General features: G+C 42.8%; 3 protein-coding genes, 1 non-coding gene and 1 pseudogene across 8 annotated transcripts; 3 read left to right on the top strand and 2 right to left on the bottom strand.

Annotated features, from left to right (window-relative positions):
* Positions 1-13,472: 13,472 nt before the first annotated feature.
* Positions 13,473-299,348, top strand: JARID2 (jumonji and AT-rich interaction domain containing 2). Of its 4 annotated transcripts, XM_074398471.1 has the most exons (18): positions 13,473-13,901; positions 144,043-144,178; positions 181,104-181,245; positions 222,301-222,470; positions 239,705-239,881; positions 262,163-262,398; positions 271,003-272,023; positions 275,492-275,994; positions 279,898-279,990; positions 282,555-282,673; positions 282,765-282,835; positions 283,989-284,103; positions 286,897-287,002; positions 287,799-287,981; positions 288,495-288,625; positions 289,627-289,810; positions 294,423-294,530; positions 297,338-299,348. In XM_074398471.1, exons 1-18 carry the CDS (start codon positions 13,473-13,475, stop codon positions 297,518-297,520), a joined length of 4,107 nt encoding a protein of 1,368 aa, XP_074254572.1. In that variant the 3' UTR covers positions 297,521-299,348. The 4 variants fall into 4 exon arrangements, with proteins under 4 accessions (XP_074254572.1, XP_074254574.1, XP_010336329.2 ...); XM_010338027.3 differs by lacking the exons at positions 13,473-13,901; positions 144,043-144,178 and adding an exon at positions 170,838-171,355; XM_074398472.1 differs by lacking the exons at positions 13,473-13,901; positions 144,043-144,178 and adding an exon at positions 175,425-175,557.
* Positions 83,075-83,177, top strand: LOC120361178 (U6 spliceosomal RNA). The gene has a single exon (XR_005577527.1). It is a non-coding gene; the product is annotated as a U6 spliceosomal RNA (small nuclear RNA).
* On the bottom strand, positions 93,318-93,418 carry LOC120361184 (U6 spliceosomal RNA; annotated as a pseudogene).
* A 651-nt stretch (positions 299,349-299,999) lies between the features above and the next one.
* On the bottom strand, positions 300,000-448,449 carry DTNBP1 (dystrobrevin binding protein 1). Of its 2 annotated transcripts, none has more exons than XM_074398474.1 (10): positions 448,219-448,449; positions 436,894-436,947; positions 436,140-436,190; positions 419,107-419,167; positions 404,581-404,713; positions 391,704-391,836; positions 367,095-367,117; positions 310,926-311,081; positions 301,540-301,683; positions 300,000-300,397 (listed from the first exon to the last, which is right to left on the bottom strand). In XM_074398474.1, the coding sequence occupies exons 1-10, from the start codon at positions 448,272-448,274 to the stop codon at positions 300,153-300,155; spliced, it is 1,056 nt and encodes a 351-aa protein (XP_074254575.1). In that variant the 5' UTR covers positions 448,275-448,449; the 3' UTR covers positions 300,000-300,152. The 2 variants fall into 2 exon arrangements, with proteins under 2 accessions (XP_074254575.1, XP_039318543.2); XM_039462609.2 differs by having other exon boundaries at positions 301,567-301,683; positions 448,219-448,448.
* On the top strand, positions 395,102-395,435 carry LOC120361118 (NADH dehydrogenase [ubiquinone] iron-sulfur protein 5-like). The gene has a single exon (XM_039462580.2). The coding sequence runs from the start codon at positions 395,102-395,104 to the stop codon at positions 395,420-395,422; it is 321 nt and encodes a 106-aa protein (XP_039318514.1). The 3' UTR covers positions 395,423-395,435.
* Positions 448,450-575,280: the final 126,831 nt, after the last annotated feature.

The raw sequence follows: 575,280 nt of genomic DNA on the forward strand, positions 1-575,280 counted from the left end.
CCATGTTGACCAGGATGGTCTCGATCTCTCGACCTCGTGATCCACCTGCCTCGGCCTCCCAAAGTGCTGGGATTACAGGCTTGAGCCACCGCGCCCGGCCTATTTATTTATTTTTTGAGACGGAGTTTCACTCTTGTTACCCAGGCTGGAGTGCAATGGCGCGATCTCGGCTCACCGCAACCGCCGCCTCCTGGGTTCAGGCAATTCTCCTGCCTCAGCCTCCTGAGTAGCTGGGATTACAGGCACATGCCACCATGCCCAGCTAACTTTTGTATTTTTAGTAGAGACAGGGTTTCACCATGTTGACCAGGATGGTCTCGATCTCTTGACCTCGTGATCCACCCGCCGTGGCCTCCCAAAGTGCTGGGATTACAGGCTTGAGCCACAGCGCCTGGCGATTTTTTATTTTTTTAAAAAAGAGTGGGTCTTGCTCTGTTGTCTAGGCTACCTTCAAACTCCTGGCTTCAAGTGATCCTCCCGCCTCGGCCTGCCGGGGTGTTGTGATTATAGGTGTAAACCATTTTGCCAGGCCCGCTTGGATTTTTATGGAAGCTTCATGAAGCCAGCATTCCTTTCCCCAGGATGTGTGGTGGACCCTTTAAGACCCACAATCAGAAAGATGAGGGGTTGGGAAAGCCCTGGCGAGGTGGCTCACACCAGTCATCCTAGCATTTTGGGAGGCCAAGGTGAGAGGATTGTTTGAGCCCAGGACTTAGAGGTTGCAGGGAGCTATGATTGCATGACTGTGTTCCAGCCTGGGCAACACAGTGAGACCCTGTTTCAAAACAAAAAAATATATTTAAAAAAGCAGGAGATTAGTGTCTTGCCTTGGGGCAAGGGAAAAGAGGGCAGGAGAAGGTCAGAAAGATACTGTTTCCTGCGGCCTGTCCCTGAGGCCTAGCTAGCCCAACATTATAACAAGAGATGATAGCTAAGGCTATGGGAATAGGCCTGGCGAGGGGGCTCACACCTGTAATCCTAGCACTTTAGGACGCCTTGGCAGGTGGATCCCGTGAGCTCAATTTCAGGAGTTCAAGACCAGCTGGCCAACATGGAGAAACCCCATCTTTACTAAAAATGCAAAAATTAGCTGGGTGTGATGGTGCACACCTCTAGTCCCAGCTACTTGGGGGCTGAGGTGAGAGGATCGCTTGAGCCTGGGAGGTGGAGACTAATACACACACACACACACACACACACACACACACACACACACACACAGTTACTCACCTAAAATAATATCACAGTCATAATCTATTAGACTTGGAAGAGTGTTAGGGTCTATCTAGGTCAATCCCCTTTTTTCACAAATGAAGAAAATGAGGCTTAGTGACGTCGCAAAAAGCTGAGATAAAAATCTCGAGTCTAGATTTCCAGTATAATCTTCCCAGTAAGCCACACTGTATTAAATAACCACACTGATTTTATAGCTTTCTCTTTGTATTTGTCTAGAATCATAAATGCCGAAGTTGGCTGGGTGTAGCAGCTCAAGCCTGTAATCCAAGCACTTTGGAGGCCAAGGCGGGCAGATCACCTGAGGTCAGGAGTTCAAGACCAGCCTGACCAACATGCAGAAACCCCGTTTTTATTGGGGAAAAAAAAAAAAAGAATAAATGCCAAAGTTTTCTAGGCTCCACACACTGTTTGAGAACCCTCAGCTTTCAGCTGGGCACGGTGGCTCAAGCCTGTAATCCCAGCACTTTGGGAGGCCAAGGCGTGTGGATCACAAGGTCAAGAGATTGAGACCATCCTGGTCAACATGGTGAAACCCTGTCTCTATTACAAATACAAAACATTAGCTGGGCATGGTGGCGCGTGCCTGTAATCCCAGCTACTCAGGAGGCTGAGGCAGGAGAATTGCCTGAACCCAGGAGGCGGAGGTTGAGGTGAGCCTAGATCGTGCCATTGCACTCCAGCCTGGGTAACAAGAGCGAAACTCCGTCTCAAAAAAAAAAAAAAAAAAAAAAAAAAAAGAACCCTCAGCTTTCTAACAGTGTACACATGGACACATACAGATACTGTTATTTTTTAATAATAAAGGCCAGAGCCTGACAACCTGGGTTTTCTTTCTTTGTCCTGGGTTCCCTGGACTTGGCTTAGATTCAGTCCCTCTTTCCCTCCTCCCAGCTAAGTTGCTTCTGTATCTGAGGACTTCTGGGCTTAAGGCAGTAACAGTTCTGCATTGCTCACTGGTGGGTTGCGAGCGCAGCGGAAAAAAAAAAAAAGTCTTATTGCCCCTCTCTTGGGTGAAAAGAGAATGACTCACATCAGGCGTCCCCAAACTATGGCCCACATGCCGAGGCCATTTATCCGGCCCCCCGCCGCACTTCAGGAAGGGGCACCTCTTTCACTGGTGGTCAGTGAGAGGAGCACAGTATGTGGCGGCCCTCCAACGGTCTGAGGGACAGTGAATTGGCCCCCTGTGTAAAAAGTCTGGGGACGCCTGACCTAGATCCTTTGCATCTGTAAGTCTCGGAACTTAGGGAAGGATAGACAGGGGTTGAAGTTATAAGAAAGAGGCCCTCTAAGGTAACTTGTGAGACTCAAAGACAGCAGCTCCTGGCCAACCTTCAGTTTAGTGGAGCCTGCAGATTCCCTTGTTCTCTCAGTAGTTTCTGCCCTACTCTTCCCTTCTTCTTCTTTCTTCTTTTTTTGATATAGTCTTGCTCTGTTGTCCAGGCTGGAGTGTAATGGCACGGACTCGGCTCACGACAACCTCTGCCTGCTAGCTTCAAGCGATTCTCCTGCTTCAGCCTCCCGAGTAGCTGGACTTACAGGTACGTGCCACCATGCCCAGCTAATTTTTGTATTTTTAGTAGAGACGGGTTTCACCATGTTGGTCAGGCTGGTCTCGAACTCCTGACCTGGTGATCCACCCACCTTCGCCTCCCAAAGTGCTGGCATTACCCGGCCAAATGTTTTTTTTAATGAATTTTTCATAAGTGAGAGAAAGACCAAAAGCAGGAAATTAATAATCTGCTAAGTTTCAGTCACAATGTAACTGCCCAGGCTTGAATCTTTTCTGTTTCCCTCTCTCTGTGTGTCTGTGTGTAGGAGCAGAAAGGGAGATGGTACTGGGTTTCTGTAAAGGTGTAGGTGAATCTTGGGTTTTGGAAACCTTGAGATTTGAGAAAACAGAATATAAATTGCAGATGTCCCAATTTGGGAGAAGATAAGCTCTGTTTTTTGTTTTGCAAATTCTATAGATTCATACATAGAAACTATGGACAAAAGTGTTTATATAGAAACCAGTATTTTGGCAGGCATCAGGTCTGTGAAAACCTCCAAGTGCAAGTTGGGGTAAATGAGAGTAGCCCTGAGGCGGAATGGCCTATAATCCAGTGAGTCTCTAGGATTCCGATGGTGAAAGGTTCTTTTCTTCTTTCCTGCTCACTTCTGTGGCCCTGACAGAGGGAAGGACTAGTAACTTCTGTGGTAGATTGTACCTTTTTTTTTTCTTTTTGCTCTCTGGAGTGTTTGTGTCCCTCTCCTTTGGATAACAAAATCTGCTCCACCCTCCATGTCAGTGGGTGGGAAAGGAGTTTTCCTTTTTTTTTTTTTTTTTTTTTTTAAAGAGATGGGGTTTCACCACCTTGGGCAGGTTGATCTTGAACTCCTGACCTTGTGATCCACTTCCCTTGGCCTCCCAAAGTGCTGGAATTACAGGTGTGAGCCACCGCGCCTGGCCTCTTTTTTTTGTTTTTGAGACAGTCTCGCTCTGTTGCCTATGCTGGAGTGCAACCTCTGTCTCTGGGCTCGAGCGATCCTCCCACCTCAGCCTCCTCAGTAAACTGAGATTACAGATGGACACCACCATGCCTGGGTAATTTTTGTATTTTTAGTAGAGAGGGGTTTTGCCCCGTTGTCCAGGCTGGTCTCACACTCCTGGGCTTGAGTGATCCACCTGCCTCCCAAAGTGTTGGGATTACAGGCGTGATCCACTGTGCCTGGCCAAAAAGGAGTTTTCTTTGGAGCTCTCATCTCTGGAAGAAAGGAAATGCTGAGATGAATGGAGAGAGAAAGAGAAGGAAGGAATGAAGGAAGGACCATGACATCCTTCGTAGCCCTGACACTCGGACTCTGGGTTTCCAGTTAGGTGAGCCAAGCCCCTCCTCCTTTTTTTCCATAAGCCATTTTCATTTGGTCTCCATTCACTTGCAACTGAAGGCATCCTGATTCATACGGCACCTCCCCCTCTTTCCCTGCCTACTCACAGGAGCCCTATAATCCCTATGCCTCAGTTTCCTCATAATGATACCTTGTGGATTAGTTGATCACTGATAAGTTGATTCTGCCCCCCACAACCACCAAACACAGAGTACAGTATTATTATAAACAGTAGCTTCTATTCTTAGGAACTGCAGGTTTCCCGTCTTGGCTGCCTTACCAGTTTCTGAAACAGGGCCAGCTCTCTTTCAATAACACAAGACACAATCTAAGCAGAATAGTAATGATAGTACAAAATTTTTACACAATCCAAAGTACCAGTGACTTTCAGTAACTTGTATAAACGAGGTCCACAGATAACCAGTAGGGTTGAAAGCATCATTTTATTGTATTTGGTTTATGCTGTGGCATTTTATTGAGGCTTGACAAATAAGACTGTAATTCAGGGACAGGAAGCACTGAATAACAAAAAGAACTAATGTCTCCTTGACATCACTCACTCTGAAGAGGGCTGTTTACATCTGAGTTTACCTCCTAGTGTGTTTTAAAATACTCTTGCAAATCTCAGTTGGCTCGAAATAGATGTTTCACGTTCTTTCAATGGAAGCCCCCACCCTCTGAGTACACTGGTTCATAGTTATTTATAAATCTGATGTCACTCAAATATTATTTTTACACACATCTCCTTACTCCCTCACATATGAAGATAGACCTATGTAAAATTAGAAGTATAAATTCATCATATTGGGTGAAGCATGTCTCTAAGACTGTTCTGGGGTAACCAGCTCTTTCTTTTATTTTTTCTTGGTGTTCTGAGGCAATTTAGGAAAAGCAATGGGGCCTGGTGACTGGACTTAAAAGGTCTGTTTTTGTTTTTGTTTTTGAGACAGAGTCTTGCTCTCGCCCAGGCTTAAGTACGGGGCGAGATCTCAGCTCACTGCAACCTCCACCTTCCAGGTATAAGCAATTCTCCTGTCTCAGCCTCCTGGGTAGCTGGGATTACAGGTGTGCAGCACTACTCTTAGCTAATTTTTTTTGTATTTTAGTAGAGATGGGGCTTCACCATGTTGGCCAGGCTGGTCTCAAACTCCTGACCTCATGATCCACCCACCTCAGCCTCCCCAAAGTACTGGGATTACAGGCATGAGCCATTGCGCCTAGCCCAGCTCTTTCTTAAAAAAAGATTCCTGTGATCAAAATAATTTGTAAAGTTATATGCCTCTTTGGGGATTTCTAGAAACACTACAGCAAAGTAACCGGGTTATCTTTTTTATAAGGTAGTAGTCTCCAAAATTAGTTCTCCAAGGAATTGCTTTCTTTTCAGCCCCCACCTAATAACATTTCATGGAATCATGTGTCTTGCCAGTTTTTTTTTTTTTTAAGACAGGGTTTAACCATGTTGGTCAGGCTGGTCTTGAACTCCCGACCTCAGGTGATCCACCTGCCTCGGCCTCCAAAGTGCTGGGATTACAGGCATGAGCCACCACGCCTGGCCCTGGAATCATGTGTCTTGAATCCCATTTTGGAAAACCAGGGAGATGGTCTGCATGGGATATGTGGAGCCAGGAATCCTGAGTTTGACCCCTGGCTCGTCCACCCAACTAGTTGTATGATTTTGAGCAAATCACAACCTCTTAATATTTTATTTTCACATTGGAAGAGTGAGGACAGTAATACCTGTCTTGATCTAAGTTGTTTTATGGTTTAAATGAAATTATTATGATAGTGTGCTTTAAATACTATTGAAGTTATACAAATGAAAGCTATCATTAGGTAGCACAGATAAATATAAGGTCTTTTTGGAAATTAATAACACACAAGTGGAAAGAATCTTAACCTAGTAACTGTCACTGAATGATTGTGGATTTGAGTTTACTTAGGGGCCAGCACTGAGGGATACAAGTAGCAGAGTACAAAAGTCAAGGCAGCACTAGAGAATGTTGGGTCGTAGAAATGTCTTTGGGTATAATTGAATTTAACCCTCTAATTTTTTATTTGGTGTTTGTAGAGAAGGGGTCATGCTATGTTACCCAGGCCGGTCTTGAGCTCCTGGGCTCAAGCAATCCTTCTGCTTTGGCTTCCCAAAGTGCTAGGATTAGAGGTGTGAGCCACCACCCACACCCAGCCTAACCTAATCCTTTTATACATGGTGGACCCGAGGCCCATATGATGCAAATGAATGGCATAAGGTCTCTCAGAGAGTTAACATTAGAAACATCTGATTCCCTCATTGCCAATGGCTGCCTCAATATGAGACAAATCATGGCCCTATCACATTTCGATTTAATTAAGAGATACAAGATATGCACATGACATGATCAGAAAACAGTACAACAGAGAGCACTTTTTTTTTTTCAGGATCTCTCTGTCACCCAGGTTGGAGTGCAGTAGTGCAATGTCCACACACTGCAACCTCAGCCTCAGGCCATCCTCCCACCTGAGCCTCCCAAGTAACTGGAACTAGAGGCACTACCATGCCTGGACCACCATGTCCAGCTAATTTGTGTGTGTGTGTGTGTGTGTGTGTGTGTGTATATATATATATATATATATATATTTTTTTTTTTTTTTTTTTTTTTTTTTTTTTTTTTTTTGGTAGAGACAGGGTTTCACCATGTTACCCAGGCTGGTTTCAAACTCCAGAGTTCAGGCTATCCTTCTGCCTCGGCCTCCCAAAGTGCTGGGATTACAGATATGAGTCACCACACTCAGCCTCAGGACAAAATTTTAAAGCTCAAAAAAGTGGCCGAAATGACAAGGGCAATGAAAATCCAGGAATGAGCAGGCCAAGCAGCCAGGCTGAATTGGAAATAGGCCTGAAGTTGGAGTCTTGAAGAATGTATACTACTACACTGGAGTTAGATAATGCAAGAGGAAAACTAGCAAAGTTCCAGAATGGAATGAGAGATGATGGTGGGAGGCTGAAGGTCAGGCAATAGTCTAAACAGTTGGGCATTATAGTTTTGGTGAAATATTCACCAGTAAGCATTTACTGGACATCTTTCAAATGTTATGAAGGTTTTGGAGCTTTGGAGGGGTGTGAGAAGTAAACATCATCTCTGACTTTAGGGAGTTTCGTTTTTATTCAGAGAGAACTGGAATTGTTAAAAGTGGAGAATGTAAGCAAACAAGATGCAACGCAAAGGGGTGAAATATGCACTTTCCTTAAGTATGTACGTGAACCCCTCCACATACTTCAAAACTCCTTCATACCTAGTCATCTCAGCCATGTGTTCTTTTTACCTTCTTATCTACATTGCTGATATAGTACTTTTTGGAGGTATCACAATCCATTGTAAACTCTGCCTTCTTTTTTTTTTTTTCCTGAGACGGAGTTTCGCTCTTGTTACCCAGGCTGGAGTGCAATGGCGCGATCTTGGCTCACCGCAACCTCCGCCTCCTGGGTTCAAGCAATTCTCCTGCCTCAGCCTCCCAAGTAGCTGGGACTACAGGCTGTGCCACCATGCCCGGCTACTTTTTGTATTTTTAGTAGAGACGGGGTTTCACCATGTTGACCAGGATGGTCTCGATCTATTGACCTCGTGATCCACCCGCCTCGGCCTCCCAAAGTGCTGGGATTACAGGCCGGAGCTACCGCGCCCGGCCAACTCTGCCTCTTTTTTGAGATGGAGTCTTGCTTTTTTTGCCAGCTAGAGTGCAGTGGCACGGTATCTCGGCTGCCTCTGACTCCTGAGTTCAAGCAATTCTCCTGCCTCCCCAGTAGCTGGGACTACAGGCAGGCACCACCATGCCCAGCTAATTTTTGTATTTTTAGTAGAGACGGGGTTTTACTATGTTGGCCAGGATGGTCTCGATCTATTGACCTTGTGACCCGCCTGCCTCGGCCTCCCAAAGTGCTGGGATTACAGGGGTGAGCCACCGCACCTGGCGAATTTTGCCTTTACTGAGCTGTGTGCTTCTTTACAAAGGACTTTTGAGCTTCTTGTGTCCTTAGGAATGAGAACAGTGCTGGCATAGAGTCTAATGGAATCAACATACCTAGACATGTTCTCACCCCTGCCCCTCCAATTGAAGAGGTCAAGGCTTTGAGATGTGAAAATCATCAGAAGAGTGCATTTGACTTGCAGAAAATGAAAAAGAGGAGAAAAAAGCAAGGAAAGGCTTTCCTTGGATGGCCTTGCCAAGATGGTAGGGGGCAGAAGTTCATTAGGAGTAGTCTATTTCCACAACAGGAAAAACTTTCAACCGCTAAGAAGGCCAATCTTTTTCCCTTTCAGGGAAAACAACATTAATATTATTCAAATCTTTTGGAAATGAGCAAATTCCTTCCTTTCCCCTGCCCTGAGGCCTCAACTTCACACAATGGTTTCTCACACCAGGTGACCCAGAGCTGGTAGTCTGGAAGGGGAGTTTGCCGGCCCAGGACTGCAAAGTCCAGTCTCCAGGGCTAGTTAGGGGAACCAAAAAGAAACCCACCTTTGTTCATTAATATTTGCCCAGGGAATGAGAGATCTGCGTTAAACTTACAGAAAGCTGTTTAAAATCTTAACAACGTGGAGATGTGGAGATTCCCAGTAAGCCAGTCCTAATGATCAGAAAGTGTTTTGAAAACACCTTGGGTGGCCCTACTGGAGTCTGCCCCATTGGATCCTTCCCAGGAAATGGCACCAGCGAACAAGTTTTGCAGTATTCAGGGCACAAAAGGTCATTTATTTTTCCGATTGTGAAGTGAACATGAGACAAAATTATTTCATTTCACATTTTTTGATAAGGTAAAATAACTAAAAACCATTTCCGAAAGGCGTTTTATTTCGGTTACCGAAAGCTTCCAGTAACGTGCCTAGCTTGAAGCTAGGTTAGTTATTTATCATATAATCCTCCCCACAGGTTTGATCACCACTAATTTGCAGATGAGGAAACTGACAAGCTCCGAGAGGCTCTCGGTTGCCATGTGAATCCAGGTCTGGTCTCTCACCTCCCGTTTCTGAGACCTTTCTAGACCCCATGGTTATCTCTTCAAACGGTGCTGCAAGTAAACAGCTGTGTGACCCGAGTACATAGACTTTTGAAGTCTAGGGAATGGGTAGAATGAAATATACGGGTGTGCGTTCGTGGGAGCGCCTCTGCCACGTTTGATTCCAAGGCTAGCCTGAGAATGGAAAACGCTGCTCCTCTAAAACCGCAGCGTAAAACAAGGAAATTAACAAGGCAGAATGGCGATGCGAGACTTGACAAAGTTGTTAATAAGGCGAAGGCCCAAAGCGGCGCGCCAGGGCCTGCTACTTCATTTATTTCAGCGATTAAACGAGCACGACAGGGGGCTGGCTGGAGGCAGGTAAAAAGCAGGCTCTCGCGTGGCCCGGGCACTTGATATTCCTGGCACTCGGTGTTCGAGATGCTTCCTTACGGTCGTGTGTCTGTGCGGCTCGGTCTCCATATTCCACTCATTCTTACCTCAACATTTTGCGGTATTTTATCACAGAATCCGCCTGGCAAAGCAAGGATCCCGCCCAGTTTCTTTAAACACAGCTCTTTTCTCGGGAGGCAGCAGCCGGGGCTTCACTCCCGGGCCACCAGGGACGTCCTCCTCGCGGGTCGGGCGGAGGCACTTTCGCGACCGCGGGGCCACGTGGCGAGCCCGGGCGTGGGGGGGCGTGGCCCTTCCACGAGGCGACCCCGGCCGCCGCCCACCCTGCGTGTGCGGGCGTGCACTGCTGCGGGGCGCGGAAAGGGGTGACCCGGGACTACCCCAGGCGCCCGCAGCACGCTCTGTACACAGACGCGAGGCGCTGTCCTGAGGTGACACCGGCTGCACTGCACAAGCAGCAGGCGCCGCCGATCAACTAGTTCGCACCGAGGATTCCTCTTGGTGCGTGGCCCAGTTTTCCTTAGGACCGGCTCCAACCCCTCCCTGACACCGCCCCCCTCGCCGCCACGCTCCGAGGCCTTCCCCGGGGAAGCCTCGCGTCCCTCCCCCGCGGCGCCGGGCGGCGCGCGCGCGATTCCTTGATTCCACAGGCTGTTAGCGCCGCGGGTGGGGGCAGGGCGCGCGGGGAGGGGGCCGGCAGGGGAGAGGGGCCGGGGCCCGGGGGGCGGAGGGGGGCCGGCGTGGGGAGTTCCTCGCTCGCGGACCACACGCTCCGCGGGCCAATCCCGAGCCAGCCTCTAGCAGTGTCGCACGCGGGACACGTCCAAGCGTTTGTTGGCACGGCCGGTGAGGGGGAGGGGGCCGAGGAGGAGGGAGGGGAGTTGAGTGACAGACTTTGCGGGGCAGGCTGGGAATTGTAGTTCCCAGCTTCCGTGGCCATAGCCATTTTGTAGTCGGGGGACTACAACTTCCAGAAGATCAAGGGGACCATTCTAGGGTGCCCCGGGAATAGGCGGCTCTCCCCGGGGCCGGGCGTCTTGGGGCATTCGTACCCAGCAGCCCGGCTGCAGGTAGACGCAAGGGCAGTGGCGAGTGCTGGCGCGGGGCGGCCGTGGGGTGAGCGGCAGGCAGGGGAAAGGGGGTGAGGTGGAGCGACGGAGCGTGCCATGCATTGAGCTAGGGAGCCTCTCTCAATTCCACGCCTGGGCTCGGCGTGGGAGCGACGCCCAGGGCTTGCCTGGGAGGGCTTCGTCGAGGCCGCTCGGGTGTCTGGTTGGCCAGGCTGCGGGGGTGCCCTGACCTGGGCCAGGGGCGGTCGGCACCGGGCTAAGCGGGCGCCTGGTGACCGAGCGGTGGGAGTTTTCGGCTGGCGCCTGGCGGGGAATTATCCGAGGAGCCCTAACTTGTATAAAAGCAGAGTCCATTTAAAGTTGGGCTGGATAGCCTCTCTCTCATTGGTTAGGGGGCTTGGAAAAAAGAGACTCGGCGAGCCCTCGCTGTGGTGCTGCCGCCGCCGCCGCCGCCGCCGCTGGAGTTGACTCTTCTGCTCGCACTGCTGCTGCAGCACAAACGTGACTTCCAACATTTTTTATTTATCTTTCCCTTTTCTTTTCCAAGATGTAACTACGGATCAGACACTAAGGACCTTCACGTTTCGCTGATGTAGTTTTTGGAGGAAAAAGGGGGGGGAGTGAAGGGCGTCGGTTTTTTTTTTGTGTGTGTGTGTGTGTATGTGTTTCGGGGGAAATTTTCCATTATGAGTGTTTTACTAAAGTGAATTTTTTTTTGTTTGCTTCGTTCGTCTTTGGCTCTTTTTTTTTTTTCCTTCCCAATTTCGGATTTATTTCAAGGCGAATCTGGCTTTGGGGGAAGAGGAAGAAAAGTCGGATTACAAGATCAACCACCACCACCAACAATAAAAACCACCAGGATATTTTTTTGCAAATTTCTGACGGCTTTAAATTCATGAAGCAATTGTCCCCTTTTGCAATCAGCATTTGGATCTCAGAATGAGCAAGGAAAGACCCAAGAGGAATATCATTCAGAAGAAATATGTAAGTGCTCCTAACAACACATCCTTTGACTTGCAGTTTTAAGCAATGGCTGTGAATGTCAAGTTTATAGATAATTCTGCAGCTGAAGGGTTTTAAACACAGCGTCCGATAAGGCTGTTTCTTTCTTTTCTGAAAGAGGGCTTTTCAAGCAAAGTGGTGTCTGCCTCGTTTGGCTGAAAAAACAGATTGGTGTAGAGATACCTCAAGTAAATAAATTGACCTCGAATGACACAACCATAATCTAGTTTTAGATGAAAGGCAAGGGATTTTGGTGGAGCTTGAGGTGGCGGGGGCTGCGGTAATGTAACTAAACTGCATTCTCAAGCGGATTTGGCCCCGTATTGCACTTTGCATGCAAATGAGCCTGTGTTATTATTATTAATGTTATTTGGAAAAATCGTGTAACGCATGTGTGTTGGAAGCCCTTTAAGTTGGAATCGAGGGTCCGATTATGGCGATCTTCTCTTTGCACTGGCACATTAAATTTAATGTCTGTGGTCATTTTGGCTTATCTGGTTTGCAACATAAACCAGTTGGGAATCATGTTACAGCGAATGCATTTGTTGGGTTTGACTTTAATTTAATAATGAGGCTGGTTTTGTTTAAAAAATTCATGATTTCCAGTTCTAGGGGAAAAGGACACACTATGGCTAATGTTTTCAAGTGTGTATGTGAATACATATGTAAGTAACTACAAGTCATTTCTCCTTGTTAACTGGGCTTCTGAAATTCGGTGATTATACAGAGATTTAAATGGTTTGGAATAGTTAAATTTGTGCATAGTACAGCTACGTTTTGATTGGCATGGGGAGTGTTTTTGTTTTGTGTGTGGTGCCTTTTTTTTTTTAAGTTTGAGGGGAGGGAGGAAAGAGGGGGACCGAGGGATTAACTAAATATGCACTCCAGTGATCTGTGATTAGCTGCATGCTTTAAAGAACTCATTTTTTCAAAAAAGGCCAAATGAACATACCTTAGCGTAAGAGGAAAGTTTTATTTAAGTTGAGTAGACAGATTGGTGTTAATATTTTCCCTTTTTGATCATTGTGGTGTGTGTAATGAGAGATGACCTTCGGGGCACTGGTTTTGTAAAAAATATATTTAATGGAAAAGCTGAATGCTCCTTCAAGAGAGCTGATTCTTATCTAGACACGTCAACTTCAACTCTGAAAGAAATGCAAGGTTAGATAATCAAGTCCAACTTAGAAAGCTGTTCATAAAGAATTTAAGAATTAAAATACATCCGCATTGCAGAGGGCTGGGTAGAATGCAAAGGACTAGTTTAAACTCCGGCTGTAGAAACTGCACGGAGGCAACCTTGCCTCGGAGCGTGGACGTCTTCCCGGGGCACGTCCGTTTCGGATGCAGCCACAAAGCAAATGGGGTAGAACTTGGACGAGAACCCCACCCCGCTTCCCATTCCGGACCTTCTTGAGGTGGACAGCAGCGTTGGGTGGGTTTTTAAAATTGCGGGCGGTCAGCGGATCGTGTCGAGTCTGGGCGTCCGGCTGTAAGACCGTGGCTGGCGGCGGCCGCGGGAGGCACGGCACGAGTTAATGCTCCGGGAACAGAGGTGTTAGCGACGTGCTCGGTCTGGCTGCGGAGGGGACGGCGCGCCGGGGTCGCGGCCGGCTGTGCCGGGGCTGGGCCGGCGGGCGCGCGCGCGGCCTGTAGGGGGCAGACTCCGGGCGGGCGCGCGAGGCGGGCACCGGGCTACCGTCCCCAGGCCGGCTCGCAGGCAGGCGGGCACCGGGCTACCCGGGCCGGCTCGTAGGCAGGCTGGCGGGTGGGTGGGGCGCGGGGGCGGTGCGGCCTGCGGGGCGCGGGGAGGGGAGAGCGCGGGGGGCGGAGGCGTGGGCGTGCCGGGGAGGGGGCGCGCGGCGCACAGCTGCAGCCGGCGCCCCCGACCGTGCGCACGGCCGAGCATGGCGGCGGCCGGGCCGGCTTCCCGCGGCCCTGCCGGCGGGCTCCGACGCGCTCTCAAGAGCAACAGGTTAAGCCGCCGAGACGTCAGCGCACCCCCTCCCCGCCCCCGGGTTCTTCCCCCGCCGCTCGCTGGCGCCCCAGCCCTCCTTCCCTCCCTCCGCCCCCCGCGGCGCTCGGTTCCCGGACGCTCCCGGCCGCGCTCTGTTGTCATTGTGACGTCACAAAGGGACGGGCCCGGGTGGAACCTTCCCCTCCTCCTCCGTGACGTCAAAAGTCGGGCGGGAGGTTCCAGGCGCGGCGGGGCTGCCGGGGGAGGACGGTGCGGGGCGGGGGCTGCCGCGGAGCCGGGCTGCGGCGTGGGAGGAGGAAGAGGAGGAAGATACCTTCGGCCTCTGCCTTCCCCTCCGGAGCGTCGCGCTTCCTACCAGGTGAGCGCTGGGGAGCCGTTGGTCCCCAAAGGAGTGTCACTGGACCCTGTTGTGATGCCAGTTGGGAAGTGGGGAGCAGGGAGGAGGCGCCTCCTTTCTGCAGGAATGTTTTCCTCTGTTCCAGGTCTCCTGATGGTGTTGCATTGCTAGCGTGGTACATGTGCCCCACCTCCGCCGCTTATGGAAAGAAATGAAAGTATTCAGGGAAAGCTCTGCTTTGTTGGAGGGACCGCATTGTGGATTTGACCACTTTGTCACTTGAAGTGTTGGGGATGCTTCGGCAGGATGTGGCCGGATGCCCTTCATGGTGATGCTGCACAGCAGCGTCTGTTGCTCTTTCTGGAAGCTTTGCGGTACCATGGTGGGGGGCTCTCTTTTGCTGTGCCGGCTCTGTGCCTGCTGAGTGTAATTTTGGGGGACTGGACCGAGGTGTACTGAGGAGAGCGCAGGACTCCTTTAAGTCTCAAGGTGGTCTGGGCTTAGTTCTTCTGAGCAAGGTAACCAGAGGCTGGCATTCTGTTTTCTCTTTTATAAAGTGGAAAAATACCTGCCATTGCCACTTAACAAAGTCACTGAAAAGATCATGTGCACGGAAGATGTAAAGCACTATGCCTCTTTATATGTAAGATGGCATTATTACTTGAGCTGGTTGTAGGCAGCACGTTTCCCATAATTGGTCTCAAAAGCCAGAGATGCCTGCTGAGTTGCCATTTAGTTTATTACCTTAGCAAAGCAGAGTTGGGGGTGTGATTGTCGATGGTAGGCTTTGGGAGAAATGATTGTTATATTTCATAATAAATGATGTCCTTGAGAAAGTCATAAATTGCAATGTAATCCTGTCTTAATTGTGCTGGGCACGACTCCCACTGCAATACCTTAAATAACTGAAAACATTTGCCTTTGAAAGCCCCAATCCACTTCGACAATAAAAACAGTTCCATGTTTTGCTCTATGGGTATTTTCTGCCATTTCCATCATTCCACTGCTTGGTTATTCCTAGGGAGAACAGCAGATACGATATTAGGGCTTCATTACTATTTGATCTTTGCTTTCTAGCAGATATCAGTTTGAAATAGAAAATCTCTGCCATCTGAAGATAATAATTCATGTAATTAGCATGAAAACAAATTGCCAGTTTGATTTTCTAGGACAGCTCAAGCCGAATTTGTACCATTAGGCCGTCAGTTTTAAGTATCTTAATTTTATAATTTGAAAGTATGTGATTTAAAAATTGGAAGAAGTTTTGGCTATAGGGTTCAACAGTAGGATTTATTATAATTACAGCTACATAAAATTGTAAAGAAAGTAAGAAGAACACACAAATATAGTGGTTGATTTATGAAGTTTTTTTGCTTTAAATCTTGTCATTTTAGACAAATCGTTCAGGCTATTTCACAGTTGGTGGAGTGGTGGGGAAATTTGCACGTTATTTTATTGCTGTAGTTTTTCTTTCCTGGGATCTTTACGTGGCTTTCTTGCTACTTGTTTCTAGTGTGTAAAATCTTGCTCTGTGTTAAGTGGAGGGCAGTGGCATTTGATCTCCTGTTACTGTTTAGGGACAACACGGAAGGAAGATACAATCAAGTTCAAAGTGTCACTAAAAAAATTTGAAAGAAGGCCGGGCGCTGTGGCTCAAGCCTGTAATCCCAGCACTTTGGGAGGCTGAGGCGGGTGGATCACGAGGTCAAGAGATCGAGACCATCCTGGTCAACATGGTGAAACCCCGTCTCTACTAAAAATACTAAAAAAATGAGCTGGGCATGGTGGCGTGTGCCTGTAATCCCAGCTACTCAGGAGGCTGAGGCAGGAGAATTGCCTGAACCCAGGAGGCGGAGGTTGCGGTGAGCCGAGATCGCGCCATTGCACTCCAGCCTGGGCAACAAGAGCGAAACTCCGTCTCAAAAAAAAAAATTTGAAAGAAAAAAATTATGTCAGGCCGGGCGCGGTGGCTCAAGCCTATAATCCCAGCACTTTGGGAGGCCGAGGCGGGTGGATCACGAGGTCGAGAGATCGAGACCATCCTGGTCAACATGGTGAAACCCCGTCTCTACTAAAAATACAAAAAATTAGCTGGGCATGGCGGCACGTGCCTGTAATCCCAGCTACTCAGGAGGCTGAGGCAGGAGAATTGCCTGAACCCAGGAGGCGGAGGTTGCGGTGAGCCGAGATCGCGCCATTGCACTCCAGCCTGGGCAACAAGAGCGAAACTCCGTCTCAAAAAAAAAAAAAAAAAATTATGTCGAAAAGTAATCCAACTTGGTTTATTATTCAGGTAATTATTTTACTGTAGGAGGCTAATATTTAACTCGTGTGTCCCTGTAGCCACTGGCCCAAATAGGAAATAGAAGTATTTGGTACTTGGCATATATGGTGGCTGTTTCCTCATAGTGGGTTAAACCAGTGCCTGTTGCTGGGCTGAAGGCTATTGACGCATTTCCAAGTGCCAATAATCCCAGTGTTTATATATATATATCTCCTGCTCCGAAGGTTATTTTAACTTCCCTCCTTCAGAACAAGAAGATCTTTTGAAATATATAATTGGTGTCAATTACATTCAAAATGGAACTGTTGGTTTTTTTTGTTTTCATTTCAGAGAAGACATGGGAATGTCATACTAAGCATAGTCCTTTAAGACATTTGGTGAAGGCTAAACTGGAGAGCCTTTTTAAGCTAGTGCCTTTGCTCTTTATGGTGTGAGGACTCACATTCCTGACCTTTAAATTCTGGCTGCATTGCTCTGATCATCCTGTTGTTACTGGTCCACTTCCCCTCCACCCTGCTCCCATTACTGTAGTAGCAGCTCTCCTAACCACCTTTTTTTCCCTTTTTTTTTTTTTTTTTTTTTTTTTTTTTTTTTTTAAGAGACCGGGTCTCGCTATGTTGCCCAGGCTGGTTCACTTCTCCTAAGGCAATCTGGTGGTCCCCTACTCCCGGGAGGTCACCATATTGATGCTGAACTTAGTGCAGACACCTGATTGGTATAGCGCACTACAGTCAAGAACTCCTGGGTTTAAGCGATCCTCGCACCTCAGCCTCCTAGTAGCTGGAACTGCAGGCACAAACACTGTGCTGAGCTCCTAATCACCGTTTACTTACCTAACCTACTTGCCCTGTTCGCTCCAGAATGTTCTGGCTGATACTGTAGGACAAAACTGGGCAGCTCTGGGATATGCCTCTGTCCCCCTTGGCTTTCACCCAGAAGTCTTGCTAAGTTAAGTGTCAGTTGTTTGTTCCCAAATCTGGTTATTCCAGTTGGGTTGTTTATTGTAATTACAGTTAAATATTACGTCAACCTTCAAACGAGTGAAAAAGAGTTTCAGTGAAAACTTTTATTTTGAATGTTTTGAAGAAGACTTGATAAAGTCAATTACTAAGAAAAACAAGTGTTAAAGTAGATGTGGGCCAGACGTTTATAATATTTTGGGAAAATCTGTGAGGACTGTCCACATACATTGCTTTGCAAGTGATTCCCTTTTAAGAACCAAACTTCAGTTATGCCCAGACTTTCCCAACAAACAAAACAGTATAATGTGGAATACTAGGAGAAGTAAGACTCATGGTCTGGTGTCAGAAAAACCTGGTGTTAAAAGTATATTTGTCTTTGTCTGTTAAATGTTAAGGAATATCCTTTTTTTAAAAAAATTTTTTTTTCTTGTCTAACAAAAACTTGTTTCCATTAACTAACCTATTTCTGGTTCTTGTCATCCCTCATAAGAGTGCTTCAAACTGTGTTTAGCCTTAATCCCCGAATGCTAAACGGGACTCCCTGTCTGTTTCATGCCATGTAGCTTAGGTAAAGTGTGGATCAGTGTAGAGTAGTCCTACTGAGGTGATTGTGTTACTTTTGGAGTTAGAATAATTGTGCCATTCACTGCATGGCAGGGAGCAGAAAGATTAGTGATGCTGTACCTAATTCATGGAGTTCAGAAGCTTGTATTTTGTGATCTGGCAACTTTAATTATATATTGTTTTATTTAGGAGATATTGTGGAAGGTCTGTTCCATTTCAAATTCTTAAGCCTTACCTGTTAATAAAAATAAGACCAGGGGCCAGGCACGGTGGCTCATGCCTGTAATCTTAGCACTTTGGGAGGCCAAGGTGGGCGGATCACCTGAGGTTAGGAGTTTGAGATCAGCCTGACCAACATGGGGAAACCTCGTTTCTACTAAAAATACAAAATTAGCCATGTGTGGTGGTGTATGCCTTCATTCCAGCTACTCGGGAGGCTGAGGCAGGAGAATCGCTTGAACCTGGGAGGTGGAAGTTGTGGTGAGCTGTGAGTGCCATTGCACTCCAGCCTGGGCAAAAAGAATAAAACTCTGTCTCATAAAAATAAAAATTAAAAAATTGGAAATAACCTTAAAAAATGAGACCAATTGAATACGTTTTTTCATGTATTCAATTATCTTTTGTTTCTTTCTGTCTTCCAGATAACTGTACTCTTTATTTCTGTGACTTCCTAAAACAAGCCTCAATTGCTTTTCCAGGCCCCAGTGTTTGTTTTTCTAATTTCTTTTTTTTTTTTTTTTTTTTCTGAGACGGAGTTTCGCTCTTGTTACCCAGGCTGGAGTGCAATGGCGCGATCTCGGCTCACCACAACCTCCGCCTCCTGGGCTCAGGCAATTCTCCTGCCTCAGCCTCCTGAGTAGCTGGGATTACAGGCATGTGCCACCATGCCCAGCTAATTTTTATTTTTAGTAGAGACGGGGTTTCACCATGTTGACCAGGATGGTCTCGATCTCTCGACCTCGTGATCCACCCGCCTCGGCCTCCCAAAGTGCTGGGATTACAGGCTTGAGCCACCGCGCCCGGCCTGTTTTTCTAATTTCTTTTGTCCATAAACCTTTTCCATACTTGCCTCATGCTTAGAGGCATCTTTTATTCCAGGAGGTGGGAACTCCATGATGTCTGTCTACATTTTCGTAGAAAATTAGAGTGAGCAAGATTTTATTTTCATTATCCTTCTAGGTTTTAAGCTTTCTTGACTTCAGACAATCTTGTACCCTTCTGGAAGTATCAGGGTTTTTAAATTTAATTTAATTTAATTTTATTATTATTTTTTTTTCAGACGGAGTTTCGCTCCTGTTACCCAGGCTGGAGTGCAATGGCGTGATCTCGGCTCACCGCAACCTCCGCCTCCTGGGTTCAGGCAATTCTCCTGCCTCAGCCTCCTGAGTAGCTGGGATTACAGGCACGCGCCACCATGCCCAGCTAATTTTTTGTATTTTTAGTAGAGACGGGGTTTCACCATGTTGACCAGGATGGTCTTGATCTCTCGACCTCGTATCCACCCGCCTCGGCCTCCCAAAGTGCTGGGATTACAGGCTTGAGCCACCGCGCCCAGCCTGTATCAGGGTTTTTAAATAAGGATTCTGAAAATTCAATTCTGATTCAGAATAAAAGTATTATTATTATTTTTAAAGATGGGATTTCACCATGTTGGTCAGGCTGGTCTTCAACTCCCGACCTCAGGTGATCCGCTCGCCTTGGCCTTCAGAGTGCTTGGATTATAGGCGTGAGCCACTGCGCCTGGCCAAGAATAAAATTATTAAAAGTGGAGCTGACCTGTCATTTTGTTCTTGGTGGAAGAATCCTGTTTCCAGGACTTCTTGTTCCTGTCACTTCATTCCCCTCCAACCCCCCCAAGACAGAGTCTGTCGCTCAGGCTCGAGTACAGTGATATGATCTCAGCAACCTCTGGCTCCTGGGTTCAAGTGATTCTTCTGCCTCAGCCTCCCAAGTAGCTGAGATTACAGGCACCTGTCACCACACCCAGCTAATTTTCGTATAGAGATAGGGTTTTACCATGTTGGCTGGGCTGGTCTTGAAGTCTTAACCTCGTGATCTCCCTGCCTTGGCCTCCTAAAGTGCGGGATTACAGGCGTGAGCCACTGCACCTGGTCCCCTGTCAACTCTTGCAGGTGGCTTTTGTCTTTCTAGCCCTCTTAGGCTGTAGGAAAGAGCCCATGTACATTGTCTCAGAGGGCAAGGTCTAGGTAGTTCCTGTGTGAGCAGCCACAGCTCCACGACCACTCTGGGTCTCTGTTTTTTCCACTTTTACCACAGATTTCGCTATTGTTGTAAGGGTGCTGCCCACCTGTCCTGGGTCTCTTTTATCCATTTGAAGAAATGTTCCAGAAAACATGGATTGTAGAAAACACCTCCAGATGGCCATATAACACCCACTTCTCTTTTTTTTTTTTTGAGACGGAGTTTCGCTCTTGTTACCCAGGCTGGAGTGCAATGGCGCGATCTTGGCTCACCACAACCTCCACCTTCTGGGTTCAAGCAACTCTCCTGCCTCAGCCTCCTGAGTAGCTGGGATTACAGGCATGTGCCACCATGCCCAGCTAATTTTTTGTATTTTTAGTAGAGACGGGGTTTCACCATGTTGACCAGGATGGTCTCGATCTCTTGACCTCGTGATCCACCTGCCTCGGTCTCCCAAAGTGCTGGGATTACAGGCTTGAGCCACCGCGCCCACCCTAACACCCACTTCTCTTAATGGTATTGTGAAAAGAGGACTCAGTCAATTCTGAAATAACCACCCACATTGTGAGTTTGCCCAAGAAAAGGTGTTTTTGAGTCCATTTTACAGATGAGAAAAGCAAGGTGAAAAACTAGCCAGATGGTTAGTTTTCTGTATTCCCTCCCCACTTTTGAGTTCAGAGGAAATAGAAGTAAAATGAATGATCAGTGGAGCCCCAAAAAGGGGAGATGAAAAGGTCATAAAAGGGGCTCTTGACAGCCTTTGGAGAGGCTTTTCACCTGAGAAAGTTGGGGAAACGAGAGCAGTTTCGTCAGGAGTGTCAGTCAGTCTCACATGCGTGTTTGTGTGTGTTGTTTCTTGAAGCACCAGTTGGTGGAGCTACCCCCTTATCCCCAGCTGGCTGTCTCCTTGAGTCATCCCTGGAAGAAGAGCTGAGATCCCGTGTCCCTTGGGACTGGATGGTTTATGCTCTTTAGTCTTACGGGTGCCCCCACCACATTCTTGGGTGTATCAACCCAGCGTGGGTTGCCGTTGTCCAGACTTCCAGGAACCGGTTTGATTTCCCAGGGCTGTTGACTTTTTCTTGTACTTGTGTCTTTGCCCCTGACTTTGAGGCCTAGGGGACCATGGAGCACTGGGAAAATCATTTGCCCTGAGTCCTTACCAGGGGCTGGGCCATCCATTAAACAAAGGCTGTCCAGATGTGTTAATGAGGCATTGTACATAATTACTTACATAATCATAGGACAGATGCGGGTGTTAGAGAAAGAGGAACCCTACTGCTAGAAGTTGTTGAGAGCTATTCTTGAGAGCTGGTGCTGCCTAAAAGGTCTCAATTGGATTTTAAGTTCTAATTTTATAAGTCTGTCAAGCTCCATCACCCATGAAGAGGAAGGCCAGTGAGCACTGAAGTATTATCAACAGCAATGTTTATGTACTGGGGTCCTAGAAGGTTAACAAAATACATAGCCACAGGGCTGGGCGCCGTGGCTCATGCTTGTAATCCCAGCACTTTGGGAGGCAGACGCTGGCGGATCACTTGAGGTCAGGAGACCAGGAGACCAGAGTGGTGAAACTCCTCTCTACTAAAAATACAAAAAATCCAGGCATGGTGGTAGGCACCTGTAATCTCAGCTACTCCGGAGGGTGAGACAGGAGAATCTCTTGAACTGGGGTGGCAGAGGTTGCAGTGAGTTGAGATTGTACTACTGCCCTCCAGCTTGGGTAACAGAGCAAGACTCTGTCTCAAAAAAAGAAAAAAAAAAAACACATAGGCACAGTTTTGCCCCTCCATACTCCCAGTATGGGTCATCCTTCATGCACAATGGTCAACTAGGAATTCTTTCTTCTTTTTTTGAGACGAAGTCTCTCAGCCTCCCAGGTAGCTGGGATTATAGGCACCCACCACCACACCCAGCTAATTTTTGTATTTTTAGTAGAGATGGGGTTTCACCAAGTTGGCCAGACTGGTCTCGAACTCCTGACCTCAGGTGATCCACCTGCCTTGGCCTCCCAAAGTGCTGGGATTACACGTGTGAGCCACTGTGCCTGGCAGGAATTATTAATAGTAACTTTTTTTTTGAGCGGGGAGTAGGGAAGGAGTGAAAAGGATGCGTTGTGTGACTCTTCTCTACCTGGAGACCTGATTTACCTGGACAGCAGCCCAGGTATCTTTTTTTATTTTTTATTGTTTTATACAGAGTCTTGCTCTGTCTCCCAGGCTGGAGTGCAGTGGCTCGGTCTCAGCTCAATGCAACCTCTGCCTCCTGAGTTCAAGTGATTCTCCTGCCTCAGTCTCCTGAGTAGCTGGGATTACAGGCACGTGCCACCATGCCCAGCTAATTTTTGTATTTTTAGTAGAGACGGGGTTTTACCGTGTTGGTCAGGCTGCTCTCAACTCTGACCTCGTGAACCGCTCGCGTCAGCCTCCGAAACTGCTGAGATTACAGGCTTGAGCCACCGTGCCCGGCCCAGCCTAGGTATCTTAAGTGACTGAATCTATCATGAGAATGTGGGACATCTTTTGGCGCCGATTTTATTGATCTCTTAAAATCTGGGTGTTTCTGTTTCCATTATTTCCTAACCACCATTTTGGTGAGAGCTTGGTCTGCAGTAGTAGTGTATTATCTCTTGGTTCTCATTTCTGCCAGCTGTTAGAGTGTTTGGTGCCTGTCGGGGCAGAAACAGGTGCCAGGAGGAAATGAGAAGGGATTAGGCGTGAGCATGTGTTTCTTGCATTTAGTCTTTCTATAGGTTTGCAGAAGGGGGCTGAATGAATACTTATTCTGTTCAGCAGCAGACTTGTGTGCTTTGTGTGTGGGCCTTATTACTTCTACTAAATGGACCTCAGTAACGAAAGCCTCAGATTTGGACAGGATTGTGACTATATGGAGTACCTCTGTGGTAATGGGCAAGGTTGGGCATGTGAGTCTAGTTCAAGTCTGGCCCTGTGTTAAACTGGCTGTGTAACATCAGGCAAGCTATACAACCTCGCTGAGCTATTTCCTCATCTGGACAACTTGTTTCATGCACTTCACAGGCTTGTTGCTGGGAGAAGCAGGGGAATTTTTGATGTGAAAGCACTTTGTAAACTGCATACTGCTGCACAAATGCTCAAGGTATTATTACACAGTTGGAAATCACCAACTTGGAGACATCAGTCCTGCCGGCGGCCTTCCTAGCTGACTCAGATATAAATGAATCAAATGAATTCTGCACTTTGATTCTTAATAAAGCAAGTGGATAGCAAATAACAGATGCACTTTGGGATACTGAACAAGGCTTTATGGATTAGAAGGTGATGTGATCACCTTCCACCCCGTCCTGTATCAGCCAACACTTGACTCCCAAGTACACCTGGGTGGTGAAATGGAAAGAGGGATAGATTGAGAATTAAGATTGGAGTTCACTGAATCTGTGCACAAAGATGTTTAACTAAAGAAGACATAGTCCTTGAATTTGCAAATCTGATCATGATCTTATCACAGTCCTTCAGTGGCTGTCTCAGGATTGAGTCTAAACCAAGTTTGTCCTCAGCATGGCATAAAAAGCCCTTGCTCTACTCTGGGCTTATCCTGCCACCGATACAGTTCACACATCTTGGGCTTCAGCTGAGCCCAGCGTCTCACTCCTCCACTTGCTTGGTGAATGGATTACCTGAGGAGCTCACGGTGTCTGTCTGAAGCCTGCCACCCTGTTGAGTCAGTCTGGCAGAGCCAGCTATTTCTCCCTGTTGGCTGGTCTCACACTTGATGTTTAGGTGCTGGAGTTACTTGCTTACATATCTCTCACCCTGTTAACCCCACAAGAGTAGGGGCTGAATTTATGTCCGTGTAGGTCAGTGTTAATGTCTAATACATAGTATACATTTGAGGAATATTTGAGTTCAAACTTGTGGTGGAGTATTTCAAGTGTTACTTAGTAGTGGGAGGGAATTGGTTTGGATCTAGTGGGAAAAGATAGACTTAACTGATCACAATGTTGGATACTATAATTTTACAGTTGAGAATTCCTCAGGTTTCTAGTATTGTTGTTAAGTGACCTGCTTGTGGTTGCACATTTTATCAGAGACAGCTGGGGCATGAAATCTGGGGCCCGATACAGTAGAAGGCCCTGTCTGTTACTGCCTTTGGAAATACTTCTTTCTTTCAGGGGGATTCTTAGTTATCCATGGTAACTACAGTAATTCATTCATTTTCATGGAAAAATAAAATCCACATGTAATCCCCATACCTAATTAAGCCAATGGCATTTTACTATTGTGCAGATGGCCTTTTTTGGTTAAGAGGTGATTCAAATCAGACAAGTACTCAAAAGATAGAAATCATTGAAATCTCATACCGGGCATTCCTCCACTTGTAGATTCGGTTTTATATATGTGGGCTCATACTCTTTTTAAGTGCTGTATTTTTAATACCTGCTGTTTGCATTTATAACTTGTCATGGTAATCAAAGACAGTGATTTTTAATGGCCTCAAGGCAGTTGATTGATAGATACCACCATTTTTTTTTTTTTTTTTTTTTTGAGACGGAGTTTCGCTCTTGTTACCCAGGCTGGAGTGCAATGGCACGATCTCGGCTCACCGCAACCTCCGCCTCCTGGGTTCAGGCAGTTCTCCTGCCTCAGCCTCCTGAGTAGCTGGGATTACAGGCACACGCCACCATGCCCAGCTAATTTTTAGTATTAACCACCATTTTCTTGACTCATCTCTTTGGGATGGTTTTTTACAGGTTTGGGGCTCTTGTACAAAATGATGCCTGCAGCCTGCTCTGCATGTATCTATTTTCACTTGACTCTAAATTCTTCACTGAAATTACTGACTCAGAAGTGCCTGTGTTTTGATCGTTGCTAGCTCCTTACTTTCTTGGAGAGAGGCTATACTAATTTACGGTCCCACAGGTAGTTCGTGTTAGGCCAGTGGGTTGGTTGGTTTGTTGGCTTTTAAAAACCAATACAGGCATTTGTAACGAGTAGTAAAGATGTCAGTGGAGTTTTATTTAAGTTTCTATTTTCTTCGTGTCCTCTCTCAGGACATTTAGAACTAAATGAGATAAGATATGTGAAAGCACTTTGTAAAACAAAATTGCTCCAGGAACACAACGTATTATTAGCCAGAACAGCTCTGGTAGGGAAGGGAAAGGGAGAGACTTGGGTAATTGTACAGTGGTATTCTTTGTATGTATGAAATGCTTTTTGTTGTGAGGACATAGAGATACTTAAGTAATAAAGATGACCCATAATCACAATGTTCCCATATGTGATCTTAGCCTTGTTTGTGAGGTGGGCTTTATATGTTTGCAAAGACCCCTTTGGGCTGTGGCTTGGAAGACTGTTCAGTTAAATACAGCTGGCATATTTTGGTTTCTTACCATGTTCTGGCCCTGTGTTGGGAGTTTGAAAATACAACATTGCCGGGCGCGGTGGCTCAAGCCTGTAATCCCAGCACTTTGGGAGGCCGAGGTGGGTGGATCACGAGGTCAAGAGATCGAGACCATCCTGGTCAACATGGTGAAACCCCGTCTCTACTAAAAATACAAAAAATTAGCTGGGCATGGTGGCGCGTGCCTGTAATCCCAGCTACTCAGGAGGCTGAGGCAGGAGAATTGCCTGAACCCAGGAGGCGGAGGTGGCGGTGAACCGAGATCGCGCCATTGCACTCCAGCCTGGGTAACAAGAGCGAAACTCCGTCTCAAAAAAAAAAAACAAAACAAAACAAAAAAAAAATGAAAATACAACATTGCCCTTGTCTGAGGCACATTTACAGTTTAGTTCGCAGCCGGGATGCAAAAAGCTGGGAGGAGAGCTGTGGCTTTGAAGGCAGACTGAAGGTGAGGATCTCTGCTCTGTCATCTTGGGTAAACCACCTCCCCAGGTCTCAGTTTCATCTTTGAAATGGGGATAATTGTGCCTTCATTATTGGCCTCTCAAGGTCATTTTGTGGGAGGCCGAATCAAATGTTAAGTGTGAAGTGCTTTATACACTGTGACTATTTAGACCGTGTTATTTTAAGTTCTGCAGGTCATTGTGGCTGTAATTCTCCAAGTGCAAGATTGAAGAGGAAACTGTGTTTCTGGGTCATCTATTCTGATTATAGTATATCCCAGTTGTTCGAGGAAGAGGATGGAAGTAATAACGGTGCTTAGCACTTTTCCTTCTAACCAAGGCTTGGTTTCCTAACTTAGGGAAAAATGCAGTGCAAGTCTCTTTACACCCAGACAAACTTTTGGATCGATGGGATTTTTATCTTCCTTCTGCCTTCCCTGGTTTGTGAGGATGAGGGTAGCATTCACAGGGTGACTAAGAAGAAGCATTACTTTTTTGCATACTTTTGAATGAACTACTTTGCCTGCCTTTTATTTTCCAGGCAAGATGTATGCACCCTGAGAGATGAGGTGGAACCCAACACTTGGTTTTTACCTAAATTGCCTCCTTTTCCATTCTTACGCTGCCCAGAGCACTAAAGCTCTGTGCGTTCTATTTTCAGCTTGTAATACTGTCTTGATGTTGGAGGATGAAAGGGCTGATGTGAATGGAAGGCATTTAATAAGGAGTCATGGTCTGGAGCCCCAGTCAAATTGGTAGCACATGGTTTTCATCTGCCTTTGAAAGGCTTGGTTGCGTGGTCTTGCCTTGCCAGCGCTGTGACACCACCAGGCTGGGCCTATACACAATGCCACGTCTCCTTCTGAAACTGCTGATTTGGAGTGGCAAATCCTCTGGCTTTGAGAAATGCCAAAGGAATGGTAGACTTGGCTCCTTATTCTTTTGAAGATCACAAACTGTTTGCTAGGGCTTGTTCCTCTGCACTTAGGACAAGTTAGATGGGTGCGTTGTGGGGATGAGGTTATATTTATTTATTTATTTATTTTTTGAGACGGAGTTTTGCTCTTGTTGCCCAGGCTGGAGTGCAGTGGCGCGATCTCGGCTTACCGCAACCTCCACCTCCTGGGTTCAGGCAATTCTCCTGTCTCAGCCTCCTGAGTAGCTGGGATTACAGGCACACGCCACCATGCCCAGCTAATTTTTAGTATTTTTAGTAGAGACGGGGTTTCACCATGTTGACCAGGATGGTCTTGATCTCTTGACCTCGTGATCCACCCACCTCGGCCTCCCAAAGTGCTGGGATTACAGGTTTGAGCCACCGCACCCGGCCGGGGATGAGGTTATATTAGTGGGATTCTGTTTAACATTCGGTTTTTTTTTTTTTTTTTTTTTTTTGAGACGGAGTTTCGCTCTTGTTGCCCAGGCTGGAGTGCAATGGCGCGATCTCGGCTCACCGCAACCTCCGCCTCCTGGGTTCAGGCAATTCTCCTGCCTCAGCCTCCTGAGTAGCTGGGACTACAGGCACGCGCCACCATGCCCAGCTATTTTTTTTGTATTTTTAGTAGAGACGGGGTTTCACCATGTTGACCAAGATGGTCTCGATCTCTTGACCTTGTGATCCACCCGCCTCGGCCTCCCAAAGTGCTGGGATTACAGGCTTGAGCCACCGCGCCCGGCCTTAACATTCGGTTTTAATCACTGTTCAGCCTCCTCACGAGGCCTCCTAGCTGGTTACATTTTTTTGAAGGGGGTTAATTTTACGTATTTATTCACGTATGTTGTCCCACATTCTCTCTCTCTCTCTCTCTCTCTTTTTTTTTATTTTACAATACTGCTACAGAAGCCCCTCATTCTCAAAAAGGAGTTAAAGCCTCGGTGAACTGTCATTCCAGGAGCAAATAATTTTTACTTAGATCTGACTCAAGCTCGCTTTCCAAATAACAAAAAAGGGACAATCAGATTAAAATATGTGGACAGCAGAGAGTTGTTCATTCACCTCAGAGCAGCAGTGTTTGCGCCGGGCAGTATTTTTTTGCTTTTGGTTTGAAGTCTTGACCTAAAACTTTAACTTAGTTAAAGGCAACTTTTGCTAAATAGTATTGGTATTGACACTCCGACAGAACTTTTAATCTGAAAGAATTTTAAAGATGCGTGAAAGTAATCGCCAGTGATGATTACATCTTCTAGTGTCAGAGATCAGATTTCTATTTAAATACCAATGCAGTTTATCACTTTTTTTCCACAGTGCAGGGGGCCAGGGAGGGTCTGGATTTAATAGTGAACTTCTGAACTTGAGTACTTTGACGGGAGCAATTGGAGGGTGTTACTGCATGATTCAGTGTTCTGTGTCTTTAAAAGTGTTTTCAAATATTCATTCTGTATCGTAATCCTCAAAACTACTGTTAGAATTCCAAACCATTGTGGTTTAAACTTAGCTGGAATCTAAAAGGTAGCTGACAGAGTAAAAGGAAACCTTTAAATAAAGAACATAATTTGACTTGCCTCATTGTCCCAGAGTCTGGGCTCTGGGCATAACTAAGCCATGGGCCAAGTCTCATAGTTGAAGAGGTCGGGAAATACTTGTTTCAATATAAACACCAGCTCAATATAAACACCATCAATTAGTTCTGCAGAAACTCCTGGTACAAATAAGAACTTGCAAAGCTTCATGTTCTACGGAGTTCTTGTCTGGATGAGATAAGGAGTGCAGTACTGCTCACTCTTCTGTACTTGTGATAAATCAAAACTCTAATGATGCTATTAAAATGGGTTTTCTTTTGGCCCTGGTAAGCTGGAAAGCATTGGAAGGTAGGGAGGATAGATTTCACTTGGAAATAGCTGAAGCTAAAAAGCTGTGGCGTTTTTTTCTTTCTTCTAACTGTACTCCTTGCTCTAATTAAGCAATGTGATCGCTATCCCAACACTGACACATACCCCAGAATGAAACACATTTTCTACTCAAGTAGCCTTTTTCCCTCCTTGCCTTCTTCTATGAGACTTGCTGAAGTTGTCATGTTATTTCTTTCCAGAATTTATTGGAGCATTAGGCAAAAGCCTCTTGGGAGTATAAATAATGATGATTATAAAGAATAGTCAGTTTACCAAGGAAGGCCATTATCTTTGACTTGCAAAGCTTTTATCGCCAGACATTGTTTGCTTACAGTTGTTTAATACAAACGAAGACGTTAATGGTAAGAAGAGTCCTATTACTACTTCCTTTGTACGTGGAGGTCATCCCAATAAAGAAAGGATGATGTCCGCCGGGCACGGTGGCTCAAGCCTGTAATGCCAGCACTTTGGGAGGCTGAGGCGGGTGGATCACGAGGTCAAGAGATCGAGACCATCTTGGTCAACATGGTGAAATGCCGTCTCTACTAAAAATACAAAAAATTAGCTGGGCGTGGTGGCACGTGCCTGTAATCCCAGCTACTCAGGAGGCTGAGGCAGAAGAATCGCCTGAACCCAGGAGGCGGAGGTTGCGGTGAGCCGAGATCACGCCATTGCACTCCAGCCTGGGTAACAAGAGCGAAACTCCGTCTAAAAAAAAAAAAAAAGAAAGGATGATGTCACCTTGTGCAGGCATTAACAGCTTGCTTTTCGGGACAGGCATTATATACAGTCCATGAAGGCCTTGGATGGTGTTTTCTCCTCTAAGGAATGTGGTTCCTGGTTGCTTTCTTTTCTGCCGTCAACAGCAAATAATCCTCCTTGCTGAATGTTGTAAGATTTCTTTTTTTTTTTTTTTTTTTGAGACGGAGTTTCGCTCTTGTTACCCAGGCTGGAGTGCAATGGCACGATCTCGGCTCACTGCAACCTCCGCCTCCTGGTCTCAGGCAATTCTCCTGCCTCAGCCTCCTGAGTAGCTGGGATTACAGGCATGTGCCACCATGCCCAGCTAGTTTTAATGTATTTTTAGTAGAGACGGGGTTTCACCATGTTGACCAGGATGGTCTCGATCTTTCGACCTCGTGATCCACCCGCCTCGGCCTCCCAAAGTGCTGGGATTACAGGCTTGAGCCACCGCGCCCAGCATGTTGTAAGATTTCTAAAGTTGATAAGGAATACTGTTTTTGTTTCTATTTTTGTTTTGGGACATTGCTCTGTTCTCCAGGCAATGGTGTGATCTCAGCTCACTGCAACCTCCACTTCACTTCCCCAGTTCTAGCGGTTCTCCTGCCTCAGCCTCCTGAGTAGCTGGGGTTACAGATGGCCTGCCAACATGTCCTATTAATTTTTGTAATTTTAGTAGAGACAGGGTTTCACCATGTTTTTAAGGCTGGTCTTCATAAGGTGATCCACCTGCCTCAGCCTCCCGGAAGTGTTGGGATTACAGGCATGAACCACCACACCTGGCTGATATGAATACTGAATTTACTTTTGGACTCCCTTCCTACTACTTCCTACGCTATATTGTATACCTTACTTACAAATTCAGGGAGTGTATACCTTATATATAAGTTCAGGGATGGTTTTAAAACTAAGGAACTTTCTCAGTAGGCAGTAACATGGAAAGGGTATGTATAAATGAAGAATCTCAGCCTTTTTTTTTTTTTTTGAGACGGAGTTTCACTCTTGTTACCCAGGCTGGAGTGCAATGGCGCGATCTCGGCTCACCGCAACCTCCGCCTCCTGGGTTCAGGCAATTCTCCTGCCTCAGCCTCCTGAGTAGCTGGGATTACAGGCAGGCGCCACTATGCCCAGCTAATTTTTTGTATTTTTAGTAGAGACGGGGTTTCACCATGTTGACCAGGATGGTCTCGATCTCTCGACCTCGTGATCCACCCGCCTCAGCCTCCCAAAGTGCTGGGATTACAGGCTTGAGCCACCGCGCCCGGCTTTTTTTTTGCCTATATCATTGCTGGGGGAAAATTTTTTAATTTTAAATTTTTGTAGAGGTGGAGTCTCACTGTGTTTCTCAGTTGGTCTTAAAACTCCTCACTTCTGGTTTGAGAAAAGCCTGAGCAACATGGTGAAACACTGTCTCTACTTAAAAAAAAAAGAAATTAGCTGGGCATGATGATGCGTGACTTTAATCCCAGCTACTCAGGAGGCTGAGGCAGGAGAAATGCTTGAAGTTGGGAGGTGGAGGTTGCATGAGCCAAGATTACACCACTGTACTTGGCCTTAAGTGATCTTCATTCCCATTCTTTCAGCCTCTGACACCCACGAATCATTTTCTGTCTTTGTGGATTTGCTTATTCTGGATATTTCTTTTTCTTTTTCTTTTCTTTTCTTTTTTTTTTTTTTTTGAGACGGAGTTTCGCTGTTGTTACCCAGGCTGGAGTGCAATGGCGCGATCTCGGCTCACCGCAACCTCCACCTCCTGGGTTCAGGCAGTTCTCCTGCCTCAGCTTCCTGAGTAGCTGGAATTACAGGCACGCACCACCATGCCCAGCTAATGTTTTGTATTTTTAGTAGAGATGGGGTTTCACCATGTTGACCAGGATGGTCTTGATTTCTTGACCTCGTGATCCACCCGCCTCAGCCTCCCAAAGTGCTGGGATTACAGGTGTGAGCCACCGCGCCCAGCCCTATTCTCAATATTTCATATGAATGAAGTAATATGTGGACTTTTGTGACTTGTGTCTTTTAAAATTACGTTTCTCTCTTTTTTTTTTCTTTGAGATGGAATTTTGCTCATGTTGCCCAGGCTAGAGCACAGTGGTGTGATCTCGGCTCACTGCAGCCTCCGCCTCCTCGGTTCAAGCGATTCTCTTGCCTTAGCCTCTGTGGTAGCTGGGATTACAGGCATGTACCACAATGCCCAGCTAATTTTTTGTGCTTTTAGTAGAGATGGGGTTTCACTATGTTGGCCAGGCTGGTCTCAAACTCTTGACCTTTGGTGACCCACTGGCCTCAGCCTCCCAAAGTGCTGGGATTACAGGCGTGAGCCACCACACCCAGCTTAAAACTGTGTTTCTAGAATTCATGCTGAAGTGTCTATCCGTACTTAATTCCTTTTTGTGGCAGAGTAACATTCCATTGTGTGGATTTACCATTCTTTGTGTATCCAGTCATCAGCTGATGAGCACTGGAGTGGTTTCTGCTGTTTGGCTATTGTGAATAATTCTGCCATGAACATTTGTGTGCAGGTTTTTGTGTGGATTTGTTTGTATTTCTCGTGGAATAACTTGTTAGAAAAACATGCATATACACATTACTAATAAATTTATTTTTATTTTTATTTATTTATTTTTTTTGAGACGGAGTTTCGCTCTTGTTACCCAGGCTGGAGTGCAATGGCGCGATCTCGGCTCACCGCAACCTCCGCCTCCTGGGTTCAGGCAATTCTCCTGCCTCAGCCTCCTGAGTAGCTGGGATTACAGGCACACGCCACCATGCCCAGCTCATTTTTTTATATTTTTAGTAGAGACGGGGTTTCACCATGTTGACCAGGATGGTCTCGATCTTTTGACCTCGTGATCCACCCGCCTCAGCCTCCCAAAGTGCTGGGATTACAGGCGTGAGCCACCGCGTCCGGCCAATAAATTTATTTTCTGTCAGTAAGCTGTGTTTCTGTTTATGCCTGTGAACCTGATGTGCTCTGTTCAGCAGAGTCCTATGCTGTGCCCTCTCCTTCTGGGGCTATAGCTTTCCCTTTGGGGTGTGTGTGTGTGTGTGTGTGTGTGTGTAGTGGGGGTCCCCATCTTCCTTACTGCCTGCCACTCTCCATGTCACTGTGGGTGGCCAAGAGTGGTCTCATTTCCTCTACCCCTTTGCAAACTGAAAACGTTGTTCACATGTATGCTTGTGCTAGCATCATCAGCTCCAGTGGCTTGGTGGTGGGACTTCAAATTTCCTGCCTTAACCTTTGGTTTTGACTTTCTTGTGGTTACCTCTGTCAGCATTCTTTGGCAGAGGACTATGGGGAGTAGAATGACCTAGAAATTCTCCCTGATTTTCTTGCTCCTTCCAAGTCTGCTGAACCAAAAATGGTTTTAAGTTTTCTTTGAAAAACTACCCTTCATCATGAACTCCATTTAGAACTGGGAGTTCTTTTAAGGAGGAGGGATGTTGCTGTATTCTTTAGATTTCTCTGAATTTACTAGATTTATTTTCTTCAAGTTGGTGTGAAATAGTCGAGATTGGTCCTTACTAGACTCAGGCAATTTCTGTTTTTTAGATACAGGGTCTTGTCTGACACCCAGACTGGAGTGCAGTGATGTGAACACAGCTCAATACAGCCTCAGCCTCCCTGGGCTCAAGTGATTCTCCCACCTCAGCCTCCCGAGTAGCTGGGATTACAGGTGCGCTTTACCATGCCCACCTCATTTAAGGCAATTTTTAATTGTTAGAAAAAGTGTAAGGCAATAGAAGAGAAGTGGATAGTGGGGGTTGCAAATGTCGTGTGGCCTAGTGATGTTGGGAAGCATTTTGTGAAGCGGAGAGTGCATGTTCCGATCCTCTAGGATCACATGTCTTGGTGTGGCTGTCTTTGCCTTCCTAGAACTTCCTGGTGATAAGAAGCCTGTAAACATCAGCGTGTCCGTTGATATTTGGAATCTTGTTTATTACATGGTGCTCAGGTTCATTGTCAAAATTCTTTATTAATGGTATTAATCGGTATTTGGAATCTTATTTACTTCATAGTAGCTCAAGGTCATTGTCAAAAAATTCTTAACTCGTGGTATTAATCATGCTTCTCACACTCCAGTTTTTCTTGTATGGTTTTCTGTTCCAAACTGACTCCTGTGTTCCCGTCATTAGTTCGGCTTACAAACAGGAGCCCTGACAGCTATATTCAATATTTTTCTCTGCAGTGGCCAAGTAGCCAAGAATTTACTAGGTTAGACACCCACCTCAGTTTAGAAGGGAGGGGTGTGTGTGTGTGTGAGAAAAAGAAGGAGTTAATATTTTAAACTTTGCATTGTTTAACTGGAAATCTGTGTTCTGCCAGGCTGCTTTTGTGTGGTGTGTACCTATAACCTATACACATACTTGTGCCTTTCAAAAGCTAACGCCACATCCCTCCTACTAAAATTGCTTATTAGAGCTAATTTTAAGAATTGAGTTAGAACTGCCCTATAATGTAATGCAGAATATTTCCCAATAATGCCTAGGTTAACAATGATAGTCTTGCTGTATTGTGCAAAAAAGGCTTCTGTTCAGACCCAGCTGGGTTTCAGGCTTAATTCATTGCTCTATGGTGGGATCACCACAGCTGCTGTGGGGCCTTTACAAATGCAAAAAAGCTGTCAGTGTTTGTTTCATCAGCTGCATAAGTGATGAGGCCAAGTTGAGGAATCCATTCCAGTGCGCAGTGTGCAGGCTGTGGCCATTATTGTTTACAGAATTAGTGTGTTGGAGCTTTAAAATAGTTGGCACATCGTCTCCCCTTTAAAAGCAAAAGACTAAGGAATGGGACCAGTTGGTTGTCCTTGTAATGTTGGCCGGATCCAGCCCAGCCCTTGTCTTTTAGGGCTGTGCTGTGGGACTTGACCACTCTTCGGAGGAAATGGGGGTGCTTGCTGGATGTTTGTCTCTGTTGTTCTGTATCCCACACTTAGGTTTGCATTAAGAAAACCCCGAAGACACCCAGTCATTTGGAGTTCCCGTAAGTGTAATTGAGATTTAAAGCCTTAATCATCTTCCCAGCCCCAAATAGGTATAGGGGCTGCCAGTTACCTGTGTAGTAGCATTCCAGATTTGTCTCTGTGAGATTTATTTTGTGAAGTGATTGCTTTGGGACTTGCCCTCATCTCTTTCCATGGGTACAGAAGTTAAGGCTACTTCTTGGCTGAAAGCCAAGAAGCTAGGAAAGCCCCCTTAGATAGGTCACTTTCCAGGCAATTAAGGAGTATTCTGCAGGGGGCCCTGTGAATGCTGTCTTAACAGTGTAAGGTGACTCTTCCCCAGGAATCTGATGAGCCTGGGCAGGCTGTTCACTTGCTTTTGGACTGGGACCAATTAATGTGTTGTTTCCACAAATCTGGGACCAGCATCATGGTCATTCACAGGATAGTGTGGGATTGCCCCAGTCTCTCCTTCATTTTAACCTCATTTACTTCCAGACCCTTCTTTGCTCAGGGGTCTCTGCTTCCTGGAAGCTGGAGGGCCTGGGTGGTGGCCGGTCTGTTTTGCTTTTAAACGTGGAGCTCGTCAGGTCTCCTAGCCAACGGGGATGAATAATTGTGCTTCCTTCCTCTCAGTTGGAAAAGGTCCCAGAGTGCTCTCTCATATTCATAAAAGAGATGGCACGAGGCTTAGGGTCTCCGAATTAAAGGTTAATACTGATCAGCTTTCTCTCAACTGTCATATATGCTCTCCTGGATTCATTTATGTCTTTCCATTTTACCTTAGGAAGCCACTGGAGCCCAGGAGGACAAGTGTGTCCGATGAATCTCCTGTGGTGTTGGTACTGATTAAGCAGAGTTTGGGGATCCTTGTATGGCCCCTCTTTTAAAGAGCTTTTTAGTACAGTCTCTGCCAAGTATATTTTAACTCTTAGTTACAATGATCTTCCAACAGAGAGCAAACATAAATCATAGTTTAGATTTTTACTTCTTAACATCTTCCCAAATTCCTTCTCTTTCTGTTACTCGTAGCCTGGAATGGTAGTAATGAAAGGGAAAATAGCAAACCCGAGAGCTGCACATCCTCTCCCCCTGGGGGAAGGACTGATTTGCTAGGCCTCATAAGGAAACAGCAGCTTCAAGGTCATTGTTCTCGGCCTAGCAGCGCTTGGTTGCACTTCCATTGCTCAACCTGTTTCTCCTGGCTTGGCTGTTTGTAGTATATTTTGGGTTTTTGGAGTCTTTCGTCAAAAGTTTCTTCTGCTTTTCTGAGTCATTTAAGGCAAAACATTTTCTTTTGGTACCTTGAAAGTTATACACGCTGAATGTTTAAACATTTTTGGGGGGCAGGATGAGAAACAGCTTTGTGGACCCATATCTGATTGTGTGTGTTTGTTATTTCATGTCAGAGTCATTTCATGACCCCAGGAGACCTCTGTAGTGGCCTGCCTCCTAGAAAATGCACCGTTGTAATAACAATCAGGACGCCAGCTTGTCCCTCAGCCACTTAACTGGCTGCGTGTCCAAGGGGATCACCAGGCCATGATTTAAATTCTCAGTGTTCTCCACGGTAACTTGGGATACGCATGCCTCCCTGAGTGGCAGTTAGGTGTTCTGATAGGCACAACTGTGCCCCCTTCATTGTAGGCATTCTGTTCCACCTGCATATTAGTATTGCTTCCTTCTAGCTGCTGTGACCCAGGCTTTGGATTAATACTGACGTATTGCAACTTACTGGATGGCAAACTATTAAGTTGTCCTCTTTGGCTGTGGGGAGAGATGGTGAATTCAACACTCTGAAACTGAACACAGTGTCCAAAGAGACCCTGGGCTTCCTGGAATATGGTTCTCTTATTCTCCTAACCTGTTCTCCCACTCCCATGAAAAAGAAAATCTTAAGGCAGCTTATCAGTATCTGACATAAGACAGAGCGAGGCCTTTCCTTTAATCTACATAGAGATAGCTCCAAAATCTGCATGAGGGGCAGAAAAGGCATGCCAGCAACCACCAGGAAAGGATCCTGAATCCTCACCAGCTGGTTATAAACAGCAGTAGGTACCCAGGAGGGAAACGATATTCTATGCAAGGGTGTCAGTTGTGAAACGGCCCAGGTACAAAGATGTTCTTAGAATCAGGTTTCAAATTCTAGTAACATGGCTGGGCGCAGTGGCTCACCCCTGTACCAATCCCAGTACTTTGGGAGGCTGAGGCGGATGGATTATCTGAGGTCGGGAGTTCGAGACCAGCCTGACCAACGTGGAGAAACCCCATCTCTTCTAAAAATACAAAATTAGCTGGGTGTGGTGGCACACGCCTGTAATCCCAGCTACTGGGAAGGCTGAGGCAGGAGGCAGAGGCTGTGATGAGCTGAGAACGTGCCGCTGCGCTCCAGCCTGGAAAACAAGAGCTAAACTCCATCTCAAAAAAAAAATATTACAGTAACATGTAGACAGACTCTGAATACTGTGGGAATGGAGTAAGCTGGTTCTGGCAAATTTTCTGGTTGATGGTTTCAAGCCAGTTTTCAAGGTGTTAACTAACTCCTTATGAGGGACATTCTTTGGCTATCCTGTCTTCAGAAGTCTGGTGTGATGCCCAAGCTCAGTGGACCTTATGGAGTGCTTCCTGGCATGTGTCTGCCGCGCTTTGTTACTGTGCACTGCTGTAGATGTGCAGTAGGAGGTTTTTTGGGTGGTGTGCATACTGATCCCCACAGGGTTTGTATTTTACCTGAATTCCTGAGGTTGTGGTGGTGTTGCTTGGGGCCCTGAGAAAAAACTACATTCGGTGGAGGGTCTAGAAAGAAGAAAGTTGGTTCCATGAAATGTACATCAGCAGCCCCAGAGGATGCTGTGGGCTTAATCAACCGTAGAGGGGATCTGTTAATAGTATGGTCACCTCCCCACCCCAGCACGGACAGATGATGGACGACAGTGGGACTCCGTACCTAATGTGCATGCCTGCTTCCTAGAAATAGTGATAAAGTGTGGTGACTCTCTCCTTCTCTGAAAAGACCAAACCCCATCACTTAATATGGAAATTTAAAACCAAACCTCCAAACCCCTCTAACAGCATTTTTGACCAAATTGGCTTTTTGTAAGCATAAAGGTGGATTTTTGCCAAGAGCTTTAAAAACGGCATAAAAGCTCATCTTTGTGAACTTTTGCTGTTATCAACAGTGGATATCTTGCTCTTGCTAATAGAAAATAAAAAAGTTCATTTTGCCAAAATGCTTGTCATTTCCATTGAGGAGCGCAGCTTAATGCCAGGACTTCATTTAGTCGGAGGGAAAGTTGCCACCTCCCTGTTAAGCTTCTTTCCATTATCCAGTTGTGGCAGAATGAGTGTTGGGGCGGCCTGGGGAGATGGGGTAAAATAAAGGAACAGCTAAGAAGTGGTTCTGCAGAATGTGTACTTATATCCGAAAGCCTGCATGGAAAGGACGGTGGCTTTAGAAAGGGTGTAGAATGGGAGGGGTGGCAATCGCTGAAGCATGGCAAGCCTCGGAAGGCCCCTGGGACTTGAACACAAAAAGGGGAGCTTTTTGCAGCTCTTTCACATGCGCACGTCTCCCTCTGCTCCATCCATCCTCCCCTGCTGTTTTGTAAATCTCCCAGTTGGAAATTTTTAACATGGGAGAGCTTCTTCCTGTGCTTCAGTTGGCAGAATGCTCACACGCAGCTGCAAAGAATTTGCTTTTCCTTTTCACAGCATCTCTCATTTAAAAGCATTAGTGAGACTACAGAACAAAATAAAAACTTGAGGATTTTTCAGAAGTGGAAGCCAAGTTTAATTAAAGTCAAGGAAGTTGGGGGCTAAAACTCTTTTGTTAAACCTCTTAAAGTCAGGCGTGTGCGTGTGCCCATGGCAGGCAAGGTAGGAAATGCCAGCGCCTGCTTCTCGTTAGGCAGTTTAAAGGCCTGCTTGTCTGGGGTGTGCTTGAGGAATGTTCTAGAATTTATAAAAGACATGCTGAACCATCATGTCTTTGGTGGCCTCCAAATGCTTGCCAGTTGTGAGGTGGTTGCCCCTTTCTCGAGGGAGGAGGAAAACCATTAAATAGCTTTCTGCCTCCTCCCAGCCCTGTGTAAAACCTCCTAATCTGAATGCTCCATTCTCCATGTGCTATCCTTAGTCCATAGACCAGGCCACTGTGCTGTGAGCGTTCTTGTAAAGAAAAAAGAAAAACTGACTTGATAACTGCCTCCTAACTTAGGACTTTGAATCTTTCAGTAGTATTTTTTTTTTTTTTTTTTTTTTTTTTTTGAGACAGAGTTTCGCCCTTGTTACCCAGGCTGGAGTGCAATGGCGCGATCTCGGCTCACCGCAACCTCCGCCTCCTGGGCTCAGGCAATTCTCTTGCCTCAGCCTCCTGAGTAGCTGGGATTACAGGCACGTGCCACCATGCCCAGCTAATTTTTTGCACTTTTAGTAGAGACGGGGTTTCACCATGTTGACCAGGATGGTCTCGATCTCTCGACCTCGTGATCCACCCGCCTCGGCCTCCCAAAGTGCTGGGATTACAGGCTTGAGCCACCGCGCCCGGCCCTTTCAGTAGTATTTGAAGGCACCCTCCAGCACTTTTTTTTTAGAGACGGGGCCTGTTGCCGAGGCTGGAGTGCAGTGGTGTGAACCTCCTGCCTTCCCTGCCCCACCCTGCAGTAGATGGGACCACAGGTGCATGACACCACACTTGGCTAATTTTTAATTTTTTTTTTTTTTTTTTTTAAAGATGGGGTTTCACCATGATGGCTAGACTGGTCTTGAACTCCAGACCTCAGGTGATCCACCCACCTTGACCTCCCAAAGTGCTAGGATTACAGGCGTGAGGCACCACACCCCGCCAATTAAAAAATTTTTTTTGGTAGACATTGCTAATTAAAAAAAAAAACTTTTTCTGTAGAGTTGGGATCTGGCATTGTTGCCTCGGCTGGGTTTGGACTCCTAGCCTCAATCATCCCACCTCAGCTTCGCAAAGTTCTGGGATTACAGGTGTGATCCAACTAGCCTGGCCCAGTTGCTTGGTCTAGGAGCCTTTACAAATGTTCACAAAGAATATCCAGGCAGTGTTTATGTATGTCTGCAGTGTTTTTACTGGCTGTATAGACCACAGTGTCCAGAAGTGACGTGGATGGGATCCCCAGGGAAGATACTTAGAATTTACTTGACAGACTGAAGATTGGTAAATTTAACATGGCCTCAAGTTGAGTTTTGTGGGGAAATTGGTTAACTTCGCCGCAACCTTTTTTCATAAGTAATTATATGCAGACATTGGTGGAGGATTTTTGTTTTTTTTTTTTTTTTTTTTTTTTTTGAGACGGAGTTTTGCTCTTGTTACCCAGGCGGGAGTGCAGTGGCGCGATCTCGGCTCACCGCAACCTCCACCTCCTGGGCTCAGGCAATTCTCCTGTTTCAGCCTCCTAAGTAGCTGGGATTACAGGCACGCGCCACCATGCCCAGCTAGTTTTTTGTATTTTTATTAGAGACGGGGTTTCACCACGTTGACCAGGATGGTCTCGATCTCTCGACCTCGTGATCCACCCGCCTCGGCCTCCCAAACTGCTGGGATTACAGGCTTGAGCCACCGCGCCCGGCCTTGTTTTTGTTTTTTTTGAGAGAGAATCTTGCTCTGTCACCCAGGCTGGAGTGCAGTGGCTCGATCTCAGCTCACTGCAACCTCCATCTCCTGGGTTCCAGTGATTCTCCTGCCTCAGCCTCCCATGCCTGGCACATTTTGTATTTTTAGTAGAGACGGGGTTTCTCCGTGTTGGTCAAGCTGGTTTTGAAGTCCGCCTGCCTCGGCCTCCCAAAGTGCTGGGATTACAGGTGTGAGCCACCAGCCAGGCCTGCTCAGGGTTTTTCGTGGTCTTCATGTATTTGATCCTGCTGGTTAGGTTGCTGCAATCCCTTGCTCTCATTTTGTAGGTATAGAATGGGTACTTTATTTAGGAAGGGTTGTGACTGTGAGTCATGCCAGGTTACCAGAACTCGAAACTTTACCTTTGGACTTTGCAGTGACCATTTATTGAGGTGTTGCCATTTCTTTTAGGTTTTTGCTCTGCCTCAAAAGCTGGCCAGAGGCCATGCGTGGCGACTTATGCCTGTAATCCCAGCACTTTGGGAAGCCAGGGTGGGCAGATCAGGTAAGCCCAGGAGTTTGAAACTAGCCTGGGCCACATGGTGAAACCCTGTCTCTACTAAAAATAGAAAAAATTAGCCAGGTGTGGTGCCACACACCTGTAATCCCAGGTACTTGGGAGGCCGAGGCAGGAGGATCGCTTGAACCTGAGAGGCAGAGGTTGCAGTGAGCTGAAATTGCACCACTGCACTCCAATCTGGGTGACAGAGCAAGGCTCTGTCTCAAAAACAAAAGCAAGCAAACAAACAAAAAACAACACACACACGCACAACACAGTCAGGGATGTGGCTCATGCCTGTAATCCCAGCAGTTTGGGAGGCCAAGGTGGGTAGATTACCTGAGGCCAGGAGTTCAAAACCAGCCTGATGAACATGGAGAAACCCCATCTATACTAAAAATGCAAAAAGTAGCCGAGCGTGGCAGTGTGCCTGTAATCCCAGCTACTCGAGGGGGTGAGGCAGGAGAATCACTCGAAACTAGGAGGCAGAGGTTGCACTGAGCTGAGATCATGCCACTGCACTCCAGCGTAGGTGACAGAGTGAAACTGCCACCTGTAGTCCCAACTACTCAGGGGAGGTTGAGGCATGAGAATCCTGGTTTGAACCCAGGAGGGGGAGATTGCAGCGAGCCAAGATTGTGCCTTTGCACTCCAGCCTGGGCAATAGAGTTAGACTCTGTCTCAAAAACAAAAGCAAACAGTGATGCAATTGTTAAGCTTGAGCATTGCTTGAAAAAGCCTCTTTCGGCCCAGTGGCCCTCTGTGCTGTCCTTTTTGAAGGCCATTCTTCAGTTTTCATTCTGGAAGGAAGACATCTAGCTATAATGCATTGCCTGCATAGTGTTACCGCACATTTCACAAAGTTTTAGTAGACACAGAGCAATGTCAGGAATTTGTGCATACAGCTCTTACTGTTCTCCTGTTTTCTATCCAGAACTCACCTTGAAGCTTATTAGTCTTTTTTTTTTTTTTTTTTCGAGACGGAGTTTCACTCTTGTTACCCAGGCTGGAGTGCAATGGCGCGATCTTGGCTCACCGCAACCTCCGCCTCCTGGGTTCAGGCAATTTTCCTGCCTCAGTCTCCTGAGTAGCTGGGATTACAGGCACGCGCCACCATGCCCAGCTGATTTTTTTTTTTTTTTTTTTTTGAGACGGAGTTTCGCTCTTGTTACCCAGGCTGGAGTGCAATGGCGCGATCTCGGCTCACCACAACCTCCGCCTCCTGGGTTCAGGCAATTCTCCTGCCTCAGCCTCCTGAGTAGCTGGGATTACAGGCACGCACCACCATGCCCAGCTAATTTTTTTGTATTTTTAGTAGAGACGGGGTTTCACCATGTTGACCAGGATGGTCTCGATCTCTTGACCTCGTGATCCACCCGCCTCGGCCTCCCAAAGTGCTGGGATTACAGGCTTGAGCCACCGCGCCCGGCCTAGGACTTTATTTTTTACCTGCTAAGTTTCCTCATGTGGGTGGGGAGGATTCCTTATGCCTGAAAACATCACAGCTGCATGTCCTGGCCTCCCCCACCCTTATGTTAAAATACTTGAGTTTTATTTGTGAGCTATTGAATACACTTAGTGGGGCTCTCTGTAAACAAACACTGAATTTAATAGCCAAATGATGTGTAAATGGGACGTGCACTTATAATCTCTTTTCCAGTTGTCCCCACTATATCTTCTTCCTTGACAAACTGTTTACCAAAGCAAGGGGGTGATTTTCAACTAATGATTGTGTTCTTTAAAAAACTTTTTCACAGGGTTTGGTGGCTCACACCTGAATCCCAGCACTTTGGGAGGCTGAGGCAGGTGGATCACGAGGTCAAGAGATTGAGACCATTTGGCCAACAAAGCAAAAGCTGAGGCGGGCGGATCACCTGAGTTTGGGAGTTTGAGAGCAGCCTGACCAACGTGGAGAAACACTGTCTCTACTAAAAATATAAAATTAGCTGGGCATGGTGGCACATGCCTGTAATCCCAGCTACTCCAGCGTAGGCAGCAACAACAACGGCAACAAAACTCTGTTTTTCAGGGTAGTTTTCTTGAAGCACGGTTTTTAGAAATGTTGTAAATTAGTCGGACCCTGGCTTTGACTCAGAGTTCTAGATGGTTGAAATAACATCTAAAGATTGGTACCGGCCGGGCGCGGTGGCTCAAGCCTGTAATCCCAGCACTTTGGGAGGCCGAGGCGGGTGGATCACGAGGTCGAGAGATCGAGACCATCTTGGTCAACATGGTGAAACCCCGTCTCTACTAAAAATACAAAAAATTAGCTGGGCATGGTGGCACGTGCCTGTAATCCCAGCTACTCAGGAGGCTGAGGCAAGAGAATTGCCTGAACCCAGGAGGCGGAGGTTGCGGTGAGCCGAGATCGCGCCATTGCACTCCAGCCTGGGTAACAAGAGTGAAACTCCGTCTCAAAAAAAAAAAAGATTGGTACCGTTCTTGAGGATACTCAGTGAAGAACATACTGCTTCATTTTCTTTCCCCTTCTGCATTTCTCTGAAAATTTTTCTGTCTCTTTTTTTTTTGTTTGTTTTGAGATTGGGTCGCGCCCTGTTACCCAGGCTGGAGTGCAGTGGCGAGATCTTGCCTTACTGCAGCCTCTGTCTCCTGGGCTCAAGCGATTCTCCTGCTTCCGTCTCCTGAGTAGATGGGACTACAGGCACCCTCCACCATGCTCGGCTAATTTTCTGCAATTTTGTGTTCTTTGAAAAGCTTTTTTGCCGGGTTTGGTGGCTCACACCTGAATCCCAGCACTTTGGAAGGAGTTTTGTCGTGTTGGCCATTCTGGTCTTGATCTCCTCACCTCAGGTAAGCTTCCTGCCTCAGCCTCCAAAATTCTGGGATTACAGGCGTGAGCCACCGTGCCTGGCCTGTGTTCCTATCTTTTTAAAAGGGTTTTTTTTTGCTGGTGGGGAGATGGAGGTGGAGGGGCATTAAGGAAATTTGTCCCTTTTTGTTTTATGAGAGTTTGGGAGATGTCTTAATTTTTTTGTGTGTGTGTGGTCCTTCATAGGTATGTATATGAAGACATTGGTGCATTTTTATCTGCTAGAGAAATGGGATTCTTTTTAGTTTTTTTTTTTTCCTTGCAGGATCTTTTTAGTTTTTACAGAGAAAAACTAAACATTTGGATGAATTATTTAGTATTTTGTTCTGAAGAAATGTGCTCTACAGGAAATCTTCGGGAAAAGGGCAATTTGGCATATTGCTGCATTTGCAGATCCAAATTTATTTTCCTTCATTCAGATAATTTAACACAGGCAAATAACTGATGTTTCCAGAGTGGCTTCTGTAGCAGCTAAGGAGGTGAGCGTGAGATTTCAGAGCTCGGGTTTGTATGTGTGAAGGGTGGCTTAGCCAGGGCAGGCTATTGTTTTGGCCTGTTTTTGATTCTGGGTTTTTCTGGTGGTGACTCTGGTCACTGTTTAGTCTTTGGTTTCAGTCTGGGAAGGAGACTTTAGAGGTTTCTACTCCCTCTTTTCCAGCTTTTTCCTGATTCTTCCTTCTAGTCCCTGTGCATATCAGTGGGATCTTTAAAAAGCCACTGACAATCCGACGGTCTAAAGCTCCACCTGCAGTTAGAAAGAAGCTGATCAGCCTTCTGGAATGTTCTTTCTCCACTGGAGGCTGGTGAGCACCTCCTAACTAAAGGAGGTTTTGGTTGGGCTTTTAGCTTTGGAGAGGTCACTGAACTTCAAGAGCCCTTCTGGTTTCCCATTTTGTGTGATAGTATTAAAAACCTCTGTGTTAATGGGTTACCTCTGTCTCTGTGACTTGGGGTGACAACCTCAGGTCAGCGGAGAAGGCGTGTGGGCAGCAGGAATAGTTGTTTGATCTCTCCTTACATACCATCTCTGGGCTCATGTTCAAGAGCGGAGAACCCCAGAGCATGGAGCAGCTGGTCTTGGGGTCAGTGGCAAAGACAGGAGCAAGCTGGAGAACTTTGTCCTGAGCTAGAAGGAGGTCTCATAGACAGGCTTTTGGACCTTTGGTGTTTCCTTTTTCAAAAAGGCCGCGTGCGCAGCTGTATGTTCAGAATTGGAAAATTTCCTACGTACACAGCTTCTTCATTAGATACTGATACCGGTTAATTCAAAATCAGCTGTAATTGAAAGCAGCTGCTGTTTCCCAGCTGACTAGGTGTTGAAGTCAGGTGCTTTGAATTAGCTGGACTTGGATTATTCATATTTTAATTAAAGTCCATTTTATTTCCCCCCAACCCCCCAGTCTTTTGGCTCTCCAGTGACCCGGTTTTTACAGTAATACATTTGAAATTACATGAGCATCCCAGTAGAAAGGCATAATGTAAGTTCAAGGACTTGCAGTTGATTATAGTGTTGTATTATTAAATAGTGAATTTAACTGCATTGCAATTCCCTTTTCTCACCCTCTGAACCTTGCCGCTGTAGTGGGGGAAAATTTCATTCCATTTAGGAAAGTTGAGACTTTTGTCCCCTCTCCTTCTCTTGGGACAGAGTTGTATTAGCCTAATTGCTTGTGTCACCGCTACAGGGAAGGTACTGCGGGAAGTGGGACAAGCAATTTTCTGGTGCTTTTCTTCTAATGGGGTTTGCAAATTAAGCCATGACTAGTGGGGCTTTGGGGCAGTGGGGATATTTTCTCAGAAGGGAAGAAAAAAGTTAACAATTGCTGTGGTGTGGCTGTTGTCCAGTGCTTCTGTACTAATGCAAAATGTTCACCAAGCAGCTTGCAGGAGAAAAAGACTGCCTTAATTTTTGGGAAAAAAGTTAGAGGGGAAATGGCTTTGCATTTTTCTCCCCATAATGTTAATGAGGAAAAGAGGCAATGCTGAAGGAAAGGAGATAAATGGATGTTTCCTCCCTTCCTATTTAAGCTGCCTAAGTTGACTAAAGTCCAACTTGATAAATGTCCTAGTTAATTTAATTTTGTGTTAGTGCCTCTCCTCCCCTCAAGTGTCCAGTCCAGTTTCAGCTGACTTGCAGAAAAACCAGGTTAATGCAAATCCATCAGATTCTGCATGCCTGTTAAAATGCTTAAGCATCTTGCGTGGTGCAGGAGACATGATCTTTGCCTAAAAGGGTCCCTGGAGAGATAAAGTATATTCCTGCCAGTGCATTTAGGGATTTATACATATATAACTGTCTCATATGATTTGGTATTGTCACATACTGAACACTGGGAGAGCCAGAGGAGTTCTAAGCTTGGTAGGCTTTTGGAGGCTAAAGTTTTCTACTGGAATAGTCCTTCCAGCTCAGCTGCTTCCATTTCAACATTTCTCCAGAAGTTGCCTAAAGGGTGTGCATTTTGTTGGCAGCCCCATGACTTGGAGAAGCCCTGTTGCATGTTTAGTGTTTTCTACATTAGGTTGGAGATCTGACTTCATTAGGTCAGAGATTCTGGACCCCTTTTTGTTATGGAAATAACTCAATCTTTTGGGGTTCTCTGGAATAAACCAGGGGTTCTTGTTGGCCTGGTCCTTGGAGAAGACCACCTAGAATTCCAGTGACTATTGAGTATAATAACATTGCTCTGGTAGATTCTTTTCTTTTCTTTCTTTTTTTTTTGATACAGAATCTCATTCTGTCACCCAGGCTGGAGTGCAATGGCGTGATCGCAGCTCACTGCAGCCTCCACCCCCTGGGTTCAAGCGATTTCTCCTGCCTTAGACTCCCTAGTAGCTGGGATTACAGGCGCCTGCCACTGTGCCCTGCTAATTTTTGTGTTTTTAGTAGAGATGGGATTTCGGCATCTTTGCCAGACTGGTTTTGAACTTCTGACCTCATGATCCAACCACCTTGGCCTCTCAAAGTGTTGGGATTACAGGCGGTGGGCCACTGCGCCCAGCCTGCTATGGTAGTTTCTTAGAAATAGGCCTGGTATGATTTGATTGTGTTTTTGTACCTTCTCCCAAGTTACAAGGCCACCAGCACTCAGACTCTGGATATACCTTATGGATGAGGGAACACATTGGACAAAACAAAAGCTCATTACCACAAATTTCATTAGAAGGTGATACCCCCCTTCACATTTTCAGGTCTTCATGAATGAGTTCTTAGTAAAAAAAAAGTGATTGGTTGTCTTTTTTTCCCACGGTAGTAACTACCCTGTTTTGAGTGCCTTGTTAAGTAACAGAATTACATGCTCTTCTCACACACTTTTGCAAAGCAGAATCGATTATATTATTTTTGCTCACGAACAGATTGGGCCTTGGAGAGAGAAGTAGCCTGAAGTAGCATGCAGTGTGGGCAGCTGGAATATGTAGGTGCAGGAGCTGGAGTTAAAGCCCAGTTTTTTTAATTGCTCTGATTTTATTGATTTTTTTTTTTTTTTTTCAATAGAAACAGGGTCTTGCTGTGCTGCCCAGGCTGGTTTTGAACTCCTGGGCCCTAGCAATCCTTTTGCCTCAACCTCCCAAAGTGCTGGGATTACGGGCTTGAGCTACCGTGCTCAGTCTTAATTGTTCTGATTTTAATAATGGGGTGATACCTCTGTACCACAGGGTGTACGGATTAGAGATTTTGGCTCTGCTATCTCTATCCTAGGTAAGATTTCTTTGCTATCTCTATTCTGGGTAAGGCCAGTCTCCTTGTCAGGGAACAAGAAAACTAGTAGTTAAACTGGAACAAAGGTGTAATAGTCTTCATTTTGCATCTTAAGGTACCTGTTGAAAACAGTGACTTAACGTAAAATGTGACTTTTGTTAATTCAGTAGCTGTCACTGAAGCATGAGATTGATTATACCTGTTTAAAAGTATTTATGAAAGACAACAACGGCTGGGCGCGGTAACGCAAGCCTGTAATCCCAGCACTTTGGGAGGCCGAGGTGGGTGGATCACAAGGTAGAGAGATTGAGACCATCCTGGTCAACATGGTGAAACCCCGTCTCTACTAAAAATACAAAAAATTAGCTGGGCATAGTGGCTCGTGCCTGTAATCCCAGCTACTCAGGAGGCTGAGGCAGGAGAATTGCCTGAACCCAGGAGGCAGACGTTGCGGTGAGCCGAGATCGTGCCATTGCACTCCAGCCTGGGTAACAAGAGCGAAACGCCGTCTCAAAAAAACAAAGAAAGACAACAGAGAACATGTCTTTCTTCATAAGGTATTAATAGATAGCTGAGTCTGCAGAAAAACTCAGTCAAGGATTCCATGTAGTTACAAATGGCAAGTTAAATGGAAAGTTGGCAAAGAAAGATGGATAGAGAGACAGCAAAAAAAAAAAAATCCTTTTTTAACAGAATGCACTGTTGGAGCATGTTATAAACAGTGTAAGGGAAACACCTAATAAGAAAGGTGAACTCACGCCAGGCGCGGTGGCTCACGCCTGTAATCCCAGCACTTTGGGAGGCCGAGGCGGGTGGATCACGAGGTCAAGAGATCGAGACCATCCTGGTCACCATGGTGAAACCCCGTCTCTACTAAAAGTACAAAAAGCTAGCTGGGCATGGTGGTTCGTGCCTGTAATCCCAGCTACTCAGGAGGCTGAGGCAGGAGAATTGCCTGAACCCAGGAGGCAGAGGTTGCGGTGAGCCAAGATCGCGCCATTGCACTCCAGCCTGGGTAACAAGAGTGAAACTCCATCTCAAAAAAAAAAAAAAAAGAGGGCCAGGCGCGGTGGCTCAAGCCTGTAATCCCAGCACTTTGGGAGGCTGAGGCGGGTGGATCACGAGGTCAAGAGATCGAGACCATCCTGGTCAACATGGTGAAACCCTGTCTCTACTAAAAATACAAAAAATTAGCTGGGCATGGTGGCGCGTGCCTGTAATCCCAGCTACTCAGGAGGCTGAGGCAGGAGAATTGCTTGAACCCAGGAGGTGGAGGTTGCGGTGAGCCGAGATCGTGCCATTACACTCCAGCCTGGGTAACAAGTGGGAAACTCCGTCTCAAAAAAAAAAAAAAAAAAAAAAAAGGTGAACTCTGGCGCCGGGTACAGTGGCTCATACCTGTAATCCCAGCAGTTTGGGAGGCCATGGTGGTGGATCATTTCAGGTCAGAAGTTTGAGACCAGCCTGGCCAACATGAGGAAACCCCATTTCTACTAAAAATACAAAAATTAGCCAGGTGGTAGTGGTACATGCCTGTAATCCCAACTACTCTGGAGGCTGAGGGAGGAGAATCGCTTGAACCCAGGAGGTGGAGGTTGTAGTGAGCTGAGATGAGGCTGCTGCACTCCAGTCTGGGTGAAAGAGTGAGACCTTATCTCGAAAGAAAAAAAAAGGTGAACTTTGTAACAACAGTGAAGCTGGCTGGTGAAAATTTTAGTACAGCTCAGTGGAGGAAGGGTCTGAGGGGACATGCTCTCTGACCCTGCCAGTCTCATATCTGCCATACCTGCTGCTAGAGGAATTGATTGGAGGAGTGGATTTGGTAGAAATTGTCCAGCCAAGCTGGGCGTGGTGGTTCACGCCTGTAATCCCAGCACTTTGGGAGGTAGAGGCTGGCAGATTATTTGAGATAAGGAGTTCAAGACCAGCCTGGCCAACATGGTGAAACCCTATCTCTGCTAAAAATTAGCCAGTGTGGTGGCGGGTGCCTGTAATCCTAGCTACTCTGGAGGCTGAGGCAGGAGAATCACTTGAACACAGGAAGTCGAGGTTGCAGTGAGCAGAGATCACGCCACTGCACTCCAGCCTGGGAGGCAGAGTGAAACTGTGTGTCACAAAGAAGACAAGAAAAATTGTCCAGCTGTTATATAAACCCACTCTGCCGAGCTCTAGCCTGGGGTTGCTTGTGGCCTTTGAGGGGACTTCACCACCACCCCAGGTTTATCTTAGCCCTGGCTGCTGAATGCTCCATTTTGTCTGGGATTTTTATATGGGACTGAATTTGCTGGGGGTGGTGAAGGAAGGAGTATGGGACTTGAAGAGGAACTGGGAAGGCAGAGAACCTGAGTGTAAGAAAGCTGGATCTTTATTGAATATAAAGAAGCAATTCTAATATAAAATAATTCAAGAATGAAGAAAAAAAGTTTTGGTCTCAACTTGAGGGTGGTCAGAATTACTTGGGACCCACCTTACTGAAGCTGGTCCCATCCCAACCCTGAGAGAAGGACATCATTGGCATTTAGACAACCCTGTGGAGTGGTTTCGTTAATTGACTTCCTTTCTTTTCCCTTTTGCCGCCTTCAGCAAGCCTGTAGAAGGCCACAGGAGGATGTGGACAGTAGACATTATCACAAAATTGGAAGGTGGTGTAGGTGTCCAGGTAGACGGAAGAGAAGCTGGAGGGCTGGAAGGCTGTCTACCTTAGGAGAGAAAAAACAGGCTACACGTGAAATGTAATTGAGGGAGAAAACAATTTGAGATTGAATTTTTCTTTTCCTGGGGAAACCTATGTAATTCATATAACACAGTTCATATATACCTATTTGTTATGGACAATAAGTCGTTTTTTGTTTTGTTTTTACCACTAAATACAGTGTGGTTGTCACCCTTAGTTTTGTGTCTTCTGACACACACAGCTAGGATTTAAATTGCCTGGTCAAAGGGTATGTGTATTTTCAACATTAATGAAATACTTCAATGTCTTCTGAAATGGTTGGAGCACTTAACACCTCTCTGCAGTCTTTGTGTCCCAGATGATCTATATCCCCACTAGTTTGATTTTGTCAGATTATCTGTTGGGAGTGAGTTACGTTTTGTGAGCCTGACTTTTCATATGTGTGTAGACATACAGGTTCAGCTCTGTGGCACAGCTTACTTCCCATTTCCAGTAATGCCCTGGCCTCTGGGGTCATGGAAGAAGTGTGCCCAGGTGTACTACTCTTTTATGTTCCCTCTTGCTAATTTTTTTTTTTTCTTTTTTTTTTTTTTTTTTTGATACGGAGTTTTTGCTCTTGTTACCCAGGCTGGAGTGCAATGGCGCGATCTCGGCTCACCGCAACCTCCGCCTCCTGGGTTCAGGCAATTCTCCTGCCTCAGCCTCCTGAGTAGCTGGGATTACAGGCAGGCGCCACCAGGCCCAGCTGATTTTTTGTATTTTTAGTAGAGACGGGGTTTCACCATGTTGACCAGGCTGGTCTCGATCTCTTGACCTCGTGATCCACCCGCCTCGGCCTCCCAAAGTGCTGGGATTACAGGCTTGAGCCACCGCGCCCGGCCCCTCTTGCTAATTTTTAAAGCCTTTACTTCCATAAGTACTTTCCGAATTAACACCACTTGCATTAAAATCCTTCTGTCTCTTCCCTTAGCTTTCTCAGCACAACTTGCTTGTACCTCATTCATGTTCACCATTATTAATTTGCACTTGTGTTGATCTGTCAGAGTTGATAAGGCACTACCATCCAATCTCTCTACTGTTGTCATAGTTTTCTTTCTTTGAAAAACAGTTTCCTGCTCAGGTTCTCCTTAGCCCCTATCGTTTATGGGATAAAATCTAAACCAGGCGTCCCCAAACTTTTTACACAGGGGGCCATTTCACTGTCCCTCAGACAGTTGGAGGGCCGCCACATACTGTGCTCCTCTCACTGACCACCAATGAAAGAGGTGCCCCTTCCTGAAGTGCGGCGGGGGGCCAGATAAATGGCCTCAGGGGGTCGCATGCGGCCCGCGGGCCGGGCCGTAGTTTGGGGACGCCTGTTGTAGAGGAAGCATACGGACCGCCCCGGAGTTTGGGGATGCCTGATCTAAACCCTTAAGCATTACCTACGACCCTTCATTAAATCAATCTACTGGCACTTAGGAGACAGTTTGAGTGTTGGTTGTTATCCTAATTTTGCATTCCATATTACCCTGCAGATCATCTGAATGAATTTGATTAAATCTGCTTCCCTAACTGACTTTGTATTTTGGGAAACTTCATGCCTAGAGAAGCTGAAGGACTAGTATGAGCATCTGGGCACTTACCCCCTGAACTGAATAAGTTAACACGGGGTCGTTTGTATGTATATTACCCATTGTCTACTTTTCTTCTGTCAAATCTGTGACTCTGGAAACTTTGAAATAGTGCTCTTGGTTATCCATTAAAAAGGGATAAAATAAACATGCTGCTGCTCCTGCTGTAGCACTTCAGTAGTAATAAAAAAATAACTTCAGTGACTTGGTTTTTTTTCTGCCAAAGTAAATGTTGGCTCTCTTTCAGATGTAGTAATGTTGCTTCTCTAAATTTGTTCGAGTTAAACTAAAGCAGGGCCAAGTTGAGAAATTAGTTTCTCGGTTTTTTCCCTTCCAATTTAGAAAAAAAATAAGTTTTGGATACTCTTGTTCCTATAATTTTCTTCCTTGTTTCTTACTCTTCCTGCATTAAAAAAGATCATAAAGAATAAGCTAAGAATGTCAGTGAAAGGAACAAAGATCCAGCCTTTTTGCATTCTTTATGTGGAGTTATTGTTGGTAGTAATCTTAAAATAGGGTGTTTGAATCCCTGTTGAGGCAGTTAATTCAGTAGCACAGTTGCTTGGAAACCACAGAATGCTAAGTAAAGGTAGAGTCCTAACCTCCCCACTCCTGCTTTTTTTCCCCCTTGGGCAACGCGCCCTCTGTTTCCCAGGCTGGAGTGCAGTGAGTGGTATGATCTTGGCTCACTGAAACCTCTGCCTCCCAGGTTCAAGCAGTTCTCCTGCCTCAGTTCCCGAGTAGCTGGGATTACAAAAATGTGCCACCATGCCTGGTTAATTTTTGTATTTTCAATAGTGATGGCGTTTCACCATGTTGGCCAGGCTGGTTTTGAGTTCCTGACCTCAGGTTATCCCCCTGCCTTGACCTCCCAAAATGCCGGCAGTACAGGCATGACCCACCTCACCTGGCCAACCGTGACTGTTAACATGTGATTTTTGCCTTTTTGTGATTTTTAGCTTATGCTTGCGAAATACACTTGAGTATTAGTAGCTAGGAGATCCAAGCAGGTATCACATCATGCTGCCATGTGGGTGATAACTGAGAGTTATCATGCATTAGCTGGTATTGGACAGATTTGCAGGTACGTTAGAAAGTTTCAATGTGTCAGTGTTTGTTGTGTATAAACATGTGAGGTTGCGATATGCATGTGAGTTGCAGCTTCCAGTCCGTTTGCACATACTACTTGAAGGACACGCTGGTTGCAACCCTGCTACTGTAATAAGGAACTGGCTTGGTTAGGTGACCTACGAAGTCATTTTGGATTTGACCCAGACTGGCTGTGCCTCGCTCTTTACTGCAGTTTAAATCATGTGATGCTATTAAGATAATAACTTTGTCCAAGAGCAAAAGAATGTGAATACATTGTGGTCTGTGTGAATTCAGAAACAGCATTCAAGATCAGATTCAGAAAGGTTCAGAGCAGTCTCTTCCTCAAAAGTATTGTTAAGAACAAATAACTCGAGTAAGCTGTCTGAGTGGTTTGCACGTCCTTCTAGTCTTTCTGTGTAGTTACCTGCGTACTTGCATGTTTATGTAAACATACAGATGGGTTCCCCAAGGGGGTTCCTACACTTCGGGCCTCTTTATGTAAATGGAATGTCATGTCGTGGTCTATGATTTAGCTTTTTCTTTTTTCTCTTTTTGAGACAAAGTCTTGCTCTATCCTCCAGGCTGGAGTGCAGTGGCACAATCTTGGCTGGAACTGTCCCACTGTTGTCGGGAGGAGTCTTACCCTGGCCTCAGCTTCAGTATCGTTTCTTCGAGGAGACATTTCTAGATTAGGAGCCCATGTCAAACATGCCCATAACTGCACCCTCTGCTCAGTTCAGCACTTTGAATCATGGACATTTATGAAATGCATTGCATAATACCTACTTTCCCATATGTGAGCTTTGAGGTTTTGGGGTTCAGTAACTGTTTCTGCCCCATTTACTGCCGATCCCCCAGTACTTAGCACAGTGTCACAGGCAGCTCTTAAATACTTGTATCTTGGATGATGTAAATTGCAGTTGAGGCAGATGGAACAAATCTTGTGAGAAAAGCTCAGGAGGTGTGACAGTCCCAAGGAATGGCCACCAGGGCCCAAGGGGAAGGCATATTGGTGGTATGATGGTATATTAGGCTGTTCTTGCATTGCTCTAAGGAGTACTTGAGATGGGGTAATTTATAAGGAAAAGAGGTTTAATTGGCTCTTGGTTTGCAGGCTGGACACAAAGCATGGCTGCTTGGCTTCCGGGGAGGCCTCAGGGAGCTTTTAGTGAACGCAGAAGGTGGGAGGGCTGTGAGCAGCCACCTCACACGGTCCAGAGGTAGGGCTTGGGGGAGAGAAAGGCAAGATGCCACACACTTTTTAAACACCCAGATCTTACGAGAACTCTCATTCACTATTGCTAGAACAGCACCAAGCTGTAAGGGATCCACCCCCATGACCCAGGCACTTCCTACCAGGGCCTACCACCAACACTGGTCATTACATTTCAACAGGAAATTTGAGTGGGGACAAATTTGGGTGGGGAACTATATCTAGTGCATCCATGTGAAGTGGAACAGTAGCCAAGGGAGAATATCCAACGTTGTGACTTGTTTGTCTGAATCTTTGCAGTGGAATAAAAGATCCACAAGGGTGTGACTTTTTTGTTTTTATTATTATTATTTTTTTGAGACAGAGTCTTGCTCTGTCGCACAGGCTGGAGTGCAGTGGCATGATCTCAGCTTATTGCAACTTCCGCCTCCCAGGTTTAAGTGATTCTCCTGCCTTAGCTTCCCCAGTACCTGAGATTACAGGTGTGTGTGCTACCATGCCCAGCTAATTTTTGTGTTTTTAGTAGAGACAGGGTTTCATTATGTTTGCCAGGCTGGTCTCAAACTCCTGATCTTATGATCCGCCCACCTCAGCCTCCCAAAGGGCTGGGATTACAGGCATGAGCCACTGTGCCTGGCTAGGGTGGGATTTTATACGAACATAGTCTGACTGCTTTGCAGTGGCTCACACATAGTAAGTGCCCAGTGTCCTTCACATGTATTACATCAATATGTACTTTACTGAGGCCTCAGCTTGATCCTTTGCAAAAATGAGGGAACTCCCTTCTTAAGACCCCATTTAAGCTTCTACTGAAGTCTTTTTCTTATATAGTCAAAGGAGATCTTACGGTAGGGTATGAGTAGGCCCTGTGGGATTATAAAGGTAAATCTTATTTGGATTTTGCCTTCTGGCACGGTGAAGAAGGTAAGGGTCCACCCTTAAAGCAGCTAGTGAGCCCTGGGACCCAAGGGAGAGATAAGCTAGCTTTCCTTGTTAGGGAACAGTTGACAGTGGGGCTCAGACTGTGGGACTCGGGGCACGGAGCAGGGGTGGTTTACCAAGCCACGGAGGGAGAAGTGTCACGCTGGGGACAGTAGAGACGAATGATCCCGACGGCAGTTGGTGAAACACAGTTAACAGTTAATTCGGTGAGGTGGTACTTGAGCTGGGCCTTGAATATGATTTCCTCCAGCAGAAGGGTAAGTCCAAGGGAAGCATTGACGCAAAAAAAAAAAAAAGGAAAAAAGGAAAAAAGGAGGAGTCAACACCAGGGCGAGAACAAAATAAATGCTAAATAAATAAAAAGTAGAAACAAAAAGTAGTTAAGAATGGTATATGCAGAATGCTGTTTTGTAACAGTCTAAAAAGAAAATCTGTTATTTATTTTGTTTTATTATTATTTTTTTTTGAGACGGAGTTTCACTCTTGTTACCCAGGCTGGAGTACAATGGCGCGATCTCGGCTCACCGCAACCTCCGCCTCCTGGGTTCAGGCAATTCTCCTGCCTCCGCCTCCTGAGTAGCTGGGATTACAGGCACGCACCACCATGCCCAGCTAATTTTTTGTATTTTTAGTAGAGACGGGGTTTCACCATGTTGACCAGGATGGTCTCGATCTCTTGACCTCGTGATCCACCCGCCTCGGCCTCCCAAAGTGCTGGGATTACAGGCTTGAGCCACCGCGCCCGGCCTGAAAATCTGTTATTTTTTTACATAAAATGAATTATACTACTTTTTATTTTTTTAATCATTTGTTAATACTATATTAAAATACAGACAGGATCTTGCTATGTTGCCCAGGCTGGTCTCAAACTGCTGGACTCAAGCAGTCCTCCTGCTTGGGCCTCCCAAAGTGCTGGGATTACAGGCATGAGCCACTTTGCCTGGCCCCTACTTACTCTTTAAATTGTTAAAAGCACAAAACAAAAGAAAACAAAAACATGCTTTAAGGCCAGACCTAGTGGCTCATATCTGAATCCCAGTACTTTGAGAGGCTGAGGCAGGTGAATTACTTGAGGTTAGGAGTTAAAGACCAGCTTGGCTAACATGGTGAAACCCTGGCTCTACTAAAAATACAAACGTTAGCCTGGCCTGGTGGTGCATGCCTGTAATTCAGCTGTTCAGGAGGCTGAGGCTGGAGAATCACTTGAACCCAGGAGGCGGAGGTTGCAGTGGGCTGAGATGGCACCCCTGTGCTTGAGCCTGGGTAACAGAGTGCGACACTGTCTCAAAAAAGCAAAAGTGAAAAACATGATATAATTTGGACAAGAAGCTGTATATTGCACTTGGGGGCAAATTGTGGAATGTGCAAGTCGCCAAAACTACCTTTCTTCATGGAAAGAAGGAGGGAGAAGATTTTAAATTTTTTTTTTTTTTTGAGACAGGGTTTCGCTCATTACCCTGGCTGGAGTGCAATGGCGCGATCTCGGCTCACCGCAACCTCCGCCTCCTGGGTTCAGGCAATTCTCCTGCCTCAGCCTCCTGAGTAGCTGGGATTACAGGCACGCGCCACCATGCCCAGCGAATTTTTTGTGTTTTTAGTAGAGACGGGGTTTCACCATGTTGACCAGGATGGTCTCGATCTCTTGACCTCATGATCCACCCGCCTCGGCCTCCCAAAGTGCTGGGATTATAGGCGTGAGCCACGGCGCCCGGCCCTTAAATTTTTCTTAAAGACAAATCAGCGAACTTCTATTGCTGGATAATTGACAGTCAAATGCACCCATTTCAAACATACAGTTTTGTTAATCATACAAACCCATGAAACTACCACCTGATTGAAATAGAGAATATTTTCATTACTCTAAACATGTTCCCTCATCCAGCCACTGTTTTGATATCTGTCACTATAGATCAGGCGTCTCCAAAGTTTTTGCACAGGGGGCCAGTTTACTGTCCCTCAGATCGTTGGAGGGCCGCCACACACTGTGCTCCTCTCACTGACCACCAATGAAAGAGGTGCCCCTTCCTGAAGTGCGGCGGGGGCCGGATAAATGGCCTCAGGGGGCCGCATGCGGGCCGTAGTTTGGGGATGCCTGCTATAGATTGTCCATTCTTTTCAGCATAATGGTCTCAGATTCATTCACGTTGTTGTGTTTATTAGTTCATTTTGTTTCACTGCTGAATAACACTTCATTGTATGGATGTACCAAGTTTATTGATGTGCTGGCTGATGGACTTTAGCTGGGTTCCAGTTCTTGGTTGTTAGTTCCTGTGAGCATTAGTGTTAAACGCTATTTGTAGTCATAGGTTTTCCTTTCTTGTGGGTCAATATTTAGGTGGGTGATTGTGGGCCATAAAGTAGTCTGTGTTGAGAAACTGCCACACTTCTCTGTTGTCATTGTACCATTTTGCACGCATCCTTGACAGCTTCTTATTGTCAGTCTGACTGCTTTCTGTACGCGGTTTGTAGGGTTAATATTTGGCCAGAATCAAGCTCATGTGATGAAGAGGTGGTGAATGGTTTTTGGATGTTTAAAAATATTTTGAAAATTCGTATGAGGTCAGGTGCTGTTTGTAAGCTCAGCTCTTTGGGAGGCTGAGGCATTGTGAGATCACTTGAGCCCAGGAGTTTGAGACCAGCGTGGGCCACATAGCAAGACTATCTCCTCAAAAAATTAAAAAAAAAAAAAAATCAGTCAGCCATGGCAGCGCACACTTGTAGTCCCAGTTACTCAGGAGGCTGAGGTGAGAGGATTGCTTGAGCCCAAGAGCTCGAGGCTATTGTGAGCCATGATTGCACCATTTCACTTCTGCCTGGGTAATAGAGCGAGACCCTGTCTCAAAAAGTAAAAGTAAAAAGTCACATGAGATGAAGTGTGTAGTTACTGAAAACCATCTTGGTGAATGAGTTTGTCATCTCTTAGGTTAAAAATGCTCCATTACTTATCTTCCTGAAGTTACGATTCTACTAACAAAAAAAATACCTCATATTCCTCACATGGTATAGCTCGCTAGTACAGTGAAGTGAAATTGTTAGAGGCACAATCTGTTTTCCTCTCCTGTTCTCAGTGACCTAACTGATCTGTTTTCTCAGCCTGTATCAGGCTTGAAGGAGTGCTTAAATGAAGAAGGGGAGTTTCTTGGATGAGAGGAGGAAGGAGCCTTGGGCCTGCAGTAAAGGGATGCTGCAGAGAGCCTGCTAGGCCAGACTTGCTGTGATCAGGAGCAGGAGTGCATGGAATGGCAGACAGATCTTCCACCTCAGTAGTGGTGGGACACCGTCTCCTGCACAGTGCCTACTTGCAAATTCTAAAATGTTATTTTCTCTTGATTTAGCTTTTTTCTTTTCTTTTTTCGTGTTTTTTTTTTTTTTTTTTTTTTTAATAAAGACAGGGTTTCATTATGTTGGTCAGGCTGGTCTTAAACTCCTGACCTCAGATGATCCACCCGCCTTGGCCTCCAGAGTGCTTGGATTACAGGCGTGAGCCACCATGCTCGGCCTTAAAATGTTACTTTCTCTAGTAGTAACAGAAACCACAAAGATGCAGAAAAGACGTTAATCCCTTGTTCCACTGTACCACATAAATGTGCTAAACATTTGCTGTAATTTTTTTTTTTTTCCTGAGACAGAGTTTCGCTCTTGTTACCCAGGCTGGAGTGCAATGGCGCGATCTCGGCTCACCGCAACCTCCGCCTCCTGAATTCAGGCAATTCTCCTGCCTCAGCCTCCTGAGTAGCTGGGATTACAGGCACGCGCCACCATGCCCAGCTATTTTTTTTGTATTTTTAGTAGAGACAGGGTTTCACCGTGTTGACCAGGATGGTCTCGATCTCTTGACCTCGTGATCCACCAGCCTCGGCCTCCCAAAGTGCTGGGATTACAGGCTTGAGCCACTGTGCCCGGCCCTGTAATTTTTTTTTTTTAGACGGAGTTTCCCTCTTGTTGCCCAGGCTGGAGTGCAATGGTGCGATCTTGGCTCACCAAAACCTCCGCCTCCCAGGTTCGAGTGATTCTCCTGCCTCAGCCTCCGGAGTAGCTGGGATTACAGGCATGTACCACCATGCCTGGCTAATTGTGTATTTTTAGTAGAGATGGGGTTTCACCATGTTGGTCAGGCTGATCTTGAACTCCTGACCTCAGGTGAGCTGTCGGACTCGGCTGTCTGAAGTACTGATATTACAGGTGTCAGCCACTGCACCTGGCCTGTAATTTTTTTTATAGCGGTTATTTCCTTCCATTCAAATATTTTTGTAATCCTACTGTATATACAATTTTTGTTTTTCCATTTTTTTTTTTTTTTAACTGGACATTGTTATAGCATTTTCTTATGTTGTTACATATGTTCCACAATAACAATTTTTTTGGAACTTCTCTCATTGCCATCTTTTCTGAAACAAACTGCCTTCAATTTAGGCTTCATCATGGATGTTGTAGTTCTGTGTGATGAGGCTTTTTGATTTCTGTGTCCTTTTTTCCATAATAGCAGTTTTTTTTTGTTTTTGTTTTTGTTTTTTTTTTTTTGAGACGGAGTTTTCGCCCTTGTTACCCAGGCTGGAGTGCAATGGCGCGATCTCGGCTCACCACAACCTCCGTCTCCCGGGCTCAGGCAATTCTCCTGCCTCAGCCTCCTGAGTAGCTGGGATTACAGGCACGCGCCACCACGCCCAGCTAGTTTTTTGTATTTTTAGTAGAGATGGGGTTTCAGCATGTTGACCAGGATGGTCTCGATCTCTTGACCTCGTGATCCACCCGCCTCGGCCTCCCAAAGTGCTGGGATTACAGGCTTGAGCCACCGCGCCCGGCCATAATAGCAGTTTTAACAGGCATGTAGTTGTCTGTATAGTGAATGTACAACTGCAGTTTTCTTTATTGCACAGCATTTAAAGATTTGTGTTTTCTTAGGATGGATTATCAAATATGGAAACTCTGGGTTAATGGAAATAGACATCTTAAAGTCTTCTGTTGTATTTTGCCAAATGATTTGCCAGAAATGTAACACTCCTGAGTCCCAGGGAGGCTCAGAGAGCACCCCAGGGGTCCACTGTGACATTTAAATATTAAAATTGAAACCAGAGCCAATTTTAGTTTAAGGAAGTTTAAGTTGTAATATTATTTATTTGTTTATGTTTTGAGACAGAGTCTTACTCTGTATCCCAGCCCTGGAGTACAGTAGCACAATCTTGGCTCACTGCAACCTTTGCCTCCCAGGTTTAAGTGATCCTTTCACCTCAGTGTCCTGAGTGGCTGGAACCATTGTTGTGCACCACTATGCCCAGCTAATTTTATTTTATTTTTTGTAGACACAAGGTCTTTCAATGTTGCCCAATCTGGTCTTGAACTTCTGGCGTCAGGTGATCCTCCTGCCTCCACCTTCAAAATTGCTGAGATTACAGGAGGCACAAGCCGTCATGCCTAGCCCAAGCTGTAATTTTTTTTTCTTTTTGAGACAGAGTTTCGCTCTTGTTACCCAGGCTGGAGTGGAATGGCGCGATCTCGGCTCACCGTAACCTCCGCCTCCTGAGTTCAGGCAATTCTCCTGCCTCAGCCTTCTGAGTAGCTGGGATTACAGGCACGTGCCACCATGCCCAGCTAATGTTTTGTATTTTTAGTAGAGATGGGGTTTCACCGTGTTGACCAGGATGGTCTCGATCTCTTGACCTCGTGATCCACCCGCCTCGGCCTCCCAAAGTGCTGGGATTACAGGCGTGAGCCCCCACGCCCGGCCCAAGTTGTAATATTTTAAGTATTTTTTTTAGTTCAAGGCAGGAAATTTTGAAAGACTTTTTATGTGTAATGGCAAGTGTAAGTAAAAAGTCTTAATGGGGAGTCCACATAGGAATGCCATGCACCATTTTATAATGGTTTTTTTTTTTTTTTTTAAAGATCGAGTCTCGCTCTGTTGCCCAGGCTGGAGTACAGTGGTGCAATCTTGGCTCACTGCAACCTCTGCCGCCTGGATTCAACCAGTTTTCCTGCCTCAGTCTCCCTAGTTGCTGGGATTGCAGGTATGCACCACCACGCCCGGCTAAATTTTGTATTTTTTAGTAGAGACAGGGTTTCACCATGTTGGCCATGCTGGTCTTGAACTCCTGATCTGATGATCCACATGCCTTGGCGTCCCACAGTGCTGGGATATCAGATGTGAGCCACTGCGTGTGGCTGGAATTATGATTTCTATAGATACCTGCATATGTCTTCTTTCTTGGTTCAGCCACAGCAGATTCAGTGAGAGCTGCAACTCCCAGGGTTACAAAAAATGCTCAAACAAATATTAAACAATTTGAAATTGCAGACACCTGGCCAGAAGGCCACACATCTGAGGTTTCAGCAGAGCAGTGGAAGCCGTGTTAGTCATTGTACATGATAGGTATATCAGCCTCAGTACCAACATCCTTCCTGGCTGATGGCCCCATTTGCCATTTTTAAGCTTTAAACAACTTTGCTTTTTGGAAGCGGTTTATCCTTAAAATAATCAAAGGAACTGGTTAAAAGAAAGTTAACCAGTTAGCTGTAGATTTATTAATTCCTTATTTATACCCTCAAATGCATGGGATTTTGAAATACATTAAGGCCCTTACAGAAAGGAGATGCCTTTCCCTTCCAGGCCCTGATGGATGCTTTGATGCCTTTGAACCTAAGCCTTGTTAGTTCACCAGGAGGGTCCCTGGATTGGAGTGTGCAGGGGTGTCATTAACCTTTGCGATTGGTGATCTGTGGTTGAATTTAGGTCCACTTGCAGTCCATCGCACCCTGCACAGAAGCTAGAGCTTATTACTCATTATGAACTCAAGGTTTTTGGGCCATCTTTCGAAGCCTTGTTCCTTTTCCTTACATAAATTGTCATGCCTGTTGATGCTCTTAAACTTTCCACTTAAAAATTATTTTACATCAACAGTGCCAAGATAAAAAAAGAAATAAAAAATTAAAAAAGAAAATTATTTAAAAATTCCTTTTTAAAGAATGCTCGCTCTTTGAAGGAACAGATGCTTGTAAATGGAAGAATTCGAGGGCAGGATTTTTGAACGGATGTTGTAAATGTTTGTGATAAGGCCTTGTTAAATACATTTCTATTTATTTAGTAAACATTGAGTTCTTAGAATTTCTGGGAAGGTTGTTCCTAGTCAGGGAGACAGGTATACACACCGATCATTGGTATTAGGCAGTCTTGACCTCCTAATCCTTCTCAGGAGTTGAAGAGTCCTCACAGCGTGTGTACTGGACTTCACGTTGTGTGGGAATCTCTCTCCCTGTTTCAGAATCCATTTGTGCTGTTTTGTTGTTCTGCTTAAGTAGGTATGTCATGGCATCTGGCCAACTCCTCTGCTGTATTTGTCCCCTCAACACAAAAGGGTGCGTGCAGGCCAATGGCCTGGGATTGGCTGCCAAGAGGGAACTGCTGGTCACAGGGCACCAAGGCCTACTCCAGAAGTTGATGTTTCTCTATCTCTGTGTGAGCAAAGCATTGTTTGGTCCAGTGCTTGACTTTGCCATTTTCTTTTGTGAGTCTTACTTCAAGCTGCAGTCATCAGGACTTTTACTTTCCAGAATCGGCAACAGCTGCCACAGCACATACAGTATGGCCAGTGAAGTGAGGCACTTAGACAGGCCATTATTCATGAAAGCTTCCAGGAAAAGCATGACCAACCACTTTAGGTCAGGTGCACCCTGGGGGGAAGGCAGTGGCTTTTAAAGGATGAGAAGAAGTTAGGTGTAACAGGTCACAAGGTTAGAGAAGCAGAATGAAAACCTGCTCGCCCTGGCAGGTGAGGAGGAGTAAAGTGCAGGGCCCAGAGCCGCCTGTTGTGTGTGGCTGTGCATGTGCATCAAATTCACAGTTGCTGGAGTGCGGAGGATGATGCAGGGCATGGGAGGGAGTTGAGGGTGGAGAGGTGGAAGTTGTTCTGTGGGGAGTCAAAAACCAGTGAATTATAGAACCAAACAATTGTACACTTAAAGCTGGGGTGGTGCATATCCCTGATGGCTTGTGGCTTCAATATGATGACCTCAACCCAACTTTTGCATATAGTGAGTGATATAAGGGGAGGACACTGTCTCCTGGAAGACATCTGGGAACTTGGGACAGAGCAAGAATCCTGGAGCAGAAGTTGTTTAAGGAAGAGAGTGCAATGAATAGAGATAAGTTGTTTTTTTTTGGTGGATTAAAAATTTTTCTTGAAAGAGGAAACCTGTAAATCCAAATTCAAGAATTTAGATAACTTGAGAGTGATTAGAAACTGCCTAGCAAGGTCTTTTGTAAACCTTGTCTGGTGTAGAATCATCTTGTTACTTTATGCCGACCATTGGTGGGACCAGATGTGTCATTTCTAATAGTAATGGAGTTGATTCATGCAGGTAATAAGATTTGTAGGGTAAAGGATTTGAGGGCTGTTTCAGCGGAAAACACTTGTTCAGCACTGGCGTAGGTGCTCTGTGATGTAATGAAAATAATACTCCATTTATTGTTGGAAGTCTTGATTGGAAGGAGATTTCCGTATGATGAAGATAAGTTTCAGAAATATGTTTCATTACTGAAGAGCTCCTTTGCCCCTTAGGGTTTTATATTTAAAAGCCATTTTAGGCCGGGCGCGGTAACGCAAGCCTGTAATCCCAGCACTTTGGGAGGCCGAGGCGGGTGGATCACGAGATCGAGAGATCGAGACCATCCTGGTCAACATGGTGAAACCCCGTCTCTACTAAAAATACAGAAAATTAGCCGGGCATGGTGGCACGTGCCTGTAATCCCAGCTACTCAGGAGGCTGAGGCAGGAGAATTGCCTGAACCCAGGAGGCGGAGGTTGCGGTGAGCCGAGATCGCGCCATTGCACTCCAGCCTGGGTAACAAGAGCGAAACTCTGTCTCAAAAAAAAAAAAAAAAAAAAGGCCATTTTATATCTCACACGTGTAAAAGAAGAACCAAGGACCACATCTGTTTTGTAAGGCTATATAGACTCTCATGCTCAAAAGTATTTTTGGTAGTTTTTTTCAGCCTCCTTCATTTTCTGATCTTGCTTCTTCTTAACCCAAAAGAGATATTTTCCTTTAAATTTTAAATAGTCAAAAAATCAAACACCAATGCCTTGATCAGTAACATTTTTTACTTCTTTGAACAATGCCTTTTTTTTTTTTTTGTTCTTGGCATAATTCCTAGCCTAAGTTGCTGCAGTTGGGCATCTGTAGTGTGCATTCCAATAGAATCATTTTGGGAGTATTTTAAGGTTTCGTTAGAGAAGACAGCAGCAGCAATTCATATAACGAGATTTTCTGCATCTGTCAGATCTCCTGATGGCGTTTGTCTTCCTTCATACTTTTTTTTTTTTTTTTAAGACAGGGTTTCACCATGTTGGTCAGGCTGGTCTTAAACTCCTGACCTCAGGTGGTCCACCCGCCTTGGCCTCCAAAGTGCTTGGATTACAGGCTTGAACCACCATGCCTGGCCTTCCTTCATAACTTTTTTATTTGTTCTTAGTTATGTTTTACGGTTTATTTATTTATTTATTTTTTTAGAGACAGGGTTTCACCATGTTGGCCAGGCTGGTCTCTAACTCCTGACTTCAAGCAATCCACCTGCCTTGGCCTCCTAAGGTGCTGAGATTACAGATGTGAGCCACTGTGCCTGGCTGAGGTTTTTTTTTTCTTTTTTCTTTTTTTTGGTAGAGTCTCACTCTATTGCCCAGGCTGGAGTGTAGTGGCATGATCTTGGCTCACTGCAACCTCCGCCCTCTGGGTTCAAGCAATTCTCCTGCCTCAGCCTTCTGAGTAGGTGGGATTAGAGGTGCCTTCCACCATGCCCAGCTAATTTTTTGTATTTTTAGTAGAGATGGAGTTTCAACATGTTAGCCAGGCTGGTCTTGAACTCCTGCTGACCTTGGGATCCACCCACCTCAGCCTCCCAAAGTGCAGGGATTACAGGCGTGAGATACCATGCCCGGCCTATGAGTGGTTTTTTAATGAAAAGTTGTAAAACTTAGTACAAAGAATTTCCTAAATGTTTACCATAACATATTTGTGTGTCAGTATTCCCTCTCCCCATTCATCCTCATCATCCTTCCCATAACACATAGTTCTTATAATTCTGAACCATTTCAGAATAAGTTGCAAATCTCCCTTTATCACCAAATATTTCCTAAAATTAAGGCTATTTCTTTTCCAAACCATAGTACGGTTATCAGTGAGGTCACTAATGTCGGGAGGTCTTAAAGCTGCTACCTGTGTCCCTGTAACATGTCCCTATTGTCCTCTGAGCTCTTAGTTTCTGACAGACACATTAAGGTGTTCTAGACTCATCTTACGTATTCCCAGCCCCTTGTCTGTCTTGACTGTTTTTACGGTTTTTGATGCTGTTGTAAAGGTTTTGTTTCTCAAATTTCATTTTCTGTTTTGGTTTCCACCCAAGTATTCATAGAATGCCAGGGCTGACTCTGTGGCCTTATCTTGGCTTCCTGCTTACATCCTGTGACCATCTCCGTCCTCAGAGTGTCCACTCCTACTTTGAGCAACTGCAGTGAATCTCAGAAGTCCTCCGTCTTTCTAGCCACGAAAAGCATCTCCATAGGTGTCGTGACAACCAGATGTTTGTAGGTATTTCTTTGTAGTTGTCATTCATCGACTAGTTATCTGGTCATATTTCTGTAAGTCAGGGTCATTTCCCAGGCTCCCCTTCCACATAGAGCACTCTCTTTTTTTTTTTTTTTAACAACTCAAAAAAGTGTTTTTCTGTATGAATGAGATCTTGCTGTGTTACCCAGGCTAGTCTTGAACTCCTGGCTTCAAGCAACCCTCCTGCCTCAGCCTCCCAAAGCACTGGGATTTACAGGCATGAGCTACCGTGCTTGGCCAGGAACTAGTGGTGTTAAGAATGTTTGGCCTCTACTGAACAGAATTGGTAAGCTCACCTTATCCTTTCCTTTCTTTCTAGCATCTGTCGCAAATCCTAGCCCTGTTTGAATCCTTTTCAAACTTCATTTCACACAACACTCCTGTCAGAGTTAGCAGGAAAGTGGGAACAAGCAAGTACTAGATTATTTAGTAGACCTTAGATTTTCTCTACAAATGTAAAATGTTATTTTTATTGTTGAAAATCAGCATATATATAGTACAGAAAATTCAGGAAGTAGAAAAAAAAAAAAGACTGGGAAAATACAGTGTTCTTGATGCCCTCTTATATTTATTCATCTGAATCTGCACAAATAGATCTAAGACAGGCGAATCAGATTTAAGTTGTAATAGGTTTTTCTTTCCTCCTCTTAGGAGCTCTTTAGCAGAAATGTAACAGTCAAGACATTTTAGAAAGCTTACCCAACTTTTTCTTGATATATTGCAATAGAAAATAGTATAATCAGAATGCAGTCAGAATTACATTTACATTGTGGTTCAAGTCATCTCTCTCTTTTTTTTTTCCATCTTAGAACAATCCATAATATGAAGAAGTCATCTCTTTTGCATTTGATTTCTTTGCTTTATTAAGTGTCTTCTCCGGATTCCCCTCTCCTATGCTTGCAAAATAGTAAAAGAGAACAAAGATAGTAAAAAGAGAACAAAATATTTTTGTAAGAAATGACTTCTAGTTTTCGTTAGGCAGTTCATAGTGCAATCATAGTTCTGATAAATTTCCTAAGAGCACTTGTTACTACAGTGGGAACTCAGAATTTCGTGAGTTTCTCGTTGTGCTCAGTGGCTCACACCTGTAATCCGAGCACTTTGGGAGGCTCAGGCAGGCGGATCATCAGAGGTCAGGAGACCAGACTGACCAACATGGTGAAATCCTGTCATTACTAAAAACACAAAAATTAGCTGGGCGTGGTGGTGCACACCTGTAGTCTCAGCTGCTTGGCAGGCTGAGGCAGGAGAATTGCTTGAACCTGGGAGGCAGAGGTTGCAGCCAGCCGAGATTGCTGCCACTGCATTCTAGCCTCCTGACGGAACGAGACTCTTAAAAAAAAATTTGTTTTCCTTGAGTTTCTTATGTTTTGTTAATTTTCTGTTATTTGTAGAGCTGAAACCTCAGAAGATTAGGATAATTGCCTTTTCCATTTTCCCTGAGCTGTTGTATTTTTACCCTCCATACTTAGTATAGTTTACATTTTTAAAAGTGAACATTTATACATGTATTACTTATAAAAACACTCCCTCCTCTTAGTAAAGACCTGTATCAATCCACTAGCAAAATAGAACAAGAGAAGTTAGTGCTGTGTATCCTTCAGTGTGTTCTGAGAATCATTTTATTTTGGGGAGAGGGTAGAGCGTAGGATGCTTTGGTGGTGAAATGGTTTTGGGTACTTGGACTCTAAGGGGATTGTGGTGTACACAAACACTCCTGAAGGAAAGAAACCTGTCTATACCCGAGATTTCTCAACCTTCATTGACCAGTGAGCCTTAATTTCGAATATTACCCCGTGGAGACAGGGTTCTCTGGAAACTCCTTTGAGAAAGACCAAAGTCGTGTACAGATTGGCTGTGAGTTGTGTCGCTGCTGCCGACACCTAATTTGTAAGGGCGAGGGCATCAGTAGGGTATCTTGTAATCTTCATCAGGCTCTCAAATTTTAGGTGTCTGTGCAGCAGTGGTGTGGTTGGTACAGGAAGGGATGATGCTGATTGCTGGGTAGGATCATGAGTTAAGGTCTTGCATACTGAGGTGGTGGGGCAGTGATAGAGGGAACCAGAACATTTGTGGAGTTCCAGCTTTTCATTGTGGACTCCTGTGCTTTGTGTCAGAAATGGGTGCCATCCCTTTTTTCTCTTTGAAGGAATTTTTTTTTTTTTTTGAGACGGAGTTTCGCTCGTTACCCAGGCTGGAGTGCAATGGCGCGATCTCGGCTCACCGCAACCTCCGCCTCCTGGGTTCAGGCAATTCTCCTGCCTCAGCCTCCTGAGTAGCTGGGATTACAGGCACGCGCCACCATGCCCAGCTAATTTCTTGTATTTTTAGTAGAGACGGGGTTTCACCATGTTGACCAGGACGGTCTCGATCTCTTGACCTCGTGATCTGCCCGCCTCGGCCTCCCAAAGTGCTGGGATTACAGGCTTGAGCCACTGCGCCCGGCCCTGAAGGAATTTAAAGTTTGGAGAAGGTAGACTTGGATTTGGAACCTAGGTTGGCCTGCGTTGAGAACTGCTGGTTTCTTCCTCAATTAGGCCAGTTAGAGGGAAATAAGAAGACTGCCAAAACTCATGGCTTGTGACTCAGTTCCCTTTCTCCAGCCACTGCACCAGAGTTTGGCCGCCACACAGATGGCTCTCTGTTGCAGTTAGAGCAGTCCTCATTTGGCCGGAAGCTAGTCAGGCAGCCTCTGTTTCCTCACCTCAGCAGGGTGGGCTTGGGTGTGGGTGACAGAGATAAGATATTTAGCAGTGAGTCATTTTTTTCTCGTAGTTTGACCTGGTTCCCTTGAGGATGATTGCTTCGTCATCCCTTCTCGTACTTCACCCACTGCCCCTTAGGAAAATGGGCTTCCTGTCTGGCCAGTGTTGGTGTCTCAGGCCCTGTAGATGTGGGATTCTGCATATCTGTTGAACTGCCCGCTTTCTCCCAACCTCCGAAAGGTTATGATGTCTCCATTCTTCTGAGTGGCCAACGTGGAATGCCATGTATGCTCAAAATGTGATTTCTAATTGGTCCACTATTTGTAAGAAGAAACCTCTGATTTCAGGGTGTGCTTCTTTATCCTACATTTGGGTTTGGGATGGTGTGGAACTGTTAGTAATGTGCAAGCTGAAATCTGTAGGAAAAGTTTTCCGCAGTAAAGGTTGAATGGGTGTTGTGTCCTGTTTTTAATTCTTTGACTACAGGACCTTTTCTCTCGTAAGCACTTAAAAACCTCTAAGGCTAATAAGCCTGATCTGATACGTATTTTTTTTTTTTTTGAGACAGAGTTTCATTCTTGTTACCCAGTCTGGAGTGCAATGGCGCGATCTCGGCTCACCGCAACCTCCGCCTCCTGGGTTCAGGCAATTCTCCTGCCTCAGCCTCCTGAGTAGCTGGGATTACAGGCACGTGCCACCATGCCCAGCTAATTTTTTGTATTTTTAGTAGAGATGGGGTTTCACCATGTTGACCAGAATGGTCTCCATCTGTTGACCAGGATGGTCTCGATCTCTTGACCTCGTGATCCACCCGCCTCGGCCTCCCTAAGTGCTGGGATTACAGGCTTGAGCCACCGTGCCCGGCCTGATATGTATTTTAAGGAAAGATATATAATAATACATGTGTAAAATTTCTCCATCTTAAAAATGTGCTGTGGCCAAGGAAGGAAGGGGAGAAAGGCCTGGGAGTAAGGGGGATCGTTTCCCTGTCATTGCGTAAGTGACATTTAAGCTGCATTCCATGTAAGCTTTGGTCTTGGAAACCTTCCCCTCCCATTTCCAGCGTCCTGAGATATGTGCTTGTTCTGAGCTCATTCAGAGTAATAAACTGTACCCGTAATTCATGAACTTGCAAGGCTTTCTTTAACTGCTTGCAGCCAGCAGACTAATGACAGCATTTAAAATTAGATTGCTCATTTTGGAGCCTATCTGTTTCAGGTTATGAATGAAATTTATGAGCCAATTACTGGATAGTAGAGCCCGTTTGCAAAGACCCAGTGTCCTCATGTTACCGTGTGTATGTGTGTTGGGTGGCGGGGAGGGTGGAGAAAGGGAACAAGCAGTCCCCCTTTTATCTATGATTTTAGAGGTGTTATAGGATCCAGTAACCATGAGGACTCTGGTGTTGCGCAGAAGTTGAATTCTTAATTGGAAAGCTTAGGTCTGGGTCAGAAAGATGACAGGAAGAAAAAGGTTAGGGCTACCCGCACTCTTGAGTGACTGTTGGTAGCCAGTAAGCAAATGACATGGGGGTAAGAAGGTTCTGGATATAAAAGAACTAGATAAGATTGCACATGTAGTCTCTCTAAAAACCAGATAGTCAAAGGCGAATGTTTTAAGCAGTGTGTAAGTAACTGGGTTTTCAGTAACTACTTCAGAAATGACTACGATTACTCAAATCCTAGGTCTTTAAAAATTCCAAAGAAACAGCAGGGGCCACATAAAGAGGAAAAGCTGCAAAATGATAGGGTGGGATCTGAGTTAGCAGATGGGAATTTGAGCTTGTTTTAGTTTTAGTTTTAGTTTTTGTTTTTGTTTTTTGAATATGGGTGTGTTGCCAGGCTGGAGTGCAGTGGCAGGATCTCTGCTCCTGCAACCCCCGCCTCCCAGGTTTAAGTGATACTCCTGCTTCAGCCTCCTCAGTAGCTGGAACTACAGGCACATGCCACCATGCCGAGCTAATTTTTGTATTTTTAGTAGAGATGGTATTTCACTGTATTGGTCAGGATGGTCTCGATCTCTTGACCTCCTGATCCACCCACCTTGGCCTCCCAAAGTGCTGGGATTACAGGTGTGAGCCACTGTGCCTGGCCTTGGGCTCTTTTTCACTATGAAGTTTTTTTCATTTTTCACAGAGTGGTGAAAGTATTAGCAGAACATTAATGCATTTAGAAGTGACACCATATTAATCATGCGCTTTTCTCTTTGTGTCATGAGTTCTATATATTTTGGTTTGAAATCAGTCATCAGTGTGATTTTTAGAGATTTACTACATCTTATTCATACGTTTATTTTTTTTCTAGCCTTCTTGCCCAGGTTTCAACTGAATGACTGGAAGTGCTGTTTATTTATTGCCTATGGAGGTTAACTTAAAATAATGGATGACTGCAGTCCATTTTCTACTATGCGAGTATCAGTTGAAATGAGTATTGTTGACCAAATTTTATTTTCTCTTGTGGAGTTAACTCAATAGTCTAGAAGTCCTTAAAAGTGGTTTTTGTGGGATAAGTCTCTTCTTTTTCCCGTAGTGATTTGGGAAAGATTTAAAGACTGAATGAAAAACAAGTCTTGTATTGAAAATATACACGACTGTTTTTTTCATTGTATTGAAAAACAATGAAAACAATAGTCTTGTATATTTGAAACATAAGAAAAATTATGTGGATAATCAAACATTAAATTCAAATCAGGGAGTGGGGCTGCTCTCTTTGTTGTGTTGGTAAACATATTTTATTATTAGCTTGAGAAGGAAATGCCTGGTGTAGTGACTAAGACTGTAATAAGGAAAGAGAACTACTTACTGTTCTGGAGCAGTGAAAGTTTTTGTTAATACAGATGATCAATGTTTGTGAATTGTACATTGGTATGTGTTTTTGGTCATTGGTAGCTTAGAGAAAAGTATATGTCTGAAGAGAAGGAATAGTTTACAGCTCTTTGGACATTTGGACATAGGAGAGCAAGGTGATACCTTTTCATCTTACTGAGTGATGATTCATGATCTCAATTCTTTATTTTACAGTTATTTTACCATTATTACCAATATGTTACTTTAAGTGTAAGGCAGAGAAAACTTTCCATTGCTGACTCAGTAGTTAAAAGCCTAATGGTGTAAGTCCTGTTTTTGCCTTGATAATCAGAAAGATTTATTCCTATGCTTTATAATGATTGTGGTCACTGTACTTAATTTCTTTACTTTCTTTTCTATGATTCCATAGTTTGCTATATTTGTTAATTTCTGTGGTGACCCAGTTTTAGTTAAGGGAGAATTTCTTTCTAAAACAGGGCTGTCCATTGCCTGTGGTGGCCAATCTTAAGGCAAAGAGTAACATTTAAACTCATTTTGTATCTGTTTATTGTGATCACAGGCTATTTGGTGCTTATCACTATTATTATTTTTTGAGATGGAATCTTGCCTCGTTGCCCAGGCTGGACTGCAGCGGCGCTTTCCTGGCTCACTGCAACCTCCGCCTCCCGTGTTGAAGTGATTCTCCTGACTCAGCCTCCCGAGTAGCTGGGATTACAGGTGCCCGCCACCATGCGCAGCTCATTTTTTATTTTTTAGTGGAGACGGGGTTTCATTATGTTGGTCAGGCTGGTCTTGAACTCGTGACCTCAAGTGATCCATGCTCCATGGCCTCCCAAAATGCTGGGCTTACAGGTGTGAACCACCATGTCCAGCCCAGTTCGTTGTTTTTCAAAATGAGCAATGGTTAGGAATTTAAACGACAAAGGATTTTGAGTAAATTTGAAGTTATGGTAGGAATTATAATCCTAATTCATAATTTATAAAGGTAGCCTCCAGAATTTTAGTTCTTATTGTGACAAACTGGTAGCAACGGGTTCCTTTTCCTCCACTTGCTCTCTTTTGGAATGTGTGAAGATCCTATAGGCAGCACACCTCAAACTTGAAAATTCATGTGGATCACCTGGGGATCTTGTTGAAATGTTGCCCATTCTGGGGTTCATTCTGTTTGAGGCAGAGCCTGAGGGTCTGTGTTTCAAATTAGCTCCCAAGTATGTTGATGCTTTGCCTTGAGTAGCAAGGCTGTGGGCAGGAATCCTGCATGGGCAGTGTGGCTGGCCAGAGGCTCATTGCCTCACATGCAAGGCCACTTAATTCCTGGCCCTTCCTCTTTGGGGATGCTTTTTAAGCCTTAGGACTTGATTCTTTAAAGTCCAGCATTTTTGTTTGTAGGTTTTCTGTACATTTATTGGAAGGACTATTTAATATGCTTGTCCCCTCTTTGCCTGGCCAAATAATACCCAATGTGAGAAGGTTTGCTTCTCCTTTGTTATTATTTAAACAGTGTGATGAAAACAATTTGGGAATGCTTGGAATGCTGACCTCAACTCAACATTTTGCTTCCAAGAAAAAAACCCAAACTCAGTCACCATTAGAGGAGAACTAGAATAGAAGTTTTCAACAATTGGGCAATGGTATTTCAGCTGCAGAGGTTATGGTTTGTATTACTAGTGTTAGGTGCCTTCTGTTTAGTTCACCTGGGCGAATCCTGGCTGCGAGTTTAATAATAGGTAATCTTGAAACCAGCATTAAAACCAGGACATAATTTAGTGATTGAGAACACTGGGTTGAGATCTCAACAACAGTGGTAATTTGTTTAAAGGCCAGATGAGGTGGCTCACACCTGTAATCCCAGCACTTTGGGAGGCCAAGGTGGGCGGATCATGAGGTCAGGAGATCAAGAACATCTAGCTAACACGGTGAAACCCTGTCTCTACTAAAAATACAAAAAATTAGCTGGGCATGGAGGCCAAGGTGGGCTGACCACTTGAAGTCAGGAGTTCGAGACCTTGAGTTCAGGAGTTCATAAAACCCTGTCTCTACTAAAAATATTCATGCCTGTAATCCCAGCTGTTCTGGAGGCTGAGTGAGGATCCTAGATCCTAGATCGCGCCACTGCACTCCAGCCTGGGCGACAGAATGAGACTCCATCTCAAAAAAGCAAGTTTTTTGAAGCTGTGTGATTCTAGGCATGTTGCTTATCTTCTCTGGGCCTCCATTTCTTCAGCTGAGAGATAATCACAATCTTAGCCCTGATCTGAGTTGCTGTGAGAATTAAAGGAGGTAATAAATATCAGGTGCTGTAAATAGTCCTAGAGTCAGTGCAGGTGGTAGTAGCCACTCCCCCAATAGCCAGCCTTAATAACCAGCTGAGGGCTCGGGGCTCAGGAGCGTGGAGATGAGCTGCCCATCTCGGCGCACATCCTCAGTTGTCCCGGCCTCCTTTTTTGCTCCTTTTCTCCCTGCTGGAGCTGGTGGTAGAGAATGGACATGATTTGCCGATCGCCCCGCGGTAACATGGGGTAGGTAAACCTGCACTTTTGGTAAAATCTGCAGATGTGAGAATTTATTCATCTTTTTTTTTTTTTTGAAATGGACTTTCCGCTCTTGTTACCCAGGCTGGAGTGCAGTGGCGTGATCTTGGCTCACCGCAACTTCCGCCTCCCGGGTTCAAGCAATTCTCCTGCTTCAGCCTCCTCAGTAGTTGGGACTACGGGCATGCGCCACCATGCCCAGCTAATTTTCTTTGTATTTTTAGTAGACACAGGGTTTCACCATGTTGACCAGGATGGTCACGATCTCTTGACCTCGTGATCCACCCACCTCGGCCTCCCAAAGTGCTGGGAGCATAGGCGTGAGCCACCGCATCTGGCTATTCATTTTTTTTTTTTTTTTTTTAAAAAAGAGGACTCTAAACCCAGACGATTCTTAGCCTCTAGGCCCCCTCTCCCAGTTCGTCCGAGTTGCAGACACCAGATAGCTGATGGTTACAGCCCTTCTTTGAAGCAGCCAGTCTTCAGAAAGCCCTTCACAGACTCCCATATCTAAATGAGTGATGCTTTACTTTTGACCTTTGTAGCGTGGCCTTTCCCCCTCTAACCCTTTAATCATCGTTTTACAAAAATCAATCAACAAATATTTATTGAACGTTTCCTTGTAGGCTTTCAAATCCACCCGTAGACTGTTATGTGACTCTTTAGGATTTCTGCCTGCATCCAGAGAGAATGCAGTAGCTCTGGCTGGTTTATTTAGTATCTGCTTTCTTAGATTATGAACATTTTCTGGTGTTCCTCAGAGTCCATGTTTGTGTCCAGTGCTGGCAGGGGCACGATCAGGTTGCAAGGTTGTGGGGGTGTATCTTGTCTGCTTGGTGTGGTGCAGGGCGGGGCGGAGCAGCTGTTCCCAGCATGTGTTTCGGCCTTTATAGGCCCTTTCCTTTCCGCTGACTGCTTTTTACAACCAGTTGTGATGGAACATTCAAAACCTGTTTTGGGGTCACCACGACCAAGTTTCCTCTTCTGTCGGATTGGCAGGGGTGGGGGGAGGTGGGGGGGTGCCCACTGGGAGCCAGCACAAGTCTGGGTTTTTTTTTTTGGTTGGACAGGGTTTCTGGCCTGCGGTTTCCTGCTGGTAAATGAGCCTGGGCTTGAGGAAGTTGTCAAAGGCCTTCCATCGTTTGAATGTTGCCCGTATAGCTAGTATTGTTGAAGAAAATGTGAAGAAGGATCTTAAGAAATGCCCACTGAAGGTTGATATTGGCTGGTCATCCTGCAGGCTCTCCCTCCTTTATGTAACGCAATGCAGGATTTCTTACTCAGAGAGCAGCTCTTCGTGGGCTTCCCCCCGGGGGAAGCGGTACAGGGAGGGTGCTGGCACTGGCTAATTTTGTCACTTCTCTTTGGAGAGAGGAAAGACCTCCTGAGCAGCTGAATGCCTTTGGTTGTTGATTTTCATTTTTCACCACGCTAAATTTCATTCTCTAAATTTCATTCTTCCTCCTCCTCCTCCGCTTTTCCTACAACATAGCTCCGCTCAGAGTTAAAATTGGTTTCATTCTTTGGTGCTATGTTTCCCTCGTCTCCTTTGCGTTTGTGGATGAGTTTAGGTTCAAGCTAGAATGTGGTTCTGACCTGTGAGTGAGGCACCTCCTTTCCCCCTAGCCACAGCCTCGTCATTGGTTACTTGGCAGAAGCAGACCCCGTTGTTGTAAATGGAGTTCAAAGGTCCTTCAGAGTTCTGGGCCTTGATCTTTTTTTTCCCCCCGCTTTTCCTGGTGTCTTTGGAGCACTCCTCCAATTTCTAATTGTTAACATTCTGTGTGTGAGAGAGATATTATATATTAACTGTTTAAAGTCCTGTGAATTTCTTGGACAGTGTATTATAAATTTACAAGGGAGTTCACTATCTCTTTAGGGTATTTGTGTTATATGCATTATCTTATACCTTAATATATTCTGAACTTTGTACAGAAAGAATTTTCTACTGTTCATCTGTGGTTTTGGTTACAGTTTTCAAAATGCAAAGATGAATTCCGGTTCCATTTCTGGAGGCCCACTTATGGGAGCAAGTCTTTATAAATGTCAGAGTTTTAGAAGCTCTACCAGCAATTCTGGAGGCATACAGTTTTTCTGGGTTTCTGTTAGCAAGTAACTTCAACCTTTTGTACTTTGAGATCACGATTGGCAGATGCCCTAAGTCACAGTTAGGTTGTTACATTTGAGGGCGACAGTCTCCTTTGGTGTCCAGTTCATCATCCCCAGCAGTAGAAACAACAAAAACTCAAGAATTCCTTCCCCTTAGCAGCGAGCCAGCCAGCCTCTTTTCTAATTAACAACATAGCCATATTTCATTTATTTAGGCTATTTATTTAGTCCGCATTCTGGGGAAAGGGGAAAAATGCCCTTGTCTTTAAACTTATTTTCAGGTACTTAAAAAACTTCTTAAACTTTTGTTTTCACAAACTAAACACTCCCATTTAACCAGCACCTAGATGGGAACCTCATCAGCCCCTCCCTAGAAACAGTCTTCAACACCATGACTGAGTGATTTTTTTGAACCTTTAAACAGATGTAGGAAGACTTTTCACAAGAGGGGGGAACAGTGTGCAAGGAACCTAGGAATAAAAACACAAGGGGCAAGTAGAGTGGAAAAAAATGGAAGGTTGGGGAAATGGGCAGCCTATATATTTTTTTTCCTGACCATACCCATGTACTTTAAGTGTGTGTGTGTGTGTGTGTATGTGTGTACACGTACATACATACATGCATATACACACTTACTTTAAAAGTTTAGGCCGGGTGCGGTGGCTCACGCCTGTCATCTCAGCACTTTAGGAGGCCAAGGCAGGTGAATTACCAGGTCAGGAGTTCGAGATCAGCCTGGCCAACATAGTGAAACCCCATCTCTACTAACCATACAAAAAAAAAAATTAGCCAGGGGTGCTGGCGGGCACCTGTAGTCCCAGCTACTCCGGAGGCCAAGGCAGGAGAATCGCCTGAACCCAGGAGGCAGAGGTTGCAGTGAGCCGAGATCACACCACTGCACTCCAGTCTGGGCAACAGAATGAGACTCTGGTCTTGGTTTTTGTTTTTAGTACACTGCAATTAATGTTCATGTTCAAACTTGAAAATTCCTTGGACCTTTGGTTTCAGGAAAGCATTGTGATTCTTCTCCCCCAGCAGAAAATGTGATTTACCTGTCTCATTTTTGGTATTTTTCTTTTATCATGATGTTCGTCTATCAAAAACTTTGTAGTATGTGGGGAGAAATGTTGTATATTTCTGTGTTTCAGCTACTAGGTTCTCCCTTTAATTATGTGATTAATTTCAGATTTATTACTAGGAGCTCATGAGAAATATGTTCATTGCCTGCATTTCTTAGGACAGCAGAGAATGGTTTCACCTAATTTGCAGAGTTCATTATCATGCATAATTAATCGGGCTCAAAAAATTCAGACTCCCAGCCAGTGTAGCTTAAAACTTAACAATTTTCTCAGGATCCAGCCAGGTGTCACCTAAAACAAGTGCTTGATAAGCTGTAGACCCTGGCATGGTTTTGTCCTGCTCAAAACTTTTGAATTTCCATTCTAATCTTGATGTACAGAATGCAGGGAATACCCCCACCCCTTCCTAATTTCCGTTAGCAGATTATGGTCTCCTTCCTTAATCCTTTACCTCTTTTCTCTTTAATTATGCTAGTGAATTTTGTTTTATTCCTTTGTGCTGGGTTGGAAACCCAAGTGCCATTTTAAATATTTCTATAATGGAGTGCATTCTAGGTTTTACACTGCAGGTTTATAAATGAACTTTTAGAAGGTGGGCTATTTGAAAGTGATTCTCAAGCGGAAATGGAAGCTAGTGAGGCCAGATTCAAAGGCTGTCTGGACCTGGAGCCTCAACACCAAGAACTTGATGTTGGTGCTGTTTGTCTTTTCCCTAAACTCAGCCGCTCTAAAGATAATGGATTTTCACAGAAGCCTAAATGTAATGCTTTCTTCATTCCCTTACTTCCCTTTACAGTCTTTAAGTGTCTTTTAGAAACATACTCCATTTGCATATAAACGTTGATAGAAATCCAGAAAGAGAGAGTCCTGTTTTCTCCCCTGTGGTTACATAGTGACAGTTGATCTACCAAATACCTTCCTTCCTTAAAAACAATGAGATTAGATAATTACAGCAAATGTGGTCATTAGCCTCATCTGCTCTTATTATCTTACTATGTATTTGTTACTGTGAAAGCCAGAAGCTCTGAGGATAAGCCCGACTCTTCATATTTTAAAAAGACAGGAATTGTCTGCAGTAAAAACATGTTACTTACCATGGTCACTGATGGAATCCACAATTTGATCCACCATGACTTTTGCTTATTGGTGAAATTGGTTTTCTAAAATTTGGTGAACAGTAAATGGTCTGTGTGCTTGGATAGTACTTAGGCTAATACAGGAAAGTTTAATCGTGGCTTTTCTCCAGTTGAATTTGAAAGCGTGCAGTGGGGAAGTCCCCTGCAGGGTGGAAATAGTAGTAGTTGAACATGAGTGACCTTTTTGGTTGACTGACTGCCCTTCCTGTGAAGCCTCCCCAATATCTTTACCCTGTCAGGATTACTTCCTGCCTCATCCTGTAAGTAGCTGCAAGATTGATGTTGGATATCTCTTTGGGAAAATTCCATTCTCTTGAATTTAACTAACAGAATACCTCTTTCCATTTCTTTCAGTGTGTTCCAGTTTTGACCTCAGAGGGAACTAAGCAGTATCTCTCACCCCACAGACTCATTGTTCATCTTCTCTGGGCTTAACAATCCTGTGTTCCCTCAGTCATTTCTTTTAGGAAGCTTTCAGGTGCCTCATTATTCTATAGTATCTTTAAAAACTGACATCCCATGTTTTAAGCATCTGGTATGCAGTATAAGTAGTGTGATACTTTGCATCCGTTTCACTCAGCCACCCTGCTTTTAGGAAGTTGGCCACAAGGATGTATAATAAGTATTTTACTGTGTATCCCAGTGAAAAATTGAAACCAGTGGGGGATTGGTTAAATTATGCAACATCTGTTCTGTGCAGTCATTAAAATGATATGGTAGCAAGAATGTTGACTGACAAAGTAGTAAGTTAAAAAAGCAAGTGAGAAAACAGTATGTACAGTTTAATTTTTTTGTTTAATCTTGGTAAATTTTGTAAATATATGTACACATGTAATCTATAAAGCATATATAAATATATACACGTGTGTGTATGTATGTATGTATGCTTTGACAAATGAATTGGTGTAGGCACAGGTCGGAGGGTCAACTAATCTACACTGAGGGATGAAAGCAGACTTGAAGGACAGTGATTAGGCAGGTGCAGATGAGACTGGTGAGGAGTGTGTTCCACAGTGAAAGTGGAAGGCCCAGAGATGAGAAGTGGCATGAAAGAGGGATGGATGCTCAGGAAATAAGGCTTATCAATATTTTCTCCAGGAAATGTGTATTACTCTGTAATAAACAAACAAAAAAGGTACCTAGAAAGCCTCCTTTTCTGAAGAAGAAAGTCGGGGACCCAGCGGGAAAAGAGAATGTTCTGTTGGTTTAAGGCTGTGGATTTTGGACTCTTAATGAGATTAAAGCCAGGGAGGCTTTCCCAGGTTGGCTGGATGGGCTGGGGCTGAGTGTCTCTGGTGAAGCAGATGAATTCCAGATAGGTAATTTAATTTTCAGAGGTGCTGCACAAATGCCTTTGCCTCCTGCTACTTGTTAGAGCAAAACAAGCATGTGATTTATGTAAAAATACATGAATATTAGTTTTTATCAAAACCCTGCAGAAGAAATGGTATAAAAAATGATGCTTCCTGCATAGCCTCTTTGTGGAATAAAATTAAGAAAATCAGTTTTTTTTTTTTTTTTTTTTTTTTTTGAGACGGAGTTTCGCTCTTGTTACCCAGGCTGGAGTGCAATGGTGTGATCTCGGCTCACCACAACCTCCGCCTCCTGGGTTCAGGCAATTCTCCTGCCTCAGCCTCCTGAGTAGCTGGGATTACAGGCATGCGCCACCATGCCTAGCTATTTTTTTTGTATTTTTAATAGAGAACGGGGTTTCACCATGTTGACCAGGATGGTCTCGATCTCTTGACCTCGTGATCCACCTGCCTCAGCCTCCCAAAGTGCTGGGATTACAGGCTTGAGCCACCGCGCCCGGCCTGAAAATCAGTATTTACAAATCACTAGTCACAGTGAACCTGGCCTGTTGAACCTACCCTTTGTAGATAGTATTAATAGATCACCCTCTCCCACATTACTCCAACCAAAACAGAAAGGATGATTTACATAGGAAAATGCCAGCTGAATTAAACAAGGATGGCCCTGGACTCTGCTTCAGGGATGCTTAAGATGGCACAAGCTGGGCTATGAATGCCTTGGCCTCCTCCCTTCTCCTCTGTTTCTGGGCTGTGTTCCCCTCTGCATTTCTTGCTGGATAGTTCTGGAGGGAAGGGAATGCCCTCTCCTACATAAGCTTCTGCAGGTGCAGAGATGGAATGGGCCTAAGTGTTCTGAGATCTTCCGGGAGATGGGATTTCAGTTTGCAGAGTACCCATCCCCCTTGGCTGTGTGGTGGCCCAATTCTGGAAGTTGAGATTTAGACCAAGATTATTGTCTTAAAATCTTGGATATGACTCCTGCCAGGATGACTTGTAAATAATTTTGTGCCAGAAACTGAGCTGACTTTGGTTGTGGGCTGCAGGCTGATTCCAACTCTGGGAATTCGTTCTAATTTTCTGTGCCCTGTTCATACTGAGTTGTCTTCTCACGGCTGCCTGCCCAGCCCCTTTGTGGGAATGGGAACACTCATGGAGTGAGTATGAGGATTTCACATCCTTTGGGATGTGGGTATGTTAGTTCCAAGGCTAACATGCACATTTTCAGTGACACAGTTGCTGTAATAGTTCTGTAATAAGCTGTTGGTCTCAGAGACCCTTCTGCATGGCGTATCAATGGGGCTTGTGGCCGTAGGAGCTGGAATTTTAGAGGATTCTTATTATCCTCGCTCCTAATCCAATAACTCCCTGGCAGAGCCCATCACACCAGCCTCACGTCTCCTTGTCCCAGTCCTGAGTGCGGCGAGCCTCTCTGGTACACTTACATGTTAGAAAAAGTCTGAAGTCTTGTGAGCAAACCTTTTCTTCCCCTTAGGTGAATATTAGATCTGCTGTCCTGCACTACACAAAAGCAGTTCCTTAACACAAGCCACAGATGGCACTCCGATTCGGCTTGCAAAAAAGGTGACTTCTGGGTTATTTTTCTTTCATATTTTTCTTAAAATTTTATTTTCCTCTTAATACTCTAAGCCCTGAAAGGGAGTTTGTATTGTAAGATAGTTTTTAATAAGTCACTTTTAACCACATGAAACTTGGGGAAAATTTCCACATTTGGACCAGGTCCCTGGATTGTATTGCCAGAGGTGTGGCTTTTGGCATTAACTTTTATTTAGTTTGGATAGCTATTTTCCGGAGAAATCAGTTTAACCTATCAACTTTTCAGAGCTCATTCTACATACGCACCCCTACTGTTCTGGATTAAAAAACCCCCAAAACATTTCTACCTCAGTTTGGATATTTAAAAAAACCAATCTTATTGAAGTAAAATTTACGCATGCAACCATTTCAGGTGTATGCTGTGATAACTTAGGATAACTGCACACACCTGGGTATTACCATCACATCAAGCTGTGCACCTCCTGTTACCTGAGAAAACTCCCTTGTGCTCCTGCCCAGAGCCCCCATGACAACACCGGCCTGCTTTCTCGCACTGAAGATCAGCATTTCCTGTTGTAGGTGCCATATAGATGGAAACACTTCTGTATCTACATCCCTTTGCTTTGGTTTGCGATTCATCCAGGCTGTGTGTATCGTTTGTTCCTTCTTGCTGTGGTTCAGTAGTCTCTTTTCTGTCTTTCCGTGCTCTTCTTGTGACTTGCTCGTTGTCTGTTTCTCCTTTTCTTCCCTGTAAGGCTGGCCTGGTCTTTCTGTTATTCCCTGTTTTTTTTTTTTTCTCTCAAGTGGGCATTAAAACTACCTTCTCTTTTACACACACTGAAATAACCTAGTAACTGAGAGATGATCCGGCCAGATTCTGCCCTTACCGTTACCCCTCACCACCGCGTTGGAGGACAAAACAAGCAAACATATTGATAGACCCAAGCCTTGTTGTTCAGACAGAATGCCGGTGTTCTCCGTTCAGCATCTTAACCATAAACCAAGCTGCAGCCTCCAGTTTCAGAATAGTGCCTTCTATAAAGTCTATGGAGTTTTCGGTTTATGTTGCTCATTTTTAAACAATCTTCTTAGGAAAGAATTCAATGCTGTTAATGGATTGCCGCAGGAGCCCTTTTGTACATTGCAGAGTTAAGCAGTGGCACTTCTCTGCTTCCTGATCTCCTTTTGATGGTTAGGAAGAATATGCTGACTTAGAATAGCAAGGAGCTGTGGTACCACATGGAAATAGGAAAATCTCGAATACTTTCCAGCAGTCAGTTGTCATGGATGAGAAAGTCCCATTCTGTTTGCTGTGTGTGCCTGAGTGTGTACACTGTAATATCTCGTTTTTAGATGTATGAAGAAGGAGAGACATGGTCTTGCATTTGTGCATCTTCAGTGATGACTTCCCATTTATTGGTGAAGGGTGCCAGCTTTTCTGGGAAGTCTGCTGCCAACACTGAGTTGAGCCAGGATTGCTGTGTTCACCTCTAAGCAGGCAGGGTGTTGGTGCCACAGCAGCATGCTGTCCTTGTGAGCACTGTGGAATTTGCAGCATGCTGTACAGACTCACAAATGGTGTATTTTTCTTGTGGCATTAGTTTTTTGACTTGCAAATCTGGAAAAGAACAGGAAGTCTTGGTGGAAACACTCTGGCTGATGTTACAGAAACTTGTGGACCTAACTGCATGTTAACAACCAATTATTATAAAATGAGTTTCTTCTCACTTGGGGAGATTTTTTTCCCCATCTTAAATACGTTTTTCACCTGAACCTCTTGTCCTAGTGGCGGGGGTCCCTGCTCTGGGCCTAGGAGAGTAGACGTTGGTAATTATCTTTGGCCTGTCTCTCCCCAAATATCCTCTGCTGGCCCATGCTGCCTAGAAACCATCATGGAGATGCTGCTTTTTTTTTCTCTCTTTATTTGGGGAGAAAACACTACCTCTGGACTCAAGGCCCAAGTGTCCTGAGGTGAGTCCTTCTAATTCTGGGTTGCCATGAATTGAGTGCTGCTGTTCATAGATAAGGTCAAGGGATGGCCTTAAGGTGTTCAGGTAGTGATTGGAAGAGGCTGTTTTCAAATTAGTCTTGATCCACTCTGCAGGTTGCTATGGCTCCCTACATGGCTCACCTTTCCCCCATTCCTGTGCTCTCCTGCTCTGATTTCTATCAGTAACATTTGCCACTAATTCAAATACCTTATATGTTTACATGGTTTTGGTTTTCTCTGCTAGAATATAAAGTAATAATTAAAAAAACGGAAGAACCAAAATCTTTTTGTTCTTGAGGTGAATCTTCTGGCTCATAAATTTCCCTCAAGCACCTGGAACAGTGCCCGGCATGTGGTACTTAATAAGTACTTGTTGAAAGAATGAATAATAAGTAAATAACATTTGAAATTGCTGTCATTCAAATTGTGACTTGTGGTGGCTTTGTTTTAATAAATGACATTGAGAGCTACTTATAAATCATACATTAGACATAGTTCAATCACAGTTTGGTGCTTGTGTCTAGAAGGAGACAGAACCCTGGAGTTGAAGTTGAGGCCTCTTGAGTGAGAGGAGAGAGGAAGCTTGGATTGGGACAGTATCACAGACAACCCCTGGTACATAGATGCCAGAGGTAGACGCTATAGGTTGGGGAAGATTTCGGGACTATAATGAATGGGCAGTAATAATCAGTGAATTATTATAAATTGCCTTCATTACTCTCCGTTTCCTGACTGCTTGGTTTAAACCAAAAAATATGCACATACTTAGCCTGGTGTGTTTGGTCGGGCTTGCCACTATAGAAAAGCCTTTTAGAGGAAACAGAAGAGTGATCCTTTCAGCAGCATATGTGTTTACATTGGAACAATGCAGAGAAGATTAGCATGGCTGTATGCAAGGATGACATGGAAATTTGTGAAGTGTTGCATATTTTTATTTATTGGAAAATCAGGTTTGGATTATGCAATTTGAAGGAATATAGCATCTTCAGCAATAAGTTTTGAGTTAGATTTTGCCTTAGAAATATTTTTTACATAATACCTATATTAATTAAAAAAAGGAAATAGAAGAGCAGTGTTTGTCTAAAAATTGAATTGATTTTGCCAGAAAGAAGAGTTTAGATGTGTTTTTATTGTACACAACTTCCGTCAGATGCCAGGTGGTAGACAGTCTGCAGGGCTAGGGATGATGAGAGAGAGGGTGAGAGCTGTGTCCCTTTAGAATGCTGTTTGAAGCCATTTTTATAGCAAGGTTGATGCCCACCTGTGCCACCTGGTTTTCCAAGATTGTAGGAATGATTATGTGACCTGTTTCCTTGTCTTGGAGAGCTCTAGACTCTATCATGTAGCTTTGATCTTTAATGTGGGAATCATAGGGCAGTTAGTAAACCATAGGGTCAGGTGTGTATTCTGCTATTTTAACTCAGAAAGGAGTAGTCAGGTATCTAGAGTGTGACCTTAATAATTGAGTTTGGAGATGGTCAAATAAGTGAAGTATCTTTAGCTGCTTCAGGTCACTTTTAGGCTGCAAATCTCCAGAAATTGTGGTTGTCCTGAATTACTGAAATAAGTAAGTGTTGTTTCGCCCAATTCTGTCTTACATTTTTTCAATTCGAGAGTTTAGTTAAAATTGTTAGTCGAACTGGGAAAGTGCATTAATGAAGGAAGCAAATCCTGGAGTGTGTGCTACCTGGGCCCAGTGTGCAGTCCACACATTTAGTGCGGTCATTACTGACTTCAGAAATAAGTTTCCTAGGGCTTCTAAGTTTATGAAAGAAGTAAGTGATGACTGCAGAATTATTTCTGTCTTCGGATTGATTCCCCAGCAACTGAGGGTGTATACTGGGACCAGGATTAGAACACAGTTTACATGGGTCCTGCTTCCTGTTTCATCCCACAAATGTTATCTTAAGTATTTTCTCAACTAATATGGAAAGTACCACTGAAGTGGGACTTGTATACAGTTTTGATTCTAATAAGGGGTCTGCTTGCTCGAGAACATATGTCAAATACAGATTCTATGCTTTTTTTTTTTTTTTTTTTTTTTTTGAGATGGAGTCTCAGTCTGTTTCTCAGGCTCCAGTGTAGTGGCATGATCTCAGCTCACTGCAACCTCCGCCTCCCGGGTTCAAGCGATTCTCCATCCTCAGCCTCCAGAACAGCTGGGATTACAGGCTTGCATATTTTTAGTAGAGACGGGGTTTTATGAACTCCTGAACTCAAGGTCTCGAACCCCTGACCTTAAGTGGTCTGCCCACCTTGGCCTCCCAAAGTGCTGGGATTATAGGTGTGAGCCATCACGCTGGGCCAGATCCTGTGTGTCTATCTCAGATTCATTTGCTACCCTGAAGAGGATGCTAGTTAGGAGTGTTTCATAATGAAGGTTATGATTTTAATCATTGTGAGATTTGTTGCTGAGGACAGTAGTCCTTATGCTAGAAGTGAAGACATTTTGCCAATAATAGTGGCAGTCTTTTCCATAAACTGGGGAGCTACATTTATGCCCCCTTTTCAAGTGATATGAAATGACAGAAATACCAGGTATTTTAGTGTTTATTGTGGATGTAAGCCAGTTGGGTTGGGAGCAGGGTGGAGAGAAACTCAGGAGTGAGCTATTTATCTGTCTAGTTAACTTTTGGAATGTCACCATTCTCTTTAAGGAGCCTGTCAGTTATTGTGTCTCTGTCTCTGTCTCTGTCTCTCTCTCTCTCCCCCCCCCCCCCCCCCCCGTGTGTGTATGTGTGTGTGTGTGTGTGTGTGTGTTGTTTCTTTTTTTGGGGGGTGGGTAGGGATTCTCGGCTCTGTCACCGATCTTGGCTCACTGCCATCTCTGCCTCCCAGGTTCAAGTGATTGTCCTGCCTCTGCCTCCCGGGTTGCTGGGATTATAGTTGCTCACCACCAGGCCCAGCTAATGTTTTATTTTTAGTAGAGATATGGTTTAACCATGTTGACAAGGCTGGTCTTGAACCCTTGAACTCAAATGATCCTTTTGTCTCGGCCTCACAAAGTGCTGGGATTACAGATGTCAGCCACTGCACCTGGCCCACAGCTATTGTTTTTAACAGAGCTCTGAAAGCAGAATGAATTCGTTAAGAGGATGGCTACCCAGACACACTGGGTTTGAATCTCAGCTCTTTGTGGAAGACCTTGTGCAAGTCATTTAGCAAGGCTGTGCCTCAAGTTACTTGTGTAAAATGGGGATAATAGTACTTTTGTTATAGAGTTGCTCTTGGGTTTCAGTGAGTATGTTTGATTCTCTTGTAGACAGTTGTGAGTATTATGGGTTGTGTTTTGTGTGTTTCTTGTCCTATCATTTATAATTAGAAATGGTACTTTGTTGCATGTACTTAATTTGATTTTTATCAATTTAGCAATAGAATTTTTTCTTCAGAAATAATTTCTTCCTGTCCTTCTGTGAAATCCCCTTGAGAAAAAGGGGTAAGAACCAGCTTTGAGGACCAGTTGAAAACTAATCGATCTGAAACCTAACAGATACTGTCAACATGTCAGTTTTTTCCATTTTGCAGGAAAATGCAGGTCTCATTTAGGATAATAGTTTGATTTCCCAAGATGGATATGGTTTTGAGTAACTGAGAGTCGTTTAAAAGTGATGCATAGATTTGCAGGTAGAAATACCCTTTTGTTTGAAATCTGGGGTATTCAGTAAACATTGTGGTGAGAGTAATTTCCCTCAAAACTCCCTAGGAAATTTTTACCTTTGACTTCAGTAAACGTGGAGTTTAGCCTCTTGAAGTTAAAGGGAGGTTGAACCTGAGTGCTTACCATGTAACTGATGGGTCCATAATCTACCGCCAGAAGGTGCCCTCCGTGTCTTGGAGATGCTGGTTCTGAAATGAGCCTTCTTGGGGTTTAGTTGGAGTTTCTCTTGCTGAGAATTTCGAATCTCAGAAAATACCATGGCTGCCTTTGTTTTTGTTTTAGCCGCACACCCTTCATCTTCAGGGTGGATCCACCCTTGGGTGGTGCTGCACGCAGCTGGACTATGGAGAGCCGATTGAGGGCTGAGTTGGGAGACGCTGATCCCTTCAGGGTTTGTTTCTTTAACAGCAGACCTGCTCCCACAAAACTGGTGTATTTAGGCCTCCTGTCTTCTGTGGTGCTTGTTGCTGGCCAGCAGTGCCTGCAAGTTCCAGCAGATGAGGTAAGGACAGACAGGGAGGTAGGTTAGTCTGTTTGCTCTGGCACTGGGGTTCACTGAAGTTGCTGGATTTGAGTTTGTTCCAGATTAGTGAATATGTCAGCTGTGAGAATAAGAATGATTAAACAAATAGGACTTCTGCCTTTGTATTTAAACTTCAAAGGGAAAGCTGAACTCCAAGGCCCAGCTGGAGGACACGTGGATCCAGCCAGCATATTACATGTAGGCGATTGGAGAAGAACAGGGAGACAGCAGGGGAGGTGCAGGGGGATGAGGCACATAGCTGTCTACATCAAACAGGCAGGACTTTGTTTTCGGGCACCTGGAATGCTCTCCATGTCCAGCAAGAACTTCCAGGTTTTGTTGTTTTGCTTTGGTGAAGGTGGTTGCTGCCACCTGGAGCAAAGCTGCCTTTGTAGCCCACAGCTGTACCGGTTCTGGTAGTGAGCAGGCTGGGAACCACACGCTCTTGTTCTGACATTCGCTGGAGGCACCCCCCCTCCTTTTTCCTTGCAAGGCATCTCAGAGGATTGTCATTTGAGGTATGCCGGATTCACCGGTGTGACTGTGTCAGGACTGGCTTGTCTCATTAAAAAACATTTTTTGGATCAGAAACAATGAGGGGTGGGAAAGGCAACAAAAGCCTCTCGAGATTCCTGGATTGCTCAGGATGTTATAAACAGTAAGTGCCTCTTTTGATCTTGGAGGGTGGTGTGGGGTAGGCGAGAAAGGGGGTGGTGGTTATTGGGAAGAGGGCTGGAGCCAGACAACCGTAATGGCTTGTCCAAAGGCTGCTGTGAATCCCAGTGGCAAAGAGCTCTGGACGTCCCGCTAATTTGGGTTTTCTTTACTGTGGCTGGCTTTATTAAAAGGGCATAAGGAAGCAGCTTAGACTTTAGTCCAATAAGTTTTCTAGAGTAACAGATGAAAAATAAAATTTGGCCCTTTGTAGTTACAGAGAAAGTAAGTAGGATGGCTAGCTTTTATGGCTTATTTGCTTTCTTGCGGGAGACAGGATGCTGTCTGTCTGTCTCTCATATGTATATTTCATGCTTGGAATGCTGTAAATTATCAAAGATTCATTAGACAAGCACAGATGTTTCATTCTGTGTTGAAACATGGCACGGTTTGAAGTTGGTGGACCAATGAGAAGCTACGCTGCCTTGAACAATAATTTTAAAAGGATGGCTTTGACAGTCAGTGTATCTTTTGTTAACTTTTTCTTCACTGTGGTTCTCCAGTGGCCATTTTGTATCTGAGTGATGTGGAATGGAATTTCTGTGTTTCTTCTTGTGTTTTTTGTTAGTTTTTGTTTTTTATTTGGGGAGGGTCGGGGGACAGTCTCCCTCAAGCCAGTTGCCCATGCTGGAGTGCAGTGGCGTGATCTCAGCTCAGGACAACCCCTGCCTCCTGTGTTCAAGTGATTCTTAGGCCTCAGTCTCCTGAGTAGCTGGGACCACAAGTGTATACCACTGTGCCTTGCCAGATTTTGTGTGTGTGTGTGTGTGTGTGTGTGTGTGTGTGTGTGTATGTTTATGTGTTTTAGTAGAGATGGGGTTTTACCATGTTGGCCAGGTTGGTCTTGAACTCCTGGCTTCAAGTTAATCCACCTGCTTTGGCCTCCGAAAGTGCTTGGATTACAGGCGTCAGCCACTGCATGCGGTATGTCCCTTGTTTCTGGAACAAAATTAGGAAATGAGATCTGTGCTTGAGGGAGAAGCAGGAAAAGTGTAACCTGAGGGTGGCCCTTTGAGTTTATATGATGAAAAACTACCTAATCAACGGTTGCAGATTATGTAAATAAAAAAATAGTGGTGGGTACTTGTTAAATTATGCAAATTTGATGCAGTCCTCAAGGCTTCTTGCTTCACTGCATCATTTAGCTTTTGATTTCAGACAAGTTCAGCCCCTCGACTCTTTCCTTATTTGTACTGGAGCCAAGCACTGAGATATTTCATTCATACCCTTATTAGGGAGTGTATATGTGTAAATACAAGTAATTTTAAGTAGACAAGGTTATATTAGAAGAGCCTGGTTACTTTCAGCTTGTTGATTTCTTCTATTGTTTTACTAGTATGTTTCAGATATTTAGCATGTGAGCTGAATAGCTTCTGATCTCTGCAAATCGGTATCCAACAAAAGCTGACTAGAAAGGACTGGGGTTATCATGGAAGCTTGTGAAGAGAATGGGAAATATGTTACTGTGTTAATGTCCTCTGTAATTCCAGTGACTTAAGCATTCAGTTAAGACACAGGTAAGGTGTTGGTTATAAGCCAGTAATTCAAGTTAGATTAACTCTGTTTCTTTTCCATCATAACCAGTTGAAAGGAGGAAGAGTTTAAATTTAATTAGGTAGTTCATAGAATGTAAGTGTGAGAATAGATATATGTATTTAAGAAATTCAGTGATTGTACTTCACACAAATTAGAGTGGATTGGTAGCTTTGGGGGACTCTGTCATATAAGTGGGTTGAAGTAGAAGGTGAAATGATGACTGTTCATTATCAAAAGCGTACATAAATTTGATTTGTAGGTTATTTTGAAACCTAATATACTTCAAATTCACCTGGTATTCATTAAAATTACAAAGAAGATGAACCTGTATAGCTAATGACACAAATGTTTTCTTCTTATCTAATCAGGAATCCTTCTTTAGAAGGCTAGATTAGATGTTACTCAGGAAGGATAATATAAGAAATAATTACTATATTTCATTTGTGGAGTTAACCATATGGTCTCTAATTTACATATGTTGCATATGAAAATAAAACCAATAAAGAGCAATAGCCACGTCCATGCAAGAATATGATGTGTTCGTGTTCCCTCCCTCTTCCTCCCTGTATCCCTCCCTCTCCCTCCATCCCTGCCTCCCACCCCCTTGTGTGTGTGTGTGTGTGTGTGTGTGTGTGTGTGTGAGAGAGAGAGAGAGAGAGAGAGAAACTTGCGTATGAAATATGACCTGCAGTTTGTAGTAGTTTTGGAATTGGTGCATTTATTCATCTTTTGGGAGTTCTATAAAACGGTAGAATTCTAATTTAGGGAGGAGGCAGTGTATCATATTTTATTATTACAAGTAGTATTTTGCAGTAGTTAATATGTTGTGAGCTGATTGAAAATGCCAGGAACTTAAAAGAATTTTAGGAAGAAAATAACTAGATCTGTGCAAGAATTCAACCAGTCCGATTACTCAGAGTTATCAATTATAAAACACCTGGCCTGCGCCAATTTATGATAAATATTAAGTTTTAATATCAGTGTAATCATATACCTTGTGGGGATAAAAAGGATGTCATTTTTTACACCATGAAAGTAATCATGGAGTTACTAATTGTTTGTGAATAGTCTACCATGTAACTAAGGCTAACTGAACTAATGAACTAACATTAGTGTTTTGGAATATTAATTATAGTACATATTTCGTGAATGGGAACCTGCGATTCACATTATGTTTGACCAAGATTTTTTTTTTTTTTTGAGACGGAGTTTTGCTCTTGTTACCCAGGCTGGAGTGCAATGGCGCGATCTCGGCTCACCGCAACCTCCGCCTCCTGGGTTCAGGCAATTCTCCTGCCTCAGCCTCCTGAGTAGCTGGGATTACAGGCACGCGCCACCATGCCCAGCTAATTTTTTGTATTTTTAGTAGAGACGGGGTTTCACCATGTTGACCAGGATGGTCTCAATCTCTGGACCTCGTGATCCACCCGCCTCGGCCTCCCAAAGTGCTGGGATTACAGGCTTGAGCCACCGCGCCCGGAGAGATTTTTTTTGAGGCAGTTTTGCTCTGTCGCCAGGTGCCAGGCTGGAGTGCAGTGGTGTGATCTTGGCATACTACAACCTCCGCCTCCCAGGTTAAAGCAATTCTCCTGCCTCAGCCGCCCACGTAGCTGAGACTACAGGCATGCAACACACGGCACAGCTAATTTTTGTATTTTTTAGTAGATGGGGTTTCACCATGTTGGCCAGGATGGTCTTGATCTCTTGACCTCATGATCCACCTGCCTCAGCCTCCCAAAGTGCTGGGATTACAGGCGTGAGCCACTGTGCCAGTCCTGACTGGGAAATATTTAACAGGTTTGTAAACCTTTTCGATTGGGCCTTGAAACATGGTTGGTGGCTTTTTATTACTTCTGCTCTGTTTCTTAAATGTGGGTGGCAGTGAAATCAAGTCCTCTATTCGGAACCAAAGACTGTGACTGTCAGGGGTTCATCTGTTTCATCATTTGTCATTAGAAAACATGATTTCCGTCGGCTTCTTCTCATTTTTACAAACCAGTCTCACTTGAGTCTTCTTTGGGTCAGTGGCTAAGTAAGTTAACAACAATTAGAACAGAAATGCTTTCTTTGAAGATATGAGGCTTGAATAATAGGGTATGAGTTAGAATAGCAATCTAATTTTATAATTGGAAGAGTTCTTGAAGTGTTAGATTTAGTGTCTAGTGGTTGATGGGAGAATGGGAAATCTGCATAGCTCCTGTTTGGTAGAATGAAAAATACATACATGTAATTTCAAATACCCAAAAAGGCATGTAGAATCATAGGATGATTTGTTGGAACTTAGTTTTCAAGGTGCAGTAAGAAGAGTGAGGGGAAGGTGCATAGGCTTCTGTGCTTCTGATTATGTGGCCTGGTTAGAGGGCGCTCACCAGGTGTGGTGGTACACTCCTGTAGTCCTAGCTATGGAAGCCATATTCACTGTTCATCACTCTCTAGACCGATTACTGATTTGCAAGTGCCTGTGAAATGTTTTGTCACCCAGTGTGTTTTGGCTGTGTTCAGGAAGCACTGGATACACTGGCTAGGTATGTGCTTAACATTTCCCCCTGATTTCTTTTCTTCAAAGTGGGACATACTAGTAGTATCTACCTACCCTGCAAGGATTTCAGGTTTAATGACACGAGATATGCTTAGAATAGTACCTGGCATATTTCAGGGATTTGTCTGAACCCAAATACTTGGGCCATATTTTTAGCCAGGGGTCAGGGAGTATCTGTACGAAGCCACTGGCTCACCCAGACCTTCTCTCTTTAAGTCATTTAGCCAGACAGCAAATTCAGGAGCCAACGGCTCATTTTGGGGGTGATGTTTTGTATGAAAAGTTGGTAAACCCTCAGGATAGCAGTAGGGGAGATTTCAGGATGGAGAAGAGAGGGGATAATTGATTTCCTAAACTACTTCCAAATTATGTCTTCAAACAAAACTTTCCCCCTGAATTCCAAATTACAGAATATTAGGCATAACCATAATATAAACATAGCTGCATACTCTTAAACCAGAGAGAAAAATTCTAAGCTGTTCTGAATTATCTGGTTCATTTGAGATTGGACTGTATGCAATTTGGTCGTAGCAGCAGGCTCATTCTAGTAAATGCTAAGGTAGCAAACAGCAGGACTGTAGGTTACTTTTCCCTACAACATTCTAGTTGGAGGTTTCCTGACACGTTCATTCTGGCTGTTTTTCTTTTCCACTCTGTGGTAAGGAACCTCTTAGATCTGTGTGGGTGGTGGGCTTTATGCCTGCCAGGCAGGCAAGGACATCCTGGTTTCCCAAATGCACTTCTGCCTTGCCTTCTGTATCCATGAAGCATATCTGAACTGTGTAGGATTAGCTACGTCTTGTTCTTTCCTTTTCTTTCTTACAATCACAGGAACGAACGTGTGTGTGTGTCTCTCTCTCACTCTGGCCAGCCTGGGGTGTGTGTGTGTCTGTCTCACCCTAGCCAGCCTCTTTGTGTGTGTGTGTGTGTGTGTGTGTGTGTGTGTGTGTGTGTCTCACCCTAGATAGCCTGTGTGTGTCTCAGTCTCACTCTAGCCAGCCTGTGTGTGTGTGTGTGTGTGTGTGTGTGTGTGTGTGTCTCTCTCTCTCTCTCTCTCTCTCTCACACACCCTGGCCAGCCTGGGGTGTGTGTGTGTGTGTGTGTGTCTCTGTCTCACCCTAGCCAGCCTCGTGTGTGTGTGTGTCAGTGTCAGTGTCAGTCTTACCCTAGCCAGCCTGCGTGTGTGTGTGTGTGTGTGTGTGTGTGTCTCAGTCTCACTCTAGCCAGCCTGTGTGCGTGTGTGTGTCTCAGTCTCACTTTAGCCAGCGCGCGCGTGTGTGTTTGTGTTTCAGTCTCGCCCTAGCCCCTCCTCGGGGGTGGGCACGTGTGTGTGTGTGTGTGTGTGTGTGTGTGTGTGTGTGTGTGTGTTTGTGTGTGTGTCTTACCCTAGGTGGCTTGGGTGTGCTGCAGCACTGGGAAATCCTGCCCGCTTGGCCTACCATTTTCATAGATAAGTGGGCGGCTGCTTACTGATGCAGCAGTAAAACCAAGGGAGAGCTTCCATTCAAATATCTTGGTCTTGGCTCTTTGGTGCTTTTCCCTTGACAGCACGCTTCTCATCTTTTGTCTTGAACTTGAGTGCTGTGAGACCACTGCACTGATGTCCTTTGACTTCACATCTTCAAATTCAGTCACATACTGAGGTCCTAGGGGTTAGGCCTTAAGACTTTTTAGGGGACACAAGGCAGCCGATATTTCTTAATACTGTCTTTGAAAGAAAATTTCTTTTTGGGGGTGTGGTGGCTCATGCTCATTAATCCCAGCACTTTGGGAAGCCCAGGTGGGCAGATTACAACATGGTGAAACTTCATCTCTCTTAAAAATACAAAAATTAGCCAGGTATGGTGCTGTGTCCCTGTAATTGCAGCTACCCTGGAGGCTGAGGCATGAGCCCAGGAGGTGGAAGATGGACTGAGCTGAGATCGTGCCACTGTGTTCCAGCATGGGCGATAGAGCAAAAAAATAAGAAAATAAGATTCTTTTAATATCATTCATCCTTTTTGTGTTCTAGGAAATCTTCGTATAACCCAAGATTGGAAGGATTATCTCTTATATTTCCTCTTGGAGTTATATATATATATTTCACATTTTGCTTGTGAACACTTAAAAAAGAAAAGCTTCACGATTTTGCATCTTTATACAGAGGCCATGCTGTCTTCTCTGTAACATTCCAATTTTAATATATGAGCTGCCAAAGTGAGCACTATGACCATTTTTTTTTTTTTTTTTTTTAAAGGACAGTCTCTGCCCAGGCTGGAGGCTCACTGCAATCTCCACCTTCACCTTCTGAATTCAAGCGATTCTCCAGTCTCGATTTCCCAAGTAGCTGGCACTGCAGGCATGCACCGTCATGCCTGGCTAACTCTTGCATTTTTTGTAGTTTTGCCGTGTTTTCTAAGTGGGTTGTGAACTCCTGAGTTCAACTGTGATCCTTCTGATTGGCCTCCTACAGTGTTGGGATTGCTGGTGTGAGCCACTGCTCCCACCAACCACTTTTTGAGTTAATATTTGTTTGGAGCAAAGTATGGGACAGAGGTGGTTTTTTTTTATTAAAAAAAAAAAAAAAAAGGCTGTTGTTGTTTTATACTCGAAGGGCAATCCATGCCCTTTGACAAAGAATTTTCATAGCCCACAAAGGAATAACGTAGTAAGTTATACTCAAGCCTGTCTAATCCCTGCTAGAGATACGTTTTTAGTTTTTCTATGTATTCATGTGTGTGTGTAATTTCATTTTTTTCTTTAATGAGGGGCATACCACAATTTCAAAACTTGATTTTTTTCAACTTTTCAGTCACCAGGCTCGCCACCTTTACTTCCTCTTGAAACATGGTTTTTCTATTTTCTTCATAAAGACTTTTATAATCTATACCTTGTACCTGAGGGGATTGTGTTTTTGTTAATTTTGACTTACTTGCAATAAGAAATTTTGAATTGAGACCTAGTATTTGTGTGTGCCTGTCTGTGCGCACACGCTCACGTGAAGCAATTTCAGCTTTGTCATGGTTTCTGTGTTATACTGTAATCTGTCCTTCTTTCTTCCCCGCTGTTTAATGTAAAAGAAAGATGCTTGTCAAGAGACCCAGCATATTGATATACTCTTAGGGATCAGCAGTTGAGAAAACCGTACATCTTGAACTTTCACAGCTTGTCCTCAATTTAGCTGTGTGAATGTCTAAGGGTGCTTTGACCAGTTGACACTACCCAGAGACCCTTCTTGATGGTGTGCTTTGCAGGAGGGTGTTCAAGGGTGACATGATGTTCTTTTTGTCAACTTGGGACTTGCGTTTTCCCTCAGAATAAAGAGGACCATCAAATTCTTGCTCACTCAAGGAAATTCTCGTTTACCCTCATAGACGTTGCTCTATCATAGCAGTTCTCAGACTGTCATCTAGGGATCCCTAGATCATAGTCCCTTTCTGGGGACTAGGATGAAAAGTAGTATCCTGGTAATACCAAGACACCATTTTCTTCATTTTCTCCCTAATGTGCAGTGGGGCTTTCCAGATGCTACATGATGTGTGATGTTACGTCAGACTGAATTCAGTTATGAGAAGTCTGTTGACTCCTGTTAAACCAGATGTAAAAGACATTGGCAGAAGTGGAAAGCAGTGCCTCTTTTCTCATTTTTTTTTTTTCAATTTGTAAAACACAGTTTTCATAAAAATTCCCTTCATGTTCACATGTAATGATTGAATAATTTTTTAAGTGAATGAATATAAAATTGTTTTAATTTCTCGTATGGTGAGTATCACTGTGCATGTAAAACTCAGGTAAATAGCTTTTTTGAGTCCTGAAAATACGCAGTACACTTCTGTGCACCCTGTCCTAATTGCATAAGTATCAACTCATGGTGAATTTTGTTTCATTTACACCTTAACTTTAAGTGAAGGAAATCCTCAAACATTTTTTCGTGTCGGGGGAGGGGGGAGACAGGGTGGAGTTCAGTGGTGTCATCATAACTCACTATGACCTCAAACTCCTGGGCTCATGCAATCCTCTCGCCTCAGCCTTCCCACTAGCGAGGATCGCTTGTGTGCACCATCGTGCCCAGCTAATTTTTATTTTTTATTTTATTTTATTTTTTTGAGACGGAGTTTTGCTCTTGTTACCCAGGCTGGAGTGCAATGGCGCGATCTCGGCTCACCACAACCTCCGCCTCCTGGGTTCAAGCAATTCTCCTGCCTCAGCCTCCTGAGTAGCTGGGATTACAGGCAAGCGCCACCATGCCCAGCTAATTTTTTGTATTTTTAGTAGAGACGGGTTTTCACCATGTTGACCGGGATAGTCTCGATCTCTCGACCTCGTGATCCACCCGCCTCAGCCTCCCAAAGTGCTGGGATTACAGGCTTGAGCCACCGTGCCCGGCCCTAATTTTTATTTTTTATAGATGGGGTCTCGCTATGCTTATGCTGGCCTTGAAGTCCTGGCCCTATGCCTCAGCCTCCCAAGTAGCTGGGGCTACAGCTAAGTGTCACTGTACCCTGCTAATTGTTGTATTTTTAGTAGAGACGTGGTTTCACTATATTGGCCTGACTGGTCTCGAACTCCTGGCCCAAAGTGATCTACTTGCCTTGGCCTCCCAAAGTGCTGGGATTACAGGAGTGAGTCACCACACCTGGTCCAGTATTTATTTTTAAAAGCCATGTATTCTCTTTAGAGAAAACATACCCATGATACTGATAACATAATGAGTCAGTTGTTCAGGTTTCTGCTACTGACAGTCTCTTCTTTTTTTAATTTTTTTCCTTTTTGTGACAGAGTCTGGCTCTGTTGCCAGGCTGGAGTGCAGTGGCACGATCTTGGCTCATTGCAACCTCCGCCTCCGGGATTCAAGCAGTTCTGCCTCAGCTTCCCGAGTAGCTGGGACTACAGGTGTCCACCACCACACACAACTAATTTTTATATTTTTAGTAGAGATGGAGTTTTACTCTGTTGGCCAGGATGGTCTCGGATCTCTTGACCTCGTGATCTCCCCTGCCTTGGCCTCCCAAAGTGCTGGGATTACAGGCATGAGCCACTGCCCCTGGCCCAGTGTGATGTTTTAAAATAAGGTCTGTACATTGATACTGGTTGGGTTGATAAAACATGTTTGTTTTTAATCTCTCTCTCCTTTTAATTTGTTGTTCTTGAGGAAATGAGGTCACTTGTCTCAAGGGCCATAGCTTTTGAGAGTGGAGGTGGGTTATTTAATCTGGCAGCAATATTTGGGTCTCACTTGAAACACAGCTGATGGGGTTTTGCTTTGGAATTTTTTTCTCACCTTTTCTCTTACTCTGTGAGGCTCCTTCCTCCTGTATTTTTTGGGGTTGGTGCTGTTTCTTTTTAAACAACTTATTTTTTAAATAGACAAATCAAAATAGTAACTTCTAGGTTCCTTATTTGTTTTCTTTTTTAAGAGACAGGGGCGGCCGGGCGCGGTGGCTCAAGCCTGTAATCCCAGCACTTTGGGAGGCCGAGGCAGGTGGATCACAAGGTCAAGAGATCGAGACCATCCTGGTCAACATGGTGAAACCCCGTCTCTACTAAAAATACAAAAAAATTAGCTGGGCATGGTGGCGTGTGCCTGTAATCCCAGCTACTCAGGAGGCTGAGGCAGGAGAATTGCCTGAACCCAGGAGGCGGAGGTTGCGGTGAGCCGAGATGGTGCCATTGCACTCCAGCCTGGGTAACAAGAGTGAAACTCCGTCTCAAAAAAAAAAAAAAAAAAAAAAAGAGAGACAGGGGCTTGCTCTGTCATCCAAGTTGGAGTGCAGTGGCGCGATCATATCTCGCTGCATGCTGTCTTCTGACTAGCCCCCACCTCACCCCTGCACATTTTCATAGTCCCTTATCAGTCTCAGGGCATAACTCTGCAATATGTGTAATGCTCAACTTATTTGGTGAGGCCACGAGGGGGAGATCTGATGATGGGATCTCAAGCAGGTGTAAATGTGAGCATTGCTGCATTCAGCTGCCATCTCTTCCATTCTGGAAGAGAGGGAGAGAGAGCACACCTGCATACTGCCAGTGGGTGGCTGGGAGGAGTAGAGAGAACTAGGAATGAGGAGGGAGGTCATAAAGGACACAGGAAGCCAGCCTTGGAAAGAAGAGTGCATCGCAATCTCTGGGGTAAAATGACAGAGATATAGAAATTTGGTTCTAGGACAGTCTTTGTAAAAAGCACTAATTTAAGAAGCAGATGAATGGGCTTGGTTGAGAACTGGACTGAAACGCAGTTTCCGCCCTCTTTACTTTCACGTTCTCGTCCTTCAAGACTCACTGTTACTGTGAAGCATTTTTCATCCCCTACTTAGATGCATTTTCCTCGTTGCAGTAGCTCTGGCATGCACCTCGTTTGTATTTGTCCCCACATATAACTTGCAGTATCTTGTTCTCAGAGACCCCTACCATCCCCAGCCTAGCCACCTTTGACTCATCATCTTAGTGAATTGCCAGTGAGTATTTATTATAGGCCCAGCTTATGGAGCTGTTCAATAAATGTTGGTGCAGTGGAAGACTCTCCCTTGAGTGAATGGTATGAAGGGAACCAGGAGGTGAATTTTAAAGGTCAGCGGCTTTTGCAACACTCCTGAAACTGTCTAGCCTTACCACTCCTGAATACCCTTATCTTACAGTGTTCTGAGGTCCAGAGAAGCAAAGAGCACCCCGACAAAGTCAGCTGTATGGAATTCAGGTGGCAATAGAACTTGTGAACAGGATCTCCAAATTCTCCAGAACATAGTAAAGCCAGTATTTACTGAGCACCCGCTGTGTACCAGGCACTGGGCACGATGATAAGCTTTTATATGTGTTATTTCCAATTCCTGTAACACCGGTGCCTGCAGGTGGTTGTCACAGGTTGTGAATTACTGTGCTGCCTTACACTTGGAGTTACTTGAAATGCTGACGATAGCAGGTAGTAGCAAAACTTATTATCATGCAGTGTCGTTGGGACGGCTAAGTGATGAGATGTATGGGCTTGGAACATTGCTAAATTTTATTGACTGCTAACTCCTGTTTCAAAAGTGGAATTTGAAGTATATAATTGTTTATCTAGGTTTCCCAATGTAATATAGCAAGTGTTACAGTGTTAAAGCCAGAAAATCTCATTTACTTGACTTCAGAACGCCCTTACAGTCAAAGTAAGAGATTCAGATGGTCAAGAAACACCTTCCCCTGGTTAAAATTCACAATGACTTCCTTACAACCAGTGCAGCACATGTTAATATGGTATGGGCTGTTGTCGCTGCAACAAGGTGACATGTCAAGTGTGTGGAGTGCAGAGGGCCTTTCATTAGACGTCCAGCTGCTGAGGCCCCACCTGTGTGGGGATGGGCATTGAGGAATACCCCCTGTTCAAGAAGCCTATGAAAAGTGACCAGCAATAAAATCCAGAGATTATGTGTTATCCTAATAATGGTCTTTTTTCTTGGTTCTTCTTTTTCGCTTGGGGCCACATGAGCGACTCTGCACTTATTGTGAATACATTGTCTCAAGGAAGCAAAGTAGGTCAGAAACAGGATTTTGGAAACCAAAGAAACAATCTGTGTTGCTTAAATTGAATGAGGCAGAAACATGTTGTTGTTGTTGTTGTTGAATTATTTTGGTATCACTCCAGGCCTGCAATTCCTTCCCTAGTCATCATCTTACTATCCCCTTGGGGACTCTGGCCTGGGATGATTCTGCTTTGTGGTTGTGATTAATCCTGCAATGGTTTGGGGAGGGATGGGCCTGGGGAAGTCAGCTGCCACCAGCGGCAAGCAAGGCTAGGGTTTATAGGAAGAGTTGACACCCTGTTGGGATCTAACAGAGAAGTTTGACAATCATTGAGCTGAAATAAACTAGCTCACAATTTTGCTGTTTGACTCAGGGCAAGCTCACCGTAAGTCTTGAGTACTGGACGGCACGATGGTCTCTTATGCTGTCCTTATCCCCATTGGAGGGTGCACAGATTAGTTAATGTCTCCCTTTCATGAATGAGAGCTTTCATCTTTAATAAGTGGGTTAAACCGCCTGCACTGTCTAGCCTGTGAAGGTCAGGCAGCCATTTGGATTTTATCTTCCCATTTCTAGACTGCTGACAGAGTTCTTGTGCAAAGTTGGGAATCTTCAGGTTTTAACATGTTTTCTTCCTTTGCCTGTCCATGAAATGCCCTTATTCTTGAGGAGACGAAAAAGAAGGCACAAATCTGTTAGTTTGCAAATCTTGTCTATTTTTTGGGAAAGATCTTTGTAGAATCTGAGTGGAAGTTCATGTTGTTTTGCAGTCCCAATGATTTTAAAAAACATACCTCGTATATTTCTTTACATACAGCTCAGAGCTCAACGTTGAAATTTATGTTCAGCAGATTCTTGCCCTCACTTAATTTTCACTGGGTTTCTGGGTTTTTACTGTGATTAAACTTGACATTCATTTAAGGAATGAGTTGTGATGTTCTCTGGTCATGACCAAGGGAAAAGGATATATATGTACTCTAGGAGTGAAGTCTGGTGAGAAGTTTGTATTCTTTCCTTTCTTCTTTGATTTCACAAGTCAGGCTGTAACTTTAAAAGAAACTATAGGGGCTGTTCCCCAGGTTATTCACAAAATGAGTCTTTGTCTGCTTTTTCATTCACCATCTGGTTACAAAGCTAAATTGGAATCGTGCTTGTTTTAATTATTTTCTACTTGTGTGGCCAGGAGGTTATTTGGTCTGGTGAGGTTACATTATAAGCCTGCACACTCATTAATACCACCGAGTCCACATCCTGCGCCAGCACTGGAATGGTTAAGTTGATCCACTTGTGTGGCCAGAGTTTGATACAACACAGTGGTCAGGACCACATTACCGGAGGAAGTATGGTGTGTGAGTTTTACCCTCTTCTTTTTTTAAATTTTTTTCTTCCGATAAATAAGTAGCTTAGGTTGGCAATCTTAGATTAGGGCCTGGTGTTTATTAAAGGGACAATATATTTCAAAAATTCGTAGTTCTAATATTTTAAAAGCATAGAATATAAATTAGGAAAATAGTCAAAACATTTAACGTTTTGAACACTTCACAGAAATAGTAATGGACATAGTGTAGCTGGAAACTTTTCTGTGCAGTCATTATTTTTGGTGAATCAGCCAAAAGATGCAATCATTGCTAAGATAGGTATTGTTTAATCCTGGGAAAGTGACATCAAAAGCTTTCTCAAAATATGTATATTTTAAAAATCCTCCTGTCTTTCTTCACTTTCCTGCCTTGGGGAGACTGAATACTTCAAAGTAGTCAGTGTTTGTAAAAGGTGACCTTTTTTGGGTTTGTAAAAGGTGACTCTTTCTGGAAAAAGAGTATTAGGTGCTGTAATTAAGTAATTGTTTCCTAAGATAGTCCTTAAGTACAAGGAAGACTTCATTGTCTTGTGAAATGAGCAGTAGTTCAGGAACCTAACTACTTATTTATAAATAAATGAAGCAAAAAGGCTGGGTGTGATCTGTCACATGTGTAATCCTAGTACTTGACATTCATTTAAGGAATGAGTTGTGATGAAATAAGCAAAAAGGCTGGGTGTGATAGCTCACATCTGTAATCCTAGTGCTTGTGGAGGCTGAGGCAGTTGGATCACTTGAGCTCAGGAGACTAGCCTGGGCGGTATGGCAAAACCCTGCATCTACAAAAACATACAAAAATTATCCAGGTATGGTAGTGCACACCTCTTACTTCAGCCACTTGGGTGTCTGAGGTAGGTGGATTGCTTGAGCCCAGGAGGTTAAGGCTGCAGTGAGCCATGATTGCACCACTGCACTCCAGCCTGGGTGGCAGAGTGAGATCCTGTCTCTAAATAAATAAATAAACAAAAACATAAAAAAAATAATAAAGCAAAAGAAACCTGTAGGCCAGGAGTGGGGAAGGAAAACAGAAGGAGTGCCCCCAGAAGCACAATACTGGAAACTGTCTTTTTAGCAACACTTTAAGAAATACCCCAGACAGAATGGGGGATCCATGTGTTAAGCATTTGTCAAAACCTGTAGAATATACAACACAGAGAGCAGGTGAATCTTTTTTTTTTTAGGCAGAGTTTTGCTCTTGTTACCCAGGCTGGAGTGCAATGGCACGACCTCTGCCTCCTGGGTAACAAGAGCCTGCCTCAGCCTCCTGCGTAGCTGGGACTACAGGCATGCGCCACCATGCCCAGCTAATTTTTTGTATTTTTAGTAGAGACGGGGTTTCACCATGTTGACCAGGATGGTCTCGATCTCTTGACCTCGTGATTCACCTGACTTGGCCTCCAAAAGTGCTGGGATTACAGGCGTGAGCCACCGCCCCCAGCAGCAGGTGAATCTTAAGGTAAGCTGTGACTTCAATTGATAGTACGGTAGGACACCCTTTTCTGCAGTTTCACTTTTCATGGTGTCTTAGAATCAACAGGTGTCTGAAAATAGGAAATGGAAACTTCTAATTCATAAGTTAAAAAATAAATCCTAGACTTAATGTCTTTACTCGTGGACTGTATTGTCCTGTTTGATATTTGGGAGCACACGTTCAGGGAGTCCATTAGAACTGCACGCTTTGTGCAGGAACTGAGGTCCTTGGAAAGGCTGCTTTTAGTAGCCATGGTGTCAAGCTCAAAACCAGTTGCTCTTTGCCGTATGTCAGAGTGAGGAAGCATGGGCGGGAGGATTGGAATGTGGTAGGAAAAAATGCCGACAAAGAATGAGAATTTTATGCAGAAACAACTATTGATAATATGTTAATATTCACAGGGCATGTCAAATGGTTATGTGAAGAAAAATAAAAGCCACCTACCTCAGGAATTTAATTTTTAGATATGTCTGAATATTAACTGGAGCTCAAATGTGCCACACAATACTTAGTAATGAATTAGAAATATATCATGTAGTAGTGCTAACATCCAGGACTTCCAATGTTAACACCAAATCTTAATTTTCATTTCATTAACCTGGCAAGTATTTGAAAGTAGCATTGTATCAAAACAGTTTTATTATGTGGAAGGAGCAATATTTAATAGCTGTGTTCCAAATTACTCCTAACTTCCCTATACTTCTGAAGGCATATTTATTACAGTGACAAAAGCCTGTACAGCAGCCCCAGGAGAAGAGACCACAGTGTTTAGAAAAAGAAATTGACTTGCAGCTGTGGTGGGTGCTGCGTATGTAAGTACAGCTGTCCCCCTTGAGCTCCTGCCAGTCTGATAGGCCTTCTGAGTTGTCACAAGCCTTGAACAGTTCACTTGTCTAGATCCTGCAGAGCTGGAAAGGGAGGAATTTTTTGCGTGTGGGTTTGTCTTGAGAAATAATCCAAAATAGTTTTCAATACACACAATCCTTGTCTACTTGTTTCTTACGGTTCTTCCCCTATTCTTCTGTTACTTTAAAAACAATAACATCTTCACAGAAATACAATCCTCACAGCATAAAATTTACCTTTTTAAAGGATATACAGCGTGGTGCTTCTTTGGAATATTAGGCACACCATGACAACTATGTAATTGTAGACTGTTTTCATCAATCCAAAAGGAAATCTTGTACTGATTAGCAGTTATTTCTTCCCAGGCCTCGGCAACCGCTAATGTCCTTTGTGTCTCTGGATATTCCTATTTTGGACATTGCATATAAATGGGATCATACGTTATGTGGCCAAATGTGTATGGCGTCTTTCACTTGGCGTCATGTTTCTCCATGTTGTTCCTGTGAATCGGTACTTCGTTTCTAATCTCCTCCTTCCGTATTTTAAATGGTGGTTAAATACCCATAACACCAAATTTACCATTTTAACCATTTTTGTGTGTACAATTCAGTGGCATTGACAACATTTGCAGTGTTGTACAGACATCGCCACTATCCATTTCCAGAATGTATTATGTATTCCTTATTCCTTATTGTTGCTGAAAGACAATATATTGTACGAACACTCTGCATCTTATTTAGCCATCAGATATTCTAGCTAGTGAGTGCCAGACTGGTTCAAGAATATATAGGTTAAAGAATATCATTATGCATGATCACAAATGAAATTCAAAGTTGGTGCCATAACATATGAATGACCAGGGAGTCTTGGGGCCAGGGAAGCTTAACACTGAGGTGGTAATCATTTGAGAGGAGCCAGCTATCAAGATCTTCTGGAGAAGAGAGGGGTGCTCCCCCAACCCTTAGTCTGGTTTGGATGAACACACAAAATACATTTCGTGGGCAGACTTTTAAAACATGACATCTTAGGGTGTGGAAGTCCATAACCCCAAAGGAGGGCTTGCTCAGTACATGCAGAGGTGTTCCCAGAGCATGTATAAGTCTGTGTGGATGTGCAAACAGGAATTGATCTGACAGCGTGAAGACACGGCAGCCTTCTCTAATTAAAGCCTCTTGATGACATTAAACTGTGTTGCTTAATTACAATAAATCATACATTAACAGATCATGTCTCTGAAGAGGCATTGTTAGTGTGCTGCATAATGGAATAAAATTTGACCTTGTAATCACAGGGGTTTCTATGGAGCAGTGGCTTAAGTCACCAACAGGAACATGAGCCCTATAGTTACTTTGGCAGAAGTCATTTCTTAGAATGCTTCCTGATCATTCCCTTTCAATAAAGGTTTTTTTTTTTTTTTCTATATCAACATGTATTTTGATATGAGGAGTCTTTACATACCTTGAAGGGAATAAGGTTTTCCATTCATTCCCTGCCACTGCTTTTCTGATCACCCCCTCTTCGTTTCAAGCTAGTCTGGGCTTGGCCTAATTTTCACTACAGTTTTTGCATACTCGTTTTATCATGTGCTTGCTCCTTGTGCTGTTTTCCATTTTGCTTTGGGGTACCAGCTTCTGACTGAAAGATAGGTTAAGTCAGGTACAGGCTGTTGTTACCGAAGGGCATCTTCCATCATGTTCTGTTGGTCTCTTCAATACTGTGATATTTGAGAGACTCTGCAACTGTAGATACTGAAGGTCTTTTGAAATTCTACACAAATTAACAGTAAAGCATGGGATCTGTGGGCCTGGGGAGATTCTAGTTCCTGTTCAAAACTGCCTACTACTGCCATTTAAAGAACTGGAATGTAACTGCATATCACACCACCTAGGCTCATGAATATTGCTATTAATTTTCATTGGTTTAATATTAAAAAAATTAGTATTAAAACCAGTGGGGTACATTTAATTTCTTCATGATGCAGATTATGAAACACTCATCAGCCTTTTTTTCTCATGATTTTATGAATAGTAATTGAAAGTCTGTAGATCTTAGCTCTGTGGAACTGGAATGGGCCCCCACGTGATAATCTCTGCACACCCCTCCTTTTTACTTATTTTTTTGGGGAGACAGTGTCTCCTTTGCCCAGGCTGAAGTGCAGTGGCTTGATTTTAGATCACTGCAACCTCTGCCTTGTGGGTTCAAGCAATTTTCCTGCCTCAGCCTCCAGATAGCTGGGATTATAGGCGTGTGCCACTATGCTTGGCTAATTTTTGCATTTTTAGTGGAGACAGGGTTTAACCATGTTGGCCAGGCTGGTCTCAAACTCCCTGCCTCAGGTGATCCACCTGCCTTTGCCTCCCAGAGTGCTGGAATTACAGGTGTGAGCCACTGCACATGGCTCACGTCCCTCATTTTTAACTTGACCATGTTAGGTATGTCAGGGTCACCTGGCTCCTGGCAGGTCATGCTGTATAGTGCTGTTTAGAATCTCGCCTTTGACAGGTTTGACTGTTGTAGAAGTTCTGTCTTCGTCCTGGGCATCTGGGATGCCGTCATTCATTCTTTTTCCTTCTATTCTTTGTGCACATTCTCTTGTTACAGTTCCTCTTTCTCTGCTTGCCTGTCCCTGGGCGTCTTTCCTCCTAGTGCCCATTGTCCACACTGCAGGAGTGTGCTGGAGACTCCCAGATTCTCTGCCTGTGCCCTTGAAGCCTTAATCATTCTTATGTGTTGCTCAGAGCTTCTGTGGACCAGCAGCTGGAGCAGGCTCCTCCAGAGCACGGCCCCCAGCACTTTGAGAGCCTAAGGCGGGGAGGATTGCTTGGTCTCAGGAGTTCGAGACCAACCTGGGCAACATAGCAAAACCCCATCTCTATATAAAAGACACATACAAACATAGCTAGAGGTGTTGGTGTGCAGCTGTGGTCCCAGCTTCTCAAGAGGCTAAGCTGGAAGGATTGCTTGAGCTGCGGATTGGAGTTTACAGTGACCTGAGATTGCCCCACTGCACTGCAGCCTGGGTGACAGAGCGACACCATGTCTTCAAACAAAAGAAGAAAAAAGGAAAAGGAATGGCCCCTTTATCTTCCTGGAAGAGAGATGATTCCGGTGAGTGCCATGGAGATCAGTGGCTGTCTTTTCCTAAAACTGAAAAACAGGTGGGGAGGCCGAGGCAGGGAAGGAAAAGTATATCAAGGCTAACTAATTTACTCGTGTGTTTTATGACACTGGTGGTTGAGTAATAATTAGCTATTGCGGAGATTTCTGCACATTGTTGTTAAAAATAGGAACCTAAGATTAAATGTTTGTGGCTTTTCAAGTTTTGGAATGAACTACTTTGGTGAAGCTCAAACAGCAGTGCTTGCTACCTTATAGTTAGAGCTGGAGTATACCTTTTATATTCGACATTTAAAGCATTATACATGCCTATGTACAATGACAAATAATAAGGCTCTTGTAGGGGAAACCATTTTGCCTGAGGAAAGAATGTTCCCCAGTGTTGAACACTACTATCTGGAGCTTGTTAAAAACATACGTTCCCCTTCAGTGTTCTAATTTAGCATTGATTTACTTGTAAAATTCAGGTTTCTTTTTTTTTTTTTTTTTTTTTTAAGATTTTGGAGTATACAGTTCTGTGTGTTTCATGTTATTTTTATATTTATTTTTAAAAATGAAAGGATACATGAAGTCTCACCATGTTGTTGAGGCTGGGCTCCCAACTCCTGGGCTCAAGTGATCCTCTCACCTTGGCCTCCCAAAGATCTGGGACTACCTTCATGAGCCACTGCGCCCGCCCATGTTCTAAGCATTGTAACGTATCACCAGGAATATGTGGTTTTTACCTCCTCTTAGCGTGATTCTGTTGTGCTGTCAGGGTTGGAGTCTATCGCTGATCTGATTAGCAAGTTCTCTCGCCAGAAAAGGGTAACTTATTTTTAGTATTCAGAGTGTGGTTCCATAAGTCATACGTAACAATTTCTGTCTTTTGTAATCTCCCCGCTTATGTGAAATGGAAAAGATTCCCTTGCGAGGAAGCAGGGTGAGTGTAAGCACGAAACTGTCAGACCTACCTCTCTTCTAAAACCCAGCCATCTCTCTCTTTCCTGCGAGTAAGAGGCCCTGCTTCCCTCCATGGAGTATTAAGTTGCCCTAACCGCTGATCAAAACCCCCAGACTTTGTCTCTCTTCTTTCTCTCACATCATTTCAATGGCTGAGTTTTCCTACAGGCAATGGCAGTATTTACTAAGTAAAATGAGCATTAGGTTCAGACGCCAAAGATGCATGTCAGACCAGTTATTTCTAGAGGAGCCACATATGTGTCCACAGCTCGACAGCCGCAGGCACACATGGCTTAGGGCACCTCCTGTTATCTTTTCCTCTCCCTGCTTGGGTGCCTAGGCATGCCTGCATGCAGCCCACATGGTCTGAAACAAATAGCCACGATGCGGGAGGCGGCTAGTAGAAAGCGGTGGGGGTAACGAGACCCCACAGGGCCAATGGATGGGCGCTTGTCACCCGCCCTGCCAATGAAACCTTTTCTCTGTCTCAAAAAAAAAAAAAAAAAAAAAAAGCAGGGGGTCAGGAAGAGAGTGAAGGACGACTCTTTGAGTTTGAGAATGGGCAACCAGTTCTCTTTACCACCCCCCAGCTTATACTCCTCTGGTGTGTATCTTAAACAATTGGGACTGCTTTGATTCTCATAATCTGGAGGATAGCTTCTTTATAGCCCTCTGCACAAAGGTTTGACCACGTTATGATTTACAGGAAGGATTGGCTTGGCCTCAGGAAGGAACCATTTATTTTGATACCACTTGGAACTTTTCTGTTGCTGTGGGGAGAGATGGTTTGAGGCCCCTATGTGCAGGCTTTCTATACCTTGCAATGCAATCCAGACCTTTGCTGACACTGTAAGATGGATCCAGCCCAATCTTTGCTGTCTCAAGGAAGGCTGCAAGGGGCAAGCCCAGGAAAGTAACGAGGCAATACCAGCAGAGGAGCCAGCTCTCCAGCCCTATCCATCGGGGCCCACCCCAACCTCGCTATCCAGCTTTAGCCTCTCACTTGCCCCCTCCTAAAAATTCTCATTCTAAACAAGCCCCAGCCTCACTTTTACCTCTCCGGTAGATGCCCAGTGGATTTGGACCCAGTAAGGTCCAGGTCCCCTTCTCCCTACAGGACTTGAAGCAAATGAAGGGAGATCTTGGCAAGTTTTCAGATGACCCTGATAGAGGCTTTCCAGAATTTAACTCAAGTATTTGAACTCTCCTGGAGAGACATTATACTTACTTTTGAATCAAGACCCTGATGGACACTAAGAAGCAGGCTGTTCTGAAAGTAGCAGAGAGGTTTGGGGATGAGCTTTGGATCACATACAGCGTCAGGGTAGGGGGTAAACATTACCCCACCACAAGAGTAGTACCAGTGGGTGACCCTAAATGGGATCCCAGTGACGAGGTGGAAGACTGGAAGAGGAGACACTTGCAGGTGTGCGTAATGTAAGGCTTACCTGGAACTAGGACCCAGCGTCTTGGTTATACTACATTGTCTGTGATTGATTGGGGATTTGATGAAAATTCCACCACCTTCCTGGAAAGGCTAAGATAGGCCTTGGTAAAGCATACCTCTCTATCTCCTGATTCAGTCAAGGAACAACTAATCCTAAAGGATGAATGTGTTACTCAGGCAGCCCCTGATAACAGTAGGAAGTTGCAAAAATTGGCCCCGGGACCAGAAAGTACATTAGAGGACTTCCCAAAAGTGACTACCTCAGTCTCTTGTAATAGAGACAGCAAGGCCCGCAAGAGAGAGGAGATACATTTATTCCCAGGGCGCACCTGTGAAAACTGCTAAAGATATGGCAAGAACAGTTACCCCTCTCTCAATCTCTCTCTCTCTCTCTTTTTTTTTTTTTTTTTTGAAATGGAGTTTTGCTGCTGTTGCTCAGGCTGGGGTGCCGTGGCAGGATCTCAGCTCATCGCAACCTCTGCTTTCCGTGTGGTTTTTCTGCCTCAGCCTCCTGAGTAGGTGGGATTACAGACACACACTATGACGCCTGACTAATTTTGTTATTTTTAGTAGAGACAGGGTTTCACCATGTTGGCCAGGCTGGTCTCAATCTCCTGACCTCAAGTGATCCACGTGCTTCAGCCTCCAAAAATGCTGGGATTACAGGTGTGAGTGACCACGCCCGGCCTCAGATGCCATGTTCTAATGGGCTGTGTCTATAAAGTTATTGAACACGGGACAAGTTATTTAGGGTGCCTGTGAAGTGCTGGGCATGGCCTTTCCAATTGTGTACACCTTTTTTAGTTCTTACTAAAATGAAGGAAGCTGTTGTCCAGTGAGGTCACAGCAGGTACAATTGTGGACTGGTTTCTGAGCCTAATTCTGAATCTGACTTGTGCAACGTCATTGTACTTTACTTTGTCATGAGTCTGGTGATTACTTACCTATTACCTGAGAGTAGTTATGAACAACCAATCAGGTGGTAATGAGGAAAAGTTAGTTATGATTCCTTGACTAGATATGGCAGCCTCCAAGTTTATAAGGTCTACTCGCATCTTGTTTAGTGGATGAATATTGGAGAAACTAGTGAGGTGATACATGCGAAATGATTGATTTATTTGGGGCAGACTTCTGTTTCTAGAACTTGGGAGCCCTGCTGGTGTTCTGTACTTGTGCCCTATATAGCCGTGATGGTAGAGTTAGATTTATGAAGTTGATTCAGAAATGGGAATAACGTGATTGTGAATGTAAGACAGTTTTAGATAACAGTCAGATGGCCTTATGACCTATCTGAAGTCCTGAAGTCAGCTATGGGATTACACTGTTTGTCTCTAAGCCGTCTCTTGGGAAGGGATGCGTCTTTCTCTGAATAATAATTTCAACCTGGTCAAAGTCCTGACCATCTTGAAGCAGGAGGAAGTACTAATACGCTTCATATATCCAAGGGCAGTTATCTCTTTTAAAAAAAGTGCGACAAAAGACTGTTTTCAAAAGGAAGTGTTCTCTTTTATACCCACGCTCTCCTTCCTGTCCATGTGATGTTAGAAAAAGTGTTATTTTCACTGTTACATAAAAGTTTTTGATGGTTTCTTCTGTGCAATTTTGAGATGTTTCCTAGTTGTTGGAAAAGTAGAAAAAATTTATGTAGAAATAGTGCCCACTGCCCAGCCCATTTCTTCTTGCTTTATATACCTACTGTTAACATACTTTTCCCTCCCAGATGTTCCTTTTCCTTCTTCCACATTTCAGTGGAAAATATTTAAAGTTTTCTTGTATACATTTATGATTTTACATGGAAACAGCAAGTGTAAGATCTCTAAGCAGAGGGGTTTTCACTTTCTCTGCAGCACACGGGGAAGTGGACACAGTGTCTAGGGCAGGCCCCAGACTCCACGGTGTGCCGGAAACCTTGCCTACCTCCCGTGACCCTGCCATGTGTCAGGTGCTGAGTCAAGTTTCACCAAGGCTTCCCACACTTTCTTGACTAGACCTTCTGTTTTATCATAAGAATAGTTTGGATTTCTATATCATTTCTTTTGGGGGGTAATACTGTACTCTAGCAATGGCTGAAGAGGTGCCAAGTAAGTTTGCCACCTAGTAAGTTTGCCAAGTCTTTATTGTTTCTTAAATAGCAAGGAGAAATCAGATTGATAAACAGCAGAGTTTAGAGTAGTGCCCTCTTATGGGCAGGATCACATAGTATCTGCATTGATAGAACCTCAAATGTTTAAACAAATGAAATGGTGTAGTTTGATATTATGGGAGGGTGTGCAGTACTGATCGTGACTCGAACTGTAGAAAGAAGAGTGAGTATTCTTTCATTATTTCAATGCTATTTCAGTCCGGTTGAGTACAGTGTGATGCCCTATTTTGTATTGTATTTATAAGAGTGACATTTTTATCTTAGAACATTTGGGCTTTCTGCTAAAAAAAAAAAAAAAAGACTGGGGACAGCATTTATACCACTCAGTGATAATTATTAACATTTTGGGGTATCCATTTTTTTTTTTTTTAATCAAGCTGGGTAAAGCATCAAGAAATAAAACAATCCGTGGAGCAGCATTGCACATGCTCCGTCTCTAAGTCTGGCTTTTAAATAATTTCTGCATTTTTCTTGGTAATTGAGTGGAGAGTGTTCCACTGGGTAGCTGAGTTGAATCACCACAAACCCTCCAATGTATTGAATAGCTCTTGTGTCCCAGACAGTATGCAGTGTGAATTTTTTTTTTTTCAAATCCCTGCATTTTGCCCCTTTAGCTGCTGGGACTACCCCCATGAGGGTGGAAACCTCGGGCAGAGCAGACATTCACGTAGGGTGGTTGGACACTCCAGGTTTGTCATTTAGCCCAGTCAGTGAGCTGCATTGCCTGCTAGAATTTAGTAGCACCTGGCCTTGGGGTATCTTAAAGTTTGATTTAATTCCGTGCTGTTGAAAGTAACAAAGTAGTGGCCAGGCACGGTGGCTTACGCCTGTAGTCAAAGTACTTTTGTAATATTGGGGTTCAGGGTGCCCTCAACTCCCCTGAGAGGATGTTCCTCCAGGTTCTTGGTCTTCTGCCCTCTCAAGAATGAGAGAGGGGACCACGGCGCAGTGTACAGTAAATGCTGGACTCAAAAGTGTTTGTAGAAAGTGATTTATTTAGTGAGAGAAACAGAAGGACAGAGAAACAGCTAACTCTCACACTGAGTGAGAGAATCCAGAAAGATGGAATCCAGGAGAGGAAAGCAGCTTCCACACTAAGTGGAAGGGAATAGAGAGAGGGAGTTTAGAAGGGGAAGACAGGCTTCCATGAGAGTGTGGAAGGGTACTCCAGGGGGAAAATCCAGGATAGAGAAAAACAGCTTCCACAAAGGGAGTGTTCGGGGAAGGGGATCCAAACATAGAGTCCAAAGGGGTGTGGAAGAAGGGGACTTTTAACCTGGAAGGAACCCCCACCGTCTCTAAGACCCTGGGCCAATGAAAGGAGTTCCTTAAAACTTCCGCTGGAGTGTTGAGTCTTAGTTTCTTCCTGTGCCTGTGAAATTCAAACATAAGTCTCCCGGATGGAGAGAGATGGGAGTGGTACATGGTGCTGGGAATTTCTTGGCCTAAAATCATGCTCTCCTTGTGGACCTGGAAAGAGAACACCTTCCCTAACTTTGGGATGCCAAGGCGGGCGGGTCATGAGGTTAGGAGTTCGAGATCAGCCTGGCTAACATAGTGAAACTCTGTCTTTACCTAAAATACAAAAATTTAGCTGGCCATGTTAGTTAATTTTTGGTAGTAATCCCAGCTAGTTGGGAGGCTGAGGCAGGAGAATTGCTTGAACCCAGGAGGTGGAAGTTGGAGTGAGCCGAGATCGCACCATTGCAGTCCAGCCTGGGTGACAGAGCAAGACTCCACCTGGGGATGGGGAGGTGGGGAGTAACAAAATAGTGAGCTTAGTCCTTATCATTATATCCTTATGATACAAAGGAGTGAATTGCTTAGTCTTAATATATACATTTTTAATGGAGGTTTTTTGTTAAGCTTTCTTGTTTGTTAAATTTAGAGAAAAAAATACGGTTTATACTGGCAGTTTTCCATAAAATCATTCAAATAGCTGCTTCTTCAAAGTGAACATTATTATGTGGCTTGACCTCTTCTCACCTCATTATTTTGCATCCTTACTTACCCGTAATTGAGGCATTTAGTATTAGTACTTAGATAGTTATTACTGAGATGCTTTGATTGAAGATGCCTTTACTGAGTCCTAGGGAAGTAAAATAGTGAGGATTAGGCCGAGTGAGGTGGCTCACACCTATAATCCCAGCACTTTGGGAGGCTAAGGCAGGTGGATCACCTGAGGGTTAGGAGTTTGAGACCAGCCTGACAAAGGTGATGAAACCCCGTCTCTTCTAAAAATAAAAAAATTAGCTGGGCATGGTGGAGCACACCTGTAATCCCAGCTACTTGGGAGGCTGAGGCAGGAGAATTGCTGAAACTCCAGAGGTGGAGGTTGCATTCAGCCGAGATTGCACCATTGCACCGCAGCCTGGACGATGCGCAAAACTCCATCTCAGAAAAATAAAAAAAAAAAAGGTGGGTGTTGCTGTGGTGAGTGGCTGCTTTATTTTACAGTCCTAGTTCAGGATTTAAAAAAAAAAAATGCTTTTGCGTGTGCTTTTCAAATTTTGGTTTTCTGATGTCTGCGGTTTTCCTATTTAATTCTACATGGAAGGGTGTCATTAAGTTCTCTTCAAATGTAGCCTAATCAGTTCTACAAATTTAGTGTGCACTATTATTGCTGGTGGAATTTAATTGGTGAATATCCCATTAAAGTCTCTTCGTTAGCGCCTAACCACATTGAAGAGTTGGACCTGTATGATAATCTCTTGCTATAAAATTAGGCTATTGTACAAGCAAAGAGGCCTCTGCTAAGTGTGGTTCCATTTTGCTGTCTTTGGAAGGGTAGGAAGGGCAGCTCGATATCCTGTCAGTGTGTCCCCCAACATTGAGCAGATGTTCTCTGAGTTAATGTTGCTCTTCAGTTATCTTTGACAGAAGCAGGGTCTGGTTAAGATCAGATTGTTTAGACTAATGTACATTGATCTTGGCATAATCACAAGAGTATAAGCCAGCTAGACGAGCAAGTGCCAGTGGTGAGTTGTGAGATTGAAAAAACAAAGCAATTGTTTTGAGAGTGGCTTTGGTACCTTGGACTTACATTATAAGACATTGATTCGGATGTATGCTACTTTTAGATTTACCTGGGAGGACCTTTTACTTAAAAAGTAACTGCTGACTATTAAGCTCCATGCTACTGATCCTGCTGAGAGGGCCTGGACCTGAGAGGTTGTGGGAGGATCCTTTCAGATAGCCAGGGTGTGGAATGCCAAGTTTTCTTGCGTTTTAAGGAAGTATGTGATAATCTGTTTTACTTGGGAGTAAGTGGTGATTTTTTTTTTTTTTTCTTTTTTTAATTTCTGAGGGTGATTGTGAAACTTATTTTCATGGTAGTGGCGGACCCTTGAAGCAATTTTGGAAAATAAATGAAAGAGAGAGATGTTTACTAATCTGTTACTTTTATTCAGTGGGTGGTGCCTGTGTGGTATAATTTCCTTTCTAACATTCTGTCATGTTTCATGTAACTTAAATAAAGCACACTCTGGCATATAGGAATTTCCCTACTTACTTACATTGGGGTGTGGAGTGTGTGTGGCTTTGTCAGACTCAGCTGGTGTAATGAAAAACAGAAATACAAAATGTGAATGAGAGTCCTACTAAAGTCTGAGCTCTCTGGTTTTAAAAACCAACCCAGCTATATTGCAATGTCGCACTTACCGTACAGTTCACCCATTTAAAGTGTACAATTCATTTTTTTAAAACTGTAAGGTTGTGCATGCATCACCACAATTTAATTGTAGAACATTCCCAATCCTCAATCTGATTTTAAAAACAAATTATCTATGACTATTTCTTAACATGAACATGTAGATTATTTGATGCATAGCTTTTTTGTTAACCTTCTTTATACATTTCCCCCCAAATATTTTAATCCCACGTTTTCTCTTACTTGTCTGATGTTTTCAGTAATAATAGTTTTAACTCTTGGCTATTGTAACTCTATAAACATCAACTGAAGTATAATTTTATTAATAGCTTATTCTGTAAAAATGCTATTAATCATGTCAGAAATATCAAAACTTTGAAGACGTTGCATTATCTGCTATTTTCGATTATGGTCATTCTTTTGTGTGGATAGTTGGAGGTAGATTTTAATATTTTGCCAAGCATAATTTAGGGAAGTAAGTTTGCTGCAAAACCATATAATGCATATTAAATATGAGTTATCTGTGGAATTTGTTAAAAATGAAGCGGCTGGTTTCTAGGCTTAGGAATGGTAGTTGGTAAGTTTTCCTGCTGCTTTCCTGTTGTGCTTGTGAGCAGCTTCTAGGATAGTTTCTTCATTTCTAAGCTTTTGAGACTGATTGTGTGCTGCTTATCTGTAAATGTAGATAAGTTTCTTGTCTTTCAGGGTCTTTTCTGGAAGTGCTGGAGCAGATTTAGAAATGAAGCATAGTCTAATGTTGTTAAGGAGGGATGTGTACCTGAATCTCTTGGTGGAAGTATGGAAATTTACCAAGTTGGTACCTCTGGCTACCCAACTCTGATTTGGAGTAACTGGGGTGAACCGCTATCGCTTACAAGCGGCACCCAAGCTAGTACTGTTGTTAATGTTATTTGTCCTCTAATTGAAAATCTGGATATCAAGCTTACTTACTGTTCTTGGTCTAATCAATGTATTCCTGTCTTTTTCCTGTATGATTGAGAAAGCGCTTTTGATAAGAAGTAGTATATGAAAAAGCCATTCAACCTCTTGAATTTTCAACCAAAATTAAGTTTATAATTAAATATATTAATAGTGCATTGTTGGGAATGAAATAAGACCATAGTGCATTTTATAAATTTTCTAGCTTTTGCAAGTTTGCTCTCCTTTAAACACAGATTTTGACATTATTCCTCTTAGATGGAAATTTTCTGAGAAGAATTCCATTTTCTTATGTTTTCTTAGAGTTACAAGGGCAAGGTTGTAATTCAGCACAGCCCTTGGGTTGCTAGGAGTCTGTTACTGGGTCATTGAGCCTTGAGTGGATCAAAAGGCTCACATTGATGAATGCCTTTGGAAGGGAACTCCCTGGGATTGAATCTCTGCTCTGCAGCTTATCCAGGTTTGCAACTTGGGGTCAGTTAGCCTTTCTTTCGTAGAGTGGTGGTGTATGTATGAAACATACATTCCATAAGTGTTCATTGTTTTGTTGTCATTCAGCTATGTGTATTAGAAATAATGAATTACTATTCAGTGATTTTCCTGTCTGATAACAGTCTGTTGCTTTGTTGTCAGATATAGATTGGAAGCCATGAGGTTTAGAGTCTTTCATCCAGTTGAATATGCACTAAAGCATCTATTTGGTGAACGTTACTTTGGTGGCATAAAATAGTTTAAATGTGCTTCCCAAAGAACCTGGCTTCCATTAATGTATTCATTTATTCAGTAGGAGAGTAATTCATTTTTTATTACACAGTAGCTTATAGCAGGTGTTAGAAACTCCTGTTAACACTAATGGCAATCAACATTTAACTTTTTTTCCTTATTGTCTGCTGTTTTGTGGTTTTCCACCATTTATTCGTAATTGTCATGTATACTGGAAGTAATTAAATCCATGAGTCGCCTCCTCTTGTTATAAATATTTGCACCCCTTTTAAGTTTGCTTGGTTTTCTCAGATCCTGGTTTCAATTAACATGCTTATGCTTTTCTGGTTTGCAGGGCAGATTAGTAGGCTTTGGTATGGCTTTTTTCCTTCTTCCTTCCTGCTTTTATGCATTTGGTTGATGCACCTGTGCACCTAAACCCTTTGTCCATTGTTTTGAGCAACCGTTTTGTTGGCTTGATCTCTAGGAGCCTTGCTTGATTCCGTTTCTTTTGCTCCAACAATATCTGGATGCTTGTAGTTACAAATAGATACTGGTCAAATTTATTCCTATTGAAATAGTTGTAATGTTTTATGTCACGAGAAAAGATAGGTAGACTCTTCCTATTTATTTTTAGACAGAGTCTTGTTCTGTTGCCAGGCTGGAGGGCAGTAGTGCAGTCTCGGATCACTGCAGCCTCCGCCTCCTGGGTTCAAACAGATCTTGTGCTTCAGCCTAACGAGTAGGTGGGACTACAGGTTCATGCCACCACACGCAGCTAATTTTTGTATTTTTAGTAAAGACAGGGTTTCACCATGTTGGCCAGGATGGTCTTGATCTCTTGATCTTGTTATCCAGGTGCCTGGGATTACAGGCGTGAGCCACTGTGCCTGGCCCTGTTTTCTTAAAGCAGTATTTGAGTGTCATCCCTCAGAAATTTCATGGTTAAGAACACAAGAACACATATTAAGTAGGTATTCAGCAGCTACTATATGTGTAAGTATTTGGGTTGAGAATTTAGCTATAATTTATGGGCAGAATGAGGATGTGGGGAAAAGAATGACCCAGGTAGGTGTTGAAATGCTATGCTAATCCTTTGGAAAGTGTTTCGAAAGGAAGTATATTGATGAAACGCAGGACTTAATGAGAATGTGTGTGGGGAGGTGGTGGGAAGTCTGGGAGAAGCATACATGCTTGATGATGAGAGAAGTGATTATTTTGTGTCATGCAAACAAGGATTCTTTTCAATATTTTAACGTTTTAAATGATCAGAATTCATTTTGCCTTCTGCCTTCCCTGGTTACTCACATGGCTGGTGAGCATTTCAGAAAAATATTTCATTTTCCAAGATATGTGTTTAGATTCCTGAGTATACCCTCTAATGTTTTATTGTTGAGCTTGTGAAAGAAGACAAAGAGTGAGATATTTTTCACCAATTACACCAATGACTTTTAAAACATAGAATTCTGGTGGGGTTTAAACATTTCTACTTAGTGTATGTTGGTGGTGTTGGATCAAAAATCCCTTTTACTGGACAAGAAAGTGTGTTCATTTATTATTGAGACAGGGTCTCATTCTGTCTTCCAAGCAGGAGTACCGTGGCACTATCACAGCTCACAAAAACCTCGACCTCCAGGCCCCAAGAGCTTCTCCCACTTCATACCTGGGATCACAGGCGTGTGCCACTGTGCCCAGCTAATTTAAAAAATGTTTCTGTATTGATTCTGTCTCCCTACTTTGCCCAGGCTGGTCTTGAACTCCTGGGCTCAAGAGATCTTTCGCCTTGGCATCTCAACGTGCTGGGATTAGGTGTGAGCACCCAAGCTGTAAGGAAGTTAAAATTTTTAAAATAATATTTTTTCTTCCCCCCCACCCCAAGATAGTCTTGCTCTGTCACCCAAACTAGAGTGCAGCGGTGCAATCTTGGCTCGCTGCAACCTCTGCCTCCTGGGTTCAAGCAATTCTCCTGCCTCAGCCTCCCAGTTAGCTGAGATTACAGGCATCTGTCCCTATGCCTGGCCAGTTTTTGTCTTTTTACTGGAGGCGGGGTTTAACCGTGTTGGAGAGGCTGGTCTCCTGACCACAAATGATCTGCGTGCCTTGGCCTCCCAAAGTGCTGGGATTACAGGTGTGAACCACCGTGCCTGGCCAATTATTACTTTATTTCTAATTTTTTTCCTACAGATTTTCATTGGAGTAGATAATGTTTGTGGGGAGGGGTTCTCAGTATTTTCTAAACTGTATTTTAGAAACTTCTATGGACTGGAAGTGGTTCATAAGCTCATAGAAATGTTTTAAAGTTTGAACTTGATTTAATATTTTTTTCTAGAAGTTAACTTGTGGGTTTTCTTTTCCTCTTCAATTACACTTGAAAGGGCAGAAAGAATTGCTCTTGCTTGCTTCTCAAGTTTAAAAATGTCAAACATTGTTCTTTATTCTTCACTGAAATCATTACAGATAAAAAGCCCACAATCAAGCTTTTTGCAGACCCAGCTCCCAGCTAGATGAGAAGCAGCTGCAACAGGAAAACTAGTGTGGGGAGCTCTAACCAGAGCAGAGGCTTTGCTGCTTAGGGTTAGGGCTTACTATTTTCTACTTCTTTGTGGATGGAAAAGTAGAGGGGGATGAATTAAGCCAGTTAATTGGCAAAAAAATATATTTTTTTTTCAGCAGCATACCGTCTGAAGCAAGTAGGGTGGAAGTTTAGGAGTTGTTAATTAAGACCATTGAAAGGAACTCCATGGACAATGTTGAAAAGGGTTTTCATGTTAATTGTGTATTAGGAATGGAAAAAGGTTTTCATTGAGATTCCTTAAACCATATTGTAACATTAGTTCCCCTCTTGACCGTGCAACTTATGTTGGCCTCCTTTTCAATATTCAAAGAAAAATGTGGATCCCATCTATAAAGTCATAGCTCATCTAGGGGTGATGTGGTAGATAGGTTCTGGTTAGTTTTGAAGGACTTAATTGCTATTTTAGTTTTTTTTTTCTTTTTTGAGACGGAGTCTTCCTCTGTTGCCCAGGCTGGTGTGCAGTGGCGTATTCTCTGCTTACTGCAACCTCTGCCTCCCAGGTTCAAGCGATTCCTCTGCCTCAGCCTTCTGAGTACCTGGGACTACAGGCTCATGCCACCACACCCGGCTAATTTTTTCTATTTTAGTAGAGACGGGGTTTCACCTTGTTGGCCAGGATGGTCCCGATCTCCTGACCTTGTTATCCACCCACTTTGGCCTCCTAAAGTGCTGGGATTACAGACATGAGCCACCACCCCCAGCCCTTAGCTTTTATTTTTTAATCCAAGTTGGTGACTTTTTATTTATTTATTTATTTATTTAGAGACAGAGTTTCGCTCTTGTTACCCAGGCTGGAGTGCAATGGCGCAATCTCGGCTCACCACAACCTCCGCCTCCTGGGTTCAGGCAATTCTCCTGCCTCAGCCTCCTGAGTAGCTGGGACTACAGGCACATGCCACCATGCCCAGCTAATTTTTAGTATTTTAGTAGAGACGGGGTTTCACCATGTTGACCAGGATGGTCTCGATCTCTCAACCTCGTGATCCACCCGCCTCGGCCTCCCAAAGTGCTGGGATTACAGGCTTGAGCCACTGCGCCCGGCTGATTTTTTATTGTTGATGGGAGGTACTAAACAAAAATGTTCTCGATGGAGTTTTGTAGGCAAGTAAATTTTTAGTGTCTGTGTCTCCATTCACTACCACAACAACGTTATGTGCCCTGATGAGCTCTATGTATGAACTGGGCCTAACTGGGGGAGTCAGCGAGAATGACTTGAGTGTTTTTTAGGAAGAACTATTTGCAGGTTGGAAAATTCTCACTTCTGTTTCCAGGATTGTTCAGTCTGGAGGAATAGTACAAATTAAAGTGTACTATTTTAGAAGTGGGACTGGGTTTTGGCATTGGCAGCTCCATAATTACAGTTTTGGCCAAAGATCACTGGTGGCTTTTGGCTCGCCACGCATGAGGAGCTCCTGCGGGAACACAGGAGAAAAGGAAGGGATTCCATGAAGGGAATTATAATCTAGAGGAGAAACACTGAACTTCCCAGTCCCTCTCCCCCAACCCACCGTACCTTAGGCTAGTGCTGCATTCTATCAGAAGACAGAAGGAAAGATGAAGGTGGAGGATGCTGCCTCTTTCCTGCAAGTAATGTCTTGTTCTGGCCTTCAGCTTTACACATCATCTCTTCTAGCTAGAATCCGTGCAGGTACTGTGTTTTGGAGATAAGACAGACACCATTTAAGTGTATATACAAGGAGAGAGTTTATTCTCAGGCTGTGATTCCGCATTTTTTTGCCAAGGATGTCAAATCTGGATATTCTTGGTTCTTGTGGCCATGTATCATCCGTCAGATGGGGAAAAGTGCACAGAGATTGGTTCAGTGTAAGTAGCTTAGCCTACCGTGTCCTGGGTCTTAATGTTGGGTATGTCTGTTGGATTTTTGCTGAACTCTGGAAACCTAGCATTTGGGGCCACAGCCCCACCCATCAAGCTTGTGGGTGTGACCTGTATACATCAGTCAGAGAATCATGTTCAGTAAGGTTGAAGGGACTGGAAAACCAGTACGCTGTTATTTTTGTATATATTGACCAAGTACCTGAAATGAAGGAAAAGGCTGTGTTTTGCAGGATTTCTGATGAAGGCAAGCCTGGCCTGGCTCACTCAGTTTCTCTCTGTCTTGATCTGAAGGTGTTGCTCAAAATGTGTATCTAATCGAGTATCCACCTTCATTAGTAACACCGCGATTCTATACTAGTGGGAAGAACTTTGGTTCTGACCAGTGGTGATTATAAATTATCATACTTCATTGATTCCAAGATGTACTTGGTTTTTCACATTCTAAAATGAGAAACAATCCAATTGCATCAGCCACATTGTTTTCATAGCCTGAGTATGAGTGAATTTGGTTCAGGGTTGTTCATAATCTCATCACTTCCTCATAGACATACTTGGGACTTCACTTAATGCATTTAAACAAGATTCACATGGATTTCATTTCAATGTCGAATAATGTTTTAAAGTATGTCATAAAGGCATAGAAACTGAGTGGCAGCAGGCTGTACATTTGATATTAGTGGTACTAGATATTTGTTGTGAGAAGAATGACCAAAATCTTACATTTGATTACAAAGCAACTACTAAATATTTTTGGCAGCCTTAAAAGAAGGTCCTCAAATAAAGTTATGTTAGGTCGTGCAGGATTGCTGGCTTATTCCAGCTTAGCTGGAGGCAGGAGAAACTGCCACATCCTTGTACTGAAAGATTTTAAATAAAAAGCGAGTATCTTGGATTAAGGGTTTGTGTCCTACTGATTAGTAGTCGTGTTTTCAGTTTGAGTGGTGTGTAATAAAATGGTGAACTTCGTATTTGAAGATGCCTGTGTGGTTAAGGAAGAGGATGTTGCTGAAGATGTACTGTGCTCATTAGGTACGAGGAAAATAGAGGTCACTCTAGGGATCCTACACATTAATAGTTGCGCCATGCATTTGCACAGAATCTCCATACCAACAGTAATTAATGCTCTAGTAGGGTCTGGTGAAAACTTCTCTGGGGTAAAGAGATGCTGAAAAGTGCATGTGAGTGACTTAGGAGAAAAGCTGGGAGAAGTTGAATCAACCCATTGTTTTTGTTCCCACCAATAGCTACCAGGTGGGGATTACTGGAATAAATAATCAAACTGGAAACCGACCCTCTAGCCAGGGCACTCATGGAAGGACATGGAGCAGGAGGCCTGGGTCCCATCCCTGCCCTGCTCCAGAGGGGGTTCAAAGGAGCAGGTCTTTCTGGGTCTCAATTTCCTCATGTAAAATGGAGGGGTGGCATATGTCAGTGTTGGTGCATGTGTCACATCTGTTGCTAGGAGTAGGTGCATTATATGACAAGGCTGCTGGCCCACAGCTGTTTTCTGGGAGCCAATCCTGTTCACCACTTGATTTAATTTGACTTTCTTGGGGAAGTGACCAATGTATGGATTCAACTGGGAAGTTATCCTGGTCTCCTGACAGTTGCTGTGTGGTCCAGAGAGGCACACACTTTTGTGCAGTCTTATAAATGGGACATTTTGGCATCTGTAGCTGCTTCCATTGGCAGGGGAGCGATGGCCTGAGTCACTCTCCCTCTTGCTTCTTCCAAGTGCTCTCCACTCCTCGCTTCCCTCTGCTGATGACATACTAGGAGATTCTCTCTTCAACTAGTGTTGACTTGGCTAGAAAGATGGTATGACGGAATGTTGCCTATCGTATATATCCTTTTTAAAAAGGATACTCACTGTGCCAAATCTGAGGCCATGGGGTATTTAAAAGACATCTTGATTTTTTTCATTCCTTTTTTCCCCCCCCCAGGAATAATTTCCTTTTTTCTCTGATACAGCAGAGGAACACAGCTAGCTCTTCATTCTTCCCTGTTCCCCTCCTGAAATCCTGTTAATTTCTTGAACCCAAATTAAATTATTGACATGTTATTTATTACAACAAAATATTAAAGGCTGCTTAAATCTAAGCCATTACGCTTAGCTGAGGTTCCTGAAAGACTATTTTTTCCCCAGCTCAGATGTTGATTCCTAAGTAAAAAGTCCCCAGAGGCCCACATGACCACATGATCCAGAAATGGGAACTGTGAAGGGAAGGCTCCCAGCATGGCCTGGGAAGTCTTAAGTCAGGGATACAAATGAAACTCTGCATCCTGGGGTTCCCTTGCAGATCCTTTTCCTGTGCTGCAGTGCTTTCCGCCTTGCCTCTCCCTTAACCTCCTGTAAACATGAGGTTTACATGAGTGTCTAGTAAGTAGTTCACTTGGCCGTCTTGTAGGGAGCAGGCAGTGATGGTGTGCTTCCAGCTGGCAGAACAGTTCAAAAGCAAGGTGCAGCCTCTGCTTTTCCCCCTAAGACGTGACCATAAGTCGGATTTCACAGTAAATACTAAATGTGTATAGTGGAATAAGTTTTGTAAATACACAGAGCACAGCACCATTTATTACAGCTGCAAAATGCAACTTTATTGAGATATCAGTGCCTTTTTCCCTCTTATTGTTGAACAGTATTCTATTGTATGGATATGGCCCGTTTTATGCATTCGTCAATTGATGGACACTTGGCTGGGTGGTTTCCATGTTTTTGTCATGATGAATAATGGTGCTGTGAACATTTGTGAGCAAGTTTTGGTGTGGACTGGTTTTCACTTTTGGGTGTATGCCAGGGAATTGAATTTCTGGGTCACATGGTAACTGTTTAACCTCTTGAGTAATAGCCAGAGTATGTTTTCAGATCCACTGTATTTTACACTCCCACTACTGTTTGAGGTTCCAGTTTCTCTACTTTCTTTTCAATACCTATTATTGCCGGTCTTTTAAGATAATAGTTATCATAGTGGGTGTGAAGTGGTGTCTCATTGCTGTTTTGATTTGTATTTACCTACTAATGATGCTGAACATATTTTCATGTGTTTATTCACTTATATACGTTACAGTAGAAATCTGGAGCTTAATTCATATTGTACCTATTCTGAGAAAGCTTTGATCCATTCATATCTTATTTAAATTTGTACTTAAATGGTGGGTTTGAAAAGAGCAGTTTGGAGACTCTCTATTTAGGAAAACATAAATATCATCCAGGAAGGTCTCTTTCTGAACAACAACAACAACAACAAAAAGTGTTCCTAAATCTAATGCTGGTTGATAGTGGCAAGTTTACAGTGTTCTTGTAATCAGCTGCAGGCTCAAAAGTTAGGAACCTATCCGATTAGAATGATCATATTACTGATTAGAATTCCATGTTTCTCTTTATTGAGAAGTCAGAACAATTGTAATCCCCTTCAACCAATTCTTTACTCCTACCCCTTCAGGATTTCAATGAGAAAAAAAAAAAAAAAATCAAACCACTCAATTACTTTTCTGTTTCTAGGGAAACATAACAGATGGTAGTTTTGCATCAGCTGGAGCCACCAATTGTTGACCCACTCAGGTGTTTATATTTCATTAGTAGGAAATTCAAGGAACTGATTTCTTTTTTTTTGAGGCAGTGCCTCACTCTTTTGCCCACTCTGGGGTGCAATAATGTGATCTTGGCTAACTGCAACCTATGCCTTCTGGGTTCAAGCAATTCTCCTACCTCAACCTCTTGAGTAGCTGGGATTACAGGCACCTGCCACTGTGCCCGGCTAGTTTTTGCAGTAATCTCGGCTCACGACAATCTCTGCCTCCTGGGTTCAGTAATTCTCCTGCCTCAGCCTGTCTGGAGTAGCTGGGACTTTAGGTGTGGGCCACTATGCACATCTAATTTTTTTGTATTTTTAGTAGAGATTGGGTTTCACCATGTTGGCCAGGATGGTCTCCATCTCCTGACCTTGTGATCACCTGCCTCGGCCTCCCAAAGTGCTAGGATTACAGGTGCGAGCCACTCTTCCCAGTCGGCATACGGTTTAAGACAATATTCCCGTCTGTGCCAGCACATCACACTATAGACTTTTCAGAGTGCACCATAAGGTGAATTTCAGTGGGAGCAAGTTCTGTCTTTTCACAGGTGAAGATACTAACACTGTGCTCTTACTCACATGTGAACAATAGTAGCACGTAGTTCCTTGGAGGCTGAGTAGGGGCCCTCAGATACATCTAAATAGAATGTATTTGGCAGATGGGATTGATCAAGGCTCTTCAGATGAGAAGAGTATCCAGGTGAGCCCATGTAATCCTAAGGGTCCTTATAAAACAGAGGTAGGTGGATCACCATCAGAGCAAAAAAATGAGATGAGAAAGCAGTACTGAAGGTGGGAGTGATCAGTTTGCAGGTGGATAAAGGGGCCACAAGCCAAGGCGTATTAGCAGCCAATAGAAGCCAAAAAGGGCATGGAATTGGAGTCTCTCAGTGCTTCCAGAAAAATCCAGCTTTGCCAACACCAGCACAGAAAACTCATTTTGGACTTGCCACTTCCAGAACTGTAGGAGAATTTGTGTTTTCAGACACAAGTGTGGTAATTTGTTAACAGCAGCAACAGGAAATTAGTACATACTTTAATGCTTCCTTCGTTTTTTATTAACACAGGGGTTAGACATTTGATGTTACTGCTTCAACAAGTAATGCTGAGTGTCAGGCATGTTTCAAAAAACCTGTGTATTATACACATGGCAGGCACTCAAGCACAGATAAGGAAATGAGCATGTACCTGTATCCCCCAGCATCACAGAGCCAGTAAGCAGTGAGCTGGGATTTGAACCCAGACCACCTGAGTCCAAAAGTAAATATATCGAATGCTACTTAGATGGGTTTGGAATTTCACAAGTGGTGAAATTCAGCCGGTAATTTAGTTAGGAAACTGTAGACTACATACCCGTACAAGTAAGAATTGGGTGGTTGATAAATGCTGTAAAGAAGGTTAAGGGAGTTACTTAGGTTTGGGTATAGACTGGTCAGAGAAGGCATTGAGAAGTTAGTACTTGAGAACTGAATATTGTGTAAGAGAAGAGCCGGGAAGATGAATTTCAGGTGGGGAACCAGCACAAAAATATTGCTTAGGCTATGGATTAGTATGATAGAATTCAATAAAGAAATATTGAAAATCTGGAATGTTCGTCCAGATCATTATATGAACCTTCCCTCCCATTGTGTGGATTTGGTCCCTGACTGGTTGTCATGCAAAGGGTGGGACGGGAGCAAACCTCACACATCCCTATCCTGCCCTTGGTGTGTGGAAAGCTTATAGGTCTCAAAAGTAGTTAGTATAAGTTACAAAGGAATTGTCTGTCTCTACTTTGTATCGATTAGCTACTTTTTAATTTAAGTGAGAAATACTTTATTGGAAATTGTTAATGAACTTGGTAACACCAAAAAAAAATCCAAGCTAATGTTTTGGATCACTAAAGCTGCAATATTAATGATACACTTTATATGCAGAAAGGGTAAAACTTTTACTCAAAAGTGATTTTTTTTTGCACATTGTTAGGTGATTTTATGTGTAATGTTAATACATTGTAGAACTTTCATATGGGAATAAAGTACTAATAATTTTATTCACACACAGTATCTCATAGTTTTAAGTAACGTTTGATTTGAGGTTAGCTGATTTATTTTTGTTTACATAAAATCACTTAATAAGTTTTTTTTTTGTTTTTTTTTTTTGAGGCGGAGTTTCACTCTTGTTACCCAGGCTGGAGTGCAATGGCGCGATCTCGGCTCACCACAACCTCCGCCTCCTGGGTTCAGGCAATTCTCCTGCCTCAGCCTCCTGAGTAACTGGGATTACAGGCACGTGCCACCATGCCCAGCTAATTTTTTGTATTTTTAGTAGAGACAGGGTTTCACCATGTTGACCAGGATGGTCTTGATCTCTCAACCTCGTGATCCACCCGCCTCGACCTCCCAAAGTGCTGGGATTACAGGCTTGAGCCACCGCGCCCGGCCAATATTTACTGTTTTTACCATTGTAAAGTGTGTACTTTATAGACTTTTAGCACTTAGTGCATTTCTTTGTCTTTTTTTTTTTTTTTTGAGGGGGGGCGGGGGAGGGGGCGACAGTGTCTCACTTTGTTATCCAGGCTGAAGTGCAGTGGTATGATCCTGGCTTAGTGTAACCTCTGCCTCCTGGGTTCAAACAGTTTTCATGCCTCAGCTTCCAGAGGAGCTGTGATCACAGGTACAGGCCACCACGCCTGGCTAATTTCTGTGCTTTTACTAGAGATGAGGTTTTGCCATATTGGCCAGGCTGGTCTCGAACTCCTGACCTCATGTGATCTGCCCACTGTGGCCTCCTAGAGTGCTGGGATTACAGACGTGAGCCAATGTGCCCAGCCACTTAATACATTTCTGGAACTTTTTTGTCACTTTAAAAAAGAAACCCCATACCCATTAGCAGTTGTCCCGTGCCCCTCCTCTCCTACCAACTTCTGGCAACCAGCAATATACTTTGTCTTTGTGGGTTGCCCTATTCTGGAGACTTCATATCAATGGAATCTTGAAATATATGTGGCCTCTGTGCTTCCCTCTTTCCCTAGGTAGGTTTGCAAGGTTCATCCATGCTCCCCATGAAATCTTTTTTATGAGTGAATATCCTGTTGTAAGTATATACCACATTTTGTTCATTTTTCCATCGTTTGATGGACGGTTGGGTTGATGATATTTCTTGGCTACTATGAATAATGCTGCTGTGAATATTTGTGTTCACGTTGTACATGAGTGCCCAGGAGGAGAACTGAATAATACTGTGTTTCAGTTTTTGAGGAACCCACCCTTGGCCAAAGTAGCTTTCCCACCGTCGCTGTATGAGGTTTCCCGTTTCTTCATCTTCACCAACGTCTGCTGTTTTTCATTATAGTCATTCTAGTGGATTTGTCTTAAGTTCCCTTTTATGGAATCTTAACAAGTACGTATGTTTTAACTTCTTACTTGTCGTGTGGTATATTGTGTTTCTGTAAGGGAAAGCATATTTCCTTTTCAACAAACTCATGAGCTTGAAGTGGGAAGAAATAGGTATTTTAGTTTTATTCAGGTGCTTGTTTTCCTAATGTAAATACAGGAACAAAGTAAAGATAAGAGACCGAGTTGTTTTTATTATCTCATATTTGGGATTATTATTTACGTCAAAAACTTTGTTTTTGGGCCAGGAGAAGTGGCTCATGCCTGTAATCATAGCGCTTTGGGAAGCCAAGGCAGGTGGATCACCTGAGGTCAGGAGTTCCAGACCAGCCTGGCCAACGTGGTGAAACCCCATCCCTATTAAAAGTGCAACATTACCCGGGTGTCGTGGGGCGTGCCTGTAGTCTCAGCTACTCAGGAGGCTGAGGCAGGAGTGTTACTTGAACCAGGGGGTGGAGGTTATAATGAGCCCAGAGTGCGCTACTGCACTCCAGCCTGGGCAACAGATGGAGGCTTCATGTCACAAACAAAAAACCACTTCGTTAGTTTCACAGTTATTTGGCTATGTGTTCTAAGTACCTTTTGCTCAGTGAAGAATGAAAGATCATCTCTAGGGAAGGAAGTCTTACTGTGTTCCAAGACTAGGGGCTGCTGCAGCCAGACGTCCTTCATGGCCTCGCTGTCCATTTTATTCATTGAGTGTTTCAGGTAAAGTCTTCAGGAAGTTAGCTGAAGAAGTGCAACCATAAGCATACATCACATGAGATTTTGCAGTAATGAAGGTAACCATTTTTAGAACAGTGCAACTTCAGATCAAAATGCAGTACGGTTTAGACAGGGTTGGTTTCTGAGGCAAATGTGCAGACTTATTTTTATGATCTGAATTTACTCTTAGTCTTTAATCACAGGTTTATTATGGATATGATTTAAACATTCCATGTCAGCAAACATAAATTATAACTTGAAACTGATACTCAAAATGGGTCTAGTGTAGGTGATGGACAGCTATCTCACATGCTCATTTGAGAAGCATTTGGAGACAAGCTGTTTTTAAAGGGAAGATCTCTCTAAGCAAATGTCATATATTGATTTTTTTTTTTTTTTTCAGTTTCCACAAATTGAAAGACCCTTGGTTGAGGAATTCTGTATCCAATTTAGGGGAGATAATAATCCAGAAAAATAGGGAAATAAATCTTTTCTCAAATCTTAAAACTGTAGATTGTGAGAATCTAAAGAAACTTTTCTGTTCTCCTGCAAAAAAAGAGTTGTTAGTGGATGCTATGTTTGTCTTTTAGGAAGACGCTGGCATGCTATATCCTTCCAACAGCTCTCTGCAGACCTGCGGAGCCCCCTTCCTTTAAGCATTTTTGCAGTGTGTTTCTTTGTAATCACACCAAGAAGCAATTCTTCTCTCATCTGAGTGTACTGTTGGTCGTGTAATTTTGTTTATGATGTTTTTGTGCTGGTGGTTTTTCTTGTGCTCTGCGTTCTGACTCAGGAAGCCCACCTCCTTTTTCTATTTATGGTAATTACTAGAGAGCATTTTCTTTTGGCCTGTGGGGAGTGTTCGCTGTGTTTCTTTGTGTGTCTTGTATGTTAAAATTGGAACATGTTCTGTTTGATGTCTGGACTTCAGTGAGATGTTCTAAAAAGTTTGTCAAACCCCAACTAGCTCTAAAAAAATTTTGTTGGTGTACTGTAATCTGTTTACAATTTTTTATAAGCATTTATATCATCAGCCTTAATGTTAGTAGGAAGAGTAACTGTTCTCTTTGTATATTGACTTTAATTAGCAATTAGTTTCTGGTGATTAGATATATTGAATCAAAGATGGTCTGGTTTTTCCAGTCTCTCCTTTCTGCTATTATTAAATAAATAATCATAACACATTTCCTGATACTGGTACTAAGGCACTGTTTTTGAGTTGTTGGTGCATCAGGACTGAGTTACCTCTGAGTCAGAGATGCAGGGTTAATGAGATTTTCTTAACTGAGTTGGAACAACAGAAGCTTTGAGTGGATTGATAGCAGATTTATTCTGTTTCTTGGTGAATGAAAACTTGTGTTCACTGTAACCTCTTTGCTTTTCCTGAGGATAGCGAATTCTCATTTTCAGAGAATTACTATGAAGAAAAATGTGTATCATCAAGCCGTTCTGTGTGCTCTGTTTAAACAGTTAACTGGTTTCCTTAGTTACAAAGATTTCCCTTTCTTCTCTGTACAATTAGTTACTAAGCTTTTATCGTGTACCAGTCTTGATTTTAAGGAGATGTCAGAATATTGATGATTTTAGTGCCATGAAGCTGATTTGGGAGATGACAGGACTGAGTTCTAGAGCTGCCATTCTGAGTTGATGAAGATTTCAGGCACAGGTGGGAAATCATTAGGTGATTTCCAGGGTGGCCATGCTTGAAAACTAGTATTCTAGGAGAGTGCTCCCAGTGGATGCTGTTCAAGGTTGAACACAACCCACAAGCAATAGCGATAAGAAGACTTGTTAGAAATATAGCAATGTGTTTTTCCAGGAAATGAAGTGAAGAATGTTTTAGGGAGAATCTTCCTTGCTTCAGGAGCTCAAGGTTTATGGAAGAAGAAATTCAATCCGCAGTGTAGGTATAGCGGCAGGGTGTGACTTGCAGGTTGTAAAATAAAAACTTCTCTGATTGGGAGTGGTTTTCTCAGTTTCCCTACAAGTCATAGGATTTATGCCTTTGAATGTTGGATGTAGCACTGCTGCACACTTTAGGTCCCGACGGCTTTTCTGACTGTAGGTCCCGCTCCTGACTTGGCATCAGGTTGCTGTCCTGCATCCTTCCTGGGTTCATTGACGGGAGAAAGTTTGTTTCACTGCCACACTCATCTTTCTGATTTGTGGTTACCTGAAATCTGAAGAGTCTTGGTGTTGCACAGGGGAGTATCTCACGACCATATTTTTAGCTATCAGTGTGGGCAGGCCATACACCAGTGTCTCTTCACTCACTTGGCCTCTGCATTTTTCTTATTTGCGTTCAAAGCCTAAATAAAAAGAAGGCTATCTGTGGGTAGCGTTGGGGATTGTGTATTAGAGAGAGGTGGGTTGGGTTGATTATAGTCTCAGTTGCTAGTAGACTTTTCCCACCAGCACAGCAGTCAGCAGTAACGGATGCATGGATTCATTTATTTGCTTCCTTCATTCTCCTCCTTCCCCCTTCTCTGCTTGCTGTGTTGCCCAGGTTGGAGTGCCGTGGCGCGATTTCGGCTCACTGCAACCTCTGACTCCTGGGATCTGTAGGTGCCCACCACCATGCCTGGCAAACTTGTATTTTTAGTAGAGATGGTGTTTCACCATATTGGGTAAGGCTGGTTTTAAACTCCTGACCTCAGGTGATCCACCTGCCTCGACCTCCTAAAATGCTGGCATTACTGCTCCTGGCCGAGTGATGAATTTCTAAGTCCTCCCTTGTTAACATTAGCAAAACCTTGTCTCATGTTAGGGTTTATGATATCAAATATAGATTTTCAGAAAAGGGCTTTCTATCCTAGACTCCTTTATGTTAGTCATTCTTAATATTTTATTCATTTATATTTCATTTATCTATTTTATTTTGAAGCGACAGGGTCGCATTCAGTCACCTGAGTTGGAGTGCAGTGTCTCACTGTACTCAGAATGTTACAGCTCACTGTAACATCAGAACTCCTGTGGTCACGAAACCGTCTCATCTCAGCCTCTTGAGTAGCTTGTACTGCAGGAGTGCACCACCATGCCTAATTTTAAATTATTATCTAATTTTAAATTTTCATTGTTGCAGACATGAGGGTCTCTTCCTAGATCATCCAGTGTGGTCTTGGACTCATTGGCTCAAGGAATGCTCCTACCTTAGCCTCTCAGTGTATGAGAATTGCAGGCATGAGCCACTGCGCCCAACCTAGTCATCATTTTCCCAAAGGCTCTGAATACCTTGTTAGCTAAAAAATGGTACAGCAAGGTCAGCCAACCTCAACTTGGCTTCACTCCTGATTGTTACACTAATACGTAACATGTTTTGTTTTTTTTCGTCTTCAATAAATTAAGGCAACTACATTTAGATTCTGAGTTTCGATTAAAACCCCTGGATTATATTCATGTCTCTGCCCTGAACTTTGGTATTTTTTGATACTTGGCACATTGAAACATTCAGTGGAGGTGACTCCATTTGTCGAGATGAAACCTTGGGATGTGTTTAACTCCCCTTCTGTCGTCACAGTCTCTTGCACTACTGTGGTCCTCATCTCTTGTATAAGTAACTGCCTCAGCCTCCCTTGTTTTTCAGTATCACTGTCCCCCATGATTTACTGTCAACACTAAGGGTAAATCAGTCTCCCAGGCTGGAGTGCAGTGGTGCGATCTCAGCTCACTGCAACCTCCGCCTCCTGGGTTTAAGTGATTCTTCTGCCTTAGCATACTGAGTTGCTGGGACTACAGGCATGCACTAGCATGCCCCACTAATTTTTGTGTTTTTAGTGGAGATGGGGTTTCACCTTGGTGGTCAGGCTGTTATGGAACTCTTGATCTAAGGTGATCTTCACCGCCTCCCAAAGTGCTGGGATTACAGGCCTGATCCCCTGTGCCGGGCCTGAAAAAGGAATAGTTTAACTGGTAGAAAATTTTATCAGCTTAAATGTTATTGAGATCTTTTCTCAGGGTTACATAGAATCATGTATTCTTTGTAATACAGAATGAACAGCAAGCCTTACATCAGTAAGTGAAACAGACATAGCTGGTAAATTAAGACTGCTTGTTTATTTCTAGGTGCCAACACATTGGTATGAAAAAGAATTGAGGATGGACTTTCACCGTTCTTGAAAAATAATTGAATTGAGAATGGTCTTTTCTTCTCTCTTGAGAAAGGCTACTCTATTTACTGTTGAATTACTGTCGAAGTTATGATCAGTATGCAGTTAGTAAACACTGGCATTTGTTTGGGCATTGGGTCTAAAGATGAGAGCTTTCACCCCTAGGAAATGCTCATACCTTATCAGTTAGGGGCGTTGGTAACGGTGCAGAAATTAAAGCCTGTAAGGGAAGTTAGGCTGATTATAGGTCTTTATTGGCTCTGCAAGGAAATTTAGAGTTTTCCTGTATAGATTCTGGGGAGCCCTGGAAAGGCTTTAGTAGAGGAAGTGGTGATGTGGATGGAGTCATTGCAGCCTGGCTGTGTTTGTAGACAAAGAACGTGGGTTAGATGGTTGGAATTGGAATTTGTTGGTGGTAGAGACATTTTCAGAAATTTCTTCTCTTTGGAAGGAGATTAGATTTCTGTTTTAAATATGTATTCAAGGAATTGAGAGACAGACAGGATTACCTGGATTTCAAAAGTAAATGCCAACAATGAGAAAGAAGGTGCCAAGTCCAGTTTAGCTTTGTAGACTGCAGTAGCCAGGAGGGTGGTCAGGAGGGAGGACATTGTCAGGATGTTTTAGTAGTCATCGGTGTTTAGATTATGATTAGAGATAAGGGGAGGGCAGAAGAATCAAACATGTAGGTGATGGGGGCGATGAAACAGCAGAAAAGATATTTTAGTGCGGCAGGAAAACCAGCAGAGTCCAGTTGCCAATAAAAAGTTTGCATTAGATTTGGCAGTTACAGTGTTTTTCATGGCCGTGAGAACAGTTTTCCTGGAAGACTAAGATGAAAGTTGGATACACTGCTGCATGTCTGGTGTTCGAACACCAGCGCTTCTAATGCGTGATCCCTGACCAAGCAGCATTAGTGTTCTTAAGCCCTGTGGGTGTTTCTGATGTCTGCTCAAGTTTGCCACGATTGCCTTAATATTATTTTACACATGAGCCACTGTGAGAATCACAGAATTAGGGCTGGGTGTGGTGGCTCACGCCTGTAGTCTCAGCACTATGGGAGGCCTAGGTGGGTGCATCATGAGGTCAGGAGTTCAAGACCAGGCTGGCAAAGATGGTAAAACCCTGTTTCTACTAAAAATATAAAAATTAGCTGGGCATGGTGGTGAATGCCTGTAATCTCAGCTACTCGAGAGTCTGAGGCAGAGAATTGCTCGAACCCAGGAAGCAGAGGTTGCAGTGAGCTGAGATCTTGCTATTGTACTCCAGCCTGGGTGACACAGAGAGACTCTGTCTCAAAAAAAAAAAAAGAAAAATTCACAGAATTCTGGAATTGGAATCCAGGCTTCTTTGTACCTCTTAGTGACTGTTCTCTTTCTAAAACCTGCCACCTGTTTCCATGTGTTGAGTCTTGCAGTGGCTTTCAAACGCCTGCTATGTGCTGGACTCATTAAGATGAGTAAGACACAGACTAGGCAGGATGGTGATCTATACTGCTTCACACCTTTGAACATGAGTTTCAGAATTTAAAAATGTTTTTGTGATAATACTTTGTATGCTAGTTGTAAAATGTGGGGGAGAGAGTATGTACAGGAAATGTGTGTGGCCTGCTGCTTGCTGGACCACACATGGTATTAGTGGGAAATGCTGTTTGGAGGGAAAATGGGCATCAGAATGGTTTCTGGAGATCCATACCTGTAATGAAAGGGTGCCAACCAGCCCCTGAGTGGTTATTAATTCTTGGGAGGGCTGGAGGATACAGGAAGGATACAGGAGGATACAAGAAGGCATATCAGACAACTTCACCTGTTTCCGGGAAAAAATTAAGGTAATATGTCAATTTATGTTAAGTCCAAGGACAGAGGTTATTTGTAGACTTTCTGTTAGTGTGCAAATTTGCATAAGATAGACAAAAATAAGCTGGTGGTTTGCAACATGACCAGAGATAAGCAGTGTTGTGACAATATATGTACACTTCTGCTTATTTCCTAGCTGCGATTAGGGTGGGGTAGTCATTGTTGAACCTAATAAGCCAGCGCTTCAGTCAGGTATTGATTGAGCTCATAAAATGACCCAGCAGTGTCCTGGGGCCTGGTGGAAGCAGCAGTGGCACTGACTCCTAGCTATGACCCATAGGCCTAGAATTTTAACCAGCCTTGGCAGGAAGGGCCAACCATGAATCAAATCGAGCTGGTTTGGGCCACTCTGTTGGTACTTGGAGACTGGCAGGTGGAAAAGACTGGCTTTTGTCTGGCTTTAATCCTGGAGGCTTTACTTTGTAGTGGTTTCCTTAGAAAAGGATTTGGTGGCGGGCTGGGCGCGGTGGCTCAAGCCTGTAATCCCAGCACTTTGGGAGGCCGAGGCGGGTGGATCACGAGGTCGAGAGATCGAGACCATCCTGGTCAACATGGTGAAACCTCGTCTCTACTAAAAATACAAAAAATTAGCTGGGCATGGTGGCACATGCCTGTAATCCCAGCTACTCAGGAAGCTGAGGCAGGAGAATTGCTTGAACCCGGGAGGCGGAGGTTGCGGTGAGCCAAGATCGCACCATTGCACTCCAGCCTGGGTAACAAGAGCGAAACTCCGTCTCAAAAAAAAGAAAAGGATTTGGTGGCATAGGAAAGCAGTATGTCGTCAAGGCTTTGCGGACGGACCTTACTTTGTCTTCAGAATGTCATGTTTCCTGCAAAACCCAGAGGACAGGTGTAGCCGCAGGATTGGAACCACTTTCAACACTGAGTTGTGTGAGTGGATGTCTGCATTTAGAATAGTTCTTGCCTGCTTTAGACTCAAATTTTCTTGTAAAAGGTTTCTTATCTCCTACAGTTTTCTTGCAAAAGGAGTAACATACTAGGCACATATTTTGAAGACTCTCCGGGATGTAGTAAAATGCACTATCTCATAACACACAGTGCCAGTTGAAACCCTATCCGGTTTAAAGCAGGTATATACTCCGTCTGTGCTGTCCAAAAGAACTTCTTCTGATGACGGATACCTTGTGTAGCTGTGTTGTTCATTGACATGTAGGGGGATCGTGGCCACTGAATAACTGAGATGTGACCAGTATGACTCAAGGACGTCAATTTTAATTGAGTTAATTTTAAGTACCTATGTGTGTTTAGTGGCTGCTATATTAGATGATGCAGATTAGAATGTGGCATTTGGGGATGGCGGGTATTCTAATTAACAAAAAAGCATTAGTAAGTAAAAGATCCAAGTAGTAGAATTTCTTTGTAAATAAATAAACATAAATTCCCAAGGAAATTCTAATAACATAAATTCCCAAAGTGAAGTTGTATAGTTGCACACTGGCATTGTTGATATTGAAGTATTTTTTTTTTATTTGTTTTTTGAAGACAATGGCCAATAATTTATTGTAATTTGATTTCTACCCTGCCACCACTCCCTCCAACAAAGGTAAATTGACAGTCCATGTGTCTGTTAGATGCTGGGAGATAGTCCTGCTGCCGATTTTGGTGTCTTTTTGATGACGTTGAAAAAGCGAACTGTCATATCTAGCACTGCAGGAGGGTTTAATGCCGTGTTGCCTGCTTCTGGCTGCTCTGTTCCCTGACAGCACCCTTTAACCATGGATGTGCGGACGTCTTGCTGCCATGCTGCTGCCTTGGCGACAGCGGATGTCTGACATGCTCAGATGCAAAAGAGCTGACTTGGCAGCTGCCCAGCAGATTTTTATAAAGGCTCAGTTGGTGGCTGGAGATTCAGCCTGTCAGAGTTGTGTTATGCAATAAATCGTTTTCAGCAGAAGTTCTTAATCCAATTTCAGCTGTAGCTTTTTTTTTTTTTTTTTTTTAAATAGGCAGTAATCAAAGATAAGTACACATTATTTAATGAGAGTTTGGAAGAAGTAAAACTCTCCTTGCATAAGCATTTTCAGGCTGTTTACTTTAACCCGGGAAGCATGTCTGTGTGAAGAAATTTGCTGCTTGAAGTGCTTTTAATTTAAACCCTAGGCAGGGGGACATCATTCACAAGTTGATTAAATAAGTTTCTTCTCTTAGGATGTATCCTGGCACCTTATTTCCATTTGTGAATGTTAACCAGGTTTCACTTCATTTGAATATTGAGAGACTCCTTTTTTTTGGAATTAAAAAAATTAACTGGAAATTATTGGTACCACTGTTAAAAGGGAAGAAAAGGTTAATGGAGACGGAGTTGTACCTTTCTCATTTTCCTTCACTCCCCATCCCATTTTTGTTTATACTTCATCTGTGCCAAGAATCAACATTCCCTCCCAGTTTTTCATTTGATGGTTTCATGTTTCTCTCAAACCGTTGCTGGAACAGGTTGGCATATGAGTCAGCCACAAGTTGTTTCAAGTAGGGTTATTTAACAGCAGGTATATGAGAAGTACATTCTGAAAATAAAAGTCATTCGTGTACAGGATTCCAGTCATTTATCCCAGGGAGGAGGAAATAGCTATCAGTCCTTTCCTGGTCCATGAGCCTAGTCTTTTAGAATGTTTTTTTTTTTTTCATTTGCTGTTCAGCTCTATGCCGCTGTTATTCAGACCCACCATCCTTAATCCCATGATATGACATTGCACATTGGTCCTTTGGTCACTGAAGTCAGGAACAGCACTTCTTTTTCTTTTCAAAAGTAGCCACATCCCTCCACCTGTAGAGCTCTGCCAGTGTGACCAGGAATAGGTCACATGCAGGGAGTGGGGCTGGCAACTCATTCAGTTGCCTTGTGTAAGTATTTCTGTAAGTTTTAATAAAGAGGCTCTGTGTTCCAGGATCTTCCTACCTGTGACCCTGAGTGCTCCTTTCCTCGAATATCCCATGCCCCCCTCAATTCAAAGGCGATTTCTGCATTTCAGCGTTTTTTTAGTTATTCGAGGTTGTCAAGAACCTTTGATGTCCTGTGCCCCTCCCCCCGTGGAAGCAGGAAGGTTTTTTTTGCAGCACCTTCTGTAATTACCCCTAAGCCACCAACTTTTGCCTCTTTATCACTAGGTTGTTGCTTAAGACATTGGTGGAGCGTGGGATCTGAATTTCAAGTTTAAAACAGATGTGTGTCACACTTCCAATCCTGCTATGTCTGCGTTATATTTATTTGGTTTATAATTATTGTATTTGCTTTATTTCTGCTTGGTGAGATGGTTTAAAAAGAGGTCTTCGTGTCATTGTAAGCTTTCAGATAACCTGGAAACGGGCTTGGTAGAGTCAGTTGACTCATGACCCAGTTTCCACGAGTTTGTCTCCCTGTCAGTACTACCAGTACCCTTGATTTGGATGACAAATGACTTGACCACTCTACCTATGATGCATGAGTCTCTTTGGTAGTTTGCCTCCAAGTGATAGGCAATTACCTTTTATTTTTAAATAGATGCAGTTGTCAGAAAATTGTTTTTTTTTTTTTTTTTTTAAAGAAATTGATGTTTAATCGATCAGAAATGTGCCTTCCTTTAACTCAGGCGTCCCACGGGCCGCATGCGGCCCCCTGAGGCCATTCCCCCCCCCCCCCCCCCACACACACACACACACTTCAGGAAGGGGCACCTGTTTCATTGGTGGTCAGTGAGAGCAGCACAGTATGTGGCGGCCCTCCAATGGTCTGAGGGACAGTGAACTGGCCCCCTGTGTAAAAAGTTTAGGGACGCCTGATTTAACTCATGCCTTTTCATCCTTGTTTCCTTCTCCCAAATCAAGATGGCCTGAATTTGAAGCCATAATAAAAACCAAGGTATGAGCAAATTGCCTAACAATAGCTTGTCAATTTTGGCCAGTAAAATTCCTCCCCCTAATCCCACTGCTACTAATAGTATTTTTTTCATATATTGTTTACATTAAGCCTCTAAAAAACCAGTAATTTTAATTTTGCTTTTTTTTTTTGAGACAGTTTCAGTCTTGTTACCCAGGCTGGAGTGCAATGGCGCGATCTCGGCTCACCCCAACCTCCACCTCCTGGGTTCAGGCAATTCTGCCTCGGCCTCCTGAGTAGCTGGGATTACAGGCATGTGCCACCATGCCCAGCTAATTTTTTTGTATTTTTAGTGGAGACGGGGTTTCACCATGTTGACCAGGATGGTCTCGATCTCTTGACCTCGTGATCCACCCGTCTCGGCCTCCCAAAGTGCTGGGATTACAGGCTTGAGTTACCGCGCCCGACCTTAATTTTGATTTTACTTAGGAGTCAGTGTGAGTTACATATTTAACATTTCTGGTTACTAACACTCCTGAGTTTCGAAATGTTACTTCCTGATCTGGAATGGTTCATACCTTAGAATCTAAAGAGAGAAACGAGTGGTGTGGACCTTATACTAAGGAAAAGCTGAGCAGAAAGATGGTATTATTAAATGCAGGTGGGGTTGAGCACAATGCCTAGCAAACAGTGGGCCCCGGGAGAGGTTTGCTGTTAATAGGATCGTGATGAAGTTTTCAAGTCTTCCAGGTGACTCCAAGTCTCGTTCTCTGTGTAGCACCTGTTCTGTGAGCTTTGCTGACCTGGATGTCCCTATTTTCTTCCACTAATGTCCTCGAATCATCTTCAGAGATTTTGAGGGCCCATGTTACTATAGAGTTGGCTATCACTGGAGAAGAGCAGCCCGTAAAGGCTTTTATTTGGTGGGTGATCCAGCCAACCTTGACACAAATTGTAACAACTCTTGGTGTCATTCTATAATATACCAAAAGAATGTAATTTTTAAAAGTGTGGATCATATACCTTTTTGTCTTGTAGCAAACCAATTCTTTAACCTGGTCTGAATACAACTTGGTTATATTATGCACACGTAGCTTTCTGTCACTGGCCTGCACAAGTTTTTACTTTTGATATTTGTTGTTTTTTGTCTTTAAAATGAGTAGAGGAGAGCATCACAGGAAAATAACATTGTTATCACTGGGAGCTGTGATTCTGGTTGGATTGGGTTCTTCATTTGGTTCTTGTTTCACTGTGATGCCATACTTTTACTTCCTCCCTATCCCCCCAACAAAGAAACGGTCACCATGGAGGGTAGAGTTCACTGCAAGCTCATGAGAGCCTGCAGTGTAACGAGACAGTGCATGGAAAGAGAACTGATGTTCTTGTATGTGTTGGTTCTCTTCTGGAGGATTATGGAGGATTATTCACGTGTTCAACTCTATATTTAATTCTGATTGTTGGGTTTTAAAAAGAAGTCATCCCCAGTTGAGTAACCAAAAGAGGAGGGTTTGAGAGACCGTGTCACGTAAGGAATGATGAAAGGAACTAGCAGTACATAGCGCCATGTCCTTTTGTCTTCCCCTGTGCTCTTCGATCACTGAAGAGGAGTAAAAGATTTCTCAGGGTATATTTATAGACATGTGAATTCTGACAGTAATAGTGGCCACAGGAGATGGACGTTTGAAGCATTCATCTTGGGTGTTTCATCTTTTCTTTCTGATGGAATATAGGCACAAGGTGGGGTCCCAATGTGCAGAGCAGAGCTTCTGAAACTTGACCGTGTGTAGGAATCACCTGGCCATCCAGATAAAATGCAGATTCTGAGCGTCTAGATCTGGATGGGACCCAGGAGTCTGCATTTCTAACAGGATGCTGAGTGGTTAAAGTTCGGGTGGTATGTAGATCACCACTGGATTAACAAGGCTGTGGGAGCTTATGTTGAATCTCTTGCCTGGACCGTCAGTAGTGGAGAGTTGTTACGTGGTGCTGTCTGATGAAAGGCATGTGATGCTGTCATGTGCTTATTTTCTGGGAGCCAGTACTTTATGTGTCGATTATAGAACTCGGAATGAGGAGGTCATCCTGTATTCCTTTTTTTTTTTTTTTGAGACGGAGTTTCGCTCTTGTTACCCAGGCTGGAGTGCAATGGCGCGATCTCGGCTCACCGCAACCTCCGCCTCCTGGGCTCAGGCAATTCTCCTGCCTCAGCCTCCTAAGTAGCTGGGATTACAGGCATGCACCACCACGCCCAGCTAGTTTTTTGTATTTTTAGTAGAGACGGGGTTTCACCATGTTGACCAGGATGGTCTCGATCTTTCGACCTCGTGATCCACCCGCCTCGGCCTCCCAAAGTGCTGGGATTACAGGCTTGAGCCACCGCGCCCGGCCCCTGTACTCCTTTTTGCCTTAAAGTAGAATGGTTCACAGTCCAGGTTAGAGATTATACAAATCCCCATATCCTTGCACAACACCATGTTGTGGCCTACAGACCACCTGTACTATAACCACTTGGCATAGTCCTTTTTTACTAATTTTAGTAAAAAATGTTATGACATTGACAAGTTTGATTCCTGACCAATTGTTCTTTTTTATAAGGAATTCTCCAGTTATTTTCAAGTAAGTGGCAATAATCATTCAGTTTAAAAGGAGCCATCACTTTTCCTTTAAAGGCCTTATTCGTGTGTCTTCTGTATTAAGCTGGCCCTAAGCAGAGTGAATGGGGTGCTTGGTTTTGTGGGCCGTTCCAGAGCAGGCCAAGAGTTCTGTTTTTTGCGTTGTACCGTCAAACCCTGACTGATTCTACCTCTGGGGAGCCAAGGAGTCTGCAATGGTTTACAGTGGGCAAGTGGATGATTTGGATTTTCCGACAGTGAGGTGTAAATGGGATATCAGTTGACTTGAACATGTGATTGAGAATGAATTATTGGATATAGAGGGTGAGGGAAGAGCATCATGAGAGATTCCTGGGAAACAGAGAAAGAGCCTGAACAGATATCATAGGTGGGATAGGGGAAGAGTAGCTGGAATAATTGGTCAATATGTAGCCAAAGGGTGTGTGACAGAGTTGTTAGCTATGTAAGGCCATGTGGATGTCTAGACAGGCAGTTTTTCTTGCAGGGAACACCACATAGTGGCTGAGGAAGAGTGATGGCGCACTGTGAGGAAGGATGTCTCTAGCAGGACACCAGCCTCTGCTCAGACTCAGACGTGTGGCTGAGCCCTTTGGGATTATTCACTGTAGGGAGTATTTTATGAGGATAGCAGTGTGACTTCCGACCCTGGGTGTTGCCTGAGATTAGACACAGGCAGGGCCAGTTGGGGTAAATAAATGTCAGTGGGAGTAGTGAGACTGAGCTCCGTTGAGTTTCTAATTGATTCCAGAACTACTTATTCAGGTCTTACATATCAGGCATGTTTTAGGAGCTGGGATGCAGTGGTGAACAAGAGAAATGATTTCCTTGCCCCGTAGTTAAATGGCTAATTAAGATAGCTATTGAGAAAGAAAATTGAAAGGAAGCTCTGTATTTGGCATATGTATTTTGAGTTTGCTTGACCTCTGATGATAGAGTTCTATGTGGGCTGTTTTTTTTTAAAGCTTTCAGTACTGGTTGATCCTAGCAAATGACATGGCTAAGCAGAGTTTGCATTAAACTGGAAGGACATTCCTTCCGGCCCTCCTCTGCCCTGTCTTGGATAGGTTGAGTGCAGGCACACCTCTGCTGTCTGCATCTGGCATTCTCCTAGAGGAGTGTAAGGTTAGGATGATTCACCATGACTCTACAGTTGGGAAACGCACCTTAGTTGGGACTATTTGGAATTACTACCTGCTAGTAATAATTTTGCGAACAGCACGGAGTCAACTTGTCTACTACATTTGTGTCTTGCATCAGCATTAAGGAAGCAGGTGACAAGTCTCAACCAGCACTGTGGATGACAAAAGAACACTTGTGTGTTGTATGTTTTTAAGTTTGAATTTTAATGTCTAGCATTTGAAACCCCACAATCTTTGTCATGGATTTGCTTCTCCTTTATTTAAAGCACGTTATAGGTGTAATGAAGCTGCTTGTGTCAGTAACTGAACTTTAAATGCACTTCCTTTGCTGCAGTTTTCTCTTCACATGGTTTATGTTTTAATTAGACATTAGTTGTAGGGGGATGATTCTCTCAACTGGAGCCTGAAGTTGGGGTGAAGGCACCAGCTTGCTCAGGATGCGATAAATCGTGATGGAAGTTTTACATTCAGAGCTATTTTGGGGCCCTATAATTCATAAAACTGTGTACATGTAGGAAATAATAGTTGTGTCATTGTTTGTTGTGGAGAATTGAACAACGAGAATAGGAACCTGGTGGTGAATTCTGCCTGGCAGCCTTTGTGAATAGACGGAGGCTGCTGAAGAGGTAGATTTCAGGCTAATAAGCATTAACTCCTCCTGCGGTTAACACCATCATTCAGTTGCTGCTAATATATTAGGAGAGCTTTCTTGCAAACCCAAGGGAGTTGCTTGTAAAGATTAACTCAGCTATGTCATGCTTTTCATGTGTTGTGTCAAGTCAGCTGCGTTTTACTCAGGTTGGTTACTTGGGTTCCTCACATGGAGTCTGGTCAGAGTGCTGCATTTTTCCAGGTTTTAATCATTTGGTTGGGAAAGTCTCCAGTGACCTACACCCAGGAGCAGGTTAGAAATTGTGTTTCTCTTGTGAGGTTGAGGCAAGGTTTGCGGACTTCTCTTAGCCTTCATGTCTGAACCCTGACCCCTACCCCGGTCTTGGAATGTCTTGGTTGTCTCAGGAGAGGTGGGAGGAAGACAGGATGTACCTCCTCCTTCTAGAGGCACTGCCAAGCCATCAGAAATCTCAGCCTGGCCGGCCTCTGTGAATGAAGGATGTCAAGGAGAAAGGTGGAAATCCTAGCTTCCTTCCTCAGGCCTTTCTTCCCCTTGTTGTAGGAGATGGAGAATTACTCTCATTCGAGGAAATCCTTGAAGCTTAACAAAAGTGCAGCTTAAGTTATTTAGGGCTTAGAGTCTCTGTGGCTGGATTTCTAAAATGAAGTGTGTATGCAGGGTACAGGCATATAAGTGCTGGAGGAGATCTCAGATCATCTAGACTTCTCATTGAGTTCCCTGGAAGTTTTCCATGATCCTTCAGTGTTAGGGAGTGAAAATCTATTCTTTTGTATAAAGAAGTAGAACAGCACCAGACTGCCCATGAGATATTTGGCATTCTCTTTGAAAAAAGGGAACCCGAATATCCGAAATCGTGATCTTACCTGGGATATTAATGTTTTTCTTTTTTTCTTTCCTCTCTGTCTCTTTTTTAATTTTTATTTTTGACATGCAGTCTTGCTCTGTCACCAGGATGGAGTGCAGTGGTATGATCTCAGTCACTGCACCCTCTGCCTCCCGGGTTCAAGCAGTTCTCCTGCCTCAGCCTCCCAAGTACCTAGGACTAGAGGCTCGTGCCACCACACCCAGCAATTTTTTTTTTTTTTTTTTGGTATTTTTAGTGGAGATGGGGTTTCAACTTGTTGGCCAGGATGATCTTGATCTCTTGACCTTGTGATCTACCCACCTCTGCCTCCCAAAGTGCTGGGATTATAGGTGTGAGCCACCGTGCCCAGCCGTTTTTCTTATTCTTTTAGAGCCTAAAATATCTGTGCTCAAATGCTTACATTTCTAAAATGAATTATTATAAAATGTTTAAGTCTTTGAGGTAGGTGTGTGACTGTAAGTGCTTCTTAGATTAACAGACAGTGTGCGTATCGCTACAGAATTGAACCTCTGAATATCCTTAGCCATGTGAATCATCATCTAGTATTAAAAACTATAATGACTTAATCTGCTGGTTCTTTAAACAGGTATTTCTCCTCATTTACCTTGCTTTAGTTACTGGTGTCAACCACATCTGCCTTTCTGTCTCTTGCTCTGTCTCAAGTCTCTGTATAATTTTTTTCTCCCCTCTGTAGTGCTTTTGAAATTTGAATCTTCATGTCTTTATGATGAATTGCTGGAATAGTCTCTGGGGTGGCTGTTCAGTTTTGGTCGTCTCTGCATTCAATCTGGAGCAACAGACACAAGTTTACTACTTTTAAATGAGACCTTCAAGAACCATCATTAATGTGTACATTAAAAAAATTCATGCCAGTTGTATGCCACCAAGATCGCTTTGTCGTCTTCTGCAGTATTCTCTCCTTTATTTGTAATTCTTTTACTTAAGTGTCCAGTGCAGATCCAATTCCATGTCTTCTGACTGGACTGTAAATTCCTTGAAGGCACAGCACCTATATCTGCTGTATCCTTTCAACTCCCAAGGGGGACAGCAACATTTTTAAGAGTTTTGTATGTGTTTTTATTGCAGTGTACATTGTGGTATTGCTCACTTTTTAAAACTCTCCAGTAAAACGATTCATTTTCCTTCTGGTTATGGATATGACAACACCTTTTTCTGAAGTTTGTCAGGAATATAAAACTACTATTTAGTAATTGATGAAGGTATTTGGATTTGGGGTGTTTAAAGAAGTGAGCAAGTGTATTGCTTTTGTTTGTTTGTTTGTTTGTTTTTAAAAAAAGATGAGGTTTCTCCATCTTGGCCTGGCTAGTCTTGAACTTGTGACCTCTGGTGACCCACCCAACTCGGCCTCCCAGAGTGCTGGGATTACAGGTGTGAACCAATGCGCCTGGCCTGCTTTCATTCTTTTTAACAGCCTGTGGGTTCACTTGTTCGTGGTCTGTCCAGAAAGGCCATTGCCCCTTTACCTTATGGGTATAATTCTGACCTCCAAAACTGGGTCTTGGTCACACAGTACTTGTTTAGAAATTCCTCTAAAAGGTGGTTTATTTTGACTCTGTATATTGGCTTGCTTTCTATTCAGTAACTCCTCTCTTTTCTTATGTGTCTCCAGGATGACAGTGATGGGATTCCGTGGTCAGAAGAACGGGTGGTACGTAAAGTCCTTTATCTGTCTCTGAAGGAGTTCAAGAATGCCCAGAAGAGGCAGCATGGGGAAGGCATTGCTGGGAGCCTGAAAGCTGTGAATGGTGAGTTGACTCTCATTGGAATACCTTGTTGGAACGTACAATATCTCTGGGCATGACCTTGTTTCTGAATTGGATGTGTTCGGGCAGCTTGTGTGTCCAGGCACTTAAGGGCAGTCTGTAGGCTAGGTGAATTTGCACTCCAGACACCCTGTTGGGTTTGTAGGCTTATTTTTATGTTCTTTTATGTACTGCATTATATAGTGGACAAAATGCCTTAGTCTATTCCACAGGTCCTGTCTTGCTGGTTTTTGTATATGTATATGTCTTTCCACACAGGTACATGAGTAGAAGTCTGATGATCTTGCTGAAATGTGGAGTCTTTAGTTCTTGTCCCCGGGTTGTATAGGAAGTAGTGTAAATCTTTCTGTCTGCTGACTTCCCTGCTCTCTGGCCCAAAGCCTTCTCATCACTGCTTCCTTTCTTGTTGATCAGGCCCAGCAGTTTGCTGTAGTGGGGACAAGTATGCTGTGACTTAGAATTCCCATGCCTTCAGAAGTGTGCTGCTTCCTGGTTGGTTATCACTTGGCTCCTTGATGCCTGGAAAGAAGCTGGTTCCAATCTGAGTTTGTTCTCATGTCTGTTTTGAACACGGTTCTTACGGTACAGATGAAGTCATCTAACGAAAAGCATCTGAGGACAAACATCCTTGTGGTTTACTATTATATATCATGCGAATGCAGTGACATTCTATAATCTCTTTGTGCACTTATCGGGATTACAGTTAAAGTGAATGAATTGACCATGTTTTGGTTTATGCTTCCTTGGGGCAAGGAGATAAGAACTGGTTCTGTTTTTTGAGAGCTGTGGCTGTGGTCTTAGGAGGGTCAGTGTATATGGGGTATTGTCAGGGTGCAAAAGGAGAGGTTCACCATGGCTTCCAATTTGTTTTCCACCACCTCAGTTGTAAGGTGAGTTATCTGCTAGCCTCCTGTTGAAACTCGTGCTCACAGGCGGTACCTGTTGCTGCTTTGTTTTTATGGCGCCGTGGCAGAGTTTCCTGAGTCTCCTTCTGCTATTGCGTGACTCGAAACAAGAGCCTCTGTCCACCCTCCCGGATTTTCTTTCTTATGGGTGACTTGGCGTTGGAGGTCAACCATTAAGGCCATAGTGGCTCAGTCATGTGTGCGTTCCTCAACAAATCTCAGCCACCATGTATGAGAAAGGCCCAGCAGAAAACAAAATAAGTTCTGGAGTCTATTGGCATAGCATTCAATTTAGACCCTTATAGTTACTTTCTTATAAGGCAGTCTGCCTTTTTATGTGGGTCTCCAGCAGGTAGGGACCCTAGCCATTTGTTGCTTGATAATATAGTAAACTAAAAACCTTGTTTCAAGTTGGAGAACACTTGATGTGTTTATTGTCATTGATTCCCGTTGACCACAGCTTCTTGCTTAAATGTGGGGAATTGGGTATGAAGGAGAAGATCACTTAATCCCGGCGTTTAGAGTGGAGCAGTGGCTGCTCTGCTGTTGGATTGTGTGGTTTTGATGCTCAACGGTGCTGTTCAGGAGTGGTACGATGCCTTAGTGTTTCTTGGAATTGCCAACAGTGAAAACAAAAACACCCATCTTTTCTTAAGGGGGAAACACCAGCTTTTAGAACAAGAAGTTAGCCAGATGTCCTTGATTTAATCAAGGTGAAATTTGAGTGAACGAACAAAAGCTAACATTTGTGATTCCAGAAGCAACCAGTGCTGTTAGCCAGTTGGCCAAATGTAGGTGTAGCTTTGGCATAGTCAAGGGCTTGACGATACTGAGGAGAAAATCTAAGTTGGCAAAGATGCCCCCACTGGCATCATTGAAGGCTTTTTATTTATTCTGGCACCCCCTTCACAAGGGACGGTTAGTTTTTGTCATGCTAGTTTGCTTTTCATTCAGATAAAGACTTTAAGTCTTGAAAAAGAATACAGAGATATGGAGGCTTCTCTTTTGGTTGTGAAATTGCTGTGAATGTGCCTTTTTCTAGTTTGTGTTTTGTGGGTTTTTGTGAAGGCAGCAGTCCAAGGTTACTTTTTTTTAAATTCTGTATGTTGGATTTCTGTAGCAGTGTGAGTAAACATAACTTGAGTGTGCTTTAAGAATCATTATTTTCCTTGCTATGGTGGCTCATGCCTGTAATCCCAGCCCTTTGATAGGCCGAAGAGGGAGGATTGCTGGAGCCTGTGAGTTCAAGACCAGCCTGGGCAACAAAGTGAGACCCTGTCTTTAATAATAATAATAATAATAATAATAATAATAATAAATTAGCCAGGCATGGTGGCAGATGCCTCTAGTCCCAGCTACTCAAGAGGCTGAGGCAGGAGGATTACTTGACCTCCAGGGGAGGTCAAGGCTGCATTGAGCTGTGTTCATACCACTGTATTCCAGCTTGGGCAACAGAACAAGACTGTCTTTTAAACAATCATTATTTTGAAGGCAGCTACCATGTTAAAGTGTGCTTTCTTATTTTGGGGAGCTGCTGGAAAGAAGAAGAAACTAGAATTGGTATCATGGGAAGAGCTCCTCTTCTGTAGGTGTTTGGGAGTGTGATCCAGAGTAAGCTGAAACAGTAGGGAGAGACCAAGACTTTTGGACTGGTGAGGTTATGGGAGTAGGGGTAGTTCTAACTGCAGGCTGTGTTGTGCATATACATATGGACATGTGTGTGTGTCTTTGTATATATCTGTGTATGTATATGCATGCTCTTCTGTAAATCCCTTTATTTTGAATGGGTACTCCATAGTCGGCCGTCACTCATGTACTATCTCATCGAAACATTTAAATGTCAAATGAAACCAGAGGATAGGTTAGTGGGAGTGGAGGCAGGGTGTATTAGGTTTTTTTCATGCTGCTGATGAAGACATACTCAAGAATGGGAAGAAAAAAGTTTAATTGGACTTACAGTTCCACATGGCTTGGAAGTCCTCAGAATCATGGAGGGAGGTGAAAGGCACGCACTTCTTATCTGGCAACAGCAAGAGAAAATGAGAAAGAAGCAAAAGCGGAAACCCCCGATAAGCTCATCAGTTTTATTGAGACTTACTCACTATCAGAAGAATAGCACGGAAAAGACTGGCCCCATGATTCAATTACAACCATGTGGGAATTCTGGGAGATGTAATTCAAGTTGAGATTTAGGTGGGGACAGAGCCAAAGCATATAGCAGGAGATGATGGACTGTAATGCTTTTAAGTCATGCAAGTTTTGTGGTTTTCCCAATTTTTATTTTATTTTTTTGCTTAGTTTCCACCCTGTAAGAGCCCTTTTCAAATGTCAGTGTTTCCACTGGTTCATTTTTAATTGTCACAGAAATTTGTCTGGTGGTAAAGTTTTAGGATTGTCCAGTCCAGAGCTGTTGCTACGAGGTGGCATGTGATGCTGGTCAGGGCAGGGTGAGAACGGGTCCCTTCACCCCAGAGAGTGGTGGGTGGTGGTGGGACCTTCTGCATCTGTGTCCTCTTTCATGCTTTTGGGCTTGGGGACAGTGACATGCCTCCAAGAGTTCTAGCGCTGCCATCTATAAGGTGAAAGCCCTATGTGACTATGGGGCTTTTATGACTGTTAAGTGTGGTAGTGACTTTCGTAAGGTCACACAGGTATTGAATTCACAGTAGCAGAATTGGAATTGCCGCCTAAGTCCTGAAACTTTAAATCCAGTACTTTTTTTCAAGACGGAATGCATGAAAACGGCATTGGAGCTTTGCAACAGGAATACTGAAAAGAAAATGTTTTGTTTTGTTTTGTTTTTCCCATTTCCTGTTTTAAACAGCGCTGTTTCTGGATCTTTTATTATTGGAAAATAATACTGGATTATTGGAAGCTTTCATGTGAAAAATCATTTGTTTTCACTGTAATATTTAAAAATAGCAGAACGGATTTTACAGAATTTTTATCTAATTTGTAAATAAACTAGACGTGACTTCTAAATTATTGGCATGCTCGCGTAAGGAATAAGCTGCCCTTTGCCCTTCATTTTTGTGAAGGAGGTCGGATATCCAGTGCTTGGAAACAGTGAGTGAACATTGTACCTCGTAGCTGAGCAGGTGAGCTCAGCCGCCCTGGTGCTGCTGGTCTGTGATTCGTAGTAACCCGAGCAGACATAAGATAGTGGAGACAACTCGTTTGTCATGTCATAATATCCATGTTTGGTCTCAGTCTTGTTTTTGTATTTATGTAGTGACAAGGAATGAAATTTTTTTTGGCCCTACTGTTGGTAGGAAATAGGAATTTTGAACAGCCTCGTGAGTTGTCTGTGTAGCAACTGATGCCATCATTACAGCTTGTTGGTTATTGCTGGGCTTACATGTGACGTGGTAAGATTTGCTGATTGTGTGTCTACTTTCTGTTGTAGATAATGCCACTTTTCATGGATGTAATAAATTGACAAAAGCTTTAGAAAGGACTGGCAGAGGCTGAGACCTTGGCCCCTCTTCGAGGGCCCTTGGCCTGCTGGGGCTGAAATTAGGGACATTTAAATAATAGCATGCTACACAAATAGTGAGTACACATAATTACACAGTCAGGGAGGGGAGCTATTAGCTGTATTTGAATTTCATTTGCTTCCTATAAATGTCATCTCAGATCAAGTCCTTTGGCCAGCAAAACACTCTTGGCGAGATTTAAGGGACCCTGGATTGATTTTGTTAGACATACCCCAGGCAGTGGTTGTGATGGCCAGCCTACATTGAATTCTCATTATTTTCCAGTTATTGTCCTAGTACTTTAGCTGTTACTCATTTAGTATTCAGAACAAGCGATTTTATAGATGAGGAAACTATATACTAAGAGTGAATTAGCAGTTCGCCTAACCAACCATTAAGTGGAAGCACCAAGACATAAACGCAGGCTTTTTGTATCAGAGCTCCCGTGCTTTCTGGATTACAGCTCCCACGCTTTTAGCCACCACATAGATAAGGAGATGTTATTTTGGATCTTTTCATAAAGATAGCATTCCAAAAATAAGAATTTGTAGGAAGACTTGACATTTTTAAGTAGCTGTTGCTTTGGAAGGAGGGAAGTGGAATTTTTTATTGGGAACGAGAACTTTAGATGGGCATGGTAAGTATTTATTGAACATCCTTCTGGCCTTATGGGTTCTAATTGAATCGATAGATTGTATCAAAAAATGTAGACTTCGAATTGGTCATCCTCCTGTTTTCAGTGAGAGACACACAGATGCATCCATTAGTTTCCATTTCCTCACTGAGAGTGTTGTGTTTTTAATGCTGTTGCTCTGGCTGGCTGCCCTCTCGCTGGAGGGATGGTGCATGGACGTTCTGGCAACAGCTGCCAATTTGTAGCCAAGGACCAATATTGGAAGCGCAGATACAGGACATTCTGTAGCCAACCCCCCCACCCCCACCCAGTCCCCCTTCCCCTCTTCCCCCCTTCTAGAAACGTAATTTTGATCTCCTTTCAGAATCTTTCAGTTACTTCCAAAGATTCTTGATGTGCATGGATTGAAATGTGGGCCCAACTGTGATTTCATTGTTCATGAAATATATTCACACAAGTTCTGAAAACATATTTGTGAGTCAAAATAAAAAAGGTCACATGGTCTGATTTATGTAAATTTATTTAAGGGCTATATTTGAAATGAGCGTCTGGGGTATATAGCAACCTTCCATCTGTGAAGCGGAGGACACCTGTTCCTTCTGTTTTTGCTGGAGACTTTCAGGTCTGGCTGTTCTAGAGATGGTCCCTACTTTATCATTATCATCATCATCATTATTTTCGTCTGAAGAAAGTGGCTTAGGCTTCTGCTTTACTGAAGCGCTGATGTCTGCGCTAGTCCGCTTCTCTGTACGCTGCAGGGAGGCCAGCTGCAGTTGAGTTTTCTCTGACACTCCTGTGTCTTGGCCTCCAGACTTCTCTTTTCCTCGCCTGTGTCCCCTGATGTGATGACACACCGTGTGTGAAAGCAAGCAGGCTGAAATGAAGGGCTTAACAGTTGAAAACAACTTATGTTTTGTTAACTATGCAAGCGACATTTGTTGTGAAAAGTTGAGAAGGCTTGGGCTCTTTGTCTTTCAGCTGTTTTTTTTTTTGACTTAGTGATGTAGGTGGGGCATTTCTGTCAGTATTGGAGTTTCTGCTATGTGGGAGGCATTGTGGGTATAAAAACTGAGCTCGGGTTGCTTATTTTGGCCAAGTCCTAATACCTTATTTCATCTCTTCTAAGAGGTCATTGAGTGATGCACCATTATTTTATGTATCAGTAAGCAAGAACCAAACAATGCTTCCAATTATGAACGTGGGACATCTTAATTATGAGATGCATGTTTTAACATGGGAAAAGTAGGTACAACTTAACATCTGTGAAGCAGGATAAAATACTGTAGGATAAACACTTTAAAAACCAAACAGGTGTATGGGTCAGTGCAGGAGGCTAGCAGGGAGGCAGGTGATGCCAGAGGCCCAGTCCTAGGATACAGGAAAAGTTGCATTTCCATGAACCTTGCAAAGGGGCCTTGAAAGATGGGAGAGTTTTCTGAGCAAGAGCTTGGGGTGGCACGGTCAGCAAATATTTGACTGGATCTTTGGTGTCTGAATCTAGTGTGACAAATGGTTGCAATGGCCAGAGTTGGTGGCCAAGTCACTTGTATGGGTCTGGCACCAAAGGAGCGGTGTGCAATATTAAGGACTGCTAGAGCAGGAAGGGTCTTTTTAGAGGTATATAGGTCAAACTGATCATTTTACAGATGAGGAATTTTGAGCCTTGATGAGAAGCGTAACGGGAAGGCATGGATCATGCTGAAGCCCGATTGGAACCAGAAATCCAATTTAAGTGACAGCGAGGCGCCACGCTTCCTAGTAGGCATGGCTGCTCGCACGAATTTCCTGGGGCGTTAAGAATGGAGGTTCCTGAGGAGGTTAATGTGCTCCTCTTTCGGGTCACTTTGTGCTTGACACCCACTGCCCCTCTCCTCTCAGCCCACCTCCTTTTCAGCTCAGTGAGCTGCACACTCTGTTTCCCTGATGACATTATCATTTTCATCAAATCCTGGACTCCTTTAAGTAGGAGGGACGCGGCACTCAGGTAGTGTCACCTGGGAGTGGAGTAGGCTGTAGGGCGGAGGAGGTGGTGTGTGTGGGGAGACAGAGGGAGAGCGCCTGAGCTTGAGTTGGGCCTATTTGCTACAGCGTTTTCCTGCTTCTGTCAGTTCTTACAGAAGTTCAGCTTCAGAGAAGTGTGGAAGGCAAATGGATGGAAATTTCTTGTTTGTTTGTTTGTTTTTTTTTCTTTGAAACAGGGTCTTGCTATGTTGCCCAGGCTGACCTCAAATCCCTGGGCTTAAGCAATCTTCCCTTCTCACCTTCTGAGTTACTGGCACTACTGGCATGCATCATCATGCCCAGTTTGGGATTTGTTTGTTTGTTTGTTCTTTTTTAAAGCTGAAATTTCTTCTATAAGGGTCTCTCTAGTTTCTTTGTGGACAAAATTAATCGCCCCTCCCCCATGGTATCACACTGGAAATGATCCCTCCTTTCTTCATTATTTTTCCCTCTTCACTGGTTCATTTCCACCAGTGTAAACATGTTGTTAATTTTCCCATAATAAAGTAAAGCCTCCCTGGTTCTTGTATCTCCTGCCTGCTCTGTCCCTCTCTTAGTTTATGGGAGAATCCCCCCTAAAGAAAACGTCTAAAGGGTTTTTCTCCATGCCCTTCTATTTATATTCATATTAATATCCTCCAGCCTTTCTTTGCCATTCACCTTCGAACCCCTCACGTTGGGCCACTTACCAAGGTCAGTAGTGATTGCCTAAGCCACATTTCCTTTATTCTGGGCTGTAATTGCTCATTCAGCAGCATTTACCATGGTTGAACATCCCCTGAACACCAGCTGCCTGCTTGACTGCTGCATTTGATTTTTAAAATTATTGTATTTATTCATTCTTTTTGGAGATGGCGTTTCCCTCTTGTCGCCCAGGCTGGAGTGCAGCCGCACGATCCTGGCTCACTGCACCCTCCGCCTCCCAGGTTCAAGTGATTCTCCTGCATCAGCCTTCAGAGTAGCTGGGATTACAGGCATGTGCCACCACGCCTGGCTAACTGTGTATTTTTAGTAGAGACAAGGGTTCTCCATGTTGGTCAGGCTGGTCTGGAACTCCAAACCTCAGGTGATTCACCTCCTTGGGCCTCCCAAAGTGCTGGGATTACAAATATGAGCCACTGTACCCACCTATTTTTTTTTTTCTTTAATTTTTATTTTTAGAGATAGTCTCCTTCTGTGTCCCAGGCCTGAATGCACTGACTCGACCACAGCTCACTGCAGCCTCAGCTCTCAGGCTCATGTGTCCTTTTGCCTTATACCCCCGAGTATCTTACCACAGGTGGGTGCCACCACGCCCAGGTAATTGTTAAATTGTTTGGAGAGATGGCATCTCCCTGTGTTGCACAGGGTGATCTTGAACTCCTGGGGTTAGCTGATCCTCCCGAAGTCCTTTCAGGTGTCAGCCACTGTGCCTGGCCCACTGTGGTTTTTTGATAGGCCTCATGAACTTAAGATGTCCTGAAGCCAAGTATTTGCAAGATCTGTCAGCTGCTTCTGGCCCCCCTGCCCTTTCCCTTTTTCAGTAAGTGGCAGTTCCTTTTTACTAGTTGTGGTGGCCAAACCTTTGGAGTCATCTGTTACGCGTTTTTTCAGATTTTGCATTCAGCTTTAGCTAACGTATTTTATTTATTTAGAGACAGGGTCATGCTGTGTTCCCTAGGCTGGAGTGCAGTGGGGACAGTCACAGCTCACTGCAGGCGGGACCACCTGGGTTCAAGTGAGTCTTCCCCTTTAGCACCCCTCACCCATCTACCCGCACACACACATATGTAATCTGAGTTGTTGGGACTACAGGCATGTGCCATCATGTCCAGCAAATATTTTTGTATTTTTTAGTGGAAAGAGGAGTCTTGCTGTATTGCCCAGGCTGGTCTGGAATTACTGGGCTTAAGCAGTCCTCCTTCTTGCATTGGCCTCCCAAAGTATTAGAATTACAGGTGCAAGCCATTGCTCCAGTGCTTAGCTACCCTATTTGAAACTCACAGTCCTTTTCGATTCGCACCCCTGCTTCTGTTCCGCATAGTCATATTGTCTAGCTTGGGTTGTGTTGTAGCCCTGGGTGGTCTTTCAGCTTCTGCCTTTGTATTCCTCCAGGCAGCAGCCAGCACTAGCCTTTAAAAATGTAAATTCACACCTGTAATTCCAGTACTTTGGGAGGCAGAGGCGGGTGGATCACGAGGTTAAGGGATCCAGACCATCCTGGCCAACATGTGGTGAAACCCCATCTCTACTAAAAATACAAAAAAAAAAAAAAAAAAAAAAAAAAATTAACTGAGCATGGTGGTGCATGCCTGTAGTCCCAGCTACTTTGGAGGCTGAGGCAGGAGAATTGCCTGAAATCGGAAAATGGAAGTTGCAGTGAGCCAGGATTGCGCCACTGCACTCTAGCCTGGCGACAGAGCGAGACTCCGTCCAAAAAATGAAAAAGTGTAACTTAGTCTGTGTTGTCTTCTTTCTGATTTAGGTGTGTCTACCCATCCTCCTAATTTGAATGCTAAATATGTCAACTTGCTGGCCACTTGATTGCCTGCCCCGCCCCCATCACTCTCTTGTCATTCTCTGTCTCTCTCTCTGCCTCACCCACTCGTCTTCCTGCTACTTTAATTACACAAAGCGTACTCTGTTTAGCTCTCACTGATTCTTCTATTGAGAATTCTCTCCCTTCCAGCATCTGTGACTTGATCTCTCTGTACATTTCAGGTTCCCCTTCAAATGCCCCGTTACTCCGGAATGTTCCTTAAACATCCTAGTAAAAAGGGTACCTGCCTCTGTTACTCATTAGTGCTTATGAAGTCTGTTTGTCTGCACAGCATTTCTCACTGCCTGACACTGTGATAGTGGGAGGAAGTTTGTGTGTGTGTGTGTGTGTGTGTGTGTGTGTGTGTGTGTGTGTTTGTGTATGTTTTCCTGTCTAGCCACATTTGATTGTAAATTCTTTGAGAGGTAAATTTCATTTGTGTTGACTGCTGCTGTGTTCTGGTGCCTGGGATCTCCGAAGTCTGTGTTGTGTGAGTGAGCATGCTCAGCGGCTCACCTGCATGCCACCCGCGTCTCCCCTGCCCCCTCCCCAGCACTTCTTGTGGCCATGCTGTGGACATGCCTCTCTCTGTTGGGGGGATCGAGAGTCTGCCAACTGGGACTCCAGATTTTATTTCAGAAATGCTCACAGCCCCTGACACCCTAGGCCCCCAGATGTCTGCTCATCTTCTTTTCCCCATAGCCAGAGGGAATTTCTTGGAATTGGATCAGCCTTGTATCCTTGCTTTCTGAACCACACTCATTGCATCCCTGTTTTGGTACAAGGTATGTTGCTTGGTAGTTTAAGTTAAAATTGGGTTTTTAAGAAACAGTTTTGAAAAATGATTTCTTAATTCTCAGTTGATGGTTTTTGTACTTTTACTACTATGTTTTGGGTTATTTTAATGGGCCTCAGGTGTTATTCAGCTTGTACAAGGACACCTAGCAGAGAAGCTGTCAAATTGGCATTTGAACTCAGAACTTCTGACTCTAGATCTGTGTGTGTGTGTGTGTGTGTGTGTGTGTGTGTGTGTGTGTGTGTGTCTAAACTAAGGAAAAGCTGTGAAACCACATATCTCGAGTGTATGTTGTTTTGACAAGTATACACACCTGAGTGACACTCCAGGGTAGACAGAGTACCTTCCTATCACCCTGAAAAGGTTCCTCCTCCTTCCTTTTCCCTTTTGTACAGTTGACATGTTTTGTATTTAGAGACAGTCTTGCTCTGCTGCTCAAGCTGGAGCACCATGTAACCTCAAGATCCTGGCCTCAGTTGATCCTTCTTCCTGCTGGGTTTGCTGACGTGAGCCACTTTGCCTGGCTAGTTGACTTATTTAAATGTATGTGCTCGTTTGGAGTTTGTCAACACCACTGTCTCTATTTTTTTTTTTTTTGAGTCGGAGTTTCGCTCTTGTTACCCAGGCTGGAGTGCAATGGCGTGATCTCAGCTCACTGCAACCTCTGCCTCCTGAGTTTAGACAATTCTTCTGCCTCAGCCTCCCAAGCAGCTGGGACTACAGGCACGTGCCACCATGCCCAGCTAATTTTTTGTATTTTTTTTTAGTAGAGACGGGGTTTCACCATGTTGACCAGGAAGGTCTCGATCTCTTGACCTCATGATCCACCTGCCTCGGCCTCCCAAAGTGCTGGGATTACAGGCTTGAGCTACCACCCACTATCTCTATTTTTAAGAGCTGTTACGCTTATAGATGGATGTATGGTGTTTGCCCAGCATGTGCCAGATGTCTGAGAGTGTCTTTTGGGGGCTGAGAGTGCCTCAAGGCCGGAGGCCCATGTGTGTCCCCTTAGCAGCTCCAGAAGTGGCATATGTAGGCACAGTGTTTGAATAGGAACCCTGTGATTGGAAAGATGGTGACATTCTTAGAGTCAGACTCTCTCTTGAAGTGGCATCATGTGTTTGTTCTGAACTGTTGTGCACACCCGGAGCAGATGGCTTTGGATCAGGCTACGTTCTGATTCTATTCCATGTCACCTTTCGTGTGTAGCACAGTGGCCACCACTGTTGTTAACCTGTGAGTATTCAGAATACTCAGCCTGGCGTGTTAACATGAAAAGTTCTGGAACTAGGGTCCCAGACTTGGCTTTTCCCAGAGGCACTCTGCAGATATATCCGTAGGTCATGTCTTTTGCTAGTACGGTGTATTGAGTTAGACTGATTGCTGTGAGGAGCCCATGATCTCCTTGTTGCCCTTGAGGATGCTAAGACAACAGTGCCCATGGTTGAATAGGATTGCTCCTCATAGACCTTAGGGGTTAGAGCAGGTGTCCCCAAACTACAGCCCGCGGGCCGCATGCAGCCCCCTGAGGCCATTTATCCGGCCCCCCGCCATACTTCAGGAAGGGGCACCTCTTTCACTGGTGGTCAGTGAGAGGAGCACAGTATATGGCGGCCCTCCAGCGGTCTGAGGGACAGTGAACTGGCCCCCTGTGTAAAAAGTTTGGGGACGCCTGGGTTAGAGCCTCAAAGAAGACTTTGTGGGGAGCACATTACAGTCTCTGCAGGCCTTGGAGATGGTGACAGTTCTATTCCGTTCTAATTGTAGATGAAATTAACCTCCACGTTAATCTGTACCTTTTGTTGTTGTTGTTTTCTTCTTTTTTGTTTGTGTGATACTAGAACATTTTCCCGCTAAGTCAGGAAACCTGTAGAGCTATTTGACCTTTGAAAAGGTTGGATGGAGTGCCTGCTTTTTGAGTGGGGGTTGGCAGTTGTGGTGGCCCTGGAAGGATGATTCTGTCATCCTAGATTATTTGGGGAAGCATTGTGGGATTATTTGAGGACTTTTGAGGTTGAGAGAATCCTATTTGTTAAACAGTAATTCATCTTATCTGCCTATTGTGACTCCTAGCCATTTTTTGTTCTTTTCATGTAATAGAAAGGAAGGACCCTGCAGGGTCGTCAGATAGGGCCACCTGTAGCCAGAGGTGACTTGTTTGTGAATAGGATTTATTATTTAAAACATTCTTTCCTGTAAAGTGATACTGTCCCCTGCTAGAGAAAGACCTCATGTATTTCCAAAATATTCGAATTCTGTGATACATGTATTTAAGTAGCTTTGATTACTCTCAGATTTACTGTTATGGACTGTGCTTAGGTCCAATTTCCCTCAAATTTAGAGGGCCTTTTACTTAGCTTTTGGAAATAACCTGTTATTACTTGAGCCGCATTAAATATTTAGAGTCCTGTATGGTATATCTTTAAAGCTAGAAGAGTGATTACTAGATATGCTTTTGGGAAATTACCCTACAGTCTATAAATCCCTTAATTTACAATTTGATTTTTAAGCTCACCTGCTGCCAAATCTCATCTATCCTCCTAGCTTCCTCTGTAGGCTTTAATATGCTTCTGTAGAGTCCCAGATTTAGCTTCTTCATAATTTCTTTTCCAAGGATCATAAAAACAGTTCAAGTCTATTACTCAAGGAGATACAGGGATGAGAGAAACAGCACCTGTGGGGTTTTTTTTTTTTTGAGACGGAGTCTCGCTCCGATGCCCAGGCTGAAACTCAGTGGTGAGATTTAGGCCCGCTGCAACCTCCACCTCTCAAGGTCGAGCAGTTCTGCTGCCTCAGCCTCCAGGCACCCACTGCCACACCCGGCTACATGAGCTGTTTTTATAATCCTGAACCTGCCCATTGGGAGAGCATTTACCAGTGACATACCATCCTTGATTACAAACCGGCAAGGCCAAACCTGCACCCTGCCATTGACATCCAAGGAGCGCTGTCTCTTGTGTTTCAGGGTGACTCATGCCCCACATGCCTTGAGGCCCCCTGGCTTCTCTCCCTGCACTCTTCTCTGACCTGTTACTAGTGTTCCTGCATCATTTATGCGTTGGCTCTAATGGCTGGTTCAGCCGTTTCTGTCCACAGGTCATCTTGTGTAACCTGCCCTGCCCTTGTCATCTGGGTAATCCTTCACTGAGTCTATATTTCCTTTTTGCAGATAGGTGGGTGCCTGGCATGCTTGGTTCTGCCTGTCTTGGTGACGTGGAAGGCCGTATGCGCTGAGGCTCCCAGGCTAGCTCTGGCCGTTTCTGATGTGGTAATGTCCCTTTAGCTTTCCACAGCTCTCAAAGTTATGCTGCCTTCTGATGCATGAAGGCAATCCAAGGTCTCCATTTTGTAATCACTTATTTAACTGTTTTTTTAAGTATTAATTTATTTAACTGTTGCTATTTTTTCTGTTGCCCAGGATGCAGTGCAGACGCAATCTCAGCTCTCTGCTGCTTGCGTGCACCACCCCCCCCCCCCCAAAAGCAATCCTCCCACATCAGCCTCCTGGCACGTGTCACCAAGCCTGGCAGATTTTTAAATGTTTGGGTAGAGATGGGGGTCTCACTATAATGCCCAGGCTGGAACAATGTTCATTTTGATAGTCTCTTTCCATCCTGTGCAACTGGGGTTTTCATGAAAGGACCCATGCTTTTGAATGCATATTTAAAAAATAGCATCTTGCCTCCTTCTGAAGCAACCTTAGAAGAGCGAATCTTGAGTGGTCTGTTCCCTAGGGGCTCCCCCAGCAGTGTAGCCTCCGCAACGTGACTTTGTTCGTAGTGTCATTTCAAAGGGCCTTCCAGTTAGCTCAGTTGGAAAGTGTTAGAGTTTTAAAGGGTTAGCTGGAAGGCTCTCAGCTGGCACTTTCTGAATCCCTCTGAGGAAAATGTTGGCAAACTCTCGACTCTGCCTGAACTCTTTTTATAAATGGAAAAGCCAGGAGTTAGGAAACCATCATACAAAGTGAGGTCAAACCCTCTGCGGAAACATGTTATTATCCTAGCTAAGACGGTGGACAATTTTATGGTAATGTGATGGTATCAGCCCCCTCCCACCCTTTGATGTTTTGATGTTTCAGAGAGCCCTTCAGTTCATCTTCCTGCTACCAAAAATAGAAGTGTGTAGTGCAGCAATTTACAGTGTTTCTCTATTTTTAACTGGAGAGCTTGTTTTTTTTTTTTTTTTCCACGAGATGCGCATGGTTTTTAGTTTCCTCCTTTGACAATTTAAATGAAGAAGACGGAGTGTTTTTTTCAACAGGTGTCCCACCTTCTAAGGAAAGTGCACTTTTTTCACCCCCCACCTCCTGCCCTTCTCTGTTGTAGAGAACAAGGTTCTACAGTAAGGAGGAGGAGCTTGACATTGATTTACTCTCATGTTTCTTGCCATCTATCTGACTTGCATTTCAGTCTGATGAGAAACCCAGTGTGAATGCACCATGGAGCTCGAGAGGTTTCCATGCTCCTGAGTTTCCATGCTCCATGAGCCTATAGCCACTTCTGCCCAGTCCCCAGGGAAGTCTAGAGATGGAGAAGAACCCAACAGAGCATGCTGGTATGGGGTTCGTTCTTTAATTGTTCATCCCCACACACCTGCACTGCCACACACTCAGGTCCAGCCGGGATGTCCTTTCTAGCTCTGTCCACATTGTCAGCCAATGCTTGGTGCTTCTAGACTTCTGGGGTCTCCCTTTATGGAAGAATTCCAAGGGAATAGGTTAAGATTGCCATCAAGTGGCTGTTCTTGGTAGTGGATGTTGACATCCCCGCTGGCCGATTTCTTAGACCCTCTGTCTGTGCGAGGGATTGCCTGTCCTTTTGTGCTGTTAGGGAGTTGTTGACAGAACTCAGGACATCTCTATATTTTATAGCTTTGAAGAAGGCATCTCTGAGAATGCAAGCTGGGTCTTCTCATGTGTGCTGTGTAAAACTGAAGGCAGGCTGGGTTGTCCCTGGAATTGTGAATACAGACTGTCAGATTTCCTGGAAAATATGGCTGGGCATCCACCTTCCTGCCAACTTGGGGCCAGGAGGTCGCAGTCCTTTAGGTCTGCTAGTGGAAATTGTTGAAGGATCACACTGTCATCCCGGTAAGTGTAGTCCAGGGTTCAAAGAACCAACCAACCTGATACCACCATTCTGTTAGGTTTTTCTTTGTTGTTTTCCAGCTCAGAAAATGGGGCACTAGTTTTTTTTCTTCAGAGGTGGTATTCTTAGGATTAATGCAGTTGATATATTTTGAGTCCTTAGTGCCTGGAAGAATGTAAACATTTAAACGATGATCATTATTGTGGTTGTAGATACATGTAGCCCCGTGATGTCCTGTTTGTGCTATAGTTTGTCTTGAAGTAGGACACCTGAAGAATGATTTTCAGGTTGGTTTGCCCCCTTCCTAGGTTCTGAATGCCAGTGTCTTATAATTAGGCCTCACCTTAGGACTTAGGGAGCAGACTGCTGTGGCTCTGACAGATAGAAGGAAGAATTGCCTCTTCGGTTTTCACAGCAAGTCATCCTCAGTGGTGTTGGTAAAGCTGCCCTGTAGGTGTAGTAGATGTTAGTTTGGATAGGAGGGGTACCCCACCCCTATCAGGGCACAGAGTATTGGATTCTGAAGTCTCTCAGGAGCCTTAGCAAGAGTTTCTGGGCCGGCATGTGATACATGATCGAGGCTAGATCTGCGCAAGCTGGATCGGGGGGCGGGGATGCCTGCCACAGACAGAGGGGAGACAGTAACTATGGAATTGCATCTGATGGGGACAAACTCAAAGTTAGGGTCAACAAAAGAAAATTCTTAAGGCCAGTCTATTTTAGGCAGCTTTTTAGAAATGATAAAGGCTGTGTTATGCAACCAGTCACTTTGCAATCTGTCAAGTCATATTAAACCAGAATTCCTGGACTGTAGCCATCTCAAGCAATATTGAATGCATCAAAAATTTGATGTGTTGGAATGGGCATTGACACTGGATCGTAATTCTAGTGCTACCAGTAACTGGGTGGTTCTGAGCAAATCATGGCTTCCTCCTTAACGTAAAACAGAATGCCAGATCTCTCTGTCGTGTTTGGTTTTGTTTCAGTGGTGAGTGGCATTGGGGTGTTGAAGGCATGCTCCTGCTCCCCCACCTTGGTGGCTCTGTCAAGCTTTTGGGTCAGGGAAGCATTTGGATGCTTTTGCAGAATTTGAAGGGAAGTGAATGAGAAGTATTCTGGAAGTCATGAATGTGCCCTTTGAAGGCTACTGTCCCTCTCCTTTGGTGTGTGAAGGCACCAATAATACAGTGATCACAGAGTGGGGTAGGGGTCTGTGTGTGTGTGTGTGTGTGTGTGTGTGTGTGTGTGTGTGTTTGGAGGTGGCAAAATGTCAGTCCACCTCGGCCTAGGTTTTCGTGGCACTTTGTTCAGAGTATTAGTTGATGATTACTGTCAAGCTACATTAAGGTGGCCTAAAACCATTTCTTTATTTTTTTTCCTTTGAGACAGTCTTGTTCTGTCGCCAGGCTGGAGTGCAGTGGCAAAATCTCAGCTCACTGCAAACTCCACCTCCAAGGTTCAAATGAGTCTTGTCTCAGACTCCAAGTATCTGGGATACAGTCGCCCACCACCATGCCCAGATAATTTTTGTATTTTTCTTTTAGTAGAGATGAGGTTTCACCACGTAGGCCAGGATGATGTCTGTCTCTTGACGTCGTGATCCACCTGCCTCAGCCTCCCAAAGTGCTGAGATTACAGGCAGAGGCCACCGCACCCGGCCCCTAAAACCATTTCTAATAAAAATCACCCTTTGGGATATTTGTTTTATATGAAGTTTCCCCTATAGTTTTTAGTTTTCTGAATAAGCCTGTGGCTCTATAACACTACCAATCTCTATTTCCCCTTCTCCCCTACCCTACAAACTAGACTGATTGCCACCTGGATCCATCTGCTGTTAAATTTAAGGTGATTTGTCAGCCTGCTGCTGCATTTGTCCCCTGAAAAGGATTCACCTTCTGTCTGCCTTGCCCTGTTTATGGGGTATGGTGGTGCTAAGGGGGTTCTAAGCTTGTAACAGGGTGGCGGAGGGACGAGGGACTGCTGCAGACATGGCAACAGACATGTTGGTCAGCATGATCGGCACTGTAGGTCATTGCTGCCCCGTAGAACTTTGTGTGAAGTTGGAAGTGTTCTGTATCTGTGTTGTCCTATACAGTAGCCCCTAGCTGCCTGTGCTGCTTCAGCTTTTGGAGCTTGGCTGTTTTTTTGAGACAAGGTCTCGCTCTGTGTTGCCCAGGCTGGAGTACAGCGGTACCATCATCACTTATTGCAGCCTCCACCTCCCGGGTTCAAGCAATTCTCATGCCTCAGCCACCCCATTAGCAGAGATTACTGGGGCCCCCCACATTGACTGGCTCATTTTTGTATTTTTAGTAGAGACAGAGTTTCACCATCTTGGCCAAGCTGGTCTCAAACTCCTGGCCCACCTCGGCCTCCCAAGGTGCTGGGATTATAGGCATGAGCCACCATGCCCGGCTAAGAGACTGAATTTTGTATTTGATTTAATTTTAGTTGATGTACACGTGAAAAGCCATTTGTGGATAGAGGCTACCAAGTTACTGCAGCTACAGAAGCAGTATAAGCATGAAAAGGTAGAGAAATCCTTTCCTTGTATCCCTATGCTCTGTTTGTTTTTGCTTTTCGCCGGAAGTCTTTGTGGGTATTCTTTCAGTTATCCTCATGGTATATTATGTAGACAATTCTGATAAAGTTTAAAAAAATGATACTTTACTCAAATGCCTTTTAGTCAATGTTAGAATATGTTTGCCCCTGATATCCGTGAGAGTATCGTAAACTATAACCTTTGTCTTCCTTTGTCATTTACCTTCTCTAGGTTTTCCTTTTGCTCCATGTAAATTACGTTGGTAGGTCCATCTCATTTCCATCATTGAGTAATTCTCTTGTGATTGACTCTGCCTCTGTGCTGTTGACACAGCCAGTTTCCTTGTGATACTCTGAATTTTAAGATTTTTTTAAACCATATTACTAAAGAAAGCCGTTTGAATTGTGGAAAAATTCGAGATTTCAGAAAACTGTAAAGATTGCCACTAGAGAGAATACCATAAATGATGTTCCATATTTATCATTGCAGCACTTGGGTTATTTCTGGTCCTCTCTATGATGTATGAAGCTTTTAAGGAAAATGCCAAGAAGACTATACACGAAATTGTTAACAGTGATTATGGGTATATTGGGACTTGGATGATTTCACCGCGTAAATAAGGAGGATTCTTGGTAGTTTTGACATTTATTTAAATGTTTAGTAACAGAATGAGGTTATGTTAGCAGGATATAAAAGGTACATATTTTGAGAAAGACACAAAACTGTTTTAGTTACAGAAAAAAACAGCCTCCGAAAAAAACGGTAAAATTGAAATTAATAAAGGCCTAAACATCATGTCTAGATTTCTGCGTGTTAAATTGAGTGCTTATAAAATTATATTTTACCTGAAAATCTGACGATGAAGTCTTCTACTTCCCAGGAATTTCTCATTTCGATGAGTGAGTACTGAGATATCATAATTTATTGTAAATTATGAGTTATTTCTAGTATAAGAATTTCAAACAGAAAGAGACTAAGAGTTCTTTGACACATTCGCCTTTCCCAGAGAATGTTGAATGTTAGGTGCATTGTAGGTAGCATGGGGTTTCCTAGGTAAGAGCACCTCAGGCTTACGAAGCCCTGGCTTGTCTCTGAGACACAGCTAACTCTTTCAACAGCATAAATGCAGTGTGACATTGTGAGGGTTATTCAGATGAGCAAGGCCGATCTGGTGGCTCACACTCATACTTTGTGAGTCTGAGGTGCCTCGGGAGGATTGCTTGAGGCCAGGAGTTCAAGACCAGTCTTGGTAACATGGTGAAATACCCATCTCCATAAAAAATATAAAAAATTAGCAGGTTGTGGTGGCACACATCTGTAGTCCAGCTACTGGGGAGGCTGACGTGGGAGGATTGGTTGAATCGCAAGGGCGAGGCTATAGTCAACCTATATCATGCTACTGCACTGCAGCCTGGGCCACAGAGCGAGACCCTGTCTCAGAACGCAAGATGAGCAAGGCTAAATCTTTTTCTTGAAGGAACGTGACAGTTGGATAAATGTGACCTAGGTACCTTTTTAAATTATATTGGAATGGCATCTGTCAAGTGGAAAGAAGAAGCAGGAGCTCTCTAGGCAGAGGAGAGAATAGTCAGAAAAGGGAATAGCACATGCCAAGGCCTTGAAGCTCCAAAGGTCAAGAAATGAAGAGAATGTGTCAGCTGCCACACATGCAGGACCCAACCCATCCACCCCAGTGGCTTCATGCAGTAATTTAGAACCAGAGCATTGCTATTCACTCTACTGCATGGCCCAGGAAAACTGGTGTAGAATAATTTTTTTTTGGAAATGTATATAGGGATAATTTAAGCCAGTCCAAGAAGCTAAATTTTTTTTTTTTTTTTTTTAAGATGGAGTTTCGCTCTTGTTACCCAGGCTGGAGTGCAATGGCGTGATCTCGGCTCACCGCAACCTCCACCTCCTGGGTTCAGGCAATTCTCCTGCCTCAGCCTCCTGAGTAGCTGGGATTACAGGCACGCGCCACCATGCCCAGCTAATGTTTTGTATTTTTTTTTTTTTTTTTTTGAGACGGAGTTTCGCTCTTGTTACCCAGGCTGGAGTGCAATGGCGCAATCTCGGCTCACCGCAACCTCCGCCTCCTGGGTTCAGGCAATTCTCCTGCCTCAGCCTCCTGAGTAGCTGGGATTATAGGCACACGCCACCATGCCCAGCTAATTTTTTGTATTTTTAGTAGAGACGGGGTTTCACCATGTTGACCAGGTTGGTCTCGATCTCTCGACCTCGTGATCCACCCGCCTCGGCCTCCCAAAGTGCTGGGATTACAGGCTTGAGCCACCACGCCCGGCCTCGTATTTTTAGTAGAGACGGGGTTTCACCATGTTGACCAGGATGGTCTCGATCTCTTGACCTCGTGGTCCACCCGCCTCGGCCTCCCAAAGTGCTGGGATTACCGGCGTGAGCCACCGCGCCCAGCCGCTAAAAAATAATTTTAAAGGGCTATGTTGAAGTTTTTCTTCTGTCATTAGTTTGTTGTATTAACCAACAAACTATTAGAAGCAAATCATTGCTTCTGTCATTGGTTTCTTAGTATTAATTTCTAGAAATTAGTGAATTACGGAGTTGTTAGCCTTCATTTCTAAGTTGCTCCTTTGAAAGGTTTTATTAATCATCACGTTAACAACATATGAGACTCTTTTGTTGGAGTCAGAACTTTGAAAGTATCATTACTCACTCTTCAGTTTTGACCTATCAGCCTTTTGTTACACTGTTTTTTTTTTTTTTTTTTTTTTTTTTTAAAAGACAGAGTCTTACTCTGTTGCCAGGCTGGAGTGCAAGTGGCACGATCTCATCTCACTGCAACCTCTAACTCCCGGGTTCAATTCCAACTCCAGTTCCCCTGCTTCAGCCTCCTGAGTACCTAGGACCACAGATGCTCGCCACCACACCTGGCTAACTTTTTATGCTTTTAGTAGAGGCAGGGTTTCACCATGTTGTCCAAGATGGTCTCGATTTCCTGACTTAGTGATCACCCCACCTTGGCCTCCCTAAGTACTGGGATTACAAGCATGAGCCATCGCGTCTGGCCTCAGTGCTTTTAACATGCAGCTTTCCTTTCTTCAGTATTCCTAAGCAGGTAAAACAGCTTTTTTGAGATTCTGGTTCAATTTCACTTACATTAATTTTGAGTAATGTTTTCAAAATATTCTGAAAAACGTTGATCATCTTGTTTGACTTGGCATCCTTTCTGTGTTCACCTTAACTGGATTTCCTTCAAATATGTTAAATACCTATTTGTTTCTTTTTCTAATCAAAAAGGTAACAATACATGTTGAACCAAAATTTGAGTAATTTATTACCATAGAAGTTTATGCATGTATGTAGGTAGCCCTGTATGTTTACAATATAGCACAAACCCTTTTACTTGTGTATTTAATGCCCCCAACACCAGTGTTGTCCTGATTTCCATTTAACAGGTGAGGAAATGGAGGCAGAGAAGAAGTCTTAATGATTTTTCTTAAGATGACAGCTTGATGATGAGTGGATCTAGTCTGTGTGTGCTGTGTATGATCCACTAAGGTTTTTAGTGTAAGGTGTTTATTAAATAAGTCAGTATTTTTAATTTACAAAATTCATGTAGAGGCTGAGTACGGTGACTCACGCTTCCAATCTCAGCACTTTGGGAGGCTGAAGTGGGTGGATCAAGAGGTCAGGAGTTCAAGACCAGGCTGGCCAAGATGGTGAAACCCCATCTCTATCAAAAATACGAGAATTACTTGGGAGTGGTGATGGGCGCCTGTAATCCCAGCTACTTGGGAGGCTGATGCAGGAGAATTGTTTGAACCCAGTAGGCAGAGGTTGCAGTGAGCCCAGATCGCGCCACTGCACACCAGCCTGGGCAACAGAGCGAAACTCCACCTCAAAAAATAAAAAAATAAAAAATTCATGTTGAATACAGTAGTGCTCCCTTATCCATGGGTATTACATTTCAAGATGCTCAGTGGATGCCTGAAACTGTCGATATTACCAAGCTCTATATAGACTGTGTTTTTTTCCTATACCTACGTACTATACAGTGCAGATCATTCATGAACTGGGCGGGATAGCTCATGGTTTGATTATGCTACACAAAATGGTATGCAATTTAAAACTTATGAGTTGTTTATTTTTAGGATTTTTAAATTGAATATTCTCAGACCTTGGTTGGCCATGACTGACTGAAACCTTGGAAATCTAAACCTCAGAGAAAGAGGGTTAAAATGTTGTCTTTCTTGATAGCTTCTGAATTTCAACAATTATTTTAATTGTAGCATTAACAACACAGTTTCATGAGTTTTCATACCATCACCCACTCCGGATCACCCTTCTGTGTTCTTGTAATTATTGGTATTATTGTATAATTGTACGGTGTGGCCTGGTCGTCACGTTGTCTGTCAGGCATGTATTACACAGCTCAGCACCGTTGGTGCTTCAGGAATTACCAAGCCTTCTTAGAAAGTGTTCAGGCCAGACTCTGTGTGTACCTAATTCTGGTTGGTATAGTACCAGTGTATTAACTTTTATTTATATAAAATTCCAACAAGTAGTATTATTATATACCGCCGCTGCCATGGAGTGTACCCACTTTAATGATGTTTTTGAAAGTCAAATATTAGCACAGTAGATCACCCTTCTGCATTGACTTTTATCACAACCTACCTGATAATGGTCAGTTCTACATAATTTCATGCAAATAACACAAGTATCATTACAAATACATAGCTAATGCTGGGTGACCATTAAAATTCTAGATTATATAAAATTCTCTGGCTCCATAACCTTGTACTGTCTTCTGTCACATGTGGTAATCCATACCACCCTACCTCTCCTTTGTGATGAGTAGTTTTGGGGAAATTATTATTAATTGCATGGTAGCAAAATACCAAGGCACCATCTTGGGTATGCAGTCATTTGTACTGGCAGCAAGAAATTGAAATTGAAGAGCATTTGGAGGGAGATCATGTATTGATTATAAGGAGCCTCCTTGATATGCTATAGCTCCAAGCCTTACCTTTCCCAATGAGATTATTCCAGCTCTCAGTATAGGCCGATGTTCCTCATTGGTTGGTTACATGAATAAAACAAGGCCTTATGCACTTAAGGCAACCAACAGGTTTTTAAATTGACCAACGACGAGGCTGTATTTGATAGCCAAATTTGATGAAGATGTAGAAATGATTTACTTTCTCATTTTTACCCTAGATTGAGGTTTGCTTAAGTGATACATTTTTGAAATGCTAAGTGCATCTAGTGGGCTTCTTTGGATTGGCCTAAGTTAGTAGGAATCACTGGTTGTGGAGGTGGGTAGATTCTTTATTGTGGAGCCCTTAGAAGCAAAATACGTCCTTAGCTAGCCTCTGGTTGAGGTGATAATTAGGTGGATGGCAGCCGTGTACTTGGCGGGCTGCATAGAATTTCTGTGAATATGAGATCCCTTTGAAAATTCTGACTTCTTCCTGAATGAGAGTTCTAGTAGAGTTCCTTGTTCTCTCTGGTGGCATGTTAATAGAGGGCTTTAAACATTGTGAGATTACAGTGATAACATCACTGGTGCAAAATCAAAAGGTGACACCTGCTTGGGAAACTAATCTGCCATTCAACTTGTAAATGAACGTTTGCATATCCAAGGATTTCTACCAATTCCACTCCTAAATATCTTAAGAGAAACTCTAGTACATGATTTCCAGGAGACTCGCAGAGGAATCGCAACATGGTTCGTGATAGCAACAAACTAGAAGCACCTTAGTTGCCCTTGGACATGAGAATCACAGTGGAATATCCACCATTCATCGGTTGTTTAGTAGTATAAATACTCCATTGTATAATAATGAAAATGGATAGGCAAGAGATACAAGCAAGGTCATGGATGGATCTTAGTATGTTGATTTTAAGTTGGAAAAAACCCAAGTCCTATTGTAACCTGTGTCGTAAAGTTTATAATCTGATGCAGTGAAACGCAAATGCTATTTATATATGTTATGATGTAAAAAAGTTAGCACACAGGCAGTGCTTTAGGTTATGTTTCAGTAGTTGGGTTTGGCTGGGGGTTCACAGATACTCTTTATGTCATTAAAAATTGGACTGTTAGGCCGGGTGTGATTGGTCATACCTGTAATTCTAGCACTTTGGGAGGCTGAGGCAGGTGGATCACTTGAGGTCAGGAGTTCAAGACGAGCCTTGCCAACATGGGGAAACCCCGTTTCTATTAAAAGTTTTAAAAAAAAAAATTACCCGAGGATGGTGGCACACTCCTGTAATCCCAGCTGAGGCTGAGGCTGAGGCTGAGGCAGAGGCAGGAGAATCGCTTGGACCTGGGATGCGGGGGTTGCAGTGAGCCCAGGTTTCGCCATTGTACTCAGCCTTTGCGACAGAGTGAGACTCGGGGGTTGGGGAGGGGGAAGAAAAAGAAAAAAAGGACTGATTATTCAGAGGATTTAGGACTTGCTCTGATATTTCACCGTTGAAACTTAGATGGTGTTGATTTCATCATACTGATGAACATGGAAGAAAGAAAAAGTCTTTCCTGGTCTTTCTGCCCTCTCCTCTTTGTTGTATTTAAATACCGCAAGTTGTGTTGTTAGTCCTAAACTGAACCTGTTTCTTCGTGTTATTCTTGGTCTTCCAGAGGATGCTGTGAGTCTAATATGGTAGTTTGCATCTATCTTCTTTAGTTGAGGACCAACCTTTCATCTAAACAGTCTAAAATTTATGGATATTCACAACCGACAGTTTTGTGAAGTCTCCTTCCTGGCCCAACAGACAGAGGTCAGAGCGGAGTCACAGGACTGACTTGCATAACTGTATTTTATGGAATATATCCCGCATGATCAGGAAGTAATGGTAACAGTTAGGCTTTCCTTTTTTCTTAAAATTTAAATACCTGTTTCTCTTTAGTTGACTAGAAGATGTGCAAGCAGTCGAGAGAGGAAATGGGCAGATAGTGTTTATTACTGCTGATGCCTGCGGGCGTGTACTCTTCCGTGTTTGAGTGATGGAACTGGGGGTGTTTAGGAAAACCACTAATCATAATGATTCTGAAACTTCATTTCTGGCCAGCTGTGTATGTCTTGGGGTTTCTACTTGTCTCACTAACCTTTGCTGAGAATTAGCATACAGCAGAATATCTGCCTCATGGCCTCCTTTCCAGTTCTCTAATTGGGTGCTGTTCATGATTGAAGGAGCCAAAAGATAGGTCCCAATAGAAGGAAGAGGAAAAAAGCCAAATAGTCATCCCCTGAATGTCCTTTAATTGACTCTGTATGACTTATGCTGCAGCAGGGATGCATGCCAAACACTTGCTCACTGTTAACAGGAACACGAGGCACTGGAGAGCACCAAGTAGGGGTCTGCTCTGGAGGCTCACCCTCGGAACGACTGGAGAGCAACTCTTTTCCACCCTCTGTGTTCTCTAGGGAATTGTATATTGAGCTTAGCCCAGCGCTTGTTTCCCAGTGCCACGGGATTCTCAGATGGCCTCCTGTCTGCTGAGCCATAGGAGCTAGGACTGTGATCTTTGTTAAGAGCCAGACTTGTACAGCATCTATTTAGTGGGAGAATTGTAGTGTGGAACATCTGTGAGACACTATGTCTAATTCTGCTTTTAAAATGGTGGATACCAGCTAGACCCTATGGAATACCACCATCTACCTCCCTGGGGTGAGTGAGTGTGTGTGTGTGTGTGTGTGTGTGTGTGTGTGTTTATTTATGTTCACATTTTTTTTTTTTTAATGTAAAAAGTTCTGGCATGTACGTGAGCTTTAATGATTTAGGAAGCAAGAGTTGGCCATTGTGGAGAGAATTCCAAATTGGCCTTGAGTGGCTGATAGCCTGGGTGACTTCACTCCTGAGCAATGTTGACATCTACCTTCAGTGTCTTTGTGAGGTGTAAATAAGTTACTGTGTGTGAAGTGTTAGAATCCAGAAGGGCCTCATTAGATGGTTCAACAACTAGGAAACAACACACTGAAGGTATTAGTAAGGCATGTTTCCAGTTCTTTTGGATGCATCTGAGAAAAACGTTCAGTGCCGTGTGAGCTTGGCCATCATCTTCCTCCCCTTGGAAGGGCATGATGAGGAGCGTGGGGTAGTGTTGAGAGCATGTGTTATGGACATTATCATTGCCAGTTGAAGTTCAAAGGCTTCAAGAGAATTGACTTTAAAAATCAAAAAGCTATGACATATGAAAGGAGATGTGTACTCCAGTTGTCTGAGGCCAGGGAGCTGGCCAGCCCTCAGTTGGACTCCTGCCTTTTTCACCCCTCCCAGCAGCTGCCAGGCCACAGAGCTGGTTCTGTGAAAGATCCTTAAGAAACAATGAGATGAAACAGCTTCTCTTTGATTAGATTAGATCAATTTATGTGCCTTTAGGAGGGGCCTGTGCAGGGCAGGGGGAGGGGTGCCCCCGTGTTGGTGGGGGCAGTCGTGGCCCATGTGGTCACTTCGTAGGTAATGAGGCTCCGTGGAAGCTGGAATCCGAGGAAGGGGGAGGGCGGGCTGGAGGAGGAGCATGTGGAAAGAGATTTCTGCAGTCTGTCTGGAGAGCTGCCCAGGTTTCCCAGCCAAAAAAACAAATAAAAATAAATAAAAGGCAAGTGCTGAATGACACAGATTATGATATTAAAAAGGGATGCCATTGAAACTGCGCCTTGTAGTCCGCTGTCCTTGGGGGTGGGGTGTGCTTGGCAGTGGGGTGGGGGCATCTGACCGGCTGGGGACACAAAAGTGTGCACAATTAAACTATGAATGTCCCCCTCCCCCCATATGTCAGAAATTCTATACTTCGGATTTGTCTGCATTGCAGGTTGGGGAAATGGCTGGAAGAAAAGCTAGTGGCTCTTTTCCTTTCTCTCATTTTAATTTATCGGGGCGGGGGGAGCCAGCCGGAGACCCCTCCTCTTCGGTGTTCGATTCCCTCCCATGCACATAAATAACCTTCTCTCCTGGCTGCCTCCCCTCCCCCTCGGCCCCATTGCTGTTCTGGCTGTCCTATTGCCGCGCGGAATCTGCACTGCCGCTTGCTTATTACGTACAGGGGAGGATTGTTGACAAGTGCTCCGGAGCCTGCCTCACTGCGCTCTTCCTCCCTCCCTCCCTCTGTCCTCCTTCCTCTCTGTCTCTCTGCAATGATCCGGCTCTGAGGATGGCTGCTCCACGGGTCTGTCAGGTGCAGTTTTTGGTGGCTTATCTTGAGGAACCTGGGATAGAAGGTCTGTTCCTATAAATAAAAGAAAAACCAAATAGCTCTAGATTTGTTTCAGGCTGGTATGGCTTTTGTTGGAGAAACAGGCCTTTGTGGGTTTCCCTGCTGGGGTCCTGATTAAATCCATTGTGGATCGCAAGGTGCTATATATATATATATATATGAGAGACTATGTAAAAAGTGTTGCGATTTGCTTAATATTAATATTCTTTTACGTTTGATATCCTCCCTAGGGGCAATGGTGGCTCCTGCAAAGGCACTGTGGAAATTTACAAGAGAGAATTAATGTCGCTCTTAAAGCATTAAGCTCTGTTGACCATTTTGGCCAAATCTGCAGTTTCAATCAGGCTCGTAGGAATTTAGACATTTCTCTGGAGACTGAATGCCATCCAGCTATAGCTGTACCCTTTTATTTTATTACCAATTTATTTGATCATTTCCCAGCATTTAAGAATAAATGTTTGATTAAAGTTAATTAGTTCATCCTCACCCTAGCTCTGGTTTTCTTTATAAACAGCATGTTTGCTTTCATTTCCATGAATCCTTTCTTTTTCTACCTCCATCTTCTTTCCTTGAACGACGCAGGAAACTGAGGCATGCAAACAGATCCTGAGTCCTGAAGTGATTCTGGGTTGAGACCTAAAAGCTTTAAAAGTTGGAGTGCTCTTGAATCTTCCCCCGAATTTCATGCATTAATTCGTGTCTGTGGTACTGTCTGTAAACACATCTGGATTTGAGGAACCTTCAGTGTTTGGTGCCTCAAATCTTTGCAGATTCCATGGCCACATTCCTCTAGTGCTGCTTTCTGTACTGCTTCTATTCATTATATTTCACTAGTGGGAAGAAAGCTGCTCTGGGAGGCAGTAGGCCTTTCTGAATTTATTTGTTGTCAGCAGGTGATTTTTGTTTGTATTTTCCCTTTGAATGGACTGCTTAATCCTCTCTGAATATATCCATCTGAAAAGTGGGAGGGCCACTGATTTGTTGATGTGTGAGTGAGGTAATAAGGAAGCTGGGGAACCGGTGTCCCTCCCAGTCATGACACAAACAAAACCGAACTTTGAACTTTGAAGAGATTCTTGAATGAAGGCAGCTTAGAGAGGTTTCAGGGCAAAGGGTTTGGTTGGTTGTTTATCTGCAAATTAAGGTGTCAAGTCAAGACACAAAGTTTGTGGAGCTTTGCCCATGTATCATTGCAGATTAGTACACAAACCAGTAACTTGATGGTGCTTGTCGATTGAGTTAAAGCAGCAGCTTTGCCTGCCTTTGGAGGGCCTTGCTAGAATTGGATAGCTGGTTTCTTTTGGTATCTTATGTTTGTGGGGTAAATAAAGATGATAGGAAGCTTTAGAGACCTAAATACCTAAACACATTGTAATTACTTGAAGGTAGAAGAATATCATTAGCTGTTTGGGAAACTTGCTGTGTGCATGGACATGTACCTTGAGGAGTGCAAATTCTGTGAGATGAGAAATCAAATTTGGGCCTGTCAGTTTATCTGAACCCAAGGCTTTCAACATACTGGGCTCATTTATCGGTCTTAAAAGAATTCTCAAAAAAATGCCCTTGTGTTTATGTCTCCTTCCTGTGACCGAGTTCCCTTGCTCTGCAGTGATGCCATTGTTCTGCCGCTCATATACGTCAGTCTAAACCCACTGTTTCCTTGAGTCAGTTTTCTTCTGTAGGCAGCTTTTGACCTTGGTGGTGGTCCGTTCTGGGCCCCTCTGTGGCGTGGAATTCTTTTCATAAGCTGATAGAAGCTTGAGTTGCATATCCTAGGGGATTCCAGGGATTTATATTTTGGTGGGTATTTGTAACTAGGTTGTCTGGTGGGTGTGTGTTTGACTCGGTTGTCAGTGTAAATGAAAAGGGCGTTGAGATGGAGTGTGGACCCAGAAGAGTTAGGGTCTGGGATAGAGTAGTCATGGGATTGGGCGCAGAACTAGAACTTCTCACTGTAGAGCATCGTGGGTATTTAGAATCCAGTCATTATTATTAATTCAGGTAGTGTACTTCTTCTGATGCTTACGAAGGTTATATTAAGGATGAGGAAGCAGTGAACAGGGGAAGAGAGTAGGTAGGATGATCTCTTGCCCCAAAGAAGTAAAGGGAGTTGTGCCAGAATGAGCAGAATGTTGTGTTCACGGTGGTGATCATCTGGGTTTAAATAGCTTCTGGGCTGGTTGGGAAATCTTTCCTGAAGATTGTGGCTCTTTGTTTTTGTGAGAGGTTTTGTGTTGAATAAAGTTAAACTGTCAGCCTTATTGTCTATTTTTATTGATTTTTGTTGGAGCCTCTCAGTGAGCAGTGTTTTCTCTGCCCCTGGGGTTGTTGCTTAGGATGTGCTAAGGGGAATCTTTTGTCTTTTGGTGGTTCTTGCTCATTTAGGGTCTAGACAGCCAGAAGAGGGCCCATTCTAGTCCTAGCTGTGTGCTGCTTACCTCTTCCTCCGAGGAAATAGGAGGTGCCTGCTGGCCTTGTTCCTTTGTAGCCTGAAGCATTTATTGCCTTCTGGGGTCCAGGGTCCCATCTTCCTCAAAGGTAGTCATTTACTTGGTTCCAAAATAGGAAAAAAAAAAGGATAGTCAGAAATTTGTCTTATTTACCTAGTGGCCCAACCTTTCCATGTTAATAATGACTACTGTGTTAGGTCTTTATCTGATACTTTCTTAAAAAGTTATGCATGCAAAAGAGGTTTAGATTGTTGAAGGTGTGTTGTGGAGATGGATTCTGGTGGTGGCAAAGGAGCTCTTGGGAGATCGTTGATTTACAAATTAATACTTATATCTGTTTTCACAGGGGTTAAATTGAACAAAAATATGCCTCCCGTGTCCTCCTCTTCATCCTCCCCATCCCTGCCTCCAAATCTTGAAATTACTTTAAGGGGTGATGGAGGGGGTGTTTCTGGATTGTCTTTTCTTGACCGGAATGGGAAATCTCCATAGCTGACTTGAAAGTGGACAAAGGGGAGCCCTGGTCGGCTCAGGGGCTGGTATCATGAGGCAAAGGGATAATTATTTTCCATAAGATGAGGTATGAAACCACTTTCATTTGTGCCTCGTTGACCACAAACGTGCCACCGACATCCGGCCTCATGACCGGCATTTGTTCCTGGGCCTGCCAGTGTGTTGATCTCATGAGCATGTCGGTGGACAAGCCTGTGCTGAGCTCTGCAGACCCTGGGCCCTGCTCGTCCCTGTCCCTGGAGCTCTGTGCTTCATTGGAAGCTCCACATGCTGACCTGCATGTCTACAGTTGTTGGGCAAACTCCCATGTTCACACTGGCCATGCCAAGCAGGCCCAAAGCCAAATCTGCCCTGGCATCAGAATGCCTACCCTGCTTAAAAAGCAGACGGTCCATTTTTTTTTTTCCTCTTTGCAAAACCTGAGTGAACATAGGTTTTATTTTTCACTAACAGTGGCAGTAAACCATGCATTCTGATGACCTCAGAGAGAGCCCTACCTCAGCCATGGGGCTCCCTTTATAATTTTTCTATCAACTGCAGATACACACACACACACACACACACACACACACACACACACACGGAGAAATTGCTGCTGAAAATGAAGCTCTTTGGATGCTTGACTGTTTGATATGTAATGTGATAACCTTGTCTCAGTGACAGGGTGACAGACGGCGTTGGCTCTATAATACAGAATTACCTTTTGTGCATCTTTTCTACAACAAAGCCAAATACACTGACTCACCCCTAATATGCTAATGACTTTAGTGTGCTCCAGATGTTTTAGAAGCCCTGGAACGGCCTCAAAGCCCTCCTTGTTTTTCCTTTCCTTTTAACCCTTGTTTTGGCATTGCTTTTGTGTCATAGAGGTCTGGGCTTTTCCTGTGGTTTTTCTATTGTCGTGTATGTGTAGGTAATGAGAGACAACCCGTAAAACTTCTTTGTGTCTAACCCATCATAAAATGATACAGACTACATGCTCTAGTCCTGTTTTTTTTTTTTAAGATATTAGAAAAGAGCTGTCTTTTCTCTGTACATTTGTGTCCCGAAATCTGTTGTTCTCATCAGTTGCTTTCAAAGTTCCTTCAGCTAAAGGAATCTGTGGCCTAATTTGTATTTCAGTTTTCCCAACACCCTTCATATAAGGCAAAAGGGAGATGGCAGTGCACTAGTATCTCCAGTTTCCAAGAACAACAGGAATTCCTATTCCATTTTGCTGCTGCTGTTCCAGATTCAGAAATAAGTGAGTTTTGTTGTATTGTTTTATGTGGCCTTTTCATTTCTTGCTAATTTGGGAGATGGGGTGAAAAGCTCCCGAATGGCAGAGCTGCTGATGGCAGGGTTCTGTTATGTTCGATTTCTTTAGCCTTCTCAGCTGCACAAATGGACACTGCCTTGTGGCTAAACAGTCTTGGATCCCAGACGCGCACTTCTCCCATCAGCTGATGGTGACTAGCTGAGGTTGCAGGCACGGTAACCAAGCTGCTTTTGCTGCAGTGATTTAGAATTTTCAGCTCATATTTATGGCTTTTGTGAAAGACAATAGACATGGTTTAATTTAAGTTCAACCTACTGAATATTAATAGAGGAGAACAAATGCTAATGGAATAGACTGAATCTTTGGGCCATTCATTTAATTTCCTCTGTTTAACCTCCTCTCCCCAACAAAGGTTTGTGTTTGTTGGGGTGGGGGAGGGGTTTGGAAAAATAAAAACGGTTTGAGTGTGTGAAGGAGGGGATGCCATTTCATTATTTCTCGTTGACTAAAAATAATAATTTTAACAATTGATGGCAGGGCTTTGTTAGGGGAAAGAAAAGGCAGCACATTAGCTCGGCTAATGTTATAATAATGGCTCTCTTGCCCTGTGGCATCATGTTCAGTCTTGCTGACCTGGCCCTCCTGGATTGGGTAGGCTGCATGATTGGGCTTAAAACATTCAAAATGAAATGGGGTAGCCAGTACAGTGGAGATTGGCTGGGGGGTGTCAAAGGAAAAGCTCAGGTTTATTCAGTCATGTTGGCTGTCTGACTATAAATAAATGTAAATATTTTCTGAGCTGATATATACAGAATCGAAGTACTCAAATTGAACAAGTTGATCACGTGCAGAACAATGTCAGTTTTGCACCTTCATAAGGGCCAGTAAAAACTATGGTCCTGGCCGGGCGCGGCGGCTCACAACTAGAATCCCAACCCTTTGGGAGGCTGAGGTGGGTAGATCACGAGGTCAAGAGATTGAGAGCATCCTGGCCAACCTGGTGAAACTCCATCTCTACCAAAAATACAAAATTACCCAGGCATGGTGGCCAGGCACGGTGACTCATGACTGTAATTCCAGCACTTTGGGAGGTCGAGGCAAGTGCATCACCGGAGGTCAGGGGTTTGAGACCAGCCTTGCCAACGTGGTGAAACTCCAACTCTACTAAAAATACAGAAATTAGCCAGGCATGGTGGCCGGGCATGGTGGCTCATGACTGTAATCTCAGCACTTTGGGAGGCCAAGGCAAGTGGATCACCTGAGGTTAGGGGTTTGAGACCACTCTTTCGAACGTGGTAAAATTCCATCCCTACTAAAAACACGAAATTAGCCGGGCATGGTGGCACACACCTGTAGTCTCAGCTACTTGGGAGGGTGAGGCAGGAGAATCGCTTGAACCCAGGAGGCAGAGGTTGCAGTGAACCAAGGTCTCGCCACTGCACTCCAGCCTGGCGACAGAGTGAGACTGTCTCAAAAACAAAACCCTAAAACCTATGGTCCTTTAAGTTTTGTGTAACAGGCAGTTTCTTGTGTATGGGCACCATTTTATGAATCTGGAATGTGAACGTGATTCAGGACAACCTGTGTCCCCTCTAGTTCCGGTACTGATGGCAGTTCTCAGAATGGTGGAAAACTTGGAGTTCTCTGAAAATTGAGTTTGATGAGGGCCTGGAACAGTGGAGTCAGTACTTTTGATTTCTTTTTGCATAGTCATGCCTTATCTGAGTAGCCTTATCTGGTTTGATTTGCAGGGTGGGAGGATAGTTCCGGGGAACATACGTGTCTCTTTATGCTTACACTTATTAAGACATGCACATTTTTTTCAGCCTGTTACTTTTTTGAGCCTGTATTTATCATGTTAGCTGATTTTTGTAAGTTTGTGACAAATTTGGCAAGCAAGCATCTTTTTTCCCCACAAAATTACTGATAAAAGGTGCATGAGGCCATGTGTGGTTTTTCATGCCTGTAATTCCAGCACTTTGGGAGGCCCAGATGGGAGAGGATTGTTTGAACCCAGAAGTTTGAGACGAGCCTTGGCAACGTAACAGGACCCCATCTCTGAAACAAAGAAAAAGATTAGTGGGGTGTGCTGGTGCAAACTTACAGTCCAAGCAAGTTGGGAGGCTGACACTGGAGGACTCCTTGAGCCTCGGAGGCTGAGACTGTTGTGAGCATGTCACTGCACTCTAGCATGGGTGACAGAAGACCTTGTCTCAAAAAAAAAAAGTCCCCAGAGCAGCCAAAGTAGCACTATTGTCACCCGGGAATGTGTTAGAACCAGGGACACTTGGGGGGAGTTGATCTGCATGGATGCTCAAGTGTGAGAATCACCTCTCTTACAGTCACCCAGATTCTTTTTGTCAGGAGGACAGAAGCAAAGCTGTGATTCCAAAGCTTAACTTTCTTCCATTAGTCCACTGTGAAATCATTTGTTCAGTCATTCTTTCACACGTTCTCTTCTTTCTCATTCAGCTCATACTTCATCTGCTGTTACGTATCAAAGGGTAGAGGAGCCTTTCCCAGTCTTCTGAGCTGCTCGTAGTCCTTGCTGAGTTCCTTTTTGCTCCAAATGGGGCTCTTCCTCCTTGTCCTCTTCCTTCATCACTATTCCCTGTTTTTAGGCTTACTGCAAATCCCAATTTTCTTGTTCTTGTTTTGGTAATACAAGCTTGGCGGCTGGCTCCATTGATCGATTTACTATCCTCTTTTATTTTCTTCACATGCTACTGAGTGATACATATGTCTGTGTTTGTCTGTCTCTCTTAATTTCAGATTTTGATTAGCCTGTATCCCCATTGGCCAGGCATATGTATAGTATTTAAGTAAATGAATGGATAAGTTCAGAATTGATTCCTTTTTTGCCTTTCTTTTTTCTCTATTGTTATACCCACCTCACACTATTGAAAAAAGGAAACTTGAAAAAAGGCCAGGTGCAGTGACTCATGCCTGTAATCTCAGCACTTTGGGAAGCCAAGGTCAGTGGATCACTGGAGTCCAGGAGTTTGAGACCACCCTGGGCAACATGGCGATCAACCCCATTTTTACAAAAAATAAATGCTCAGCATGGTGGCATGTGTCTGTGGTGCCAGTCATGTGTCTGTGGTCCCAGTTATGTGTCTGTGGTCCTGGTCGAGGCAGGAGGATTTGTTGGGCCCAGGAGGTCAAGGCTACAGTACGCCGTGATCACGCCACTGCACTCCAGCCTAGGCAACAGAGTGAGACCCTCCTGTCTCAAAAGCAAGAAGCAAAATTAGAACTCAACAAAGATGATGTGTATTTACAATATGCATCCTCTTTTTACCTTTTAAATTTTACATCTGGTTCTTTAGCCAACGTTTTTATTTCAGGTTTTTATCCTTTTTCTGTGTGGTAATTTATCCATCTTCTCTTTCTGATAAGAAATATTAAGTTCCTTGGCCAACTCTAATCTGTATCCTAATTGGGTGGGGGAGGGGATCCCCCACTTCCCTAGTGACACTACTAATGTGCTCAAACTTCGTGCTGATCAGTAAATATATTATTTAAGCTACATATATTAATTTTAGCTTCTGCAGTCACACTCAAAAGGAGTAGGTGAAACTAATGTTAATATATTTGATTCAATAAATTCCAAAATATTTCCACAATTTATAACATTATCAATGACATATGACATTCTTAATTTAAATTACAATTAAGTATAATTAAAATTTATCTCCTTATCCTTAATAGTCCTATATCAGATGCTCAATAGCTGCATATGACTAGTGGCTTCTGTAATGGATAACATGGCTTCAGTCTCTGAAACACTGGCCATGCTTTTTTCCTTGAATTCTTAGATTTCCATACAGTTGTCTCCTTTTGGCCTCACAGTACAAACTCCCAGCATTTTTTTTGTTTTTGTTTTTATTTTGAGACAGAGTTGCACTCTTGTTGCCGAGGCTTGAGTGCAGCGGTGTGATCTCGGCTCACCGCAATCTCCGCCTCCCGAGTTCAAGTGATTCTCCTGCCTCAACCTCCTGAGTAGCTGGGATTACAGGCATGTGCCACCATACCCGGCTAATTTTGTATTTTAGTGGAGAAGTGGTTTCTCCATGTTGGTAGACTGGTCTCAAACGCCCAACCTCAGATGATCTGTCTGCCTCGGCCTCCCAAAGTGTAGGGATTACAGGCATGAGCCACTGCACCCGGCCTCTTTCGTTTTTTTTTTTTTTTTTTTTTTTTTTTTTTTTTTTTTTTAATATGTTTGTATTTCTATGTTTTAGTCACAACTCTTAAAGCCCCATTAGTCAAAGTGAATAACCATGTGTTTTACTTTCAACTTTGTTATCACTCATGCTCTGAAATGATGTAAAAATAGATAACTGGCGAAGTGCAAGCAGAAACAAGCCAGGACTCAGGGCTTTGTTGATGTATACTATGTTCATTCAGAGTGTTGAACTTTATTTTTTTAAACCAAAATACATGGAATACTGTATTCTACATAGTGTTTAATGCGTCTAACAGACGTCGCTTTTTGAGACGCTTCAATAATAAAGACCTAATACAGAGAAATGAAGTGTGCACAGAATTGGTGGAAGGACTAGAAGAGCAAAAATCAAGGGGGCGCTCTATCTTTAGCTTAAAGATCAAGCACCGTGGGACTGCAGATGCTGTGCTATCATTGCTGCTACTGCTCAGCTCTGGTTTCCTTTGAAGGTGGTGACTGGACAGTGGACGGGGGTCTAGTTTCTGTGAACACTTGTGTCAGTGGAAGCTTCTTGTTGGCAGAACCTACATTGATGTAAGGGATTCTCAGGCTTTTTTATTCAACCGTTTCTCTCTGGTGTGGCCTTATGGCCGGTTAAAATACTTCCGTATCAGTTAGCACACAGCTGCTTTTTAGAGCCCCCCTCCCCGGGCCCCATCTTCTTTCCACATTTTAGTTATTAAAAGCACATCCATGGGCACCAAGACTCTGTATATGATCTGCTGTCATAGAGAATCTTTATCCTTTGAGATAATCAAAGGCAAATCTGGTTACAATCTAATCTTATTGGTGGCTGTGAAGAAAAACAAGTGGAGTAGGATTTCTAGTTAATATCTAAGATGTGGCTACAAAGATAAGGATGCGTTTTCTTGTGTGGCAGGTAGTGGTTCCTCTAGGTAATTCCACAGAATTCTACAGTATCTGTAGAGTCAGTATTCAGCACTTCGAGTGACTAGTTAGATTTGATAATAATTAATACTCCTTTCTTCCTTTTCATCCTTGAGTGCCCCCAAAGATGTTGTATACTCTTTAAAACAAATCCTAAAGTATAACAATTCCACATTTCTGGTCGAATTTCTTACTGTTGAAATTGTTTCCCTCTTGGGCATTTCATTCTCTTGAAAGGTCTCAAATAGAGTGAGATTTTACTTTTTCCACCCATTCAAAAGGGATGTGTGCTTTTAACTTCTCTTCTCTCCACATTCTTGTCTGTCTTCATCAGCATTGTGTAGGGTTAACTGTGGTAAAGTGCTGCCTCCTGATGTGATATATTTAAGTGTTTGTCCCCTTTTCTCACCTGTAGGGCTCCTTGGTAATGACCAGTCTAAGGGATTAGGACCAGCATCAGAACAGTCAGAGAATGAGAAGGACGATGCATCCCAAGTGTCCTCCACTAGCAACGATGTTAGTTCTTCAGATTTTGAAGAAGGGCCGTCGAGGAAAAGGTTAGTACTCAAGGCTGAAAATATTGGTACCTTCAACCAGGGCCTGCAAACTCAGGTGCCAGTTTTCACCACATGATAACGTGAGCCCACTGACCCAATCCCTTCATTTTCATAGAGGAGCCAGAATTATGAGGTTTCATATCAAATGTCCTGCTTTCTAAGTATTGTCTAATAATTAAAAATGATAAAACAAAAAGTACTCTGGCCTGAACAACACATGTTCCTGCTGGCACAATTATCCAAGGAGCTGCCAGCTTGCAATGCCTGTCTTAACTGTTCATTTTAATCGATTCTCAGCAGCCGTCATCTTGAGGAATATGTATTAGGTGATGTTTTGCCACTTCTGAAGAGAGATCTTTCTATACATTTGAAGAATTAAATGTGGTGTTTCTGAGACATTTTTTTCCTTGTCAGGAAAGCTGAAATTACACTGCGTGTATTTTTAATCCCTTACTGTTTAACCGAGTTCCAAGTTAGTAGCTGTGGAGTTGGTGCTTAAAACTTAGAACAGCAGTTATTTTTATATGACTTTCCTAAATAAGCTTAAGATAGTGTGGTAAGGAAGTTGGCTATAGTAGTTTGATAAGAGTGTGGTTTCATGGTCAAACAGTGGCAGTGACATTTTATAATGATGATTTTACTTGGGTGTTGTTGAAACCCTTTGCCGGGTATCTGCCCTACTTCAACCTGATACGTTATTTTCCCTTTTCCCTTTTGGAATGTATATATCCCTTTGTTCTCTTAACTCCATGTTTACTTGGATGATTAGCTTCATGACTTTTTCTTAGAATCTGTTAGCTTCAGAGATTGAAGGAAAAGAAAAAAAGTCCCCCTTGTCTGCTTGTCTTTGTTTACTCATTCTGGAGAATTTACTTTTCAGAAACAATCTACATGTGTCTGTCTATAGAAGAACTGAGTAGGGTGAAAAATTAAGAGAAAAGGACAAGATTAGCCATGTGTAGATAGTTAAAATTCATAACTGTTTTCAGATCTGAAGTTTGAGATGCAGGGCCAAAAGTCTTTAGTTTCTCCGTTACGAGGTGTCCCCTTTTAGATACATTGAGTCTGTATTAATGGCTCTCATTTTCTCTTCATCCTCAGCACTTTCTTAGAAGATGTGATAAGATTGTTTATTATAGTTAGGAAACAGAAGTAAGATGGATCTGCTCATGCACTGGTTTTGCATGTCACTCCTTTATAACAGAGTGTCTTACTGATGAACCTATGATATCATAGATATTCTCTAACAAACATTCCCCCATTCCAGTTTAAAACATGAATTATCACAAGAGAATGATTTTAAGGATGTGTAAAAATTATGTCAGTCTAATATATTGGAATGAATGATACTATCACTGTCTCCACCATGGGCATCTGGCATGCATCTGGCATCAACTTTGATCTCCGTTTGGGTAGCATAATTATCCGAGTCTTGGGGACCCACTCCTTTAGCTATGTGGCTGGCCATCACCCGCACTTCTGGCTGAGAGCTGGGCAGCATCTGGATGCAGTGGTGAGTGTCCGTAGGCTTCATTCTTGAGGAGGAGGGCCCCTTTGTCCCTAACTGCTTGTGACTCTCTCAGAAGATAGTGCTGCTAGCTTTCTCTTGTATGGGACCACAGCGTCATGTGGCACCAGAGCACAAAGCAGTCATTTTACTGGAATTCTATAGGGCATTAGGCAGGAGAAACTCTTTTCATGAGGTGAAGTAAAACTTAGCCACTGGAAATGCTTTTTAATTGTTAATGTGTGACGTATCTTACCGAACTAAGGATTCATTGCAGCCTGCTAACTTGGTTTTGGTCTCACTCTACTGTTGAAAATCATCAAGATCTTGTATGGGTTAAGGTTTGATAGGTTTTGGTAGATTTGGCTACCCTTGATTATAGGAGGAAGATTTTGTAGCCTTCAAATATGTAGTGTCATTAGGGCATGCATTTCTTTTTTCGGGGGGTTAGGGTGACAGAGTCTCACTCTGTCACCCAGACTGGAATGCAATGATACTGTCTCTGCTCACTGCAACCTTCACCTCCTGGGTTCAAGCGATTCTCATGCCTCAGCCTTCTGAGTAGCTGGGATTATAGACGTGTGCCACCATACTTGGCTAATTTTTGTGTTTTTAGTTAGTAGAGACAGGGTTTTGCCATGTTGGCCAGGTTGGCCTTGAACTCCTGGCCTCAAGTGATTTTCCCTCTGGCCTCCCAAAGCGCTGGGATTATAGGCAGTAGCTACTGTGTCCAGCCAGGACGTGCATTTCTTGCAGCATTGCAAGGTATGTAGCAAGCATCAAATAAATAATAACTCAAAATTTAAGGCCTTAAAGAACTCTGTTGTTTCGATCCTTCCTTGGTATTTAGTGGTTTGGGAATGACCCCTGCCTCCTAAAGCAGAATAGATGACTTGGGACCGGAATTTCCAGAGCTTTGGGTAGTATACTGTCAAAACCATAATACATAACCTTTCTTCATTTCACCTATAGGGTGCCTTTTCTAATCGGGTGATGGAATGTGCTGACTCTGAAGATGAAAAGTTAAGCCTAAAGTATTTTAAAACAGCATTTAGTTATGGTTGATTTTTACTTATGAGTCTTAAATTTTCTAAACATTATACATGGGAAGAGCTTTTTTTTTGAGACGGAGTTTTGTTCTTGTTGCCCAGCCTGTAGTGCAATGGTGCTATCTTGGCTCACAGCAACCACTACCTCCCAGGCTCAAGCGATTCTCCTGCCTCATCCTCCCGAGTATCTGGGATTATAGGCATGTGCCACCATGCCCAGCTAATTTTGTGTTTTTAGTAGAGATGGTGTTTCTCCATGTTGGCCAGGCTGGTCTAGAACTCCCAACCTCAGGTGATCCGCCTGCCTCTGCCTCCCAAAGTGCTGGGATTAGAGGCGTGAGCCATCACACTCAGCTGGAAAGAGCTTTTAAGATTGACCCTTTGCATTCTCTTTTGGACTTTAGACTTTCTAGGAGAAAACACTGATTCCTAAAAATTTAGATTGTTGTAGTTTGTGTTGCTGTAACAAAATAACTGAGACTGAGTGACTTTAAAAATACAGAATTTTATTGGCTTATGTTTCTGGAGGCTTGGTATTCAAAGATTGAGGGGCTGGGTCTGGCGAGAGCCTTCTTGCTACTTTATAACTTGGCAAGAGAGCACAAGAAAGTGCTAAGTTTGATTTTTAATTCTATTTTTATGTTTTCAAATAGTTGGGGTCTGCCTCTGTTACCCAGGCTATAATGTAGTGATGTAATAATAACTTAAATAAATTTTCTAATGCGCGAACTGAAGGGATTCTGGTGCCTCAGACTCCTCAGTAGCTAGGACTATAGTTGCATGCCTCTACACCTGTCTAAGCTTGCATTCATAACAAACCCACTCCAGAGACAGCGACATTATTCCGTTCACCGGGGCAGATTGCTCATGATGAAATCGCTCCTTAAGATCTCACTTTCTCAGCACTGTAGATTTGGTGATTAGGTTTCCAGCACATGAATTTTGAGGGGGTCACATTCAAATCATACTCAGGGCTATAATTTATGTATGTGCTTTGGAAAGAGCATTTTCTCTTTATTTTTTAGAATGATATGAATTGCTAGCTAGCTATTCTTGTACATTTAGTTACTCCTGTACACGTCCTTTTTATGTGCATGAGTTTAGGTTCAGCAGCACAAAAATATATGCCTTTTGTCTATAGTAGAAGGATGGAGGAAGGGGAAGAGCGAGAGGAATTTTATGTACTTGGTTTTATTTTCCTTCTTACGGAAAATAAAAATCTGTGGTGAAGACTGATGGATGCCAGCCTCAGTTCCAGCCTCATCCAGTCGGCTTTCCAGCCTGCACATTGAATCAACTACATTTTTCTGACTATGCTTATAACATGTTTTTAATTTTTCAGTTAAAACATCCATGTGTTTACTCTGTTTTTTTTTCCTGCAGAACCCGCCCGCCCCCCAGTCAGATTTTGCTGTGTGTACTTACTACCTATGCCTTTACTTGACACTGGGGATCTTTTTAGTGATAGAAAGTAATGGGGTTCACAGCTCTTGAGAATTTTGGAGTTTTCTCAAGTTTCTGATTCTCTTCCTCAGAGTTTTTCTTTATAGAGGCAACTACAACAACAAAAACCCAAAACCAAAACTGGCATATTTTTACCTAGCCATTGAAAGGTCATCTGAGATTGCTCTTTGCAAAAGGAAAAGCCAGCCCCGCCTTCAGAATTGATCTGCTGTGTTGGTGGAAAGGGCAGCCCAAGAAAAGATGACCTGGGAGATTCTGTGCTGGTGGGACCCTGAAGACTGAGTCCTGTTTTTTGTTTTAGGTGTTGGTTTTCTTTTTCTTGTTGATCTTTGTTGTGGGTAAGGTTGTTTTCAAAAATGATATATTAACATAATTTATGATTTATATTGTTTAGAATGGAACCATTACAGAGAGTTTCATCCTTTATTCAGAGTGTTCTGAATGTGAAGGTGGCCCTGCCTATCTCCTTTCTCGTTTTGCCTGTGTGTTCCACTCAGTTCTTGTAAAACGTGTGTTTGCTCCGTCAGTCTCTCAGTAGCGGTAGAATCCAGAGTGGACGGAGTTTGGTCATTCAGGTGTGGACTCGTGGTCAGAAACTCTTTGGAAGAATGGTTATGGAGATGAGGATAATTTGTTTCATGAATGAAAAAGGAGATAATGTACAATTAACTTGGTGACAGTGTATTTTAGATGTAAGTAAATACAAGATCTGAAATACAAGATGATCCAAAAGAGGTCATCTGAGTTGGCCACTGAAATAGAGAGCAAGATTAACTGTTTATATTTTATCTGTGGGTCAGTGGAAGGAAGAAGGTAGAAAAATTTCAAGAGAACGGTAGCTCTGAAGCAGGTCTTAAGGAGACTGTGATGCAGCATAAAGAGAATAGGCTGTGCGGCTTCTCATTATGTCTTGAACATTTACTTGCTGCGTTATATAATACTACAGACATTGTGTAATACCTGTTGGGCAGGTTACATAATGTGTCTGGGCCTTAGTTCTTTCATCTGAAGGATATGAATCACAGTAGTAACTGCCTGATGGTGTTTCGTGACCTGATGAAATGAATTACTGAAGAGAATTTTGGTATATTGCCTCGGTGTGATGCCTTATGCCTATAACCCCAGCACTTTGGGAGCCTGAGGCTGGCGGTGGCTTGAGTTCAGGAATTGGAGAGACCAGCCTGGGCAACATGGTGAAACTCCATTTCTACTAAAAAAAATAAATAAATAAATAAATTAGCTGCCCCTGTTGGCACAAACCTGTACTCCTAGCTACAGGAGGCTGAGATGGGAGGACTGTTATGAGTCTGGGAGATTGATTGCAGTTAGCTGTGATTGTACCATTGCACTCCAGCCAAGGGGAAAAAGCCAGCCTCTGTCTCAATCATTGATTAAATCAGTCAATCAGGTATATAAACAGTACTGTGTTAGATATTAGTAGTCATTGACAGTGTATGTGACACATGAATTGCTACGTCTGAGTATGCACATCCTTTTAAGACTTTTCTGACACGTTTTAGAGGGTTTTTGATTTACACAAATGATGATTTATATCTTTCCTTGTCTGTCAGCCCTACTCCAGCCATCTGTAGGCGGATGTAAATGTATGGGTGCATCTCCCTCTTTTGAAGTTATTGAGTCACAGGAAGGACCCTGTGGTATGTGGTGTAAATTTCCTCCGCCGAACTTGGTGCGACTTGGTATTTGTTTGGATGAAGCAGGCAACAGTGGTGGGGTGAACAGATTCCGTTGTGGCTGTTCATACATTAGACACTGCTTCACCTTTCGGAAAGACCCTTAGTGTTTAGTGTTGAGATCCCTTGTGATTGAAAAAAAAAAAAAAATCTATATATATCCCCCCCCACCACCACACACACACACACACGCGCGCACACACACACACACGGAGTCTCGCTCTGTCACCCAGGCTGGAGTGCAGTTGTATGATCTTATCTCACTGCAACCTCCAGCTCCTGGTCAAGTGATTCTCCTGCCTCAGCCTCCTGAGTAGCTGGGACTAGAGGTGTGTGCCAGCACACCCTGCTCATTTTGGTATTTTAAGTAGAAACAGGGTTTTAACATGTTGACCAGAATGGTCTCTATCTCCTGACCTCGTGATCTGCCTGCCTTGGCCTCCCAGAGTGCTGGGATTACAGGCATGAGCCGCCGTGCCCAGCCAACTATATTCTTTTGAATAGTATATTGCTTTTTGTATTCTAACACACTTAAAAAAATAAAAAACAACAAAAAACTTTGGTTGGGCACTATAACTCACACCTGTAATCCCAGTACTTTGGAAGGCTGAGGCTTGTGGATCACCTGAGGTTGGGAGTTCAAGACCAGCTTAACTAACATGGAAAATATCATCTCCACTAAAGATACAAAATTAGCCAGGCATTTGGTGATGCATGCTTGTAATCCCAGCTACTTGGGAGGCTGATACAGGAGAATTGTTTGAAGTTGGTAGGCGGAGGTTGTGGTGAGCCAAGATTGCACCAATGCACTCCAGCCTGGGGAGCAAGAAGGAAACTTTGTCTCAAAAAAAAAAAAAAAAAAAAACACAAAACCCCAAAACTCTTCACAGTTTCTGTTGAACTCATGTATAGAAGTGCAGACTCTGCCTCTGCAGGGAGGCAACTTTTTTGTTAAACAAGGAGCTGCTATATTTTAGTTATGCTTTCGATTGTATAGGACTTACTGAGTACAGACATAATTTGTCCTATTAGATTGAATTTTGAATATAAAGATTTATTGGAAGTGTATGGATTTCATAACTCGGGTGTATTCTGAGATATGCCTCTGGATATGAATAATGTTGAAAGTCGTGAGATTTCTCTCAGGCTTTTAACAGGTATATTAGGTTCACAGCTACATTGTTTGCATTCCTGTCTTCTTTATTCTTTTTGTTCTGAGCTATTTTTTTGGTATAAAATACTTTTTGTTTGAAAGGAAGATAAACCCAAATATATATATGAGTCTTGCTTGAGAGCATGCATGAATTGGGGTTATTCAAAGTGAGCATCCTTAAGAATTAGAATTATATAAGTGACTAGTTTTTACTCATTTCTTTATCAAAAATAAATTAGTAGTATAATATACTGTTAAATGCATTCACTATTATTGGCAAAAATGAAAGCAAAAATAATCAACAAAAACTTTCATTTCTCATAATTATTATGGCTGAAATGTACTCTCTGCTACAGAAAAAGAAAATGAAGTAATAGATTATGCTGCTGCAATTTGGAACATAAAAATGTGGAAGTAAATAGAAAGTAAAAATGGATGAATCTAGCCTATCTGCTGTTTCAAGTTATCTATGCATTTGCCATTTTTGTTTTCCTTTCCTCCCTATACATCTAGATGTTTTTCTGTATCATTTTCATTTGCTTTTGCTTGAAGGATTTCTAACATTTCTAACTTAGGTCTGCTGTTGATCATTCAGCTTTTGTATGTCTAGGAAGATCTTATTTCACCCATGGTTAAAAAAAAAAAAAAAGCTTTTATGATCATTGTAGCATTACATGCAGTTATACAAAATATACCTGCATTTCTTAAAGATATTTTTGCTGGGTATAAAATTTTAAGCTAATGGTTGTTCACCATCAGTACTTCAGTGACACTGGTCCACTGTCCTGATGTGCGTTATTTCTGACAAGAATCCTGTTGTCATTTTCCTAGCTTTGTAGGAGGCATCATTTACTGCAGTTTTCATTTTAATTCCTTACTGGTGTTAAGCAGTTTGATATGATAATGCCTTGGCATAGTTTTTATTTCTAATGCTTGAGATTCATCAAGTGTATTAGGTTTGTAGGTTTCATTTATTGTGGAAAAATTGGAGCCATTAATATTTCAAATTATTTTCGTGTGTGTTCTCCTCCCCTTTGGGGGACTTCATTTGCACATATATTACTTTGAAGTTGTCCCATAGCTCATGTGTTTTCTTCCTTTTTTCCAGCCTTTCTTGGCTTGTATGTTGCATTTTAGATAGTTTACACCCTAAATCTGCTGGTAAGCCATTTTAGTGTATTTCAGACTTCGTTTTTACATTTTAGAAGTTATGGCTGGGTGTGGTAGCTCACGTCTGTAATTCCAGCATTTTGGGAGGCCAAGGTGGGCAGATCACAAGGTCAGGAGTTCAAGACCAGCCTGGCCCTTACGTTGAAACCCCATCTCTTCTAAAAATACAAAAATTAGCCTGGCCTGGTGGCAGGCGCCTATAATCCCGGCTACTTGGGAGGCTGAGGCAGGAGAATGGCTTGAACCCAGAGGTTCAGACCTCACTGAAGCAGAGGTTTCAGTTAGCCAAGATCGTGCTCCTGCACTCCAGCCTGGGTGACAGAGTGAGACTTCATCTCAAAGAGAAAAAAAACAATTTAGATTTTGTTTTTTTGTTAATCTTCAGTGTTCCTAATATGCTTATGCATTGCTGTTTCTTGAACATATGGAGTGAAGTTACAAGAGATATTTGAGTGTCTGTGCTATTTCTATGTTCTGTTATTTACAAAACAGTTTTGATTGATTAATCTTCCTCCTCATCGGTCGTATTTTCCTGCAGCTTTGCATGTCTGGTATCTTTTTATTAGTTGACAGACATTGTAAATATTTCTCTGTTTTGGGAAATGATTGTATTTTCCACATATTCTTCAGCCTTGTTCTGAGATCTAATTAAACTATGAAGGAACAGTTTGATCTGTTTGGATCTTGAGTTTAAGCTTTATTAGGTAGTGCAAAAGCAGTGTTTACTCGAAGGCAACATTTTCCCTACTACCCAGGCAGAAACCCTTAAGTATTTTACTTGATGTCCTAGGTATTACATTTACCCCGTAGACTAGTATGCATGGATGCTACTCCTGGTGCTTTTATAATTTGATTACTGCTCCCGCTAATTCTTTCTGGAAATACTTTCTCTTGGGTAGTTTCCTAACACAGATGTACTTGTTAGTACTCAGCCGGAGACAGGAGGAGCGATCTTGACAGTTCCAGAACTGTCTGAGTGGCTCTGGCCTCTGCTGTGTTGTACCTTACACATTCTATCACCTTGGCCTTCCCTTGTGTTTCTCAGCTCCAGCTCTGTCTGCCCTTTCCGTAACTGCTGCAGTTTGGACATTGTCTCAAGGCAGTGAGCTGGGATGATAATTTGTTTTCCATCTGTCGCAGATCACAGTATGCTGCTCTGTGGTGGCCATTGTTTTGTGTGGATTTTTAGTTCATTCAGGCAGGCGAGAGGTATAAATCCTGTCCCTGTAAATCCTGTCCAGCTTTGCTAAAAGCGGAAGTTCTTTCTTTTTTTTGAATGTTGGATGAGAGAGTGAGAGAGAGAAACATACCATGAGGAAATGGAACTAGCCATAGTCATAGCTTTATATTTAGTATTGTTAGTTATTAAAAAAGAAAAAGGTGAACAGCGCAAGTAAACCCTCACTCCAAGAAAAAAATTTCAGAATTAATAAACATAAGCATTCAAACTACAATAGAAATAGCAAACTTCATTCCATGATAAAGCCTGTGACTATTAAAAGTCCTTTGAAGCTATGGCATCTGTCTCTTCCATTAGGAAGAACTGACACTTAGCGTATATAACATTGTGCAAAAATTTTTTTACCTTAATTCTTTTGAAATACCTGTTTCGTTTTTTTTGAGACAGTTTCGCTCTTCTTACCCAGGCTAGAGTGCAATGGCACGATCTTGGCTCACCGCAACCTCCGTCTCCTGGGTTCAAGCAATTCTCTTGCCTCAGCCTCCCCAGTAGCTGGGACTACAGGCATTCACCACCATGCCCGGCTAATATTTTGTATTTTTAGTAGAGACGGGGTTTCACCATGTTGACCAGGATGGTCTTGATCTCTTGACCTCATGATCCACCCGCCTCGGCCTCCCAAAGTGCTGGGATTATAGGTGTGAGCCACTGCGCTCGTCTGAAATACCTGTTTTTAAGGTTTTACCATCTATACTTGGCAGCTCAGTTAACAGGATTTGAATCTTAAGATTTCATATCTGTGATGCCTGGACATTCCCAGTGTACTGTGTCACCTTCCATACGTTGTAGCAAATGTAGATCTGAATTTTCAGGTGTCTCGTCTGGATAGCAGTTGGCTTGGTGAGCTGCCCCAGGGCTGGGGGGTGCAGTTTGGGCTGGGGGCTGGCCTAGTCCACACCTGCACTGAGGGGGCACCTCTTGCTGTCATGTCTAGTGTTACTCTTCAGCTCACATCATGTAGTAAAGAATCGCTTTTCTGCCAACGGTTGTATTCTTTCTTTTTTGAAGTACATGAAATGCCTTTCTTCATTGTAAACCTAGCCATGGATAGAAAAGGAAAAAACTTTGTCTTGGGCAGAACCTATAGCTCCCAGAATCCTCTCTGAGGTCTTCCAGTGTTAGAGGTCTGCGTCTTTTTCTGTAAGTCACCAGAGAGAGGCTTGTCCAGGAATTAAGAGCCGGGAGAACCCAGGAGAGCTCACTGTTGTTTCAGGTAGCTGCTCCGTGTAGATCTGTGATTACTTGTTGATTTTAGTGGATTTTCTCTGTCCTGCTGCAGAGAACCTTTCTTTACTTTTCCTGCAGTCAGCGGAGTTAGTAGGTTTGGGGGTGGCTCACCTCACAGTACCTTTTTGCGGATATTCACCTTTCCCATGGTAATATTCCAAGTTTGGGAAGGGAGTTCGTATTTCACGCTCTGTACCTTCACCTTGATCTGAAGTCAGCCAGGTGAACCTGAGTTCCTGGATTTAGGTGTCTGAGGTTGGGTAACACAGAGCTAAGGAAGCATTTCTGAGTGTTCTGGCAGTTCTCCCTGGGATGTTCACTCATGCTCTGTTTCCTGGAGGCCGCACATGCTGCTCATCCACATTCATGGTCAGGTTCTTTCCCAGCAGCAAAAATCCCATGGTTCAGACCACATTTAACTCACAATTGCTCACCTCTCTACTTGGGTACCCAAGGCAGTGGTTGTGTCTCCCCACTGCTGCTTCCTGCTCATGAACTAGAGCCCTACCACAGGTGTTTGCAGCACAGATGAAGCTGGTGAAATAAACATGAAATCTGAGTGGTTTTGCGTGGGCTTCCCCTCTCCCCGTCCCTCTCTCGGCATTTTAATTGCTTGGCAGATTACTACTTGTATGACTCTGGGGATTATAAAACAGTCTTTTGTATTGCTCCAGTTCACAGGAAGCAGCTCCTTTTTTCTCATTAATGATGCCTCTTGTTGAGACCATCTTTTCTTCTCATGGGTTAGGCCTACTATGGATATGGCAGTTTATAGACCATGCATATGAACTAAGGATTCCAGGAAAGCTTTTTTTTTCAAGGCTCACAGGTGTGGTCCAGTTTTTTTTTTTTTTTTTTTTTAATTTAAAAATTTTGTTTTTTGAGACAGCGTCTGGCCCTGTAACCCAGGCTGGAGTGGTGTCGTATGATCTCAGCATACTGAAACCTCTGCCTCTGGGGCTCAAGTGATTCTCCTGTCACAGCCTCTTAGTAGTTGGGAATATAGATAGGCAGGTGCCAGCATGTCCAGCTAATTTTTTATATTTTTTCTAGAAATGGGGTTTTACCATGTTGCTCAGGCTGGTCTCAAACTCCTAGGTTCAAGTGATCTGCCCAGCTTGGCCTCCCACGTTGTTGGGCTTATAGGTGTCAGCCACCGTGCCTGGCCTGTGGCCAGTCATATGTCATTGGAAGGAAAGCTGAGTTCCAACTCGTTTTTTGGGGTTGGGGACAGGATGGTGGTTTTGGCTTTTGGGAAGAATTTTGCAACTAAGTTCAGAAAGATTAAAGTAGGTGGTAGAGTGCAACATCATAGAAGAAAGAGTTTGGACAGGGAATGTGGTTTGTTGGTGTAGCACTGTGGGGCACGTTGTTTCTGAGTCATGGGAGAAAGACAGGTTGATATGTTAAGTTCACCTTTATGGGTCAAATATAGGTAGATTTGTGTGGCTTAAGTGGCAGGATGGGACTGCAGCTTCCTTTTCAAATTGCTGCTAACTAGATGAGGATAATTAAGTCTTAGAGGTGCCTCTGTCTGCTTGACTTCACCCTGGGCTGAGCACATATGTTTGATCCTTCGTGTGGGCTATCTGTGTGCAGAATGCTGGAGAAGCTTGTCAATTCTAATCTCCACTCCTTGGGCCCGTGATAGGGAGAAGGTGCCGAACGTGTCTGTGACGACCTTTGTGTCCTGCTGTGCCTTCGCAGGTTCCCCATCTTTAGGTAGAGCTCCATTATTTGTTTTCCTGAGACACCTCTTCTCCTGGTGAGCCTGTTTGTTAACCCTGGTCTCTTTCCCTGGTGGTCAGGCTTCATCCCCTCCTTGGTTAGCGTTGATTGGCCAGGACTTCTTTTACCGCTTGGACAGCCGAGCCCACATTCCTAAACTCTTTCTGGGAGGCACACAGACATAGATAGACCTGTATTTATCCATCCCTGATTGAGACGGAGTATTGCTTTGTTGCCCACACTGGTCCCAAATTCCTGGCCTTAAGTGATCCTCCTGCCTCGATCTCCCAAATTTCTGGAATTACAGTCATGAGCCACTGTGCCTGGCCCTTGACTGTCTCTTGATCTTCAGGCCCTTCTTGGCTTATTTTAATTTGGAGTTGATTGACATGTAGGGGAGTTCCCTCAACGATCCTCCAAATATTGTGGCTTAATGTCAAATATGCTTTTCTAGCACAGTATTATAATTAACCGTTTGATTAGAAATCAGGGTTAAGAGAAAAATTTATGAATGTAGATTGATATAGACTGGACTTGAATCTGAAGTTCTACAGTGTCCCTCGGAGAGTCAATTATCTGTGGCTTTGTGGCTCAGAGTGGCTCTGTTGATGTTATTCACGGCAAATACTGACATAGCACTTTTGAAGTGCTGTCTACTTCCACTGTTCCACATTCCTTACATATGTTAGCCCATTTAATTCTCATAGCAAAACCATTAATATAGGGTATTTTATTATCACCCCCATCTTATAGATGAGAAAATTTTTAGAGAAACCTCTAAAACTGTGAGAAATAAATTTCTGTTTTTTTTTGTAATTTCAAGTATTCTGCAATAAAAGCCTCAAATGGACTAAGACACAGTGCAAAGAGTCCTGCAGAAGAAAGCTGCATGAAGTTTGTAGAACACAGGCAGAGTGACTAGGGAAATTTCTAGGGAAATTGCTACAGCTTCAACAGGGTCATGTGTGCACTTCATTTTTCCATCTCTGGGAGATGTAATACGAGCGAAAAAAGGAGGAGACCCTTTTAGTCTTGTGCTTTTCCAGGTAAGTCAGTCCTCTTTGACTTCTTAACGGCAGGATGTGAGCTGCCAGCTGTGGGTTTCTCAGCCAATCTAATGCCGAGAAACAGGCCTGTACCTGTTTCATTGAACCTGGTAGCTGGGTGTAGTGTAGTTATAGTAATAACATGATGAGCTTCTTGAGTGCTAGGCAGTTTGACATGAGAGGGGTGAGCAGCTGCCTGAGACCTGCCTCTCTGGAAGGGCCAGAGTTTGCAGTGTTGTGCGTCTTGATAATCCTTTGGTTGGGGCCAAGGTTTGACAAGTAAAGCATTCTTTGTGCTGCTGCTTCTGGAAGGTTTTGTGTGCTTCAGAGTATTCTCTTCACTGGTTGACACCACAAGATGGCCAAGAGAGAAGGCAGGATTAAATTACAAACTTTTCTTTCCCAAGATGGTGAGCTGGAGGCAACAATGGTTAGCTGATACTTGAAAGGACACACGTGGATGTGAGCAGGCTGTTCCTTGGACAACTTCAGCTAGGCAGACTGGAAATGACCAGCAACCTAAGTGGTTTTTAGAATAGAATGTAATAACCTATCTCCACGCTAGTAGGAGGTTTGTATGCTTAAGCATTGGCTCCCAGATCAGTCTAAGCCAAGATGTGCTCAGAGGCACTGAATTAGTATTTGTTGAATGGATGTGGATGGGCAGTGCGAGCTTCCTTCAGTTCTAGTAGGAGAAGTGCTCCAACACGGGTTCCTGTCTTCACCTTAGTCAATGAAAAACAAACCCTGATCTTGCTTGCTTGTTTTTTTTTTCAACCCCAAAAGAAGAGGTGACTTAAACATGATAGATTCTTGGATAATTACAAGGGAATCGGGAGTTTGTACCATTTGAAAGCCATCAGTGCCGTTTTATGGTTTTGATCGAAAGGCGTATTTACAGTATACATTTACATAGGTCCCATCATAGGGTGATTTTTATAGTCATCATGGGGTTTCCGTTTTGAAGTGTATGTGTTTGCTAAAGAACTAAGTGACCTGGGTAATTTGGGGTGCATCAGCACCTTGATATGTTTGGAGTAGTGTTTTGCAGGGATGTAAAGGAGGGATGTGTCTTTCCGGCAACCCTTTGTGTCCGTGTGCAATTTATTTTAAACCTTGCCGTTTATGTGCGTCTTCCTGGAACTGTACCTGGGCCTTCTTTCCTTAACAAGTCACGTTTCCTGCTAGACTTGGGAATGTCTCTAGAGAGGTCTTATTAGAGGCTCAGTTCTTCTGCATAAACCCGCACCACAGTCTATCCCAATGGAGTGATGGAAGGAATAGAAAACCCTGCATCCTATGCAGGTTTAGATGTTGGCAAACACTTGTGGGAGTCCATATTCACCCCCATCATCTGCCTAAGGCTCCTGGAAAACATACTAGTTGCTTCCACATTTATTTACTTTCTAGGAAAAAAAAAAAAGGCTGGAACTTCATTTGAGGCATTTTTATTACTGCAGTGGCCATTTCCTTTCTGTTAACCCGAGATCAGATTGCAGGGATATCACTTAACACCTCCCATGTAAACTATGGTCTGGCATGCATTGTGGTTGCCATGGAAACTGCTGGATGCAAGTTTCTTTCCTTCCTCCATCACAGCTCTGTTAGGCTTTTAAACACTAACATCTCTGTCCCATCCCTTTGCCCTTTTTGCCTTTTCACACCCCCAAGGACAAATCTAAATACCACCCTGATCTTTTTCAGCAGTTTCTGACCCTCCTGGAAAAATTTTTGTTAGTTCCTGAATCTTTCTTAGTGTGAATATGTTGACACTGGTGCCTGGCCTCTCACATGAAAGATGCTAGATGCTGGAATTGTGAGGGCTTGGAGTCACCTGGCTTGTGAAGGATAGCCATTAATGTCACCATAGTTTATATGTGAGTGCTTATCTGGGGTTGTTAGACATGCCTTTTGTTTTTAATACTTTTGCTCTTTGATGTTAGTACAATTGCGGGCAGTACGCAGTGCTTTGACTGAGATGGGAATTGAAGGTTTCTTCTTACTACTGTCACCTTACACTTCCTGTTCCCTCACTGCCTCCCTCCCATTTCATGGTAGGATGGGGTTTGGCTGGTGATGGAAGGCAGCAACCAAAGTGACTTGTTTCAGAAAAAAATTGGGTACATTTTTGCTTCTGGAAATTTTTTTTTTTTTTTTTTTTTTTTTTTTTTGAGGCGGAGTTTCGCTCTTGTTACCCAGGCTGGAGTGCAAATGGCGCGATCTCGGCTCACCGCAACCTCCGCCTCCTGGGTTCAGGCAATTCTCCTGTCTCAGCCTCCTGAGTAGCTGGGATTACAGGCACGCACCACCATGCCCAGCTAACTTTTTGTATTTTTAGTAGAGACGAGGTTTCACCTTGCTGACCAGGATGGTCTTGATCTCTTGACCTCGTGATCCACCCGCCTCGGCCTCCCAAAGTGCTGGGATTACAGGCTTGAGCCACCGCGCCCGGCCTGCTTCTGGAAATTTTAAAGAGGGGTTTGTATGGCAAGTGGGTGTTTTTTATACAATAAGGTAAATATCGTACAAGAATATTTTTTTCTCTAGGCTCAATGGGTTTAATTTGGAATGATAGAATATTCTATTGCCGGGCATGGTGGCTCACACCTGTAATCCTAGCACTTTGGGAGGCTGAGGGTGAAGGATCACCTGAGATCAAGAGTTCTAGACCAGCCTGGCCAACAAAGTGAAACCCTGTCTATACTAAAAAATATAAAAATTAGCTGGGCCTGGTGGCACGTACCTGTAATGCCAGCTACCTGGGAGGCTGAGGCAGGAGAAGAGTTGGAACCTGAGAGGTGGAGGCTGCACTGAGCAAGATCACGCCACCGTACTCCAGCTTGGGCAACAGACTGAGACTGTGTTTCATAAAGAAAAAAAGGAAAAAAAAAATCTTATAAAGAAATTCTAAGAGTAGCTAAAACAAGTGTTAGGAAAGGGAATCTTTTTCTTTATTTGAGGTAAACACGGTCTCAGTCTGTCTGTCACCCAGGCTGGAATGCAGTGGTGCCATCATAGGTCACTATAACCTTGGATTCCTGGGCTCAAGCAGTCCTCTCGCCGCAGCCTCCTGAATATCTGGGACCAGAAACTATGCCACCATGCTTTGCACATGGTTTTATTTTTTGTAGAGGTTGGGTCTCACTGTGTTGCCTGGACTGGTCATGAACTCCTGGTGGCCTCAGTTGATCCTTGCACTTCAGCCTTCCAAAGTGCTGGGATTTCAGGCGTGAGCCACTGCACCCAGAGGAAAAGGAAAACATTCTAAAGGGGTTGTTACATTTCAGAAGCAAATACTCCCATTCATAATTGTCCAGGTCTTTTATACAATATCATATTGGAAGGGGGTGTATACATGTGTGTATGTGTATGCGTGCGCTTGTGTGTGTGAAGTAAAACCCATGGTTTTGTTTTTTGAAGTGTTCGGTAAGAACTATGTAAACTTTTTTTCGGTAGTGACGCATACTGTTTTGTACCACCCTGAGAGAGAGAGAGAGAGAGAGAGAGAGAGAGAGAGAGAGAGAGAGAGAATGCACACACACGTTTCTACATTCTTTTTCCACTGGTTACAAGAACTCCACATCTGACCATAGGAGAGCCAAAATGTACCACGTAAATTTTAACGCCTGAGTACATCTGAGTAGTAATAAGGAAAGTGCGTTCTTCTAGGGTCACAGCAGACTTGTGAGTCCTCAAACATCATTATAATGTCACTGAATTGCTAGCAGCCCTCTCTGATTAGTCATGCAAGTGAAGGCAAAATACCATCTTCTTGCATGAAGACTCTCTTGTTGTTTCCTTGGTGGCAGCTGAAGGTCAACTCCAGCTTTCTGGACTCTTTAGCATATAAACATATTTAACTTCAGCAACTATGTCCATGATAATAAATAATGTCTTATAGTGGTAATGTTAAATATATCTGACGTTTTTCAAAGAGTTTGTGTTTTCCTTAGGCACATGACGTGGTTTTGTTAATTTGTCTTCCTGGAGTTTAGTTTTGAAGACAATTTCTGTGACGTGAAAATACCATATATGATGACTTTATAGAATGTCAATTATGTGCAGTTAACCATAATGTTAATTCATTTCATTTACAATATAAAAAGTCTGGAAAGAAGGAAAACATTTAAACAGAAAACAAGAACCATACTTGATACTGTGTTCTGCTGCCGCTGTTTATATGTGGTTGCCAGTTACATGTTGAAATCCATGAGGCCTTTGGAGATGTTGCTTCTCTTATATGAAGTACTGTTCTGTTGAGTATATAATACAGTATAATAGGCCAGGTGCTTTATTGAGTTAAGTAGATTGTTTTCTAACATGATTTAAAAAGTGCACTAAGCAAGCATTGGGCCGGAGTAGTGATCTGTCCGTCTGTGAACTGCTTACTGATAATCTGGTGGTAGTAAGATTGCTTTTGTGAGTGCCCACTTATCTGTGGGTTGTGGGACCTGCAGCACCTCCTTTCCAGTCCAAGCCCACTTAAGCTTCTGCTAACTCTTGGGGGAGTGAATGGTCGGTAGGGGCTGCTTTGAGTAACTATGCACATGATCCAGGCCGCTCTTGGGGTACTTGACTATTCTGTCAACTTGGAACTGTGTAGGATGGGATTCTAGCAGTTTCTAAATATATGTTGTTTGCAGAGCCCTTCTTTTTCTGGAGCATAGTTACAAATTTGTTCAGCCTGTTATGCAGCCCCCAAGAAATATGTTTGCATTCATTGTGACAGCCTGCAGACTACTGGTACCATACAGGGCTGGAATCTGCTTGTTGTTCCGGCAAATGGCATCGTGTGATGTGGACTGGCACTTGGCCTTTCTGGAGCTTGCACTTATACCCCTTTGTAGGGAGTGGAACTGCCTTTGCCATAATTTCTCTCCTGATGATCGTTTCTTAGGCCTCTTGCAATTCAGTCTAATTGAACTGTGCTGAGATAAGTAGAGCGCTTACAGATCATGTGAATGTGAGATCATCCCGTTCCCTAAATGAATCTATGGCTTAGATAGGACTGGGTGCTGTGAGTCTTCATGATTCATGTTTTGCAGTGATGTAGGAACCCAAATGCATGCTGATGTTTTCCATCAGCTGTAATGCATAAGTCTACTAAACAGTGTCCCGCTGATGCTTTGGGAATTGTTTGAAGGCCAAGGAGAGGAGGAGTGGCTCCTTCAGCTTTACCTTTCTGAAGGTCAAGAGGAATAAGACTGTCAAACTCCTTGATGACAGAGTGAAGGCCTGGTACCATCACCTCCACGACTTTAGTGTAAACAAGCCCTTTACATATTATTCACATTTCTTGGTTCAAGCCCTGGAAGACCAGGATATAATTTTAAATTGCAATTAGTTAATTGAAATTAAGTTTCAAAAGAAGGTGTTGAAGAGCATGAATATCTCCCTTTCAATGAAGCAGTATAAGCACTGTAAGAAATTTACAGATGTCAGTTTGGATAATGACCCCATAGATTTTTCCAGAAAGGTTCTGTCTCCAATGTAAGCCTTTGATCCAAGGACATTGAATCAGAGCTATGAAGCAGTCTGTTTTGCAGCCTCTGTGGAAATTCTCTTAAGCCAGGTCACTAAAGTATGCCACTGGAAAGGACTCTTGTCTCTTGTGAAATAAATCCAATCGGAAGCCTGTTCCCTGGAATGCCTGGTTAGGTACACTGGCTCACAGTGCTCAGCAGTGCTCCGGCATTTTTGCTAAGCCACTGGGACCCACAGTTCACCTGGTATCAACTAGTGTGTTAGCAGTAGAGGGTGTCCAGGTTCTTGGTGATTTGAACAAAGAATTGGATAAAATGCATACACAAAGCAATGCAGAAAGGGAAAGAACCACACATTTATTGAAACGAAAGTACACGCCATGTGTTGGCTATGGTGGCTCCCCTTGTAATCCCAGTACTTTGGGAGGCTGAGGTGGGCAGATCACTTGAGATCAGGAGTTCAAGACCAGCCTGGACAACATGGTGAAATGCCGTCTCTAAGAAAAACACAAAATTTAGCTAGGCATGGTGGTGCACGCCTTAATCTCAGCTGCTCTGTAGGCTGAGGCTGGGGAATCACTTGATCTTGGGAGGCAGGGGTACCACTGTACTCCAGCCGGGGCAGACTTGGGACTCCATCTTCCCCTGCACCCCCCCGCCCCCGCAAAAGAAAAAGCACACTATACTTAGTGGGAGTGGACTTGAGCAAGTGGCTCAGTGGTACTGGTGGCAGAATTTTCTGGGGTTCAGGCACCCTTTAGCGGTTTCTCATTGGTTACTGGGTAACCCATGTGAATAAAGAGCATGAAGTGAAGTTTGCTGCCATAGTTTCAGTGAAGTTACAAAGTTGTGTACTTGGGCTGGGAGGTTGGTGTCTTTCCATTTGGTTTAGTTCTAGGAAGTCCTTAGGTTCCCTCCCTCCAGCCCCCATTCTCCTGCTTCATTAGCACAGTTTTGGAATAAGTTAGATGTTTGCCTTATATTTAGGCTATTACAAACAACAAGGTGTCTGAGCCTGTTTCCTTGTCCAGTAAATGCAACCATTACACCTTACGTAGCATTGGCTCTAACCCCATAGTGCACCATCAGAATCAGTTGGAGGACTAGTTAAACACAGATCGGCTAGTTCCTGCCCTGAGAGTTTTTGATTCATTAAGTCTGAGGTGGGGCCTGAGAATTTGCATTTCTAATATACTCCCAAGTGATTCTCTTGTTGCTGGTGGGATAGTCACAGTGTTATAAGGACTGCTCCGAGGGTTAAATGCTATGTGATTTAAAGCACATACTATTACCCTTAAATAATAAGCACCCATTCTATATATGTAGTTGCTGGGTAAGTGAACAGTGATATGTCTGTGGTTAGGAATTTTTGGGACCAGGTAGTGCCTTTTCCTTATAGGGATTTTTTTCTTTGCGTGGCCCCAAATGTTTCCTTCCTCAGCTTGTTCATCTGTCTTGTGTAGTGAAAGAAAAGTAATAATGTCTTTCCTTCCCTTGTGGTTTATTTGAAATTATTTATAGTCTAGTTGTTGGCTGCATGCCTTCTCCCCAGCCTCCATCTCTCTCTCTCTCTCTCTCTCCTCTCTCCTCTCTCCTCTCTCCGTCTCCTCTCTTCTCTCTCCTCTGTCCTCTCGTGTGTGTGTGTGTGTGTGTGTGTGTGTGTGTGTGTGTGTGTGTAATTTCAGTTTAAACAGTCTAAGCTTAGGTGGCATGTGTCCTACCTAATGGCACGTCATCTAAGCGAAAGTCTTTTTCCTGATGTAAGCAACTTATCAGAGCAAACAATGTGATTTAATCTTGGATTTCTTTTGTATGGGGTTGTCATATGCCTGCTTTAATTTTATAAGAAGATTTCCAGCTTCTTGTGGGCTTTAATACATGGTACTTCCCTTGGCCAGGTCAATATACCCACTGCTGCCCACCCACATCAATTTCATCATACAGGACTGGGGATGTTTTTCCTTATACTTTTGGGGATATGGGGAGAAAATTTGAAAGTACTCTCTCGCAGCTAGTTGTTCTTTTGTCTTATAATTAGCATTCATTCATGACATTCTGCCTGACAGTCATGCAATATCCATCACATCCCTGTTTTCTGGATTCTTTTAGGCCATAAGAGTATTTTCCATAGCCCTCTCCAGGGTGTGTGTGTGTGTGTGTGTGTGTGTGTGAATGTATGTACGTGTGTCAGGTGTGGATAGGGCTGAGAATACTTATGTTTGTGCCAGTACACTTCTTTTCCCCTGGTTTCACATGTTTCAACTTGCACAAGACTTAATTTATACCCAGTGGGAGAATCTCGGTAAAATACATGTAACTCCATAAGTCTGTCTCCAGCCTTCACTATGTTTATAAGCTTTTTTTTTTTTTTTTTAAACAAAGAAAGTTTTGTTGTAGACCAGAGAATGAGAAATGACACTAAATAACACTATAGCTGTCCCTTGATGTACAGAATTCATGCTTCTGTGATGGACAATTCTATATACTGCTAAATCAGTGACTTACCTTTGAAAATGGAATTTTTTACATTTTTAGCCTGTAGAGTTGTTTAGGGTGGTGATACCTTTCAGAGAGTATTGCACAGTGATAGACAGCGATGTATCCAGTTCCCTAGAGGAGCCGATGGATAGAGAGATCTTCAGAAAATTCTTAGAAGGGCAAATAGGGTCAGTAGTCATCTTTGTTTATTTTAACGACTGTGTAGTGTAGAAGAGAATGCATTGGTTTTTCATTGTCATGACAGCAGAGGCTCTTAGCACCCCTGGCCAGAACAGAAAATGAACCCTTTCGTTTATCCAAGTGTGAGTCTCAGAATCGCACTATATGCATTCCGTGGAGTGCTAATTCAAGTATTGATACAGTATTACTGTGTCAATAAGAGTTAATAGTTGCCTAATCCTACTCTTGTCACTAAATACCCTTGAACTGCTGTTTCCTCATCTATCAGGAGGCGATGAGAAGATTTTCAGCTATAGAAAAGTGCTTCTCAGCTTTATCTATCTTGGGCCCTAACCCCTGCTGGAAGAGGACTTTGAAGTTTTGCAGTGTATGTAATTCGTGAAATTTTTACTTTCTACTTCATAAGTAGGTTTGCGTTTGCTTTAATAGAAAAAAAAAGGATTGTTACTGCCAAGTAAAAGACTTAATTCTGACTAGTTTTTGATTTCTAGATGTTCTGTTTGGTTCTTTTCAAATGTTAGGTTACATTCAAATGTTAGTTTCAATGTTTGTTCGGTGGTAGTTTCTGTGTTCACTTTCAGGTGTTAGTTTCCTGTTATGCAGATATTTTCAAACTTGGCTTTTATCTGCTTTAACATAGGCGAATGATTGAAATTACTGACATTTTTCCAGTTTGACATCTGCTGGGTTTTCCTCATGGTGCTTCATTTCCCTGAACGTGAAAAGTTACTTGGGGGGTGATTCTTTGAGGCCTGAGATGAATAAACTGTCCTTACAGAAGGTTCATGTTTGTTTTTGCTACCTACCTTAAGATGATCATCAGTCCAACATTATTTAAACGAAATTCAGGTCTTGAGAGGTGATTTTTGGATTCCAAATTGCCATGACAGCCCCTTAAGTTTTACAACTTGTCAGGAAAGAGATCCAGCCTGTCGGAATCGTAGCTTCACGTAAAAAAGTTGCCTCCTGTTAGAGCCGTATGTTAGGCGTCCCCGCAACTGCCAGTGCCAGGGAAATCAAGTTCAGGTTTGTCTGTGTCACAAGCACAAAAGTGGGGTCATTTCTCCACGGGTCGGTTTGGTTCTAGCTTTTACTCTTAGATTTTCTGTCAGTAATTTGTGTGTTTTGTTGATGCCTTTAATGACTTGCTTGAATATCTTGGCCTGTGGTATTCCTGGAAATGACTCATGATGCCATGCTTTGCTACATTTTATTTTTTAATTTTAAAGAAATACATTTTATTTATTTGAAGTCGAGCAGATTAACAATTTAAGCTGGTTGACACATTGGAGTTTCAGTGCCTTGAGGATGAAGAATTCAAAATTCATCCTCAAACCAATCCTAAAGAGCAAGCTAGTCTCAAAGCTAGCAGAAAACACAGAAAAGCTTTGCTGCTTTTTATGGCTTCTAGTGAAATCGGGAAGGATCCCTTGTTCCCCTCTCAGGGCTTGGGATGGGGGTGTGGCTCACTTCTTCAGCGCGCCTACGCTTTTATACCTCTAGGGGAGCATACAGAGGTGCAGGGTGTGGGGCTCCAACCCCATGGCAGTGTCTAGGGGTGGATTTACAGCTGAAGCCTCAGTGGGCATGTATTAAAGGGTGTTTTTTTTTTTTTTTAAACCACAGCAGTCACTTTATTCTTAAGTTGCACTTCACAAAACCACAAGGGAGAAGTCCTTGAGTGGGAGAGAGGGGTAGGGGGTTAGGGAGCAGGGGATGGCAAAGAGTAGGAAGAGCAAGACCCAGAAACTAAGCACTCCCACCCGCCCAAGTCTTGGGGACCAAGCAGAGACTATGCCTCAGGCCAGCCCAGCAGGGCTTTCTGCCTCCTGGCTGTACAGAGCTAGGCCAAAAGGCCTCAGGGGAAGGGCCATGGTCCTCCAGAGACTGCCTACGTTTGAGGGACAGCCCCAGGCCAATACTTTCTGTGCCCAAAGAAGGAAGTGGGCCTCCCCTCCCCTTCCCTCCCCCAGGCTGAAGAAGGCAGCCTGAAGCAGGGGTGAGGGCTCCCCATCCAGGGGTTTCAGGGAATCTTCCAGGCCTGGTTCTTTTCTTTCTTGGTGGAATTCTGCTGCTTCTGCCAGGCAGCCATGATCTCCTGAAGGGCGTCCATGACCTCGTCAGCCACGTGCACCCGCTGCCTCAGCTCCGGCCAGCTCACCTCCTCCTTTGCCGGCCTCAGCAGCTTTTAGTTTGCTGTTTATATGTGGCTTGTGTTAGCTCAGTTAGACCTCCTTCCTTATCACAAGGACAGAGGGATTTCTGTGACCCATGGTTCCTTGCCTTGGCGTAATTGGATCACACGTGGGCTTGGAGAATGAGTGCAAGGTTTTACTGAATAGAAGTAGCTCTCAGCAGACGAGGGGACCAGAAGGAAGATGGTTTTTTTCTGGAGGCGTGCTGGTCGCTGGCTTGCCGGCCTGCCAGTGCTCTTCTGTGGCCTTGCTCTCCACAGCCAGCCGCTTGCGTCCGTTTCCGCCGATGTGTTCCTCAGGACGTCCAGCTGCTTGTGTCTCTGCCTTGTTAAGGTCTCAGGTTTATTGTTTTGATTTTTGCTTTTTTGACACGGAGTCTCTCTCCCTGCTAGCCCTGCCGCCGGGGCTGGATTGCAATGGCATGATTTCGGCTCACTGCGATCTCTGCCTCCCAGGTTCAAGTGACTCTCCTGCCTCAGCCTGCTGAGTAGCCAGGATCACAGGCGTGCACCACCATGCCCAGCTAATTTTTTGTGTGTATATATTTGTTTTAGTAGAGAAGGATTTTCACCATGTTGGCCAGAATGGTCTTGATCTCCTGACCTTGTGACCAACTTGTCTCCCAAAGTGCTGGGATTACAGGTGTGAGCCACTGCACCTGGCTGGTTTTCAAAGGCCCAGGGGTAGGGGTGTGGCTGGGCAGGTTGATCTTGGAAAATAAAACGTTTGGGCAGGAAGGCACAAGTGCCTGTCCTCACCTAGGTCCCTGGGGGTAGAGCCCTAGTCAAGGGGCCACTCCCTTCATCTACTTAGCACTTCCTTTCCCCCTTCCCTGTCATTTAAAGGGACCGCACTCTTCCATGCTCAGCAGTCCTGTGCCGCTAGTTGCCTTCCACCCTCATTGAAAGGCCCAGTTTCAGAAGCGTGGGATTAGAAAAATCCTAGTGATCTCTGTTTCTAAGCTGCTGCGTCTAACGGTGTGGACCCCTGCTTGGTGGCTTTTCTTGGGAAATTTTTTTTCCATAATGATGTTTATATTCTGTCTTTTCCTATTCAGTTATAACGAGTTCAGTTTAGGGGAGAAGGAGATTCCAGTGGACTATACTTCCCTGAGGGAGCCTTTGAGTGCTCACCTGGTCTCATAGGTCTTGGACTTCTGGAGCTCTAAATGGGCCCCTCCCAGCATATCCAGTACTTTCTTAGAGCCTAATTGCAGGCCACCCTATCCCTTAGCTGTGTGCTTTTATGGTTTTATTGTTTAGTTTAACTGCAGTATAGATTCTCCCGGGAAGCCCATGGGTGCGAGGTTGTCTGTTCTTCCTGGAAAGGTCCTTTGTGGTGAATGATTGAGTTCCCAAGCCAATTTCTGTTCCAGAGGGAGGTTGTTAGAGGGGCTGGTTGGGAATGGCAGTCTCTACTGACCTCGTTGGGTAGTCTAGTTTATGTTGTCAGGCTGTGACTGGATTACGTCACACTTCATGAAACCTAAGCCTTCCCATTTAGACTTGAAAGGCAGAGCCTGTGACTGCTTCACTGCCCATTCTCTGAGATCTGTCCAACTCAACCATACCATGAACCCTTGGCCTCAGTTCCTCATTCACATGCACTGTCTCTTAACACCTACATTGTGAAAGTCCCGCCTTAGCCTAGTTAGTTACTGGGCTTGTCTGTCTGCAGTGGTAATTTGTGTAAGTCTCTACTTTTAAAGTTGTATAACATAAAAAAAAAAACTTTTTTTTTTTTTTTTTTTTTTTAAAGGACTTTTGCCAGGTGCGGTGGCTCACACTTTCAACGTCAGCACTTTGGGAGGTTGAGGCGAGCAGATCATCTGAGGTCAGGACTTCTAGACTAGCCTGGCCAACATGGTGAAAACCCACCTCTAGTAAAAATACAAAAAAAATTAACCAGGTGTGGTGGCGAGTACTCATTATCTAGCTACTTGAGGGTGAGGCAGGAGTATCGCTTGAAACCAGAAGGCGGAGGTTGCAGTGAGCAGAGATCACTTCACTGCACTCCTGTTTGGGCGAAAGAGCTAAACTCTGCCTCAAAAAGAAAAAAAAGGAGGGACTTTTATCTCTGCCCTGTTAAGTTCAGTTTTGGGGAGTCTGCTAATTAAATGGACAGAACACGGATTAGCAAAAGGAAAAGAAAGACAGATTTGAGTTAACAATGAAATGTGATTCTTAGGAGGTTAGAATGTACCATCCGAATGGGATGTGGAGGGGCAAAAGGCGATTCTGGGAGGACAAACGAATTCTTAGAAGAGGGCGGAGAAAGCCCACTTAGGAAGAACAAGTCAATTTTTGAAAAGATAAGTGGGCCTTTAGCAGAATAGACAGAAGATAGAATATTTTTGTGTCAGTGTCTGTTAGTTGCCCCCAGCAAGGGGATTTATGACGTTTGAGTTCTTTTGGGAGGCTCTGCTTTTAGCAGATAAAGAATTTAAGGAACTCAGATGCTGTTTAGCTCAAAATAATCTTTACGTCGGAATGGCTAATTCTGGACCCTTTTAAGACCAAACAGACTTGAGGAAGAAGCAGTGAAAATAGATTACTATTGTTTTTCAAACCTACAAGTTCCCCAGGGTGAATGTCTTGGGGCCTGTTCTTGCTATGAGGTTATTATAGCTGCTTTCTGACAGTATTTTGGACATGGATGGGGGATGGGGTGGGGAGGAAGCTTGAAGTGTCCAGCTGCATGTGTTCTCATTTACAAATTGCTGGAGCCGGGGCCTCAGCAACCCTTTCCAGTACTGATGTATAGCTGGGAGTGTGGAGTTTGGCAGTGAATTGACACGGTTAAAGATGGATGCCTCTTTGATCAAAGGGAGGCCATTATGGCATGTTTAGACTGGCGGAATTGGAGAGTTGCATTATAAAGAGAGGAGTTATGCCTCTCCCCCTCCCAGCGCCTGTCACCCACATCTTTATGAACATGATTCTGCATTTGCCCAGTTGGCTGGCATAAGCATTGTGCTGAAGCCAGCAGTGAGGGAGATGTACATACTTAGCTTTTCTCATCTGTGAATTGCGGAGTGGAGGAGCATGTAGTTCATTTCCATGATTCCTCAGCACATCCTTGTTTCTGACTAAGTTGGACCAAATGTGACGATTTTTCTTACAGTTCCAACTCCTTTGCTTTTGTGGTTCCTTCTTACAGCCCCCGCTTAGAAGATCCTTTAGACAAATGACCCTTTCTCTCTTGAGTGGTGGCTTGCCTTCCTGTGGTGGTGCAGTATAGCTTGAAATGAGCTAGGAATCGGGTTCCCTCCACAGTATGCTGCTTTCTGCTCCATTGAAATAGTTTATTCCGGTTTCGGGCAGTAGAACAGGGGAGAATGGAGCCATCAGAAAACCCAGGTACAGTGCCTCTCATTGGAAGCATCATCAACATGAATTAATGCAGGTGAGAGAGGACTCAGTGAAGCTAGGCTTGAGACTTTGGATGTTACTCCTTTAAAAAGTCTTTAGCTCAAAAATTCTATCAATGGCTGCCTTCGTTGTTGGAGGTTTAAGAATGTGTCGCATGGGTCTCTGTCTTCCTTCTCTACTTGCACCCTTGCTCCTGTGTTTTATTAGGATCTTGTAGAGTGTATTCTCTCCCATTTCTTTGACTTTATATTTTTGATCACCCTTCTGTCTGTTTTGTAATGAAGGTGATTTGCATCCAGAGAAAACAAGTGGATAGCGAGGCTTTATGAAGGACCTAGGATGGATCTGTGGCTGCAGCCTTCTTTTGGAGGGTTTAAGCCACTCTGAAGGAGGCTGACTTTGTGGCTTTATCAGTTCCTGTCTACAGACAAGGAAAATGGGCTTAAGCAGGAGGGATTAATGAAGGCCTTAATTGAACAGGAAGTCTTTGTCTTTCAGCCCTTTAGAGTTACACACAGCTTGGGTGTTTTTATCTCGAGTCCTGTTTAAGAGATTGGACTTCTTAGGATGTTTCTGGAAACTGAGTGGAAATCAGAAATTGTCATGGAGTTCAAACGCTAAAGAAGAGGGGTAACAAGCCAGCTTCATTGGATGAGGAGAGGGGCTTGTTTGGATTTCCTCATTCTTCCCAGTCTCACCCCAGGAGTTTTTACTACTGACTTGGCTCAAAGCCTTAAAAGCCCATAGACTACTTTTGTAATGTCACAGCAAATGCAAATATGTTGTCTCTGGAAAGGAACTATCACGCGGCACGTGTGTTATACCAGCAATGCTGTACCTGTAGCAGAGATTTGTTGGTTCAGTGTCCGAAACACAGATAACATACTTGACATGACGGCCCCTTGTGAGTCAGGAATGACTTTCCCTTCTTGGAAACATTTTGATGTGAGATCTACTTCAGAAGACATTCTTGTGCGAACCTTTGAGGGTTCGTTCAAGCCATACGCAATTAGATGGACATGTATGTACTGCAGATACTCAGTGTTCATCAGCTGTCCACTGCTGCTGTCTACCTATGTGACCTCTTTCAGTGTAGTGCACATTCATGACATCAGGTGGATTCACAGCTTGAAGCAGCGGACTGGCCCTTGGCAGGAGGCTGATGAAAACCTGGGAGGACTTTCATTTTGTACTGGGGTGAGGTGTCTGAGGTCATGGAATGGTTAAGATTGCAAACAAGGTAGAATATTGTGAGTTGGAAGGTTGGGGTGACCCCTTTGCGTCCTGCCTCCGAACCCTGCAGGTCCCTTGTTTTGGTTTGATTCAGTGATGTCATTTCTATTTTGTGGCCTTAAATATAGTACCATGTACAGTGTCGAATGTTGGGAAAAATTTAAGGCTGCTTAAGGGATATTCTGGGCATTGTTAGAAAGGAAGGTGATTCGCATGCCTTGCTCTTGTGCCCACTTTTCAATTCGCACAGTTTCTTTGGATTTTATTTAAATTTTTATTCCACTGATGTGTCTTCTAGACCTGTCACTTCAGGTACCAATGACACAGATGCTGAGATGCTGTGTCTGTAATAACCTGTAAACTGTGGATTGTAGGTGGGAGAATGTACCATTGCTTCAGCATCACAGAGCACAAACAGCCAGAAGGCCGAGGGGAATTTGTCTTATATTCATTAGCTATTAGCAGTTTTCTAAATTATTGTGTTTCTGTATCTGAAGCATTTTTTTTTTTTTTTTTTTTTTACAAATGTTTTGTGGGAGACAACGTGTCAATAATAGTGAATCCTTTTCTTACAGAGCTGACTTCACCCAGCATTTTGGTTGGTGATAGTTTAAGTAATGCCCCATACATTGAAAATCACAAATGATTACGGTCTTGGCAACTAAATAATTTGGGGCTTTTGTCAGAGCCTCAAGATGAATACTTTGAGGTAATTCTTGAGAGAAAGAAATATTAGAATCATGGCGCATTGCTTTACTTTTTTTTCTTTGCTTGGTGGTAATATAGCCCTTTTGGGTTCATATCAGAAAATGAGGGTTTTCTGATACTCACCAAAAAAGACCAAATGCTGTGTATCTTTAGGCTATTTATATGTATGTGTATATGTGTATATATATATATATATATATATATATATATATATATTTTGCGATCTGAGGAAGCTGGATTGTATATTTCTAGATGTTTTTCATACAAGCAAAGAAGTTTGGGGTGTGATGAGTTGGAGGGGTGAGATTATATTGGTAGTAGTGTTTACAGACCTACTTTCTATAAACAGGGGCTGGGTTCTTAGCTGGCACCATATTTTAGTGCAAGTCCTAAAAATTGGCTAATGCCACTGCTTGTCATAATTCAGCATACCTTTTTTTTTTCCCCCTCGGGGTGATCCTACAGCTGGAGTATAAAGACTCGATATTGCCATCTATTGGTGCCTCCTGGCTACTTCATGAGATTTGCGGTGGGTAGGGAAATTGCCTGGGATCCCTTTTCTATTTGTTCACCTTTAAATGAAGAAAATTTCTGTTAGGGAACTGAGTGTGTGAGAGGGAGGGCATGTAACATGCCAGGGCCCACTCCGGTCCTTCTGGGAGGTAGTGGTCACTCTGAGCGTCGCCTTTGTGCTTTGGTGTGTCGTGTCCAGAATGGACAGTTAGGATCCCACCTACCCCAAAACTCAGATTTCTAGTGGGACGTTTCTGCAGCTAACTTAGACACATTCTACTGAATTTTTATTTTTATTTGTTTATTTTGAGACAGAATTTTGTTCTTGTCACCCATCCTGGAGTGCAATGGCATGATCTCGGCTCACTGCAACCTCCACTTCCCGTGTTCGAGAGATTCTCCTGCCTCAGCCTCCTGAGCAGCTGGAATTACAGGCACCCACTACCACGCACAACTAATTTTTGTATTTTTGGTAGAGGTGGGGTGTCACCATGCTAGTCAACGCTGGTCTCCACTTCCTGACCTCAGGTGATCCACCACGTCTGGCCTGGATTTTTAGTTTTTAATGAGCTGTATAGCATTGTAGAATTCAATTTCTTCTAACATTTGTATTTCTTTCTGAAGAAAAGGAAGTAAAACAGGATTCTCGCCTCACAGGGTCATTCCCTTTCCTTTGCGTGGCAATTTGTAGTTGGGTGTTGAGTAATCTGAAATGGAGAGACAGCTACGGTTTTTGTTGAAATGATATCTAAAAAACTAAAATAGGGAATCCCAGTGAGAGATAGTAGAAAGGCAAGTTAACATTCTAACTGGCTCTTCTAGGCTTTTAAGACTGAATGTACTTTAGGTAATTAGTTCACACATTATAACGACAACAGCCTGTTAGAAATTACTTTGGCCAGATCCTGGCTAGATTCTTTGGCTACTTGCTCATATTACTCTTCTGACTCTTACTACCTTTATTTAGTCTCTTCTGCCTTAAGGTCTGCTTCTTGCTCAGGACTGTCCTGAGACCAGCAGTCTTTGTCCAGAAGAGTATTTGTGGCTCTTCCCTGGGAGCTCGGAGTTGTATACCTCGTAACAACAGGGTTAGGCCGCTCGGGAATGGTGGAGCAGACAGCCTGCCATAGGTGGTAAACTATAACTGCGTCATTTGTGACTGACAGAACAAAGGGCTTTGTTGCCACCTTAATTGTTGATTAATGATGATCCCTCTCAAATTTGACATGGTTGCTTTCTAGATCACAAAAGAACTCAGTGTCAGATGTTTCCTTGATCATGACAGTCATGATTTTCAGGCCGTCTTGGTTCCCTGACATTTGAAGATGCCGCTGAAGATTTCAGGAAACATAATTGAATACTTTTATTAATTGAATCAAAAGCTGTACTGCATATTACTCTTCATACTGTTTTTGCAGGATGTCAGCAGCTGCCTGAGATTTATGTGCACAAGACATGTTTTATTTGGGAAAAAGTTGTTCATAGCTTGTAGATATTTAGTATTATCATCTTCTTTTTTTCCCTCTTTGCTCTCCCCTATTCCTTACCTGGAATGAAAGAAAAAGGTTCACCTTTCTCTCTGTTGCCTGTTTTCCACTTCGGGTATTCCAAGGGAGTGGAGTGTCTGCAAGCAAAAATAATGTCTTCCTGACGTGGTGGTGCTGCTTGGATTTGCAAGGCTTGTCTTGTCCTTGGGCTGGCTTCTTAATGGTTAGAGCTGGTGAATATATTCTGAATCTGTTATGTTAGCTTTCCTAAGGGTGACTAACAGTTCTGAAGTAAGTTAACGTGTTACCTAAACGAGTTATTCCTCATGAGAAGTGCAGATTATAGATTGTATCACTACTATTAATCTTTAAGGGAGTAGGGGAGTGGAGTTTTGGAATTGGGACATCTTTCTAAAATACATATGAATCAATTTTTCACCTATCCCGCCACCTCTTTTTTTTTTTTCCCCTCCCTTTTCCTGTGGATGTGGCTTCCTCAGGGAACCCCTCCACCTTCTAAAGTGCAAGGTGGTCTGAAATCTAAACGTCACTGTATTTACCTGTTTCACTGGCAGTTAGAAAATTGGAGCTAGAAATCTTTAGCAATACTGACAGTTTGGAGATTCAGATTTTACTTCTCCATTGGAGACCAAAGTAATCAGGACTTTTCATCTACTCTTATGAAATGACAGATCCAAAGGAATTATTACAGGTATTACTACATTCAGGTACCACTTTTTTTTTTTTTTTTTTTAAGAGGAAGTCAAAGATCACAGAAGTTTGGAGCTAGACAGAGCCTTAGCTTCTCCTTTTTAATAGTCCTTAAAACAGTTAAGAAAAAGGCCCAGGACCCGGGCGCGGTGGCTCACGCCTGTAATCCCAGCACTTTGGGAGGCCGAGGCGGGTGGATCACGAGGTCAAGAGATCGAGACCATCCTGGTCAACACGGTGAAACCCCGTCTCTACTAAAAATACAGAAAATTAGCTGGGCATGGTGGCGCGTGCCTGTAGTCCCAGCTACTCGGTTAGTCTGAGGCAGGAGAATTGCCTGAACCCAGGAGGCGGAGGTTGTGGTGAGCCGAGATCGCGCCATTGCACTCCAGCCTGGGTAACAGGAGCGGGGAAAAAAAAAAGAAGAAAAAAGAAAAAGACCCAGCTCGCCCTAGGTGACAGGTTAGGTGAACTAAAGCTACGTATTACTGTGACACTTTTCCTTGTACCACTCTGACCAAGCAAAACATGGTCATGTTTCGTCTTGAGGGGAATTCAACTAACAAAAGGTTCCTTTAGGCAAATTCCAGCTATGGCGAATGTTTACTCTAAATTGCTTCCTATGTAACTTAATTAAGACAAGTGCTGCAAATATTTAATATCCTGTGGTTTTTTTTCCATAAACAAACTATTTCGTCAGTTTATATGTAAAGCAAGAAATGAGACCTGGGGACCAGTAGGGCTCCATCTCCAGAAGTACCATAAAGCAGGCTTTCTGCAGAGAGTAAGTCTTCTCATAGTGCCAGCTGACCTCCTGTTTTGTCATTGTGTGATACCCTCCCATTCTGGGAACTCAAACCCTGACAGTTTATAAATGTGGGAACTGGGTAGACTGTGAGTTAGAAGGATATGGTCTGTGCTAATGTCTCTCATTACAGAGTTTGGTCTCAGTTGGTCTCTGCTCGCCTCTGGGTTCACTTGAGGATGTGTTTATTTTCTCTTTACCATTCAGGATGTTCACAACCATTCTGTGTGGTTTGCCTGCAGCTGCACTTGCATTTGAATTTGGTGGGCAGCTTGCCCTGGGTAGAGGGTATCCCTTGCCCGACCCCCCACAACCTCCAGTGCGTGTACACACGGGCACACTCTTGTTTCTTTGAGTGGCTGCCAGGTTTGTAGTGTGTGTGTCTGGGGGGAGAATAGAGTGGGTAATTATTTTGGGGATGGAAACACAGGAAATTTTTTTTTGAATAGGCTTTTCAGCAAGTTGGCAAAGCTTCAGGGCCAGCTCCCACACTGGCACAAAGAGCGCAGCCATGCCGGTCATTCTGCATTTGCCAGACGTGGACTATCTCTTTTTTTTTTTTTTTTTTTTAAATGAACAGACCCTCCCTCCCACCCATTCCTTGCCCTTTGCTTAGAATTGGGATGTAATCTAAATAATTGGATTTACCAGCTTATGTTTTTAATATTGGAAAATTGAGTTAATAAAACGATGTTTTGGCATGTACATCCGTCAGCAAGGGACCAGCTGTGTATTCACTTTAAGCTGCCTTGGTCCCCCTTGCTCCAGCCGATTTGTGTGTCACGCCATGTCCTTCTTGGGTTTACAGACTATCAGAAATCCTGGATGGAAATAGGATTTAATTAACCTGGAAATTGCTGTTGTGCTGAAGTTAGGGCTACCCTAGAGATTGAGTGCACAGATAGCAATAAGCTGGTTATTGCTACACTGTTGATGACCCCAGAGGAAACCTGGAGAAACAGTGCCACCCTTGTGTGAGGCTTCTAATGGCAGGATGCCCAGGAAGCTTCTAAATCATTTGGGGGAGGAAGGGGCACAGGGAGGGTATTAAAAAAGAAAAAAGTATTTGTCATAGTACTGTTAGTTCATCCCTGGGGTTTCTTTGCAAGCATGGTCTCATGAGTTATTGGTTAACTTTCAAAATAATGGTAGTGTGTATATTGCTATGCCCTTTCGTTCTCATGAAGGTGCTATGTACATATTTTAACAACAAAAAGTGAAGAGTAATTTCAGTAAATCTTTCTTTTCTTTTCCTTTTCATTTCTTTTCTTTTTTTTTCCTTCTTCTATTTGAGATGGAGTCTCACTGTGTTGCCCAGGCTGGAGTGTAGAGGTGCGATCCCAGCTCACTTCAACCTTCGACTCCTGGGTTCAAGTGATTCTCCTGCCTCAGCCACCAGAGTAGCTGGGATTACAGATGTACACCACCATACCCAGCTAATCTTTGGGTTTTCAGTAGAGACGGGTTTTACCATGGAGGACAGGCTGGTCTCGGACTCCTGACTTTGTGATCTGCCCGCCTCAGCCTCCCAAAGTAATGGGATTACAAGTGTGAGCCACCGTGCCCAGCCTATTTCAGTGAAAAGAAATTTTTTTTTTTTTGAGACGGTCTTACTCTTCCACCCAGGCTAGAGTTCAATGATGCAATCTCATACCGGCAATCTCGGCTGCCCAGGTTGAAATGATTCTCTTGCCCCAGCCTCCTGAGTAGCTGGGAATACAGGCGCCTGCTACCACACCTGGCTGGTTTTTGTATTTTTAGTAGAGATGGGGTTTCCCCATCTTGGCCAGGCTTCTTTGAACTCCTGACATTGTGACCCACCCACATTGACCTCCCAAATTGCTGGGATTACAGGCATGAGCCATTGCACGTGGCCTATTTTGGTAAATTTCTAAGCGATGATACCTTACCGCAAATGAGAGGAGCCTATGGGAGGCTTAGCAGAAAAAGAAAGTCGCCTTCCCTGTAGCTTAGGGAGTGGATGGATGGGGAAAGGAAAATAGTGATCTTTGCCCCGTGGAGCTCATGCAGTTTAATCAGGAAGTACAAATACTCTGATGTATGTGGTGGTCTTGTCCTATGAGGTGTGGCAGGAGCTGCCTCCTGGGTACAGCCAGCTGTGACCCAGAAACAGTTGTGCTGTGTGAGACCATGTGGAATACAGTGGAATACCAAGGGGTAGAAGAGTAAGTGCCACAGGGTGACTGTCAGCTACAGCCAGACCGGATTTGGCTCCTGTAAGGTGATGGTGAGGATGGGCAAGTGGCATGGTAAATTCTTATTAAGGAATGGCCATGTGGGCAGGTGCCTAGTTGGTATATATTTTTTTCCTTATCAAATATCAGCCTCTATATTCAAGACACAATTTTATTCTTAATGAAACTGAAATCCTGTCTACCTTTGGGTGGACTTCTGCTGGGCTGGCTGCTGACTTTACCTGAAGCACAACAACACGGAGGCTTCTCCTCTCCTGTTGCTACTGGATCTGTTTTGCAAACATCCAGCAATCTCCCTTTTCCTCTGAGTTGCCATTCAGTCCGCCTCTCTGCTCAGAAACCATACGTGTGCTGGACTCTGATTTCTAAATCATGAGTGATGGGTTGTATAATTCATAGCGACTGCAGCAATGTAGTGTCCCTCCCCTCTTCCTTTCCAGCATCTACAGAGGGCATGTCCTCTATATCTGGTAAGGCCTGTATGTGGAAGGGGACCAGACAGCAGAGACGGAAGTAGGGAGTACTGTGTACACCAGCAAAAGGGCAGACCAGTGGCCTTAGGGTTGGGCGGCTGCCCATACATGAAGTACTGCTTTAGGATTGTCACCTCTCTGAGGAGGTGACTTGCATGCACAGACATGAAGGGAGTGTCCTCCATGACAGAGTTACAGGCCTGGATTGTTTGCTTCCCTCCTCTGGCCTGGAGGGTGAGAAGCAACCAGCCATGGCAAGATAAAGGGGAAGAGCATTCTGGATGGAAGGAGCTGTTTGGATTAAGCAAGATCCCCTTGGACCATTCCTGCAATCTCTACCTTTATCTTGGGCCATTTATTGCCAGTTAGAGTCACAATCTGTAGGATCAACTTGGTAAACTGTCATTCATTTTAACACTTTGTCTCTTCTTTTGAGGTACCTTAGCTTAAATGGAGTTCACTCAGCTGTCTAATTTTGGTCATAACCGAAGGGCCATGGAGTGCCTTGGCCTGGCAGCTTTTAGTGAGGGCCGTGCTCACACACAAGGCTTCACCTCACCCGCCACCTGGAGGTGGTGTGGCCTGGCAGAGAAGGCTTTCTCACAGGGACCCATAAATCTGGCTGCTGGTCCTGTTTGTTCTGCCATCCAAGCCATGTGACTTGGGTGGGTTTCAGCCTTCTCCTAGTTACTCATCTGTGCAGTGAAGGGGATCTTAAGATCCTTGAATAAAGTCAGCACCTTTTCCCATTTCCCCAAACACTAAACAAACAGCAGCCTGTATCTGTCTTCTCCTGAACTTACTTGAACTTTGTGGTCCTTTAATTCACATACACGTCCCCCGTGATGGTCTGATCTTAATTGTCTATTTCCTCACCCCCTCTGTGCCAGCCCTGTGTTTTTACCATGTTGTAAATAAAATGTTATCCTCTGAATATATCAACATACTTCTTCCTCTGCTGAATTACATTTACTTGGTTTGATCTTTTCACCTTGGCTTGCCGGAGGGTTTGATATAATTGGTTTCATTGACATAAAGGGTACATGTGGAGTTCCTAGAATGAAGCCATCTTCTGTAAGGGATCTCCTTGAAGAATTAATAAAAGATAAACATGGAAGTGAGTTACACTGTCACTGCTGCTTCTGTGGTATGTATATGGGACGAACACCTTTTCTGGGGCTGTGTATTACCCAGGGCAGCCTGGCCCATCCTGACTACACGCAAGGCCAAGAGTCTTGGGAGGGCACACTTTTTATTTTTCCCTCAATCATCCTATTTTTATTCTTTTAACCTCAGGAACTCTGTGCTCTCTCCACCCCAACCCTACAGGGATTCTGAACCTCTTTTAGCCCAGTTGCTTTTATTTTTGCTCTAATAATGTAATGATAGGTGATGGTCTTTTTTGTTGTTTTTGTTTTGTTTTGTTTTTTTTTAATCGGTGTCTTGCTCTGTCACCAGGTGGAGTACAGTGGCACAATCTTGGCTCACTGCAATCTCTGCTTCCTGGGTTCAAGCGATTCCCCTGCCTCAGCCTCCTGAGTAGCTGGGATTAGAGGCGTGCACCACCATACCCAGCTAGTTTTTTGTGTTTTAATAGAGATGAGGTTTCACCATGTTCGGCAAGATGGTCTCGATCTCCTGACTTCATGATCTGCTTGTCTCGGCCTCCCAAAGTGCTGGGATTAAACAGGCATGAGCCACAACGCCTAGCCTGCAGATGGTATTCTGTTGACAATGCCAGTCAGCTGATGGCAAGGAGCAAGGAAGTAAATGGTGTGGCGGGCAGGTATGCCACCTCCCCTGGAGGGCTGAGGCCGTGTACACTGGGTACAGCCTCACCTTTCTCACTGTGCCTACCAGGTGCCCCACTCCGTTACACCAGGGTTCTGCTGCTTCTGCCATCAGCATCTGTAGGTGCAAATATTGTGAGTTTTCAGCACATCCAAATCACTTTCTTCTGTTTTTCTACATCTAGAAAGAAAACCCTTTTCCTCAAAGCTGCCTGTACTGACTGGAATGTGTACTCAGGATTTGACTGTGTCCTTCAAGCTGTTGGGTTGTATGGGGCCAGGAAAACAGGGTCAACACCTTCATAATCCCCATGGGACTCTGCAGGCCGATCCACACTGCAAACCTACCCTTTTTAGAAAGTACAGGTTCTTTTTGCCTCTTTCAAAAAGATACCGGTTTGTCTCCTCCTTTAGTTCATGGTTTCATCTGGGTCTCACAAATGTTTAATCACTTGTGAGCTTGGTTGCTGCTTCTAAGAGATACTTTATTTTGCTGCCACTTTTTAATCTGTTACTGCCTTATTTTTCATAGCCTCACTGGGAAAGTCATCAGGCACCAAGCACTTTTTATTTGAGCAGTGGTAGGAGCAGTTTATCCTTGAGGTCCTGAAATTGTGAAATACCTGTCAGTGTGTCACTCCATTGCCTGTGCTTCATCTGTGTTTACTTGTTTGTTTCTCATTGTTGCTGCACAATCTTCTCATTGTGTGGCGTTTGTTTTCCTTGACTTCTGAAAAAGCTATAAACACTTAACATCCTGTTCACATGCAGGCAGTATTTCTATAAAATTCCTACAATACTCAGGAGTATGAATTGCGTCCATTCAAATGAAGATGTATATATTATGTAATTGCCAATTTAAAAAATATATTCAGTAGAATATTAAAAAAAAAAAACAGCAGTTTTTCTAAATATGGTGCAACATTTCCTTGATTTTAAGACCGTTCGGGGAGGTGGGTGGGAAGGAAAGCCTCATTGGAAAACAAGGGCAGTGGTATTGGCTCAGTGTTCCTGGCAGCTGGTTGGAGTGCAGAGGAAGGGTTCCGTCGCCTTCCCTCCTCCGACACTGCGCCCTCAAGATGTGTCGTCACCAGGTGCCTGTGAATTGATAGAGAAATTGAGAGCCAGCCTTGAGAAACCTATGCAGTTTGAAGGAATGATTTCGAGTCTTGTAATAAATTTGGGCTTGTATTTTGTCTTTTTAAATTGTCTTTTGCCCCCTTCTTCTTTTTTCTTATGTAATTAAACAGATAGAAAATTGAAAGGCGGGAAAAATAAAAGCAGAAAACTGCTCCTTATCTGCGATAGATGAAGCTTTGTGATTGGCTGGATATCCCCCTCACCCTAACTCCTCCATCGCTTCCTCACATCCCCCCATTTAGTGTCCCCTGTGAAGGTCCTGCTTCTGGGCTTCTGGTCTTTCCCATCTTATTTACAAGCAGGCAGTTGTTTGCAATAAGAGCTATTTATTCCCAATCACATAGAAGTAGTGGCATTGCCTGATTTTTCCTCTACCTACCCTTTTTTTTTTTTTTTTTTTAATATCACTAGGGAATTTGTTAACTTTGATTCACTCCCTCCTGTTACCTTGTTAATGTGACTGTTTCATGCCAGTTATTTGGGGTACTGAAGTGCTTTTCGTGCCAGGCGTCATGGCTCATGAGTGTAATCCCAACACTTTGAGAGGCCAAGGCAGGAGACAGGCTTGAGGCCAGGAGGTCCGGGCCAGCCTGGACAGCGTGGGGAGAAGACCCTGTCTCTATGACAAAACAAAAACAAAAACCGAGCAATAGCAACAAGCCAACAACAGCTGGGTACAGTGGCATGTACCTGTAGTCCCAGCACTTTGCAAGGTGGGAAGGTCTCTTGAGACCAGGAATTTGAGGCTGTAGTGAGCTGTGATGGTATCACTGCAATGCAGCTTAGGCAAAAGAGGGAGACCCTGTTTCAATAAAATGGTTAAAGATTAAAAAAAAAAAAGCTCTCTGATGACCTATATAATGTGTAGTTTTTATTTACTTATTTTTTTAATTTCATTTTTAGTAGTATAGATTACCTAGTAAGTCGTTGGAGCCACACTTTGTCCTTTTTGTTGTATTTATCAGTTTATATCAGAAATATGATGAGACAGCAGTGTTTTTGGTGAGTCATAGGGGAGGCAAGGCTAGACAGTGCTTAGGATATACAAGGGAAGTTAATGTTAAAATGAGATGGATAAGTCCTCATAACGTTGTGGTACTTTATATTTGAGGAGTGTGGAGGATTTATGGGGTTAAATTGAAAAGTGTTAATTTTTAGACAACCGTGTGTGTGTGTTTTGCTGTAGGAATTTGTTAACTACTGTAATGTTATTTTTAAATGTTATGGCATTTTGAGCATCAACAGTTTAAAATACATGCTTACTATTTTATATAATTCACTCCTAACAATGTCTTCAGGGGAATACATCTGCTGTTTTACTTACTTAGGTTTTTTTCCCCGCTCTGAGACAGTTTTGCGTGATCTCAGTTTACTGCAATCTCCATCTCCCGCCTACCAGTGATTCTCCTGCCTCAGCCTCCCCAGTAGCTGGGATTACAGGCACCTGCCAGCACGCCCAGCTAATTTTTGTATTTTTAGTAGACACGAGGTTTCACCACATTGACTAGGCTGGACTCAAACTCCTGACCTCAGGTGATCCCCAGGCCTTGACCTCCCAGTGATAGAATTATAGGCATGAGCCACTGTATCTGGCATTTACTTAGTTTTATTAGTTAATTATTTTGAGTGGGGTTGGATTATCCATCCTGCATAGTGTTTAGGATTCTGATCAGGTCTGTTTCAATCCCTGTACTGTGGGGATGTTTCTTGGTTCTTCTTGTTGTTTTGTCCTGCCTTCAAATAATGTTTCTCAGGTATCTCTCTGAGTAGGTCTAGATGAACAGTTTAAAGTAGTATCCAGGTTATCATCCTTACACGTGCTTACTATTCCGTAAGCAAGATACCTTGACGATGAAAGAGGAGTGGCTATTAGGCAATTGACGATAAATGTCAAATTGGCTATACGTAAAGTAAAAATGTTAGTGTATTTATTGATGGAGAGAAAGGAAAATTTTATTGGCCACTGTGTTACAAAAGAACAAACTGGCTGGGCGCAGTGGTTTGCGCCTGTGATCTCAGCACTTCGGAAGGTCAAAGTGGGCGGAACCTGAGGTTAGAAGTTAAAGACTAGCTTGGCCAACCTGGTGTAACCCCATCTCTACTAAAAATACAAACATTAATTGGGCTTGCTGCTGCACACCTGTAATCCCAGCTACTCAGGAGGCTGAGGCAGGAGACTTGAACCTGGGAGTCAGAGGTTACAGTGAGCTGAGGTGGCAACAGTACGAGGCTCAATCTCAAAACCTGCTGCTGCCAAAAATACAGGTCCAAGATCCATTAGGGTTCACTTGGATAGAAAGGAACTTCTATGTAACTAAGATTTTCAGGCGAAAGGAATTATAGATCCAAATGGGTAAGTTAGGGAGTTAGTAGAGGATTGTAATGGAAAAGAGGTCTGAGGAGTAGACTAAGTGTATTATGTAGTCGCAGTTTGACCTTCTTGGCCGAGGGTAACCCATAATGTGGGATTGGAGGGGCCGTAGACTAGAGTGACATATCTGTCATATAAGCTTGAATTGTTGTAGTGAACTTTTGTGGCTTAATTTAGAAGTGGCAACAAGGACACTGATGGATAAACAAAGGCGAACTGGATGCGATGACACAGAAGAAGGTTGGATATGGATTCGTGACGCTATTAGATAAAGCATAGGGAGCTAAACAAATGAATATCATTAAGCTGATGATGTCAAACATACAGTGTGTACACAGGGATGTACTCTACACACTGGTATATGCACATTCATGGCACACATTTTATATACGTGTATAAAACAGTCCTTTAACCAAATTTATTGCACTTTAAAGTAGGCCTGTGGTTGATGATAGTGTGAGTGATACAGAACCTTAATTAGAAAGAGTTTGCTTGAAATAGGATCTTTTTCCCCCTTATGTGTCATGATATTATTGCCACACGTAGGCCTATATCCTCCAGTCTCTGCTTAATTTATTTTTAATTTTCTTCTGCTTTTACAGGCCCAGGCTGCAAGCACAAAGGAAGTTTGCTCAATCTCAGCCGAATAGTCCCAGCACAACTCCTGTAAAGATAGTGGAGCCATTGCTACCCCCTCCAGCTACTCAGATATCAGACCTCTCTAAAAGGAAGCCTAAGACAGAAGATTTTCTTACCTTTCTCTGCCTTCGAGGTAAGACTTTGCAAGGATGAGCCGAGGCCTACGTGGAGTCTACGTGTAAGCCTGAGGTGTACGTGGAGTAGACGTTAGCTTTACACTCTGCCTGTTTCATTTTTCTGTCCCTAGTCTGGGTTGAGGGGGAATTGAAAGTGAGAAGTCCTACTGAGAGAGTGCGTGCTGGGTGTGGCTTTCAAACCATCTGTGAAGTTTTATTTCCTTTTTAATGCGAGTCTTCCATCCCACTTCCTGGCTTCTCAATTCACAATTATGCAGTTTCTAACTTTTACAATTTGACCTCTCTTCACTACACCGCCACCGGGACACACACATTGCTGACTTGTTTTGTAAGGCAGCTTTTGTTTGTGATGGGGGCCTTTGGGGATCTGAAGTCCTCTCCCAAGGCCTGGCCATGAGCCGTAGTGAGGAGGGGCTCATGGATCTCTCAGCCCTGTATTAATTACATGGAGGAAAACGGTACTAATACTTTCCGAGTCCAAATGACGCTGCAAATACTGGTTCATGTTTCACCTCGGACCCGTTAACAGAGGCGAGGTGGATTTGGGATCTGAATGGAGTTATTCGTGAAAGTGTTTTTTTACAGATTTCTTATTACTAAGTTTTCTAATATCTGTGAGGAAAGAACACAGAAGACTGAGAGTATACGGAACCTTTTCTGGAGGAATGATAGAACATTTAGGAAGTCCTGAACACAGAGTTTCATTGGTGAGGTTATTTGAGAGAAAATGAACAGAAGAAGAGGGCCTTTGCTATTGGACATTTGTGGTTCAGGGTCACTTTTATTTGATTAATATTTTGATGATTTGTTACTACAGACAGATTTTAAGTACCTCCAGAAGTTTTCACCCGTCATCCCTCACTCAGTACCTTAGTGTGTATTTCCTTTCAATAAGTACATTTTCCTCTTACTGTCAAAGTTAGGAAGTTCCCAGTGATACATGGCACGAATGCAGTCCTCAAACTTGTGTTTCACATTTGTTCTGAAGGTGCTTTGTAATGTCCGAGTTTAGAACAAAAGGACCCAGTTCAGAATTGGACGGTGTCATTGTCTGTAGTCTGCTGAATCTGGAAGAGTTCCTCATTGTTTGTCTTTGACCTCAATACTTGGAAATTGCAGGTCAATTATTTTTTAGAATGTCCCTTAATTTGGTTGCCTGGTGTTTCCTTATGATTACGTTCTGGTTTGTGTTTTTGGCAGGAATGCCACAAGGGAAGTGATTCCTCTTCCTTGTTTGTGGGTCCTCCGTGGGGATACACAGTTCAGTTCATCTTTTTCCACACTGTGTTCATGCTAATTATTCCACTGTGGTGGCCCCCTCAGGAGTAAAGTTACCTATCTCGTCCTTTGCAATGTATAGTTGTTTTGATTGGATATTCTTTGAAAGTGGTACATACTTCTCATCTGCATTATCATAATTATATGTGTATGGACTTCCTATTTTATTCAAAGTGTTAAGATCTGTTACTTGTGTTATGTATTCTAACGTTCAGATTATCCCAGATCCCAGTCTCATCTGTGGACCCCTCATCAGGCTGGCTTTTTATTCCTTTTTGATGTGTCCCTGTCATCCTTCCAGCCTTGCGCCTGACACAACAGAATGTTCCAGGCTCATGGTGTACTTTCCTGGCCTCACACCTGGAATTGGCCATGTCTCCAAGAAGCCCTGTTTTCTTGTAGGGACAAGTGCTGTTGAGAAGCCAAGATACGAGCGCTAGGGATGCTGGGAACTACGAGAATGTCATTTCTCCTGGATGCTCTTAGTAGACTGAGTTTGTATGTATCTAGGGGTCTTTCCGGAGCACTTTGGGAGACCAAGGTGGTGTGTATCACCTGAGGTCTGGAGTTCAAGACCAGCCTGCCAAAGTGGGGAAAGACCCCGTCTCTACTAAAAAGATACAAAACTAGCCGGGCTTGGGGGTGCATGCCTGTAATCCCAGTTACTAGGGAAGTTGAGGAGGAGAATCACTTGTACCTGGGAGGCGGGCATTAATAGTGAAACTCTGTCTCAAAAAAAAAAAAATTAAATAAAATTTTTAAAATGACATAATTGTATATATTTATGGGTCACATGATTTTGTGATACATATAAGTGATCAGATCAGAGTAATCAGCCTATCCCTCACCTCAAACATTTATTACCATTTCTTGGTGTTGGGGGCATTCAACATCCTCTTTCTAGATATTTGGAAATATATACTATTGCTAACTACGGCTATCCTGCAGTGGTATAAAACACTGGAACTTACTCCTCCTATCTAAGTATGATTTGGTATCCTTTACTAAAATGGCTCTTAAATGTAATTGGAGCTAGGTGTGTTGTTTTGTTTTGTTTTTTAAGATGGAGTTTTGCTATTGTTGTTAGGCTGGAGTGCAATGATGCGATCTTGGCTCACTGTAACCTCCACCTCCTTGGTTTCAGCGATTCTCCTGTCTTGGCTTCCTGAATAGCTGGGATTACAGGCATGCATCACCACGCCTGGCTAATTTTGTATTTTTAGTAGCAACAGGGTTTCTCCCTGTTGGCTCAGCTGGTCTCAAAATTCCTGACCTCAGGTGATTGCCTCACTTCAGCCTCCCGAAAATGTTGGGATTACAGGAATGAGTCACTGCGCCTGGCCTAAGGGAAAGAAATTTTGATGTCTAGAATTGCTTTTGGCATTTTGCTTGATAAATCATGACATAACAGTTTCTGCCTCCACCAATCCCGCAATCCCATTTCATTAGGATGTCTGTGATTACTCTGTTGGTTATGGAATTTCATTATGAAGGTCTTTACTATGGAGCAGTTGTGACTATAATGTTTAGTTCCCAAATGTAGAGAAGGAGAGAAACCCATCAGGGAATGTCTCAGTGATTCTGTTTAGGGAGGAACGTGTGTGTTTGTGCTGCGTGTACTTGTGCATGCACTGTCTTAAAACATTATATTTTCCGAGGTTCTTTGGAGAGGATCTTCGTTGCAGAGGCATGCCTATTATTGTTCAAATAAGTGCCATCTAGAGAAAACATTACCAAGTACCGGGCTTTGAAGTTTCAAGATTGCAGACTGAAGAGAGAATCATCTTTTCATAGATAAAATTTACTTCTGTTAGATGTCAAATAGAAAAAAGGTTTAAATAATTGAAGCCTAGAAGATGTTTAAAATGATTTTTTAAAAATGCTCTGTGGCCGGGCGCGGTGGCTCAAGCCTGTAATCCCAGCACTTTGGGAGGCCGAGGCGGGTGGATCACGAGGTTAAGAGATCGAGACCATCCTGGTCAACATGGTGAAACCCTGTCTCTATTAAAAATACAAAAAATTAGCTGGGCATGGTGGCGCGTGCCTGTAATCCCAGCTACTCAGGAGGCTGAGGCAGGAGAATTGCTTGAACCCAGGAGGCGGAGGTTGCAGTGAGCCGAGATCGCGCCATTGCACTCCAGCTTGGGTAACAAGAGAGAAACTCCGTCTCAAAAAAAAAAAAAAAAAAAAATGCTCTGTACCTTGGAAATGAATTTCTTCATTTGTGGCCTGGGTAATAAAAACAGGCCTTGTTAATTGTTTTTCTGTTGGTGTATGATATTGTACTCTTTTGCTATTTCTTCTATACTTTTGTTAGGTATTAAAAAGGAGTCATCTTAGCTTTAAAATGTAATTTGTTTTTTTCTGAGCTGATGAGTGTGTTTACTTGATCTGACTCTACAAGCCCAAAATGACAGATGATGCTTATTGTAGCTTCATGACTCTGAAAGTCCGTTGGATTTGGTGGCCTTAGATAGCATCTTTTAATAGTAGTTTCTGGAGCTAATTAAAACCTGTATTTCGGTGTGTTCAGAGGTTACATAGGTGATCCCTGTTGTGGTAGTTGAATAATTTTGTTTCCATTTTGAGAAAAACAGGATGTTAAGGTTTTTTAAAAAATCATAAAAGTAGTTCCTATTTATCTTGGGAGTATCGGCAGAAGAAAGGTAAAGAAGTAAGCAAAAGAAGACATTCAAAATAGCATCTCCACCATCTCCCAGAGACGACCGCTGTAATTAACTTGTTTGTGAACCTTACTAAGCATTCTATGTGCATATGTAATATTTTCTCTGAAACGGTATTCTATTATACTTTTATTTTTACAGTCTGGTTTTCCTGCTTAACACTGTCACAAAAAAGTGCTTGTCATTCCATTTTAATAACTTGTGTTCCGTTTTGTGAATATCTCATAATTTATCTACTTCCTGATGTGCATTTAGAGATATTTCCACGTTTTTGTTATCCACTGCTGATGACACGTATCCTTAGTTAAATCTTCACCTTGTTGAAGTCCTTTCAGGCAAACTTGACGGTTGGGAATCCGATTAACCTTCTTCTACCTGCATTCTAATTCTGTTCTTCTTTTGGTGCTGATTCCAAACCAAACATAGCTTGTCACATCCCCAAGCCTGGTATTCACCATAAAAAGCTCAGTCACCCTTGGTTGACAGCGGCAGTGTGAGGGGTAAAGAAGGCAGTCTTTAATATGCTTATTATTTATAGGGAAGAAAGTCTGGCTGGAGAAATAATGAAGGAACCAAACCAAACACCTGGACGTGATGTTTGTTGCTGAGGATTCTGGGTCCCCTCTCACCCCCACCCAAGTTCTCAATTATTATGTTCAGTATTCTCAGCACTTCTTTGGAATTTGGAAGATAATAAATCATGAGGCCAAGGAAGAAAGACAGTGGGTCTTTCTTTAAACCTTGTTTGTCATCTGTTAATGACAGTGAGAAATCTTTGAGGTGGGGGAAAAATACCCTATACCATTAATACTGGGATTAGTATAGATATGTAAACACCCAGCTAGTCGTTCTAAGGTTAAAGCTTTAGAAATTTAAAACAAATTTGTTTTATGACATTACCAGCTAAGTCTGCAAGGCTCTTTCATTAATATTGTGACCTAAAATTTCTAAAGGAGAGGAGGGTGGGATGAATAGTGCAGCCAGGCCGGAAGTATTTGCTTGCAGTGTATTTATCTTTAAATAGCTGCTTTGAAGGGGTCCACATGTCTCTTGCCAGAGGTGTAATTAGTATCTTTCACTGGCACACGCAGGGAAGAGGATTTTGCTCGGGCTGCATGCAGTGATTCGTACCATCACCGTATTCCCTGTCACCACTCTCGTTATTCTTAATGAGTTCTGTCGTCTCCTCTTTGTTCTGACTATGATTATTAACAGATTAAAAAGAGCTTAATGTAGCAGAGCACTGGCAGGTTAAATGATTCTCTTATTTACATTTTCCTCTTTATGGGGCACTGCAAACAAGGGGATTCCCAAAGGGGACTCCTGAAGCATGCAAACCTACATACACAGTTCATTCCTAGGACCATGGGCATCACAGTTCAGCGTCACAGCTTGGCACAGTGAAGAAAGCCTTGTTTTGGGGAATTCCTCGTAAATATCCTTACTGTCGGCCATTGTGAAGCAATGCTGTCTTGTTTAGGGGAATGCCTGCCTTTTGTTTATTCTGTCTTAAAGAATCTTTAGTGATCAGCTGTCATTCACTTGCTAATTAATTCAGCAAACCTTTATTAAAGTCTGTTTGTATGCTAGACACCTAGAAAACAAATTAGTCACAAGAAAGCAGTATCAAGTGGTAGGTGAAATTGAGGATATAATAATAAATGTGTGAACATGCTGGGGTAGAGGTATGTACCCATAAAAGCAGGAAGGGCTAGGTCCTGGGATGGCTGCAAGGGAATGGTGTGGGTTACAGCGCATTAGGAACCTTTGCAGGAAGAGGATGGTGCTGGGAAAGGGGTTCTGCAGAAGCACCTGCCAAGGCATGGATTGATGTTGGGGGTGATTACTTGGAGGGCCTGGAGTTAAAGCAAGAAAGTTAGGATCAGGCCACCATTCTGTGTGCCCTGGGCTAGTTTCTAGAATACCCCTTAGGTTCTACAAGTGGGAGATGACATGGTAATACGCCTATGAGGTTAGGAAGATGTTACTGGCAGCTCTGCAGAAAATTGACTGAGGCTGCAGGGAGGTCTTCCTAGGAGCAGTGGCAGAAAGGCTGGCAGGTCTTGGGCAGATGATTTAAATATTTCTCAGCCTGAGCCACCTCATCTACAAAATCGCTATTCTAGAGTCTGTATAGCATACAGTTCCTGCGGAGGTAAACTAAAGCTAATAGGCATGAAATAGCCCAGAATTCATACCTGAGACCATCATCCATGTTAAAAAAAGCACGCTTTGAATGAAGAGACCTTCCAAACAGGCTTTGTGTGAGCAACATGGCTGTTTATTCACCTGCGTGCAGGTGGGCTAAGGCCGAAAAGGGCATTAGCAAAGGGCAGTGGGATAGGAGTTGGTTTTATAGGTTTGGGTAGTTTTTTTTGGGGGGATAGGGAGTGTTGCATAGTAATAGTTACAGTGGTGGGGGTAGGGGCAAGGAGTATACATGACCACGAGTTCAGTTACAATGGCAGGGTTGGGTGAGAGGTATTTACATTATGATAAGAACAGTTAAGATGGCAGGGTTGGGTGAGAGGCTTGTTGGGGAAGCTCTGCTGGGCGATTGCGGACTATGGCAAATGCAGGCAGGGGGTGGGAGACAGCAGCCGAGGCTTGCAGGACTTTAGGCTTGGATATGGAGACCTGACAATCCACATAATAGTCATCCTTTGATACCTCAAAGGATGATTTCTGGACCTCATTTTGATGCCAAAATTGATGGATACTCCAGTCCATTATGTAACATGACACATGGTATTTGCATGCATGCACATCCTCCTGTATACTTGAGATCATTTCTAGATTACTTACAATACCTAACACAATGTAAATACTATGTAAATATTTGTTACACAGTTCTTTAGAGAATAATCCCAAGGGAAAAAAGTCTGTATGTGTTCATTACTGATGCAGGCATCTCTTTTTTTTACCTGAATGTTTCAATCTTCAGTTGGTTGATTCCGCAGGTGCGGAAGCTTCTGATACAGAGGTCCAGCTGTACATTTATTTACCATTTTTCCAGTGAATTGAAGCAGAGATAGTGGAGAATTAGATTTTTGATGTAGGTGGAACTGTCTAAAAGACTAGCTGAATAGACTACAGGTAATAGAAGAGACAGCCCACCTGTGGTGGTTTTTTCTAAAGAGAGTTGCTGACCTCCTTGGCAAGGAACACATATTTTGCTGTAGTCCTAGCCCTGAGTATTGAGGACTAGGAATTCTAAGTAGGGCAAATGCAAAAGCCTGGGGTGATTTAGAGGTCACAGAATGAAAGGGGATTAACCTGCTAGAAAGCAATTAAGTAATCCCCCAATTGCAAGGAACACTATGGCACTAATAATGAGCTTCCTTGAGCAAAATGGGAATACTTGACATCATGGAAACCCTTGGGGGAGGAGAGCACAGTGTCTCCAGTGGTACACGACTCTCTCTGAGGGTCTTCGGGAGGTGTTGCATCTTAAGTTTTGAGAGCAGCAGTAGTGAAAGTGTATGTTTCAGAATAGTGTCATCACTGGCTAGGGGCTTTTAGTGGCCACTGCTTCTGTTCCCCCAGATTAAACCAGCCTTAGGTTATGCATAAGCTTGGTTTTCTCCGATAGCTCAGCTCTGCTGAGTTAGCTAGCTATTTGTTAGTGAGGTTATCAGTTAATAATGAAGAAATCTGAAACCTTTTAAATTTTGAGGTCTAAGGAGGGAAAGGATGGGATGGATCACTTTTAATGGCCCTGTGACCTTGATCAGATGTTATTAATAAGACTGTAAGCCATTTTCCTGGGAGGATTCTCCCTGCTACAGGCCAGCTGGCCTCTGACCATGCTGTGCCCTCCCTGAAGATAAAGCAGACTCCCTTTTTCCTGCCAGTGACTCCTGGCATGGATTCAGTAGTACTTCTCAGAATCATCTCTGGCCTTCTTACTTTCCTGAGAGTCTTTGAGTCTTTCTGAAATCCACTTAGAAAATATGGAAATAAGGCTTTGTTAGGCAGTGCTGTTTTGTTGGCCAAGCACCTTGCTGACTGCAGGGGTTTCATTTACAGTACTCATGTCCCTGGTATCTGTGTCCCACAGGGAAGTTGAGTATTCTGCTTCTCTGGGAACTGAGGAAAGCCTCGCATAATTTGCACAAGGACTTTTTGTCTGTAGTGACTGTGAGTTAGAATGCTCTTTTTTGTTGTTGTTGTTTTTTCACAAGGACTTTTGTCTGTAGTGGCTGTGAGTTAGAGTGCTCTTTGTTTTTGTTGTTGTTTGTTTTGTTTGGTTTTGAGATGAAGTCTAACCCTGTCGCCCAGGCTGGAGTGCAATGGTGTGATCTCCGCTCACTGCAACCTCCTCCTCCCACATTCAAGCTATTCTCCTTTCTCAGCCTCCTGAGTAACTGGGACTATGCCTGGATAATTTTTGTATTTTTAGTAGAGTCGAGGTTTTACCATGTTGACCAGGTTGGTCTTGAACTCTGGACCTCAGGTGATCCACCTCGACGTCCCAAATTGCTGGGATTCCAAGTGTGAGCCACTGCACCTGGCCAGAATGTTTACTTTTTGACTGGTTTCTGCTTCTCAAGTTATAATAATACTGTGATGGCTTGAGCACCATCATGGCTGCTGCTATGTGGTATGATTTGTATATTCAGTGAGATACAGAGAACCATAGACCTGGTGACATTTGACTGGAGGTATATTTGAATGTGTTTTGAATTGCTGGTGCAAGGAACAACACAGGAAAGGTTGTAAGGAGAATGTTAGTTTTCAATGACAAAGATGCTACATCAGCATGGGAGTAGGAGATTTGGGGGAAGGTGATAATGATACCCATTGTATTCTTCTTGTGAAGTCCCTCATGATAATTGCACTTGCAGATAGAATATTACCTAATATATATGTCGGGAATTTCCTATGTGTGGGATTAGACAGGCATCCATGGCTGTTATCTGTGCTAGTTCCGGAGAAGAGGGAGGCTTGCTGAGGGAAAGACTGGCCATGCATCCAGGAGGTCATTACATCATCCCTCCTTGTTCCTTAACAAGACTGAAGGTTTCCAGCTTTTTCTAACCATTGAGTTCATTTTGGATTTCCACCCGCTGTCTCCGAGATCCTGGTCACCAATCTGCTTACTTCCCCATTTGGGAAAGATTTGCTGTCACCTATGGAAAGAATGACAGTATGATTTTATAGCTAAGAGCATAACAGTGTCACCTTAGAGTAGCTTAGCTTGCTTTTGCCTATGTGTGGGGCCATAAAAATGTTTTGACTGAAGACACTATGCTCTGTGTACGTTTGAGTAAACTTCGAGTCTCATGGCAAGTAGGCAACTCCCAGAGCCTTGGCTTTATCCTAGAGTTTTGGATCTCATGTAGAGTCAGTGGTTGGTATCCTTTTTTCAGATATGCACATTTAAAGAAAAGTGCATTTCCAGTCGGCATTATTGGATAGGCTGCTCCATATTCGGTAAGGAATACAGATTCCCTTTGTGCTTTACTCATGGTATTGAGGGATACTAACCCATCTTTGCTACACAAAACCCTCTTCGTACCAAAAAGTCCATTAAGTGAACATTTTAAATTCATTTTAATTTTAAACATTACCTTTCCTTTAGGGCAATTGGTAGTAGTTTTGTCTTAATACAATCAGGATAAATTAAGACATGAATTCGAGTCCCCTTACAGAAAATATTAGCCCATGGAGTATCTGGCTCTGGCAGATACTTTTAGGATGGTGAACAAATGAATGCCAATTGGAAAATTTTGTTTTAATTTCTTCCCTAGTAAAGTCAGACAAGGAGTGGTTCGAGATTGCCATTGGACATGTTGTTATATTTGTTGTTATATTTGTCCCCAAAGTCTGCTGGGGAGTTTGTGCTTACATGTTGTACATGCATGAATGTGTGAGATGAATGTAAATATCTGCTCTGGTTGAGTCTCTGGTGGCTTGAACAGTGGTTGGTACATATATATGTAGATTGACGAACTAGGGTGGTTGGCTGCTTTCTTCTGTGACTTCTTTCATCTTATATCATTGCCCCAGTCCCTACCAGCTCACTTTAAAGTTTTGTTTCTTAATTTGATAGTAGGGGCTGATTGCTTTTCATTCTGTTTATCCTGAAGATGAAACACAAACTCAGTGGGCCAACCTCATGGTAATTGGGTCAAGCAATAGAATTTGACTCTCCAGCTAAATGACAGTGCGTAGGGAATCCCTTTAGGGTCTTTCCAAAATACAGCCAAGCAATGTTTGGCTGCTTAAGATCAAGAACTGGTTGAGGAAGAGAAGATAATGGGCAGGAGGGCTTGTCTGTGTACATGATTCATAGAGAAGAATCCGATTTTATAGAAACCACAGCCTAAATTAGAGAAAGCAAGCTTTTGGATTAAAATGATCTCTGTTGTGGTTGTAACATACCACAGTTTGATTTTTGTCCAGATGAAAACATTTGGTTTGCACTTCAGTAAATATTGCGGAGACATTGCCAGCTAATTCTGAAAAGTAATGAAATACGGCTTTGGCAAAGAGCAGATGCATTCCGTAACTGATTGCTCTTATCTGATCCAAGTTCAGATTTTTTTCACAGTTGCTAATGCACTTGAATAGTCGGGAGAGAAAATCTGCCTGTAATTTTAATAGGAAACTGTCTATACTGAATACACTTTCATAATGACCACCCATAAAGTTGTCCCCTGCTCCCCCTGAAAACAGCCCACACAATTCCCAACCCTCTAAAACCTATACCTTTTGTTGGTTACTTTTCTAGAATCAGAGTTTATAAAGGAGAGAGATGATGTGGTGTTGCTTGTGAGAAATCAGCCTCTCTCACTTGCTAATTAATGTGAACAGAACTTGTGTTCTTGCCGTGCAAAACCCACCCCAAGAAGACAAGGGCATGTGGGCTCATGGAGTCCTTTCTTAGCCTCCGTGTTTTCACGTCCTTATTGGTGTTTCCCAGCAGGTTGTAGGTGAGCCCTGCTGTGGAAAGGGGAAGGCCTCTTTTTAGAAAGTAGTTTCAGGTTGTGAGTCGCCTGTCTTCATCTCTCTTTCTGTTTTCAACATTGTAGCTAGCTCCATTCCCGTTTGTGTATGCCAGACCCACGATGAACTTTTCAAAAGATGGCTTCATCTGACATTTAGAGAAGAAAAATTTCCCTAATAAAATGTCTAGATATGAAGCTGACCCCTTATGAACCAGGATCTCTAAGTTACCAGCTATTTTTAATGAAAAATTTGAAAACACATTGTTGCTGTTTTTTTTTTTTGAGACAGTTTCACTCTGTCACCTAGACTGGAGTGCAGTGGTGCAATTTTGGCTCATTGCAACCTCTGCCTCCCAGACTGAAGCGATTCTCCTGCCTCAGCCTCCTGAGTAGGTGGGATTACATGCACCTGCCACCATGCCTGGCTAATTTTTATATTTTTTAGTAGAGGCAGGGTTTTGCCATGTTGGCCAGGCTGGTCTCAAACTCCTGACCTCAGGTGATCTGCTCGCCTTGGGCTCTCAAAGTGCTGGGATTGCAGGCATGAGCTACCCAGTCTGGCCTGTTAGGTTTTCAAATATATCTGCTAGATATGAGGTTTTACCGACTCAGCACAATATAATTACATAATGTATCCGTTCACCCATTTTATACTAAGGAATGTGCATAATTTTCTCCAGTGATAAACGGCCTGGACTGCTGTGTGCCTTGAGGGGTTTGAAACTCCTTTCTTTCATCTTACTTGTATTGAGCAGATTCTTCCTCCTCTGCATTTATTTGTAAATTAGATAATCAAGCTTGCATCTAGGTAAATAAGAAATAAATGCTCTTTAGATGAATGTCTTAATTTTAGTTTCTCGGACGCTTGGTGTCTTATATATGTGAAGTCGTTATTGAGCTGTTTTCATTCAGGTCTTTTCTATCATGGCAGTCATTTTCACTTTGGCATGAAATATGAGACGATCTTACTACTTTTGTCTCAATGAGGAAAAAAAGAAGCCACTTTGGCTTCATTTTTGCCAGTGCTATGACTTCTCTGGGTCTGGAATGTCAGTTTGGCCCCTCTGTGATTTTGCCACTGGACATGCCAGCAGGATTCTTAGAGGGATTTACAGCAGCCACAACCAACCTCCCCCCATGGCGCTTGCTCTCGCTCGCGCGCGCTCTCTCTCTCTTGTGCGCTCTCTCTCTCTCGTGCGCGCTCTCTCTCTCTCTCTCCTCTCTCTTCTCTCTCTTCTCTCTCTTCTCTCTTCTCTCTTCTCTTTTCTCTCTCTCTCTCTCTCTCTCTCTCTCCTCTCTCTCACTGAGTCTCACTTTGTCACCCAGATTGGAGTGTGAGGGGGAAGTCTCGACTCACTGCAACCTCTGCTTTCTGGGTTTAAGCAATTCTCCTGACTCAGATTCCCAAGTAGCTGGGATTATTGGCATGTGCCACCATGCCCAGCTAATTTTTTGCATTTTTAGTAGAGACTGGGTTTCTCTATGTTGGCCAGGTAGGTCTGGAACTCCTGACCTTGTGACCCACCTGCCTTGGCCTCCTAAAGTGCTGGAATTACAGGCATGAACCACAGCGCCCAGCCACCAATTTTTGTTGTTGTTGATGCTTTAGCTTTAAATCCAGATCAACATGTCAATCATCTGAATAGATGGAGAATCATCTTTTAAGTTGAAAACAATGTGTTTTTCCTGTGTCCCCATTATGTAGAAGAAATAGTGTTCTTTCCCACCTATGACTTCAAGGCAGGTTCCATCAGAGGTTGTTAGTATTGTCATAAGGTTTTACTTTGAGGGCAAGTTCCTTAGAATCACCCTTATTCCTCACTGGGTTTCTCTTTCTAATCTTACTTATTTTCTATTTCAGCCTCTATTTTTTATAGGACCCAGCAGGTCACATCATGTATTTATACTTGCTCAGCAGCCATTAAAACAAATATATTCATAATACTGGTTTTTCTCCTGCTTTTCTTTTCTTTTTCTTTTGAGACAGAGTCTCGCTCTGTCACCCTGGCTGGAGTGCAGTGGCACGATCTCAGCTTACTGCAACCTCCATCTCCTGGGTTCAAGTGATTGTCCTGCCTTAGCCTGCCAAGTAGCTGGGACTACAGGCGTGCACCACCATTCCCAGCTAATTTTTGTATTTTTAGTAGAGATGGGGTTTCACCATATTGGACAGGCTGATCTCAAACTCCTGACCTTGTGATCTGCCCACCTCAGGCTCCCACCCGGCCTATTCTCCGCTTTTGTTAAAAAATTACGTTCTATGGGCTGGGCATGATGGCTCACACCTGTAATCCCAGTGCTTTCGGAGGTCAGGTGGGAAGATCACTTGAGGTCAGGAGTTTTAGACCAGCCTCAGCAATGTAGGGAGATCCTCATCCCTCCAAAAAATTAAAAAATTACCTGAGTGTGGTGATGTGCACCTGTAGTCCCAGCGACAGTCGCCTGAGGTGGGGAGGATCACTTGCGCCTAGGAGATCGAGGCTGCAGTGAGGTCAGAATCACACCCCTGCATTCCAGCCTGGGTCACAGCGTGATTCCTTGTCGCAAAAACAATTTTATTACCCTCTTTGGCTATCAACAAAGTCTGTATGCTGAACTTAGCGTCTAGATGTTTTCTGTGTTTTAGTTCTTTACAACATAAACTCAGTCTTCACCCTTTCTCTCAACATCTTGAGTGTAAAGAAGTGTGATAGTTGCTTCATGCTGCTTCTCTTAACATTCGAGTTTTAAAAAATCCTCAACAGATTCTGTTAAGTGGAAGTTAATTCCTTATTTCTATTGTGCTTCCCATGGATTTTTACCTGATTCTCTCTGAATCATAGAATATTTTTTATTAGCTCTTATTGCTGTGCTTTTATATAGCCCCCACATGGCCTCATTTGTGGAGTTTATTGCCTTTGCAACTGAGCGGGGAGAGGAAGGCTGGAGGCGTGATGGCTCTTTTCCTGAAATACATGCCTATAACCCCTCAGTCCCTCCTGCTTCTCCTGTTACTGTTTGCCTCTGACAAAATGGTTGAATTGGCTGCAGAAGTTACTGTAAGAAAGATCTACACAAGAACCTGCTCTTTTTTTTTTGTTTTGTTTGTTTGTTCATTTGTTTGTTTTGTTGTGTTTGGGACGGAGTGTCGCTCTTGTTGCCCAGGCTGGAGTACAGTGGCATTATTTTGGTTCACTGCAACCTCCGCCTCCCAGGTTCAAGCAATTTTCCTGCTTCAGCCTCCTGAGTAGCTGGGATCACAGACATGCGTCACCATGTCCTGCTAATTTTTTGTATTTTTAGTAGAAACGGGGTTTCACTATGTTGGCCAGGCTGGTCTCGAACTCCTAACCTCAGGCGACCCGCCTGCCTCGGCCTCCCAAAGTGCTGGTATTACAGGCGTGAGCCACCTTGCCTGGCCGAACCTGCTATTTTTATACTAATTCATTGTTCAGATTTCAGCTGCTAGTTACTGCCTCCAAGACATAGTATAGGAAGGCTGTTAGAAATTCAGCATGGGTATTTTTTTGAGACAGAGTTTCGCTCTTGTTGCCCAGGCTGGAGTGCAATGGCGCGATCTCGGCTCACCGCAACCTCCGCCTCCCGGGCTCAGGCAATTCTCCTGCCTCAGCCTCCTAAGTAGCTGGGATTACAGGCACGCACCACCACGCCCAGCTGGTTTTTTTGTATTTTTAGTAGAGACGGGGTTTCACCATGTTGACCAGGATGGTCTCAATCTCTTGACCTCGTGATCCACCCGCCTCGGCCTCCCAAAGTGCTGGGATTACAGGCTTGAGCCACCGCGCCCGGCCAGCATGGATATTTTTATCTGGAACGAACATTTAACCTATCCTACCTTCTTTTAAAAGAGGGAAATTTAATGGCAGAGTGTAAAACTTAGAAGTTCTCTCCTGATAGTATGATTGACACCAAATGTTAGATCTATAGTAAAATAATTTGAACGTTTTTTGAGTGCTGCTGTACTTGCTCTTGCTTTTTCATAAATACTTATAAAGGTAGATTTAGGGAAGAGGGATGAACAATATTGCTATATTTGGCTGTGTGTATAACCTGCCTATACCCATGAATGGTGATACCCTAATGAAAACCATGGTAATATCTCCTGTTTTCCTAGTCAGTCTTGTCCTTATTGTAAAACCATTTACATTAAGAGCATATATTTTGTTCCAGTGGAAATGTGGATATTTTCTTGTCTTTCTTTTAACTCCTGACTCTGTATTTTATTACCTCTTCTATTTTATTTCCCCCAGTGTCTGTGTCAGGTCTAAAAACCTTCTTTCTGTCCAGAATCTACTTCTAAATGGAGACAATCAAGAACAAACATCAAAATGGCTTTTTTAAGACTAAATTGAAATCTTATGTCTACAGAGGTTCTTTTTGCTGATTACATCTCTTTGGAGTTTCATATTCACCCAGTGATGTGGTTCACATAATTTGGGGGGTTTCTGAACATTGGTAGGTCATAAAGATGCCTGCAGGAAAAGGAAGAGGTTGTAGGTCCCATGTAGTCTTTGCATTTTAGGGAGATGGGTTCTTGGTTTGCCATCTCAGCTCCTAATACTGACCATTTTGTTACTGAGCATATAGTTCCAAAGCTGGACAGAATTTTTTTTTTTTTTTTTGAGATGGAGTCTCGCTGTGTCACCAAGGCTGGAGTGCAGTGGTGTGATCTTGGCTCATTGCAACCTCTGCCTCCCAGGGTCAAACGATTCTTCTGCCTCAGCCTCCTGAGTAGCTGGGATTATAGCTACCCACCACCACACCCACTTAATTTTCGTATTTTTAGTAGAGGTGGGGTTTTACTGTGTTGGCCAGGCTGGTCTCAACCTCCTGTCCTCAGGGGATCCAACCACTGCAGCCTCTCAAATTGCTAGGATTACAGGTGTGAGCCACCGTACCAGGCCCCAGAAGTAGTTTTAACTGTGTGTTTAAACCTTGAGATCTTTGAGATCCCTATGTAGGTAGGAGAGTGAATTGGTGATTTCTCCCTTTGGTGACGTTAATGAAGTGTTATTAGCTCGTTCTTAGGAAGGCAGGCAGGAGAAGACAGGAATTTCATATTTACTAGTTCTTTTACTGTTAGGCTGAAGGGAATTTTGTTTGGATTTTAGCTGCCTATGCTGCTAATCTATATATGAATGACTCGATTGTATCTCCTGAATTACCTTTATTTGATAAAGAAGATGTATATTTTGTCTTTTTAGAATATTGAGCATAAGGGTAGGCATGGAGCCTCATGCCTGCAAGCTGGGTACGTTGGGAGGACAAGGCGGGAGGATTGCTTGAGTCCAGAAGTTTCAGACGAACTTTAGGCAACATAGCGACATCCTGTCTTTAAAAAATTATAAAAAATTAGCCAGGTGTGGTGTTGCATGCCTGTAGCCCCAGCTTTACCCCAGTAAAGGCTGCAGTGAGCTGTGATCACGCCACTCGGGCAACAGAGTGAGAAACTTTCTTTTAAAAAAAAAAAAAAAAAAACAGGCCATGCTCGGTGCCTCATCTTAGCACTCTGGAAGGCTGAGGTGGGTAGGTTGTGAGGTCAGGAGTTTGAGACCATCCTGGCCAACAGTAGAGATGAAACCCCATCTCTACTAAAACATATACAATTAGCTGGGTGTTGTGCCGTGTGCTGGCAGTTCCAGTTACTTGGGAGGCTGGGGCAATGAACCCCGGAGGCGGAAGTCGCAATGATCCAAGAGCACACCACTACACTCCAGTTTCAAATTTAATGCTTTCACTGGTGCAGCGTAGGAGTTTATCTGGGTAATTTTGCATCCAGTTAACCTAATCATGACATCAAAGTGGCTTCCAAAACCATTGGTATTTGTGGGAATTCATAGCCACCATTCACCCCTCATGAATATAACACAGTGATTTTACATAATGAAATGTTATATTCTGTTTTTACGTCTAGCTTCTCTGGTTGTCTTTTCTTCTCTGACTGTCGTGTCTGGTAATTCAGAGTGGTCTCTGTTCCTTAGCAGTGGGTAGGTGTTTTTACTTTACTTATTTTTTTGTTCAATCCTTGGAGGTGTTTTTGTTTTTTTCTCCAAAAGATATTCATGAGATTAAAAAAATCCTGATGTGTTCTGTTTCCCGTCATCTTCCTGTTGGGGGAGTTTGCTTAAGATACGTTTAAAAGGCACAGATGATCTTGGGCATATTTGAAAAATAAATTTAAAATGGCAGCAGAGGTGAGTTGCTTCATTTTTCTCCTCGGTTGTGAGGGTTTAGGGTCAGTCGTCATTGTGGTGTTCCTTCTGGAAAGGGTGAGGGTCCAGGCCTGTGTTTGAGCTGTCTGTCTTCATCCACCAGGTTCTCCTGCGCTGCCCAACAGCATGGTGTATTTCGGAAGCTCTCAGGATGAGGAGGATGTCGAGGAGGAAGAGGATGAGACCGAAGATGTCAAAACAGCCACCAACAATGCTTCATCTTCATGCCAGTCAACCCCCAGGAAAGGAAAAACCCACAAACATGTTCACAACGGGCATGGTAGGTCCCCCGTTGAGCTTGGGGAACAAAGAATCCGCTTTTGGTGAGAGCTGGAAGAGAGCCTCTGTTGAGGAGAGACGACATGAAGGCAAACCTTACTCTGGGTACTTTTTCAGGGCCAGACTCTTCATGGGCAAAGGGGTGATTAGTGCAGCATTTTGTAGTGCAGCGTGTTCTCGGCGAGTGTAGATTCTTAGGTTGTGGAGGTGATGGTAAATTGTAATAGCTAATAGGCATCAGAACAGGAAGAGACCACATCTACATGGGGATGGTCAAGAATATTTGTCGAGACAACATCTGTGCCCCCCCATAATTACTGATGTCATTTTGGCATGTGGTTATGGTATAGGAAGAAAACTATCATTCCCCCTATGGACTTGCACGTACAGTTTGAAGTGGACTGATTTTCCCCTTGAGTTTATATTGTAGAGGGGGAGGATAAAGGGCAGGAACAAAAGTTTGGGTATCTAATTTGGTTAAAGAAAGCACCCAGTGGTGGTGGTGTATGTTTGTTTGTTTTGAGACTGAGTTTCACTCTTGCTGCCCAGGCTGGAGTGCAGCGGTGCGATGTTGACTCACTGCAGCCTCCGCCTCCTGAGTAGCTGGTTAAGTGATTCTCCTGCCTCAGCCCCCCGAGTAGCTGGGATTACAGACATGTGCCACCACACCCAGCTAATTTTTTTGTATTTTCGGTAGAGATGGGGTTTCACCATGTTGCTCAGGCTGGTCTTGAACTCCCAACCTCAGTTGATCCACCCACTTCAGCCTCCCAAAGTGCTGGGACTACAGGTGTGAGCCACCACGCCCGGCTAGTGCCTAGTGGTTTTTCAATAGGTAAATAACTTAGATGGAACTGTGCCCTGAAAACATAAAGCTGGCATCGATGATGAGGATTTCTTAAAGCGAAGTAACTTGAGAAATGCATAGTGAGGTTGTAAGTGTAGGCAATTCCTGACCGAAGGTAACAAGTGTTACTAAACATTGGTTGTGCAGTATACATTGGAGAAGGTAGAATATTTAAAAGGAGTGATTTCAGAGGCTGTACAGACATATAGCCCTGAACTAATTGGAATTGCCCTGAGTGGGGAAATGAGCGTAAGAAAAGAGGAAAGAGGAGAAGCAAAGAGAATGGGGTTCAGGATGGGTGGCTGTTTTCTGTTGCCCTCCTACCAGCTACTCCGCTAGACGTATAGTACTTAGGACCCACTGAGACCCTGTAAGATAGAGAAGCAGAAAATCAGTGCTGTCTGGAAGTGATTGAGGCACAGGAGAGCTGCTCATTTTTCTCCTCAGTGCCTGTGCTCTGAGCTATCATTTGCCTTTCTGGATTCAGTGGGAAACAGGCTCAGGACAAGCATGGCTTAGATGTGATTGAAATCTCCATCTGGCTTTCATTATTGTTGGGTATTTTTGCTCTCTCCACTTAACAGTTGTTGATCTGGCTTTCCTCTTGCTTTGGTGACACATGCATAGTGGAGGGTTCCATCTCTTTTTAATGACTTACAGATTAATTGGGGAGATGGGACAAATACAAAATGTCACTAAATGTTAACCTTTTGGGAAATGATTGTTACCTGCGGCTGTGGCTATCAGGACATCTGGATGGTTGGAAGAGAGATGTGTACAGATGAAATTTCTAGGGAAGAACAAGAGATGGGGATTAATTCCTGTTTTTCGTACAGTTGCCTGTAGTCCTGCCCATGTGGAGGTCTGTTCTCTGGGGACCTGGAAAGACCTGGGCAGGAGATTGAATTCTAATAACAGTATAGGGAACTGTTGATGATTTTAGATGTGGTAGGAAGAGCAAATGGGTCAAGTTCTGAATGATGTCTCTTGCAGCAGAGTTTAGTTTGCAGAAAAGGAAAAATTGATTGTATCCAGAGTATTCCATCCAGGCAACAGCTGATGTGAACTTCGATTTGACAAGATGCAGTGGGATATCTTTCCAGGGGCCTGCCGAGGCGGGGGTGAAGGTAATTGAATAGGAATTAGGAAAGGGTCGACTTGCGGAATGGTCATAACTTGATAATCTTTTGAGTTTGTGTTGTTGGTGAATGACAACAGAATTATTGAGAATACACCAGGAATTTATTATTTTGAAGCTGCCTGAATAAAGTTTTTGAAATATAATATGGATAGAAACCTGAGAACTTTTTCTTCTTGTGAAAGAATTTAATTTTCTAGTTTTCTTTTTGGTTGCATACAGATTCAAGAGTAAAGAAATATGAACAAAACATGAAATTCCTCGTCTGTTATTTTCTGCATGGCTGTTTGATATCTGTTTCATTGGTATAGTATCAGATCGGGTCCTTTCTGTAAGTTGTTTTTCACCTTTTTACGGTGATTGGACAGGTGAATTTATCTGACGTCTTCATCAGTTGAGTTCATCACATGTATACTACTGCGGTTGCCCTGGGTCCCCAACTGCTTGGTTTTCCAGCATGTTTGAGCTTGACGTGGAGACACTGGATTTACTTGCTGATTTTTTTTTCATGAATTCAGTTTGTTGGTTGGTTTGTTTGTTTTGAGGCAGAGTCTTACTCTGTTGCCAAGGCTCGAATTCAGTGGCACAGTCTCGGCTCAGTGCAACCTCTGCCTCCCAGGTTCAAACTGTCCTCCTGCCTCAGCATCTCAAGTAGCTGGGACTACAAGCACCACCATGCCCGGATAATTTTTGTATAAAAATACAAAAATAAGTAGATTTGGGGATTCATCATGTTGACCAGGCTGGTCTTGAACTCTTGACCTTGTGATCCGCCCGCCCCCTTGGCCTCCCAGACAGAGTGCTGGGATTACAAGCGTGAACCACTCTGATGGCTGGATTCAGTTTTTAATGTTAAGAATCATCATCTGCATGGATCTCGGCTATTTGCAGGGGCAGTGACTTATCTGGCAGCACATTACATGGAGTATATGAAGGAAGGGGTGGAATGAAGGTGAGGGGGAGGCTGAGTACTCACCTAAAGGAAGGCATAATGATTCTACATTGACCAGTGTCATTGCCACTAGGAGTCAAGGAAAGTGTAACTATCTGTAGATATATATCTAGGTACACTTATACTCAGATAAACTTCTGAGTTTTGAAAATCTTTAGGAGATTCTATTTTTTCATGATTTATTTATTTGTTTATTTTTCTGTCCTTAAAATCGATTCCCAAGGTTTCACTATATTAAACAGTTAATATTTGTCTGAAAATACTATGGCTATTGAAAATGGTTTAAAATACTCACTTTAGGGATTTGCTTGTTAATTCAGGTGTTTCTAGAAACATTGTTGGGATGTTTCTGTATCCTAATGAATTGCGATGGTCTGTCAGTGAGAGGCTGGTAGGATAGTGTGAGTCCTGGCTCCGGGTTGGGGGAGTAGCAGGACCAGTTGGAATGAGGGGTCTCAAGTAAGCACCGACACACCTGCCTCCTCCTCTGTTTCATGAATTGTGCCCATGACCTCCCTCTTTTCCCTCTTCCTCCTTGGCTCTTCTGTCATCCTTTCTTTTACATTAGAGTCACAGCATCAGATAGAGGAGTTGCAGGAAGCATGCCCAAACTAGCTGGCCTTAGTCAGGGCACTAATTTGAGTGAAACTTATAAACTTTTCTGTGCTTCCTTTTCTGAGGCTTGTAGATAACCAAACTGACAGGCCCTCTGCACATCCCTGAGCAACTGGCTTATAGCTTTAGTTAAATTGAGGACATCTGTGATTAGCTGTGCCCTCAGTCTCCAAACCTCTACCAAATACAACTTCTTACTGAAGTTGTGTTTGAGTTGTGAGTGGGTTGACTTCAACCCCAGCAGAGTCCCTGAACTGCCATCTTGGGAGAAGCCATGGGGCTGTGCAGTCTGTTTACCTGCACCTCAACTTTAGGGGAAGTTTGATGTGGGGGATGGTTGTAGGCCCAAGAGACCTGTGAGTACTTCTGTCCGGACAGTAGCCATTCCTGCTGTCCCATTGTGTTGTGCAACGTCCCCAGCCGCATCCCTGTTCGGTCTGTGTTAGGCCTGCCCATTCCTGGGGCAGGCTCTCCCTTCCCTGGGGGTGTCTCTCTGCAGTTTAGTTCATGGCTCTTCAGCAGCATCATAGAGAAGTTTGAATCTCATTTAGTCTGAGGTTCTTCTTTTTGTTGCTACACCTGGGCATTTTTTAACATCTTAAACAAACCTGGTCAGACAAATTCCATTTCCTATGGGGTATTCAAAAAACCAAGCAAGTCAGAGAGACACAAGCACGAAACCAACTCCACTAGAATTTTTCCTACAAAATCTGTGACATTCCAGTAAATGTGAGTACGTGTAAGTGTTAGGAAAGATTTCATGTTTACATGTTCCGGAAATTGCTGTGTTTGTGGCAGATTTGGAGGTAGCCCAAACTCATTTCATTGGGATAAGTGTTGAAACATCGTTGCCATCTTAACAATGGTGAATGATATTAACCATTTATGGAGTTACCTTTTCTTTCCTAAATCAAATAAATTTAACTTCTATTTGAATGAGAAACATGTAAGCTCCTGTGCTAACCTAAGTTCTCTGGAAGATAGCACAGATGAACACAGCCATAAGATCTACGCACAAGGAGCTAATGGGATATGATGTCTCCCAGCACATCTGTCAGAAATGTCATAAGACATTCAGTTCTATCTGTGTTTCTCCTGATGACACAGGTTTTAATGTCTTGTTCATCTTTGTCGTTTCCTGTCACTTGATGCCACTCGGGTGACTCGCTCTCCCTGTTCTGTTCCTTGTCTTCTGGTGTGTGCCCCACACCTTTTGTGTTGTGCCACCCATCTCTCACACCTTTGTACTAAGGTCCTTAATCTGGGGGTTGTGGGCTATTAGCTGGAAGCAGTTCAGATACTGCAGTGATCGTTGGGGCTCCATTAAGAAAGACATTTTGTAGTTTTTGTGTTACGTTTGTGGGTTTTGTGTATTTCTTGTCCCTTTGTAGGCCTCTGAGTATCAAGTCTTGTGAAGTCGTATGAAAAGAAAATGTGACCTGAGTCTTGAGTTGTGAGGCAGTCATTGAATGTACAGATCACCAGCTTAATTTTTTCTCTCCTTGTCTCCCTTCCTTTATGAAGGGAAGGATGCTAGTTACTCAAGAGATGCTTGCAATTTTGCCCTTGCCCAAACTGGCCAATTCCAGCCAGGAGGTAAGGTTTTGAAATGACTCTTGCAGTGTTGGGGCCGTCCATCACTGCAAGAAGTTACCCTTCTCTTGGAAGAACTTCAGCAGTTTTGCTTTCCGATAAGTGAGGCATGTGATGCTTGAGTTTCTGCTCTCGAATCTGTGTCAAGAAGCCAGCCCCACAGGCCACGGGGACGTACGACTCTGCGGAAGCCTTTCTGCTGTCGCCACGTGGCTTGAATGGCCTTGGAAGCCAACGAGTAACAGTCTGCAGGATGGCAGTGCTTCCTTATGATGCCAGGGGAGGGAAGGGAATAAAGCCAGATTGGTAATGTACCAGACACTTGGAATGCTGCTCCGATTTCACGTGACTCGGGGGAACATGGTGGTTTCATGAACCTCAAGTCAGCTTTGAAGACGCTAATGTCAGCCTCATGTTCAGGCTGTATTGTAGGAAAACAACCGAGCTCTCAGTACCTAGCTAGCTGTGCTGCCTTCCCCAGTCTGTTTTACATTCACTTTTATATCAAGGCAGATGACAAGGAAACAGAGGACGTCAGTTTATTAAAGGAAACACTTGTGATGTTCGGAGTAATCCCTCAGGCAAGAGTTGCTAATTGAATGTAAGAGTATTTCTGAAGTTACTATTTGCAGCAGTAGATAAGGAAATTATTGATCATCTCATCATGCAAAATTGATAAAAACCAAAGTGTAGCACTCTTTCAAAATTACACCTTTTTCAGCTGTGGAATATTCTCATGCCCAACATTGCTGCTTCCCCAACCATTTCTAGATCATTAAAATTACACTATAGGCCGGGCGCGGTGGCTCAAGCCTGTAATCCCAGTACTTTGGGAGGCCGAGGCGGGTGGATCACGAGGTCGAGAGATCGAGACCATCCTGGTCAACATGGTGAAACCCCGTCTCTACTAAAAATACAAAAAACTAGCTGGGCGTGGTGGTGCGTGCCTGTAATCCCAGCTACTCAGGAGGCTGAGGCAGGAGAATTGCCTGAGCCCAGGAGGCGGAGGTTGCGGTGAGCCGAGATCGCGCCGTTGCACTCCAGCCTGGGTAACAAGAGTGAAACTCCGCCTCAAAAAAAAAGAAAAAAAAAAATAATTACACTATAATGCCATATTGCTCAATAGGCATATTTCTTGTCATTTTGTCTGTTCATTTCCTAGGAATGTCTTTGTCACCATCGAACAATCATCAGGAACTTAGTTGCATGGCTTTTTTTTTTTTTTTTAAGCTACTCGTTAGCTGTGTGTTCTTGGGCAAGGCATTCATTTAGCTCCTCTGATTCTTAATTTCCACTCCTGTGAAATCAGCATGGTGAAGGAGATTAGCATTCATTTGCCCATTTATCGATTCTTTTTTATCCCAGCATAAGGAAACAATTTGGCTGTATCATGGACAGCAGCAAAGCCATTCGGATCTCTAACGGTGGATGCCGGCCTTGTCATGTGTTCAAAGGAAATGACGTTTCCAAGATCGCTGTTCAGCTGGGGGAAGGTTCCCAACTAAAATTTTGTCCCGCAGCCGGGCGTGGCGGCTCACGTCTGTAATCCAAGCACTTTGGAGGCCAAGGCGGGCGGATCACCTGAGGTTGGGAGTTCAAGACCAGCCTGACCAACATGGTGAGACCACGTCTTTAAAAAAAAAAAAAAATTTTTTTTTTTGTCCCTGTAATCCGTTCTTCTTTCTCTGAGATGATAGTGCCTTGTCCAGATTAAAACATTTATATCCCACCCTGTCTCCAACCCCATTCACATTGCTATCTGTACTTTATCTTCTTAATTCTCTTATAAGCCATAGGAAAATTGGCGTCCTGTTGCATCATCCAATCAAAGGTTGAATTGATGAAAGTCAGTAGTGATCCCAGTCAACAACAGTGACTTACACAGAATCCCCCAAGTGGTCGGACTGCTGGGATCTCCTAGAACTTTTTTTTCACGTGTAATAAATACAGATCAAATGTTGGTAACTCTTCCCATCGTAGGTCTTTCCTGCAAAATTTCACTGAGTTTTAAAATTTCTTTGTAAATTTAGAGCAGAATTCCTAGAAATTGTTTATAATAGGATTTCATTATGGATATCCATCAGTCACCAAAGGAAGTTATTTATTTAAATGTCACTTGACGTAAAATGAGACAGATCTTCCTGCAGAGGGTTCCTTGCATTAAAAAGGCAATCAGGCACAAGTGCCTTGCAAATCTAAGCAAGCGTGGAGCTCTGCAGGTGCTGTCAGAAAAGAGGTTAACAGTTTTCTGAACCTGAAGCAGGCCTACTCTGATCCACAGACAGAAGAGTCCTGGAGAGCGCCACACCTCAGGCCACATCAGGTGCTGTGTAACTGCCAGGGGAGGCCCCCATCCTGGCTTCGCCCCGGAACTAGCATTGTCTCTTGCATTATCGCCTACCACTTGTTCTTAATAGAAACCCACTGGCCCCACGTTGTACTAACCGACAAGGTATCCAAGCCATGCCGTGCTGCCTCTGTGACCTCAGGAAGCTGTGATGCTCTGGTCTTACCCATTGGCTGATATTTGAGTGCTGTTGCTGAACAGAAGCAGAGCAAGAGCCATGCTTTAGGTGAGAGTAAGTTCTCTGGCTGCAGTGGAAAGAACAGTTTAGATATAGCGTGTTAAGGTGAGAGCACAGTCTTCCCTCCTCACACCTCAGTTGTACTCCTTCATTTTTAGAAAACATTAAAATGTAGAGGCAGATGATCTTCATGTCCTTTTGATTCTGACTTCAGTGGCACAGTGACACAGGCATTAAAATAGGTTTTCTAGCAGGAAGAACCTGGATGAGGGCATCACGATTGTGTATTCAAGCAGATGGTGGGGTGGAATTGTTGAATCTTTCACAAGAGAAAGGGGAGAGCAAGCTGAGTTTTTTTGGTGCCTTCTCCGTTACAGGGTATTTCTTTTAACGGATCTGTGTTTCCCCTTATTTTACATGCCCAAGCTGTTGAGGCGTGTCAGGAAATCTAGTGACATCTGTATCCTCCCCAGAGGAATCATCCCCGCTGAAATGTGGGGAAATAAACACACAGAAAACAAAGTGTGGAAAACTGATGCTTTACTACTGGGGTGGCTTTGACCAAAATTTTAATTAGGCCACATTTCAAGGAGTGCAGCTTTATTTCAGCTGCTAGCTGAAGAACCTAGAACCCAGACTGCCAGGGGTGTCTTGTTTCATCTTGTTTCTCCACAAACAGAGCAGGAGGGTGGCTCTGGGCATGGAGCCGCGACATCTGGCCTCATGGCAGAGGTGGCACGAGGGGTCACATACACCATCCACAGTGTCCTGCCATCAGCTTTCGCATGGGCCTGTAAGACTTTTTCCTTGGAGCAGGAGTCCTGAGGCCAGTAGTTTCCTGCAAGAGCCTGCCGTCCCCAGGCAGATGTTTTGTCTTGCAAACATTACAAAGGACTCTAATGTGCTCGTTTATAATTCACTGAGCATCCTAATGGAAATGGACTTGTTTATTAAAATACGTACTTTGAAATGATTTGGACAGCATCACATGAGCTTTTAACCTTGGGTTAGCACTCAAGGGTTACAATAACAATGCTCCCAGCAACTTCTATTTCAATAGTGCATCAGAGTTTCCGAAATACTGTTACATACACAGAATCTCAAATGAGTCTAAAAATAGAGCCCTTAGGTAATGACTATTTGGGAACGAAACAACACAATCAAAACACTGCTTTGTGAATATTTATATTACAGGTTGATGTTTGAAATGCCTAGATTTTTTTTAAGTGCTTACAATTGGTTATTTTTTCCAGGGGGTAAGTGAGGTAGGCTAGAGGAATTAATAAATGTGTTTGCAATGAATTTGGCATGGCTTTTCTGAGTCCTTTGTGGAGGAGAACTTGGTGAAGGCTTGTTGCTAAATCAGCTGCATATATATTTTTAAAATGCTTTTTTATAACTTAAAAAATGGAGGGAAGAAGAGTGGCTGTTGTTTCTTTTTGTGCACATCTTTTTCTGAAGAGGGATATTTCTCAGAAGACTTTTTAAACAACATGTCATTGGACTCCCAGCTGGAATGATTTAATTGCTTTTAGATTCACACCGGGGGTATGTTGTGTAAGGGCCAAAAAGCAATCATTTGGACGAGTTTATTGCATTTCTGCTCTGTGGTTGCCTTCGAGGGGCATTGAGCCCTCTCTTTGTCTGGGGTGGTGGAGGGGCGCGTGCAGCTCTCCATAGCCCTGCTACGTTCAGTGGGGACACTTTCCAACACACAAATGCTTTTTTTTTTTTTTTTTAAACACCCCAATTGTAGTTCTCATGTGATAACCTCTTTACCTCTTTTTAACCTCTGGCAGCTCCATTTTTTTCTCCTGTTGAGGCAAGTGACTGTTCCAAAAGGTTGGAATATGGGATGGGAGTTGTTGTTTTTTAAAGGGCAGGAATGCATGTAGAGACCAGTTATACAATGTATGTTTCTAACCACCCCCTTTACACATTAGGGGCAGTTCCTTAGAGGCCACTTGCTAGAATGGTTGAGAGCATCGTGATTCCAGCACAGCTGGGTTTTCCTCTGTGTTTTAGTTTTCTTACCACTTAAGAAGAGATCATAGCTTTTGGTAAGAACTAAATGAATTGATAGACGTTAGAACAGTTAATGTTAGAGACTGCTGTGTTGTATATTATTATTAACATAACATGATTGAAAAGATCTGGCCCCTGCAACGACCTTATAATTGCGAATAAAACCTGAGAAAGTTTGTGTATCTCAAACCTCTGCGACAGGATGAGGGCTATCAGAGTTGACGATTAATTCCTTTGAGTGTTGTAGCATTATCAGTCTCACCAGAACTATGTTACGAGCTGTTTCCATATGGTAGAAGAAGGTCTTGGTAATTCCTGTGTCAGGATCAGCATCCTTTCCATTTCTTCCTGATTTGCTAAAGTATTTGGTCCACTTGCCACGTAGGGCCTTGGGGTGGGGGATATAGGTACACACTTCAGACAGCTGGCCCAGGCCCTGTGAGTTTAGTGTTGTGGGATGTTATAGCCCCACCTTCGTAACTTTCTGTGACAGGCAGCTAGAAGATGGTGTATCTGGTGGTGGAAGAGAAGTTTCTGGCTCTGATACCTCTTCTTAGCCTGGTGTCATTAGGCTGGTTATTTAACCTCTTCAAGCTTTTGTTTTCCTTTTTTGTAAAATTATTAACACCTGAATCAAAATGCTGCTTGAGGTTATGGGGGAGATCCAGAACCCACAGAGAGGGCTGACTGTATTTAGTTTTTTTTTGTGTTAATATTTTTACTTTGAAAATGATCAAGTTGCCTGTAACTTGTATAATCAATGATGTCGACGCCTGTGCTGCACCTTCAAGGGTGTCTGTCTCTCAGTGTGTAGTGAATAGTTACAGATTCCTTCTTCAGATCCAAAGGTGAGCCAGAATTCTCTGCCTCTCGGGTTCAAGTGATTTCCCTGCCTCGCCCTCCCCAGTAGCTGGGATTACAGGCTCACTTCCCCACACCTAACTGTTTATTAATTAATTAATTAGACACAGTCTCATTGTTTCACCATGTTGGAGTGCAGTGGTGTGTTCTCGGCTCACTGCAACTTCCGTATCACAGGCACGAACCACCATGCACAGCTAATTTTACTGTGTTTTTAGTAGAGATGGGGTTTCACCGTGTTGGCCGGGATGGTCTCAATTGCCTGACCTTGTGATCTCCCCACCTCTGCCTCCCAAAGTGCTGGGATTAAAGGCTTGAGCCACCACGCCATGCCCGGTGATCCAGAATTCTTCTCACTGACGTCAGATGTGATTGGCCTTTTATAAATCATTATTTTTAGAATTTAGGGTTTTATGAAACCCAGAACTGCAGAAACACTTGAATCATTTGTTCCTTAGGAGTTATCGCCATCCTTTTCTGAGTGAAACTTGCAGTTCTGTGCCCTCATCTTGATTCTTGCCAGTGATAAAGCACGAGACCCTTGCAGAGGCACTGCCCATTGCCCCATAAGGCCCTTCGTCCAGATGTTCCTCCCTCGCTGTGAATGCAAACACCTTAGAGTGACTGATGCCCACACAGGCTTCGGGGCTAGTAATCATCAGGTCTGCAGTCCTTTCCCCAGTGCTTTTGGGGGCAGGAGGGCCAATAAACCATTTTTCAGTGACAAAAACCATTTGTCCTGATTTATGGTCTTTCTGTTGTCCTGACCTTTATATTCTCATAAAGGTCTTATGGCCTTTTAATCTTCAGTGTTGTATGTGAGCAGGAATATATGTAAGAGATTTGTGTAAAGGGCCGATATATCCAAGTCTTATTTTATCATTGCATATAACACTTGTAGGATTCGTTAGTCACAACTAAGTGGCGATTGGTGGGAAAAATATTACAGAATTTAAGTTGTTCTGTAGAAAAGGAAGAGGATGCAGTTGGCTTTAAATGTTCTATTTCCATATTTCTATAATTGTGATCAAAGTGAAAGAGATTTCAATGTTTGAAATTTCCAGAAGGGTTTTACAAACCCTGGAATCCAGTAGAATTCGCTTATGATCCTGGAGGTTTGGAGTACAGAGGCAGATGACGCTTCTGTCTCCTGCATCCCAGGTTGACATTTGTTCCCTGTGCCTGAGCTGCTGGCTGGCTGCAAGGTGATAATGGGGCTTTTGCTCACCTAAGCTATGTTCTTGCAGCTTTCCCTAGTTTTACACGTGGATGCTGTAGCTAAGTTAGAGGAGCTGTTTTGGCCCAGGGCAAACCAGGTTACAGCACTCGCACATGCTACATTAAAATCCATTTGAACTGTTGGCACAGGTTGGCAGACATTCCATTGTTTTCAGACAATAGTGACGCAAAGTTGAACTGGCTCCAGGGAGCAAGTGTGGCTTTTGTACCGTAACAGGGATTTAATGCCAGCCAATTGACAGAGTCTGTGTCTTGCCCAAGTGAGGATGCCTTGTAATGACATGAAGCGTACATTTAAATATCTGGCTTGAGATCAGAAACTTGTGGTGGATCTCTTTCCCTTACTTAACGCATTTCTTCTTTATTTACAGTGATTCCTTTTTTTTTTTTTTTTTTTTTTTGCCCCTCTGATTTGTTTTGGGGTGTGGACACTAAAGAAGGTCTTTTAATTTGGGGGTTAGTTGGATCCCATCTTCAGGGTCTTCTGTTCATACTTTTCCTCTGTTTCCTTGCTAGCAGATGTTTCGGCTGACTTCCTGTAATGATCCGCGTCTAGATTTCTCTTTGAAGGAGGTTAGGCCTTCTAAACTGTGTTACTTTAGGTCATACACTGCGTAATCCCGGGGTATCTCATAACTTCTGCTTGGATGCCAAGTCAGGACTCCTGCTTCATTCTCACCTAATAAAACACTTTAGGATTCCCTCCTTGTGTTTGGATGAGGTGCCTTTATTAGCATGAGTAATTAGCAAGACTCGGTCATGTGGTTCTGGGAAGCTCTTGGAGGCAGGCAAAAGGAGAAGGCTGGCTTTGTCAGCTTTCTCTACAAATTATTTTTTTCACATGTGGATCTTTGCCATTGCAGCAAGAGCTTTCAAAAAGATCATCCTTCTTACATTTGCATAACTCCTTTCTCTGAAGAACGCAAAGCACTTTATATACTTTATTTAAAATACTTCAGCAAGTCCTGGAGGGTAGATAAGAGGAAGCAGCCCGGCTGGTCTGTAGTTCAGGGAATTGAGGTCCAAATGGGGTTGGCAAGCAGAATAGAAATCAAAATCAGGAGTAGTGCATGTAGTGATGGTATTAAAAACCTTCTGATCAGCTTTCCATAGGGCTGCCTTCCTTGTGGGTCTCGTCCAGGAAGCCTATGTCAGGATCTAAATATGTAAACAAAGCTTTTGGGGAACATTGTTTAGGGCAAGCTCCCTGGAGGTATAAATGTGAATTCCCCTAGGAAAGTGTAGCTCTCCACCTTTCACACTGTTGCAGGATTGCTGTTAAATGTGTTTCTAAAGTAACTTCTTTTGCCCATATCTTTTTCATCCCTCATTGGGAGCAAATCTTACCTTCTCAGGGATGAAGTGACCCTAAATCAAAATACCAGCCTTTGGATTTAAAGATTTTGCCTGCTGTGGTGTGAAAACACTTCTCTATAGGCCGTTTAACTTTCAGAGTATGTGTATACAAATCAATATATTTGTCTCTGTTCATTAATGTAAAGCTATTTGTATCTGAGTACAATACAATTTCCTAATATGGTTCACAGTGATGAATGCTTTTCTTCTCTCCTTAAAGAAACTAGTCCAATTATTTCTTTTAATTGGGGACAGTGTGTGGAGGACTTCTATACATTGCACTTTCTGTCTTTCTCTCTTATGTTCACAGGATTTAATCTTTCCCTGTGAGAGTGAGTATTTTTTTCCTTTCCTCTTCTCTCCCTTTCTCGAATCTTACAAATTAAGACAAAAGATAATTACTTGGAGGAGTAAAACTGGCAGGTTCCCACGACACTTAAAATTAATGAGCTGTTGAGTACAAAATATACCTTGTCTTTGGCTCTGTTGGTGTTGCCCAGTCCTCCCCCTGCCTCCTTTCTTCCCGTTTAACACATGATTTGACTTTCTGGATATGTTTGCCATTTGGGTATATCGCTGCTCTAAAAGTAGCATGATGATTATAACAAGTGGGTTCGCTTGAAACCATCTCTTTGTTTGCAAATCAGAGTTCGTTTGATTCCGTTTTTAATTTCAGTATGTTTGAAAACTCTTCCATTTCCAGATATCTTATCAAAACGTTTTTTAGTAGAGTGGGTTGCTGAAGTCCTCAGGGAAGCCGGTTTGGTTCATTATGTTAATGTCACCTGCCTCCCTCTCCTCTCTGGTTCCCCTTTCCTGTAATCCTAGTACTCACTGCTTTGCTTTCCATAGTATTTTCCTGAGCAGTTGGTTTCATGACATCAAAATACATCCAAAGAGTTGTGCATCTGGTTTCAGGTGTAGATATTGCCATGAAGGATCTGTTTTTCTCAGATCAGAAACATACTGCTGACTGACTACAGTTGCACTCTTAACAAGTGTCTGTGAGGTCCCAGCTGAGCAAGTGGCCTTGCCCCGCCGAGAGCTGTGTAACTTCTGTCAGTTTTGTGTAAAATGTGATGCTTCTTGAAATCATCATTTAAGGAGTAATGGAACAGATGACCTGGCCTTGGGGGTTTCAGGCATTTAGTATTCCAGACCCCTTTCTACTTTTAGACGTTATTAAGGGACCCCCAAAGGCTTTTTATTAATGTGGATTATATTTTTTAACATCAGCTTTAATTCTCATATCTACCATATTAGAATTAAAAAGTGAAGATACTTTGAAATATTTTATTCATTTTAAAAAATGATAGCAGTTACATGTTAAACACAGATAGCATTTTTTAATGAAAAATAATCATAGTCCAAAATAAAAAACTTACTGTTAAGAGTTACATTATTTGACCTTTTTGTAAATTTCGTGTTTAGTAGAATATTGCCTTACTATGTTTGCTTCTGTGTTCATCTCTTGCGTCTTGCAATACACAGTTTGGTTGATGCATATGAAGAAAATCAGCTTCAGATAAATGATGTATGTATGTGGGAAATGGAGAGGAGCCTTTGTAGATGATTTTGGTATTTGATAGGGCAGCAGGCTACACAAATGGCAGTTTCTTACAGTTCAGTTGCTCTGGGGACCTGTACCTGTATCATCGAACTTTTCATACTTTGTTACATTAATATCCATTGGTGTTTCTTTTTCTTTGAATGGACCTTTAATCCATGTGCTGTTTTTGTAGCATCCTGTGTCGGTCATTTGAAAATAATGGTTCACTGAGTTCTTCTTAGCACCCTTTGCTTGTACATTATCAAAGAATTTCTGTCACAATCATGATGGCAGATCCTGGTTTTCTGTTGATGTAATTTTTGCCTGAAAGCCTGAATTCTGTCATTGGCAGCAATTACAGTTATTTTTCTTGATCAGACAGGCTTGCTTTATTTTATTTTATTTTTTTGAAACCAAGTCTTGCTCTGTCACGAGGCTGGAGTTCAGTGGTGTGATGTCGGCTCACTGCAACCTCCTCCTCCTGGATTCAAGCTATTCTCCTGCATCAACCTCCACAGTAGCTGGGACTACATGCGCATGCCACCATGCCCAGCTAATTTTTGTATTTTTAGTAATGATGGAGTTTCACCATGTTGGCCAAGATGGTCTTGATTTTTGACCTCGTGATCTTCCTGCCTTGGCCTCCCAAAGTGCTGGAATTACAGGCGTGAGCCGCTGCGCCCGGCTGAAGTTGATGCTTCGTTATACATATATATATATATTGTAGTTGTTGAGACATTATGAGTCGCCAGGCTGGAATGTGGTGATGTGCTTTTGGCTCACTGCAACCTCCGTCTCCCGGGTTCAAGTGATTCTCTTGCCTCTGCCTCTTGAGTAGCTGGGACTACATGCGCATGCCACCACGCCCAGCTAATTTTTGTGTGTTTTTATTAGTGTTGGGGTTTCACCATGTTGACCAGGATGGTCTCAATCTCTTAACCTTATGATTCACCTGCCTTGGCCTCCCAAAGTGTTGGGATTACAGGCGTGAGCCCCCACACCTGGTGCTTTGTTCATTTTTGAAAAACTTCTAATAACTAAGTAAAAACTACAAATAACTGAGCCCGAAGAATTGTCGTGTGTCGGTCCTTCTTCAAATAAAAATAACCTATGAAAGAAAGGGGCTAGCTTAAAACTTACGCAGTCACACAAGTGCTTTTTCCTAGAGATGATCATCATATTTCTGTATATAGGAGAAGGGCTTTCTGTGTAATAGCATTTTGTCACACAAAGTATGTGTGCTCAGGGTTCATGATTCAGTGATAATCCCTGTTGGTATGACTTCGTCAAGGTCATTCTTAAGTGAAACTGGCTCTTTTTTATTTTTATTTTTTTAACTGCTACTAATCCCTGGTAGCAGACATGAAATGCATACTAGATTTGTGTACAGTAATTTAGTCCCATTGCCTTTATTTATGCTAAGATATCAGTTATTTCACTTATGTTTTAAAAATATATTTTGTAATCGAGACCGTCCTGGTCAACATGGTGAAACCCCGTCTCTACTAAAAATACAAAACATTAGCTGGGCATGGTGGCACGTGCCTGTAATCCCAGCTACTCAGGAGGCTGAGGCAGGAGAATTGCCTGAACCCAGGAGGCGGAGGTTGCGGTGAGCCGAGATCGCGCCATGGCACTCCAGCCTGGGTAACAAGAGCGAAACTCGGCCGGGCGCGGTGGCTCAAGCCTGTAATCCCAGCACTTTAGGAGGCCGAGGCGGGTGGATCACGAGGTCGAGAGATCGAGACCATCCTGGTCAACATAGTGAAACCCTGTCTCTACTAAAAATACAAAAAAAACCTAGCTGGGCGTGGTGGCGCGTGCCTGTAATCCCAGCTACTCAGGAGGCTGAGGCAGGAGAATTGCCTGAACCCAGGAGGCGGAGGTTGCGGTGAGCCGAGATCGCGCCATTGCACTCCCGCCTGGGTAACAAGAGCGAAACTCTGTCTCAAAAAAAAAAAAAAAAAAAAAAAAAAAACACAACCCAAAAACAAAAAAAAAAACATTTTGTTGAGATACGATTCATACATCATAGAACACACCTATTAAATGTGCTATAGCAGCCAGGTGCGGTGGCGCACACCTGTTATCCCAGCACTTTGGGAGGCTAAGGCAGGTGGATCACCTGAGGTCAGGAGTTCAAGACCAGCCTGACCAATATGGTGAAACCTCATCTTAAAAAATAAATAAATAAGGCCGGGTGCGGTGGCTCAAGCCTGTAATCCCAGCACTTTGGGAGGCCGAGGCGGGTGGATCACGAGGTCAAGAGATCGAGACCATCCTGGTCAACATGGTGAAACCCCGTCTCTACTAAAAATACAAAAAATTAGCTGGGCATGGTGGCACGTGCCTGTAATCCCAGCTATTCAGGAGGCTGAGGCAGGAGAATTGCCTGAACCCAGGAGGCGGAGGTTGCGGTGAGCCGAGATCGCGCCATTGCACTCCAGCCTGGGTAACAAGAGTGAAACTCCGTCTCAAAAAAATAAATAAATAAATAAATAAATAAAATAAAAAATATATAAAATGTGCTATAGCATGTATCAATACTTGATTTCCTTTTTACGGCTAGTACTTCATTGGATATACCATTTTATGTTCATCTAAATAAATGTCAGTTGGATCTTTGGGGATTTCCCCCAATTTTTAAGTATTAGTAATAATTCTGTCATGAATCTTTGTGTGCAAGTTTTTATGTGGACTTATTTTTTATTTCCCTTGTGTACATTCCTGGAAATGGAATTGGTGGGTCATATGAGAACCGCCTCTGTTTTTCCTTTGGAGGAACTATCTCGAAAGGAGAAACCATTGTACATTTCTGCTAGTAGTGTGTGAGGATTCCAGTTTCTCTGTATCCTTGCAGTCACTCATCATTATCCATTTTTATGATATGATAATCATCCCAGTCGATGTAAAATGGTATATCTCATTGTTCTTTTGATTTGCATTTCCCTTATGGTTAACCTACCATTTTTTGTTCCATCAGTGCAGCTGTCTACCCATTGTAAAGGCAAATCATGTCTTTGTATTATTATGAAATGGTCTTGATCCTAGCAGATCTCTCCTGCAAGGGTTTCTAGGTCCTCAAAGGGTCTGTAAATCTCCTTTGAAGTCTACTGATGTGACCACATGTCGCTAGTGGAACATCGGGATGTATTTTCAGTGTTGTATTTTCTTTTGCTCAGGCAGGTGATGAGCTACTCCTCTTTTTCCTATCAAAGTGATACTGGCAAGCATTAGTAGGCACCTGGCTCCTCTGGCCTTGGTCCACAGATTCCCATTCACAGTCTGGCATGAGTCGGAGACGTAACAGGCATGGTCAGTGTGGACAAGTTAATGACCCAGAGCTGTAGGAGGTTGTATTGGGTCTTGCTGAGACCAGTGTTTGTCTGCATTGAAATTCTTCTTTATACTCTCTGCTGGGAGGGATATGAGGCAAAAAGAGATGTGCCCACAGTCTGATTGTGCGGTAACCTGAGATGCCCCCCCCCCCTTTTTGCCCCCCGTTAATTTGAGACCGAGTGTCGCCCTTATTGCCCAGGCTGGAGTGCAGTGGCACAGTCTTGGCTCACCGCCACCTCAGCCTCCTGGGTTCAAGTAATTTTCCTGCTTTAGCCTCCCGAGTAGCTGGGATTACAGGCACCCACCACCACACCTGCCTAATTTTTGTATTTTTTAAAGTAGAGACAGGGCTTTGTCATGTTGGCCAGGTTGATCTCAAACTCTTGACCTCGTGATCCTGCTGCCTTGGCCTCCGAAAGTGCTGGGAGTCTAGGTGTGAGGCACTGTGCCTGTAAACATGCAGTGATCATGTCTCCCAAATCCTGCATACCTCCTGAACCCCAGACATTGTGGTACATGTGTTCTACCTACGGCAACATCTGCTATCCCCAGTCTGTATATGGGAAAACTGAGGAATAAATAAATTGCCGAGCTCTAAACCATAGAGCCGGGCATGGGCTGCAGATATTTTTTGAAGGACCGCAGACCCATAGAATAATGTTTTGTTACCTGAATGGTAATTATAGACCTGGTGCTTCTTCATAGCAGACATGTCTTAGTGGCAGCAAAAAGTGTGGAGAAGTATGGAGGAGCATTGGAGATTTACAAAAAAAAGCAACTACCTCCTCTGCTATATTTTAATAAAGAAGCTGTGTTCACTGCTTTAGAAACTTGGTGAATGGTCAAGAATTGCCTAGATTCATGTTCCTTTGGCTTGAGTTTTAATCACATAGAAGTATGACTTCTTACGGATGTTGCTTTTAATTTGTCTTGATCCTAGCACAGATACTGCCATCTTGGGCGTGATTGATGGTTTCTGACAATGGGTAGTTACTTAGACAGAATAAATGCCAGCCATATGAAGCTCTCCATTTTCTCCGCAACGGAGAGTATCCAGTAGAACCTTGTGCAGCATCAGATCGTGTCCTGTATTTTGACATGGCCTGGTCTTTGCTTCAGTATTTAAAATCTGTTCATCACTGTTGCTGGAAGGAACTTTGAGATAAAGGCTTGCGTCCAGTCCAGATAGGGAAAATGTACATCTCTGTTTTACACCAGGACAATTGGACTAAATAATTAAATCCAGGCAGTTTAATTACAAAACAATTACAAGGAAACTTAGAAGATTATTTTAGTATTTGAAAGCATGAGTGTTGGAATGGAAAGATGTTGGTGAAAGGGTGCAAAGTTGGTTCCAGGGGAGAGAGAATTGGCAGATAAATTGGACAGCCTCGTGACTACAGTCACCAATAATGTAGTGTATACTCAAAAGTTGCTTATCTGAAAAAATACAGAAGGATAGGATAGGCTAAGTATGAAAGCAAGAAAGTGAAGGAAATGTGTTAGCAGATTTGGCACCTTAGCAAATGACTTAGGTAAATGACAAAAGGGACAGTCTTTGCAATTTGTAAGGCATTAATGTAATTGAAAGGACACTTAAAATACAATATAAGATTGAATGTTGGGGAAAGGGAGTCTTCTGCTGTGGAGAGGAGGAAAGATTTGCAAGCCAACAGGAAGAGATTTCCAAATCAAAGGAGGAAGAATTTTCACTTTGATGTGCCACAGTGGGGGTAGTGGAATTCTTCCTGAAGTGTTCTCCAAGTGCTGGTTGGGGTGGGGACCGCCTGGAGTTGCTCAATTGCCAGATGGATGAGTGGCCACAGTAACCTTTTGAATACTCCCTCAGGCAGGTTGACAGCTGAAAGAGCACGCTAGCTTCCCCTTGCTGCTCTGCCTAAAGCAACCCAGGACCAGGGTGCCCCTCCTCTGTCCCTGAAGAAATAGGCCCTGTTTGGACTGTTTGTGAGGAGAGGAGGGCCTTTGTAGGTTACAGAGATGTGAGGGCCTGTACAGCAGGAGGAGGATCCCGTCACGTTGGTGTTACTGGGTTTCCTACAGAAACCCCGAGCATCCTTGTTCTCTTTTGAAATTTCTGCTCAGTGGGTAGGAAGCACCATGCTCACTGGAAATTCTCACCTGGGGTTTGCGGAGGGGTGTGGTGGGCTTGCCCGTAGGCTGACCTCATATACGAGGGACTGGTGGCATGGCCTGTGCCAGGCGCTTACCTCCTCCATCAGTAAGTGTCCTGTCCTGTATGGTGGTTCTGAGGATTCGGAGGCTGAGTGTACTTCAGGGCTTTGTATAGTTCCCCTGGCGTATAGTAAGCACTTAAGAAATATTAGCTATTAGTGGGCCTGGCATGGTGGCTCATGCCTATAATCCCAGCACTGTGGGACGCCAAGGCGAGTGGATCATGAGGTCAGGAGATTGAGACCATCCTGCCTAACATGGTGAAACCCCTGTCTCTACAAAAATACATAAAAAATTAGCTGGCTGTGGTGACACGTGCCCGTATTTCCAGCTTCTTGGAGGCTGAGGCAGAATTGCTTGACCCTGGGAGATGGAGATTGCAGTGACCTGAGATCATGCCACTACACTCCAGCCTGGACAGCAGAACAAGACTCCATCTCAAAAAAAAAAAAAAAAAAAAAAGAAATATTGGCTATTATTGCTGTTTTTGAATTTAGGAATAGAAAATGGGTCTGGCTTTACGCTCCATCACCCCTTTCTTCATCTCTCTTGTCACTAATAGGTCAGACAGAGCAGCTGTATCCCCACCCATGCACGTCAGTAGCTCTCTGGCCTCCAAATGCATCTCTTTTAAACCTCAGAATACACTTTATCAACCTGGATCCCCTCTGTCTTTACTACGTTCCAGGTGGTCATGTTCTTCGATTGAGACTGTGTTATTTTCCTAAGTTGCTTTATGTTTTTTTCTTAAGGTACGATTTTGATATTTTGAGGGGTGCTGGAGTTTTCTTGTAGGGAGTTTTCTAAAGAATGTATTTTCCATTGTTTTAGCCAAAGCACATAATTTTTAATGGTTAGGATTTTCAGTTTGGTGTTGTGTCTTGATGTTTAGGCTTTTCCCTGTCCTCTGCATTCAGGTGCTGGTTGTTTTTTTGTTTGAGAATGTGTGACACTTGATGGTCGATGGTATTTGACTTCAGGGAGTGGAGGTGTATATATAGTTCATTCTCACACCCCTATAAAGATACTACCTGAGACTGGGTAATTAATAAAGAAAAGAGGTTAAATGGACTCACAGGTCTGCATGGCTGGGGAGGCCTCGGGAAACTTAATCATGGTTGAAGGGGAAGCAAAGCTCGTCTTACGTGGCAGCGGGAGAGAGAGAGAGCATGAGGCGGGAACTGCCAAACCCTTCTAAACCATCAGATCGGCGGGGCACAGTGGCTCATGCCTGTAATCTCAGCACTTTGGGAGGCCGAGGTGGGCAGATCACGAGGTCAAGAGATCAAGACCATCCTGGTCAACATGGTGAAACCCTGTCTCTACTTAAAAAGAAAAGAAAAGCCGGGCGCGGTGGCTCAAGCCTGTAATCCCAGCACTTTGGGAGGCCGAGGCGGGTGGATCACAAGGTCGAGAGTTCGAGACCATCCTGGTCGACATGGTGAAACCCCGTCTCTACTAAAAATACAAAAAATCAGCTGGGCATGGTGGCGCGTGCCTGTAATCCCAGCTACTCACGAGGCTGAGGCAGGAGAATTGCCTGAACGCAGGAGGCGGAGGTTGCGGTGAGCCGAGATCGCGCCATTGCACTCCAGCCTGGGTAACAAGAGCGAAACTCCGTCTCAAAAAAAAAAAGAAAAGAAAAGAAAAGAAAAATTAGCTGGGTGTGGTGGTGTGCACCTGTAATCCCAGCTACTTGGGAGGCTGAGACAGGAGAATTGCTTGAACCCAGAAGGCAGAGATTGCAATGAGCCGAGATTGCACCACTGCACTCCAGCCTGGTGCCTGGTGCCAGAACAAGACTCTTGTCTCAAAAAACAAAAACAACAACAAACCATCAGATCTTGTGCGGACACACTTGGTATCAGCAGAACAGCATGGGGAATACTGCCTCCACGATCCAGTCACCTCCACCAGGTCCCTCCCTAACATATGGGGATTATCGTTTGACATGAGATTTCCGTGGGGACATAGAGCCAAACCATATCAGTAGGTTACATGGTAGTGGTCAAGTAGTGATTTTATTCTTGTTTTCTCGTTCCTTTTTTAGTTTTCAATGGTTCCAGCAGGTCAACACGGGAGAAGGAACCTGTTCAAAAACACAAAAGCAAAGAAGCCACTCCCGCGAAGGAGAAGCACAGCGACCACCGGGCTGACAGCCGCCGGGAGCCGGCTTCGGCGAACCACCCCACAGCGACCCCCCCCACGGGTTCCTCGGCCAAGGGGCCCGCTGCCAACCACCACCACCCCTCTCTGCATCGGTCGGCTCAGGACTTAAGGAAGCAGGTAAAGTCCGCTAGGGGTGCCTGCATGTGTGCCAGACCCCAGTTTCCCACTTCACTTCAGCAAGCTGAAAATTCATCTTCAGCAGGCTCAGGAAGCAGGAGGTGGTGCTCAGAGGGGAGACAGGGAGGGTCAGAACCGCCTTTGCAGGAGCTGCTGCATGTCAGTTGGATTTGCGTTGAGCCCTGGGGGCCACTGCATTCACCCACCTGTGTTCACCGAGAAAGGGAACTCATTTCCTTAAGCCTTCTCCCACCCACCCAGCCTGGGCTCCAAACAGGTGGTAGAGTAGCAGGGAATGTGTTTTCTCAGGTTGGGTTTTGAAACAGGCCTGCAAATGGCATAGTTCTGTTAGTGGACATTCCTGGTCTACTTCTCAGTTCTTTTTGATGTGAAAAGTTAACATTTCACCACCCGGCCTTGGAAGCAGAATATGTGCACGGCGTGTGCACTGCCGAGCAGTCTGTGGAATGGGGTGCGGCGGGTGGCACCTCTTACATGGAAGGCGTTTGGGTCCTGTGCTGTAGCGCCCACAGAGCGGGGACGGACGCCACCCTGACCACCTCCTGCTCCTGCCTGCCCCAAACTGCCCTCCTCCAACAGGGCCACAAGTAACACAGGTCCTGGTGGGGCAGCTTTGAAGAATGCCTCAGGGCTTGGCCACTATTTAGCTGTCCGGATTTCCCATCCCTGGTCATTGATTTCCAACAACCCTGGGAATGAGTTGTCGGGATAAAGGCAGGTTCCTGCAGGCACGCCGCTGAGAGTCTGTCCCCGGACAGGTGGCATTTCACTGATTCCTCATCCTCCTGTTCCCCATTCCATTTTAACATCCTCTGAGTCATGGGATCATTGATGCGCTTTCCTCACCAAGTTAAACATAGAATTTTTAAATCTTCCCGAGAAGAGACTGGAGGCTATGATTTTCAGAGGTAGATTCAGAGGAAGCTGTGGAGGGGACAGAAGAGATGTCCCGGCTGGCAGTGTTGCAGAATGACGTAACACGTGGCCATTGTGCTGTGAACATACTTAACTTCATCTCGTGCTGGAGATGGTCTTTCTCATTCTTGATGACGTTGGAGATATTTCTCTCTGAATGTGAACATGTGACTCTTCACACACAGGCACACAGGTATTTGTGCATGCACACGTGAACCTTTACCTGTCAAACAGTATGCCGATGGTGGGGGGATGGAGCAGGAATCACCACGTTCATGTTTCCATAGTCCACACATACCTAGCATGTATTAAATGCTGGCCACTGTTGCCAAAACATCTCCAGAGACAACAGCCACAGTGTGGAATTGGGCCACACCGTGCGCTCAGCTGGCCTCTCTCAACCACTGGGCCCCCAGTTGTCAGTACAGGAGGCGCAAAGCCCAGGGAGGCGCCGGGCTGTTGGCCCTGGGTCTCTGATTCTTCACTCCCGCCCTGTTTGCAGTGCTGTCGGTTCGATGGAGACTTGTACAGAACTCTCCAATATAAGGTTTTCGTTCATGAAAGAGAAAATAATTAGAAGTGAGAAAAGAGAGAAAGACAGAGAAAGACAGTGATTACACCATGTGACTCCATCCTGTCTGTTTTCCCAGGATCCTAGAATAGGGTTGTTTCTGTTTATCTTCTGTTCATACCACTTTGCTTTTTTGAGGTTTTTAAGTGGTGGTAAAATTCTACTGGAGGCCATATCCAGGTGAGCTTCCTAATCCTGCCTTTCTGCCCCAAGACCCCTTTCTCTGGATGGTAAGGCAGGAGTACAGGGCGGCAGAGGACCTGAGTGATGCACACATGACTGTGGATGTGCTTGTGCACAGCAGACACGTGTGTGCACACCGTCTTGCACAGTCGCGAATGGGGACGTGTGGGATACACCTGTCATCTCAGCTGGTCAGAGCGTACTCTCAGCCCTTGCCCTTCATTCAGTTCAGGGTTTCCCTTTGTAAAGGGGATGAGAGGGATTAGCACAGCTGGGCACAGCAAAGAGCTGAGGAGGAGTAGAAAGTACCACCTTAGCCTGGGATGGCCCTGCCTGCCCTGTGCTCCATGGCGTGTTCGTGTGACCTGTTCCCTGTATAGGATCCGAGCTGCAGGAAAGAGGCCCCTCACACAGCAGGCCTCTGTCGTCTGAGTCAGTGCAGGAGCTCAGCTGCTTCCAGGGCTCAGGGTGGAGTACTTGGAGGTAGCACCCTATGCTCATGGAGGAAGATCCTCTCCCGTCCCCCCACCCTGCTTTCTCCCTCTTCCTTCTCCTCCTCCCTCCCTGTTCCAGTCTAACTAGCCCAGATGGAATGACCCATGGCTACAGATTCTAGTTTGGCTCTGACCCTGCCCTTCAGTGAGACTTGAGATGTGCTCTTTGACCTTCCCAGGCCCTGTTATTCCTTTGGAGCCAGTCCTGCCAAGTCCTTGCACAGGGACATTGTGAGAAATAGAAGGAAAAATTTTCCAACCCCCCCGGTCCTGTTAGTTAAGTACTCTGAAAATAAGGTCAATAAAACCAAATTGTAGATTCCCTTGTGACTGCTTGATGCAAGTGATTAGACCGTGACCTTTAATCTTTTCAGCTGCCAGAAGGATATGGGTCCAGAGGATCCTCTGATCTTTCATTTCAGCGATGACATGTGGGTTTTGTTTTGTTTTGTTTTTGTCAGCTTAAAAGCCTAAATGTAATTGTCTGAAGTGTGGAGGGATATAACTTTTTGGGGGTGTGCTGAGAAGTCCCTTTTCTCTGCTTGCTCTGATGAACTATGTGGGGACATGTGCCTGTCTGCCAAGTGTAAAACCACTTCCCCTCCTGCGCACCGGGTAATGCCATGTGATAGTGCATGCGATTTATGGAGTCCCTGGAGACTTAGAACATACTACCGTGCACTTCACCTATGCCACATTCTTGGTAGGAGGGCTCTGGCCAGCCCTTTACTCTGGATAATACCAAATGAGCTGTCTCTGTCTGGAATGCACATGCCTGTGTAACATTGCAATTGTCAGGGGGCTGGGATTGCCTCTGGGCAGTAATGTGGTTGTATGATAAGGGTCTCACCAAGGAGCAAATGGCGTTTTTCTGTTGCTTTTCTGAAATAGTACGTCTCAGAAAGTAAAGAGTTTAGGATGGTCAAGCAAACAAGTTTTATCCCCAGCAAGGGTTTTGAAGCAGTAGTTTTCCAAGAGAGTCAGAGCAGGTTTTTTGCTTGTGTAGAAATTTGTGTGGTTTGTAAGCCAGGATATGGACGGTTAGCCCAGACGCGGTCACGTGTGATTCTCATTGCTTGCGCTGAGGCTGAGTGCGAGAAGAAAATGATCAGCTGGCTAATCCTGCTGGCTTTGCAGGGGGCTTCCATGGAGCTAGGCTACTGTCACTGAAGAGGTTTTCATATGAAAGTGTCTCAGGATTGCAGAGAAGTCCTGCCTTTGTAAGATTCAGAGAGGGCCAAGGAATTGAGGATATTCTTTTAAAGTTCTGGAAAATGAAATACAACCATCGAGAAGGAAACATTGAAAATCGTGTCAGCCTTAAAAAATGTTTAAGGTTTTTTTCCGATGACATTGTGTCATTTGAATTGCACTTGCTAGTGGTGTGGTGTTTGTGACCCTGTTATACGTTGCCTTCAGTGGGAGGAGAGGTTATGCATACATTTAGATTCTCCGGTAGGACCCAGTTATCTCTTGCAGAGCACATTTGCCTTGGCCTTGGCCTTGACTGGAAAGCTCCTGCCCATCTGCTGCTGCCGTCCGTGTTTGAGCCGGCTGCTCCTCCCCTTCCATAACTCACTGTCTGTCCAGTGCCTTTCGCTTCTGTTTAGGCTCTTTGTGTTTGATTCAAGTTTTAAAGTGCAAATGGACTCCCCCTAGCCACCAACTGTTTCTCTCTCTGGGCTCTGGCTCTGTTTTGAAAGGCTGGCAGAGGCCTCGGCTCAACGGCTCCCTCTCGTGGGGAAGAAGAGCCCGCCACTGAATCTGAGGTTGAACTGAGGACAGCAGCAGCATCTTGAGCGACTAAAACATTTTTGCTTAGTTAACCAAAAACATCAGAGTCATTTCTTATCTTCTGCTCTGCCTTGGAAGTGCATTTCTCCTTTTTATCTGTCATTATAGTGAGTTGATTTAAATACTGTGTGTGACGGTAAGGAGGTGGAGAAAAACCCATTAGGGTGGAGGGGAGGGATTTTATATTCTTAAAGTGAGCACACGGAGTGTGGACTGGGCACAGTTTTTATGGAATTTCTGTTAAGTACAAAGGTAGGAATGTTTGATGTCCTGGGCTTTCATATCTCTCATCTCATATCCCTTCTGCAAGAAGAATGAGGTATTGTTGGAACTATTCATCAAGCTGCATGTCACTGGAAAATGCTCTCAACCTTGCCTGTTAAACTGAACCCATTCTGTTATGACTAGGAGGGGTTGTTCTAAAACCTCATGGCCATGCCCCGGAAATCACCTGAGATACAGGTGACGGATGGCTATGAGCCAAGGAACACATTCTGCAGACACCTCATTTTCTGCAGAACTGGGTTGGCAGCTGTGGGGGAATGATCTGAGAAGCCAGAAGGAGCAACTTCAGCTATGAAGAAGCTTATTTATATATAAAGCTTCTCAGCTGAAATGTATTGTCATTCATTGGAGGGTCCTGCGGTAGCGCGCCTCGGCACTCATTCTTGGTGAGCTCGGTGGCGTCTCGTATGTGCCCTTCTGTGGAATCCCTCAGGACGGGCAGCGGTCACCTTCCCTGTAGTGCGCTGGCAACATAACTGGGCTGTGTGGTTTTAATTGATACAGAGGTGGTTGGGGGAGACCTTTGTAGCAAGGTAAGACAATGCCATCCTCCATTCTTTTGTACTGCTGAAGCGTTGGCTGCTTACAGACAAGTGCAGACCAAGAACAGGGTCATCTTTTTGTTGGATTGATGGGTCTTGGGTTTCCCCACTGTGGTGCTGCTGGCTGGGTGGTTTGTTCTGTCTTATTTCTCCCCCTTAGGGCACATGGAGCAGCTTAAGGGGCAGATTGCTTCCTGTGTTAGCTTGTAGGCTCCCCTGTGGCCTTGCCTGCTGGGCATAGAACATGCATTGAGGGGGAAGACGGCCAGTCCACTTGCCATTTTCAGTCTTCGTAGTTTGTTCTGTGTTGTGGGTGAGGTCCATCTCGTCTTTGAGCTTGTTACATGGGCGTGCGTGTGTGATATCTGGGTGGATACTGTTGAAGATAACTGTCATTTTCTCATGAAGCAAGTTATCTGAATGTATACCTTGGCAATAATCCAATATTTAGGTTGTCAGAAACATTTAAACACATTGCTCCTTTTGCCATTGAAGATAGTGATATATAGAATTCAGCTGTGTAGAAAATTTATCTCCCTGTAGCATTGCTCGCTATGAACTCAGGTGCTCGAGAATCCGGAATGCATGGACCCAAAGGCTCTGCACTCTTACTTGAGATAGAATATGAGACACCTAGCACTGCGCTCTGGCATGTGGACAGTGGTGTTAGGGAAGGGCAGGGTCCACGGATTTGTGGGGGCACTGAGCCATCCGGGGCTTTTAAACAGAGTCCCTTTCTTGATCCTCAACAATTAGTACAGAATCTAGAGGGAAGGGATGTACATTATTTTGAAGCTCCCCTAGGGGCTTTAGGGGTGCCAGGTTTGGAAAGCACAGAACTAACCCTAAGCAAGTAGTGGTGGCGGACGCCTGAACTTCACAGGAGCGGGTTATGTCTGGCACCATCTGGAGTTTGCCATTTTGCCAGGTGCTTCCCCATCTGTAGGAATAGATGAAGCCGTATTGTGTAGTCCGCCTCCTTAAGGAGACTCGTGTGCTGGTAGTAGGTTGAAACAGACTGCACCCCTACAGGTTAAAAGGAGATTCAGCCACCTGTAGAGGTGTTACCTCTTCCCCAAGGTCTTGGATACCTGAGGTCCATGGACCTCCTTGTCTTGGATGATGGAAATAAAGATCAGTCCCAGCTGGAGTTTACTGTTTGCTTTTGTTTTTCTAAATGTTTTGTTTTGTTTTGGTTTTAGTGGAAACGTTTGAAAGAACAATTGAAACAAGAGATTTGGCATTCCTCGCCATACTTCCTCTTACAGATTAGTGAAACTTACCACAGAACATTTCTGTCTGTCCTAACTCCTTGTTTTATAAATCTATTTTAAATGTATCATTTCCAGGAGCTTTATTCCTACCCAAAAGGGTTTCCTATTATTTATTCCAGACCCTATCAGTCCCACTTCTTCTTCTTCTTTCTTTTTTTTTTTTTTTTAAGAGACAGTTTCGCTCTTGTTGCCCAAACAGTGCAATGGTATGAGCTCTGCTCACTTCAACCTCCGGCTCCCAGGTTCAAGCGATTCTCTTGCCTCAGCCTCCCGCGTAGCTGGGATTACAGGCGCACACCACTATGCCTGGCTAATTTTGTATTTTGAGTAGAGACAGGGATTCTCCATGTTTGTCAGGTTGGTCTTGATCTCCTGACCTGAGGTGATCCGCCTGCCCCGGCCCTCCCAAAGTGCTGGGATTACAGGCATCACCCAGCGCGCCTGGCCTCAGTCCAACTTCTTTATAGGGTGACTCGTGGTTTAGGAGCCAGAGTGTGATTCCTGGGCCTTTCCTTCTGCCTCTTCATGGGGCCTCCGATCCTGGCTCCAGGAGTGAGGCCTCCCGGTGTGGCTCCTAAGAGAAGATGTCCTACTGAGAATTTGTGGCTTTGATTGGACTGCATTTAATTGGTGGCATATAGAGAAATACAGTGGCTTCTTTCCTTTTTGATTTTTATGAACTTCCACTGATGCTTCGTTCAGTGGTTCCAAGTGCAGTTCCCAGGTCAGCCCACAGCATTGCCTGGGACCTGGTCCAGAGCACACATTCTCAGCCCCATCCGCGACCCTCTGAATTAGACACTGTGGGGGTAGGGCCCAGTGATGTGTTTACATCAGCCCTCTAGGGGATGCTGAGAGCCACTGCTTTGGGAGCTTTGGGGAAGTTTCATCCCATGCCCCACTCCACTTAAGGTAACTGCTTATTCTTGGGCCAGGCCTAGATTTAGTAGAAAGGTCACTAAGACTCATTACCCGCCATCTGGGGACCTTCATCCTCATGTGAGTATAGCCTGCATAGCCTTGTGGCATTGGTGTTTCAGTGCCCTCTTGTCCATCACTGCATGTGGCCAGCTGTCCTGATTCCCCTTCCTGGCACCTTCCTCTCAGGGGCTGTTGGAGAGACAAGGGACCTAGTTTTGTTTTTTGAGACTGAGTCTTACTGTGTCGCCCAGGCTGGAGTGCAGTGGCATGATCTTGTCTCAGTGCAACCTCCACCTCCCGGATTCAAGCAATTCTCTGACTCAGCCTCCTGAGTGGCTGGGATTACAGGTGCCGGCCACCATGCCCAGCTTATTTTTGTATTTTTAGTAGAGGTGGGGTTTCATCTTGGCCAGGCTGGTCTTGAACTCCTGACCCTCGTGATCCACCTGCCTCAGCCTCCCAAAGTTCTGTGATTACAGGCGTGAGCCACTTCACCTGGCCTGGGAGCTAGTGTTTGTATTCTGTGTTTCTCAGTAATCTTTTAAGTTTCTTCCTTTGGAGATGGTGGTGATCATAAAACCCTGAAGTCCCTGACTTGAAACTCATGTCGTAGATGAAGAGTAATGCCCAAGAGGTTAAGTGACGGGGCGGTGGCCACGGTGTGACATGGAGAAGACTTCCTGAAATCATCAAGCCTGGCATCAGCCCCATCGGGTCCCTTCGTTATTCTCGTTTGGAATCTTGTGCATTTGTGGTGTCTTCCCTTGTTTCCTGTTTTCTCTGACATTTATGTATCCCGGAATTACCATGGTGTCTAAGCTATAAGACTGCCTCTGTTTGCCCAGGTCACATAGAACCCAATGGGAAAGTTTTTCTGGGGTTGCCGTGTTTCGCTTCATTGGTGAGCTCTGGGCATCCCTCTTCCATCCCGCCTGGCCCTGTCCTGGGCTATTCTCCACAAGGAAGGCAGACAGCAGCTGCTGACAGTTTGCAGCCACACCTCCAGGACTGGCCTGTCACTCGGAGCCAAACCACATGAGCACTGCTGTTCTTTTCCTTCCATAGTATTTTTGTTTTCTTTCTTTTTTTAGCCACCTAGATTTTTGAATTCTGTGGGCAGGTCATACTGCTCTGTGGAGCACAGAAATAGCAGACATGACTTTTCTTGGAGCAGTGATATGCGAGTGTGTCTATTTCCACTTCCAAGCAAGTAAGGTATTACTGTCACCTACTCTTACAAGCTCAGGACAGGTGATTGTGTGGCACGTGGGGGCGTCTTCATTGGGAAACACCAAATCTCCTGGAAGAGCCATGGGAGCATGAAAATGCCCCCGGGAAACCCTGCCAGAATTGCCCTGGGCAGGCTGTATAGTTTTGTAAAGAAGGATAGGGGTATAGTTGATTCTGAAAGTGGACATCACTGCTTAGTTCTGGGATGTGTGTTATGCTTCCCTTTGCTGGTGTTTCCACATCTCTTCTTATGAACAGGCTGCTGGCTCTGCCCGTTCCCAGGTCCCAGGCCCTTTCTCAATGGTGGGCCGGTTGTGTTCGTGGCAGGTACTGATTGTGTTTTTTATTCCGCCTCTGCTTCCGCTGCTCCACAGGTCTCTAAGGTAAACGGAGTCACTCGAATGTCATCTCTGGGTGCAGGTGCAACCAGTGCCAAAAAGATGCGCGAGGTCAGACCTTCACCATCCAAAACTGTGAAGTACACTGCCACGGTGACGAAGGGGGCTGTCACATACACCAAAGCCAAGAGAGAACTGGTCAAGGACACCAAACCCAATCACCACAAGCCCAGTTCCGCTGTCAACCACACAATCTCAGGGAAAACTGAAAGTAGCAATGCAAAAACCCGCAAACAGGTGCTATCCCTCGGGGGGGCGTCCAAGTCCACCGGGCCCGCCATCAATGGCCTCAAGGTCAGTGGCAGGTTGAACCCAAAGTCATGCACTAAGGAGGTGGGGGGGCGGCAGCTGCGGGAGGGGCTGCGGAACTCCAAGAGGAGACTGGAAGAGGCACAGCAGGCGGAGAAGCCGCAGTCGCCCCCCAAGAAGATGAAAGGGGCGGCTGGCCCCGCCGAAGGCCCCGGCAAGAAGGCCCCGGCCGAGAAAGGTCTGCTGAACGGACACGTGAAGAAGGAAGTGCCCGAGCGCAGCCTGGAGAGGAACCGGCCGAAGCGGGCCACGGCCGGGAAGAGCACGCCAGGCAGACAAGCACATGGCAAGGCGGACGGCGCCTCCTGTGAAAATCGTTCTACCTCGCAACCGGAGTCCGTGCCCAAGCCGCACGACTCGGGCAAGGCCGAGAAGGGCGGCGGCAAGGCCGGGTGGGCGGCCATGGACGAGATCCCCGTCCTCAGGCCCTCCGCCAAGGAGTTCCACGACCCGCTCATCTACATCGAGTCGGTCCGCGCTCAGGTGGAGAAGTTCGGGATGTGCAGGGTGATTCCCCCTCCGGACTGGCGGCCCGAGTGCAAGCTCAATGACGAGATGCGGTTCGTCACGCAGATTCAGCACATCCACAAGCTGGGCCGGCGCTGGGGCCCCAACGTGCAGCGGCTGGCCTGCATCAAGAAGCACCTCAAATCTCAGGGCATCACCATGGACGAGCTCCCGCTCATAGGTAGGTCCGCGCTGGGGTGGGGGTCCCTGCCTGCCCCCATATCCCTGCAGTTCCATCACAGTCTTCACATTCCCTTCCCATGCCGAAGCTCCAGTTCGGCTCCCCTGTCTCGGGAGTAGCGGGCTTCTCAGCTCCTTCCCCCTGCAGCCATCTTCCCAGATCCTGTGCATCGGTGGCCAGACAAGAATGGTACTGAGCCTGGATTTGGGGTCTGGGCCCCTTGCTTTCCCTGGGCTGTGACCTGCTGCCTACAAATGCTGGAGTCAGAGCAGGGGCCAGGGTGCCCATGGGGGGGGCGCTGCTCCTGTGGATTCTCCTAGACTGCGATGACAAAGCACCACCGACTGTGGGACTTAGAGTAGACATTCCTCACAGTTCAGAGGCTGGAGGCTGCGGGGTTGGTTTCTCCTGAGGCCTCCCCGCTTAGCTATGGATGGCTGTTTTCTTCCTGTGTTCTCACTTGGTCCCACCTCTGTCTGTGTCTTCTTCTCTTCTCAGAAAGACATTGGATTAGGGCCCATCCTGCGGACCTCATTCTAACGTAGTGGCTCCTTGAAAGACCCTGTCTCTAAATTTATTCATGTCCTGAGGTGCTGGGGGTCAGAGCTTCAACGTATGAATTTGGAGGGTTCACCCTGCAGCCTGTCAGCCTGTCACCCTGCAGCCTCCCAGTCCTCTAGGAGTCCGCAGGCCATTTTTAATCCTTCTCAGCACTGTCTATTCTCTTCCTCTTTGTGTTTCCTTGAGCTTCAGTTTCTCTGGTGATTTTGTCAAGGCCCCAGGTCAAGGGATCTATTAACATTTCTTCTGAGACCAGGTGCACTCTGGCTAAGGATGCTGGAAACTCACCACAGGGGACCCTTAGCGGGCGCACATCCCGGCTGCCATGCACACCCTGGCCTCTCAGGGTGGGCCACAGGCAGAGCCCCCTCTCCAGTTCCCCCGTAGCCCCCCTTTCCTGTCATCTTCTTCTCAGTCCTGGCGCTGGGAACACAGGACAAGAATGAACTTGCCTTGTTAAGGTGCAGTGGATTCTGTGGAGTCAGGTGCATCCAGGTGAGGCTGTAGCCCCATTAGTCTAGACCCATGGGAGGAAACAGGCCACGCCTCCACGTTGGAGATCCTGAATTTTCTACGGCATGGAGACATGTAGCCATTATGTAGGTGTTGGGGATGGCAGCGAGACAGGCTTCCATGCAAATGGAGGTTTCATGGTCCCCTCAGCAGGTGCCTGCCGGTACTAATGCCTGAGTGACGGTCACCCTAATTTGCAGGAGTTCTTGGTTTGTGCTCTGCTTTTGGGAACGGACGTGATAGGAAGCAGTGCAGGGAACAGGCTCTGCACACGCCTGCACCCACCCACACCGTTAACCCTGCCCCGTGACTGCTTGGGACACTGGGTGACCCTGAGTCAGTGATGGAAGCGCACCAAGTACTCTTGCCTGTGGTGAAACCTGCAGACAAGAGTTTCTCTGTTCTGCTCGGTGGATAATGGAGCCTTGAGGGCACAGTTGGTGTCGTCGTGACAGCCCCTTTTGTTTAGAGTAGTTTTTCTTTTCCTTTGACTCCTTTACCCTGGAACAGAGGCCACACTGCCTCACCATGCTGTGCTGGTGCTTGTCATCGTCGCTGAGAAGGCTAAGGCGTGTGACATTCTTTCCAAGGGGTACTGACCTGCCTGTGAGCCAGGAAGGCCTCAGGGTGGGGGGGTCTGAGCTCAGCCATTTGACAGTGGTAGAAACTTAATAACTTTGAAGTCGTAGTGAAAATTCCCCCCAGTGGGTGTGCCTTCTGTATCTGTGCAAGTTCACATGCACTGTAGGCCTGGTAGTGGCTGTGCCACGGTGGGAATTGGGTGGGGAAAGGGCTCGGCCACATAGCAGCCTCCAGGCTCTGAGTGGGAGTGATCGCAGTAGGTGAGGATTCCATGAAGAACTCTTGCAAGCGCTGTCTGATTTTCAGGTGCTCTTGCATTATAATCTATTGGGAGTGAAATATGAAAGTATAGATTCCTCTTCTCTTTGACCTGGGTTCTGAGTCACTGGTACAGTGGAGTACTCATTTTAGTTGGGGCACTCATTTTGGTGTCTACCTCCATAAGGGGACACAGTGCCCACCTGCCTTCCGAGGAAGAACTCACAGTTGTCAGCCGGAGACCACCCGTGACTCTGGGAGCCTGAGACCTGGAGTGAGTTGCGGAGTCTCAAGCCTCATTAGGTCCCTCCTGTGGAGACCGGTAACAGCTTCCTCACTGATGTTACCCCACACCTCTCTTCTCCACAACCAGATCAGCCTAGTGTCCTGCCATTTAGTGGGAGTGGAATTCAGGCTTCTGTGCCCACATCCCTGGTCTTGCTGACGTGCCAGGTGCTCGCTCTCGTGCTGTGTCTGCCAAGGCAGTTCAGACACTTCACCTGGTGGGGTCCCGCCATGCTTGGTGTCTGCAGGAACCCTGCCTGGATGGGATCTGTGCCCACTTTCCCTTTTATTATTTAAAAACAGTATATCCCCACACTCCAAAGATTTAAAACTTTGTTAATTTTTACTTTGTTTAGCATTTTATGGATGATTATTTTGGAAGATGCCCCCTCCCCCCTCCCTTATTGGCCCGAGTTCCCATCTGGAGAATACACTGGGTGTGCATTAAAACCTGTCGAGGTTTAATACTTATTTGCGCTGCTCTGTGACCTGATCAGGAGGGGCCCTGAGCACCAGCTGACTCACGGAGGAGTAGCCTCACGGTCGAGGGACGAGGCTAAGGGACAGCCATCCTGCCCTGTGCCCTCACGAAGGCATTGCTCTTTGCTCCGAAATCCAGTGAGACTGAAGATAGACTTCCTTTGTGTGAAGGAGTGGGTGGGTGTTGGGGCTTTCAGAAGGGAACTTGGGGGTTGGTAGGAAAGCTGTGTCTGTAATTTCTAACATCAAAGGTATTCCAGGTTATGCTGGGAAGTGGATTCGGCTGGGACCCCTGCCCGCTCCTCACCTGGGAGCTTCTCATGACCCCTGCCTCCATGTGGGAACGCATGCACTAGTGCGTTGGGATGTTTCTCCCCTTATGTCTGTCTGGCCGGCTCTATTCCTCTTCCAGCCAAGCCCCAGCTTCAGTGCTGCCTCCGGAGACACTCCCCACCTAAGATGGTGGCCCCTTGTTCCACTTGATCTTCGTCGCACATGGCTGTGACCCATCACCGTGTAACGCCCGTCTCTGTAGACCGGAGTTGCACATGGCTGTGACCCATCACTGTGTAACGCCCGTCTCTGTAGACCGGAGTCGCACATGGCTGTGACCCATCACCGTGTAACGCCCGTCTCTGTAGACTGGAAGCCTACCATTTCCATTGTCTCCCCAGAGGCTGCCAGTGTCCTGGCTCACAGGAGGAGTTCGGGAATGACAGGTTGAATGAGGAACGTCTTGTTCATCTCCTTTTCACTAACTATCTTGTTTTTACCCCTTCACCGTCCCAGGGGGCTGTGAGCTCGACCTGGCCTGCTTTTTCCGGCTAATTAATGAGATGGGCGGCATGCAGCAGGTGACTGACCTCAAAAAATGGAACAAACTAGCAGACATGCTGCGCATCCCCAGAACTGCCCAGGACCGGCTGGCCAAGCTGCAGGAGGCCTACTGCCAGTACCTGCTCTCCTACGACTCCCTGTCCCCCGAGGAGCACCGGCGGCTGGAGAAGGAGGTGCTGATGGAGAAGGAGATCCTGGAGAAGCGCAAGGGGCCGCTGGAAGGCCACACGGAGAACGACCACCACAGGTTCCACCCCCTGCCCCGCTTCGAGCCCAAGAATGGGCTCATCCACGGCGTGGCCCCCAGGAACGGCTTCCGCAGCAAGCTCAAAGAGGTGGGCCAGGCCCAGCTGAAGACTGGCCGGCGGCGACTCTTCGCTCAGGAAAAAGAAGTGGTCAAGGAGGAGGAGGAGGACAAAGGCGTCCTCAGTGACTTCCACAAGTGCATATATAAGGTGAGGGCCTGAGTAGAACAGCCAGCGCTGGCGGCGGGAGTGCAGGCGTGCTGCGTGCTGGATGGTGCACCCTCTGACTCCCTGGGGTGATGAGGGAGGGAGCGGGCCACTGTGCTGGATGAGGGCGTTTTGTTGTTATTGTTTAAGACGGAGTCTTGCTCTGTGGCTCAGCCTGGAGTGCTGTGGTGCAATCCTGGCTCACTGCAACCTCCGCCTCCCGAGTAGCTGGGACCACAGGCGCATGCCACCACACCCGGCTAATTTTTTTTTTTTTTGTATTTTTAGTAGAGACGGGGTTTCACTGTGTTGACCAGGATGGTCTCGATCTCTTGACCTTGTGATCCGCCTGCCTCGGCCTCCCAAAGTGCTGGGATTACAGGCGTGAGTCACCTCTCTCGGCCAAGGGTGCTGTCTTAGTTCACTTCGTGCTGCTGAAGTAGCACAGGCTGGTCAATACATGAACAGAAATGTGTGGGCTCATTGTTGTGGAGCCTGGGAAGTCTGATATCCAGGAACCTGGTGAGGGCCTTCTGGGTGCATTGATGGAACGTTGGTGCAAGGTCGGGCAGCGAGGGACCCAGTAAGGTGGGGGAAGTCCACTCCACGAAGACACCACGAGTCCATTCCTGCCCTCCCAGGGCCTCAGGTTCCTTTTCGTTAACTGGCTTGTGTGTGCGTGTTGTGTGCACATGCACATGTCCTCATCTGCCAGGGATAAGTACCTGGGCTGCATGCTTCACTTCCCCTGCGTCCCCAGTTCTGTGCTGGCAGCTCTTTGTACCCCGGTCTCATCCTGTTGCATGACAGCTGCCCAGACACAGCTGAACTCACTGGCTGGACCCTCAGTGGACTCTGCACGCTTGTTTTCTCTGCCTCCTCGTTTCCATCCGCTGAGCTCACTGCCAGCCCAGCATTGCCAGGTTCTCTCTGTGGAAGACCATCCCTGATAAAGCCATTAAAATGGATCTCGCCATTCACACTCTGTGGAGGGAAGAGTAGGGAGAAGCCAGCAAACTGAAACACACAGTGCTTCCACGTCTCCGCCAGGCCTCAGTGCAGCACAGTCATCCTGAGGAAGCTTACTTCCAGGAAGCAAGGGAGGTGGGGTCCCTGGCTCTCCTCCTGGCGCCGCTCCCAGCCGGCCAGGCCTGGGGCTTCTCCCCTTCTCCTGCCTGCCAGTGGGTTGCGGGGGCATCCAGGGCCCAGCTATGACCTATAAGTTTCGGTCTCTGCCGAATTGCCCGGCACAGACTTGCCCTCTGTGTTCCCAGCTCTGGAGTCGCTGGGAGGGGAGTGTTCTCTGCTTCCAGCCCTGGTGAGCTGGCGGGAGCATGCGGCTGGTGCGTTGCTGCTTCATTGGGCATTGGCTGTATCCCTAAACCCACCGTGACCTCAGGTGCCCCCGGCTGCCCGACTGCAGGCTCTGGCCTACCCTTGTAGCCGAGCAGTGTGGGCTTCCGAGACCATCACACGTCTTGGAATCACGGAGGAATAGTTGACGGGGCTCCCAGCATTGTCGCTCTGCTTTATGTCCAGGCCCCGCAGACCCGCCTCAGGCGCGTCTCATACACTTGCACGCTTCTGGAAAGAGGTTGCCCAGTTTTTCTGCCCTGAGACCTTGAGAGGGTTTGGCCTTTTATCTGAGTCTCCTTTCCTGTTTCCGAGGCTGCCTGGTGGGGCCATGTGGGGGTTGCAGGATGCTGCCTGCCAAGACTCAGCTGCCTTGGGTTTGACTTGTCAGTGTTCTTAAGAAAAGAGAAAGTGTGACCCAGACACTGTAAGCTCTGGAGAACTTTATTTGGTGTTTCCTGAATGTTTTACTGAGAAGTCTTTGTCAAGTAAAGCCATGCCCTGAATCCTGTGACTCTGGATAACCAACTGGTGAAATGAGATACTGTCAACGTTTTCACTTTTTACTCAAGAAGGCCAATTCAATGAGTGCTTGCTCCGAATAAGAGGTTTGGTGATTTTTTTTTTTTTTTTTTTGAGACGGAGTTTCGCTCTTGTTACCCAGGCTGGAGTGCAATGGCGCGATCTCGGCTCACCGCAACCTCCGCCTCCTGGGTTCAGGCAATTCTCCTGCCTCAGCCTCCTGAGTAGCTGGGATTATAGGCACGCGCCACCATGCCCAGCTAATTTTTTGTATTTTTAGTAGAGATGGGGTTTCACCACGTTGACCAGGATGGTCTTGATCTCGACCTCGTGATCCACCCGCCTCGGCCTCCCAAAGTGCTGGGATTACAGGCGTGAGCCACTGCGCCCAGCCCCGGTTTGGGTTTTTAAAAACATATCCTGTCAAGGATATTTCTAGATTTCATCACAGAAACATAGTGGAGCTCTGCCTGGTGGCCGTGGCGAAGCCCCGAGGCAGCCGTGTGCCTACGGGGTGGGGACCCTGAGCACGCAGCTGTCTGCGGCCCTGGTGTCCTGGCTGCTGACTTTGTGTGCTGGCGTCATCCTCACTTCCACTCATTGCCCTCTGCTTTGGTGCAAAATTCAATCCCTTCTTGTAGTTACCTTTATTTATGTTACAAGAAACACAACGTCAGGAGTGGCTTGAAATTGCATGAAGTATGTTCCTGTAGTTCAGGCGCCCCCAAACTACGGCCCGCAGGCCACATGCGGCCCCCCGAGGCCATTTATCGGGCCACCCGCCACACTTCAGGAAGGGGCACCTCTTTCACTGGTGGTCAGTGAGAGGAGCACAGTATGTGGCGGCCCTCCAACTGTCTGAGGGACAGTGAGCTGGCCCCCGGGGTAAAAAGTGTGGGGATGCCTGCTGTAGTTAGAACCCCATCTAGTTCCTTTGGAGCCGGAGAGAAAGGCCCAAGGCAGCGTTGCCATGCTGACTGTGACTGTGGACCTGACAGCTGGAAGCGTCTGCCGCTCCCTCTTCTGCCCTGTCACTCGTACGGGAACACTGCAGTGGCCAGTGCTGCGTAGGGAAACCATCCCTGACCACCCTCCCCAGCTCTCTGGGACACCTGGCACCTCCTCCCATCCCGTGTTGTATTTGGGTGTTTGAGGCCTGTGTGTTCCCCAGACTGAACGGAATCTGCACGAGGCCAGAGGTTTTGTGTGTTTCGTGCACTTCCCTGTCTCCAGCCCTCAGGATTTGGCCTAGTACACAGTAGGTGCTCAGGAGATACTTATGGCCTCAAGTCATAAATGTGCCTGGTCAAGAAAAAAATTGTAGCAAGGGTCTTAGACGGCTTCCCTCTGAAAAATGAACCACATTTGGTGTGGGAGGTGAAAGAAGGTGCTGACTCCCGATTTCCAGACTGACACACTCAGCCATTTTATCGTCATTGGGAACAGAGTGACAGAGGGACATCGAAGAAGAGGTGCCAGGGGAAAAGCAGGTGGTTCTGTGGCAAGAAGGTGACCAGGTTGCAACTGCAGATGAAGGCCGCCGCCCTGGCAAGGACTCTGCAGTGTAGACGTCACCCAGTTTCTGTCTCCCCAGCTTCTCTCCTGTGGGATCCCTGGTCACGAGTTCTGTCAGGTGGTACCCACTGATGGTTTCTTCACTGGCCTGCAGCCTCTGTCCTGCCCCCGACGTGGGCTCAGCTCAGGACGGCTGCCTCCAGGGCAAGCCTTTCTTTCAGCCAGGCCTTGGAGGCGCCTTCCAGGCGTCTGCCGTGCTCTGCTCGGGACTCGGGGGCGGCAGCCATTTGGCCCTCAGGCGGGTGATCCTTGGTGAGGTCTTCCCTCTCCTGCTGGCACTTCGGTATCTTAGAGGATGGATTTCTGCCTTCTTTGCCTGTCATGACCTCAGGATACAAGGTGGCCCACGGCGGCGGGAAGCCAAGGCATGGCGGCCCGTGACACAGGCTGGGGCCTCCATTGCAGCAGGGCTGAGCTTTGGTTCTGAAGCTTTACTCTTGTTTTGTTTCGTTCCAGGGAAGGTCTGTTTCTCTAACAACTTTTTATCGAACAGCGAGGAATATCATGAGCATGTGCTTCAGCAAGGAGCCTGCACCAGCCGAGATTGAGGTGAGAGAAGTGGCCCCTCATGCTGCCTCTGGTGAGGGGGGCTCCCCTTGGCCAGCCCTCGGCCATCCTGTCCTGCCCTGACCCCTGCAGCCCGGGGAACTGAAAGGACTGGGACGCCGCTGGGGGCTGAGTTCATCTTCCGTGCTGAGCATGCACCAGGGCAGCCAAAAGTTTTCACTTAGGTTGATCTCAACTTGTTCAAAAGCCAAAAACACTCCAGTGAAGGTGGGGAGCTGCCGAGTGCGAGGGGCCGCTTCTGGGCACGTCCCTGCTTCCCTCACCTTCTCCTCCTGCCTGCTCCCCCGGCTGCTTCTCACCCCATCCTCTGTGTCTGTTGTGCAGGAGAATGTTTGGAATCCCTTGAAACCACAGTTGTGCTTTTTCTTCTCTTCTATTTTGTATTTAATGGGATTGGCAGATTGCCCTTTTTGTGCTTCTGCCAACTCTCTTCTTTGAGTTAGTATGAGGTTGGAAAGACAGTGAGCACTTCTGTGCCCAGACCAATTAGGGGGAGTTTTTGTGTGCGGCGCTGCAGGACAGAGACCGGATCTGTTTGTTTACCTCCCCTCGGCCAGTGCCCAGCTGAGTCCGTGTGAACTTCCAGCTGCTGACGTCGGTGGGCTCTCAGCAGTGCTGGGTCGTGGAAAGGGAAAGAAACCCAACCCGGATCGCTGGTTCAGGGCAGCTGCTGGCCGGGGAACAGGAGGTATTTGTTGACCACAGCCTCATCTTTTGGTGTGTGACAGGCTTTTGCTGCTTTTATGTTTTTTTTGTTTTTTTTTTTTAAATGCCACCACTTTCAAGTAAAATCCAGGGTCAGTTTGCCCCATGTAGACATGCTGACCACTGGGGATTGAGTCATCTGTTTTGCCCAGGGTTTGGAAGTGTGATCTTCAAATCTGCTCAAACCAGGACGGCTGCTCACCCTCCCTGGTTGGCGTTTGGGGCCACCCCCCTCCCCGATAGCAGCTGTTGTTGCTTAGGATGCCCAGCCCTGCGGGTCAACCCTGCTTTCCCAGTGTGGGGACTTAGAGGTTTACCTTTAGCACTGTTGTCATGTCTCTTAGGTCTCTGCTTACATGCAGGGCTGCCTGCACTGTGTATCCCGGGTGCAGCCGCTGAATGTCACGCAGTGGCCTGACACCTGACCCCGTGGCTGTGATCTCCATGCTGCAGGCACCACTGCCTTACCCCCGCCCCCCCAGCCACGATGGCAGCTGAACCCTGGTCCAGGACACATGTGGCTGTCACAGCTGCTTCCAGAGCATGCGTGGCGTTTGTGGTAGAGATGTCAGACGGAGGAAACCTGGCATTCTGGGCTGAGCATTGGAGCTGGGAAGGGGCCTGTGTTGCCAAACAGCACGTGTCCTGTGGATATCTACCCGGAGGTGCAGAAGTTTATTACTATAGTGATATGCAAGGAAGCTGAGCTCATTTTACCGCTGCTTATTCAGGAATTAATTCCCTTTGAAAGTCCGGATTTTGCTCTAGCGGTTGTGTAAATATTTAAACACAAAAGAGAGATTCGCTAGAATTTAAACTTCAGGCCTGAACTGCCTATCTTCTTGTGCTCTGTGTGTCTTCCCAAAAAAGCTAGCAGATAGCACCTAGAGTTGGCCACCAGCTGGGAGGAGTCCCCTCCTCCCCTCCCCATGTGTTTATGCACCCACCAGAAGCTGGTTGCCCTCAGTTTCAGCAAATGCGTGGCAGGGTTGGGCACTCAGGGAGTCTGTTGAGGGAATCCAGCCGTTTAATTTGGAATGTGTTCTGGTTTTGTGGAGATCTGACTCTATCAGCCTGGCCCCCTCTTTGTGGAAGTCACAGTGTTGTGGAGCCAGTCTTGGCGTTGCTAGTAGCACTTCCTTGAGCTTAACAGAACCATGCGATGCCCGGTGCTTCCGGGTTAGGCTTCTCCCCTAAATGTGGTTCCAGCTTTAGGAGGCTTGTGAGATAAGGGAAGAGGACTTTGTGCTTCCGGACTGATCACTGAGAGTAAAGCGGAAGATGACTCTGTGCAGGGAGGCTTGCCTCAGAGGGGCCTGGGCTCTGCTGCATGCCTGCCATCAAAGCATGTTCTGCCCGTCTTTGCCCCCTTACTTGTTTAGATGGAACACTTGAAAAGTCATGTCAGAAACTTTTTATCATTGGCAGTTACGGTGCTTAGCATAACGTTCTCCAGGTTCATTCGAGTTACAGCACGTGTCCAAACTTACATCCTTTTCCAGTTGAGTAATAGGCCATGGGATGGATGGATAAGGGTTTTGTCCATTTATCTGTGGATGGGATACTTGGGCGGCTTTCACCGTTTGGCTGTTGGGAATAACGCTGCTGTGAACATGGGTGTGCAGATCTCGGAGACCTATTTCTGGCATCTTGAGGATATGCCTGGAAGTGACCTGTCACTGCTTTCTGCATTCGCGCCCTGCTGGAGACACTCTGGAAAGACAGCTTCGGTTCTGAGGGGCGTGCGCACCAGGCATTCGTGTCCCAGTTTTGCTGGGTTGAACCGTGCTCTGGCTGTGGGACCTTAGGGGAGCTGACCAGCCCTTTCCTGTTCTGTGCAGCAAGAGTACTGGCGGCTGGTGGAAGAGAAGGACTGCCACGTGGCTGTGCACTGTGGCAAGGTGGACACGAACACTCACGGCAGCGGATTCCCAGTGGGAAAATCAGAGCCCTTTTCAAGGTAACCTGGGACTCTCTCGTCCATGTTCCTGGGGACGTGACAGCATCTTTCCCCCGCCAGTTTGTAACGTCCCTCGTCTTCCCCTCTGCAGGCACGGATGGAACCTCACCGTCCTCCCCAATAACACAGGGTCCATCCTGCGTCACCTCGGTGCTGTGCCTGGTAAGCCTGACTGTGGCCACCTGTCTGCTTGAGTTAGCTGTGACCACGAGTCCTACTTGCTGAGCACTGGAGCTGGGAAATCCCTCCTAGGCACTTCCTGGGAGGCGTGGGGTCTTCACATGTACAGCACATACACTGAAAAACTGATTTTTTTTTTTTTTTTTGAGACAGCATCTCCCTCTGTCGCCAGGCTGGACTGCAGTGGCACAATCTCGGTTCACTGCAAGCTCCAACCTCTGCCTCCTGGGTTCAAGCGATTCTCCTGCCTCAGTCTCCCAAGTTGCTGGGACTATAGCACATGCCACCATGCCCAGCTGATTTTTGTATTTTTAGTAGAGACGGGGTTTCACGATGTTAGTCAGGATGGTCTCGATCTCCTGACCTCGTGATCCACCCGCCTCAGCCTCCCAAAGTGCTCGGATTACAGGTGTGAGCCACTGCACCCAGCCAGAAAATTGATTTTTAGAAAAGGGGTAACATAATGGCTGGTGAAGTCAGTAGAAAAGGTGGAAAGGTGAACAACATGGCAGAGTCTGGAGCTGGGAGAAGCTTAGTGGCCAGCTTCGAACCTTGAAATTGCTGCTTTCAAAGCAGAAGTCACAATTCCTTAAGGCTCCCACGGGCTGAAATCATCAGTTCTCTAGACGGTCAGTGGGCTCGTAAGGGATGGATGCTTTGCCAGCTTTAGGGAAAGCCAAGGGGTTGTGGAGGTCGTGGTCACTGTGACTGTGAAGGCCGTGGCCTTGGGGAAGGTGGCTGGGAGCCTGTCCAGGTCCTGGAACCCGACTCATTTCTGAGCTGAGCTGAGGAGCGCTGTGCCTGACTCGCCCTGTTCAGAGGCCTCGCCAAACAAAGGGGCTTTCTTGCTTTCTGCCCTGAGGTCCTCACCCTTGAGGCTCAGGGGCTCCAGCCCATGGGCTGCCACCTCCCTCACGAGGCCGGTGTGCTGCTGCTGCTGTGGTATTGCACATCCTTGCACTTCTGTGTCGCAAGTGGGAAAGGGCAGGCGCCTTCTGCTCACTGCCTTTTGTCTGGTTTTGAGTCCTTATTTCCTCTCCTTCTTTCTTTACCAGAAGGAAGAGGTTTTTACTTACTGTTCCTTTATACCTTGTTCCCTAGCTATTAAAAATGCCCTTTTCACTCTTTGTTTCAGGAGTGACTATTCCCTGGCTAAATATTGGCATGGTCTTTTCTACCTCATGCTGGTCTCGAGACCAAAATCACCTTCCATACATTGACTACTTACACACTGGTGCTGACTGCATTTGGTGAGTACGGCCTGGGCGGGAGTGGGGGCAGCAGAAACAAATGTGACCACATTGAGCGGGGCCTGTGGGTCACCTCCCTGAGTGGAACCTCCTGTCTAGGTGCTTCAAAGCGCTTAGAACTTGCTTCTCTGTGTTCAGGCCCATCCTGTATTTCCTGCCGTAGCCTTGGCCTGGGATCCCCTGCCTGTGTCGGAAGAGTTGGGGTCTAGAGGGTGTTGTTACACTCTGTGATGAGCGGTTCTGTTCAGGATGCTTCGTGGCCATTTCAGTTCCCTTTTCTGAATTACTGGCTTAGGGCTGTTGTTTGTTTGTTTGTTTGTTTTCTTATGGGTTAGTCACTTTTTCTTGTTGCTTTCTAAGAGTTGTCTTCACATTTGGGATAAGGAACAGTAGGAACAGTGCCACACAGAGTTAACCAGTAGTAGTGACCATGCCGTCAGCTCTCTGTGAACGGAATGCAAGCCGTGCCGTTTCGTGATGGGTCATCTTCAGCCTCTCTGTAAGCGCCAGTGTTTCCTGTCTGTCGGTGGCTATGTGGGGAGTAGAGTGGACCCTGGGAGTCTGGCTCCTGCCTGTGGAGACGTGCACGCTGTGTAGCCCGTGAAGGGTGTTGCCTGGAGAGGTGTTGGGGGTCCTGTCTGTAATCCTGACTCTCAGTGTACCCATTCCTGCTCCAGGCAGGGCTCTCTGGTATCTTTGTTTACGGCGGCAGATGGGAAATAAGTACAGTCAGGTGTGGTGCGGTCGGATAGTTACCGGCATGCCGTCCATCCGTGCTGGCCATGCTGATCGCCCTAATGGGGTGATTAAGCCTTCTTTATTAAACGAAGTCTTGGGACTCAACGTTCCCGCTCCTTGGAGTCAGCGTTGGCTGCAGCCTCCTCGTTTTGGCTTTTCTGGTGAGTGGCACCCTTGCCGTGAGGGAGCGCTCCCTTCCCACGTGGGTCTGTGTGCCGTGGATGATGATCACAGTGTCTCCCGCAGCTGGTTTTCAGTGTTGGGCCCGGGGAGCCCTGCCTGCTTCTCTAGGAACGGGAACCGACTGCAGCCTTGGGGCTGAGCCAGGATAGGAGAGCAGCTGGGAAGGGGACAGACAAGACAATTCCTAAAAGTGCCCTTGCCCCTGGAAGGAGAGCGTGGCCATTCCTTGTGGAGGAATTCCTCCTGCTGTCGCATGGCCTGGGGTTCCTGCGGTCACCCCCAAGTCGGTGATATGAGGCCCGAGTTTCTTCCTCTGAGGAAGCAGTCAGTGTGAAGTGGCCCATGTGGCTTTTCTTACGGCTTGAACGATGAGTCACAGATAGCGAAATGTGATATCCTGTGTGGGCTCTTTGGACTCACCCCTGGAATCTCATTGACGGGAGAGAAAGCAAAGGCACGGATGGGATCAGAGAACAGGATGGTGTGGTTTCTCTTCAAACATGTGATTTTGGTTAGAAACCCTGTATTTAAATTACGAATCAGTAACAGAATATGTTTGGATTGAGAATAACATGAGCATTAAAAAAAATACTTGAGTGTGGCTGTTGCCTTCACTGAGCAGCTGAAACCAGTATTTGGCCTCAGAGCGAAATGCGCGTCACAGACACCTATGGGTCACAGAGTGGCTGCCCGCCGGTCAGGCCTGTGCAGAGGCGGGCACCGGAGCTGGTAGGCAGGGGCTGTTGGGAGGGGCTGGTGGCGGTGCCCGGAGCTGCTGGCCCACGTCTTTGTGTTTAATGGTGGTTGATGGCTTCACTGGCTTCGCATCCTGAAGACCTGCCCGGCTCCTCTCCACACGGATGTCCTCTTTCCCAGCACGAGGCGCCCAAGGGTAGGGCAGCCAGCACTGCAGGGGCCTCCCCTCTTGTCCCCCTCATTCACGCTGTCCACCTGGTACCAGGGGCTTCGCGTGCCATAAGTGGAAGCGTGGTGCTGGTGGGCGTCTTGGGACACAGAGGACATGGGCAAACCCTCCTTCCCTCCCTGGGATTGCCGTGATGAGGCCGTGTAGTTACTCAACCTGCACCTCCCACCTGTTGTTGTACTCAAGACCCCTTGCCAGCCTCACGGTTGTACCCTGGAGGGTCCGTGGGCCACCACTTTCCCAGGCCACCCTCTGACGCAGGCCTGTGTGGCCTCGATTCTCCTGCGTGTCTTGCTGTATGGGCCTGATGCTAAGTGGGCTGGGTCCCAATGCATAGAACTCCCCAGTGGGAGCAGAGCTGGGGACCGCTGGGTATTTTCAGACCCTCACTTCTCCATGGCATCCGCCAGGGAGTTGGCCTTGAGGTGGTGCCTGTGCAGGAGCCTGGCTGCTTCCCCAGCCCGGGGAAGGGTTGGGTTTACTGCTGCTGGCTAGAGGCCCGAGAGCGCCACGTTTTCTTTGTGAGGACAGCATCAGGTCCTGCTCCGGTGATGGCCTCTTACCGAATGAGGGTGCGGGGCTGGAGCCTCAGAAGAGGCCGTGGAGGCTGCAGTGTGTCTGGTTCTGATTTATAGGGGTTTGTGAACATCTGTTTCTGGTTTGAAGGCTTTTTGGCTCGCTGCGTGGGTCAGATCTACATAAAAGATGAGCGTCTCGCGTCGCGGGTGTGCTGCGGTTTGGCTGCGTGCAGGGTGGAAGCGGCTCCGCTGCTGTGGGGCGTGGGAGCCAGCGGTGACCAGGCACTCCGCCAGGCCAGCCTGCCATCCCTGCTGGCGCGGAGCAGAGCCTCTGCTGTGTGTGCTTGGGTCCCTGAGGGAAACGGGGGTGACCCAGCAGGAGCCCCTTGTCAAGTCTCTGCTCATCTCTCGTGTCTCTCAATGACCCAGGTATTGCATTCCTGCTGAGGAGGAGAACAAGCTGGAGGATGTGGTCCACACCCTGCTGCACGCCAATGGCACGCCAGGCCTGCAGATGCTGGAAAGCAATGTCATGGTGCGTCCCCTTGGCTGCCGCCACCAGCAGGAGCTGCAGGGCCTCCTGGGCACTAGAACGTGGTTTCCCGTGAACCTGCCTTTCAGAGGCAACGAGGATATAGTAGAACCCCCAAAGGGCGCCGGCGGAAAGGTCCACTTACGCAAAAGCCAAACTGAGCTGCCATCGGATTGCACAGGGCACCGGGGTTTGGCACGGCCTTTGTATCTGGCTTGTTCGTGTTGGGGACTGATGTGGGCCCTGGGTTGTCTTGTCCCTGCCACTCCTACCTCAGGCCCCCTGAGAGGAGTGAGCACAAAGGCTTCTGAGCCTATTTTCAGGAAATCACAGGGCTGGTGAGTTCCCAGGAGGTGTTGGCTTGAGCTGTGTTCTGACAGCTTCTCTGGCCTCAGCTGACCCCAGTCCCACCTGCCCATCTTAGAGGAGAGACGGACAGGTGGACTCCTTTCTGAGCCCAGCCTGTGGTCCCGTGGCCTCTTTGGCTCCGGAGCTGAGCCCGGCAGCCTCCTGGTTGTGTAAATGTGTCCCGTCTCTAGCCCCTGGCATTGCCAGGTGGGGACGAGGGGCCTGTGTGTGACCATCACGTCTTCCGCTCCACATGAGCCTGAATCACTCTTGAGCCAGTGCGATTTAGAAGTTCCTCCTTGTGTTAGGAATGACGTGTTTTTATTTTCCACATAAAACAATCCCATGTCCTTAAGAGCAGGCCTCTTAAGGTGCTCATGCATTACCTGCAGACTCCAGGTGTCCCTGCGCACAGGGAGGGGTGTGCCTCAGCCTGGCCCTGTCTCCCCAGATCTCCCCGGAGGTGCTGTGCAAAGAGGGGATCAAGGTGCACAGGACGGTGCAGCAGAGCGGCCAGTTTGTCGTCTGCTTCCCGGGATCCTTTGTGTCCAAAGTGTGCTGTGGCTACAGCGTGTCTGAAACTGTGCACTTTGCTACCACCCAGTGGACAAGTATGGGCTTTGAGACCGCCAAGGTAAGCCGAGCCGGCCTCGCCCCCCACGGCCCCTGCATCCGTGTGAGTCCCATGCAGGGGCACGCACAGAGCATCCCTGCACACGCGTGTCTGTTTGTAGATAGTTCCTTTTGGAATGTCTTTGAAATTCTTAAAAGTGAAGGGATTTCTAGGAATGAAAAGTTGTTCGGGATTTCTTTGTATCACAAGGAGTTTTGATCACTGTTACTGACAGACCCCCTACAGTACTGGAAAACTACTGAAGATGCTGAAGGTAATGGCTTAGAGTAAACGGGCAGAGAGCCTCCACCCATCGTGAAGGAGTGGCACCTGCCTGTGGCTGGCAGATAACTGCTGTGACTTTTCCCAGTACGTGGTGCTTTTCTCCCGGGGTGGTAAAATTTGGAAGAGTTTTTAATCCACATGCAAAGAGTTAGAAATTCAGACAGCCTGTCTGCCCCCTGCACCAAGAAAAACCTTGACAGCTGCCTAGTAATGAAAATCCACCCTAAAGGGATGTGACTTCTCTTTTAGGAAATGAAGCGTCGCCATATAGCTAAGCCATTCTCCATGGAGAAGTTACTCTACCAGATTGCACAAGCAGAAGCAAAAAAAGAAAACGGCCCCACTCTCAGCACCATCTCAGCCCTTCTGGATGAACTCAGGTAACAGACTCAGGGTTCCGGGAGACCCCCAGGGCCCACGCCAGAGAGCTGGACCTGGCTGCCCTTTTGGGGGCTCAGCAGGGTGGAGGCTGGGGGTGGGCAGACAGTGCTCCCTGCCTGCAGCCGCGCAGAGACCCTAGGAACTGCTGGCCCATGACATGCCTTTCCAGATGGGAAAAGGCTTTTAAAAAAATGTTTTTTTGGAAGTAATTTCCCCTTGATGTTCAGAGTCGGCACCTCCAGCACCAAGAGTTTCCTCCCCTTTGTGGGTATGACTTCCAGGTTGGCCCCTGAGCCCTGGCATGTGAGTGCTGGCAGTCCTTGCTGATCCACTGTGTCAGAGCCTGGTTCCATACCAGTGAGGGGACGGCATGGGTAGCTGTCCCCACCCCCACCCTCCATCTTCTTGCCACCCCCTTGTGGGGTGTGTGTGTGTGTGTGTGTGTGACCTCCAGGCAGCAGCAGCTGAGCCCAGCGTGTGGCTGGCGAGCAATCCTGCCTCCACGGCCCTCTCCGGCCTGCACCTGTGCGACTGCAGGAGCCCTCCCCAAGGGTGAAGCGGGTCAGGGCAGAGCGTCTGCTGTGTGGCCCCCTTCTCCTCCCTCCATGCAGTTCTCGCTGCCTCTCCCATCCTGGAGCCAGGCTCTGGGTTGTGCTGTTAGCACGTGAATTTTAAACCTTCGGTGATGATCCCAGCGGGTAGTTTGTTGACTCTCTCCTTGGCTTGGGACACAAGGAGAGGCCCTTGCTAGGCGGCCATGGTTGTGCAGGCATTGTGACGTGTTTGTCCCACGTTACTACGTCCGGCCACAGAGCAGCCTCATCGGCCAGGGCTGTCCCTGACCTTTAGACTCAGGCAGCCGGGTCCCAGGCTGGACTCTGCCCCCCAGCAGGGCTCACTCCCCGACAGGAGGGTGTGTATGGAGGGAGGCTGGTGTGTGGCGCATGTGTCCCCTCTGCTGGCTGTCGCTGAAGGCGCTGGCTGTCCCTGTGTCTGGCAGGGATACGGAGCTGCGGCAGCGCAGGCAGCTGTTCGAGGCTGGCCTCCACTCCTCCGCGCGCTACGGCAGCCACGACGGCAGCAGCACGGTGGCGGACGGGAAGAAAAAGCCTCGAAAGTGGCTGCAGTTGGAGACGTCGGAGAGGAGGTGTCAGATCTGCCAGCACCTGTGCTACCTGTCCATGGTGAGCTGCCCGGCACGCCGGCACCCTCGAAGGCAGCACTTGGCATGGGAACTCCGGGGCTGCCCCAGAGGAGGGAGGGCGCCCTCCACCAGGACGCCTGCTGGGCCCCCATCTCTGCTCTCTGCTGTGGGACCTCGGCGGGGCTTCTGGCCTCCAGAGGCGGCTGCCTCACCCCCAGTGGCCAGGCCACACAGAGGTTGTACCCCTGCTCTGCCCACGTGTGGCCCTCCCCTGGGCCCTGCAGTTGCTCCTTCCTCCCTGGGAAGCAGGTGGCCTCCCCACCGTCCTGCTCTGTCACTCCAGCCCCCATGCCGTCTGCTCATTTACATCCTTTTTGTGGCAGTGAGGGGAGGGTCTCCCACAGTGCTGGATGGCATCTGCCACCCCCGCCCTGTGGCCTGTCCCTGCTGGGCCTGGGCCCGGGCCCATGGCCTCTGCCCTTTGGCTCTGTTCTGAGGTTCCTGGTTCTGGTCAGCTGCATCATCTGCCGCAGCCCCCGAGGACTTTGGAATGTGTCCTTGCTGAAAGCTGATGCTCCCTCCGTTCCAGCCGGGAGAGAGCTGCTTTTCTGGCACAGCCCCTCCAGGCGACAGCAGGCTGCGTTCCTCTCACCTTCTTCGCTGTGCCCTGCTGGCTGCTGCGTGCCCGTTTGCCTGCCCCCGCTGCGGGCTTTGTAACACACACCCTGCCTCTTCCCCCTGCTCACCCCTGTTCCAGGCCAGAGGTGGGCTCAGAAAAGCCCTTGTGTGGCGACTGGACCGCCATGGCCCTTGCCATGTTTCTTCCAGTCTGTACCTGACCTTTCCCCAGGCAGCTGCCCTGGCACACTCTGGGTAGCAATGCCCAGCTGGCACTGCAGATGGCTCCATGCTGCTATGCTGCACACCTTAGCATGCCACACACAGCACACCTGACGGGCCTGACCATCCTCCCAGGCCTTTTCCCTTTCTGCCAGCACCTCTGCCTCTCCAGCACAAAAGCCTAGCTAGGAGGTGCCCACCCCGTATGCTGCGTGGTGCTGGCATCCCACAGGTGCCCCTCAGCTGCACGCTCCCAAGAGGTCAGTGCTTCCACGTCTCTGCCTGTCCGTGCTGGGCCAGGACTGAGACCTGGTTCACTCTCCCCGGCCTCCCACTGTGACTGCCACCTCACCTGGAGTCCCGGCATGCCCTGTGGAGGAGAGGGCACAGTCTCTCCCGGATGAGTCAGATCGGCTTTGTAACATTCGAAAGGTCTAGGTCGGGCACGGTGGCTCATGCCTGCAATTTCAGCCCTTCAGGAGGCTGAGGCGGGTGGATCACCAGGTCAGGAGTTTGAGAGCAGCCTGGCCAACATGGTGAAACTGTCTCTACTAAGGATACAAAAATTTAGCTGGGCTTGGTGGCGCGCTCATGTAGACCCAGCAAGCTGCTCGAGAGGCTGAGGCAAGAGAATCGATTGAACACAGGAGGCAGAGGTTGCAGTGAGCTGAGATCGCACCACTGCACTCCAGCCTGGGTGACAAAACAAGACTCCATCTCAAAAAAAAAAAAAAAAAAATCTGAAAACTCAGTGCATCTTCCATGTCCTCCTTATTTAAGGACACAAAAGACATTGTATCAGCTAGGCCCACCTCATGGCCTAATTTGAGCTGATTTGCCTCGTTAGGACTTTACCCTCCACTCTAGCCACAGCTGAGATCCTGGAGGTTCAACCTGTGCATTTGATGGGGGACAAATGCAGTCCGTGACCACCTGCATCCCATCCTATAGATTTCCTTCTATGCAGTTTTTCCCTTAGAGTTCTCAAAATGTATTACATAGAGCCATTCTGTTCTTAAACGAACGATTCCAGGCATTTTCCCAAAGCTTCCAATGTTTTTTAAACATCACTGATAAAAGTTGCATAGCTTGGTGTCTTTTTTTTTTTTTTTTTTTTTTTTTCCTGGAGACAGTCTCGCTCTGTTGCCCAGGTTGGAGTGCAGTGTGACTCTGTCTCACTGTCGCTCCGTGTTTGGAGTGCAGTGTGTGACCCTGTCTCACTGTCTGTCGCTCTGTTGCCCAGGCTGGAGTGTAGTGTGTGACCCTGTCTCACTGTTGCTCTGTTGCCCAGGCTGGAGTGCAGTGTGTGACCCTGTCTCACTGTCGCTCTGTTGCTCAGTTTGGAGTGCAGTGTGTGACCCTGTCTCACTGTCTGTCGCTCTGTTGCCCAGGCTGGAGTGCAGTATGTGACCCTGTCTCACTGTCTGTCGCTCTGTTGCCCAGGCTGGAGTGCAGTATGTGACCCTGTCTCACTGTTGCTCTGTTGCCCAGGCTGGAGTGCACTGTGTGACCCTGTCTCACTGTCGCTCTGTTGCCCCGGCTGGAGTGCAGTGTGACCCTGTCTCACTGTCGCTCAGTTTGGAGTGCAGTGTGTGACCCTGTCTCACTGTCGCTCTGTTGCTCAGTTTGGAGTGCAGTGTGTGACCCTGTCTCACTGTCTGTCGCTCTGTTGCCCAGGCTGGAGTGCAGTGTGTGACCCTGTCTCACTGTTGCTCTGTTGCCCAGGCTGGAGTGCACTGTGCGACCCTGTCTCACTGTCGCTCTGTTGCCCCGGCTGGAGTGCAGTGTGACCCTGTCTCACTGTCGCTCAGTTTGGAGTGCAGTGTGTGACCCTGTCTCACTGTCGCTCTGTTGCTCAGTTTGGAGTGTAGTGTGTGAACCCGTCTCACTGTATGTAGCCTCAGCCTCTTGGGCTTAGGTCAGGTGTCCCCAAACTGCGGCCCCCTGAGGCCATTTATCCGACCCCCGGCCGCACTTTAGGAAGGGGCACCTCTTTCATTGGTGGTCAGTGAGAGGAGCACAGTATGTGGTGGCCCTCCAACCATCTGACTTCCCACCTCAGCCTCCTGAGGAGCAGGGACAGTAGGTGTGCCACCACACCCGGCTTCCTTTATTTTTGCTAGAGATGGCGTTTCTCTGTGTTACCTAGGCTGGAGTGGACTCCTGGGCTCATGTGGTCCACCTACTTCAGCCTCCCAGTGCCCCGGGATTATAGGCGTGAGCCACCACGTGAGCTGTCAATCCCCTTCCTGAAACATTCTACCCCTTATCCACGCCTATGGGGGCTGTATGGCAGTCACACCTGTGGGTGAAGCTGTTCTGTCCATGTGAGCTGGCTCTAGGTGGCCTCATGTTCACGCTGTCTTTCAGAAACTTAAGAGATGTCACCTGGCGTTTCCTGTCAGCCTGAAAGTTACATTGAATATGTTGTGAGGCTGGGCATGGGCATGGTAGGTCAGTCCCAGTGCTTTGGGAGGCAAACGTTGGCAGATCACTTGAGACCAGGAGTGTGAGACCAGCCCGGGTGACACAGTAGGACTCAGTCTCTACAAAAACAGACAAAAAATCAACTGGGTGTGGTGGCGGGAGGATCACTTGAGCCCAGAAGTCCAAGGCTGCAGTGAGTCATAATCGCACTGCTGCATGATAGCCTGGGTGACACAGTAACAACCTATTTAATTAAAAAAAAAAAAATTTGAAATCCGTATGTGAAAATTGGGGTTTTACTTAGGTTTATAATGTGTATTGCTCGGATTACAATACATTTGTGCATTTCAATTTGCTGTGTTTCCTGTCCTTCCTGTCCTGGGCTCCAGGTGTCTTTCCAGGGTCTTGTTTCTGTCACTAGGTGTCATATGAGTCCCAAGGAACTTGTTCTCTGTTCCTTGCTTAGCAACACTGCAGAGGAAAACCTAGACTTCCTCCCCTCAAGCTTCCTGAGCAAGGCTGAGGACCCGCTTACACCTCCTTTTTTCAGTCTCTGATTAGAATAGGACTGGGAGTCAGTGTGAGGTATGGGAACCCTCCCACAGAAACCCGGCAGCTGTCTCCCCTCAGCTGGCCCCTCTCAGCCCTAGACAGGGCCCCAGTGAGGGTCTACGTCCCAGCACTCCCTGTGGCATCGGGCAGCAGGACACACACTGGCCAGACAGCTGCGGGCTTTGTGGGCAGCCCGCCCAGGGAGGCCGGGGCTGGTGAGTGAGCTCGTTCGAGTAGCAGAGGTCGGGAATAGGTGATGTTGAGAGTTTCGGGGGACTTTGCGTGGTGGTGGTGGTTGCCTCTAGCTCTGCTGACTGTGAGCTGTGTGGACTCAGGGACACCATGAGAGGTTTTGCTGCTGGAAAGTCCAGGGTATGTTCCCCGCCTGGCTGCCCACGTTGAGTCCTCCACGTTCCACATCTATGCCAGCACTAGGGTAGTGTCCAACACAGACTCTCAGGAGCCCTCCGACCTTAAGAGATGAGAACTACACACGCACCACTGTCTTCACGCGCCTTTACCAGCCTGGTGGTGACCGGACCTCTCCCAGAAAACTCCAGGGAACTTGAGGACCACCTGGAGGTCTGACTGGGAGGTGGTCAGAGGCTTAGCTTCCTAGTTGAAGACCGTGCTCTGGGTGGTTGGTCAGTTTTGGTTTTACTCCATTTCCAGTGCTGCCAGTCCTCGAAGCCCTCGGCCCGGGTGGTGGGTGCCGGGGCTGCTCTGGCCGGGGTGGTGACTTGGGGGGCTGCCTGGCCGGGTGTGCTCTGGCCTTACCCTCTTGGGGCGCTGTGGAGCTTCCTCGTGACCTGGTGTGCTGCTCTTCCTCGCAGGTGGTACAAGAGAACGAAAACGTCGTGTTCTGTCTGGAGTGTGCTCTGCGCCATGTGGAGAAGCAGAAGTCCTGCCGCGGGCTGAAGCTCATGTACCGCTACGATGAGGTCAGTCCCTGCTCTTGGGGGTGGGGGTGGCTGGCAGCCTGCATGGCAGTTCTGTGCCTGGTTGATAACCAGGGCTCTTCAGGCCTCAGGTGCCCTGTTCTCAGGCCGAAAACCCATGCAGGCCCCACGGTAGGATCCCGAAGGGAGCAGGGTTCTCGTACAGCCCGTAGCACTGTGCATTTGGATTTCAGAGATGGGTGCTAAGCAGGGCTGAGGCTCTTCCTGCGGCAGCCCCCTGGCTTTCCCACAGGCCCCACCACGGTGGTCTAGAGTCAGACCCTTTTTCGTGGTCCCCTGTCGAGGCACGGTGGGATGGTCGGCAGAGGAATCTCCACTTGCTGCCAGCAGCCCTTCCAGGCTGGGACAGCTGGAAGTGTCTGTGGACGATCGAGCAGGTTGGGCCCCATGATGTGAAATCTGCGTCTTCCTGCAGGCCCCGCCCTCTTCTGGACAAAGAGGTCATAATGATGCACAGCCTGTGCAGCTGGGAAGTCCTGGCAGCAGCGCCTCTCACCTGCTCTGCCCTTGTTCCCCACGTGTGCTTCCCATGGACTCTGATGAGGCTGGTTATGAGGAAGGTCGCCACATTGTGGTCATGGCACATTTGAGACTGTTGAGTGGAGCAGGTGCTGCTGGTATGACAGTGCAGGGCCTGGTGTGTCTGGAGGCTCAGGTGGTGGGGCCACGTGGTGGGTCTCACTCGATAAGCCTTTAGCTAAACGATTGGAGAGCTGGAAGAAGAGCTCTTCGCATCTGGTTTCTTTTTTAAAGAACATGCATGCTGGGGGAAAAGTGATAAGCACCTTGCCGTCCCTCCTTCACCTCAACAGCAAATGTCCAGGCACAGCCTTCGCGGCAGCTGAGTGGGGAGCATGGCTCTGGCACCTTGCGGGGTGTAGGCAGCGGCACGGGGAGCCTTCCTCCGGCTGCCTGGAAAGGGTTGTGCTTTTCACTGGCAGCCCGTTTCTGTGGCCAGATGTCTGATGTGACCAGAATCCTGGGAATAGAACGGTATGCAGGGGCTGTCTGAGACCCAGTGGTTGGTTTTGATGAATGAGGAGGAGCAAAGGCATTTAGAAGCTGCGGACTTGGAGCGGCCGGCATAGCTCAATGAGTGAGGCTGTGCCTGTGTCCCTTGTGGAGTTGAGCTGTGCATTTTATTTATTTTTTTATTATTTTTTATTATTTATTTTTTAGACAGAGTCTTTTTTTGCCCAGGCTGGAGTTCAGTGGTACAATCTCAGCTCACTGCAACCTCCGTCTCCCAGGTAAAAGGAATTCTCCTGCTTCAGCCTCCCAAGTATCTGGGATTACAGGCACCCGCCACTACGCACCCAGCTAATTTTTGTATTTTTAGTAGAGACGGGGTTTCGCCATGTTGGTCAGGCTGGTCTCAAACTCCTGACCTTGTGATCCACCCACCTCCGCCTCCCAAAGTGCTGGGATTACAGGCGTGAGCCACTGTGCCCGGCTCATTACTTACAGAGACCATTGCAAAATCTTGTTCTCATCCTCCCAGTGTGCCCAGCACACAAATCGCCCAGGTCCATGCCTGCTGACCTGGGACAGTCTGCTTTAAACACCCTCCTTTGTGGGGTTGTTTGTGGGGGGGGGGTGGGCGCACACCTAGATTGCAAATCCCTGAGCTCATGGCTTGCGTTCTCATGGACGGTGAGGCTCCCTGTGGAGTTTGGAGCCATTTGTGCGGCCGGCCCTTGCAGGCTGGCTGAGCAGGGTCCAGTGAGGGGGGGTGCTGGGCGGTTGCTGCTAAGCCTGCTGTGAGGGCGTTAGTCTGGGGCAGGTGCTGTCCACCTGGTGAGCCGGACACAGAGGAGGGAATGCTGCCCTCCTGTAACCGAACACCCCTGCACACCCCGCTGCTCCTCATCGTCAGGTAGCTGTAGCCCTCTAAGTGGGTTTTAAGGCAGCTCATCCACTTACCCGTAATCAGTGTTTATCATCAGTCCCTCAAGTGGTCACGGTCACAGCTATTGTGTTATACAGATACGTGGCCCACCCCTTCCGAGGGCACCTTTAACTTCTTTGTGATGGGAGCCAGCTGTTACTGTTCTCCATCCTCATCTCGGGCTGTCCAGAGGGCTGGAGATAACGCCCTCGGACGTTTCTTTCCATGGCTGGCTTCCTCCCCCGCTGGGCTCAGTGTGGTTCCCAGACACCCCTGGCCCAGAGAGATGGCTCATGAGATGCACGTTTGCTACTCCTCCCTATGTTCTTTTCAAAAATGGGATGATGACAGTATGTACTGTGTGAAAGTTACACACAGTTTTGGTGCCGATGGATAAATGATTCTCTTGGGTGAATTACAGGGATGCCAGTTTTGTTTGCTGCAGATAACAGAAGAGGAAGTAACAGAAATATGTATACGTGACAAGTATTTGCATTTATTTGCATGAGCAGGTTAAGTGGCTGGTAGCTAAAGTGAGTCAAGCAGCTTGGGTCTTTGTGTCACCATCCAGGATGAAACAAAGCCCCCCTGGGGGTCTCTTTGCTGAGTGCTCCCCTGCCAGCCTTGCCCTTAGGAGCTGGTTAGCCTACCCGGGAAACCATGGTGGACCAGGGTGGTGGTGGTGAGGATGAAATGGCTGGACGTGCAGTGTGGCAGCCGGCGGAGCTGGGAAAGGGAGATGTGCTGCCTCTGAGCCTCTTGGGGGCATTTTAAAAGCTGTTAGTTGGCGTGGTGGAGGGGACCCCTGGCCGCTGATTTCTGCCCTAGACCTGCTCCTGCGTGGCCCTCGGGGACAGAGCTCTTGTTACTAATTCTGTGTCTTCCTTTCACCCTCAAACAGGAACAGATTATCAGTCTGGTCAATCAGATCTGCGGCAAAGTGTCTGGTAAAAACGGCAGCATTGAGAACTGTCTCAGTAAACCCACACCAAAAAGAGGCCCCCGCAAGAGAGCCACAGTGGACGTGCTCCCCTCCCGGCTGTCAGCCTCCGGTTCATCCAAAAGTGCTTCGAGCTCATCATGAAGATGCCAACGCCCGTGGTCGATTTATATATATTTTTTTGTAATTATTATATTCTAGTTTGGAGTACTTGCTGTAGGATTCAAGCTGTCTTTGCACTAGCTCTAAAGAAGATTTTCTTCTGGTTTTAGAGAACTAATTTTGTTTTAGCATTAAACTGTTGAACTTTTTTTTGTACTTAGAAAACCTAGATACTGCAGTCAGATTTTGGAAACTGCCGTATAGTCACTGTTTTAAAAACCCTTGAGGGGCTGTATTAATTTGTATTGCCCCTGGCTGACAAAAGCCTTTTTTGTTTGTTTTGATTTTTTTTTTTTTTTTTTTAAACTGTTGGGGGAAAAAAGGCTTTTTAACCCATTTTTGAAGAGGGTGAAGTTTGGAGAACAAATTTGAAAACCATCAGTCATGTGAGCAGATTTTTTAGAAGGGATAGGAGACGCGCGCGCGTGCGCGCACACACACACACACACACACACACACACACACACACACACACATAAAACTTGAAAAGAAATGGCTTTGCTTTGGCTGTCGTTGTCTGCCGTGGCCAGATGAGCTTGTGATCTGGGAAGCCGGGGCACCCCTGTTTTTTTTCTCTGGGCGGTTGTGGCAGCTGAAGGCGGACGTTGTTTCCTGACCACAGGCGGAACGAGGAGCCGGGAGCGAGTGGGCTCTCCACCAGCACATCACTATGCATCTGTTCAAGGAAGGAAGGAATGCCAGCGAGGAAGACGGACGAGACTGCCTGCCTTGGAGGGGTCACGTGAGGGAGACCTGTGCCTGATTTCATTAGGAAATCCATTCTGTTATTTTTTGGTGCTGTTGGCTACTTTATCAAAAAACCCTTCAATAGCATCCTTAAGATATTTAAAAAAAAAAAAAAAAAAAAAAAAAAAAAAAGGAAAAAAGTGATGGAAGCCGTTAAGTGCTTCTTGGTCATCGACGTGCAATCTTCTAACATTCCATCGCCATCTCACCGCTTCTTGTTTGACACCTTCACAAGTCAGCATTAATCTTTCCTTTTAAATTTGTTTCCTTTATGATCACCTAGAGAGCCACTCGGAGGCCTGCAGTTCTTTTTGAATGTGAAAATGCATTTGCGCTCATCTTGTCTATTTTTTCTCTTCATGTTGTAACAAAAAGGAAAAAAAGAAAAAAAAATCCCATCCCTTTTGTACATATGCCTGTAAATTGTTTTAAATACTTGAGCCTTTTTCTTGGTGGGGGGTGGGGAGGGGGGTGAGAAGACAAGATGAAGAAAAGCCTTACATTTCAGTTTCTTCATCGGTTGGATTGGATGCTTACAGGGTTTTTCTTGTAACATTTATAAGTGCTGCTTACATCACTGAACAACAACAACAAAATAATAATGGAGTAGCTGTTGCCCTTCTCCGGTTGTGTGTACAGTATGTGTGGAATAAAAAAGGGAAACTGTTTTCACAAGCTGTTCTTTGTTTCATAATTGGATTCATCAATCCCGTAGCTACCCATGTTGCACTGAGCTTGCCAGTGGTGACTGCCAGGAACGTCCTGTGATCCACTTTGTTGTTGGTTGTTGCAGAAGACTGAACTGTTTTGGAATATTTAACAATTACAGAAACAGAGTCAAGTGTTTTCCAATGTGGTCGTCTGGTTTCTATGGCCTTGCTGTGTACTTTCCCTCTTTTTGACAGTAAACTTCTGCCTATGGCTTACAGTTTGACATTTAATTTATTAGCGCTGCTCTGCACCCTCCCTTGGGAGGGAGACTTCATGTGGTTTATTGCGAGTTTTTTGTTTACTTTTCAGGTTTGTACTACGAGGTTTAATAATAAAATCAAAGTTTTTTGGACATTTGTCTGTCTTAAAGATGACTGAATGGAATGAGCTCTCCTTTCTCATCCATGGGCAGGGGGGCAGAGGATCCCTCATGCTGCAGTCCCGCCCGTCCAGCTCTCACCTGCTGGTGGGGTCCCCTTTCAGCAGCACCTAATGGTTTCCATGTGGCCCAGGTGGCTGGGCCAGAGCTGGTCATGGGCTGTGGCCATCTCCCCTCGTCTCCCATTAAGCGTGGCACCCCTGCTGAGCTTCCACGATGAGATGACGCTGGGCTCGTTGAGGGTGCAGCCCCCCTCATCTCGATGGGGCATCTGTCATCTCTTTGGCTGGAGGAGTGCTGGAGGGAACACACTGCAAGGGAACCAGATTCTTTTTTCAGGAGAAAGCAAGCATGGAGCATTGCTCTGGGCTTGCTCCTGTTCTTTTGGGCCCCAGGGTGTGAAAGTAAGGTTTGGACAGGTTGGCTATTGTACTGATGAAAAGAAAACCCCCTGTGAAACAGCTGTTCCCTGCCTCACGCAGAAGTGAGCCCTGTGGAGTCTCCACAGCCTGGTCCAGGCCCTGCCCCCATGCCACCTCCTGGGGCAGCCCTCAGTGACCTGCCCCATTACAGTGGCCTTAAGGACGCCTGCATTTAGAAACCTTTGTGTACAAACCAGCTCTGTTGACTGTTTGATGTCCTCACCTTTATTGTTCGCTGTTCTTTCAGTTTCTCACACATTATTGGCAAATATGTAAAAATCAAGACCCTCTAGAAACAACCTGGCTTTCCAGGCGGAATTCCGCATACAGCCGAAGCTGGATTCCATGTCCCAGTTTAAGAGTCGCTGTCGTCACTACCATCCGGAGCGGCCTCTCTGCCGGTGTGGGATGTGGCCAGGGCAGTGTCCACCTGAACTTCGTCCTCATCAGACTGAACAACGGGGGACTCCCCACCCTCACTGATGTCCTGGGTGGCCGTGTCGGTGCAGGTGGAGGAAGAGGAAGGCGGCTTGGCTCGTAATTCTGAGGGATTCGGAACCTGGAGGGTGATCTCATTCTGACGGGCACTGGAATCAGGCCCTGCAAAACAACACAGGGAAGAGCAAGCCCTGTCATAAAAACGTTTGCGATTTCGTATTGCTGCCAGCAGTTGTGGAATGTGCCCATCAGGAAGGGGGTGTGTGGGTTAGGGCCCTGGGGCCTGCTGAACTAGGGACCTGCCCTGGAAGACGCTGCCCTGAGTGATGGGAGGTGGCCGTAGGGCGACCCTTCTGTCTCCTGATGAGTCAGCCACCGTGACAAAGATCAAGACTATGTAACGCGCGTCTTTAGGAGCCGTCCTGTAACCTTGATGATCTAGACTGATTTCCTTTTTCCCTTTTCAGTAATACAGAGATGCTGAGCAAGTCAGAATGACTGACCTTTCAGCAGTTCTCCAGTTTTATGGAACTAAATAGGCTCTTCAGGGAATCAAATTCTACATGCAAATTCTAAATGTTTCCTTGTCTCCAGGTGAGGGTTCATTCTGGTTTCTAGTATTCTGGCCTTCTCAGGATGGGGCCAAATGCACCCAAGCCCCTTCTCTTCCCTGGGATGACACAGTTCTGACAGATTGCCAGGAGAAGGGGTTGGGAAGTTTAGAGGAAGCGAGACCATGGTAATTGTAGAAGCTTCTAGAGATGGCTAAGGTGCTGCTGGGAGCTTTGCCTTGACCCGGCCAGAAGAACTAGTCAGAAATTTAAAACGTACCGAGCCCAGGTACAGGTATGGCACCTGGGTAAATATCTGCTACGTGAATGTGAAAAAGCTTTGAGAGGGCATGAAAGGAACTGAGTCTTAAAACACAAGCCAAGAGCTGGACACACACCATGGCTTTGCCCACAGCAGACATGCCCCTGAACGCCTGCCGCCCAAAGGGGAAGAGTTCCGTGCGAGTCCATGCCTCCCTGCAAACTCCGGTCCTTAACCATAAGCAACAGACTCAAATGGACTTCTGGGTGGTAAAGGAGGAAAACAAAGCTCTCAGTTCGTCAGTGACTGCAGTAGAGCAGGTCAAATCTTTGGGAAAATTCATGACGGAACCACCACTGTTGCAGCTGCCACACAGGAGCCAGGGGGCCAGGAGCTCGCTGTAAGCTTAGAGGTTGTACGTAAGCGGCTGGCCAATGATTCTCATGTCGATCAAGCCCTGGTCAGTTTATTGAAAGTTTGTTAACTCCTACCTAAGGCGGGGGACAGCACAGTGTTACCTTCTCCACCCGAGTTCAGGAAGACGTCCAGGGCCTCCTGGTCGGATATGTCCATGAGGTCCATCTGCTCCAGCATGTCCACGTTCACTTCCATGGATGACATGCTGCCTATGGGCTCTGCAATAGATGAGCAACATGAGAAAGGACACTTTGTCTTTAAAAGGGGAACTTCCATTAGCATTAGGCTAAATGCATAGCATTTTCTATTCAAAATGGAATTTGAAGCAATGTATCAGTAGCTATGACACATGCCAGTCTGGTACTTTAAATGCATCCTCATTCACCCTTGGCAACCATTATGCCCTTTTATGCTTTCCTTAGCAGTTAATCTGTGCATCCCCAGGCCTTGGAGTGCTCCAGGCAGACCAGTCTCTGCATTAAGTGATTCCTGGCTGTTTGGAGTAGGACACTTGGCCTGTCTCAAAGAGGCCAACATACTTGCGGCAACAGTTAGCAACCGACCTCCCTGCCAGCCACGGCTCTGCTTCTGGCCTACAGGTCCCTGAACCTTCTAGGCAGGCACAGTCCTCTAATTGCAAGAGGACTTTCCACTGCCTTGGAACATTTCTTAGGCCCAACGGCAGAAGGGATTAAACATCTGTAAGCTGCACGAGCTCCCTGCAGTGGAAGCACAGACTAGGAGAAAATACCCAGCTCACCAACAGACGACCCCAAGAAACAGCTCACGCCTACTCAGCCTCAGCCCAGGCACGGAACGACAGACCCCCACAGGTCTTTACTCAAAAGTAAACTACCTATGTCATCCAGGAAACCACGAGCCACAGAAGTTACCCTAGCCGTGCGGACGCCTGGCAGAAACAAATGCAAATTGTTTCTGGAAGGACCCTCTCTTAACCTTTAATACAAAGTCAGTCCCAACCCAATCTGGCATTTGTAACACAGGTGAAATTAGTCACTCTGAGTGAAGGGCAGCAGAAATACTCGAGATGGCTGTCACATACTGCAGTCACAGAAAAAATGTAGTCAAAAGTTGTCAAAAAATAAGGACAGACGAAGAGACAGACCTAAACCTCGGGGCACAGTCACAGCCCAATAGAAAAATAATAAACTAGAAGGCAGACTGAGTAAATCTGCCACAATGCGGCACAGAAAAACAGTCTGAGAGCGCCTAGCCTGAGAGGTGTGGGAGATGCAGGAGCGCAGCATCTGGTCACGTTTCAATGTGAGAGAACTCAATTCAAAGAAGCTGATGATTTCCCCAAATCGATGAAAGACCTCAGGACCCAGATTTAAAAAGCAAAACAGTCCAAGCAAGATCAAAGCAATCCTCACCTACCTCAATTGCTTTGAAGCTGAAGAACATCAAAGACCAAATGCTCTCTAAAAGGCAGCCAGAGAGAGAGGGCAGGTTAAGAGAGAGAAGGAAATAATTAGGATGACAGGCAACTTCTGAACAACAGTAATAAAAGCCAGAAGACTGTGGAATAAGTTCAAAGAGCGAGGAATGTCATCTCTAAAATGGTGTAACATTAGATATCATTTAAGATCCAGGAGAAGATAGAAGCCCAGACCAAGAAGAAACACATCATCATGAACCTGCTTTTGCCAAAGGCACAGAGAAGGAAGGTCTGAGTGCAAGACAGCATGTTAAGCAAAGAGACCTGTGAGTGTGTGCGTGACTGTCAAACCTGGACTGCAGTGGTCATAACCTGCAGTTACCAGAGTGACAGGAGTCACCGCGGCCAAATCACCCTCCTGAACAAGGACACAAGGGTGCGAGAGGAGGGTGCCCGGAGCGCAGCAACGTGAGATCGCAGCTTCATCTGGGAGGAAGGTGAGTTTCATTATCTTGAGGCTCACAAAATGATTAAGGTTCAGCACTCAAATGAGGTAAGAGTAACTCCTAATTGTAGCTGGGGGACAAGCATTATGGTTCAGATGGTCCCATGCTTGGCAGCAGCATCGCAGCCCCCTGAGCCAGCCTGCTCCGCCTCGGACTTGGCCAGGGGTTGACCTCAGCCACACAGGCACACCAGTTCACTGGCCTTGATCTTCAGGGCTGACTGGTCAGGCCTGTTCTTTTTGGGAGCAGTCTTCTGAGGGTTTCCCATGTGACCTATGGAGGTCTTCTGCCAAGGTCTTTCTTTTAGATTTTGGCTTTTGCTTTGACTTCAGTTTTGAAAGTTTGTCTGTGCCATCATGAAAAGGGCAGGAATATAACTTAGGAGAGAAAAAGCTGGACTAAGAAGCATAGGAAAAGCTTTCAGGAAAATTCTATATCACCAAATAAGATGGTAATGGGTGTGTCAGTGATCACAGTAAATGTCACTGAGCCAAACTTGGCCAGTTGTGAGATGATACGACTGAACTACAATGATAAAATGTGGCTACCTTCTGTTTACAGGAGACAGAGATGGAGCCATGGACACATTAACATTTGTCTTAAGAAAAGGAAAGATATAATGAGCAAACAAAGCAGATTATGGCTCTATTAATATCAAAATAGATTTTAATGGGAAACAAAAGTAGTATTGGGATAAAGACTGGTACTTAATCACTTACAAATGCTTGAATTCATCAGGAGGAGAGTCCCAAATTTCTATTTTCGGTTATATTTTTAAAGTAAAAAATGGCAGAATGACTAAAAACATAACATCCATAGTCTTGGAGACATATTACTATACCTATTTGTTGACTGACATCAGCAGTCCCAAAGTTAGTAAATCGAGATACCATTCTCCAATCACAATGAAATTTTGTTAGAAATTGGTAACTGCCAGGAAAACTTCCACATATCTATTTTTTTAAAACACTTATAAATAGTTCACAAATCAAATATGAATGCCAATGATAAAATTAACCCAGAAATTGCTGATATCAAAATTTGCAGAATTCAGCTAAAAGGGTACCCCTACAAGAAATCCATAGCTTTGAATGCCTTACTAGAGAGGAACGCTGAAAATCAAGCCTGAATATTCAACTTGGATTAGAAAAAACATGCCCAAAGAAAGCAAAACTGAAGAAAAGTCAATGAAACAGTACAAAGAACAAAAAAGCTAGTTCTTCAGGGGAAAAATGCTTAAAAATAGTTATTTCTAGGTAAGACTCATCATACAGACAAAAGGAATAGAGGGCATATTAACATTAACAACCACCCTAAAGCAAACCTAACCAGGAACAAAGCTATGAGGGAAGAGCGCGCTATGGGCAACGCTTTGCTAACAAATTTGACAACTAAAGATAATTCCATGAAAAACTTACCAAAATTAACAAATAGTAAATCTCAATCATCAGAAAAAAGAATTGGTAGCTCTTCAAACAGAGAAGTCAGTCACTGATCTGAGACAGCATCGGAGGCAAGTTCTACCGAACACTCAGGAATATGAGAGGTGCGTGCTTGCAGAAAACTAATACCACTAAAAGGCCCAATGTATCTCCGTATAGCAACTTACTGCAATTCCGGTCAAACTGTAGACAAAAGTCTTCAAAAAACTTCAAACTGTGACATTTAGGCTAAAGGACAAGACCCCAAAACAGTCATGACAACTATGAAGATGTGCAGGGCAGGTTGGGAATGGCTCCAGCCGACTCACTAGAAGACATCTCCGCTCCAGCACTCCTGACACTGCACCGGATCGTTCTTGGCTGGGGGTTGTCCTGGGGAGGTAGGATGTTTACCTGCATCCCTGGCTTCTGCCCACTAGATGCCAGCAGCACACCCTCACCCCAGGCACGACAAGCAAAAGGGTCTCCAGATATTGCCAAATGTCCCCTCTGGGCAAAAGTGTCACCAGCTGAGCAGCAGCACTTGATGAATAAGTATACAACAGTATGGCTTTGAGCCGGGCACGGTGGCTCAAGCCTGTAATCCCAGCACTTTGGGAGGCCGAGGCGGGTGGATCACGAGGTCGAGAGTTCGAGACCATCCTGGTCAACATGGTGAAACCCCGTCTCTACTAAAAATACAAAAAATCAGCTGGGCATGGTGGCGTGTGTCTGTAATCCCAGCTACTCAGGAGGCTGAGGCAGGAGAATTGCCTGAACCCAGGAGGCGGAGGTTGCGGTGAGCCGAGATGGCGCCATTGCACTCCAGCCTGGGTAACAAGAGCGAAACTCCGTCTCAAAAAAAAAAAAAAACAAAAAAAACAAAAAAAACAGTATGGCTTTGGCTTGGACATAGGCAGTAGAATGGAGCCAAAAAGAGAGCCTTGAAGACTCCCGAATATACAGAAACTGCCACAGGTGTTGTTTCATCCCAACACATTAGCAAAAATTTAATAAATCTGACACTACCAAGTGCCGTCAAAGATGTAATCAGAACACGCATATGTGCCTGGGGAGACTAAACTGGTGCAAATGTTTTGGCAAGAAATTTGACAGAATCTAGTGAAATAAGCCATGCCATTATGACCAGTAATTCCTCTCTTATATACCCTAAAGAAATGGTTCTAGAAGTGTGGTCCCTCTCAGCATCACCTGGGAACTTATTTATGATGCAAATCCTCAGGCCCCACCCCAGACCTGCACAGTCAGAATCACTGTAGTGGGCCCAGGAATCCATGTCTGAGCAGCCCTCCAGGGGACTGTGAAGCTGCTCAAGTCTGAGAATAGCTGGTCTTAAAGCAACTCTTATGCATGTGTACAGACAGAAAAATCATAAGAATGTCCAAGACCAGGTGTGGTGGCTTGCGCCTGTAATCTCAGCACTTTGGGAGGCCTAGGTGGGAAGATAACTTGAGCTCAGGAGTTTGAGACCAGCCTGGGCCACACAGTGAGACCCTGTCTCTCTAAAAAAAATTAGCCAGGCATGTTGGTGCACACCTGTAGTCCCAGCTACTCAGGAGTCTGAGGTGGGGGGACCACTTGAGCCCAGGAGTGCCAGCCTGCAGTGAGCTATGATCACACCACTGCTCTCTCCAGCCTGGGCAATCGAGTGAGACCCTGTCTCAAGAAAAAAAAAAAAAAAAAGGTCTGGCTGGGTGTGCTGGCTCACGCCTGTAATCCCAACACTATGGGAGACGGGCTGATTACGAGGTCAGAAGTTTGAGACCAGCCTGGCCAAACTTGTCAGTGAAACCCCATCTCTACTAAAAGAAAGAATACAAAAATTAGCCAGGCATGGTGGCTGCCTGTAGTCTCAGCTACTCAGGAGGCTGAGGTAGAAGAATCGCTTGAACCAGGGAGGCAGGAGGTTGCAGTGAGCCAAGATCGCATCATTGCACTCCAGCCTGGGCGACAGAGTGAAAAACAAAAGTCCATGCCAGCATTTTTTTTTTTTTTTTTTTTTTGAGACGGAGTTTCGCTCTTGTTACCCAGGCTGGAGTGCAATGGCGCGATCTCGGCTCACCGCAACCTCCGCCTCCCGGGTTCAGGCAATTCTCCTGCCTCAGCCTCCTGAGTAGCTGGGATTACAGGCACGTGCCACCATGCCCAGCTAATGTTTTGTATTTTTAGTAGAGACGGGGTTTCACCATGTTGACCAGGATGGTCTCGATCTCTTGACCTTGTGATTCACCCACCTCAGCCTCCCAAAGTGCTGGGATTACAGGTGTGAGCCACCGTGCCCCGCTCGCATTGTTTTTATTTAATACGAAAACTGGAAACAAATACCCATCAATACAACAATGAATAAATTATATTTGTTCAATGGAAATAAATACTTACAAATGGAAATCAAATTAAAGCTGAGTGTATCAGTATGGATGATTCTCAAAATCATATGCACTTAGGTGCACTTTTGCCTGTTAATTCTAACTTTATTGTAATTTTGTCACTAGCCACAAACCTCATTGTCTTCCCAGGGTACTGGGTCCACTCTGGAGCACCCCAGAGCCGAGCCAATCCCTCTGGAAGAAGGGGCACTCCAGCTCCATAGGATTCCACTTTGCTGAATTACTGGTTCAGAGACACAGGAGCCTGAAGTCCACGGGAATACAGAGCCAGAAACCCCAGGCACAGACCAGTACATCTCTGAGGTGACCTATTAATAAGTAACTGCATCGGCAGGATACCCTCACACTCAGCAATAAAATGAAAGCAATAAAAATGCTTTTCTAAGGAAACGGCAGTCATGTCAGGCAGAAGATCAAACCGAATGATGTCTTAACGGCAGGGAGAGCTCCGCGGGGAATGTGGTGGGGCCCAGGCCCCCTGTGCTGCCCTCCCACCACCGCCTTCAGTCCTCAAACCTGAGAGGCTCTGTGCTGGGGGGCCATCTAGCCTCAGCACCATCCAAGTGGGCAGAGAAATGCCTTCAGCCCTTCCTCTGATGATTCTCTGGTTAACACTTTCCATGGCCTCATCTTAATTAGCAAATGATGCTTCTGAAAGTGAAATTTCAACTGCTATTTCTGATTTAATGCAATGGGCCAAAACACCATGTTCACTGTAGAGGTTTTACAATTTTGATTGATTCTCCTAAATTAATACTGATCCTTGGAGATGAAGATTCCTCCCTAAGAAAGGCGCTGTGGCTCATCAGGCTGGGAAGTCAGCTGGCTCTGCACAGCCGTGCAGTGAGATGCCTGATTCCCATTTGTGGCTGTGCCTCAGCTCTAGCTGAAGAGAAAGCTGAAAAGACCAGGGCCTCCAATTTTCTTCCTCAAAGCTTTCAAAACCATATATTGGCAACATGTCCCTGACTCATTTTTTACCTTAAAAAATGAGACCAACATTTTCTTGGAACTTAATCTTTGAGATACTCAAAATCACAAAATTTAAGCCCTTAATATTTCCTTGCTCTCTGTCCAGCAGGAATCTGCTAGATGCATTGTCTCTGGCAGCTGGTGCCCTGCTAGGTGCGGAGGAACTGCAGGACACGCCCGTCCACAGAGCAGCTCCTTCCGAGCCTGCCACACTTCTACCACTACATCGTCCTCTGGGGTGTGCGCCGTGGCTCTCCCTATCATGGGAGCTTCTTGGGAGGCACTTTCATTTCTCTGTGCTCACCAACAAGTGCTAAACTGAAGGAAGATGGAATTCAATTGTTTAGCAGAGTTTCTATGACTTTCCCATCATCACTGCACCTCTTCTATGACATGAGACATTGGTGCAGAGTGTCATTATGTTCAAATCGGTGGGTCGGCCAGGGTGTATCTATATGGACTGAACGTGTCCCTCCAAAATTTGTATGTTGAAGCCCTAACCCCCACTATGATATTTGGAGTTGGGGACTTTGGGAGGTAATTAAGTTAGATGAGGTCATGTGGACATGGCCCCTGTGGTTGAGATTAGCACTAATACCAAGAGATAGCAGAGAGCTCCACCCTACTGCTGGCCACGTGCACATAAACACAGGGAGAAGGGGGCCGTCTCTAAGCCAAGATGAGATCCCTCACTAGAAACTTATCACATTGGCATCCTGATCTTGGATCTCAGACCTCCAGAACTGATGGAAAATAAATGTCTACTGTTGAAGTCACCCAGTCCATATTGTTTTGTTTTGGCAGCCCGGGGTAAGACAGTGCCCTTCTCTGCTTCTTCCCATAATAGGATAAAAATCCCTGGAGCAGACTCTCTTCTTCCTCCCAAAGGAGCCATGGAGGCCACTCTACAGCTTGGAGCAAACACGGAAGTACCGGAATCCTGCCTGTACGCTCGGAGGAAATACACGGAGGACGGACGCAGGTTCAGGGGGTACAGGAATGGAGAAGGCTGACCCTAGAGACAACCCTGTCATGCTTCAAATCTATACTGTGCACTGGAAAGTAAACAAGCATCATCCACACAACGGACTGACTGCATCCTCTAGGACACTCTGAGGTCTTCAGGTACTGCTATGAATCTGTTTTTCTCAACTTTATTTTTCTTCCTCATTCTTGGATTTCTTTAACCTCTCCTGGGAGGGGACACAGAACTGGATGACAAGGAAGAAACGCTCCTGGGGGTTTGTGGTTGGGGGCAGGACAGAACGAAGGCCAGGGCCAGCAAGCCTGGGGAGAGGATCAAGGCTGGGATTTGGGGGTGAGGGAGGTGTCCAGGAGATAATGAGACGTTCAGGAGGATGGGAGGGCAGGAAAATGGGGAAAGTTTGGACGGTCTCCACTCTGGCTAGGGTGACTGGTGAGGCAGCCATGCTGTGCTGGGGTCTGCACTCAGGCTGGTCCTGCCTGCGTCGCGTAGGCTGGAGGGAAAATGTAAACTCCTGGCACTACTGCACCTCTGAGTCATTGAGTTCTCCAAACGAAAGGGTCTGGTGTCTGGAATTCTTTTTTTTTTTTTTTTGAGACGGAGTCTCACTCTGTCACCCAAGCCGGCATGCAGTGGCACAATCTCGGCTCACTGCAGCCTCCACCTCATAGGCCCCTGTCTCAGCCTCCTGAGTAGCTGGGACTACAGTCATATGTCACTATGCCCAGCTAATTTTTGTATTTTTTTTTTTTCAGTAGAAACAGGGTTTCACCATACTGGCCAGGCTGGTCTCCAACTCTTGACCTTGTAATCCACCTGCCTTGGCCTCCCAGAGTGCTGGAATCACAGGCATGAGCTACCGCACCCGGCCACGGACTTCTAATCAGCTCATTCCTACAGCACTATTTACTGAGGGAAAAAACTGGTGAAATATATTAGGATACATCATGATGCAAAGATGAAGCCTTTGACACACAAACTCTCAAAGTATTTTTAACAACAGGGGGAAAGAGCCCTATATAACATGAAGAAAAGTTAGAGACAAAGCTGTATATATGTATGGTCCAGTCTGATAGAAATTTAGAAAGCAGACTCCGAGAGACTAGAAAGAATACACTGAAATCAGTAATAGGGATTATTCTGTACTGGAGAATTAAGGGCAATTTTTCTTTTGTCCATTTTGGTAAATTTGCAGGTTTTCTAAAAGCACAATTTGTGTTTGTAATTTTTTTTTTTTTTTTTTTTGCGGGAGAGTCTCCCTCTGCTGCCCAGGCTAGAGTGCAGTGGCCTGATCTCAACTCATTGCACCTCTGCCACCCAGGTTCAAGCAATTCTTTCTATGCTTCAGCCTCTGGAGTAGCTGGGATTACAGATGCCTACCACCACGCCCAGCTAATTTTTGTATTTTAGTGGAGACAGGGTTTCACCATGTTGGCCAGGATGGTCTCAAATACCTGACCTCAGGTGATCTGCCTGCCTTGGCCTCCCAAAGGAATTACAGGCATGAGCCACTGCACTCGGCTGTGTTTGTAATCTTTAGAGATAATAAAAAAATAAATATCTTTAACTAAAGCCTAGACATAATGATAGGAGAGGCAAAATAAGTACAAGACAGAAGTGGCCTGATGCACACATTTTGGTTGCTGGAATCTAATAACAGAACGAGACTTCTCAGGACTATGCCCCACACCCTGCTCTGGGGAAAGGGGCCTAATTCCACCCTGCACAGCCGGCAAGTCCTCGCCCCGGTAGCCCCGACCCCCACTTGCCTCGACGCTCTGCGATCTGCAGGTAGCCCGTGGACAGGTACTGCTCCATGTCCTGCTGGAAGGCTTCCTCAAAAAACTTCTGCCGCTCCTTCAGCTTCATTTGCTGGGTGTGCTCCATTTCCAGGACCTTCTGGGCATGCTCTGCATCTAGTTCAGCTGCGGAAACAGAAAGACCCGGGTTAGGGTTTGAAAAGGGACTAAGAGGAAATGGGTGTAAACAGCTGCTCACAGCTACCCTCTAAGTGGATGGTGTCACATCGCACTGAAAGACGGGCTGGTGCGCCGACTGCGTGTACAGCTGGCCTCCGTGCCCCCCAATCTGCTGCACTTCTTTCCCACACGTGGGCGGCCAGGCCCTTTACATGTGCTGTTCTCTTTGCCAGAACGAACTTCCCACCTGCATCGCCCATTTGTCAGTCACAAACAGGGGTTCGCCTTCCAAGATCAGCTTCTCAGGTAGTCCTTCTAACTCCAGTGGGATCTGCTGCTCCATCCAGCTGTTTCCACATCCCTGTGTTTAAATTTTTTGCAGCTGACTTACAAATTGCAATGCAATTGCTAAGGACTTGGAGTCCCTGCAAGACTGTGACCATATATGACTCATTTCAACTCCGCTCAGTGCCTGGCACACAGCTCTCAAGAAATGTTTGTTAACAGTAAGTATGTAACCATGGAATATTATTCACCTTTAAAAAGAAAGGTATTTCTGACACACACTATAACATGGATGAACCTTGAACATATATGCTAAGTGAAATAAGCCAGTCACAAAAAGGCAAATACTGTTTGGTTCCATTCACATGAGGTACCGAGAGTAGTCAGATTCATGGAGACAGGAAGAGTGGGGTTCTCAGGGCTAGGGAGAGGGCACAGGGGCTTAGTAGTTAATTCGTATAGATTTTCAGTATCACAAGATGAAAGGGAGATGGATGGTGGTGATTAATGTAGAACATGAATATATTTAATACCACTTGGCTGTACACTTACATATTATATGTACACATAAAATGGTAAATTTTACGTGTATTTTACCACAGTAAAAAGTTGGGGGGGAAAAAAAGTAGGTATTCAGCCATCATGGTGTATTAGAAAGTGCTTAGTCTTGGCTTTTTAGTGTTTTTTGACTACCCAACCTACTCAAGTTAACCTTCTCATCTCAAAATTTGGGATAGAAATATTAACCCAATATTGATATGAAAGGATGTAAAATAGGCCGGACGCGGTGGCTCACACCTATAATCCCAGCACTTTGGGAGGCCAAGGTGGGTGGATCACGAGGTCAAGAGATCGAGACCATTCTGGTCAACAAGGTGAAACCCCATCTCTACTAAAAATACAAAAATTAGCTGGGCATGGTGGTGTGTGCCTACAGTCCCAGCTACTTGGGAGGCTGAGGCAGGAGAATTGTTTGAACCCAGGAGGTGGAGGCTGCAGTAAGCTGAGATCGTGCCATTGCACTCCAGCCTTGGTAACAAGAGCAAAACTCCATTTCAAACAAACAAACAAAAAAAATGATGTAAAATAATTTTATAACGTGAGTGCCCAGTGACCTTTCAAGATAGGCCTGAGTGAGTAATACACAAGGCAAGAGCACTAACATAACTTTGGCCTGGTCATTCAAGCAAGAACCCCAAATCTCCCAGCTTTAGACACTTGCCAGTGGTTTAACCTTTCCTCAAGGCATGTGATATGGTTTAGCTCTATGTCCCCACCCAAATCTCACATGGAACTATAATCTTCACATGTCAAGGGAGGGAAGTGACTGGGTCATGGGGGAAGTTTTCCCCATGCTGTTCTCATGATAGTGAGTTCTCATAAGATCTGATGGTTATATAAAGTGTCTGATGGTTCCTCCTTCACATGCTCACACACGCTGCTTTGTGAAGGTGCCTGCTTCTCCTTCGCCATGACTGTAAGTTTCCCGAGGCCTCCCCAGCCATGCAGAATTGTGAGTCAATTCAACCTCCTTTGTTTATAAATTACCCAGTCTCAGTTTTTTTGTTTTTTGTTGTTTTTTTGAGCTGGAGTCTCACTGTTCCCCAGGATGGAGTGCAGTGGCACGATCTCAGTTCACTGAAACCTCTGCCTCCTGGGTTCAAGCGATTCTTGTGCTTCAGCCTCCCAAGTAGCTGAGATCACAGGTGAGCACCACCATGCCCAGCTAATTTCTTGTATTTTTAGTAGAGATGGGGTTTCACCGTGTTAGCCAGGCTGGTCTCAAACTCCCAACTCAAGTGAGCTGCCTGCCTCAGTTTTCCAAAGTGCTGGAATTACAGGTGTAAGCCACCACGTCTGGCCTCAGATATTTCTTTATAGCAGTGTGAATAGTGACTAATTGTAGTAAATTGGTACTGTAGAGAGTGGGATATTGATGTAAAGACACTTGAAAATGTAGAAGGGACTTTGGAACTGAGTAATGGACAGAGGCTAGAACAGTCTGGAGGGCTCAAAAAAAAAAAAAAAAAAAAAAAAAAGGAAGACGTGGGAAAGTTTGGAACCTCCTAGAGACTTGCTGAATAGTTTCAACCAAAATGCTGACAGTGATGTGAACAATGAAGTCCAGACAACTTATTGGGAATTGGAGTAAAGGTCACTCATGCTATGCTTTAGCGAAGAGACTGGTGGCATTTTGCCCCTGCCCTAGAGATCTGTGGAACAAATTTCTAAGCAGAAACGCATTCAAGACATGACCTGGATTATTCTGAAAGCATTCAGTTTTATGCATTCACAAGGAGATGATTTGAAATTGGAGCTTATGTTTACAAGAAAAGCAGAACATAAAAATTTGTAAAATCTGTAGCCTGACGATGCGCTAGAAAAGAACTCATTTTCTGGGAAGAAATTCAAGCCAGCTGCAGAAATTTGCATAAGTGATGAGGAGCTGAATGTTAAGTGCCAAGGCAATGCATATCTCCAGGGCATGTCAGAGATCTTGGCAGCAGCCCCTTCCATCACAGGCCCAGAGGCCTAGGAGGAAAAATGGTTTCGTGCGCCAGGACCAGGACTGGGCTGCTCTGTGCAGCCTTGGGACATGGCACCCTGCATTTCAGCTGCTCTAGTTCCAGCTGTGGCTAAAAGGGGCCCAGGTACAGCTTGGGCTATTGCTTCAGAGTGTGGAAGCCTTGGTGGCTTCCACATAGTGTTGGGCCTGTGAGTGCACAGAAGTCAAGAATTGAGGTCTGGAAACTCTGGCCTAGATCTCACCGGATATATGGAAATGCCTGGATGTCCTGGCAGAAGTCTGCTGCAGGGACAGAGCCCTCAAGACCTCTATTAGGGCAGTGCAAATGGTAAATGTGAGGTTGGTGCCCCCACACAGAGTCCCCACTGAGGCACTGCCTAGTGGAACTGTGAGAAGAGGACCACCGTCCTCCAGAGCCCAGAATGGTAGGTCCACCGACAGCTTGCACCATGTACCTGGAAACATGCGGGCACTCAATGCCACCCTGTGAAGGAGCTGCCCCAGGCCATGGGAGCTACCCCTTGCATCAGTGTGACCTGGATGTGAGATATGAAGTCAAAGGAGATTATTTTGGAGCTTTAAGATTTAATGACTGCCCTGCTGGATTTCAGACTTGCTTGGGGCCTACAGACCCTTTGTTATTGTCCAATTTCTCCCATGTGGAATGGGAGCATTTATCCAATGCCTGTACCGTCATTGTATCTTGGAAGTAACCAACTTGCTTTTGATTTAAAGAGCACCTAGGCCAAAGAAACTTGCCTTGTGAAGATGAGACTTTTGACTTAACTCATTCCAGCATTAACCCAAAAGTCTTAAGACTGGGGAACTGTTGGGAAGGCATGATTGGTTTTGAAATATGAAAAGACATGAGATTTGGGAGGGGCCTGGGGCAGAATAATATGGTTTGGCTCTGTGTCCCCACCCAAATCTCATCTTGAATTGTAATCCCCACATGCTAAGGGAAATACCCTCTCAGGTAGCTCTTTACAGCCATGTGAAATGAACTAATACAGCATGCATGGAGAATACATACAAAAAATGAAATCAGGGTCAGACATTTACCATTATTGACCTGGTACATGGGTAAAGGGTTATTTCTAAACTGCTTTTAGATCTTAAGTCCTTTGTACTTCATAGGGGTGCAGGCAGAATCCTAAGGTGGCCCTGAGACCTGCTCCCGAGTGTGCTTGCCCCACATTCCCTAGGCCTGGGGCTGGGATGGATTTTACCCTGTGCCTAGGTGATATCAATGGCATAGCTGACTCCTCAAAGGGGGAATGTCTGGGTGAGCCTGGCCTACCTAGGCTTGTGAAGGGCATTGGGCCTTCCTGAAGAAAGATGTGAAGCATGACAAGAGGGATGTGACACAGGGCCACTATCTGCTGCTGGCTTGGAGGATGGAGGGGTCATGAATAGCCCCTGGCTGACAGCAGGTGAAAGAAACGGGGCCTGCATCCCACAATCACTAGGAGCCCAAACTCTGGCAATGACCGGAAGAGCCCTCACACAGATTCTTCTCCAGTGCCTCCAGAAAAGAACACAGCTCTGCAACCCCTGATCTCAGCCTCATGGGACACTGGGCAGAGAACCCAGTAATGCCTTGCCTGGACTTCTAACCTACATACTGGAAGCTGATTTGTTTTGTTTTAAACTGTTGTTTGTGGTTACCTATTACACAGCATGTGGGAGTACTCCAAACAGGCTGTCTGTATGAGTTCAGGTCCCTGAACGAATCTGGTTGACTGTAAGATTGAAAAAGGACAACCTGAGTGCCTTCCCTTATGTAAGTATTTCCTAACCCCTCCCCTGTGGCTGTGGCAGGTACCCTGCTCTGCTGAGTTTGGCAAGATGAAAGGATGCTATTATTCCAGAAAATCCAGACATCTGTAGAAAGTTTCAGCTACCTTTTGTTCTGAGATACACTGTAACAAACCATTTCCCCCAGAGCAGTGTTCCCTCTGGTTCATCTCAGGGGAGTGTCAACATCTTGGGGGTGTTATCAAGACTGTTAACAAACACAGCAGCTCTTACAATAGACAACGGTGAATAAGGTCCCACCCACCCCCATATTCCCAGCACCACACTCACAACTCCCAAGTCCAATAAGCTGGTATGCATGGCAGACCTTAAAACCACTGATGGCATTTATCATCTCAATTAGGTATAGTGTCTAATACTCAGAATACTGTGGCCTTTCTTCTTATAGTCTGATCTACATACATGCAAGAAACACAAACTAATACTAACCAAAGCAACACAGGAAAAGTAAATTTTCCCAATTAGCATGTAATCACATATATAATATTTCCTCTGTGCACTGTGCTCACACTGTTGCCATTACTGGGTGCCCTCTCTCCATGTCCTGCCACCCTCATCTCAGACCTGTTTATGTGGAGATGGTCTACCACAATGGGAAGAGCTTCTGTGCTCACAGGTTTTGGGTTGGGACCATCTCAGGTCCTACACTCCTAGCACGTCTCAGCACAGCCTTCCAGGCTACCTCTACATTTAGCTGCAGCCAGAGGAGCCGGTCTTGTCTGTGCTCATTGGGATGTACGGAGGGTCCCACCTAAAGGCCAGGCCTGTTGGCTGTGTTTTTCTGGTCAGAGTATTCTCTGAATCTCAGGGAACCACTAAGCCAGCACAGCCCAGCAGTTCTGTGGAATTAAGGCAGCTCTCAACCAATAGGCGACAGAGGTCAGCATTTCGGGGCCCTAGTCTAACATCCTTTTGGTGGACAATTCTAGGAGATGTTCTAAATGCTTCTTGGAGATCCTGGTAGGATGGCACATCCTCACTGGCTTTAGCAGCTTCCCCTCCTCACTGTCCTTCCCTCCTGCTTCTTGGAATCACCTCTCAAAGGACCTACAGCAGAATCCTAGTCTGACTCCGTTTCCACATAACTGATTTCACCTGAGTTGCAACTTCCCCCTCCATACAAGCGCAGTAACAACACCTATTTCATAAGGTTGTTGGCAGGATTAAATGAGGTAGCAAACAGGAATCACCAGCATACAGTGTTGGCCAACAGTGGCAGCTAATATTAATACCAACAGTATTTAAACAACAGCCTCTTGAAGAGGGAGTGATAGGAAATATTACCAAGAACCAGGATTCACTATGCGCTGAAATCACCTGCTCTGGGTTCCACTCAGATACTTTAGAATTAGTTACCTTTCAGTACTCTTAATAAATCTGCAAGGAATTTAGAGTGTACTCATAAGAAAAAAACTTGAACTGGAGAAGATGTCTTTTCACTTTTTTCACTTCAGTTGTCAACATATCTGTTCAAATACTTCATGACTGCCAAGTGTATTAGGAGAAGTCAACCCTAAAATATATTAAGTATGCTTCAAGTACTTCAAAGTTCAGCTAATCTTCTGTTAAAAAATAATTCCAGAATAGGCAGCTTGAACCCAAAGATCAATGCAGAAATCATCAAAGGGTTTTTAATTAAAGAATATCTTGTTTTAACTGAATTATGTTTTCAACAGATATATAACATAAAAAACGTTTCATTATTCTCAAGACTACTTCTGCTTTAGAAGTTTGATTCTCTCGTGTTGCTGAATTATTGGTCCTTTAGTTTTTTTCAGTCTCAGTTTTTTCTATATCAAAATGAAATCCAGTGATATCTCAACCTTCACAGGGGAAGAGGGGTTAAATTAGGAAACTCAAAATGACTTTTAAAAAATAGAAGAAAAGGGCTGGGCATGGTGGCTCACACCTATAATCCCAGCATTTTGGGAGGCCAAGGCAGGCAGATCACGAGGTCAGGAGATTGAGACCATCCTGGCCAACATGGTGAAACCGTGTCTCTACTAAAATGCAAAAAATTAGCTGGGCCTGGTGGTGGGCGCCTGTAGTTCCAGCTACTTGGGAGGCTGAGGCAGGAGAACTGCTTGAACCCAGGAGGCGGAGGTTGCAAGGAGCCAAGATTGCACCACTGCACTTCAGATTGGCAACAGATCAAGACTCCATCTCAAAAAAAAAAAAGGTAGAAGAAAAAACATCACTGTTTTCAGTTTTAAAACATGAAATATGTTTTCTTTGGGCTGGGCGTGGTGGCTTATGCCTGTAATCCCAGAACTTTTGGAGGTCAAGGTGGGCGGATCACTTGAGGTCAGAAGTTTGAGACCAGCCTGTCCATCATGGCAAAACCGTCTCTACTAAAAATACAAAAATTAGCCAGGCATAGTGGCTCATGCCTGTAATTCCAACTACGCTGGAGGCTGAGGCTGGAAAAATGGCTTGACCTCAAGAGGCAGAGGTTTCAGTGAGCGAAGGTTGTGCCATTGCACTGTGGCATGGGTGATAAGAGGGAAACTCTGTCTCAAAAAAAAAAAAACCCTAAAATTAAATAAAACTTGTTCCTCACTAGTTTCTGAAACCTCTCCAGCTGTCCTCATCAGCTCCCTGCTTCATTTCAGAGCCCTTTTGTATCTGGGGCGGCGGCGGCTGAGCACTAAGCCAGCTTCACTGAGAACCGAGTATACCAGCCACATATTCAGGATGACTATAATAAAGCACTTAGCAGGCATTTCAAAATAACTTTACTGCCAAGCAGCTAAGAGATTTGCCCTCAGCTATGTGACTGAATGAGGATGTCCTAATTGTGCTGTGTCTCCTGAAATCATCAACTGAGCCTGCATCAAGAAAACCACCAAATTTGGGAGTGGTGAAATGATGGAAGGAAAAAATTCAAATCTAGAGGTTTAACATCTGAATTTTAGAATGAGGACTGAAAAATCTAAATTATAGAACATTTTCTACAAGGAAAAATGATCCCTTGCTCATATTAAGATGCCACTTATTACACTAGGGAAAGCAGACAAATACAAAGATGTAAAAAATTTCAGCAAATGGACTTCAGATTAAAAAGAAAAAATTCAAAACAAGATGGAGTAGTTTTTCTACAGCAAGTCAGGAGTAATCATTTAATTCTATTATCAACCCAGGTCTGTCTTTTTATTTCAACTCCAGAACATTGCTCAAGTTTTATCTGATTGCAGCTTCCACTTTAGCTACCACTATCAATTTCAAATGGATAATTACTCAAAACAACAATAAATTTCATTACCAGTGAGGATGATAGAATCAATTCTCATTTATACGTTTTAATGGGGGCATAAGGGTAGCACAAGATATATGAAATTACAAAACCCATCAAGTTCATTTCAGGAACAAATTCAACATATTCTACAACTAAGCCTTTTAACAGAGATAGGTAATAAAATAATGAGGTTTTAATAACTGAAAAAGGCTCCCAAACCTCTGGGAGGGAGGAAATGAGCCATGTTAGAAAACTAGGATAAACCTCTGTTTAGAGTTCAAAATGTTAAAAGAGAAATAGTGTAACACTTAGTAAATATGAACTGAGAAAAATTTAATAATCTCTATATTATATTAAAGATAAGAGTATTGGGCCAGGTGCGGTAGCTCACATCTGTAATCCCAGCACTTTGGGAGGCTGAGGCAGGTGGATCACAAGGTCAAGATTTCAAGACCAGCCTGGCTAACATGGTGAAACCCCCATCTCTACTAAAAATACAAAACTTAGCTGGGCACAGTGGCAGGCACCTGTAATCCCAGCTACTGGGGAGGTTGAGGCAGGAGAATCATTTGAAATTGGGAGGTGGAGGTTGCAGTGAGCCGAGACCACACCATTATATTCCAGCCTGGGAGACAGAGCAAGACTCTGTCTCAAAAAAAAAAAAAAAAGCATTGTTCATTGAAGACATTGAAGATAAATAAGACTAAGACTAAACTTTAAAAACTAAAATATTTACAATTCAGGTGTTTTTATATTGAGTTAGAGAATATGAGTTTTGTGATATTACATGTGACATGATTAAGACAGAACTGTGAAATCTCTGTAAATCTCTAAACAATTTTCTGAATGCAAATAAAACAAACATCTTCCCAAACTGTTTTTTGATGAAAACAATTGCAAACAGTCTGTCAAGTTACATAACCACTAGAAGATCACATTATATTCTGTCAGTGCAACAGATTTTAAAAATTGGGACCTATAAGTTTTTTTTTTTTTTTTTTTTTTTTGAGGTGGAGTCTCACTCTGTCACCAGACTAGAGTACAGTGGCGTGATCTCGGCTCGCTGCAATCTCTGCCTCCCAGGTTCTGTAGCTGGGACTACAGGCGTGCACCACCATACCCACCTAACTTTTGTATTTTTAGTAGAGATGGGTTTTCACCATGTTGGCCTGAATGGTCTCAATCTCTAGACCTCGTGATTCGCCCCCCTCGGCCTCCCAATGTGCTAGGATCACAGGCCTGAGCCACCATGCCCGACGGAATATTTTTATGCTTCTAATTATTTGCTTTTTTTTTTTTTGAGACAGAGTCTCACTCTGTTGCCCAGGCTGGAGTGCAAAGGCATAATCTTTGCTCACTGTAACCTTCGCCTCCCGGGTTTAAACGATTCTGGTGCCTCAGCCTCCGGAGTAGCTGGGATTACAGATGTGCCCCACCACACCTGGCTCCTTTTTGTAAATTTAGTGAAGATGGGGTGTTACACCATGTTGGGCAGGCTGGTTTCGAACTCCTGACCTCAGGTAATCTGCCCGCCTCAGCCTCCCAAAGTGCTAGGATTACAGGCATGAGACACTGTGCCTGACCTATTTTTATTTATTTAATAGGGTGTTTTTGATGCATGAACTATGTATACTGAGGAAAACTTTAGCCATAAAAAAATTATTCCACAAATAATAGGGTAAAAGCCCCTTCGTAATCCCCATAAAGAGATGACTACAACTTGCATTTTGGTGTATACCCATCAGGGATTTTCCCCACATTAGGTTGATTATATGAAATTACAATACCCAATTTTTAAAGCCTTTTACTTTGGAATAATTATAGGGTCATAGGATGTTATCTAGAAATGTACATCCTGAATGCCCCTGGATACTAACAACTTATAGAATTTTGGTATAATATCAAAACCCAACAGTTGACATGGGTACAGTCCACAAAGTTACTTACATTTCACTAGTCGCATGTGCAATGTGTGTGTGCATGCACGCACAGCTCCAGGCAGTCTTATCACATGCCTAGCATCGTGTAAGCACCACATCAACACAGTACCACCACAAGACTCCCTCAGGTTCCCTTTTATAACCATGCCCTCCCTCCCCAAACACTCAGCTGGACTCCATATCTATAACTATGTTATTTCACATGTTATATAAATGGAATCATGCACTATATATCCTTCTGAGACTGGATTTTTTCACCCGGCATAATTGCCTAGGGGTTTCCCCAAGCTACAGCACATAAAAATTTGTTCCTTTTAATTACTGAGAATTTCATGGTATGGATGTACCACAGTTTGTTTAACCATTTCCACTGAATGGCTGTTTCTAACTTTTGGCTATGATGAATAAAGCTATCATGAACATTTGTGTATGAGTTCCTACATGAAAATAAGTCATTTCTCTGGCATAAATGCCCAAGAATGCAATTGCTGGCTCATATGGTAAGTTCATTTTTCAGTTTTGAAAGGAACTGCCAAACTCTTTTTCAGAGTAGCTATATTCCATTTTACATCCCCATCATCACTGTGTGAATCAGCTAGTTTCTTTGCATCTTTGCCAGCATTTGCTGGGACCTACTAATTGTAACACAGGTTGAGTATCCCTGAGCTGAAATCTGACTTTTTGAGAACCTACATGATTCTAAAAGGAAATGATCATAGAAGCATTTAGGATTTCAGTTTTTTGTTTTAGCCATGTTCAACCAGTGAGTGCACATTGCAGATATTCTAAAATCTGAAAAAAATCTAAAACCTGAAACACTTTTAGTCCCAAGTATTTCAGATAAGGGATACGTAATCTGTACAGACTGATTCCTTTTCTCTCTTTTCTCCAGAATGTAGATACCTGTAAGAAACAAGTCTCAGCTTCCTTTTAAACATTTTCAATAATCGTTGTTTCCAAAGGTACTTTTAGTTCCCTCGGTTTCCTTTTTTTTCCTCCAAATTTACTTTTCTTTACGTTTGAGCTTAGTAAAATATATTTTAGAAAAATACTGTTCAGAAACTGAGGACTTGTTAGACAATGACAAAATATACAAGATTTCCTTGTAGTTTTAAAAACCACTTTTCCTGTGCTTTTGCCATTTAACAGTTACATTTTTTTCCCACCTCAGTTTTCAAATAAGTATATGAAACAATTTTTAAAGTCTCCCAATCTCTTGCCCCCACTGTAAATGAATACAAATTTTCTCAAGCTGGATAAAAAAGAGAACTGTGAAAGTATTTTCCTGGCATTAGTTTTCTTTATACATGTATTTTTAAAGTATCAACTTCTGTGCCCTGTGTTTCTATAGTTTTAAAAAGTTTCATATCCAGCCTTCATCAATAGTTTTCAAAACAGATACAATTATTTTATATGATACATTATTTTATGAGTATTATAAAGTATTATAGAATGATTACTCCTCAGAATTGGCATTTGGAAAAACAATTCTGTGCATGCTGAAGTTAACAAAGAAAGTTAAATGACTTTTTACAGAGTTTTTCTTAACCCTTGCTCCAACACAGACACACACATACACCCCTTACACACATTACTCAAGTACTATACTTCTGTCTTTTACAGGCAACTAAGAAAAGATGATCCTTACCTAAAATACAGTAGTTTGGAATAATGGCAGGTTTTTTGCAGTCAGAATAACTTTTACACAACAAAGAACTCATGGCAACTACTGAGTTGCTCACAAAATTCAGTCCTTTGGAACAGCAACTGGAAGTGCGGTTTCCTAAAACCATGTTGCTGGAAACACTATTTTAGTATTCTGGAACTTTTCAAATTCCTATCAATTACCTGAAGGAAATGACCACTATTAGAGTATTAGCAAAATAAACACTGCAGGAACAAGATGTGTAAGAGGCTTGCCAGACATAGCTAAGACAGAACGTTCAACTGCACTTTAGCTTTTATGAGAGGGGCAAGGCAGTTTAGCAGACAGGGGTCTGACTGCAGGGCCAACTCACAGAGGTGGGTCTCAGCACACCACTCACCCCTCACCATGCACCCTGGATGCCATGGATTGGAAGGCCACCTCCAGTTCTTAAATGCTAACAATCTATTCTTATTTACTTCTGACTGGAGCAGAAAAGGGTGATCTCAAAGCCTAGCTCAGTTTTGGTAAAATTACATGAACATCAGGTCAGCATTAAGGAATTTAAGACCTTCTGAGTCGGACAATGACATTTCAAGGAAATAATATTTAATTATTAACAAAAACCTGAAGATATTTTTTCATTCATTTTCCTGGCCATTTTATTGGTTAAAGAATGTTAAGAACCAGAAAGCTTAAGAAAAATGGATGTACTTCATCATAAATTATTACACTTATTCAAATTCACAGGCTCAGGCTGGGAGGTTAAGGGTAGGGTGTGGTGGCCTACAATGAGTACAGGTAGCACCAAGACTGCTGCTTCCTGTAGGAGATTCAAAATACCTACATGGATGAGTTACAGCTGGAAAAAGCAGTTCAACGCCATTTGAAAATGCTATTCAATGATAGGTTGACAAAGACGCTTTTTACATAAACAGTATGTTAAAATGCCGCATGAAATAGCAAGAGTACTGGTTTCTCTCTTTTTTTTGTTTTGTTTTTTGGTAAGACTAAAAAATACTTCAGTCTAGCTTTGTGCTATGGATATTTGGACAAAAGCCCAATTTCTTGAATTTTTAAGCCACATCTGACATGTTCCTGAATTTTAACTATGGAATTGGCCTACTTATTAACAATTTGAGGGGCAAAAATGGAAGAAGTTTAGATCACTACAGGAATCCTTTCAAAATCAAAGGCTTTTTAAAAAATGCTGCATAAAAGACTTTAGAAAAAAAAGTATATACCAACTGCCAGTGTCTGTGAGTGAAAATTAAGTTATTAAAGAGTCCATTCAAAAGGGCTGTAGAGACAGAAAACCAGTTGTTCTCCACATTTAGCAGCATCAAAATCACCTACGGGACTGGTGAACAGAGACTCCCGGACCCCATGCCCAGAATCTCTGATTCAGTAATCCATCTGGGCCGAAGATTTGCATTTCTAAACAAACCCCAGGTAATGCCGACACTGCCTGAGAACCACTGCTCTAGGTGAACTACATCTGTGCAACCACTGCATTACTTCAATTACATTTCGACTTTGTATAAATATTTATACAATAGGAAACAAAGATGAAGCAGCTGGCACAATCCTTAGAAATGACAGAAATGTTATCTCCTTAACTCTTGAAAATATCTGTGAAATTACCCAAAATGGAAAAGCTCCAGCAGCAACCAAATTGCGTAATCACAAACAAGCATTGCCTGTTGTCAACCTTAGGGGTGACAATCATGGATAAGCCCCTTAAGGCAGGCTTCTCTCCTTATCAACTCTGTGCCACTCTGTGGAATCCATGACCAGTCCTGTGCTTGGTGGCTGCCACACAGCAGGAGGCAAAATCCCCTGTGACCAGATAGATCTATGCCTTATCCTGAAGTCCAGATACAACTAAGAGTGGGTTCTCATCCTCTCCATTTTCAGAGACAACATACAGAAGTTTTCAAGCCATCTGCATTTTATTTTGCCATAAACAATATAAAGTTATATTTGTATTCAAAGCTAATGGACAAAACTCTGGCAAATAAAAATTTTAGAGACAAAAAAACACATACAAGCAAAATGAGATGTGACAAAAAGAGTATGGCAACTAATGCTGAAGAGATGCAAAATCAATCAAATATCTATTAAAACTCCCAGACTCCATCAATACAACAAAGCTAATCACAATAAAAAACTAAGGTATTCAAAGATTTTAGGAGATTTCTGAATTATTAAAACATTTTATAGTACATTCTAACTGCTTTGAAAACTGGTCATCTTTGACAGACTGGTAATTATCAATATATAAAAGATTTGAATTAACCAAAAACTTCCCAACCTTGATAGCCTCGTATGCTTGTTATTCAACATAAATAATCACATATTAAAACAGTTTTAAAAAAGCTCTACCTGCCATGGATTCACGGCCGTTCAACACAATCTATGTGTTAAAATAGATCACACCCAGGATTCAGGTCAGCATTTGCTATTCTTAAACTCTGAGCTTAAACACACACACACACACACACACACTTCTTCCCGTTTATAACATTATATAACATTTGGAAGGAAGGAAGGACTTTTTTTTTTACCAACAGAAAACAACACAAAACCGAAAGCATCCCCTTGTTCCCGACATTTAGATTTCAGTATATAAATGATGTTGATGGAATTTTCTCAGTAAGACAATTCTCATTTCTATGGTAATAGTGATTTAAATTGGCTGCTATCTTACAAAAGAATCTTGAGAAATATCTAAAAAATAAACTCATAAAGAAACTTTGACATAGAGGAAAAAAAGGCGGCAGTAATTATCAGCACATCTAAACATAAGGCAATGTTAATTTAAAAAACAAAAACACCTGTTGAATAGTGATTGGACATAATATTAAAACCTGATTTGGGTTTTAATCATGAGAGAAAAATCCTTCAAATGTAAAATTTCAGTTTTCATTAATTATTAAAAATGTGTATTTTTCTATCTTATTCATTCAAGAATAAGCAACCACTTAACAAGTGTGGACTAATTTTCACAGTAACCCCTCACTATGAGAATGGAGAAATACACAAGCTACTGTTGTTTTCTCACGAGCCAGGTCAAAAATAAAATGCAGTTGCAAATAATATCACCTTCAAACAAAATTGTAGGTGAACTGACTCCAAACAAAACTGACTCCAAAGATCTGACGGTCTCCAATTCGAGCACTGCTATCCGAAAAACAAAGGTTATTTTTTATTTTTATTTTTATTTTTTTTTTTTTGAGACGGAGTTTCGCTCTTGTTACCCAGGCTGGAGTGCAATGGCGCGATCTCGGCTCACCGCAACCTCCGCCTCCTGGGTTCAGGCAATTCTCCTGCCTCAGCCTCCTGAGTAGCTGGGATTACAGGCACGCGCCACCATGCCCAGCTAATGTTTTGTATTTTTAGTAGAGACGGGGGTTTCGCCATGTTGACCAGGATGGTCTCGATCTCTTGACCTCGTGATCCACCTGCCTCGGCCTCCCAAAGTGTTGGGATTACAGGCGTGAGCCACCGCGCCCGGCCTATTTTCTTCTTTTTAAAGGGAACCTGAAATACCACAATCCAGAAGCAGGTGCAGTGGACGTGGTGTCCTGGCAGCTGCCCTTTCTGTTAGCTCTCTTCGCCACCTGTGGCGCCCTGCAGCAATGCTGGGTCTCCCCTCTTAAGGCTCATTTTCGTGTCCTCACTAGGTTGCATTATCTTTTTTTCTAGCATTTTATGCTCAGCTAGCTGTCGACCAAACCCAAGCCTTGTGAAAAGTTTTAAAAGAGGAGATCCTTTCAACTCTTCAGAGCCAACATTGCGTATTTTTAGGTTTAGTGTCTACCAGGGACATTTGCATTTTCATAGGACACTATAGAATCTGAAAGGCCTTTGAAGCGCAAGAAATAAAGCTACAGCAAGGAATCACTTTCAATCTTTTTGGGCAGGGATCTTGTCCCTTGACCCAAGCCATACCACCACCAGAGCCAGCTCCGGACTTCGCTGATCCCACCTGCACTTCAAGAACTTCCTTTCCAAAGGTGAGGGACCTAACTACTGCTACCACAGTCCCCCAGTGGAGTTCCAGGAAATCAAAACAAAATGTACCATTAGTGTAATGATTTGCAACATTAATTAGAATAATTCAGATGCTACATTTCTTTGGATTTTGAGTATCACTGAAGAACACTTAAAAATGTTCAAAGCAATACCTTTAGAGACGTTTCCACTCATACTGCCTTGATTTCAATTTAAGTAGTGCAAAAATTCTAATCTAGGACAATAAGTCTCAAACCTTTTCAAGTTTAAGAGTGGGTTTACTTTTATTTGGCAATGTATGAGAAAGTATGTGACAACAAAAATCTATTATGAATTCAGTAGCACTTTAAATAGCTTTGAATTTTGTTTCCCACAACCTTTACGCATATTTCAAATACAGTGCTGTATATACTTGCAATACAAAATATATATCCAAAGCTCAACATGCTTTTGGGCTCAAAGGCCTCTTGTTATAAATGTCCTCACGCCACCAGTTGGAAATATCCTGCTTCTAAAAGGTTCAGTGACAGTCAAATCTCAGCATGCTTGAAAGCTGGTCATATCTGCTGGAAACCTCATTATTTCCAGAAAATATTTTTGAAATGGGGACCTATCACTTTCAATTATAAGCTGTTGAAGGTTTATGAATAAGTAACTTATGAATAAATCAGCAATATGAATAGCTGCCCTGGTCCCCTCCCTCCTTCCATCAGGAGTCCTTCACTGCCAGCTGATGAGATGGGGATGAGAGGCAGATTCTGCCCCTCCCAGGCTGGCTGGTGGTGCAGCCCACAGGGATGACGCAAGATGGACCTGTCCATGTAGGGGCAGCGTGCTGAGTCATCGGACTTTTGTCAGCTTTCCTGAGATTTCACCAATTAGAGATTACAGGTTTCAACATGTCTCTTTTCAATATGAAGAATACTATATTCGCGGGGGAGCTCTGAGAAAACATTTAAAGCTTAATATAAATTAGTTTATCAGGCTTATCTCTCTCTTACCGCTTCTCTATGATTAACTGCTCTGTAGATGAAGGGGGAAATGAGCAGAAAGAGAGGCGATGGCGGGGGAAAAGCAGCGGGTCGGGGACAGGATAGCCCTGCTTGGGAGCCTCAGCCGGAGCTTTTGGCCAACTCTAAGGTACTGATGCCTTAGCAGAAAGAGGGACGAGGATGTGGAAAAGATAAGCATGAGATGCTGAAGACGTGCTACTTCTTAATCAAAACAGCGTTCAGAGATTTTACCCCTCTCTTCCTGTTTTCTACTGGCTACAACTACATTACGCTCAGTAAAAACATCTAAGAACAGCTTCGCAACAAAACCACCATTCAGGAAGTATCCCGAGGAAGACGCTTTCCCAGCTGCAGATGAAGGACACACAGCCGAAACCTGATGGTTCCCCAAAGAAGCCATGCCACGACCTGTAACTGCAGTCACCCTGTCCTCAGAGGCCTGCACTCAGCCAACTTCGACTCACCCCCTCCACATCTCAGCTCGACTGCCCCCTCCTCTGACAGGCCAGGGAGACCCAGGCTCTCTTTCCTCCATGCTCCCACATAACTGGTACATCTCCATTGTTGCCACATGCCTGCTCCTATTGTTTCACTGGATGCCACCTTCCTCGAGAGCAGGCACTGTGTCTTTCAACATGGCAGCTTTCAAGCCCATCATAAAGTTGGCACTCAGCAACGGTCTGATGAAGGTACTGGTAGCAATCACAACATGGGGACTGCACAGTAAATGCCAGATATCAGGAGCAGCCTCACTGGTGCATAGGAGCAGGCCTTCAACTGGCTGCTTGATCACAAAATTGCAGCCAGCAGTCATAGCAGCCCAGACGTCTGAGGTGCAGTGATGCAGAAGATAACAGCACACAGCAACTCAGGAAACAGCGGTGCAGCTGACGGTAAACACCAGCATGCCATTCTATGGGCTGGAAACAAACAAGTATAATCCTCATGGCTAAAAATGGGAGCAGAAGTGGCTACAAGGGGCTCTCAGGAACAGGCAACAGACAATGACATCACACTGGTCCATGGAATCAGTGCAGAAGGTCTCCAAAAACACCTGCGCCTAAGATTCAGTTCAATAAAAAGTGATGTTACCCAAGCGCTATGGAAAAGCTGGCCAGGAAATCTGTCATGTATTAAAAATGGCATGCCACAAATAGATCACACTCAAATCATCAATAAAATACATCCTCTGAACTCTTCCCCCAAATTCATATTCAGAAAATGATGCCACGAACCTTTCTTTGGGGTTGGCCACAACTGAAAGTAGGCAGAGAAGCTGAAGAAGCTAAGTAAACCCTCAATAGGGTTTACTTAGAATAGCACACAACCTATAAGCTGACATTATCCATTCAATGAAAGGTTCAACACATCCAAGATATTACAGGAATTCCCTTACTTATACCCAGTTGGAATGACAGGACAGCTGGGTGCAGTGGTTCACATCTGTAATCCCAGCACTTTGGGAAGCCAAAGCAGGAGGACTGAGGCCAGGGGTTCAAGACCAGCCTGGCCAATACAGCAAGATCCCTGTGCTCTATTTTCTCAAAAAAAAGAAAAAAGCAATTAATATACAAGAAGCCTTTTATTTTGTAAGAGAAGTATAACTTAAAAACTGAGTTAACATTCTTAAACTAAGACCCATATTGTTTTGAAAACTGTGATGTGATAATGTCCTTTTCATGAACTCTCTAGATAACACGTTGATATTCCTTAGAATGAAGATTTGCCCATCAATCCAATACACAGAAATAAGTTATTTTCACGAAATACTTTGAGGTCTTCTATGTTCTAAGCACAACGTAGGAACTCAAAAGTGATTGTGAAATGAGTGAAAAACGATTAATTAAAAAATAAGAGTAACAGGACATAAGATTCAGGAAATATCCACTCAAGGAAAAAGTTTAAGCTCAAACGGTAGTTTCATTGCTTAGTTTTTTGGTGTATAATCATAAACAGGAGAGAGAAGAAAAATCCAAAAACTCTTGCCAACTTATGAAGAAAGCAGTTTGCTTGAATATTAAGTAAAACAAGTCAAGTTTATGAGATGGTTTGTAAAACATCAGGAATCCCTCTTATATTTGCATATCCTTAATATGTTAGTATATAGAAAAAAGTCCTGGATGAAAATACACGATTTTTAGACATTTTAAAACACAAGCTTCATACTATGAAAGATGGTACCATACAAGATAGATACTCTGTTTTTAATTCAGATAAGATGTAACCACACAGCATTCCAGGGAGATGGTAAGTGGTAAGTGACTTGATTCGCATTTGGACGTAAACTGTTTTAGGTCTTCCGAAGTCATTTATCTATCTTTCCTCACAAGCAAAGGAACAACTTCATTCTATTCTTCATGTGCAAAGCAGTTCAATGCTCTTGGCAACAGGTGAGCTTTTTTTTTTTTTTTTTCCTCAGACAGCTTAGCTATTTCTTAAATTTTCTTATAAAACCCCATGCAGGTTCCTTAGAAGCAGATCCAGAGCCTGAGAGCTAACTTCTTAAATTGTTTTCATTTTTCTTTTTTCCTTCCTTTCCTAAGCCTAATTCCTGTCATTTATGATCATGGGTGATTGGGTTCAGGACACAATATCCCAAAATACGGCACTGTGGCATATGACATACTCGAAGCTGAAAGAATCTGAGAAAACCACAGAAACAGGAGGGTCACTCTCACCTTCCCCTTGCCCTTCTCCCATGAAACAGGCATAAAACCTAGGAAGGATCTTCTGATTTTCTCCTGAAGCAGGAATAAGACACTCATGTGAGAGGTACCCACCATAAACTTGGAGGAAAAAAACGTCCTCGTCTCTGAAGATGCAGGGATACAGAGAGGAATCTGAATCAACAGATCTTGCTAAGTTGCCCCAGTTCACTGTCATTAGATCATATTCTTTGTCCAGTAATATTTCTACACAATTGTCCACTCTTCATCAGACCTACCATGAAAATACTCAAAGTTTCTGTTTTTTTGGGTCTTCATTTTTGAAGGCTCCCATGTCACGTAAAACTTACATTAAATTTGTATGCTTTTTTCTTCTTTTCCTTTCTCTTATTTGAGATAGAGTCTATATTGCCTAGGCTGGTCTTGAACTCTTGGGCTTGGGTGATCCTTCCACCCCTGCCTCCCAAGTAGCTGGAATTACAGGTGCACACCACTATGCCCAGTGGCTTTTTTCTTATTAATCTGCCTTTTGTTATAGGGGTCTTAGCCATGAATCTAGGATGGGTGAGGGAAAGATATTTTTCCTCCTGTCAACTGAAGAATGACAAGGTTAATAAATCTGTAAAGGAGAGCTTTATTTCTCATGAAGGGTTGCAACCTATAGGGTGGCCATTCTGACAGGTTGGGAAGCACAGCCTTAGGCCAGAAGCCAGACACAAACACTTGGAGGGAAGGGCAGAGGGAACAGAAATTCATGCTAAGCAGGTGGCCAAATGTACATATTCAATAAACTGTCAGAGGAGTCATGAATATTTATGAAAGGAGAAAGGTGCACACATGCAATGGAGCTTCATGTTCCTTCATGGGACCCATGTATAAAAAAAATGGTGACGTTTGCAAGATCCAAGGGTGGATTGTGCCTCTCTGATATCAAAAGGTGAAGACGACAACCAGAAAACCCATGCTGTGCAGTCTCTGTAGACTGGCCTGAAGCATTTAGTGGTTGGTGGCCTCTTGTGGGAAAAAATGCTGCTCAGTTGTACGGAAATAGCAAAAAGGGAGAAGCAGTGTCAGGTGGTTGGTTTAAATCAGCGGTGCAGTCTTTTGAAAGGGCTGGTTTCTCCTTAGCCCTTAGGTAAGAAAGCCTATTTGTGGTTAGCAAGAGAGCGGGTATAAGAAGCATATCTGACCTCCTATCCCATCATGGCTAAGAACTCAGTTTTCAAGGTTATTCTGGTTCCCTTTGGCTAAGAGGAGGTCTGTTCAGTCAGTTATGGGGCTTAGGATTTTATATTTATTTCTTACTCCCCTGTATAAATAAGCACACATAAGATAAAACACTTTTTCCAATTTACTAGAATCTCTTATTTTTGATGGTCAAAAAGGTCCTACATTTACCATTTAGGATGTTAAGGATCTAAAATGATTCAGCAATATTGTCCAAGGCATTAGAACCAGAGCAACTCCATCTAGAATAGAGGCTGGGTAAAACAAGGCTCAGGCTTCCTGGGCTGCATTGTCAGGGTGGTTAGGCATTCATAGTCATACGATGAGACAGGAAGTCAGCAAGACTGATATCACAAGACACAGGTAATAAAGACCCTGCTGATAAAACAGAATGTAAAGAAGCTGGCCAAAACCCACCAAATTCAAGATGGTGATGAAAGTGACCTCTGGTTGTCCTCACTGCTCATTATACACTAGTTATAATGCGCTAGCATGCTAAAAGATACTACCACCAATGCTACGGCGATGTTCAGAAGTTACTCTACATGGTCTAAGAAGGGGAAGAGCCCTCAGTTCCAGGAAAGCCCCATCCCTTTCCCAAAAAAAACTCATGAATACTCTTCTCCTTGTTTAGCATATGACCAAGAAATAACCATAAAAATAACTAACCAGCAGTCCTTGGGGGTGCTCTGTCTATGGAGTAGCTATTCTTTTGTTTCTCCTCTAATAAACTTGCATTCACGGGGGCGGGAGGGTAGGTAGGGGAGGGATAGCATTAGAAGAAATACCTAATGTGATGATGGGTTGATGGGTGCAGCAACCTACCATGGCATGTGTATACCTACGTAACACCTGCACATTCTGCACATGATCCCAGAACTTAAAGTATAATTTTTTAAAAAAAGTTGCTTTCACTTTACTCTATAAATTTGCCTTAAATTCTTTCCTGCACAAGATCCAAGAACCCTCTCTTTGGGTCTGGATTGGGACCCATTTCCAGTAACATCTTCCTGGCAAACCACCAAGTAGTGATACTGGAGAAACCCCTGACCCAAACCCCTGCAGAATACACGGCACCACTAATTGGCCAACTTTGGGTAAGTGGTGAGGTGTTTTGTCTAGGGTAAAAAACAGAATTAGGTTAGAGGCCCAACTTAGCAGGGTTAGCGTCCTTCCTAAGAAATAGGGGGTTAACTCTGGATTAACTTGCCCTGTGCTCTTTGCTGTTGGCTGTGGGTAACAGAATTAGGCATATACAGAAGCGCATGGGACATGGGGAGCTTTTTCTTCTCAAAGGAGAAACTTAAGAGCTGATGGGGAGGCTGGAGATCAAGATCCCTTTGTGGCTGACAAGCAGCTGCCTGACCTTTTGATTCAGTGTCACTGCGCTGGGTGAGTCTTTCCCTGGCCTCCCTGTACTTCTCATCTGCCGAACCCCACTTCAGGCAATGCTTCCCTCCTTTCCCTCTCTCACACCCTTTCTTGTGTGTCACCCTATCTTTTCTGTCACTCAGGGTGACTGACTTTCTGCTCTTCCATCCTGCCCTGGGACCACATGTTGAAACTCCTGGTCAGAGGTCATTCTACCCCATTTTGAATGAATTAAATGCTTTAAGGTCATAAACTGCTTCTTTGACTTGACATGTGTTCAACTTGACTGCTTTGGAGCCATCAGATTCCAGATAGGAGCTGTGGAGTTGGCCAAGCTCCCTGGGTATGCTGGAAAGCATCAGACCTGGTCTGCACTTCTGTCTGGTGTCCTAGGCTCCACACTTGGTACATAAATAAAATCACTTACCAGGATTTTTACCAAAAAAGAAAAGTTGCTAAGAGTTAATACTGTAACATATGTAACTGAGATAACTGAATAAACAGTTTTACATGTAAGGTGTGTAAAAAACAGAATGCAGTTTTGGTAAAATATTATAAGGCATGGGGATGTGGATTTTTTTGCCTGGTTTAGAAGGTTAAAGAATTGTTTTAAGTTAGATACGATAACGCTGAAGGTTTGAGCAAGTTGTGAAAGGTTTGTGAAAGACTAACCTTGTAAAACAAGTTTGGTGTGTAGAGTGTTCACTGCAGCACAGTTTACAACAGCAAAGACTTGGAACCAACCCAAATGCCCATCGATGACAGACTGGACACGGAATATGTGGCACATATACACCATGAAGTGCTATGCAGCCATAAAAAATGATATGAGTTCATGTCCTTTGTAGGACATGGATGAACCTGGAAACCATTATTCTCAGCAAACTGACACAGAAAAGAAAATCAAACACCACATGTTCTCACTTATAGGTGGATGTTGAACAATGAGAACACATGGACACAGGGAGGGGAGCATCACACACTGGGGTCTGTTGGGGGGAAATAGGGCAGAGACAGCAGGGGGTGGGGAGTTGGGAAGAGATAGCATGGGGAGAAATGCCAGATATAGGTGAAGGAGAGGAAGGCAGCAAATCACACTGCCATATGTGTACCTATGCAACAATCTTGTATGTTCCATTCACATGTACCCCAAAACCTAAAATGCAATTAAAAAAAAAAAGAAAGAAATTCCATGTGTAAATATATTGGCTAAAGTTAAAGGGGTAATATTCGGTTTTTATATTAATTGAACTTTGAAATAAAAGCAATGATGTTTTCTTATAACATTAATTTTTTATTTTTAACAGAAAATTGTTAACAGTTTATAAAAGGTTTATGGGAATCTTAACCTTATGGTCAAACTGATTAAGACTGGATAAATTTATCTAAAGGTTTTACTAAGAATTGGGTTTAACATTCATAGTACACTAATGCAAAGGTGAAATTTGGCCTTGTCTCTTGAAAAAGATTTTCATGTAATACTTAAAGATAGTAAGAGCTTTTTGTTTGCCTACGCTACAGAAAAAAGGCAGGAAAAAAAGAGGTCGTTTGGAAAACTAACTTCTCTTGTACTAATGGGTGAAGGTTTTTGTCTTTTTAAAATCTTTATCATTTTGGCTAAATGACTTACTATAAGCTGGAATTCTATTTTATAATATTAAATGTTTTAAACATTTGATATTTGACAGTTTCAAAGTCAAATTATAAATTACATCTTTCTCTTAATTAATCTTTTAGATATTAGTCCCCTAAAGTAAAAAAGTGACATATTTGGCTTATTTGGTATGTTAAAATCATACAGGAAGCACTGTTAAATATGAAATGGTATTTGGCTTTCTTTGAATTGTATTTGTATAAATATATTATTAGTATGTGTTCCAAAAGTATTGGAAACACCTGTAATTTTGATATGACTTAGTGTACATTATCACTAAATATATTATGTTAAATTATTGTATGCCACAAAAGTAACCAAATTTCCTTGTCAATTGCATCTTTGATTATGGCTGCCCTAAGACGTTTTGTCACTCACAGACAATTGTCTTGTTTTGATCCTCTTCAAAAGATGATTTATAATCAACTATAAGACTCTGACGAGTACTCTTAAATGCAGGTCTCTGGTAACTTTGCAAAGGATGCCAATAAAATAGGAAAGAACTTCCAACACTCTGTTGAAAAACTAATGTATTCATAAATATTGAGCAAAACAGGAATTGCATAAACTGAATTAAAGACTGAAATAATCTGTTTATGACTTCCTGCTTGAAACACTGCCCATCCCTTCTGTTTTGTTTTCCAGAGTTAAAACTTTTCTTTTGAGCTATTTACAGTTTTTATTAGGCTGATACAAAAGAAATTTAAGTTTTTGCACTGTTGGAGATTGCTGTTTGATATTGTAGTACATTCTTAAATAACTGTGGTTATGTTACAGGTCATTTTAATGAGCATTTCTCACTTTATGTGTTTCTACTAATGATTTACTATTTGCTGTTTATTTTACCTTTATTTTAGACTATGGAAATGATATTAAACAAAAAGCAAATTTGAGCAATTTTCTTATTCACGTTCAAAATGGGTCTAAAGCAGTGGAGACAACTTGCAACAACAATGCATTTGGCCTAGGAACTGCTAATGAACTTACAGAGCAGTGGTGGTTCAAGAAGTTTTGCAAAGGAGACAAGAGGCTTGAAGATGAGGCGTGTAGTGGCCAGCCATCGGAAGTGGACCATGACTGGTCGAAAGCAATCATCAAAGCTCATCCTCTTACAACTACACAAGAAGTTGCCAAAGAGCTCAACATCAACCATTCTACGGTCATTCAGCATTCGAAGCAAATTGGAAAGGTAAAAAAGCTTGATAAGTGGGTGCCTTATGAGCTGAGTGAAAATTTTTTTTAAATTGTCATTTTGAAGTGTTGTCTTAGTCTACACAACAACAACATACCATTTCTCAATCGGACTGTGATGTGTGATGAAAAGTAGATTTTATACAACAACTGATGACAACCAGATCAGTGGCTAGACTGAGAATAAGCTCCAAAGCACTCCCCAAAGTCAAATGTGCACCAAAAAAAAAAAAAAGGTAACGGTCACTGTGTGGTGGTCAGCTGCTGGTCTGATGCACTACAGCTTTCTGAATTCCAGCAAAACCATTACATATGAGAAGTATGCTCAGCAAATCAATGAGGTGCCCTGAAAACTGCAACACCAGCAGCTGGCATTGGTCAATAGAAAGCACCCAATTCTTCTCCAAAACAATGCCCAACTGCACACAACGCTTCCAAAGTTGAATGAACTGAGCTATAAAGTTTTGCCTCATCTGCAATGTTCACTTGACCTCTCGCCAACTGACTACTACTGCTTCAAGCATCTTGACAACTTTTTTGCAGGAAAAACACTTCCACAACCAGCAGAATGCAGAAAATGCTTCCCAAGAGTTTGTCAAATCCCAAAGCATGGATTTTTATGCTACAGGAATAAACTTATTTCTCATTGGCCAGACTGTGTTGAAGATAATGGTTATTATTTTGATTAATAAAGATGTGTTTGGGCCTAGTTATAAAGATTTATAATTCATAGTCCGAAATTGCAACTATTTTTGTACCCATTGGGTAAAGTGTACTCCTATAAACAAAATTTGAAGCATATTTCTTTCTCTCTACCTGATTTCTCCAGAATTTGGAAACTATTTGTATTTGTAATTTAAGGCAATATAATTATTTGCATAAGTACAATAAGAATCTGTTTACTTTTGTAACAGGGCACAGCTGGAGAAACTGGTTATTTTACCAAGGATTTGACTGAAATGGCATGCTTTCAAATATAAACAGACTGCTTTAAAGAATCAAAGTTGAATTACAGAGCCAATAAAAGCTCCTTGGGAAAACTGGCCTCCAACCTTGTCTACACAGTCCCTGTATAGGGTTCCTGACCTGTGGTAAGTAAAGAATGTCACTTTCTGACGGGTCCAAGAGGCCCAGGTTATCTTGGGACGCTGAGAGAAGGAAAGACTTCATCCAACTCACACACGTATTTGCAAGCACAAATGCCTGGCTAGGCTCAAATCTTTAAAAAGAAGTCTAATCTAAAATTCCTTACAGAAGAAAGGTCCATCAAAGCCAATTTAAAAAGAGACTATGTAGCAAAAATTATTCTCGCTGCACTTTATACAAATCATCAGGCCAGGAATAAGACGACTGAAGTTTATTTTGCAAACAAATCAAGCTTATCATGCGTTTTGTCTTTAGTAAAAATGGGAAATTTTTCTTTAGAGAAAAATTATGTTTCAATAACTATAGTACACCTGTTATTAGAATGTAGTCTTGTCCAATGTTTTTGAGTATTTTTCGTGCAATTTAGACTGACCCAACTTACTCCTGTGAATCAGCCAGTGATCTCTGGATGCAGCTCAGAAGGAATAAACAAGAGGAATAGGTAATGTAAAAATTTGGATCAGCATTATAATTCTGGGCACATACTGATATCAGCTAGCCACTCCATGTCAGCTTGGTTCCAACGACTGCCCAGTTTATGGAAAGCCTTCTTATTTAGTTTACTTGAGATAACTGTAATTATTTTGCTTTACTCTTGTGGAATATATTGTCATTGTGTTCTCTGTGTAGGAATGCAGGATAAGCTTACTCAAGCTTTTCTTAAATTGAACACTTTTTAGTCTTCTAAATATCACCTTTTGTCAGAACTCACTCAGAGTTACGAATGGCCCTCACCATACAGATGCTTTCTGACCAAGTACCTCTCTACTGTGAATATAGGAGATCCTAATAGTTGGGCGGGAATAACATCACCCCTATTCAGCCTAAAGAAGAGAAGATGGATCTTCATCTCTTTATAACCCTTAGAGCTAAAATTTCCTTGTCAAAAGGAAGGAGGAGAAAATATGTCAGAGGTATTGACTGATACCTTATATTTCCCTAAAAAAGCTGTAAGCCAACCACCTCGGGCAAATGTTCTCAGGACCTCTTGAGACTGTGTCTCGGGCCATGGCCACTCATATTCAGCTCAGAAAAAAACCTCTTTAAATATTTTATGGAGCTGGATTATTTCACTACAAAACAATGTTTAAACTCCTGCTTCAACACTTACTAGCTGGATAATTTTGGAAAGTTATTAAAATCTCTTCAATTCAATAAAATAGGAACAAGAACACTACAGGTTGCTGTGAGGATTAATGATAATATATGCATAATATAGCTTATGCCCCTGATGGGGTTCAGGACATGCTAACCCAAAATATGGTACACCTTGACATTTGAGAAAACAGCAGAATCAGGAAGGCCACTCTCACCTTCTGTACCCTTTCCCCCTGAAGCAGTCCATAAAATAATTAACTATCCCCTAAAGTAGGTCCAAGACCCTCTTTAAAGAGGTATCCTATGTATACCTGGAATAAAGAAATGTTCCTATCCCTGAAGAAAAGAATCTGAACAGGTCTTCCTAAGTTTCCCCCCGCCCCCATTTATTACTGAAAGGATATTAGAAATATCCTTTCATCCTCCGATCATATTTCTCCATGAATATCCACTCTTCAGCAAAGTTAACAACAACAACAAAAAAACCACACAGGTGTCTCTGTTTCTTTTATCTTAATTTCTGAAGGTTCCTATGTCATGTAAAACTTATATTAAATAAATCTGCTTTTCTTTTGTTCATCTGCTTTTGTTTTAGGAGTCTCAGCTATGAACCTTGCATGGAAAAGAAAAAGATAATACCACTGACCCTTGAACAACATGGAGTTGAACTCGGCAAGTCCATTTATACATGAATTATTTTCAATAAAAGTTACACCAAGTGTATCTGCCTCTCCCTCCACCACCTCTACCTTTACCACCCCTCAGTCAGCAAGACCAACTCCTCCTCCTCCTTCTACTCAACGTGAAACAATGAAGATGAAGATCTCCACAGTCCATTTTCACTTAATGAATAGTAAATATATATATTTTTGTCCTTGTAATTTTCTTTTTTGTTTTGTTTTTTTGTTTGTTTTTGAGACAGAGTTTCACTCTGTCACCCAGGCTGGAGGGCAATGGCGTGATCTCGGTTCACTGCAACCTCCACTTGCCAGGTTCAAGCGATTCTCCTGCCTCAGCCTCCTGAGTAGTCAGGACTACAGGCACGCGCCACCATGCCTAGCTAATTTTTGTGTTTTTAGTAGAGATGGGGTTTCACCATATTGGCCAGGCTGGTCTCGAACTCCTGACCTTGTGATCCTCCCACCTCAGCCTCCCAAAGTGCTGGGATTAGAGGCGTGAGCCACCGCACCTGGCTGGTCCTTGTAATTTTCTTAGTTACATTTTATTTTCTTTAGCTTGCTTTATTGTGAAAATGTAGCATATTATACATATAACACACAAAATACATGTTAATCAACTGTTTATGTTATTGGTAAGGCTTCTGGTCAACAGTAGGCTATTAGTAGTTAAGTTTTTGGGGAGTCAAAAGTTATACAAAGATTTCCATTTGCCTTTGGGACTGGAGTCAGTCCCCTTAACCCCTGTGTTGTTCAAGAGTCAACTGTACTTTTTCCCCCTTACAAACCCCTTTGAAATCTGGTAAAATAGTCTTCACAGGCTAACAAGAATTACACGCTAAGTTCTGGGCAGAAATATAGTGATAATTAAACTTTAATCAGGCCACACTTTGACCCACTTCCCTGTAACCAAAAGTTACATAGCACTAGACACTGACCATCTGCCTCCCCACTGTTCCTCTAGACAGGATTTCTGACCTTAGAATCACAAAGCTTTTGTTTAAGAATCAATTGCATCCCCACTGTTCTTACAGACAGGATTACTGACATTAGAATCGTAAGCTTTATTTTGTTTAAGAATTACTTAAGATGTTCTTCAGACCCTGAATTACAGTGAAACAGCTGAGGCCAATCAGTTAAGACCCCCACACAGACAGGAAATCAGTGTGAGAATGCAGTTCCATCTTCCATCCTATGACTTCACCCTGAACTCTTCGACTAATAAACGATCTCCAGACATTGGCCCACTCCAAACCCCTTAAAAAATCTGGACTTAAACTCACTCCACAGGGAGTTCAGGACATACTGCCCCAAAATATGGTATACCTGGCAAACCAATGACTACGGTTTCCTCCCATCTCCTCTTTCAGTGGCCTATAATTATTAAATTCCTTCTCCACGGAAAGCCTTGGTGTCAGTGTAGTGACATGCCATGCCTTAAGCAGCAGACCTGTTATGGCCACTCTGGCTTCTGCTAACTTCTCCAGCCTCGCCACATTCCGGTCACAGAGGCCTTCTTTCAGTTGTCTCACACCCGCCCACCTCTTTACTTCCTGAGAACCTCTGAACACAAAGTTCCTTCTGCATAGAAATTTCATGCCCTCTTCTTATTCATATTAGTTCTCTCCGTCTTGTCCTTTAGTCTCAGACTTAATAGTCACCACCTCAGGTAGTCCCTGCCCTTTCTATACTTCTTGGTCAAATTATGTCCCTGTGATAATGCTGATGATTGCTTATAAACTCCCTCTTCTTACTAGACGAAACTCCGTGAAGGTGTCCGCCCTCCTTGCTCTTCCCTTCTCCCTCCCTCTCGCCGCTTCTCTGTATAAGTGCCTGCATAAATATACACCTGTGTGTATACATATCTATGTGTGTCTGTACACGTTAAAATGTATGCCTACTATACAGGGGTAGACCTGCTAACCAGCAGAGTGCCTGGCATACGGTGGACAATCAACACACAAATTCTATGATTTACTTTTTGTTAAGGTTTACAGGAAAGAAAAAAAAAAAAAACCATCGACCCTTAACCCACACTCATCAACGCACCTTTCCCAACATTCCCAAGAGGACTGAGAGACTCATTTTTGTGCCAAAGTGCACGTGTATATACTCTCATTAAAGCAATTATCTGTTTTTCTGTCTCTTCCTTGTACACTGCCAGCTTCTTGAAGGCAAGAATCTTTTCCATTTTGAATCCCTAATGCTTAACAAAGGAAAGAGTAACTTGGATTTTTTTTCTTTTTTTTTTTTTCAGACAGAGTCTCGCTCTGCCGCCCAGGCTGGAGTGGAGTGGTGTGACGTCAGCTCACTGCAGCCTCCACCTCTCAGGCTCAAGCCATCTTCCCACTGCAATTTCCTGGGTAGCTGGGACTACAGGTGCATGCCACAATGCCTGGCTAATTAAAATTTTTTTTTTGTAGAGATGGGGTTTCATCATATTGCCCAGGCTAGAAATTCATTTTTTAAAAACCCGATTTTCATTTGGGAAACCTTTACAGACACCAATATGTAAATAATCTGGTTTTACTTTGATACTTCAAATACACAGTGAATTAGAACTATAAAGCTGTATCACCTATAGCATCTCCAAAGAGCCTGTACTTTCTGTAAAATACATGTACAACATACGAGTAAATCCAAGTAATTAATTTTAAACATCTGAAAAGGAAACACACATGGCTAATGCTGGGGCCCAGAAAAAGATCCTCCAAACATAGCGCTTTCGCACACCGAATGCTTCACAGCGAAAGACGTTCGAAGGGCCTACGAAGCAAATCCTCTATGACCTTCTCCTGTCCTCCTTTCTCTAGCCCTTCTTCCTCCCCAAAAGCAAGTCACAGAAATCAGAATTCCTCTTCCCCAAGAGGTCATAGACATTAGAACTCCCCTTTCCCCAAAGCAAGCTATAAAACCTAAAAGGTTACTCTCTTCTTTCTCTCTTGAAGACCCTTACTCCAGAGGGGTCCTGCCCTATACCTGGGAGAAAGGAGTGCTGTATCGAGAGGCCAAGAATCTGAACAGATAGGCCTTGTGAGGTTTCCCCTCTCAGTTATTACCATTAGATCCTACTCTTTTGTCCAATCACATTTCTACACAGCTGTTCATTCTTCATTGAAACTAAGTATAAAAACAGGCAGTTTTACCTGGCTGTTTGGATCTCCATTTCTGAAAGCTCCCATATTGTAGAAAACTCTTGATTAATTTGTTATGCTTTTCTTTTGCTAACCTGTCTTTTGTTATAGGAGTGTTGGTCATGACCCTTGTGAGGGTGAGGAAAGGTACCACAAGTCTTTATCTCTACCTTATACTCTCCATATTTTTGTGCAAATCTGTTTTAGCACTGCGATCTACTTTGGCCTAGAGACTGACAAAATCAATTCCTAATTTACTAATATAATCTTTTGGAAGAAGCTGAAAATTGAAACTCAAATTGATACAAAAGAACAACAATAAGAACACCCACCTCCATACACACTCACACCCTGCCACAGACACTCTCATGAAAATGGACTTCGTATTTTCAAATAAAGACCACAAGATCTGGGATTTAATTCACTTTTCTGCAAGAACTGGTTCTATTCAATAATATATTGTGGTGTACAGAATGCTTTCTTTGGGCCTTTTCATGTTTTTATTTGATGTACTGAATAGACTATTAGCCAAAATATCCGTTCCTCTTAGATCAATTCGCATGCTGTTAACATTACAGAAAGAGTTTCTAAACAGTTTTTATGCCCTGATTAGAAAACAGAGATGTATAAGAAAAGAGGCAGTTTCAGATTTTATTCCACAATGCTACAAACATACAAATGTTTATCATGATACTGTAAAACTATCAGAACTAATTAAAATACAGCACAGCAGCCCAATTTTTCCTCCAGTTGAAATGTAAACTTAAATTTAAGGCTGTATCTCCCCTCTCTTGGAAATGTCATAAGGGTATCTTAGTCTGAAAAGCCTTGGATAATTAAACCATTTTGTTCCATTCTGCATCTTCAAACACAGGAAGACTCAATATAACACTGCAGTTAAGAAGAAAATCAGGTACCAAAACTCATACACAAAATAGCTTTAAAAATTAAAAAAAAAAAACAACCAGAAAACCATGTCATTAGCAGAAACAAATGTATTCTATATATTCATAGTAATAGAGGTTAATAAAAAATATTTTCAAAAAGTGGAATGAGGTGTCTAAGATATCACCTAGAGAACTTGCAGTTTGAAGTTGGTATTGCTTTTCTATGATGCAAGGAGCAAATGTGTGTAGTGTATTTCACAGTGTAACACATTAAAGCAACTCGAGACAGCAAATAAGACACTACTGAATTTGTGTGACATATATAGCCTGTTTTTGAAAAATTATAAAAATAACCAGAAACAGTTCGGCTCATTAGCCTAAACCTGCTGCTCCAGAGAACAAAAGGGGGATTAAAAAAAGGAAACTGAAAACGTGCTGTTTTCATTTGATAACAATGCCCTGTTTTTGTATCTGCCTCTCTTTTCCTTTCTGGGCAAGCACCAAAAACTCCACCTTGTAGATCAGAAAGCTCATTAGCAGATAAAAAATTAAATCTTACCTCTTCCAGCAGATCCATAAGACATGCCCATTCTACTTGCAGAGTAAACTATTTACTTTCTAAAGTTATTAGTGTGAACAAATGTGAACCTGAAAGAGCCAGTGCCTAAAGATGGATCCTAAGTACCTAACTGGGCCTACATTTAATACACAGCCAAGGGGCCGTTTGCTGACTAGCGGTCACACATGTACTCTGAATTCTCCAAAAACCCACACCTCTGTTCAACTTTGAAACTTTCAGAGCCCACCTGAATGAACCCATCAGAACTCAGCTATATCAACCAGTTGGAACTAAACAAGTTTGAATCCAGAATTTACATAAATAAATAAAAGCTTATTTCTTACTTAGAAATGAACTTTCGGTGCTGCAAAAGAAATAGCACTTGAAAATAAACTTTCTCAGCAAGGCAATTTACTTCTATAGAAGGGTGCATCTCATAGATGGAGCAATGGCAAGAGCACACCTGAAAAAGGAAGAGGAAGGGGTTCTTATCCCTGGCAGGTAGCCCCTACTGCTGTGTCTTTCCCCTATTGGCTAGGGTTGGACAGCACAGTCTAAGCTAATTCTGAATGGCTATTTTAAAGAGAGCAGGGGTTTGAGCCAGAGTGGCAGGGTGAGCAGTTTTGGCATGAAAGATAGCTATGGAATAGGTGATTAAAGGTGACTCGGGACAGAGCAAGTGACCGGGGTGACTCAGGATGGTGCAGGTGACCAGGGGAACAGATGTGTGAATACAGAATAGAGCTGTTGGGAAGGTTGTTTACTCAAACTAGGGGTGAGCAGATGAAGAAATTAAACTTTAAAATGGAGAACAAAGTACAAAGAAACTGAACATACTGACATACTGATTCTTTGAAGAGAAACTTAAATTCACTGTATTCAACAAACCTGGTGGGGAACAAGGGTGAAACTTTTGCTATAAAGACCAAGCCCCTTACCTTCGTTTTATACCTAAGGCTGTGTCTCCCTGTACTGCAGGGACTCCCTGTTCACTACAATAAAGTCACTTTCCTTCAAATTTCAGACAATTTTTGTTTACAATACTCTTTTCTTCCTGGGAGTGCTTAAAAATAAGCTCATTATATTCACAGCTTTTTGTAAATTTTCATTTAAAGGGGGTAAAAGTTTTTGATAAAAAATAGTATTTGAATATAAACTAAGGTGGTTTGTTGACTGAATAGTAGACAATAGAAAATAAAGACTAATTCAAAACCACACACTTAGTAAATCAAATATTAGCAAACTAGGTATCACAGAAATATAAATATGTTTTAACATCTATTTCACTCAATCTAACAAGTCTAACATTAAAATATCTTTCTTAATGACATTAAGAAATTAAAATAATTCATTTTTTTAAAAGAATAATGGCATTGTGGTTATGGTTTCAAACAGTCTTATTTTGTTAGAGGTATACATGAGATATTTTCTGAGAAAATGACATGGCACATGGAATCAGCTTTAAAATAGTGAAGTGCAAAGGACACAGGCAGGGGTCCAGAAGACCCTCCACTGGCCATGTGTTGACTGCTGAATCTGAGTAATGGGGACGTGGAGGTTCATTGTACTACTTATTCTATTGGTGTACATATTTAGAAACTCCTATTGCAAAAAGGGAGATTAAAGCTTCTAACTGCCTATAGTTTGAAGATTTCAGCTGTCACTGTTCAAGTTCATTCAAAGAACTGTCAATCTCAATTAAAAGACTGAACAAGTATATCACCTGTCACATTAAACCTCAATCTCTTTAAAGACTGTAAATCACATATCCATGAAGAGTTTTCCCTCCCTTTGTTCCTCTTTCCCTCACTCTTTTAGTTTCACTATAATACTGCTGGGGTTTCAGTAGCCAAGTGAGATCTTTTGCAAGATACTTGTATACTGACAAAACAGATGCACAGAATTCCACAGGTGTACTGCCAAGTGACTGTAAGGATGCCCAATGCATTACCTCTAGGCACTGTTCACTTCTGGCAGGCCTCCACTGCAACCCTGTGTCAGCCCAAGCTAACCTCAGGGGTCAACTCATAGTACTGTCACTACTGACTGCCTTCCAGCTGCACTGTGAACTTCTTGGGGGCTAGACGCTTGGTCTTAATCTTTATATTCTGCACTTAGACTTAGCAGGTACAAAAGAAACCTTTGACGAATGAGAGAACAGATCTGTAAATCTCAAAGTTAGTGCTCATCCTAAAACTAAACATTTTCAAATTTTTCCAAAACTTAATTTCTACTAATGCACATTTGTTAATAAACTGTTTCTGAAACCAAAGTTTGAGTTTTGAAGCCAATTAATATTTACATGTGAATAACTACCTTAATTTATAAGGTAATAAATGATCTTAATCTATTGTTTTCATTAAAGAAAGTGACAGCCTGTGGATAATCAAAGACTGAGGAGTCACATAAACAGAAATTACAGTTAGCATGAATTAATAATTACAACACCTTAAAATTTATTCCATATTTACTGTATGGCTGGCACTGTTATTTCATTTTTTTCTCATACAAGTGAGAAAAAAGCACTATTGTTCCCATTTTATAGGTGAGCAAGTAGACTTCAGAGGTTAGGTTACTTGTCGAAGGACATATAGCTGTAAGTGATAAAGGTCAGTCAAACCCACCCAGTGTGCCTAACAGCTTTTCAGCAGCCTGAGTGATGCCCTTCCTTTAATGGTTGGAGCAGACTCCTCCCCTCCATATGTAATATGCACAGAAAACTCGGTTCTGTAACCTGGGGAGGTTTCAATTTGATTTTTCTGTTGTTCCTATATCTATATTACAAGACAAAAACCAAACAATGGAAACAAGTCACTTAACCTGTTTGCCTTGTCTCTATAGCAGTAACGGCTTAGTCTTATAGACAGCACTTCTACATAAATACCAGGCACAGCTGTAAACCCTTTATGTGTATCAATGCAATCCTTAAAGCCATTCAAAGATGTAGGTCCTATTATCATTTTCATGAGGCTCAGAGAGGTTAGATAAGAGCCAAGCTAGCATTTCAGCATTCCCAGTCTGGCTTCAGATTCCATGTTCTTTTTTTTTTTCTCTTTTTCTAGAGACAGAGTCTTGCTCTGTTGCCCAGGCTGGATGGCAGTGATGTGATCATGACTCACTGCATCTTCAACCTCCCTGACATAAATGATCCTCCCACCTCAGCCTCTGGAGGAGCTGGGACTAAACGTGTGCAGCACCACACCCAGCTAATTTTAAAATTCTCTGTAGAGACAAGGTCTCACTCTGTTGCTCAGGCTGGTCTCTAACTCCTGAGCTCAAGTGATCCTCCTGCCTTGGCCTCCAAAAGTGTGGGGATTACAAGTGTGAGCCACCACGCCCAGAATTCCATGTTCTTAATTATCTGCTAACTGCCTAACATGTACACACATATTTGGGTTAATCTAAAATGCATGGTTTAAAGATTAAACCTTGTTTATCCTCTAAATAGTAGCAAAGTTCACTTACATTGTCTTTTTTCAGGTATATTTTTTAGTCTTCAATATCAAAATTATGAAAATTACAATGATCAACATAAGTTTACTAAAGTAGACATTGTTCTTTTCCATCCTTATTACCATATAGAAAATTTTTGATACATGACATATATTGAAAAAAACTCAAGCAAAGGTCATTTTAAACTCAAGATTTTGATTTATTAAATCAATAACATTTCTGAAGCTAATCAACTCTAATAAGAGATTATATACATTACGGTAAAGAGTCCATTGGGAAATCCTTAAAAATTAAAAAAAGAGTATGGTCAGTCTATAGAAAATACTAACTTTAACAACAGGAGCATAGGCTCCTAGCGCTATTTTAAAAAACAGGAGCAGCCAGGCACAGTGGCTCACGCCTGTAATCCCAGCACTTTGGGAGACTGAGACAGGTGGATCACCTGAGGTCAGGAGCTCGAGACCAGCCTGGCGAACATGGTGAAACCCTGTCTCTACTAAAGATACAAAAAATTAGCCAGGGATGGTGGCGAGTGCCTGTAATCCCAGCTACTCAGGAGACTGAAGCAGGAAAATCGCTTGAACCCAGGAGGTGGAGGTTGTGGTGAGCTGAGATTGCACCACTGCACTGCAGCATGGGAAACAAGAGCAAACTCCGTCTCAAAAGAAAACAAACAAAAAGGAGAATCTCTGCTCCTTCGTTAAAATAATAAATCCAGATGGTTAAGTATTTCACAGGTATAAAGAGATCATGTCTCAGGAGATGCTCACACCTTCAGAATCAGAACACAAACACAAACCAGAACCCCATGTGGATTCTCTACATCACCACAAAAATACTAAGCGTTACAAAGAGAAAATGCAGAGGCTGCATAAATGGATGGCTTCCACAAGCAGTGACTGAGGGCCTACTGTGTGCAAAGTGGTGCAACAGCTGCTGAAGACACAAACACTGGTGGAGGCATCCTCATTCATCTCACATCCCTAGCACGGGGCAGAGTAGATGCAAGAACAGTAAACACAAGTCTTTCCCAGATGTATCGCCAGGTTTCAGTACATGCAAGACCTGCCTGGGGGAAGGAGGCTCTCCTTCTCCCAGAGAAGAATAATTGAGGCTAAGCAGGGAAAGGCGCACTGTCACATGAGGGATCTATCAAGGATCTGACTTCTAAAGGTAAACACTTCCAGTACCATCCATATAACTTTAGATGCCTTGCATGCATTTATTTCAGTTTACTCTGAGCATACTGTTTTCACGAAAAATTATTCGAAGTCAATCTATTGTCACGCTCTCCAGTGTGCACAGAAATAAATATCTCTCAGCACACAGAGCATTGCCCTCAGCAAGCTGTTCTGCCCAAATGCTTAAAAAACGTTTGTGGGGGAGGAGGAGGAGGGTAGTGAAGTGTCTAACCATTCAAAGGAAGAGTTTCTCTGGAATTACTTGGACATGAAAAAAACCCAAACTTATCAGCTGGTGGAAAGACCCTCTAATATTTCTCTCAATTAAAACAAAGTGTCCCAGCTTTCTCGGTACTGTTCAATCCAACCCTAAAACAAGACTGACAGGTTTCTGAGTGCAGAAGTTATTAGCACTAATTTTTCTGAGCGAGAGTCAAAAACAGATTTGTATTACAAACATAAACATAATTTCCTGCTATATGTCCTCTGAATACAGAGCACATGATACTGCCATGCTAGCCCAAACTGCCCCATTCCAGAAACCAGTGATGTTTCCACTCTGTTCCTTCTACACAAACCAAAGCCACCACAGGAAAGCAAAGCTGTGTGTGACTGCCATAAAACCCCCTTTTTTTGTTGTTTTTTTTTTTTTTTTTTTTTTTTTGAGACGGAGTTTCACTCGTTACCCAGGCTGGAGTGCAATGGCGCGATCTCGGCTCACTGCAACCTCCGCTTCCTGGGTTCAGGCAATTCTCCTGCCTCAGCCTCCTGAGTAGCTGGGATTACAGGCACGTGCCACCATGCCCAGCTAATTTTTTGTACTTTTAGTAAAGATGGGGTTTCACCATGTTGACCAGGATGGTCTCGATCTCTCGACCTCGTGATCCAACCGCCTCGGCCTCCCAAAGTGCTGGGATTACAGGCTTGAGCCACCGCGCCTGGCCCCTTTCTTTTTGTTTTAAAGTTCTTTGGACTATTCCAGTGTTAAATTTGAAGGAAAAAAAGGTACACCGTAATATAATATTAACCTACTTACCACAAGTCTGAGTAAACAAAGACACATTTGTTATTTAGGGTGTAATACAAGACAAAATCCTCTGAAGACAATTATTAATGCTGAAACAAGAAAATCTGAGAACAGACAGAATATGAGAGAAACTAAAAAGTGAAGAAAACCAAATAACCCACTCACCCCCTACCATGTTGCCACTATTCTCCAAAATCACCTGTTGTGGGCAAGAGGCCACCGAACCACTCGCTTTAATTTTATGGTAACATTTTCACTTGTAACTGGCATTTTGATAATTTGTCTCACAAAGGAACAAATAACAGAATTAGCAAAGGTTGCAGGGAAAATGTCACTGCTGAAAAGTGACCCCTGGAAAGGAAGGAGAAGTAGCTACCACAGCTATGGAAACTGGTGGCCAAAACAGCTTTCAGTGTGACATGTTTTCTCTTTGAGTTTTACGAGAAAAACACGTTTCAAAATAATGTCTGGTCCAAGATATACTCAGCAAATTATACTCTCAGAGGGGAAAAAAAACTGTGCAGATAATCACTGAATATGATGAATAGATGTGGGAGGTGCATCTCACAAGCTTTCAAGGAGAACCTCCCAGAAGAGGGAGAGACTGTGCAGTTTCAGAGGGAAACAGGAAATAGCCCTGTGAGGTGAAGAGGAAAAAGAAATGGACTCCATGAAGAAGGGCCAGCGTGCCCAAAATGATGCAAGATGGTGCTACATGTTGCTGGCCAGTGAGCTGTGAGACACAGAGGAGCAGAAGACACAAGCATGGCCCTCAGGATGACTTCTGTCTACTATGGTAAAGAGCCTAGGCTTAATCCTGGAGCGTAGTTTTCTAAGATATTACAGACAAGACAATTTAGATGGGCAAGGACAGTTTTATGTGTTACGGTTGCAATTAACTTCTTTTTTTTTGAGACACAGTCTTGCTCTGTCACCCAGGCTGGAGTGCAGAGGCACTATCTTGGCTGACTGCAACCTCCACCTCCTGGGTTCAAGCGATTCTCCTGCCTCAGTCTCCCAAGTAGTTGTGATTACAGGCATGTACCACCATGCCCAGCTAATGTTTTTTTTTTTTTTTTGAGATGGAGTTTCACTCTTGTTACCCAGGCTGGAGTGCAATGGTGCGATCTCGGCTCACCGCAACCTCCGCCTCCCGGGTTCAGGCAATTCTCCTGCCTCAGGCTCCTGAGTAGCTGGGATTACAGGCACGTGCCACCATGCCCAGCTAATTTTTTGTATTTTTAGTAGAGACAGGGTTTCACCATGTTGACCAGGATGGTCTCGATCTCTTGACCTCGTGATCCACCCGCCTCGGCCTCCCAAAGTGCTGGGATTACAGGCTTGAGCCACCGCGCCCGGCTGCCCAGCTAATTTTTGTATTTCTTAGTAGAGACAGGGTTTCACCATGTTGGCCAGGCTAGTCTTAAACTCCTGAGCTCAGGTTATCCACCCGATGTGGCCTCCCAAAGTGCTGGGATTACAGGCATGAGCCACCGTGCCCAGCCTAGAGTTGCAATTAACTTCTATTCATGTCAAGTAATATTGGTTTTCCATTTATAATAATAAATGTATTTTAGGCTGATAGCGGTGGCTTATGCCTGTAATCCTAGCACTTTGGGAGGATAATGTGGGCTGATTACTTAAGGCCAGAAGCTTGAGACCAGCCTGGTCAAAGTGGCAAAAACCTTGTCTGTACTAAAAATTAGCTGGCAAGGTGGTGTGTGCATGTAATCCTTGCTACTCAGGAGGCTGAGGCACAAGAATTGCTTGAACCCAGGAGGCAGAGGTTGCAGTGAGCCATAATCATATCACTGCATTCCAGACTAAAAAACAGAGCAAGACTCTGCCTTAAAAAAAAATTGTGAAAGTTAAGCTCAAATGACTGACGTTTAGGAGACACCACTGCAAGAACTGGAGAGCCACTGGAAGAAGGCAAAGAGATACAATTCTGTCATAAAACTCCATCCACCCGGACATTTATTGGGCGCTGTGCCAATCACTGGTCTAAGCCCAACAGATAAAGCAGAGAAAAGCCAGAAAAATGTATGTTAGGTTCACATTTTAGACAAAAAAAGAGGATCCAGGTCACAAATAAAATAAAGCCAGGTAAAAAGAGAGTGAGAAAATGATATTCAACATAAAATGTGGAGAGCCTTGAGAAGGCAGCAGACGGGAACAAGCCAAGTCATGACCTGGAGGAAGAGCAGGACAGGCAAGGGAAAGTGGAGTCCTGGTGGGACCTATGGGCCTGTTGGAGGGAACAAGATGCCTGAAGGGCTGCGGTGGAGGAGCCAAGGCCAGAGAGGGAGCAAAGGGCTGGGTCCTGCAGGGCCTCACAGGGCGGCACTCAGACAGCATTCCATGTGAGATGGGAGGCCACAGAGAGTTTGGCGCGAGAAGGTGACACTCTCTCTGGAGGATAAGTACAGAGGCAGGAAGCCCAGGGAGGAGGCCCCCAAGGCAGCCCAGAAGAGACACAACGGTGTCGGGGGTAGGCAGTAGTAGGGGAGACAAGAAGAAACGATGAGAGGCAGTTTGCAGGCAGCGCTGGCTGGATTTACTAGTGAACTGGATGTATAAGGCAAGAGAAGCCTCAAGCAGCATTTTTGTTGATATCTCTCAGAGCCTAAGCCTGGGGATGAACAGTGATATCATCTAATAAAATGGAGAAGACAGCAGAGCCAGGAACTGAGGAGGATGAGACTCAAAACTGCAGGTTTTGACAGATTGAGTCTAAGATGCCTGTGAGCACCATCACAGGGCTCTCCAGCGGAGAGTTGGATAAACCAGTGTAGAATTTAGGGGAGGTCAGGACTGGAACCATAGCATGGTGTGGTATTTAAAGCCTTGGGACTGAATGAGACCACAGGAGAGAAAAGGCTCAACGATTAAGCCCAGAGGCACTTCAACAACTCAGGTGGAAAGATAAAAAGCTTGGACTTAATCCTCAAGTGTAGTTTTCCAAGATATTGTAGTCAAGATAACTTAGGGTGGTAATGACAGTTTTATTAGTTATGTGTTTACTTTTGCAGGCAAAAGGGATTAAGAAAAAGAATAGTGAAGTACGTGGACAGTACGCGTAACTACCGGAACGATTGTGCAGAGGGGTGAGCACTAATGGTGCAGGAGAGAGAGGACAACACTGCCAGAGCAAAGCCCTGAAGCAGGAGAGGGGAGGGATCCAGCGCCTACACAGAGGGGCTTGCTATGGAAGCAGGGACAGTCCTCTGGCCAGGGAGCAAGCCAGAGCAAGCCAACACTGGGAGGAGGGAGTGTTAGTGGAGGGAGCACAGAGCCCTTCTCTTCTCACTGCTTCTAGTTCCTCAGTTAAATCAGAGGAAAACAATTAGGAATGGGATCAGTGAGGGGATGTCACAGTTTGAGAAATTAGCATTCTCCTAGTGCACAGAGGGGAATATACTACGATTGCCGTCCTGGCTCAAGGCTTTCTAGTGAATCATGGACAACATGTGAAGTGAGAAATCAGGAAAGGATGTATGCTTTCTTCTAGCTACATTAAGCTGCTCAGGGGCATACACCATGTGGGCAGAATGGAGTTTAACTAAGTACATTTTCCTAGCAACAGAGGGAGAGAAAAGTAAGGGATTATTCCATAGTACTAGAAAAATTAATTACTTATATGGCAAAATATTGAGTGGTCATTTCACACTGTAAATCAAAGTAAGTTAGAGATTAAATAAAGTTAAAGTAATAAGTAAAAAGTAAACTAGAATAAAAACTGGAAGAAATGACAAGCTAATATTTATTTCTTAGGATTGGGAGAGAATCTTCCACACAAAAGAGCAATGGAAAATATCATTTAAAAATATTCATTTGATATTCAAAAGGTATATGAAAAACATGCTCAACATCACTAATCATCAGGGAAATGCAAATCAAAATCACAGTGAGGTATCATTTCATGCCAGTCAGAAAGGCTATTATAAAAAAGACAAAAGATAAGTGTTGGTAAGGATGTGGAAAAAGGGGAACTCCTAGACACTGTTGGTAGGAGTGTAAATTAGCTCAGTAGTTATGCAAAACAGTATGCAGCTTCCCCCTACCCCCGGAAAAAAACTAAATATAGAACTACCACATGATTCAGCAATCCCACTACTGGATATTTATCCAAAGAAAAGAAAATCAGTATTCTGAAGAGATATCTGCACTCCCATGTTTATTGCAGTACTATTTACAATAGCAAGATATGGACTCAACTAAACGTCCATCGACAGACGAATGGATCAAGAAAATGTGGTATGTATACACAATGGAATATTATTCAGCCATGAAAAAGAATGAAATCCTATCATTTTCAGCAACATGAATGAGCCTGTAGGATATTATGTTAAGCTAAACAAGCCAGGCATAGAGAGACATGTATTGCATATTCTCACTCATATGTGGAAGCTAAAAAACTTGACTGCATAGAAGTAGAGAGTAGAATGTGGTTACTAGAGGCTGGGAATGGAGGGTTAGCCACATGTTGGTTAACAAATACAAAATTACAGAGAGGAGGAATAAGTTCCAGTGTTCTATAGCACTGTAGGGTGACTATGATAATTTATTGTATATTTTCAAATAGCTTTAAGAGTGTATTTTGAATGTTCTCAAACCAAAGAAATGTCTGAGATAGACACGCTAATTATCCTGATTTAATAGTTACACATAATATATATGAATTAAAACATTACACTGTACCACATAAATATGTACAATTATGTGTCCATTTAAAATAATAAAAGCAAAACAATTCATTTGAATAAAAAATATTAAACTTCTGTGTGTAAAAAAAAACATGCAAAATTAAAAGGCAAATAATTAGTTGAAGACAAATATCTGTAATAAATATGACAATTTGAAACCCTTAATATATAACACCTTCATTCAAATCTACAAGTACACTAAAACTGCAAATGAAAGCGGCCAGAAGCAAAAACAGTTCACAATAACAACAGAAAAGCTGAGAAATCACATTTTACCTCACCACCACGCCTCAAACAATAATCAAATTTTATTTTTGCTATCACATTAGTAAAGACAAGGAAAAAAAAATACTCAGGTGAGGGTCCATGCAATAGATACAGTTACAGACATTGCTAATGAAAGTGTAAACTGGCACAACCCTTCTAAAAAGCTAACGGTCAATACACACCCAAAAGCTTAAAAAATGTAATACCCTTAGGCTGTAAAAATTTGTGGTCCCAACAAACTATGTACTTAACTGATGCTTATTAGAGCAAAAGTTGTGATTAGCATAAAACTAATTTTCCAACAATATGAAAACAGTATGTTAATGACATGAGGCAATGCTCATTTCATAACAGGAAAAAAACAGAAAACAAAATGTTTATATGTTATTCCAATTTTGGCTATGTCTATATATATGTGTGTGTGTATGCGTATGTATATAAACCTCAAAATGTCTGAGGCTGTTTCAGACTAATGATTCAATTTTTCCCCCAGTAGCTTTTTAAATTTTGTCTTCAATGGGGACGCACTGCTTTTACAGTTATTTTAAAAAATAAAGACTAGAGGCACTTTCATGTTAAATAGATCTGGACATTGTGGTTAAATATTAGCTGACTGGCAGAAAAGGTGCCTAAAAAGCTATGCTTCCCATCACAATTTCTAGAAGACTGTGGAGGTACAAACACCATTTTTATACTGGGTATTAGAAAACCAGAATGGGTCTAGATGAGAATGACCAGGAGAATAAAGCCTCTACAATCAGCTATCATTAAAAGAAAAGGTCTAGGAGCTACAACTCTAATACCAAGAAAGGTTGGTAGAGTGTGTGAATGGTCAGCACACCAGATAAACACCTTCAGGATTGCTCATGAGAGTCTCTGCACGGGACGGGGTGTTGGATGACAGGACTTCAGAGGTCTTTCTAAGATATAATGGTTAGAAGTAGAAAAGGGGACACTGTTGGAAATTTTTTTTTTTTTTTTTTTTTTTTTTTGAGATGGAATCTTGCTCTGTCGCCCAGGCTGGAGTGCAGCTGCGTGACCGTGGCTTACTGCAATCTCTGCTTCCCGGGTTCAAGCAATTCTTCCAGTTTCAGCCTCCAGAGTAGCTGGGACTACAGGAGCATGCCACTGTGCCTGGCTAATTTTTGTATTTTTAGTAGAGATGGGATTTCGCCATTTGACCAGGCTGTTCTTGAACTCCTGACCTCAGGTGATCCACCTGCCTTAGCCTCCCAAAGTTCTGGGATTACAAGTGTGAACCACTGCACCCACGCAGAAATTCTTTTAAAATTGTTACTCATAAGTCAGCATTGGCAATAGAGAAGACTTGACTTTAAGAATGCTCAAATACGGCCGGGCGCGGTGGCTCATGCCTGTAATCCCAGCACTTTGGGAGGCCAAGGCGGGTGGATCACGAGGTCAAGAGATCGAGACCATCCTGGTCAACATGGTGAAACCCCGTCTCTACTAAAAATACAAAAAATTAGCTGGGCATGGTAGCACATGCCTGTAATCCCAGCTACTCACGAGGCTGAGGCAGGAGAATTGCCTGAACCCAGGAGGCAGAGGTTGCGGTGAGCCAAGATCACGCCATTGCACTCCAGCCTGGGTAACAAGAGCGAAACTTCGTCTCAAAAAAAAAAAAAAAAAGAATGCTCAAATATGTCCTGTCCAAGGGGGACACAGTATGGAGAAGGGAGCTCAAGGCCTCATCAGTCTTTCTTCTAATCTGCCCTGAGCCTTAACCCATGTCCCAAATTCAGAGGTATCTTTCCAAGGTTCTGCAGCATAAATCAGCATCTTTTTTTTTTTTTTAAACACTGGGTTTTTATTCTTAAAATCGCCCTGTATTAAAGGAATGCTACATGGCAAGACGGGGAAGCAGTTCAAATAAAGTTAAAGATGAAATCTCAATAAGCTACTTAGCTATTCAAGTTTGTGGTATAGAAAGAGAGTGGCAGAAAGGGACTGGATATAAATGCAATACACAAAGAACACTGAACACTATGAAAACTGAAAAGTTGTCTAAACTCTATCGTTTACCTTTTAGCACTGCCCAGGAATGACTGTGGTCAAGTGAGAAAAAAAACAGGTTTTGAGGGCAGAGGTTCCTGGGTTTAAATCCCTGCTGAAATGCTTACTAGCTGGGTGACTTGCTTAATTCTCTACGTCTCAATTTTCTCATCTTGCAAGGTTGTTGTGGTACTACTTGAGATAGTGTGGTACTATGAAATGCAAAGTACATAGCTAACACATGTAGATGCTTAATAAGTAGTTTTTTTCACTAATTTATTAGAATTTTAATAGAAATAAACAGGATCATACTAATATACCTATAATGATATGACTGATATTCTGTGCCACACTAATTTTACTAAATGAAAGAAAGCATCCTGATGGTTATTTTTTGATCACTTCATTGTAATTACTATAATTCTTATTACATGTACTTTTATTTTTCAATTAAAAATAAACATAATTAGAACTGATAAGTCATCTTTATGTAGTAAGTTTCTGACTGTTCAGTTCCACTTTAACTATCATAGTATTTATTTCATCAGTTTTCAAAACTGGAATTAGAGACCTGAAAGTGAACAGCATATTAGTAAGTATTCTATGCTACTCTTTGTTCTTTCATACAAAACTTGAAATAATTCTTAAGAATACAAAAGGAAATTAAGTAGTTCAATATTATTCCAATGCTTTAGTTATTTCTGCTATCTTAAACACCATTTTCTTTCTCAAATAAAAGCAAATTAGCCAAATTTCATAAGCTTATTCATTGAATTTTATTTTAGAGACAGGGTCTTGCTCTGCTGCCTAGGGTGGAACGCAGTGGCACCATTAGAGCTCACTGCAGCCTCAAACTCCTGAGCCTCAAGTGATCCTTTCACTTCAGCCTCTCAGGTAAGTAGGGTTGCAGGTGCATGCCACCATGCCTGGCTAATTTCAAAATTTTTTTGTAGAGGTTGGCGGGGAGAGGGGTCTCACGATGTTACCCCAGGCTGGTCTCAAACTCCTGACCTCAAGCAATCTTCCTGCCTTGGCTTTCCAACGTGCTGAGATTATAGGTGTGAGCCGCTGCTTCCCAACCATATATTTATATTTATAACATGGGCATACCTTTGCAAGGAAAGCCAGATGAATATTTAAGTAGGAGTGAGAGTTTCTCAGCTCAGTTGACCATATGACATCTTCCTGCTCTAAAAGTTTATAAAAACCATCAGGCCACTACCAATCTTCTGAGAAAGTACAAACTTCATCAGTTGCCTTCAACAGTCTTATCAGCAGAGCTACAAGATCCCACAGATTATTTTCCAGCACAAACCTCTAAAAAGCTAAGACAAAATCATGAAGCTCCATATGAATTCAACAGACAGTCTCTTTTTAAGCCTGACAGCTAAAATTTTCAAAGATTTCTTTTTTGTGGTTTTAAAATTTAGTTTTCTGAAAGGTATCATTTTTGCTGTAGAGTTATACCATGTTCCAGCAAAAAGGTAATAAAACAGAATAGCTATATTTATACATGATGCCAAACATATATGACAGACAACAAAATGTTGTCCTGATTCACTTCTAAAATACTCTATTGCTATAATTATTGATCATACAATGGCGGTTTATAATCACTACAAGAAATCCCAGAAAAGTAACATTTAAGCATCACAACCCCAATCTTGATGCTCTATTTTTATGTAGTTTAATACCTAAACATGCTGTTAAAGTACCAGTTCCCCTTCAATATAGAACATCATCTTAGAGAATTTCAGGTCATGCCCAGCATGACAACTTAAGACAGGGTATTAGAATAAAGAATCAACTATGTCTTAAAAATAAACTTAGAGCCAAAATTAACAAACAGGATATAAATATTTTGGTATTACAGGACATAGATACTAACTTTATTTAAACACTGTTACATAAATATAAACCAGCTTTTAAAAAAATGAATATATACTTACATATATTGACATATGAGAAAAAGATGAGCAGATACCTCAAAAATCTTGCCAGTATTTAATCAAGATTTTCAATGAATAATTCCTTAGATGAATAACTTAAAACAGTAACACTGAATATCAGATTATACCTATATGCAGATCTTTACTCTTAGAACCACTATTTAAGATAATGACTGAGAGAAGAGAAAATGTATAATTTATTACACATTCTCTATAAGTAAATACTTTAAAAATAAATGCCACAGTTCTCACTGATAAGTTTTTTCCTGAACACCTAATGAACAAGAATGTGGTTAAAACCTCTAGTTGGAATCTGATTCCATTAATGCTCCAATTTTATGATGAATTCCTGAGCTATCATTTTACTTCTGTTAATATGTCTAAGCTTGAATGGTTTTGCTATGTTCTACACATACAGACGTGAGATAGGGACACAAAGAAGGAACTTTTCTCTTAATTTAACAGGGAGTTTTAAAAAATGCAATAACTATTAAAAATTATTCCTTAGTTACTCTCATGGATAGGACAATAAATTACTCAACAAAAAAATGCACAGTTAATTTTTCAGGTATTTTTGCAGTAAGTTCCACAACTTCAATATCCTTGTATATGTAGTAATATATACATAAATACCATACAGAGATTATCGTTAAAACCACAGCCTCTGGCTAATAAGGAATACACTAAAGTTCTATAAAATTATGAAAATAATATATGTTCAACCTGTATGAAGCATTAAGACATTTTTCAAAATCCATACTGAAAATCAGCCATTTTAGATGAACCTATATAGTAGCATAGAATGAATTTTAACTTTATACTCTCTTTGGATATGGCTCACATATTTAACTCTATTAACTGCCTCTTGAAAAATGAACATACTAGCAGCAGGAGATGCTGAATTAGTTTTATGGAGCAGCACTGGACTCATTATTTAAATAACTAGCTTTATTTTCCTGGTATTTTATATTTATCTTTTAATATAAATATTGCTTCATAAAAAATGTCAGTTTGATGAATTTCACCTGATGCATGAAGACACACATATAAAAAAAAAAAAGTCCTACATTTCCATGCAACATTTTAAACTTATTTTAGGTATTAATTTAGTAATTATTACTTGTTGGTAATAGAAAGAAACTAATAATGCTCTCATAAAAATGTACTCCTTGTAGGTTCAAGCCAAGTTGAAATTTAATTTCTGCTTTTAAATAATATATCATCTGCATACCATGCAAATACAGCCATGTATCCAAGCATGGAAGTAAACATTTCAAAGGAAAGCAGCAAAGGAAAAACATAAAATAAAGTTCCACCTACAGGGGTTCCTCTGACTATTTTCGGTGAGTCCTGGAGATGACATGGATATGAGACCTGAATGAGTGAACAGAAGCTCAGTGCTGGTCAAGTGAAGCCTCCAGTTACCAGGCAGCTGCCCTCACGTGCATCTTCTGGGATGTAGAACAAAGGAAGTGAGGCTGAAGCCAGAAGCAGGTTTTTCCAAAGAAATTGTAGTAAGCCTGTTAGTTTTTTGCTGATGGCTTAGGCAGACATACATTGGAATCTACTGCCTCTATAAAAGCAAAATGCAAGCTCTCAGGGGCTCTAGTGTACAAAGATGTATGCACCGGTCTGGGACCATACCAAATGCAGCTCAAAATGGAGGGGAGGAAAGGCTGAAAATATACTAAATCCATCTGAATTTGTCATCTAGGTACAAAGATGCTTTAGTAACACACCAAAAGAGAGATGAAGTCTTGCTGTTTGAAAGTAGTAACATAAAAATTAAAAATATAGTTCATTTTGTAACACACAAGGCATCTAAAATGTTCCCCCACCTCATTTTTAATGTAGCATTAGCCTAAAGGTTCTTTCAAATTCAGCAACACTTATCAGTGGCTTGGAATGTGCTATACATTTTTAATAAGTCTCTTAAATCATCAATTCTATAGTTACAAATACTTCTCCACAATCTTTTCCTTTTTCAACAGTATGGTCTAAATCCCACTCCTGCTGGTCCCCTCTGAATCACAGCTCCATCAATCAGCCACTCTCACTGTATCTTCGACCTCTCCCTCTACAGCTTTTGTTCCTTTTTCATATACATATACTCAACTTCCTCCCAAAATTAAAAAAAAAAAAAATCCTCCCTTCAACCTAACTCTCTCCTCTAACTACTCTTCTTTCCATCCTTTAGCCTTAGCTTTTGAAAGCACTGTTTCTACTTCCTCATTCATTTAAATATGTAATAAGCATCAAAGTGCCAAGCACCTGGGTCACAATGGTGAACACGGCAGGACAGTCCACTCATTCCAATCCTCTGCCATCTGGTTTCCACCCCCAGCCCTCATATACACAAACCCATGCTGCTGAAAGTGTGCTCATTAAGATCATCAGTTAGCTCTCAGGCAATATTTCAGTTTGTCTTTTCCACAACAATATGACATCGCTTCTCGACATGTCCTTGAAATGTTCTCCTTACTGCATTTTCCCCTTTGCCTCTAGGTCTCCACTATGGGCAGCTAGCCCTCTTCTTGTACCTGTCTGGTGAATCGTGCTTCCTAGATTTTTATGCATTGTCATCTTTTTTCATTCTGCCCTGTTCTCCATGGGCAACTTCATCCAACCCCAGGCTTCCATTCCCACCTACATGCTGGCTATTCTCAAATCTAGCACAGCTCTTTTTCCTGAGGTTCAATAGCCCATTGGACACTTCCACCTATAACGTCTTATAGATACTAAAAATTTAACATGCTCAAGATAAAATTCACGAAATATTAAGGAGTAAATTTAACAAAAGAAGACTCATATATTGAAAACAACAAAACTGCTTAGAAAAACTGAAGATGACTTAAATAGGGATACATTCTATGTTCATGGATTGAAAGACTCAATACCATTAAGATGATAATTTTCCCCAAATTGATCTATACATGCAACACAACCATCCCTATTAAAGTCTCAGTAGGTTCTTTTCTCTGTTAAAATTGCCAAAATGATCCTAAAATTTATATGAAAAGACAAAGGACCTTAAATAGCCAAACCAATTTTTAAAAGAACTAGGTTGGAGGACTTAGACCTCCCAATTTCAATTTTACTACGAAGTTACAGTAGTCAACGCAGTGTGGCATTGGCAATAAGGAACAAAGTTGAGCGTTCAGAAATAAACTCTTACATTATGATCACTGGTTTCCTACAAAGGTGCCAAAGCAATTCAATAGGGAATCAAAAAATAGTTCTGAGGCTTGTTGAGAGAGTCTTGGGGCACAGTGCAGCCTAGAGCCCCAAGGTCTGCCAAAAAAAATGGTCTCGAGACAACTGGATATCGATATGTAAAAAAAAGTGAAGGTGGACTTTTAACTCGCACAAACACAAGGCTTAACTGAAAATAGATCACAGACCTAAGCGTAAGAGCTAACTAGTGTTGTCAAGGATAAGGAAAAACTGCAGCCCTCACACACTGCTGAAAGGAACGTAAAATGGCACAGTCATTTTTGTAAAACAGTTTAGCAGTTTCTCAGAAAGTTAAACACAAACTTGTCACATGATCCAGAAATTCTAGTCTTAGCTATATACTCAAGATAAATAAAAACATATGTCAACACAAAGACTTGTATAAGAAAGTTCAAGGCAGCATTATTCACAACAGCAAAACCCAGAAACAATACAAATGTCCATCAGCTGGTGAGTGGCTAAACAAAATGGGGTAGATTCATACAATGAAATATTAATTCAGCAATAAAAGAAATAATTTTCTGATTTTTTATTCTACTCAGTTTCTTTTCTTCTTTTTTTTTTTTTTTTTTTTTTGGAGTTGGGGACAGAGTTTCTGTCACCCAGGCTGGAAGGCTGGAGTTCAGTGGCACGATCTCGGCTCACTGCAACCTCCGCCTACGGGGTTCAAGTGATTCTCCTGCCTCAGCTTCCTGAGTAGCTGGGACTACAGACGCCTGCCACCATGCCCAGGTAATTTATTTTTTTTTTTTGCATTTTTAGTAGAGCCAGGTTTCAATGTGTTAGCCAGGATGGTCTCGATCTCCCAGCCTTGTGATCAGCTGCCTTGGCTTACCAAAGTGCTGGGATTACAGGCACAAGCCAGTGCCCCTGGCCCTACTCAGTTTCTTGAATCTGTGTCTTTCTCTCTATTCTAGCACTGCCTGAATTCAAATCTATCGTTTTCCAACTGATCTCTTAGTCTAGACCTGCTCTTCTCTAACCTGTCTCCTATCTGATTCCAGAAAACTTGCTTTAAAATGCAAATCTGATCCCTCTACCTTGATTGAAACCCTCAAGGATATCTCACTCCCTATCCAGACTCTATCAGCTACAACAGTAGCCTCTAAGCTCTTTTTCATCATACACCCCTGCCACAAGCAAAAATGTTTAACAGTACCTCCAAATATGTATATTCACATATCATAAACATGAATTCCTGTTCTAATTTATTATATAACATACACAAAATTGACATTTAAAAGGCTGACATAAAAAAAATTAAAATTCCAGTTTCCTCTCTGCTCCTAATGTTTTGCATGCCCACATTCCTCTTTGAAGACCACTGGCCTAAAGGGAAATGTCCAAGTTCCTGTGCATGGCATTCGAGGCTCGGTACCAGTTGTTTCTTGCCTCTCTGTCCAACTTCAACCCTCATCACTTCATCCCACACACCATATGCTTCAGCCACGGCAAATTATTTGTGGTTCCTTCAATAAATAAATTAAATTTTAACTTGTATTCTTGAAATAAAAGAAATATATCTGCATCTTTACAATTGTTCTTTCCTCTTCCTGGAATGTCTTTATCATCCTTTCCAGCCCAGTGAGTACTTGTCATTCAGATCAAGTGACATGTCCTCTCTTGGTTGGTTATTCCCACCTTAGTGTGCTTATTTCTATTATTTCTATATTGTATTCAAATTATATATTTGCCTTTCTAACCTATAAGCTTTCCACAGTCCTTTAGCTCCTTGAGGACAGAGGGCAGTAACATCATCCAACCTGAGTCACTTAAATATTGTTTAATGGCAGCAATTCTGTCTCACATGTTAAGCCAACTCTTGAAGTGAACCAACGAACTCTACTGAAGTTTACCATCTAGTATCATCACCCCTATTTGTAACATGCTAAGGGCTGCCAAGCCAGTAATATGCATAAGCCACATCCATGAGTCATTCAAACAAGTGAGACTCCCCACAGCCTCAGAATTCTCCAAGTCAGATGACCTCTTTGACTTGGTAACTTCTATTTTTACTCAAATTTAACCATCATCATCACCACTGGGAATTGCTCCCATTTTAAGATTTCAAACTGAAGTCCCTTCTTAGACCACAAGATCCACCTCAACCACTAAAAGTGTTGTTCCCCTTTAAGGGGTACCTCACCTGTACCACCCAGCCTGCTTATTCTGCTGGTCTGGTCAGGCCTCTCTTCTCCAGTATGAATGCCACAGCCAATCATTTCAATCATGCTCTCACTAGCATCCATGGTTACCACGTCCTCCTGGCCCATCTTAGATGTCTTCCCATTTCCAGCTCTGTGTTAACCAAAGCATATTTGCTTTGGTGTTTATTTCTGCTTCTGAGCCTAGCCCTGAAAACTTCAGATTATCATTCCTTATGTGAATTCTTAAAAAATTATTTCTTTCTTCCATGTCAACTTTTTCCTGTATTATCAGCCATCTTTTCATTCTCTAAGGTCTTAGGAAAAGAGATGTCCCTGGATACCTTCCAAGGATAACCTACCTATCTGGATACCATTTTCTTCCATTTTCTTTAATATCATAATGACTCCTTTTGTATCTTCAACTACACCTCCCCTGACTTTGACCCTGATCCTATCTTGTTGCATTTTCATTTATTTCTATCCATTCATGATTGAACGTTAGTTTCTGTCGCCTTGATTTCCTAACTACTCATACACTTGTTTTTTTAGAGACAGAGTCTCACTCTATTGCCCAGGTTGGAGTGTAGTGATGCAATCTCAGCCCACTGCAATCTCTACCTCTTGGGTTCAAGCAATTCTTATGCCCCAGCCTCCCAAGTTGCTGGGACTATAGGCGCCCCCACACCATGCTGGGCTAATTTTTTGTATTTCTTGTAGAGATGGGGTTTTGTCAGGTTAGCCAGGCTGTTCTCCAATGCCTGACCTCAAGTGATCTGCCTGCCACAGCCTCCCAAAGTGCTGGGATTACAAATGTAAGCCACCGAGCCTGGCCTATTCATATTCTTCTGATTTTCAATTCGGATTCACCCTTTACAAACAGCTCTTTCAGGTCACCAATGACCTGTTCATTGACAAATTTAGTAGGCTCTCCCCATTTGGCTCAACTTCTCTGCATTATTTATATCATGGGTAACCACTTTTCCTCCTTTAAATTCTCTCCTCTGTAGTTTTTTTGTCACTACATTGCCTTGGTCTTCCTGTTTCTGTGACCACTCTGGTCCTGCCTCATCCACTGCTCTCTGCTTTCCAGAGCTAAGCCTTGAATGTCCTATGTCTTTAAGGACTGTGAACGCTTATGTACTCTACACGTGCTAACAATAAAGAAATTCCTTCCACACTAAAAATATAAAATTAGGACTTTTATGATCCTATCCTCCTTTTTTCTGTTGTCTAATATTTGAGTGAGTGTCACTAAAAAGTTTAAATGCATGCAGTATTTGGGGAACACAGAAAAATTTCCTACTGCCAACATTAAAACAAGAACAACAACTAGTTTTAATAATCTTGTAGAGATTGGCCATATGCAGCAGAAGTAAGGTGAACTTATTTCATCAACCTCAACGGAGTACAAAAGGGAAAATCCAGAACTTGGTGGATGATACTTATCTATACTACTAACTTGGAGGGTTACTAATTTTGTATTTTGGTTCTCAAAAGTTAGTTCTCCCCCAATTTAGAAAAGAGCTTCTAAATATAAGCTGAAAAAGCAATTGGAGGAAGTAACCCCTTTTATTTTCCTGCAACCTGAAAAGAACAAAGGCAATATTCAAAAAATAATAAATTGCCACAATATGTTTGATATGTTTGAACAAATTTTTAAATCTTTTTTTCTCCACTAACACTTTGGAAGAGCTATTAAATTTCTGTTTTTCTTGTTATAGGGTACTCTTTTTTTTTTTTTTGAGACAGAGTTTCACTCTGTGGCTCAGGCTGGAGTGCGGTGCTGTGATCTTGGCTCACTGCAACCTCCACCTCCTGGGTTCAAGTGATTCTCCTGCCTCAGCCTCCCAAGTAGCTGCGTGTACCACTGCACCTGGCTAACTTTTGAATTTTTAGTAGAGACGGGGTTTCACCATGTTGGTCAGGCTGGTCTCGAACTCCTAACCTCAGGTGCTCTGCCCTCCTCAGCCTCCCAAAGTGCTAGGATTACAGGTATGAGCCACTATGTCTGGGCCATGTTTTTAAAATATTAGCGAAACATTGCCAGGCATGGTGGCTCATACTTGTAATCCCAGCAGTTTGGGAGGCCAAGGTGGGTGAATCACAAGGTCAGGAGTTCAAGACAACCCTGACCACCAACATGGTGAAACCCTGTTTCTACTAAAAATACAAAAATAAGCCAGGTGTGGTATTGTGCACCTGTAATCCCAGCCACTCAGGAGGCTGAGGCAGGTGACTCTTTTGAACCCGAGAGGCGGAAGTTGCAGCGAGCCAAGATCAGGCCACTGCACTCCAGCTTGGGTGACAGAGTGAGACTCTGTCTCAAAAAAATAAAATAAATAATTAACAAAACGAAGAAACTATTTTGAATGAACATTGATACTAAAAATCTAGATATAATGCAACATTCAATTTAGGGTTTGTTCACATTTGAGATCTTTAATTGGCCTGTGGGTGGATCTGATTGCTGTATTTGCACATAATTAGGAACGTGTGTATAAATAAGATATTTCAGCCTAAATTGAATGTTTCTATTGGGTAATATACAACACTACCTAACCTAACCTTCTGCAAACTGCTATTCTCTTCTTTTTCTCTGAATATTGTCATACTAAAAAAGTATGCCTCAGCACTGAGATGCAAGTAAAACTGACATTTTACATAATCTGTGTCCCTGCCTGTCTTTTAATATTAACGTGACTGTGTTTTTCCACCCCTTCCTGTTATATAAGATACTAAACTAGTCAACCAAAAGAATGAGAAGGAAAAAGGATTTTATAAGGATTTCAAATCTTATTTTAACGACTGATTAAAAAAAATGTACACAAGTAGTGGTTTACAAATTGAATAAGAACAATGACAGTCATGGCAACACATTATATCACATGGTCATTTAACATTACTTTCAAAAAAACTGGCCATGAGCTTAATCATTTACTACAGCTGTAGTAGATCAAACAGAAATCCAGCCAAAACAAGGCTCTTCAATAATAGCTATAGGAGAAATTAGCCTTTATATCTTTTATCTTGAGAATTCGTCATGTTTTCTAAATCCAAACAGATCAGACACATAAATAATTCAATCACAAAATGATACTCTTAAAAACCTTTAATCATTCAGTAAATCTAAAGGATAATGCTGGTTTATAGGTAAAGTATAATAAACATAAAACAACTAAATCAGAAGTGATTTAGTAAGTGATTCAAATAGTTTTTTTCAGTTATTGAAATGAGTCTCTGTAGAATAGAATTTCTACTTACTTAATTGCTCATGAGTAATTGAAAAATAGCAAACTGGAAGGACCTTGAGCTACTGGAAAGTTTGTGTTTTTCACTAGTGTTTCTCCATGACCAGTAAGAGACAATATGACCAAGAATTATTCTCTAGTGTCCCTCCTTCAAACGTTCCCTAAAAGTAAAAAGTAATGCTGGATGCTTTTGGAATTTTAGAATATAATTCATCTGAGCCTCTAATTTTATGAATGGAGAGAGAAACTGTGCTGGAAAAGGTAGGAGGCTCATCCAAAATCCTAAGACAGCAGCAGAGCCAGAGCCAGCACTTGAAGACCTCTCAAGAAGTTCCAGTGACTGTAAGGTCAATTGCAGAGGCACCTTTTGATCTTTGTCACCACTCCCTTTCCACGTGGCCCAGACTGCACAAGAGAAACTGAATCTTCTTAAACTATGATTCTCAGCAACCTCAAAGTTAGCAATGCACCTTCCTAACACCACTTATAAAGGTCATTAGCAGAAACTCTCACTTGGTACAAGTGCCAGAGAGAACATCAAAACCACAAAAACAAATTAAACAAAACCTACAAAAACAGTATTAAGCAAAGTTTTACTTTTTTATGTAAACTCATTTGTAAAATGTGTTCTTTCATCATCAAGAGAGAGCATCTGACAACAATGAACTCAACTACTTTAAAATGAAGAATTAACACAAAATTACCTTTGAAGGTTTCAAGTTCCTTCCTGTAGGAAAAAAAAAAGACAAGAAAATGCAAATTTAAAATCTCTTCCCAATGAAAACTGTTCTTTCATCATAATAAAACTTTACGTACTTTAAATGCCCACAGTGTTATTTCTGGATCTTCATATATCAATTATACTTTACTGAAATGACCAGTACAATGAGCCTAAAGCAACTATTTTCAGTTATTTCTGCTACTTTCTATTAATGCCTCAAAAAAGTTCCACCAGAATCTAAATAATAATCTAAACAATAAAACAATTATAAGGACAAAGACAGCATTTTAACGCCAGGTTTGAACCATCTCATATATATAAGAATCAGTTTACAAAAAGCACTTAACACAATTTTCCCTTGATGGATAAATATTCAATACTGGAATTTTGAGATGATTACTTAAAAATTATCCAGAATAGAAGTAGTTATTTTCCCTTTCAACAGCACAGGAGAAAAGGGGGAAAGCTTTTATCAAAGGATTGAGGTCCATAGCTCATCCTGCCACAAAGGGCCACGCCTCCAGGAATCTTCTGCTTTATTATTTTGTCAATGTTAATTAAGGATGCTAAAACACAAAGTTTTCTGGGAAATGTACAGTGGGGAAAAATAGATTAAAATAAATATTTTGTGACAAAGAAACCAACGCAAGTTGTTTTGAGGTTTTCCCTCACAATTTTGGAGTTACGTATTTTTTTCCTCATTATCAGTACTAATGAGTAATTCTGAGGAAGTAAAGGCTTCTTATTCCACTTAAAATATGAGGCATTAATTTTTTTACTTGTGCTCTAGGTTTTATTAAAAATCAACAGATGTTTTGAATTCTTAAATCAATATTCTATACACCTAACTACAATACCCTTCATGTTCCAAAATAGCTGACTACATTCAACAGCTGCTAGGAAGGACTGGCAAGCTGCCTACTGAAAGGCCAAGTAGATAATGTTCTTGCAACAGCCAAAGTGAAGGTTCTTAAATCAGATGGTCATCCCACTCCTTTTTTTCTAACAATATCTACTTATAATAATTCTCCAGCACCACAGCTCATAAACTACACAAGAATTTTCAATCCCCTTTTTTCAAAAACCTGTGTGGCCAGGCTCAGTGGCTCATGCCTGTAATCCCAGCACTTTGGGAGGCTGATGCGGGTGGATCACCTGAGGTCAGGAGTTTGAGACCAGCCTGGCCAACATGGTGAAACCCCATCCCTACTAAAAGTACAAAAATTTGGCCAGGTGTGGTGGCTCACACCTGTAATCCCAGCATTTTGGGAGGCCGAGGCGGGCAGATCACAAAGTCAAGAGATCAAGACCATCCTGGCCAACATGGTGAAACCTAGTCTCTACTAAAAATACACGAATTAGCTGAGCGTGATGGTGTGCACCTGTAGTCCCAGCTACTCGGGAGGCTGAGGCAGGAGAATCACTTGAACCCAGACGGCGGAGGTTGCAGTGAGCCGAAATTGCACCCCTGCACTCCAAACTGGTGACAGAGGGACAACAACAACAAAAAAAAAACCCCAAATTAGCCGGGGGGTGGCAGGTGCTTATAATACCAGCTACTTGAAAGGCTGAGGCAAAAGAATTGCTTGAACCTGGGAGGCAGAGGTTGCAGTGAGCCAAGATTGTGTCACTGCACTCCATCCTGGGTGAAAGAGCGAGACTCGGTCTTTAAAACAAAACAAAACAAAACAAAACAAAACAAAACAAAACAAAACAAAACAAAACAAAACAAAACAAAACAACCCTGTGTAATTGTTTCCCTTCAGTCAATAATCAACTTCAGTCTTAAAAGCTTAGCTAGGTACAAGCTAAACATGCCTAAAACCTGCTTTATACCCCAATAATAAAAACCAAACACAATAGGCAGGCAACATGACTCATAAGAGAATCTCGAAAAGATATCTTCAATTTACTTCTTAATGACATCCTCACATTAGCAATTCCCCAATGTGGAGAAAGTTGACGGAACACTCAGTTCAATATTCTAATGAGTAATTCTTTTTTTTTCTATGATTACAATCTTTAGTGAGCTTCTAATTTTCATCTTTTAGAATGTGTGAGTGTGAGCAGAATTTCTAAAGGGTCCCTTGTTTTAAAAAGTTGAAACTCAGAATAATGATTTCACACACTGTTCTTCTCCCACTCCCAAATACTAACAACCACAAAAACAAGGAATCCAACACTTACTATTAAATACATTAATGAGCGAGTGTGCAACTGAGGAGGGTGCTTTTCCTGCGGACTCATCCTGCTCACCCTGCAACCGTCTGGCTGCTGCTATGAAGAGGACAAGCCCAGCATCTTCTGGGCATCCTCTGTCACATAGCATCATGACCGGCAATTCCACAACTGTCACAGAAATTGCCAAGAAACTTCCCTTCAGAAAGAAAAATCATTCCTGTACCCAGTTCCTAAAGCAGATGACTGCTTGAAATAGTGGTGGTACAGATAACTGGCTTAAAGAATTATGGAACTTTTAAGGAACTGATGAAGTAAAGCAGCAGCACTGAAAGCCTTGACATTCCACAATTTTTAGGGTGTGCTCCACCATCTGTAAGAAGTATTCAGCATTTGGAAATACACAAAATGTAAGAGAAGGCAGGGAAAGGCACATCAGTCACAGGCAGCAGTGACTATGAGGTCACGGAGGCCAAAGGTGCAGGTTATATTTAGGAAACAGACTTCAGAACAGCAGGATGAATGAAGAGAAAGTAATACAGATAAAAAGGTAGAGAGTTCCCAGTGCCAGGGTAAAAGATTTGGTTTTATTTTTAGCAGGAGAATAACATGAGCAAAGCTGTATTTTAGGAAGAATGTTCTAGCTGTGATGGATGGATATACTGGCAAGGGAGAGAATACAAGCGGTGAGTACTCAGGAACCCATGGGGGACCAGTGGGGAAGAGCTAATTAATATTTGGCAAGAGCAACATAACTGGCAATGGCAATGAAATAAACGATTCCAATTTGAAAAGTATCGTAAAGAAGACTCAACAGCTCAAGGCCTCCGACTCAATGGGGTAAGGGGAGGAAGGAGACAAGCATGCTAACGGGGACAATTCTAGTCTGGATCACGAGAAGGAAAGATTTTGGAGGGCAATGCATGAGTTCATTTTGGGAACTGCTGAAACAGGAAGGCTGAAAGCTGCAGACAGGATTCCCACCCCTTTCAGCCTACTCAAGGATTTAACTCCTATAGATTCCTACTCTCTCGATTCGCATTCACTCTTGAACCCATTCCAATTTGGCTTCTGGATCACCCACTACACAATCAAGGCTGCCAACAATCATCATGTTGACAAATCTAGTGACCAATTCTGTTTTCATCCTAATCCTTCAGCAGCATTTGACTCAACTGGTGGTTTCTTTTTATTTATTTATTTATTTATTTTACTTTAGGTGCATACTGTATCTGGCATTTCTCCCCATGTTATCCCTCCCCACCCCCCACTGTCTCTCCCCTACCCCCCCAATCAACTGCCCCCAGTGTGTGGATGTTCCTCTCCCTGAGTCCATGTGTTCTCGTTGTTCAACACCCACCTATGAGTGAGAACATCCGATGTTGGCTTTTTGTTCTTGTGTCAGTTTCTTGAAACAGCTCCCTCTAGTGTCCTCCTCAGTTTCTTTTGCTATTGTCTCCATCCCATTCAGACCACAAGATGCTGGAGTGCTGCAGTCTTCGCGCTGAGCCCTCTTCTCTCTTCAGCTTACATTCGCTCACAAGCCAGTTTCACCCTTAGCTTTAAATGCCATCCATATGCTACTAGCTCCATGATTACATTCCTTGTTTTGATCTCTTCTTTGAGCTCCAGACTCATATGCAACTGCCCAGGTGACAGACAGCTTTATGCAAAAGTGGAGGAGGCTTCTCAAACATTTACAAGACAGCCTGTTCTTCTCCAGTCTACCTCATCTTAGTTAATGGCATTACCCAGCTCCTCAAGTTTTGGCTCACCCATCTCCCTCATTCTCCATCCAATTAATCAATAAATCCTGTCAATGCTATCTCAAAACATATCCTGAATTAATCAATTTCTCTCCAGTGTCACTGCCATCAACCTTATATAAATATCCATTTTCTTATACTGAATATAATTTTGGTTGAGTTCAATCATTCATTCAACAGCAATTTATTAAGCCTTAGACACTATGGTAGTGTTAGGAACAGCATTAGGAATAATGCTAGCTTTGGGATAGACATGTTCCATAACCTCAAGGAACTTTAGTCGGGGAGACAGAGAAGAAAAGCAATAATTAGAAATCAACATCATAGATTACAGTGCTTTGGTAATGACATGCTGGGGATACTCTAAAAATGAAGAGAGGACAACTCATTCATTTTGGTTTGGTAGGAAATAATCTGGAGAAGTAAGGACTGAGCTGATGAGTTTTCAAGGACAGTGTAACTGATGATAAGACGCATCATTTATCAAGAACATAGCAGATATTTTACTCTCAAGCATTAAGTCACACTCTCAGTTAACTAGATGAAAGAGCATGGGTAAGCAGGAGTTTTAAGTTCTAGTCACTCTCCTTCAAACTCTGTTATTAGCATAAAAAAGCTAATAATAATTATTAGTGTAAAACAGCCTTCAAGTTCATCTTCTTCCAAGAAGACTTCATTGACACCCAATCAGGAATCTCTCCTTTATCAAAAATCCCATAGCATTAAATTTGGTCAACGTTATACATCTCACATGGTGCCTCGCAATGTAGTTCTGTCTGTACAGGTGTCATCTCTAGAGTAACATTACCCAGTTCCTGAGGTGCGGAAACTGCGTTTCATCCATCCCGCATCACACACGTGCCCAGAGTTGGACCCAGCAGACACGCAGCAAATCATGATTACCAAGTACTAAGGCCACAGGATGACTATGGTCTGCTTCTTCAAAGAGGCCCTTGCTGTAACTACATTTTATTTTTGATAAAGTCTGATCAAATATTATCTTCTTTGAAACAACTTGTCACTGCATTTTCTAAAAATTGAGTTTCTTACTTCCATAATTTAACGGTATTTTCAGAAGATCAAATAAAAAGAATTGAAATGTCTTGTTTTAAATGTTACCGTATTTCAAAATTTACTCCATTCAGCTAATGCCTTTACAAAATTTAGCATAACCCTGAAACTAAAACATTCAAAGAATAACACTAGACTCAGAAGCCAATAATATTCCAAAGGGTGAAACTGATATTATTTAATCATTTTCTTTCCAGGGATTGAGTTATGAGAGAGAATGAGAATGAAAGAAAGAATCACATTAATAAGTCTATGGAATGTAACAAGAAGTATATTAAATGTGCATATGAGTAGAAATCAAGCAGCTCAGACTCAAGATGAAAACTTAATAGACAGAAGCTACTGGATAAATGCCTCCATAAACAGAGACAAAGCAAATTCTCTCTAAATACTAAACTGCCTCCCTAGGACAAATCCATGATAAAAGGCTAACACAAAATACCACATTCAAAATGCCAACTGCAAAATGCACCCCAACATTTTTCTTCACATGTAGATATGTGTAGGGGAAACTTTTTAAAGCATGATCAGCAATACTCTTTTATAGAACACTCCTGAACAGTGTCCCTTTGTTACGGCTGATGGACAGAACCTATTGCTGTGACTACTTGTTCCTGGGAAAGATCTCACAAGCCTACTCTCCAGAAAGAAGCATCTACCACTCATCACCACCAAGTTAGCGGTCTGTTGTTTCCTGGAAGTCCAGAGTCCTGTGGTACCACCTGTAAATGTGTCTCCCTACAGGCTTGGTGGGGTTCCGTTAATAGGGTCTGAGGGAGATTGGTGGTGGGTGGTGGGAGGGTCTCCTTCCAGCTTGGGGTAAATTTTCTCAGGACTCTCCATACCTTAAAAATCCCTATTGTCATTTATTCTTACAAAAAACCAGCAAAACATTTTCAACATTATCTATAAAATAAAACCTCTTGAAAAGCAGCTAGTTCACTGTAAACATGGTGTTAAATCCTTATTATGCTATTAATATAAACTTTATATATCTATTTTGGGCAAATATAGCCTAGAAAGTAACAAGATGATAAGACTCTAGAATTTTGGAATTTAAAGTTGGAAAGAATCTGAAGGACATGGTAACAAAGAAGACCTGGAATTTAAGAAAAATGGATTTCAAAAAAGATAATAAAGTTCTAGGCAGGCTGGCAGCACTAAGTTATATGTGGATTACATTCCACCCACCTTACAAGATCACTTTGCTAGAACTGTTTTACATGAAAATCTATCTGATATGGAAAGCCATGCCTGGAGAAAGAGAGGTTGAGGCAAATAGGATAAGATAAGATGAGAAAAGGGTAAGGGATATTGAGTCCCTATTACATACTTATGCAAGGCATTTTACACATCCTGTTTCCTATAACTTGCAATTACCTAACTGTAGGTATCTTTACTCTCACGTAATACATGAGGAAAATGAGGCTTGAGGATGGAAGGCCAAACAGACAGTAAGTGACAGAACTGGGAATAAAACTCACAGCTCTCTGACTCTGCATGTGTACCATCTTCAGCATCCAAATACAGTTCAGGGGCCAAGGTTAGCCCTAATAGAAAGTTACTTAAGTACATCACTAAATCTATAGGATTCAGGTCAGATATATGAAACTCAGAGGTACTCCACAACTTCCAAGCAACATCTGGGTTTACCTAGCTTGGGGAAAGTACATTATTTTTAGGAAACTAATAAAAACTAATGTTGAAAGCTAGAATCATTGATGTATGCATGAGGTAAAATCCTCAACATACCCCTGAAGACATCTTGTGGTTTAGACATCTCGTGGTTTTCAAAAACAAGTCTGCAAAAAACACTTTCATTTTCTCTGGCGTACTGGTGTTTGGTGACTAGCCCATAGCAACTAATTGGCTAAAAATTTTTATTATAAAACTACTTAAAAACTTAATATCACCTTTATGTTACTGATTTTTTTTTTTTTTTTTTTTTTTTTTTGAGATGGAGTCTTGCTCTGTCACCAGGCCAGAGTGCAGCGGTGCGATCTCAGCTCACTGCAACGTCCACCTCCCAGGTTCAAGTGATTCTCCCACCTCAGCTTCCCAAGTGGCTGGGACTACAGGCATGCACCACCATACCCAGCTATAATTTTTGTATTTTTAGTAGAGGTGGGGTTTCACCATGTTGGCCAGGATGGTCTCTCTCTCTTGACTTTGTGATCCACCTGCCTCCACCTCCCAAAATGTTGGGATAATAGGCATGAGCCACAGCATCTGGCCCACAGATTTTCTTATCCAAAATTTTTAGTGGCTAGCCAATTCCTTAAAGATCTGTCCTACCGTTAATTATCACCAAACCAATGGTTTGTCATTTATTAGCTGTCTATAGTCATGCCCCACCACTTGAAACTGTATGTCCTTACAGGCTTGTTGCATTTATAGCTGACAGGGTAAAGGCACATTTTAAAAAAAAAAACTCATGCATCCCACATGCAAGTATATTCCTGATCAAGTGGCACCAGGCCCTAAAATCTCTGCTTGCCCACAGCACTGAGTCACCCACAGCAGTCAATACAGGAAGAGAAGCAAGATCCTTTTCATACTCCATGGCACCCAAGCACAGAGCACAGATGGCTTTGGGTGGAGGCAGTCTATTATCAAAGATATGAGGAGACTTTGAAGTTGGAACAACATTGCTTCTGGCCCAGCACTGCTATTTTCAACTCCTGACAAGTTGTTTTATCTCCCCTAGTCTCTCTTTTCTTACTTGTAGAGAAGAGAGTACTCCTACTCACATGGTCATTGTGAGACTTCTATGACTTAATTTAGAGTTTTAAAGCAACGTTTGGTACATATTAAGTGTTCAATAAAGGCTATTATTATAATTACTATCATCATCACCATCATCACTTAATGTTTTTATCTTGAAAATGAGAAACAGTATCTGCATTTTGGGGAAAAAAAATGAACACTCTGACAGTAATATAAATGAAGGGACATAAGACTACAGACAGGAAGACTAATTAGGAGGCTATTAGTGTAACTTGGGCTACAAAGACATGGGCTAGAACTCGGGAAAGGATCAGTGAAGACAGAAAGGCAAGGACAGAGTCCAGAAATATTGGACTGGACTGAGAACTGGGCAGAGATGGTAGGAGAGGAAGGAGGAGATTATGACTTCCACATTTGTGGCTTGGATAAATAGAAAGTGGTGGTATCTTATTAGAACAGAAAAAGATCAGGTTTTACTGTGGAAGACAATTTTGGGCATGGTGCTGTTGGGAATTCCAGGAAGAGCTGTATAGATGGCAACTGGTTCTGCAGGTAAGAAGAGAGACCCGCACTGGATGCAGCGGTTTGATAAGGATCACCTTATGGCTGGCAGATGAGCCAAGGACGAAGAAAAGCATACCCAAAGAGGGTCTCCAGAATGAGAGGAGGCAACAACCAAGACCAGAGCACTAGCCAACACCAGCATTAAAGCATCTACAGAGAAAACGAAAATGAATCTGAGGCAGAGAAGAACATCTAGGATACCAGTGCTGAAGTCAAGAGAGGACAGTATCAAGTCAGGTAAATAAAGACTGATTTGTCAAGGACCTTAGTTACTTAAAAAGCTAAGAGAAACATAGGTTAAACACACAAAGTGGATCACGGATTTGTTCTCTAACAATGTCTTCATATTATATAATGTTGATGCAATTCTTTTTTGATAATATTTTAACTGTGGTATGCCATGTGCCTTGTCCATTTAATTAAGAAATATTCTTAAAAGTTCACTATGAGGTAAAATTGTGTTTTAACTTTCCCCAAACTAGCCCAATGTTAATAATTTTAAAGGATACTTTTTAGCTTTTAAAAATCCATGTACAGCAAGAACACTGGGATCAACTAATAAATTCTCAAATCTACCTGAATTAATCCTTAAGAACTTTAACTTCTATTTTCTCTTCCTCAAAGAAATAATGTGTTATTTTACATGACAATAATGCACTTCTCTGATATAAGTTATAAGGATAAGAACTGGTCCTAAACATGACATGAAACTTCCACAAAGGAAGGAAAATGTTGCTATCTTTGGGGGAAAATGCCCCTCTTTGAAATCCAGTATCAAACCTCTCCAGTAGCATTAGCTGAGCACAATAATTCAAACCTGTAATCCCAGCTACTAGGGAGGCTGAGGCAGGAAGATCTCTTGATACAGGTTTTGGTATCAAAACCCTGTCTGACAACAAAACAAAACAAAACAAAACAAAACAAAACAAAACAAAACAAAACAAAACAAAACAAAAAACAAAACACTCTCTCCAGTAGCAATTGTTTCAATTCCTTTTAAACAATTACAGTGCCATTTGTTTCTGAGCCAGAACGAAAGTTTAGTAATAGCAAAAGGCAGGCAAAAAAAAAAAAGAGACCTGCTTCTCAGCCATAGAAAAAAACCGGGCTAACTCAGCCATGCTAGAGCACAGCCAGCCCAGAGACGGTAGACAAGGGCTGCGGCAGAGAGGAGCACTTTCTGTTGTTGCCTTTACTGCGGTTCTTTCTTACCGCTGATGTTGGAGCACGTATGATAGGCTGCCAGGTATGCCTGTGCCTGTCCCAGCTCTCATATTCACCAAGAAAACCAGAAAAGTGAGAAAAGCATAGGGTAATACCATGGTTTTAGTCACATTCAACTTAAGACTAAAATAACAAACTTTATACTTTTGACAGTATCTCTGAAAAGCACAGTAACTGATGGCACATAAACTCCAACACAACCATGGGTCATGTAAAATGTACAATATTACTCCAAATGTAATAAATTCTAAAACATTGATAGTTATTACAGACTCTGTAAATTACTATGTACAAACTATATAATCAATCTAACTTTGGAAAAAGGATTACCTGTTTTTTAACCCAGGATAATAATTATGCTTTGCTTAATTTCAAAAACCTTTTCCCAAGATTGCTAAATCTTTAGTCTCCACTACTCTCCACTTCAAAGATACAGTTTAGATTTTCATCCCTCTTAAAAACAAAATGCTTTATGACCCCCAATGTATCATTTATATAACTGGAGGGAAAGAGATAACAAAAAGAGTTTTGTAAACTAGAGAAGCATTTATTATTTTAAAATGGCAAACAGATACTCATTGTTCAAATAAAGCTTTAAGAACTTAAGTATCAGTCCTAAATTATATTTACTGTCAACTCAAGAATCTAATAAACTGTTAAATATTCTAGCTACATCTGTTCTCATGACTACACATAAAGTCTGAAACTGCCAAGATTTATTCCCTAACAGACACTTCAGAGCAAAAATTTTAAGTTCAATTCCTTGCCAACTCATAAGCTTAGGTTTAATTTTTTTTTTTAAATGTAAGGTATGATTACACATTTATGAAGCCAACAAATTCATAGCTCTCAGTCTGTTTTCAAAAGGTCACTGGCCTAGTAAATGTCATTACATTGTAATAAATATAATAAAATAAAAATGTCAATTTACTTTCAATTAACCACCTAGGAACCATCTAAAATCTAGCATTTAATAGGGAGGGGGGAAGTAAAAGGAGAAAATGGAGAAAAGAGATACGAGTTTGAGCCTTTTTAATATTTTCCATGTCTCTGCTTCACTTTTTGAACAGAATACAGTTACAATAACGATTTTTACTGCCCTTGTCTTCTAATTCTGTTATCTGGGTCAGTTTTGAATGGTTTTGATTGACTGGTTATCCTCCTCAATATGTTTTCCTAATAATCTTTGATTATATATCAGACACTGTGATTTATCTTGCTGGGTTCTAGGTATTTTATATTCCTATAACTACTCTGAAGTTTTGTTTGTTGTATAGTTAATTTACTTGGAAACAGCTTGATCCCTCTGATGCTTGCTTTATGATTTGCTAAGCAGGTCTGGAGCAGTGTTCAGACATGAACACTGCTATGATTTGCTAAGCAGGTCTGGAACAGTATTCAGACATCCTACTGAGGCAAGAATTCACCAAGTCCACTTGCCAACACCTCAGGTGTTACAAGTTTTCCCAGTCGGGCTATTGGGAAGAGGCACTGTGTGAGTGCCAGGCGCTGTTAGCTCATCCTCTTGGATACTGTTTTCCCTCCTGCCTTGGGTAGTTTCCTCACTTGCATTATCAGCACTCCGCTGAATATTCAGGGGACCCTTTGAGCAACTCTCTCCTCTCTGGGACTGTGTCCTATAAACTTGAGCTGCCTTGATCTCCCCAGATTTAGCTCTTCAACTCTGAGTCTACCAGGCTCTGCCTGGGTCCACTTCCCTGAACAGCACCCTGGCAACTCTCTCTAGGCAGGATGCAGAGGCAATCACAGAACTCACCTCAGTTGTTTCCTGTCTATTAGGTACCATCACATCTCTTCTTTGCCCCAAATCCAGTGTCTCAAAAAACATTCTCTCATTTATTTTGCCTGTTTTTTCATTTTATCAGGTGGGAGAATAAACCTGGTCCCTGATACTCCATCCTGAGTGGATGCAGAAGTCCACTCTCTTTCTTTTTTTTTTTTTTTTGAGACCGAGTTGTGCTCTGTCACCAGGCTGGAGTGCAGTGCTGCGATCTCAGCTCACTGCAATCTCTGCCTCTGGGTTCAAGCGATTCTCCTGCCTCAGCCTCCTGAGTAGCTAGGACTACAGGTGCGCACCACCACGCCTGACTGATTTTTGTATTTTTAGTAGAGATGGGGTTTCACCATGTTGGCCAGGATGGTCTCAATCGCTTGACCTTGTGACCTGCCTGCCTTGGCTTCCAACTGTGCTGCAATTACAGGCGTGAGCCACTGCACCTGGCCTCCACTCCCTTTCTGTAAAATCATTTCCTGAGGAAAAGCTCTCCTGCTCCCCTTTTCCTTCAGCATCCAAGCAGATATCTACTGCAGAACCGCAGAAGCCAGTGACTGCCCTTCTGTGTGGGTCCTTCAGAGGAGGAGCTCTGGATCTTCTCTTCTGCTTTTATAGCCATCTTCATCCTGAACATGCTGTTGGTTTCTTCTGACTCATTCTCAGCTCAGCAAAGCCAGGCTTAAAGGCCACACTCCTGCCACACCTCCCCTTCTCCCTGACTCGCCAGTCTCTTGGCAGGTGAGCACGAACAGTCATTTCTTGAAGCTCAGGAGTCCGGCAGGTTATTCTCTAGAACATCTACTGGCCAAATACCACTACGGATGTGCCATAATCTCTTAAATAAATATGTTATGCTTTGTTGTAAAGATTTCCTAAATATGGTCCATAGTCCAAGTGTTCCCAAAACCAAAATAAAAAACAAACAAACAAAAAAACAAAAAGGGCAGAGTTCCTTGGCATCAACTATAATAGATATATAAACACAAAGCAAAAAGAATGAGGACTCTTAAAATATACATAAGCACTAAATCTCATCAGAAGCAGCAGCGACCACCACTTCTAGGAGGTGGGTTCTAGGAGACAACCAACTTCAAAGTCTGGATAAACCAGTGAAAAACATTTCTGGAGTCAGTATGCCCCTAAGCAGATTTCAAGTCCAACAGAAGACTACGTTACAATTATGAGTCACTTATAATTAACAAGAACTGCTAATCACTGTTCTTCAAGATGTTGCTATTTTTGGAGAAATTCTAGTGGAATGCTATATACCGAAAGGGAACGCATAAGTGATCTAGAAATTTGGAAATAAGAAATATTTAAATTAAATTACACACACTTATGTATGATTTCAAACATAACTAATTATTGTAAGATAATTTCAATAAGCACTCTAAGGATTATGGTGGCACTGGAAAGATTAAAAATCTAGAAGGTTGAGATTCTATACTTCCATTTAGCTCTATCTTTAAATCTACCTATTACTCATGACTTGGGGTCTTTGTTCCCACTGTCCCTTCTGTTTGGAGCTGTACAGTCCTAGATCCTCATGACTGCCTTCTCAGTGAAGCCTCTTCTCACGTATCTTCTCAGAAGGGCCCGCCCTGCTCACCCTAGCTGAAGCAGTCCTCCCCTGGCCTTAGCACTACACCATTACTCCCTTTTATTTTCTTCAGGTCTATATTATTGTCTGAAATTATTCTTTTTCTTTATACATTTATTATCTGTCTTCTTCCACACCCCTGACTAAGAATGAAAGCTGATTCTCAAATCTCAAGGCCATTTTTCTAAGTGCTAGCTAGACAACTCCATGTAAATGGTTTTAAGTTCTTTATTCTGGCTCATATACTAAATATTAGCTCTTTTTTCTTTATGAAAAATATATTTCCTATTGATTATAAAAGCTTCTGCAGGGTTCCACCAATTAGAATCGTATGGCTGTGTACTCATCTTTGGAACTGACAACTTAGCTACTGGTGTCAGTACCTGTCTTTGCCCATAGCCATTTCTAGCCACTATACAACGTTTTGCTGTTTATCAAGGCAATGTCCATTCCTGTCTATAAAGGCATTGGTAACGGTAATATCATTTTACATGCAGAAGAATATTTAGAAAAGCAATGTATGGGTATTTTCCCCCTACATCCACACAAGTGTCTTAGATGGCATTTTTCTCAGATAACCAGCTAAAGAGAGATATCCTTCTTCACAGCACAAATGAAGTGAATTAAACTATCTATTCAGATGTTTCTCAAGGGTAGATAAGAGCTATCAGAGTCATCCCCAGGCTGTAAGTTTCCCTACCCACCAAGAGAATCACTTAACTAGGAAGCCACTGTCACATTTAGGAATGGGTCATACTCCTGTTTTTCTAGGGGCAGGAATCTATTCTCTCTGTTGGGAATGTCCTTCAAATGAAATGACAAAAATATCATATATCCATTTGAAACTACAGATGCACTGGTGTAAACATCTGGAACTAAGTCAGTTTGTTCCAACTTAATGTCAAAAAAGAAGACACATTTGAGTTGGTGTGGTGGCGTGGTGGGAGCCTTGGATTGAAGACTGGCTCTGACGCTAGCCCCTAAATAGCCTGATGACTTAATGCAACTCAATCTCCTTCTCAACTCCAATAGCTGCTGCCCTGCCCACACTACAGGCTCTGGTGGGAGCTGAACGAGAAAATCTATAGGAACCTATTGCAGAGACTATTAGCACTGGAGGAGTGTGAAAAATTATCCTTCATTCTCCCATTCTCCCCACCCTCGTTCAGTGTTCTGGCCTAGATTTTTGGGAAAGCAACGGGGTGAGCAAACACTGTTAAAAATGCATGCACATACACATATTCAACTTTTTCTATCACATACTATCTTTCTCTTCAAAGTAAGAAAAGGAAAAGTCATTAGTTTAGTTTGCATGGCATCTTGTTAAAAAGGAAGGTTTATTTTTAAGTAACTCTCCTCTCTTACGAACCAGGAAATTAAAAGTTTAATTTTCACTAGCAGCATTTAAAAATTTCTCAAATGGTTTTACGTGGAATATTAAGTTACAGAATTTTAAATATGTGTTACATGCAAATTGATTCTGTGAGCAAGTATGTTGTGAAATGCTGAGTCAAAAAAATTATTTTTTTTGAGATGGAGTCTCACTCTGTTGCCCAGGCTGGAGTGCAGTGGTGTGATCTTGCCACCTCCTAAGTTCAACCAATTCTCCTGCCTCAGCCTTTTGAGTGTCTGGAATTACAGGCACCCACCACCACATCCAGCTAATTTTTATATTCTTAGTGAAGACAAGGTTTTACCATGTTGGCCTTGCTGGTCTCAAACTCCTGACTTCAGGTGATCTGCCTATTTAGACCTCTCAAAGTGTTGGGATGGGCACTGAGATAAGTTGAGATGACATGAGCTACTGCACCCAACCAAAAAATTCTCTTACTATAGGAATTCTCAGAACCTCTAGCATGCTGACACACACTGTAAAGCTCCATGGGCAAATGCAAAGTGTTTCTGGAGCTTATGTGATCACAAAATGTTTTATCAATGGCAATCTTTCAGTCTAGTATTCCACGCAGAAGAACTCAGGGAATGTTATAGCTGTTAAAAAATGCTTAATTTGGCCAAGTATGGTGGCTTATGCCCATAATCCCAGCACTTTGGGAGGCCGAGGTGGATATATCACGGGGTCAAGAGATCGAGACCATCCTGACCAATATGTGAAACCCTGTCTCTACTAAAAATACAAAAATTAGCTGGGCATGCTGGTGTGTGCCTATAGTCCCAGCTACCTGAGAGGCTGAGACAGGAGAATCACTTGAACCCAGGAGGCAGAGGTTGCAGTAAGCTGAGATCGCACCACTGCACACCAGCTGGCTACAGAGCAAGACTCCATCTCAAAAGAAAAAAAAGTTTAATTCAATTTTTATACGTTTATACTACCTGTCCATTCCTGAAGTCAAACAGCACCCAGGAGATTTTTTATAGTGAAGGCAAGTAGTCCCTGACCCAGCTTTCTCAACGTTTCTGCCTTGTTTTTAACAAGCAGCCATATTCAATTCTTTCAGTTATTTCTCCTGGTATTTACCTCCGTTATTCCTAAATAATACAAAAATATTAATTTTTTTCTATTTTTTTTTTTTCACTCTTGTTACCCAGGCTGGAGTGCAATGGCGCGATCTCGGCTCACCGCAACCTCCGCCTCCTGGGTTCAGGCAATTCTCCTGCCTCAGCCTCCTGAGTAGCTGGGATTACAGGCACGCGCCACCATGCCCAGCTAGTTTTTTTTGTATTTTTAGTAGAGACGGGGTTTCACCATGTTGACCAGGTTGGTCTCGATCTCTCGACCTTGTGATCCACCCGCCTCGGCCTCCCAAAGTGCTGGGATTACAGGCTTGAGCCACCGTGCCCGGCAATTTTTTTCTATTTTAAATACTATTTATTGATTTGCTGCTGGAGACAATGAGGATTAGCTATTTTAGACCTCTGCTTCCCCTCAACACAAATAGGCTTATTTTCCTTCATCTCCCCAGCAAGTATTATCATGATTCTGCTTTTAATTATTCCAATATCACATAAATACTGTTTGTGACTGAGCCATGTAGTATTTTATTTCTCTTCTTATAAAGCTGTTTCCCCTCAGTGTTAGTATTTACTTTGTTGTTGTTTGCTTGGTTTTTTAAAAAAATACTTATCTCTAATTTATCATTAAATCCTCCACTAGGATTTAATAATTAAAGTTATAGGCCAGGTGTGGTAGCTTATGCCTGTAATTCCAGCACTTTGGAAGGCCAAGGCGGGTGGATCATGACGTCAGGAGTTCAAGACTAGCCCGGCCAATCTGGCGAAACCTTGTCTCTACTAAAAATACAAAAATTAGCCAGGCGTGGTGGCATGCGCCTATACTTCCAGTTACTCAGGAGGCTGAGGCAGGAGAATTGCTTGAACCAGGATCCAGGAGGCAGGGGCTGCAGTGAGCCCAGATCATGCCACTGCACTCCAGCCTAGGCTACAGAGCCACACTCCATCTCAAAACATAATAATAATAATAATAATAAAGTTATAAATAAATAAAGGAGAATGAGGGAGTCAAAAAACTCCTGCCACACCTATTAGACAACGTATTAGCTTTTATCCCCCTTGGAAATACTACTCTTAGAATTCTCCAGAAGGTCTTCCTGTCCCAATACGATTTGCTCTCCAGGCTTGCTGAAGCTTCTCACCACCTCCCTGAAATTTCCTCTGTGTCTCTTCCGAACGGAATGAGTCCTGGAGTGACTCATCTCTGCCCTGTGCAGGCTCTTCCTCCTTTTGGGTTGCTCCCTTGTGTGTGGAGCACATCCTCCAGGAGCTCCCTGACAAAGTGTTCACACCAACCACACTGGAGCCCTTGGCTGTCTGGAAATGACTTTCTCATGCTTGTTAAAAATTTTGCTCAGTAAATATTCTAAGTAGTAACCATTTTCTACTTTCAGCACTGTTGCTGAAAAATTAATGTTCCTTTTGATTCCTGATCCTTAATATAAAACGTTTTTGAAGACTTTCATGATGTTTATTCCTAGTGTAGTGAAATTTACAAAAATATTATTCGACAACAGATCTTTCTTCACTCATTTTGTCAGGCACTTCATGGGCTCTTTCAAACTCAAACACTCATACCCTTCAATTCTGGACAATTTCCTTATGCTATTTCCTTAATACATTTGTCTCTCCTTTATTTCTGAAACTCCTAGTACTCAACTATGGGACTTACGAATTATCTTCTTAACATTCTTAGTTTTTCCTCAGACTTTTTGCTCTCTTAGAGGTTTAACATTATCTTCCAATGCTTCACTTCAAGTGTTCTACTTTTGCTACCTTATTTCTAAAAGCTCTTTTTTGTTTATAATTGTTCCTTTTCTATAGCATCTTCTCTTATCTCATAAACACAAAATGGGTTCTTACAAGATAGTCTCATCTATCTGAAGCTACCCATTATAGTTTTTCATTGTTTGAGACATAGTCTCCCTCTGTCACCCAGCTGGAGTGCAGTGGCGCAATCTCGCCTCACTGCAACCTCTATCTCCCAGGTTCAAGCAATTCTCCTGCCTCAACCTCCTGAGTAGCTGGGATTATAGGTACATGCCACCATGCCCAGCTAATTTTTCTGTATTTTTAATAGAGATGGGGTTGTTTTACCATGTTGGCCAGGCTGGTCTCAATCTCCTAACCTTGTGATCCACTGCCTCAGCCTCCAAAAGTGCTGGGATTACAGGCATGAGCCACTGTGCCTGGCCTCGTTTTTCAGTTTTCTTCTGCTCCTCAGTCTCTTGTTCTTCTGCAGGTTTCAAAAAATATTGAATACTAGCTTATTGTCTATGTATTTCAGTTGCTTTCATTGTGGAAGCTTTCTTCAACTGAATATGATTCCTCAGCTGTGCATTCGTATTTGAGTGAGGCACCAAAAGTTATGCAGAATGTGGGCTCAGCACCACAAGGTGGTAGGTGCAGACCTAGCTGTTTCACCAGAGAACTCCCCAAATATCCGTATCTGCAGGCCCTTTCTTGTGGGCTGGTCTGGTGCAGTTTTGCAGATGAACCCTCCATTCTTCTGCACAGGGAATATGTGTATGGCTGCCAGAGTTCTGACCCAGTGGGGAAAGGGGCCTAAACAGTATCATTGTTTACTATGTAGGCTTTCACTTAGTTCCTCTGTTTTTAATACAACTGTATCTCTACCTGTCCCAGAATATGTTAGAGTCAAGTCTGGAGCCTCTCAGGTGCAATTTGACATTGCCTGATGAGGTAGGGATGGGGTGATCACCTGGCTAAGAAGAGGATCAAGGGATCTTACTTCACGTATATGCTTTCAATACACCTTATCTTTCAAGATCCTGGTAGCTTCAATTCCTGAGCCCTTCTAGAATTCTTCAGAATTCCCCTTGTCTGAGTTCCCCTCCACAGGCACTCCCATCCTAGCTTGGGTTTCAGCCTTCTTGGCTTTGCTAATCAGTTACCACTTATTTATCTACTTTCCATCTTGTAAAAGTTGATATCATTTCTTGTCTACTGCTATTTCTTTTCCATTCTTCTTGTTCTTTCAAATTGTAACTTTAAAAGCTCTTTATTATCATTTTGGTGGGTTTTCAGTAACGATGACTGTTCAATACATTGCGTTAAATGGAAGTTCTGTATCAGTCAAAAGTATTTTGGTGTAATTACACTAGCCTTCATTACATTCCCAGTTTTGATATCTCAAGAATGAGTAAGAGTAACAAAGAAGAAGTTTGAAATGTAAATAATGTATCTCTAAATAGCAAATGTTCTACATGATGTATTTAAAATATTTTAATCTATATTTGACCAAATAAAATTGCTCAACTATTTTTTAACCAAAAATATATTTATACTATGACTGATTATTAATCAGCCATATAAATAATTAGACTAAATAAATCACTTCTAAACAGATAATTAGAATAGAATAGATAAATAGATAATTCATCCTTTTATATGCTGAAGAAACAGGCTAAGAGTTTCACGAAAATTACAATTTATAGATTTAAGCAATGCTTCATATTCAGTATTTCCACTATGTGTATTTAGAGAAGCAAGTTAACTAGAATTGAGTTACAAGTGATTCTGAGAACTAAATAAACTGGCTCTTATTTGGCCCTTTAAGAAGAAAACTGTCTCACCTTCAATAACCTTGCCAGAAATTATCATTATCTCTATTTTACAGATAAGAAAGTTGAGGATAGGTCATTTGCAAAAGGTCAAACAGGTAACAAGTGGCAGAGAAACAATTCAAGCTGAGATCTTCAAGGACTCTTCACAATAATCCAAACAAATTGTATTTCTCTTAATTTTGAATTGAATCTGTAATGATATCAGGATAAAAATATGCCTTTAATTTAAATCACAAGTCTAATGTCTCATGAGACAATTAGGTGCAAAATTGGTATTTATTAATAAATAACTATTTTATGATTATGTTATACTTATAGGCTATTAAGGCTATTAAGAAATGTCTACAGGCCGGGCGCGGTGGCTCAAGCCTGTAATCCCAGCACTTTGGGAGGCTGAGGCGGGTGGATCACGAGGTGAGGAGATCGAGACCATCCTGGTCAACAAGGTGAAACCCCGTCTCTACTAAAAATACAAAAATTAGCTGGGCATGGTGGCACACGCCTGTAGTCCCAGCTACTCGGGAGGCTGAGGCAGGAGAATTGCCTGAACCCAGGAGGCGGAGGTTGCGGTGAGCCGAGATCGCGCCATTGCACTCCAGCCTGGGTAACAAGAGCGAAACTCTGTCTCAAAGAAAAAAAAAAAAAAAGAAATGTCTACATAGATAATTTTTTTTAAATTACATCTTAAAAAGTCCAAGTACTAGTTTAAGTTTCTCACCCTTGAAACCTTTCACTGAAATTCTTATGTTTAAAAACTACTATGACATTTACATTAATCTCTCTCATGCTGTCCTTGAGAAATAGAAAATAATTTTATAATTTTAGAAAATTTGGCCTATCATAGTATAAAATATTTACCATTATTTATAGATTTCAAGCTACTGATTATAAACTGGTAGTCCTCAATTGGCACACTATTTTTTCTTACATATTTCAGAGTTACAGGCATTATCAACAAATCTGTTGATCACATCTAAGTTTATTTAAAAGATACAATTTTTAAAGAAGTTCTAAAAACGCTAATCAAGAAAGTTCCAGATTAAGTAAAGCTTTACAACGGAATAAGGTATAAAGGAAACTGAATGGCTTGCCCAAGAGCAAAGAGTTCATTACCAATGACACCAGAACCTGTGTCTTTTAACTCAAAGAAGAATGCTATTTGTACTACATAATTCTACCTCCAAAAATCCAATATGCTGCCATTTCAATTACATAAAACACATTAAGACTCAGATTTTGGCTTTTATTTAAATTAAAAGTGATGCTTTTTTCCCCCAAACCTTAAATTTCTGTTACTTTATTTTTAAATTTAAATTTACTTTATTTATTTATTTTGAAGTAGGGTCTTGCTCTGTCACCCAGGCTGGACTGTAGTGGCATGATCATGGCTCACTCACAGCCTCAACCTCCTGGGTTTAAGCAATCCTCTGGAGTAGCTGGGACTACGGGCATGCACTACCATGCCCAGGTAATTAATTTTTTTTTTCTTTTGTAGAGTTGGGGTCTATGTTGTGTAGGCTGGTCTTGAACTCCTGGGCTCAACTGATCCTCCCGCCTCGGCCTCCCAAAGTGCTGGGATTATAGCCATTAGCCACCATACCCAGTCATCATTTTATAGCACAAAAATTATCTAAGTCACTAGGTGAGGGTGAAGAAAAGCAAATAAAATTTCATAGCTCCAAATCTTATTGCTTGCTCTTCTATCTAATCATCTTAACTTGTTAAAACCTGAAATTCGATCTTATGTATTAAAGTGTGGGCCTACCTCATTTTATCGCACTTCACAGATATTGCATTTTTTTTTTTTTTTTGAGACGGAGTTTTTGCTCTCATTACCCAGGCTGGAGTGCAATGGCGCGATCTCGGCTCACCGCAACCTCCGCCTCCTGGGTTCAGGCAATTCTCCTGCCTCAGCCTCCTGAGTAGCTAGGATTACAGGCACGCGCCACCATGCCCACCTAATTTTTTGTATTTTTAGTAGAGACGGGGTTTCACCATGTTGACCAGGATGGTCTCGATCTCTCGACCTCGTGATCCACCCACCTCGGCCTCCCAAAGTGCTGGGATTACAGGCTTGAGCCACCGCGCCCGGCCTAGATATTGCATTTTTTAAATAAATTGAACATTTGTGGCAACCCTGTGTCGAGCAAACCAGTGCCATTTTTCGAACAACATGTGCTCACTTTATGTCTCTGTGTCACATTTTGGGAATCCTCACAATATTCCAAATTTTTTCAGTGTTATATCTATTATGGTGAGCAAAGGAAGTGATTTCTTGAGACGAAATCTACTGGTGAAGATGCTGTGAACACTGTTGAAATGACAAGAAAGGATATAGAATGTTACCTAAACTAAGCTGATAAAGCAGCAGCAATGTCTGAGAGGATTGATTCCAATTTTGGAAGAAATTCTACTCTGGGTAAAATGCTGTCAAATAGTAATGTGTGCCGCAGAGAAATCTTTCCTGTAAGAAGGAGTCAACTGATGTAGCAAATTTCATTGTTATCTTATTTTAATTAAGATATTGCCACAGCCATCCTAACCTTCAGCAACCACCACCTGATCAGTCAGCAGTCATTACCATAGAGGCAAGACCCTCCACCATCAAAAAGATTATAATTCACTGAAGGCTAATGATTATTAGCAATAAAGTATTTTTAATTAAGGTATGTATATTGTTTTTTAAGACATAATGCTAGTTCACAGTAACACACTACAGACAGTATAGTATAAACATAACTTTTATATGCACTAGGAAAGCAAAAAAACATGTAACTCGCTTTACTGCAGAATGTAGTGGCCTGGGACAGAATCTGCAATATATGTGAGGTACTGCTGTTTTCAACAATCAAATTTCAACATATCTTGAAAGAAAAATCACAATATTCATATAATTCTTATATTATGTAGCTAAAAAACAATGGTCTATTAAAAATATAGAATACCCATCTCTTTATAGCTGCAAAAGTAGTAATACAAGTGAGTCAGAGCTGGCTACCACTGACAGAGCACTTAACTGGTGCCAGGCACTATTCCAAGCACTCTACTGATTCTCTAAAATCCTATAAAGTACTGTACTATTATTACTCCCATTTTATAGACAAGAAAATCACCTTCTAGGGTCACATGACCTGCACTTAAGCTGTCCAACCTCCTGCAAAAATTTCCTCTCAAAATTCTAAGCCTTCCTATCATGTTCCTTGAAACTCTTGTTGCATTATAAATAAACATATTTCCATGCCTAACTTCTTTTTTTTGACACAGAGTTTTGCTCTTTTTGGCCAGGCTGGAGTGCAATGGTGTGATCTCAGCTCACTGCAATCTCTGCCTCCTGAGTTCAAGCGATTCTCCTGCCTCAGTCTCCCGAGTAGATGGGATTAGAGGCATGCACCACCACGCCCGGCTAATTTTGTGTTTTTAATAGAGATGGGGTTTCTCCATGTTGGTCAGGTTGGTCTTGAACTCCCAACCTCAGGTGATCTGCCTGCCTCGGCCTCCCAAAGTGTTAGGATTACAGGCATGAGCCACTGTGCCTGGCCTCATGCCTAACTTCTTTACAACAGAATGTCCCTCTACCTTTTCATTTAACAATGAAGACTAGTCTGACCATTTCAACCTCTGCTACCTTTCCTGTCAGGGAAGTTCCTCATTTCCCACACCCACATATCAGTCTGTAAATGCCCTGGGTCACAAGGCTCACCCACTCATTCAAAAGTCCCTTGGCTAGGCTGGGTGTGGTGGCTCACGCCTGTAATCCCAGCACTTTGAGAGACTGAGGCAAGTGAATTACCTGAGGTCAGGGGTTTGAGACCAGCCGGATCAATATGGTGAAACTCCATCTCCACTAAAAATACAAAAATTAGCTGGGCATGGTGGCGCATGCCTGTAATCCCAGCTACTCGCGAGGCTAAGACAGAAGTGATGCTTGAACCCAGGAAGCGGAGGGTGCAGGGAGCCAAGATCGCACCAGCCTGGACAACAAGAGTAAAACTCCATTTCAAAAGAAAAACGTCCCTTCTCTGACAGGGACTTCATTCTTAATGCTGCCATAAGCCCTCCTATAATAATAAATGAAATTTATAGAAAGCACCTCTGGAAAATTCACATACATACAACCTTCTGTGAACAGTTTGATCCATGCCCACCCCCGGAGCACTTCTGAAGCTCTTCCATCTACAGCCTGCACACAGCCCATCTCCCATCCCTGCCCGGCAGTCTCTCAAAATGTGGTCCAGAGACCATCCATATCAGAATCACGTAGAATGTCTGTTTTAAACCATTCTAAATTTAAATCATTCTAAAGGCTTGTGGAATAAGGAGTCATTTCAACTTTCTCCACTGGAATTAACTTTAGAATGGACTCCCCAAAGATGGAGCCCAGGAATCCCCATTTTAAATACACTCCCCAGGTGACTATTATGGCTCATTAATGTTTAGGGCCCATCTCTCAGGATACACAACCCTCATTGAGAACTTGTGTTCTAAAACACTCTTTTCTATTCATTTCTGCCTCATCCCTTGGACTCATTCTAGAAGACTTTAACATCAATATGGTAATCTACCTCACCCATGTATTAACTTCCTTGGGGATGGGGGTGTGTGGTATATTAGTGAACAACTCCTCTGTACATGACAGAAACCCACTCATGTTATTATCACATCCTAGACCCAGAACAACTCCACTTATCAACACTCCTAACACTCAGAGTGTACTCTGCCCAAACTATCCATCTCCCTCGCCCACCAAATCTGCTCCTGTGCCACAGTCAGACCCAATCCCATGACTTCTGCTTCCTCCATTCTAGCAAAGCCCATCTCCAGCTTCAGTTCCAGAGGTGCCCAGCACAGATGACAGTCTGTCTCATGCCCTCTGCGATTGATTCCCCACAGACTTCAGAAATACCAACCCTGTACCTTCCATCTCAGAGATGGCCACTGCAGGACTTGGGATGCCAGAGCTACTCTAGCAGGCTGTTACCCTTAGACTCCTTTTCCCTCTCCAGTTCAGGTTGGCCTAGTGATAACAACCATTATTATAACCAATATTTACAACGCACTAAATGAATTAGGTAACAATTAATTCATTTAATCCACATAGCAACTCTATGATAGGGGAACATCATCATCCCCATCATAAACCAGTGGCACTGAGGCCAAGAGAGAGAAAATAATTTGCCTAAGGTCCCATAGGTAGCATGGACCGAGCTGAGATTCGAAGCCCTCCAGCCCTTTGCCACAGCCTGAGCTCAGGTTCCTTCCCTTCTGCTCTAGCAATGGAGAAGAGCAAGAAAAGAAAAGAGCAGCCCAGTCATTTACCACTTGAAGAAAGCTAGCTCACAGCTCCTATTTTGCTGGAAAACTTTGCCCTGTGCTCCACTCCCTCATTTTATATTTGAGATTCAGGTTTTACCCTCTCCTGAGCTTTTTATAACTCACCTTCAAAATATGGCAACAGATAATGGTTTTAAAAAATGTTTTGGAAAGCTTATTTATCAGTTTTATGTGTTGAAACTGTCTTTTATCAGCCACAACTTGTAAACAGTAGCATGTAAAGTAGTATGGAAAACTTCAAGACTGAAAATGAATATTATGGAAAATTTTTCAAACTCACCTCTTATTTTTCTTGTAATTCTCCAGTTGCTGGGACTGCATATGTTTGCATCTTTCGAATTCACACTGCCCACATAAGTCTTCCAGATGCAGCAGGTTGTTCTCTACCTCCTCAAAACTAGCCTCTAAATGAGCTGGAAGTATATAAAAATAAACAAAATTCAAAATCAGAATCCTGATCATTATGAATACAAAAAGTATCAAAAAGGTAAAAGTTTACATTGTTAGATTGTTTTGCATTTATTTAATTTTATTAAACTTTCTTGAAGCAAAATAAAATACACTGGCCAACATTAAAACATAATTCAAATTACTTTTTGATCATATTTCAAGCATTTTCAAGACGTAACTTTCCTAAATACTTATTAAGCAGGAAGAAAGAGAAATGGAGGAACATCTTGATTAATGCAGTGTCCTAATAACCCATACATCACATGTGAATAACTAATTTTCGCATACGGCAAAATATAATTAACACAAATTATACCTAACTTTATATCTGTGCCTCTAAATTACGTTAGTATTTGTTTTGCCTCTGGCACATCACATACACAAATCTTCAAGGCACAATGGATATGTATAAATACTTGGTAAACATGGGTTACTAGGCTACTCAGTGGTTGGATGAAGAAAGTACTTACCTCTAGCTGTCAGGTGACTAGTCTTTCACTACTCCACTCTGCTGCTAGGCCACAGAGCTTTGCAGCTATTTTGGAACGTAAGGATCATCCACTCAAACCTTTCACTGAAAAGATTCAAGACTAAAGCCTGGAAAAACAAATTCAGTGCCTCGCCCAAGCAAGCTAGTGAAGGGCCACACAGCCAGTGAAGGGCAGTCAGGAATCCAAACTGAATCCCTCTCACGTTACAAAATTTCCAATTGATGGGATGCTATGTAAACTGAGATTATCGGGGCAAGGATTTGTTGTTTTCTCATATGAATGAAAAGCTTTTGAGGTCAAAGATTTGAGAACTCAAACAGCCTCATAACTAGTTATCTATTATTCACTGACATACGCCAGTCACTGGAATACAAAGATGAAAAAGACAGTCCTGGAGCTCAAGGAGCTTACAGGAGAGGGGAGGCATATTTCAATGGCAACAGAGCATGACAGAGCGAGGCGTAAGGTGCTGTACGAACTCAAAGAAGTGGTATCTAACACAGATGAGGGAAAAGCTCAGCAAGAAATGACTCCCAAGTCAGGAAATAACAGTGATCCAGTGGGGAAGGGAACAGTGAGGAGGAACAAGCTGGCTGTGCAGCCTTCCAGTCTTGGGTTCATTTAGACAGCTGCAATATCATTCCTTCATTTACGTATTAGCTTTTCATATGACTTTCTAAACTAGCTTTCACAGCATTTAGGTTGGAAGGAAACTCCTCAAATTTCATCTAGGTATATTGAGATGGAAATTTTTGCCTGTTTTTGGAAATCCTAGCAAGAGCAATTAGGCAAAACAAAGAAAGACAGACATCCAAATTGGAAAGGAGGAAGTCAAATTGCCCCTGTTTGCAGATGACATGATCTTATGTATAAAAAAACTCTAAAAGCACCACCAAAAAAAACTTTTAGAACTTAATAAATTCAGTAAAGTTGCAGGATACAAAATCAATATACAAAAGTTAGTAGCATTTCTATACACCACCGATAAACTTTTCAGCGGGGGAAGAAATCAAGAAAACAATCCCATTTACAATAGTTAAAAAAATTACAATACTTAATAAATTTAACCAAGGGGATGAAAAAGCCAGTGTGGTGGCTCACACCTGTAATCTCAGCACTTTGGGAGGCTGAGGCATGAGGATCGCTTGAGCCCAGGAGCTGGAGAGCAAGGGGATGAATGATCTCTACAAGACAAACCATAAAACACTAATGAAAGAAGTTGAAGACGACGCAAAAATAAAATGACATCCCCATGTTCATGAATTAGAAGAATTAATATTGTGAAAATGATCATACTGCCAAAAGTGATCTACAGATTAAACGCCATCCCTATCAAAACACCAATGACATTCCTCACAGAAACGGAAAAAAAAAAAAATTCCAAAACTCATATGGACTCACACAAGACCTTGAATGGCCAGAGCAATCCTGAGCAAAAATAACAAAGCTGGAAGCATCAGATCATCTGACTTCAAAATATACTACAAAAAGCTACAGTAACCAAAACAGCATGATGCTGGCATGAAAACAGACCCACTGGAACAGAACAGAGAACCCAGAAAATCCAGAAATAAATCCACATATTTACAGCCAATCAGTTTTTGACAAAGGCATCAAGAGCATTTGTTGGGAAATGCATGCTCTCATCCATAAGTGATGCTTGGATAAGTAAATGTCCATATGGAGAAGAATGAAACTGGACCCTTTTCTTTCACCCTATAAAAAAATCAACTCCTAATGGATTAAAGACTTAAATGTAAGAGCTGAAACCATGAAACTGCTAAAAGAAAACACAGGGGAAACATTTCAGAACATTAGTTTGGACAAAGATTTTATCGAGAAGACGTCAAAGGTACAAGCAACAAAAGCAAAAACAGACAAACTGGATTATATCAAACTAAAAAGGTTTTGCCTAGAAAAAAAAAATCAAGACTGAAACGACAACCAGCAAAATGAGAGAAAATACCTGCAAATTACTCATCCCACAAGGGATTAATATCCTTTCCTTTGGATATATCCCTAGTAGTGGGACTGCTGGCCGTATGGTGTTCTATTTTTGTTTTGTTTCGGAGGAACTTCCATACTGTTTTCCATACTAGCCCTACTAATTTAAATTCCCAAGAAATTCTTATACAAGGAACCCAAACAATTGAACAGCAAAAAATAAAAATTAAAAAAAAAAATCCTATTAAAAAATGGGGAAATGAACTGAATAGCTATCCCTCAAAAGAAGGTACACAAATGGCCAACAGGTAAATGGAAAAATGTTCAACATCACTAATTATAAGGGAAATTCAAATCAAAACCACAATGAGATATCATCTCACCCTAGTTAGAAAAGCTATTGCCAGATGGTAATAATAGGCACTAGGGATTCCAAAAGGGGGGAGGGGTGGAAAGGGACAAAGACTGAAAAATTACCCATTGGGTACAATGTTCACTATTTGGGCACTGGGTATACTACAAGCCCAATCTCCTCCAATATGCAATACAGCCATGCAACAAACAAGCACATGTACCCCCCTAAAACTAAAAAAGAAAAGAATATCTATTACTGAAAAGACCAAAAAAAAAAAAACAAACGCTGGCAAGGATGCAGAGAAAGGGGAGTTCTCACACACTGTGGGAATTTAAATTAGTATAGCCACTATGGAAAACAGTATGGAAGTTCCTTAAAAAAAAAAAAAAAAAAAAAAAAAAAGTAGAGAAGAGACAACGGCACAAGCATTGGATCGCCATGCCTTTCTTGGACGTGCAGAAAAGGTTCGGCATTAACCTAGATCGGTGGTGGACAGTCCCAAATGCCGAACAGCCCTACAAGTTTCCTGCTCAATGCCATGCTTTTGAAAAAGAATGGATAGAATGCGCACATGGAATTGGTACTCTCCGGGCGGAGAAGGAGTGCAAGATAGAATATGATGATTTCATAGAGTGTATACTTTGGACAAAAACGATGAAACGCACGGATACCATCTGGAGGCAATGGGAAAAACTGATGAAGGAAGGGAAGTACACCCCTCCACCTCACCACATGGGCAAGGGGGAGCCTCGGTCCTGAGCAGACACAGCTCCTGATATCTGGAGGCCAATTTTCATTTTCTCTGTTCTCCACTGGAAAGGTTGTTTATGGAAAATCTCCTTGTCAAATGTGTAAAAATAAAGTATTGCTCCATCCTAAAAACAAAACAAAAACAACAAAAAACGTAGAATGACCATGTGACCAGCAGTCCCACTACTATTGGAGACACAGCCAAGGGAAAGGAAATCAGTGTACTGAAGTGTTATCTGTACTCTCATGTTCACTGCAGCTATATACACAATAGCTAAGATAAGAATTCAACCTAAGTGTCCATCAATGGATGAATAAAGAAAATATGTTACATATAAACAATATAATACTATTCAGCCATACAAAAGATTTAAGTTCTGTCATTCACAGGATGTTATGTTAAGTGAAATAAGCCTGGCACAGAAAGATAAATGCTGCATGTTGGGACTCCTTCTCTGGATCCCCTCCCATGGCAGCATGGGGACTGTCTCTCCTCTTTCTTTCTCTCTCTCTCTGCCTAATAAATTGCTCTCTGTAAACCTCAAAAAAAAGAATGGTGAATGTTTTCACCCACATGTGGAAGGTAAAAATGTTGATCCCAGGGAAGTAGAGGGTAGAATAATGCTTACTAGAGGATGCTGGGGAGGTGAGCAGTAGCCAAAGGTTGGCTAACAGATACAAATTTACAATGAGATAGGAAGAATAAGTTCTAGCATTCTATAGCACTGCAGGGAGAGTATAACAATTTATTGTATTTGTTCAAATGGCAAAAGAATGGATTTTGAATGTTCCCAATACACAAAAAAATGGTGTTTGGGGAGATGGATATGCTCACTACCTTGATTTGATTATTACAAATTATGTCCATGTATCAAAAATCATACTGTGCCCTATAAATATACACAATTATGTGTCAAAAATAATAAAAGCAAAAAATAAACATGTAAATACTTAAAATTATTTTAAAAGAAAAGGCAGAAACTAGGAGAAAACCCTTGTAGAACATACCTAATAAAGGACTGATATCCAAAATATACAAAGTACTCAATCTGCAACTGAGGGACAGTCTACAAAATATCTGATCACCATGTCTCAAAAAGCTGTCATGGTCATCAAAAACAAAAAACGTGTGAAAAACTGTCAGGGCCAAGAGGAGCCTAAGAAGACAAGATGACTAAATTTAATGTGGTCTCCTGAAAAGGATCTTGGAACTGAAAAGAATATTAAGTAAAAAAGAAATATTAATAAAGGATGAATTTTTAGAAATAATGAAAAGATTTTATTTTTAATTAATCTTTGTTTGATCCAAACAGCTATTAAATAATCCAGAAGTACTGACATTTTCTTTTTTTTTTTTTTTTGAGACGGAGTTTCGCTCTTGTTACCCAGGCTGGAGTGCAATGGTGCGATCTCGGCTCACAGCAACCTCTGCCTCCTGGGTTCAGGCAATTCTCCTGCCTCAGCCTCCTGAGTAGCTGGGATTACAGGCATGTGCCACCATGCTCAGCTAATTTTTTGTATTTTTATTAGAGACGGGGTTTCACCATGATGACCAGGATGGTCTTGATCTCTCAACCTCGTGATCCACCCACCTCGGCCTCCCAAAGTGCTGGGATTACAGGCTTGAGCCACCGCGCCCGGCCGACATTTTCTTTTTTATTCTCTTCTCAAGCATTTATCCTTTGAATTACAAATAATCCAATTACATTCAAGTTATTTAAAAATATCTGATGAAGTTATTATTGACCATAGTCACCCTACTGTGCTATCAAATAGCAGGTCTTATTCCTTTTTTTTTTTTTTTGACACTTTCTAATATCCTAAATTTTAACTCTACAAAATAGTTGTGCTTATAAAAACTCCCTCTTCTCTCTGGTAGGGTATAAGACTTAAAAATATGAATTTGGGGGCAGGGAAATACAATTTATTCAAAAGGGAAAATATGACAAGTAGTTTATCAGTTTTCTTCAAATATTTTAGGTACTGACTTATCACTGATATATCACTGTAAAACACTGGTAAATCTGGAAAAGGCTAATAATAACGTAGTTCATAGAAGTTTTGAATTTAGTTTCAGGGGCCACACAAAACAGCTGCTATAGGTGATTATGGAATGCCTAAATGCAACAATTCGTAAAATCTAAATTTTAGCCAACAAATAATTATATTTACAATTTTAAAGAATGTCATAAATGGAACATAAGGGGTTTGATTAGGGCAATCGGGCAAAATGATGTACGGCCACACACACACACACACACACACACATTTTTGTGGTACAGATGAGGCCTTGCTATGACCCAACTGGTCTTGAACTCCTGAGCCTGAGTGATCCTCCTGCCTTGGCCTCCTAAAGTGCTGGACTTAGAGCTGTGAGCCACCACACCCAGCCTACACTGCTTTTTTGTTTTATTAAATGAAAAATTGACTAGAATATTCAGCTTGGGAGCTAGTACTCCTAGAACTAAAGAAGCAACACTCAGCTCATTCTGTTATAACTAGTCTAACAGGGTCTTAAAATGTACAAAAGATTATCATAGCTGATACGATTATTTAAAAGGCTGGTTCATTTAGATTAGTGATAAAAACTAAAATAGTTAAATTTAATATAGAATCCATTTAACTCTAAGCTACTTGGTGCATTCAGTATCATGCATGTATCCTTAGCATATGGGGGAGGAACTGGTTAAGAGCTAGGCTTTGAAGCACAAGCTTAAAAACTCAGCTCTCCTCCTGCCAGATGAGATGCAATGTGATACCTCCTCTGTGAAGAGAGAGCTAACAACACGCATCTTGCAAAGCTGTTAAAAGGATTAAATGAGCCAAAGTACCTAAACTTAATACTTGAGTTAGTAAATAATTAATGTTTGAATATAAAAAATATAGAGAAAATTTTTATAGATTAGCTAATTTTTATATTTAATAAAAGTCATTAAAACTGATTAATTTCATTGACCAGTAATGATCATGATGTAAATAAGTTCTATGGATGTATTAGATCAAAATGTCAACAACATCTTAATTTTTACCTTACAAACTTACATACCTGTAAATTATTTTCCAGGCTATATTCTTAAGATCTCCTATAGGTAAAAGGAATTATGTTTCAAATGATTTTTCTGAACAGAAACCATGTAATGGAGCCGACAATTAGTCTATGCTGGAAAATGTTTATGTTCTTTTTACCTTTTTAATCTTTATTTGGACAGATGGCAATTTCCATTTAGATTCTAGCTCTGTTGGTTGACTACAGAGCTAATGAGGCCAGGAACTTAAATGAGGTTGATCTCTAGGCAGGCCAATTAATTTCTCATGGATAGAAATTCTGTCCTATGTACAAACTGTACTTGCTGCCCTAGCCACTCTTTTGTTAATAACGTGGGGACCAGATGAAAACGTGAGTGGTTTAGCAACCTGGAATTCCTAATGAGAAGCAAACTGTACATGCTTCTGAATAGGATGGCATCATGCTCTTGTGCTGAATGACAAATTCAGACTAAAACTGCTTAGAACAGTCAGTGTCATTTTACTGCTAACACCAAATTCATATTTATGTTCTCCCCTTTAAAAAGCTTTACAGGCTCCTGAGCCCCTTTAAGTTAAACCCCTTATCATTCAGAGACCTACTGCTCTCTGGCCACAAACTGCGTTTACTTCACTTCTTTCCTTCACATATTCTGCATTACTGCAAAACAAGATGAGTCCTGCTGCCTCCTCCTCCTCATCTCTGCCTGTCCCTAACCCCAGTTTGTCTTTTCAGGCACAGGCCAGTGGCAGCCTGCCCTCATCCCACGGGCTCCCTTCCTCTTCTCTGCTACCACAGACCTTTGAGCCTCACACAGGACTCACATTCTGACTGATAACATACAACTAGTTGTATACTCTTACCTCTCTCTGCAATCAGTAAGAGTCTTAAAAGGTGCAGATTGTATTTTTGCTTCTTTGCTATCCCCTAATAACATGTCCACTGAATTCAATAAGGAATAATTTCTGGTGACAGAATGATTCTACTACTCTAACATGTAAAATAACCAAGAAGGCAAATCTATTCATGGTCATGTAGTTTAAATATTAAGACATTATGCCAAATTTTGTAAAAGAATAAATTAAACATGAGCAGAGAACTTAGGAAACATTAAACAACATGATACTTTACTAGCAGTATATTTAACCAGGTCACATTATCAGTGACAAAAAAGAAGTGATAAAAATTTTCCATTTTAACACTTTTTGAAATCAGTAATAAAATACAAAAGAATTGTATTGAAAAAAAAATAAGTGTTCTCCCCCCTTATATTAAAAACTTTAAAAAGCTCTTCATATAAGTACATATACAATGTGTATTCTGGATATTTTATGTCGAATTTAAGTTGGCAGAAATTTAATTTCCCTGTCACAGCCTGCACATTTCCTGTTGCAAAACAAGTTGCGTATACGAGTACATTTGCTAACCAACTTAGGATGCATATACATAAAACACTAGCAGGCCTCCATGGACACAAATGTACCTTTACAAGAAGCTCAAGCCCCACCATTTTGCTCACTATAACAACAGCATATGTCTCATTTAGTGATCAGTGGAAAAGATAGGTGGAATTTTATTGTGAAAAGCCATCTGGGAATGCTTGACAGCTGGGCAGGAAAGAGCTTCACAAATCTTTGTGAGAAGGCTGTCCCAGAGGAAGAGCAATTCTGTTTGGAATTTTTCTTTGTGTCATTTGTTTCAAATACATATTATCTGTAGTGTAACCACTGATATATGAAGAATGAAGCAGCACACTAAAATTAATTATTTCTCACTTATAGAGTTATTTTCTAACAAAATAGCCTCATGGAACAAAGAAATCTCCTTTGGCTGTAAACCCATAAGTCATAGAGGCCAGGTACTGAAAGACCAGAAGACTTTAAATGCTTATGTTATACTTTTACGTACTAAGGCAATAAGGTAATGATGGTTTGAATAAGGAAACTTTAAGAGGTGCATTAACTTCCAAAAGCCATTATGGAACAAATGAGATCTATGTAGTAGCCTAAAAGGTGTCTAATGTTAGTTAATGTGCCTCTTGAAGGGTCTAACCTCAGAAAGTAACCTGGACATAAAATAACCTAGTTCATGAAAAACTAACAGGGTTATGATAATCTCTCTGTTAGATGCCCTCTCAAATTCTGTACCAAAGAAAGCAAAACTATATTGTATCAGGCTAGGTCAACTCAAAAGAAAAAGACAAACTCAGTATATGGCTGCCATTCTCTTATATCTAAGAGTTGTTATCTAAGAATTAACAGAATCTTCTGGCTGGGTACGGTTGCTCAATCCTGTAATGCCAGAGCTTTGGGAGGCTGAGGCAGGAAGATCTCTTGAGTCCAGGAATAGTTTGAGGCTGCAGTGAGCTATGATTGCACCACCGTGCTACAGCCTAGACAAGAGTGAGACACTGTTTCTAAAAAAAGAAATAAAACTTTTAAAACAAAAACAAAATCCAGAATCTTCTGTTCTAGATGAAGGAACAGTCTTTTTCAATAGGTCATATAAAATAAGCTAGGAGATAGAGAAAATTCAGACAACATTCTGAACTTGAATAAAGGAATAGGATTATACTACCCTCTAGTGGAAGTTCAGGAGAATTCAGTATATCTTTTCAAACATTTTTCCAGTTTTATGATTAAGAAACATTGTGGTTTTCCACAGAATAAGTGCAAAGAATCTGGATAAAAACATTTCATTGTATGCTTACACACTTTCAATGTACAGAATACTAATATCACCACATTGAATGTGGTTTTGCATTCTAAACTGTTTTGCAGTACAAGCTTATTTGCGTAATAACATCCATCTAAACCCTCCTGTCACAGAATAATGGTTTTGTAAACTCGCAAAGGCTAGAGAGGCCCCGACTATAACGTCAGCATCTTGATGGCAGGCGCCCAGCCTTGTTCACTCCTGTGTGTCCAGAGCCTGCACACAGTGCGTGGCGCATGGCAGATGCCCAGCATGTACCAGGCACTGTGCTAAGTGGTTACGTTTATCATCTGATTTAATCCAGACAGGTATCCTCATGGTCATCTTGCAGACAAGAAAACTAAAGCTTGGAGTCACTGAGAAATCTACATGGTTCTTAAAGTGAGGAAGTTGTAGGATTGGGAGCCAAACCCGGATCTGTAAGTTCATAGCCCTTGTTTTTCCAGTTCCCAGTATACTTTTATTATTTATTTTTAAAATGACAAACCTTATCAGTAAGTATCAATTATACAGGCTTTTATAAGCTGGACTGAAACCAACATGAATGAATTATCTGTTGTAACTTAACAATTTCCAAGGGGCTAGGTAACCAGGAGTCGTATCAATGAAGCCATGGGATAACAGCTAAACACATCATCAAAAGTCCAAATGGCTCACATAAGATCAATCTTTTACCCTTCAATAAAAGCAGACCCTCTAGAGAGCAAAGTAAGACCAAAAGAGTGAAGCTGCCCAGAAAATGGAGGGACTGACAGGAAATAGTGTTACATTTGACAGTGAAAGGGTAAAAAGTTCAAAGAAGCTAGGGGGATCCTGTCACTAATTATTACTTTCTTCTAAGTTTGTTTTTATTTTTCATTACTGCTTAACTATTTAAGCCTTGCGATATTATGTCAAGGTATTTAGGTGATAATAGGAGATATTCTGAGGCTCAAAAAAAAAAAAAAAAAAAGAGAACCTAGTTAACGAGTGAGCATTTAAAACACTAAATGTTCCCAAAATCTAAGAATGATACATAAATGCATCAGAATGAATTCATAAAGTACATTAATGGTGCAGATACATGTTTACACAATTCGTCCCATCAAATTTGGCTTCAAAGTGTTTGTTTTCCTACTGTAAAGAATATCAGCACTGATTCTATGAAGCTTAAATTGCTTAGCTAAAATCCTCATGATTTTCAAACATCTCTCTCTGGGCTTACTCTAGGTCAACAAATACTAACTAGGTCTCTAAAATTCCAAGTTTTGATATGCTATCTTCCACATTCATTCATTACTAATTATAAATATGAGGCAAGTAACAGCAATAGATTAAAACCCAAAGAAAGCATGTATTTAAATGCTAATAGTAATTTGGACTGGCAATATATGCGAAAAATAACCATCCAGACAGATCTTCTAAGGAAACTGAATTAACTCTATAAAAGAGCTCAGTATCAGACGAGAGGGAAAAAATGACTCAAATTAATTTAGAAGTGACTATCTAATCAAAACAGTGTATCAGAGAATCTTTCAGCTTTAATTTGTCTTTAGTGTTGGATGTTCTCAGATTACTAAAAAAGAGAGGATTCAAGTGAACATTTGGAAGACATATCTTGTGCATTTAAGAAGCCAAAATGCAGTTTCTGAAGAATAAGGTCATGTATCACTAAACATTAAACACTTTTCAGGATATTAGAATCCTAATTCGGAATGAACATACAATATATTCTATGAAAGACTTATAGAGACTGCATTTCCTAAATGGAATTGACTACGAAAATAATTAGAATTGTGGCAGAATGCATTTATTCAACAGAGTGGTATTAAGCAAACAACTAACTGTAAACAGATTTACCTAGCTGGGGAAATACAAGAGGTTATCACGAGAGAATACGTCTGCAAAGAAACATATAACCAGTAAAAATCAAGTGACTCAAAGAGATAGAGGAAGATGAGCTGAAAGAAAGTGGCTAAGAATATTCCAAACATCTTAAGGGCTATGTTCAAGGCTTAGGAAGGACCATTGCTATCCCTGTAAGAGGGAAGCCATGCAGAGAGCAACTGCAGCCATTTTACATTTCTCCAAGGCCCAGAATCTCTTTTCCATGCCCTGCCTTCAGAAAAAACAAAACACTGACCCTGAAAGGCATGGCAACAGCCAGGGGATTTGAAGAGTACAGTTCATAGAGACCTCCTGAGAGTTCTCATCCTACTGCCTCATCACCCATTGACGATATCATCAATGTGGTTGGGATCCTAGATGCATTTATAAATTCTGTGATCCTGAGCAAGTTGCAACCTCTCCAAGTTTATCTGTAAATTGGGAATAATAAAAGCTACTTTTGTGGGATTCTTATGAGAATTACAGACACTATCTGTAAAGCATCTAATAAGCACTGACAGAGTAGGTGCTATAAACGTTAGCTACTGTTATCAGCAACAGCACTCCAAATACTATCTATCTATTTTGTTCACACACAAACTGTTTTATGATTCGCTAATTGTCTTGTAAATCAGTCTTGTTTTGCTTTGAATGAGGCAATACTGAAAATAGGAGAAGATAATAGGGTATCTTTAGCTTCTCACCTAAAACAGGTTATTAGCTCAAGAACTTTATTTCCCATACAGATAGCTCCTACCTCCTACTCTACTAAGATCTTAAGCTTGATTAGAAGATAGTAAGCTACAATATTATCCATCAAACATAAAAGATAATTTTCTGAATATAAACCCAAGAAAAAAGAATACCAACATAATCCATCCAAATGAAAACAATCACACACAAAAAATTTCCAGAGTATCAATTTAGCCAAACAGGTACCCTCGTTTACTCTCTTCTTGTTGCTGTTGTTTGAGACAAGGTCTCACTATGTTGCCTAGGCTGGATTCAAACTCCTGGGCTCAAGCAATCCTCCTGCCTCAGTCTCCAGGATAGCTGCAACTGCAGGCACCTGCCACCATACCCAGCACAAGTACCCTCATTTAACCAGATTTGTTTGATCTTTAATCCATTTGAGGAAAAAATATATATATATACTACAAGTCATAAAGGTCTGGCAGATCTAAATTTTAAAAGCAACAATTTCTGGACTACATCCTGCAGTCAGCACAAAGTCACCTAATCCATTTTCTACATGGATGCTTTTGAACAGAGACCAAATGCCAACAAAGACAACCTGAGTCACTTTAAGAATCAACAAAATTATAACTATGTGTTCTGAGCTGACCTGAGGCAGAAACAGTCAGAAATAATTTCTACACTTTACATCACTTTCTGTCTAATCCTCAACTAATCAGAATATGAAATTAACTGGAAATCATGATTTTCCCCAAAATCCTGTTAACCCAGAACTTCATGTGTTCCTAAAAAGTTTTGAAATCACACCAAACCCTGACCTAGTTGTTTTAATTCCTAAAAGTACAGATAAAAACATCGGACTTACTCAGATTTGCTGTCATGGATTCTAAGTCTGCGATTAAAGCTGGGAGCTGCTGAAGCTGCTCCTGCAACTCCACAAGGCTTGTCTTTTTCTTCTCCCAGTGTGCAGAAAGCATGACCACCTCGCTATCCACCAGCTGCAGCACATGCGGGTGGGGGTTGGGGGGGAAGTAAAACCAGGTTTTAGGCACAAAGAAAGTATAGTTAACGTAATGAGATGTAATGCTATCTTTAACAACCCCTCTACCCAGTAGAGATTACAGTACATTCTAAAAGAGACTGAAGTTGTTTTGTTTTTTAAAAAAGAACCAACTTAACATTCAGTGCAGGAGACCTCAAATTACTGTTTGTATCAGTGCATCTTAACCCAGAGAAGAGAAAGTTTAAAAATGGCTTTAAAAGTCACTTATAAGTATACCCTGTTTTAAGTAGACCATGTATTTGAAAATCCAAATCTAGAAAAAAATAAAACAAAAAACTACCACTAACAACCAAAAAGAAAACAAACATAAAATATAATTAACATGTAATTACTGACTTTATAAAAGGAACTCGTAACAGAAAAGTTCCCTAATACATTTAGAATATACCATGATTCAATTTACATTTAAACAGGAATGCTTACTGCATAAAGTATATAAAGCAATTCTGCGGAAACTGGTCAATTCCAGAATTCCAGAAAAAGAGGAAATGATTTAAGGTAACAAAAAATTCAGCAGACGTAAACTGTTCTTAATAGCAAGGTTGTGAAATTCTAGAGAAGCCTAAGATAATCCTAACTTCTTTTCCTAAAGACTACAAAGAAAATGACAGACAACAGTTTCTCCCAGACAATTTTGTTTTGGTCTTAACACAGTAGGAGGGACAAGGGCCTAGAAAGATTTAGAAAGAGGAAGAAGAGGTCATCTTTTGAAAATATCATCATGAATAAGCAAGAACTGTGGGAAAAAACTCCATATTCTGTACAATAAAAAATAAAGGTGACAAAATCCATCATATAACAGAAGAAAATGAATTTGAATATTCAAAACGGCCAATACACACATCTCAATATTAAGGGGGTGTTTTTGTTTGTTTTGAGACGAAGTTTTGCTCTTGTTGCCCAGGCTGCAGTGCAGTGGTGCGATCATGGCTCACTGCAATCTGCCTCCCAGGTTCAATCGATTCTCCAGCCTTAGCCTCCCAAGTAGCTGGGATTACAGGTGTCTGCCACTACACCCAGCTAATTTTTTGTATTTTTAGTAGAGACAGGGTTTCACTAATTTTTTGTATTTTTAGTAGGGATGGGGCCAGGCTGGTTTTGAACTTGTGGTCTCAAGCAATCCACCCATCTCGGCCTCCCAAAGTGTTAGGATTACAGGCAAGAGCCGCCATGCCCAGCCAGGATTATGGCTAAGAGTTAGAATCTGAATACAACCAATTCTTACTAAGCGCCACTTAAATATTTAAAAAGAACTTTGGAGGAACGAATATATCAAAGATACAAAATTATCTGTATGTGGTACTAGATTGTTTTTGTACATTTCACTACAGTAGGAATTCTCATCTGAAATAAGGTAGTAAGCTATGATACATCTCCCTGTTGTTTCTGAGCCCACCCTGCAAGGATAAACACATCATCTCTCACATTCAAGCCTCCACTGAGCTGGAAGGCCACACCAAGTTTCACACAAACTGCATTTCTCATTATTTTTGTGAACATAAAAATGCCTGTTGCCAACCAGTCTTTAAAAAGATCTTTAAAAGTAGCTTAAAACATACTGAAAAAACTACAGTGCAATAAGGAAACCAAAGCTTGAAACAAGGACACATGTTCACAAAATTCATTTACAGTATTCCACAAACTTCTACTGACCACTCACTATTTGCTAAGCACGATTTTGGGTACTGAAGACGTAAAGACAAACAAATCAGAAAAGAAATTCCTGCCTTCTTATTGTTTATACTTTAGTATAAATTCTCTTAACTTCAGATTTTAAACTCTAAAAAAAAAAATTCCTATATTATGGGGCTATTTTGATTAATAATTTGAAAACTCGGCCGGGCGCGGTGGCTCAAGCCTGTAATCCCAGCACTTTGGGAGGCCGAGGCGGGTGGATCACGAGGTCAAGAGATCGAGACCATCCTGGTCAACATGGTGAAACCCCGTCTCTACTAAAAATACAAAAAATTAGCTGGGCATGGTGGCGTGTGCCTGTAATCCCAGCTGCTCAGGATGCTGAGGCAGGAGAATTGCCTGAACCCAGGAGGCGGAGGTTGCGGTGAGCCGTGATCGCGCCATTGCACTCCAGTCTGGGTAACAAGAGCGAAACTCTGTCTCAAAAAAAAAAAAAAAAATTGAAAACTCTAGACTAAATAATTTTTAGATATTAACCATTTCTTACTGAAAATTACAGTGTAATATTTAAATATTAAAATTTAACTACAGTTTAGTTCATACCTGCAATAAAACTGAAAATTATATTCTGAATATAGAATATAAACATATAAAGAAAAACCATATCAGAAAACACTAAACTATCACTTTAAAAGAATGGAAGGGTAAACAAATTCTCAGAAATTATCAATAATTATACAATACTACTAAAACATTTGAATATTTTCCAGGTACCAGACCCTGTGCTAAGCAATTTACATATATTATCTCATTTAAACCAAACAGCAACCCTATACACTAAGCAATATTATAATCTCCATTATACAGATTTTAAAGATTGACATGTAACAGACGTTAATTCCTCAAGGACCATAGTGGACTTAGATTCCATCCCAGGGAATTTGACAGTAAGCTTATGCCCTTAATCAACACACTAGGGACTGTGCTATGGGGTATATAAAGGGAAGAAGAAAAGTAAATATTTAGCAAAAGAAAGGGTTCTGAAAAACTGTACTGTTACCTATTCATTTTAACATGTGTAATTTCTTAATGATTTAAAAAAAAAAAAAAAGCTATCTCCAGAAGTTCAATTTTTCTACATCTAAGTAACTCGGAATAAACCCAGATTCACCACCAGGAAATCAAGTTTAAGGAGCAAGACAAACCCAAAGGGCTTTATTCCAGAATTCTTTCTGGCAAATACTGAAGTTAGGAGAAGAAAGAAAAAGCACACCAGTGATGAAAAGGTACACCAATGATGTGCAAGAGGACCTTAGTTAGTATAAAACTCAACAGTTCAGAGTTTTAAGGAACACATCATTTTATTTGATTTCCACACAACTTTGATAAGCAGAATAAGCAGCGTAAAGCCATTTTATAGATGAGAAAACTAAAAGAGACCATGTTATCTACACAAGGTCAACATGTGTCGGTGTAGCAAGGAGCAGAAACCAGGATTTCCAACACTAAGTTCAGTTCGCTCTCTGCCACAGGCAGAGGAAATCCATCCTGAACACAGAGTGAAACAGTCAAATTCAACTGGCTTGACATCAAACTGTTAAACAAAACCATGAGTCCTGAGAGTTCAACTTGAAGGCAAGCTAATATTTCATAATAATAGGAGAGGCAAAACACTGAAAGTCTAACTTTAGAAAACTGCCTTCAGAGTGTAAGCCCTAAGTAAGTATTAACTATTTATGGTATTTATTTACACATTGCTAAGGGAGAAAAAAATCAAAACGCTTGTTTAGAAAAAGCTTAGACAACAAAGTTACCTTTGACCACAGCTGCTTGTTTTATAAGCTACTGCTCTGAATTCAAAGACTATGCAGTTACAATTAGTTTTAAAGTAGATGGGTATAAAATAACTTGTTAAACAAGAAGAAACTGTTAAAAAATATATTTGCCCCAGGAGGTTATGCTGTTCGGGTAAAGCCCACCAAAGACACAAGGGCAGGTCTGACAAAATAAATTTACAAAATGACAAGTTTAATACTATTCATATTAAAGATAAACATTTAAATATGTACATATATCTCAATAATACATCACAGATGCCTTTAAAATAAACTTTCATTTTAAAGACTGGGTACTGTTTCTGGAAAGCAACAGAAGTACTTTTGATTAGTTGTGGGTCTTAAAATAACCAATCATACAAAAATTTAAGGTCCTAAAGTAGCATAAATTCAATAACACATATTACAGAAAATTCTCCTGTATATAATGTGAAATGCTTCTTATAATCAAAAGAATGATTTTTGTTAAAGCTCCTGTATAGGACACAGTCTTCATTTAGCATGGGATTCATCCACGTTGATACATATAGGTATAGTAGTTCACTAATTTTCACTGTTGTATATGGTATTTATTTTCTGAATAATATCATATTTTTTCCTGCAGATGGACTTTGGAACTGTCCAAAGATTAAACAAAGCTTGCTACAAACATTCTGGTACAAATCTCAAAGTGTACATGTGCAAGAGTTTCACAAATGAGTTACAGATGTGTCCAAGATACCCATCTCCTCATCTCCCAGGGCCTAGGGTAATGAGATCCCCCTCCCTTGCCCCTGCAGGTTGGACGTAATGCTCTGGAACAGTTCCTAGCAGCAGAACTGTTGCTTGAAAGGCATGTGCAACTTTTAACTTCTACTTAATGCCAACTCATTTTTTCTAATGTGATTGTTCCAATTGACACTCCCAAGTTCTAGTTGTTTATCATCACATTTCTTCCTAGGAAAGAAACAAAACTGTCATCTGCAAATAGTGACCATCTGCACAGAAAGCTCAAAGCTGCTTAAATTTTCAGTAATCCAATGAGTGAAAATTTGGGGTTTCAATTTGCATTTCCTTGATACCAAGCAAGGTTGAACACATTTTCCTGTGTTTTGGCCATAAATGTTTTCTCTTCTGCAATATGCCTGCTGATATCTTTTACTCACTTTTCTCCTGGATTATTTTAGTTCTCTTTTTATTGGTTTGTAGGGGTTATTCATATTTTCTGAACACTTATCCTGTGTTATAAATCAATTTTTCATGCTGTTGTTTGATGAACAAAAGTTTTGACAAAAATGTACCGATATACTTATTTATGGCTGGTGCTTTTTAACATCTTAAGAAATCTTTCCCACCCTAAAATATTAAACATATTCTCTACTATTTTCTAAAAAATGTCTAGTTTTCCTTTTCACATTTAAGTCTAATGAAGTCAAAATGTGAACAAGGTCTTCACCTACTTTTATTTAACATCATACTAGAGTTTCTACCCAGTATAAAAAATATGAAAAATTTAAAGTTGTACAGCTTAGAAGGGAAGAAATAAATCTACCCAAAACAACTTGCACCCCCAAATACAAGGTATTAGAGTAAGAGAATTTAACAAGATGGTTGAATATGGAATTAAAATACCGCAAGTCAAATACTGCAGGATTTTGGTAGGTATCAGGATAAAGAAGCTGTCTTACATTAAAAATTTACCGAAACATTTTACCCTGAGTGAAATGTATTTTCTACATCTGATGATCATTTTTGCTTTTAATATTAAAGAGTCAATTGCGGCCAGGCACGGTGGCGCAAGCCTGCAATCCCAGCACTTTGGGAGGTTGAGACGGTGGATCACTAGGGCAAGAGATCGAGACCATCCTGGCCAACACGGTGAAACCCCGTCTCTACTAAAAATACCAAAAAAATTAGCTAGTCATGGTGGCGTGCACCTATAGTCCCAGCTACCTGGGAGGCTGAGGCAGGAGAATTGCTTGAACCCAGGAGGCGGAGGTTGCAGTGAGCCGAGATCGCGCCACTGCACTACAGTCTGGTGACAGAGCTAGACTCTGTCTCAAAAAAGAAAAGAAAAAAAAAAAAAAAGAGTCAATTGCATGTAAAAGATTTTCTAATATCAAATTAACCTTTTAATCCTGGAATAAACTTGGCATATTTTGTTTTTTATATATTACTAGATTTGGTTTGCCACCACAGACATACATTGAAGAATGTCTTCCAGGTAGAATGCCTTTCATTATCCAATATTCGTAAGCATGCAAATATCAATAAAAAGTTTTAGCTAATATTTACATAAGAAAACTTTAAACTTGATACACATTTTAAAACAATGCACGAGTAGATTCTCAAATTGCAAATACAATTGTTAGAACATCAGAATAGTTAGAAATTCAAATTGCCTACACACTGAGGCAGTATGAACAGCGTATCAACAGCAAATATGCATGGCTTATATATGTCCAGCATGGAGAGGCCAAGTTACTGCACACAAGCAACTGTTAATTAACAATTACATCAAGTGTTTGATGATCGGAAAATGATATTTTAACAATTTTATATCCTAAAGATTTCTGCCTATGTATAGGAATTTTGCTGGTTTTAAATATATTTAAGGAACTTCGTTGTTTGTGGTTGATATGTAATACACTGTAACTTTTCTTTTTTTAAAATTTATTACACTTTAAATTCTGGGGTAAATGTGCAGAATGTGCAAGTTTGTTACACAGGTATCCACATGCCATGGTGTATAACTGCATCCACCACTCCATCATCTACATTAGGTATTTTTCCTAATGCTATCCCTCCCCAATCCCCCCACTCCTTGCTGTCCCTCCCCTAGACCCCAACCCCGCAAAACGTCCCAGTGTGTGATGTTCCCCTCCCTGCGTCCATGTGTTCTCATTGTTCAGCTTCCACTTCTGAGTGAGAATATGCGGTGTTTGGCTTTCTGTTCTTGTGTCGGTTTGCTGAGAATGATGGTGTCCAGCTTTATCTACGTCCTTTTCTAATTTAAAATACAGGAAATAGGTTTCTGCTTAGCATGTTTACATGGAACATATCATTTTCAGAAATGGATCATGGAAGTTAGGCAAGAGATGATGCCTTTATTGTGTTTATAATTTTTATATCTGCATTCATAGACTCCAGGTTCACTTTTTCATACCTCCTTGTTGGGTTTCAGTATCAAAGTTATCCCAGATTCATAAAATGAGCTGAGCAGTTTCCTCTTTTTTCATTCACTACAAGAACTTGTAGAACACTGAAATGGTAGATTTCAGCTAGGCACAGTGGCTCACACCTATAATTCTAGCACTTTGGAAGGCTGAAGTGGGAGGATCACTTGAGCTGCTCAGGAGTTCAAGAACAGCCTAGGAAACATAGTGAAACCACTATCTTAATTTTTTTTTTTTTTTTTTTTTTTTTTTTTTGCTGGGCATGGTGGCTCACACCTGTAATCCCAGCACTGTGGGAGGCCAAGGTGGGTGGATCACCTGATGTTAGGAGTTTGAGACCAACTTGGCCAACATTGTGAAACCCCATCTCTGCTAAAAATATAAAAATTAGCTGGGTGTGGTGGTGGTTGCCTGTAATTCCAGCTACCTGAAAGGCTAAGGCAGGAGAATCACTTGAATCTGGGAGGTGGAGGTTGCAGTAAGCTGAGATGATGCCATTGCACTGCAGCCTGGGTAACAAGGGCAAAATTCCAGCTCCAAAAAATAAAAAATAAAAAAATTAAATGGGTGTGGTGGCATGCCTGTCCCAACTACTCAGGAGGCTGAGGTGGGAGGATCACTGAAGCCCAGCAGTTGAGGCCACAGTGAGCCATGATTGTGCCACTGCATTCCAGCCTGGGCAACAGACATATTTCCTGAAAGTAGAAAAAAAGAAAAGAAAAGAAAAAAATTCCTGAAAGTTTTCCTGTAAAACTCTATGGATCTGGTACTTTCTTGAAAGAAATATTTTAAATCAGTAATACAATTTATTTAGTGGCTATAAGACTATATAGAATTTGTATTGCTTCTAGGATTGGTTTTGGTAAACATTTCTAGAATTTTGCCATTTCATCTACATTTTCAATTTTTTCTCTTAAGAAACAGGGTCTTATACTACGTTGCCCAGATTGGAGTACAGTGGCTGTTCACAGGCGCAATCCCACTACTAATCAGCATAGGAGTTTTGACCTACTTTGTTTCTGACCTGGGCCAGTTCACCCCTCCTTAGACAAAGTGGTGTTCCTGTGCTCCTAGATATCACCATGTTGCTGCTGAACTTAGTGTAGGTACCCAATTGGCACAGCACAGTATAGCTCAGAACTTCTGGGCTCAACTGATCCTCCTGCCTCAGCATCCCAAGTAGCTGGGACTATAGGTGTGTGCCCAGTTAAGTTTTCCTGTTTGTCATAGTTTATAAACTTTCATCTTTTTACTCTCTGCTACAACTGCAGCTATTAATATATTCCCTTTAATTCTTAAAAGTATGTGTATTTTTTTCTTGATCAGTGTCACTAGCAACTTAATGATTTAATATTAATTATTTTATTTGTCTTTTGCAAGAACTTTTGGCTGTATTTAGCTTCTATTTTTGTATTCTATTTCATTTACTTCTCTTTTCTTTATTACTTCTTTTATTCTTTCTTCCAGATGCATTCCATTCTTTTCCCTAATTCTTAAGTTATGTTAACTCACTGATTTTCAATCTTTTTTCTTTATACAATTTCCCTGTAGGTAGATTTTAGCAAATTCTACAAGTTTATATGTAGTAATTACCATTCACTTCTATTTTAAAATTTTTATTTTTCTTCTTCAAACCATAAAATATTCATAGTATATATTTTAAATTTTCATATATAGTTTTCAAAATTGATTTCTTATATTAACTTTCAGCTTTATTTGCACTGGAATCAGAGACTATATTCTACATGACTTCATTTATATGAAACTTGCTGAAATTCGTGTTGGCCCAGTATGTAGTCAATTTTTATGAGTGTTCCAGATATGCTTTAAAAAAATTTAAATTCTGGCCGGGCGCGGTGGCTCAAGCCTGTAATCCCAGCACTTTGGGAGGCCGAGGCGGATGGATCACGAGGTCAAGAGATCGAGACCATCCTGGTCAACAAGGTGAAACCCCGTTTCTACTAAAAATACAAAAAAAATTAGCTGGGCATGGTGGCGCGTGCCTGTGATCCCAGCTACTCAGGAGGCTGAGGCAGGAGAATTGCCTGAACCCGGGAGGCGGAGGTTGCGGTGAGCTGAGATCGTGCCATTGCACTCCAGCCTGGGTAACGAGCGAAACTCCGCCTCAAAAAAAAAAAAAAAAAATTTAAATTCTGTATTTGCTGGGATAGTATTCTGTATTTGTCCATGAGGCCAAATTTGTGAGTCATGTTAGTCTGTCATTCATCTATATCCATACTTACTTAATCTTTTTATTTTTCCTATCACTTAAAAGGAACGTATTAAAATTCTCTCATTTTGATTGTGGATTTAGCTGTTTTTTCCTGTAATTATATTTGTGCTTTATATATTCTACGACTTTCACTAGGTATACACAGTTTAGACTTTTTTCCTCCTGATAGAATTGAATCTTATTAAGGATCCTCTTCATTCTTTAAGTCTATTTCACTGATATTAACACATCAGTTTTCTATTGGTTAGTACTTGTTCACTTTATGTTTTTCCTTCAGTTACAGGCATATCTTGATTTACTGCTCTTCATTTATACCGTGCTTTCCAGATACTGCATTTTTTACAAATTGAAGGTTGTGGCAACCCTGCATCAAACAACTCTTATCAGTGTCATTTCCTCAACAGCATGTGCTCACGTCATGTCTCTGTGTCACATTTTGGTAATTCTGAAAATATTTCAAGCTTTTTCATCATTATTACATTTGCTATGATGATTTGTGATCAGTGATCTTTTATGCTACTATTGTCATCGTTTTGGAGCACCATAAAGTGCACTCATTTGTAAGATGGTGAATTTAATTAATAAATGTTATGTGTGTTCTGACGGTTCCACCAACAGGCCATTTCTCTCTCCATTCTCAGACCTCCCTCCTCAGAACTCCCTATTCCCTAAGATAAAATTCCCTACTATAGCCTTTTCATCTTCAAGTAAAAGGAAGAGTAACACATTTGTTACTTGAAAGCAAAAATAAAAAATGATTAAGCTTAGTGAGAAAGGAATGTCAAAAGCAAAGACAGGCCAAGAGCTAGACATCTTGTACCAAGCAGCCAACTTGTGACTGCAAAGAAAAAGTAATTGAAGAAAATTAAAAACGCTGCTCCTGTGGACACATGAATGATAAGAAAGCAAAACAGGCTAGACATGATGGCTCACATCTGTAATCTCACTTTCGGAGTCTGAGGTAGGAGGATCACTTGAGCTCAGGAATTTGAGACCAGCCTGGGCAACACAGGGAGACCTCTACCTCTACAAAAAGTTAAAAAAGTTAGCTGGGCATGGTGGCTCACACCTTGTGGTCCCAGCTGCTCGGGAGGGTGGGATAGAAGGATCTGCTTGAGCTCAGGAGTTTGAGGCTGCAAGCGAGCCATGATGGCACCACTGCACAGCAGCCTGGGTGACAGAGCAAGACTGTTTCCATAAATAAATAAATAAATGAAAGAAAGAAAGAAAGAAAGAAAGAAAGAAAGAAAGAAAGAAAGAAAGAAAGAGAAAGAAAGAAAGAAAAAGAAAAGAAGGCAAAATAGCCTAACAGCCTGATTGCTGATAAAGAGGAAGTCTGACTGGTCTGGATAGAAGACCAGCCAGAATACTCCCTTAAGCCAAAGTCCAATTTAGAGCAAGGCCCTAACTATCAATTATATAAATGTACTCAGAGAGGTGAGAAAGCTGCAGAAGAAAAGTCTGATGACAGCAGAGGCTGGTTCATGAAATTCAAGGAAAGACATCATCTTCATAACATAAAAGTGCAAGGTGAAGGATCAAGAGCTGATGTAGAAGTGTGAGTAAGTTATCCAGATGATCTAGCTAAGATCATTGATCAAAGTGGCTACACTGAACAACGAATTTCCAAATATCCATAACAGCCTTCTGTTGGGAGAAGACGGTTATCTAGGATTTTCATAGTTAGAGAGGAAAAGTTAATTCCTGTCCTCAAAGCTTCAAAGGACAAGCTGACTATTTTGTCAGGAACTAAAGCAGCTGGTGACTTTAAGCTGAAGCCAACACTTCATTTACCATTCTGAAAATTCTATGCCCTTGAGAATTATGCTAAATCTACTCTGCCCGTGCTGTATAAATGTAACAACAAAGTCTGGATGACGGCACATCTGTTGACAGCATGGTTTTGTGAATATTAATACTTTATGCTTACCGTTGGGACATACTGCTAAGACAAAAATATTCCTTCCCGAATAATAGCACTCATTAACAATGCACATGGTCACCCAAGAGCTCTCACGGAGATATACAAAGAGATCAACGTTGTTTTTGTGCCTGCTAACACTACATCCATTCTGTAGCCTGCGAATTAAGGAGTCACATCAACTTTTAAGTATTGCTTAAGAAATACCTTTTATAAGGCTATAGCTGCCATACATAGAAGTTTCTTCAATTGAGCTGAGCAGAGTAAATTTAAAACCTCCTGGAAAGAATTCACTATTCCAGATGCCATTACAAAGCATTAATGATTCATGGGAGTAAGTCAAAATACCAGCATTAACAGGAATTTGGAATAAATTGATTCCAACCCTCATGGATGGTTTTGAGGAGTTCAAGACTTCAGTAGAAGTAGTATAAATGCGGTAGAAATAGCAAGAGAACTATAAGTGGAGCCTGAAGATGTGACTGAATTGCTGTAATCTCATGATCAAACATGAATGGACGAGGAGTTCACTGACTCCAATTTTTAAAGGAGTTCTACTATGGGTAAAATGCAATAAAACAGCATTGCATGCTACAGAGAAATCTTTTGTGAAAGAAAGAGTCAATAGGTGCAGCAAACTTCATTGCTGTCTTATTTCAAGAAATTGCCACAGTTACCCCAACTTTTAGTAACCACCACCCTGATCAGTCAGCAGCTATAAACATCAAAAAGAAAAAAAACCTCTCAACCAGAAAAAAGGTTATGATTCACTGAAGCCTCAGGTGATTGTTAGCATTTTTTTAGCAATAAGGTATTTTTTAATTAAAGTATTAGACTGCTTTTTTTTTAGACATAATAGAGAATAGTATGGTATAAACAACTTTTATAGGCACTAAGAAACCAAAAAAATTGTGTGACTTGCATTCTTGCAATATTCACTTTATTGCAATGGGGTCTGGAACCAAATTGACAGTATTTCTGAGGTATGCCCATATATTCAATCTTTCTATGTCCTAATGTTCTAGGTGTCTCTCTTGTAAGCAGCTTATAAACTATTAACAGACTTTTCCTGGCCTTTCAAAATATGTCCTTTAGCAGTCTAGATTAATCATGTTAAAATACTGAGATTGCAGATATATTCACATTTACTATCTTATTCTGTTTATCCTGCTTGTTATGTGTTTTCTCCTGGTTTCTTGTCATCTTTTGCATTGAATTCTTTCTGATTGTTCTAGTTTTTTCTACTGGTTTAGAAGATAAACATTTTCAATTTTGTTTTATTTTTGAGACAGAGTCTTGCTCTGTTACCCAGTGGTGTAATCTCTGCATTACAAACTCCACCCCTTGGGTTCAAGCGATTCTCCAGCCTCAGCCTCCCAAGTAGCTGGGACTACAGGTACACACCACCACACCCAGCTAAATTTTGTATTTTTAGTAGAGGTGGGGTTTCACTATGTTAGCTAGGCTGGTCTCGAACTCCTGACCTCAGGTGATCCACACACCTTGGCATCCCAAAGCACTGGGATTACAGGTGTGAGCCACCGCACCAACCGGATTCTGTAGCTTCAATATGAGGTGTCTAGGTATGGATTATTATCTTGCTTGCTTGTTCTACTTTCTGGATCTGAGGAGTTGCAGATGATTTGTGTTCTTTGACACCCAACGAAAATAAATGCAAATTTCCATAAATCGATATCTCATTTATGGAAAATTCTCAGACATTTATCTTTTCCTACATTGTCTTTTCCTCATGCTCTTTCTAGAACTGTTTGGGTTTACTGGATATGTCGGGCTAACTCATATGAAACTGCAACTTTACAGATCAAAATTCATCAAATATTGGCAATCTCACCTGGTTCAACCTAAAGACCTTTTATAAATATTCTCTGCCTATTAATTCCTCTTTCATATTTTCTATTTTTTTTCTGAGATCCTTTCCATGTATTCTCTGACTCTCTACTTCATTATTTCTTCCTTCAGCTGCCTCGAATTGCCATTAAGTACATCTTTTAGGTTTTTAATTTCAATGACTTTTAAATGTTTGATAGTACCTTCTTCCTTACTCACATTTAAGTCCATCTTTTACTCTTGAAAGATTTTATATATAACTATTTAATAGTCAATATTCAATAGTGCAATATCTAAAGTCCTTTGTGGGTCTAAATCTCAGTCTTTGGTTCTGGTGACTCAGACTTCTGGTGGTTTAATTGTGTGTTTGCTAATATTTTGAGGACAGGGAGCCTGATTTAATCTGTAGAAATCTGAGGGGCCTAGGTTTAGACAGTTTCATCCATGAAAATTTGCATTTATTTTCGTTGGGTGTCAAAGGACACAAATCATCTGCAACTCTTTCATTTCTTAACTTAGAGGTTCCTTGATCATGCAGGAAATTTAACTGAGAACCCCATACTCCCATGAGGCCAATAACACAGTAACAAATCAAGAAAAGAGGCTGTGCCAACTTGTTATGAAGACAGACAGGTTTCCTTGTTGACTCCTTTAGCCAACAGGCACATTATTTTCCTCTAGCTTAACCTTTCACTTGGGGGATGTAGCCATCTCAAAGGCCAAAGAGCTTTATCAAGAGTCTCAGATTCAGATCCCCACAGACAGTCTCCTATTCCCACAAATCTCCAAAGCTTTCATTTTAGTATTTTAATCCCGGCTTCCACATTTTGTTTTCTTTTAATGACTCTGATTTCAGTTCCCTGTTCTGTTTACTGTTGTTGGCCCTTTATGTTTCCCTTAATTTTTGTGAGCTTAATGTATCTTAAATAATTTTTTAAAAATACACCCAATATTTAAGTGTTTGATAGCTGTAGGTCTTTTCAAAGTATCTTTTCTGCCTTACTACCAGAAACCTACATTTTCTTATTCTCGTAAGTTCTAAGAGAAATGCTAGTGTCTACATTTCATCATATATATTCCTGTGTTGTATATAACTATTACAGATTCATTAATTTGGTAAATGGTAAAGAAAATCAGTCTAAATTTATTTAAAGTCAGAATTACAGAAATCACTTCAGAAAAAAATAAAGTTTGACTGACATCAACAACACAGAGTACTCGATCTTGGCTAAGTACATTTACCAAGTCATTTAAATTACAAGTCATTAGTGCTTAAAAATACTTTGTTCTTCTAAGTGAATTGAGGATGATCCCTGAAATTTTAGTATATGTTAGGCAAATTAATAATTTTAGATAGACTGAGCAAAGTTAAGTTTCTGACCAAATAATAAGGAATTCTTAAATACTGAGTAGAAAGAGATATCTAATTTACATAACTCATCAGACTAACTACATAAAACAAATGTTCACCTGTCCTTAGAATAAAAGTTATAAATTCTCTACCTCAACTAAACTAAATTACTTGACAGGGAAATGATAAAAAGGTGCTTTATTCAGGGAGTTTCATAATCAGTGAATAGATTCAATTTCAGATATCCTGCAAAACATTTTGACATAATTATAAATTCAATTTTTAAAAACTACCATTTAGCACTGAAAAAGGACACTTCACGACGAGTATAAGATTAGCCACATCTTTACCTCTCCAGCACTTGCACATTCCTTGGCTCTTCTGTGAAGTGCAGCCCATGTATCCTCATACCTAAAGAAAAAGCAAAAAATAATTTGAAATGCAAACCACACATTCAAAGAAAATACTATCTAAAGATGAATGTGGAATACCCTGTGGCACTAGAAAGGAAACACACAAAAAATAATAGTGACATGTTGCAAGGACACAGATGTCAACTTCATGGAGTTTCCAGTGGTCAGATCTGTGACAATCTGAGCAACAAAATACATAATGGTTGTAATGAATTATAACTCAAAAGAATAAAGCAAATCTCTCTGAGTCCATGGTGACGTAAATAATTGAATAAGTAAATCAGTGAGAGAGAAGAGAAAAACTTCCTTACAATAGAAATCCAATTAGTAAATTTTTTTTTGAGACAGAGTTTCGTTCTGTCACCCAGGCTGGAGTACAGTGGTGCAATCTTGCCTCTCTGCAAACTCCACCTTCCAGGTTCAAGCAATTCTCCTGCCTCAGCCTCCTGAGTAGCTAGGATTACAGGTGTGTGCCAGCACACTTGGCTAATTTTTGTATTTTTAGTAGAGATGGGGTTTCACCCCATTGGCCAGGTTGGTCTCGAACTCCTGACCTAAGGTGATCCACCTGCCTCAGCCTCCCAAAGTGCTGGGATTACAGGCGTGAGCTACCAAGCCAGGCCCCAATTAGCAATTTTAAAAGAAATGATGAGAAAAAAAAATCTCCAATTGGTAAACACATTAGTCATAATTGTTTCAAAAAGAATTTTAATGGATGATAAAATCAGTGGGTAAAAGTACAAATAGAAACAGGATATTTTGATAGTCTCAAAATATCTCTCCCATAGGGTAATCATTAACTAAACATTAGAAAACAGTGTTAACTGAGGAGAAACCTCGCAGACACATCCTTAATCAAGTGATCAAAATTAATGTCAACAGTAATGAGACAGAGCAACATTATGTGCCTCCTGATGTGATGCACTGGGAAGGATACAACACTACTCTTCTACTATTTTTGACAAAAAAGCACTAACTTATAGTTAATTACAGGAAAATAGAAAAATCCAAATGTACAGACATCTTGAAACATCACTGGCCACTATGGTTTTTTGTCTGTTTTTTTTTGTTGTTGTTTGTTTGTTTTTTTTCTGAGACAGGGTCTCAATCTGTCGTCCAGGCTGGAGTGCAATGGTGTGATCACAGCTCACTACCTCAGCCTTCCAAAGCACTGAAATTACAGACATGAGCCACCATGCCCAGTCTTGGCCAGTACTCTTCCAAAGTATTGAGGTCATGAAAGACAAAGACTAAAGAATTGTTCCACATTCAAGAAGATAAGAAGATACTGTGACTCAATATAATGTGCGATCCTGGATGGGATCCCATTCCACAAAAAAGGATACTTACTGGTGGGATAATTGATGGAATCTGAATAAGGCCTGTGGATTAAAGTGTTTACTAATGTTAATTTTCTGCTTTAATTATTGTACTGTGGTTATAGTAAATGCTAACATTGGGAAAGCTGAAATTGCTTGTTCTATTTCTGTAATTTTTTTTGTAAATCTGAAATTATTTCAAAATGAGAAGTTAAAAAATAAAACTTCTAAACTATTATTCATTTGATTGCTGATGTAAAACTTGACTTCCCACCTTATTTAAAATTCTAGCTATCCAGCTAATATTTCTCCAAACAGGAATAAATGAGTTCATACTGCCTCCCCTCACAGTCAGATTCACAATTTTTCTATTAAGTAGGAAAATTAATCTGAACAAGATACTAGAGTCTACATGTAATGAAAATTAAAGTGGAAGGTCACACAAATAATACAGTCCTGCTGTTACTGTTGACTAACGGAAAGCTAGAAAATTTTATTGGATGTATCAGATTATGTAAGTATCAATTAAAATCAACAAGTATTTACTGAATGCTAAGCTCTGGTAAGCACCAGAACTGCTAAGATAAATTTTACTTTTGCATCTTTGTTGTCTTGCTGCTTAGCACAGAACATGACACATAAGAGACATATTAAATGACTGCTGAGTGAGGAAATCAACAACTAATTATAAATTGAAAATGTAGGACTTCATGGTCAAATTTTCTATCATTTTCTTAACTCAGTGGGAAAGAGCAAATTAATCCTCACTTGCTAACTTTAGAATCCAGATCATTCTTTTCCTAACATCTCACCATTTCCTATTCTTCCCATTATTATATATGCTTTTCACATCCATCCTGGCATTATTTATCACCCTCCCTCATTTCTCCTTTCCTAGTTCAGCACCTAGTTCATACATGATTTTCCCGTTTTCAGCATTCTCTAAACTTAGATTGTCCCAACGACTCATGTTCTCTGCTCTACTTTTAAGCCATGAAATAGTTTGAAGAAAGACATTAAATCCATTGCAATGAATGCTATCCAACCTTGCGTGGGCCTTAGCTGCCAATCAGCACTTAAATTTATTACTATTAGATTGTTCCCCGACGTACACACGGTGGGTGTTACACATCTCATGCCACCTTGAAACTCATCCCCACCCAATCACTTTCAACAGAGGGATGAACTTACTCCATTTTACTGAGATAAAGATGCTGGATGTAAACTTCTTCAATTTTTCTGTGTGCAAACTCAAATATCTTTAAAATCACAAGCCAATGATGAAGAAATGAAGAAACCACATTTATAATGTATAATTCTCGCATTCAAATAGTTATTGAATATATTCTATGTATACTATGGGAAGACTAGTGGAAGAGTTCATCATACAGTTAGGAAGATGAACACACATGTAAATAATTACCTTATTTGGTAGACAAAGGAAAGGGCTAATTATATAGCATGAGAGCTATAGGAATATAGGAGAGTAACTGTAGACTGTGTTGTACCACATTCTTTGAAACATCATGATTTAGGAGATACAGGGAAGATGTCAGAGTAAGAAGCATCAAGAATCTGTCACCCTACCTAGACCACAATCACACTGGCAGAATCTGTCTGATGTAACTATTTTGGGACTCTGGCATCTATTAAAGGTGTGCAATTTCTAGGAGAAGGTTTGGAGGGTAAATTAAGGTTAATTTCAGTTGATTTCAGGTTTTAGCACAATGGCAACTACCCAACTCCTGGAAAGGCAGCCATGCACTTGTTCCCTCAAGTAGCTTGTACGTGGCTTATGAAAGTCAAGGTGGGCCAATAAGGACCCTGTGCTCCAAACATCAGGGAGTCTGTGTTCCGATCACAACTGCTGCTTCTGATCAGGCAGATGCAAACAACAGAGGTGGCTACTGTTGCTAACCCCTCCTGCTCTGGCTAGCAATTTTCAGAGGATTTAAAAGGCCAACGTCTGGTTTTGTCCCCCTTCTTTGTTCTCTTTTCCCTCTTGGAAAGCCAGACACTTAAAGACTAGGTCATTCAATAACAGATGCAACTGTTTTTTGTTTCGTGTTCGTTTTTTTCTTTTTTTTGGTACCAAGATGGCTTACTAGGGACATCAAAAGCCAGTTTTTCTTTAAAAAAAAAAAAAAAATCAAAGATATTGGTGAATGGACAAATTCTTTACAGAAAACTGAGGGAAGGGAGCCAGGACCTGTCAGAGTGCCCAAGGGAAGAAGCTGGGGTGCAGAAAAAAAAAAGCAAGAGTCTGGCAGAGATCAACCTTCAAGGACCTTGGAGTCCTGTGGAACGAGTAGGTGGGAGTGGTTCTCTGCTCCCTTTACCCCTCCATCAATCTCCTGACCAGGAAACTGTTGGAGAGGTCTCCTCTGCTCTTGTGACCCTGAGCAATGCTATTGGTGGTGATCTGAAAACTTCCTGGGGCTGGAGAATCTGGTGGCCAACTTGTGCATGCAGGAGTATCCTCACTCCCCTCAGATACCAGATACCATATAGACCTTGCACTGGCAGTGGGATGTTGCCCTGCCCAGGGACTCTCTGCCCTTGAGTCACCACACCACCAGATTCCCTGCAAACACACCCCACAATCCACTCTAACTCTGGCAAGCACAGGGAACCAGTGGTTTCCCAGGTAACTGTGAGATCTCTGGAGATCTAATCCTCTGTGTGGGCCATCCCTAAATGGAATAGAGTGCAGCCCACCAAAAGCCACCCTCAGGACAGAGGAAGGAAATCCAGGCACAGGGCTAACCACAGCAACGGGTAGTATCATCACCCAAGAATGGGTGCGGAGAGGGGGTCATCTCTTGCATCCCCCTACTATGTTGCTGATGCAGCAGTGTTCTCCCTGCCAGGGGCCAGCACATGCACTCAGACACAAAACCTATTTTGTGCTTCTCATGGCAGCTCCACTCCTGACAAAAGTGAGCCCTCCACAGCTCAAGCTTTCAGGAAAAGTGGGGCCCAACTCCCCTTCCTGACACACAGCAGCAACATCCTGGTAAAGTAGGACCATTCGCAGAGTTGCCTGCTCTCATCTGAAGGAAGAGACTCTCCCTGTGCCCATTTTGGTGGCAGCCCTCAGAAGAATGTACCCACAACCCGCAGCCAGGTACACTTACTTATGAAATGAAGGCTGGGAGCCTTGTGACAGGGGCATGATAGGAAGTGGATCATGTTCTTGCCAGCACGGGATGAGGAGTAGGTGTACCCACCTACCTTCTCCCCCAAGACCTCAGCATACCCCACAGGATCTCTTTCTGCCATCATCCCCTGCCTGGTCAGGGCAGGTGCTTCCACCCCACATCAGCCTACCTTCTGGCTCTTACTCTGCAGTGCCATGTACTGAACTGCAGCCCAAACCACACCACCAAATAAAAATCTGCTACCAAAAGGGCTTAGTGCTAGTACACAAGATGAGCCCCTTGGGACCTCCATACCCTCTGCTCCACAGGAGATAAGGTGTTACGTGTCAGTTCTTAAAGCCAATACATCACTACAACAAACATCATCTGAGAAAGCCACTGCACAGAAGCTGTCCATAACCAACGAACCCATATAGCATTTTGGCTCTCTGGAAGCACCCAGAAACAAAAGCAAATGATCATACACAATATATATACCATAGTCATACCTTTAAGGGAAAAAAAGAAAAAACAGTTACATCCAAATGATGGCAAAATAAAAATAAGAAGAGACAGCATCCTCAAATGGGAAGGAATCAATGAAAGAACTCTGGGAGTACAAAAAGCCAGAGTGTCCTGGCACCTCAAGGAATCACATTAGCTCTCTAGCAATGGATCCTAACCAGACTGAAATATATGGGATCACAGATAAAGAATCAAAAATATGTATTGCAACTAAACTCAACAAGATCAAAGAAAAAGCTGAAATCCAATACAAAGAAACCAGAAAACTGATTTAAGATATGATAGACAAGATAGCTATATTAAGAGAGAAACAAATAGAACTACTTGAACTCAGCCGGGCGCGGTGGCTCAAGCCTGTGATCCCAGCACTTTGGGAGGCCGAGGCGGGTGAATCACGAGGTCAAGAGATCGAGGCCATCCTGGTCAACATGGTGAAACCCCGTCTCTACTAAAAATACAAAAAATTAGCTGGGCATGGGTGGCGTGTGCCTGTAATCCCAGCTACTCAGGAAGCTGAGGCAGGAGAATTGCCTGAACCCAGGAGGCGGAGGTTGCGGTGAGCCGAGATCCCGCCATTGCACTCCAGCCTGGGCAACAAGAGCGAAACTCCATCTCAAAAAAAAAAAAAAAGAACTACTTGAACTCTAAAATTTAATAAAGGAATTTCAAAATATAGTTAATAGGCTAGACAAAGCAGAAGAATTACAGAGCTTGTAGGCCAGTCTATCAAATTAACCAAGTCAGACAAAAATAAAGAAAAAGGAATTTTAAAAAAATGAACAAAACCTTCAAGAAATATGGAATTATGTAAAGCAAACAAACCTTTCACTTACTAGCATTCCTGAGAAAGAAGAAAAAGTAAGCAACTTGAAAAACATATTTGAAGGAATAATCCAGGAAAATTTCCCCAATCTTGCCACGGAAGTTGAAATCTAGAATCAAGAAATTCAGAGACTCCTGTGAGATACCATATTAAGATGATATCCCCAAGACATATAGTCATCAGACTGTCTAAGGTCAACATGAAAGAAAAATCATAAAGGCAGCTAGAGAAAAGGGTCAAATTACCTATAGAGGAAAATCCATCAGGCTAACAGTGGACTTCTCAGCCAAAGCTTTACAAGTCAGAAGAGATTGGGGCCTAGTTTTAGCCTTCTTAAAAAAGAAAACTGCCAGCCAAGAATTTTATATCCTGTTCATCTAAGCTTCATAAACAAAGAAGAAATAAAGTATTTCCCAGACAAGCAAACACAAAGGGAATTTATCACCATCACACTGGACCTACAGGAAATGTTCAAAGGAGTGCTCAACACGGAAACAAAAGAATGATACTTGCTACCATAAAAGCATACATAAGTACAAAGCTCAGACCCTATAAAGCAACTGCACGATTAAGACTACAAAGCAACTAGTTAACAACAGTATTAAAAGAATAAAATTTTACATATCAATATTAACCTTGAACATAAGCAGCTAAATGGTCCACTTAAAAGATATACAGTGGCAAGTTGGATTAAAAAAACAAGATCCAACCTCTGCTACCTTCAAGAGACCTAGCTTACATGTAATGACACCCGTAGGCTCAAAATAAAGGGATGGAGAAAGATCTTTCATGCAAGTGTAAAAAAAAAAGAACAGAGATTGCTACTCTTGTATGAGATAAAACAAACTTTAGAAGAGTAAAAAAAGACAAAGAAGGGTACAACATAATGATAAAGAGCTCGACTCAATAAGATATAGTATTCTGAATATATATGTACCCAACGTCGCAGCACCCAGATTTATAAAATACTACCAGAACATAAAAAAAAGAGATGGCCATACCATAACAGAGGGAGACTTCAACACCCCACCAGCAGCACTAGACAGATCAAGGCACAAAACTAACATAGATTTGGACATATATTAGACTCTCAACCTAATGGACATCTGCAGAATACTCCACTCCCCCCAACTACCACAGAATATACATTCTTCTCATATGTGCATGGAATATTCTCTAAAATTGACCATGTGCTCAATCATAAAGCAGGTCTCAATAAATTCAAATCAATCAAAATCATAGTAAGCATCTTCTCAGACCACAGTGGAATAAAATCAAAACAAACACCAAGAGGAACCCTAAGAACCATGCAAGTACATGGAAACTAAACAAACTGCTCCTGAATGACTTTTGGGTAAACAATTAAGGCAAAGATAAAAAAATTAATTGAATCAATTGAAAATAAAAATATAACATACCTCTGAAATACAGAAAAGCAGTATTAAGAAGAACGTTTACAACGTTCAATGCCTACATTGAAACACACAAAGATCTTAAATTAACAACCTAACACAAGACTTTAAAGAACTAGAAAGACAAGAACAAACTAAACCCAAAGCTAGCAGAAGAAATAATTATGATCAGAGCAGAGCTAAATGAAATTGAGACCAAAAGCCACATAAAGTATCAATAACACAAAAATTTGGTTATTAGAAAAGAGAAACAAGACTGACAGACTGCTGGCTAGATTAACCAAGAAAAAAAGAAAAGAGATTCAAATAAGCACAATCAGAAATGACAAAAGTGACATCATAACTGACATCGCAGAAAGACAAAAGATGATCAGAGACTACTAAGAACATCTCTATGTGCACAAATTAGAAGACCTAGAGGAAATGGATTAATTCCTAGAAATGCATCACCTTCCAAATTGAATCAGATGGGAACTGAAATTCTGAACAGATCAAGAACAAGTTATAAAATTCAATTAGTAATAAAAATTAAAAAATCTACCAACCAAAAAAAGCCCTAGAACAGATGGATTTACAGCTAAATTCCATCAGATGTACAAAGAAATGGTACAAATCTTACTGAAACTACTCCAAAAAATTAAACAGAGGGGATTTCTCCTTCCTCTCATTCTATGCAACTAGTATTATCCTGATTCCAAAACCTAGCAATGCCATAACAAAAAAAGAAAACTACAGGTTCACATTCCTGATAAACATAGACCCAAAAATCCTCAACAAAATGCTAGCAAACCAAATCCAACAGCACATCAAAAAGACAGTTCACCATGATCAAGTGGGTTTTACCCCTGGAGTGCAAGGATGATTCAACAAACACAAATCAATAAATGTGATTTACCATATAAACAGAGTTAAAAGCAAAAATAACATGAACTTCTCAATAGACAAAGAAAAGGTATTTGATAAAATTCAATATCCCTTCATAATGAAACCCTCAACAAACGAGGTATCAAAGGAACATACCTGAAAATAATAAGAGCCATATATGACAAACCCACAGTCAACATAATACTGAATGGGCAAAAGCTGCAATCATTCCCCCTAAAAACTAGAACAGGACAAGGTTGTCCACTCTCACCACTCCTATTCAACATAGTACTGAAAGTCCTAGCTGGAGCAATCAAGCATGAGAAAGAAATAAGAAATATAAGGTATCCAAATAGGAAAAGACGAAGACAAATTATCTCTGTTTGCTGACATGATCCTATACCTAGAAAACCCTAAAGAATACTCCAAAAGACTCAAAGACCTGATAAACAACATCAGTAACTTTTCGGCATACAAAAGCAATGTACAAAAATCCAGAGGATCAACTTATTTGAGAAAGAAACCTATAAATAAATAAATAAAACCCACAGCATTTTTATACACCAACAACATTCAATCTGAGAACCAAATCAAGAACTCAATCTCATTTACAATAGACACACACACACACACTAACTCCTATATATAACCAAGGAAGTGAAAGATCTCTACAGCGAAAACTATAAAATACTGATGAAAGAAATCACAGATGACATAAACAAATGGAAAAACATTCCATGCTCACAGATTAGAAGAATCAATATCATTAAAATGATCACATTGCCCAAAGCAATTTACAGGTTAAATTCAATTTCCATCAAATTACCAATGCCATTTTCCACACAATCAGAAAAAAAAATTAGAAATTCATATGGAACCCCCACCCCCCGCCACCACAAAAAAAGACTGAATAGCCAAAGCAATCCAAAGCAAAAAGAACAAAGCTGGAAGCATCACATTACCTGACTTCAAACCATACTACAAGGCTAGAGTAACCAAAACATCATAGTACTGGTACAAAAATAGACATAGAGATCAATGGAACAGGATAGAGAACTCAGAAATAAAATCACACACCTACAACTAACTGATCTTTAACATCAACAAAAACAAACAATGGGGAAATGACACCCTACTCAATAAACAGTGCAAGGAAAACTGGCTAGCCATTTATGGATGAATGAAACTGGGCCCCTAACTCTTACCATATACACAAAATAGCTGAAGATTAAAGACTTACATGTAAGACCTCAAACTAGAAAAACTCTAGAAGAAAACTTTGGAAAAATCCTTCTGTGCATTGGCCTAAGCAAAGAATTTATGACTAAGACCTCAAAAGCAATTGTGACAAACAAAAATTGACAAATGAGACTTAAAGTAAGGAGCCTCTGCACAGCAAAAGAAACAAAACAATAAACAAACAACTTACGGAATAAGAGAAAGTATTTGCAAACTATGCATCCAACAAAAGACTAATATCCAGAATTTATAAGGAATTTAAACAAATGAACAAGAAAGAAAACTCCATTAAAGTGAGCAAAGAAATATGAACAGACACTTCTCAAATGAAGACATACAAACAGCCAACAAAGATGAAAAAATACTCAACATCACTAATCATCAGGCAAATGCAAATTAAAACCACAATGAGATACATACAATCTCATGCCAGTCAGATGTGAAAAATGATACATGAACAAAATGTTAACATCAATACCATTACTGTTTATATCTACCAGCAGTCAATATAAAACAGAAAGGAACCTATAAGAAACTCTGAAAATTAAAAGTATAATAACTGAAATGAATAATTCACTAGAGGAGTTCAAAAGCATATTTGAGCAGAAGAAAGAATCAACATGATTGAAGATAAACCAATTTAAATGATCAAAATTAACAAACATTTATCTAGATTGACTAAGAAAAAAAAAGACTCAAGTTACTAAAACCATAATGAATGGGATTATTACCATAAATCTTACAGAAATAAAAAGGACTATAAGAGAGTGCTATAAACAATGTATGCAAACAAACTGGATATCCTCAAAGAAATGGACAAATTTCCACAAACACAAAACCTATCAAGACTGAATCCTGAAGAAATGGGAAACTGAATCAGTAATAAAAAACCTCAAGATGAAAAACCTTGGACTTCATTACTTCACTGGTGAATTCTATCAAATTCAATTTGGTAGAATTTTGGTCAACCAGCACTGACCATTCTCAAACTCTTTTTAAAAAGAAAATGAAGAAGAAGGAATAAATCCTTACTCATTCTATAAGGCAGCATTACCCCGATACCAAAACCAAAGACGTACAAGAAAAGAAAACTACAGACCAATACCCCTTACAAATGCTAATGCAAAAATCCTCAACAAAATACTGGCAAACTAAATTCTGCATGATGTTAAAAGGATTATACATGATTTCCACGTGGGATTTATTCCTGGAATGCAAGAATGGTTCAACATAAGAAAATCTGTCAATGTAATAATATAGTAGATTGGGAGAACGAAAGGAAAAAAAACACATGGTTATCCTAATTCACATAGAATAATTATCTAACAAAATTCAACATCCTTTCATGATAAAAACACTAAAACTAGAAGAAGGGAACAATCTCAACATAATAAAAATTCATAGTTGACATTATACTCATGTTGAAAGACTGAAAGCTTTTCCTCTAAGATCAGGAACAGGACAAGGATGCCTGCTTTTTCCACTTCGATTCAACAGAGTACTGGATGGTCTAGCCAAAGCAGTTAGGCAAGAAAAAAAAAATAAAAGATATTCAAATTAGAATGAAGTAAAATGATTTCTGTTCATAAATGATATGATCTTATATGCAGAAAACCCCAAAAGCTCTACAAAAAAAAAAAAAACTATTAGAATAAAGGAACTCAGCAAAGTACCATACAAAATCAACAGACAATTCAGTTGTTTCTATATACTACCAATAAATAATTCAAAAAAGAAATTAAGAAAACAATTTCATTTACAATAGCATTAAAAAACACTTAGAAAGTAGCAAAGATGATGAAAGACTCATACAATGAAAACTACAAAACAATAGTGAAAGAAATTAAGACATAAATAAATAGAAAAGGCACCCCATGTTAATGGATTGGAAAACTTACCATTATCTGCAATGAGCAAAACAACCACAAATTCAATTTAATCCCAATCAAAATCCCAATGACACATTATTTGCAAAAATTAGGAAATACATCTTAAAATTCATATAAAATTTCAAATGACCTTGAATAGCCAAAACAATCTTGAAAAGAAAAACCCTTAGAAGAAAACACAGGGGAAAATCCTCATACTCATGAGAATGGCTATTAATAAAATACAAGAAAATAGCGAGCTTTGGCGAGGATAGGAAGAAATTAGAACTCTTATACAACACTGATGGGAAAGTAAAATTTCCATACAGTCAGTATGGAAAACAGTATGGTGTTTCCAGAAAGAATGAAACATAGAACTACCATATGATCCAGTAATTCTATTGATGGGTATACACCCAAAGGAACTGAAACCAAGGTGTCAAAAAGGTACTTGTCCGCTCATGTTCCTAGCAGCATTATTTAAAACAGCCAAAAAGTGGAAGCTACTCAAGTGTCCATCAACAGATGAATAAACAAAGTGTGCATACTTACAAGAGAATATTCAGCTTCTCAAAGAAAGAAAATTCTGACACATACTACAACATAAACCTTGAAAAAATTATGCTAAGTAAGCCACTCACATGCAACAATACTTTATAATTTCACTTATGTGATATTCCTAGAACAGTCAAATTCACAGAGAAAGAAAATAGAATGATGGTTGCCTGGGATGGAGAGGAGGGGTTAGAAATGAGAGTTGTTGGTTAATAGGTACAGAACTTCCATTTTGCAAGATGAAAAGAGTTTTCAGGATTAGATGCACAACTAATGTACTCAGCACTCCTAAACTTAAGAATAGCTAAGATAAATTTTATGTTATGTATACTACATTTTAAAAATTTAAAATGTGATTTAAATATTTGCTATTTAAAATGGTTTTCCCCGATTCAATTTTAGTTCCAATGAGAAAAGACTTTCAGTGCAATGAATGGACACATTATTGACATCCTCTTATGGAAGTCAATTTTCCATATTAACTCCCAAAGTTTATCTCTATCCCAAAAAAAAGCTACCATACAAAAAAGTTGATAGCTCTAACATAAATTTTTCAGTAAAAAGAAGTTATTTCAACTAAGTTTCTAGAGAAAAAAATAAAGATAAAACGTAAATAGTAAACAATACACTACTGCTTAATGTGTACTACACCTCCTTTCATGTTCATTTCTGTTCTACACGCAACAAAACCAAGGAAGAAAATATCAAATTAAGTACTTTATACTACAGAGGAGAAAAAACTCTAGATCTACCATCCATAAAACGAAACCCAATGAAGAGTTTAAAAGGAGTAAGGAAAATGTAGATATCAGTGATTGTGTCATAACGAATAGATAAAGAAAAGCAACATACCCTCTCCCACATACATCTTTACCACACATATGTCAAATGGCACATTAGCAGAGAACTATGTACAATAACATACTTAAATCATATACTGTACTTATTTTTATAATCATTTTATTGATGTATAACTTTCATACCATAAAATTCATCCTTTCAAAAGGCATACTTCAGTAGTTTTTAGTACACTGTATTTACAAAGTTGCACAGCTATTATCACCATTTATTTATTTATTTATTTATTTTATTTTTATTTTTTTTAAGAACCTGTCTCAAAAAAAGAAGAAGAAGAAGAAGAGATTATTTTTTTTTTAATTTTTTTTTTTTTAAAGAATGAAGAAGAGGAAGAAAGAGAAAGAGGAAGAAGGAGAGAGGATGGGGGTATTGCTTTATTGCCCGCGCTAGAATGCAGTCTAAATATGGGTATGCCTATAATTGTCCTTAATAATGGAGACATGAAAGAAAATGAGGGAAGAGAATAGCAAACAAGGAGCCAACCAAGATTTCTTTTAAACTTCTAAGTTGATATGATGTGGTACTGATAAGAGTGTATATTTTGTATATTTAAAGTGCAGAGTTCTATAAATGTTAATTACATTTACTTGTTCCAGATCTGAATTCAAGTCCTGAATATCGTTGTTAATTTTCTGTCTCATTGATCTGTCTAATATTAATGTTGAAGTCTCCCACTATTATTATGTGGGAGTCTAAGTCTCTTTATAAGTCTTGTATGTCTGCGTATTCCTGTATTGGGTGCGTATATATTTAGGATCTTTAGCTCTTCTTGTTGTTGCATTGATCCTTTTATCATTATATAATGTCCTTCTTTGCTTCTTTTGATCTTTGTTGCTTAATTGTAACTTCTGCTTTTTATTTATTTATTTTAGCTCTCTGTTTGGTTGGTAAATCTTTCTCCATCCCTTGTTTGGAGTCTTTGTGTATCCTCGAATGTGAGATGGATCTGGATGCAGCATACTGATGGGTTTTAGTTTTTTATTCAAATTGCCTGTCTTTGGATTGGGGGATTTAGTCAATTTAAATTTAGAATTAATAATAATATATGTGAGTTTAATACTGCCATTAGCTGGCTATTTTGTCCATTAGTTGATGTAAATTCTTCATTATATTGATGCTCTTTTTGATAATTTTTTTAGAAAGGCTGATACTGTTTGTTCCTTTCATATGTGTAGTGGTTCTTTCAGAAGCTCTTGTAAAGCAGGCCTGGTGGTGATGAAATCTCTGAGTGCTTGCTTATTCACAAAAAACTTTATTTTTCCTTCACATGTGAAGCTTAGTTTGGCTGGATGTGAAATTCTGGGTTGAAAGATCTTTTCTTTAAGGATGTTGAATATTGGCCCCCACTCTCTTCTGGCTTGTAGGGTTTCTGCTGAGAGATCTGCTGTAAGTCTGATAGGCTTCCCTTTATGGGTAACCTGACCTTTCTCTCTGGCTGCCCTTAGTATTTTCTCCTTCATTTCAACCCTGGTGAATCTGACGATTATGTGCCTTGGAGTTGGTCTTCTTGAGGAATATCTCTGTGGTGTTCTCTGTATTACCTGGAGTTGAATATTATCCTGCCTTACTAGGCTGGGAAAATTTTCCTGAATAATGTCCTGAAGCGTATTTTCCAGCTTGGATTCATTCTCTTCGTCACATTCAGGTACATCGATCAAGCGTAGATTAGGTCTTTTCACATAGTCCCATATTTCTTGGAGACTTTGCTCGTTCCTTTTTATCCTATTTTCTCTAATCTTGTCTTCTTGTTTTATTTCATTGAGTTGGTCTTCGATCTCTGATATCCTTTCTTCTGCTTGATCAATTCGGCTGTTAAAACTTGTGCATACTTCACGAAGTTCTCCTATTGTGTTTTTCAGCTCCATCAATTCACTTATATTCCTCTCTAAATTGTGTATTCTTGTTAACATTTCGTCAAATCTTTTTTCAAAGTTCTGAGTTGCTTTAGATTGGGTTAAAACAAGTTCTTTTAATTCACAAAAGTTTCTCATTATCCACATTTTGAAGCCTGCTTCTGTAATTGGAACACACTCGTTCTCCATCAAGCCTTGTTCCGTTGCTGATGAGGAACTGTGATCCCCCGCTGAGGGAGAGGCGTTCTGATCTTGGGCATTCTCAGCCTTTTTTGGCCGTTTTCCTCCCTTCGTTATAAATTTATCCATCTGTGGTCTTTGAATTCACCGTCTTTGTAATTAGGTTTCTGAGTGGACGTCCAACTTACTGATTCTCAGCGCCGAAATCTGAGCAACCCAGTGCACCGACCAAATCAGTGGCGTTAAGATTAATGGTGCTTTTCCGACTCTGCACCAAGAACTGTCGCTCCAAGGCGCCGGCAAAACCGCCTCGCCGGTCACAAGAGTCGCGCTGGCGACCCGTGGGGCTCCTCCGCTGGGAATCTCCTGGTGCGTGAGCAACAAGAATTCATGTGAAGGTGTGGCGTCCTCTCATTCTTTGCGCTTTCAGTGGGAGCTACAATCCCGAGCTGTTAGTGATCAGCCATTATCACCATTTAATTCCAAAACACTTTCATCACCTGAAAAAGACACTCATACCCAGGAGCAGTCACTACCAATTCCCCTCTCCCATGCAAACACTGGCAACCACTAATCTACTTTCTGTCTCTATGGATTTGCCTACTCTGGTCATTTCTTATAAATGGAATGATATAATACTGTGGTCTTTTGTGCTGCCTCCTTAGTTTCATCCACATTGTAGCATGTATCAGTATTTCATTCTTTTTGAGGGTGAATAATAGTTTATTATATGTATATGCCACATTTCATTTACCCATTCATCAGCTAATAGACATTTGTGCTGTTCCTATTTTTTTTGGCTATTATGAATACTGCTATGCACATTCATGCACAAGTTTTTAAGAGACATAGGTTTTTAACCTTCTTGGGGTAAAGTTGCTGGGTCATGTGGTATAGGTTGAGTGTCACTTATCCAAAATGCCTGGGAATGGAAGTATTTCAAATTTTGGATTTTTTCCAATTTTGGAATTTGCTTTATACTAGTTGAACATCACTAATCCAAAAATCCAAAATCTGAAATGAGCATTTCTTTTGAACAGGTGGGCACTCAAAAAGTTTTGAATTTGAAGCACTTTGGATTTTGAATTTTTAAGTTAGGGATACTCAACCTGTAATTCTATGTTTAACTTTTTGAGAACCTGGTTACCAAACTGTTTTCCAAAGTGGGTATACCATTTTACATAACTATAAGCCATAAATAAGGGTTATAATTTCCCTACATCCTCACCAGCACTTGTTATCATCTGTGTTTTTATTATAGCCATGCTAGTGAGTGTAAAGTGATATGTCATTGTGGTTTTGTTTTTTGTCTGTTTTTTTGAGTTGGAGTCTCGCTTTGTCACCCAGGCCGGAGTGCAGTGGCCTGTTCTCTGCTCATAGCAACCTCCACCTACTGGGTTCAAGTGCTTCTCCCACCTCAGCCTCCTGAGTAGCTGGGATTACAGGACCCCACCATCATACCCAGCTAATTTTTGTATTTTTAGTGGAGATGGGGTTTCACCATGTTGGCCAGGCTAGTCTCAAACTCCTGACCTCAAGTTATCCACCCACCTCAGCCTCCCAAAGTGCTGGGATTACAGGCATGAGTCACTATGCCTGGCCTCAATGTAGTTTTGATTTGCACTTCCTTGAAGACTAACAATATTGAGTGTCTTTTTATGTGCTTATTGGTCACAGGTATATCTTCTTTTGAGAAATGTCTATTCAAATCTTTTGCCTATTTCTTCAGAGGTTGTCTTTTTATTAAGTTATAAAAGTTCTTTACATATTCTGGATACATGTCATTCCTCATATATATGACCTGCAAATATTTTCTCACATTCTGTGTGTTGTCACTCCACCATCTTGATGGTGCTCTTTGACACACAAAGTATTTAATTTTGAACAAGTCATTCATCTAATTTTTATCTTATTGCTTGTGCTTTTGATGTTATATCTAAAAAGACCAGATATTTTAATTTTAACCTCCATGTCAATAAAGAATGGATTGGAAAAGAAATGACATAAGAATCAAAGTAAAAAACAAAATTATTGGGGACTCATATCCAGAATCAATTCTCTTGTAACAGAGAAGTTATACATATTATCAGTAAACACAATAAAATATTGATTAGTACATGCAATAGTGATCTATCTGGTCAAAGTTTGAATGGCTTTTGTACTAATGAATGAAAAGTGAAAGCCCTTATGGAAAATAATACATAAATAATTCCCAATCACTACATTAAGGTAAAATTTAGCTGTTTTAAGGTTTTTACCTATAAAATTAAAAGATATTTTTAGTCAGTAAAACAGTTAGCAGTATAACCTTCCTTTACAAATGAAAACACTTACCTGCTAAGTAATTCTAACCCAGCAGAGTACTTTGGCAAATATGGAACAGTCCTGCCCAAAAGAAATACATATTAAAAGTGTTCTTGATTTAGCCAAGTTTAAAAAAAGAATTCTGACACTGTCAATTGTAATATGAGATATTTTAAAATCACTAATGATAATTTAAACTTTTAGAGAAATGTGTTTTATTTCAGAGTTAATGTACTGTTAACATACTACCAATCATCATTTTGCCCCAGAGATTGTCTTTCACATAATATGATAAATGATTTCATATAATGTTGGATGAGAATAAATATGAAAGATCAAAGTTCATCTCTAGGTTGAAAATGAAATTTGGTCAAATGCTTTACTTTATTTAAAAAAAGACAAACAACACAATCCTGGTGTTTTCATATAAAACAGGTAACATGGCTAAAGAAGCTCATTTGCCAAGTACTATTTTATTATTCATTTGCTTTTCAATAATTCAGGACTTTTACTTTTGCTCTTATACAAATTGAAAATGACTAACTGTGATCAAATAATAGCCACTGATTGTCAGAGTACAACAATTATATTTCAACATTTAATACAATTTCACAATTTTATTAGAAAATTTTCCTGTTACACAATTTAGAAATAATCAATTATTTTGTAGTCAGAAGCACTCAACAAATCTAAGGTTCGTTAATGTAATTATACAGTTATGAACACAACCAAAAGTTGTATGAAATTTCAGTCAGAGTAAGTTAAAATCTTAGCACAGGCTTACCTGGGTTTGCTTTTCACTTTTGCTTCTCTTGACTTGTCACTTAAAGTCTTCAGCCTATAATTCAACAAGTATAAAATATAATATTTTTACAAGGCAAGAGTTTTTTTTTTTTTTTTTTTTTTTTTGAGACAGGGTTTCACTCTGTTGCCCAGGCTGGAGTACAGTGACATGTACGTGACTCACTGCAGCCTCAAGCTCCTGGGACCAAGTGATCCCCCCATCTCAGCCTCCTGAGTAGCTGGGACTGTAGTCACCCAGCACCATGCCTGGGTAATTTCTTTTTCTATTTAGCAGAGACGGAGTCTTGCCATGTTGCCCAAGCTGGTCTCAAACCTCATGCCTCAAATCATTCTCCTGCCTCAGCCTCCCAAAATGCTGGGATTACAAGCATAAACCACCACACCCAGCCCAGAGATTTTTCAACCACAAGTTTTCACACGTTAAAATTTTAGGTCAGATATGCTACTTTTTTTTTAAAGCAAGAATTAAGAAACTCAAAAGACAACAAATATTTGAGTGTTTACTATATGTTAGATACCACAAATGGAAAATCTGTAGCAAATATTTTCTCTTTTTTTGTAAGAGATGGTCTCACTCTGTCACCCAGACTGGAGTACAATGGTGCAATCATAGCTGACTGTAACTTTAAACTCCTGGGCTCAAGCAATCCTTCCACCTCAGCCTCCTCAGTTAACAAGGACTACAGGTATGTGCCACCATGCCCGGCTGTTTGTTTCATTTTTATTTTGGTCTCACTATGTTGACCAGTTTGGTCTCTAACTCCTGGCCTCAAGTGATCATCCTATCTGAGCCTCCCTAAAGAGCTGGGATTATAGGTGTGCACTACCATGCCAGGCCTTATTTTCATATTCTTACTTGCCCCAAATCCCTTTCTTAGAAACAAAGATTCCTAAATGTGATCAGACCACAGAAACATAATTTATCTGGCATCTTTAGAAAAAGGAGAAATCGATAGGTAACAAAGACATCTGAGTGCACACTTCATTAAGCAGGTGCTACGCAGACATTCAAATCTCTTTAAGTACCCACAGTATCTGAAATTTTAGATGAGAAAAAGCTTTTTAAAATATATTACAAACTCCTTTCATTACAGAGGATTTGTTACATCTCATTTAACATTTTGTGGTAACTCAGGATCAGTATTAAGAACATCACTGACTACATTTTGCAGCAAAAACAGTACTCTCCCTGATACTTCTGAGCTAGAAATGCATCTCCATCTATTAACCAAAAACCAATCGATGGTAGTTTAGTTTGTGTTTGTTTGGGCCCTTATGTCTACTTTTCCTAAATTTTCTTTCTCAACTACTGGTCACCTGGCCATCAGTTCTCACTTATCACTTCTGCTAGCTATTTTAGCAACCTCCTCCCCTCTACTTGCTTTTAAATTACTGTACTGGAAAACACATAAACAGGGTAGAGCTGCATTTATAAAATTAATAGGCTCTCTTAAATGTAAAATATGATGTTCATAAACTATATGATTTATTTTCACTTCACTGGCCCAGTTTCCCTTTATTTTAATTGTGGCCTCTGTTACAGATAAATGAGGTTGCCAATAAGTGTTACAGTATGAGAGAATCTCATATAAAATGAGATATCATATACAGACTTCTTCTCAATCACTTCAACAAATACACATTTGTAAATAGAAACTGAAAACAGTACTATTGCTAGCCCCTATAAAGTCTTTGTAAAAACAGAAATAGGTGTTCCTTCTTCTAGACACTATACTGCTATCAGCCAGAAACTGTCCTAATACACAAGTTGATCCTTGCATGAATGCCTCCACAGTGTACAACCTGCACAACTATGCATGCCGGTTCTGAAACAGGAGTCCATCTTTTCCGTCTATAATGTCTGATTAAGCACCATATGGGGAGTTCTGATAAACTGCATTTTTTAAAAACCAAATTAGAATGCCAATGTCATACAAAGACTTTCATATTACTCTATCATCTTTTTCAAAAAACAAAATATTGACAAGATGAATTCCTCTGCAATATTCAAAAGATTCAGCAATCTCTTTAATACAAAACTAATTTGTGTATCTCTCTAGATAAGTCTAGGAAATTGTGTCAGTCTAAAAGTCTAATATAAATTTCTAAGTTTATCTTGGAAACTAGTAAATCTGGTTTAAACCAAGATTAAGCAAAAGCTTGGGAAAACAATTTTTATGGTCATGCTCTACCATTTCCACTATTCAATCTGATCAAAATACTTAGTTGGAACATCCCAGGCAAAAGTATCCTTGATAGTTATATACAGCAGTGCATCATACTCAAAATGATTCTAGCATTATTTTTAGTGATTCAGGACAATTCTATACAGTTGAGTGTGAAAGGGAATTCCTAAGATCACCTTTGGACCACTTATTACATAATCTAGCAAATCTCTAAGTTGGCACTTCAACTATTTATTTCTAAAGTAAACTTTTAATTTCTTAATTGTGATACACCAAGTTTGGGATTCTCTTCTCCCCCATTTCCTGGCACCCCACCCCCCAACAAAAAGAAAAACTAGTTTGAAATGAAAGGAGGAGTGTTACAGGGAACAGAAAGTAAAATTGTTGGAAGATTCAATAAAAGCTTTCCCCAGTAAAAGCTTCCCCATGTGGCTCTTTAACAATCACCTGTTTTAAAAATTGGTCTGTAACCAAATTTAATGTGTGAAACTTATCTGATTAGGATTTGAACAAACCAACCATAAAAAGTCATCTCTAAGAACAAAAGAAATGTGATTATGGACTGCATAATTGATAATATCAAAGAATTAGTGTTAATTTTATTAGCTATGATATAAGCATTGCATTTACATAATGTGTTTCTTTTTTAGTGATGCAAGCTGACATATTACAGATATAGTAGGCAAGTCTGAAATTTATAAAGGGAGAGACAAGGCAAATGTGGCAATATCTGAAAATTGTTGACTCTGAGTAATGGATATATATATGCAGTTCATTGTGTTACTCTATCTTTGTATGTGTTTGGAACTTTGTTAAAAAAAAAAAAAAAATTTTTTTTTGAGACAGGGTTGCTGTGTCACCCAGACTGGAGTACAGCGGAAAAATCATAGCTCACTGCAGCCTCAAGCTCCTGGCCTCAAGCGATCCTCCTACCTTAGCCTCTCGAATAGCTGGGACTACAGGCTCATATCACGATACCCAGGCAGTTTTTAAAAGGCCTTTGTAGGAGACAGGGGTCTACCTATGTTGCCCAGGCTGGTCTTGAACTCTTGGGCTCAAGCTATCCTCCCACCTCCGCCTTGCCAAGTCCTGGGATTAGAAGCAAGAACCACCATATGCAGACAAACAACATTTTTAATAACAAAAACAGTCTTTTAGGTATTCATCTTTTCTCACCACACCTTCTCCAAATAAATTGCCAATATGCCAAAATGCAGAAAAGAAACTGTTAGAGAAAACAAAGCAGAGACCAGGCGAGGTGGTTTACGCCTATAACCCTAGCACTTTGGGAGGCAGAGGCAGGTGGATCACAAGGTCAAGAGATCAAGACCATCCTGGTCAACATGGTGAAACCCCGTATCTACTAAAACTACAAAAATTAGCTGGGCATGGTGACGCACGCCTGTAGTCCCAGCTACTCGGGAGGCTGAGGCAGGAGAACTGCTTGAACCCAGGAGGCGGAAGTTGCGGTGAGCCGAGATTGGGCCATTGCACTCCAGCCTGGGTAACAAGAGTGAAACTCTGTCTCAAAAAAAAAAAAAAAAAGAAAAAGAAAAGAAAAAGAAAACAAAGCAGCTATAGGAAAGTTGGATAGTCATCTTTTTCCCTGATAAACTTTCTTGACTGTTCCCAACTATTATCCTTACGATGAAAAGTATAAAAGATCAGATATACTTCAGAAAGTAACAAAAAATCAAAAAGGCCCTTTCTAAAATAACACCCTTAAAACCCAAAATTCACCTGAAATTAGCTGCTATTTTAATTTTGGGATAACTCTAGTTTCTCACACTTTTCCTGTGCTGAAAACAACTCACTCATAAAGTCTGTTTAATGTCCTACACTATCATGACAGGCTGTGAAGGAAACACTGACCTAGGAGAGAATATTCCAGTTTCCTCAAATAGAACACAGTGGTATTATACTCAACCATAAAGATTTGCCACAAGAACTCAATAAAATTCCAGATATGACCTTGGTGGCATTCTGGAAACATAGAGCTAATTTCAAATGAAAGTTATAATAAAGGTGATCAAGACAGTTGAGAAACCATGTACTACATTACTGGGCTGAGGTGAAATAAAGTAGAGGTTCCCAATGTGCTTACAAAAGGCTTACCCAGCCCTATTCTTGGTCTTCTCCCAAGTACCATACACCCCATGAACACATAAGTGTTGTGGGAGCATATGAATATATAGACTAAGTGAGCCATCTGACAACGATTTTCTACTACTGACAACTTTCAAGTTCAAAGCACTAAACCTCAAATTTGTCATAAAGTTCAATAATTTTATTTTTAGAGAGCTCCAATGACTTTACCTTAATTTGACACCAGCATATTTATGTCTTTGAACTTTATAGAAAATACTAAAATGGAGGCATCTTACTAAAAAAGGGGGGTGATTCGCAAAACTGCTTAGACAAAAGAATGTAGATAAGCTTGGGCAACATGGCAAAACCCTGCCTCTACCAAACATACGCAAATTAGCCAGGCCTGGGGGTGCATGCCTGTAGACCCAGCTACTTGGAAGGCTGAGGTGGGAGGATTGCTTGAACCCAGGAGGTTGAGGCTGCAGTGAGACATGAGCATACCATACCACTCCAGCCTGGGTGACAGGGTGAGACCCTGTCTCGGAGAAAAGAAAAAGAAAAGAAAAGAAAGAAAAGAAAAAGCAGCAGATACACAGAATAATGCATTGAGTACCACAATGACCGATGAGATCTGCCGGTGACTCAGCAGCGTGGGGAACCTGCATGACATCTCATTTATTTGTACCTCCATTTCCAACTGTCTACAGTGTTAGCTATTAGAAAAGGTGACGATGATTGCTCTAAAGCACCACAGATACATGAATTTGCATATTTTGTCATGAGACACATCCAAACTATTACATTTTCACATCAGTATTTATTTTCTCTCTCAAACAAGATCAGGGAAAAGCAAAAGCCTCAATCACACTTAAAAGTGCAAAGGACCGCCGGGCGCGGTGGCTCAAGCCTGTAATCCCAGCACTTTGGGAGGCTGAGGCGGGTGGATCACGAGGTCAAGAGATCGAGACCATCCCGGTCAACATGGTGAAACCCCGTCTCTACTAAAAATCCAAAAGTAGCTGGGCATGGTGGCGTGTGCCTGTAATCCCAGCTACTCAGGAGGCTGAGGCAGGAGAATTGCCTGAATCCAGGAGGCGGAGGTTGCGGTGAGCCGAGATCGCGCCATTGCACTCCAGCCTGGGTAACAAGAACGAAACTCCGACTCAAAAAAAAAAAAAAAAGTGCAAAGGACCTAAGGCTCAAAGCCTAAGAAATTCACACAAAAGCTGCGCTGACTCGGGAAAGAATGATGAATTTAGACTACCTTCATCCTAATGCCTTTATCTTAAGCCGCAAATACATGGCTTCAAGGTCTCACCTCTCACCTGAGTGCAAATGAAATTCCCAATTGCTCCTCAGCTGTCAAGCAGCTAGCTAACCACAAATTCACCGTTAACTGTTCCTTCTCTCTCAAACCTGTTTGTAAATGTTTTAATGTTGGTATATGGCACCATTTATCTAAGATCCCTCCAAATTAACATTCTCAGTGTTGCACCTTTTTCATCTCCCACTGCTGTTTAATCTGACCAGTGCCCATCACATCCATTCCCACCTTTAAACTTCCATCAGCACTGCCTTAAGCCTCCGTCACCTGGACCTTCATTACAGCCTCCTAAATAATCTCCTTGTGTCCCATCCCCAATCTTCCTAACACAGCCTCTCAAGTTATTCTTCCAGAAGTAGAGTAATATTTTTTCCAGAAATACAGGTAGGCCATCTTCTCCTTTAGCCACAGAACTTATGGCCTTCTAGATATTCTGCCTCCTGCTACTACAACGACGGTAAGGATCTTACTTGCTATCGGTCTGTTCTCTGCTATATCCCCAGTACTTAAAATAGCGCCTGCCACATAGTGAGCACTCAATAAATACCTGACAAATTAAGTAAAGCATTTAAGACATTCTATTATCAGGCACTAAACTTCCTTTCCAGCTTCATCTCTCAGGACTGCTTCCATCTCTGAAATGTGCTTATCCAAATCTATCGCAATTTCTCCTCATTTTTCAAGGCCTAGTTTTAGAAATCGCTTCCTCTTTGAAGCCTTCTATAAATGCATCCTAACTAATGACTCTTTCCTCGGACTCACATATCACACTATTTGTGACTTTAACATTCTGTTCATTCTGCTTTGCTTTACATCATCACCAGTGTAGGGCATCTGGCGGGCAGAGACTGTTTTAGTCACCTTTGTACCCACAGGATCTGGCCCAATATATAGACACTGCCTAGTAAAGACTAGGCAAAACTGAGCATATGGGCTCTCAAATCTTTTTTAAGCCTCCATGAAAAAGGACACTTTGAGTGCCTCGTCTAGGGTCTGGCACTGGCACTTAGTAGGAACTCAGTAGACATTTATGAAACTAAGTTGTATACTGAGATTCTTTTCTCTTTATTAAGATGATTAATCATGGAAAAGTCAACATTTCAAGCAACACTTCACCATTTGACCAAACTGTGATTTAGATGACTGGCTCCTCTCCTTGTGCAGGTTTTGGTAGATACTATGGGAGGGAAGAAGAATAAGGACACTGGGCAGTGGTGTAGATGGGGGGCGGGCGCAGTGAGGACTTTGAGGGGGAAATACCCACTGTCTAGCTGCAACAGGTTTTTTTTTTTTTTTAATCCCTAACCACAGGAAGCCAGTGCTTTACAAACAGGAAACACCAGCCTGTGACAGGCAGCTGTAAACCATCAGTAAATCTGATTTTTGGTTCCCTGAAGGGTTTGCATGCCTAAATACCTAGATCCTGTTTGGTCATAACAGCTCAAAAGGTAAAAGTCAAAGACCAGAGTGGCTTTGAGGTCTGTACTTCGGTATGTCCAAAAGTTTCACCCAGAGCTCAAGCCAATCTCTATAAAAATGGGTATCTTATGTGAACTCTCCAAAAGGCTCTAAGAATTCTGACTCAGTTAAATCAAATTACAACTGACTTTAGGTGAGGGGAAAAGATCTTTGAGTGAGCTCAGAACCAATCCTCTTCAATCTGTGGTTTTTGGCTGGCCCACCACCCAATTAAGGCAGAAAGAATGTGATATAATCACCAGTTTTTGTCAATATTGACATAATTGTTACTATGTGCAAAAATTTACAAAAGGCCTAAGTCCATGGACAACCTAGAGCACTCCCCAAACCACGAGTAATGTCTTCACTGCCCTTAAAGAACAATGATCTTAAGCTGCACTTTTTCTAAATTTGAATGAAATGTAGAAATTTATTCTCATTGGACATGCTTTCACCACCAAAGTGACATTCTTTGATGAGACTGATAAAGAATCGTCCTAGCAATAAAAAAAAAAAAAAAAAAAAAAAAAAAAAATCATCCTATTTTACTAAAAAAAAGAAGAAAAAAAAGTAAATTTGTCTAGAGTTAGGGCCTTCATGTGAGTTTTCAGAAAGTGAAAATGATCAGAGAAGCTCTGAAGAGAGGATGCTGCTCTGGGTGACAGCGGGAGCTACACTGGCCACGCTTAAGGAGCCCAGAAATGCTCGAGGCCTTCCATTCAGTCCCTGGGGCAACCTGCACACCTGGTTTCCAATTATTTTAGAAGGCAACTGCTGTGGGTTCTACACACTTGCTCTGCCACCAAGTGTTATACAGGAATGCTAGGTCCAATGTGATAGCTCTGGGTGTCCAGGGCCATGTCTTTTTCATTTTTTTTTTTTTTTAAGAGATGGGATTTCATGTTGCCTAGGCTGGTCTTGAACTCCTGGGCTCAAGAGATCCTCCTGCCTTGGCCTCTCAAGTAGCTGGGACCACAAGCATGTGCCACTATGCCAGCTCACCTCTCTTTCATCTTTGAATTCCACATTACCAACATATAATAAACACATGTGTGCTGTGTTTAGTGTCATCTTTTCTCTACTAGGCAAAAATATTCAGTTTTGTAAAGTAGGTCGATTTCAAGCTGAATACAGAAAAGTTTAATCAAACAGATTAGGTGTAGGAAATTGAGGACCTGAAGAAAGTGAACATCAAGCACTAGAGGTCCCAGTTAACTGGGAGACTGACATCACTTAGAGATGAGTTATTTCTCCATGAGGTGACAGGCTAACAGCACACACTGACAGTCCAATGGTTTGTCAGCTGAAAGCGACCTGTACAGGAGAAAGCCGACAAAGGACCTAATGAACCCCTCTCGAGATGTCTAATTCCAAAATGACCCTAGACTACGGCATCTTCAAGAAGTCAAGTCAGTTTCCAAGGGTTCTAACCAGATCCCCTTGACATGTCTCTCCTTAACTAAACTCTAAACATTTAGGGTTACCCTGATCGCCCAGGATGGTTTGTGCCACAACACTCCTGGGCCCAGTTCAGAATCCACATTCCTAGGTAAGACATCTTCTTACAAAGGTCAGGAGCATGAAAGCTCCTGAGGCAACCATGTGACCTGCACAGTTACAGTAACTACAAGATGGGCTGTTAGGCCATCAAGGAATTCCATGAAGTAATAATAGGAGAATAATGGCCACTCTCATGCTACAAATGGACCATTTCAGCATCACACCAAAAGGTTTTCAATACAACTTACACTCTGAAAAGAAGGCCCTTTTACTAGATTAATAGGGAGAACAAAATGCAAGCAGGCAAGCACACCCATCAGTGAATGACTCCTAGAGCATCCATAATTTCTTTTCTTTTTTTTTTGAGAGACAGAGTCTTGCTCTGTTGCCCAGGCTGGAGTGCAGTGGCATGATCTCGACTCACTGTAACCTCCGCCTCCTGAGTCCAAGCGATACTCCTGCCTCAGACTGCTCAGAAGCTGGGACTGCAGGCGAGCGCCACCATGCCCGGCTAATTTTTGTATTTTCACCATGTCGGACAGGCTGGTCTCGAACTCCCAAAATCGTGATCCACCCACGTCGGTCTCCCAAAGTGCTGGGATTACAGGCGTGAGCCCCCACGATGGCCCCATAATTAACTTTCTAAACACCAAAGTAACAAAAATGATTGACATACGGTAAGTGCGCAAGGGTTCAAGCGTTCGACCGTTTGTTGCTATTCAATGCTCAACAGGCAAATAGTAATAACATTTTTGTTCCATAAGATAAAATTTTGGTTAACATCTTTCTCTTTAGAAACTTAAAACAAGGCTGGACACAGTGCCTGATACCTATAATTTCACCACTTTAGGAAGCTTTAGAAGGGAGGACTGCTGTCGCCCAGAGCTGGAGGCTACGGTGAGCTATGTTAGCGCCACCGCGCTCCAGCCTGGGTGACAGAGTGAGACCTTGTCACTTTAAAAAAACAAGGGTGGGGGCAGGCCGGATGCGGTGGCTCACACCTGTAATCCTAGCACCTTGGGAGGCCCAGGCAGGCAGATGACAAGGTCAGGAGTTCAAGACCAGCCTGGCCAATGTGGCGAAACCCCGCCTCTACTAAAAGATACAAAAATTAGCTGAGCATGGTGGCGGGTGCCTTAAGTCCCAGCTCCTCGGGAGGCTGAGGCAGGAGAATCGCTTGAAACCGGGAGGCGGAGGTTGCAATGAGCCGAGATCACACCACTGCACTCCAGCCTGGGCGACAAGAGCGAGAATCCGACTCAAAAAACAAAGGGGTAGGGGGAGAAATTAAAACAGTATGAGTGGAAATGCTCTCACATTCAGAGCATTCTTCAACAGGATCTGTAAACTAAATTTGAAAGATCCTTTTCAAAGACAGATGTTTTTCATTTTAAAGGAATGAAAAAATTAAAACGAATTAAGCACTAAGTAACAATAGTGACACAGTGCTTACTTCGTGTTTTCCTTTTTTTTTTTTTTTTAAGATGGAGTCTCACTCTGCTACCCAGGCTGGAGTGCAGTGGCATGATCTCAGCTCACTGCAACCTCCACCTCCCGGGTTCAAGTGATCCTGCTGCCTCAGCTCCTGAGTAGCCGAGATTACAGGCGAGAGCCACAACGCCCAACTAATTTTTGTATTTTCAGTAGAGATGGGTTTCACTATGTTGGCCATGGTTGGTCTCGAACTGCTGACCTCAAATGATCCACAGCCTCAGACTCCCAAAGTGCTGAGACTACAGGTGCAACCCACCGCGCCCGGCCTACAGGTTAATCCATTCATCCTCGTAATAACCTTTTAAGTACCATCATTATCCCCATTTTACAGTCGCGGAAACAGTATAAGGCAGCTGAGTACGTTTGTTTAGTAGAGTCACGATGAGTACCAAGGCAATCTGGCGCCTCAGTCTGGGCCTGTGGTTCTCAGGCGTTGGTGTCCATTAAAATCCGCTGAGATCTTTAAAACGCCGTCTCCAGGCACTCTTGTTAACTAAATGGTATGGGGTGAGACCTGGGCATCAGGACTCTGAAAGATTCCCAGGTGGTTCTAAGCAAAGTTTGGGAACCTCTGGGTCTTGCTGTGAACCACTGGGTATTTAAAAAAAAAAAAAAAAAAAAAAAGGGAGGGGCGGGTAGGGGGAGAGCTCCTGCTTAGGAGTTCCTTCGCCGAGGCGCTGAGCTCAGGGCAAAGGTAGAGAAAGAACGCTAACCGGGAGGTGCCGCCAGCCTTGCCCAGGGTTAGGCCGGCGAGCCGGGCGTGAAAGCCGAGCCGCGGCGCGGAAGGCTCTGGCCCGAGGGTGCGGGCTGCGGCGCCGGGCCCAGCTCCAGGTGCGCACCGGCAGGTGTCGGCCGGGCCGAGGGGCGCAGGCCACGGTACCGCGGGGACGGAAGCCGCGAGGCGCGCTGGCTTCTCACATGACTCCTTCCTGGGCCCGGCTGCTGCTGCCGAGAGGGGACCGCGGGGTCCCAGCCCCCAGCCCCCGCCCCCCACACCCGGCGCTCCGCTGCGCCGCCGAGCGCCCCCGGGTCCTAGGAGCGCGCGTCAGAGGCGGGCCGCAGGAACCTAAGTTACTTTGCGCCGCCCGACGCAAGGACTCCGGGAAGTTCGTTACTTTCCCCGGCGGGACGGGGCGGGGAGTTGCGGGGCAGGACGGAGCCTGGACCGCCGCGCGGAGAGGGGAGCGAGGCAAGGGCATCCCCGGCGGCGGCCCGGGCCCCTGCGGTCTCTTTTCGTCGCCCACCGTATACCCACCCGGAGGTGAAATCCTGCTGCACGCTCAGCAGCCGCTCGCGCAGGGTCTCCAGCATTGTTGCCGCCGCCACTCTCCTCAGGGCCCTGGCTGCTGCTGTCTTCGCCGCCCCCTCGGCCCCGCGCTGTCACCTCGCGCCCCGCACTCCCACCGCCGGCCCCGCCCCCGGCCTCGTCCGCGGCTCCGCGCCGCAGCCCCGGCCCCTTCCGCGTTCCCGCCCCCCGCGCGCCAGGCTCGCGCAGCCGCGGTGGATGGCGCCGGGCTCGGGCTGCGGAAAAGGGGCGGGCCTTTCGCCGGCCGAGAGGGCCCGGGCTCCTCCGCTTCTTCCTATCCCGCGCCGGGCCTTCTCGGGGTTTCTATTGTTGCTGTTTCTGCTTCAAAATGGAAGTGACATCGTGAAAGGATGGTTTAACTCGAAGCCTCCTTTAAGGGAAGTGTTGGCTTTTACGGTTTGGAAGAGCATTGGATGCATCTCTTGCATAGGTGATGTGCACAAATCGTTGTGTGGACTCTGAGTCCAGGGTCTGACCCCACTTGCTTTCACCTTGGATGAGACAGTCAAATATTGAGCCTCAGTTTGCTCATTCATAAAATAGCAATAATAGTTGACTGCCTTGACATTCTTACTTTCTGTCTCTCTTTACCCCTCAGGCTTTTGTGACTTTCACGAGTCACCAGTGACTTCCCTGTTGCTGGTATCTTTTATTACTTCCCTGCCCTGATTTTTTCTCTGCCTCTCAGTGGATCTCAATGCAGTTTATCATCCCATCCTTAAAACACGTTCTTCTCTTGCTAAGCACTCCGTACTTCCTCTCTTTTTCCCTCCACCCCTTGTTCTTTTTTTTTTTTTTTTTGGATGAAGTCTCACTCTGTCGCCAGGTTAGAGTGCAGTGGTGCGATCTCGGCTCACTGCAATTTCCACCTCTCGGGTTCAAGCAATTCTCTTGCCTCAGCCTCCCGAGTAGGTGGGACTACCGGTGCATGCCACCATGCCTGACTAATTTTCTTTTTTAGTAGAGACGGGTGAGTCTCGATCTCCTGACCTCGTGATCTGCCCGCCTCCACCTCCAAGTGTTGGGATTACAGGCATGAGCCACTGCGCCTGGCCTTAATTTTTGTGTTTTTAGTAGAGACAGGTTTCACTATGTTGGCCATGCTGGGCAAAACTCCTTACCTCAAGTGATCCTTCCGCCCCGTCCTCCCATAGCTGCTAAGAAGTTCCCTGTGATAGTGTTTCCCTGACCAGCAGCAGCTGCATCATCTGGGAGCTTCTTGCAAAGGTAGAATCGCAGGCCCCAGCCAGCCCTATTGAATCAGAATCTGAGTTTCGTTAAGACCCTTAGGTGATTTTTATTATGTTAACATTTGAGAAGTCCTACCTGCCAAGGAAAGGGGGTTTCCTGTCACAACAGATTCTTATTGGAGAAAAAGTGATAAATGAGATTTTTTTTTTTTTGGAATTTGAACCAAAGAGGAAGATGCTATTAAAGTAGAGGCTATAGAATCCAGAAAAGTTCATACCATTTCGCTGGTAGAGGTCTTTTAGTGTAATTGGAAAGGCACTATGGTCATTTGCTTTACAGGAACCTGACATAGATTTGTAAAGGCATTTACAGTGTGTTGTTACTATTTGTGATTTTTTTTTAAAAAGCCAACATGTAAATATTTTTGATATCTTTAATTTTTAAGAGTTTAAAGATGCCAGAAGAATCCATGTAAAAACTGTAAATGTTTCTCATGAAGCAATGAGTATTTCCAAGAATGAGGTAAGCTAGATAAAGCTGGAAAGTTGATATCAGCACAGCATTTTGAAAAGAAAAGCCGAGAAAGAAATCAGGGAGGTGAAGGAGGGGAATTCCAACCCGAGAGAGCAAAGATTAGAACGCAGCTGAAGAACAGGAGAGAAGAGGGTAGAGGATATCAAGGTCTGAATACAGAAGCTATATAGTCATAGATCTAGATGTTAAGCACTGTCAGGAGTGACAGCAAAGTTGGAAATGAGTATTTTACATGAGCTAAACTGAAAGAACAGTAAAAGGATCTCAGCTGCATCTATTTGTGTTCCAAAATTGTATCCTACTATCATAGAATGACTGGGCACCTAACCTTGTCTTTTGCTCAGATGAAAAAAGGCACTATACTGTTCCATTAAAGGAGGAAACCTTTTATTTTTTGTTAATCTGTGTTTAGATCTATATGATCTATAAATATGCATTAGAGGAGGAAAACTTTTATTTTTTGTTAGTGTGTTTGGATCTATATGGTCTATAAAATATCCATAACGCACCAAGTGACTCCATTCATTAAAGTGCAGAGACTCTACATGAGTGAAGGAAATCACATCCTGCCCTCTTACAAATAGATGGTTCCCCCTAGACAGAGTATATCTCAGAAATCACATCTTCTGAACCTCTATGCCATAGAAATATATTTGTGTGAAAAACTTAATAACAAACTGAAACTCTTTGATAGGAATTAGTGGCAAAAAAATAAATTTTGAGACAATGATTACCTATAGCTATCAGGTCAATACATGCTGGTGGGGGAGCCATAATAATTGATAATTATTAGTTAAAATAATTGATTATTATAATTGCAGTTAAGTGATAGTTCTCAAGCCTGGCTGCACCTTCAAATTACATGGGGAGCATTTTAGAAATACCAGTGCCTGGCCTCAATGTCCCCCAGAACATCTGGTTTAACTGATCTGAGGTGACATCTTCTCCTTCATGCTGTTAAAAAATCTTCCCTGGTGATTCTAATGTGCAGTCAGGACTGGGAACCACTGAGCTAAGCAGAGAGACCTAAGCTGCCCTGCAGGGGAAAGCAAATGATGACTTTACAATCCCTGAACTTCAGGAGTCCAGGCTATAGTTTGTCCTCACCTTTCCCGGCTCATTCAAACAGGCACTAGTCCCATCACTTCATTCCCAGTATCCATGCCCCTGCAGCCTCCACCCAGCACTTCTGCCTGCTGGTTCTGAAGGCAACACTGTGAGGCAGGAGCAGAGGAGAAAGCTAAACCAGGCCTGGATACTCGAGGCAGTAGCTGAGATGTGCTCAGGTTTCCCCAGGGGATGTATTTTGTTCTTTTTTTTTTTTTTTTTCAACAATACCTACTCAGCAAAGAGAGGAAATCCAAGAACCAACTGTGCCTAGAGACTTAGGCTTCCTGGAACTGAAAGACTCTTGTTGGCAGTGATGGGGTTCAGAACGTGCTACCTCAAAATACGGTGCCTGGGGCAATTTGAGAAAACCACAGAAGCAGGTTTTCTCTGACACCCATCCCCTTCTCTCCTGAAGCAGGTCCTAAAACCCCGGAAAGGATTTCCTGGCCTTCTCCAGTAGCAGGTCATGAGCAGTACCCCATGTGAAAGGTACCCTCCTTATACCTGGAAGAAAAGAGCCAAAGACTAAAAGATGCCAAGAAGAATCTGAACAAACAAGTCTTGCTTAGTTTCCCTCAGTTTATCACCACTAAGCCATATCTTTGTGTCCTGCTAGCAAACTTCTCCATAACTGCCCATTTTTCATCAAACCTAAGCATACAAATACATAAGATTACTTTGTTCTTTTGGGTCGCATTTCCTTATGATGGCTCCTGTGTTATATTGTTAAACTTAATAAATTTGTATGCTTTGCTCTTGTTCATCCTTTTATTATAGGGGCCCCAGCCATGAACCTGAGATCAGAAGGAAGGCTATTTCTTCTCCCCTATACAATTGAGGAAACAACAAACCCTCCAGTGTCCTAACAGGAGCTTTGGTGGCTGTCATTTCTGAGAAACTGTCTTGTTTCCTTGCCAAGTGACACCCCCAGCCCCATTTATCTTTCTGACTCTCCCTGCTTCTACTTTTTCCTCTTTCTACTCTCTGCTTTCCCATATAACATTCGCCACCTCAGGTTTCAGCTTAACAGCTCCTCCCTCCAAGTCTCTTGGTTTCTGCCACTGCTACGACTATGCCCCTCCCTGGGCAACCAGAAGAAGGCTCTGAATACTTTTACCAGCCCTCTTTTACATAACAATGCCTCACATAAGCCAAATCCTTGTACCAGGCCACCTCATGCTGTGCATGTCTGCCTGTATGCCAAGTGCCAGTCCCTGGCCAAGTCTACTGTGACCATGGTTGCAGGGTCAAACCGCACAAAACATGGGCAAGAAGTACTTTGGCCTTATTTTCTCCCTTAGAAGGGGACTCCGAGGGGCTGTTTCTGCAACCTTGCAAGGGGGTGAATAAACCTACAATGGCTAAATTGGAGACAACTTGGTAATGTTTTCACTTGAGATGCTTCATTTCAGAGGTTTAGACAAAATAAATGGTAAGTTTTCAAACATTGCCTTTGTGATCTGCTGAGAATCTCAATAAGGGGAGGGGGAAGTAGTTCACATGTACAGAAATATTGGGTTCCTTTGCTTCTGTGTGTTGTCTCTGTTTATACAGAAACAGAAGTGAACAGATGTACCTGTTGTCTTCATAAACCATCTTTTATGCCAATAGACTACTGGATAGTCTATTCCTCTGATAGCAGAATTCTGCTCCTGAAATGAATCTGATTACTGTGCCCGTGCAACCTGAATTAGCACCACTCATCACCTACTGGTACCTAGGGAGGAAGCATGGCATTGAGGAAGAATTAGCTGATCAATAGAGGACTTTTTTTTTTCTTCGAGACAGAGTTTCCCTAGTGTTGCCCAGGCTGGAGGGCAGTGGTGCCATCTCAGCTCACTGTAACCTCTGCCTCCCAGGTTCAAGCGATTCTCCTGCCTCAGGCTCCCAAGTAGCTGGGATTGTAGGCTACCGCCACCACACCCAGCTAATTTTTTGTATTTTTAGTAGAGACATGTTGGCCAGGCTGGTCTTGAACTCCTGACCTTGTGATCTGCCCACCTCAGCCTCCCAAAGTACTGGGATTACAGGCATGAGCCACCGTGCCCGGCCAATGGAGGACTTTTAATAAAACCTCAACTTTTGAAAATAGTGGAAATGTCAAAGGTGAAACGGTAACTAAGAGCAGGATGCTCATCCTTTCTCCCACTCCCTTGTTCCACCTGGAGGCCACAGTGAAGAGAAAACACGAGGCCATTAAGCAGAGCACTACAGAGGGGAATAGGGCAGGGGAGGGCACAGGAGCACAGCCCATCTTCTGATTTCCCATTGCTTCCTAAAATTCACCCCTCTGTCCAGCAAGGCTTTTCTCTTTATGGTTTTCTGCAATGTCACCTACTCAACAAAACCACATTGTTAAGGCACCACCTATGCTGGGTACTCCACTAGATGCTGACATAATAATGGTATTGACTTAAGTTATTATTACACTAACGATGATGGCTATTATTTGCTAAGAGCTCCATAGTGCCAAGCAGGATTCTAAGCACTTTGCACATATTGTTTATCCCATTTTACAGATGATGAACTAAGGTGCTATAAGGCACATACCAGCCTGAGAAGAGCTTCTGGTCTAGAGGTGAGATGATATCCACAGGGTGATTAGTGTTTTAAATATGGCTGTGATCAGCTCAGTGTGGTGGCACGGGCCTGTAGTTCCAGCAACTTGGGAGGCATGGTGGGACAATTGCTTGAGCCAGGGAAGTCGAGGCTGCAATGAGCCGTGATTGTGCCACACACAGTCTAGCCTGGGCAACACAGCGAGACCCTGTCTCAATAAATAAATAAATAAAATAAAACAAAATAAAATAAATATGTCGGCTGGGCGCGGTGGCTCTTGCCTATAATCCCAGCACTTAGGGAAGTGAAGGTGGGTGGATCACGAAGTTAGGAGATCAAGACCATCCTGGCCAAGATGGTGAAACCCCATCTCTACTAAAAATACAAAAATTAGCTGGGTATGATGGCATGTGCCTGTAATCCCAGCTACTCAGGAGCCTAAGCCACAAGATTTGCTTGAACCCAGGAGGTGGAGGTTGCAGTGAGCTGAGATCATGCCATTGCACTCCAGCCTGGCAACAGAGTGAGACTCAGTCTCAAAAATAAACAAATAAATGACAGAGTGAAACTCCATCTCAAAAATAAATAAATACATATGTCTGTGATTGCCCGAAGAGTGACTCTCCTTGTCTTTGCTTTAGAAGAAAGAGTCGTCAAAGGGGTTCCATCGCTGGGGCAGCCTTCAGAAATGTAAGTATCTCAGCACAAACTCCTGGAAGGTGCCTGTGACTACTGTGGTGAGGTTTGGGCATCTGGGCCAGCCTTCAAGGCCAGTTCTTGGCAGATGCCACCTGGTCATGTGAAAGTCAAGGCAGCTGAGCCAGTTCAGCCCCTCAAGCCTTTAGTGGCGTTAGCCAGTGCACCACCTCCCTCGCAGACTGGCAAGATGCTGGGGGAGGGGAGACGGAGAAAACAACTCACCAGAGCAAGGCAAGAGTGGGCCATACCCATGCCAGCCACCCGAACCAGGTGTTCTGCCTCCTGGAAGAGTTGGGAGAGGGTTACATGGCCCTTGGCTGGAATCCTGCTGTGGAGACTAAGGGGAAGGCGGGCAGGGGACTCCCCTTCATGGGAGCAAGAGGCTTCCCAGGGTGCATGGGAATCAGAGACATGGGTGCGTGGGGGTGAGCAGCCCTGGCTCTGTTGCTGGGGAGAGAGGCTCTGGCTGGGAAATCTGTCCACCCTGTTGGCCCAATCTGAATGCCCTGCTTCTCATTTAGTCACAGACATCACCCCCAAATCCTCACCAGCCTCACTCCCTCTCAAAATCAGAGGACTAAGGCACTGCTGGTCTATCAGCTGGTGAAACACGATAGATTGCATCTTGGAGGCTGGCCATGGGGGAGTGGCAAGTCAGAAATGTGTTACTGTCCCCATGCTGTCTTGCTCATCCTCCAGTAGAGTACAGTCTGAGAAGCGTGGGTCATGCTATTTTCTCTTCTTAAAATGCTTTGTCTACTCATAAAGAACCATAAACCATCCTGTCTTCCATCTTTTAATATAGAATATTGCCACTAAATGTTTCTACTACTTTATTGCATTTTCATGATTGCAGCTGTAAATCAAATCAAATCTGGGAGCTTGTCCCACAGGCCAAATGCTATTCAGCTAAAGCTCAGAGATCCAGCCTTCAAGCGGGTCCCTCTATCCCTCTTCACTGTTGTTTCTTTATGTTCTTTTTGCATTTGAGGCAAATGCATTTCACCCAACCCTGATGATCTGTTCTGAGAGGGATGAGAGTTCTCATTAACTCCCTATTTCATGTCCATCACTACATTTGACCTCGGGTATAAAGTCTCAAGTTCTTTGCCCTAAAAATAGCCAGGGGCCAAAATGGGAATCAAAGTGAGGATTAGTGTCAGCTGTGGTTTCAAGTATCAGAAATCCACTGATGGTAAATGCCAGTCAATTCCCCTTGCTCTCCTTCTGCTTGCCTTCACATTCACCCTGTGGGGCTGCACTCAGACACCTCCCTGGTCTTCCTAACCAGGATTAATCCACATTAATGAACACTAGATAGAAAAGCCTCAGTGAAGCGCTACTTACCCTTTAATATTTTCTGGAAAATTGGCCAGTTTTCCCTTGGAAATTTGACCTGGCACAAATCTTTTGGAAAATAAAATTAATTATAGACTTCCTGCCAACAAACCCAGTACAATGTGCCTTATCGACTTTTAGTATAAATGAGAAACTGCAATGGTTTATGCCGCATACATCATGTTGAAATAAAACTTTAAGTTCTACCAATTTAACACACCAAGTCTTTTGTTCATTTCTCACAAAATCTAAACACACACACACACACACCACAGATTATTTAAAGAAGTAGAAAGAAGTGGGTTGCCATAGAAATCTCTACATTGGCATTCAGTAGGCCTTTTAATTTACGCTGAATGGTGTTATGGCAATATGGATTTTTTTTAACCCAGTTTATTGTGACTTACTGATACTTGAGTTCTATGTCTTCTTTTTTGCCCAGCAGTAAAATGAAGCTTTTCATTTCCAGATGGTAAATGAGTGGCACAGTTCTTAGTTGTGAACTTTAGCTTATGTGTTCATTTGACTAGAATAAATGAATCCAGAGACCTCCACTGTTAGTAGCCAATTAGTCATTAAACAACACACCAACTCAAATAAGTCACTATAATACCAGATGGTGACCCCACGGTATATTTGCTCTCCTAGCCTGGAGGTCGGCATTTGGGAAACTGCCATGCTCCTTAGCGGTATTAAGTTTCGTAGAGTTCAGAGCTAGAATGCCATGTAGAGACGAATTAATCCTCTCATTTCACAGCTGAGACTATTGCTGCTGCACATCAGGTGCGTAGATGCCAGCTGCCAAAAATGATTCTTCATTTTTACTTTGTTTTACATATCTACATCGTTTTCCAACAAGGAAAAGTGAAGTACAGGAAGAAATGTCCACAAAATAGACATTTAAAAAAATTCTCAATCTGCCCAGGTGCCGTGGCTCACGTCTGTAATCCCAGCACTTTGGGAGGCAGAGGTGGGTGGATCACTTAAGGTCAGGAGTTTGAGACCAGCCTGGCCAATATGGTGAAACCTGGCCTCTACTTAAAATACAAAAATTAGCTGGGCATGGTAGTGCATACCTGTAATCCCAGCTACTTGGGAGGCTGAGGCAGGAGAATTGCATGAACCTGGGAGGCGGAGGTTGCAGTGAGCCGAGATCGTGCCATTGTATTCCAGCCTGGGTGACAAGACAGAGAGTCTGTCTCAAAAGAAAAAAAAAAATCTCAATCTGCAAAGCTGGAGTGATTTTGGGCTTACATTCCAAAAGGCATCTTGGTTTTCTGACAGTCCTCAACCTCATGATTAGCCATATAGATGATTTAAGATCAAAATACCATCAGGCTGTAATCTCACTTTTTATGGTTTTGCTATATTAACAGAGCAATAAAATACATTCACTGAAGGGGACATGCTGTTCCATTTCTTACACTGAAAAATCATCATGCTATAGTTTTGCAAGTGTGCTCACACACATGCAGACACAGAGTCCGGTTTGACTGAAAGCTCCAGCATGGTCTTCCCTTGGGAGCTCAGACCTGACCTAGGCTCTCTGGACCCTCTACGGAGAGGAGGCCTTGCAGTAGGACCGGCCTATGCTTTCACTTTTGTTCTTCCGTCTTCTGGTTTTAGCTTCTTTTGGTGTGGCAGGGAGGGAGAGGACAGACTGAGGCAAACAGAAGTTTTGCCTCACTGGGCATGTGATAGCCTCTGCAGAGAGCCCCGAGGGGTACCCCCTCTTCCCCTCCCATCTGCAGTTTCCTGACTTGGGTAATCTGACCCTTCTTTTACCCCCTTAGCCTCTGGTCACTGATGTACCCTTGACCGGCAGACAGCCTTCTGGTAAGAATGCCTCAGAGGAGCTGCCAGCACTCATTGCCCCCAAGAGAGGGTAAGGTACCCTTGGGTTTGTTTATGAGCCCTGGGTAAACCCTTGTTTATCTGTACCCCACAGAGGCACGAGATTGAAGCCAGTCAGTTAGTAAATCAGTCAGACTAAATAAAGACACAGAGACAGACATGATAAAGCCACTGGGCATCATTAAGGGCTTAACCGAATTACACGTGTGTGAGATGAATCTTGGCTTGATGATGGAACTCACAAAGCCAGACAAAGCCAGACTGCTCAGAATAAATCCAACCAGCAAGATCACGGAGTATAAATGATGCCTTATGCACAATCTAGGAAAAAGCCGGGTTCCAAAGTTTCCTGTCAGTATTTAGGGACGCAAGACGCATTTCTTCCCCCCAAGCAACAAAGTTATAAACGGTGATTCGGTAGGTAGCAAGTCCTCTTCTACAGAAGGCTGTTTCACCCCTAATGTGGCTGAATGACCATAGGAGCCTGAGTTCTAGGCCTGGAACTTGGGGGCTGTGTCCTTACTGGAGAAACTGAGAAGAAAGTGCTCCTCCCCCTTCCTAGAGCCAAGCTCAGCTTTCACTGTTCTCCTGCACACCAGGGGCTCTGAACCTCCACAGCCCTAGGATCTTGCACTTCCCCTGGGTCAGCCCTGACTTCTCTAGAGTTCCCAAATCATCAGCTTCCTTCATTTCCTTATTGAAACCCTGTGGCCTCACTGAGACTACCAGGAAAGCAAACAGAATTAATTAGTTTAAACTAACATTTGATTTTTCTAGTAGCCTTTTCCTTTCAATAAGTGCTTAGGTCTTTGTAACAGGGTGCGTCTGTGTTTGGGATATCGCCTGCTATAGGAGTTTGGAAGCTGCAAGATAACAATAAATCTATTATTCCCAAGTGTTGTCTCAGACTATAATTACTCCTCTGTCTCAACTACCTCTTAGATTCCTGGGGTGAAGCAAGCTCACTTCTGGTCTAACAGGCAATACAACAGCACGCTACCATCCACATGCCTGACGATTTCTGCCACAGAGGCAGGATGTTCCATTTTACCACTGGGTTAGTGTTCTGGCATGTTGATACTAAGTCACAGATGCATTCTGCTTTCCATAGTCCGTCACCCTTTAACTTTCTTTGGGCAGAGCCCTCATTTGGAGGAATTACCTCTTTCACATTGGATTATATTCCAGTGGGATTTTCAATCATGGTGTTCATTCTTTCTCTAGCTAATGGCCAACCAAACGACTAGGCTGATTGCTATTTTTGTCTTTGAACTGAATGATGTAAACACTGAAAATCTACTGTCAATGTCTGGACAAGACTGTTCATTCCTGACACTGGGAACTTCCAGAGGTGCCTGGGCCTTTCCTTTTTGAATCCATCTTTTTTCCTATTCTTCTCTGTCCCACATCATTCCCAAAGAATTCCTTGTTAGCCAGAATTGGTTTCCATTGCTTGATATGAATAGCACTAACTGATACAGTCCTCTACTTCCTCTGTTACGCTATCTGTACTTGAACTTAGGGACAAGGTCTCAAAAAGAATGACACACTTCTTATTCCATGGAGGGACCTCACACCTACCCCAAGCCCCATCTCAATACTCCATCCCCAAAGCCAAACCTAGGAAGCCCTTGGAATAATTTGGTGTTTTTCTTGTTTGATTTTTTTTTTTTTTTTTGAGATGGAGTTTCGCTCTTGTTACCCAGGCTGGAGTGCAATGGCGCGATCTCGGCTCACTGAAACCTCTGCTTCCTGGGATCAGGCAATTCTCCTGCCTCAGCCTCCTGAGTAGCTGGGATTACAGGCACGTGCCACCATGCCCAGCTAATTTTTTGTATTTTTAGTAGAGATGGGGTTTCACCATGTTGACCAGGATGGTCTCGATCTCTTGACCTCATGATCTACCCGTCTCGGCCTCCCAAAATGCTGGGATTACAGGCTTGAGCCACCGCACCCGGCCTTCTTGTTTGATTTCTAAAGGTTTGTTGGACCCTCCATGGAGTGTGCTTTGCATTCTCCTTGTGAATGATGAGGTTGGGATCTTGGGATCTTCTATCTCCCTCCCACCACCTCCCCTCTTCCCCCTGGCATCTTAGAAGGCACTCTCCCCACATTCCACTCATTTCTAGCCAGCTACATTTCCTCAGAATTTACTTAGCAGATTTTATTGTATTTGTCTGCAAAGCTTTTGTTGTACTTGTTCACCCAAATAAATCTGTCATTGGTTGAATTCCTAACAGTGTAATAAAAGGAACGGAAAAACTTCAGCCTGAGTAGGATGCTGTTTTGCATCATTTCCCAATGACGCAGAGGACAAAATTGTTTAGAGATGCTACAAATCTAAATAAGTGCAAGTTTCATTAGCCTTTGTTCATAAGCATACTTGCTAGAAGCTTGCCATTTATTCAGCATATTCACATTACTAATTACATTACTTACAATTTTTGAAACCAGTGTCAACTGCCTAGAATCCCTGGGTGAGGTTAAGGTGTTTCCTGACTAGAGTGTCTTTTTGCAGTTACAGGCAAAATTCTCTAGATAAGTAGACCAGGCATCTACATTCAAAACTATAACATTTATTGAGCACATACTATGTACGAGGCAGTATCTGCATTATTATGGAAATCATCTCATTTTGTCTTTAGCAGCCCTATGAATAATGTCAGTCCTATTTTGCTGCTGAGGAACCAGAGAGATGACAAAACCAGTTTATGTTCAAAGAGACTGTAGGGTGAGGTCAAGAGTCAAACTCGGCCAGGCACGGTGGCTCACACCTGGAATCCCAGCACTTTGGGAGGCCAAGGCAGGTGGATCATGAGGTCAAGAGATCGAGACCATCCTAGCCAACATGGTGAAACCCTATCTCTACTAAAAATACAAAAATGAGCCAGGCGTGGTGGGAGCGGGAGGGTGCCTGTAGTCCCAGCTACTTGGGAGGCTGAGGCAGGAGAATTGCTTCAACCTGGAAGGTGGAGGCTGCAGTGAGCCGAGATCTTGCCATTGCACTCCAGCCTGGTGAAAGAGTGAGACTCCTTCTCAAAAAAAAAAAAAAAAAAAAAAAAAAAAAGGCAAACTCAAGCATTCTGATGTTAGTGCTACACTGCTTTTCCAAGAAGAAACGGGATGAATGTTTTCGTTCTGAACTTTGTTGACTTACAAAAGGAGATTGCCCACTTGACCCAGGCTCTCAATTCTTCAGCAAAATTAACTATAAAGTATAAGCAAACATTTCTGTTTCCAAAATAAAGAGAACATGTTTTGGGGTGAGTCGAGTTAACTATGTGATAGGTGATGTCCCAAGGTAGTCCCCCGATCAACCGCGTACCCCAGTTTTCACTGCTGCAGCCTCCTCCCATGGAATCTGGGCTGGCTCTATGGCTTGCTTTTAACTTGCAAAAGTGATGGCTGTGTAGCTTCTGAGGCTACTTCAGAATGAGCCTGGCAGTTTCTATCTGGGTCTCTTGAAAAGCTCACTCTGGGGAAGAAGTCTGAGACTGCCATACCAGGACGAAGCCTAAACCAGCCACATAGAAAGACCACAAGGGGGGGATAAGGGGTGTGTGTTTTGTAGTCAACTGCCAGCTCTTCCCTCCATCCCAGCAGAGGCACCAGACTGCAGCAGAACTTTTAGATGACTGTAGCCTCAGATGCTATCTTACTGCAGTCACATGAGAGACCCCAAGTGAGAACTGGTTGGCTGGGCCCAGTCAAGCATGAAACCACTAGAGATAATCATCATCATTTTGGGAACCTTAGTTTCAGCATAGTTTGTTACACAGCAGTAGATGTCTGGAACAGATGCTGAGTGGAAGACAGACTCACACATGTTGTGACTCTACTTTGTACCTGATCTGGTGCTATTTTCTTTACATATATCAGAGGATAAACTGATCAACATAAAATGTTGGCATATTTTCTACCACATCACCTTCCCACATCAACAAGGAAAACCCCATGATTTCCAGTTTCATTAAAACTCCCTTCTCTGCCAAACTTTTATCCTCCCAAACCAATCAGAAGTCTTTCTCTTTCAGAATCGTTTCTGTGTACCTGTGACGCAGATTGACCATAGAAAAATATTTGACTCTGAGAGACTAGAATTGAAGACAAAGGACTTCCCCAAAGAGGTAAAATAACCTTTGTAATAAAGACAAGAAAAGAGATGGAATGGATAGGTAGGGAGTGGGATGGGAGTGGCAGAAAAAGCAAGGAAGGGTGGATAAAGTTCTTTGGTAATAAGGTAGATAAGGAACTCCAGAGGCTGCCGACAGGAATGACCTCGGTGACAAAAGCAGCAGCAATGAGAAATACTGCGGCTGGTTATGAACTGGATTCTCTTCAGTGCTGAGAAACGAATAAAATTGGAATTGCTTCCCCCTGATTGGTTGCCTGAGAAGTTTGTGTTTCTCTGGGACTGAACTAGATGGGTTGTGGCTTCAATTAGGGTTAGTTGCATTATCATCTCATGTAACCTTTCAATAATGTCAGGAACCATGTCTTCCTGCCATTGTTTTATAGATTCAGGAACTCAGGTTAAGAGAGGTGAAGTAACTTGTTTAAGGACATACCGTAATAAGCAGTAAAGCCAATAATTTTAACCTAAGGCCGTGGACTCCAAAGTCCATGATTTTCCACTTTGCTATCCCAGAGTCACTTTCCTGACATTATAAGCTCTGTTCTCCTATTGCTGAACCCACTTCATCTCACATAAAGGCAGTGTCATTAGAGGAGGGGTGAGTGGGGCAGCAATGACCCATTTATATGAATTTTTTTTTTTTTTTGAGACAGAGTTTCACATTGTTGCCCAGGCTGGAGTGTAGTGGCGTGACTGTGGCTCTCTGCAACCTCCGCCTCCTTGGCTAAAAGCGATTCTTTTGCCTCAGCCTCCTGAGTAGTAGGGATTATAGGCACCCACCACAACATCCAGATAGTTTTTGTATTTTTAGTAGAAATGAGATTTCACCATGTTGGCTGGGCTGGTCTTGAACTTCTGACCTCAAGCGATCAGCCCACTTTGGCCTCCCAAAGTGCTAAGATTACAGGCATGAGCCACTGGACCCAGCCTATATGAATCTTATCTGTGCCATTCCCTGAGTTTCCTAACAGTTTCTAAAAGCAGGTTTTAAAAAATGGCACATACGGAAGTCAGATGATACAATTTCTTTAAAGTCTGTTTTGTGCTCTTTATCATATTCAATTGTTATCATGTATTGACTGTGAAGGCAACTCATTTGATGGCACCTATAAAGAAAGTAACATCCCAAGGTTATCTTGGCATGATACCTTTTAACAATAAGAGCTGCTGCTTCTGTTTATTACAGATTCGGATTTTAAAAAATACCTGACAATAAAAGATTGGATTGTGATTCCTTCTCTCTTTTTGGTGACAGCAGTTGCTCACTAACCTTTTCCATCAGCTCCATATCTATTTCCGTTTAAAAGGGAACAAAACTGTTTAGGATTCTCCTGGCACGATTATGTCAGAATGCAGGTATGCTGCAGGGAAGGAGATAAAACATCTTAGTCTGTTATGACAATAAAAATGTTTGTCCTGAATTTCCGTGACAAAAACGTACAACTTTACCTCTTACTGATCATATACATTTCCTATTTACAATTTAAAATGATGAAATCTGAAATTCACTGCTCAAACAGTAGCATATATACAACAGCAAATCATGAGTATACCGAAATGTATACCTGGTCCATCCTTGCAGTCACCTTCTGGCAGTTTCACCTCCTGCAACACAGGCCAGGAAGTAGCAGGCAACTTCACACCAGCCAATCTGACTAGATAACAGTTCTGATTTTCTAATTAAAGATTTGGGAGAAGTGCTAAAATAAGAATTGGCAGTTATCTGTGAATCTTAGCTATTTGTGTTTTCCCCATGCTCCATCTCTAAAATTTTAGACAGATGTGAGTATTAAAAAAAATAATAATAACAGGAAGAAAGGTAGCATAGAGAGGGTAAGAGAAAATGGGCTTTTGCTTGACCTGGCTTGAATCCTGGATCTCTCTTTTTTACTGGACAAATGATTTTGGGCTTTCCCTGAACATTTTTGATCTGATTCCCTAGCTGTAAAATGGAGATAAATGTGCTTATTGTGAGCATTCAAATGACACAATGGGTGATGCTATGTGTCTGGTACCAGCACATAGTAGGAGGACAAGAATTTCCAGCTTGCTTCCTCTACAACAGGCGTCCCCAAACTACGGCCTGCGGGCCGCATGCGGCCCCCTGAGGCCATTTATCCGGCCCCCCGCCGCACTTCAGGAAGGGGCACCTCTTTCACTGGTGGTCAGTGAGAGGAGCACAGTATGTGGCGGCTCTCCAACGGTTTGAGGGACGGTGAACTGGCCCCCTGTGTAAAAAGTTTGGGGATGCCTGCTCTATAACATCAGAAGCAGAAAGAGAGGGCTATTAATCCCATCCTGCAGTCTTAAGAGTTGTATCTATATTTATCACTTTCTTAAATTTACTAATAAATGAGCCTCTTTAAGCACACAAAAGCTCACTAGACTTAATTAGAGACCAGTGATTAATTTCAGCGTCCAGTTAGAAACTCACTGATTTTTCTAGACATCAGTCACCCCAGGAAAGAAAATATAAACAGCAATATCCAGCTTGAAAGTGCTTGTACTGTTACCAATATTAACGTGCAATCAATGATCTGTAAATACTTTAGAGAATTGTTCCATATAATAACAAAGCACATATCATTATCTACAGAAAGAATGCTTACATGGGGCGTGAGACGGACTCTCTGTCACCCAGGCTGGAGTGCAGTGGTGCAATCCCAGCTCTGGGATTCAAGTAATTCTCCTGCCTCAGCCTCCCGAGTAGCTGGGATTACAGGTGGCCACCACCACGCCCAGCTAATTTTTGCATTTTTTTAGAGATGGGGTTTCAACATGTTGGCCAGACTGGCTTCGAACTCCTGATCTCAGGTGATCCTCCCGCCTCCACCTCCCAAAGTGCTGGGGTTACAGGCTTGAGCCACCACCCCCAGCTGAGAGATTTCTAATGCAACAGTCCACCAAGGCCTGTAGTACTGTTACAATCATATTGTCCAGGGACATTTGACTCAGGACCACAACCTTCTGAAAAAACAGTTTCATTAAAAAGAGGAAATGACTTTCTTTTAATTTCCAACTCTGAAGTTCAAGGGTACATGTGCAGGATGTGCAGGTTCGTTACAAAGGTAAACGTGTGCCATGGTGGTTTGCTGCACAGATCATCCCACTGAGGAAATGACTTTCAAGTGAGGACATACTTGGTGGTCTACCGAGTACCAGCTGGGTCAGGAGACCCCCACCTAGACGATGCTGAAGGTATTTGAGAGGCAGACACAGATAGCACAACAGAGAGGATCTATCCTGGGGACTGACCGCCTGAGAGCTTGCGGGTCTGACAGCTCTCCAGATGGAAGGCCCTGAGCAGAGAGTCATCCATGTATTTATTTGCTCTTTGACAGGTGATTCTTATTAATACACCGGTGTTCTACATATACACATAACTCAGGAATATACTAGGTAGGAAGCTGTTACCCACGTACCACTGATTACAAACTGAAAGTATCTCCCACAAGAGAACCACAGGGCAGGGTAAACAATGTTCTCAACATCTCACCCTCGTTTCAGAAAGCTAGGTAAGCAAGTACAGCTCTATCTTGGTGAACTGTTTCTCGGAGGCTTCTGGATCTGTACTTGAAACTACACAAAGAGAAACAAGACAGATCAATAACATAATCATAATAGGAATTATAGATCCTCCAAGTGTTTTCGTCCAGGTTTTAGGACTGCCAATCCATCAGCAGCCTCCCCAAGCACCTCGGAACCTGACTAACTGCCCACACTTATATTTTTCCCTTAGGAGTTGGGGCCCAGAAATCTTTTGGAAACAGGGTGGAGGTCATTCTTCTGTAACTACTTCCTGCCGAAAAGAGGCATCGAGGGCCCTCTGGGTCCCCCTTCCTTGCTTGCTGTCTAAAGGCCTTTCTGGGTGCTGTTTTATTCTCTCCTGATTATGTTCGGTATCATTTTACTTTTTAGAGTTACTAAAATTAGTCTATAATTCTCTCAGCACCACAAAATATGGGGGTTTAACACAGCTCTGAATCTAAAGAGATTTCTGATAAATTTCTAATGAATAAGATTTAGGGCCTTATCCTCTGTTATATTTTCCCTCCCAGACTTTTATTGGTTTTAGGGCCACAGGTATTTTCCCAAAGTTCTTTTCATCCAGCTCTTATCATTGGCCACACTATTTTTGGTCGTGGTTTTATTAATCTCCCATCTCTCCCGACAACAGAATTATTGATCTCAGTATGTATAAATTCCAAATAATCGTAGTTCTTTATCTGCCATCTGAATTCCATGTTACTACAAGAGGACTGACTGGCGCAGTCATTGCTAAGTATCCCCTTAGGGGACCAATAATCAATAATAATTCCATAGGAATTGTTGTGCAGTACCTCAGCCTCTATCACAACACAATCTCTCCAGCTTAATGTTTTTAACTTAGGGGGCGATTCCTTATTTTATCTGCATTTCTGTCTTGATGGCAGAAATGTTGTTCTTTCTTAAATTATTATAGTCAATAAAGGAAGGAAAAAATGTATGCCCAATATGTGAAACTTCCTTTTCCTTCTATCCCAACTCCAGAAATACTGACTTTAATCCTGATAACCGTCGTCATGGTTACCATAGTAGGCTGTCCTGCTTTCTTCAGGGTTTCCTCCACTATCTGTAAAAGTTTCTTACGTTGACGCCAAGACGGTGGTGAGGGTCGCCATGCGTTCTCCTCATGGAGACAGCACTCCACCTCGATGTCAGTCTCACCATCTCTGTGACTGGGGGGTCCTCTACAAGTCCCTTTTTTTGGGGTCTGCCTCCTAGTACGGCTTTAAACGTCTGGATGGTACCCACATCTAAATCAACCCGTAGCTGATTTAGACCTGCAGAAAGATAAGCAAATCCTCTCCCCCAGGTTACTGTATTACCTCTTTCCTGATTCTTTGTGAGATCTCGCCACCAGATCAATTGTCTTACAGTTTCTTCCTTGAATTTGTTTATTCAGGTGTTGTTCAGCAACTAAATTCTCTAAAGCCTCCGGTTTTTCTTTTGTTAGTGGCCACGGCTCTATCCATATAGGTTTGTTTGTCATCCACGTGAAGGCACCAGGCTCTGGTGGCTTGGCAATGGCTGCCATCAAAAATAATATCTTCAGTCCTGACAAGACTTTTGTCCTTTAATTTCTAAAATTTCCTTTGGGCTTTGCAAATCTTCTTCCAATCCCATCCCAGGCACATCGCCCTTATCTTGCCTCATTTGGTGGCCTGGCGGGGGGGTTGGGGGGGGTGCTATATGATTGTTCAGGAATTAAACCCTGAGCTCCCCATTGCTGTAACAATTCTCTTCCCCACAAGTGAGCAGGGATTTGCATTACAATAGGATGAATAGTTCCAAGCTGTCCCTGAGGCCCCTTGCAGGTGAAGATGTGACTACTTTGGTACACTTGAGAGGCCTGCCCTACTCCAAGCACATTGAACATTTTCCATGGGCCAAGAAAGTGGCCAATATTGGAAAGAAATAATAGAAACATCTCCTCCAGTATCTACCAATCCTTTAAATTTATTTCCTTGAATTGTAATCTCACATGTAGGACGTTTACCAGTAATTTGATTTACTCAATATGTCGCTCCGTCTTTTCTCTTTATACCTCCAAAGACTTCGTTATTCTAGTTTCACCTCCTCCTATTTTTTTCCTATGGTATAACTAAAAGCTGTGCTATGCGTTCCCCAGGCTCAGCACTCCAGGGAAGGAAGAAGACACGACAATTTGAATTTCCCCTATAAAGTCCGCATTAATAACTCCTGTATGAACTCCGACTCTTTGAGCAGCAAGACCAGATCTTCCTAGAAGCAAGCTCACAGTTCCAGGGGGTAAAGAGCCACAAACTCCTGCAGACATTTATTGCGGCGGCTCTCCCGGTAAAATGCTTACCCTTTGAGAGTGGCACAGATCTACTATTGTGCTCCCAGCTGTGGTGGGGAATGAGCATTGTTTAGGAATGAAGGCATAGTTCATATTGGCCCCCGTTTGGATTGGGGCCCAAGGAAGGCCTCTCAAACTGCCTCCCAAAATAGGATCTACTGGAATCAGCTGGTAAGAAATAGCTATGTTCTATAAAAAAGAGGGAATCTTCCCTAACTCTTTCTATGAGACCAACATCATTTTGATACCAAAATCTGGCAGAGACACAACTAAAAAAATAAAACTACAGGCCAATATCCATGATGAACATTGATGCAAAAATCTTCAATAAAATACTGGAAAACTGATTTCAACAGCACATCAAAAAGCTTATCTATCACGATCAAGTAGGCTTCATCCCGGGGATGCAAGGCTGGTTCAACATATGCAAGTCTATAAACATAATTCACCACATAAACAGAACCAAAGACAAAAACCACATGATTATCTCAATAGATGCAGAGATGGCCTTTGACAAAATTCAACAGCACTTTATGCTAAAAACTCTCAATAAACTAGGTATTGATGGAATGTATCTCAAAATAATAAAAGCTATTTATGACAAACCTACAGCCAATATCATATTGAATGGGCAAAAACTGGAAGCATTCCCTCTGAAATCTGGCACTAGACAAGGATACCCTCTCTCACCACTCCTATGCAATATAGTCTTGGAAGTTCTAGCCAGAGCAATCAGGCAGGAAAAAGAAATAAAGGGCATTCAATTAGGAAAAGAAGAAGTCAAACTGACCCTATTTGCAGATGACATGATCCTATATTTACAAGACCCCATTGTCTCAGCCCCAAATTTCCTGAAACTGATAAGCAACTTTGGCAAAGTCTCAGGATACAAAATCAATGTGCAGAAATCACAAGCATTCCTATACACCAGTAACAGACAAACAGAGAGCCAAGTCATGCACAAACTCCCATTTACAATTGCTACAAAGAGAATAAAATACCTAGGAATACACCTAACAAAGGAGGTAAAAGATCTTTTCAAGGAGTACTAGAAACCACTGATAAAGGAAATAAGAGAGGACACAAACACATGGAAAAACATTCCATGCTCATGGTTAGGAAGAATCAATATTGTGAAAATGGTCACACTGCCCAAAGTAATTTATAGGTCCAGTGCTATCCCTATCAAGCTACTATTGACTTTCTTCACAGAACTGGAAAAAACCACTTTAAACTTCATATGGAACCAAAAGAGAGCCCACATAGCCAAGAGTATCCTAAGCAAAAAGAACAAAGCTGGAGGCATCACACTACCGGACTTCAAACTATACTACAAGGCTACAGTAATCAAAACAGCATGGTACTGGTACCAAAACAGAGACATAGACCAATGGAACAGAACAGAGGCCCTGGTGGCAATGCCACACATCTACAACCATCTGATCTTTGACAAACCTGACAAAAACAAGCAATGGGGAAAGGATTCCCTGTTTAATAAATGGTGTTGGGAAAACTGGCTAGCAGTGTGCAGAAACCAGAAACTGGACCCCTTCCTGACACTTTACACTAAAATTAACTCCAGATGGATTAAAGACTTAAACATAAGACCTAACACCATAAAAACCCTAGAAGAAAACCTATGCAAAACCATTCAGGACATAGGCGTAGGGAAGGACTTCATGACTAAAACACCAAAAGCAACGGCAACAAAAGCCAAAATAGACAAATGAGACCTAATTAAACTTAAGAGCTTCTGCACAGCAAAACAATCATTAGAGTGAACTGGCAACCAACCGAATGGGAAAAAAATTTTCCCAATATACCCAACAGACAAAGGGCTAATATCCAGAATCTACAGAGAACTAAAACAGATTTATAAGAAACAAACAAACCCATTCAAAAGTGGGCAAAGGATATGAACACTTTTCAAAAGAAGAAAAATATGTGGCCAAGAAACATATGAAAAAATGCTCATCATTATTGGTCATTTGAGAAATACAAATCAAAACCACACTGAGATACAGTTTCACACTAGTGAGAATGGCGATCGTTAAAAAATCTGGAGACAACAGATGCTGGAGAGGATGTGGAGTAAAGGAACACTTTTACACTGTTGGTGGGAGTGTAAATTAGTTCAACCATTGTGGAAGACAGTGTGGCAGTTCCTCAAGGATCTAGAAATAGAAATTCCATTTGACCCAGCAATTCCATTACTGGGTATATATCCAAATGATGATCATAAAAACACATGCACACGTATGTTCAGTGTGATGCTGTTTATGACTGCAAGGACCTGGAAAACAAACCAAATGCCCATCAATGATAGACTGGACCAAAAAAAAAACAAACAAACAAAAAAAAAAAGTGGCACATATACATCATGGAATACTATGCAGCCATAAAAAACAATGAGTTCATTTCCTTTGTACAGACATGTATGAAACTAGAAACCATCATTCTCAGCAAACTGACAGAAGAACAGAAAACCAAACACCACGTTTTCATTCATAGGCGGGTGATGAACAATGAGAACACTTGGGCACAGGGAAGGGAACAGCACTCACAGGGCTAGGTGGTGGGGAAGCGGTGGGTGGGCTGGGGAGTATGGGTAGGGTTAACACTAAGAGAAATGCCTGATGTGGGGGGGATGAAGGGGTGGGGGCTGGGGGTGGGAATGGAGACAGCAGACCACCATGGCATGTAGGTACCTATGCAATAATCCTGCAGGATGCAGGATGTGCACATGTACCCCAGAGCTCAAATACAATTAAAAAAAAAATAGAAAGCTACATTCTTCGATCATCCTAGCACAAACGGAGACTCAGGCCCATACTGACTGATGGCCTGTTTAAACTCTTAACAGTTTGAAGGGAAGGGGTTCAAATGCAACCCGTACTTGCCCTTGCTGATCTTGAGGGTGTATAACCACTGGAAATTGCCATGTCTCTAAATCTCCCTCATTTCCCATTTGTTGAATTCCAGCTTGGATAGAACTGGTTACCATAGATACAGGGTATAAGCACCTGAACCGGTTACCATAGTTCTGGGAGCACACACATCAACAGAAGCAGAGGTAGAAATATCGGGAGGTGGGGCCGGGCGCGGTGGCTCACGCCTGTAAACCCAGCACTTTGGGAGGCCGAGGCGGCTGGATCACAAGGTCAAGAAATCGAGACCATCCTGTTCAACGTGGTGAAACCCGTTTCTACTAAAAATACAAAAATTAACTGGGCATGATGGTGCGTGCCTGTAGTTCCAGCTACTCGGGAGGCTGAGGCAGGAGAATTGTTTGAACCCAGGAGGCGGAGGTTGTGGCGAGCCGAGATTGTGCCATTGCACTCCGGCCTGGGTAACGAGCAAAACTCTGTGTCGAAAGAAAGAAAGAAAGAAAGAAAGAAAGAAAGAAAGAAAGGAAAAGAAATATCGGGAAGCTCTGGCTATCTCTCTACAAGATACTGAGCAGGACTGACGGGCACACTTTGAAAGAAAGAAAGAAAGAAAGAAAGAAAGAAAGAAAGAAAGAAAGAAAGGAAAAGAAATATCGGGAAGCTCTGGCTATCTCTCTACAAGATACTGAGCAGGACTGACGGGCACACTTTTTCCTCATTTGCCTTTTCATCATTTTGCTCCATAATTTATTTACATACTTAATCACACTCCTTCTCCTCTCCTGAATTTTCTCCTGAACCTTTCCCTCATCTTCTGTCTGAAACAGCTCCAGGACAAAACACACCAAAGTCCAAACGGACCACACCAAATAAGCCTTGCGTTTGCTTGACCTTTGTCCCATGTTACCCCAATATGACCGAGTTCCCCCACCTGCCACCCCAGCTGCCAAACCTTTTTTCAAATGTTCTTGGGCTAATTCCGAGCTCCCTCAAGTCACCCTGGGAGATTTTTGCAAACATTCTCGGTCTACTTCAAGGTTCTTCTTAATTCACCCTGGGAGTCTCCCCTAGGCTCCTTCTGAGCTCCCCAACTTACCCCAGGGATTTTTTTCAGTAGTATTTGGGCTACTTCCAGGTTCTCCCTAATTCACCTGGTAGTCTCCCTCCGGGCTCCTTCTGGCTCCCCCTAACTCACCTGGGGGATTCTTTTCAAACATTCCCTAGATACCTTCAGCTTAGCCTCTTTTTCCACTGCTCAGGCAACCCTTCATCCCGGGTTTGATTCTCCACACTTGGGCGCCTCTTACCAAGAACTAGCTCGGTCGGGAGACCCCCATCCAGATGGCGCTGAAGGTATTTGAGAGGCAGATACCAAGACAGCACAACAGAGTGGATCTATCCTGGGGACCAGCAGTCTGAGAGCCTGCAGGAAAAGTATCTTCCACAAGAGAACCATGGGGCAGGGTAAACTTAATGCTTCTCAACAGTAGTCATATCTGTTTGCTGTTGGGAATCAGGTTTTTTTGATCATTCAAACTGGTCAACTCACTGAGGCTTGCTCTCTGCTTTGATGACAGGGCAGCATGAAAGACAGCTTTCATTTTATCTGCCTATGTTAGAGAAGACTTTCAACCTTTTTGCTGAGTTGTGGAACTCTGGTTTAATCTTAGAGAAAGGCAGGATAGTGGAGTGGGGCTTGGAGCCAAGGTAACTCCAATTTCCAACAGGTTCCATCACTGATGAGCTGTGTGGCCTCGGGCAAGTCACTGAACCACTGAGCCTGTTTTTTTCAACTGTAACATGGAGATAATAACACAGCATCTTGCAGGAGTTGTGTGATGAAAGCTTTAGGTACATAAAGATATAAAATATAGAAGAGTTTGCACATAATAGACCCTCATAAATGTTCAGGAGTGCACAGAATAATTACTCATAAATATTGTTTATGAAATTAACAAACCAGAAGATAAATTATGCTCATGCTAACCCACCCACATTATGAATGATTAGTTCAGATTCAGGACCAGATTTGAAATATCTTTTGAAACACATGTAGGGCAGAGAAATTAACATTTGAGTGCCTCGAGAATCTTAAATTTTCTCATTCCTGACTTCGATATAAAATTTGCAATACGGCATAAGTTTTTGGTTTGCTCCCTTTTCTTTCAGACTTATTTACTTTTAATGAACAAACAAACCCAAGGCATCATCTACAGTACTGGCAATTACAGCTAGTAGGAGATAGAGCAATAAATATGAACCATAAACTAGTTCCTAAAGGGAAGCCCAAATCCAGGAGCTGACACAGTGAAGCTTCTACAGTCGTCATAGATGACTGATGTTGCTGCAGTGTGATTAAATGGTTGTTTAGTCTGAAGGAAGTGGGCATCAGCCAAAAAGGAAGGATGGCATAGTTATCTCACCCATTTGCTAAATCAAAATTGGACAAATTATCTAGGGCATTCAGCTATTCTCTTGAGAACATAACTATTTCTTAATTACCTAACTAGAAAACTCATGAGCCTCTAGGGAATTCTTAGGAAACATTACAGAGAGTTTATGTGAACTGCAGCCTCTGGTGGCAAATGCCCCAGAGCAAATCTCTCACTTATAAAATGAGTTCTCAGGGTCTGATGCAGCCAATCACCCCCTTGTAGCTGTTCCCTCCTTCCCATCCCTTTCTACTACCACCAATCTAAGCAACTTCCCAGCTGGCCCCCTGCCCCCAGCCTCTCCAGTGTTACCTTCATGAAACACAGCTCTAATCACATCAGTCTGGCTCAGACACTTTTAGTGGCTCCCCATGTCCCACATGATGAAGTCAGAACTTTTTCAAATGATATTTAAGGTCTTCCACGATCTGGCTTCAACTTTCGTTGAAATCTCTTCTCCTAGGTCTCCTTATCACAGCCTCTATTCTCATCCTCACTAATAACCTCATGCATCCATTCAACAAACATTTTTGCAGTGCCACAAATCTAGCACTGTGATGGAGGATCAGCAAGACCCAGTCTCTGCTCCGAGGAGCTCAGAGTCTGGTGATGGGTTGGACAAGCCAAAGAGTGTTTCCCCCAGTTACTAACCCAGAGAGTTAATCCCCACTTATTTACCCTAAGAATGCCTTTTTCTTTCAAACACAAATAATAAGTAAATGATTATCTAGGTAATTATTGGATGCCTATCTCTCCTCCCCTCATCAGCCGATAAACTTTTAAGGGCAGAGAGGGCAGAATCATGACTGATAAGTTCATCCTATATGCGCATTGACAGTAATATAGTAAATGACCTAAAATAAATATTTCTGAATGATGTGCATTTGTGGTCGTTTTTTCTTTTTGGAGTTTTACCATATTACTCTTAGATACTATGCAAAACATTCCAGAATCTGGAATGTATTCTCTAGGTCCTTGAGGGCTGTTTCTCACCTGGTCTGATGGCCAACAACATGCATAGGACTCCTTTATTCCTGCCTCAACGGAAGTGTCTGCACACACACACACTCACACTCACACACACACTCACTCACATACACTCACCCACCCACATATACATACACTCACACACACACGCACACACACACACACATGCTCTCACACAAACACATGCTCACACACACACACACACACGCACACACCCACACACTTGCACACAGCCTCACACACTCCCATCCCTCTATTTATTTTTATATTTGCATCCAGAAGCCAATATGTTATCAAAGGGATGTTAACCTGGTTAGAAAATCTGACTCTGACAGAATCTTGAATATTTGCTCCATAAATTCATCAGTGCCAGGGCAGACTTTATACTTAGCAACATTCAGAATTGCCTCGGTTCCAAAATTTTAAAAAGGAATGCAAAATTTAAAAAATTGAAATGTCTTAAAATGCTAAATATAGAGAATAACTATGAATACCAAGCCCCTTGCTAATCTTATCGATAGCTCATCTAGACTTATGGCTTCAAATATTACTTATGTGTTGTTTTAGGGTGGGTGACTCAGAAGCAGAGCCTGATTTGTATGCACATGATTTTTTAAGGAAATACTCCCCAGACTGGTAAGGCAGAGGGAGATGTAAACAGAGGCAAGGAAGCCCAGCAAAGGTATCATCTCAGGCAGGCTTTGCAAAGGGTGGTGGTTTTAACCCAATCCTGGGTGTACAGAAACCCTGGGGCTTAAGATATGCCTAGAGCTTTTTGGAAGAAGAGAACCAGGCTTTCACACACCTTCTGCTGTGTACCCTGTGCCTGTGTGTCACTGGTCAAGAATTGTCCTAGAACAGGAGTCTCCAAACCCTGGGCCACGAACCGGTACCTGTCTGTGGCCTGTTAGGAACTGAGCTATACAGCAGGAGGTGAGTGGTAGATGAGCAAGCAAGTGAAGCTTCATTTGTGTTTGCAGTCACTCCCTATCCCTCGCATTACTGCCTGAGCTCCACCTCCTGTCTTACAGCACAGGAATCCCCAACCTCTGGACCAGGGACTGGTACTGGTCCACGGCCTGTTAGGAACTGAGCTGCACAGCAGAAGATGAACAGTGGGCCAGAGAGTGAAGCTGAGCTCCACCTCCTGTCAGATCAGCAGGGACATCAGATTCTCATAGAAGCAGGAACCCTATTGTGAACTGCGTGTGTGATGGATCTAGGTTACACGCTCCTTATGCTAATCTAGTGCCTAATGATCTGTCACTGTCTCCTATCACCCTCAGATGGGACCATCTAGTTGCAAGAAAACAAGCTCAGGGCTCCCGCTGATTCTACATTATGGTGAGTTACGTAATTATTTCATTATGGATTTCAATGTAATAATAATAGAAATAAAATGCACAATAAATGCTAGAATCATCCCAAAACTATCCCCCTGCACTGCCCGGTCCATGGAAAAACTGTCTCCCACAGAACTGGTCCCTGGTGCCAAAAAGGTTGGGGACCACTGTCCTGGAGGGAAGTCAATTTCCAAGTATATCTTGTTTTCTGATTGCGGAGGGGAAAGCAGCTCTAAAAGCCTAAGGGAAAGTCTCCAAAAAGACACAGGTGCCAGGTGTTAGAAGCAAAAGCATGAGTGGGGCTCTCAGAAAACAAGGTGCTGCAGGGAATCTAGGTGGAGCAGCTGTGTCCACTATGTTGCTGACTGCTCTCACAATTTCCTCCAGACTGGACTTCTCACCTGACCTTCAGACCCATGCATCCAACTGCCTGTTTGACATCTCTACTTGAACATATGTGTCTGTTACCCATTGCCACAATAATGTTGTATAACATACAACCACAAAACGTTAGGTGCATATAATAACAAACTATTCTTTTTGCTTACAGTATGTGGACCAGCTGGGCAGTTCAGATGATTTGTGCTGGGCTTGGTGAAGCTCATTTATGCATCTATTGTCAGCTGTGGGTTTGCTGAGTGGCTTGAGTAATCTTTGCTGGGCTTTCTCAAATGTATGGGGCCTCAGCTGGGAAAACTGAGCTGATTCCACTCTGCTGTACATGTCTCATCCTTCAGCAGATAGCCTGGGAGAGAAGGAAGGAGGGAGGGAGAGAGATAGGCTGGGAGAGAGGGAGGGTGGGAGGGAGAGAGGGAGACAGGGAGGGTGGAACGGAGGGAGGGAGAGAGAGGGAGGAAGAGAGAGGGTGGGAGGGAGAGAGAGGGTGGGAGAGAGAGAGGGTGGGAGAGAGGGAGGGTGGGAGAGAGGAAAGGTGGGAGGGAGGGAGGGAAAGATGGAGAGGGAGAGGAAGGGTGAGAGAGAGGGAGGGAGAGAGGGAGGGAGGGAGGGAGAGAGGGAGGGAGGAAGGAAGAAGAAGAGAGAGAAAACACGCACGTGAGAGCGCCCTACTTTGCAATGCAGGCAGGCAGCATTTATAGACAGAAAAGAAAAAGGAGGTACAGAAACAGCTTGATTGGTTACAGCTCAGTAACCAATCAGCAGACACTATATTTGAAGCTGGTCTGATCAGTTGGCCACCTGTAACTGACTGAAGCTCAGTTGCTGTGACTGGCTGGGACTCAGCTATTTGTTACCAAAGTCCGCTCGTGAGTTTTGCTTTCATCTAATTTATGTCTAAGTTAGATTGCAGTTTGTTAGTGCAATCTAACTTAGACACAAGTACGGAGGCAACCCCAGATGGAATTTGGCTTCACTTAACAAGGCTTAGGCCCAGAACTAGCCACTGTTCCTATTACCACATTCTATTACCAAAAGAAAGTCACTGGTCAATTCGAAGAGTGGAGAAATAGACTTCGTCTTTGACGGAGGAGCTTTAGAGTCCATTTCTGTAATCAATCTCTTAAGTGTCTAACTGGCATCTGCTTTATTGGTGGCAGTTGAGCAGAGTTTCATTGCTAAAGACTTACAGGTCACCAAATGACAGTGTTTACCAATCCGCAGTTTACTGCAGGAAAAGGATACGATATAGCAGCAGCATTGAAGTAGGGGCATGCATCACAACCAAGGGCTGGGTGGGAAGTAGAAAAGTTCCGTTTTAAAGTTGGGTTTCTTGTTAAAGAATAAATCGTAAGTGTGCTAATAACTCTTTGTTAAGCCCTATCCTATGTAGCTATTATACATGCCATGCTTACAGGCACATAGTACATTTTATGTCCTTATACTTTAACCAAGATATCTGTGCTGGACGTGCTCACAGGCATGGCCCAGCTCTCCATTGCTTTTACCTGTTTAGAAAAGTCTTAAGTTGTTAGCCAATCGGGTTTCACTTTAGATTGTGAGGTCTGGCTCCAGCCAACGAAGATCAGACGCAGCAGTAAGGACGACCCCAAATGTATAAGAAATAAATTTGCGTGTTTACCTTTGTTCTTTGTACTCTCGTGCACGATGACTAGCAAGGGTACCCTTCCTGCAGTCCAGGAAGCAAAAATTGCCTTGCTGAAAGATACTTTGTCTCAGTGCTAATTTTTCTTTGCAGCACCCAACATCTATTTCCAACAGGCTGTGTCACACAGCAAGGGGTCCAGAGGGGCCAGGTGCAAGCTCCAATTATCCTCCCTCTGGAAGGGCCGCACGACATGCCCTCTCCCAGATCAGGAACCACTGATAAGTACACAAAACACCTTACAACCAGGGAGCCCCAAATAGAGTTTTGTCTCAGGTCTCAGGTTTTTTTTTTTTTTTTTTTTTTTTTTTTTTTTTTTTTTTTTTTGAGGAGTCTAGCTGTATCACCCAGGCTGGAGTGCAGTGGCATGATCTCGCCTCACTGCAACCTCCACCTCCTGGGTTCAAATCCCAGCCTCCTGAGTAGCTGGGACTACAGGTGCCCACCACCACATCCAGCTAATTGTTGTATTTTTAGTAGATATGGGGTTTCACCAAATTGGTCAGGCTGGTCTCAAACTCCTGACCGCAGGTGATCCACCCGCCTTAGCCTCCCAAAGTGCTGGGGTTACAGGCATGAGCCACCTGAAAGAAACCCATCTGATCTTGGGTTTCTTTTATCCCACAGGCATCACATGGGCACTTGCTCCTGTACAACTGGGCCCAATGGCAGAGCCTTCTAAGGGGTGAGGGAGGAGAAGTTCCTCACTGAAGCCAGGTGCAAACCATCAATCTCACCTCAGCATTACTAATCAACAATGCTTGCCAGGTAGCATAAACCACCCAAGAACTCCACAGACCCATGGGTACAAAGCACCACTAGTAATCAATATGTTCTGTGTCTTCCCAGGGAACAATGCTATGCAGGTCTATTTCTCATTTCAGTAAAAGTTCAGGCCAATTCTAGACCTGCTGGAATCGCTTCACAGAGCACAGCATCTCAAATGCAACATGTTCAAAACTGAGATCTTGATAGTGCTTCCTAGATTCTCGCTCATCCTGTTAATGACAACTTCATTATATTTGCTCAGACCAAAGACCATGGCATCATCTGTGACCACTCTCTGTATTTCATGCTTCATCTTCAATCCATCAACAAATCCTGTTGGTGCTACCTTCAAAATTTGTTCAGAATTTGGCTGGGTGCAGTGGCTCACCCCTAAAATGCCAGCACTTTGGGAGGCAAAGGTGGGTAGATCACTTGAGGTCAGGAGTTCAAGACCAGCCCGTGTAACATGGGGAAAACCAGTCTCTACTAAAAATATGAAAAAAAAATGCAGTTGTGTGTGGTGGCATGCACCTGTAGTCCCAGCTATTTGGAAGGCTGAGGCAGGAGAATTTCTTGAACTCGGGAGGTGGAGGTTGCAATGAGCTGAGATCGCACCATCGCACTCCAGCCTGGGAGAGTGAGTGATTCTGAAAAAAATACCACAATACAACAATACATCTCAAATCTACATATATTCAGAGTTCTATCACTTCTCACCTTCCTCACTCATACTACCATGATCCAGGGTGCCCTCATCTTTCACCTGCTGCTGTGGTTTAAATGTGTGTGTCCCTCCAAAATCCATATGTTGGAACTTAAACCCCAACCCGATGGTACTAGAAGGTGGGGTCTTTGGGAGGTGATTTGGTCATGAGGAGTCTACCCTCATGAATGGGATTAGTGCCCTCGTGAAAGGGCTGCAGGGAACTAGCTAGGTTCTTTTGTCTTCTGCCATGCGAGGACACATAGGAGGCACCATCTATGAGAAACAGGCCCTCGCCAGACACAGAATATGCTGGTGCCTTGATCTTGGACTTCCCAGCCTCTGGAACTTTGAGAGTCAGTTTTGATTGTTTAGAAATGGTCCAGTCCCAGGTATTTTGTTATAGCAGCTGGGCCTCGACTAAGACACCTCCTAACTGGCTACTGGCTGTGCCTGCCCCGCCCCCTTTCAGTCTCCTCTCAACATAGCAGTCAAGGCAAACCCATGAAAAGTGAGTCACTTCTCTGCTAAAACATCACAAATGACTCTCATCCCACTCAGAAGAAAAGCAGAAGTCCTCACTCTGATCTCGGGCTCGGTGCGACTTGGTTGTTCTTGACTTCTCTGATGCCATCACCTGCTAAGCTCTTGTTTTCTCCACTCTAGTCGGAATACCTTCCTCATTCCTCAACATGCAGGCACGCCTCTGCTCCCGGCCTTCCGGGGTCCCTCCACCTGGAATGCTCTTTTCTCCTGCTATCTGTTTCTCCCCCTACTTCCTGCAGGTTTTCAAGTGGGGGCTTTCTAGATACTTACCTAAAACTTTAGTCTCCTTCCAACATTTCCAGTCCTCTTCAAGTCTTCAGTTCCTTTTGTTTCTTAGCCTTGATCACTGTCCAGCACTACAGACATTTCTTATATATCCCGTTTACAGAATGTCTTCCTTTTAGAATGCAAGTTCAAGGACGCTAGGAAGGTTGTTTTGTTTACTACTGTATTCCCAGTTCCTGGAACTGAACCTGATACATGGAAATTACTCAGGACATCTTTTTTGAATGAATGTTACTCAAAATCATAGATCAGTAATATCATGGATCTATCAGACTGTAAATTGTTTTGGAGTATGAGCTATCGCATATTTTAATATTCCACATTGTATATGATATATATCTCTTTGTTTTTGCAGGTTTTCAGTAAACATGTACTGAAAGAGCTAAACTGAAATGTGCTAACCTTTAAATTAAATGTGTACCAGTTTTAACATTTGGAGCTGTGAATAATTTTCTAAAATAATGCAAATGGTTAAGATTTTATACAAAAGAGTCGCCATGCTTGATTATATTGACGATATCACTGAATATATAACACCATTATTTTATGTTCTATGGAGACAAAAAATGCTGCCAATTAAATTATGATAAAATACTTTTTTATCATTTTAATTTTTAATTTGGCCCTCATTGAAATAGCTTTTTCAGGCTTATTTAGCAAAGACATTACTCTATATCGTGTGTGTGTGTGTGTGTGTGTGTGTGTGTGTGTGTGTGTGTATATACACACATAATGAAAAGTAAAATGTAATTGAAACAAACTGTCTAAGCATTCCTGAAACAACTTCACATTCCAAATTCAACTCTTCAGAGCCATTTTTTGACATGGACTCATTAATGTCCAAGTTTCAAAATCAAGAATGTTGTTTAAAGAGTGCACTCTTGTCTCTGGAATTTGTCTCCCAGGTCCTCGACATGATTTAGCACTTTTGGATGAACCAGAGCAGGTAATGACAGCTACAGCTACATGGTGACAACTGCCTGGTCTCAGTGACTGTCACAGGCACCCTGATTTCAGCAATGTTAAAATATGAAAAAAAATTTGCATCTTAGAGTCAGTGACATCAGGAATACAGTGAGATACCCACTTCCAAAGGTCTTAATGAACTTTTTTTAAAAAAATCAGTTCTAACTTTTTCCTCTTTCTACTATTGTAAACTGGGTGAATTTTATTAACCATAGCAATCATTTGCAGCACATGCAAAGAAAACCTTTCATTAAAATTTATCCTAATTATTTGCACAATGATAATCATAAGTCATTAAAGTGAATTGCAGGAGTCATAAAATTATTAAAGGTTGGTAACGATTTTAAGCCATCCAATTGAAGAAAAATAGTCCTTTAAACTCTGATTATAGTCAGTCTTTCATAGACTTGTTTGGAGGACATTTACACACAGCCTCTAGCATACTTAAAGTCAAATCTAGTTACTTGTAATACCAACTACAGTGTAAATGCTATGTCAACAGTTGTTATGCTGTATTGTTTTAAAATCTGTATTTTTTTATTGTTGTATTGTGGTATTTTTTTCAGAATATTTTCAATCTACTGTTGGTTCAGTCTCTGGATGTGAAACCCCAAAAGAGGGAGGACTGGTTATAACTTTAATCCAAGAGAAACACATGACAGTTACTTAGATTGCAATATCTTTTTATTATCTCTTTAGTTAACTGGTTATTAAAGTGACTAGTTATTAAATATATTTTTAAATATGAAACATTTTTTATTGGGGGTAAATTTCACAGAACATAAACTTCATGATTTAAGAGTATATAGATTTGTTTCTACAAAAAATAAACAAATTAGCTGGGCGTGGTGGTGCATGCCTGTTGTCCCAGCTACTTGGGAGGCTGAGGTGGGAGAGTGGTTTGAGCTTGGAGGGTCAAGGCTGCAGTGAGTCAAGACTGTACCATAGTACTCCATCCTGGGAGACAGAGGGAGACCCTGCCTCCAAATAACAACAACAACAATAGTGTCTAATTCACAATATTGCACAACCATCGCCTCTATCTAGTTCTAAAGCATCTTCATTGCCCCCCAAAGGGAACCACTTACCCATTAAGCAGTCTACCCGCTCTTCCCCCTGCTCCAAGTCCTTGGCAACCACCAATCTTTGTCTCTATAGACTTACGTACCCTAGATAGTTCATGTAAATGGAATCATATATTATGTGACCTTTTAGGCTGGGTATGGTGGCTCATACCAGTAATTCCAGCACTCTGGGAGGCTGAGGTGGGTGGATCACAAGGTCAGGAGTTCAAGACCAGCTTGACCAATGTGGTGAAACTCTGTCTCTAGTAAAAATACAAAAATAAGCTGGGCGTGTTGGTGTGTGTCTATAATCCCAGCTACTCAGGAGGCTGACTCAGGAGAATCACTTGAACCCGGGAGGCGGAGGTTGCAATGAGCTGAGATTGTGCCACTGCACTCCAGCCTGGGCGACAGAGCGAGACTTCGTCTCAAAAAAAAAAAAAAAAAAAAAGTGACTTTTTTGTATGGCTTCTTTTACTAAGCAGGTTTTCAAGTTTCATCCACCTCATAGAACATATCAGTACTTCATTCTTGTTTACGGCTCAGTAATATTCCACTGTATGACTATCCTACAGTTTCTTTAAGCACTTACCAGTTGATAGACTTTTGGGTTGTTTAAATTTTTGGCTATTGTAAATAGTGCTGCTCTGAGCACGGGTGCACAAGCTTTTGTTTGACTACCTCTTTTTCAGTTCGTTTAGGAATCTACCGAGGAGTGGAGTTGCTGGGTCATATGGTAATTCTATATTCAACATTTTAAGGAACTGCCAAAGTGATTTCCACAGAGATTGCATCATTTCATATTCCTATTGGCAATGCATGAGGGTTTCACTTTCCCTATGTCCTCAGGAAACATCATTAAATAAATGATTGAAAACAGTTTTTTCCTGAAACTGTAATACAGAATTTATGAAAATCTAAATTCACAGAACTGTTTGGAGGGCATTTTGGCGCACAGCTTGGCATTTTTAAGTCATTAACAGTGCAAAGTATTTGGTACTTCCCTGCGCTCAGAGCCCCCTGGTTATTCTGAAAGCCATGTGGCACTTGACCTTAAAGTTAGTTTTAAGGCTCTGTTCCCTTGCTCTCTCCATGGTATAGAACATTCTCATTTCTCATAGGCCTTTATGTCTGCATTCTCTTTCTGCAGAACACAATGGGCTTCCTCTGTACCCCCTACCAAGTAACTCCTCCCAACCCCCCAGTCTCATTAACATCGCAGCCTGTCAGGAAAACCATCAGAGGCGCTAACACTTGCCCACACATCTCCCACTGCAGTATGATAATATCTAATGAGACTTTCCAAGGCTCACCTTCAGCAAGACAAACCCCAATTCTCCCTGCTGAATTCCTGCTGTTCCTGTCCCCAGTCCAACATCTTCCTGTTATGAAAACCTGGCAGTTTTTCAATTAAGCAGATTGCCCATGTCTTTCCAGAAATCTCATGATCCGGGTGTGGTGAAAAGGATAGAATATCTGGGCTCTGAGCCCTATCTGCCACCCATGACCTTTATTCTTTACAGCATTTCCTACTGAGTTTCCACCACCTTCAAAGTACTGAATTATATAGCGGAGAGATCACTGGTCCTGCCTAGGTCTCAAATCTGTAACACGAAGAGGAGACACCTTATCTTCCCTGGATCTGATGATCCTGGACATCCATTCCAATCGCAAGTAATTCCGTGCTTATGAATTGGAAAGATTGTCTTGATGGGAGGGAACAGTGGTTCTTAGAAATAGGTGTGTGACAAATGAGTCAACGTTCCCAAAATATTTGGGAGAGGAGATGAGACGTGGAAAGAAAATTGCCAGTTGCCATCACTTTCACAAGACCCCCCAAATTCAACAGAACAGAAATCTCAGTATGAAAGGCAATCTTCGGACTGAAATGCATTGTTGCGTTATTAGCCTTATTTTTCCAATTTCTAGGGAACCACCGGCTTAGAGGAGAGAATCCAAAGAAGCAGAAACCCCCTCTCCCACTGACGTCTCAATAACGTGCCACCTGAACGATTTCTCAGTTCTCTCTCTGGTTTCTTTCTCAACGAAGTAACTGAAACGTTCTCACTGACCCCTTTGAGCATTTTCAAAGTGTAACGAGCGTCTACAGACACTAGAGGGCAGAGCGCAGCCTGAGGTCCGGTCCTGAGGCTGCAGAACCATCACCTCATTTCATTTTCCCCGTGTGCCTCCAGGCGGCGCTGCAGCTCGCGTCAGCCTGGTCCCTCCCACGCTCCTGGCACTGAGCTCCTTTTCTGGAGAGGGTAGGGAGAGTCTATCATACTGAGACGCAAACTGAGGACGGGCACCCCGCCTTCCTGGCAGGGTTGAGTGAGCCATGACACACGCCGAGGAACGTTTTCCTGCCGTCAGTTTCTTCAGGGACAGCAGGACGACATTCTCCCTTCCGTCCGTCTGAAAAGGCAGGGAGAGAGCATCTTTGGTGTGTCTTAGCATTCTCACACACGGTGTTCTCAGTTCATCCTGAACCTTGGGAGGGAGGTATTCTATTGATCCCTGTTGCATTATTCTTTTAAAACTCAATCTCGGTTTTCAAAAATCAGTTTCAACGATTTTACACTTTTCAAAGTAAAGTTGATGTTAAAAACATGAAATACCAAGAAAGAGCTGGTCAGGAGAAGGAATGTTCCCAGTCTATTCCTTCCCACATACCGCCCCTGGTTCTGCAGCTAAAGGCAGTCTTTTTTTTTTTTTTCTATAGAATTTATTTATTTATTTATTTTTTAAGACAGGGTTTCACCATGTTGGTCAGGCTGGTCTTGAACTCGCGACCTCAGGTGATCCGCCCGCCTTGGTCTCCAAAGTGCTTGGATTACAGGCGTGAGCCACCACGGCCGGCCAAAACGGCCTTTAAGAACTCTTAACAGTTTCTATTTCAGGATTTCGTGGGGGTCACCTCTCTATCTCCAAGTGATGTGCCCAATAAAACTGCTTGTTTTATTGAGTCTAGATGATAAATGATCAATTGAGTTTCTCTTATAACAGACAAGGATTTATTCTTTCTTTCTTTCTTTTTTTAGATGGAGTCTTGCTCTGTCACCAGGCTGGAGTGCAGTGGTGCAATCTTGGCTCACTGCAATCTCCACCCCCCGGGTTCAAGTGATTCCCCCGACTCAGCCTTCTGAGCAGCTGGGATTATAGACGTGTGCCACTACGCCCGGCTAATTTTTTTGCATTTTAGGAGAAACCGGGTTTCACCTTATTGGCCAGAATGGTCGGGAACTCTTGACTTTGTGATCCGCCCACCTTGGCCTCCTAAAGTGCTGGGATTACAAGTGTGAGCCAACGCGTCCAGCCGTTTTTAGCCTTTTTGAGAAAGTCCCTTATGATCCCTGTTTTGAAGATAAGAAACCTGAAGCTCACAAGGTTCGAGTGATGTGTCCAAGGTCACGTAAACAGTAACTGATAGAGTGGAATGAGGGAATGAGGACTCAGGTTTCCTAATTCTAGGATCCTTGCAATTTCCGCCCCACATTGTGAGGGACTGAACCTGCCTTTGCAAAAATTATAACCCAGAAAATGATGACAGTGAAAGAGATCTGACCTAGCCAACTCCATCTTGCTTCCACCCTCCAAGCTGTCCTTGTTCATTCCTGGGTGTAGGCTCAACCAACTTTGAGAGGAATTTAGTTTATAGTTTGACTTTGAAACGAAGATGACAACAGCCCTTTCCCAAAACAAATCCCCTTCCGGCTTGGGCACTAGACTGCCTTTACAGGACAAACAGATTAGCCACAAGATTAGAAATTATGGTTTAGGAGTTGTGCAGCTGGAGGCTGTCAGATTCTGAACCTCCTCAAATTACTCCTGGGGATAAATCACCATTGTAAAATCTAAGATCAGTGCTTGAGATATTTTGCAGACACTGTGCTGGATGTATCAGCTGGCAACACCCAGATCGATAAACTGGCTCAGGGTCTCTTGTGGCCCCCACCCAGGGACTGACAGACGGCACAAGAGGACAGCTTCAACTCACTGTGATTTCATCTCCAACCCAACAGTCAGCACTCCCGACTCACTGGCCCCCTACCCATCAAATTATCCTTAAAACTCTGATCCCTGAATTCTCAGAGAGACTGATTTGAGTAATAATAAAATTCTGGTCTCCCATACAGCCAGCTCTGCATGAATTAAATTCTTTCTCTGTTGCAATTCCCCCATCTTGATAAATCAGCTCTGTCTAGGCAGTGGGCAAGGAGAATGAACTGGACAGTACAGGACTGCTTCAAGGCTTACCCACCAGGGTAACTACCTTCTAGGGTTGTCTTCAGCTGTCAAGACTGATGTAGGGGCTGGGCGCAGTGGCTGACACCTGTAATCCTAGCATTTTGGGAGGCCGAGGTGGGCACATCACCTGAAGTCAGGGGTTCGAGACCTGCCTGGCCAGCATGGCGAAACCTCATCTCTACTAAAAATATAAAAATTAGCCAGGTGTTGTGGCACATGCCTACAATCCCAGCTACTTGGGAGGCTGAGGCAAGAGAATTGCTTGAACCCAGGAGGCAGAGGTTGCAGTGAGCGGAGACTGCACCACTGCACTTCAGCGTGGGTGACAGAGTGAGACTCCGTCTCAAAAAAAAAAAAAAAAAAAAAAAGACTGATGTAGTAAGACTCCTTAAAATGGGTCTGACAGATAAAATACAGGATTCCCAGTTAGATTTGAATTTCAGACAAAGAACAAATACTTTTTAAGTATAAATACGCCCTAAATATTGCACAGGAGATACCCGCTAGAACATACATGGAACAGATTTGCTTTCATTTGCTAAATCTGTCAATTATAGCAGAGAAAAGATTTCTTTCCCCACCCATTGCTAGGTTCATGGTTGAGACTCCTATAACAAGAGAGAGCTTAACAAGAGAAGAGTTCAACAAGTGTACTTGAAATAGTTTTATGTGACAAGGGCTGGGCACAGTGGCTCACACCTGTAATCCCAGCACTTTTGGAGGCTGAAGTGGGATGATTGCCTGAGTTCAAGACTAGCCTGAGCAACATAGTGAGACCCCTATCCCTACAAAAAGTTTAAAAATGAGCTGGGTGTGGTGGCATGCACCTGTACCTCCAGCTACTTGGGAGGCTAAGGTAGGAGGATCACTTGGAAGACTCCTCAGTGGGAGGAGCTCAACGCAGCAGCAAGCCATGGTCATGCCGCTGCACTCTAGCCTGGCTGACGGAGCAAGACCTTGTCTCAAACAAAACGAAAGAAGTTTTATGTGACCCAGGAACCTTCAGAAATGAAGATCCAGAGAAACAAGGAAAACTGTGTATGTTTATGAACAGTCACGCAGAAGTCTGCTGGGATAAAGGGGTATAATCTAATAGTTATAAACAGGAGGGAACTTAGCAAGTCCTGTTCAGATTCATCTTGGTGTCTCTGTGTTTTCAGACGGGAACATTCCTTTTCTCCAGGTATATGGTGGGCCCCTGGAGTGAGAGATTTACAACCTACATCAGAGGAGAAGGAACCAGGGGAAGAAAGTGGGGGACACCTTCCAGCTTCTGTTGTCTTCTGAAATGCCAAGGGGCCCTCTTGTGGGGTAGTGTGCGCTGAATCCCATCACAATTCTCATTTATGACTAAGAATTTAGGCTTATACTTAGGGTGCTTTTTTTTTTTTTTTTTTTTTTTGAGACAGAGTCTTGCTCTGTTGCCCAGGCTGGAGTGCAGTGGCACCATCTCGGCTCATCGCAACCTCTGCCTCCCAGGTTCAAGTGATTCTCCTGCCTCAGCCTCCTGAGTAGCTGGGATTACAGGCAGCCATCACCACGCCCAGCTAATTTTTGTATTATTTAGTAGAGATGGGGTTTCACCATATTGGCCAGGTTGATCTCCAAATCGTGACCTTGTGATCCACTCACCTCGGCCTCCCAAAGTGCTGGGATGACAATCGTGAGCCACTGTGCCCGGCCTAGCCTGGTTTTAAACCTCTAGAACTGTAGGTACAGTAACAGGCCTGTGGTTTATTAAAGACAAAGGAATTTTGTGAGAAAGACACCATTTATGATTTTCATATAGCTATAAAACAGGCAAAGTTAAATATATAATGTTTACAGATACAGACATATAAAGTAAGATTACAAAGGAAAACAAGTGAATTGGTAACACAAAATTTAGGAGAGTGGCTACCTGGTGTGTGTGGGATATGTCATGAGGGGAAGCATGCCAACGACCTCTAAGGTTTAGGGAAATGGCTAGGGAAATGATGTGCATTTTATTTTTTGATGTAGTATGTTTCTTTTCTCTTTTTCTTTTTTCTTTTTTTTTTTTTTTTTTGAGATGGAGTTTCACTCTTGTTGCCTAGGCAGGAGTGCAATGGCACGATCTCAGCTCACCGCAACCTCTGCCTCCTGGGTTCAAGCAATTCTCCTGCCTCAGCCTCCAGAGTAGCTGGGATTACAGGCATGTGCCACCACACCCGGCTAATTCTGTACTTTTTGTAGAGACGGGGTTTCTCCATTTTGGACAAGCTGGTCTCGAACTCCTGACTTCAGAAGATCTGCCTGCCTTGGCCTCCCAAAGTGCTGGGATTATAGGCGTGAACCACCACACCCGGCCTGATGTACTATATTTCCATGCACTATTTGAGTATATATTTTATTTAAAAAAAAAAAGACTGGGTGCAGTGGCTTGTGCCTGTAATCCCAGCACTTTGGGAGGCTGAGGCGGGCAGATCACTTGAGATCAGGAGTTCAAGACCACCCTGGCTAACAGGGTGAAACCCCATCTCTACTAAGAATACAGAAAAAAAAAAATTAGCTGGGTGTGGTGGTACATGCCTATGTTCCGCAGCTACTCGGGAGGTTGAAGCAGAGAATTACTTGAACCTGGGAGGCACAGGCTGTAGTGAACTGAGATCATGCCACTGCACTCCAGCCTGGACAACAAAGTGAGACTCCATCTCAAAAAAAAAAAAGAAAGAAAGAAAGAAAAAAAATAAGCATTCCTAGATTCTAAATGACACAGACCAAGGTTGTAAACCCAGCCGTAGCATGTCTGAGCTTTGGTTTCGTTATAGAATGGGAATAATAATACGTAGCTGGCAGCACTGTTGTTTGGTTTAAAAATAACATATGTATTCTTTTGTAAAGTGTCTGTTCATGTCATTTGCCCACTTTTGAATGGGTTTGTTTTTTTCTTGTAAATCTGTTTTACTTCTTTGTAGAGTCTGGATTTCAGCCCTTTGTCAGATGGGCAGATTGCAAAAATTTTTTCCCATTCTGTCGGTTGCCGATTCACTCTAATGACTATTTCTTTTGCTGTGCAGAAGCTGCGGAGTTTACTTAGGTCCCATTTGTCTATTTTGGCTTTTGTTGCCAATGCTTTTGGTGTTTTGGTCATGAAGCCCTTGCCTGTGCCTACGTCCTGAATGGTTTTGCCTAGGTTTTCTTCTAGGGTTTTTATGGTGTTAGGTCTTATGTTTAAGTCTTTAATCCATCTCACGCCAGTTAGAATGGCGATCATTATAAAATCTGGAGACAACAGATGCTGGAGAGGATGTGGAGAAATAGGAACACTTTTACACTGTTGGTGGGAGTGTAAATTAGTTCAACCATTGTGGAAGACAATGTGGTGATTCCTCAAGGACCTAGAAATAGAAATTCCATTTGACCCAGTAATCCCATTACTGGGTATATACTAAAGGACTATAAATCATTCTATTATAAGGACACATGCACACGAATGTTCATTGCAGCACTGTTTACAATAGCAAAGACCTGGAACCGACAAAAATGCCCATCAATGATAGACTGGACAGGGAAAATGTGGCACATATACACCATGGAATACTATGCAGCCATCAAAAACGATGAGTTTGTGTCCTTTGTAGGGACATGGATGAACTTGGAAACCATCATTCTCAGCAAACTGACACAAGAACAGAAAAGCAAACACTGCATGTTCTCACTCACAGGCGGGTATTGAACAATGAGAACACATGGACACAGGAAGGGGAGCATCACACACTGGGGTCTGTTGGGGGGAAATAGGGCAGGGACAGCAGGGGGTGGGGAGTTGGGAAGAGAGAGCATGGGGGGAAATGCCAGATATAGGTGACGGGGAGAAAGACAGCAAATCACGCTGCTATGTGTGTACCTATGCAACAATCTTGCATGTTCTTCACATGTACCCCAAAACCTAAAATGCAATAAAAATAAAAAAGTTTAAAAAAAAGATCTATTCATATATATATATATATATATATATATATATATATATGTATATGTATATATATATATATGTAAAGAATAGCATAGGGTGTGTACCTAGCTGGCATGTCTTTAGGAAATGCTACTGTCAATCAAGTCTATGTAGGAGTGAAGTAGAGATTATGCCAGAACATCCACATCCTACTAGGTAAAGCTGTGGTCAGATCCTGTCTTTGCTTCTGTTGGCTGTTGCCTTCTTATCTAAACTCTTTCTTTTGTTAGCGTGTATTGAAATTCTGAAGAAGTCACCTGAAATTTCATATAATTTTGAATGTTGAACTACTTCTTAAAAATAAAATGCAGCCCTTTAAAAAATAGATTTGTGAATGAATGAGTGATGTTTGTAAAGAGAAGAGCCAAAAAGGAAAGTCAATTCCCTGTTAATGTTAAGTTCTAGCTTCAAAGCACAGGAGACATGTAGAGAAATCAATGAGGAAAAGTCTCTTGATTGGAACAGGCAACCATTTGCCATGGACATGCAAAAAGCAAATTATTTTCCTTAATTGTACACTCTCAGGCTCCCCACTGGATAAAGAGATTTTTAGCAAAATTCTAAAACGTGATTTTTTTTTGCATTTTCCCATGTTCTATATACTTCTATGTGGAATTACTAATATACTGAAGTCTTTTGGCTTAAAAAAATTGACCAACTTGCTTTAAGCCATAATTTAAAGTTAAACAAAGCCTCTTAAAAAAAATAAACCTCTTTAAAAAAAATAAGGTAAAGAAAACCTTCAAATTATGAATGCTAATTGGAGTATTCAGAATTGGCTGAAAGGAGGATTCATCATGTCAATTTAGAAGGGAAGTATTCCATACACATTCATTTTTATATATTTGCATTTAGTTAAAATATCCTGAGAGCAAAATGTCCAAACTCACTAGTAATACAATCACATAAATCAAAATAATATTGAGAAATCATTTCACCCTCAAAAATATTAACAGCCACTGCTGCCACAGCTGTGGTGTACAGTGAAGTGGGTTTTCTTGCACTTTGCTAGTGGAGTATAAATTGGGGCAATCTGGAAAGCAGTTTGCTGGTATATATTAAGAGCTCTAAACATGTCTATGTTCTTTGACCTTGTAACTCTACAGACTGTTTCCCTAAAATCTCAGAGACACAACCTTGGCCAATAAGACCTACCCTTCAGCAGGGGTCTGGGTTCCAGTTCATAGAATAAATGTGTATGCATATTACCATTATATTTTCTGATGATGGTGGAAAAGTAAGCTATCTAAACGTTCATTGATAGGGGAACGTGAGGTAAATTAGTGTGCGCTCATACTGCCAAGGATAAACCCATTAAAAGTACATTTACCAAGATTTTAATGAAAAGATAAAATGCTCACAAGTTTACATTACATGAAAAAAGCAGTATGCAAATCACACACAATTGTCTCAACTATGCAAAACACATACTTATAAAAATATTGGAATATGAGAACCCAAACTACTAGCAAGTAATAATTTTAGGATTGTGGGATTGCAAGTGATTTTTATTTTCTTCTTTCTATGTTTTTCTATTTTCCAAATTTTCTATAATGAGCACTATTACCATTATAATAAAACCAAAAAAGATATTTTAAAAAATTCTGAGGCAGTGGCATATTTCTGTAATGGTTATACATGAATTGACTCATGTTCAGGGGAGAAATAAAGCTAATGGCACAGGTACAACATACCATTTCACTTCCTCAAGGCAGGGTTAAAATGGTATTTTCTCAACATGTGTTCACTTCAAAGACTGTGTGCAGCATACATTACCAGTAAGTTGCATGATTTCACTATATTTCTAGAACTCCAGTGCCTGAGTTAAACAGAAGTCATGTTTTTAATGTTGATATATGAAATGACATACATCTCTAGTTCCTTGGGAGAGCATGCAATTTGTAATGCCTATTATTTTTATGTTATGAAACCCATCTCTATAATTATTAGGCAGAAGGCGTAATGAAGTTGGCTGATTACAAAGGAACGGGAAGCAAAGTGTTTCCAGCTCTCTGATGTTTTGTAGTGATAGCCATTGATTAGAACACTGTTATCTTAAAAGCAATTCTACTGAAAATGGAATATGTTTACGGAACATTAAGTGATGACTTTATTAAGCTTTAAATTTCATGATTTGGGCATCAGTCTCTCTCTCCAGAATTTCAGGATGTGTCTTAATATGTTTAGTGTCGCTGTAACAGAACACCTGAGATTGGGTAATTTATAAAGGTAAAAGGTTCTTTGACTCATAATTCTGGTGGCTGGAAGGTCCAAGATTGGGCATTGGCATGTTGTTGAAAGCCTTAGGTTGCTTCAACTCACAGTGGAATGTGAGCCAGTATGTGCAAAGAGACAGTGAGAGAGGAAGCAAGGGAGATGGGGTAGGGGTGGGGGGTGCCAGGCTCTTTCTAACAACCAGCTCTCATGGGACTTAATAGAATGAGAATTCACTTGCCCTGAGGGAGGGCATTAATCTATCCAGGAGGGATTTGCCTCCAAGATCCAAACCCCTTCCACCAGGCCCACCTCCAACACTACTAGGGGCTCAAATTTCAACATGAGTTTTAGAGGGGACAAACGTCCAAACCATAGCATAGCATGGTGGGAACAGGATAAAGCAGGAATCCACTGTTAAATTTTACTTCCAAGTAAAATTTGTTGTTTTAAGTCTTCTTGGTCATTTCCTTCTTTAATATAATTCTTAGATTGAAAGGGTCAGTTCTAGAGTGACATTACCTATACTGTTGTTTAGAATGCAATGCTCTGTACAAAAACAGGTTTAGGTTAAAGAGAGGCCAGTGGTCAGGCTGACTGGCAACATACAAAGGAAAGGCTACAAAAACTTTAACTTTACAAAGTTGTTCTTCAGCATTCTGCTATGTGGTATTTACTATTTCAGAAACTAAAGAACAATAGTAACTGAAATGTTCATAAAGTCATCAAGTTTATATACCTCCTTTTACAAATATTATTTGAGAGGTGGGAGAATCATTTGAGCCCAGGAGTTCAAGACCATCCTGGGCAACATAGCGAGACCCCATCTCTAAATTAAAAAAAATAAAAATTAAAATGTCATTTGATCCTGGAAGTCTCACACATTATAAAGGAAATACTTAAATAGGGCTCTTTAGGTTACTTGAAACACTCTTTGGCTTGGCTTAGCTTAGCTGAAATGAACATCGTATATGTTGGAGAATAGTGCTTTGTTCTGCTAATATATAATATTATGTATGTACTACTGCTTTATGAATTAATTGTTTCATGGATGTTGGCTTATATCCCCAACTAGATTAAAAATAGCAGTAGGCAGGAGCTATGTCTTATATTCCTTTTATATTCCCCATGGTATCAAACACAATGCTGAAAATAAGGGTACACTTGGAAAGAATAGGGAAAACACAAGACTAGTGAGAGAGAAAGCACCAGAAAATAAAAATCTGAAAGGAATAAATAAAAATAAATAAAATAAAATAAAAATAAAATAAAAATCTGAAAGGACCCTAGGGATGCTTCAGCCTCCCTAGTCCAGCCAATCTAGGGCTGGACTTAAAGGTGTGAGGTCTGAAGACCCTGCAACACGTCCCCTTCCAAAAGAAGCTGTTACAGGTGGGGCTCTGTTTGACTTTCAGAAGGATTTTTGCTGGGCATGACTCCTCACATTAAGCAAAGCTTTTTAAAATTTTTTGTACTGATGCATTCATATTTGAAATACAGTCTAATGTTCTTATTGAGTATGTAAAAGGGAATAGCCCTATTTTGTAATCTATTGGAGCTTTAAAAAAATTTTTAACTTGATCAAATCAATTATGTGCAGAGATGCTTTGAGTTGCTTTACAGAGCACTCATATGATTTATGGCATTGATTCCCAGGTGTTTGTAAAGGATTATTTCAGAGTTAATAAATTATCTCTTACATCATCACCCATCATCATCTTTAGCTACCATAGCAATCATCATCTTTAGCTACCATTACATTTGGACCAAAAGAGTGAACATCTTAACATTCCTTCAGAATAAATGATGGATGCTAATTCTCATCAATTCCTCAGACAAGGGTTCACTTGGCTAGATTTTAAAGTTTGAATCTGGCCGGGCACAGTGGCATACACCTGTAATCTCAGCACTTTGGGAAGCTGAGGCCGGTGGACTGCTTGAGCCCAGGAGTTTGAGACCAGCTGAGGCGACAGGGTGAAACCCTGCCTCTACAAAACAATGCAAAAATTAGACGGGTATGTTGGTGCGCACCTGTAGTCCCAGCTACTTGGGAGGCTGAGCTGAGAGGAATCCTTGAGATCAGAAAGTCAAGTCTGCAGTGAGGCATGGTCACACCACAGGGCAACTGAGCAAGATCCCGTGTCAAAAAAAAAGTCTGAACTAATAGCATGCAACTTTTTGCTGCTATTTAATTCATAGTTTATTTGATAAATGTACTCCAGGAGAGGCATTCCAAATGGATTTGGGGGATCAAGATAAACTTCTTCATGTTTATGGAGATAAGCATGAATAGAAGGAGGGAGACAATCATGAATGATACATGTTACCATAATCATACGTATGTGAACTACAACACATAAAACTAAGTCTTACATTGAGAAAAGCAGTGAGAATTTAAGCACTGCTGATGTGTTATTTGTTAAGCTAGTGACTCTCGGCTTTGAACCTATGCTTCCATGTCCTGTTTTGTGATGCTGGCACTCTGCAAGCCTTTCTCTGTGTTGGTTGCTTCCTTTAGGCTCTGCCAATTGGGTGCCAGCGAGAGACTGTGGGGCTGGAGGGGGCAGACGGGGTGCTCTCTTTTCTGTTTGCTTCAGAGTCACCTTAGCTATGTAGGCAGCAGCGGTTCCCTCCAGAAGCAGCATGATTCCAATTTGCTGACTTCCTAAAACTTAGAGAACCAGCCTTATCATGTGTGCCCAGAGATGTGGCCTCAGTGAACAGGGAACTCCCTCCCTTCCTCACATGTCTGGGTCTCAGCTCCCAAGGGCCCTGTCCCAGATTTCTGAGGCACCAGCATTATTCGAGCAACAGTCGCTCCTCAGAGGTCTGAATTCCAGTCTGTAGCGACCCATTCTTCAAGCCTGTGAGTTTCAATAATTCCCACCCTTTTCTCTATTTCCTCAGTCCTGGCGGGTGGGGATAGCGGCATCCTATGGATGTGTAAGGCATCTCTGAGATACCTTACTCTTCTTTTTTGCCTTTTGAGTTGTTCCATATCAGGCTAGCAAGTCTTGTTACTACATTCTCTCTGTTAAACTAACTGGGGTGATTTCTGTCTTCCTACCGGATCCTGACCAACACAGCTTCCTCGAACAGTCAGATTGGGGTCATGTTAATCTTCACAAAATGTACATGGCTGGTTGCTGAAAATTTTGGGCAGGTAAGAGGGAAAAATGACTTTGACTTTTCATTCCCAGCTTTGGAAGTGTTCCTAATAGTCCAGTGTGGGACTGGGCTATTATAGAAACCAATTTAAAAGTACACATATTTAAGCCAATGTAAAAATATTTCTTTTTTCCTTTGTTGCCTAAAAGCCGCTTGCAGAAGCTTTCATTCCTAAAAATCATGTGATGCATCTAACATTCTATTAGATTCTTTTCCTTTTTTATCTTTAGAGATGGAGTCTTGCTCTGTCACCCGGGCTCAAGTGCAGTGGCACAATCACAGCTCACTGTAGCCTCGAACTCCTGGGCTCAAGTGATTCTCCTGCTTTAGCCTCTCAAAGAACTGGGATTGCAGGTGTGATCCCGCTATGGTTGGCTTAAGCATTCTATAAGATTCTAATGATATGTGAAAAAAAAAACCAAACTATGACCGTCTGTATAAATGTGACCTCACTGGTTCTATCTGTAAAGTGGAAAGGAGTTAATTAAACAATAATTTAAAATTTTTTTCTTGATTAATTCAATTTTAAGTAACCAATAAAAAACCATTATGTGTAGACATATGCATTTTTAAAGAAAAATAACTTTGTTTTTCAAAAGACAAAATATAGATGAGAAGCAAGTTTTAAATTTCTATAGCTCCCTTTAATGTCTGGCTCAACAGAAGACAGCCGGATCCTTATATGTGCCTCTGTATTCAGTCTGTTGAGATGTTGTTTCTGTGAAGTATATGAAAAAAATACAGTCTCACACAGAAATACAGTTTACTCTAGGAGGACTATTTTAATAGCCTTTTCAAATTATTATGGACATTATTTTTTACTACTACATCAAACTCGATAAGTGATAGTTTTTTGAGTTTTGTTTGTTTTGAGACTGAGGAGTCTTGCTCTGTCACCCAGGCTGGAGTGCAGTGGCACAATGTTGGCTCACTGCAACCTCTGTCTCCCTAGTTTAAGTGATTCTCCTGCTTCAGCCTTCCAAGTAGCTGGCATTATAGGCACCTGCCACCATGCTGAGCTAATTTTATTTTTAGTAGAGATGGGGTTTTGTCATGTTGGCCAGGCTGGTTTTGAACTCCTGACCTCAGGTGATCCGCCATCTCAGCCTCCGAAATGCTGGGATTACAGGTGTGAGCCACCACACTTGCCGATAAGTGTTAGTTTCTTAAAAATCAGTTGCAATGTTAAATCTAAAAACGTATCAGTGAACTTAAATGTTTCTACAGATGCATTGAGATATAACTGACAACAAATTAACACATATTTGAAGTGTATGATTTAATGAGTTTTGACATATGTATACATCCATGTATATATTACCATAATCAAGTTAATAAACATCTTCATTATCCCCAAAAGCGAGCTTCTGTTCCATTATAGCCTATATCTCCTTACTGTGTTGCCCAACCTGTTATCAGGCAATTGCATATCTGTTTTCTTTCAGTACATTTTGCATTTTCTAAAAGAGCACTGACCAAAAGAAATATATCATGAACTATAAATGTGAACTACATATGTCACTGTAAAATTTTTTTTTTTTTTTTTTTTTTTTTTGAGATGGATTCTTGCTCTGTTCCTGGGCTGGAATGCAGTGGTGCAATCTTGGCTCACTGCAACCTCCACCTTTCAGGTTCAAGTGATTCTCCTGCCTCAGCCTCCCGAGTAGCTGGGATTACAGGCACACACCACCACGCCTGGTTAATTTTTGTATTTCTAGTAGAGATGGGGTTTTACCATGTTGGCCAGGCCGGTCTTGAACTACTGACCTCAAGTGATCTGCCTGCCTCAGCCTCCCAAAGTGCTGAGATTACAGGTATGAGCTACCATGCCTGGTCTGTAATTGTAAATTTATTAGTAGCCATGTTAAAAATTGTAAAAAACAGGTGAAATTAACTTTAATATTTTATTTTGTATAATATATCAAAATATTATCATTTTGATGTTTAAGCAATGTAAAAATATTGAGATATTTTACACTCTCTTTTTAATACTATGTCTTCAAAATCTAGTATGTTTTTTATATTTATAGCATCTCTCTTTTTTTTTCTTTTTTGTGAGGCAGAGTTTTGCTCTTGTCACCCAAGTTAGAGTGCAGTGGTGTGATCTTGGCGCACTGCAACCTCTGACTCCCAGGTTCGAGTGATTCTCTTGCCTTACAGGCATGCACCACCACGCCTAGCTAATTTTTTATTTTTAGTAGAGATGGGGTTTTACCATATTGGTCAGGCTGGTCTTAAACTCCTGACCTTGTGATCTGCTTGCCTAGGCCTCCCAAAGTGCTTGGATTACAGGTTTTAGCCATCGTGCCCAGCCTAGTATGTTTTTTATATTTACAGCGTCTCTAAATTTGAACTAGTCACATTTCCAGTGCTCAATAGCCATATGCGGCTAGTGGCTACAATATTCGATAGCACAGTTCTATAATTTTACCTAAATGGAATTATAAAGTCTGTAATCTTTTCTGACTATCTTCTTTTTCACTCAGCAATAATTATACTGAAATGCATCCAGGTATCAGTAGTCCATTCCATTTAATTGCCGAGTAGTATTTCATTGTTTGGATAGAATACAGTTTGTTTATCCTTTCCTCTGCTTTTTGTTTTTTCCCCCAAGATTTTGGCTATTTTAAATAAATCTGCTAGGAATATTTGTGTTCAAGTTTTTGTGTGAACATATGTTTTTATTTCTGTTGGGCATATATCGAGGAGTGGAATGGTTGGGTCGCAAGGTACTGGTTTAACTGTTTATAAAGCTGTCAAAATTTTTTCCAAAGTAGCTGCACCATTTAACATTCCTGCCAGCAACACATGAGAATCCCAATGCTTTACATACTCTCTAATATGTAATATTGTCACTGTATTTTAGCCTTTCTGGTGGATGTGTAGATGACATTTCATTGTGATTTTAAATTTCATTTTCCTAGTGACTAGGTTGAGTGCCTTTTCATATACTAAATGCCTTTTGGAGGTGTATTTTGGTGATATATCTGACAAAGCATTTGCCCACCTTTTATTAGGTTACTTACCTTCTTTTTCTTGTAAGAACTACTTACATATTCAATATATCCATCTGTGTTTGGCAAATATTTTCTCCCAGTTTGTGGCTTGCCTTTTCATTTTCTTAACATTTTGAAAAGCAGAAGTTCTACATTTTGATTAATTATTATTATTATTATTTTTTGAGATGGAGTCTTGTTCTCGTTGCCCAGGCTGGAGTGCAGTGGTGCAATCTCGACTCACTGCAACCTCTGCCTCCCGGGTTCAAGTGATTCTCCTGCCTCAGCCTCCTGAGTAGCTGGGATTACAGGTGCCCACCACCACCCTTGGCTAATTTTTGCACTTTTTAGTAGAGATGGGGTTTCGCCATGTTGACCAGGTTGGTCTCAAACTCTTGACCTCAGGTGATCTGCCCACCTTGGCCTCCCAAAGTGCCAGGATTACAGGTGTGAGCCACCGTGCCTGACCTTAATTAATTTATTTTAAAAAACTCTTTTCAAAACTCAAGATCACTAAATTCTCCTATTGTAGAAATTTTATAGTTTTGGCTCGCATATTTAAGGATTCATTTTGAGTTAAATTTAGTGTATATTGTGAGATAAAGATTGAGGCTTTTTTTTTTTTTTTTTTTTTTTTTTTTGGAAATGACACTCCAGTTGTTTCAGAATCATTTGTTTGAAAGATTATCTCTAACCCATTGAATAGCCTTGGTGTCTTTGTCAAAAATCTATTGGTTAAATGTGTGTGTATTTTATTTCTAGAGTCTCTATTCTGTTCCGTTGATTTATATGTCCATCTTGACACTAATATGACACTATTTTGATTACTGTAGTGTAACAGAAAGTCTTAAAATTAGTTAGTAAGTTCTTCAAATTCTTTTTCAAAATTGCTTTGGCTACTCTCGTTTCTTTGCATTTCCACATACATTTTAAAATTAGCTTGTCATGTTTATAAAAATAAAGTCTGTTGGGATTTTAATTGGGACGTCCTTAATTCTACAGACCAATTTGGGGTGATAGCAATAAACATTTTATGATTTGTTACATTAAAATACCTAGGTCTATCTTGCAGTTTGAATGAATTTTACCATACATGATTTTGTGACATCATGCACTGCTCATTTGTGACATATCAGATCACTGAGTCATGCAGAACTTCCAAAAGTTTACAAATTATATCATATATTTTAAAATTATATTGATTAATATCACCATCTCACTGAAAAAAGTCTTTAAGTATCAGGGAGCTTTCAAGCTCACGGTGGCACAAACGTGTTTCTAAAAATTCTGACTTTTGTATGGAAAGCTCTAATTTTATCATTGGCAACAAATGCTTTCAGTTGTTTTCCTTGAAGTGTCAGCCTTACTTTTGGTTCATTTTTTAGAAAACATCTGCTAAAAACTCAAGCCTGAATCTTAGTTGTCTGTCAATTGCTCTTAAAAAAAAAAAAAAAGATGTTAAAAGACAAATTGTCAGAGTAAATTAAGAAACAAGACCCAATTATATGTTTCCAACAAGAAACTACTTTTTACAATGGGGCCAATTTGAGGGTGGAGGGTGAGGACTGAAAAACTACCTATTGGGTATTTTGCTGATTATCTGAGTGACAGAATTGTCTGTACGCCAGTTCCCCACAACATGCAATTTGCCCACATAACAAACCTGCACACGTACCCCTTCAAACTAAAAGTTGGAAAGAAAAAAACTCACGTTAAATATAAAGGCATATAAAAGTAAAAGGATGGAGAAAGATATACCATGCTAACACTAATCAAAAGAGAGCAAGAGTAGCTACATTAACTTTAGACAGAGCAGGCTTCAGGCCAAGGAAAGTTAGTGGCGATAAACAGGAGTATTCCATAAAAATAAAAGGATTAATTCTCCAGAAATGCATAATAACCCTTAATTGTGTATGTCCCTTACAACAGAGTATGAAACTACATGACACAATAACTGATAGTACTGTAAGGAGAAACAGACGGATCTACCATTATATTTGGAGACTTTAAACACCCCTTTATGAGTAATTAATGGATTCAGCTAGCAGAAAATCAAATAAAAATGGTGTTTTATGAAACAAAACCAAATAATGGTTAGTGCAGCTGCCAACTCAAACGTAGAGGCTTTCTCTTGAAACAACCATTGTATAGCTGATCCAGGAACAACATGGGTTTGAACTGAGCAGGTCCACCTATGCACAGATTTTTTTTCCATAAATATAGTGAAAATTGTTTTGGAGATTTGCAGTAACTTGAAAAAACTCACAGACAAACCAAGTAGCCTAGAACTATCAAAAAAATTAAGAAAAAGGTATGCCATAAATGCACGAAATATATGTAGAGGCTAGTTTATCTTTACTATCATAAAATATATACAAATCAGTGATAAAAAGTTAAAATTTATCAAATCTTATAAACACAAACACAGACCATATGTGTTTCCATTCCCAGTCAACAGAAATGTAAACAAAAGCAGTAAAGATGCAGTGTTAAATCATAACTACATAAAATTCACTGTAGTACATACTGTAGTACTGTAATAATTTTGTAGCCACCTCTGATTGCTATTTCAGTGAGCACAAGTGTTGCATCCACTTAAAATGCCACATGAGCAGTTTGTCTCTCTAGTAAATTTCATATCACAGTAAAAAGTGATCTCTTGTTCTCATGTATTTTTCATCACGTTTAGGGCAACACCATAAACCTTGAATAACATTATGGGACCCATATGAATTGCCACCAGGAATGCTGGAAGTGCTCCCAAGAAGCAGAGAAAAGTCATGATGAAGGAATGTATTTTCTTTCTGGGTCCACAAGGGGGCGTAGTTTCAAGGGCAAGAACTTCCCAATGCCCCTCTCCCCTCTCTCCATCCAGGAGACTTAACCGTCTTTGTTTTAAATGTTCAGGGAGGAAAAGACCAAAGATCAATCACTCCAGTGGAAGTTTAGAGGAAATCTTTTCATTGGCCAGGGGGCTTGGAAAAGGTGGGAATTCCTCCCAGGTTAAAAGTCCTTGTCTTCCTCATTTGGGTGGACTTCCCCCTTTGGGGTCTCCTTCCACAATCCTCATGGAAGCCTTTTTCTCTGCCTAAATAAATCACTTTCCGCAAAAACTTTTTGGGGTCTGGTATTTACTTTACAAGCTGTGCCCAGCGTGGTCCCCTCTCCCATTCTTGGGTGAGTGAAAGACCAAAAGCCTGGAAAAACGTCCTCTCAGGGGAGCTAAGCACTCCTCTGCACCCCAAAAACCTGCAAACATTTTGGTGAGCCAGCCATGAGTGGGGTACACAGGAAAAAAAACCCTTCAAACTGTAAGTAAAACGGTTCCCGTTCTGTCTGGCTCTTTAAAAACACCAAAGCAGTGGTGCCAAGCCTCGGGGGCAAAACCCAGCCTGTCTTTAAGCAACGAGGGCCAACCAGGTTTAAATAAACGTACAGTTTTTTCCTCCAAACTCTCTCTACTTGCTTTCTGCTCCTTCTCTATCCTTCAGCTGTTGTCTCTGGGCCAAAAACTTGCAAGAGGCAGGGCAGCCAAACACTGTCTGCAGTTACCTGGTGTCCCCGGCCGTGTGTTCTTGCAGTAAACTAAGCCTGTGGGGCAAAAAGGGAAACACTCTCTCCCGGCCTTTTGCTCCTTGCTGGCTGGGAACTGAAACTGAAAAACCATGGCTCAGCCCCCGGGGGTGGCCCGGCGACGGGCTTCGGCCGCTTGTCACCGGCACTGCAGGCTGGAAAAAAACAGCAGGGGTCGCGTGCGGTGGCTCACGCCTGTAATCCCAGCACTTTGGGAGGCCGAGGCGGGTGGATCACGAGGTCTAGAGATCGAGACCATCCTGGTCAACATGGTGAAACCCCGTCTCTACTAAAAATACAAAAAACTAGCTGGGCGTGGTGGCACGTGCCTGTAATGCCAGCTACTCAGGAGGCTGAAGCAGGAGAATTGCCTGAACCCAGGAGGCGGAGGTTGTGGTGAGCCGAGATCGCGCCATTGCACTCCAGCCTGGGTAACGAGAACGAAACTCCGTCTCAAAAAAAAAACACACACACACACACAAAAAAACCACAAAAAATTAGCTGGGCATGGTGGCGCATGCCTGTAGTCTCAGCTACTCGGGAGGCTGAGGCAAGAGAATTGCTTGAACCCAATTTTTAAAATTACAGCAGCAAGCAGTTTTTTTTCTCTCGGCAGTCTGGCTATAAAAACAAAAACAAAAACAAAAACAAACCAGCTGCTGCCTAATCAGGCCAGCCATACCACCTCAGGGTGCAGCATTCTCATTCAAATAAGGCTTAAAAAGCTTTCTGCCTTACCTTCATGCAAGTGGCCAGAATGGTAAAGGAGTTAGGGTGTGGGGCTGGCACCTGTAAGGTTGTTGGTTCAAATGCCTGGTAAAGATGGTCTTAAACTGGGGAAGTCTTTTTAAAAAAATTCAAAAGCTAAAGGCCATGGGACTTTGTGTTTGGTGTATAATTTGTCTTGCTTGAGATTGGCTCTTCCTCTACGGCAAAACTTTTCCATCTTAAAAAGCATAATTAAACTGGTTCCAGGGCCAAAATAGTTAATGGCAGCCTTCATAAGTATAAGGGCATTTTTCTATAATGGAAAATGGGTTGGTAAAGAAGGCCCGGGTCCTAAGGGCATTGTTCTGGCCTCAGCCATGCGGCCGGCCTTCTTTAAACTGTGTGTTCTAATAGCCCCTCCCTAAAAGTTTACCCTTCTAGGGAAGTTTTATAATTTAGCCTGTGTAAATTAAACTTTGGCTGGAAAATATTGGTACCCATCTCCTAAGCCTCACTGGCCTTGTCAAAAACTTGTTGATACAAACCACTGAACCCAGCAGCCCTTCATGCCTCCATGGTGGTCACTAAAGGTCATGCAAACAGTAAGCAGTTCCTGTAACGCTGGTAGGCATAATTCAAATCCAGTACATGGAAGCCCCTCCCCTCCAGAAAAAAATAATCATGCATCTTAGGCACACTAAAATTCAAGATACTAAATGGAGAACACTCCAGTTTCTAATACCTTACCTAAAGAATGCCTCAGGTCAAGCGGCTATAATTAAATAACCAGGAATGCTGGCATTCCTTGTGTTCAGTTTCAAATGGGTGCGTCTCTCCCCAAATCAAGTCACCATTAAAATGGATCCTAAAAAATTAAAAATAATTTAACACACCATCTTAAAAAAAAAAAAAAAAAAGCAGCTCATTTTCCTCTGCCAAACAAAGTGGCCAAAATACCCTTTGCTGAGTGAAAAAACCTGGCCTCCAAAAAAAAAAAAAAAGTATAAATTATAACACTATTCTGCAATTAAATCTGTATTGTAAAAGTAAGGGTAAATGGTTTAAGGTCCTCTATGTGCAAATTTTCTTTTCCCTAAAAAATAAGCCTCAGCTCTGTGGGGCCTGTACCCTATACCCTACTCAGCCCTCCTCAAAACGACCTCCACATGTAAAACTCCCTGTGGCAATTACCTCCACCAGTGCCACCCAGCTCCTGTACCCCAGCGAAAGCCAGAAAGGGCCAAAGCAGCCAGGGCATCTCAGGCTACCAAAATGCCCCAACTCTGGCCCCTATAGGTAGTAGAATAAAAAGTTGGCCCAACCAAAATAACTCTCAAACTCCAATTATCCTTTTCATAGTAAAAAGAAAACCTGTCTTTTTCTTAAAAAATGCTGCTACTTTGTAAACCAGTTAAGTGCTGTTTTCAACACAGTTAAAAAAAAGAAAACTCAAAAATCAATCAAACACAGGGCTAAAAATCCTTCAGAAAACAGTATTGTAAAGCTTGTTTAACAACTAACTCTCCTGGCTATATTCTCTCGTAGGCTCATTTATAACCATTCTGTAATTGTGGGCCTCTGGGCCTGTCATCTTTAACCTTTTCGTCACATTCGTTTCTTCTAAAGCCATAAGGTCACAAATCATCCTTTCACGAAAACTCCAGATGTCCTTGGCTCATAAGCTCTACCATAAACCTCAGAATCAACCTGCACCCCTAAAAGGCTCCCCTCTAAAAAAACCCCTCAACTGCAGGGCCCCTTCTAGCCCCATTTCAGCAAAAAGTAGTTAATAGGCAATCAATGCCCGTAACCCCAACAGAAGTTGGGGTTTCCTGCTCAGAATGGGGACTGAAGGAATGTATGCTCTGTCCAGGTCCACAAGGGAGCATAATTTCAAGGGCAAGAACTTCCCAATGCCCCCCTCCCCTCTCTCCATCCGGGAGAATTAATCATCTTTGTTTTAAACTTTCATGGGCGTGGGAAAAGACCAAAGGTCAATCACTCCAGCAGAAGTTTAAAGGAACACTTTTCATTGTCCAGGGGGCTTGGAAAAGGTGGGGATTCCTCCCAGGTTAAAAGTCTCTGTCTCCCTCATCTGGGCAGATTTCCCCCTCTGGGGTCCCCTTCCACAATCCTCATGAAAGCTGCATTTCCTCTCCTGTATTCCATACTTGGATCCCTTCCACACTCTTCGTGGAAGCCTTTTTCTCTCTCATCTTTTTCTCTCTCCTTTTTCTCTTTCTCTGCCTAAATAAAACAACGATATTATAAGAAAAAGTGCGATGTTTCATGTGTGCCATGGTCTGAAGTCTGCAGCTGTGACTCTCCACCATTTCAAGATACAGGAATCCAGTATTCATCGTAAAAAAAGAAAAGAAAATTTGTAACAATGTCACCACAGTTACACCAGCAGGCATGGAAACATTGTACTTTTTGCAAATATCTTTTTCTCGTGTAATAAAATGCAACTTTTATGTGAGTGCAGGATTTGCTATAAGAAACATGTACCTAAAGACTCTAATATAATTTTAGAAAAAGTGAAGTCATTATATAACAACTTAAAGCAAAAGGAAGATGAAAGATCTAAAGCTGAAGAATTTAATGCCAGTAAAGGATGGTCTGATAATTTTAGAAAGAGGTCTAGCTTAAAAAATGTCAAGATAATGGAGAACCAGATTTTGTCTACAAAGAAGAACAGCAGATGAGTTCCCAGACACCATTAAGAAAATCAGTGAAGAGAAAAGATATTTGCCTCAACAGGTTTTTAGTGCAGACAAAGTACCCAACTAAGGAAAAATATGCCACAAAGGACATTTATTAGTAGGAAGAGCAATGAGCACCAGGATTTAAGGCAAGAAGGGACAGGCTAACTCTAGTGTTCTGTGCAAATTCAGAAGGGTTGATGATTAGGACAGCCCTTATCCATAAAGCCACCAACCCTTGAGTCTTATAAGAAAAGGATAAACACCAGCTGCCAGTCTTCTGGCTGTACGGTAAGAAGGCTTAGATAGGAAGAACCCTTTTTCTGGATTGGTTCCATCAATAATGCTTTGTCCCTGAAGTCAGAAAGTACCTTTCCAGGAAGGAACTGCCTTTGAAAGTTCTTTTGATATTGGACAATGCTCTTGGCCACCCAGAACCCCATGGGTTCAACACGGAAGGTGTCGAGGTGGTCCACTTGCCCCCAAACCCAGCGTCGTCTCTGATTCAGTTTCTGGCTCAGAGGTTCCTACAGACCTTTAAGCCTGGTTCCACATTCTACTCTATGGAAAGGATGGTCAAATGCTATGGAAGAGAACTTCAACAGAAAGAGCATCACCAAAGTCCAAAAGCGTGAGACCACTGAAGACACCATTGTTGTTACGGAAAAATCCATGGAAGCCATCCAGCCCATAGTAATAAACTCCTGGTGGAGAAAACGATATACAGCTGTTGTGCATAACTTCACAGGCTTAACAACAGAGCCGATTGAGGAAATCATGAAAAAGACTGTGGATTCGGCAAAAAAAGATGGGGGCTGGGGGAAGGAAGGGTTTCAAGATACAGATCTTGGAGAAATTCAGAGCTAATAAACACCAGGCCAGAGGAATTAAAAGAAAATGAAGACGGAGATGAGTGCTTTTGAACCGGTGCCAGACAATGAGGGCGAGATTGCAGATTGTAGAGGAAGCTGTGCCAGATAACGCATTGACATTAGACATCTGGCAGAAGGGTTCCAATTATTCAGGACTTGTTTTGGACTTTTTTTTTTTATGACATGGGCCCTTCTGTGTTATGTGCACTGAAACGAAAATAAATGGTGGAAGAATTGGTACCATAGGGAAACATTTTTAGAGAAATGAAAAAGTAAAAAATCAGACATAAGGGATGACGTAATTCTGTAACGTTACACCAAGTGTGCCAGCCTCTCCTTCTACCTCCTCCGCCCCTTCGCCTCTGCCGCCCGCCTCTCCCTCCTCCTCCTCAGCCTACTCCGCATGAAGGCCATGAGGATGAAGACCTCTGTGATGATCCACTTCCACTTAACAAACAGCAGATATATTTTTCTCTTTCTTACGATTTTCTTAATAATGTTTGCTTTTTCTCTAGCTTCACCTTATTGTGAGAATACAGTAAATAATACATATAACATAAAAAAAGTGTTAATCAACTATGTTCTTGGTAAGACTTCTAGTCAACAGTAGGCTATTAGTAGTAAAGTTTTTGGGGAGTCAAATTTACATGTGGATTTTTTTTTAAGTCTCTCTTTTTTTAAAATTTTTTTAATTGCATTTTAGGTTTTGGGGAACATGTGAAGAACATGCAAGATTGTTGCATAGGTACACACATGGCAGTGTGGTTTGCTGCCTTCCTCCCCTTCACCTATATCTGGCATTTCTCCCCATGCTATCTCTTCCCACCTCCCCACCCCCCCGTCCCTCCCCCATTTCCCCCCAACAGACCCCAGTGTGTAGTGCTCCCCTTCCTGTGTCCATGTGTTCTCATCGTTCAACACCCATCTATAAGTGAGAACATGCGGTGTTTGATTTTCTGCTCTTGTGTCAGTTTGCTGAGAATGATGGTTTCCAGGTTCATCCATGTCCCTACAAAGGACACGAACTCATTGTTTTTGATGGCTGCGTAATATTCCATGGTGTATATGTACCACATTTTCCCTGTCCAGTCTATCATCGACAGGCATTTGGGTTGGTTCCAGGTCTTTGCTATTGTAAACAGTGCTGCAATGAACATTCGTGTGCACGTGTCCTTATAGTAGAACAATTTATAATCCTTTGGATATATACCCAGTAATGGGATTGCTGGGTCAAATGGGATTTCTATTTTTAGGTCATTGAGGAATCGCCACACTGTCTTCCACAATGGTTGAACATGTGGATTTTTGCTTGTCCCAGTGGCTCACACCCGTAATGACAGCACTTTGAGAAGCTGAGGCAGGAAGATGGCTTGAGTCCAGGAGTTTAAGACCAGCCTGGGCAATATAGTGAGACTCTGTCTCTACAGACGCAATAACAAGAACAACAACAAAACCCACAAACAAACAAAAAGCAACTTACATGTGGCTTTTTGACTGCGTAGGGAAACCCCTGCCTTGTTCCAGGGTCCCCTGCAGCTCTGTAGGCGGCAAAAGTTGCTTTCTGTGTGTTTCCTATTTCATCATCTAGAATATTAAAAAGTCATGGATTTAAAGGTTGAGATTTAATAAAATCAACAATCTTTACTGCTTCAAGAATATTGATACGTACAACTGGTTTTATTATTTTTTTCTCTTTTTAGTTTTTGCAAGTGTGTAGTGTTGAGAAATACAGTGACTACTAGTGTAGTTTGGTGCCCTGCCTTGATCGGTGTCAAGATGACTTCAGTTTTACTCATTGCTTTTGCACTGGTGACAGTGTCGATATACTGGAAGAGGCAAATAACATGTTAGTATTATTATCAAAACACTTTGGGCTTTGTGAACGCTTTGCAATAGTTTCAGGGAACTCTATCGGAGTTCCACGAACCACACTTTAAGAACCACTGCTTTGGCTGGCCGTGGTGGCTCACATCTGTAATCCCAGCCTTCCTGGAGGCCGAGGCAGACAGATCACTTGAGGTTAGGAGCTCAGGCCATGAAAGCCAACAAGCCCATAACAATAAACTCCTGATGGGTAAAACTGTGTATAGCTGTTACGCATAACTTCGCAGGCTTAACAACAGAGCTGATCAAGGAAATAATAAAATTGCCTATGCCTGTGTAACATGGTAAAACCCTGTCTCTACTAAAAACACAAAAAATTAGCTTAGCATGGTGGCATGCACCTGTAGTCCCAGCTACTCAGGAGTCTGAGGCACGAGAATCACTTGAACCCAAGAGGCAGAGGTTGCAGTGAGCTAAGATCACACTATTACACTCCAGCCTGGGTAACAGAACAAAACCCTGCCAAAAAAAAAAAAAAAAAAAAAAAAAAAAGAAAGAAAGAACAACAACAACAAGAAGAACCACTACTTTAGGAGCACAAAAGGACATTTACTACAAGCTGCAAGAGTTCTGGAGGCTTTGTTGAGAGAGGGAGGCCTCAGCTGAGGCTCCATGGACACATGTGTAAGTAAGGGTCGGCTGTCTGGACAAAGAGAACAGTGAGAGCAGAGCACAGGCTGTACGCAGTGCTGCCTTCCTCGGATGTCGTTAAACAAAACATGCAGTGAGGGCAAGGGCAGGAGCTGAGACGCCAAGAGACCCAGAGGGCCTTGGATGCATCAAAGAAGTGGAGACCTTTTATCCTTCAGGTGATGGGGAGCTTCTGAAGGTTTTAGAGCATGGGAGCAACACCATTCGAGGTGTCTATTAGCTCTAGCACTCTTAAAAGGATGTGTTTCATAGATTTTGTAGGTTTGCTTCGGAAAAAAGGAACTCAATTAGAAGGCTGTGCAAAGTAAGAGATGATTTAATAGAGCAGATGGTCAACTAATTAAACACTCAAAACCCCCACCCATTAATTCTGTCAGAGTGTCCTAACTGGTACACAGTTAGACTCAGGGGACACAACCTGAAATCACAGTTAATCCATGGATGCAGACACAAACAGTAAAAAAGAAAGAAGCCTTAAAGATCATGTTTCTATTATGTGTGTCCTTCCAGGCCCTCAAAATAAAATGCCCATGGTCTCTGCTCAGCTTAATCATTTCCTAATGATTAGAAAACTGATAGCAAAGAACAGGGATAGGAACAGGTCTGCAAGCTATGTTTGTTTTTTTCGCCAGAGCAGAATTGGTATAGTACTATAGAGATCTGAGATCATAGAATCTGTTGGGTCTTAGGGATTAACTATGATGTGTATGTTTCTGTGTATGTACATGCATACATATGTGTCCTTATATTTACAGTCAGATGCCACACGACGATGTTTCTGTTAATGGCAGACCACATACATGACAGTGGTCCCACCAGATCATAAGATCTTATTTTTACTGTATCTTTTCTATGTTTAGATTCGTAAATCCTTACCATTGTGTCACAGTTGCCTACAGTATTCAGTTGAGTAACATGCTGTACAGGTTTGTAGCTTAGGAGCAATAGGCTACACCATCTAGTTCAGGTGTGTTCTGTGCGATACCATCTAGATTTGTGTAAGGACACTCGATAATGTTGCACCCTGTTGACACTTTGATTTTGAACTTCTGACTTCTAGAACTATGAGACAATAAATTGTTGTTGTTTAAACCAGCCACTTACCAGTATCTTGTTATGAAAGCCCTAGGAATCTAATATAACCTGTTGGAGGCATCAGTTATGGTTACAGAGCAAGAGAGAATTCATCTATACATTTACGAGATGATAGCAATGTTTCTCTCTCTCTCTCTTTTTTTTTTCTTTTTTTCTTTCCTTTTTTTTTTTTTTTTTTTTTTGAGACAGGGTTTCACTTATCTTGCCCAGGCTGGAGTGCAGTGGTACAGTCTCAGCTCACTGCAACCTCACCTCATGGGCTCAATTGATCCTCTGGGCTCAGCCTCCTGAGAGGCTGAGACCACAGGCATGCACCACCATGCCTGGCTAATTTTTGTACTTTTTGTAGACACTGGGTTTCACCATGTTGGCCAGGCTGGTCTCAAACTCCTGGCCTCAAGTGATCCACCCACTTCAGCCTCCCCAAGTGCTGGGATTACAGGTGTGAGCCACCACGCCCGGCCATGTCAATGTTTCCCTCTTTAGAGAAAGAGGGGAAGAACACATCTTAAAATGTTGCCATCTGGGGGACACAAATATATAAACAAATTATTACATAATGTGACAAAAACCGTAATCAAGGCACAAAGTGCCATGAGAACACAGTGGCAGGAGCTTTCTGTGCCCAAGAAAGTCAAGAAGAGCTTCAGAAAAGAGATGGCAGTTCATATGGGTCATAAAGGATGAGGGGTTTTCTTTTTTTCTGAGACAGACTCTATCACCCAGGCGATCACAGCTTGCTGCAGCCTTGGCCTCCCAGGCTCAGTGATCCTCCCACCTCAGCCTCCCATTTAGTTGGGACTACAGGTTCCTGCCACCATACCCAGCTAATTTTTTTTTAAATTTTTTGTAGGGGCAGGGTCTCGCTATGTTACACAGGCTAGTCTCAACCTCCTGGGCTTAAATGATCTGCTTACCTTGGCCTCCCAAGGTGCTGGGATTATAGGAATGAACCAACACATCCAGCCATGATTAGGAACTTTCTAAGTAGAGAAAGAAAGAAAAGGGACTGCAGGCACATGGAACAGATGACAGAAAGCCATAGATGAGTAGGGGACACGCAGAGGGAAGTATCACGTAGAAAACATATTTTTCCCTCCAGGCACCCACAAATCAAGAGTTAGGTTTTCTAGTATTCTTTTTTGTTTGTTTGTTTGTTTGAAAAAGTCTTGCTCTTGTTGCCCAGGCTGGAGTGCAATGGCAAGATCTTGGCTCACTGCAACCTCTGGCTCCCAGGTTCAAGCTATTCTCCTGTCTCAGCCTCCCAAGTAGCTGGGATTACAGGGGCCTGTCATCACTCTTGGTGAATTTTTGTATTTTTAGTAGAGACAGGGGTTTCACCATGTTGGCTAGGGCGGTCTCGAAATCCTGACCTTGTGATCCGCCCACCTTGGCCTCCGAAAGTGTTGGGATTATAGGCGTGAGCCAGGGTGCCCGGTCTGGCTTTTACTCTTTTTAAGCAGATTTAGGTGGAAGCTGTGGGAGCTGTGAAAATGCCACAGTCAATTCTGCTGCAAGGAGCAGGAGTGGCAAATGGGAATCCCTGACAGCACTTGCCTGAGTCTATACTCCCCGGGGCCACCAGGCTAAGTGCCACAGGGCTGCTAATGGAAGGCTTCTCTGGGGGACTTCTCTGGTGGATACCTGTGGCTTAAAGACTTCCCGTAGACCTGGCTGGGATTTTCCTGGAACTGTGCTGCCATCCGAGACTGCCTATCCAGCACCCCTTCTCACATCCTTCTCATCCTTCCCAGCTCCCCTCACTTCCTGCAGCTCCCTTTCCTTTTCCCCTACCTGGCATTTCCCTCGATAAATCTCCTGCCTGTCTAATCCAGACTTGGCATCTGCAGAGGACCTGATCTAAGGAAATTAAATAAGAGGTCTGTATTATCCCCACAATTGCACATTTCCAGATTAGCTAACCTAAGAGTTCCAAAGTGCGCTGATATTGATGTGATACCAGTAAAACCCAATAGGGAGGAGGAGAGGATCGAGAAAGGGACACCTAGCCATTCTGTTGTGTTCCCAAAGCTTGCAAATTAATCATGAGTGACATCCAAAATCTAAGACGGGGCAGATTGAAATACTTGAACAGATATTAAATAGCCAAAGGAGAATTAAAGAATAGTTACTGGAGGCTGTTTTTACACCCACACAACCTGGCAGATCACTGCTCTGTAGTCTTTGTTGCAAAAAATACTACAGAAATATGGTTCTTTGAAAACATCTTCTGTGCCTGTATAAATGACATAGGATCCGGAGGCATTTCTGCAAATAATATGTTCTCCTGTGCCAGTGTATAAACAGCTTTAGAGCACTGAGAGTAAGAGAAAGTTGCCAAGACTATTGCTCCACCGACAAGAGAAGCCGGCGACTTGGAGCTTGCTCCATTATTTGCTGCTAGTCCTAAAGCTTAATGAGACTGAACACAAAAGTTGTTTTCACATGACCAGATAAGAGGGCAGATGCTGCCATCTTTGACTACATAGAAAAGGCCAGAATAGGGCCTTTCCAATGTACCTGCCCTTTTGATGAGGTTTCCTTTCCAGACAAGTGCTTTCCTTCTATAAGAAAAGACTGCCTTTTAAAATGATGATTGGTCAGGTGCGGTGGGTCACACCTGTAATCCCAGCACTGTGGGAGGCTGAGGCAGGTGAATCATGAGGTCAGGAGTTCAAGCCAGCCTGGCCAAGATGGTGAAACCAAAATTAGCCAGGTGTGGTGGCGGGTGCCTATAATCCTAGCTACTCGGGAGGCTGAGGCAGGAGAATGGCTTGAACCGGGGGGAGGGCAGAGGTTTCAGTGAGCTGAGGTCACACCACAACACTCTAGCCTGGGTGACAAAGTGAGACTCCATCTCAAAAATAAATAAATAAATAAATAATAAAGAAGAACAAAAAAGATGATCAAATTCAGGCCTCTATGGCTTTCAATGCCCTAGTGTCCTGGTGGTCTTCCTGGAATGAATTATCCTCTCTTGGCCAGAGACACCTCTATTTTTCTTTTCTACCTTCGGGCAAGACTTACAAAATAGAGGATGCTACAGAAAACAGGAAAATCTAGTATGTCCTAGCATACCCTGGAGATTTGTATCATTAAAAATACAGATTCCCTGACATGCCCACAGTGGCCCTTGCTATCAGTTAGGACTTGGCCTGGGCCATACACTATTGTGTGGATGTCTCCCCAAATTCATGTGTTGACACTTAATCCTCATTGTGGTGGTATTAAGCAGTTGGACAGTTTGGGAAGAGAGTAAGTCATGGGGACTCTGCCTGCATGAATGGGATTAGTGACCTTATTAGAGGGGCTGGAGGGAACCAGTTGAGGTACATTTTTTGCCCTTCCATTCCTTCTATCATGTGAGGACACAGTGTTCAAGACGCCTTCTTGGAAGCAGACACCAGGGTCTTCACAAGACACCAAACTTTGCTGTGCCTGGAACTTGTACTTCCCAGCCTCCTGAACTATGAGGAATGAAATTTCTGTTCTTTATATGACAAAGTACCCAGTCGCGGTGTGTTGTTATAGCAGCAGTAACGGATGGAGACACCATTCCTTCATTTATACTTTAATTCATATACCAAACATTTTTTGTCAGTTTTCTGTGTGCAGGCAAGGCGCAGCGCGCTGAGGACAGCAATGAACGTGACTGGCAAAGACCCCTGCTCTCTGGTAGCACGTGCTCTTGGTGGGAAGGAAGCTGGTAAATATGACATAATGGAAATATGAGTGATGAGAGGGAGAGACTGTGAGGAGAGGGGCTATTTTTGATAGAGTGGTCAGGGATGACCTGTCAGAGAAGCTGGTCGATAGAGAACAGGTAAAATCAAGTGCAGACACTTAGGTGGACAGGAACCTGGTCTCTCCATTGGAGAGAAGGCTGATAGGGCTGGATCGCTGTGAGCCCAGGAGTGCAGTGGGAGATGAGGTCCCTGTGAAAGGCCGGGCCCCGTCAGCATGGTTAGGAGTCTGGGCTTATTCTAAGCGTAAAGGGAATTCACTGAAGTTGTTTGTTCTTTTGTTTGTTTTCAGATAGAGATATTTTAACTGTGAGATGTTTCTGTCAAAGATCTGAGTACTTACATTTTTTGAATCATCAACTGCCCTTGCTTGTTATGGGACTTCCTTCCTCTTAGAATGTGTCTTTGTGTGCTCAAAGTCTAGCACATCACTCACCTAGTGTATATGGATGCTCAATAAGCACTGATTAGATGAAATTGTTATTGAGTAAGAGAAGGACAAGGCTTGGGTAAAAAACAAACAAACAAAAAACAAACAAACAAACAAACAAATCAGTGTGAAATACAAATATTTAATAGGTTAGCAGAGGATGGAACCTGAAGGGAAGAATGCAAAGAAGTTTTTGTGTTATGACAAATTCCTAGTGAAGAGGCGTGCGTTGACTACTAAAGTTAATGGAGGAACTTCAGAGTGCTGGAATTAAAGTGCGACCCAGGAAACAGAGTGGTAAAAGTGTTGTGGTGACCTCCAGGATATTGCCATATTTGTTTTCTCACTGGCTGTGATTTTGTCTCCTTATTGGGGAAGGCAAAGGAGCCTGAACCTCTCTCCCTGTTCTGGCTTATTAGAAGGCAAGGTGAGCAATTGTCCTTCCTTACGGCTGTCCAGAATCTGAAGGCTTTTCCTGTTTGGATTTTCCCACCTTGTGTCAGTGAAGTACAGAATGCACCTTGCACTGTAAAAACAGAAGCTCAGGCACTTGCTTCCTCAGTCTCCTCTGCTTACAGGTGTGAGTCATGGATTCTACTCGTGAGATGAAGTCATGCGGTCAGGGAACCATAAGAGACTCTCCGGTGTCTCTCAGGGTCAAAGGCAGCAGAATGATCAAGCTTTGGTAGTAGCAGTGCCAGAAGGGCTGGAAGAGCCCAGTGTCCAGTTAGACTGTCGCCTATGCAGTTGTCTCTGAGTGTGTACTTTTCCTGGCTGCCTCGCCACACGCTTGACTCATCAGCCCTCTTAGAGATTCTGTGAGCCACGTGATATCCATTCCTAAATTCATTTTCTGCTTCAAAGTTTTTTTCTAGTTTTTGAAATTAAGAACTCTAGATGATTCAGGAATTAGAACCAGAAATGGAATGGTTGCAGGCCATAGGGCCTTAGAGAAACATAGGATGTATATGGAAATTTGGGACTGTTGTTATCTGGCCTGATTGAGGTTGAAGGCAAAGACAACCCAGTTGGTGTGATTAAGGGCTCTTGTCATGATCTAGAGAAGCAGTTAATCAAATTGTCACCTATGTGCACCTAGACTGAATTGCCCATTGAAGGCAAAGCTTTGGGGAACTTAGAGATCAATTCTATTGAATAATATGAAGGACACAGGGAATTCAATGCCTATGGGATAAGACAGCTTCTTCTAATTGCAATGGATAGCTTAAATGAAAAGAAAGACTTACTCAAACTCCTAACTTCTCAGTTCAAAGTATGTGCTAAAATCCACAGGCTTCCCTGGCATTATTATCAGAATATCTTATCTTTTGCTGTTGGAATGTGGAGAAAGACAGATACGAATGCGCAGTTGGATCTCCAAAATTTCTGAGTTAAAAAAAGTTGAATCCACATCCTCAGCTGGTCTCTTAGGAGAAAGTTCAAGCACTGATTGAGGGAAGAGTGGGCCTGGAGAATTTAAATGGGAAGATTTAGATGATTTATATAGCCCGTGGCTAGGCATGCCTCAATGAAACCTTGAGAAGAGTCTGCTACCTAATTCAAAAATAGAATGCAGCAGTGTGTAATTGTGGAACACAGGAATTCTCTCATATAGTAATGAGATGGATGCTTGAATACAAATGTATTTCTCCTGCCTCCAAGAGAATAAGACAGTATAAATGGCAGATCAAAATCCTTACTTCATGAGGACTACTGAGGCTATGAAACTTTTGGCAAATTTTAAAACGTTGTTCTTTTGCACTCCTGTTTGCTGGTTTAAAAATAAAACCAAGCAAAGATAACTTAAGGCAAATCTGAATAATAATTCTTACCCAGTTTTCAAATCTATACCAGCCTTTGCGATCTAACCCAGTTTACTCAGAATATCCCGAATCTTGAATCCCCACCGAATAGCTCTGTTTTTTCTCTCTATCCCTGTAAGTGGGGAACATGGCGAGTTTGTTTTCATCTGGCAGAGTAAGCAATATACTTTCACCACAGTGCCTTAGGGTTATGCCCGTTTTCTGACTGTATCTCAAATTCAGTCCACAGAATGGGAAGCTGATTCACTATACTCATCACATCATGCTGATAAATTGGAAACAGGAGGCAATGTGCCGATGAGGTGCCTCAGAAAATCCTGAGTGTCAGAAGGTGGTGAATAAATCTCATGAAATTATGGGGCCAGTTACCTTAGTAAAATTCTGTCTGTGCGTGTGTGTGCATGTGTGTGTGTGCGTTTGTGTGTGTAAGAGACAGAGCTGAGCATGCATGTGTGACAGTGCCTGGGGAATGTCGGGACAGTTCCTACAGAATGTAGAAGGGGCTGTCCCTTGCACTTCTTGCCATCGATAAACAGGAAGACCATTTTTCATAGGTCTTTTTGAATTTTGGAAATAATATATACCACGTCTGGATCCTATGGCAGACAACTACTGTCTACCAATATGGATTTCTCCTTCTTAACAGAACCCCGATTCTATTTGGGTAGCAGTGTGTCCAGTTAAAAATATTAGACTCCCTTGTAGCTAGGAATCAACAAGCATCAAAGTCTGGCTGTGACATACTCTCTAGATTTCTGAAAAAGGTGCTGCCTCTTTCTGTTTTCCCCTTTCTTTTCTCTGGAGCTGGGGTAGCCATCCTGTGACCATCAACATGAAGAAATCAGCTGAGCCCAAATCATACGTGCAGGGTGGTAGAGAAGAGGCAGAAGGATCCTGACACACTATTGGTGTTAAGTAGCCATTGCACCAGCCTGGGCAATCGACCTCCAGACTCCTTAGTGTAGGACAAAAATCAACCGCTATTTGGTTAAACTATTGTGGCTGGATTTCTTGCTCCTTACACAAATATACTATATGGACCGATTTATTGGGTGACCCTCAAGGCTGTTAGCTTTGAGTGGGGCCCACAGCAAATCTCTCTGACTTGTAAAGGCACTTACACAAGCAGTTCTGGCCCTTGCCCCTTATTACCGGAGAGTTCAATGATGCTCAAAGTGCTTGTGGCAGAAAATATATTGTATGGACCCTTTGGAAAAATCTGTTAGGAAAATGATGAGGAAAGTTCTTTGGGTTTTAAGGAAAGTCACATCCTGCTGGGCAAGTAATAATTCTTGAGAAAATGCTTGTAACTTCATAATGAAGATAATGAGTTCTGTTTCTGGGCTCTATTCCATTAGTCTGTCAGTCTCAAAGCCAATACTATACTCTCTTGGTTTTATACATTCATAAGTTCTTGCTGTCTGGTGGAGCTATCCTTTCGCCTTGTTCTTCAAGAGGATTTTAACTATTCTTGGCCCTTTATGTTTTTATATAAATTTTAGAATCAACCTGTCAAGTTTCATAAAAAAAAAATCTGTTGGAGTTTTGACTGAGATTGCACCAAATCTATTACATTGAGTAGAACTGGCATGTATATTCCAATCAATGAGAATATCATGTCTCCCTATTTGTGAACTCTTTAAGTTCTCTAAAACATGTTATAGTTTTCTCCCTAATGATCTTGCTTCTTTTCTGGTAGATTACTCCTTGACATCTAACATTTTTAATGCTACTACAAATAAGAAATTTAAAATTGTTTATTTTTACCTATTTGGTGGCTGGTATTTAGAAATAAGATTCATTATATAGACAGTAATTTTGTATAAAGTGAATCTGCTAAACTCTAATTCTCATAATTTCTCTGTGGAGTCTTTCAATTTCTCTAGACATAATTTTCTTATCTGAAAAATAATGAAAGTCTTTTCTGACAATTCTTAAAACTTTCCCTTATAAATTAGCATGGTGACAGGCATGTGTAGTCTTAGCTAGTCAGGAGGCTGAGGCAGAATTGCTTGAACCCAGGAGGTGAAGGTTGCAGTGAGCTGAGATTGCACCACTGCACTCCAGCCTGGGTGATAGAGTAAGACACTGTCTCAAGAACAAAACAAAACAAAACAATACAAAAAAAACAAACAAAAAAACCCCTTCCCTTTATTTAACCTGCTCTTACTAGGATCTAGATTAATGCTAATTAGAGAAGTATTACCAAAAATCTTTGTTTTTTTGATCTCAAAGGAAATGCTTTAGAAATTTTACCATTAAACATGAGGTTTTCTTCATTCCCCTACATACTCAAAAGAGGTGTGTGTGTGTGTGTGTGTGTGTGTGTGTGTGTGTGTCTGCATGCATGCACATCTATTTAAATGTAATAGATATTGCCTGATTGCTTTCCCAGAAAGCTGAAATAACTTACATTTCTATTAATTAGCATTTTTGCCAGTGATAGGCATTATACTTCTTTAAAACATTTGCCCTTCTGTTGGGAATAAAATAGTATTATATAATTTTATTTTATTTTGCATTTTCTCAACTGCAGGTAAGTTTGATCTTCTCTTATGTTGCTGACCATCTGAATTTGGCCTCTTATGAATAGTCTCTTCCTGTCCTTTGCCTATTTTTTTGTTTGTTTATTCCTTACATTTAATTTGAAAGAAATTTTTGCATGGTATAACTAACCTCATATGTCCTCTGAATTGCAAGTACTTGTTCGAGCTTATAAATATTTGTTATGTTTTTAAGCTATAAAATAGTTTCAAATTCGTGAGAAAATCTCTATTTTTTCTTTTGTGTCATCTACTTTTCTAATCTTGTCCACATGTTGTCTCCTAAATTTTCCTGTACAATTTAAAGCTTTTAATATTCTACATTTAACTCTTTTAGACATCTGGAATTTATCTTCATATATGGTAAAATAAAGAGATCTAATTTAATTGTCTCCCACTTAGATTATTTGTATTACCACCATTTACTAAATAATGCATTATTTTCCTACTTAGATGAAACACCACCCTATCATATATTAAATTCTTGTATGTAATGGGATATAAATTTCGGGTTGTCCTGTTACATTTTGTCTGTTCAATGTCAATAACATGTTCTTATAGTTATTGAAGCATGTCCTCACCCTCTTCACTAACTTTTTTCCTATCTTTCCTTGGTTATTCTTAGATACTTATAAACTCTAAGATCATTTATTTAATTATCCTTTCCTCCTTTCTTCCCCTTTGCCAAGAAAGAACCCTGCTGGAATTCCAACTGGAATTTTATTAAATTTACATATTAATTTGAGAGATTGACATTTTTATGTTAACATTTTTTCCATCCAAAGTCATAATTTGCTTTTCTATTTGTGCATATCTTAGTTTATATGCTTAAGATTTTTATAATTTCCTATACTCTGATTTTTAAAAATTTATTCCTAAGCATTTTAAAGTTTTTATCTTCATTGTGAATGGAATAATTTCTCTTATATCCATATTTTTTCTTTTCTTTTCTTTTCTTTTCTTTCTTTTTTTTTTTTTGAGACAGAGATTCGCTCGTCACCAGGAGCCAGGCTGGAGTGCAGTGGCGCGATCTCGGCTCACTGCAACCTCTGCCTCCTGGGTTTAAGCAATTCTCCTGCCTCAGTCTCCCGAGTAGCTGGGACTGTAGGTGTATGCCACTGCACCCAGCTAATTTTTGTATTTTTAGTAGAGAGGGGGTTTCACCATGTTGGACAGGATAGTCTCAATCTCTTGACCTTGTGATCCACCCACCTTGGCCTCCCAAAGTGCTGGGATTCTTTTCTTTTCTTTTTTGAGATGGAGTCTAGCTCTGTTGCCCAGGCTGGAGTCTAGTGGCACGATCTCGGCTCACTGCAATTTCCGCCTCCTGGGTTCAAGTGATTCTCCTACTTTGGCCTCCCAAGTAGCTGGGATTGCAGGTGCCCTCCACCATATCTGGCTAATTTTTTTGTTTTTTTGTTTTTTTGTTTTTGGTAGAGATGGGGTTTCACCATGTTGGCTGGGATGATCTTGAACTTCTGACCTTGTGACCCACCAGCCTCAGCCTCCCAAAGTGCTGGGATTATAGGTGTCAGCCACTGCATCTGGCCTCATATCCATTTTAAAATTTATTTCTAGGACAGAGAAAGGTTACTCGTTTTTCTACATTTATCTTTTATCTAGCTACCTTACTTAGTTCTCTTGTTAAGCCCAGTAATATTTTTCTAATAGTGTCTCTTGGATTTTCTATTTCTACCTTTTCTTCTCCAACATTTACATTATTTCACTTTTTAATCTTTTTTCAATTGCTAAAATTTCCAAAACAATGTTAAATAATGCTAATCTAGTTTCTGACTTTAATAGAAATAGCTACAGTCTTTTATCATTTAGTACAGTATTCAGTATTTTTTTTGGCAATTATTCTTTACTTGTTTCCTTCTATGTCTGCCTGGCTTTCATTTTTATAAAGATTAAGTGATACATTTTATCAAATGACATTTTCCATCTATTGACATAACTGTCTGCCTCTTTCCATTTAATTTACTCATGGAATAATGGTAATAGACTTGTTGATACTCATTGACGTGTTAGTTTACACAATAAGTCTTGTTCTATTAGTTTTATTTTTTAAATGTGCTGTTTTGTTTCTTTCAGTATGTTGCTGGATTTTATTTGTTAAGGTTCTTTTTTTCCAGAGGTCTTTATATATATATTTTTAAATTGCACTTTAGGTTCTGGGGTACCTGTGCAGAACATGCAGGATTGTTGCATAGGTACATACATGGCAATGTGGTTTGCTGCCTCCATCCCCATCATCTATATTTGGCATTTCTCCCCATGTTATCCCTCCCCAACTCCCTGCCCCCCACTGTCCCTCCCTTAGTCCCCCACAACAGACCCCAGTGTGTGATGCTCCCCTCCTGTGTCCATGTGTTCTCATTGTTTGACACCTGTCTATGAGTGAGAATATATGGTGTTTGATTTTCTGTTCTTGTGTCAGCTGTTGAGAATGATGGTTTCCAGATTCATCCATGTCCCTACAAAGGACATGAACTCATCATTTTTTATGGCTGGATAGTACTCTATGGTGTATATGTGCCACATTTTCCTTGTCCAGTCTATCATCAATGGGCATTTGGGTTGGTTCCAGGTCTTTGCTATTGTAAACGGTGCCACTGTGAACATACGTGCGCATGTGTCTTTATAATAGAACAATTTATAATCTTTTGGCTATATACCCAGTAATGGGATTGCTGGGTCAAATGGAATTTCTATTTCTAGATCCTTAAGGAATAACCACACTGTCCTCCACAATGGTTAAACTAATTTACATTTCCACCAACAATGTAAAAGTGTTCCTGTTTCTCCACATCCTCTTCAGCAACTGTTGTCTCCAGATTTTTTAATGTTTGCCATTCTAACTGGCGTTAGATGGTATCTCAATGTGGTTTTGATTTGCATTTCTCTAATGACCAGTGATGATGAGCATTTTTTTATATGTTTGTTGGCCTAATATATGTCTTCTTTTAAAAAGTGCCTGTTCATATCCTTTGCCCACTTTTGAATGGGTTTGATTTTTTTCTTGAAAATCTGTTTTAGTTCTTTGTAGATTCTGGATATTAACCCTTTGTCAGATGGGTAGATTGCAAACTTTGTTTCCCATTCTGTTGGTTGCCGGTTCACTCTAATGATTGTTTCTTTTGCTGTGCAGAAGCTCTGGAGTTTAATTAGATCCCATTTGTCTATTCTGGCTTTTGTTGCCAATGCTTTTGGTGTTTTAATCATGAAGTCCTTGCCTATGCCTATGTCCTGGATGGTTTTGCCTAGTTTTCTTCTCAGGTTTTTATGGTGTTAGGTCTTATGTTTAATTCTTTAATCCATCTGGTGTTAATTTTAGTGTAAGGTGTCAGGAAGGGGTCCAGTTTCTGCTTTTTGCACACTGATAGCCAGTTTTCCCAACACCATTTATTAAACAGGGAATCCTTTCCCCATTGCTTTTGTTGTCAGGTTTGTCAAAGATCAGATGGTTGTAGATGTGTGTTGTTGCCTCTGAGGCCTCTGTTCTGTTCACTGGTCTATATCCCTGTTTTGGTACCAGTACCATGATGTTTTGATTACTGTAGCCTTGTAGTATAGTTTGAAGTCAGGTAGCATGATGCCTCCAGCTTTGCACTTTTTGCTTACAATTGATTTGGCTATGTGGCCTCTCTTTTGGTTCCATATGAAGTTTAAAGTGGTTTTTTCAAGTTCTGTGAAGAGGGTAATAGGTAGCTTGATGGGGATAGCATTGAATTTATAAATTACTTTGGGCAGTATGGTCATTTTCATGATACTGATTCTCCCTAACCATGAGCATGGAATGTTTTTCCATCTATTTGTGTCCTCGCTTATTTCCTTGATCAGTGGTTTGTAGTTCTCCTTGAAGAGGTCCTTTAAATTCTTTGTTAGTTGTATTCTAATGAAGTTGTATTTCTAAAAAATAAAATAGGTATTTTATTCTCTTTGCAGCAATTGTGAATGGCAGTTTGTTTTTGATTTGGCTCTCTTTTAGTCTGTTATTGGTGTATAGGAATGCTTGTGATTTCTACACATTGATTTTGTATCCTGATACTTTGCTGAAGTTTCTTATCAGTTTCAGGAGATTTGGGGCTGAGAAAAATGGGGTCTTCTAAATAATACAATCATTTTGTCTGCAAATAGAGACCGTTTGACTCCCTCCTTTCCTAATTGAATACCTTTTATTTCTTTTTCTTGCCTAATTGCTCTGGTAGAACTTCCAATACTATGTTGAATAGGAGTGGTGAGAGAGGGCATCTTGTCTAATGCTAGATTTCAAAGGGAATGCTTCCAGTTCTTGCCCATTCAGTATGATATTGGCTGGTTAATATTGTTATGTGTGAATTTGATCCTGCCATTTTGATGCCAGCTGGTTGTTTTGCCTGTTATTTGATGCAGTTTCTTCACTGTGTTGATATTCTTGACCATTTGGTACGTTTTTGGAGTGGCTGGTACTGGTTGTTCCTTTGTATATTTAGTGCTTCTTTCAGGAGCTCTTGTAAGGCAGGCCTGGTGGTGATAAAATCTCTCAGCAATTGCTTTTGGTAAAGAATTTTATTTCTCCTTCCCTTATGAAGCTTAATTTGGCTGTATATGAAACTCTAGGTTAAAAGTTCTTTTCTTTAAGGATGTTGAATAGTGGCCCTCATTCTCTTCTGGATTGTAGGGTTTTTGCTGAGAGATCCACTGTGACTCTGATGGGCTTCCCTTTGTGGGTAACCCAACCTTTCTCTCTGGCTGCCCTTAGCATTTTCTCCTTCATTTCAACCCTGGTGAATCTGATGATTATGTGCCTTGGGGTTGCTATTCTTGAGGAGTATCTTTGTGGTGTTCTCTGTATTTCCTGGACTTGAATGGTGGCCTGCCTTGCTAGGTTGGGAAAGTTCTCCTGGATAATATCCCGAAGAGTGTTTTCCAGCTTGGATTCATTCTCTCCGTCACATTCAGGTACACCTATCAAACATAGATTAGGTATTTTCACATAATCCCATATTTCTCAGAGGCTTTGTTCATTTCTTTTTACTCTTTTTTCTCTAATCTTGCCTTCTTGTATTATTTCATTGAATTGATCTTCAATCTCTGATATCCTTTGTTCTGCTTGGTCAATTCGGCTATTGAAACTTACTATGCCTCGTGAAATTCTCATGCTGTGTTTTTCGGCTCCATCAATTCATTTATGTGCTTCTCTAAGTTGTTTATTCTCATTAGTATTTTGTCAAACCTTTTTCCAAGGTTCTTAGTTTCTTTGCATTGGGTTAGAACATGTTCTTTTAGCTCAGAGAAGTTTGTTATTACCCACTTTCTGAAGCCTGTTTCTGTCAATTCATCAGACTCATTCTCCAACCAGCCTTGTTTCCTTCCTGGTGAGGAGTTGTGATTTCCTTGGAGGAGAGATGTATCCTGGTTTTGGGTGTTTTAATCCTTTTTGTGCCGGTTTCTTCCCATTTTTGTGGATTTATATACCTCTGGTCTTTGTAGTTCATGACTTTCAGATGGGGTCTCTGAGTGGACATCCTTTTTGTTGATGTTGAAATTATTTCTTTCTGTTTTTTAGTTTTCTTTTTAACAGCCAGGACCCTCTGCTGTAGGACTGCTGGAGGTCCACTCCAGACCCTTCTTTCCTGGGGATCACCTGTGGCAGCTGTAGAACAGAAAGGGTTGCTGCCAGTTTCTTGTTCTGTTATCTTTGTCCAGAAGGATACCTGCCAGATGTCAGCCTGAGCTCTCCTTATGAGGTGTCTCTTTAGATATACAGGGGTCAAGGAGCTGCTTGAGGAGACAGTCTGTGCCTTATAGGAGCTCAAGTGCTGAGCTGTTGTTCTGTTCAGAGCTGCTGGGCAGGTTGGTTTAAGTCTGTTGCAGTGGAAGTGCTAACTACATTTTCTTCCCAAGTGCTCTGTCCTGGAAAGATGGGGCTTTATTTATAAGTTCCTGACAGGCTGCTGCCTTTTTTTAGAGATGCCCTCCCCAACAAGGAGGTAGCCTAGTCACAGTCTGCCAGCAGAGGTGCTGCTGAGCTTCTGTGGGCTCTGTCCAGCTGCTGTGTGAATTTCCTTATGGTTTTGTTTATAGAGGTATAGTTAGAACTGCCTCAATAATGGCAGTCTGCCTCAGTAATGGCGGACTGCCTTGGTAATGGTGGGCTGCCTAGGTAATGGTGGACTACCTTGGTAGTGGTGGACTGCTTTGGTAATTGCAGATGCCCTTCCTCCCACAGAGCTGAACCATCTCAGATCCAGCTGTGCTTGCCATGAGACTATCAATCCAGAGTGTTTCAGATTGCTGGTCTTTGTGGTGATGGGACCCACAGAACCAGTTTACCAGGCTCCCTGTTTCAGCTCCCATTTTTTCAATTGAATGGGTGACTCTGTCTCCCATTCCAGGTGCCAGTTGAAACAGCTGCCTAGATTTGTGTGAGTTTTTGTGCAGAGACCTGATGTGCTGGCTGAAACAGCTGTGCTGGAGCCTGGTGGTGCTTTTCTGCCTGGGAATCTCCTGGTCTGTGGGCAGTAAAAACCCATTTGGAAATGCAGTGATCACTCACCCTCTGCGTTCTTGCTGGGAACTGCACTCCAGAGCTGTTCCTATTTGGCCATCTTGAATCATACCCCTGTTAATGTTTTATTTAGAATTCATAATTTCTGTATTCAGTCTTGTTACCCGGCTCTTTAAAAATGATAGAATTAATAATTTCTATACACATGAGATTAATCCCAAATTTTATTGTTTTGTAATAATTTTCCTGGTTTCGTATTAAGGATATTTAGTCTTCATAATAAATTGGAGGAGTTTTCATCTTTTTGTAAGGACTGGAATATTTTCAATGTCATTTGAATAATCTGTTCTTAAGAGTTTAGATAAGCTCAGCTGTGAAACTATCTGATCTGGGTGCTTTGTCCAGTGATAAATGTATAATTATTTTCCAATATCTGCAATGATAATTGTTTTTTTTTCAAGCTTTCTTCTTATTACTGGGTTTTCAAATTTTATTTTTGCTAGAATATTATTTCTTCTAGATTTAAAAATGTTTCATTATAGAGTTGCATGTAATAGTTATACTATGTTTAATCTCTCCTGTATCTATGGTTTTAGAGGTGTTTATCATTCCTTTCAAAAAACTAGCTTTTGATTTTTTAATTTTTTTGTTTATAAATTTCTGCTTTTTCTTCTTTATCATCCTTTCTAGTTTTTTAAACCTATTTTGATATAATTTAGAAAATTTCTTAAGATCCCAATAATCTATGAATAAGATTTTTTTGGTTAAATCCACCAAAATTAATTTTTATTGTATACAACTAGAATCCATAGTTCTAATTGTCAAGAAGTGTCTAAGATGAAAGGACTAATACATAAAGAAAGCCAGAAAGAAAACTTCATAAGCAAAGTGAAAAAGCTTCTATTGGTGCAAATATTCTAGGAAGTGAAAGTCAAGAAGAAAGTACTCTTCATAATTTGGGGCAATGTTTCTCCACTTAAAAAAAATTATTGCCCCTTAAAGAGAAAAATTAAATCAATGAATCATTTAAGTTTAAAATAAAATGCAAGTTGTCTCCAACAAGAGAAATTACATACTAAGGAATAATACGTTGCCAGATAAAATTGAGCTTTGGAGAATTCCAAAACTTTTGTAAAATCTAAGTTTTTTTCATCTATTTTTCCCTCCCCACCAAGAACAATTTTTTTCCCTCTTGGAGGCAATGTTACATCTACTGAGCATTCATGCTTCTAGGTATAGGTGTAAGACATAGGAACCTTTGTCTCATAGTAGGTTATTTTAGATATTCAGAAAGAGAGTAATACCTAAGGTTTTGGAGAAAATTAAACATTCTTTGGCACTAGCAGATTTGAGAAATCCGCATCAGACCCCCACAAGAAGAGACAAAGTCTTTGGTGTTTGCTAACAGCAACCAAATGTAGATCTGTGTCAGTTCAACAGAGGTTGGGCTGTTTATCTGGGACTTAATAGAAAGCCAACAGAGACTCAGATGGAGTAAGCCGGCCATTAGAAGTAATGTGGAATGGCTGGGCGCAGTGGCTCACACCTGTTATCCCAGCACTTTGGGAGGCTGAGGTGGTGGATCACGAGGTCAGGAGTTTGAGACCAGACTGATCAATATGGTAAAACACCGTCTCTACTAATAATACAAAAATTAGCTGGACATGGTGGCATGTGCCTGTAGTCCCGGCTACTTGGGAGGCTGAGACAGAAGAATCGCTTGAACCTGGGAGGTAGAGGTTGCAGTGACACTGCACTCCAGCCTGGGTGACAGAGCAAGACTCCATCTCAAAAAAAAAAAAAAAAAAAAAAAAAAAAAGAAGTAATGTGGAATATATCTTCAACAACTCTAATGCCCTTGCTAGGAAACCAAAGGAATTAATGGATCGCAGGTGGTAGTTACATTTCTTTATTTTTTCATTGAAGGTCCTGAATCTGCAAGATAAATGAAGATGTTGGCAGTAAAGAGTTGCCACAGAAATGGCATAAAAGAATAAGATTTAACTTTGTGCATGGAGTTTGGCTTTTAAACATCAATAATTTGGCCGGGGGTTGTGGCTGATAAAGTAATATCATATTGAAATTTGAGGTATGAGATCCAAAAATCTAGAATTATGAATATGACAAAGAAAGATGAGTATTTAAAGAAGTTTCCGCAAATCTAATAAGGAAACAAGAGATGTTTTAGGGAGCTATTTACACCCTGCTGTATATACTAATATACGTAGTAAAGACAAAAAAGGTGAGCCTGAAATTCAACCACTAGGTAAAATTCTATTTTACCAATATTACTAAATTTAACAGGTATATCTGTAAAGAGGTTGTATTAGTCTGTTCTTACGCTGCTAATAAAGACATACCTGAGACTGGGTAATTTATAAAGGAAAAAGGTTTAATTGACTCACAGTTCATCATGGCTGGGGAGGCCTCAGGAAACTTACAATCATGGTGGAAGGGGAAGCAAACACATCCTTCTTCACATGGTGACAGGGAGGAGAAGAATAAGTGAAGAGGAAGAAAGCCCCTTATAAAACCATCAATCCATCAATCTCTTAAGAACTTACTATCATGAGAACAGCATGGAGGCAACCACCCCCATGATTAAATTACCTCCCACTGGGTCCCTCCCAAGATATGTGGGCATTATGGGAACTACAATTTAAGATGAGATTTGGGTGGGGACACAGCCAAACCATATCACAGGTATAACTTTTCAAAGTCATACTCTAGGAGAAGAGACAGGAAGTAGCACTGCATATCAACAGAGAATGTAACCATGCTGGCTTGGGGATGGTTTGCTTTTTGATCCACCTCTTGCTTTCCCCTAGTTCTGTTCTATAACAAAAGCGGCTAACTCCCACAGCCTGTATCTCTCAGGCTCTCATGTTTCCCAATTAGGTTTGTCCAATGGGAGGTACTAATGGGAGACTGGAAGATGGGAAAAAGGGAGAATCCATGGCATTTGTTTTCTCCTTTCTTTGCCCTGGCTGTGTATTTCCTGTGGCTCCAACTCCTGCTGAATGCTGGCTCACTATAATTTCAGCTTTCAGTGAGCTATCCTAGCCTCTGGACCGTGGTAACATGACCTCCTCCCTTTGTTCTTCCAGCCTATGGGTATGAATGGCTTCCATCTCTAATGTCTCAGTTGCCTCACAGATCCCTATTGTTTTCTCAGTTCTCCCACCATCTGTGTAACTGATTTCCTGCAATGACTATCCTGTTTTTAGATACTCAGACCCTGACTAATAGAGCAACTAATTGGAAGACCCCAGATTTAGTTTAGCATGGATGCATACTTTCATTTGCTCAATGAAAAAAGAGACAAAAGTGTCTGTAATTACAGAAGTTTATTTCAGACTGCTTAGCTTGAGGGAGGGGACAGACAATAGCTTCCCTTAGAAATCATAAACAAGTGCATCCACAATACTTTGTTCATATCTTGGTGCTAGGTTGTCACGTGTATTATTAGTTTACACATTGGTTTCCTTAGTAGGCAATGAGAGTAGGAACAGAGTCGTATTCGACTCTCATATACCAAGTGCTAAGTAGTTACTAGGTGCTCATAATGTATGTAGAACAAATGAAAGATAATGCAGGTCTTCAAGTCTTAAATTATTTTTAAAATTCAGTCTCTTTATATAAGTTCCTAGCCTGAGGTCTATAGAGAGATTTCAGGGAGCCCGCAAACCAGGATGGAAATAAAATTACATTTTTTAAAGTTGAGTCTCACTCTGTCGCCCAGGCTGGAGTGCAGTGGTGCGATCTCAGCTCACTGCAACTTCTGCCTTCTGAGTTCAAGCTGTTCTCCTGCCTCAGCTTCCCAAGTAGCTGTGATTACAGGTGCATGCTACCACACTCAGCTAATTTTTGCGCTTTTAGTGGAGGTGGAATTTCACCATGTTGGCCAGGCTTGTCTCGAACTCCCGACCTCAAGTGATCTGCCCACCTCGGCCTCCCAAAGCATTGAGATTACAGGCGTGAGCCACCAAACCTGGCCAGAAAAAACTACATCTTTATTTCCCCTAACTTCTAAGGAGAAAATTAGCATTTTCTTCAGTTACGACCGCAGGAAACTATCCCCAGTAGTCTTTGGAGTACTCATTACCAATAGAATTCACTGATATTTTTGTATCACTTTTTGTTTCCACTATCTGGAAATTTATTGTGTATCCCCACAAACTGCCACCATATCGTGCTATTCTATGTGTTAATAACATTACTATATCACACATTTGTTTTTTAAATCATTCTGACAACTGTATTTCAATATGATTGGTTTCCTTTGTAATTTCTCTCTGTTTTCTTTTTAATTTAAAAGCATTAATCTGAGAAGGAGAGCATGAGTTTCATGAGATTACTAAAGAGTTCTATGGCTCAAAACACTGTTGGAAAGCCCTGCAAACTTTATCAGCTGAACTCTGCTGTTAGATTCAAATCCCAACTCTGCTTCTTAGCAAGCTGCATCTGCTTGGCCTAAGCACAAGTTCCTCATTTGTTAAGTGGGGTAACAATGGCAACTTACTGCTAGGAATGTCGCCTGTCATTAAAGTGGCATGTGTTTAGTTCCATACCTGGCACAATGAGTGTTAGCCGTCTAGGCATATAAACTGCAGGTCACACAAGACAAAAAGTAGCGTGTGTGGTAAAGAATGGCTTGTCAAGCTAGGCTCTTAATTTGAAGACTGTGAAAGGATGTCTTATCTTACGGATAGGTTGACAAAACAGGCCAAGTCAGCCAGGCCTCTTAAAACAATGGGTTTTCACATCCTTGCTATTTGTCACTACATTCACAGGGAACACATGAATGAACCATGAATGAACCAATTAATCACAAAAAGGATTTTACTTCTTTGTAGGAAACGACTCTTTAGGGACCCTTTTGGGAATCGGAAACTCGGGAGGCATTTAAAGCTTGTTGTTCTCCTAGTCTAGTCCCAACACACACTGTGGACCAGTTGGGTCTGCCAGGTGCCCCCCGTTGGGAGTGACTTGCTGGAAATAAGCTGCTAGAACAAAACTTAAAGCAACCAAGTGACAAAAGGTAAACAACGAACAAATCCAAAAAGCTGAGTAATGAATCAGAAAAGCCTCAGAGCCTTCCAGGAGGCAATTTCAGCACCAGGCTGCATTGGCACAGGGTGCTTATACCTTTTCCAAAGGCTGAGAGCTCCTGGAGGTGTGGCAGCGTGTGGGGGAGGCAAGAGATATTTTATGTTGCAACATGGCCAGGGAGAGGACAGAGGTGACGTCTCTATTTTATCTACCGTTCCACTGTGGGTTAAGAACATAGCCTGGCCCCTAGGATTAGGAATAATATCGATTACAGCTGACCCTTAAACAACACAGATTTGAACTGCACAGGTCCACTTACATGTGGATTTTTTTCAAGAAAAGTTACCCTAAGGGTGCCTGCCTCTCCTGCTTCCCCTTCTACCTCCTCTACCTCTTCCACTTCCGCCACCCCTGAAACAGCAACACCAACCCTTCTCTTCCTCTTCTTCCTCTTCCTTAGCCTACTCGACATGAAGACAACAAGGGTAAGGAACTTTACAACGATCCACTTCCACTTAATGAACAAATATATTTTCTCTTTCTTATGATTTTCTTAATGTTTTCTCTAACTTACTTTATTGTGAGAACACAGTCTATAATACATATAACATACAAAATGTATGTTATCGGTAAGGCTTCCCAGTCAACAATAGGCTATTCGTAGTTAAGTTTGGGGGAAGTTAAAAATTATATGAGGATTTTTGACCACGCAAAGGGGCTGGCACATCTAACCCCTGCATTATTTGAGGACCAATCTTAACATTTTTTTCTACATGTTTATATGCTAGATACTTTACATATTCCTCACAACACTCTAAGAGGTGGGTATTATTGCTCTCACCCTCTTCTTTAACAGGTTAGAAAACCATCGATTAGAGAATGTGGTTAACCTGTCTGAAGTCATGCAGACTGCAAGAGATCCTGCAAGGATTTAAAAATGGCAAAATACAGAGAAATTGAGGGAATTGTAGATGGAATACCTACAATTCATACCAGAAGTCTGCCTGGCTCTTAGATTTTCTATATCCATATCACCTGACCAGAAGTTACCAGATTTACTAGTATAGGAATTTCGTCAGGAGAAAACAGAAATCTGAAAACATTTGTGATTCTAGACTAATGAACAAAGTTCTTATCTTCAAAATTAATCACCCTTAATGAAAAGGCCATCTCCTTTTATAGGAGCTTCCTAAGCGTCCATCAGTGTTTTTTAGGTTTCTGTTGGGCCAGCAAATTCAATCAGAAGAATACATAATCTTGGCTGGTATTAGGGCATCTGTCCCTTTCAAAGGTGATATGATTGGGGATGGAGCTCTCTCCTTGCTGCCAGTGGTGACTCTTGGGAGTTTCCCTTCCCTCCCTCACAGAGCTCGGTGAGAGGCAGCCTTGGGCAAAGTTAAGCTCAGTACCTAGCCAACATCTGGTGAAGCAGAGAGAGACACTTGGGGGGACAGGGAGGAGGAGATGATAGGAAGGAAGGGAAGTAAGGGGAGATGGAGGGGGAAGGGACAGAATGGGGATATCTCTGATCGATCCTACCCATCTCTGGGACCAAACATTTGTCAGATCCCATCAAATCATCAACCTTAAACCTGGAAGGGAATCACAGAAATGATCCAGTCATACCTCATTTTACTTCTTAAGAAATAGCGGCCTAACAAAGCTTCCAACAGCCACATAACCGGCTGGTGGCAGAGCTCACAATCCATTGCTCTTCTCCCTGCACCACATCATTCTCAGCCATTCAGCCATGCATCATTACTTTAGAGTACACTTAATACTATCAGGCATGATTTGAGAGGCCGGGGTGGAATTGGCTCCTTCTCTGCCCACGAGGGGCTTAAAATCTAGTGAACATGGTAAGCCCATTTATTGAACAACTTCCGGTGCCTCCAATACATAACTTACTCTGCCCAGGCTTTCAAGTGGTGTTGTTATACGTTTGGAGAGGTTGGTGTGTACAAAGGTTAATGTGCCCAAAGCCCCATCACTGGCAGGACTGGGATTCGAGTCCCTGTCCATTTGACTCTAAATCCTAGGCTTGTTTCACTGTATAACTCTGCCTCCCTTATATTAACAAATGTGTGGGAGAAGCATAAATAGCACCCCTCTACCATGCTAACTCAGATACCTGTGTGGTTTCTAGAAGCTTAAGAAGTTATTATTCAGGTACCATTCTTACAGGGAAAAGATGGAGTGACGTAATGCAGAACATGAAAATGGCTTTCTAAAAAGGATCTGAAATAGCTGAGAAGCACATAAACAGCAGGTTAAAAGATGAAACAGATATTTAAGTAATGAAGGAAATGAGGGAAAAGCAACAACAAAGGATAAAGAGGAAGCCGGGGTGAAGCAGGGACGTAAAATGCTACCAACAGGGTTCAGAAAACCTGCTAGCAGGAATCTAACGACGGAGCTGCATTTTGATGAACTAGTTCTCAAAAATGTGAATCTCTTCTCATACTCAGGCTATTAATACTAGAAAATAGGAGGAACAGAGAGACAGAATACAAAGCTGTTAAGAGTTTCAGCCTTTCTCTTCAATGGATTTTAGAGGACTCAACTTGATTCAAACTCTATGTTACACAGACCTTAATTAGATACTGTCTCAAACCACAAAATAAACTTTACAGGAGTCTAGTAGAATATAGCTTTGTTTGAAAACAGTATCTTTTGCAGGCAAGTCCCAGTTTTCAAAAGGTACATGCGGAAGGCATGATTTCATTATATTTTGAATATGGCAACACTTAGCTGGGGTTTGGAGGCAGAAGACTGAAGCTTAAACACATTTCAGCCCTGGGGTCTCGTCAAGTTATTCTCTGCCTCTGGGTCGGTTCCTGATTCACAGAACAAGGATAAGATCTGCTTTATGAAATGTTTGTGAAAGTTAATTGAAGCAAGAGAGGCGAAATGCCTGGCAATGTCATGGCGTTGATGCTGCTGATGAGGGAAAGACTTCTGATTTTCCTCCTTTGCTATGAGCTTCTTCTCAGTGCAGTTTTGTCCTGGTGTTGTCTCCTTACCAGAGAGGTTGGTGGTAATTACGGTTAGTGATAACAGACCAGCATCTGGAAATGACAAAGACGACAGCGGACCACGATAATGTCTTTTCCCTTTTCCAAATGAACACTGTGTCCCCCTAGAGTTTAGTGTGCAGGGTGTTGATTAGGGACCGCCCCCATGATCAACATCTGTGGGAGGTGTGGGCAGAAGCAGCAGCTGCCACGCAGGCCTCACAACACCCCTGGCCTATGGGGCACCCTGGAGTGGAAATGGCCCTTCAGAAGTGTCCCAAGGTGGGCGGAGATGGCCTGGCATTTTTTTTTTTTTTTTTTTTGAGACGGAGTTTCGCTCTTGTTACCCAGGCTGGAGTGCAATGGCGTGATCTAGGTTCACCGCAACCTCCGCCTCCTGGGTTCAGGCAATTCTCCTGCCTCAGCTTCCTGAGTAGCTGGGATTATAGGCACGCGCCACCATGCCCAGCTGATTTTTTGTATTTTTAGTAGAGACGGGGTTTCACCATGTTGACCAGGATGGTCTCGATCTCTTGACCTTATGATCCACCCGCCTCGGCCTCCCAAAGTGCTGGGATTACAGGCGTGAACCACCGTGCCCGGCCCGGCCTGGCCCCGCCTTTTTAACTCCATCCATGAGTCATAGCCTGTGGCCGCTCTGGGAAGGGGAGTGACCTTGGGCAAGGGGGTTCTCCACAGCTGAGAAATGCGAAGAGGGGGTTGGGGGTGGTCCGGATTGCACCCCACTCCCTATGCTGCACGCCCTCATAGATTCTCTTCCTTTGGTTGCCCTCCTGCCTTTCCAGACACAGAGAATATTGTCATTCCTCCTAATTCTTTTATTAGAAGTCCCTAAGGCAGATTGAGAGAGCGAGGAATCAAAAGTACACAGTGGTTTCCAAGAGAGAGGGACCTCTTTATGTTCCCAGTTGAAGAGCAACTCTGACGTCTTCTGAATGAATTAGGCAGGGGCGAAGGGCAGAATGCTGACAGGCATCACACAGCCCCATCAAAAGAACCTGAACCAAGCGTGAGGGAGGCTGATGGGGGACAACCCCTGAGACAAGCTCTGAGAGATGTGAAGTCCATCAGGCCCTACAGGCATGACCCCATCCCAACCCCCTTAAGGTAACGAGGGCAAATGAAAGTGTAGCAGGTGCATAGCTTAGGAGCGTAGCGTAGCTTAGGAGTTCAGAGTCGAGCTTTGAATACAGAAATGAAGTACCTAGGCCAGGTGCGGTGGCTCATGCCTGTGATCCCAACACTTTGGGAGGCCAAGGTGGGCGGATCACAAGGTCAGGAGTTCAAGAACATCCTGGCCAACATAGTGAAACCCTGTCTCGACTAAAAATACAAAAATTAGCCAGGCATGATGGTGCATGCCTTTAATCTCAGCTACTCAGGAGGCTGAGGCAGGAGAATTGCTTGAACCCAGGAGGCGGGGGTTGCAGTGAGCCAAAATTGTGCCACTGCACCCCAGCCTGGGTGACAGAGCAAGACTCCATCTCAAAAAAAAAAAGAAAGAAAGAAAGAAAGAAAGAAATTAAGTACCTAAGTGGCATAATGCAAATGGCAGCATCTCTTTGCTAAGAAAAGCTTTTTTTAAAAAGGTGGAGGACCGGGTACTAGCTTCTCTCAACATTCTCTTAGGAAGGAAACTCAGAAAAGTTTAGTCTCCATAGACGTTACTAATGGAATGTACCCATTTTCATTGTCTTAAATCAAGTGAGGAGGCCAATAATTGTCCAAATAACTATGGTCTTTCATGAAACTCATCTCCTCATATCAACGGAAAGAAGGAAATATAAATTTTTTGCAGGGTATTATAGTCAAAAAGAGAGAGTGTTGTGTTTCTCCAGAGGGGCTACTAAATAATACTTCAGTGAGGCCCACGGAGTGATTATAAAAAGGATGAATGCGGCCGGGCGCGGTGGCTCAAGCCTGTAATCCCAGCACTTTGGGAGGCCGAGGCGGGTGGATCACGAGCTCAAGAGATCGAGACCATCCTGGTCAACATGGTGAAACCCCGTCTCTACTAAAGGTGCAAAAAATTAGCTGGGCATGGTGGCGTGTGCCTGTAATCCCAGTTACTCAGGAGGCTGAGGCAGGAGAATTGCCTGAACCCAGGAGGCGGAGGTTGCGGTGAGCCGAGATCGCGCCATTGCACTCCAGCCTGGGTAACAAGAGCAAAAACTCCGTCTCAAAAAAAAAAAGAAAAGAAAAAAAAAAAAAAAAAAAAAGGATGAATGCTTTTCTTAAACAGACAGGGTCATCAAATCTGCTTTACCAAATATTTATTTGAATCGCCATTTCAAGGTTGAGGGATCACTTATTCACCAGAGGAAAGAAAAAGAATTAATTAAACTATATTTAAACCGCCTTATGAAATAAAATACCATGAAATAGCTTACGCACACACTGCTAGGGTCCTTTCTAGAACTTGTTAATTTTGGCTTCTGACAATCGCCCCTACCTATTATACTAGCTTGGCATCTGTACCTTTGTAGAGGAAATTTACAGAGGGCTGAAGAGAAAAACAGTGAAGTCCTGCCCACCAGATAAAATGGCACCTGTCAAAACATCGATTCATGTCAAACGGCAAAACAACAACTAATATATAGGGTTGGCAATGAACATGTAAATAACAGTGCTTTTATCAGTAATGTCTGTGTGTGGGTTAAAATATACATGTCCAGGAACTCAGAAGTCATGCAGGTTGAGTTAGAGCTGCCACTGATGTTTCATAGTTGAGCTCCAGCTCATGACAGGCTGATAGTGTACTTAATGTATTACCTTGAACAGACAGAAGAGAGAAGAGAGGTGGAGACCCTGCTTTGTAGACTACCTGTAATTATGGGTGTGCATTAAAATCAAAGAAAGGTCATGGCATTGATCCTATTTAGAAGCACAACAGATTCAAAGCCTTTGAGAGTGAAAAGTGTGTGTCTGTGTGGAAGGGGATTTTCTTACAAAAAGTTAGCAAAGGCATTATTGTTGTGTTTCTATTCCCAAACTCATGAACTCTGAAGAAAAAAAACCCTTATGGATGTGGTGGCTCTTGCCTGTAATCTCAGCCCTTTGGGAGGGGCTGAGGCGGGTGGATCACTTGAGGTCAGGCGTTCAATACCAGCCTGGCCAATATGGTGAAACCCTGTCTCTACTAAAAATACAAAAATTAGCCAGGCATGGTGGCAAGTGCTTGTAATCCCAGCTACTTGGGAGGCTGAGGTAGGAGGATCACTAGAACCCAGGAGGCGGAGGCTGCATGAGCCGAGATTGTGCTATTGCACTTTAGCCTGGGTGACACAGCAAGACTTTGTCTCAAAAACAAAAACAAACAAAACCAAAGCATGATGTGAACAGACCCTGAGCAAAATTAGTGACCCCCGTGAAGGCTTGTGACTTCCCTTAGCCAGACAGAAAGACACTAAAGTACAGAAGAATATGAGGCCAGTGCTGGAACAGTGTCTACCTCATGATCAAGTGGGTCAAACTGAAAGAAGATACAGGGAATTAACACGTTTCCTCTCAAGAGAAAGATGAGGCATCACAGGAAGTGAAGCAAATCCTGGAAAATCTCGCTGAGGTTTCCAGATTTGTAGAGATGAGCATTAGAGGCATGGATGGGTTTTGGAAAACATTACATGGTTGTTCACTTTTTTCTCCCACTCTTTCCACATAAAGCCCTTTGTAAATGCAATCTGTGGAATGGTTTCATCTCAGTGCTACCTCTGTCTCCATGAGGTATTTCTCTTTGAGAAACTGTATTAAGGTAATCCCCTTGTGACATTCAAGAGATTTGCCTGATAATGTCTCTGTATTGCTTTCCTTCATTTTTGTTCTGTTATATCCACCTCAGTTTCCTTAGACTATTCTAGATAAATCTCCCACTGTCAGGTTAGGGCTTTAATAATGTGGTAAAATAATTGTAGAACCATTTGAATTACTGGTGAAAGAAAGAAGGTAGACAAGTCTGACACTGACACACACACACACACACACACACACACACACACACACACTGCTTCCCTGCCATATCCAAGCAGCAGGTTTCATCTGTTGCGTCTCAGTCTGCCAGGATTGTCAACACCCCACATCCTTTCAACTGTGAGAATGCAGCAAAAACTCCCTCCCCCATTTCCAAGGGAGGCTCCCAAACTCTTGTATTATTGTGTGTCTTTCAGCTTCACTGCTGCGTGCACTCTAAACATGACAGCCTCTTTCTCCGCAGAATACAAACACGGGCAGCGAAAGATCTAAGAAGAACTTACAGGCAGGGGGAGGTTGAACTGCATTCAGAAACGAATTGCTTTTCAGAAACCATTATCGAGAAAGAACCACCACCGTTGGCTGCTAAATAAACCCAAAGAACTTGAGAGGGACCGAGACAGGCTGGCTGGCTGCTTGAACCTGGTATTTCTTTAGAGCTGGGCCTTTCTTTCTAGAACTGACTTCATGCTTCAGTTTTTGATGAAAGGCAAAGGTGTAGGAGAGGCATGTAGTAAAACTGAGCCTGCCAGAGCAGGGCACTGAATTGATGCTTCCAAGGGGGGTGACATACTCCTGGCTCCAGCCCTCTGGATCCACGGAATAGTTTCTTTTTCCTTTGAAACAAGCCTACCATAAAGACTTTTCTGTCTACGCCTACCTCTACAGTTGCAGACAGACATGTGGATCTTAAAGCAGGAAGTTCCCTTAAACATCAATGACTCAGTGGTTGGCCATGGAAGCATTTCTCAAATTGATGGAGTATTTAGCAGGTAGAAGTGTTTTGGCTGACATAGGGAAGGGCTGGCCACCCCACATCCCCACGGAGCCTTGACAGTAGCTCTATGGAACCCTCTGTAGACTGAGTTTGAAAACTCTCTCAAGGGTGTCAAACTGGTGGGTTTTGGGCCGTGGCTCTGGCTCTTTGGTTTGGTTCCCCCAATGGGAACTGGCTGACATAGGGAAGGGCTGGCCACCCCACATCCCCACAGAGCCCTCACAATAGCTCCATGGAACCTTTGCTAGACTGAGTTTGAAAACTGTTTCAGAGTGTCAAACTGGTGGGTTTTGGGGCCGTGGCTCTGGCTCACAGAGGTGTCTTTGGTTTGGTTCTCCCAATGTTTTAAATGTTGTTGTGTGAGTTTCAATACTTAGAATCAGCAGATTTTTGCATCAAGACAAGGATGCCAGGCTCCTGGCAGGAAACCAGAAGATAAAGAGCAAACGTGCCTGCAGTGCCTGTTGGCCACAGCGTGGTGGGCCGAGTTACTCCTCACCACTGCTTTCAGCAGCTCTGGACACTGTGAGGACACGTGCCCACCCATTTTGGATTTGCAGCCTCCTCTGAGCTCTGATCTAGCCTATCTCATTTTACACATGAGGCAACAATAATGCCCCAGCTGGCTAGTGGCGAAGGCAGGACAAGAATCGACTTTTTAAGTTTAGGTTTGGAGGTGCCTTTTCTACCAAGCATCAGCATTGCTTAAACTGGGGGTGCGTAGATGTGGTCTTCATAATCAATGAGAATATTTTTTCCTTAAAATCATGTCTGTACTTGACTCACATTTGAGAAATTCCATGCTACACCCAGCTACCAGTGAAATGCCCAAAGTTTCACAACTATATATTCAGTTGTTTCTGCTTTGTTTTCTGTCTTGGAAATAGCAAGACTCCCTGTGGCACAGCTTATTTTTATCCAAATTTGTATATGCTGCAAACCAGATATGCTCCCTGAAACTTAACAGTTAGATGAATACTGTGTGTGTGTGTGTGTGTGTGTGTGTGTGAGACAGAGTTTCGCTCTGTAGCCCAGGCTGGAGTGCAGTGATGCAATCTCGGCTCACTGCAAACTCCACCTCCTGGGTTCAAGTGATTCTCCCTCCTCAGCCTCCCACATAGCTGAGGCTACAGGCATGCCACTTAGCTAATTTTTTTGTAGAGATGGGGTTTCATCACGTTAGCCAGGCTGGTCTCAAGCTCCTGACCTCAAGTGATCTGTCCACCTCAGTTTCCCAAAGTGCTAGGATTACATGTGTGAGCCACTGTGCTCAGCCAGAAAAGACATCTTAAAGCAGTAAATCGTTCTGATCCTCTAGACTAACCTCACAAAGGGATCCACAGTTAAAGATACAGAAAGAAAGAGTCACAGGAGAGAGCCCATGGCAACAGCACTGCCTTCTTTCTACCCCAGAGAGGCCAGAGCAAGAGCAGCTTCAGCCTCAGCTTCGAACAATGATTTGAGTCTGCTGTATTGGGAAGTAGCACAGGGTAGTTGGTAAGTGAGTAGGCTCAGCTGCCAGATGGCCTGGGTTCAAATCGCAAATCTACCATTTCCTGCTGGTGTGATATTTAAGCAAGATATTTAGGCTCTCCATGTTTCAGCATAGTTATCTGTAATGGGAATAATACTTACCTTGGGAGAATTCAGTGAGATAAGCCATATAGAGCTCAGTGCCTAGCACACAATGAATACCGTTAAATGCATGCTATTATTGGCACAGTAGCTTTACAGTTTATAAACCACACTGACATCATTTCCTCCCATTTTTTTCCATGTAACAAATCTATGAGATAAGTAGGATGGATCAGATCCTGTTTTTACAGACAAAGAATCTGAAGAGGTTGAGTCATTCAAGATCAAGTAACAAATACTCAAATCCAGGTTTTCTTGACTCAAGATCCTAGGTGGCTTCTCCTATCTACAATGTCTTTGGGGGCCTCTAAGCAATAGGAATGATTTTCCAAGACTACTCTGAGGCTTAGCTATCAACGTGTGTTCATATTTAGTGGGACAAATCACTTAAGAGTTAGGGCTTTGAAGGCGAGTAGCAGAGGTGGGTGGCAAACCAGAGAGGATTTATATAGAGAAATGAAAAACTGTAGCACACCAAGGAAATTTTTCATTTGAAATTTTGAAAACTCTGGGAGGAAATGATGCTTGAATTACCTGCAATTTTCAGGCAGCAGCAGGAGATTCCATGTGGTACTCACGGGGCCTTCAAGGGCACTATGGCCAATGTGGGAGCTTGGCCTGCTGTTCTTACGGGGGGTGGATGGAGTGCAGTATGGGGACCGGGAAGGAGACCAGGATGGGAGCCAGGCAAGAGAAAGGTTCCAGCCGGGGAGCGTGAGTGACTCTGCACATTGCTGTTGAGTTTACATGAGTCAGCAGTCAACATTTCCCACGCAAAGGAAACCTGTCAGATTACAGGATTTTCACTGGGTGCTTTTTAATGGTGTTTTCTAAATTGCTGCTTTTGGATTCCAGAAATTTTATATTAGATTTAGGCACCTCAGCAAGCTTGCTGGAAATCCTGAGTAGTCTGTTTAGGACTACTGCTTGGTCTTAGCGGCAGTAATAGGAAATGGGCTCTGGCCTGGACAGGTATATTTTTAGTTTTATAAGAATCCAAATGGGCCCGCAATTTTATTTCCTTTAAGGCCAGTGTGGAAGAACTGCGGGTCTCTTTCCCCTGCTATGGACCTGTGGGCACTTTCTTCTTCTGCGCTCCCAGACCCCCATCTCCCCGCCCCCTGCCTCCTCCTCCCCTTCTCTAGGCCTTGCTGAGGGTGGGCCAGGCTGAAGTGAAAGCTGTGCTAAATAGCTTCTGAAATAATTTAATAGGGTTCATTTCCTGCAGCCTCTTTCTGTCCTCTGAGGGAGAAATTTTCCATCTAGCAGGTGATGGTAAAGATGTTGAAAAGAATACAGTGTGGAGTGGGAAAAATAGTTTCTGTATCTTGGTACCTGAGAAGGTGTCCTGTGAGCTCCCTTCCCATGATACAGGGGCCCTGGGTGTGCCATATCAAGATATTTCATTCTTTCCCCATAAGATTATCAGATAAAATACAGAAAGCCCAGTTAAATGTGAATTTCAGGGAGGGGAAAACCAATTTTTAAATGTAAGCATGTTCCAAATACTGCGCAGAACATATTGCTAATAATACTAAAAAAAATGATGTGTTGCATATCTGAAATTCAAATTTGATCATGTGTCCTGTGTTATTTTCTGCTAAATTAGACCACCCTATTTCCCTAGGAAAGTATCTACTTAAGCCTACTGAGTAGAAAAGAAAAGAAGGCAGGTATTCTGAAAGTCTTCTGAAAACTGAAAAATGTCAGAAAAAGATTAAAGGTAGTTTTTTCAAAAAAAGAAAAAATCAGTGTATAATACTAACCATTTCAAACAATCAAATAATTTTCATTTTGCATATTCTGTTCACATTTTTGTTCCTGAACACTTTTTATGAATGTAACGCTGCATAATTTATGTCCTGCTTCATTTTTTAAACACTGTCCCAAGTGCTTATAATTTTATACCATTTTACAATTATTTTTAAGGGCAATATAATGTTCCATAGAACTGAATATAAATACCTATGTTTAAAAACATTTTAAAAGGATTTCCATAATGTTAGGCATTAAATAGTTCTCAGTGTTTGAATTTCAGGGATTATTAAAATTAATAAAGTATCTGTATTTCTCTTAAAAATGTTATGCCTTTCCTGTCTTTCTTTCAAGAAAAAGTGAGTATTTAAAATTTTTTTGGAACACAAAAGCAGTATTTGATTTGACAGAGAGCTTCTCCTTAATTAAACTTGAATCAGGCTTCTCTGCTTGTTCTTCTCAGTCAGTCCTCGACTTTTGGATTTCTGTGTCCTTCTTTGTATTACTCAATTTTAACTGGAGTCCTGTCAAATCAGTCTAGCCAGAGTCCTCCATCCTTGATATATGACCAATATCTTCATTCCCCACATCCCCCAGGTAATGTGTGATCACCCTGGCCTACCCTCAGCAAGAATCCTATTAGGTCAATTTAGCAAAGACTTTCCCTACCCTCTCAGTAATTTTCTAAACATCTACCTCCCACCCTGCTCCACTTGACTATAAATCTCTCCTTTTCCTTGTTATATTTGGAGTTAAGCCCAGTCTCTCTCATCTACTGAAAAGCCACAGGATCACAGTGCCTCTTAACAAAGTCTCCCTTATTGCTTTGACAAGTGGTGTGAAGAATTTTATCTTTAACAGTTATGGCGCCACAACTTGGATAGGGCCAGATTCATCATTAGACCCCTCCAGACTTCTCACCCAGGACCTTAAGAGCCCACGTTTGAAGCCTGTGTCTTCACTCCTGACTGATTGTTCAGCGATCCACTGGTGAGTCAGAGACCTGAACCACTGCTCAAGACAAATGAAGCACAGTAAGAGAAAATTTTGATTCTTACGAGTCTGAGTATACTCTGCATTAGAGGCCCAGATGAACAGAAGTTGGGGTCAGGTGCGGTGGCTCAAGCCTGTAATCCCAGCACTTTGGTAGGCCGAGGTTGGCAGATCACTTGAGGCCAGGAGTATGAGACCAGCCTGGCCAACACGGTGAAATGCCATCTCTACTAAAAATATAAAAATTAGCCAGGTGGGGTGGCACATGACTGTAATCTCAGCTACTTGGGAGGCTGAGGCAGGAGAATGGCTTGAACCCGGGAGGCAAAGGTTGCAATGAGCTGCGATCATGCCACTGCACTCCAGCCCAGGTAACAGAGTGAGACTCTGTCTCAAAAACAACAACAGAAACCCAGAGGTTGGGTTAGAGGCCTAGGCAAGTAGAAGTTGGGTTAGGAGCCTGGAATGCCTGGGAGATAGAGCTGCCCATTCAACTGAAAAAAAGGGGGCTGAAACAGGGAGCCAGGTGATCTGGCTCAGTGGGTCCCATGCTCCACAAAAACCAGAAATCTGAAAAGCTCTGGATTGACAGTTTTGCAGCAAGCTCAGCTGGACCCCAGACTGTCCAGCTCTGTGGGGGGAAGGTGTCTGCCATTACCGAGGCAGTCTGCCATTACCAAGGCAGTCCGCCATTACAGAGGCAATCCATCTTTACTGAGGAGGTCTGCCAATAGTGAGACAGTCCGCCATTGCTGAGGTAGACCGCCATTACCGAAGCAGTTCTAACTGTAGCTCTGTAAACAAAACCACAAGGAAGTTCACACAGCAGCTGGGCAGAGACGATGGCAGCTCAGCAATGCCTCTGCTGGGAGACTGTGACTAGATTACCTCCTTGCTGGGCAGGGCATCTCTGAAAAAAGGCAGCAGCATGTCAGGAACTTATAAATAAAGCCCCACTTTCCCAGGACAGAGCAACTGGGAAAAAAGGCGGTTATGAGTTCCACTGCAGCAGACTGAAACTAACCTGCCCAGCTGCTCTGAACAGAAGAACAGAGCTCCCAGCTCAGCACTTGAGCTCCTATAAAGCACAGACTGTCTCCTCAAGCAGCTCCTTGACCCCTGTATCTCCAAAGAGACATCTCATAAAGGAGAGCTCAGGCTGACATCTGGCGGGTATCCTTCTGGGATGAAGGTAACAGAAGAAGAAACTGGCAGCAACTCTTACTGTTCTGCAGCTGCAGCAGGTGATCCCCCAGGCAAGAAGGGTCTGGAGTGGACCTCCAGCCATCCTACAGCAGAGGGACTTGACTGTTAGAAGGAAAACTAAAAAAGAGAAAGAAGTAAATTCAACATCAACAAAAAGTATGTCCACTTAGAGATCCCAACAGAATGTCACCAACTACAAAGATCACAGATAGATAAATCCATGAAGATGGGAAGAAACCAGTGTAAAAAGGATAAAAACACCCACAACCAGAATGCCTTTCCTCCTCCAAGGGATCACAATTCCTCATCAGCAAGGGAACAAAGGTGGATGGAGAATGAGTCTGATGAATTGACAGAAACAGGATTCAGAAGGTGAGAATAACAAACTTCTCTGAGCTAAAACAACATGTTCTAACCTAATGCAAAGAAACTAAGAACCTTGAAAAAAGGTTAGACAAAGTGCTAAGGAGAATAAATAGGTTAGAGAAGAAAACAAATGACTTAATGGAGCTGAAAAACACAACGTTAGAACTTTGCAAAGCATACACAAGTTTCAATAGCCGAATTGACCAAGCAGAACAAAGGATATCAGAGATTGAAGATCAATTCAATGAAATAAAACAAGAAGGTAAGCTTAGAGAAAAAAGAGTAAAAAGGAAAGAACAAATCCTCCAAGAAATATGGAATTATGTGAAAATACCTAATCTATGTTTGATAGGTGTACCTGAATGTGATGAAAAGAATGAATCCAAGCTGGAAAACACTCTTCAGGATATTATCCAGAACTTCCCCAATCTAGCAAGGCAGGCCACCATTCAAGTCCAGGAAATACAGAGAACACCATAAAGATATTCCTCAAGAAGAGCAACCCCAAGGCACATAATCATCAGATTCGCCAGGGTTGAAATGAAGGAGAAAATGCTAAGAGCAGCCAGAGAGAAAGGTTGGGATACCAACAAAGGGAAGCCCATCAGACTCACAGTGGATCTCTTGGCAGAAACCCTACATGCCAGAAGAGAGCAGGGGCCAATATTCAACATCCTTAAAGGAAAGAACTTTCAACCTAGAATTTCATATCTGTACAAACTAAGCTTCGTAAGTGAAGAAGAAATAAAATCCTTTACAAACAAGCAATTGGTGAGAGATTTCATCACCACCAGGTCTGCTTTACAAGAGCTCCTGAAAGAAGCAATAAACACAGAAAGGAACAACCAGTACCAGCCACTCCAAAAACATACCAAATGGTAAAGACCATCAATACAATGAAGAAATTGTGTCAACTAATGGGCAAAACACCCAGCTAGCATCAAAATGGCAGGATTAAATTCACACATAAAAATATTAACCTTAAATGTGAATGGGCTAAATGCCCCAATCAAAAGACACAGACTGGCAAATTGGATAAAAAGTCAAAACCCATCAGTGTGATATATCCAGGAAACCCATCTCATGTGCAAGGACACATAGGTTCAAAATAAAAGGATGAAGGAAGATTTACCAAGCAAATGCAGAGCAGAAAAATAGCAGGAGTTGCAATCCTAGTCTCTGATAAAATAGACTTTAAACCAACAAGATCAAAAGAGACAAAGAAGGGCCTTACATAATGGTAAAAGGATCAATGCAACAAGAAGAGCTAATGATCCTAATTATATACACACCCAATACAGGAGCACCCAGATACATAAAGCAAGTTCTTAATGACCTACAAAGAGACTTAGACTCCCACACAAGATAGTGGGAGACTTCAACATTCCACTGTCAATCAGAAAGATCAACAAGAAAGAAAATTAACAAGGATATCCAGGATTTGAACTCAGATCTGGACCGAGCAAACCTAATAGACATCTACAGACCTCTCCATCCCAAATCTACAGAATATACATTCTTGTCAGCACCATATCGCACCTACTCTAAATTGACCACATAACTGGAAGTAAATCACTCCTCAGCACATGCAAAAGAATGGAAATCATAACAAACAGTCTCTCGGACCACAGTGCAATCAAATTAGAACTCAGGATTAACAAATTAACTCAGAACCGCACAACTTCATGAAAACTGAACTGGCTCTTGAATGTTGACTGGATAAACAATGAAATAAAGACAGAAATAAAGATGTTCTTTGAAACCAACAAGAATGAAAACACAACATACCAGATTCTATGGAACACATTTAAAGTAGTGTCTAAAGGAAAATTTATAGCAATAAATGCCTGTGTGAGAAGCAAGGAAAGATATAAAATTGACATTCTCCATCAAAATTTAAAGAGCTAGGGAAGTAATATCAAAAAAACTCAAAAGCTAGCAGAAGATAAGAAATAACTAAGATCAGAACAGAACTGAAGGAGACAGAGACACAAAAAACCCTTCAAAAAATTAATAAGTCCAGGATCTGGTATTTTTAAAAGATCAACAAAATAGACCACTAGCCAGATTAATAAAAAAGAAAAGAGTGAATAATCAAATATATGTAATAAAAAATGATAAAGGGGATATCACCACAGATTCCACAGAAATACAAACTACTATCAGAGATTACTACAAACAAGTTTATGCACAAAAACCAGTAAACCTGGAAGAAATGGATAAATTCTTGGACACTTGCACCCTCCCAAGCCTAAACCAGGAAGCAGTTGAAACCCTGAATAGACCAATAACAAGGGCTAAAGTCGAGGCAGCAATTAATAGCCTACCAACCGAAAAAAAAAAAAAAAATAGTCCAGGTCCAGACAGGTTCACAGCCGAATTTTACCAGATGTAAAAAGAGAAGCTGACACCATTCCTTCTGAAACTATTCCAGACAATCCAAAAAGAGGGAATCCTTCCCAAATCATTTTATGAGACCAACATCATCCTGATACCAAAACCTGGCAGAGACTTCAACAAAAAAAGAAAGCTTCAGGCCAATATCCATGATGAACATAGATACAAAAATCTTCAATAAAATACTGGCAAACTGAATCCAAGAGCACATCAAAAAGCTTATCCACCATGATCGAGTAGGTTTCATTCTGGGGATGTAAGGCTGGTTCAACATATGCAAGTCTATAAATGTAACCCACTACATAAACAGAACCAAAGACAAAAACCACATGATTATCTCAATAGATGCAGAGAAAGCCTTTGACAAAATTCAACAGCTTTTTATACTAAAAATTCTCAATAAACTAGGTATTGATGGAATGTATCTCAAAATAATAAAAGCTATTTATGACAAACCCACAGCCAATATAAGACTGAGGGGCAAAAACTAGAAGCATTCCCTTTAAAAACTGGCACTAGGCAGACAAGGATGCCCTCTCTCACCACTCCTATTCAATATAGCATTGGAAGTTCTAGCCAGAGCAACCAGGCAAGAAAAAGAAATAATGGGCATTCAATTAAGAAGAGAAGATGTCAAATTGTCCCTATTTGCAGACGACATGATCCTATATTTAAATGACCCCATTGTCTGAGACCAACACCTCCTTAAGCTGATAAACAAACTTTGGCAAAGTCTCAGGATACAAAATCAATGTGCAGAAATCACAAGTATTCCTATACATCAATAACAGACAAACAGAGAGCCAAATTATGAGCGGACTCCCATTTACAATTGCTACAAAGATAATAAAATATCTAGAAACACAATTAACAAAGACTGTAAAAGATCTCTTCAAGGAGTACTACAAACCACTGCTCAAGGAAATAAGAGGGGACACAAACAGATGGAATAACAATCCATGCTCATGGTTAAGAAGAATCAATATTGTGAAAATGGCCATACTGCCTAAAGTAATTTATGGATTCAGTGCTATCCTCATCAAGCTACCATTGACCTTCTTCACAGAACTGGAAAAAACCACCTTAAACTTCATATGGAACCAAAAGAGCCCACATAGCCAAGAGTATCCTAAGCAAAAAGAACAAAGCTGGAGGCATCACGCTACCTGACTTCAAACTATACTACAAGCCTACAGTAATCAAAACAGCATGGTACTGGTACCAAAACAGAGACATAGACCAATGGAACCGAACAGAGGCCTCAGAGGCAACACCACACACCTACAACCATCTGATCTTTGACAAACCTGACAAAAACAAGCAATGGGGAAAGGATTCCCTGTTTAATAAATGGTGTTGGGAAAACCGGTTAGCCATATGCAGGAAGCTGAAATAGGATGCCTTCCTTGCACCTTATACAAAAATAAACTCCAGATGGATTAATGATTTAAACATAAGACCTAACACCATAAAAACCCTAGAAGAAAACCTAGGCAACACTATTAAGGACATAGGCACAGGCAAGGACTTCATGATTAAAACACTAAAAGCAATGGCAATGAAAGCCAAAATAGACAAATGGGATCTAATTAAATTCCAGAGCTTCTGCCCAGCAAAAGAAACATTCATTAGAGTGAACCAGCAACCAACAGAATGGGAAAAAAATTTTGTAATCTACCCATCTGACAAATGGCTAATATCTAGCATTTACAAAGAACTAAAACAGATTTACAAGAAACAAACAAACAAACCCACTTAAAAGTGGGAGAAGGACATGAGCAGACACTTTTCAAAAGAAGACACATATGAGGCCAACAAACATAGGAAAAAATGCTCATCATCACCCATCATTAGAGAAATGAAAATCAAAACTACATTGAGACACCATCTCATGTCAGTTAGAATGGTGAGCATTAAAAAATCTGGAGACAACAGATGCTGAAGAGGATGTGGAGACATAGGAACACTTCTACACTGTTGGTAGGAGTGTAAATTAGTTCAACCATTGTGGAAGACAGTGTGACGATTCCTCAAGGATCTAGAAATAGAAATTCCATTTGACCCAGCAATCCCATTACTGGGTATATACCCAAAGGATTATAAATCAGTCTATTATAAAGACACAGGTAAATGTATGTTCATTGTGGAGCTGTTTACAATAGCAAAGACCTGGAACGAACCCAAATGCCCATCAATGATAGACTGGACAAAGAAAATGTGGCACATATACACCATGGAATACTATGCAGTCATAAAAAACAATGAGTTCATGTCCTTTGTAGAGACATGGATGAATCTAGAAACTATCATTCTCAGCAAACTGACACAGGAACAGAATACCAAACACCACGTCTTCACTCATAGGTGGGATGAACAATGAGAACACTCGGGCACAGGGAAGGGAACAACACTCACTGCGCTAGGTGGTGGGGTGGCAGGGAGGGGAGGGACAGTGAGGGGGAGGGCAGGATGGGGAGGGATAACACCAGGAGAAATGCCTGATGTAGGCAATGGTGGGGGATGGAGACAGCAAACCACCATGACATGTATGTACCTATGCAGGATACAGGATGTGCACATGTACCCCAGAGCCCAAAGCACAACAACAACAAAAAAGAAAGCAAAGAAGAAGCAAAGGCACATCTGACATCACAGCGGGCAAGAGAGCATGTGCAGGAGATTGCCCTTTATAAAACCATCAGATCTCGTGAGACTTATTTACTACCATGAGAACAGCATGGAAGAAACCTGTCCCCATGAATCAATTACCTCCCACTAGGTCTCTCCCATGACACATGGGAATTATTATAGTTCAAGGTAAGATTTGGGTGGGGGCACAGATTCCGATGAGAAGTTCCAGCACAGCAAACTCAAAAAAGTTTTATGTGGCTGATTAGCATTCTTGCTGTGCTCATATAAATAATCAGGCCAAGTCTAATGAGACTAGACTTATTTTATAAACAAGAATCAAAGGAGTGGAATAATTATAGAGAAAAATTTTATGTTTCAATGGAAAATAATAGTGCATCCTTGTGGGTTCTGTCTTGCACCTTTTGTCAGTCCTTAACGAATTCTCAGTTCTTTTAATTTCCTCTGATCTGGCTGCAACTCTTTAAACTGACGTTTCTAGTTTTTTTCCTCCTTTCCTGGCTTGACATCATGAGGAACTAAAACTGCCCTTTTCCCAAAGCCCTGAAAGCTGAAGCTAGACAACTCTCTATATAAGCTTCAAATAAATCACAACAGATCATGTCTGGACAGCCTTTGCTGGCTGCTCTGAGGGCCATTCAGGAAGTTCAACTAAATCCCAAATGCCACCATCAAAGACACTCAAATTGCAAACCAGGAAACTTGTCAGATTGCTACTGCCATCCTCATTCTACCACCCAAATATGCTCCGAGCCCGTTATCCAGAAATTTTCTTGACTGGTTGCCCTTCAGACTCAGAAGCTGCACTTAATAATTTTGGTTGGTTTTTCTTTTATTTCTGTAGATATTGCCCTTATTTCATGTCTAAATGTTTATCACAACGTCAGTAAATACAGGTATTGATCGACTTACGACCTATGCAACTTAGAACCATTCGACTTTACAACCACAATCGCTAGCCACGACTGCTCCACATCTGGCAGCGCAAACGTTGCCCAGCTGGGCTTCCGACAGTGCGGACCAGCTTCCGGCAGCACTACCATCTCCGCATGCACCATTTCAACTGTAATCCCAGACTCAGTACAGCGATTTGTATTTTGTGTCTTGGATATTTTTCATCAAGCCCCTCCCAAGATGTCTACCAAGAGGAAATTGTCTTTGTCTACGCCTCAGCCTGCCAAGAAGGAAAGAAAGGCCATCGATCTCCACACGAAAATGAAGGTAATTAAGCAGTACGAAGGAGGAAAGAAAGTGAATGTGATCTCACGTGATACGAAGTTATCACACTCGACTGTGTCGATGATTTTGAAAGATAAAGAAAGAATTCGTGAAGCTGTGAAAGGTTCTGCACCCATGAGATCAACAGTTATAACAAAGCAACTAAGCGGGCCCATCCATGAAATGGAGAAATTGCTATATATTTGGATGGAAAATCAAATTCAAAAACAGACACCATTAAGTCTTTTAACTGTGCAGATGAAGGTAAGAAGTCTATTTCAGACTCTGAAGGAGTGTGCTGGAGAAGATTGCAGTCAAGAATTTGTAGCAAGCACTGGCTGGTTCCGGAGATTCATCATTTCACAGTACTGTACATATAGCCTACTCAACTTACGACCAAATCGCGTTAAGACTGGTCTGTCTGAACCAATCGTGGTCGTAAGTCGAGCACTGGCTGTACCCTCTACTACCAAGTGAGAACAGATGGTTCCACTGGTTGGTGAAGAACAAAAGGGGACTGCAGGAGAAATGGACTTACATTGTTGCTATGTTCCATTCTTGCTACGTCTCTTCTTTCCTTTGAACAAGAGGATGGACTGGCAAAGAATCTGTCCTTGAAAAACGCTAGGCTCCTTTGAATCCTCTTCTCAACTAGTCCTCGGCTTTCGGACTTCTGTGTCTACCTTTGCATCACCAAATTTTAGAAGAATCCTGTCAAGTCAGTTTAGCCAGAGCCCTCCACCCTTGCTATCTGACTAATTTCCTCCTTCTCCATATCCCCCAGAAATTGCTGATTACCGTGGTCTGCCTTCAGCAAAAATCCTATTAGGTAGGCTTAGCAAAGAATCACCCTACCAGCTTAGTAATGTTCTATCCATCTAGCTCCTGCTCCACTCCTTGGCTATAAATCTCTTCTTTTCCTTGTATGTGGAATTGAGTCCAATCTCTTTCCCCCACTGCAAAACCCCACCGTAGTATTCCCCCTTACCATTCAAGTAAGTAGGCTGCCTTACCATTATTCAAGTGTCACAAATGATTTTTTTCTTTAACAGAATGTAGAAAAATCAGCAATACAGACAAATACAAAGGACATACTCCTCCCCATCCAACTCTGTGGACTCCTTGGTTTGGAGCTTTTCTATTTCTTTTCTATTTATGCTTCCAGCAATGGGGTCATACGATAGTTACCACATTGTAACAAGATTTTTCTTTTTCTTAAATTACACTTTAAGTTCTGGAATATGTGTGCAGAGCGTGCAGGTTTGTTACACAGGTACACACGTGCCATGGTGGTTTGCTGCATCCATCACCCTGTCATCTACATTAGGTATTTCTCCTAATGCTGCCCCTCCCCAACCACCCACCCCCTGACAGGCCCTTGTGTGTGATATTCCCCTCCCTGTGTATGAGCATTCAGGTTGTTTCCAGTATTTTATTGTCACAAATCATGCTGCAGTGCCTTACATTGTACTTATATATTTTTATATTTTTGAAAGCAAATCACCAGGGTAGATTTTTAGAAGTGGAATTGCTGTGTCAAAAGGCAAATGCACATGTCATTTTGTTAGATATTGAGGCAGTGACCCTGAAGTCAAGCTAACTTGAGTATTCATACTCTGCTACTTCCTGGAAATACGGTTAATCTGTAAAGCGTTTCCTCAGTTATCACCTGGCTGCTCAAAGTATGGCCCAAGGACCAGCAGCATCACCACCCCGTGGGAACTTGTTAGAAATGCAGAATCTCAGGCAGCCCCAGTTCTACAGAATCAGAATCTGCATTTTAAAAGATCTCCAGGTGTTTCCTATGCAGAAGAAAGTTTGAGACGCTCTGATCTATACAACAGGAGTGGTGTTAGTAGTAACAGTAATAGTATTAGCTATTGCTCTAGATATATGCACCTAGTACAAGAACACATAAATAAGGTCTTAAGCCAACAAGCAAAATCTTGAGGGAAAAAAAACCAAAAAGCAAAAAACAGCCACTTCACCCTTAACCACACCAATAACACATCCTCTGCTTCTTGCTTTGTCCAAGTACTTGTAACTTTGGAAAGTCACTATGAGAGGCAAAAGAAACCTGGTGGTGGGAAATATATGTCTCCTTAGTTGAAATGTTAAACCTGAAAGAAACTGTATGTTATAACCCGTGATAGGTTTGCCACAACATTATGTTTTGTTTTATACAGGGCCACAGTTCAAAGACTATGTCTCTTAAAATTTCTGTACCTTATTGACACCATGAGAAAAACCAGAGTTATCCTTGGTCCACCAGCTGTGATTAGAATCACCTGCAGAGCTTTATAAACACAATGTTAGGACCCGCCTCAAACCAATTAGAATCTTTTCAGTATAGATCCCAGACATCAGGACACCTGATGCTTTAACACATCTCAGGTGATTCTAAATTTAAGTTGCTCTTCAGAACTTGTATTAGCTGTTTTCACACTGCTGTAAAGAAATACCCGAGACTGAGTAATGTAAAGAAAAGAGGTTTAAATGGACTCACAGTTGCTCATGGCAGGGGAGGCCAGGAAACTTAGAATCATGGTGGAAGGGGAAGGAAGCACGTCTTACACAGCAGTAGGCGAGACAGTGTGTGAAGGAAGCAAAGGGGAAGTGCCTCTTATAAAACCATCAGATCTCGTGAGAACTCATGCACTGTCAGAGAACAGCATAGGGAAAACCACCCCCATGATCCAATCACCTTTCTCTCTCAACATATGGGGATTACAGGGATTACAATTCAAGATGAGATTTGGATGGGGACACAGCCAAACCATACCAGAACTACTGGGTGAAATTAAGCAAAGATTGATCCCCTTTTTTCAATTATGTTTTATAAAAAATATATTTTTCTACAAAAATAATAAGCATCTAGCAATTACTAATCCCTTTGAAAACTTCTGTACCTCAAAAAATTCACAATAAATATCACGATAATCTAGGAAAGACATTTTCTATATAAAAAAATCCAAAGGGTGATATTCTTAATATATGAAGAACATGTTAATATTCTTAATATATAATATCCTTAATATATATTACTATTTTTAATATGTAAGAATACACATATTTTAATGTATAAAATATAAATATTCTTAGTATAATATTCTCTTATGAATCAATGAGGAAAAAAATTTCACTGGGGAAAAAGTGCTAGCTAACAAAGAAAAAAAGAAAAGAAAAGCAAACAGCAAATAAGCTTGAAAATATTTAATCTTTTTAGTAATCAAAGAAATGACCTTAAAATAAAAACTAGATAAATTTTCTACCACCAAAATGGAAAAATGTGTACTTCTAACATGCAATATTTGTGAGATTTTTGAGAAATTGGTCATTTTTAACTGTGAATGGGAATGTAAATTGGAGCAAACTTTCTGTAAGGTGGTTTGGTCCTACTTATCAAAACCTTAATATACAGCAATTTCACTTCTGGAAATTTGTTTGGGAAAATAATTAAAGATGTGTATGAAAATTTAGCTACAAGAGTATATTGATGTCAGTACTATTTTCAATACAGAAAAGTTGAGATAATAAATGAAAACATTCAACAATAGATCATTGTCTACATAAACATGAAGCCTCCATACTATGCAGCTACTTGAAATGATGTTGCAGAAGTCTGTCTACTGATACGAAAAAAATTCGTGATACATGGTGCCATGAAGAATCATGTTATACAGATGCTGAAGAGGATGTGGAGAAATAGGAATGCTTTTACGCTGGTGGGAGTGTAAATTGGTTCAGTTATTGTGGAAGACAATGTGGTGATTTCTTAAGGATCTAGAAATAGAAATTCCATTTGACCCAGTATATACCCAAAGGATCATAAATCATCCTACTATAAAGACACATGCACACATATGTTTATTGCAGCACTATTGAAAATAGCAAAGGCTTAGAACCAACTCAAATATCCATTGATGATAGACTGGATAAAGAAAATGTGGCACACATATACACCATGGAATATTATGCAGCCATCAAAAATGATGAGTTCATGTCCTTTGTAGGGACATGGATGAAACTGGAAGCCATCATTCTCAGCAAACTGACACAAGAACAGAAAATTAAACACCGCATGTTCTCACTCATAGGCGGGTGTTGAACAATGAGAACACATGGACATGGGGAGGGGAGCACCACACAGTGGGGTCTCTTGGGAGGAAATAGGGGAGGGACAGCAGGGCGTGGGAAGTTGGGAAGAGATAGCATGGGGAGAAATGTCAGATATAGGTGAAGGGGAGGAAGGCAGCAAATCACGCTGCCATGTGTGTACCTATGCAACAATCTTGCGTGTTCTTCACATGTACCCCAAAACCTAAAATGCGATTTAAAAAAAAGAAAAAAAAGAAAAGAAAATGTGGCACATATACACCATGGAATGCTATGCAGCCATAAAAAAGGATGAGTTCATGTCCTTTACAGGGACATGGATGAGAGTGATGAGGAGAGAGCAACACTTTCTGAGTATACCATTTTGTATAGCTCTGGCTCTTAGAAATATAATGATATTTGGCCAGGCACAGTGGCTCATGCCTGTAATCCAAGCACTTTGGGAGGCCAAGGCAGGTGGACCAACTGAGATCAGGAGTTGGAGACCAGCCTGGTTAACATGGTGAAACCCTGTCTCTACTAAAAGAATACAAAAATTAACACACGACCGTAATCCCAGCTACTGCTTGAGAGGCTGACCTGGGAGAATTGCTTGAACCTAGGAGGCAGAGGTTTCAGTGAGCTGAGACTGTGTCACTACACTCCAGCCTGGGTGACAATGTGAGACTCCATTTCAAAAAACGAAAAAGAAAGAAAGAAGGAAAGAAGGAAAGAAAGAAAAAGAAATGTAGTGATATTTTACATATCCTCTAAAATAAATAAGTAAATAAAGTTGACCAGGATGAGGAGGCATAGAATAATCTGAGGCCCAAAATGGAATACAAGCAATAACAAATGAACCTAACCGTCTGACAAATGAGTCACAGAACCATACAAATGGGGAGGGAAAGGACCTGAGAAACTTTAGGAAATAGTATCTTGACTGTGCATGTAAATACGTGAGGCTAAAGACAGAAAGAACTAGACAAACGTTATACTCTGGTTGGCAAATCGGTTTCCTATGGGGGTAACGGGTTAGCAATTCTGTAACCCCCCCATGTATGGTTTGGACAGGTAAGTAGCGTGATCAACTCATCTTGATTTTCCTGGACTTCCCCAGGTTTAAAACAGAAAGTCCCATATCTCAGGAGCCCTCCCAGTCCCAGAAAAATAAGAAAGGCTGGACACCCTATATACATGTGAATGTATTTGAGATCAGAAGGGTGAAATCTCGTTGCTGGAGAAAAAAAAAAAAAAAAGCTACCAAAAGAAAGGGAGAAGAATAAAGTTAATCTTGCGGTATTAGATTGGAACTGGAGGTGTCAATATAAATTCGTGGTTTTTGATACAGAAGTGAACAGCTGAGTATGCATGCATGAGTTAGTATACACACACGTTTCCTAATTCTGCTTGCTTTGAGGCCTAAGGGCAATGACCCGGTAGCACAGGGATTTTGGTTTTGAAATACCATTCTCCAATAAAAGAAACCACGGCTCTTTGGAGAAGTTGATTCCAGACTGGGGCAAGGAAAATACAAGATAAGCGTGTGGTGCCAGATGTTAAGAAAGTGGTTGAAAAGAATGGGGTACATTAAAAGGACCCAGAAATCAGCCTGAAGGAGCCCCCAATTGCCAAAGCTGAAACAATTTAAGGAACAGGGCGGGCAGAGTGGCTCATGCCTGTAATCTCAGAACTTTGCGAGGTTAAGGTGAACAGATTGCTCGAGCCCAGGAGTTTGAGCCCAGCCTGGGCAACATGGCGAAACCATGTTATTATAAATACAAAAAAATCCCATGCTATTAAAAATACAAAAATTAGCAGGATGTGGCGGTGCATGCCTGTAAACCCAGCTACTTGGGAGGCTGAGATGGGAGGATCACTTCAGCCTGGGAGTGCCAGGCTGCAGTGAGCTGAGATCACGCTACTGCACTCCAGCCTAGGTGACAGAGTGAGACCTTGTCTTAAAAAACAAACAAAACTTAAGCAACAAAATAAATGATAGTATTGGATTATAACCCATAGAATAAAGTATATAACCATGAGTTCACACTGGCATAAATAAATAATCAGTAAATAAGAAAGCAGGGAAGAAGGGACAGCTTTTCTTTACAAAAGAACTCAGATGTAGAAGGACCGAGGGAAGTGAAAATAATCGTAAAAATTATTGTAGACAAAAATCCACTGATGGATGCTAAAATTAGTGGGCAAAAGTTTGAAGAGAGACAAAATGCTAGCCTTGCCTCAAGTATCTTCCCCAAGATATTTATCAATTACCAAAAAGAAAATGGTAACTTTACAGTAGAAAAACTTTGTACACACCACCTAGGCCAAGTGATCAGTGTTAACATCGTCCGTAATAAGACATTAATCTCAAGAAACCCCCGCTTTGATGCACTGGGAATAAAAGAACACTGCTGTGGTGTTCTTGCCAAAAATTGTACAACCTCAATCTGAACATGAGAAAACATCAGACAAACCCAGATGGGTATTTTATGAAATAACTGGCCAGTGCTCATTGAAAGGGTCAAAGCCTTGATAGATAAAGAAGGACCAAAAACTATCCCAGATTGGAGGATACTAAATGCCATGTGGGATCCTGGCTTGGATACTAGAACAGAAAGAGAACATTAGGGGAAAAACATGAAATTGGAATAAGGTCTATTTTTTAATTAATAGTATAGACTGGGTACAGTGACTCATGCTTGTAATCCCAGCGCTTTGGGAGTCTGAGGCTGAAGGACTGCTCTCTGAGGCCAAAAGTTTGAGACCAGCCTTGGCCACAAAATGAGACCCCATCTCCATAAATTTTTTTTTTAAATAGCCAGGCTTGGTGGCGCATGCCTGTAGTCCCAGCTGCTCAGGAGGCTACGCTTGGAGGACCACCTGAACCCAGGAGTTTGAGGTTACGGTGAGTTATGCTTGCGCCAGCCTCCGGCCTAGACAACAGAGTGAAACCTTGTCTCCAAAAAAAGAAAAAAAAAAAGCATAGTATCCACACTGATTTCATGGTTTTGATCATTGCTATATAATTTTATAATTTTTTAACATTAGAAGAAGCTGGGTCAAAGGTATATGTAGGCTCTCCACACTATTTTTGCAATTTTTACACATAAAATTATGTCCAAATAAAACATAAAATCTAAAAAATAAAGATAAACAGCCTTTCCCACTATGAGGCCATCTCATAGTTGGTACTTGCTAACCAGCTGCCCCACCCCAAAGCTGAGTAATATAATAATCTCCCTAACCTAGCCCTATTACCCAGTACAACGCTGACACATCAAGGTGCTCAGGAAATTGTTGTTTTTTTCTGATTTATCACTAGACAATAATGTACCATTTTAAGTTACTTCACTTGGTTAATGAATGCTTATTTGGTGACAAGCTGGTGGCAGGCTTTTCCCTCTTTTTTAAAGCTGGTCTAAGTCAGCATGAAACCTTTTCAGCCTGGGTAACTTGGGCTATAATCACAAGAACACTGTGAATTCTGATTTTCTTTTCCTAATAAGATCCAACTCTATTATTAATTTTACAGTTGCAAATAATGCTAGTCAGCATTTATTATATGCCCACTCAGAATCATATTCAAAAAAAGGCAATCCACATTTGTTCCTGTAGGTATGTTTTTTTAGACATCACCTTATACAGCATGGAATTGTAAAATTCCGTTTTCGATGTCACCCTCTTCATGCACAGCAGAGACTTGTGATCCCCTAAAGAGCAGAAGGGCACAACATGCATCCTTCAGGCACCTGGATTACCCTGTTTGTTCTCTGACCTTCCATCCTCCATGGTCCAGTTCCTGGTTTCTGCTCCTCTGGAGTAACATAACTTAGCTCTCTCACCTGGAAAAAGGGAGAAGATCATATCACAAAGCAGGGTTGTGGTGAGGATTAGATCACAAGATGTGTAAATAACCATTGTACAAAAGCATGCACAAGCACTTAGTAAACGCTCATTTCCTTGTTTCCTTCAGTTTCTTCTGTGCCACAGGGTCTGCTCAAGCCATTAACATGTAACAGCATTTGGCATTAAATAAGGTTTGATGCGGTCCCCAAACTACAAAAGAGAGGGACAATCTATAAGCTACTGTTTCAAAGTTTATAAACAATTGTTAAGATTATATAAAGTGCCCTAACAAACTGTAAGCTCAGCAAACACATCAACAATCTAAAGATTCAGTATTAGAAATTTGATCAATAGGAAATATGCTGATGGCAATACATATCAAATTAAACGTTTTTCTGGGCAGTTGTATTTGTCTCTTATCGGAAATTTTCAAAGAGATGATTTGCATAATTCAGACCTCTTAGAAAGTTTTTAGAGCATATTTGGGCTGATGACTTCTTCTTGATCAATTACTCAGTAGTACACAGAGATGTGTTCAGTGAAAATGTGTTATTAACCATGATAATTAAGATGACAATGGTGTTTGATACTGATAAATTCAATTTAAAAGAATTAATCCTATTTTTGCCCTCGTTAACATCCTCAATCTTCTTATTTAAAATTGTAATAGTTGTAGTAGCAAAAGTTTATTAAAAGCTTACTATATTATAAGCATTATTCTAAATCTTTTACATTTATTAACTCATTTAATTCTCCCCAAACCCTACTGTAATGATAACAGCTAGTGGTTCTATAGCATTTACTATGTGCCAGCAATTGTTCAAACACTTTATATGCATTAATTCACTTACATCTCACAGCAGAACTGTGATGAAATTACAGTTGTTAATGTGCCTTTGTAAGAAGAAGAAAAGGAATTTGCTGAAGACTACAAGCTCAGCATCAGGCAAAATCAAAGTCCTGGGAAATAACAGATGCCATTCTATCACTTTACTTTTGGCTGTCACAGGTTCTATTTAATTTTATGTCTGCCAACAAAAGAACACTTCACACTGTGTCCTAATAACGGATAAACTAGACCATTAAAGGGGACTTCAGATCACCATCAGAGAATTGCTAAAATAAACATAATATCCTGAATATGCTTGATCTGTTTTCTTTTGTCATTTTTAATATTCTACTGAATTTCTGGTCTCTGGATGTGTGTGTGTGTGTGTGTGTGTGTGTGTGTGTGTGTGTGTGTACTTATGCATGTGGGAGAGAAAGAGAGAGAGCGAGAGAGAGAGTGAATGTGTGCAAGAGAGCACTCCTTTCCTGCCTCCTGTCTTGACATCATGAAGAACTAAAACTGCCCTTTTCCCAAAGTCCTGAAAGCTGAAGCCAGACAACTTTCTCTATATAAGCTTCTAATAATTCACAACAGATCATGTCTGGACAACCTTTGCTGGCTGCTGTGAGGGCCATTCAGAAAGTTCAACTAAACACCAAATGCCACTACCAAAGATACTCAAATTGCAAACCAGGAAACCTATCAGATTGCTACATGCCTGCTAGCTGATCCTGCTGTAACCATCTTGCACACTGAGGATGACAGAGGGGAAAGAGTCTCGGTCTTTGATGACACAATTGAATAGGTGAACCAACAGATCCTAGAACTACTATACCTCTCTTATATAAGACAACATTCTTATTGTGAAAGCAATTTTCAGCTTGGGTTTCTGTACTTGAAGGGGAAAACCTTCTGACACAGATCTATTAACTGTACTTATATTTTCCTCCATGTTTCATGTAATAGTTGTTTCATGGAGGGAAATATGAGTATGGTTAATATATCTGTGTAAGAGTATACCTTATCTTGGTATACTCTTCAGAGAAATAAACATGCAAACCACACACACAAACACACAGGAGGTCCCACTACAAATCAGTGCAGCAACAAACAATCCTCAAATCTCAGTGACTTAAAACAACACGTTTATTTCTTGCCATGCCTGTTGCTCATGTCTACTGTGAGTTGGCTCTGTGTCATCCTCTGTCTGGGACCGAGACTGATGGAGAGCACTAACTTGAAAAATTGCATGTCACTGCAGCAGATGACAAAAGACATCCTACAGATCTCATGCTGGTAATTGGATGCTGTAGCCCAGAAGTGACACACGTCATTTCCTCTTCCAACTCGCTGGCCAGAACTAGTCACACAACCCTGCCCAACCACAGGACGAGGAAATACAATGGGACCATGTGCCTGGAGTGGGAGGAGATGTGGAATGGCACTAAAGACTACCAATGTTTACTAAGTATTGAAGCTGCGAAATAGGGCTATTGAACAGGGGAGGAGAAATGAGGGGTGGCCGGTAAATAAGGGAAAGAGTTTTGTTGTTGTTAGCATTTGGATTTTCTTAAACCTTGAAAGACTGAAGTATGACCATAGAGATAAATGCACAAATCGTAAAGGTACAGCTCAATGAATTGTCAGAAAGTGAACTCATTTGTAAAATTATCTCCTAGACCAAGAAATAAAATATTACCAGTTCCCTAGAAACCCACGTTGTGATCCCTCCAATTTCTCCTTCTGTTCTTCCTCCCAAAGTTATCCTATAGACTGAAAATTTAAAAGAAATACACATTTTCATAAGCATCATGAGGGAAGTAGAAAGTATCATTCCCTTGAGGTTTCTCTAAACCTTGGGGAGAACGACTGCATTGTTATTTTGGATAATTGAAACCTACAGAGGGTAGAGAATAGGTCTGAGTTTACCAGGAAGTAGCACAAACCAGGGAGAAGAAGTGTAACGGGGGAGTGGGAGGGCCTCCTGAAGACGCTCCCAGTTCCCAGATCCGAAGTTCTTGGCCTCTCTTACCGCGAGGAATGGGGAAAGGGGCCCTGGAGGCCCGGTGAGTTTGCTGCTGGAATTAATATCGCGGATCCAATATTTGTGGAAAGTGATTTACTAGGCAGAAAGAGAGGCAGAGAGAGAGACAGAGAGAGAGAGAGGAGAGAGGGAGGGTGAAGGGAGAGAGAGAGACAGAGAGACAGAGACAGAGAGAGAGAGAGAGAAGAGAGGGAGGGGGAAGGGAGAGAGACAGAGAAAGACAGAGAGACAGAGAGAGAGAGAGAGAGAGAGGCAGGGGAAACAGCTCCCACGCTGCCATGGGAGGGGATCCAGAGAAGGAGCAGCTGGAGTTTTAATCCTTGAGTTATTCCCGCCCTATTCATGTTCTCGTCCAATGAGAGGAGTTCTTTCAAACTTCCTCTGGAGTGATTGATCTTTGACTCTGACACCGGATTGGCTATTTAGCGCACAACAGAGCCCTCTGCTCCCAGAGCTTTGGGCAGGGTTTTTGGACAAAGGAGCCCACCTGGATTTGTCTGCCTAGCCGGCAGGGAAACCCACACAAAGAACTTTACGTTTCCGGATGGAGAGGTGGGGCTGGGAAACTCCTACCTTTGAAACCCGACTCCCTGTGGACCCAGGAAGAGTCCCTCACTAGGTTCACTATGTTCTGCGAGACTTGGAGGATGGAAAGTTCTGCAAATGGAGATGATACAGATACTTGCTCCCCTGCAGTCCTCAAGGTGTCAGGACCTGGGATGAGGCTGTGTCTTGCTCCTTGGGAGTTAGCATCGACCATCTCGGCTTTGGAGTCTTGCAGCCCAGGCTGAGGTAGACTGAAATGCTGATGAGTTTCTCTGTGGCAGCTATGCCTGATAAACAACAGAGGGCCAGACTCAGCACTGGTACTGGGAAGTGTAAGGAGAAAGGGAAATGATAGCGACCAAACTGGACTAAGGCCAGGCCCTGCCCTATCTCCTGGTCAACACTCAGGATTCCCGTTCTATACAATGGGGAGGTGGTGGTGGTGGTAGTTAAGTGTCCCAGTGATGACTGCTTTTGTATGTTCTCCCAGACAAGGAGGTGTGGGCACAAAGCCAGATATAATTTAGCTTAAAACACAAAACAGGCCAGGCATGGTGGCTCACGCTTGTAATCCCAGTGCTTTGGAAGGGAGAGGTGAATGGATCACTTGAGCTCAGGAGTTCAAGACCAGCCTGAGCAACATGGTGAACCCCCCCCCCCATAAAAAATATACAAATTAGCCAAGTGTGGTGACGCATGCCTCTAGTTCCAGCTACTTAGGAGGCAGACGTGGGAGGATCTCTTAGGCCTGGGAGGTCGAGGCTACAGTGAACCCTGATCTTGCCACTGTTTTCCACTCCAGCTTGGGCAACAGAGTAAGACCTTGTCTCAAAAACAAAACAAAAAAACCACCCTAATTAAACACTAAAAGACAACAACAAAATTATGCTGTTTCTTGTCCCTGGATTTAAGGAGCAAATTTCAGTGAAGCCGTGTCTGGACTCAGCAGGAAGTGCTGCAATTTCCTGATGATGTCTACCGTGGTGCATCTAAAGCTATGCTGTCTGCCATCCTTGTTGTGGAGTTTGGTAAAATCATGTTCCTCTCCCTCCTCACTTACGGGATAAGAAAGGAGATATAGTGGTGGGGAGGGCATCTTTCCTCAGTTGTTACCTGAGCAGAGCATAGTAATTCCATCTTCCTCCAAGGCCAGGTGGACTCTGAATGTGAACTTGTCCTCAAAATGCAGTTTCACCTCCCTGTCGTTTTTTTTTTTTTGAGATGGAGTTTCGCTCTTGTTACCCAGGCTGGAGTGCAATGGCGCGATCTCGACTCACCGCAACCTCCGCCTCCTGGGTTCAGGCAATTCTCCTGCCTCAGCCTCCTGAGTAGCTGGGATTACAGGCACGCGCCACCATGCCCAGCTAATTTTTTGTATTTTTTTAGTAGAGACGGGGTTTCACCATGTTGACCAGGATGGTCTCGATCTCTTGACCTCGTGATCCACCCGCCTCGGCCTCCCAAAGTGCTGGGATGACAGGCTTGAGCCACCGCGCCCGGCTCTCCCTGTCGTTTTTGATGTTCAAGTCTGAGGTGAGGCAGCAGAGCAGAGGGTTGACAGTGTGTGTTCTCTGTGAAGCCGGAGGTTTACCAGTGCCCTGAAATAAACTGGGGAGGGGGCACACAATGAGTGTATCATTCTGGGTCCAATCAGAGAAGCAGATAAATATGTAAATATAATTCATTTGAAACACAATGATAAGAGCTGGCTAGCAGCCTCCACAAGGCTGTCTCCTTCACTAATGTTTGAGCCTGAAGTCCATGAGGAGACGGGCAGGGAGGAGAGCTGATGAGAGCTGCCTAGAAACCCACGGGGCCAGACTGAATCCCATCGTTTTTTTTTCCCTCTCACCTTGATGATGAGGGGATCCTGCAGAAGCTGGGGCCCTGTGTCATGTTGCTGAATAAGTCAACACCCAGCTCAGGAGTCAGAGAAGCTGTAGGAAGGTCCAGGGGGAAGGGAAGGCAGTGGCAGGCCCAACCACTGCTTCATTTCAATGGGGTGAGTCAGCAGATCAGCAAAGCCTGTCCATGCGCTACAAAATGGCTGCCCTCACCATGCCTGCTTCCACTCTCAGGAGAGAATAGCCCTCTAGCCCTTCCTAAGTGGAAACATGGGAGAAAGGATTCTGGGAAAGGTAGTCTAGCCTAGCCAAGTTAGCACATTCCAAAGCCACTGGACTGGGCATTGAGCCAAGCCTCACTACGGCTCTGCCCACTTCTCAGGAAGTGAGTTTGGTCTTTAAACCAACACCATGTCCTCCCAGCCAAGTTTCCCCAGCTGTTTTCTGCTCCTGCTAGCAGAGCCGATTATGTTAGTCCAGGCCAAGGAGCAGACACCCAGATAGAACCACGTGTAAGATATTTACTAGCGGAAACACTATGAAAGAAAACAGGGAGAAAGCCCAGAGAGGCTTGGAGAGCTTTCGCACCATGATAAGAATCCAACCCCGGGGAAGGAAGAAATGAAGGTTGGATAGAAGTGACAGACTTTGATGCAATTCTAAAGAAAGTTGCGCAATACTGCCTGTCAGAGGACCCCTGCATTTCCCTGAGACAGGTCTGCTTTAGTATCCCGATGCACTTAGGAGCTGCATTTGGGAAGCGTGACCTGCAAAAAAGGCAGAGATGGATTTCAGAGCACAGCGTTGGGGGCCTGTGATCAACTGCGCTCTCCGCAGGAGGAGGTCCAAGGGTGCCTTGTTCTGGCCATGCTGCCTCCTTCTCATTTCTTACTTTGATCAAAACTCAGAGCTAGCCCACCTTCTTCTTTTGGAGCATCAGAAGTAACCAGCTAGGGCCAGGAGTCTTGCTGGTACCCTTTCGTCCAATGCATGATTTCTGTTCAGTCAGGAGAAGCTCTGTTAGGAGTACATGGTGGCCATTCTTGGAGGTGAAGAGAGTTCCAGAGTATTCAAGGAAGATGGAATTGTTGCCTTGATCATATGATGGGTCTAACCTAGGTCATTTCATGAAAGTGTTTGGCTAAATATTAAACTGATGCACTGTGATTTATTACATATTTCTTAAGAAAAAGAAAACAGAACCAGTGAAGCTTTCTGCAATGAAGGGGGAAGTATGGGATTTGCTAGAGATAGGGATTTGGAAAATATAGGTCAAGGCATTTTCTGCAGTCTTTTATTTCTATTCTCTTGAGAAATCAAAGGTAAGCATCTGTAACAAATGAACGTAATGAAATGGAAATAATTTTTGCCTAGGCATTGGAAAGTGAAGGATTCATTAAAATGTTAACTCCTGGAAGGCAAGGATTGTTTTTCCAAAGCTGTGTGCCACTTAGCAGGTATCCGTACAGAACAGGACATAGCTGCTCGTGGGTGGTGAGTCTATTGAATTTTTGGCTTTCTTTTCATAGCTGCATAACAGCAAAAATAAATTCACATTGTTCATGTGAAATGTGGGGTGGAATGCACCCCAGCCTTACCAAGACCTGCTATTAGTAGCTTGTGTTCCTAGCAAACAAACTCCACTTTTGCAATAAGTGCAAAATACACGTTTGCAATTCTACTTTTTCTGTAATGCTCACTCACCAGCGATTTTTCCCATCAAGCATATGGTCCCCATCATGATTACTCATCTATGCAGAGATGGAGCATGAGTTGCTCTCCCGACCTTTGTTCTCAGTTTTCTGCCCGTAGGGTCAAATTATGCATTTTTAGTGAGCATTCATCTCATTTTGTTCAATGAAAATACGAAGGGCTGATTTGCTAGATTGTTGAAGCCTGTATTGACAGCTAGCAAATGTATGAAAATGATCATCAAGAAATCATCTCCCCTCCAGCATACCTGCCTAACGGGAAAAACACAGAGGCAAATTGTCTTTATTCTCTGTTAAGCCCTAAAAATGGGAACAACAGTTCCTTCGGATTCGGATTCCCTAGAGAGCATTTGTGTTTTCAAGTTTACAGACGAATAAGCCTCACATGCTCATTAGGACCCATGGACCTCCTAATCAGTGCAGGAGATATTGAAAAGCAACCCTCTCTTAGTAATTTCTGGCTAGGGCACTAACTGTCTTGAAAGAACTTGCTGTCTCCTAATTTAGAGCAGTCCCCGGGGTTTAGCAATGTTTGCAGAAGCTTGATAAACAGTCTGTTCTGACACATTGCAATTGCTGGCAGCTTCACACCAGGATCCTCATCAGGTTTAAAGACTGAGAAGTGAATTTACTAATATCTCCCAGTCCGGGCCCTGCACTGGTACAACAGTTATCAAGAACTGGGATGAAGAATAAATTGGGGCTGGGCGTGGTAGCTCAAGCCTGTAACCCTCGCGCTTTGGGAGGCTGAGGTGGGCGGATAACTTGAAGTCAGGAGTTCAAGACCAGCCTGGCCAACATGGCAAAACCCTGTCTCTACTAAAAATACAAAAAATTAGCTGGGTATAGTGGAGTACACCTGTAATCCCAGCTACAAAGGAGGTTGTGGTAGGAGAATCACTTGACCTGGAGAGGCAGAGGTTGCAGTGAGCCAAGATCGTGCCTCTGCACTCCAGCCGGGGCAACAGAGCAAGACTCTGTCTCAAAAAAAAAAAAAAAAAAAAAAAAAAAAAGAATGAGAGCCCAACCTTGGATTACTTAGAAAACAAGGTTGAATATATTATGTTAAATGGTCAAAGATGTGGTTAAGGGAGGGATTTTGAAATGAGGAGATTGTATTGGATTATTTGGATGGTCTCTAAATGCAATCACATGTAGCCCTCTAAAAAGGAGGCAGAGATTTGACAGCTGACACACAGAGAAGGCCTTCAAGATATTGGCCTTGAGAATTGAAGCAATGTAGTCATAAACCCAAGAATATCAGAGCCACCAGAAAACGTTTTTTTTGTTTTTGTTTTTGTTTTTGTTTTTTTTGAGGTAGAGTCTTGCTCTTGTCTCCCAGGCTGGAGTGCAATGGCACAATCTCAGCTCACTGCAACCTCTGTCTCCCAGGTTCAAGCCATTCTCCTGCCTGCCTCAGCCTCCTGAATAGCTGGGAATACAGGCACATGCTATCACGCCTGGCTAATTTTTGTATTTTTAGTAGAGATGGGGTTTCACCGTGTTGAAACACCAGTTCAGACTGGTCTCGAACTCCTGACATCGTCATCCGTCTGCCTCGGTCTCTCAAAGTGCTGGAATTAGAGGCATGAGCCACCATACCCGGCCCAGAAACTGTTAAGAGGCAAGTAACACATCCTATCCTAGCGTTATCAGAAGCATGGTCCTGCTAACATCACAATTTCAGACTTCTGTGAAATTCAGAACTGTGAGAGAATAAACTTCCGTTGTTGCAAGCCACCTTGCACCAGAATCAGAGCAGCCTGTTGCCTTTTGTTGTTGTTGTTGTTTGGAGTCTCACTCTGTTGCCCAACATGGAGTGCAGTGGTGCGATCTCAGCTTACTGCAACCTCTGCCCCCCAGGTTCAAGTGATCCTCTTGCCTTAGCCTCCTAAGTAGCTGGGATTACAGGCACCCACCACCACACCCAGCTAATTTGTTTTGTTTTTAGTAGAGATGGGATTTCACCATGTTGGTTAGGCTGGTCTTGAACTCCTGACCTCAAGTGACCCACCCAATTCGGCGTCCCAAAGTGCTGGGATTACAGTTGTGAGCCACCACGCCCAGCCCCAGCTGACTTCTTGAAGGCCAGTTCTCTCCTCCCTAACTTGTCTGTGCACTTAATTTTCCTGAGCTCCTCTACATGGTTTCCAAAAACTCTTCCTCTCTCTTACTGGCACAGCTTTAGTTTCCATGAACGGTAATGATAATAATAATAATAATAATAATAATAATAATAACTTTATTGAGTGCTTTCGAAGTGCTAAGCACTGTGCTGAAAGCTTTAGTGCAAGTATGACATTTCATTCTTGCAACAACACATTGAGTTTAGCCTTATTGTGCTTACTTTACGGGAGAGGAAACAGATGCCCGAAGAAGTTAGGTCGCGGCTCACATGAATGACGGAGCTGCGGGCACCCTCATGCTCTCTGCCAGTGTACAGTTTTTGTTCTCCTCCCATCTGCTTGTGTAAAACTTACCCTCATTCCAGACTCAGCGCGTGTCCCACCTTCTCTACAAACCAATTTCTATTCTTTCATAAAATATCAGCTTGAAATATAATAAAACAAAAATTTTAAAAAACTTTCAAAGTACTTTTTTTTTTTTTTTTTTTTTTTGAGACAGAGTTTTGCTCTTGTCACCCAGGCTGGAGTGCCATGGCACCACCTTGGCTCACTGCAACCTCTGCCTCCTGGGTTCAAGTGTTTCTCCTGCCTCAGTCTCCCGAGTAGCTGGGATTACAGGTGCCTGCCACCACATCTGGCTACTTTTTGTATTTCTAGTAGAGATGGGGTTTCACCATGTTGGCCATGCTGGTCTCGAACTCCTGACCTCAGGTGATCCACCTGCCTCTGCCTCCCAAAGTGCTGGGATTACAGGTATGCACCACTGCGCCTGGCTGAAAGAACTTTCTATTCACTGTAGAAAATGTGGAAAATACAAAAAAGAAAATACAAATCCCTATTTGTGTTTCAACCTTTGAGAGTTTTTTTCCCTAAGTATAATTAAAAATGTAGATTTTAAAAATTAAGATTATTCTTTTCATCCTATTTTGGAACATGGTATTGGCTCAGAAACATAGCCCTTCCCCAAAGGTTTTGTGTTGGTCCATGCATGTTAGTTTTTTTTCTAGGTAGATTCTAAACCTAGAAGACAGAGGCCATGATTTGTACTATTTCTACAGTTTTAGATATCTCAGAGTATGTAAAAGAGCGCATGACACTCATTCAATAAACACTTGAATTGACCAAGAAAAATGTTTAATCGACAAATACTTGGTGCATGGACGTAGGCTTCGCTGACCTTCTAGTTAACAATAAACTTAATTTGTGAGTTGAAAGCCCCACTTTCGGTTGGAATAACCTGTTGATCTTGGAGACAGAAGCTCATGCCACTTGTTAGTCTCTACACATAGGGTGAGCCATTAAAGCTCTCTCAGCCTCATTTCTCTAACTGTATAGGTGAGAAATGTGTGCTTGGTAACCTTATCGACTCTCTCACCTCTTCCAGGATTATGTGAGAACCAAATGAGGTAATGTTCAAATGACATAATACACAACAGCACTCTGTAAAATAAGGAGGTATGTGATCATTCTTCTTTCTAATTTTGCTATAGTGGGTGAAATGTGTTCTGAATATGCTGACATTTTGTCTCCACTGTTGATCACATCTACATCTTGGTAATGTGATCTAATATTATAGACTCCAAATTATTAGCATTTATATTAATTTTAAATGTTTACTTTTTTTGAGAGAGAGAGCCTTGTTCCATTGTCCAGGCTGAAGTGCAGTGGCATGATCACAGCTCACTGCAGCCTCAACCTCCCAGGCTCAAGCGACCTTCCCATTTCAGCCTCCCAAGTAGCTGGGACCTCAGGCGCACCACCAGACATGCTAATTTTATTTTATTTTTGTAGAAATGAGGTCTCCCTATGTTGCTCAGCCTGGTCTGAAACTCCTGGGCTGAAGTGATCACCCTGCCTCAGACTCTCAAAGTGCTGGGATTACAGGCATGAACCACCCTGCTTTTCCTAGGATTTTAATCATATTTATATCAATTTTTTTTTTTTTTGAGATAGAGTCTCGCTCTGTCATCCAAGCTGGAGTGCAGTGGCCCAATCTCGGCTTACTGAAACTTCTGCCTCCTGGGTTCAAGTGATTCTCCTGACTCAGCCTCCTGAATATCCGGGACTATAGACGAATGCCACCACGCCCAGTTAATTTTTGTATTTTTAGTAGAGATGGGGTTTTACCATATTGGTCAGGCTGGTCTCGAACTCCTGACCTTGTGATCCACCTGCCTTGACCTCTCAAAGTGCTGGGATTACAGGCGTGAGCCACCGTGCCCGGGACATCAATTTTTAAAACTTAGTTGTAGTGCTCACTGTTAGTTCCCCTCAGTCATGACTTTCTTATTCAATGTTTGAATTCTTTGTGACTATTTCCAAGTAATTGTTTTGGAAAAAACATGAGTGGTAAATCATCCAGTTCTTGAATGTCTGGACAATGTCTGAATATTCATCTGTTGCCATTATATTAGAGTTGCCAGATATAGGACACCCAGTTACATTTGAATTTTTAGATAATCAGTGGAAACATTTTAGTATAAGTACATCCCATGTAGAATTTAGGACATACTTACATTATAAGCACATTCATTGCTTATTTTAAATTTAAAGTCAACTGGGTGTTATGTTTGCATTTTTATTTTCTCAACCTGGTAACCCTAAAATATTTACAACAATTTGAGTATAGAATTATGGGTTATAGCCTTTTCCTCTCAAATATTTGAAAGTAATACACCATTACCCTCTAACCACCATTGTGGAGTCTGGTTTTTATTCCTCTTTTGGCAACCTTCTTTTTTTGTTGTTGTTCTTCTGAATGCTGTAGGGATATTTCTTTGTTTTGATGATATAAAGAATTTTTAAGGACATATAGGAATTTCAGGCCTTTAATCAAGGCTTATAAGACTTTTGAGGCTTTGGAAATTATGTCAAGTATCTGGTAACCAATCCTCATGACTTGCCTTAAACTTTTCTCCTCTTACCGTTTTTGTTTAAACAGGAACTTGTTGAGGATGTCAGTTGGCATTTGCATCTCTAACTCTGCAATCCACAGAACAGTGAGAAAGAGTTGAAGAAATGTTGGTTACAATATCAAATGAAGGAATAGAGGCTAAACATTAGAATTAGCCACACATTTCTCATGCATAGTGTAGTCAAGTGACCTCACTACAGTTAAGTTTAACAATATGAAGATAAACCCTGAGAAAAGTTCCCTGACACAAGGAATACCCTCAAGAATGAAGCAATGGACATTGGTTTCAAGGAATGCAGAGATTAAAACAGGTCTTGTTTTCTGGTATGGAGAATATAATGCAGAAAAAAAATTAATTACAAAAACAAGGGCTATTAGGCTATTATTTTATTCAGAAAGCAGAGTGAAATTCATGTTTCATTTTGTCACCCTTGCTGAGAGGCCCAGGAGCATGAGAAAATAATTTTTCCCACTTTGTAATGAATGACAACAGGGTACCCCCACTGTTTAGAAGAGCAACATTCCAGCATTTCACAAAGCCAAGAGGCCAGGGAGAGCTCCTTGGATTGGGTCCAGACAGACTGCCCCTGGAGAGGGCTGTGAAGGGTGAAGACTTCTGAGGCCGTCAGCATGTTCCAAAGGAAGTGAAATACCCTTTGATGTGAGACGACAGCCCTGAGTCAGAGACCTAATTTCCAGTCTCAAACTGTCTGTAAAATCAAATCACAGTTGGACTTTGCTGCCTAGCTCAGCTCTGAGGTCCTCACCCTCCAGAGAGTGAGGAGTTCATTTTCCTTTAGTTACCAATCTCTCCCAGCTCTTCCATGATGGGAGGAAATAATCCACATACGGCATGTAGCTCTGCAGGTGTCTGAACAAGATTTTTCTCAACTGCTTGTGCTTTAGCACAAATTCATTTTCTTTAGGACAATAAAGATAAATATTCTTCAAATTATCAAATCCTGCCTGTTCACCTCAGTGAGATTTAAGCTGATTCTAATTTGGATCCCATCTGCCTTGCCTATTTTTATTGGCTTATTGTTAATTCAGTTACACAGGCTTCTCATGACATCCAATTTCCAATGAGATCCTCTTCTTTAAAAGTTAAGTAACAATAATAACAACAGTCAAGCTCCGCATTTTCTAGAATTCTACCTGGAGCGTTTTTCTTGAGTTGAGCTTGATCTTAGCACCACCCTGAATGCTAACCCTTCGATAGCAGCGGCCACCTCAATAAGGTCCTGAGTCTGTCTCATAATTTAAAAAAAAAAAATGTGACTTCAAGAGCCCAGAGGGAAAGTTTTCTCATTCCTAGAGCTGTATCACCACTGCACCTGAAAAAGTATGAAAAAATCAAGTCATGAGCAATGCCTTCGCCAGCTTGTAAACTTGAGTATCGGAATGTTACACTAGGAGTTTGCAAGTGGCATTTGTGTGTTTGTGGGTATGTGTAGACCTACGTATAGGCATAACATGATAACTATGAATTACAAACGGGTTATGCAACTGGAGCATGGATTAGACCCCGTATAGAATCTTTTCTATTGCCTCTAGTGATTTGTCATGATTGGAATCAAAACCTCGGCATTTTTAAACCATTTATTGAAACTCTATAGCTCTTTTCTTGAATTAAGAGGTTTGATTCTTATGATAATCCGGAAAGGACAACAAGGGAGGCGCTGATCTCTGTCTGCTGGCAGATGTTTAATCATGTTTAGGAGAATGTGCATATAGTGTTATATAGGATGGGGCAGTGAGGCTATTTCCGAACCTTAGAACTAATTCTTGGAACATCATCATCTCAAGTGTGCTATTTTACCACGCGCTTCCAGGTCATAGTGGCCTCGCTGCTCTACACTGCTGTTTTGAGGGACATGGCCTAACTGCTAATGATGCCATGAATATGCATAACGAGAAGTCAAGCAGATATCTCTGATACTAAGAAGTGACAAAAATCATCTTTAGGTCAGGCACGGTGGCTCATGCCTGCAATTCTAGCACTTTGGGAGGCCCAGGTGGGCAGATCACGAGGTCAAGAGTTTGAGACCAGTCTGACCAACATAGTGAAACCCCATCTCTACTAAAAATACAAAAATTAGCTGGACTTGGTAGCAGGCACCTGTAATCCCAGGAGGCTGAGGCAGGAGAATCACTTGAACCCAGGAGGTGGAGGTTGCAGTGAGCCAAGATCGTGCCACTGTGCTCCTGCCTAGGCGACTGAGTGAGACACCGTCTCAAAAAACAACAACAAAAAATCATCTTTAATGGATTTAATGTAGTTACCCTAAGCAGACATCCCAAAGTAGCATAAATACACAGGATAAAATATGCATAGATGAGTTGTATAATTCCCTTATCTTATTGAGTAGGATAAGTGTTAAGTAATAAGTAATTTTCCACCCAGCTAGAACTGGGAGAGAATGTGTGCACTATTGTATGGCCCCAGACCACTTTGGCACTGACAGTTCTCTTTCTTCCCATTCCATTCCCCATGATTGATCCTGTTGGGTGTAAAATACATGAGGAACAAAAAACTGCTGAATCTGGGGGGAAATGTCATTTGTTTTTTTAATTCTAGGAATTATTTTATATGGTACTAAAGAATCTCTTCAAGGCCAGTACTGTGGATGATTCTAGTGAAGTTTATTGTTGAATCCAGGACTTGAGCAGAGAAGAGATTGGACAGGCTAAAGGAAGGAATTGGGCTTGGTATTATCCAGACACTAGTCATCAGCTATCAGAAAACCACAATGTGCCATTCTGATTGTAAGGGAAGGGCTGATTAAAGGAATATGCTATGTGATGTCTGATGTCAGACTGGGCGGGAGGACTCATACGCAAAAGCAAGTTCTGGATGTGCAGGTCAGATCTGGGGTTCTGAAATATGATCATGCAGAAGGGGGAAACCGCAACGCCTGGGCTTGGTTCTGTAGCAGAGAATACCCACTGACAGAAGGGGAAGATCTGCTGGTAGAGAGCAAGGCCCTGCAAGGGATCTAGAGACATCTGCGTAAGAATCTAGACATGCAAGGTGCATGTGAGGAACACAGACAATAAATGCCTGGGCTACAGAGTCAGAGCCCAGACAGAAAATGCTTGAGCTCCAGGAACAGTGCCCAGACATGGCATGCCTGGCAAGGGGACAGAACCTCATTACACAAAAACTGGGAAGGATCAGCAGCAAGGTGACAATGACACCGATAATGATTACAGTAATAAACATGAATCACCATAGCTAATATGTACTGAGTATTTGTTGTGTGCCAGGCTAAGTGCTTAACTCATGCATGCTTTTTTATTTTCATTTAACAGGGGAGAAATCTGACAACTAGAGGCATTAAGTACACAGTCAAGGTGAAACAGTGCTAAGTGGCAGAGCTGGGATTTGAACCCAGCTTTGTCTCACTCCCAAGCTCCCAAGCTTCCCTCTTTTCGGGACAGATCCTGATAGAATTTCCTTCGCAAGGTTGTGAGGAGGCTGGAGCCTATAGCGGGGATGGCACACAGGTACACGTCAAAAGCAGATCAGTGCTGCTTCCAAAATGAATGTCAATAAATATCAAGCCTGGTTATGCAAAAGGAATCCTAGCCTTGAAAACCCCTAAAAAGTAATCACCCCACTGTGCTCAGCCTTAATGAAGGTTTTCATGGAAATCTATTGTCTGATTTGAGGATATAAATGATGCAATTAAAATATGAAGTGATATAGCTGGGGACCGCATGATGGCTTGGGAATTCACATATATCATTTATTATTTGTTGAACTATATACCCAAGAGAGTTATGTTGAAGCGTAATCCCTGGTACCTGTAAATGTGGCCTTATTTAGAAACAAGGTCTTTGTGGATATGATTAACTTAAGATGAGATCATATTATATTAGAGCAGGCCCTAAATTTAAAGATGGGTGTTCTTATAAGAAGAGAGAGATCTAGAGACATACAGTCACATAAGGACGAAGGCCATGGAGGATGGAGGCAGAGATTGGAATTATCCTGTCACAAGCCAAGGAAGGACAGGGATTGCCAGCAACTAACAAGCTTGAAGAGGCAAGGGACGATTCTTCCCCCAGAGCCTTCAGAGAGAGTATGGCCGCACCAACAGCTTGATTTCAGACTTTTAGCTTCTAGAATTGTGAGAGAATAGGTTTCTATTGGGTTAAGCCATTTAGTTTATGGTAGTTTTTTTACCACAGCCCTAGGAAACTAATATACCATTGGTGGGCTAGTTATACATTGATGAAATCCTCCTCCTCCTCCTCCTCCTCTTTCTCTTCCTCCTCCTCCTCCTCCTCTTCCTCCTCCTCCTCCTCCTCTTCCTCCTCCTCCTCCTCCTCTTCCTCCCCCTCCTCCTCCTCCTCTTCCTCCCCCTCCTCCTCCTCCTCCTCCTCCTCCTCTTCCTCCCCCTGCTCCTCCTCCTCTTCCTCCCCCTCCTCCTCCTCCTCTTCCTCCCCCTCCTCCTCCTCCTCTTCCTCCCCCTCCTCCTCCTCCTCCTCCTCCTCTTCCTCCTCTTCCTCCTCCTCCTCCCTTCTTCTTCTTCTTCCTCTTCCTCTTCCTCTGGTTCCTCTTCTCTCCTTCTCCTTCTCCTTTTCCTTCTCCTCGTCCTCCTTCTTTTTTTTGAGATGGAGTCTTGCTCTGTCACCCAGGCTGGAGGGCAATGGCATGATTTCCTGCAACGGCTCCCTGCAACCTCTGTCTCCCGGGTTCAAGCAATTATTTTGTCTCAGCCTCCTGAGTAGCTGGGATTACAGGTGCCCGCCACCACACCTGGCAAATTTTTCGTATTTTTAGTAGAGATGGGGTTTCACCATGTTGGACAAGTTGATCTTGAACTCCTGGCCTCATGTGATGTGCCCGCCTCGGCCTCCCAAAGTCCTGGGATTACAAGAGTAAGCCACCATGCCTGGCCATAAATTGATAAAACCTTCTTGAAAGCAATTCAACAAATACATCAAAACCTTAATATTCCTATGTTCAGGGTTTTATTGCTAGTAAACTATCCTTATATGTTCCTCATAATTTGAGATACAGAAAAGCTTTATTCACAGTTAGTTGTTGCCTTAGGTATAATTTTTTTTTTTTTAAGAAAACAACCTAATAGCTAATAAGAAGAAATGATTAAATAGTCTATGGTATAACCATAGAATAAAATGTCATGCAATCATTAAAGCACTTAAAAAGAAGTTTTTAGTAATGTGGGAAAATATGTAAGTTATAACGGTAAATGAAAAATTGGGAAATAGAATATCCCATTTAATATGATCATAACTCTGATATGATATGTGTAGGAAAACACTGGAAGGAAACATATCAAAAGATTGATCATGTCGATCTTTGGGTTTGGGAACTATGGGAAACATTTTTTGTGTTTTGATATTTTAAAATGATCTGTAATAAGCACATATTACTTTCTGTAATGAGGGAGAAAAGAGCTTATCAGGAAAATTTAGAGGAGTTTTCTTAGAGGATTGAAAAGAAAATACCTACTGAAAAGTCATCTCTGAAGAATGTAAATATATTATTATTTATTTATACTTATGATAAATTAGGAGCAAATATGT

This window comes from Saimiri boliviensis, chromosome 4 (assembly GCF_048565385.1).
Source record: "Saimiri boliviensis isolate mSaiBol1 chromosome 4, mSaiBol1.pri, whole genome shotgun sequence".
Taxonomy (NCBI): Eukaryota; Metazoa; Chordata; class Mammalia; order Primates; family Cebidae; genus Saimiri; species Saimiri boliviensis.

Bases quoted from the DNA above. Each gene is read 5' to 3' on its own strand.
- JARID2 (XM_074398471.1), top strand. From the start codon at position 13,473: ATGGCGGCGGCCGGGCCGGCTTCCCGCGGCCCTGCCGGCGGGCTCCGA. The intron at 222,471-239,704 runs GTAAGACTTTGC...TTCATCCACCAG, and splicing joins TACCTTTCTCTGCCTTCGAG to GTTCTCCTGCGCTGCCCAAC. The intron at 282,836-283,988 runs GTAAGCCTGACT...TCTTTGTTTCAG, and splicing joins TCACCTCGGTGCTGTGCCTG to GAGTGACTATTCCCTGGCTA.
- LOC120361118 (XM_039462580.2), top strand. From the start codon at position 395,102: ATGCCTTTCTTGGACGTGCAGAAAAGGTTCGGCATTAACCTAGATCGG.
- DTNBP1 (XM_074398474.1), bottom strand. From the start codon at position 448,274: ATGCTGGAGACCCTGCGCGAGCGGCTGCTGAGCGTGCAGCAGGATTTC. The intron at 436,948-448,218 runs GTGGGTATACGG...GTTGAATTATAG, and splicing joins CAGCAGGATTTCACCTCCGG to GCTGAAGACTTTAAGTGACA. The intron at 436,191-436,893 runs GTAAGCCTGTGC...TCTTTTGGGCAG, and splicing joins AAAGTGAAAAGCAAACCCAG to GACTGTTCCATATTTGCCAA.